General features: G+C 51.6%; 4 protein-coding genes across 9 annotated transcripts; 2 read left to right on the top strand and 2 right to left on the bottom strand.

Moving 5' to 3' along the window:
- Positions 1–153008: 153008 nt before the first annotated feature.
- SLC16A6 (solute carrier family 16 member 6) lies at positions 153009–180730 on the bottom strand. Its single transcript, XM_075351542.1, has 6 exons — positions 180409–180730; positions 171834–172070; positions 171160–171303; positions 170196–170324; positions 166364–167158; positions 153009–154100 (listed from the first exon to the last, which is right to left on the bottom strand). The coding sequence occupies exons 2-6, from the start codon at positions 172057–172059 to the stop codon at positions 153862–153864; spliced, it is 1533 nt and encodes a 510-aa protein (XP_075207657.1). The 5' UTR covers positions 172060–172070; positions 180409–180730; the 3' UTR covers positions 153009–153861.
- Positions 180564–256525, top strand: ARSG (arylsulfatase G). 2 transcript variants are annotated; one of them, XM_075351540.1, is made up of 12 exons: positions 180564–180790; positions 206587–206883; positions 208085–208272; positions 208368–208415; positions 208489–208603; positions 208805–208939; positions 212168–212343; positions 212412–212492; positions 247998–248106; positions 250752–250869; positions 251295–251385; positions 255117–256523. In XM_075351540.1, exons 2-12 carry the CDS (start codon positions 206615–206617, stop codon positions 255407–255409), a joined length of 1623 nt encoding a protein of 540 aa, XP_075207655.1. In that variant the 5' UTR covers positions 180564–180790; positions 206587–206614; the 3' UTR covers positions 255410–256523. The 2 variants fall into 2 exon arrangements, with proteins under 2 accessions (XP_075207655.1, XP_075207656.1); XM_075351541.1 differs by lacking the exon at positions 180564–180790 and adding an exon at positions 185744–185753 and having other exon boundaries at positions 255117–256525.
- On the bottom strand, positions 255430–321921 carry WIPI1 (WD repeat domain, phosphoinositide interacting 1). Of its 2 annotated transcripts, none has more exons than XR_012754394.1 (13): positions 321751–321921; positions 289343–289425; positions 287715–287884; positions 286288–286384; positions 278910–279007; positions 269096–269188; positions 268951–269021; positions 268537–268644; positions 263324–263485; positions 263140–263247; positions 260278–260393; positions 259103–260203; positions 255430–259012 (listed from the first exon to the last, which is right to left on the bottom strand). XR_012754394.1 is itself a non-coding variant. In XM_075351543.1 (13 exons), the coding sequence occupies exons 1-13, from the start codon at positions 321828–321830 to the stop codon at positions 255554–255556; spliced, it is 1329 nt and encodes a 442-aa protein (XP_075207658.1). In that variant the 5' UTR covers positions 321831–321921; the 3' UTR covers positions 255430–255553. The 2 variants fall into 2 exon arrangements, 1 of the variants encoding a protein (XP_075207658.1); XM_075351543.1 differs by having other exon boundaries at positions 255430–255595; positions 260103–260203.
- Positions 321740–575127, top strand: LOC142312557 (actin-related protein 2/3 complex subunit 1A-like). Of its 4 annotated transcripts, none has more exons than XM_075351544.1 (11): positions 321740–321975; positions 339882–339992; positions 438252–438326; positions 464895–464999; positions 465096–465318; positions 519817–519924; positions 539593–539799; positions 555379–555454; positions 572540–572733; positions 574785–574875; positions 574968–575127. In XM_075351544.1, exons 3-11 carry the CDS (start codon positions 438263–438265, stop codon positions 574971–574973), a joined length of 1074 nt encoding a protein of 357 aa, XP_075207659.1. In that variant the 5' UTR covers positions 321740–321975; positions 339882–339992; positions 438252–438262; the 3' UTR covers positions 574974–575127. The 4 variants fall into 4 exon arrangements, with proteins under 4 accessions (XP_075207659.1, XP_075207661.1, XP_075207660.1 ...); XM_075351546.1 differs by having other exon boundaries at positions 339879–339992; XM_075351545.1 differs by lacking the exons at positions 321740–321975; positions 339882–339992 and adding an exon at positions 409565–409617.
- Positions 575128–576716: the final 1589 nt, after the last annotated feature.

Below are 576716 nucleotides of genomic sequence, written 5' to 3'. Positions count from 1 at the left end.
CAGACTGCAAAAATGGATCGGTCATGTTAATGTAGCCTTATTCTGATCTGCCGTTTATAAACAGCAGGCAGAAATAAGTGAATAACGCCCCCCAGCGTCAGAAAATCTCCGGGGTTTCAGGGGTAGCTGAGACCCTGGAGATCCTGATTCAGGACGGTTTTTCCAGTCCCCGCTCACGTGATCACAGGTATACACCATATACCGATGATCACGTTACAGTAAATGACAGTGTCGGTAAAAAAATATTTATCTCCCATCTGGCATGAACAAACATGATAAATCTCCTACCCGGTCCCCTCCGGTCCCCCGGTGTCGCCAAAGTGCCCCCCCTGGTGCCCTCCCAGAAATCCAAGATGGCCGCGCGCACAGCAGCGCGCTGGCCGCATTCACCCTACTCCCCTGATTTATGTCGCATGTGCCATGACACGACAGAAAACTCCTCCCCAGGCCCTGCCAGGTCACCCCCTATAACCCCACCGGTGTTCCCCGGTGTCCCACGGTACCTGTGCAGCGTTGATCCCCCGCGGCCCTCTCCTTCACAATAGACGCTGCCGCATGCACAGAGTGGCTGTCAGCTCAAGTTCCTGTGTTCAGACACAGTAAGTGGTGGTTATGCATCTGTAAGCTAAATGGGCGGCACGGTGGCTCAGTGGTTAGCACTGCAGTCTTGTGGTGGCTCAGTGGTTAGCACTGCAGTCTTGTGGTGGCTCAGTGGTTAGCACTGCAGTCTTGCAGCGCTGAAGTCCTGGGTTCAATTCCCACCAAGGACACCATCTGCAAGGAGTCTGAATGTTCACCCCATGTTTGCGTGGGTTTCCTCCGGGTTCTCCGGTTTCCTCCCACACTCCAAAGACATACAGATAGGGAATTTAGATTGTGAGCCCCAATGGGGACAGTGTTCGCAATGTATGCAAAGCGCTATGGAATTAATAGCGCTAAATAAATGAATAAATTATTATTATTACTGCAATGCCCTGCTCATGAGGTAAGGGACATAGTTGATCAGGAGAGCTATATACTACATTTCCAAATGGAAGCATTTGATTTCATAGTTGCCCTGCTGAATGACTACCAAACATGAGAGTCCGTTATACGCCACAAGAAACACATCTAAATAGCGAGCTCTGTTGTTTAGTATTCATTCAGCTGGATAACTGACCTTAAAGGGGTATTTCATCTCCAAGATCCTATCCCCAATATATAGCAGGTGGAATAGCAATAATATCAGCAAATACCAATATTTGGAAATGTAGAATAGTTCTCCTGATTAGGCATGCCCTTACCTCATGAGCAGGGCATTGCATCTTTGGTAGCAACCGTAACGACATGGACTCTGCTGCTGTGGACCCGGGGAGAGTGGGTGCATATTCATTGCACCCACACTCCTCACATGGAGGGTCTGCACTCCTAGAAAATGGGGGATACGTTCCAGTTTTTTCCTTACAATAAATTTGTGAAAGAGGGAATGTTTTGGGGAGTTTTCTTTCAAATACATTTTTTTTGTCGATTTTTTTTGTTAGTACTGACAGTTTATGATGTCGGGTATCTGATAGACACCATGACATCACAAACTGCTGGGCTTGATGTCAGGTGACTTTACAACTAGTATCAACCCCATTTATTACCCCGTTTGCCACTGCACCAGGGCACGGGATGAGCTGGGGTGAAGCGCCAGGAGTTGCGCATCTAGAGCATGCACCACTTCTGGGGCACCTATTATTTTAGGCTGTGAAGGCCCAATAACTATGGACCTTCCCACCCTGAGAATACCAGACCACAGCTGTCCGCTTTACCTTGGCTGGTGATCCAATTTGGGTGGGATCCTACTTTTTTTTTGTAATTATTATTATTTATAAAAATAATTATAAAAAAAGAGCCTGGGATGACCTCCACATTGGATCCCCAACCACGGTAAAGCTGCCAGCTGTGGTTTTCAGGCTACAGCCGTCTGCTTTACCCTAGCTGGCTATCAAAAATGGGGGGACCCAACATCATTTTTTTTTTAACTATTTTTTAAATAAAAAAAAATTAATGGGCTTCCCTGTATTTTGATTGCCAGCCAAGGTAACGCCAGGCAGATGGGGGTGGCAACCCGTAGCTGTCTGCTTTATCTGCACTGAGAATCAAAAATACCGCGGAACGCTACGTCATTTTTTTTAAAGATTTATTTTTACAGCACTGTCATGTCAGGCAATCAAAATACAGGGAAGCCCTTATTTAAATAAATAATTAAAAAAAATATATATGGGCTCCCGCTGCATTTTTTGTATTGCTAGGTAAGGGTAATCCAAGCAGCTACTGGCTGCTAACCCCCACTGCTTGGTGTTACCTTCACTGGCAATGGAAAATCCAGGGAAGCATTTTTTATGCCAAAAAACTCCAATAAAAATGACGTGCGCTTCGCCATATTTTTGTATGCTAGCCAGGTACAGCAGGCAGGTACGGGCTGCCCCCAACCCCCAGTTGCCTATTTGTACCCGGCTGAGAACTAAAAATATAGGGAAGCCCTTTTTTTAATTAATTCATGAATTTTATGAAATAATTAAAAAAAAAAAAACGACGCAGGCTTCGCCCCACTTTTGTGTCCAGCCGGGTACAACTAGGCAGCTGGGGATTGGAATCCACAGCACAGGTTAGCCCGAGGTTTCTGGGCCTCTCTGCTGCGAATTGCAGTCCGCAGCCGGGCCCAGAAAATGGCGCTCTCATAGAAGCGCCATCATCTGGCGCTGTATCCAACTCTTCCAACAGCCCTGGAGCCGGGTGGCTTGTTAAGTAATCATGAGTTAATACTGGCTTTGTTTTACTAGCCAGTATTAAGCCAGAGATTCTTAATGTCAGGCACGTTTGACCCGGCCATTAAGAATCTCCAATAAAGGGTTAAAAAAAACACCACACAGAGAAAAAATACTTTAATAGAAATAAATAAACAGACACATTAGAAACTCCATCTTTATTACCCCTTGTCAGCCCTCCACGATCCTGCTCTTCTGTCTTCTTTCCCCTTCAACACATGCAGCTCTGTCTGCTCCATCAGACAGCACAGCTGCATGGGGGAAGACGCTGTGCTCCGTGCAGAAATCACTCTGTGAGAGTGACCACAGGCTCCCGGCTGTAAGCGGTGGCACGGGTTGCCATAGCAACGCTGCTCCGATCACGTGATTCTGGTGCCGCTGCGTGCTGGTAGCGGGACGTCCCCGTCACCGCTACCAAGTGCGTTGCTATGGCAACGGTGATCTCCGTGATTGACCGGCTGTGTCAGCCGGTCAGGAGCCGGCTTCTGCGGACACTGGTAACTACGGTAAACATCGGGTAACCCAGAAGCCCTTTCCTTGGTTACCCGATGCTTACCGTAGTTACCAGCGTCCGCCGCTCTCACGCTGCCAGTGCCAGTCCCCTGCACACATAGCCAGACTACACATCGGATTAAATTAACCCGATGTGTACTCTGGCTAGGAGTGCAGGGAGCCAGCGCTAAGCGGTGTGCGCTGGTAACCAAGGTAAATATCGGGTTGGTTACCCGATATTTACCTTAGTTACCAAGCGCAGCATCGCTTCCACGCATGCTGCTGGCTGGGGGCTGTGGTTACTGGTTGCTGGTGAGATCTGCCTGTGTGACAGCTCACCAGCAACCCGTGTAGCGACGCTCCAGCGATCCCTGCCAGGTCAGGTTGCTGGTGGGATCGCTGGAGCGTCGCTTAGTGTGACAGTACCTTAAGGGAACGGGGAAGCAGAGCGGGGAGTCGAGCTAGAGCATGTCGCCGGTACACGGCGATACACAAACGTGCACCGTGTAACAGAGAGATACAATGACAGGTCCTACATGACGCGTCATAGTCATGTGACCAGTCTGTAGCCAATGAGATAACAGGCACGTGACTGGTCACATGGCTATTTTTCACGTCACGATAGGTCCTGCATCACTGCTGGCAGTGCTGGTTACCGGGAGGATTCAGCAATCATCGGATGGAATAGCGGCAGGAGACAGAGTGCAGGATGGATCGCGGGGACCGGTAAGTGTTATGGCAATGTTTATTAACTGTATGTGTACATTTATAATGTGTTTTTATGTGTTTGTGATTGCCTCCTATTGTTTCCTATGCGGTTCGAGTTCGATTCGCTCATCTCTAGCCAGCACGCACGCTGTCCCCACATTCAGCTACTTTGAACTGTCGGTGTGGTCGTGCCGGCAGTTCAAAGGGGTGTTTAGAAGAGGAGACATTTCTCCTCCCTCTGACACTCCTCCTCTTCTGGGCCGCAGGACTGTTGCCTAGGAGACGGAGGAGCATCAGTAGGCAGTGCCAGCGTCTTGTGGCCACGCGGGAACTGAACTGACTGAGGACCCAGCGGTGCGCATCGGAGCAGCGGGGGCTGGAAGGTGAGGGTTTTTTTTATTGTTAAGCTATGTGCAGCTGTGCCAAGGTGTGGGGGGACAGTGCCAGCATGGGGTAAACAAACAGAGCATGGGGCATACAGAGCATGGGGCAAACAGAGCATGGGGCAAGCAAACAGAGCACGGGGCAAACAGAGCACGAGGCAAACAGAGCACGGGGCAAACAGAGCACGGGGCAAACAGAGCACGGGGTAAACAGAGCACGGGGCAAACAGGGCACGGGGCAAACAGGGCACGGGGCAAACAGGGCACGGGGCAAACAGGGCACGGGGCAAACAGGGCACGGGGCAAACAGAGCACGGGGCAAACAGAGCACGGGGCAAACAGAGCACGGGGCAAACATACAGGGCACGGGGTATACAGAGCATGGGACAAACAAACAGAGCACGGGACAAACAGAGCATGGGGCATACAGAGCATGGGGCAAACAAACAGAGCACGGGGCAAACAAACAGAGCACGGGGCAAAAAAAGGGGCAAACAGAGCACGGGGCAAACAGAGCACGGGGCAAACAGAGCACGGGGCAAACAGAGCACGGGGCAAACAGAGCACAGGGCAAACAAACAGAGCACGGGGCATACAGAGCACGGGGCATACAGAGCACGGGGCATACAGAGCACGGGGCATACGGAGCATGGGGCATACAGAGCACGGGGCATACAGAGCACGGGGCATACGGAGCATGGGGCATACGGAGCACGGGGCAAACATGGCTGCAAGGATGGGGGAAACATGCAAAGATGGGGAGAAACGTGCAAAGGATGGAGAGAAACATGCAAAGATGGGGGAAACATGGCTGCAAGTGTGCCGCCCTGGAAAAAACCAGGGTGTCACAGAGGTCTGCATACATCTTTTTGGTGCAGATCTCCCTCTCCCTTGGGGAGTTTCCCACACCAATACACACTAGCCAATCAGGCCCCACTCGCCACCTCCTCAGGAAAATGGGAGGGGGAGAGAGGAGCTTGGAGAGAGAGCAGAGTGTAGTTTCAGTCAGTCTGCAGGAGGAGAGAATATAGAGAGTAAAACCTGGCTCAACCACTCAATTTGGTGTAGGTGCTCTGGAGAAAAACAGGCAATATCGAAAATATACTCCGGCACACTAAAGAATATTGTGAAAAAGAGTCCAATATGGTGCTCAAAAACGTCTTTATTAGAAATGCGTATTTTTGTCCGACGTTTCAACCCGTTGAGGGTTTTCTTCAAGGACTAATATGTGATAACAGAAAAAGAAAAAAAGGGGGGTACAATGTCACAACAGTATAGTATACACAATTGTTACACAATGGGGGCATATATTACATACACATGAAAGTAAAAAAGAGGAGAACAAAATCATTTTGAAAAAATTAAAAAAATAAGCATTCCATATAGAATATACATGAGAATCACCCATGAACAAAGTGAAATAAACTAAAATGAAATAATCATCCCCTCAGGGATTTAGCGCAATGTGTTAATACAAAGTCTGGGGACTGAAGGTAAAGACATACCTATGAAGGATGAGACTAAAGTTCTTAAATAAGCACCAAGTCACATCAGGTGAATCAGATTTTTGGTGTCCAAAATGGTACTAGAAAGGTGAAACATGAAATGTTATTGAGAACTATTTATTCTAACAGAAGGGGACAACAGGGGATTGTGTCGAAGGTATACCTAAGAGGACCAGTATTGGGTATCAGGACATCAGTTCGTGTGAATAGAGAAATGAAAGAGAGGCCACAGCCGTTCTGGGAAGTCAAAAGAAAATACATATATTCACTAAAGGAGTCATGTATAGAGGCCAGTGGCATGTCAGCTCCCCTGAAGGGCGTACCTTGCTAGTGAGGCTAGTGTGTTAATTCCATAGAAATCATGGGAAGACTAGTCCTAGATGTAAAGGGTCATATTTATGTTAACGGCAGGAAACATGTAACAGGACTAATGGCATGTAACCCCCTTGAAAGGGCGTACCTTATGAATAAAGCCAATACGTGTCAAGGGTCCAGGGCCACGATTCAGGTCAGGTTAAACCAATGTGGATAAATGGTTCATACTGTGATGTACATAGAAACATATCTGAGTTATATGTCAATGAATAAAAACATAGTATAAATGTCACTGAATGTTAGTACCTAGGGTAAAGTAAAGTTATGATTACCATGAATCTGGGAGTGGGTCTTAAATGGTTCCACAGGAGTTGGGGAGATTGGAATGGACATAAGACATACCTCACCACTGAATGTAAATCTCACCAGTGTTATGCTATGTCAGCCTCAGGTCAAAGGTGGTGAGTATACGCTGTGGTGACAATAAGGGAGATCATATACAGAACATGTAAAGTGATAATACAAGTCATAATGACACTACCTCAAAAGGAAAATGTTTAAGAATTCATCGTACCTTATACAGTGGTAACTATGCAATACAGGTGAGGCTACATCAGTTGTGTGGTAAATCTGCAAGGTTCATATATGTTCAACATATGTGGAGAAGTTGCTATAATGATGACAAGAGAGCATATAGGTGAGATCACTAATGTGTGAGAGTCATGCAGGGTGTAAGGTAGTGAAGGAAACATACCTTTCCTAATGCTGTCTGTATATAACGCTCTAAACATGAGCTGGCCAAAGGCTCTATGGAGGAGTAGAGGGAAAGGGTTAGGTAGAAAAAAATGATAGTGGGGGCTGGAGGTTCCGTTACATACCTGTGAGGAGGATAATAACCACGTGTGGGACGCCAGTCGCCATGTGGAGGAAGTACGAGGTATTTATGCTGTACTAGGAAGCGTCAGCTTCCAATGGGTAGTGGAACGCATATGGCCCGCATGTGGCCGCAGGCGTGATGACGTAATGCCCCGCGCATGCGCGGTGAGGCCAAACGCTGCTGCTACAGCGCCAGCCCTGCGAATGCGCGGAAGGCAAGGCCCACACGCCTGCGTGTGAGATAGGTGAATATGGGCGTGTGTCATGATGCCCCGCGCACGCGCGGTAAGGTAAGACACCGGAGGTCCGGCGTCATACCCCGCGCATGCGCGGAAGGCAGAACACACACGCGCCTATGGTGATACGTCTCACGCGCGTGCGCATAGGGACCCATGGCCAGCACGCGCCCAACGGGGCAGGGCGCCACATGTGACGCCGTGCATCGCGAGCGCGCGGAGGACAGGAGACCCAGCGCACGCGCAGTGAGGGGGTTGCTCGCATAAAGGAATATACAAACCTAAGTGAGAGTGCTGGACACATATTGCAAGTGGCGTGCTGGGTGAAAGTGCATTCAGGTGTTGTGAGTGACCTAAGGGAAAAAGAAAAAGAGTTAGAGATATTATACTACTGACCCATATTATACTCCTGTAGAGAAGAGATCATGGAACTAAAATACAGATTACTACCAATAATTCTGTCATGTTATGCATCACAAGAGGAATGCCTAAGTGATTACATCATATTCTCGATTTAATCCATGGGGTTCCAAGGTTCTCAGGGTATGGATCCAATATGCTTCACGTTGTTTAAGAATCCTTGTCCTATTACCACCCCTTCTTATAGGTGGTATGTGTTCAATGATCTGAAATTTAAGTTGGGCCGCTGTATGTCTGTGTGTGACAAAATGGTGTGGAATGGGAATTCCAGAGGACCGGAAGCGAAAGAGAGACTTTAAAAGTTGCTAGAAGGACTGCACCCGAGTACCAAGGGGGAGCAGCAGAAAGGGACTGCAGTTGATGTAACCAGGACTGTAAGGCAGGGATGCCAGGACTTTGCCTAATCCCGTTCCTGGATAAGCGAGCCGCAACCAGATGACGTCATCCCCGGCCCTGGAAGTCTGCCTGGCCGCAACGGCAACAGAGATGACGTCGGCTCCGGCAGTCCGACCGGCCGCAGGTCTGCCCCAGATGTGGTGCCAGCCGCTCCCAGGTACCCCATCCCGGCTGTGGAGCAGCCGGAATGCACCTGTAGAGAGGAGGAGCAGGCCACTGAGCGATGGGGCCCTCGGCAGTTAGCGAGGCCGGTTGTAGCCGGCGCCGAGGGCATCCGAGTGGGCCTGGCTCCTGAGCAGGAGGCGGAGCATGGAACCCGTGCCCCGTACTGGGAGCAGCGGTAGCGGAACATGGACGGTGTCAGGAATATGTCATGAAAGGGGGGTATAGGAAGCGGGAATTACGTCCTTCCTTTCTACCACCCGTCCGACCGACAGAGCACGTGACGCACTCTCTAGCACCCCTCTTATAGTCAGGCCAATTATGGAATTGCCCAACAATAAGCAAGGAGGCCGCTATTCTACTGTGCCGATACTTGAAGGGCTCCCGGTGAGAGTAGGGTATATATTCCCCCGACCTCCGCGGACGGAATATATAAAAACCTCCCCAAATCTCACTGGCCACCCCACAATGATCCTCAGCACAAACTCGCTGCCACCAACCGATTTACGGTAACTATTAACCGAGCACACAGATGTGGGATTCAAGATCGAGATAACAGAACAGCCCAAGATTAATTATATATTTTAATCAGCCTAAGGCACACTAGAAACTACAATATATACAATATGGAATCTACAGGATATACATAGGTCAGAGTACATTTACAATAAAGTATGGTTTACAAACAGGCATACAGTTCAAGCAGTTACCTTGTGTGTCTGGTCACAGGGGGGGCGCTGTTCGACCAGGTTTCCAGGAACTTCCTCACATGTGTTCTCAGACACAGACCTCCGAGCAAGAACACCTAAAAAATGGCTGCACTGAGGTTATTAACTGGCTACAATCCCTGTCCCCTCCTACCTTGGTGACCTCAGAGGCAAGCACTGCCACTCCCCCTGCCTTGAGTCAAAGTAATATTCCAAAGGGATTTTTGGCCATAACTTTGCCTGGGAACATCGTAGGCGGACGCCAATGTTCTCATGTTTTCAGTTATGATTTTATCTTCAAAATGAGAGGACACATGGCTGGTCTGCTGGTTCCCCACTGGCCTATGTCACAATTGGGATACTTCCAAAGGACCTACGGCTACATAAAATATGTGCGGGAGTCGTTAGCCTGCCCCGATGCTATATCTCTGCTCGACATATCCATAGGAAGCACGGCTCACGAGATATTAACAATTTATTACTGGAGCCTGTCTGTCTGGGGTTTCCAGAGCCTGGTAATTAGATAGAACTTCTGCTACAGTGTCACGGAGGGGGGTCATCCTCTCTCTTTGTGTTCCCAAGGCTCACCTAATTGCCATACCATAGACTTTTTCCTTTGTCACACCACTGCTAAATAGACAGGTTCCTCAGATTCATTAGCATTCTGATTGAAGCTTGACAAGATGGCGGCTATAGGAATATGGCTTCATATCTCAGAATATATCCCTATGTCCTCACACCTCCCTCCTTTAGAGGGCGCTATGGGGCAGCACATTCCTGTATCCCGTCCGCGACCTCTCGTTGTCGGGACAGCCCGTCTGCGTTACCATGGTCACGGCCCTTCTCCGTGGCGAATGGTGAAGTTGTACTGCTGGAGCGTAAGGCTCCATCGCAACAACCTCCCATTCGTCCCGGAGACAGTGTGTAACCAGCTGAGGGGATTGTGGTCCGTCTCCACGATAAAGCGGTGCCCATATAGATAGGGTTGCAGATGCTACAGAGCCCATACTATGGCCAGGCATTCCTTTTCCATCGTGGAGTAGGCCACATCCCTCAGCAACAGCTTCCTGCTCAGATAAAAGACGGGGTGCTCCTGGCTCGCAGAGTCCACCTGGCTGAGCACCGCACCGAGGCCGAAGTCACTGGCGTCGGTTTGTATTACAAATGGCCGCTTGAAGTCGGCTGCCTGTAGTACTGGTGAGCTGGACAGGGCACCCTTTAGGGCCTGGAAGGCTGTCTCGCAGTCCACTGTCCAATCGACTGCAGAGGGCAGCTTCTTCTTGGTGAGGTCCGTCAGGGGCTTTGCCAGGCTACTATAGTGTGGAACAAACCTCATATAGTACCCAGCGGTCCCCAAGAAGGACATCACCTGCTTCTTGGTCCTGGGGGTGGGCCAGGATGTGATGGCCTCCACTTTCTCAGGCTCGGGCTTCAGATCTCCCCCGCCTACCCGGTGACCTCGCTCATGGCCAGCTGACACTTTCCCGGCTTGATGGTCAAACCTGCCTGGTGGATCCGCCTGAGCACCTGTGCTAGATGTGCTAGGTGATCCTCCCAGGTGGGACTGAAAACGGCAATGTCATCCAGGTACGCGGCCGCGTACCCTTCAAGCCCCTTGAACAGGGTGTTGACCATCCGCTGGAAAGTGGCAGGGGCATTCTTCATTCCGAAGGGCATCACCGTGGACTCATACAGTCCAAATGGGGTAATAAAGGCAGAGCATTCCCTGGCCTTGCGAGTCAGGGGAATCTGCCAATACCCCGGCTCAGATCCATGATGGTTAGGTACTGAGCCCCGTCCAACTGATCAAGCAGGTCATCGATGCGCGGCATTGGCTATGCATCGGTGACCGAGACAGCATTGAGCCCCCTGTAGTCCACACAGAACCAAGTGGTTCGGTCCTTCTTTGGGACGAGGACTACAGGCGAGGCCCAAGCGCGGTTGGATGCCTGGATCACCCCCAGCTTCAGCATCTCGTCAATCTGCTGGCGCATGTGTTGCTGCACCTCCAGGGAGACCCGATATGCTGAACACCGGATCGGGGGATGATCCCCAGTGTCCATGTGATGGACAGCCAACTCAGTCCTTCCGGGCCGGTTGGTAAACAACTCCCGGAAGGGGTGTAGGGTGGCTCACAGCTGGGACCATTGGTCCTCCAAAAGCTGGTGGCCAACCTCCACATCCTCAATGGATCCACCCGCCCTGACCTAAGCAAGCATATCCAAGAGGGTTTCCGCCTCTCCCTCCTCGGGCAGGTTGCACACGGGGAGCGCACATGCCTCCCGCTCATGATGTGCCTTCATCATATTCACATGGAAGGCCTTCCGCCTCCCACGGGCAGGGTCCAGGGTGACCAGGTACGTTAAAGGGTTGAGCTGCTGGTACACGAGGTATGGGCCTTCCCAGGCTGCCTGAAGCTTGTCCTCTGGTACGGGGACCAGTACCCATACCTTTTGACCCACTTGGTAGGTCCTCTCACAAGCATTCTGGTCGTACCAACGCTTCTGATCGGCCTGGGCTTGAGCCATATTGTCGTGCACCAGCTGCGTCAAGGCCAGCATTTTGTCCCGGAAGCGCATGACATACTCGATGACCGACACTCAAGGGGTGGCCAAATCCCCTTCCCAAACCTCTTTCACGAGAGCCAGGGGGCCCCGCACACGTCACCCGTACAGGAGCTCAAAAGGTGAGCACCCCGTTGAGGCCTGTGGAACCTCCCAGTAAGCAAATAACAGGTGTGGGAGATACCGCTCCCAGTCACACACATGGGAGTCGACCAACATCTAAAGCCTGCTTTACACGTTGCAATTTCGCAAACGATATCGTATGCGATTTGCAACGCCCCTATCGTATGTGCGGCACGTTCAATTTGTTGAACGTGCCGCACAAACGATTAACCCCCGTCACACGTACTTACCTGTCCATACGACCTCGATGTGGGCGGCGAACGTCCACTTCCTGGAGTGGGAGGGACGTTCGGCGTCACATCGACGTCATGCGGCAGCCGGCCAATAGAAGCGGAGGGGCGGAGATGAGCGGGACGTAAACATCCCGCCCACCTCCTTCCTTCCGCATTGCCGGCTGGAGCCGCGGGAGGCAGGTAAGATCTGTTCAATGTTCCCGGGGGGTCACACACTGCGATGTGTGCTGCCTCGGGAACATTAAACAAACTGACGTGCAATTCGTCAGTTATTCAACGACGTGTATGCGATGAACGTTTTAACGTTCAATCGCAATCGCACGTACCTGTCACACACTACAATGTACCTTACGATGCCGGATGTGCGTCACTTACGACGTGACCCCGCCGACACATCGTAAGATATATTGTAGCGTGTAAAGCGTGCCATTGAAGGTGCCATTGAAGCGTGCCATTGAAGGTGCTATCAAGGTGCCATTGAACCGCTCGCACAGGCCATTAGTCTGTGGATGGTACGGGCTGACCACCAGATGTTGCACCTGGACTTGCTTACAGAGGGCCTCCATTAGCTGTGACATGAATTGGGTCCCCCGGTCAGTGTGCATTTCCTGGGGAAAACCCACTCGGGAGCAGATCTCCAGCAATGTGGTGGCCACCTTGTCAGCCCAAATGGATGACAAGGTCACCGCTTCAGGGTACCGGGTGGCTTAGTCTACTACCGTCAGTATGAACCATTTCCCGGAGCTGCTGGGGATGGCCAGCGGGCTGACCAGTTCCACAGCCACCCTCCTGGAAGGCTCATCAATGATGGGCAAAGATACCAGTGGGGTTTTGGGTAGTGGCCCCACCTTCCCCACTCTCTGACAGGTGTCACACCAACGGCAGTAGGCAGCCACATCGGCCCCCATTTTTGGCCAGTAGAAATGCTGGGTTAACCTGGCCTTGGTCTTAGCGATCCCTAGGTGTCCGGCCATCGGAATCTCATGTGCAATCCGCAACAACTCCGTCCGGAATGGATAGGGTACCACCAACTGTCGGTCTCTGGGCCACGCCTCTGGTGAACCCTGCTGGACCGTGACCCGGTACAGCCATTCTTGGTCCCAGACCACTCGCTCCGGGTCCGAGGGAGGCTGTGTCGCCTTCTCTTTAAGAGCTTTCAGGCAGTCGTCAGCTTCTAACGCTGCCTGAAACCCCTGACTAGATGTGGCCAGAATCGACAAGACTGTCACATCTTCAGTCAGTACCCCGGGACCTGTGTCCTGGCCTCCGCCTGACTCGGCTGCCACTTGGTCAGAAGGGGAAGAGCTATCGGACCTCCGGGAGGCCCCTTGGCCTCCAGCACTCCCACTGCGGGTGACAGCGGCCACAGCCGCTGTTACCGTGGGTCGTGCCTGCTCCTCCTCCATTCCTGACCAAGTCGCCGGTTCAGGCAGTCCTACCTGGCTTCCTGACACCCCAGTTGTGGGGGAACCCTGCACCGAGACCTTACCTGGGAGCACTTCCGCTCCTGGGCCAGCCCCAATCTCACCGGCCTGTTCCCCCCTGCAGCAACAGAACCCCGCTGTGAAATCTCTGGGGACCCTGCATTTGCTGTGGTAGCCCCCAACCCACACACTGGTTCTCCCCCTACAGTACCCTGCTCTCTGCTTATCCCTGCAGAGGGCAACAGATCCCAGCTCACTGGCTGATCACTTGTAGAGGCATTGTCACACCCTTCTCCAACCCCCTCCCCTGTCACAGCTGGAGCTGCGTGTGTGTCTATGGTGTCTCTGTAAGCAGAAAACTCAGAGTTCACTCCCTCCTCCCTTACATCATGTACAGATAACAAATCAACATTGTCAGGGGGTATGTCATTACTGGCTGAAGGATCAGCCCTTGGGAATTCGGGGGCCTCAAACTGGGAGGTTATCCGCTCCAAATCTGTCCCAAGTAACACTTTGGCGGGAATCCGATCAGTTATCCCCACCTCCCTCACCCCTCGTCCTGCACCCCAATCCAAATAAATCTTGGCGACGGGCAGCGCCGGGTCAATGCCTCCAATCCCGGAGACAGCGAGGGTTTTTCCGGGTACCAAGTCTTGGGGGGACACCATCTCAGGCCGTACCAGAGTCACCTCAGCGGCGCAGTCTCGTAGTCCCAGGGTCTTAGACCGGCCGACGGTGACGGGTTGGAAGTTGTCCAGGGACCTACCACCACCCTCACCCACACACCACACCTTGGGCGGCCCTTGGGACGGGGACGGGGCCTTGGGACGCTGAGGGCACATGGCCTTGAAGTGTCCAGGTTAGTTGCACTGATGGCACCGCCTTGGTGCTGCCACGGGCCTGGAGAAGGGAGTTGGGGGGGACACCCCTGCAGTCTAGGGGCAGGTGGGGCAGGCGGAGAATTAATTTTACCCCCTCTCCAGGGGCAGCTGGCGGCCACTCTCTTGGCCTCAGGGGCCCGATTGTTGGTGTAGTCATCCTCCAGGGCAGCTGTAGCAGTGGACCCCTTTGGCTTCTGGTCTCGGATGAACTGGCGGAGATCCTCAGGGCAGTTTCACAACAGTTGCTCTGTGATGAACAAATCCAGGATCTCCGGTCCGGTGGTAAGGTGCAGGCCTTGGGTCCAGTGGTCGGCAGCTCTGGCAAGGGCCCGCCGGTGGTCAGTCCAGGTGTCCTTTGGTCCCTTCTGCGGGCTCCGGCACTTCTTGAGGTAGGACTCAGGAGTAAGGCTGTACTGTTGGATCAGGGCCCGCTTGATGGTGTTATAGCCCTGCCTCATCAGGCATGTCCCCAAGGATTTCCAGGGCCTTACCCCTTAAACGGGGGGGTCAGGTATTTGGCCCACTGGTCCTTGTCCAGATGGTGCTGCCGGCAAGTCCGTTCAAAGGCCGTCAGAAAAGAGTCCAAGTCTCCATCCTTCTCCAGCACTGGGAAGTCCTCAACACGGACCTTTGGAAGCTTGGTGTCTCGATGGTCATGGGTGGCTGATGAGGGCCGGAGCTGAGCTAGCTGCAGCTGTTGGTCACGCTCTGCCTTGCGCTCTCGCTCTGCAGCCTCACGCGCTGCCTGTTGCTCCGCAGCCTCACGCGCTGCCTGTCGCTCTGCAGCCTCAGCCTCACACGCTACCAGACGCCCACGCTCTGCCTTGAGTATCTCGTAGGTATCCCGGTCTCCAGCTATAAGCCTGGCCAGGGCAGCTTGAAGGAGGGCCTCTGCACCTCTCAGGCCGGAGGGGTTGGCAAGTGGTGATCTGCGGCATGCTGCAGAGCCAGGTGATTCACTGTCCATTGCAGAGCGGAGGGCTGGCATCTGGCTCCCTGAGGATATTCGGGTATGCTCCTCTTCATCTTGCTGTTCTCTGGCGTCGGGCTCCTGGAGGACTCGTGGACAACCTCCTCATTGCTGTCCACAGCACCGTCCTCCACCTCCTCACCTCTGGCCAGAGCATCTGCCATTTGTTTCGCTTTGCTCCTTGTGCCATCAGCCATTGTTGCAGACTTTGGTCACTGACACAGAACTGCCACCTGATGCACCCACACACCTTACAGTATCTGCACTCTGACACTCTAGTGTTGGTCTGGTCTGAAGACCCCAGCAGCCACAGCTGCTACTGGCAGTCTTTAGTGCCTGGGAGTATGGGTCTCACACACAATATTATCTCGATCCCACCGCTTGCCACCAATATGTCAGGAATATGTCACGAAAGGGGGGTATAGGAAGCGGGAATTACGTCCTTCCATTCTACCACCCGTCCGACCGACAGACAGAGCATGTGACGCGCTCTCTAGCACCCCTCTTATAGTCAGGCCAATTATGGAATTGCCCAACAATAAGCAAGGAGGCCGCTATTCTACTGTGCCGATGCTTGAAGGGACCCCGGTGAGAGTAAAGTATATATTCCCCCGACCTCCGCGGACGGAATATATAAAAACCTCCCCAAATCTCACTGGCTGCCCCACAATGATCCTTGGCACAAACTCGCTGCCACCAACCGATTTACGGTAACTATTAACCGAGCACACAGACAGGGGATTCAAGATCGAGATAACAGAACAGCCCAAGATTAATTATATATTTTAATCAGCCTAAGGCACACTAGAAACTACAATATATACAATATGGAATCTACAGGATATACATAGGTCAGAGTACATTTACAATAAAGTATGGTCTACAAACAGGCATACAGTTCAAGCAGTTACCTTGTGCGTCTGGTCACAGGGGGGGTGCTGTTCGACCAGGTTTCCAGGAACTTCCTCACATGTGTTCTCAGACACAGACCTCCGAGCAAGAACACCTAAAAAATGGCTGCACTGAGGTTATCAACTTTCTACAATCCTGTCCCCTCCTACCTTGGTGACCTCAGAGGCAAGCACTGCCACTCCCCCTGCCTTGAGTCAAAGTAATATTCCAAAGGGATTTTTGGCCATAACTTTGCCTGGGAACGTCGTAGGCGGGCGCCAATGCTCTCATGATTTCAGTTATGATTTTATCTTCAAAATGAGAGGACACATGGCTGGTCTGCTGGTTCCCCACTGGCCTATATCACGTTTGGGATACTTCCAAAGGACCTACGGCTACATAAAATATGTGCGGGAGTCGTTAGCCTGCCCCAATGTCATATCTCTGCTCGACATATCCATAGGAAGCACGGCTCACGAGATATTAACAATTTATTAATGGAACCTCTCTGTCTGGGGCTTCCAGAGCCTGGTAATTAGATAGAACTTCTGCTACAGTGTCACGGAGGGGGGTCATCCTCTCTCTTTGTGTTCCCAAGGCTCACCTAATTTCTATATTATAGACTTTTTCCTTTGTCACACCACTGCTAAATAGACAGGTTCCTCAGATTCATTAGCATTCTGATTGAAGCTTGACAAGATGGCGGCTATAGGAATATGGCTTCATAGCTCAGAATATATCCCTATGTCCTTACAGATGGTTACCCGCAAGTTGACAGTTAAAAGTTAAATGTTTTAAAGTTTTAAAGGACCCGCTGCTACGAGATCCCGTGTTCCTTTGTTGAACGTCCCCATGTTCCCGGGAGATGCCATCCGGTATGCCGGGTGGAAGGAACTAGACCCTGCCCGACTTGTTGAACGCCGCCGGGGTCGGAGCCTCAGTGGGCGCCATCAGGGGTCGGAGCACCTGGTGGAGGACGGCAGGGAGTTGTGAGGAGTGAGGACAGTTTCTGCCACAGAGTCCGGCTCACCGTACCCACTCTGCAGACAGTGCAAGATGGTGTCTTTCTGGACAGTGTCATCGTGAGTGGATGTGGCATTGGGGACCCATGCTGCCCTGTGGTGGACTGTGGGAAAGTGGCTGGAGGAGGCTCCGTTGGCATGAGAGTTAACACTTTACAGTTTGAGCAAACGTACCTCCCGATGTGCGAAGATGCATGTTTGTAATGTTTAACTTTTCTTTTTTCCCATTTAATAAATGCAGGTAGCTGGACAGCCCGCGGACGGTCTGTATTTTACCAAGGGGGAGTGTGCCGCCCTGGCAAAACCAGGGTGTCACAGAGGTCTGCATACATCTTTTTGGTGCAGATCTCCCTCTCCCTTGGGGAGTTTCCCACACCAATACACACCAGCCAATCAGGCACCACGTGCCACCTCCTCAGGAAAATGGGAGGGGGAGAGAGGAGCTTGGAGAGTGTAGTTTCAGTCAGTCTGCAGGAGGAGAGAAGTCTGGAAGCAGCCCCTGTGTGGGGCTGGGAGAAGTGGCAATGAGGGCCTCAGGAATAGGCCAGCCGCTTCCTGTGTACGGAGCAGGCACAGACACAGACACCAGGCGGGAGAAAAACACCCGAATTACACACACGGCTGTGGGACCTGTCCTCACAACAGCCGGGGGCACCAGTTACCAGCAACTTGGTTAATTCTTGGACTCGTGTCAGTTATTGCCTTATACTGTGAGTACTCCTGCACCACCCGGTCCAAGCCGTGGACTGCACCCGTTACTCTCCAATCCATCACACCGGGATCCCGGGACATCAATACCCTGCCCGTGGAGGGAAAATCACCACCTTGCTGCCCATTACCATCCCCGGGATCCTGTGACCGGCAGCGGCGGTGCTCAATTACCTCACCGCACACCACGGGTGGCGTCACAGAACACATACTACCAAATAGCCCCTGTATATAATGCCCCTTTTGTTGTGGTGCCTGGGATCACAGACCGGGTCACGCCACCGTGATACCTTCAGAAGCGACCCCTTGGCCCGGATCTGAGTACCCCCTATCCCTGGGCGACACACAAGCCCCATGGCTGCAAGGATGGGGGAAACATGACTGCAAGGATGGGGGAAACATGACTGCAAGGATGGGGGAAATATGGCTGCAAGGATGGGGGAAACATGGCTGCAAGGATGGGGGAAACGTAACTGCAAGGATGGGGGAAACATGACTGCAAGGATGGGGGGAAACATGGCTGCAAGGATGGGGGGAAACATGGCTACAAGGATGGAGGGAAACATGGCTGCAAGGATGAGGGGAAACATGCCAGGATGGGGTACATTTAGCAGGAAAGGGAACATGCCAGGAAGGGGTACATTTACCAGGATGGGGGGAAACATGAAAGGATGGGGGGAAACATGCCAGGATGGGGGTACATGAACATGCCAGGATGAGGAACATTTAGCAGGAAGGGTGACATTTATCAGGAAGGGGTACATTTACCAGGATGGGGGATACGTTTACCAGGATGGGGGGGATACATTTACCAGTATGGGGGGAAACATGCCAGGATGGGGCTACATGAACATGCCAGGATGAGGAAAAATGCCAGGATTGTTAACATTTAGCAGGAAGGGTGACATTTATCAGGGTGGGGTACATTTACCAGGATGGGGTACGTTTACCAGGAAAGGAGACATTTACCAGGATAAGAGAACATGCCTGGATGAGGTACATTTACCAGGATGGGGTCATTTAACAGCATGGGGGAACATTTTAGGATTGGATATATTTACAATGATGGGGTACATTTACCAGGATGGGGTACATTTACCAGAGTGGAGGACATTTTCCAGTAATGGGGTACATTTACCAGGATGGGGCCTTGATGGGGACAAATATACCAGAATGTAGGAAATATATATCAGGATGGGGGTGATGTTTACCAGGAAGTGGCCAGGAAGGGGGGCAGAACTACACAATGAAGGGGGAAGGGAGCAACTCTTATGTCTTTATGGGATTTCAAGATGTTCAGACTTTGAAATGTAGATGTGGATTACAGGGTGACATCTAAATGCATTCCAGGCTAAAATCTCTGTCTAATCTGCTGCAATTTTTTCCAGAAAGATCGCAGTGTCTGAGCTTCAGTGTGTGGTAAGCATACATGAGCGTGATGCCCCCTGCTGAAGAGAAGACTGCAAAGGTAAGGTTACAATCAATTATTTACATAATAGGATTGGTTGGCACTTCGGAAAAAAAATGGGTTTAGGGCTACAGTTTGGGCACTCGGCCTGTGAAAGGTTCGCCATGACTGCCCTAGGGGTCCTCTCCTCTCTGTACCGATCAGTGTTATACATTTGTATCCCTGACCTACTGTCTCCTCCCCTTTACTCTGTAGACTGTAAGCCCCCGAGGGTCCTCACCTCTCTATACCCATCTGTCAGTGTTATACAGTTGTATCCCTGACCTACTGTGTCCTCACCATTACCTGTAGACTGTAAGCCCCTGAGGGTCCTCACCTCTCTATACCCGTCTGTCAGTGTTATACATTTGTATCCCTGACCTACTGTGTCCTCACCATTACCCTGTAGACTGTAAGCCCCCGAGGGTCCTCACCTCTCTATACCCGTCTGTCAGTGTTATACATTTGTATCCCTGACCTACTGTGTCTTCCCCATTACCCTGTAGACTGTAAGCCCCCGGGGGTCCTCTCCTCTTTGTACCCGTCTGTCAGTGTTATACATTTGTATCCCTGACCTACTGTCTCCTCCCCTTTACTCTGTAGACTGTAAGCCCCCGAGGGTCCTCACCTCTCTGTACCCGTCTGTCAGTGTTATATATTTGTATCCCTGACCTACTGTGTCCTCACCATTACCCTGTAGATTGTAAGCCCCCAGGGGTCCTCTCCTTTCTGTACCGATCAGTGTTATACATTTGTATCCCTGACCTACTGTGTCCTCACCATTACCCTGTAGACTGTAAGCCCCCGAGGGTCCTCACCTCTCTATACCCGTCTGTCAGTGTTATACATTTGTATCCCTGACCTACTGTGTCTTCCCCATTACCCTGTAGACTGTAAGCCCCCGGGGGTCCTCTCCTCTTTGTACCCGTCTGTCAGTGTTATACATTTGTATCCCTGACCTACTGTCTCCTCCCCTTTACTCTGTAGACTGTAAGCCCCCGAGGGTCCGACTCCTCTCTTTACCCGTCTGTCAGTGTTATATATTTGTATCCCTGACCTACTGTGTCCTCACCATTACTCTGTAGAGTATAAGCCTCCGAGGGTCCTCTCAGTCTTATATATTTGTATCCCTGACCTACTGTCTCCTCCTCATTACCCTGTAGACTGTAAGCCCCCGGGGGTCCTCTCCTCTCTGTACCCGTCTGTCAGTGTTATATATTTGTATCCCTGACATACTGTGTCCTCACCATTACCCTGTAGACTATAAGCCTCCGAGGGTCCTCTCAGTCTTATATGTATCCCTGACCTACTGTTTCCTCCCCATTACCCTGTAGACCAGAGATCTCAAACACGTGGCCCACGCGCCTCATACGGCCCTCGAGGCTGCTCGTTGCGGCCCGCAGACCCCGTGACGATTGTGGCCCTATGCCGGGAGTCAGCACCGGCAGGACTTTACTACAATTGAATCATTTGCGGTGCCGTGCAGAGGAGCTGTCTTCACTATTGCAATGATTTATAAACCTGTAGAAATACGAGTCAAAAATCCACCAAAAAGTTATATGCAAAAATTCAATTTATTAGACATATATTATAAATAGTAAACAGTACAAGACAACAAAAATAGGTGCTCAGTAAGGGAACCAAGTAAGGAGGGGCACAGCATTGCAGGATAAAAATACATATATAGGGTGGTGTTAGGACCAGGGTGACGGGTAGGCCCAGGAGGTGGATCCACTGGACTGAGCACCCTACCGAGGGCAAGGTGCCCGGTAGCCGAAGCACTACGGGTAGCAGGACAGTCCGTTCACAGGAGTGGGTGTAGAAGTCCCTGGGACCACGGAGTCTCTGAAGGTAGTCCGGGTGGCGGAGCGCAGGTTCGGAGGCCAAGATGATGTCAGGCAGGGTCCGAAACCAGCGGAACGGGGAGGTCGGTCACCACACGGATCCAGGGATCAGAGACGGTAGGAACTGAGAAGATGGCGGACAGTCCGTTCGGGGTTCTGGAACCGTCAGGACCGGTTGGCGAGACAGGAGCGGCTCTACAAGAGAGATAGGTAAGTACGAGACAATGGCACAGGGAGACCTGACTCCTAGCTTAGCAAACGCGAAGAACAGGCCCCGCCCACTTGGAAAGGAACCCCCTATATACCCTGCACCTGAATCTTCAATATCCTGTTGGAGGACGCTGGCCCTTTAAGAGAGGGTCAATGACCGCGCGCGCCCTAATGCGCATGCGCGAGGCCCGGGTGCTAGAAGCCAGAGCAGGGAGCGGTGCACAGGAGACAGGAGCGCTCAGCATCGCAGATGGGCGCCGAGACCGGGGGCCGGGTTGCCTGGAGGACGCAGGTGAGGGAGCATGGAGGCCGTGGAGCGGAGTACGCCTGGCTAAGGAGCCGGGGAGCGTGGCAGGGGAGCCGAGGAGCGTGGCAGGGGAGCCGGGGAGCATGGCAGTGGAGCCGGGGAGCGTGGCAGGGGAGCCGGGGAGCGTGACAGTACCCCCTCCCCCACGCCCCCCTCCCCGCAACCGGGACAGGAAGGCACATATCAGGGGAGTACCCACATTCTCCCGGGGTTCCCAGGACCTATCCTCAGGACCATACCCAGCCCAGTCCACCAGGAAGAACTGTCGGCCCCGCACGGTCTTCATGGCCACGATATCCCTTACCGCATAGATGTCATCGTCAGCAATAGGAGGAGGAGCAGAACTTGCAGTAGCGGAGAAGGGACCAAGGACAACCGGCTTGAGCAGGGAGACGTGGAAGGAGTTGGGTATCCTCATCGTGGCCGGGAGCTGCAGCTTGTAGGAGACCTCATTTATTTTGCCGAGGACTTTAAACGGCCCGATGTAGCGAGGGCCCAGCTTGTATGATGGTAGCTTCAATCGGACATATTTGGAAGCAAGCCAGACCAGATCTCCTGGAGAGAAACACGGAGGATCCAGACGCCTCTTGTCTGCGTGTCTCTTCATCCGCAGGGAAGCACGTCCAAGGGACGTCTTGACAGAGTCGCAAATCGTTGAAAAGTCATGGACTACAGCATCAGCCGCAGGGACATCCGAGGAAGAAGATACAGGCAATGGGACGGAAGGCTGAAGTCCGTAAACGACAAGGAAGGGAGAGCTGGAGGAGGACTCACTGACGTGATGGTTATGGGAGAATTCAGCCCAAGGAAGAAGCGTGGACCAGTCGTCGTGATGGGCGTTAACGTAGTGACGTAAGAAGGAGGTCAGGATCTGATTGACTCGTTCCACTTGGCTATTCGACTGAGGATGGTAGGCTGAAGAAAAGTCCAGAGTCACTCCCAGATGTTTGCAGAGAGCCCTCCAGAAGCGGGAGGTAAACTGAGTTCCTCTCTTGGACACAATGTGTGAGGGAAAGCCATGCAACCGGAAGATGTGCTGTATGTAGGCGTCAGCGACTTCCTGGGCAGAGGGGAGTCCAGCCATAGGGACGAAATGAGCCATTTTGGAGAAACAGTCCACCACGACCCATATGACTGTGTGTCCGGAGGACAAGGGCAAGTCTGTAATAAAGTCCATTGCAATGTGTTGCCACGGAACGGAGGGAATTGGCAGCGGCAGAAGACAACCATATGGCAGGTGTTTGGGCGTCTTGTTCCGGGCACAAGAGGAGCAGGCTGAGACAAAGGACGCGACGTCCGTGCAAAGGGATGGCCACCAATAGTGACGTACAATTGTACTCCATGTTCTCTTCTGACCAGCATGGCCGGCTATTTTCGAGGCATGGCCCCAGTGCAACACTTTTTGTCTGTCAGTTTCAGAGCCCTCCAGAAGCGGGAGGTAAACTGAGTTCCTCTGTTGGACACAATGTGTGAGGGAAAGCCATGCAACCGGAAGATGTGCTGTATGTAGGCGTCAGCGACTTCCTGGGCAGAGGGGAGTCCAGCCATAGGGACGAAATGAGCCATTTTGGAGAAACGGTCCACCACGACCCATATGACTGTGTGTCCGGAGGACAAGGGCAAGTCTGTAATAAAGTCCATTGCAATGTGTTGCCACGGAACGGAGGGAATTGGCAGCGGCAGAAGACGACCATATGGCAGGTGTTTGGGCGTCTTGTTCCGGGCACAAGAGGAGCAGGCTGAGACAAAGGACGCGACGTCCGTGCGAAGGGATGGCCACCAATAGTGACGTACAATTGTACTCCATGTTCTCTTCTGACCAGCATGGCCGGCTATTTTCGAGGCATGGCCCCAGTGCAACACTTTTTGTCTGTCAGTTTCAGAGACATAGGTCTTCCCGGGCGGTATCTGGGCCAGAGTGACAGGAGCCACCGGAATGATTTTACTTGGGCAGATGATGGGCTGCGATGTCTCCTCCTCCTGTTCCATGGGCACGAATGACCTGGACAAGGCATCTGCTCGCACATTCTTATCTGCGGGCCGAAAATGGAGCTGAAAATCGAACCTGGCAAAGAACAAGGACCACCTGGCTTGTCGTGGGTTCAGCCGCTGAGCAGACCGCAGGTATTCCAGGTTCTTGTGGTCCGTGTAAATGATCACGGGGTACACTGCTCCCTCCAGAAGGTAGCGCCATTCCTCCAGAGCCAGTTTGACTGCTAATAGCTCTCAGTCACCGATGGTATAGTTGCGTTCGGACGCTGAGAAGCTCTTGGAGAAGAAACCGCAGGTGACCATCTTCCCGGTGGAGGACTTCTGCATGAGCACTGCCCCAGCCCCAGAGGAGGAGGCATCCACCTCCAAGGGGAACTGTCGGTTTAACTCAGGACAGTGGAGCACAGCAGATGAAGCAAATGCCCGCTTCAGGGAGCCAAACGCGGCGTTGGCCGCAGGTGACCAGTCCTTCGGATTAGCCCCCTTCTTGGTCAAGGCAGAGAGAGGCGCAGTCAAGGCAGAGAAGTGAGGGATGAACTGACGGTAATAGTTCGCAAAGCCGAAAAAACGTTGAATTGCCTTCAGTCCGGAAGGAGGGGGCCAGTTGAGAACGGAAGAGACCTTCTCCGGATCCATCTGCAGGCCGGTATCAGAGATTACGTAACCCAGGAAGGGAAGAGAAGACTGCTCGAATACACACTTCTCGTACTTGGCGTACAGGCGATTCTCTCTAAGCCTTTGTAGTACCAGCTGCACGTTCTCTCTGTGGGTCTGGAGGTCCGGAGAGAAGACCAGGATGTCATCCAAATATACCACCACACAGACGTAGAGAAGGTCCCGGAACACGTCGTTCACTAGTTCTTGAAAGACTGCCGGTGCGTTACACAGGCCGAAGGGCATCACACAATACTCGTAGTGCCCATCGCGAGTATTGAATGCGGTCTTCCATTCGTCCCCAGAGCGGATGCGGACCAGGTTGTAGGCACCACGAAGATCCAACTTGGTAAACAAACAAGCTCCTCTAAGCCGATCAAACAATTCGGGGATGAGCGGCAGGGGGTATTTATTCTTTACGGTGATCTGATTCAATCCCCGGTAGTCAATGCAGGGGCGCAGGTCACCCTCTTTCTTCTTAACGAAGAAGAAGCCTGCTCCAGCAGGAGAGGAGGATCTCCGGATGAATCCCCTTGCCAAGTTCTCAGTGATGTAGGCAGACATGGCCCTTGTTTCAGCAGGGGACAAAGGATATATCCATCCTCGAGGTGGTGTGGTTCCCGGGAGTAGGTTGATGGCACAGTCGTAAGGACGATGTGGCGGCAGTACCTCTGACTCCTTTTTATCAAAGACGTCCGCGAAGGACCAATAGGCCGAAGGCAGTCCTGGTAGGGACTCCGGGACCGGAGGTCGTCGGATGGGCTGTATGGACCTCAAGCAGTTCTCGTGGCAAGATGGGCCCCATCGGGTAATTTCGCCAGCACGCCAGCTGACCGACGGTTCGTGTGTCCGTAACCAGGGGAGTCCCAGCAGGATTTGATGAGACATATGCGGGAGGACGTAGAAGGTGATTTTCTCAGTGTGCAGGGCACCGATGCGTAGTACTACAGGCTTGGTGATCCAAGAGATGTGTCAGAGAGGGGTCTCCCGTCTACAGAGGCAATCACGAGGGGTTTGTCGAGTGGAGTAACAGGCACCTGGTACTTGTCCACCGTGGCCTGCTGGATTAAATTGCCTGCTGCCCCAGAATTGAGGTACGCTTCCGCCGTGAACCGCGTCTCTCCTGCTGTCACTTGAATCGTCCACGTAACCGGGTCTGAGAGAGTCCCAGTACCTAGGGTGGCCTCTCCTACCAGCCCTAGGCTTTGGAGTTTCCCGGCCTCTCTGGACAGGAACGTAGCAGGTGTGTGCCCTCTCCGCAGTAGAAGCAGAGGCCCTTGGCGAGCCGTTCTGCTCGGCGTTGTTCGGACTGCCGCAAACGGTCAATCTGCATGGGCTCGTGGACAGAGACACCAGACGACACCGACTGAAGTACGGCGGGCTTCTGCGGAGGAGAGGAATGCCGTATCGGACGTCTCTCGCGGGACACCTCTTTGGATCGTTCCTGGAATCTGAGATACGACCGGAGAGTCCTTCCCAGAAGGCGGCGGTTAGGGCCTCATTATTCCACCCTAATTCAGAGGCCAAGGTGCGAAAGCGGATGGCGTATTGACCCACCGTCAAGGTCCCCTGGCGTAGTTTGAGGAGTGATGAGGCGGACGCGGCGGCACGTCCGGGTTCATCAAAGGTGGTTCTAAACGCCTGCAGGAACTCCTGGATGTCAGTGGTTACAGGGTCCTCCTTCTCCCACAAGGGGTTCATCCAGGCCAGTGCCTCACCCTCTAGATGGGACATCACAAACGCCACCTTGGCTTGATCGGAGGCAAACAGATGCGGAAGCAGTTTAAAGTGGAGGGAGCACTGGTTCAAGAATCCTCTGCAGGTCTTAGGATCTCCGGCATATCAGGGTGGAGAGGCCAAGCGGAGTTTAGAGGCTTCTGAGGAGGCTGCCACGGAAGGTGTGGACGTGGACGTGGACTGTGATGCCAGGGACGTAGCTGTGGCTTGCAGCGTATTCAGACGGGTGTCCACTGAGGTCATGAAGGCTAACATGCGGGATTGGGTCTCGCGTTGTCGTCCGAGTTCCTGCTGCAATCCAGCCAGCTGGGACGCTAGTGCATCGGCGGGATCCATGGCCTGTTCTTACTGTTAGGACCAGGGTGACGGGTAGGCCCAGGAGGTGGATCCACTGGACTGAGCACCCTACCGAGGGCAAGGTGCCCGGTAGCCGAAGTGTCGCGGGCGGGGAGGAGGGTGTCAGCACACCGCGCTCACCCCTTCCGCTCGGGTCCGGCAGCTGCTCCTGGTGGCTCGAGCCGTGGGCCGGATCCCGGGGTTTCTCGAGCGACACTCCTCGCCCGTGAGTGAAAGGGGGTGTTTGTTGGGTGAAGGGATTGTTATAGTTCGTGACGCCACCCACGGTTGTGGTGATTGCACCACCGCTGCTCAGTGTGGGGGTCCCGGGGATGGTGATGCGGAGCAGCCAGGTGTTGTGTTGCCCCTCCGTGGGTAGGGGTTGGTGATCCCGGGGCCCGGTGATGAGATGTGAAGTGTAGGGCCTGGAGGGCGCAGGGACGCGGGGGCAGCGCTGTGCCTTGCGGCACTATGGTACTCACTCAGCCTGACACACGGACACAGTCTGTACGGTAAACCAACGGCTGGTAGGACGGTCCCACAGACGGCTGCACCTGCACTCCCGGTAGGTGACGGTGATGTCCCTCTTCCTTGCACCTGTGTTGACTGATGGTAGCGGTGGATTCCCTCCGGTTACCCGCTCCCCGGCTGCAATCTGGGCCGGAGGAGCTCTACACTTTGCCCGCAGGCGCTGGCCCTGAGAAACTTGTGCTGTGGCGGTGGCGGTGTCTCTCCAATACGGGTTGGGCTGTTGCCTTCAATCGGGACTTGGTTGTTGGGGGATCTGCGTCCCCGTCACTGACGGATTTGGCAAATCTGGCGACTCCTAGCCTTGCCGGGGTCCGAGAGGCCCCTGCCCTGGTGCTGACCGTCCTTCGGAACACTGCTCCAGACCACCGGGCACACAGCCAACGGGGTCCTTCCAGGAACTTCCAAACGGTCCCCCTCCGGACAGTCACCGCCGTCGCTGACCTTGCTGTTCTGGCCCTACACAAAGCTGGGCTCTCAGGCTTTCTTTCCTTCTGTCACTTTACTGGCTTCTCTCCTTTACACTTCTCTACTTTCACCACTTTCACTTCTCTGTTTACTCTAGCCCTCAGCTAGACTTCACTTTTCCCCTGCCCGGGGCTATCTGCTGTTCACTCTTTCATGTCCCTAGCTGGACTCTATCTGCCTGGTTACTTCCTGCCTCCAGAGCTGTGAGCTCCTTGGTGGGCGGAGCCAACCGCCTGGCCCACCCCCTGGTGTGCATCATCAACCTCTGGAGGAAGGCAACAAGGATTTGTAGGTTAGCAGATGTGCCTACCTGGAGTGTGGGGTGTGGTGGTGTTGTGAGCTGTGTCCCCTGGCTTGCCCAGGGCGACACATTCCCCCTTAGCAAAATGCAGACCGTCCGCGGGCTGCCGTCCTACACCGGTTTTATTTTTCTGTAAAAAGGGGATAACAGGGTTAAGCAAACATAAATAACATTTTTAATCATAAACTCTTCCCAAGACGGGAGGCACATTTACTTTTAACGTTACAACGGTATACGGTCACGGTTTCCGCTCTCTCCCACCCAAGCAACCTGGCCCTGATGCTGCCCCTAAAACCCAGGCAGCACCCCTTGACCCACAGTCCAGCACAAGTTACCCGAGCGGGATCTGTCCTTCCCCTCCAGAGGGTGGCCACCGGTTCCTTTGGTGGCTGGGCCCTGGCCTGCTCTGCTCAGGGCCCTCCCTCCAACCTGCCTCTCCGGAGGCAGCATTGCGGAAACGGTAACGGTACCCAACATATTTACAAGCCACTTAACGTTTGTGGTGCCCTGCAAGTTCACGGGCTTGTCCATGGATAGTTCCCATGCAAATAAAACTTTAAACGGTCCCCACGGGGACAACGGTGCCGGCTCCAGCCGGTTGCAAATCACACGGTGAATCAGGTGAACTTCGGATCATTTTCACTTATCATTCTTTCAACAAACTTTTCAAAACTTTTTCAAACAAACTGCAACACTCTTACATTTGCGGACCCCTTTCATTCATAGAACGGTCTCCCTGTACCTAAGTGGGGGTCTACCTAGGTTGGAACGGGTGGACCTTCGGGGCCCGATGTCAGTGGTGCTAGACAGTGGGGTAGAGGGAACGATCGGTTCCTCCTCCCTGCTATAGTGTGGAGCAGGTGGAGGTGCAGGGGGGCTGGGTACAGGTTCATCCCTGGGCACTGGCACTGGTTCTGGCTCACGGTTAACCGCTTCCACTACTTCTTCATCCACGGGTTGTGGGAACAGTATCACTGGAAGAATCACCGCGCCGTTCTGTGTAGGCCAGTCTGCTGGGAAGTCACCCATTACAGTGTGGATTACCTCTGCTGTCCTCTCCACTGGTGGAGGAACCGGTACTTCAGCCTCTGCCTTCAGCGCTGGGGGGCATTTCTTTAGATGGTCCCGGGAAACTGTGGCTAGGGTGCCCCCTTGGTCACGACTGATCTGGTAGGTCTTCCCATCTCCCCATTCTGTGGGCTGTATGACATAAGGGACTTGCTCCCACTGATCATCCAGCTTGTGGGTTTTTCTCTTCCGTTTCAACACCACATCTCCTGGCTGGAAAGGACCTGCAGGCGCCTTCTGGTTGAACCGGTGCTCTTGCTGCTCCCGACTTCGGCTGAGGTTTTTCTCCACATACTCCTGGATTTGCCGGTACTGTGCCCTCCTCCGACTTTCCCACTCTGCCGTTGAGGGGAGTGTTTCCGGGGCTTCCAACCCCATCTCCAGATCCACCGGCAGGCGGCCAGGCCGAGCTCTCATCAGATACGCTGGGGTGCACTTCGTCGAGCTGGACGGGATATTATTATACATGTCGACCAAGTCAGGTAGCTTTTCCGGCCACATGTTCCGTTCTTCCAGCGGTAGCGTCCTGAGGAGCCCCAGGACCAAGTGATTCATTTTCTCGCACATGCCGTTGGTTTGGGCGTGGCACGGAGTGGTCCGGATCTTCTTGCAGCCGTACAATTGGCAGAATTCGTGAAACACCTCTGCTTCAAAAGCCGGGCCTTGGTCAGTCAGCACCTTCTCGGGGTACCCATGGGGTCGGCAGAAATAAGCCTGGAACGCTCGAGCAGCGGTTCGACCAGTTAGGTCCTTAACGGGGACTACCACCATGAATCTTGAGTAGTGGTCTACCATGGTCAATGCGTAGGTGTACCCACTTCGGCTAGGGGTGAGCTTGACATGGTCCAGGGCGACCAACTCCAGCGGCTGATGGGTGACTATGGGATGTAACGGTGCCCTCTGGCTGGTCTCGTCCTTTCTCCTCAGTGTACAAGGACCACACTCTCGACACCAGGCTTCCACCGATTCACGCATCCCACTCCAATAGAACCGCTCCCTCAACAGCATCTCCAGCTTCTTCCACCCGAAGTGGCCAGCACCATCATGGTATGCCCGCAGGACAGTAGCGACCTCAGCTTGAGGAACGATCAACTGGCATATCTTCTCATGGGTCTTCGGGTTGATCAACTCACGGTACAGCCTCCCTTGGTGTAGGTAAAGCCGTTTCCGTTCTTTCCACAAGCGTTGAGCTTCGGCTGGAGCGGCAGGGTCTATTCCCATAGCACCTTGTTCCACCAGAGTCTTGACAAGGCGGACAGCCGGCGCTCGGTCCTGGACGTCCTGCCACTCTTGACTGGGCCGCGGGTCCAGATCCACCCTTTGCTGACAGACTTGTACCCTCTCAGTAGGCAGCTGGTGAAACGCAGGCAACTCGATCTCCTCGAGGTCGTCATCCTCGCACCCCTCTTCTGACAAATGGGGCATCCGGGAGAGTGCATCAGCATTTATGTTGACACGACCAGCTCGGTACTTTATGGTGAAATCATAGTTGGCTAGCGCTACCCACCGCTGCTCCAGCGCGCCCAACTTGGCCGTGTTCAGGTGAGTCAGCGGGTTGTTGTCCGTAAACGCTGTGAATTTGGCTGCCGCCAAGTAGTGGCGGAACCGCTCCGTGATAGCCCACACCAACGCCAATAGCTCAAGCTTGAAGGAGCTATAGTTCTCAGGGTTCCTTTCGGTCGGCCGGAGTTTTTGGCTAGCGTAGGCAATCACCTTCTCCTTTCCATCCTGGACCTGGGATAGGACCGCTCCTAGCCCCACATTACTGGCGTCCGTGTGGAGGATGAACGGGCTCCCATAGTCAGGGTACGCCAGGACCTCTTCTCCGGTCAAGGCCGCCTTCAACTGGCAAAAGGACTCCTCATGCTTGTCCTCCCACGACAGTTGGGCCACAATGGGTCTACCACCTTTGGTCTGTCCCACGAGGAGATCTTGCATGGGGGCAGCCATCTTCGTGTATCCCTTTATAAAGCGCCGATAGTACCCCACCAGACCCAGGAACTGCCTTACTTCCCTCACTGTAGTTGGTCTCGGCCAGCTCTGGATGGCAGTAATCTTCTCAGGGTCGGGGGCGACACCATCCGCACTCACCACATGCCCTAGATACTGCACTCTGGGTTTCAGCAGGTGGCATTTTGAGGGCTTCAACTTCATCCCGTACTGGGCAAGGGACGCGAACACCTCGGCCAGGTGCTCCAGATGGGCTTCATACGTCTGGGAATAAACAATCACATCATCCAAATACAGCAGGACGGTCTCGAAGTTTAAATGTCCCAGACAGCACTCCATCAACCGTTGGAAGGTCCCAGGGGCATTGCACAGCCCAAACGGCATGCTATTGAATTCGCAGAGTCCCATCGGGGTGGTGAAGGCGGTCTTCTCCCGGTCCTCTGGGGCCACGGCCACTTGCCAGTAACCGCTGGTGAGGTCAAGGGTCGAGAAGTAGTTTGCAGTTCTCAGTGCAGCCAAAGACTCTTCAATACGAGGTAATGGATAGGCATCTTTATGGGTTATCTGGTTGATCTTCCGGTAGTCCACACACATCCGCATGGTACCATCCTTCTTCTTAACCAGTACCAACGGAGCGGCCCAGGGACTACAGCTGTCCCGAATAACCCCTGCCTCCTTCATATTCCTCAACATATCCTTGGCACACTGGTAATGTGCAGGGGGAATAGGTCTATACCTCTCTTTGATAGGGGGATGTTCACCTGTGGCAATGTGGTGTTGGACCCCCTTGATCCGCCCAAAGTCTAGGGGGTGCTTACTGAAAACCTGTTCGTACTTGTGAGGCAAATCCCGGGATATGAAGATGAATTATGACTTCCAGTCATAATCGCTCATCACTCCCTGGCAGTGCCCCCCTCCCTTCTTGTTCTCAATGTCCAGCATCTGTGAAGGTGTTACACCTCCATGGCCATCTCCTGTGATATGGAGATGAGATGATGTGGGAACAATGGACACAGGAGGACTCCCTGCCGTGACCCTGTGGTAGGAGCTGCTATCTAATTAGCAAGCTTGGAAGTATCCAGACAGAACGACTCCAGTAAAAAATGGTTCATATCTCGCAAGCCATATTTCCGATAAATATGGCAACCATAAAAATGGTGTCTCCGCATGCGGACGATGCTGGCACACCCTTTTTATGGGAGCGGGAGCTTGGGAAATACCCCAGGCGTGATATCAGCCAATGGGGAACTAGTAGACAAGTCATGAGTCCTCTCATTCTGTAGCTAAATTCATAACTGTCACAATGAGAGCATTGGCGTCCGCCTACGATGCTCCCAGGCCAAGTTATGGCCATATTCCATGTTGTGGATTTTGTCCATAACTCCAGCCAGGGGTGGAGCAGTGCTCCCTCTGAGGTCACTAAGGTAGGAGGGGACCTGGATTTGCCCAGGTTGATAACCCTACTTCGGCCATTTTCCAGTGTTCTTTCGCTGGGGGTCACGTGTAGGAAACATCTGTGGGAGTTCCTGGAAACCTGGCCTACAGCGCCCCCCTGTGGCCAGACGCACAAGGTAACTGCTGGAACTGCGTATGCCTGTTTGTAAACCATGCTTTATCTGTAACTGTACTCTGACATATGTATATTCTGTAGATTCCCTATTGTATATATTGTAGTTTCTAGTGTGCTTTAGGCTGATTAAATTATATAATTAATCTTGGGCTGTTCTGTTATCTCGATCTTGAATCCCACGTCTGTGTGTTCGGCTAATAGTTACCGTGAAGCGGTTGGTGGCAGCGAGTTGTGCCAAGGATTATTGTGGGGAGGCCAGTGAGATCCGGGGAGGTTTTATATATTCCGCCCGCGGAGGTCGGGGGAATATATACCCTACTCTCACTGGGGACCCTTCAATAATCGGCATAAGTAGTATAGCGGCCTCCTTGCTTATTGTCGGGCAATTCCATAATTGGCCTGACTATAAGAGGGGCGCTAGAGAGCGTGTCACGTGCTCTGTCTGTCGGTCGGGAGGTATAAAGGAGGGGTGACCCCCACTTGTTACCCCCCGATTGTGACGTACTGGTAGCCAGCGCGGGGGATTTCTGAGTGACCCCCCCCGGTGGTTTGTGACATATTGGTGGCATAGCAGTGGGATCGAGATAATAGTGTGTGTGAGTGTGAGACCCATACTCCCAGACACTAAAGACTGCCTGCAGCAGCTGTGGCTGCTGGGGTCTTCAGACTAGCTCAACACTAGAGTGTCAGAGTGCAGATACTGTAAGGTGTGTGGAGGCATCAGGTGTCAGTTCTGTGTCAGTGACCAAAGTCTGCAAGAATGGCTGATGGCACCAGGAGCAAAGCCAAAGGAAGGGCCGATGCTCAGGCCAGAGACGATGAGGAGGTTGTCCACGAGCCCTCCAAGAGCCCGACGCCAGAGAACAGCTCTGCAGAGGACATTGCACAACCTGGCAATTATGGACAAGATGAGGAGCAGCTCACCCAAGGGTCCTCAACGAGCCAGATGCCAGCCCTCCGCTCTGCAATGGACAGTGAATCACCTGGCTCTGCAGCGTGCCGCAGATCACCACTTGCCAATCCCTCCGGCCTGAGAGGTGCAGAGGCCCTCCTTCAAGCTGCCTTGGCCAGGCTTACAGCTGGAGACCGGGATACCTACGAGATACTCATGGCCGAGCGTGAGCGACAGGCAGCGCGTGACGCTGAGGCTGCGGAGCGGCAAGCAGCGCGTGACGCTGAGGCTGCGGAACGGCAAGCAGCGCGTGAGGCTGCGGAGCGGCAGGCAGCGCGTGAAGAGCGAGAGCGACAGGCAGACCGTGACTACCAGCTGCAGCTAGCTCAGCTCCGGCCCTCATCAGCCACATGTGACCTTCAAAACACCAAACTTCCAAAGGTCCGTGTTGAGGACTTCCCAGTGCTGGAGAAGGATGGAGACTTGGACTCTTTCCTGACTGCTTTTGAACGGACTTGCTTGCAGCACCATCTGGACAAGGATCAGTGGGCCAAATACCTGACCCCCCGTCTAAGGGGTAAGGCCCTGGATATCCTTGGGGACTTGCCTGCTGAGGCAGATCAGGGCTACGACACCATCAAGCGGGCCCTGATCCAACAGTACAACCTCACTCCAGAGTCCTACCGCAAGAAGTTCCGGACCCTGCAAAAGGGACCAAAGGACTCCTGGGCTGACCACCGGCGGGCACTTGCCCGAGCTGCCGACCACTGGACCCAAGGCCTGCAGCTTTCCACCGGACCAGAGATCCTGGACTTGTTCATCACGGAGCAACTCTTGTGGAACTGCCCTGAGGATCTCCGCCAGTTCATCCGAGACCAGAAGCCAAAGGGGTCCACGGCTACAGCTGCCCTGGCCGATGACTACACCAACAATCGGGCTCCTGAGGCCAGGAGAGCAGCCACCAGCAGCACCTGGAGAGGGGGTAAGATGAACTCTGCGACTGCCCCACCTGCCCCTAGACTGCAGGGGGTGTCCCCCTCAACTCCCCTCTCCAGGCCCGTGGCAGAGCCAAGACGGTGCCACCAGTGCAACCTACCTGGACACTTCAAGGCCATGTGCCCTCAGCGTCCCAAGGCCCCGGCTCCGTCCCCGTCCCAAGGGCCGCCCAAGGTGTATTGTGTGGGTGGGGGTGGTGGTAGGTCCCTGGACAGCTTCCAACCTGTCACCGTCGGCCGGTCTGTGACCATAGGACTGCGAGACAGCGCCTCGGAGGTGACTCTGGTGCGGCCTGAGATGGTGTCCCCCCAAGACTTGATCCCTGGAAAAACCCTCGCTGTCTCCGGGATTGGAGGCATTGACCCGGCGCTGCCTGTTGCTGACATTTATGTGGACTGGGGCGCAGGGCGAGGGGTGAGGGAGGTGGGGGTAACTGATCGGATCCCCGCAAACGTGCTACTTGGGACAGATTTGGGGCAGATAACCTCCCAGTTTGGGCCCCCACCAAGGGCTGAACCTTCAGCCAGTACGGACATGACTCCTGACAATGTTAATGTGTTATCTATGAATGATGTGAGAGAGGGGGGAGTGAACTCTGATATTTCTGCTTGCACAGACACCATAGACACACACACAGCTGCAGCTGTGACAGGGGAGGGGGTCAGAGAAAGGTGTGACAATGCCTCTACAAGTAACCAGCCTGTGAGCTGGGATCTGCTGCCCTCTGCAGGGATAAGCAGAGAGCAGGGTGCTGCAGGGGGAGGACCAGTGTGTGGGGTGGGGGCTACCACAGCAAATGTGGGGTCCCCAGAGATTTCACAGCGGGGTTCTGTTGCTGCAGGAGGGGAACAGGCAGGTGAGATTGGGGCCGGTCCAGGAGCGGAAGTGCTCCCAGGTAAGATCTCGGTGCATGGTTCCCCCACAACCGGGGTGTCAGGAAGCCAGGTAGGTCTGCCTGAACCGGCGACTTGGTCAGGAACGGAGGAGGAGCAGGCACGACCCACGGTCGCAGCGGCTGTGGCCGCTGTCACCCGCAGTGGGAGTGCTGGAAGCCAAGGGGCCTCCCGGAGGTCCGATAGCTCTTCCCCTTCTGACCAAGTGGCAGCCGAGTCAGGTGGAGGCCAGGACACAGGTCCCGGGGTACTGACCGAAGATGTGACAGTCTCGTCGATTCTGGCCACATCTAGTCAGGGGTTTCAGGCAGCGTTAGAAGCTGACGACAGCCTGAAAGCTCTAAAGGAGCAGGCGGCACAGCCTCCCTCGGACCCGGAGCGAGTGGTCTGGGACCAAGGACGGCTGTACCGGGCCACGGTCCAGCAGGGTTCACCGGAGGCGTGGCCCAGGGACCGACAGTTGGTGGTACCCTATCCGTTCCGGACGGAGTTGTTGCGGATCGCACATGAGATTCCGATGGCCGGACACCTAGGGATCGCTAAGACCAAGGCCAGGTTAAACCAGCATTTCTACTGGCCAAAAATGGGGGCCGATGTGGCTGCCTACTGCCGTTCGTGTGAAACCTGTCAGAGAGTGGGGAAGGCGGGGCCACGCCCCAAAGCCCCACTGGTATCTCTGCCCATCATCGATGAGCCTTTCAGGAGGGTGGCTGTGGATCTGGTCGGCCCGCTGGCCATCCCCAGCAGCTCCGGGAAACGCTTCATACTGACGGTAGTGGACTATGCCACCCGGTACCCAGAAGCAGTGGCCTTGTCGTCCATTCGGGCTGACAAGGTGGCCACCGCATTGCTGGAGATTTTCTCCCGAGTGGGTTTTCCCCAGGAAATGCTCACTGACCGGGGGACCCAATTCATGTCCCAGCTGATGGAGGCCCTCTGTAAGCAAGTCCAGGTGCGACATCTGGTGGCCAGCCCGTACCATCCACAGACTAATGGCCTGTGCGAGCGGTTCAATGGCACCTTAAAGCAGATGCTTAAGATGTTGGTCGACTCCCATGGGCGTGACTGGGAGCGGTATCTCCCACACCTGTTATTTGCTTACCGGGAGGTTCCACAGGCCTCAACAGGATTCTCACCGTTTGAGCTCCTGTACGGGCGACGTGTGCGGGGCCCCCTGGCTCTGGTGAAAGAGGCTTGGGAAGGGGATTTGGCCACCCCTGGAGTGTCGGTTATCGAGTATGTCATGCGCTTCCGGGACAAAATGCAGGCCTTGACGCAACTGGTACACGACAATATGGCTCAAGCCCAGGCCGATCAGAAGCGTTGGAACGACCAGAACGCTTGTGAGAGGACCTACCAAGTGGGTCAAAAGGTGTGGGTACTGGTCCCCGTACCACAGGACAAGCTTCAGGCAGCCTGGGAAGGCCCATACCTCGTGTACCAGCAGCTCAACCCTGTGACGTACCTGGTCACCCTGGACCCTGCCCGTGGAAGGCGGAAGCCCTTCCATGTGAACATGATGAAGGCACATCATGAGCGGGAGGCATGTGCGCTCCCCGTGTGCAACCTGCCCGAGGAGGGAGAAGCGGAAACCCTCTTGGATATGCTAGCCCAGGTTAGGGCCGGCGGATCCATTGAGGATGTGGAGGTTGGCCACCAGCTCTTGGAGGACCAACGGTCCCAGCTGTGGGCCACCCTCCTCCCCTTCCGGGGGTTGTTTACCAACCAGCCCGGAAGGACTGACTTGGCTGTCCATCACGTGGACACTGGGGATCATCCCCCGATCCGGCGTTCAGCATATCGGGTCTCCCTGGAGGTGCAGCAACACATGCGCCAGGAGATTGACGAGATGCTGAAGCTGGGGGTGATCCAGGCATCCAACAGCGCTTGGGCCTCGCCTGTAGTCCTCGTCCCTAAGAAGGACCGAACCACTCGGTTCTGCGTGGACTACAGGGGGCTCAATGCTGTCACGGTCGCCGATGCGTACCCAATGCCACGCATCGATGACCTGCTCGATCAGTTGGCCGGGGCTCAGTACCTGACCATCATGGATCTGAGCCGGGGATATTGGCAGATCCCCCTGACTCGCAAGGCCAGGGAACGCTCTGCCTTTATTACCCCATTTGGACTGTACGAGTCCACGGTGATGCCATTCGGGATGAGGAATGCCCCTGCCACTTTCCAGCGGATGGTCAACACCCTGCTCAAGGGACTTGAAGGGTACGCGGCCGCGTACCTGGATGACATTGCCGTCTTCAGTCCCACCTGGGAGGACCACCTAGAGCATCTAGCACAGGTGCTCAGGCGGATCCACCAGGCAGGTTTGACCATCAAGCCGGGAAAGTGTCAGCTGGCCATGAGCGAGGTCCAGTACCTCGGTCACCGGGTAGGCGGGAGAACACTGAAGCCCGAGCCTGAGAAAGTGGAAGCCATCGCATCCTGGCCCACCCCCAGGACCAAGAAGCAGGTGATGTCCTTCTTGGGGACCGCTGGGTACTATAGGAGGTTTGTTCCATGCTATAGTAGCCTGGCAAAGCCCTTGACGGACCTCACCAAGAAGAAGCTGCCCTCTGCAGTCGATTGGACAGTGGACTGCGAGACAGCCTTCCGGGCCCTAAAGGACGCCCTGTCCAGCCCGCCCGTGCTACAGGCAGCCGACTTCACGCGGCCGTTTGTAGTACAGACCGACGCCAGTGACTTCGGCCTCGGTGCGGTGCTCAGCCAGGTGGACTCTGCGAGCCAAGAGCACCCAGTCTTGTACCTGAGCAGGAAGCTGTTACCAAGGGAAGTGGCCTATTCCACGATGGAGAAGGAGTGCCTGGCCATAGTGTGGGCCCTGCAGCGTCTGCAACCCTATCTATACGGGCGCCACTTCATCGTGGAGACGGACCACAATCCCCTCAGCTGGTTGCACACCGTCTCTGGGACGAATGGGCGATTGTTGCGATGGAGCCTTGCGCTCCAGCAATACAACTTCACCATTCGCCACAAAAGGGGCCGTGACCACGGTAACGCAGACGGGCTGTCCCGACAAGGAGAGGTCGCGGACGGGCGCACGGGGGAACACCGGAGTGTGCTGCCCCCTAGCGTCCTCAAAAGGGGGGAGGTGTGAGGCAAATCCCGGGATATGAAGATGAATTATGACTTCCAGTCATAATCGCTCATCACTCCCTGGCAGTGCCCCCCTCCCTTCTTGTTCTCAATGTCCAGCATCTGTGAAGGTGTTACACCTCCATGGCCATCTCCTGTGATATGGAGATGAGATGATGTGGGAACAATGGACACAGGAGGACTCCCTGCCGTGACCCTGTGGTAGGAGCTGCTATCTAATTAGCAAGCTTGGAAGTATCCAGACAGAACGACTCCAGTAAAAAATGGTTCATATCTCGCAAGCCATATTTCCGATAAATATGGCAACCATAAAAATGGTGTCTCCGCATGCGGACGATGCTGGCACACCCTTTTTATGGGAGCGGGAGCTTGGGAAATACCCCAGGCGTGATATCAGCCAATGGGGAACTAGTAGACAAGTCATGAGTCCTCTCATTCTGTAGCTAAATTCATAACTGTCACAATGAGAGCATTGGCGTCCGCCTACGACGCTCCCAGGCCAAGTTATGGCCATATTCCATGTTGTGGATTTTGTCCATAACTCCAGCCAGGGGTGGAGCAGTGCTCCCTCTGAGGTCACTAAGGTAGGAGGGGACCTGGATTTGCCCAGGTTGATAACCCTACTTCGGCCATTTTCCAGTGTTCTTTCGCTGGGGGTCACGTGTAGGAAACATCTGTGGGAGTTCCTGGAAACCTGGCCTACAGCGCCCCCCTGTGGCCAGACGCACAAGGTAACTGCTGGAACTGCGTATGCCTGTTTGTAAACCATGCTTTATCTGTAACTGTACTCTGACATATGTATATTCTGTAGATTCCCTATTGTATATATTGTAGTTTCTAGTGTGCTTTAGGCTGATTAAATTATATAATTAATCTTGGGCTGTTCTGTTATCTCGATCTTGAATCCCACGTCTGTGTGTTCGGCTAATAGTTACCGTGAAGCGGTTGGTGGCAGCGAGTTGTGCCAAGGATTATTGTGGGGAGGCCAGTGAGATCCGGGGAGGTTTTATATATTCCGCCCGCGGAGGTCGGGGGAATATATACCCTACTCTCACTGGGGACCCTTCAATAATCGGCATAAGTAGTATAGCGGCCTCCTTGCTTATTGTCGGGCAATTCCATAATTGGCCTGACTATAAGAGGGGCGCTAGAGAGCGCGTCACGTGCTCTGTCTGTCGGTCGGGAGGTATAAAGGAGGGGTGACCCCCACTTGTTACCCCCCGATTGTGACGTACTGGTAGCCAGCGCGGGGGATTTCTGAGTGACCCCCCCGGTGGTTTGTGACAGTACTCTTGCACCACCCTGTGTACCCCGGCCCTGTGATGTGTAGGGGTATCATCAGTGCCTACATGTAGCTGTTGGTGCCACTCCTTTGTGTCCCCCTGGGGTGGGGAAGTGCTGGGGGTAGGTGGGAGTGTGGATGGACTGGCTTCATGGATAGTGTGAGGGTCCAGGGTGAGCAGCTTGGCAATGGTGGCATACCGGGGGAGCCTGACTTCTTCCTCCCCACAATTCAACACTCTCACGGGCACTCTCCCTTTCTTCACATCTACCACCCCTCGGGCGGCCACTACAGTGGGCCAGTGTTCGGAGGGCATGGGCTCCATCATCGCAGGGTAGTCACGCCCCTGAGGCCCTACTGCTGCCCTACACCAGATCATCATCTCACTCCTAGGGGGCACAGTCAACGGAGCAACATCCATCACTCTCACTCCACCAATCTCCCCTCCTGTTGAGCTTACATGCTGGCGGTACATCAGGGCGCGGATCTCACGCTGCACAGCCCTCTGCCGGCTCCCCACTGTGGCGGCTAGCTGTTGCAATAGGTTCAACACATCAGCCATGCAGTGTTCCATCACATTGGTTCCCAGCACTATTTTCGGGTTATGATCACTGGGTTCATTCATGATCACAATCATACCCTGGTGTTGCAGTTCAGCTTGCCCCACTGTCATAGCCACTTGTTTATACCCCACCTGGGTCAATGGAAGTCCATTAGCGGCAATCAAATTTATACTATTGTCTGGAGGCGCCAGCTCGTCTGTGGCCCAATACTGCCGATACAACGTGTACGGTATGGTGGTTACCTGTGATCCAGTGTCCAAGAGAGCCATCACCGGTATGCCGTCCACAGCCACGGGGATGATAGGGCGGGCCCCGACATATCGGTCTCGCCAGTCCGGGGGGCCACGGTGTTCTACTCCTGAGGATTGGCCCGGGGCCCCAGGGGTTGCTCGTTTAACGGGCACTGTCGGTAAACATGGCCCGGCTTACGGCACTTGTAGCAGATTGGGGGTCTGCTCCGCGGGTTGTTAGCGCTTCTCCGCTGCATCCAGGGAACATCTTCGGGACTGTCAGCAAGCTGTATCTGCGCTGGAGGCTGAGATCTGGTCAGAGGTTGTAGCGCAGCAAGGATCTTGGCAAGGTCTCCGTCCAGGCGACGGACCTGGGCTGCCAGTTCTTCCACGGTGCTGCTCGGGGCTGCAGGTATGAAGGAGGTTGGTTTGTCGGAGGCCGCCGCAACGGGAGCTGTCTCGACGGGCCACGGGACGGGTTCCAGGACTTCAGCAGCTGGGGGCTGTAGTGCCTTGATAGCCCGCTCCTTTAACACAGCAAAGTCCACATCAGGGTGTTCCAGGGCCCACAGCCGGAGTTGTTTACGATCCTCAGGGGACCTCATCCCCTGCGCAAATTGCTCCACTAACATCTTGTTGCTATCCGCCTCATTAATAGAGTTCACCCGCTTCAGCGTGCGGAGGGCGGTCTGCAGACGTAGAGCATAGTCCCGAATGCTATCTCCAGCTCGTTGCCGGCACTGGTAAAACTGCATATTCAGCTCAGCTTCAGTCCGGGTCTCGAAGGCAGTCTGTAGCTTCTCGAAGATGGTGGCTACAGAGAGCCGGTCCCCCTCGGTCCAGGTCTCCGCTTCCTGCTCCACCGCGCCGGTTAGCTGGCCTAGCACTATCGCTGCTCGTTGCTTATCGGTCAGGGGGTACAGCTCTAGCAACGGGTTAAGCTTTTTCCGGAAGGCCTGTAGGGCATCCGGTTTCCCGTCATACTGCGGTAGCCAGGCAGCTCCGGGCGCATAGGGCAAGGAAAACGGCATGACCGGAGCAAGCGCGGGGGCCGCGGCACCTCCCGCCGGTACGACCGGGACCTGGGCAGGCCCATTCCCATCCGCGGGTGCCGCTGCGGCTGCGACCACCGCTCCTCCAGCGGCTCCGTCGGGCGCAGACATCTTGTTTCCGTCCCCCTTAGCTCTTTCCGGCCCCTCCTCTCTCGGGGCGGGGTTTTGGCCTTCGCGCTTCTACTGCTCGAGAAGACGCTCGAGCGGGAACTTTTCGCGCCAAAGATGGCGGCTTCTGAAATTTTTCTGCCGGATACCTCCGGCGGTAACAAGGCGCACCTCTACCTGACGGCAGAGCGGTAAGATCCTGTTCGTGACGCCAAGTTGTCGCGGGCGGGGAGGAGGGTGTCAGCACACCACGCTCACCCCTTCCGCTCGGGTCCGGCAGCTGCTCCTGGTGGCTCGAGCCGTGTGCCGGATCCCGGGGTTTCTCGAGCGACACTCCTCGCCCGTGAGTGAAAGGGGGTGTTTGTTGGGTGAAGGGATTGTTATAGTTCGTGACGCCACCCACGGTTGTGGTGATTGCACCACCGCTGCTCAGTGTGGGGGTCCCGGGGATGGTGATGCGGAGCAGCCAGGTGTTGTGTTGCCCCTCCGTGGGTAGGGGTTGGTGATCCCGGGGCCCGGTGATGAGATGTGAAGTGTAGGGCCTGGAGGGCGCAGGGACGCGGGGGCAGCGCTGTGCCTTGCGGCACTATGGTACTCACTCAGCCTGACACACGGACACAGTCTGTACGGTAAACCAACGGCTGGTAGGACGGTCCCACAGACGGCTGCACCTGCACTCCCGGTAGGTGACGGTGATGTCCCTCTTCCTTGCACCTGTGTTGACTGATGGTAGCGGTGGATTCCCTCCGGTTACCCGCTCCCCGGCTGCAATCTGGGCCGGAGGAGCTCTACACTTTGCCCGCAGGCGCTGGCCCTGAGAAACTTGTGCCGTGGCGGTGGCGGTGTCTCTCCAATACGGGTTGGGCTGTTGCCTTCAATCGGGACTTGGTTGTTGGGGGATCTGCGTCCCCGTCACTGACGGATTTGGCAAATCTGGCGACTCCTAGCCTTGCCGGGGTCCGAGAGGCCCCTGCCCTGGTGCTGACCGTCCTTCGGAACACTGCTCCAGACCACCGGGTACACAGCCAACGGGGTCCTTCCAGGAACTTCCAAACGGTCCCCCTCCGGACAGTCACCGCCGTCGCTGACCTTGCTGTTCTGGCCCTACACAAAGCTGGGCTCTCAGGCTTTCTTTCCTTCTGTCACTTTACTGGCTTCTCTCCTTTACACTTCTCTACTTTCACCACTTTCACTTCTCTGTTTACTCTAGCCCTCAGCTAGACTTCACTCTTCCCCTGCCCGGGGCTATCTGCTGTTCACTCTTTCATGTCCCTAGCTGGACTCTATCTGCCTGGTTACTTCCTGCCTCCAGAGCTGTGAGCTCCTTGGTGGGCGGAGCCAACCGCCTGGCCCACCCCCTGGTGTGCATCATCAACCTCTGGAGGAAGGCAACAAGGATTTGTAGGTTAGAAGATGTGCCTACCTGGAGTGTGGGGTGTGGTGGTGTTGTGACCTGTGTCCCCTGGCTTGCCCAGGGCGACACAGAAGCACTACGGGTAGCAGGACAGTCCATTCAGAGGAGTGGGTGTAGAAGTCCCTGGGACCACGGAGTCTCTGAAGGTAGTCCGGATGACGGAGCGCAGGTTTGGAGGCCGAGATGATGTCAGGCAGGGTCCGAAACCAGCGGAACGGGGAGGTCGGTCACCACACAGATCCAGGGATCAGAGACGGTAGGAACTGAGAAGATGGCGGACAGTCCGTTCGGGGTTCTGGAACCGTCAGGACCGGTTGGCGAGACAGGAGCGGCTCTACAAGAGAGATAGGTAAGTACGAGACAATGGCACAGAAAGACCTGACTCCTAGCTTAGCAAACACGAAGAACAGGCCCCGCCCACTTGGAAAGGAACCCCCTATATACCCTGCACCTGAATCTTCAATATCCTGTTGGAGGACGCTGGCCCTTTAAGAGAGGGTCAATGACCGCGCGCGCGCCCTAATGCGCATGCGCGAGGCCCGAGTGCCAGAAGCCAGAGCAGGGAGCGGTGCACAGGAGGCAGGAGCGCTCAGCATCGCAGATGGGCGCCGGGACCGGGGACCGGGTTGCCTGGAGGACGCAGGTGAGGGAGCATGGAGGCCGTGGAGCGGGGGACGCCTGGCAAAGGAGCCGGGGAGCGTGGCAGGGGAGCCGGGGAGCGTGGCAGGGGAGCCGGGGAGCATGGCAGGGGAGCCGGGGAGCGTGGCAGGGGAGCCGGGGAGCGTGACAGGTGGATATAAAGTGCACGTGCATAATAGCAGCAGAACAGTACTTAGATTTTCAGATAATTGAGAGAATTGACGGCCCCCTGGAAGAAGGCCACGTAAAACGCGCGTAGGGGTCTTGGAGGGACTCTGTATTGCTGGATTTTGGGGACTATGGGTAAGTGCTTTGTCACACTGAGATTTTCAGCCCTCCAGCTGTGTTTTTTGCATTAGCACCTTCTTTTTAGCGGTGGGCTTGGAATTCTCTCAATTATCTGAAAATCTAAGTACTCTTCTGCTGCTATTATGCATGTGCACTTTATACCCCCCTATATATGCATTTTTATCCTGCAATGCTGTGCCCCTCCTTACTTGGTTCCTTTACTGAGCACCTATTTTTGTTGTTGTGAGGCAAACCCTGGGATATGAAGATGAATTATGACTTCCAGTCATAATCGCTCTCATCACTCCATGGCAGTGCCCCCTCCCTTCTTGTTCTCAGATGTCCAGCATCTGTGAAGGTGTCACATCCTAGCAACACATCCCATGGCCATCTCCTGTGATATGGAGATTAGGTGATGTGGGAACAATGGACACAGGATGACTCCCTGCCGTGACCCTGTGGTAGGGGCTGCTATCTAATTAGCAAGGCTATGGAAGTATCCAGACAGAACGACTCCAGTAAAAAATGGTTCATATCTCGCAAGCCATATTTCCGATAAATATGGCAACCATAAAAATGGTGTCTCCGCATGCGGACGATGCTGGCACACCCTTTTTATGGGAGCAGGACCTGGGGAAATACCCCAGGCGTGATATCAGCCAATGGGGAACTAGTAGACAAGTCATGAGTCCTCTCGTTCTGTATCTAAATTCATAGCTGTCACAATGAGAGCGTCGGCGTCCGCCTACGACGCTCCCAGGCCAAGTTATGGCCATATTCCATGTTGTGGATTTTGTCCATAACTCCAGCCAGGGGTGGAGCAGTGCTCCCTCTGAGGTCACTAAGGTAGGAGGGGACCTGGATTTGCCCAGGTTGATAACCCTACTTCGGCCATTTTCCAGTGTTCTTTTGCTCGGGGGCCTGGTTGGGAAAGACCTGTGAGGGAGTTCCTGGAAACCTGGTCTACAGCGCCCCCCTGTGGCCAGACGCACAAGGTAACTGCTGGAACTGTGTATGCCTGTTTGTAACCCATGCTTTGATTGTAACTGTACTCTGACATATGTATATTCTGTAGATTCCCTATTGTATATATTGTAGTTTCTAGTGTGCTTTAGGCTGATTAAATTATATAATTAATCTTGGGCTGTTCTGTTATCTCGATCTTGAATCCCACGTCTGTGTGTTCGGCTAATAGTTACCGTGAAGCGGTTGGTGGTGTGGCGCCCCTGACCTGGTCAGGCACCACTGAGTACTGCACCCATGCTGGGGACAGTACAACACAGGTAATCCAGAAGGCTGACCGGGGTGTGGAACACAGGCGCATAGTGATCAGGTCTCACACATGTACCCATGAGAGGACCCCTGGGGATCCCAGGAGGGGGCAAGCCTTCACCTTCACTGGAATAGTGGAGGGGGTAGAGCCTCCATCTCCTCTCAAGGGGTGTGGTGGAGAGTCTGGTTGCTAGGTGGCGTAGGCAAGAACAGGAGAGGAGGAGCAGTGAGCCAGTTGAGTGTAGAGTCCAGGGAGCTCAAGTGAGGAGCAGATCCCTGGAGCTGTGCAATCTGACAGCGTCCGCGCAGTGGCTACAGACGGGGGAGAACGGTCAACTAGGAGTGCTACCTGAAAGCCAGCTTCAGCTAGGGAGTGCAACGGAGTGGGAAGTAAGGAGACTGCTAGAGAGCACCAGGCCCAACCGGGCGGCAGATCCCGAAGCGAAGATAGATCCAGCTTTCTTCTGCTAAACCTGCCGGTGTGGGGCTCTCAAAGCCCACACCACAACACCACAAAAGCCGCAGCCACGTAACCACAGTGAGGGCCCATAGGTCACAGGAGGCAAGAAGCTGGAGTGGCCTGGTCCGGGGAACAAGCAAACGGCAAACAAAAGGGGGAGAGAGGCTGCAGCATCTTCCCTGGGCGACCCCCATAGGGACTAAAAGTCGGGGTCACCCCAAACCACCAAGGGCTAAGGAAGGCGAGTCAGTAGTCACCCTCATAAAGTCAGCCTGAAGGATACCTGGTTCCCATCTGGTTCATCTCAGCTACGCCCGGGCTACTCACCCTGCCATCAAATGTGAGTAAAGCCCTTGAAAGACAATTCTGCCTGTGTGGAGTTATTCTGCGCCTTGTGGTACTACAAACTTACACCGGGCCCTGGGGCTTGCCTCACTCTCAGGAGGCTATTCCAACTAACTGCACACACCATCAGCCCCAGGCGTCCCCTAACCTGCAGTGGCGGTCCCCACTGACCGCAATACTGAGAGTGGCGTCACGATCAAAACAGAAGATTTCCTACCAGTGACGGAGATCCAGCAACGTGGAGTCCCTGAAGGTAACGCACCGACACCGACACACCACCTGTGGGGCTTCACATCTGGCGTCACGAACAGGATAAGGACTAGACCTGTTCAGACAGGTGACCATGTGCCTGGGCGGTCCGCTTGGAAAATTGGAAGCGCCGCCATATTGCCACCATGAAAAGCGCGCTGAAAAACAACAGCAGCCCGCGCTGGAAGAAGTTACCGCCCACGAAGAGGTGTGGCTACCCAGAGATCCCCTGCAGAGTCCTGACCTCGCTGATGAAGAAAGCGGAAGCGTCCAGAGACGGCGGAGCAGAGAAGAAGCCAGTAGCGTGCTAGAGGAAATGGAGTCCAGACGTGGATACCCAGAGCCAGGCTCTGCTGCCTGGTGGTGCCGGGAGCTTGCCATCTTCTGCGACCAGCTGGAGGCCAGGATTGTGCGACAGCTCAGGGAAGAACGCACGGAGCTCCTGGAGATGGCTGCGGCGGTGCGGACCTACGAGGAGGGAGCCGCGCGACGCATGCCAGACCGAGCGGCGACGACGCAGACCCCGATGCTGCCACAGATGGGTGAGTCGAGTGATGCCCCGGCCAGCGCAAGTGCCCCGACCCCTGCTGCCACGCCCGCGGTCCCAGAAGAGGCGCCCGGCGCGGCGCCACCGAACCAGGCCGCAGCCACGCTAGATGCGGCCCGCCAAATCCAGGCCGCCGCAGCCATGCCCCGCCTGGCCCGCAAAGGTCCGACTACCACTGCGATACTGATCCGTGCCGCAGGTGTGACACTGACCCAGGCTGCCACCCTGCTGAGCCCAGTCCGCCAAGACCCCACCGCAGCAGCGACGCTCGTCCGCGCCGCAAGTGAGATGCTGAACCAGGCCGCAACCCCGCCAGGTGCGGCCCGCCAAGCTCCGATCGCTGCAGCGACGTCCAGCCCAGCCTGCACAGAGTCCCCTGCAACAGCTACACTGATCCAGGCCGCCGCCATGCCAGGCGCGGCCCGCCAAGACCAGGCCGCCGCCATGCCAGGCGCGGCCCGCCAAGACCAGGCCGCCGCCATACAGGGCGCGGCCCGCCAAGAGATTGGATCACTATTTTCCCCGGCCTGCAAGGCCAGAGCAGACACCGCTCCCCAGTCCAAAGAGGTCCCTGCTAGGAAGACCCTGATAGGAGAGGACCCCGAATACTGGAAGCTGAAGGCTGACCTAGAGGCCCAGTTCCCACAAGAGATGGTGGATCGGTATCTGCTCCCTCCGTATACCCCCAAGGAGATTCAGGCAACCCCTGCAGCTGCGCCGGAGAGTCCACCACCTGGGCCAGCTGAAGAACACTCATCCCCAGCGCTGCCACAACCAGAGTGCAGCGAAGAACTAAGGGGGAGGGGAGGCCAGGAAGCTGAGGGGCTGACTCCGACTCCAGTGCCACCAGCAGTGGACCCATACCCAGAGCCAGAGATGCTGCCCTATTCTCGCTGGGATGAGGAAGACCTGACCCCGTCTGCTGACGAAGATCAGCCCAAAGACCTCACCTGGGAGCCCGCAGGCATGAACCCAGCCCGCAAGACACGGCGCAGCAGAACAAAGTATCCTCCAACACCACAGTCTCCAGAGCAGAGAGAAGTCACAGCCAGAGACCTGCAAGAAAAACGAGCCCTGAGAAGATCCAAAGCCCAGGTCAGAGGACCCCTTTGTAGAGGAGTTGTGGAGGACTTCAATTTGAAAAGCGGATACGGCTTTATTGTAGCAAGAGGAATAAAAGAGGGCATATTTGTGAATCGGAGAGATGTTCAAGCCCACCTGCCCAGAGGACATTCAGGCAGAAATTTGAAAATTGGAGACGCAGTACAGTTCACCTTGCATCAAGGAGAAAGGGGCTACTATGCCTTAGACGTAGCACCATGTCCCAAAGAAGAAAGAAAAGACAGAGATAAAGAAACAGATGCAGAAAAGGGAACAGATGAAGATCAAGAAAGAAAAGACAAAGAGCCTACAGATGAAACTACCTCAGAGGATGACAAGGAGCAAGAAAACAGCAGGTGCCGTAGCCCAATAGGCCAAAGCCCTGGTACCGAGGAGTAAAGTAAAGAAAGAAGTACCGAAAGTTTGACCAGTTTGACAAGTTGAAAAGTTTGCAACGTTATTGTTTAAGCATGTGCCCACAAAAACTATTGTGAGAAATAAACTTTAAGGCTATGAACTTGCTATAGCCACAAACTCTCGCAGTGTAAATAGTTACACCAGTGGCACCACCACCAGGGCCAGCCTGTTTAGGGGCTTGGCTCGTCTGCAACCAGGAGGGGCCCGTCCGTATATAGGGCCTTGGCTCACTTGCGACCAGAGAGCACGCCTGTTTATGGGGCCTTGGCTCACCACCACAAAGAGGGTACCTGGTCAGCACCAACTGTGGAGGCCGCCTCTACATCCTGCCAGAAGAGGCTGACGGCGCGGATCCACCAGGCCAGGTATACCCTGAAACCACCAGCCCATGAAAGCCGCCTCTACATCCTGCCAGAAGTGGCTGAAGTCGCGGCCAACGGGAGAGGAAGATTGGAGGAAAGGTCTGGGGAAGTAGATGGCCCAGATCTGGTTACCAAAAGGACCGGTGACCTGCCTCCTGAGAGGGTTTTGGGTGGGTTAACGGACTTGTGGGTGGAGGGTGGTGATGTATGATACCTGGTGGTTTTAAAAATGTTTTACATGTTTTAATGTTTTATGCATTTTAAAATGTTGTCTTGCAGCCCGAGGACGTGCTGGTGATAACTAAGGGGGAATGTGGCGCCCCTGACCTGGTCAGGCACCACTGAGTACTGCACCCATGCTGGGGACAGTACAACACAGGTAATCCAGAAGGCTGACCGGGGTGTGGAACACAGGCGCATAGTGATCAGGTCTCACACATGTACCCATGAGAGGACCCCTGGGGATCCCAGGAGGGGGCAAGCCTTCACCTTCACTGGAATAGTGGAGGGGGTAGAGCCTCCATCTCCTCTCAAGGGGTGTGGTGGAGAGTCTGGTTGCTAGGTGGCGTAGGCAAGAACAGGAGAGGAGGAGCAGTGAGCCAGTTGAGTGTAGAGTCCAGGGAGCTCAAGTGAGGAGCAGATCCCTGGAGCTGTGCAATCTGACAGCGTCCGCGCAGTGGCTACAGACGGGGGAGAACGGTCAACTAGGAGTGCTACCTGAAAGCCAGCTTCAGCTAGGGAGTGCAACGGAGTGGGAAGTAAGGAGACTGCTAGAGAGCACCAGGCCCAACCGGGCGGCAGATCCCGAAGCGAAGATAGATCCAGCTTTCTTCTGCTAAACCTGCCGGTGTGGGGCTCTCAAAGCCCACACCACAACACCACAAAAGCCGCAGCCACGTAACCACAGTGAGGGCCCATAGGTCACAGGAGGCAAGAAGCTGGAGTGGCCTGGTCCGGGGAACAAGCAAACGGCAAACAAAAGGGGGAGAGAGGCTGCAGCATCTTCCCTGGGCGACCCCCATAGGGACTAAAAGTCGGGGTCACCCCAAACCACCAAGGGCTAAGGAAGGCGAGTCAGTAGTCACCCTCATAAAGTCAGCCTGAAGGATACCTGGTTCCCATCTGGTTCATCTCAGCTACGCCCGGGCTACTCACCCTGCCATCAAATGTGAGTAAAGCCCTTGAAAGACAATTCTGCCTGTGTGGAGTTATTCTGCGCCTTGTGGTACTACAAACTTACACCGGGCCCTGGGGCTTGCCTCACTCTCAGGAGGCTATTCCAACTAACTGCACACACCATCAGCCCCAGGCGTCCCCTAACCTGCAGTGGCGGTCCCCACTGACCGCAATACTGAGAGTGGCGTCACGATCAAAACAGAAGATTTCCTACCAGTGACGGAGATCCAGCAACGTGGAGTCCCTGAAGGTAACGCACCGACACCGACACACCACCTGTGGGGCTTCACAGTGGCAGCGAGTTGTGCCAAGGATTATTGTGGGGAGGCCAGTGAGATTCGGGGAGGTTTTATATATTCCGCCCGCGGAGGTCGGGGGAATATATACCCTACTCTCACCGGGGACCCTTCAATAATCGGCATAAGTAGTATAGCGGCCTCCTTGCTTATGGTCGGGCAATTCCATAATTGGCCTGACTATAAGAGGGGCGCTAGAGAGCGCGTCACGTGCTCTGTCTGTCGGTCGGGAGGTATAAAGGAGGGGTGACCCCCACTTGTTACCCCCCCGATTGTGACGTACTGGTAGCCAGCGCGGGGGATTTCTGAGTGACCCCCCCCGGTGGTTCGTGACATATTGGTGGCAAGCGGTGGGATCGAGATAATAGTGTGTGTGAGTGTGAGACCCATACTCCCAGACACTAAAGACTGCCAGCAGCAGCTGTGGCTGCTGGGGTCTTCAGACTAGCTCAACACTAGAGTGTCAGAGTGCAGATACTGTAAGGTGTGTGGGTGCATCAGGTGGCAGTTCTGTGTCAGTGACCAAAGTCTGCAAGAATGGCTGATGGCACCAGGAGCAAAGCCAAAGGAAGGGCCGATGCTCAGGCCAGAGACGATGAGGAGGTTGTCCACGAGCCCTCCAAGAGCCCGACGCCAGAGAACAGCTCTGCAGAGGACATTGCACAACCTGGCAATTATGGACAAGATGAGGAGCAGCTCACCCAAGGGTCCTCAACGAGCCAGATGCCAGCCCTCCGCTCTGCAATGGACAGTGAATCACCAGGCTCCGCAGCGGGCCGCAGATCACCACGTGCCATTCCACCGAGCCTGGGAGGCTCGGATAGCCTTCTTCAAATGGCTATGGCCCTTCTCCAGGCTGGAGACCAGGAGGGCTACAAGGAACTCCTGGCAGAGCGCAGGGCAGAGCGGCAGGCAGCGCGTGAAGAGCGCCAGGCAGAGCGTGAGGCTGCGGAGCGACGGCAACAGGCAGACCGTGACCACCAGCTGCAGCTAGCTCAGCTCCGGCCCTCATCAGCCACACGTGACCTTCAAGACACCAAACTTCCAAAGGTCCGTGTTGAGGACTTCCCAGTGCTGGAGAAGGATGGAGACTTGGACTCTTTCTTGACTGCTTTTGAACGGACTTGCCTGCAGCACCATCTGGACAAGGATCAGTGGGCCAAATACCTGACCCCCCGTCTAAGGGGTAAGGCCCTGGATATCCTTGGGGACTTGCCTGCTGAGGCAGATCAGGGCTACGACACCATCAAGCGGGCCCTGATCCAACAGTACAACCTCACTCCGGAGTCCTACCGCAAGAAGTTCCGGACCCTGCAAAAGGGACCAAAGGACTCCTGGGCTGACCACCGGCGGGCACTTGCCCGAGCTGCCGACCACTGGACCCAAGGCCTGCAGCTTTCCACCGGACCGGAGATCCTGGACTTGTTCATCACGGAGCAACTCTTGTGGAACTGCCCTGAGGATCTCCGCCAGTTCATCCGAGACCAGAAGCCAAAGGGGTCCACGGCTACAGCTGCCCTGGCCGATGACTACACCAACAATCGGGCTCCTGAGGCCAGGAGAGAAGCCACCAGCAGCACCTGGAGAGGGGGTAAGATGAATTCTGCGACTGCCCCACCTGCCCCTAGACTGCAGGGGGTGTCCCCCTCAACTCCCCTCTCCAGGCCCGTGGCAGAGCCAAGACGGTGCCACCAGTGCAACCTACCTGGACACTTCAAGGCCATGTGCCCTCAGCGTCCCAAGGCCCCGGCTCCGTCCCCGTCCCAAGGGCCGCCCAAGGTGTATTGTGTGGGTGGGGGTGGTGGTAGGTCCCTGGACAGCTTCCAACCTGTCACCGTCGGCCGGTCTGTGACCATAGGACTGCGAGACAGCGCCTCGGAGGTGACTCTGGTGCGGCCTGAGATGGTGTCCCCCCAAGACTTGATCCCTGGAAAAACCCTCGCTGTCTCCGGGATTGGAGGCATTGACCCGGCGCTGCCTGTTGCTGACATTTATGTGGACTGGGGCGCAGGGCGAGGGGTGAGGGAGGTGGGGGTAACTGATCGGATCCCCGCAAACGTGCTACTTGGGACAGATTTGGGGCAGATAACCTCCCAGTTTGGGCCCCCCCCAAGGGCTGAACCTTCAGCCAGTACTGACGTGCCTCCGGACAATGTGAATGTGTTATCTATGAATGATGTGAGAGAGGGGGGAGTGAACTCTGATATTTCTGCTTGCATAGACACCATAGACACACACTCAGCTGCAGCTGTGACAGGGGAGGGGGTCAGAGAAAGGTGTGACAATGCCTCTACAAGTAACCAGCCAGTGAGCTGGGATCTGTTGCCCTCTGCAGGGATAAGCAGAGAGCAGGGTGCTGCAGGGGGAGGACCAGTGTGTGGGGTGGGGGCTACCACAGCAAATGTGGGGTCCCCAGAGATTTCACAGCGGGGTTCTGTTGCTGCAGGAGGGGAACAGGCAGGTGAGATTGGGGCCGGTCCAGGAGCGGAAGTGCTCCCAGGTAAGATCTCGGTGCATGGTTCCCCCACAACCGGGGTGTCAGGAAGCCAGGTAGGTCTGCCTGAACCGGCGACTTGGTCAGGAACGGAGGAGGAGCAGGCACGACCCACGGTCGCAGCGGCTGTGGCCGCTGTCACCCGCAGTGGGAGTGCTGGAAGCCAAGGGGCCTCCCGGAGGTCCGATAGCTCTTCCCCTTCTGACCAAGTGGCAGCCGAGTCAGGTGGAGGCCAGGACACAGGTCCCGGGGTACTGACCGAAGATGTGACAGTCTCGTCGATTCTGGCCACATCTAGTCAGGGGTTTCAGGCAGCGTTAGAAGCTGACGACAGCCTGAAAGCTCTTAAGGAGCAGGCGGCACAGCCTCCCTCGGACTCGGACCCGGAGCGAGTAGTCTGGGACCAAGGACGGCTGTACCGGGCCACGGTCCAGCAGGGTTCACCGGAGGCGTGGCCCAGGGACCGACAGTTGGTGGTACCCTATCCGTTCCGGACGGAGTTGTTGCGGATCGCACATGAGATTCCGATGGCCGGACACCTAGGGATCGCTAAGACCAAGGCCAGGTTAAACCAGCATTTCTACTGGCCAAAAATGGGGGCCGATGTGGCTGCCTACTGCCGTTCGTGTGAAACCTGTCAGAGAGTGGGGAAGGCGGGGCCACACCCCAAAGCCCCACTAGTATCTCTGCCAATCATCGATGAGCCTTTCAGGAGGGTGGCTGTGGATCTGGTCGGCCCGCTGGCCATCCCCAGCAGCTCCGGGAAACGCTTCATACTGACGGTAGTGGACTATGCCACCCGGTACCCAGAAGCAGTGGCCTTGTCGTCCATTCGGGCTGACAAGGTGGCCACCGCATTGCTGGAGATTTTCTCCCGAGTGGGTTTTCCCCAGGAAATGCTCACTGACCGGGGGACCCAATTCATGTCCCAGCTGATGGAGGCCCTCTGTAAGCAAGTCCAGGTGCGACATCTGGTGGCCAGCCCGTACCATCCACAGACTAATGGCCTGTGCGAGCGGTTTAATGGCACCTTAAAGCAGATGCTTAAGATGTTGGTCGACTCCCATGGGCGTGACTGGGAGCGGTATCTCCCACACCTGTTATTTGCTTACCGGGAGGTTCCACAGGCCTCAACAGGATTCTCACCGTTTGAGCTCCTGTACGGGCGACGTGTGCGGGGCCCCCTGGCTCTGGTGAAAGAGGCTTGGGAAGGGGATTTGGCCACCCCTGGAGTGTCGGTTATCGAGTATGTCATGCGCTTCCGGGACAAAATGCAGGCCTTGACGCAACTGGTACACGACAATATGGCTCAAGCCCAGGCCGATCAGAAGCGTTGGTACGACCAGAACGCTTGTGAGAGGACCTACCAAGTGGGTCAAAAGGTGTGGGTACTGGTCCCCGTACCACAGGACAAGCTTCAGGCAGCCTGGGAAGGCCCATACCTCGTGTACCAGCAGCTCAACCCTGTGACGTACCTGGTCACCCTGGACCCTGCCCGTGGAAGGCGGAAGCCCTTCCATGTGAACATGATGAAGGCACATCATGAGCGGGAGGCATGTGCGCTCCCCGTGTGCAACCTGCCCGAGGAGGGAGAAGCGGAAACCCTCTTGGATATGCTAGCCCAGGTTAGGGCAGGCGGATCCATTGAGGATGTGGAGGTTGGCCACCAGCTCTTGGAGGACCAACGGTCCCAGCTGTGGGCCACCCTACACCCCTTCCGGGGGTTGTTTACCAACCAGCCCGGAAGGACTAACTTGGCTGTCCATCACGTGGACACTGGGGATCATCCCCCGATCCGGCGTTCAGCATATCGGGTCTCCCTGGAGGTGCAGCAACACATGCGCCAGGAGATTGACGAGATGCTGAAGCTGGGGGTGATCCAGGCATCCAACAGCGCTTGGGCCTCGCCTGTAGTCCTCGTCCCTAAGAAGGACCGAACCACTCGGTTCTGCGTGGACTACAGGGGGCTCAATGCTGTCACGGTCGCCGATGCGTACCCAATGCCACGCATCGATGACCTGCTCGATCAGTTGGCCGGGGCTCAGTACCTGACCATCATGGATCTGAGCCGGGGATATTGGCAGATCCCCCTGACTCGCAAGGCCAGGGAACGCTCTGCCTTTATTACCCCATTTGGACTGTACGAGTCCACGGTGATGCCATTCGGGATGAGGAATGCCCCTGCCACTTTCCAGCGGATGGTCAACACCCTGCTCAAGGGACTTGAAGGGTACGCGGCCGCGTACCTGGATGACATTGCCGTCTTCAGTCCCACCTGGGAAGATCACCTAGAGCATCTAGCACAGGTGCTCAGGCGGATCCACCAGGCAGGTTTGACCATCAAGCCGGGAAAGTGTCAGCTGGCCATGAGCGAGGTCCAGTACCTCGGTCACCGGGTAGGCGGGAGAACACTGAAGCCCGAGCCTGAGAAAGTGGAAGCCATCGCATCCTGGCCCACCCCCAGGACCAAGAAGCAGGTGATGTCCTTCTTGGGGACCGCTGGGTACTATAGGAGGTTTGTTCCATGCTATAGTAGCCTGGCAAAGCCCTTGACGGACCTCACCAAGAAGAAGCTGCCCTCTGCAGTCGATTGGACAATGGACTGCGAGACAGCCTTCCGGGCCCTAAAGGACGCCCTGTCCAGCCCGCCCGTGCTACAGGCAGCCGACTTCACGCGGCCGTTTGTAGTACAGACCGACGCCAGTGACTTCGGCCTCGGTGCGGTGCTCAGCCAGGTGGACTCTGCGAGCCAAGAGCACCCAGTCTTGTACCTGAGCAGGAAGCTGTTACCACGGGAAGTGGCCTATTCCACGATGGAAAAGGAGTGCCTGGCCATAGTGTGGGCCCTGCAGCGTCTGCAACCCTATCTATACGGGCGCCACTTCATCGTGGAGACGGACCACAATCCCCTCAGCTGGTTACACACTGTCTCTGGGACGAATGGGCGATTGTTGCGATGGAGCCTTGCGCTCCAGCAATACAACTTCACCATTCGCCACAAAAGGGGCCGGGACCACGGTAACGCAGACGGGCTGTCCCGACAAGGAGAGGTCGCGGACGGGCGCACGGGGGAACACCGGAGTGTGCTGCCCCCTAGCGCCCTCAAAAGGGGGGAGGTGTGAGGCAAACCCTGGGATATGAAGATGAATTATGACTTCCAGTCATAATCGCTCTCATCACTCCATGGCAGTGCCCCCTCCCTTCTTGTTCTCAGATGTCCAGCATCTGTGAAGGTGTCACATCCTAGCAACACATCCCATGGCCATCTCCTGTGATATGGAGATTAGGTGATGTGGGAACAATGGACACAGGATGACTCCCTGCCGTGACCCTGTGGTAGGGGCTGCTATCTAATTAGCAAGGCTATGGAAGTATCCAGACAGAACGACTCCAGTAAAAAATGGTTCATATCTCGCAAGCCATATTTCCGATAAATATGGCAACCATAAAAATGGTGTCTCCGCATGCGGACGATGCTGGCACACCCTTTTTATGGGAGCAGGACCTGGGGAAATACCCCAGGCGTGATATCAGCCAATGGGGAACTAGTAGACAAGTCATGAGTCCTCTCGTTCTGTAGCTAAATTCATAGCTGTCACAATGAGAGCGTCGGCGTCCGCCTACGACGCTCCCAGGCCAAGTTATGGCCATATTCCATGTTGTGGATTTTGTCCATAACTCCAGCCAGGGGTGGAGCAGTGCTCCCTCTGAGGTCACTAAGGTAGGAGGGGACCTGGATTTGCCCAGGTTGATAACCCTACTTCGGCCATTTTCCAGTGTTCTTTTGCTCGGGGGCCTGGTTGGGAAAGACCTGTGAGGGAGTTCCTGGAAACCTGGTCTACAGCGCCCCCCTGTGGCCAGACGCACAAGGTAACTGCTGGAACTGTGTATGCCTGTTTGTAACCCATGCTTTGATTGTAACTGTACTCTGACATATGTATATTCTGTAGATTCCCTATTGTATATATTGTAGTTTCTAGTGTGCTTTAGGCTGATTAAATTATATAATTAATCTTGGGCTGTTCTGTTATCTCGATCTTGAATCCCACGTCTGTGTGTTCGGCTAATAGTTACCGTGAAGCGGTTGGTGGCAGCGAGTTGTGCCAAGGATTATTGTGGGGAGGCCAGTGAGATTCGGGGAGGTTTTATATATTCCGCCCGCGGAGGTCGGGGGAATATATACCCTACTCTCACCGGGGACCCTTCAATAATCGGCATAAGTAGTATAGCGGCCTCCTTGCTTATTGTCGGGCAATTCCATAATTGGCCTGACTATAAGAGGGGCGCTAGAGAGCGCGTCACGTGCTCTGTCTGTCGGTCGGGAGGTATAAAGGAGGGGTGACCCCCACTTGTTACCCCCCCGATTGTGACGTACTGGTAGCCAGCGCGGGGGATTTCTGAGTGACCCCCCCGGTGGTTCGTGACAGTTGTCTTGTACTACTGTTTACTGTTTGTTATTTAGAATATATGTCTAATAAATTGAATTTTTGCATATAACTTTTTGGTGGATTTTGACTCGTATTTCTATAGGTTTATATTGCTCTTGAGTCACTACCTAGTATTTTCTGTCCTTGGTGATTTATTTGGGCGCCTTGATTCTTTTTCAGGTCTATTCTGTGGCTCCCTGTCTTTTAGTTCAGTTGTTATTAACTACCTCAATGATTGCTGCCCGCCAATCAGATGCAAGGAAGTGACATCGCTGTATGACGTCACCTCCCTGCATCTGATTGGCTGGCGGTAGCCATTGGTATAGGACAGACAGCTCCTGTGCGCGGCACTGCAAATGATTAAATTGTAGTAAAGTCCTGTCGGTGCCGGTCCCTGGGCATAGAGCTGCGATTGTCACGGGCCACAACAAAGAGGTACGTGCTTACGATCAGGATATGCTGCGTCCTGGACGCGGCAGGTCCTGACCTGCAGGGCTGCAAGTCTACTCCGCAGGAAACCGCAGCACCCGTGCCCGCGATCAGGGTTTGGGGCGCTGCGGTCTCCTCACTGTGTGCTCCCTGGGGAGGGCAGTGACTCCGCAGCATAAATAAATTCACATGCTGTGGCCTCTGAATGACACACAGCAGGTCAGTTATCACTGCGGGCCGCACAAGCACAGTGGGCATTGGATTTGTAGAAATCCCATCCACTTTGCTTGAACTTCACCGCAGCGTTTTGGATACAGCTGAAACATGCTACATCCAAAACGCTGTAAACAATGATCATAGACCCGCAGGGAATATACAAGGATGGGCACAATACTAAATGCCACAAGGATGGCCATTATACTACACTGTGTGCAGAATTATTAGGCAAATGAGTGCATCTCTGTAATGAGGAGGGGTGCGGTGTAATGACATCAACACCCTATATAAGGGGTGCTTAATTATTAGGCAACTTCCTTTCCTTTAGCAAAATGGGTCAGAAAAGAGATTTGACCGGCTCTGAAAAGTCCAACTTCTTTAAGCAGTGGTACAGAAGAAGTCGGTATCGTTCAAGAAAAACATGATTTTCATGCAGGACAATGCTCCATCACATGCATCCAACTACTCCACAGCGTGGCTGGCCAGTACAGGTCTAAAAGATGAAAAAATAATGACATGCCCCCCTTGTTCACCTGATCTGAACCCCAAAGAGAACCTGTGGTCCCTCATAAAATGTGAGATCTACAGGGAGGGAAAACAGTCCACCTCTGGGAACAGTGTCTGGAGGCTGTGGTGGCTGCTGCACGCAATGTTGATTGTAAACAGATGAAGCAATGACAGAATCTATGGATAGTAGGCTGCTGAGGGTCATCACAAAGAAAGGTGGCTATATTGGTCACAAATTTTTGGGGGTTTTGTCAAAAATGTTTATTTCTAAATTTGCTACAGTAATATTCTGTAATATTCTGTAATATTCAGTAATATCACTGGCTCAGTGATAGGAAACAAAGGGTGGTTATTAATGGTACGTACTCGGACTGGGTCTCAGTTCATAGTGGGGTACCACAGGGGTCAGTATTGGGCCCGCTTCTTTTCAACATATTTATTAATGACCTTGTTGGGGGCATGTGGAGTAGAATTTCAATATTTGCAGATGATACTAAACTCTGCAGGGTAATCAATACAGAGGAGGATAATTTTATATTACAGGGAGATTTATGTAAATTGGAGGATTGGGCTGAGAAGTGGCAATTGAAGTTTAATGTAGATAAATGTAAGGTCATGCACTTGGGTAGAGGAAATAACATTTATGATTATGTACTTAATTGTAGAACACTGGGTAAAACAGACACAGAAAAAGACTTGGGTGTATGGGGGGATGGTAAACTTCACTTTAGTGGACAGTGTCAGGCAGCTGCTGCCAGGGCTAATAAAATAATGGGATGTATTAAAAGAGGTAGAAGTGTTCATGAAAAAAATATAGTTCTACCTCTGTACAAGTCACTAGTGCGACCGCACTTATATACTGTGTACAATTCTGGTCACCGATATATAAGAAGGACATAGCTGAACTGGAGAGGGTGCAGAGAAGACCACCAAGATTATTAGAGGAATGGGTGGGCTGCAATACCAAGACAGGAAAAACGAAGGCTTAGGGGGATCTAATCACAATGTATAAATATATGAGGGGACAGTACAGAGACCTTTCCAAAGATCTTTTTACACCTAGGCCTGCGACTGGAACACGGGGGCATCCGCTACGTCTTGAGGAAAGAAGGTTTAATCATAACCACAGATGAGGATTCTTTACTGTACGAGCAGTGAGACTATGGAGCTCTCTGCCGCATGATGTTGTAATGAGTGATTCACTACTAACATTAAGCAGAGCCTGGATGCCTTTCTTGAAAAATGTAATATTACCAGTTATGTATATTAGATTTTATGACAGGGTATTGATCCAGGGAACTAGTCTGATGCCGGATGTGGACGAAGGAAGGACATTTTTCCCCATTGGAACTTGTTTGCCACATTGGGGTTTTTTGCCTTCCTCTGGATCAACATGTTAGGCTACGGGTTGAACTAGATGGACTTAGAGTCTCCCTTCAACCTTAAAAACTATGATACTATGATACTATGAATATTGGTTTACCTGGTGAAAATAAACAAGTGAAATGGGAATAGATTTGTTTTTTATTAAGTTGCCTAATAATTCTGCACAGTAATAGTTACCTGCACAAACAGATATCCTCCTAAGATAGCCAAATCTAAAAAAAAACCCTAACTGCCAAAAATATTAAGCTTTGATATTTATGAGTCTTTTGGGCTGATTGCGAACATAGTTGTTGATCAATAATAAAAAAAATCCTCTAAAATACAACCTGCCTAATAATTCTGCTCACGGTGTACAAGGATGAGCTCAATACCACAAGGATGGGAACAATACTTCAAGAATGAGCACAAGGTTGAACTAGATGGACCTAGGTCTTTTTTCAACCTAAGTAACTATGTAACTATGTAAAACTACAGGGCACAATACCACAAGGATGAGCAAAATACAAATGGGCACAATACCAAAAGGATGGGCACAATACTAAAAGGATGAGCACAAAACTACAAGGATGGGAATAATACTACTGGGCACAATACAACAAGGATGGGCATAATACTACTAGGCATACTACCACAAGGATGAGAACAATACTACAGGGCACAAGACTACAAGGATGGGCACAAGACTACAAGGATGGGCACAAGACCACAAGGATGGGCACAATACTACAAAGATGGGTAGAATACTACAAGGATGGGCACAGTACTACTGGGCACAATACTACAAGGATGGACACAATACTGCAAGGATGGGCACAATACTACAAGGATGGGCACAATTCTACTGGGCACAAGGATGGGTACAATACTACAAGGATGAGCACAATACTACAAGGATGGGCACAATACTACAAGGATGGGCACAATACTATTGGGCACAAGACTACAAAGATGGGCACAAGACTACAAAGATGGGCACAAAACTTCAAGGATGGGCATAATACCACAAGGATGGGCACAAGACTACAAGGATGGGCACAATTCTACTGGGCACAATATTACAAGGATGGGCACAATACTACTGGGCATAATATTACAAGAATTGGCACAATACTACTGGGCACAATACTACAAGGACGGGCACAATACTACTGGGCACAATACTACAAGGATGGCACAATACTACAAGGATGGCCACAATACTACAAGGATGAGCAGCTTACTACAGGGCACATAGATGGGGACATTACAGAAATAGTATTTCAGAAGTATAAAAATATTAATAGGAAATGTAAAAGAGAAATCAAGCAAGCAAAATTAGTTACTGAAACAAAAATCGCCAAGGACATTAAAATAAATCCCAAAATCTTTTATAAATACATTAATGCCAAAAGGAAAAAAAAGGATAATATCGGCCCCTTAAAATACAATAATAAAGTTATCGAGGACAAACAAAAGACTGAGATATTAAACAGGCACTTCTCATCCGTGTTTACGGAGGAACTGACCACATAATAGCCTTATACTAAAACTCCAGAAGCAAGGACTAGCGGAAACTATATGCAACTGGGTAAAGAATTGGCTAAAAGATAGGAAACAAAGAGTCGTCATAAATGGTACATATGTGACGCCCTGGCAAAATCAGGATGTCACAGATGACTGCACCCCTCTTCTGGTGCAGGATTACCTCCTCCTTGGCCCTCCATCACAAACCCCCACATCCAGGTACACAACACCAGCCAGTAAAGCCTAGTCACCCCCCATGACAATAGGAACACACCAGTGGGCGGGGCCAAGAGGATGGTGACGCCCACCTAGGAGTTCTGAGGTGTTCTGGGAGGGAAAAAGACAGTTCAGTGAGAGACAGAGAAACTGGAGGAGTGTGAAGTGACAGGGTAGTCAGGGGTTGGAGCCCCTGGACTACCGGACTACTGACTGGGTGGCAGTCGGCAGACATGGCCACAGGTGATGGAGATCCAGTCGCGGGAGACCTTAAGTGGACCGGGGCAGGGTTGTAGCCCGCTGGTATCGACAGCGGGAATCTGGTCAGGAGGCCATGCACGACAGGGTACCTGGACCCTAGAGCAAGGACAGCTTCAAGCACCTTACTAATTGACCAGCCGGGGACAAGATTTCAGGTCTTGTCCCACAGGAGGCTCAGATAGAGCGAGGCGGAAGCCCAATGAGGGGGATAGGGCTCTGCAATTGTCTGCTAAGATCCCACAGGTCAGTTCTCGTGGGCCACAGCTCCCAACACACAGTATCACTGGGAGTGGACTTCCCTGTTTCATGCGGAGTAGTTAGCAGAAAGGACACAAACTCTAAGTGCAGGAGGAAGGGACCCCTGTTTGCTGTACCAGGGTGTGGGTCCGAACACACCCGCCGGAGGTCACCGGTCACTGGCAATTTGGTTTACCATATGGACTCTGTGTGAATTTTTTCAGGAACTGTGAGTACACTGGTACCATCCAGTCCAACCCTGCAGATTGCACTCCGCAGCACCATCCCACCTGTATTGAGGCCCTGGGACAACAACTCCCCTACCCGTGGAGGGGATAACATCCAGCTGCCCCACTCCATCGGTCCCGGGCATCACCTACAGCGGCAGCGGCGGTGTCACCAACAATCACTGCACACCACGGGTGGTGTCACTGACAAAACCTCCCCTATATAATAATCCCCCTTTTCACTTGCGGGCGACGGGCGGGTGCTCAGGCCCAAGTCCGGCTTCCCCTCGAGCCACCGCCACGACCCCAGATCCGAGTGTCCCGAGCAGCCCCCCTGCCGCGGTTTGTCCCCCTGCCCGCAACACATACATTAAATAGGCTATAGTCAGCAGTGGGGTACCACAGGGATCTGTATTGGGAGCAGTGGGGTGCAGCAAGGATCTGTGCTAGGACCAATTCTTTTTAATCTTTTTATTAACGACCTTGCGGATAGGATACATAGTAAAGTGTCAGTCTCTGCTGATGACACCAAACTATTGAAGTAAGAGAACAAGAGTCAAAAGGTGCCAAAATAGTTAGTATTATTTTATTATTTAAGATTATTTATGTGCGACCAGCAAAAAAGGAGATAAAAACAGAGGGATGTGAGAAAACATAAACAGGATCGTCAGGTAGATGGTATTAGGAAGTGACCGATTACAAAAACATAACATACATGGTGATGTCAGAACAAATCATCAGGGACAATGTAAATAAAGTGCATGTGCATAATAAATACATACAAATAGCCCGCCCAGACACCCCTAATGCATGAGTAAAATCCGGTCAAATCACTAGGTAAGCAAGATAAAGTGGCCAGTGCATCTAAAGTGGCCAGTGCATAATCCTGAATATGTGGAGAAAGAGCTACCCCATACCCCACCAACATACGTTTCGCCTATTTGAGAAACAGTGCTCAAATTCGGCTTCCTCAGGGAGGGAGAAGGCAGCGCCATGCTCATTGTAACCAGGGTTTTTTTATGTGGTGCACCCGATTACTTCTGCGTGTGTCACATCTTCAGGTGACACGCACACGCGTCAGCGGCGTCATGGTGGAGGCGGGCCAGCCGTCGAGAACGGGGACGCGTCATCCCGCTCCCGCAAGAGCGCGGCAACCATAGCGATGGCAAGCACACCAACAGCAGGAGGATGCGGGCGCGCTGCGTGTGCAGAGGTATGCGAACGTGAAACATGTAGACAAGGGAACTGGACTGTGACCCTCTACAGGGTAAGATGGAAAGGTTCAAAAACCATAAATTGTATGAAGGCAATAAACATAACATTAGTGTAACATTAGTATGGCATTAGTATAAGAACAAATCCGGTATTTCTTATGAACTTGATTGTGGTCATGATGCAATAAGTCCGGAGAAAGTAAGGGTCCCATTTCAAAAAGGGGCAGAGGGGCAACAGTCCAGAAAAACAGGGTGCTGAAAATATACATAAAAAAACATGGGGGTTACAAGGCTGAGCACAAAAAGATGGATATGTGAACTTTTTTTGTCACTATAATAAAGAGCAGCTGAGCATGGCATATAGTAAAAAAGAGAGAAAGGGAAAGCACAACAAAAGAAAAATACTTCTGAAACGTTTACATCACAGGAAGGGTGTGGAGGTGGACGGCCCCTTGGAAAGAGAAGCACTTCGGGCTCTTGAGGACCTTCTACGTGAACAGACATCTACACATACAGGTGTGTTTCCTGACACATTACTGCCCAGGTCAACCAGATTCCCCCCCTTGTTCCTCTGCCCAGCATTAGAAATATTCGTAAGGTTAGTCACTAGCGACTTCAAAAAGATCTCAACAAGAAGGACTAGGGATAACCTTACTCACAAATAACGGATGGCATTAGAAGAACTCTGCTCTTACAAAGACATTGTAATTAAGGAGGCGGACAAGGTGGGTAATGTTGTGATCTGGGCAGTAGAAAAATATGAAAAAGTGCCAATGAGGCAACTGAGAGATAGGGAGACCTACATGAGGTTACCTAGCAATCCCCTTAATACATACTCTAAAGAGCTGGCCCACATCCGGGAGGTGGCGTTGGGGAAAGGCATCATAGACCAGAAGATGTGTGACGGACTCTCCAATAAGACACCCAGAAATCCGACTTTATATTTTTTGCCGAAAATCCATAAAGATCCTGTCAATCCTCCGGGGCGTCCTATCGTGTCCGGCAACGAGGGGTTGTGTGAACCCATCTGTAAATTGATTGATTTCTACTTTAAACCTTTGGTTGAGACACTCCCCTCGTATGTTAAGGACACGACGGACGTCCTCAATAGGATTGACGGCATCTTTGTGGAGGACGATGTTTTGATCGTCACAGTCGATGTGGAGAGTCTGTACACATGCATCCGACATGAGGACGGTCTGGCATCAGTTCGCTTCTTCCTGGGGATGGACAGTCGCTGCGGCAGGATGGGGGATTTTATCCTTGAGCTGCTCCACTTTGCCCTCACTCATAATTTTTTTGTGTTTAATGATCGGTATTACCTTCAGGGGCTGTTATGGGCGCGGCCTGCGCACCTTCGTACGCCAACCTCTTCCTAGGTTTTTGGGAGAGGTTGGTCTTTGGCGACGGAGGTGCGGGGGCTTGCGCCCATGTGCAGTGCTGGCAAAGGTATATCGACGATATTTTGATTTTTTGGCCGGGCACTGTGGAGCAGCTTGAGACATTCATGGGGGAACTTAATAACAACATTTTCAATATTAAATTGACGCATAAGCATAGCAGCAGTTGCGTTGACTTCCTTGACATCAAAATCTCAGTGGGTTCTGAAAGGATTATTCAGACTGATGTCCATAGGAAGGAAACATCAGTCAACGCACTGCTGCATGCTTCTTCTGCTCATACCCCCTCCACCATCCGGGCCGTACCAACTGGCCAGTTCCTCAGGATGAGGCGAATTTGTTCGTCAAATAACACCTTTGAACACCAGTCTACCGACCTCCAGCGCCGCTTCCGGGATCAAGGCTACAGCAATCGGGCCATCAAAAGGGGTTACCTTTGTGCTAGGAATACCCCCAGATCTCAGTTGCTCTCATATAAGTCCAGGAAAGGTTCTTCAGAGCCCGAATTGCGTTTTATTGGCACGTTTAACCATGAATGGAGTACCGTGAGAGGGATTCTGAGCAAGCACTGGCCGGTGCTTCTATCTGATCCCGTGCTGACGGATTTCCTTCCATGGACTCCGTTGGTTGCAGCACGTCGTGCCAAAAATTTGCGTGACATCCTGCTGGCGAGCCACTACGTCCCCGCTATTCGTAACCCATTTGGTACCAGGGGCCCAACGGTAGGCTGTTACAAATGCAGCCACTGTTTAGCATGTAGAAACATAGTCCGCAACACGACGTTCTTCTCTTCTGATGGGGCCAAGACATTCCAAATCAGGAAATACATTACATGCGGCTCCACACATGTGGTGTACTTTGCTGTGTGCCCATGCTCCCTGATCTATATGGGGCTCACTTCCCGTGAGCTCCGCATTAGGGTCAGGGAGCATGTCCGCAATATTGAGGCTGCCAAGTCAATTACCGACAATACATTACTAAAAACTCTGCCTCGACACTTCAAGGCCCACCACAATTTTGACTGCACTGTTGGAGGTGCGTGGCATCGATATGGTGAACAGCGGATCCAGGGGTGGCAATCTTAAAAAGATACTTGCCCAATGTGAAGCACGTTGGATCCACCGCCTGGACACGCTGGTCCCAAAGGGACTTAACGAAACAATGAGTTTTGCCCCGTTTCTCTAACATGCATGGTCCTACATTCTATCATCGATGGGTCGATTTTATAATTATCCTAGGGTTTGTGTGTTTTTATCTTCCATTGTTTTTATCACCATTTTTATTGTTGTGCTTTCCCTTTCTCTCTTTTTTACTATATGCCATGCTCAGCTGCTCTTTATTATAGTGACAAAAAAAGTTCACATATCCATCTTTTTGTGCTCAGCCTTGTAACCCCCATGTTTTTTTATGTATATTTTCAGCACCCTGTTTTTCTGGACTGTTGCCCCTCTGCCCCTTTTTGAAATGGGACCCTTACTTTCTCCGGACTTATTGCATCATGACCACAATCAAGTTCATAAGAAATACCGGATTTGTTCTTATACTAATGCCATACTAATGTTACACTAATGATATGTTTATTGCCTTCATACAATTTATGGTTTTTAAACCTTTCCATCGTACTCTGTAGAGGGTCACAGTCCAGTTCCCTTGCCTACATGTTTCACGTTCGCATACCTCTGCACGCGCAGCGCGCCCGCATCCTCCTGCTGTTGATGTGCTTGCCATCGCTATGGTTGCCGCGCTATCGCGGGAGTGGGATAACGCGTCCCCATTCTCGCGCGTGTGCGTTGCCGCCCGCCTCCACCATGATGCCGCTGACGCGTGTGCGTGTCACCTGAGGATGTGACACACGCAGAAGTAATTGGGTGCACCACATAAAAAACCCTTGGTTACAATGAGCATGGCGCTGCCTTCTCCCTCCCTGAGGAAGCCGAATTTGAGCACTGTTTCTCAAATAGGCGAAACGTACGTTGGTGGGGTATGGGGTAGCTCTTTCTCCACATATTCAGGATTATGCACTGGCCACTTTAGATGCACTGGCCACTTTATCTTGCTTACCTAGTGATTTGACCGGATTTTACTCCTGCATTAGGGGTGTCTGGGCGGGCTCTTTATATGTATTTATTATGCACATGTACTTTATTTACATTGTCCCTGATAATTTGTTCTGACATCACCATGTATGTTATGTTTTTGCAATTGGTCACTTCCTAATACCATCTACTTGATGATCCTGCTTATGTTTTCTCACATCCCTCTGTTTTTATCTCCTTTTTTGCTGGTCGCACATAGATAATCTTAAATAATGAAATAATACTCATTTTTTTGGCACCTTTTGACTCTTGTTCTCTTACTTCAATATGTTCGTTTGAGTCTGTGCAATGGTCCTACTGACCAATCCGGGCTAAATTTTGCCCAGCATGATTATTTATACTGCTGTATGGGGGTCCCTATATTTAACATGACACCAAACTATGTAGGATATTAAAAACTGACCTTGATAGTGCAATATTACAAAAAGATCTGGATAAGATGTCAGAATGGGCGGATACTTGGCAAATGAGATTTAATGTTGATAAATGTAAAGTAATGCACCTAGGACGGAGTCATCCTATAGCTGCGTATACATTAAATGGAAGTAAACTCGGGACTACAGAACAGGAGAAGGACTTGGGTATTCTCATTATAAATAAGCTGAGCAGCAGCACTCAATGTCAGGCAGCAGCTGCTAAAGCAAACAAGATTCTAGGGTGTATAAAAAGAGAGATTAGATCCCGTGATCCCAGCGTATTGTTACCCCTCTATAAATCACTGGTAAGGCCACATCTGGAATATGGGATTCAGATTTGGGCTCCACATTTTATAAAGGACATTCAGAAGTTAGAGTCAGTTCAAAGGCGGCTAACTAGACTACTACAAGGAATGGAGGCTGCCTGTATGATGAGTAATGGAGGCCACCCGTATGATGAATAATAGAGGCCACCCGTATGATGAGTAATGAAGGCCGCCCGTATGATGAGTAATGGAGGCCGCTCGTAGGATGAGTAATGGAGGCCGCCCGTATGATGAGGAATGGAGGCCACCCGTATGATGAGTAATGGAGGCTGCTCGTATGATGAGGAATGGAGGCCGCCCGTATGATGAGTAATGGAGGACGCCCGGATGATGAGGAATGGAGGCCACCTGTATGATGAGGAATGGAGGCCACCCGTATGATGAGGAATGGAGGCCGCCCATATGATGAGTAATGGAGGCCGCCCGTATGATGAGGAATGGAGGCCGCCTGTATGATGAGGAATGGAGGCCACCCGTATGATGAGTAATGGAGGCTGCTCGTATGATGAGGAATGGAGGCCGCCCGTATGATGAGTAATGGAGGCTGCCCGTATGATGAGGAATGGAGGCTGCTCGTATGATGAGGAATGGAGGCCGCCCGTATGATGAGTAATGGAGGCCACCCGTATGATGAGTAATGGAGGCTGCTCGTATGATGAGGAATGGAGGCCGCCCGTATGATGAGTAATGGAGGCTGCCCGTATGATGAGTAATGGAGGCCGCCCGTATGATGAGTAATGGAGGCCTCCCATATGATGAGAGGTTGAAAAAGTTAGATATGCTTAACTTAGAAAAAAGACGTCTCAGAGGAGATCTCATTTATATGTATAAATACATGTGTGGTCAATATAAAGGACTGGCGCAGGACTTATTTCTTCCAAAGACAATACTAAGGACCAGGGGCACTCACTGCGGGGGAAGAAAAGCGATTCCAGCAGCTACATAGGAAAGGGTTCTTTACAGTTAGAGCAGTCAGACTGTGGAATGTGACCACAAGAGGTAGTAATGGCCGATACTATAACAGCTTTATATCAGGGCGGATGATTTCCTCAGTACACACAACATTGTGGTTATAAATGACTTAGGCGGGCTTTGCACGTTGCGACATCGCAGGCCGATGCTGCGATGTCGCACGCGATAGTCCCCGCCCCCGTCGCAGGTACGATATCGTGTAATAGCTGGCGCAGTGAAAACTATCGCTACGCCAGCTTCCCACGCACTCACCTGCCCTGCGACTGTCGCTCTGGCCGGCGACCCGCCTCCTTCTTAAGGGGGCGGGTCGTGCGGCATCACAGCGACGTCACACGGCAGGCGGCCAATAGGAGCGGAGGGGTGGAGATGAGCAGGATGTAAACATCCTGCCCAGCTCCTTCCTTCCGCATATCCTACGGAAGCCGTGGTGACGCCGGTAGGAGACGTTCCTCGCTCCTGCGGCTTCACACACAGCGATGTGCGCTGCCGCAGGAGCGAGGAACAACATCAGACCGTCGCGTCAGCGTAATTATGGATTACGCCGACGCTGCACCGATGATACGATTACGACGATTTTGCGCTCGTTAATCGTATCATCAAGGCTTTACACACTACGATATCGCATGCGATGCCAGATATGCGTCACTTTCAATTTGACCCCACCGACATCGCACCTGCAATGTCGTAGTGTGCAAAGCCGCCCTTAGGGACAAAATGTAGAACTGGGGGAGGAAGGTTGAACTAGATGGACCGAGGGCTTTTTTCAACCTAAGTAACTATGTAACTACAAGATGTTGGCTAAGATTACTATATGATGCTGCTAATTTTAAAACAATTTTACAAGGTGATATTCAAAATAAAGTATGAATTTTATTGTTTTGCCATTAAAAATGCTTTTTTCTATATATAAACTATTGTTAGGTTTGTTGAGGATGAGGGCGGAGATGCCGGCATGGGCATAAGGGTACGCTCACACGAGCGTATAACTCGCATGAGTATCGGACCGCATCACCCGGCGCGCCTAGCTTCTCTGCTGACAGGAGCGGCTCAGCTGCATGTATTTCTATGCGGCTGACATGCTCCTGTCCGGAGAGTGTGCGGCCGCACCGAGTGATGCGGTCCGATACTCATGCGAGTTATACGCTCGTGTGAGCGTACCCTTACAAGAAGCCTCACAATTAGTGCCAAGGATTTTCTTCCGGGCCTTTAGAAAGTTGTAAAGCTGATATTATTCTTCCTTTAGTAGATTGCAATAATTAGGTGTACATGAACAAACACTGCGCGATGGCACAAATTACAGGGCATGCAGTTGTTGATGGTCTCATGCTTATTAATAGCGATGAGGAAGAGGACGCCATGCCCTGGAAATGTATGAAGATTAATATAGGCATTTTCATACTGCGAGCACCTGGGACATCGCTCTGGATTTCTGCCATGAGACTTCTGAGGACCACCTGTGGGACGGAGCGATCAAGCAGCAGTCAGATCCATCCAGGACTGCACACCGCAGGCGAGCCTTTCCACAAAGCTCACTGCCTCTGTGTCAGGCGATGGATTCGCTCATTGGAGCGCCTCTGTGTGTTTTTTCTCTATTGGGTGATCCAATGGATCATGTCCCACAAATCACCTCTGAAATGCTCCACCACACTAGCACTGCCTCCCTCTGTACTCCACACTGTCTCCTGCAGAATGGCGCCAACCTGTTCAGGGGCGTGGTAACCCAGGTATGACCTCTGGTGAACTGAGTGACATCACTGCTCACAGCCGCTCCCCTATCAGGCATTCCCACAGCCTGGAGATAGCAGACATGTTTCCTCTCCAGATACAGCAGAACTGAGGATCGCTGTGAGACTTCTTATAGACTGCATCAGATCTTCAAGGGTGGTTCGAGGGTTAATAAAGAGGTAAAAGAGGGTATGTGTATTTTATTTCAAATAAAAAATGTTCCTGCAAGACTGGTGTACAGAGAGAGTGGGCGGAGAAAGCAGTGAATATTCATGAACCTTAATAAGCAGGCCCGAATAGATTCTGCCTGCAGTGATTGCCCTAGCCAATCACAGCCAATACATGGCATGGATGCGATGGCTCCAGACACGCCCACAGCCTGAAAGCTTGCTGATTGGCTGCTCTGCAACCTTTCTTTATTTGAGTGACACACCCGAGCAGGCAGTATAAGGTTTGTATCCGAGTCCGGGACCTGGACCCCTGATGTTCGGTATGGACACACAACTTTTTGGTCTGGGTTCACTCATCATTACTCATTAATACTGTTTGTAATTTGTAGGTAAACTGTACTCCGCTATCCGCTTCAGTTCCACAGACAATGAATGGAGTCAGTGTGCGTGTGCAACAGTCACTGCATCCCATTCACCCTGTGCAACAGTCACTGCATCCCATTCACCCTGTGCAACAGTCACTGCATCCCATTCACCCTGTGCAACAGTCACTGCATCCCATTCCCCCTGTGCACACTGCATCCCATTCACCCTGTGCAACAGTCACTGCATCCCATTCACCCTGTGCGCACTGCATCCCATTCACCCTGTGCAACAGTCACTGCATCCCATTCACCCTGACCGATTTTCCGTTTTTCGGTTGTTTTGGGTTTTTTTTGTTCCCCTTTTTCTTTTTTTTTGATCAATCTTGCCATATAAGGGCTTAATTTTTGCGGGACGAGTTGTATTTTTAAATGAAACCATGAGTTTTACTATATAGTGTACTGAAAAATAGCAAAAAAAATTCCAAGTGTGGGAAAAATTGCAAAAAAAGTGCGATTGCATGATTGTTTGGGGATATTTTATTCATTGTGGTAACTATATGGTAAAACTGATGTGTGGGTGTGATGCCTCAGGTCGGTGCGAGTTCGTAGACACCAAACATGTATAGGGTTACTTTTATCTAAGGGGTTAAAGAAAAATTCAGAAGTTTGTCCCAAAAAATGGCGCACCATTTTCCGTGACCCGCAGCGTTATCATTTTTTGGGATCTGGGGCTCAGAAATGGCTTATTTTTTGCGTCTTGAGCTGACGTTTTTAATGGTACAATTTTTTTCGGAGATGCTATGATTGATTACCTGTGATTACCTGTTGATGCATTTTGCGCAAAATTTGTGGCGACCAAAAAACGTAATTTTGGCATTTGGAATTTTTTGCCGCTACACCATTTCCTGATCAGACTAATTGATCTTATATGTTGATAGATCGGGCATTTCTGATCGAGGCAATACCAAATATCTTGTGAATAGTCCCAGTAGTGGGGCCCTCAGCGATGGACACTGGGACATTTATTAGCGATGCGTTGGATAGGAGGTCCATTCTTATTGTGGGGTAACCTCTAAGTCCAGGAAGACTTTACCATGTATTGGCTCTTGCTGAAAAATGCCAAATAAGAAATTATCCCCCAATGATCCTGCAGTGCTATCCTTGCTCCACTGTGCAGCAGTCACATGTCCGTACGGTTCGGGTATACTCGTTTTCCTGGTTGTACAGACATGTGACAAATCATCAGCAGATTGTGTTTTCGGACACCACTTACCCCTTTGATAATAATTGACAGTTTTTGGCGACCAGGTTTCCCATATGTAATATTAGACTATGGTTCATATTTACAGCCGCGGGTATCATTGTGAAGAAGCTGCAGCGGAGCTTCATATTGCATCATAAAGGGGAGCGACATCTGCCCCGAAACTGATGGATCCTAAACCGGGATATGCTGACATCAAACATCCAGAAGATGATTCATTTCTCTTTTGTTTAATCAGGTCAACGCGTTTCGGAGGACACAGCCTCCTTCTTCAGGACAATTATTACAGAAAAACAACCTTATTAATCTTATTACAAATTGTTCTGTAATAATTGGCCTGAAGAAGGAGGCTGCGTCCTCCGAAACGCGTAGACCTGATTAAATAGTAGAGAAATTAATCAACTTCTGGATGTTTGATGTCAGCGCGGCATATCCCGGTTTCCTTCCTTCACATCTGTAACACATCACTCCAGGGCTGCAGCAGACGCCATTTTATGCCTATGTAGGAGTTGTGACTGGCACAACCTCTACAGGTGACTAGAACCTTACCTGTTTGTCTTCTCAAATCCCACCAGCCTATCTGCGCTTCTTTATCCACAGCATACGTCTATAATACAGATATTCGGATATTTGAAAACAGCTGGTTTATTGTATACAAATGCGTGTCTGGAGTGTGGGAGGAAACCGGAGAACCCGAAGGAAGCCCACAAACACGGGGAGAGCATACAAACGCCTCGTAGATTATTATTTCATAGTTTTTAAGGTTGAAGGGAGACTCTAAGTCCATCTAGTTCAACCCGTAGCCTAACATGTTGATCCAGAGGAAGGCAAAAAACCCCAATGTGTCAAATAAGCTCCAATGGGGAAAAAATGTCCTTCCTTCGTCCACATCCGGCAATCAGACTAGTTCCCTGGATCAATACCCTGTCATAAAATCTAATATACATAACTGGTAATATTACATTTTTCAGGAAAGGCATCCAGGCTCTGCTTAATGTTAGTAGTGAATCACTCATTACAACATCATGCGACAGAGAGCTCCATAGTCTCACTGCTCGTACAGTAAAGAATCCTCGTCTGTGATTATGATTAAACCTTCTTTCCTCAAGACGTAGCGGATGCCCCCGTGTTCCAGTCGCAGGCCTAGGTGTAAAGAGATCTTTGGAAAGGTCTCTGTACTGTCCCCTCATATATTTATACATTGTGATTAGATCCCCCCTAAGCCTTCGTTTTTCCAAACTAACTAACCCCAAGTTTAATAACCTGTCTTGGTGATTGCAGCCCCCCCATATTATTATTATTTATTATAGCGCCTGTCATGATGTATGTAGTTTTCTCCATCCCATATTTGAATTGTCATGATGTATGTAGTTTTCTCCATCCCATATTTTTGTATAAGATGCCATGTGATGTATTTTACCTTCTCACTGTATTTGCTGTAATACTATGTCTTGGGATGTAAGTGACCATACCTTCCCCCAGCCTGTATCATATTGCACTCAGGCTTCAGCAGTAGCTATTGTCATTGATTTGGTGGGGGTTGTATATATATATTGTTCTTCTCAGCATGGGACTTCTCCAATCTACAACTTGGTAAACAGAACAGAGCCAGCAGTCTAAAGTCCATTCATGCATCAAATGGTCAGGGGGAGGTGTGCCCACCTTAGGGGCTGATCCCAGGAGAGAAGAACATGTTAGTTCAGTTAGTTGGAGCTCGGCTGGAAAAGGACTAGGATCCATAGCTGAGGCTGGATCCTGGGGTCTGTGTGTGTGGACTGTTACAGACTGGAGATCCGCTGCCACGTGGGATTGTGTTTTGTTGTTCACCTGTTGGACTCAAGGAACTCATATAAGGACCATTGCCCTAATGCCCCTGGCATCGGAATACCAGGCGGTGCCCCTGGATCTTTTGTTTTTTTTCTGTTGTGGACTCCTTGCAGATTTAAAGGATTTATATTTATGTTTGCTGCTTTATCTTTGTGGTTCCAATAAAGCCCTTTGGATTGTTCCTTGGCCTGGCGTCCCTCACTGCTCTGTTGCATACCCCGTCACAAACTGGTGGCAGCGGCGGGATCAGAGCAGAAGAAATGGAGGACAACGGCCAATCAACGTCTGAAATCAGAACCTCAGGATACAGGAACTGGACTGTGGTGAGCCTACAAACAAAGGCCCGTGAATTAGGTGTCGGCTACAAAGGACTCTCTAAGGAGCAACTAATTGAGGCATTGGAAAACGCTTGCCTGCAAGATGACACCGAGGAACAATTTCCACAGCAAGGGGAGCAAAGACGGGAGCCGGAGGTAAATACCCAAAAAAGTCAATGGGTTGTGTGGTACGAGGAGGAGATGGCCTTGCTGGGAGAGGAGACCACCATAGAATATAAGATGGAGGTCATGCGTGGAGCTAAAGAGAAGGAGCGCAGGATGGAGGAGATGGCATTGCTGGATAAGCAGCTCGCTGTGGAAGCCGCGAGAGGTTCCAGACAGACTGTAACCCCAGCACCCATCATAGTATCATAGTATCATAGTTTTTAAGGTTGAAGGGAGACTCTAAGTCCATCTAGTTCAACCCGTAGCCTAACATGTTGATCCAGAGGAAGGCAAAAAACCCCCAATGTGGCAAACAAGTTCCAATGGGGAAACAATTTCCTTCCTGACTCCACATTCGGCAATCAGACTAGTTCCCTGGATCAATACCCTGTCATAAAATCTAATATACATAACTGGTAATATTAAATTTTTCAGGAAAGGCATCCAGGCTCTGCTTAAATGTTAGTAGTGAATCACTCATTACAACATCATGCGGCAGATAGTTCCATAGTCTCACTGCTCGTACAGTAAAGAATCCTTGTCTGTGATTATGATTAAACCTTCTTTCCTCAAGACGTAGCGGATGCCCCCGTGTTCCAGTCGCAGGCCTAGGTGTAAAAAGATCTTTGGAAAGGTCTCTGTACTGTCCCCTCATATATTTATACGTTGTGATTAGATCCCCCCTAAGCCTTCGTTTTTCCTGTCTTGGTATTGCAGCCCCCCCATTCCTCTAATAATCTTGGTCGCTCTTCTCTGCACCCTCTCCAGTTCAGCTATGTCCTTCTTATATATCGGTGACCAGAATTGTACACAGTATATAAGTGCGGTCGCACTAGTGACTTGTACAGAGGTAGAACTATATTTTTTTCATGAACACTTATACCTCTTTTAATACATCCCATTATTTTATTAGCCCTGTCAGCAGTTGCCTGACACTGTCCACTAAAGTGAAGTTTACCATCCACCCATACACCCAAGTCTTTTTCTGTGTCTGTGGGAACTTCCCAGAGTGTCCCGCAAAGACTTCAAGCAGTTTAATGAGGCTGCTGGTGACATTGAGGGCTTCTTCCAGGACTTTGAGCATCAGTGTCGATTAATGGAAGTCCCAGAAAGGGAGCGCGTCCGGCATCTGGTTGGGCTCTTAGAGGGTGGAGCTGCTGCAGCCTATAGAGCTATGGACCCTCGGTGGAACTGTGAGTATGCGGATATTAAACAGACTATTCTAGAACATTATGCTGTAACGCCAGACACGTACAGGACTCAGTTCCGTACTTTAGCATGTGATGAGGAAGTGTCCTTCAAGATGTATGCCCACAAACTCAAACATCTGTGGCATCGTTGGCTGGAGGCCGAGGAGGCCTTAACCTTGGAGACCGTCCTCCAGGTCCTCCTAAAAGAACAGTTTTACTTCAAGTGCCCCGCTGAGATCCGGGAATGGGTGCGTGAAAGGAGACCAGCCACTGTGGAGGAAGCTGCAGCTCTAGCTGATGAGGCTCTCACCATCAAGCCTCAATGGAAGAAGCTGCTAGCAGAGGGAGCAAAAATGACCAGCTCCCCAACACCAGAGGTTCCTTGTCCTTCAGTGTCCAATGTTCCTGGACCTAGATCCCCACCTCATGTGGATACCCGTGTGTACATGCCTCCAGTTGTTTCTACCACATTTTTTGGAATACGACGAGGAGAGAAAGTAGAAGAGCGGAGATGTTATAGCTGTGGGCATCCCGGACATCTGCGGGCCACATGCCCATCTATCCAGTGGAGTCATCCTCCAAATCGACAACCACCTCCAGCACCTGCACCTCCCTATCAGTCACCAAGGTCTCCTACCTACTTCTCCAGAAGGCAAACTGGAAGGAGTGAGATGCAGCGCAGATGTTATCAATGTGGGCAGCCTGGTCATCTGCAAGCTCACTGTCCAGGTGCTCAGAGGCAGAACAGCTGCAGACCACCTTTGCCTGTCCATTATCTACAGACACCTTCAGCAGGAGAAGAGCTGGATTCAGGCCCTGATGATGTGCCAAGTGACCCTGATATGTTGACTTCCCTACCAGGAGTCTATGGAGTGCGAGCCACAGCCACGCGTTCTTATGATCTTCAGCATAAACATCTACAGGAGGTTGTGCTGGATGGCCAAAAAGTTGTTGGCTTTCGTGACACTGGGGCTTTTCTCACCATCGCAGATCCCCGAGTAATTCAACCAGAAGCAATTCAACAGGGACCAGGAATTGCCATTGAATTGGCTGGAGGTACTCAAAGATACATTCCAAGAGCGAGTGTGACCCTGGATTATGGCTTTGGGGCAAAACAATGCATAATCGGTGTGATGAGCGGCCTTCCTGCAGACATACTCCTAGGCAATGATGTGGGAGATATACAATGCCAATTTGTGGGTGCAGGAAGCAGAGTTTAAGTGAAGGAGGATATAAACTGGACCCGAACATTCAACCCTACATCTTCATCATACACTAAAGAACCTGGAGACAACACCCAAAATGCAGATGGACTGTCCAGGCAAGAGGAGCCTTGAGTCTTGTCAGCCATGCCTGCGTGTACTTAACCAGCGACCTGTAGAGGTCCCTAGTACGTACACAAGTTGGGAGGGGAAGGAATTGTCATGATGTATGTAGTTTTCTCCATCCCATATTTTTGTATAAGATGCCATGTGATGTATTTTACCTTCTCACTGTATTTGCTGTAATACTATGTCTTGGGATGTAAGTGACCATACCTTCCCCCCAGCCTGTATCATATTGCAATCAGGCTTCAGCAGTAGCTATTGTCATTGATTTGGTGGGGGTTGTATATATATATTGTTCTTCTCAGCATGGGACTTCTCCAATCTACAACTTGGTAAACAGAACAGAGCCAGCAGTCTAAAGTCCATTCATGCATCAAATGGCCAGGGGGAGGTTTGCCCACCTAAGGGGCTGATCCCAGGAGAGAAGAACATGTTAGTTCAGTTAGTTGGAGCTCGGCTGGAAAAGGACTAGGATCCATAGCTGAGGCTGGATCCTGGGGTCTGTGTGTGTGGACTGTTACAGACTGGAGATCCGCTGCCACGTGGGATTGTGTTTTGTTGTTCACCTGTTGGACTCAAGGAACTCATATAAGGACCATTGCCCTAATGCCCCTGGCATCGGAATACCAGGCGGTGCCCCTGGATCTTTTGTTTTTTTCTGTTGTGGACTCCTTGCAGATTTGAAGGATTTATATTTATGTTTGCTGCTTTATCTTTGTGGTTCCAATAAAGCCTTTGGATTGTTCCTTGGCCTGGCATCCCTCACTGCTCTGTTGCATACCCCGTCACAGCGCCATTTATTCCATGGCGCTTTACAAGTGAAAGAGGGTATACGTACAACAATCATTAACAGTACAAAACAGACCGGTACAGGAGGAGAGAGGATGCTGCCCGCGAGGGCTCACAGTCTACAGGAGGAGAGAGGACGCTGCCCGCGAGGGCTCACAGTCTACAGGAGGAGAGAGGACGCTGCCCGCGAGGGCTCACAGGCTACAGAGGGAGAGAGGACCCTGCCCACGAGGACTCACAGTATACAGGAGGAGAGGACCCTGCCCGCGAGGGCTCACAGTTTACAGGAGGAGAGAGGACCCTGCCCGCGAGGGCTCACAGTCTACAGGAGGAGAGTGGACCCTACCCGCGAGGGCTCACAGTCTACAGGAGGAGAGGACCCTACCCGCGAGGGCTCACAGTCTACAGGAGGAGAGTGGACCCTGCCCGCGAGGGCTCACAGTCTACAGGAGAGGACCCTGCCCGCGAGGGCTCAGAGTCTACAGGAGGAGAGGACCCTGCCCGCGAGGGCTCAGAGTCTACAGGAGGAGAGAGGACCCTGCCCGCGAGAGCTGACAGTCTACAGGAGGAGAGAGGACCCTGCCCGCGAGGGCTCACAGTCTACAGGAGGAGAGAGGATGCTGCCCGTGAGGGCTCACAGTCTACAGGAGGAGAGAGGACGCTGCCCGCGAGGGCTCACAGTCTACAGGAGGAGAAAGGACCCTGCCTGCAAGGGCTCACAGTCTACAGGAGGAGAGAGGACCCTGCCTGCAAGGGCTTACAGTCTACAGAGGGAGAGAGGACCCTGTCCACGAGGACTCACAGTATACAGGAGGAGAGGACCCTGCCCACGAGGGCTCAGAGTCTACTGGAGGAGAGGACCCTGCCCGCGAGGGCTCAGAGTCTACAGGAGGAGAGGACCCTGCCCGCGAGGGCTCACAGTTTACAGGAGGAGAGTGGACCCTGCCCGCGAGGGCTCACAGTCTACAGGAGGAGAGGACCCTGCCCACGAGGGCTCAGAGTCTACAGGAGGAGAGGACCCTGCCCGCGAGGGCTCACAGTCTACAGGAGGAGAGAGGACCCTGCCCGCGAGGACTCACAGTCTACAGGAGGAGAGAGGACCCCAATTGCGAGGGCTCACAGTCTACAGGAGAAGAGCGGACCCTGCCCACGAGGGCTCAGAGTCTACAGGAGGAGAGGACCCTGCCCGCGAGGGCTCACAGTCTACAGGAGGAGAGGACACTGCCCGCAAGGGCTCACAGTCTACAGGGAATGGGTGATGGTACAATAGGTGAGGACAGAGCTGGTTGCGCAGTGGTCTACTGGACTGAGGGTTATTGTAGGTTGTAGGCTTGTTGGAAGAGGTGGGTCTTCAGGTTCCTCTTGAAGCTTTCCACGGTAGGGGAGAGTCTGATGTGCTGAGGTAAAGCGTTCCACAGTATGGGGGAAGCACGGGAGAAATCTTGTACGCGATTGTGGGAAGAGGAGATAAGAGAGGAGCAGAGAAGGAGATCTTGTGAGGATCTGAGGTTGCATGTAGATAGGTACCGGGAGACTAGGTCACAGATGTAGGGAGGAGACAAGTTGTGTATGGCTTTGTATGTCATGGTTAATGTTTTGAACTGGAGTCTTTGGGCGATGGGAAGCCAGTGAAGGGATTGGCAGAGTGGCGAGGCTGGGGAGTAGCAAGGGGAGAGGTGGATTAAGCGGGCCGTAGAGTTTAGGATAGATTGGAGGGGTGCAAGAGTGTTGGAAGGGAGGCCACAGAGCAGGAGGTTGCAGTAGTCGAGGCGGGAGATGATGAGGGCAAGCACTAGTGTTTTTGCTGATTGTTGGTTAAGGAAAGCACGGATCCGGGATATATTTTTGAGTTGTAGTCTGCATGAGGTGAAGAGGGCCTGGATGTGTGGCTTGAAGGATAGAGCAGAGTCGAGGGTTACTCCAAGGCAACGAGCTTGTGAGACTGGGGAGAGTGAGCAACCATCAAGTTTGATGGAAAGGCTTGTTGGAAGAGATGAGTGAGGAGGAGGAAAGACAATGAACTCTGTTTTGTCCATGTTAAGTTTTAGGAATCGATATTGTCCTTTGTGGGATTTGAAGCCAGGACCACTGAGCTACCATGCAGTGCTAACTACTGAGCCATTGTACAAAGCTAACCACTGAACCATCGTACAGTACTAACCACTGAGCCACCATGCAGTACCATCTGCTGACCCACCATACAGTGCTAACCACTGAGTCACTGTACAGTGCTAACCACTGAGCCACCGTGCAGTGCTAACCACTGAGCCACTGTACAGTGATAACCACTGAGCCACCGTGCAGTGATAACCACTGAGTCACCATGCCGTCATATAGTGACAGTTAGTTGCTAGTGTTGTAACCAATAAAAGGCGAGAACAGTCGCGTATTGTGGAGAGCTGCAGCCGCTCTGCTGGGCCGGAGGCATCTGGTTATTTTATGGATGAGGAGAGAGGAGATTGTATTTGGACCTATCACTGTTTGACAGAAGTGATGGAGCTGGACCTGTAGCAAAGTGTGAACAGTGAGAAAGGTAAGAAACATGAGGCTGAGCGTGCAGCAGTGTAACGATGGGAGGGAATAAGGGGGGTACTCCCATCTCCAAGATCCTGCCACAATGTGTGGTAGGTGCAATAATAAGAATATTGTCCAATACCTCCAATTATAAATGTAGTATAGTGCTCCTGATAGAGCCATGTCTCTTACCTCATGTGCAGGGCATTGCAGGACCTTAGGTATCCATAACTAACTGTCACTATCTGAGTGGATGTGACCATAGATACCTTAGCTGCATGGGAGTATCATCATAGTATCATAGTTTTAAGGTTGAAGGGAGACTCTAAGTCCATCTAGTTCAACCCGTAGCCTAACATGTTGATCCAGAGGAAGGCAAAAAACCCCAATGTGGCAAACAAGTTCCAATGGGGAAAAAATTTCATTCCTGACTCCACATCCGGCAATCAGACTAGTTCCCTGGATCAATACCCTGTCATAAAATCTAATATACATAACTGGTTATATTAAATTTTTCAAGAAAGGCATCCAGGCTCTGGATAAAAATATAATGAAAATATATAGAAAATATATATGAGCTATTAGTTGATTATTTTGGGCAGAATACGGACCACCCAGCGTCAGGGGTCCTCTTGTTTGTGGGTCCCTTCACTGAAATCCATTGTTTGCACATCGATAACATTATTATTCCTGCAGCTTGTGAGCAGCGCCACCTTGTGGCCATTTGTGAGATGGCGCTCATCTTTTGTATTGGAAGGTTTCAGTAAATTCTCTTTTCTTTTATTCTTTAGTGCATCTTTTTTCTTGTAGGCATTTATTGTATGGTGAAGGGGCTGACTGACTATTTCAGTAGCTAAGCCCCCCCCTTCTGTCTAGAAATTGGCCTGATTTACCTCTCAGGTGTAAAACACTAGAATCCGGGTTGCCGATGCTCGGGATGGAGAAGCTTCCAGGGAATTGGAGTTCCTGGCCTATTCTATATTAATTAATTATATTCTTTCCTAGTAAAGCTAATCTATAAATATACAGCATGTCTGCCTAGAAAATAAGACGCCTGTGTGTGAGTCACCACTGAGTATGGCTGCATGTGTGATGCGTATTGCCAGCTTTGGTGAGGGTTAGCTTCTCTGCTGCACACATTTCATCCGATCCCCTACTGGAGTTTGTGCACTTTGCCTGATATTGGGGCTTGTGGATGCTCCTAAAAAGGTAGAGGAGGCACCGGGGAGCCTGTCCATGGAAGGGGAGTTGCGCTCTCCGGAGGGACCCGATCTTCTGCGGCTCTAGGACGTCTCTGTCTATTGTCCTCTCTGCAGGGACCCGATCTTCTGCGGCTCCAGGACTTCTCTGTCTATTGTCCTCTCTGGAGAGACCTGATCTTCTTCTGCTCCAGGACTTCTCTGTCTATTGTCCTCTCTGGAGGACCCGATCTTCTGCGACTCCAGGACTTCTCTGTCTATTGTCCTCTCTGGAGAGACCTCATCTTCTTCGGCTCCAGGACTTCTCTGTCTATTGTCCTCTCTGGAGGACCCGATCTTCTGCGGCTCCAGGACTTCTCTGTCTATTGTCCTCTCTGGAGAGACCCGATCTTCTGCGGCTCCAGGACTTCTCTGTCTATTGTCCTCTCTGGAGAGACCCGATCTTCTGCGGCTCCAGGACTTCTCTGTCTATTGTCCTCTCTGGAGAGACCCGATCTTCTGCGGCTCCAGGACTTCTCTGTCTATTGTCCTCTCTGGAGGACCCGATCTTCTGCGGCTCCAGGACTTCTCTGTCTATTGTCCTCTCTGGAGAGACCTGATCTTCTGCGGCTCCAGGACTTCTCTGTCTATTGTCCTCTCTGGAGAGACCTGATCTTCTGCGGCTCCAGGACTTCACTGTCTATTGTCCTCTCTGGAGGGACCCAATCTTCTGCGGCTCTAGGACGTCTCTGTCTATTGTCCTCTCTGCAGGGACCCGATCTTCTGCGGCTCCAGGACTTCTCTGTCTATTGTCCTCTCTGGAGAGACCCGATCTTCTGCGGCTCCAGGACTTCTCTGTCTATTGTCCTCTCTGGAGAGACCCGATCTTCTGCGGCTCCAGGATTTCTCTGTCTATTGTCCTCTCTGGAGGACCCGATCTTCTGCGGCTCCAGGACTTCTCTGTCTATTGTCCTCTCTGGAGGACCCGATCTTCTGCGACTCCAGGACTTCTCTGTCTATTGTCCTCTCTGGAGAGACCTGATCTTCTGTGGCTCCAGGACTTCTCTGTCTATTGTCCTCTCTGGAGGACCCGATCTTCTGCGGCTCCAGGACTTCTCTGTCTATTGTCCTCTCTGGAGAGACCCGATCTTCTGCGGCTCCAGGACTTCTCTGTCTATTGTCCTCTCTGGAGAGACCCGATCTTCTGCGGCTCCAGGACTTCTCTGTCTATTGTCCTCTCTGGAGAGACCCGATCTTCTGCGGCTCCAGGACTTCTCTGTCTATTGTCCTCTCTGGAGGACCCGATCTTCTGCGGCTCCAGGACTTCTCTGTCTATTGTCCTCTCTGGAGAGACCTGATCTTCTGCGGCTCCAGGACTTCACTGTCTATTGTCCTCTCTGGAGGGACCCAATCTTCTGCGGCTCTAGGACGTCTCTGTCTATTGTCCTCTCTGCAGGGACCCGATCTTCTGCGGCTCCAGGACTTCTCTGTCTATTGTCCTCTCTGGAGAGACCCGATCTTCTGCGGCTCCAGGACTTCTCTGTCTATTGTCCTCTCTGGAGAGACCCGATCTTCTGCGGCTCCAGGATTTCTCTGTCTATTGTCCTCTCTGGAGAGACCCGATCTTCTGCGGCTCCAGGACTTCACTGTCTATTGTCCTCTCTGCAGGGACCCGATCTTCTGCGGCTCCAGGACTTCTCTGTCTATTGTCCTCTCTGGAGAGACCTGATCTTCTGCGGCTCCAGGACTTCTCTGTCTATTGTCCTCTCTGGAGGACCCGATCTTCTGCGGCTCCAGGACTTCACTGTCTATTGTCCTCTCTGGAGGAACCCGATCTTCTGTGGCTCCAGGACTTCTCTGTCTATTGTCCTCTCTGGAGGGACCCGATCTTCTGCGGCTCCAGGACTTCACTGTCTGTTATCCTCTCTGGAGAGACCCGATCTTCTGCGGCTCCAGGACTTCTCTGTCTATTGTCCTCTCTTGAGGACCCGATCTGCGGCTCCAGGACTTCTCTGTCTATTGTCCTCTCTGGAGGACCCGATCTTCTGCGGCTCCAGGTCTTCTCTGTCTATTGTCCTCTCTGGAGAGACTTGATCTTCTGCGGCTCCAGGACTTCACTGTCTATTGTCCTCTCTGGAGGACCCGATCTTCTGCGGCTCCAGGACTTCTCTGTCTATTGTCCTCTCTGGAGGACCCGATCTTCTGCGGCTCCAGGACTTCTCTGTCTATTGTCCTCTCTGGAGAGACCCAATCTTCTGCGGCTCCAGGACTTCTCTGTCTATTGTCCTCTCTGGAGGACCCAATCTTCTGCAGCACCAGGACTTCTCTGTCTATTGTCCTCTCTGGAGGGACCCAATCTTCTGCGGCTCCAGGACTTCACTGTCTATTGTCCTCTCTGGAGAGACCCGATCTTCTGCGGCTCCAGGACTTATCTGTCTATTGTCCTCTCTGGAGAGACCCGATCTTCTGCGGCTCCAGGATTTCACTGTCTATTGTCCTCTCTGGAGAGACCCGATCTTCTGCGGCTCCAGGACTTCTCTGTCTATTGTCCTCTCTGGAGAGACCCAATCTTCTGCGGCTCCAGGACTTCACTGTCTATTGTCCTCTCTGGAGAGACCCGATCTTCTGCGGCTCCAGGACTTCTCTGTCTATTGTCCTCTCTGGAGAGACCCGATCTTCTGTGGCTCCAGGATTTCACTGTCTATTGTCCTCTCTGGAGAGACCCGATCTTCTGCGGCTCCAGGACTTCTCTGTCTATTGTCCTCTCTGGAGGACCCGATCTTCTGCGGCTCCAGGACTTCTCTGTCTATTGTCCTCTCTGGAGGGACCCAATCTTCTGCGGCTCCAGGACTTCTCTGTCTATTGTCCTCTCTGGAGAGACCCGATCTTCTGCGGCTCCAGGACTTCTCTGTCTATTGTCCTCTCTGGAGAGACCCAATCTTCTGCGGCTCCAGGACTTCACTGTCTATTGTCCTCTCTGGAGAGACCCGATCTTCTGCGGCTCCAGGACTTCTCTGTCTATTGTCCTCTCTGGAGAGACCCGATCTTCTGCGGCTCCAGGATTTCACTGTCTATTGTCCTCTCTGGAGAGACCCGATCTTCTGCGGCTCCAGGACTTCTCTGTCTATTGTCCTCTCTGGAGGACCCGATCTTCTGCGGCTCCAGGACTTCTCTGTCTATTGTCCTCTCTGGAGAGACCCGATCTTCTGCGGCTCCAGGACTTCTCTGTCTATTGTCCTCTCTGGAGGGACCCAATCTTCTGCGGCTCCAGGACTTCTTTGTCTATTGTCCTCTCTGGAGGGACCCGATCTTCTGCGGCTTCAGGACTTCTCTGTCTATTGTCCTCTCTGGAGAGACACGATCTTCTGCGGCTCCAGGATTTCTCTATCTATTGTCCTCTCTGGAGGAACCCGATCTTCTGTGGCTCCAGGACATCTCTGTCTATTGTCCTCTCTGGAGGGACCCGATCTTCTGCGGCTCCAGGACTCCACTGTCTATTGTCCTCTCTGGAGAGACCCAATCTTCTGCGGCTCCAGAACTTCTCTGTCTATTGTCCTCTCTGGAGGACCCGATCTTCTGCGGCTCCAGGACTTCTCTGTCTATTGTCCTCTCTGGAGGACCCGATCTTCTGCGGCTCCAGGACTTCTCTGTCTATTGTCCTCTCTGGAGAGACCCGATCTTCTGCGGCTCCAGGACTTCACTGTCTATTGTCCTCTCTGGAGAGACCCGATCTTCTGCGGCTCCAGGACTTCTCTGTCTATTGTCCTCTCTGGAAGACCAGATCTTCTGCGGCTCCAGGACTTCTCTGTCTATTGTCCTCTCTGGAGGACCCAATCTTCTGCAGCACCAGGACTTCTCTGTCTATTGTCCTCTCTGGAGGGACCCAATCTTCTGCGGCTCCAGGACTTCTTTGTCTATTGTCATCTTTGGAGGGACCCGATCTTCTGCGGCTTCAGGACTTCTCTGTCTATTGTCCTCTCTGGAGAGACCCGATCTTCTGCGGCTCCAGGATTTCTCTGTCTATTGTCCTCTCTGGAGGAACCCGATCTTCTGTGGCTCCAGAACTTCTCTGTCTATTATCCTCTCTGGAGGGACCCGATCTTCTGCGGCTCCAGGACTTTACTGTCTATTGTCCTCTCTGGAGAGACCCGATCTTCTGCGGCTCCAGGACTTCTCTGTCTATTGTCCTCTCTGGAGGACCCGATCTTCTGCGGCTTCAGGACTTCTCTGTCTATTGTCCTCTCTGGAGAGACCCGATCTTCTGCGGCTCCAGGATTTCTCTGTCTATTGTCCTCTCTGGAGGAACCCGATCTTCTGTGGCTCCAGAACTTCTCTGTCTATTATCCTCTCTGGAGGGACCCGATCTTCTGCGGCTCCAGGACTTTACTGTCTATTGTCCTCTCTGGAGAGACCCGATCTTCTGCGGCTCCAGGACTTCTCTGTCTATTGTCCTCTCTGGAGGGACCCAATCTTCTGCGGCTCCAGGACTTCTCTGTCTATGGTACTCGTTACTCAAGACGAGCACCCAAGCATTAGAAATTAGGAGTAACGAGCACACGAGTATTCTAATGCTGCTCGTTACTCGTCTCATGTACCGCACATAATGGAAGTAAGTGGGGAACTCGAGCATTTTTCGGGAACATCTTCAGGAAAAAGCTTAGGTTTCTCATTGACTTCCATTATAAGCGGCAGATAGTCAAGCCCATCCGAGCATCCGACATCTCTTTAAAAGGACCAGGCATCTGAGCATGGTAGTGCCCGCTCATAACTAGTATGAGTACTGAGCACCCGAGCATGGTAGTGCCCGCTCATCACTAGTTACCAGTACTGAGCACCAGAGCATGGTAGTGCCCGCTCATCACTAGTTACCAGTACTGAGCACCCGAGCATGGTAGTGCCCGCTAATCACTAGTTACCAGTACTGAGCACCTGAGCATGGTAGTGCCCGCTCATCACTAGTTACCAGTACTGAGCACCCGAGCATGGTAGTGCCCGCTCATCACTAGTTACCAGTACTGAGCACCTGAGCATGGTAGTGCCCGCTAATCACTAGTTACCAGTACAGAGCACCCGAGCATGGTAGTGCCCACTCATCACTAGTTACCAGTACTGAGCACAAGAGCATGGTAGTGCCTGCTCATCACTAGTTACCAGTACTGAGCACCTGAGAATGGTATGTGTGTTTATTTCCCTTCTATATATTATTGTATTTTTGTATGTATTGTAAATAATCTTGTACACTTATTGTATATATATATTTTTTCCTCTCTCTAGAGACTCTGTGAAGAAGCCACATACAGCGAAACAGCAAAACTCACTGTTGCACATGTATCTATTTGAGTACACAATTGAAATTACATTTTTGCATGTTGAAAAAGTAAGAATGCCGCGATCCCCTATAGAATAGTACCGGGGTTTTCTACGACCCGTTCACTAGCACCTCCGATACATGTGTGTGCAGGCCAATTCCCGAGCCTTCACTTATAACATTGGAGGCCTACAAAATAATCATGTAGAATACTCCATTACCTAAAACACTGTGAAAGAGTCCAGAGACCAAACTAGGCTGCTGCATTTGTGACCACACAAGGTGCATGGGGAACGCATTACTTTCCTGCATGTCCATTGGCTCCAAAACTAGATCCAAGTCAGTAAAAGTATTGGGAATTTTTCATTCAGCTCCTTAAACGTCCATTCAAAATGCCGGAACTGGTTCAGTAAGGGGGTTAATTTCAGCAACACCAAAAGATGTCTTCTAGAATGGAGTCCTCAGTAAATGCCCACTGTCCCGATGTGGCAGAGACCCCTCTGGTGGACTGCAGGAGACACTGCAGGTGGCATCTCCACACTGTCACATGACCTCAGTACAGCAGTAGATACCCGCTGTCCCGATGTGGCAGAGACCCCTCTGGTGGACGGGAGGAGACACTGCAGGCGGCATCTCCACACTGTCACATGACCTCAGTAGAGCAGTAAATGCCCGCTGTCCCGATGTGGCAGAGACCCCTTTGGTGGACGGGAGGAGACACTGCAGGCAGCATCTCCACACTGTCACAAGTCCTCAGTAGAGCAGTAAATGCCCGCTGTCCCGATGTGGCAGAGACCCCTCTGGTGGACGGGAGGAGACACTGCAGGCAGCATCTCCACACTGTCACATGTCCTCAGTAGAGCAGTAAATGCCCGCTGTCCCGATGTGGCAGAGACCCCTCTGGTGGACGGGAGGAGACACTGCAGGCAGTATCTCCACACTGTCACATGTCCTCAGTAGAGCAGTAAATGCCCGCTGTCCCGATGTGGCAGAGACCCCTTTGGTGGACGGGAGGAGACACTGCAGGCGGCATCTCCACACTGTCACAAGTCCTCAGTAGAGCAGTAAATGCCCGCTGCCCCGATGTGGCAGAGACCCCTCTGGTGGACGGGAGGAGACACTGCAGGCGGCATCTCCACACTGTCACAAGTCCTCAGTAGAGCAGTAAATGCCCGCTGCCCCGATGTGGCAGAGACCCCTCTGATGGACGGGAGGAGACACTGCAGGCGGCATCTCCACACTGTCACATGTCCTCAGTACGGCAGTAGATGCCCGATGTCCCGATGTGGAAGAGACCCCTCTGGTGGACAGGAGGAGACACTGCAGGCGGCATCTCCACACTGTCACATGTCCTCAGTACGGCTGTAGATGCCCGCTGTCCTGATGTGGCAGAGACCCCTCTGGTGGACGGGAGGATACACTGCAGGAGGCATCTCCACACTGTCACATGTCCTCAGTAGAGTAGTAGATGCCCGCTGTCCAGATGTGGCACAGACCCCTCTGGTGAACAGGAGGAGACACTGCAGGCAGCATCTCCACACTGTCACACGTCCTCAGTATGGCAGTAAATGCCCGCCGTCCCGATGTGGCAGAGACCCCTCTGGTGGACGGGAGGAGACACTGCAGGCGGCATCTCCACACTGTCACATGTCCTCAGTAGAGCAGTAAATGCCCGCTGTCCCGCTGTTGCACAGACCCCTCTGGTGGACGGGAGGAGACACTGCAGGCGGCATCTCCACACTGTCACATGTCCTCAGTAGAGCAGTAAATGCCCGCTGTCCCGATGTGGCACAGACCCCTCTGGTGGACGGAAGAAGACACTGCAGGCGGCATCTCCACACTGTCATAAGTCCTCAGTATGGCAGTAAATGCCCGCTGTCCCGATGTGGCAGAGACCCATCTGGTGGACAGGAGGAGACACTGCAGGCGGCATCTCCACAATGTCACATGTACTCAGTACAGCAGTAAATGCCCACTGTCCCGATGTGGCAGAAACCCCTCTGGTGGACGGGAGCAGACACTACAGGCGGCATCTCCACACTGTCACAGGTCCTCAGTACAGCAGTAAATGCCCGCTGTCCCGATGTGGCAGAGACCTTTCTGGTGGACGGGAGGAGACACTGCAGGCGGCATCTCCACACTGTCACAAGTTCTCAGTACAGCAGTAAATGCCCGCTGTCCCGATGTGGCAGAGACCCCTCTGGTGGACGGGAGAAGACACTGCAGGCAGCATCTCCATACTGTCACATGTCCTCAGTAGAGCAGTAAATACCCGCTGTCCCGATGTGACACAGACCCCTCTGGTGGACAGGAGACACTGCAGGCGGCATCTCCACACTGTCACAAGTCCTCAGTATGGCAGTAAATGCCCGCTGTCCTGATGTGGCAGAGACCCCTCTGGTGGACGGGAGAAGACACTGCAGGCAGCATCTCCACATTGTCACATGTCCTCAGTACAGCAGTAAATGCCCGCTGTCCCGATGTGGCAGAGACCCATCTGGTGGACGGGAGGAGACACTGCAGGCGGCATCTCCACACTGTCACATGTACTCAGTACAGCAGTCAATGCCCGCTGTCCCGATGTGGCAGAGACCCCTCTGGTGGACGGGAGGAGACACTGCAGGTGGCATCTCCACATTGTCACATGTCCTCAGTACAGCAGTAAATGCCCGCTGTCCCGATGTGGCAGAGACCCCTCTGGTGGACGGGAGAAGACACTGCAGGCAGCATCTCCACATTGTCACATGTCCTCAGTACAGCAGTAAATGCCCGCTGTCCCGATGTGGCAGAGACCCCTCAGGTGGATGGGAGCAGACACTGCAGGCGGCATCTCAACACTGTCACAAGTCCTCAGTACAGCAGAAAACGCCCGCTGTCCCGATGCGGCAGAGACCCCTCTGGTGGACGGAAGGAGACACTGCAGGCGGCAGCTCCACACTGTCAAAAGTTCTCAGTACAGCAGTAAATGGCTGCTGTCCCGATGTGGCAGAGACCCCTTTGGTGGACGGGAGAAGACACTGCAGGCAGCATCTCCATACTGTCACATGTCCTCAGTAGAGCAGTAAATACCCGCTGTCCCGATGTGACACAGACCCCTCTGGTGGACAGGAGACACTGCAGGCGGCATCTCCACACTGTCACAAGTCCTTAGTATGGCAGTAAATGCCCGCTGTCCTGATGTGGCAGAGACCCCTCTAGTGGACGGGAGGAGACACTGCAGGTGGCATCTCCACATTGTCACATGTCCTCAGTACAGCAGTAAATGCCCGCTGTCCCGATGTGGCAGAGACCCATCTGGTGGACGGGAGGAGACACTGCAGGCGGCATCTCCACACTGTCACATGTACTCAGTACAGCAGTAAATGCCCGCTGTCCCGATGTGGCAGAGACCCCTCTGGTGGACGGGAGGAGACACTGCAGGCGGCATCTCCACACAGTCACATGTCCTCAGTACAGCAGTAAATACCCGCTGTCCCGATGTGGCAGAGACCCCTCAGGTGGATGTGAGCAGACACTGCAGGCGGCATCTCCACACTGTCACAAGTCCTCAGTACAGCAGAAAATGCCCGCTGTCCCGATGCGGCAGAGACCCCTCTGGTGGACGGTAGGAGACACTGCAGGCGGCATCTCCACACTGTCACATGTCCTCAGTACAGCAGTAAATGCCCGCTGTCCCGATGTGGCAGAGACCCCTCTGGTGGACGGGAGGAGACACTGCAGGCGGCATCTCCACACTGTCACAAGTCCTCAGTACAGCAGTAAATGCCCGCTGTCCCGATGTGGCACAGACCCCTATGGTGGAAAGGAGGAGACACTGCAGGCGGCATCTCCACATTGTCCCAAGTCCTCAGTATGGCAGTAAATGCCCGCTGTCCCGATGTGTCAGAGACCCCTCTGGTGGACGGGAGGAGACACTGCAGGCAGCATCTCCACACTGTCACGTCCTCAGTACAACAGTAAATGCCCGCTATCCCGATGTGGCAGAGACCCCTCTGGTGGACGGCAGGAGACACTGCAGGCGGCATCTCCACACTGTCAGAAATCCTCAAAAGAGCAGTAAATGCCCGCTGTCCCGAAGTGGCACAGACCCCTCTGGTGGATAAGAGGAGCCACTGCAGGCAGCATCTCCACACTGTCACATGTCCTCAGTATGGCAGAAAATGCCCGCTGTCCCGATGTGGCAGAGACCCCTCTGGTGGACGGGAGGAGACACTGCAGGCGGCATCTCCACACTGTCACATGTCCTCAGTATGGCAGTAAATGCCCGCTGTCCCGATGTGGCAGAGACCCCTCTGGTGGACGGGAGCAGACACTGCAGGCGGCATCTCCACACTGTCACATATCCTCAGTACAGCAGTAAATGCCCACAATTCCGATGTGGCAGAGACCCCTCTGGTGGACGGGAGGAGACACTGCAGGTATTATGTCCACACTGTCACAAGTCCTCAGTACAGCAGTAAATGCCCGCTGTCCAGATGTGGCAGAGACCCCTCTGGTGGACGGGAGGAGACACTGCAGGTGGCATCTCCACACTGTCACACGTCCTCAGTATGGCAGTAAATGCCCGCCGTCCCGATGTGGCAGAGACCCCTCTGGTGGACGGGAGGAGACACTGCAGGTGGCATCTCCACATTGTCACATGTCCTCAGTACAGCAGTAAATGCCCGCTGTCCCGATGTGGCAGAGACCCCTCTGGTGGACGGGAGGAGACACTGCAGGCGGCATCTCCACACAGTCACATGTCCTCAGTACAGCAGTAAATACCCGCTGTCCCGATGTGGCAGAGACCCCTCAGGTGGATGGGAGCAGACACTGCAGGCGGCATCTCCACACTGTCACATGTCCTCAGTACAGCAGAAAATGCCCGCTGTCCCGATGCGGCAGAAACCCCTCTGGTGGACGGTAGGAGACACTGCAGGCGGCATCTCCACACTGTCAAAAGTTCTCAGTACAGCAGTAAATGGCCGCTGTCCCGATGTGGCAGAGACCCCTTTGGTGGACGGGAGGAGACACTGCAGGCGGCAGCTCCACATTGTCACATGTCCTCAGTAGAGCAGTAAATACCCGCTGTCCCGATGTGACACAGACCCCTCTGGTGGACAGAAGGAGACACTGCAGGCGGCATCTCCACACTGTCACAAGTCCTCAGTAGAGCAGTAAATGCCCGCTGTCCCGATGTGGCAGAGACCCCTCTGGTGGACGGGAGGAGACACTGCAGGCGGCATCTCCACACTGTCACAAATCCTCAATAGAGCAGTAAATGCCCGCTGTCCCGATGTGGCAGAGACTCCTATGGTGGACGGGAGCAGACACTGCAGGCAGCATCTCCACACTGTCACAAGTCCTCAGTACAGCAGTAAATGCCCGCTGTCCCGATGTGGCAGAGACCCCTCTGGTGGACGGGAGGAGACACTGCAGGTGGCATCTCCACATTGTCACATGTCCTCAGTACAGCAGTAAATGCCCGCTGTCCCGATGTGGCAGAGACCCATCTGGTGGACGGGAGGAGACACTGCAGGCGGCATCTCCACACTGTCACAAGTCCTCCGTACAGCAGAAAATGCCCGCTGTCCTGATGCGGCAGAGACCCCTCTGGTGGACGGTAGGAGACACTGCAGGCGGCATCTCCACACTGTCAAAAGTTCTCAGTACAGCAGTAAATGGCTGCTGTCCCGATGTGTCAGAGACCCCTTTGGTGGACGGGAGGAGACACTGCAGGCGGCAGCTCCACATTGTCACATGTCCTCAGTAGAGCAGTAAATGCCCGCTGTCCCGATGTGGCACAGACCCCTCTGGTGGACGGAAGAAGACACTGCAGGCGGCATCTCCACACTGTCATAAGTCCTCAGTATGGAAGTAAATGCCCGCTGTCCCGATGTGGCAGAGACCCATCTGGTAGACGGGAGGAGACACTGCAGGCGGCATCTCCACAATGTCACATGTACTCAGTACAGCAGTAAATGCCCACTGTCCCGATGTGGCAGAGACCCCTCTGGTGGACGGGAGCAGACACTACAGGCGGCATCTCCACACTGTCACAGGTCCTCAGTACAGCAGTAAATGCCCGCTCTCCCGATGTGGCAGAGACCTTTCTGGTGGACGGGAGGAGACACTGCAGGCGGCATCTCCACACTGTCACAAGTTCTCAGTACAGCAGTAAATGCCCGCTGTCCCGATGTGGCAGAGACCTTTCTGGTGGACGGGAGGAGACACTGCAGGCGGCATCTCCACACTGTCACAAGTTCTCAGTACAGCAGTAAATGCCCGCTGTCCCGATATGGCAGAGACCCCTCTGGTGGACGGGAGAAGACACTGCAGGCAGCATCTCCATACTGTCACATGTCCTCAGTAGAGCAGTAAATACCCGCTGTCCCGATGTGACACAGACCCCTCTGGTGGACAAGAGACACTGCAGGCGGCATCTCCACACTGTCACAAGTCCTTAGTATGGCAGTAAATGCCCGCTTTCCTGATGTGGCAGAGACCCCTCTGGTGGACGGGAGGAGACACTGCAGGTGGCATCTCCACATTGTCACATGTCCTCAGTAGAGCAGTAAATGCCCGCTGTCCCGATGTGGCAGAGACCCATCTGGTGGACGGGAGGAGACACTGCAGGCGGCATCTCCACACTGTCACATGTACTCAGTACAGCAGTCAATGCCCGCTGTCCCGATGTGGCAGAGACCCCTCTGGTGGACGGGAGGAGACACTGCAGGCGGCATCTCCACACAGTCAAATGTCCTCAGTACAGCAGTAAATACCCGCTGTCCCGATGTGGCAGAGACCCCTCAGGTGGATGGGAGCAGACACTGCAGGCGGCATCTCCACACTGTCACAAGTCCTCAGTACAGCAGAAAATGCCCGCTGTCCCGATGCGGCAGAGACCCCTCTGGTGGACGGTAGGAGACACTGCAGGCGGCATCTCCACACTGTCAAAAGTTCTCAGTACAGCAGTAAATGCCCGCTGTCCCGATGTGGCAGAGACCCCTTTGGTGGACGGGAGGAGACACTGCAGGCGGCAGCTCCACATTGTCACATGTCCTCAGTAGAGCAGTAAATGCCCGCTGTCCCGATGTGACACAGAACCCTCTGGTGGACAGAAGGAGACACTGCAGGCGGCATCTCCACACTGTCACAAGTCCTCAGTAGAGCAGTAAATGCCCGCTGTCCCGATGTGGCAGAGACCCCTCTGGTGGACGGGAGGAGACACTGCAGGCGGCATCTCCACACTGTCACAAATCCTCAATAGAGCAGTAAATGCCCGCTGTCCCGATGTGGCAGAGACCCCTATGGTGGACGGGAGCAGACACTGCAGGCGGCACCTCCACACTGTCACAAGTCCTCAGTACAGCAGTAAATGCCCGCTGTCCCGATGTGGCAGAGACCCCTCTGGTGGACGGGAGGACACACTGCAGGCGGCATCTCCACACTGTCACAAGTTCTCAGTACAGCAATAAATGCCCGCTGTCCCGATGTGGCAACGACCCCTCTGGTGGACGGGAGGAGACACTGCAGGCGGCAGCTCCACACTGTCACATGTCCTCAGTATGGCAGTAAATGCCCGCAGTCCCGATGTGGCACAGACCCCTCTGGTGGACAGGAGGAGACACTGCAGGCGGCATCTCCACACTGTCACATGTCCTCAGTATGGCAGTAAATGCCCGCTGTCCTGATGTGGCAGAGACCCCTCTGGTGGACGGGAGGAGACACTGCAGGCGGCATCTCCACACTGTCACAAGTCCTCAGTATGGCAGTAAATGCCCGCTGTCCCGATGTGGCAGAGACCCCTCTGGTGGACGGTAGGAGACACTGCAGGCGGCATCTCCACACTGTCAAAACTTCTCAGTACAGCAGTAAATGCCCGCTGTCCCGATGTGGCAGAAACCCCTCTGGTGGACGGGAGGAGACACTGCAGGTGGCATCTCCACACTGTCACATGTCCTCAGTACAGCAGTAAATGCCCGCTGTCCCAATGTGGCAGAGACCCCTCTAGTGGACGGGAGGAGACACTGCAGGCGGCATCTCCACACTGTCACATGTACTCAGTACAGCAGTAAATGCCCGCTGTCCCGATGTGGCAGAAACCCCTCTGGTGGACGGGAGGAGACACTGCAGGCGGCATCTCCACACTGTCACATGTACTCAGTACAGCAGTAAATGCCCGCTGTCCCGATGTGGCAGAGACCCCTCTGGTGCACGGGAGGAGACACTGCAGGCGGCATCTCCACACTGTCATAACTCCTCAGTAGAGCAGTAAATGCCCGCTGTCCCGATGTGGCAGAGACCCCTCTGGTGGACGGGAGGAGACACTGCAGACGGCAGCTCCACACTGTCACATGTCCTCAGTATGGCAGTAAATGCCCGCAGTCCCGATGTGGCACAGACCCCTCTGGTGGACGGGAGGAGACACTGCAGGTGGCATCTCCACACTGTCACATGTCCTCAGTATGGCAGTAAATGCCCGCTGTCCTGATGTGGCAGAGACCCATCTGGTGGACGGGAGGAGACACTGCAGGCGGCATCTCCACGCTGTCCAATTTCCTCAGTACAGCAGTAAATGCCCACTGTCCCGATGTGGCAGAGACCTCTTTGGTGGACGGGAGGAGACACTGCAGGCGGCATCTCCACACTGTCTCATGTCCTCAGTACAGCAGAAAATGCCCGCTGTCCCGATGTGGCAGAGACCCCTCTGGTGGACGGGAGGAGACACTGCAGGCAGCATCTCCACACTGTCACATGTCCTCAGTACAGCAGTAAATGCCCGCTGTCCCGATGTGGCAGAGACCCCTATGGTGGAAAGGAGGAGACACTGCAGGCGGCATCTCCACATTGTCACAAGTCCTCAGTACAGCAGTAAATGCCCGCTGTCCCGATGTGGCACAGACCCCTATGGTGGAAAGGAGGAGACACTGCAGGCGGCATCTCCACATTGTCACAAGTCCTCAGTATGGCAGTAAATGCCCGCTGTCCCGATGTGTCAGAGACCCCTCTGGTAGACGGGAGGAGACACTGCAGGCAGCATCTCCACACTGTCACATGTCCTCAGTACAACAATAAATGCCCGCTATCCCGATGTGGCAGAGACCCCTCTGGTGGACGGCAGGAGACACTGCAGGCGGCATCTCCACACTGTCAGAAATCCTCAAAAGAGCAGTAAATGCCCGCTGTCCCGAAGTGGCACAGACCCCTCTGGTGGATGGGAGGAGCCACTGCAGGCAGCATCTCCACACTGTCACATGTCCTCAGTATGGCAGAAAATGCCCGCTGTCCCGATGTGGCAGAGACCCCTCTGGTGGACGGGAGGAGACACTGCAGGCAGCATCTCCACACTGTCACATGTCCTTAGTATGGCAGTAAATGCCCGCTGTCCCGATGTGGCAGAGACCCCTCTGGTGGACGGGAGCAGACACTGCAGGCGGCATCTCCACACTGTCACATATCCTCAGTACAGCAGTATATGCCCACAGTTCCGATGTGGCAGAGACCCATCTGGTGGACGGGAGGAGACACTGCAGGTATTATGTCCACACTGTCACATGTCCTCAGTACAGCAGTAAATGCCCGCTGTCCCGATGTGGCAGAGACCCCTCTGGTGGACGGGAGGAGACACTGCAGGCGGCATCTCCACACTGTCACATGTACTCAGTACAGCAGTAAATGCCCGCTGTCCCGATGTGGCAGAGACCCCTCTGGTGGACGGGAGGAGACACTGCAGGCAGCATCTCCACACTGTCACAAGTCCTCAGTACAGCAGTAAATGCCCGCTGTCCCGATGTGGCAGAGACCCCTCTGGTGGACGGGAGGAGACACTGCAGGCGGCATCTCCACACTGTCACATGTCCTCAGTACAGCAGTAAATGCCCGCGATCCCGATGTGGCATAGACCCCTCTGGTGGACGGGAGGAGACACTGCAGGCGGCAGCTCCACACTGTCACATGTCCTCAGTAGAGCAGTAAATGCCCGCTGTCCCGATGTGACACAGACCCCACTGGTGGACAGAAGGAGACACTGCAGGCGGCATCCCCACACTGTTACAAGTACTCAGTATGGAAGTAAATGCCTGCTGTCCCGATGTGGCAGAGACCCCTCTGGTGGACGGGAGGAGACACTGCAGCCGGCATCTCCACACTGTCACAAGTCCTCAATATGGCAGTAAATGCCCGCTGTCCCATTGTGGCGGAAACCCCTCTGGTGGACGAGAGGAGACACTGCAGACTGCATCTCCACACTGTCACATGTACTCAGTAGAGCAGTAAATGCCCGCTGTCCCGATGTGGCAGAGACCCCTCTGGTGGACGGGAGCAGACACTGCAGGCGGCATCTCCACACTGTCACAAGATCTCAGTACAACAATAAATGCCCGCTGTCTCGAAGTGACAGAGACCCCTCTGGTGGACGGGAGGAGACACTGCAGGCGGCAGCTCCACACTGTCACATGTCCTCAGTATGGCAGTAAATGCCCGCTGTCCCGATGTGAAACAGACCCCTATGGTGGATAGAAAGAGACACTGCAGGCGGCATCTCCACACTGTCACAAGTCCTCAGTATGGCAGTAAATGCCCGCTGTCCTGATGTGGCAGAGACCCCTCTGATGGACGGAATGAGACACTGCAGGCGGCATCTCCACACTGTCACAACTCCTCAGTAGAGCAGTAAATGCCCGCTGTCCCGATGTGGCAGAGACCCCTTTGGTGGACGGGAGGAGACACTGCAGGCGGAAGCTCCACACTGTCACACGTCCTCAGTATGGCAGTAAATGCCCGCTGTCCCGATGTGGCAGACACCCCTCTGGTGAACGGAAGCAGATACTGCAGGCGGCATCTCCACACTGTCACATGTCCTCAGTACAGCAGTAAATGCCCGCTGTCCCGATGTGGCAGAGACCCATCTGGTGGACGGGAGGAGACACTGCAGGCGGCATCTCCACACTGTCATATGTCCTCAGTAGAGCAGTAAATGCCCGCTGTCCCGATGTGGCAGAGACCCCTCAGGTGGACGGGAGCAAACACTGCAGGCGGCATCTCCACACTGTCACAAGTCCTCAGTAGAGCAGTAAATGCCCGCTGTCCCGATGTGGCAGAGACCCCTCTGCTGGACGGGAGGAGACACTGCAGGCGACATCTCCACACTGTCACAAGTCCTCAGTACAGCAGTAAATGCCCGCTGTCCCGATGTGGCAGAGACCCCTTTGTTGGACGGGAGGAGACACTGCAGGCGTCATCTCCACACTGTCACATGTCCTCAGTATGTCAGTAAATGCCCGCTGTCCCGATGTGGCAGAGACCCCTCTGGTGGACAGGAGGAGACACTGCAGGCGGCATCTCCACACTGTCACTTGTCCTCAGTATGGCAGTAAATGCCCACCGTCCCGATGTGGCAGAGACCCCTCTGGTGGATGGGAGGAGACACTGCAGGTGGCATCTCCACACTGTCACATGTCCTTAGTACAGCAGTAAATGCCCGCCGTCCCGATGTGGCAGAGACCCCTCTGGTGAACAGGAGGAGACACTGCAGGCGGCATCTCCACACTGTCACATGTCCTCAGTACAGCAGTAAATGCCCGCTGTCCCGATGTGGCAGAGACCCCTCTGGTGGATGGGAGGAGACACTGCAGACAGCATCTCCACACTGTCACATGTCCGCAGTACAGCAGTAAATGGCCGCTGTCCCGATGTGGCAGAGACCCCTTTGGTGGACGGGAGCAGACACTGCAGGCGGCATCTCCACACTGTCACAAGTCCTCAGTAGAGCAGTAAATGCCCGCTGTCCCGAAGTGGCAGAGACCCCTCTGGTGGACGGAAGGAGACACTGCAGGCGGCATCTCCACACTGTCACATGTCCTCAGTACAGCAGTAAATGCCCGCTGTCCCGATGTGGCAGAGACCCCTCTGGTGGACGGAAGGAGACACTGCAGGCGGCATCTCCACACTGTCACAAGTCCTCAGTATGGCAGTAAATGCCCGCTGTCCAGATGTGGCAGAGACCCCTCTGATGGACGGAATGAGACACTGCAGGCGGCATCTCCACACTGTCACAACTCCTCAGTAGAGCAGTAAATGCCCGCTGTCCCGATGTGGCAGAGACCCCTTTGGTGGACGGGAGGAGACACTGCAGGCGGAAGCTCCACACTGTCACACGTCCTCAGTATGGCAGTAAATGCCCGCTGTCCCGATGTGGCAGACACCCCTCTGGTGAACGGAAGCAGATACTGCAGGCGGCATCTCCACACTGTCACATGTCCTCAGTACAGCAGTAAATGCCCGCTGTCCCGATGTGGCAGAGACCCATCTGGTGGACGGGAGGAGACACTGCAGGCGGCATCTCCACACTGTCATATGTCCTCAGTAGAGCAGTAAATGCCCGCTGTCCCGATGTGGCAGAGACCCCTCAGGTGGACGGGAGCAAACACTGCAGGCGGCATCTCCACACTGTCACAAGTCCTCAGTACAGCAGTAAATGCCCGCTGTCCCGATGTGGCAGAGACCCCTCTGCTGGACGGGAGGAGACACTGCAGGCGACATCTCCACACTGTCACAAGTCCTCAGTACAGCAGTAAATGCCCGCTGTCCCGATGTGGCAGAGACCCCTTTGTTGGACGGGAGGAGACACTGCAGGCGTCATCTCCACACTGTCACATGTCCTCAGTATGTCAGTAAATGCCCGCTGTCCCGATGTGGCAGAGACCCCTCTGGTGGACAGGAGGAGACACTGCAGGCGGCATCTCCACACTGTCACTTGTCCTCAGTATGGCAGTAAATGCCCACCGTCCCGATGTGGCAGAGACCCCTCTGGTGGATGGGAGGAGACACTGCAGGTGGCATCTCCACACTGTCACATGTCCTTAGTACAGCAGTAAATGCCCGCCGTCCCGATGTGGCAGAGACCCCTCTGGTGAACAGGAGGAGACACTGCAGGCGGCATCTCCACACTGTCACATGTCCTCAGTACAGCAGTAAATGCCCGCTGTCCCGATGTGGCAGAGACCCCTCTGGTGGATGGGAGGAGACACTGCAGACAGCATCTCCACACTGTCACATGTCCGCAGTACAGCAGTAAATGGCCGCTGTCCCGATGTGGCAGAGACCCCTTTGGTGGACGGGAGCAGACACTGCAGGCGGCATCTCCACACTGTCACAAGTCCTCAGTAGAGCAGTAAATGCCCGCTGTCCCGAAGTGGCAGAGACCCCTCTGGTGGACGGAAGGAGACACTGCAGGCGGCATCTCCACACTGTCACATGTCCTCAGTACAGCAGTAAATGCCCGCTGTCCCGATGTGGCAGAGACCCCTCTGGTGGACGGAAGGAGACACTGCAGGCGGCATCTCCACACTGTCACATGTCCTCAGTATGGCAGTAAATGCCCGCTGTCCCGTTGTGGCAGACACCCCTCTGGTGGATGGGAGGAGACACTGCAGGCAGCATCTCCACACTGTCACATGTCCTCAGTATGGCAGTAAATGCCCGCTGTCCTGATGTGGCAGAGACCCCTCTGGTGGACGGGAGGAGACACTGCAGGCGGCATCTCCACACTGTCACAAGTCCTCAGTATGGCAGTAAATGCCCGCTGTCCCGATGTGGCAGAGACCCCTCTGGTGAACGGTAGGAGACACTGCAGGCGGCATCTCCACACTGTCAAAAGTTCTCAGTACAGCAGTAAATGCCCGCTGTCCCGATGTGACACAGACCCCTCTGGTGGAAAGAAGGAGACACTGCAGGCGGCATCTCCACACTGTCACAAGTACTCAGTATGGTAGTAAATGCCCGCTGTCCCGATGTGGCAGAGACCCCTCTGGTGGACGGGAGCAGACACTGCAGGCGGCATCTCCACACTGTCACAAGTTCTCAGTACAGCAATAAATGCCCGCTGTCCCGATGTGGCAGAGACCCTTCTGGTGGACGGGAGGAGACACTGCAGGCGGCAGCTCCACACTGTCACAAGTCCTCAGTATGGCAGTAAATGCCCGCTGTCCCGATGTGGCAGAGACCCCTCTGGTGGATGGGAGGAGACACTGCAGGCGGCATCTCCACACTGTCACAACTCCTCAGTAGAGCAGTAAATGCCCGCTGTCCCGATGTGGCAGAGACCGCTCTGGTGGACGGGAGGAAACACTGCAGACGGCAGCTCCACACTGTCACATGTCCTCAGTATGGCAGTAAATGCCCGCAGTCCCGATGTGGCACAGACCCCTCTGGTGGACGGGAGGAGACACTGCAGGCGGCATCTCCACACTGTCACATGTCCTCAGTACAGCAGTAAATGCCCGCTGTCCCGATGTGGCAGAGACCCCTCTGGTGGACGGGAGGAGACACTGCAGGCGGCATCTCCACACTGTCACATGTCCTCAGTACAGCAGTAAATGCCCGCTGTCCCGATGTGGCAGAGACCCCTCTGGTGGACGGGAGGAGACACTGCAGGCGGCATCTCCACACTGTCACATGTCCTCAGTACGGTAGTAAATGCCCGCTGTCCCGATGTGGCACAGACCCCTCTGGTGGACGGGAGGAGACACTGCAGGTATTATGTCCACACTGTCACATGTCCTCAGTACAGCAGTAAATGCCCGCTGTCCCGATGTGGCAGAGACCCCTCTGGTGGACGGGAGGAGACACTGCAGGCGGCATCTCCACACTGTCACACGTCCTCAGTACAGCAGTAAATGCCCGCTGTCCCGATGTGGCAGAGACCCCTTTGTTGGACGGGAGGAGACACTGCAGGCGGCATCTCCACACTGTCACATGTCCTCAGTATGGCAGTAAATGCCCACCGTCCCGATGTGGCAGAGACCCCTCTGGTGGACGGGAGGAGACACTGCAGGTATCATCTCCACACTCTCACATGTCCTCAGTATGGCAGTAAATACCCGCTGTCTCGATGTGGCAGAGACCCCTCTGGTGGACGGGAGGAGACACTGCAGGTATCATCTCCACACTCTCACATGTCCTCAGTATGGCAGTAAATACCCGCTGTCTCGATGTGGCAGAGACCCCTCTGGTGGACGGGAGGAGACACTGCAGGTATCATCTCCACACTCTCACATGTCCTCAGTATGGCAGTAAATACCCGCTGTCTCGATGTGGCAGAGACCCCTCTGGTGGACGGGAGGAGACACTGCAGGTATCATCTCCACACTCTCACATGTCCTTAGTATGGCAGTAAATACCCGCTGTCTCGATGTGGCAGAGACCCCTCTGGTGGACGGGAGGAGACACTGCAGGTATCATCTCCACACTCTCACATGTCCTCAGTATGGCAGTAAATACCCGCTGTCTCGATGTGGCAGAGACCCCTCTGGTGGACGGGAGGAGACACTGCAGGTATCATCTCCACACTCTCACATGTCCTCTGTATCAAGGCCCCTAAAACCAGTACATCGCCTCGGCAGCTAATCTTCCTGCTAATTTTATTTTTTTGTAAATTCTTTATTTAAGATGTTTCTTAATATTACAGAAATTAAATAGCAAGAGAGGGAGAGATGCTCTGCTAATTTTAAAGCCATTGCCATTAGAACCATATTTATGAAATATTCTGGACATATGTAAAAACCTCACGCGTGTCAAACTCCTTCATTCCTATTTCTTATCTCCTGTATCTTGTGCGCACGATCCCTCAGAAGTATGAAATGTTCATTTTAACCCTTCCACACCACCTCTTTCAGCGGACGCCTTCTAAAGGGGGCTTTACACGGTACGACCGATTGTGCAATTTCACAATCGATCGTACCCGCCCCCGTCGTTTGTGCGTCACGGGCAAATCGCTGCCCGTGGCGCACAAAGTCGGTAACCCCCGTGACACATACTTACCTCTCGTGCAACCACGCTGTGGGCGGCGAACGTCTACTTCCTGGAGTGGGAGGGACGTTCAGCGTCACAGCGATGTCACACGGCCGCCGGCCAATGGAAGCGGAGGGGCGGAGATGAGCGGGACGTAAACATCCTGCCCACCTCCTTCCTTCACATAGCCGGCGGCGGCCGCATGACGCAGGTGAGCTGCTGTTCATCGTTCCCGTGGTGTCACACGGAGCGGCGTGTGCTACCACGGAGACGATGAACAACTAAATTAAACGATATTATGGAACCTAGCGAGCAGTACACGACTCACGATTTGTGAGCGATACTGCTTCGCTAGGAGGTGTCACACAGGCCGGCATCGCCAGCAATCCCGGATGTGCGTCACAAAAACCGTGACCCCGACGATCTATCGCACGATGGATTGTCTGGTGTAAAGCAGCCTTAAGGCCGATGTTGGCTGCTGGTGAGGAGTTAAATGTCCTGATAACCTGCTCCTCGTTACCGGCCTCTAAGGAAAATTACCTGGCCTGTCTCTCACCTGCGTCTCTAGACAAAATCTAATGTAATCCTGGGTTTAATGCCGTTTATGTGATTCTAATAATAAAGAGAATGTTAATCTGGTGACCCCATCTCAGGAGGCCTTATTGTCCACAGAGACCACTCAGAAGGTTAATCCCAATTAATCCGGATATTTTCCTCTATAACTGCTCCAGGGTGAAATTGTAGTAGCTCTAAAAGTTCACTCCTAAGCTCCACTCAATAATTACCATCCTAAAGAGAGACGAGGGTCAAAAGGAAGACCCTATGTCCCCGACACATCAGCCAGGAGCATCGTGCACTGTATGTCTCCATCCCAGGGGGCTTTATCTCTTGTGTCACTATTGCACTTGTCTGTCAGATGCCATAGACACAACACAGTCCTGATGACCCCAGTGAATGTGTGAGAAAGCAGCATCATGCCAGAAGAGAAACAGTAGGTGGGTCATCTGCACTGCTCATGGATCAGTAGGTGGGTCGTCTGCACAGCTGATGGATCAGTAGGTGGGTCATCTGTTGCTGATGGATCAGTAGGTGGGTCGTCTGTGCTGCTGATGGATCAGTAGGTGGGTCGTCTGTGTTGCTGATGGATCAGTAGGTGGGTCATCTGCGCTACTGATGGATCAGTAGGTGGGTCGTCTGTGCTGTTGATAGATCAGTAGGTGGGTCGCCTGTGCTGCTGATGGATCAGTAGGTGGGTCGTCTGTGTTGCTGATGGATCAGTAGGTGGGTCGTCTGTGTTGCTGATGGATCAGTAGGTGGGTCATCTGTGTTGCTGATGGATCAGTAGGTGGGTCATCTGCACTGCTGATGGATCAGTAGGTGGGTCGTCTGTGCTGTTGATAGATCAGTAGGTGGGTCGTCTTTGCTGCTGATGGATCAGTAGGTGGGTCGTCTGTGCTGCTGATGGATCAGTAGGTGGGTCAACTGTGCTGCTGATGGATCAGTAGGTGGGTCGTCTGTGCTGTTGATAGATCAGTAGGTGGGTCGCCTGTGCTGCTGATGGATCAGTAGGTGGGTCGTCTGTGCTGCTGATGGATCAGTAGGTGGGTCATCTGCGCTGCTGATGGATCAGTAGGTGGGTCGTCTGTGCTGTTGATGGATCAGTAGGTGGGTCGTCTGTGTTGCTGATGGATCAGTAGGTGGGTCGTTTGTGTTGCTGATGGATCAGTAGGTGGGTCATCTGTGCTGCTGATGGATCAGTAGGTGGGTCATCTGCGCTGCTGATGGATCAGTAGGTGGGTCGTCTGTGCTGTTGATAGATCAGTAGGTGGGTCGTCTTTGCTGCTGATGGATCAGTAGGTGGGTCGTCTGTGCTGCTGATGGATCAGTAGGTGGGTCAACTGTGCTGCTGATGGATCAGTAGGTGGGTCGTCTGTGCTGTTGATAGATCAGTAGGTGGGTCGCCTGTGCTGCTGATGGATCAGTAGGTGGGTCGTCTGTGCTGCTGATGGATGAGTAGGTGGGTCATCTGCGCTGCTGATGGATCAGTAGGTGGGTCGTCTGTGCTGTTGATATGTCGCGGTCGGGGAGGGCGCTGAGCTCACCACGCTCGGGTCCGGCGCTGCTGCTCGGTGGCTCGAGCGGTGGGCCGGATCCGGGGACTCGAGCGGCGCTCCTCGCCCGTGAGTGAAAGGGGAGTAGTTTGGTTTGGGGATTTGGTCCGTGACGCCACCCACGGGTTGTGGTGAGGTTGGGCACCACCGCTGCTATTGACGGGGATCCCGGGAGCGATGGCAGGGAGCAGCTGGGATGTTTCTCTCCCCTCCGTGGGTAGGGGGGTTGGTGGTCCCGGGGCCCGGTGAGGTGACGGGGAGGCCGGGTCGGGCCAGGTGCAGGGTCGCGTGGACTGTGCAGCGCGGTGCCGGACGGCACGGTAGTACTCAGCCACAAATGGATGCAAAGTCTCTGGTAAAACAAACGGCTGGATGGACGGGTCCCGCAGCCGGCTGCTGTGGTTTCTCCCGGACGGTTGGTGGTGGCTGCCTTTCCCTGCACCTTTTGTGTATCTTCGGTCCTGATGGCTTCCCACCGGTAACCCGCTCCCCAGCGTGTGTATGGGCCGGTGGAGCCCTTTTGCCCACAGGCTCTGGCCCTGGGAACTCTAGCTGTGGCGGTAGCTGTATTTCCCTTGTGCTGGTTGGACGGTTGCCTTCTATCGGGTCTTGGGTGTTAGGAAACCCCTGGGGTTCCGGTCACTAATGGATTTGACCTGTTTAACGGCGACTCCAAGCTTTGTCAGGTTCCACAGGCCCTGCCGGTTTGTGCTGGCTTCACTTCGCTCCCCGGTTTGGTACCGGTGGGCCACCGCCCGTCCCCGGTCCTACGGTTCCGCGTTGATCTGCCTCTTCTGCAGACGGCCACCACCGTCTGCCAACCTTGCTCTCTGTGCCTGGGCCACGTATCCAGACACAGTCAGTTTGCTCCTCTACTCCTACTTCACTCCTCTTACTTTGACTTCCCTAACTGATCTCTCTCTCATCTCAACTCAACTCTACTGACTTCCTTTTCCCACCTCCAGGACTGTGAACTTCTCAGTGGGTTTGGCCAACCACCTGGCTCCACCCCACCTGGTGTGGACATCAGCCCCTGGAGGGAGGCAACAAGGATTTTGTGTCTGGCTGATGTGCCTATCTCGGGGTGGGGGTGTCGTGTTGTAGTCACTGTGACGACCTGGCTAGTCCAGGGCGCCACAGATAGATCAGTAGGTGGGTCGTCTTTGCTGCTGATGGATCAGTAGGTGCGTCATTTGTGCTGCTGATGGATCAGTAGGTGGGTCATCTGCGCGGCTGATGGATCAGTAGGTGGGTCATCTGCGCAGCTGATGGATCAGTAGGTGGGTCATCTGCGCAGCTGATGGATCAGTAGGTGGGTCATCTGCGTGGCTGATGGATCAGTAGGTGGGTCATCTGCGCGGCTGATGGATCAGTAGGTGGGTCGTCTGTGATGCTGATGGATAAGTAGGTGGGTAATCTGCGCAGCTGATGGATCAGTAGGTGGGTCATCTGTGCTGCTGATGTATCAGTAGGTGGGTCATCTGCGCTGCTGATGGATCAGTAGGTGGGTCGTCTGTGCTGTTGATATGTCGCGGTCGGGGAGGGCGCTGAGCTCACCACGCTCGGGTCCGGCGCTGCTGCTCGGTGGCTCGAGCGGTGGGCCGGATCCGGGGACTCGAGCGGCGCTCCTCGCCCGTGAGTGAAAGGGGAGTAGTTTGGTTTGGGGATTTGGTCCGTGACGCCACCCACGGGTTGTGGTGAGGTTGGGCACCACCGCTGCTATTGACGGGGATCCCGGGAGCGATGGCAGGGAGCAGCTGGGATGTTTCTCTCCCCTCCGTGGGTAGGGGGGTTGGTGGTCCCGGGGCCCGGTGAGGTGACGGGGAGGCCGGGTCGGGCCAGGTGCAGGGTCGCGTGGACTGTGCAGCGCGGTGCCGGACGGCACGGTAGTACTCAGCCACAAATGGATGCAAAGTCTCTGGTAAAACAAACGGCTGGATGGACGGGTCCCGCAGCCGGCTGCTGTGGTTTCTCCCGGACGGTTGGTGGTGGCTGCCTTTCCCTGCACCTTTTGTGTATCTTCGGTCCTGATGGCTTCCCACCGGTAACCCGCTCCCCAGCGTGTGTATGGGCCGGTGGAGCCCTTTTGCCCACAGGCTCTGGCCCTGGGAACTCTAGCTGTGGCGGTAGCTGTATTTCCCTTGTGCTGGTTGGACGGTTGCCTTCTATCGGGTCTTGGGTGTTAGGAAACCCCTGGGGTTCCGGTCACTAATGGATTTGACCTGTTTAACGGCGACTCCAAGCTTTGTCAGGTTCCACAGGCCCTGCCGGTTTGTGCTGGCTTCACTTCGCTCCCCGGTTTGGTACCGGTGGGCCACCGCCCGTCCCCGGTCCTACGGTTCCGCGTTGATCTGCCTCTTCTGCAGACGGCCACCACCGTCTGCCAACCTTGCTCTCTGTGCCTGGGCCACGTATCCAGACACAGTCAGTTTGCTCCTCTACTCCTACTTCACTCCTCTTACTTTGACTTCCCTAACTGATCTCTCTCTCATCTCAACTCAACTCTACTGACTTCCTTTTCCCACCTCCAGGACTGTGAACTTCTCAGTGGGTTTGGCCAACCACCTGGCTCCACCCCACCTGGTGTGGACATCAGCCCCTGGAGGGAGGCAACAAGGATTTTGTGTCTGGCTGATGTGCCTATCTCGGGGTGGGGGTGTCGTGTTGTAGTCACTGTGACGACCTGGCTAGTCCAGGGCGCCACAGATAGATCAGTAGGTGGGTCGTCTTTGCTGCTGATGGATCAGTAGGTGCGTCATTTGTGCTGCTGATGGATCAGTAGGTGGGTCATCTGCGCGGCTGATGGATCAGTAGGTGGGTCATCTGCGCAGCTGATGGATCAGTAGGTGGGTCATCTGCGCAGCTGATGGATCAGTAGGTGGGTCATCTGCGTGGCTGATGGATCAGTAGGTGGGTCATCTGCGCGGCTGATGGATCAGTAGGTGGGTCGTCTGTGATGCTGATGGATAAGTAGGTGGGTAATCTGCGCAGCTGATGGATCAGTAGGTGGGTCGCCTGTGCTGCTGATGTATCAGTAGGTGGGTCATCTGCGCTGCTGATGGATAAGTAGGTGGGTCATCTGTGCTGCTGATGGAACAGTAGGTTGGTTGTCTGTGCTGCTGATGGATCAGTAGATGGGTCATCTGTGCTGCTGATGGATCTGTAGGTGGGTCGTCTATGCTGCTGATGGATCAGTAGGTGGGTCGTTTGTGCTACTGATGGATCAGTAGGTGGGTCATCTGCACTGCTAATGGATCAGTAGGTGGGTCGTCTGCACTGTTGATAGATCAGTAGGTGGGTCGTCTTTGCTGCTGATGGATCAGTAGGTGGGTCATTTGTGCTGCTGATGGATCAGTAGGTGCGTCATTTGTGCTGCTCATGGATCAGTAGGTGGGTCGTCTGCGTGGCTGATGGATCAGTAGGTGGGTCATCTGTGCTGCTGATGGATCAGTAGGTGGGTCGTCTGTGCTGCTGATGGATCAGTAGATGGGTCGTCTGTGCTGCTGATGGATCAGTAGGTGGGTCATCGGTGCTGCTGATGGATCAGTAGGTGGGTCATTTGTGCTGCTGATAGATCAGTAGGTGCGTCATTTGTAGGTAGGTGCGTCATTGTCAGTAGATGGGTCGTCTGTGCTGCTGATGGATCAGTAGGTGGGTCATCTGCGTGGCTGATGGATCAGTAGGTGGGTCGTCTGCTGCTGATGGATCAGTAGGTGGGTCGTCGGTGCTGCTGATGGATCAGTAGATGGGTCGTCTGTGCTGCTGATGAATCAGTAGGTGGGTTGTCTGCTGCTGATGGATCAGTAGGTGGGTCATCTGTGCTGCTGATGGATCAGTAGGTGGGTCGTCTGCTGCTGATGGATCAGTAGGTGGGTCGTCGGTGCTGCTGATGGATCAGTAGGTGGGTCATCGGTGCTGCTGATGGATCAGTAGGTGGGTCGTCTGCTGCTGATGGATCAGTAGGTGGGTCGTCTGCTGCTGATGGATCAGTAGGTGGGTCATCGGTGTTGCTGATGGATCAGTAGGTGGGTCGTCTGCTGCTGATGGATCAGTAGGTGGGTCGTCAGTGCTGCTGATGGATCAGTAGGTGGGTCGTCTGCTGCTGATGGATCAGTAGGTGGGTCATCGGTGCTGCTGATGGATCAGTAGATGGGTCATCTGTGCTGCTGATGGATCAGTAGGTGGGTCGTCTGTGCTGCTGATGGATCAGTAGGTGGGTCGTCTGCTGCTGATGGATCAGTAGGTGGGTCATCGGTGCTGCTGATGGATCAGTAGGTGGGCCGTCTGCTGCTGATGGATCAGTAGGTGGGTCGTCGGTGCTGCTGATGGTTCAGAAGGTGGGTCGTCTGCTGCTGATGGATCAGTAGGTGGGTCGTCGGTGCTGCTGATGGATCAGTAGGTGGCTTGTCGGCGCTGCTGATGGATCTTAATCAGTAGCACAGATGACCAACCTACCGTTTCTCTTCCAGCATTTTCACGTTTGTTTTTAATCTGTGGGACTGACAATCTTAAGTTTTACCCTTGATGTGAATTCCCTGCACCTTATTGTCCTTTATCATAGGATAAGACCCTTCTGCACTTTATGCTCCTCAGTTTTTCCTACAAAGTGCAGCTAAAGTAATATTAAGTCGAAGTGTGATGCCCTGGCCTATCAGGTTGTCACAGGGTATTGTTCAATCTGCCCTTCTGCACAGTATCCACCCTCCTTGGTTACAGATCCTGGTTCTCTGGTGTTGAGCTGAGCTGAGCCAATCAAAACCCTAGGAACACATTACACTGTACCCACCAGACACACCATTGGAGGGCCTGAAGGGAATAGGGCCGCCCAGATGGGGGGTTTGTAGGGGAGAGTGAGAAAGTGAGAGGAGAAGTGAAGTGATAGTGGAAGGAGGTGAGGTGACTCTCGGGAGGAGAGGTTAGGAGCTGGGCTCCTGAGTACTAGGTGGCAGATGTTGGTCTGGGCCTGGTAGGAGCTGGAAAACCAGTCGCAGGGGATAGTGTCAGGGGGCATGGACTGCCGAGGAGGGCGGCCTTGAGCTATCACTGGGTAGGGGCAAGGGCACGATGGGGTACGTGAACCCTAGGCCAGGAAGTAGGTTCACGCGTCCTGACAATTTACCCGACCGGGGTGAAGACTTCAAGTGTCATCCCCAACCCGTTCCAAAATCGGGGTACTAGTGCACTGATGGGATAGGACTTTCCCACTACAGTTCAAAGAAATCCTACACGTGAACCCTGAGAGCAAGCTCACTCCATTAGCCATACGGGTGAGCGGGACCCGAAAAGTTTCAGGCTTGGGGGTCCAAAGAAGAAAACACAGGTGCCAAGGAAAGGGTCACAGACTAACCGCAACACCAAGGACACAGACCCAAGCGTGCTCCCTACCAGCTGCAGTGGTGCTCAGAACTCTGGTTTACAAACTGTCGGTGTAATTATTTCTGGACTGAGTGAGTACACTGAAAAACCCTTTTCCTACCCCAACGGCACCCCCAAATCACCGTCACCGGGCTCCCGGGGCAAAACCCCCCTACCTACGGAGGGGTTAAAAACACCTTGCTGCCATACCACTGCCACCAGGCGTCCCCAACAGCAGCGGTGGTACCCTAACTTACCACGCACCATGGGTGGCGTCACAAACTTTCCTAATCCCATGTATATACTCCCCCACTCCTTTTTGATTCGAGTGTCCGTGTGGACCTCCGGGTCCGAAGACCCCTCGAGCCACCGCGGCTCCAGATCCGAGCGGCTCGGCTGCTGCTACGGGGGCGGTACACCTCGAAAAACCTGGCGTCACGAACAGGATACGAGCAGGACCCACTTACCTGGGTGACGTGCGCCTTGAAAACCGAAGACCGCGAGTCAAAATTATGTTTCCCGCCAAGTCCGCCATTTTCCGCCATTTTTTCGCGCCAAAATACCGTCTTCTCCGAGAAAGCGCGCGAAGCATAAGCCCCGCCCCTCGTCTTCCTAGTGAGGCCGTAACCGGAAGTTTCCAGAGGGCCACGGTCAGCGAGAGAGTGCTGCGAAAAGGCCGAGGGGGCGGGCCAGAATGTGTTACTAGCGGAAGTGGAGCAGGGACGCCAGGACTATGCGACAACATTCCTGGAAGACGCAGTGGCAAGATGGCGGAGCGTGCTGTCCCTGGGACCGCAGCATGGATAGAGGAAGAAACAGAGCACCTGTGCCGGAGGTTGCGGACGCAATTCCTCTTCATTCTGAACCAGTGGAGGGAAGAGATGAGGAGCCTGGTGGTGGCGGTGCGAGCCCGTGAGATTGAAATCCCACGTGAAGAGAGGGTAAGCAGTTACCCAGTCCCTATTGATTGCACAAATCCGGCCACAGAGGCTGACGGATCCGGACCATCCCCGCTCGCGGCAAGCGCTCCACTACAGACTACCCCGTCCTCGGCAGACGCCGAGCTGCCCCCACCAACCCCGGCAGCGGAACCTTCAGTCTTTTTATCAGAATCTCTGGCTGCAGAGATCCAGACCAAGTTCCTCATCCCAGCCACAGCAGCGGTCGCCCAGACACTAGCCAGACCAGACCCGGCCGCATCACCGGTCCTGTCCTCAGAGGCGGAGCACCCAGGCCCTGCAACCCAGTCTACACCAGCGGACGCGGAACCAAGGTACCTACCTGTTCCGTTGCCGTGTGGCTGTTGGGGCCGCCAGAGTTAAAAGTAAAGCCAGAACCAGATAGGGAGCTGAAACCAGACGCTGATGCCCCCTACTGGTAGTGACAACAGTACCAATTACAGTCAGAAATTGCAACTCGAGACCGGTGACGACAGGAGCTTGCCGTCCGTGATCGAGAAGAAAAGGAGCAGATAAGTAGCGCTGCTTCCCGAGTAAAAGGGCCACGGTGTCATGGCCTTGTGGAGCGGTTTCACCTCGAGCAAGGATGGGGGTTCATCCGTGAAGCAGGCCTCACAGCGGGGGTGCATGTGTCTCGACGAGATGTGGCGCAGCCCCTTCCGTGGGACCACCCGGAGCGTAATCTTCAGCCGGAGGAGATGGTTACCTACACCCGGCATTGTGGAAAGCGGGGCTGGTATGCCCTGGAGGTAACCAAACATGTAATGTTTGAGGAAGGGTATGTGTCAGCGTCAGTAGCACGTAGTCGCAACGAAGCATGGCTACGGGACTCGACACTCTATTATTAGAGTGTTAAAAAAATGTTACAGTACCAGTAGTTGCGATGCCATAGAATTGTTAGGTATCTGTGTTTTCGTTTGTTATTTTCCATAGTTTATTATTTTTCATATAGAAAATGTTAGTGAATAAGTGCCTAATCAACCACTTTTAATGAAATGAGTGAAAGTTACCTGATTTACAAGTAAATTGCTAAAAGTGTACAACCGGTACATGGACTCCGGTTTTAAATATATTGAGTAAATATGGACCACGGTCACAGGACTGGCGTGACCAACACAAACTTGTGTCTTGTATAATAGTTGCACCTCCTGTGCCAACCAGAGTCATCTAAAATACAACACCCGAGACCTTAACCTGGTCACGGACCCGTGGATAGGTTTCCAGGGGGTCTGGTTGTTTGGGTGGCGGGTTGTTGGGACCGGGACGTTGAGACTGGACTGTCGCAGAAAGGGGCTGCAATGGAGTAGGTTGAGCCTCCATTACCATAGAAACCGGTCGCGTCCCACCGTTGGCCGACAAACGCTTAACAAATTTTAGAAACGTTTAAGTGCATTAACTCCCCTGTGTGGGATGGAACCCGTTTAACACTAGAACTACTGGACTCGTGCCACCTACATAGAAATACATGGTGTAAAGTAGTCAAAATGACTACCTCAGTAGTTCTAGTGTTAATAAAAGTGTGCTAATATGTTATATTTTTCCCTTTCTACAGTTAAAGCAAAACAAAAAATAAATCTCTGGTGTCCTGTAGCTTGGGGATGAGCTACGTTTAACCAAGGAGGAATGTGACTCCCTGGCCTATCAGGTCGTCACAGGGTATTTTGCAATCTTCCCTTCTGCACAGTATCCACCCTCCTTGGTTACGGGTCCTGGTCCTTTGGTGTTGCTAACAGCTTAGCCAATCAAAACCCTAGGAATACTTTACACTGTATCCACCAGACACACCATTGGGGGGCCTGAAGGGAATAGGGCCAGCCACATGGGGGGTTAGTTGGGGAGAGTGAGAAAGTGAGGAAAAGGAGAAGTGAAGTGGTAGTGGAAGGAGGTGAAGTGACTCTTTGGTCTGGTCAGGTCTGGGTCTGGTAGGAGCTGGAACCCCAGTCGCAGGGGATAGTGTCATGGGGCATGGACTGCTGAGGAGGGCGGCCGTGAGCTATCACCGGGCAGGGGCCAGGGCACGACGGGGTACATGGACCCTAGGCCAGGAAGTAGCTTCACGCGTCCTGGCAATTTACCCGACGGGGGTGAAGACTTCAAGTGTCATCCCCAACTCGCTCCAAAATCGGGGTACTAGTGCATCGATGGGATAGGACTTTCCCACTAAAGTCCAAAGAAATCCTATGCATGAACCCTGAGAGCAAGCTCACTCCATTAGCCATACGGGTGAGCGGGACCCGAAAAGTTTCAGGCTTCAGGGTCCAAAGAAGAAAACACAGGTGCCAAGGAAAGGGTCACAGACTAACCGCAACACCAAGGACACAGACCCAAGCGTGCTCCCTACCAGCTGCAGTGGTGCTCAGAACTCTGGTCTACAAACTGTCGATGTAATTATTTCTGGACTGAGCGAGTACACTGAAAAACCCTTTTCCTATCCCCAATGGCACCCCTACATCACCATCACTGGGCTCCCGGGGCAAAAAAACCCTACCCACAGAGGGGTTAAAAACACCTTGCTGCCATACCATCGCCACCGGGCATCCCCAACAGCAGCGGGGGTACCCTAACTTACCACGCACCGTGGGTGGCATCACAAACTTTCCTAATCGGGCATATACCGTGTATATACTCCCCCACTCCTTTTTGATTCGAGTGTCCGTGTGGATCCCCCGGGTCCGGAAACCCCTCGAGCCAACGTGGCTCCGGATCTGAGCAGCTCGACTGCTGCTATGGGGGCGGTACAGAAGTTTTAGGGCCCAATACACATGATGGGTTCAGGCAACTGTCTAATGTGTATGGGAGCCCCTGATGGTAGGGGGCAGGAATCCAGCAATGGTCAGTTTTGGGCCGACAATGCTTTTATTTTACTCCAGCTAAGCTTCCAGAGGAGACGACTGACCGTGGCCTTCTCATAGAGAACATGAGGGCATTCACCAGCTGAGAGGATGATCAGCCATCATCCAGTTGTGTATGAGGGGCTTTATAGCACAATGCCCTATACATACTATGGCCAAAAACACAGTTCCACATAAAAAACGTACGTGTGACACGGTCTGTTTTTTGGGTCCGTGTTCTGTTTTTTTTGGGCGTTTCTCCGGTACGTATGACATCCGTGTGATGGCGTATGCTATCCGTGTGTGCGTGTGGAATGTCGGTGTATGTGTACGTGAAATGTCCATGTGAAATGTCCGTGTGTGTGGTAAAATGTCGTTGATACATGTCGGCAGACAGCAGACAGAGTTGCACGATGAGAATGACCTCGGGTGAACTTCACCCGACTTCATTGTCATCCCGCGGCTCTGTCTGTGTCGCGTACTGATTAGCGGTCACCCGTGAAGGACTCACCGGTGACCGCTAATCCCCTGAGTGACAGAAGTGAGCAGCGCGATTAGCGCTGCTGTCACTCAGGCTACCCGCGGCTAGCTGGATCCTCCACCCGAGACCGCAAGTTACCTGTGACTTCATCGCTGTCACTCGGGCGACTTGCTGTCACAGGTGGAGGCTCCAGCGGTGGCCGTGAGTAACCTCAGTGACAGCACAGCTGATCACGATACTCACCTCAGTTGCTGCGTGGAGCTGTCAGGAGCGGCGGTGTTCTTCTGCAGCTCCTGTCACCTTCATTTAGCAGAGCTGGAAGCGACGCGGGACCTCCGTGGATTACGCCAGAGCTGGAGGGGTTTTTGGTGCTTAATAAAGTGGTGAACGAGGGTATTTGTTATTGTTTTTTATTTCAAATAAAGGATTTTTTCACTGTGTATGTTTATTAACTTTAACTTGCAGGTTAATCATTGGGGGTATCTCATAGACGCCTGCAATGATTAATCTAGGACTTAGTGGCAGCTATGGGCTGCTGCCAATAACTCCTTATTACCCCGATTGCCAACGCACCAGGGCAAATCGGGAAGAGCCGGGTAGAGTCCCAGAAGTGTCGCATCTATTGTATGCAGCAATTCTGGGTGGCTGCTGGCTGATATTGTTAGGGTGGGGGGCTCCCATAACGTGGGGCTCCCCATCCTGAGAATACCAGCCTTCAGCCGTATAGCTTTATCTTGGCTGGTATCGAAATTGGGGGGGACTGCACGCCGGGTTTTTTAATTAATTATTTATTTATTTCACTGCACAGTATAGACCCACCCACCGGCTGCTGTGATTGGGTGCAGTGAGACAGCTGTCACTCAGTGTGGGGGCGTGTTTGACTGCAACCAATCATAGGCGCCTGTGGGCGGCGGAAGCAGGCAATATGAGATTGATTAATGAGCGGCCGCCATTTTCAAATGAATTGAAGCCGCGTATTTTCGGCACAGCTGTTCCTCGCCGCGCTGGTGATCGGGGATTGGTAAGTATGAGCCGGGGGAAGAAAAAGACCGAGCGCCAATGTAAGTATGACTGAGAACAGCAGAAAAAAAGGTAAGTAGACTGACTTTAATAAAAAAAAAAAATAAATAGATTGCTCGTTTAAAAACGCACACGGACGAAATGTGCTGAACACGGACATGCTCCGTGTGCCGTCCGTGCAGGCACGGACCCATAGACTATAGCGGGTCCGTGTCTGCGTGCTGCCGGCAAAAAACGACATGTCGTCCATGCGGGAAAACGCACACACGTACTTATCACACGGACACACGTTCCGTGTGATTTTACGTGGGTGTGCCATCACCCATAGAATAACATGGGTCTCCGTGTCTCCGGTACGTGCAAAAACGTACCAAACACATACCGGGGGCACGGATGTGTGTTGTGGGCCTATACCATACATACATACATACTACACATACTAATGGCTGGCCATCACTCACCTTTCCTAATTGGCGTCCGCTGTATCTTGTCACATGACTCGTCAGTTTGTAGGTCTGGAATAACATTTCTGTCTCCGGCCATTAGATTCTGCAGACACGAGATTCAGTCACCTCCTTTCTGCATGAAGTCACTGCTGCGATGCTTGTACGCTGGCATCCATTGCCTTTCATCCTCTTTACATCCACATTCACAGTAATGTCACAGTGACCCCCAGGTGTGTGCAGGTAAACAATGCAAGCCGCGGTAACAAAGGGTCTGCGTGTGACCGCGCCAGCTTCTGGAAATCTGCTACATGAGAAGATTTCAGATCCCAGCAGTTCTGGGATTACTACTGTGTTCTGGGATTACTGCTGTGTTCTGGGATTACTGCTGTGTTCTGGGATTACCGCTGCGTTTTGCGATTATTGCTGTGTTTTGTGATTACCGCTGTGTTCTGGGATTATCGCTGTGTTCTGGGATTACTGCTGGGTTCTGGGATTACCGCTGGGTTCTGGGATTACTGCTGGGTTCTGGGATTGCCGCTGTGTTCTGGGATTACTGCTGTGTTCTGGGATTACTGCTGTTCTGGGATTACAACTGTGTTCTGGGATTACTGCTGTGTTCTGGGATTACTGCTGTGTTCTGGGATTACCGCTGTGTTCTGGGATTACCACTGTGTTCTGGGATTACCGCTGTGTTCTGGGATTACCGCTGTGTTTTGCGATTATTGCTGTGTTTTGCGATTACCGCTGTGTTCTGGGATTTTCGCTGGGTTTTGCAATTACCGCTGTGTTCTGGGATTATCGCTGTGTTCTGGGATTACTGCTCTGTTCTGGGATTACTGCTGGGTTCTGGGATTACCGCTGGGTTCTGGGATTACCGCTGGGTTCTGGGATTACTGCTGGGTTCTGAGATTACCGCTGGGTTCTGGGTTTACCACTGGGTTCTGGGATTACCGATGGGTTCTGGGATTACCGATGGGTTCTGGGATTACCGATGGGTTTTGGTTAATTTTCTCTCAGGTTATACATTCTTTAGGCAATAAAATTTAAGGGTGCTTTACACGCTGCGACATCGCTAACGATATATCGTTGGGGCCACGGTGTTTATGACGCACATCCGGCGTTGTTAGCGACATCGCAGTGTGTGACAGCTAGGAGCGACGATCAACGAGCGCAAAAACGTCAAAAATCGTTGCTCGTTGACACGTTGCTCCTTTTCATAATATCATTGGTGGTGCATGCCGCTGATTGTTTGTCGTTCCTGCGGCAGCACACATCGCTGTGTGTGACACCGCAGGAGCGAGGAACATCTCCTTACCTGCGTCCTCCGGCAATGCGGAAGGAAGGAGGTGGGCGGCATGTTACGGCCGCTCATCTCCGTCCCTCCGCTTCTATTGGACGGCTGCCGTGTGACGTCGCTATGACGCCGAACGCACTTCCCCCTTAGAAAGGAGGCAGATCGCCGGCCACAGCGACATCGCAGGGAAAGTAAGTCCATGTGACGGGTGTAAGCGATGTTAGCGATTTGCCCGTAACGCACAACCGACGGGGGCGGGTACGCTCGCTAGCGATATCGGTACCGATATCGCAGCGTGTAAAGCGGCCTTAACTGAAGATGTTTTATATTTATATATCAAAATCATGACCTTGCAACATGGTGTCACACGGACCGCACCCAGCCACTAATCTTACAGACATGAGTACAATTGAAGCCCTGACTGCCGACACCTCTGGGTCATAAGGAAAAGTCAGCGTTGTGATCAGGATCGGGATTAACCCTTCTTCAGGCTGTCAGGGTTAGGGTTAGCGATGGCGGGGAGCAGCTGAGGTGTTGGCCCCTCCGTGGGTAGGGGCGGTTGGTCCCGGGGCCCCGGTTGGAGGGCTCGGATGGATGTTGGTGGGTAGGGGCTAGGTGCAGGTGCCGATGCGGGGAGGCAGCGCGGATGCGGGGCAGCAGTGCAGCGCTGTGCCGGATGGCACTGGTGTACTCACTCAGGTAGTCAATAACAGAGTCTCTGGTAAACCAAACGGCTGGATGGACGGGGCCCGCAGTCGGCTGCGGTTTCTTCACCTTTCCCCGAACAGGTTGATGGCGGCTGTCTTTCCCTGCACCTGTGTGTAAGTGTTTGACCCCTATGGATTCCCACGGGTGGTCCGCTCCCCGGCTTGTACGTGTCGGGAGAGCCCGTTTTGCCCGCAGGCGCTGGCCCTTGGATCTCTGGCCGTTGGCGGTGGCTCTTATCCGGACGGGTTGGGCTGTTGCCTTCTGACGGGACTTGGGTGGGAATGAACCCCTGAGGTCCAGACCGCAATCAGAGAATTTGACCGTTACGGCAGCTTCCGAGCCTAGTCGGGGTCTGAGTACCCTGCTTTGGTGCTTAGCTTCAATCCGCTCCCCGGTTCGGTACCGGCGGGCCACCGCCCAACCCCGGTCCTACGGTTCCGCAGACGTCCACTAACTCCTGCAGACAGCCACCACCGTCTGCCGACCTTGCTGATGGTGCCTGGGCTCCGACCCAGACACACACAGTCACCACTTCACTCCTCAACTCCAAACTGAACTAACTGCTTTTTCCCGCCTCCAGGCCTGTGAACTCCTCAGTGGGTGGGGCCAACTGCCTGGCTCCGCCCCACCTGGTGTGGACATCAGACCCTGGAGGAGGCAACAAGGGTTTTGTTTCACGGGTGTTCCCTACCAGGGGAGGGGGCGTGTGTGTATGTGGTGTTATTCTGTGACCCTTGGGGTCCAGGGCGTCACAATAGTCACCATAGAAAAGTGATACTATACTCTATGGGTCTTGAAATGATGTATGTGGAGACACGAGGTCAGTGGGTGCTCTCCTGTGGAGACGCGGGGGTCAGCGGGTGCTCTCCTGTGGAGACGCGGGTGTCAGTGGGCGCTCTCCTGTGGAGACACGAGGTCAGTGGGTGCTCTCGTCCGCTGGCCCGGCCGCCTTTAGAAAGACAGCATGGCCCAGGGCTCATCCCAACTGAATGTCCGACCTCCATAACCGTGGGTGGAACACTACTCAGACAACACAGGGTGAGGGAATCACAATATTAAGAATTTATTGGATCCCCAAACAATTAACGGCACATAGCACATAACCAGCAGAACACACAAATGTAACAGGCAACAGAGTCTCACCCTTCCGCTGGCTCACCACGGATTAGAATGTCTGTGCCTCAGAGCTTCCAGGGCTATTTACTCCAATCCAGCAGCACCCCGCTTTCGGCGGGCACCTACCGAGACTGGAATAACGCCAGATTTAGGAAGCTGGCTGAGGTCTGCAAAGTCTGTAGCCCGGTGACCAAATTGTCCCAACCTGGGTTTCTTGAGCAGCCATATTGCAGACAATCACTAAGGTGGGGTCCGTGAGTTGGGCTTCCCTGAATTCCCTATGAGCTATCTCTCCCCAGTCACTGGCCACAGTTGGGTCTGAGGTACTCACATTCGTTGAATCGGAGGAGGAGGCTGAAGATTGAGAAGGAGAGTTCCCCTCGGATGGGTTGGTAGAAACACCTGCACAAGGATGGTGTTTGGCTTGGCTGCGGGTGATGGTGGTAACAAACTGGCTGGATAGTCCTTGTCCTAGGTCATTCTCCAAAATGACTGGTGTGAGCAGGTAATCCACAAGCCCCACTTTCACTTCCCTCTGGGTGGTATCCGAAACAACAGGCTTGGTGGGGCCATCCATGAACCACACTTCAACTTCCTCCTGGCTAGTCCTCGAAACAACAGACGTGGGGAGACCATCCATGAGCCCTGCATCAACTTCCTCCTGGTTAGTCCCCGAAACAACAGGTGTGGGGAGGCTGTCCATAAGCTCCATATGGACCTTTTCCTGGTCAGACCCCAAAATAACAGGGGTGGGGATGCTGTTCATAAGCTCCACATCAGCCTTGCTCTGGTCAGTCTCCACAATGACAGGTATGGGGAGGATGTTCACAAGTCCCACATCGATCGCTTCCTGGTTGGTCCCCAAAATACCAGGTGTGGGGAGGCTGTTCACAAGTCCCACATCGATCGCTTCCTGGTTGGCCCCCAAAATATCAGGTGTGGGGAGACTGTCCACAAGTCTCACATCAACCTCTTTCTGGTCATTTCCCAAAACAACTGGTGTGGGAACGGTGTCCATAAGCTCCACCTCGTCCTCTCCCTGGTCGGTCCTTAGGTCCAACTGCACACATGCCAGAGGGATGTCCGAGCGCTGGTCCTCAGCCAGGAAGATGGATAATTGGGAATCTGGTAAATGGTCTTCTGGGGAAGCAATATCTAGGCTTACCAGGGTAATGGAGGAACCAGTATCTCGTAGTCCCTGGCTCTGTATGTCACAGACCTAGACCGGCTGAGCTGGCAGATGGGCTCCAAGCATTGGGCCTCGGTTTTGGAGACAATCTTTATCAATATGTCCATGGCGCCCACATGTATAACAGCGCCGTAGATTGGGCAAGTCACAGGCCCTGTTTGTAGACATTTGTTTCGGTGCAGCTTCTGCTGGGTAGCGGGACCATCCTTCTCGAGCAGCTGGTGTTAGCAGTACTGCAGCTGGAATCCCATAAACATATTCCAGAACATAAGCCCTCTCTTCTCTTGAGGATTTAGGCCCCAATGCAGCCAACAACTCTGTGGCTTGGGCCATTTTGGACCAAGTTGATTCCCGATTGTCACTAGATCCATGATGTGGCACATAGTTTAAATCCTCTGGGTCAATATCGGCGGGATCCTCATCGTCCTCTGCATCATTCTGGGCATCCCAAAGGACTAATTTCCGGATCAAGTCCGACCAAGTTTCAGCGTTCCTGTAGTCAATCTTTCGCCTCTGGCACAGATCCTGTAGCATCCATTTACTGCTGCGGTCGTAACTCCTCTCTGGTCCTTGTCCCATGGCTGGGCTGGTGGGGTTGGACATGGCAGCGTTCGAAACCTGAATGCCTCCCCTATGGCCTGCTAGGTATGCTTATGTGCCTCCCTGGTTGTTGAGCCCTGGATGGTGTCCACGAACATCAGTCCTCTGCAGCTCCCCTGGATAAACCAGACTCAGTAGCGTCCCACTGCTGCCACCAATTGTGGAGACACGAGGTCAGTGGGTGCTCTCGTCCACTGGCCCGGCCGCCTTTAGAAAGACAGCATGGCCCAGGGCTCATCCCAACTGAACACCGACCTCCTTAACCGTGGGCGGAACACTACTCAGACAACACAGGATGAGGGAATCACAATATTAAGACTTTATTGGATCCCCAAACAATTAACGGCACATAGCACATAACCAGCAAAACACACAAATGTAACAGGCAACAGAGTCTCACTCTTCCGCTGGCTCACCAGGGGTAAGAAAGTCCGTGGCTCAGAGCTTCCAGTTCTACTTACTCCAATCCAGCAGCACCCCGCTTTCAGCGGGCACCCACCGAGACTGGAATAACGCCAGGTTAGGAAGCTGGCTGACGTCTACAAAGTCTGTAGCCTGGTGACCAAATTGTCCCAACCTGGGTTTCTTCCTTAAGTAGTCTCTGGTGTGATGATGTGATATAATCCTGGCAGCCGGAGTCGAAATCCCTAGACTGTGGATATGGTCTCTAATTGGAATCGAAGTCCCTAGATTGAAGCCATGTAGCCGAGTGATCCTGTAGTCGGAGCCAAAGTCCCTAGACCGAGCCCACAAGGCATCCTGGCTCTGATCCCCTAGCCAGCACCTAAGAGCTTAGACTGGATCATGCAACATCCATCAACAACTGGTGACTTAAAGAAGTCCCTTTTTATAGCCATAGCCTTCCCTTCGGATATACTGTGCCCTTATCGGATTGGTTGTACAAGGTTGCTACTCTTATTGGATGAATTTCAAGCTGCATGGATAATCTTCATTTAAATGATGTGGATAGAAAGACTGAGGATATTTACATGTAGTCTGAAATGCACAGACTAGACAATGGCCACTGAGGTAATTTACATTAGATTAGCAATACACAACTACATTACAATGATTGCTCAGAAGGGTCTGGCAGACACAATAGTTTAGCAAACATGAGTTAACACACAGAAGATCAATACGTCTGGCTAATGTAAGAAATTTAACCCACAACACACATTGAAAAAGTCTGTATCGTCACAATGTATAAATAGTGTACCTATGTTTATTAACTCGTTTCCTCAATGTCATAGTTGTTCTGGCCAAAAGAGAACTCCAACATGTACAGTATATCACACAAGTGAGTACACCCCTCACATTTCTGTAAATATTTTATTATATATTTTACTGTTAGGGCGCACAGCAAGGCTTGGAAGGGGAGCAGCGCCATTCAGCATGAACATAGAAAAGATATAGCACTCACCGTTTTTTTGCTGTGCATAGTGCCGTTTATTCAATGGTGGAGGTTACATGTGTGGAGAGGGCTGGTGGGGAGAGGGAGTGCACGCCGTACGTGGCAGACGACGGCCGTTTCGCACCTGTCCGGTGCTTCAGCTGGTCTGATTAGGTATGACATCATGTCCGTTTTATCCACAAACAAAATGTGGCTGATGTCAGACAATTAAAACATACATTAAAATCAAAATATACACACAAAACTTGAAAATTAGCAACAATTTGTAGCAAAGATATACATATGTATATATAAAGACGGGTGCTTCATAAATCCACCTAGAAACACACTTAGATCGTTTTTTTTCATTTAACCCTAGAGGGCCTGTTGCATTAAATCTCATAATACATTCGGCTTCCCTGCTAAGTAACATTTTGTGTGTCCCCTCCTCTAGCATTAGGCTCAACCCGTTCGATACCTGCAAAAGACAATACATTACAATCAGAATTGTGGCATTCATTTATGTGGTTGATTAACCTTGTTGCCCCTATTCCACTATGAATGGAATTCCTGTGCTCTCTGAATCTCACAAAAAGCTGCCGTATAGTCTTTCCGATGTAAAAGTATTGGCACGGACAGAAAATCACATAAACGACCATTTTGGTCCTGCAGGTAATCAAATGCCTCACATGATGTGAATAGCCACCAATTACAAAGGAATTACCCGTCCTATGAAAACTGCAAAATGAGCAGTTTCCACATGTATAATTACCTACAGGACCATCCTGGTGTAACCAGGTTTTAGGAGGTACATAACGTTTTTTCACTATGATATCGCCAATACTTTTACATCTTCTATGCGCCACCAGGGGTTTATTCAGGGCTGTTTCTCTGAGCTCTGCTATTCCTTCAATTATATGCCAGTTCTTATTTATAATTGTTTTAATCATCCAATCCATCGGGCCATATTTAAAATTAAATATGAAACGATTACATTTTTGGCAGGTGTGTTACCCAGGTTTTTACTTGAGGAATTTTTCTCAGATTGAATCTTGCATTCCGCTTGTTTCTGCATTAAATTAATGAGATTCGAGGGATACCCCCTTTCCAAGAACCGTTGCCTGAGGTCATTTGTCTGGTTACACAATGTATCAGGATTATTGGTGACCCTATTCAACCTTAAAAATTGGCTAAAGGGGACAGATCTCAAGACATGTGTCGCGGGCGGGGAGGAGGGTGTCAACGCTGCGCTCTCCAACTGCTCGGGTCCGGCCGCCGCTGCTCTGCGGCTACTGCTGCTGCTCGGTGGCTCGAGCGATGGGCCGGATCCCGGGGACTCTAGCGGCGCTCCTCGCCCGTGAGTGAAAGGGGGGTTTTGTTGGTGGGGGATTTTATTAATGTCCGTGACGCCACCCACGGTTGTGGTGATTGTGTGGACACCACCGCTGCTCTGGACGGGAATCCCGGGAGTGGTGGTATGGAGCAGCTAGATGTTGGTTCTCCCCTCCGTGGGTAGGGGTTTTGGTAGTCCCGGGGCCCGGTGATGGGATTGGGATGGTGGACAGGCGGGTTATGGGGCCTGTGGAGGTGCAGGGACGCAGGGGCAGCGCTGTGCCGCACGGCACGGAGGTACTCACTCAGCCCAAGGATGATGACACAGTTCACGGTAAACAAACGTCTGTTTGGACGGGTCCCTCGGACGGCTACGGTGCTGATGTTCCCTGCAGTTAGCGGTGACGGTCACTTCTCTGCACCTAAGTACGGTTCTTTGGTAGCGATGGATTCCCACCGGTAACACGCTCCCCAGCTTGGATATGAGCCGGAGGAGCCCCTCTCTTGCCCGCAGGCGCTGGCCCTGAGAAACTGGTGCCTTGGCGGTGGCGGTGTCTCCCCTTCACGGTTGGACTGTTGCCTTCAATCGGGACTTTGCTGCTGGGAGACCCGAAGGTCCCCTTCACTGACGGATTTGGCAAATTACGGCGACTCCTGGCCTTGCCGGGATCCGAAAGCCCCTGCCACTGGTGCTGGCTTCTCTTTGTATACCGCTCCGGTACCGCCGGGCCACCACCCATCCACGGTCCTTTCAGCAACCTCCAAGCAGCCTCTCCTGCAGACGGTCACCGCCGTCTGCCAACCTTGCTGTCTCAGTCCGGGGCACACACCCGGACCAACTTCAGGCTTTCAACTGTCACTTTTCTTCTCTCTCTTCCACTCCTGTCACTACCTCCACTGCCACTTCCTTCTACTCTCACACTCTATCTGAAACCTCTATCTCCAACTCTATCTGAAACTTCTATCTCAAACTCTATCTGAAACTGCCTGGTTTTCCCGCCTCCAGGGCTGTGAACTCCTCGGTGGGCGGAGCCAACCGCCTGGCCCACCCCCTGGTGTGAACATCAGCCCCTGGAGGAAGGCAACAAGGATTTGTGTTTTGACCTTGGTGTTCCTGCAGGGAATGTGGGGTGTGTGTGGTGTTATGACCTGTGACCCCTGGCTTGCCCAGGGTCGTCACACATGTCCTGGGTGGGCACTGTCATGATGTAACAAGGCATTTACAGTGGTGGGTTTCCTATAAAGTTCCCGTATGATCTTCCCTTCCTGGGCTATTCATTTTACATGAAGGAACTCTATAGTTTTATCACCAGCTGCATTATTTTTCACTGAGGGAAAAGGTGCGTTGTCTACACTATCATCTGTCAAGCTCAAAAGCTGTAAGGCGTCTTTCCTGATCTTACTAAACTCAGAGCCTTCATATGAGAAACCAAGGGTCCTGCTCTAACACTGCCTTTCGCTGGTGCGATTATGCCCTGTGCCTTTATCAATGGCGGCAAAATGTTTTTTTAGATGTAATTTGCGACATGCTTTATACAGATCTACTTCAAATTGAACTAAATCAAACGGTTCTGGGATGCAAAAGTTCAGTCCTTTTTCTAGGACGGAAAGCATTCCTCTGTCAAGCGGGTAGTCAGTAAGATAGATAATCTCATGTACAGCCCTGGTAATCCCTTCATAAAACACATAAAGAAATCTATGCGTTTTGTGGATGATGTACTGATAGTGTGGGATGGGGACAGATCTCAATTCGAATCCTTCGTGGCATACCTGAATTTGAATAACAACTATAACATGTTATTTACACATTTCTTTGGTGATAAAACTATAGAGTTCCTTGATGTAAAATTAATAGCCCAGGAAGGGAAGATCATACGGGAACTTTATAGGAAACCCACCACTGTAAATGCCTTGTTACATCATGACAGTGCCCACCCAGGACATGTCTTGAGATCTGTCCCCTTTAGCCAATTTTTAAGGTTGAATAGGGTCACCAATAGTGATGAGCGAGTACTAAAAAGCTCGGGTGCTCGAAGCTCGGGCCGAGCCTCCCAAGATACTCGTGTACTCGGGCCGAGCAACGAGCCCAATGTTATCCTATGGGAGACCCGAGTATTTTTGTGAAATGACCCCCCGGCAGCATGGAGAAACCCTAACAATGTCACAAAAGTCTCAGAAGAGTGCTCAAATGACATGGCAACAGCATGGGGAAGACCCCTTGAAGCATTTATCACTGAAAAGTCACAGCTGTGAACAATTTTGTCCGCGTTTTACGCCATTTTTACGGACTCACCAGAAAACCTTCCAAAATGACCCCAAAATGATTTTTCATGGCGGAAATGTTAAGGGCACATACCCAATAGTGAGATAGAGCTGGTGTATGTTACTTTTTGAGATCAATACATGAAAGATTTTACGTGAAAACATTGTGTGGCACTCCGATGTCCCTGAGAAGAGACGTACATGAAGGCCTCTTGAGTCTAATGTGCCCATTTTGAGGAAGTGAGTCTTTGTAGTATTTTCCTTTGCCAGGGCAGTCCAAAATTGTGAGGTTCACCAATGCCCCTGCATACAGACGTGCATGAGGGCCTGTAAACCTGAAGTGCCCATTGTAAGGAAGTGGGTCTATTGTAGTATAGCCCTTAGGCAGGGCAGCCAAAAATTGGGAGGCTCCACGTTGTCCCTGGGTAGAGACGTGCATGAGGGCCTCAAAACATTAAGTGTCCATTGTCAGGAAGTGGGTGTATTATAGTATAGCCCTTAGGCAGGGCAGCCAAAAATTGGGAGGCTCCACGTTGTCCCTGGGTAGAGACGTGCATGAGGGCCTCAAAACATTAAGTGTCCATTGTCAGGAAGTGGGTGTATTATAGTATAGCCCTTAGGCAGGGCAGCCAAAAATTGGGAGGCTCCACATTGTCCCTGGATAGAGACGTGCATGAGGGCCTGTAAACCTGAAGTGCCCATTGTAAGGAAGTGGGTCTATTGTAGTATAGCCCTTAGGCAGGGCAGCCAAAAATTGGGAGGCTCCACGTTGTCCCTGGATAGAGACGTGCATGAGGGCCTGTAAACCTGAAGTGCCCATTGGAAGGAAGTGGGTCTATTGTAGTATAGCCCTTAGGCAGGGCAGCCAAAAATTGGGAGGCTCCACGTTGTCCCTGGATAGAGACGTGCATGAGGGCCTCAAAACATTGTTCCCATTGCAAAGGAGCGGGTCTCCTGTCGTTGTAATGTCCATTCTGCAAAGAATGGGCGAAAAAATTTACCACTGGGGGTATACCTGAAACAGAGGCCTAACTATTGTAACGGTCATCATGGTGGCGCATGAGGAGAAGGAGGAGCAGTCCAGCGATTATCCAAAGTCCAGAAGTGTGTACCCATGGGTGAGTGGAGGTACATGGCAAACTTTAAATTCCGCTCTCATTTGCTGGTGGTGTGGTGAAGTCTGGCCCAATCCAACCCTTGTTCATCTTGATCAGAGTCAGCCTGTCAGCATTTTCAGTTGACAGGCGGGTGCGTTTATCTGTAATGATTCCACCTGCGGCACTAAAAACACGCTCTGACAAAACGCTAGCAGCAGGGCAGGCCAGGACTTCCAAGGCGTAGAGAGCCAATTCATGCCACGTGTCCAGCTTGGATACCCAATAATTGTAAGGCACAGAGGAATGTCGGAGTACAGTTGTTCGATCTGCAAGGTACTCCTTCAGCATCTGGGCAAACTTAGGATTTCTTGTGGCACTACCCCGCACCTCAGGGGCTGTGGTACGTGAGGGGCTGAGAAAACTGTCCCACATCTTAAAGACTGTTCCCCTACCTCTGGCGGATTGGACTTGTGCCTCTCTCGGCTGTACGCCTCGGTTGTCCACTGATTCATGACCTATGCCGCTAGCGTTTTGTGAGGGGAATGCTTTGCCTACTTCCATGACTATGGCCTTCCGGAACTGCTGCATTTTGGTTGACCTCTCCTCCACGGGAATAAGAGACAAAAAGTTCTCCTTGTAGCGTGGGTCTAACAGTGTTACCAACCAGTAATGATTGTCGGCCAAGATGTTCTTAACGCGAGGGTCACGAGACAGGCAGCTTACCATAAAGTCAGCCATGTGCGCCAGACTCTTAACAGCCAGGACTTCAGTAGCCTGACCAACAAGATGACTGAACATGCTGTCCTCCTCCTCCTCCTCCTCCTCCTCATCTACCCTGTCCTCTGGCCAGCCACGCTGAACCGAGGATATGACTGGTGTGCATGTCATATCCTCAATTTGGCCGGAGAGTTGCTCCATTTCTTCATCCTCCTCCTCGTCATAGTCCTCCACTGCACGTTGTGATGAGACGAGGCTGGGCTGTGTGTTATCATCACCCACACCCACTACTGTTTCTTGCTGCAACTCATCGCGCTCCGCCTGCAATGCATCATGTTTGTTTTTCAGCAGAGACCGTTTTAGAAGGCAGAGTAGCGGTATGGTGACGCTAATAATGGCGTCATCACCACTCACCATCTTGGTGGAGTCCTCAAAGTTTTGGAGGATGGTACATAGGTCTGACATCCATCTCCACTCCTCAGGTGTTATGTGTGGAGTTTGACCCATTTCCCGACGGCTTAGGTGATGCAGGTACTCAACAACTGCCCTCTTCTGCTCACATATCCTGACCAACATGTGCAGAGTTGAATTCCAACGCGTGGGGACATCACACACCAGTCTGTGAGCCGGAAGATGCAAACTGCGCTGAAAGCCGGCAAGGCCGGCTGAAGCAGTAGGTGACTTTCGAAAATGTGCAGACAGGCGGCGAACTTTTACCAGCAGATCAGACAGCTCTGGGTATGACTTTAGAAACCGCTGAACCACGAGGTTGAGCACATGGGCCACGCATGGAACATGTGTCAGCTGGCCTCACCTCAAAGCCGCCACCAGGTTCCGGCCATTGTCACACACGACCTTTCCTGGCTTTAGGTTCAGCGGTGTGAGCCAGTGATCTGCCTGCTGTTTCAGAGCTGTCCACAGCTCTTCTGCATTGTGGGGTTTGTCACCTATGCAGATTAGCTTCAGCACAGCCTGTTGCCGCTTCGCCGAGGCAGTGCTGCAGTGCTTCCAGCTTGTGACTGGTGTGGAGGGTACAGTGGATGAGGATGCGCAGGAGGAGGAGGAGGCTGAAGAGCATGACATTCCAGAGCTGTAGAGTGTGGGTGAAACACTGACTGAGGTAGGGCCTGCAAACCTTGGTGTGGGAAGGACGTGTTCCGTCCCTCGCTCAGACTGGGTCCCAGCTTCCACAATATTAACCCAGTGTGCCATCAACGAGATGTAGCGGCCTTGCCCACAAGCACTTGTCCACGTGTCTGTGGTTAGGTGGACCTTGGGTGAAACAGCGTTGTTCAGGGCACGTGTGATGTTTTGTGACACGTGGTTATGCAACGCGGGGACGGCACACCGGGAGAAATAGTGGCGGCTGGGGACCGAGTAACGTGGGACAGCTGCCGCCATCAGGTCACGGAATGCTTCTGTCTCCACCAGCCTAAAAGGCAACATTTCCAGCGCAAGCAGTCGCGAAATGTTAGCATTTAGAACTGTGGCATGTGGGGTGTTGGCAGTGTATTTGCGCCTGCGTTCAAAGGTTTGCTGAATGGATAACTGAACGCTGCGCTGGGACAAGGACGTGCTTGATGATGGTGTTCTTTCTGCGTAGGCAACTGCAGGTGCAGGAGTGGAGGAGGCTTGTTCGCAGGCAGCATGGACAGGGGATTGGCTCGCATGCACAACCAGCGAAGACGTAGCAGTGACATCAGCAAGCACTGCTCCTCGACTCTGTTGTACTTCCCACAAAGTCGGGTGCTTGGCTGACATGTGCCTGATCATGCTGGTGGTGGTCAGGCTGCTAGTTTTGGTACCCCTGCTGATGCTGGCACGGCAGGTGTTGCAAATGGCCTTTTTTGAATCATCTGGATCCAACTTAAAAAACTGCCAGACTCGGGAAGACCTAACATTTGTACAGGCACCTTGTGTCGTGTTGTTCCGGGGAACGGTTGCCTGACTTCTGCCTGGGGCCACCACCCTGCTTCTTACTGCCTGTTGTGATGCTACGCCTCCCTCCCCCTGTGCACTGCTGTCCTCGCTCTGCATATCCTCCTGCCAGGTTGGGTCAGTTACTGGATCATCCACCACGTCGTCTTCCTCTTCCGCACCCTGCTCCTCCTCCTGACTTCCTGACAATTGTGTCTCATCATCGTCCACCACTTGTTGAGACACGTTGCCAACTTCGTGAGAACGTGGCTGCTCAAATATTTGGCCATCTGTACAGACAATCTCCTCATGACCCACTTCAATATGAGCTGGCGAGAGGCCAGAATGTGTGAATGGAAACGTGAACAGCTCTTCCGAGTGTCCAAGTGTGGGATCATTAATGTCCGAGGAGGACGTGTACTCAGCCTGGTGGTAGGAAGGAGGATCAGGTTCAGAAATGTGCGGTGCAGTATCACGGCTACTGACACTTGACCGTGTGGAAGACAGAGTGTTTGTGGTGGTGCCAATCTGACTGGAAGCATTATCTGCTATCCAACTAACAACCTGTTGACACTGGTCTTGGTTCAAGAGCGGTGTACTGCTGCGGTCCCCAAGAATTTGGGACAGGACGTGCGAGCGACTAGATGTGGCCCTTTGTTGTGGCGAAATTAGAGCTTGCCCACGACCTCGGCCTCTGCCTGCACCACCATCACGTCCACTTCCTTGTTCCTTGCCAATGCCCTTGCGCATTTTGCAATGCTGTGCACTGCTGACGTGTATATTCACTACTTGTGCGTTATATCAAAGTTTGTGGAAATTGCACACAAGTGCACCTGTACGCTGCCACCAACAGGCACACACGTGCGGTTTTAAAAACCAAGCACGGACGCAATAAGAACCTAACAGGTTTTTTTGGGGAGCAACAATTACAGACAAGTCAGACACTATCTGGACTGTTTTACACTGTGTACACCAGCCCCAGATATGATGAAGGCTGGCATACGGTCACCACTAGGAATGGCTATATATACCCTGCCTGCCTGCCTGCCTGCCTGTATACTGGTACAATAGTCCTGACAAGGACTCTTCTGGTCACTAGCCTGTATTCAGACCTGGCTATACCCTGCCTGTATATAGCAACAATAGTCCTGAGAAGGACTCTGCTACTGTACTCCGACCTGGCTATACCCTGCCTGCCTGTATACAACTACAATAGTCCTGAGAAGGACTCTGCTACTGTACTCCGACCTGGCTATACCCTGCCTGCCTGTATACAACTAGAATAGTCCTCAGAAGGACTTCTGGTCACACTGTTTGCAGCCCTGCAACTGAAAAAGCTATAAAGGGCCGCAAAGCTTTCCCTGAATCAGCGACACTCTCCCTGCACTGACTGTCTGGATAGCTGTGAGCAGAGCACAGCGCGCCCGCCGGTATAAAGGCTCTGTCACGCTGTGCAGGCCGGCCAATCACTGCAATTCCACAACTAACAGGGCTGTGGCATTGCAGTGGTCTGCCAGCCAATCCCTGCATGAGGGCTGGCTCTCAAAAGAGCGCCAACATGCAGGGATGAAGACCACGAGTACAGCACGAGTATCGCGAGATTACTCGGTCCCCGCCGAGCAGCCCGAGCACAGCGATACTCGTGCGAGTACCGAGTAGTTACAAGGATGCTCGCTCATCACTAGTCACCAATAATCCTGATACATTGTGTAACCAGACAAATGACCTCAGGCAACGGTTCTTGGAAAGGGGGTATCCCTCGAATCTCATTAATTTAATGCAGAAACAAGCGGAATGCAAGATTCAATCTGAGAAAAATTCCTCAAGTAAAAACCTGGGTAACACACCTGCCAAAAATGTAATCGTTTCATATTTAATTTTAAATATGGCCCGATGGATTGGATGATTAAAACAATTAGGGTTAGGGTTAGGGTTATAAATAAGAACTGGCATATAATTGAAGGAATAGCAGAGCTCAGAGAAACAGCCCTGAATAAACCCCTGGTGGCGCATAGAAGATGTAAAAGTATTGGCGATATCATAGTGAAAAAACGTTATGTACCTCCTAAAACCTGGTTACATCAGGATGGTCCTGTAGGTAATTATACATGTGGAAACTGCTCATTTTGCAGTTTTCATAGGACGGGTAATTCCTTTGTAATTGGTGGCTATTCACATCATGTGAGGCATTTGATTACCTGCAGGACCAAAATGGTCGTTTATGTGATTTTCTGTCCGTGCCAATACTTTTACATCGGAAAGACTATACGGCAGCTTTTTGTGAGATTCAGAGAGCACAGGAATTCCATTCATAGTGGAATAGGGGCAACAAGGTTAATCAACCACATAAATGAATGCCACAATTCTGATTGTAATGTATTGTCTTTTGCAGGTATCGAACGGGTTGAGCCTAATGCTAGAGGAGGGGACACACAAAATGTTACTTAGCAGGGAAGCCGAATGCATTATGAGATTTAATGCAACAGGCCCTCTAGGGTTAAATGAAAAAAACGATCTAAGTGTGTTTCTAGGTGGATTTATGAAGCACCCGTCTTTATATATACATATGTATATCTTTGCTACAAATTGTTGCTAATTTTCAAGTTTTGTGTGTATATTTTGATTTTAATGTATGTTTTAATTGTCTGACATCAGCCACGTTTTGTTTGTGGATAAAACGGACATGATGTCATACCTAATCAGACCAGCTGAAGCACCGGACAGGTGCGAAACGGCCGTCGTCTGCCACGTACGGCGTGCACTCCCTCTCCCCACCAGCCCTCTCCACACATGTAACCTCCACCATTGAATAAACGGCACTATGCACAGCAAAAAAACGGTGAGTGCTATATCTTTTCTATGTTCATGCTGAATGACAACTGACTTATATATATATATATGCACCCCGGTCTTGCTTTGTTTTTGGCCTCTGGACAAGAGTTTTTTCTCCTATTGGACATAGTGTGTGCTGGGTAGTGCCCTGGAACCTCTCCTCAATTTTTGAGGGGAGCAGCGCCATTTGACTGCAAAATTGTCTGAAATTATTAGAGGACGCCATGTCACGTTTGGAGACCCCCTGAGGTGCCTAAACAATGGAACCCCCCCACAAGTGACCTCATTTTGGAAACTAGACCCCTCAAGTAATTATCTAGCTGTTTGGTGAGCACCTTGAACCCCTGGGGTCCTCACAGAAGTTTATAATGTTGAGATGTGAAAATACAAGGGGGTTTTTTTACCACAAAATTGTTACTGCAACCAGGTAACTTTTTTTCCCAAGGGTATCAGGAAAAAATGCACCATAAAGTTTATTGTGCAATTTCTCCTGAGTACACTGATACCCTATATGTGGTGGAAAAAAATTGTTTGGGTGCACGGGAGGGCTCAGATGAGAAGAAGCGCTATTTGTCAAATTGGCTGAAATCATTAGCAGATGCCATGTCACATTTGGAGACCCCCTGAGGTACCTAAACAATAGAGCTCCCCCACAAGTGACCCCATGTTGGAAACTAGCCCCTCAAAGAATTTATCTAGATGTTTCGTGACCACCTTGAACCCCTGGGGGTCTCATAGAAGTTGATAATGTTGAGCCATGAAAATATATATATTTTTTTTTATTACCACAAAATGTTTACTTCAACCAGGTAGCATTTTTTTCACAAAGGTATCAGGAAAAAATACACCATAAAGTTTATTGGGCAATTTCTCCTGAGTACGCAGATACCTCATATAATTGGAAATCTGTTCTGTTCAGGCGCACAGCAGGACTCGGCAAGCAAGGAGCTCCATTTGACTTTTCAAACACATGGACGCCGATCACTGTGATGTGCATCACTGATTGGCTGCTGCAGGATGCACAAATGGATGAGGTGCAAAAAGCTATGGGGGATACGGACAAAAAAAGACCTGCCCAAAATAGAGCACAGACGCCGATGCATGATGTGCATCATTGATCAGCGCTGAGCCACTGCAGAGCGCACACATGGATAAGGTACAAAAAGTGATGGAGGATACGGACAAAAAAAGTCCTGCTCAAAATTGAGCACGGACACTGATGTGCATCACTGATTGATGCTCGGCAAGATGCACACCGGATGAGGTACAAAAAGGAACAGGGGATGATGGACAAAAAAAATTATACTCACAGGACCAGAGCAGGAGGGTCACTGACAAGAGCAATTTTGGAGGAAAAGCACACAGAATGATGGATAGCTTATTACAGGACGCAGCAGCAGGCAGTAAGATGGACAGCTCTCCAAGGACCTAGGAAGGACCCAGCGATGGAGGCAGATGCGATTGGACCAATGAAGACCTCAGACGACCCGGTGGCAGCAGGAAGGGGACGTCGGAGGGGGACAGCAGATGCCGACGGGGAGACCGGAAAAGCCAAAGGATCGCACCGACTGCAGAGGCAGGAGAATTGGGGCAGGAGGAGACAGAGATCGAAGTAGGGGTAGATGGGGGGCAGGTCAGAAGAGGGCTGATCGGCAGGGGGGCAGACAAGGGAAAACCAAAACTCTGACACACTGCGCGCGCGCGTCCACACACACACACGAATAGACAATGAGAGACTCAGGAGTAAAACAAGAGCAGAAAAGTAACAGCAAAAAGGAAACAAGCGTTAACTCCACAACTGTACTCAGCAACATGTATAACAACCATTAGATAGTCTGGATCACAACACCTCACCAGACCAGCTAAGATATACCGTGAGGAAAAAAAGTACTTAGTCAGCCCCCAATTGTGCAAGTTCTCCTCCTTATAAAGATGAGGGGCCTGTAATTGACATCAGAAGTGACCACAACTATGAGAGACAAAATGAGAAAACAAATCCAGAAAATCACAGCTTCTGATTTGGAAGATTTATTTTTTGTAAATTATGGTGGGAAAAAAGTATTTAGTCACCTAAAAACATGCAAGATTTCTGGCTCTCACAGACCTGTAACTTTTTTTATAAGAGGCTCCTCTGCCCTCCACTCATTACCTGTAGTAATGGCATTGTTTGAGCTTATCATCAGTATAAAAGACACCTGTCCACAACCTCAAACAGTCACACTCCAAACTCCACTATGGTGAAGACCAAAGAGCTGTCAAAGGACACAAGAAACAAAATTGTAGCCCTGCACCAGGCTGGGAAGACTGAATCTGCAATAGGCAAGCAGCTTGGTGTGATGAGATCAACTGTGGGAGCAATAATAAGAAAATGGAAGACATACAAGACCACTGATAAACTCCCTTGATCTGGAGCAAAAATCCCAGAACCACATGGCGGGACCTAGTGAATGACCTACATACAGCTGGGACCACCGTGACAAAGGATACCATAAGTAACACACTACGCCGCAAGGGACTCAGATCCTGCAGTGCCAGAAGTGTTCCCCTGCTTAAGCCAGTACATGTCCGGGACCGTCTGAAGTTTGCTAGATAGCATTTGGATTATCCAGAAGAGTATTGTGAGAATGTCATATGGTCCAATGAAACCAAAGTAGAACTGTTTGGTAGAAACACAACTCGTCATGTTTGGAGGAGACAGAATGCTGAGTTGCATTCAAAGAACACCAAAACTTCTGTGAAGCACGGAGGTGGCAACATCATGCTTTGTGGCTGTTTCTCTGCAAAAGGACGAGGACGACTGATCCATATACATGAAAGAATGAATGGGGCCATGTATCGAGAGATTTTGAGTGCAAACCTCCTTCCATCAGCAAGGGCATTGAAGATGAAACGTGGCTGGGTCTTTCACCATGATAATGATCCCAAGCACACCACCAGGGCAATGAAGGAGTGGCTTCATAAGAAGCATATGAAGGTCCTGGAGTGGCCTAGCCAGTCTTAAGATCTCAACCCCATAGAAAACCTTTGGAGGGAGTTGAAAGTCCGTGTTGCCCAGCGACGGGCACTGCTCTAGAGGAGATCTGCATGGAGGAATGGGCCAACATACCACCAACAGTGTGTGCCAACCTTGTGAAGACAGAAACCGTTTCACCTCTGTCATTGACAACAAAGGATATAGAACAAAATAATGAGATGAACTTTTTTTTTATTGACCAAATACTTATTTTCCACCATAATTTGCAAAAAAAATCTACCAAATCAAAAGCGGTGATTTTCTTTTTTCTTTTTTTACTGAATTTGTTTTCTCATTTTGTCTCTCATAGTTGTGGTCACCTATGATGTCAATTACAGGACGCTCTCATCTTTATAAGGGGGAGAACTTGCACAATTAAGGCTGACTAATGACTTTTTTTCCCCACTGTAGCTGGTCTAGGTGGAAGGATCTAGCCAGCATATATAGGAGGGCAGCAGATGTGATTGGCTTCCCCACAACATGTGATCAAAGGAGACTAACAAGCAGACTAGCAGAGATTTACCTACCGTATATTTCGTTTTATAAGACGCACCGGATTATAAGATGTACCCCAAATATAGAGAAAAAAAGGTAAAAAAAAAATAAAAATGGGGTCCATCTTATACTCTGGTGGTGTCTTACTACTGTAGGGGGTGACAGCAGTGGTGGAGCGGGGGTCACAGGAGGCAGGGGCAAGGCTGGAGTAGGGCAATGCTGGCTGCTGTGTGGCTGGCCGCAGTGCTGGCTGTGTGGAGCAGGGCAGTGCGGGGATGAGATGCTCTGTCGTCAGTGTGATCTTCAAATAATGCCGCCAGAATCGGCACCTGCGCAGAGTGAGCTCTTGGTTGAATGACAATCCAAGAACTCCATCTGCATAAGCGCCGACCTCTAGCGGCATTATTTGAAGATCACACCGCCGACAGACCATCTCACCACCGCACTGCCTTGCTCCACATAGCGCCCACCACAGCCAGCGCAGCCCCGTACCGCCAACAGATCATCTCACCCCCACACTGCCTTGCTCCACACACCACCCACCACAGCCAGCCCAGCCCCCACACCACCGACAGAGCATCTCACCCGCTGCAGCTGTGCCGCCCCCGTGCCAGCAGCTGGCGCTGCTCGGATCCGGGCCTTCAGGGGTGGTGGCTCGAGGGTCTCCAGACCCGGGGGTCTCGCGGACACGACGAATAAATGGGGGGACATATATGTACGGGCTGGGCTGTATTAAGTTCGTGACGCCACCCACGGTATGTGGTGAGGTAGGACACCACCGCTGCTGTTATGGGGCATCTGGGGGAGATGTTGTGCAGCAAGTTGTTAACCCCTCCGTGGGCAGGGATGGTGGCCCCGGGACCCGGTTGGCATCTTCAGGGGATGGCGATCGCAGGGGGTGCTGGTGTACTCACTGTTAGTAAAACACACAAGTCTCTGGTAAACCAAGGTGATGGTGGCCGGTGCCGCGACCGGTTGCGTTCTGGTCCCCCACCCGGCTGGTGGTCTCTATCCTTTTCCTGCACTGCTGTGTGTAAGGTGGACTTTCCTAGTGTGAAACTCAGGAGTCCGCTCCCGGCTGGATGTGGCCTAAGGAGCCATGCACGCAGACGCTGGCCCGTGGGATCTATGGGCCCTGTCGGTGACCTCTTATCCCTAATCGGTGGGCTGTTGTCTTCTATGAGGGACTTTGGGTGGGACAGGACCTCTAGTCCTTGGCTCAATCGGTTAATTAACCAGCTCCAGTTGGTTCTGGTCCGGGCTTCAGGGCCCGAGTACCCCCCTTTGTGCTCCGGTTTCCGGGTCCGTTCCCCGTGTCGGCACCGGCAGGCTACAACCCTGTCCCGGTCTATCTCGGTTCCACTGAGCCGTCTTCCCGGCTCCTGCTGATGGAGACCACCGTCTGCCTCCTAGCCAGTGGCACCAGGGCTCCTACCCTGGTACCTGTCAGTCAGCTTCAGGCCTGACACACAGGCCTGACCTCCACTCTCTCCACTGATCTAGACTGATCTAGTGTTTTTCCCGCCACGGGCTGTCTGGACCCCTGGGTGGGCGTGTCCCAACCGCCTGGTCACGCCCACTGGTGTGTCTATCTTTTCCTAAGGGGGGTGACTAGGGTTTTCTGGTTGGCTGTGTTTTTCCTAATGAGGGAACGGTGTTGTGCAGGGGCCTAACTGTGACTACCTGGTTTTGCCATGGCGTCACACAGCCAGCACAGCCCCGCACCGCCAACAGAGCATCTCATCCATTGCAGCCAGCACAGCCCGCACCGCTGACAGAGCATCTCATCCACTACAGCCAGCACAGCCCCGCACAGCCGACAGAGCATCTCACCTCCGCACTGCCTTGCTCCACATAGCGCCTACCAGAGCCCCGCACCCACCGACAGAGCTTCTCACCCGCCGCACCACCCTGCTCCACACAGTGTCCACTGCAGCCAGCACAGCGCACATTCTACACCTCCCGGTAAGCTACATTCAGATTTTAAGATACACCCCTCATTTTCCTTTCAAATTTTTGGGAGGAAAACTGCGATTTATAATCCGGAAAATACGGTAGATGGACATATGTATTTTTTCAACCTAACTACGGTATGTAACTCTTGCTAGCCTGCCTATGAATTACCAGTCTACAGGTCGCCGCCCGGGTCTGCCTGTGTTCATCACAGACACCAGAGAAGTTATCGAGCAGAGTGTCAGAATCTTGGAAGAGAATCCGATGACGCCATGACAGTTGGTGAAGTTAGTAAAAGGTCTTCATGTGACAGTACCCTTCCCTCTAAAAGGCACCTCTGGACCCTCAGGATCCAGGCTCTCTAGATGGAGATGATGAAAAGTTCTAACCAGACGCTCAGCATGGATCTATGAGGCTGGTACCAAAGTCCTCTTCTCAGGACCATAACCTCACCAATGAACTAAATATTGCAACGATCCAGATATAAAATGAGAATCAACAATTCTGGACACCTGGAATCCTAAAGATCCATGGACTGGGAAAGGAGGTGGAGGTAAGGGAAGAGGTTCCTAAACCCACAAATTTCTTTAACAGAAATCTTGGATTTTGAAAGATGCATGTAATGCCAGACGGAACACAAAAGGATTAATGATCGCTGTAATTTTGTAAGGCCCAATAAACCAAGGTCCTAACTTAAATTAAGGTATTTTGAGTTTAATGTTTTTAGTAGATAACCACACCAAATCACCCACACACAGGTCCGGACCAGACATGCGTCCACAGTCAGCTGCAGGCTTATTCTTAGAACCAATGTCATACAAATACTGCTGAACCTTCTCCCATGTAGACGATAAAGATGATACAAATAGATCCTCCCCAGAAGCCCATGATGAGTGCCCCTTCAGAAACGTACAGAACTGGGGATTCCCAACATCAACACAAAAATAAGGAGATACCACAGAAGATTCATGATGATGATTATTAATGGCAAATTCATCGAGAGGAAGGAAAGAGGACCACTCCTGATTATAGGATGCAAAACAACATAAATACGTCTACAAATTCTGATTTACAAGTTCAGTTTGCCCATTAGACTGAGGGTGGAATGCCAAAAAATGAGATAACTAAATCCCTAACAGGGCAAAAAGCTCTCCAAAACCTGCCAATAAATTGAGTTCTTCTATCCGAAACAATAGAGGGAATGCCATGCCGTCTGACAATCTCACGTGCAAAAACCTGGGCTAAAGTCTTGGCATTAAAGAGGTGGTTCACTTCTCTGCAATAGTGGCCACATCCCTGTAAAACTGATAGGGAAGGCGTTCTCTAAATACCTTGATCAGTCAATCCGCTATTCTGGTCCGCTCATCCCCATGAAGCAACCTTCTGGCCTCCGTGACCTCTGGGATCCAGTGATGTCACATCAGCTTCCAGTTGACCTGACATTACTATGGCCTGCCCCAGTCTTCCTGAGTGACCGGGCTGTGGGCGGAGTTTCAATGGTCGTCACAGCCCAGCATTTCTCCTGCTTGCGGCACTCTGCAGTGAAGGAGCGCACACGCAAGATGCTGCGCTGTGACGCTGGGCCGTGATGAGCGGTGGAACTCCGCGCACAGCCCAGTCTTAGTTTGCAATAAGTGTTGGTTGAAATTCTGAAGTAGGGATTGTGTATTACTGTACTGCTGCTGCTAGCTAAAAAATCTATTCTCTTTAACACTAGAAGTCCCAGAGAGGGGTCATTTAACATTTCTACCTTTGGAACCCAGAGACGGGTCGAATGACCTGAAGAATTTTAGCTAACATCCTATAATCACTGTCTTTTGTTCTGTAATTAAGGCCATTACTGTCGCACCACAGGAGGTTGTTGTTTTCCATTGGAGTTTAGCCATTTACTTTCTAGTTAGTTTTATTCAGTTTATTGCATTTGTCATTTGACCCTCTTTCGGGACTTCAGGTGGGAGCTCGAAATTTCTGGGACTTCTAGTGCTAAATACCGCTCCTTGTTTGCAAATACTGTTAGCACCGGCACTCTCACCTTACTGATCCATTTCCAATCCCTGTTGCTGTTCAGAGGGCACGCTGCACAGGACTCCCAAGACTGTCGTTAGGGCGTGTAAGTGGTCATGCACCTCTGCTTAAAAGGGCCAGTATGCCCTAACCTGGAACTGCCTCTCAGCAAATGCCTCTCCTTTTTAGGGAGGTGCCTGGGCAACAAGTTTTATATGTTGCTGGTTCTCAGGTCCTTTGTGCTGCCGCTGCTGTAACTATGCAGTGGGCTGATGCCGATTCCTGTCTTTTTCAGTGTATTTCAAGTCTGCTGCTACTTTCACAACTATACACACAGGTCGATCCTACGATATCCACTGCTGCTGCAACAACTATCCACACAGGCCACTCCTACGATATCCACTGCTGCTACTGCAATTATCTACACTGGTTGCTCTTACGAGATGCGCTGCTGCTGCTTCTACTACTAGAGACTGTTTCTGTAAGTGGTGCCAGCAGCCAAAGTACCATTGATCACCTGGGGCTGCCCTCCATCGGCTACTTACCAGCGTGTGTGTCTATCCCCACCTCCTGTGGCTTTAGTGAAGATTCAGTAGACGTTCTAGTGCTTGCCCTACAAACATAACAGTTTGCCCAGGCCATGAATCGCTTTAGCCCCAGTGCCGCTCAATTCACCGGCCTGTAGCAAGTGATGGTCCAGCAACGTAAGCAACAGGATCAGATGCTGACTTATCTTTGGCCACTGGATACCCGCTTTCAAGCCATGTCCCTGTAGAACGCAATACTTGCTGCAGTTCCTATTCCAGAAACACATCCGGCTCCAGGTTCTGGTCTTTGTCAGTTGTCCCCTCCACAGTTTGACGGTGATCCCAAATAATGCAGAGGCTTCAAAAACCAGTGTTTCCTCACCTGTTGCCACATTTGTTCTCCTTGGATCTGACCAAAATGGCCTTTATGATGTTGCACCTGAGAGAGGAAACCCTGGCTTCGGTTAACCCATGGTGGGAGAGAAATGATCTAATCATCCAGAATCTGCTGATCTTCTTGGAGATGTTCCGCAAGGTGTTCGACGAGCCGGATAGAGTTTCTTTGTCCACATTTTCACAGCTCAGACTCCACCAAGGGAGCCTCACCAGAGGCCAATATGCCTTCCAGTTCTGCACTCTGTCCTCTGAACTAGGCTAGAATAATAAAGCACAGGTGGCTATATTCTGAGAAGGATTGTCTGGAAGGATAAAGGACCAGCTAGTGAGTTGGGATGTGCCATCTTCTCTGGACGAAATAGCTTCGCTGACTATCTGGATCGAACTTTGGTTCCAAGGACGATCCATTGAGAGGGCTTGGGAGTAGTGATTGTTGCGATTAGCTCCTTAGTTCCAGAGGCCCATCATGCTGCTACCTGTATCCTCCAAGCCCATGGAGGTAGAGCAAGTGAAAGTGGTGATGGGTGCTTCTTCTACACAAGTTCAATGCACCTGATTCGCTTCTGTCTGAAGAAACCAGGAAACTGTCCAGCCTAAGGTCAATCGGAGAGGTTTGAAAACAATTCAGTTCAGTTCAGTTTTGCCAATTATTATTGGCAGTTCATCCTGCAATTCTTGTCTCAGATTCTTCCCATGTTGGTTCATAGTATCATAGTATCATAGTTTTTAAGGTTGAAGGGAGACTCTAAGTCCATCTAGTTCAACCCGTAGCCTAACAGGTTGATCCAGAGGAAGGCAAAAAAAACCCAATGTGGCAAACAAGTTCCAATGGGGAAAAAATTTCCTTCCTTCGTCCACATCCGGCAATCAGACTAGTTCCCTGGATCAATACCCTGTCATAAAATCTAATATACATAACTGGTAATATTAAATTTTTCAGGAAAGGCGTCCAGGCTCTGCTTAATGTTAGTAGTGAATCACTCATTACAACATCATGCGGCAGAGAGTTCCATAGTCTCACTGCTCGTACAGTAAAGAATCCTCGTCTGTGATTATGATTAAACCTTCTTTCCTCAAGACGTAGCGGATGCCCCCGTGTTCCAGTCGCAGGCCTAGGTGTAAAAAGATCTTTGGAAAGGTCTCTGTACTGTCCCCTCATATATTTATACATTGTGATTAGATCCCCCCTAAGCCTTCGTTTTTCCTGTCTTGGTATTGCAGCCCCCCCATTCCTCTAATAATCTTGGTGGTCTTCTCTGCACCCTCTCCAGTTCAGCTATGTCCTTCTTATATATCGGTGAGCAGAATTGTACACAGTATATAAGTGCGGTCGCACTAGTGACTTGTACAGAGGTAGAACTATATTTTTTTCATGAACACTTCTACCTCTTTTAATACATCCCATTATTTTATTAGCCCTGGCAGCAGCTGCCTGACACTGTCCACTAAAGTGAAGTTTACCATCCCCCCATACACCCAAGTCTTTTTCTGTGTCTGTTTTACCCAGTGTTCTACAATTAAGTACATAATCATAAATGTTATTTCCTCTACCCAAGTGCATGACCTTACATTTATCTACATTAAACTTCAATTGCCACTTCTCAGCCCAATCCTCCAATTTACATAAATCTCCCTGTAATATAAAATGATCCTCCTCTGTATTGATTACCCTGCAGAGTTTAGTATCATCTGCAAATATTGAAATTCTACTCCGCATGCCCCCAACAAGGTCATTTATAAATATGTTGAAAAGAAGTGGGCCCAATACTGACCCCTGTGGTACCCCCACTATGAACTGAGACCCAGTCGGAGTACGTACCATTAATAACCACCCTTTGTTTCCTATCACTGAGCCAGTTTTTAACCCAGTTACACATATTTTCCCCTATCCCCATTATTCTCATTTTATGTACCAACCTTTTGTGTGGCACCGTATCAAAAGCTTTTGAAAAGTCCATCTACACAACATCCACTGCATTTCCCTGGTCCAGGCTTGAACTTACCTCTTCATAGAAGCTGATCAAATTAGTTTGACAGGATGGATCCCTCATAAACCCATGTTGATCTCTGTCATAAGGTTATTTTTCTTGAGATACTCCAGTATAGCATTTCTCAAGAAACCCTCAAGGATTTTACCAACCGTAGAGGTTAAACTTACCGGCCTATAATTTCCCGGCTCAGTTTTTGTCCCCTTTTTGAATATTGGCACCACATTTGCTATGCGCCAGTCCTGCGGTACCGACCCTGTTATTAAGGAATCTGAGAAGATTAAAAATAATGGTCTATCTATCACAGAACTCAATTCCTGTAGTACTCTGGGGTGTAGCCATCCGGGCTCGGATATTTGTCAACCTTAGTGATTTCGAGGCGGCAGCGTACTTCCTGCTGGGTTAAGCAGGTAATATTCAAGGGTGAATTTATGGTATCACTGGTCATGTCATCTGCCATGGGATTTTCTTGTATAAAAACCGTAGAAAAAAAGTAATTCAGCAGGTTGGCTTTACCCTCATCCCCTCCTGGTTCTGACCCTCAAGGGGGCAATTCCAGAGGTGTGGACTCCGGAAGCGGAAGACTTGTTTGTCACCCTCAAGCAGGCCTCCTCTTTGGCTCTGACACTGCATAGACCGGAGACAAGTAAGCAGTTTATCCTGGAAGTAGATGCTTCATGCGTCATCCTCCGGTCCCGTTGCAGTCCTTACGCAGAAGTCTGCTGTGGGTAAGATGGTAACTTGTGGATTCTTTTCCATGGCCTTCTCTTCTGCTGAGTGCAACTACTCGATTGGCGACCAAGAACGGTTGCCGATCTAGATGGCTCTGGAAGAATGGTGATATCTGCTGGAGGTATCAGTGCACCTGTCTGTGTTTCAGTGCATATCAAGTCTGATGCTCCTGCATCCAGTAATCATTTACACAGACCACAAAAACTTGGCTTATCTACAGTCGGTTCAGACGTTGAATTTGCGCCAAGCCCGGTGGTCATTGTTTTTCGCCCGCTTCAACTTTTGTTCAGAAATATGTTTCAGCCTGTCCCTCATGTGCCTGCAACAAGACCCCAAAGAAGCTTCCTACTGGGCAACTGCTTCCCCTACTGATGCTATCTGCTCCTTGGCAACATATGTCGATGGACTTTATTACTGACCTACTGAAGTCCTCTGTTTACACCACCACCTGGGTGATAGTAGCCAGGTTTTTGAAAATGGTCCATTTCACGCCACTGACCGAGTAGCTCTCTGCGCTGTCCAGCATATTTTCCGGCTGTACTGTCTATTGCTCTACATTGTGTCTGACAGAGGTGTCTAGTTTATGTCTCAGTTCTGAAGGGCCACCTACAAGCTACTGTCCATCACCTTGGACTTCTTTTCGTCCTACCATATGCAGTCCATTGGCTAAGTGGAACGGGTGAATCAGATTGTGACATACTTCCTGTGGCACTTCGTCAATGAGCAAAACAGCGACTGGGGCAAGTTCCTTCCAATTGCAGAGTTCTCATATACCAAACATGTGAGTGAATCCTCCATTTCACATAGTGTATGGACAGCAACCCAGAATCCTGTTTCCAGCGGTGCTCCCCTCTGGCAATCCTGTGGTCGATTCGATTGTTAAGACTTTCTCCGATATCTGGGCGGAGACCAAGTCCTCCCTGGAGCAGTTCTCCAGCCATATGAAGCACGAGGACAAGAGATGCCTCGATTCTCCTTCCTTCCGGCCCAGAGACCAGGTATTGCTCTCTTCCAGATACATCTGTCTCAAGTTACCTTTCTACAAGTTGGTTCCCCACTTTATCGGTCCCTTCGAGATGCTCCAGCTGATTAACGAGAAGTGTCCTACAAGTTGAAGCTCCCAGTCCCCTGGGAAGTTGTATCCCCAACTCGTCCCATGTGTCCCTCATCAAATGCATCATCCTGAGCCGTTACCACAGGGATCCAGGTGCCTCACCTCCTTTGGTCAAAGATGAAGACAGCTTTGAGGTAAAGCCATCCTCCCTGTAAAAAGGGTTCAAGGTAAAACTTTGCTTTTAGTGGACTGGAAGGTATTTGGTCTTGAAGAGAGGTCATGGAAGCCAAGGAAGAATGTTGTGAATGTTAGTTATGTCTTGGCTGCTGGGAGACTCCCTCTGGTGGCCAGGAAAGGTTTGGACAGAGACCAGGTGTGTTGTGCAGTGGGTGTTTCCTTTGCTAACTCTCTGCTTATTTAAATCCTGGTCTGATTGCAGGCTGTTGCCGGATGTCAGTTGTTCTTTGTATCTCTAGCCTGCTTAATCCTGCTTTACACCACATCTTCCCCAGATAAGTGCTTGCTCTTTATTTATTGTCTGGTTCTTTTGTTTATCTGGGTTTGTCATTTTGCTGTGGTTATTTTCAGTTTATTTGCTTGCAGTGATTTTCCCCCTTAGTGGATTGTTGAGGAACTCCCTGCAGTTCTGTGTGGAGTATAGCTCCTTTTGGTCCATGTGTTTGTGGCTTGTTGACTTTGTTATGATTCTTGTTTTCTGTTCATTGGTATGACAAGGGCACCTGGTATAGGACGGAGTTCAGATCGAGCGATCTGAGGGCCTTTTTGTACTATCAGGAAGTTGGTATTTTGCAGGGTTTTTCTCTGGCAACCATCAGTCCCTTTCCTGTCCTTTCCTATTTTAGTCAGCGGGGGCCTCACCTTTTGCTAATCCTGTCATCTACCTGTGTATTGTGTTTTTCCTATATCACCGCAGTCTTTGAATGTGGGGGCTTGCTATTCTTGTCTATTTTCTGAGGCAGAGAGTTATTCATCTTTCCTACCTTTAGGATAGTTAGTTCTCCGGCTGGGTTCGCGGTGCACAGGATGTTAGTTCACCCCTCAGCTACTTCTAGTTGTGTTGGTTAGTAAGGGGATGGCGGCCAGATTAGTTGCCAAGGCTCTTGTCACCTTTTTTCCAATGATTTGTGGTGGTCTTCCATGGTTCCGGATCATAACAGAAGAATATTAATACCCCACTTCTCCTCAAGCGAATTCCTGGAAAAGTGGGAGTATAAGCGGGTACTGTAATTCCCGTATCAGCAGCCCCACACTATCCAGCCCCCCTTCCCTGGTGACAACGCCAGCACTCTTACCTTCCTGGTCGCCCAACAGCCACTGCTCCATCACTAGTCTCTGCTACTGTTCCTCGAGGTCTGGGAGTATGTTTAGGACACATCCTTTTTCTTAAAGGTCCAGTTTGCCCTAACCCAAAACTGACTATCAGCCAACGACTGAGAAGCATCACTTATTTAAGGCACCTTCCCTTTTAGGGAGGTGCTTGGGCAATGAGCTCTATACGTTACTAGTTCTCAGATACTTTGAGTTGCAGCTGCTGTTGCTGATTCTGGTCTGTGTTTCAGTGCATATCAAGTCTGACGCTCCTGCAACTTTCCACACCGCTTGCTCCTACAATATATGTTTCTGCAACTATCTACACCGGCTGCTCCTACAATATCTGCTGCAGTTGCTTCTACTACCAGAGACTATTCAGGTCTGTGGCATCAGCTGCCGAGGTACCCTTGATCCCCTGGGGCTGGCCTCTGTTGGCTACCTACCAGCATGTGTGTCTATCGCCACCTCATGTGGCTTTAGTGGTCTTGTTAGCTGTTCTAGTTTGCTCCTCCAGAACAGTGATCGGTATCTTCGGGCCAATGGATACACTAACTCCTTGCTTGCCCTGCCAGCATAACAATCGAGGGAGATTCTAGAGTAGGGATCGTGTATTAGAGGCCTGTAGGCAGGGATTCTAGCCGAATACAGCGTGCTGCTGATACCTAAAAAATGTAAGCTATTCTCTTATAATACCGCTCTTAGCTGCATTTAGTGTAAGGCAAGCTTCTGGAGTAGGCATAGTGTATTAGAGGCATATGGGCAGGTTTCTAGCTAAAATAAAATCTACAATATTCTCTACAGCTCTTACTTTGCACTTAGAGTCGGGTAAGGTTTTGGGGTAGGGATTGTGGATTACTGGCCTGTTTGCATGAATTCTAGCCTTACACAGCATGCTGCTGCTGCAGCTGGATAAAAAAAAATATATTATATTCTCTTTAAATATCACTATAAGGCTGTGTGCACACGTTGCGTTTTTTACCGCGGAAACGCTGCATTTAGAACCGCAGCGTTTCAGTGGCAAATTGCATGCATTCAGCTTTCCCAGCAAAGTGTATGAGAAAGCCGAAAAATCAGTGCACACGCTGCTTTTCTAAACGCAGCGTTTTGGATGCCAAAAATCGGTGCGGAAAGAAAAGCAGCATGTCACTTCTTTTGTGCGTTGTGGCTGCGTTCTCTCCCCCATTAAATCAATGATGTGGGTCAGAACGCAGCTACACCGCAGTGAGCTGCTTTTTTGTTGCGGTCCGCGGCCTTTGTCGGCACGCCAGAACGCAGGCATTTACCTGGAAGTGAGGTCAAGAGGCTTCCTGTTGACCTCACTTCCTGGCAAAGTCCAGGAAAGCCCCCGGTGTCACCAAAGTGCCCGCCCCGACCCCCGACCCCCCTCCCGAAAATCCAACATGGCCGCGCGCACAGTAGCGCACCGGCCGCCCTGCTCCTATGATTTCTGTCGCATGTGCAATAACACATGCGACAGAAAAATGCCCCCCAGGCCCTGCCCGGTCACCCCCTAGTCCCCCGGTATTCCCTCACCTGTCCGGTCGCAGCGCTGATCCCCCGCGGCCCCCTCCTCCTTCACAGCAGACGCCGGCCGGTCACATGAGCAGAGCAGCTGACAGCCAGCACTATGTTCAGAGAGCTGTGCTGGCTGCTCGCACTCTGCAGCTGTGACCCGGGGAGAGTGGGTGCAGATTTTTGGCACCCACACTCCTCAAATGGAGGGTCTGCCCTCCTAGAAAATGGGGGATACGTTCCCTGAACGTGCCCCCATATTCTAGAAGGTCCAGAGGCGACGTGGGACGTCCATATGGATTTCTCCGGACCCATTTTTTTCAAATTTTTTGAATAAATTGGAGAACAAGGGAATGATTTGGGGAGTGTTTTTTCTAATAAAAAATTTTTTGTCATTTTTTTTTTGCTTTTGTTTACTGTCAATTAGTTATGTCGGGTGTCTGATAGACGCCGTGACATCACTAATTGCTGGGCTTGATGCCAGGTGACATTACACATCTGGTATCAACCCCATTTATTACCCCGTTTGCCAACGCACCAGGGCGCGGGATGAGTTGGGGCGAAGCGCCAGGATTGGCGCATCTAATGGATGCGCCACTTCTGGGGCGGCTGCGGCCTGCTATTTTTAGGTTGGGAAGAGTCCGATAACCATGGCTCTTCCCACCCTGAGAATACCAGACCCCAGCTGTCAGCTTCACCTTGGCTGGTGATCTAATTTGGGGGGACCCCACGTTATTTTTTTTTTAATTCTTTATTTATAAATAAAAAAAAAAAGCCTGGGGAGCCCTCCAAATTGATCACCAGCCAAGATGAAGCTGCCAGCTGTGGTTTGCAGGCTACAGCTGTCTGCTTTACCCTGACTGGCTATCAAAAATAGGGGGGACCCCACGCCATTTTTTTCATTGTTTGTTTTTTTTTTATTGGATAAATACTAAGCTAGGCACCCTTTAGTGCCACATGAAAGGCACTAAAGGTGCCAGCTTAGAATATGCAGGCGGGGGTGGGACGTTATATATATTTGACATCCATTCATCCATTGACGCTTTTTAGGCTGTGTGCCCACAATCAGGGTTTGCAGGGTTATGGGCGCTGAGTGTTTTCCCTGCGTCCATAACGCTGCGTTGTGCAGTAGAAGCACAGTGGAAGGATTTTTAGAAATCCCATGCCCACTGTGCTTCTTTTCTCCGCAGCATAAACTGACCGGTGGCGCAGCTTCCCGAGCCTCAGCATGTCAATTTATGCTGCGGAGATGAGTGTGCTCTGCAGGTAGCATAGAGCTCCACAGCAGCCTGAACCCAAATCGTGGGCATGGGCAGCTGCAGGAAGGCTGACACTGTGTACTAGACGCCGTGTCGCTGGATCATGGCCACATAGCCTTAGGCCTGTTTCACACGTCAGTGATTCTGGTACGTTTGTGCTTTTTTTTTTAAACGTACCAGAATCACTGACATACGCAGACGCATTATAATGAATGGGTCTGCTCACATGTCAGTGATTTGTCACTGCATGTGTCTCCGTGCGGCGTACCCGCGTGTGCGTGATTGCCGCACGGAGACATGTCCATTTTTTTCTGGCATCACTGATGTTCCACGGACCACGCAGTGGTGTGGTCCGTGAAACACGTGCCAGAAAAAAAACGTGCTTTTAAAATAAAAATCATTTTAACTCACCCGGCGTCCAGCGATGTCCTCTGCAGCCCGTGCAGCTTGCTGCTTCTGAGCCGGCTCATTATTGTCGCGCATATTCATGATGTGCGACACAGCCGACCCGGAAGCAGCTGCTGCGGGGGTCAAGGCCGGCTGGATGCTGCACCGCGGGAGCGATCAGCACCATGGAGAGCGGGAGCGCGCACAGGTGAGTTAATCTCTAAGTGCAATCACGGGCCACGGAGAACGGAGCCCGGATTGCACTTAGACAACCCACGTGTGCCGTGATTCACGGCACACAGAGGGACATGTGCGTGTTTTACACGCCAGTGAAAAACGTCAGTGTTTTTCACTGACGTGTGAAACGGGCCTAAAAGTGAGAATATTGTTGCTACAGCAACATTTTGGGTGAAGTAGCTGTGGATTCAAAATGCTTAATATACTCCAGAATAAAATCCTTGAGGGGTGCAGATTCCAAAATGGGGTCACTTGTGGGGGTTTTCTGACGTATAGGTACCCAAGGGGCTCTGCTAATGTGACATGGTGCGCGAAGTTTATTTCAACTTTTCCAAAATTCAAATGGTGCTCCTTCCATTCCAAGCCCTCCCATTTATCCAAACAGAATGTGGAGAAGGAAATGACATCACAGGTTTTTTTTTCCAAAGGTCTGTGTTCAACCAACTTTATTAACACTGACAAGTCTTAAAAAAACGCACCTAAAAAAACGCATGAAAAACGCATGAAAAACGCATGAAAAACGCATTAAAAATGCATGCGTTTTCGATGCCTTTTTCTCAAAAAGCATTGTTTACAATTCTCCCCTCTGCCAGAGGGTGCGTTTTTTTCCGCGCTGAAAAAAAAGCAACGTGTGCACATAGCCTTAGTTTGTAATTAGTGTTGGTTCAGATTCTGGAGTAGGAATCGTGTATTACAGACCTGTAGGCAGGGATTCCAGCCTAATACAGCGTGCTGCTGATACCTAAAAAACGTCATCTATTTTCTAATAATACTGCTCTTAGATGCATTTAGTGTAGGGCAAGCTTCTGGAGTAGGCATAGTGTATTAGAGGCTTGATGGCAGAGGTTGTAGCCTTACACACAGTGCTGCTGCTGATAGCTAATAAAATATATCAAATTCTTTTTAAATACTGCTCTTAGTTTGCAATTAGTGTCAGTTCAGATTCTGGAGTAGGGATTGGAGATGAGTGAACCTCCCAAGATTCGGTTTGTGTTCGCCGAATTTACCTGTGTTCGCCAAACAGTTCAATGAACATATCCTAACACCATTGAAATGAATGGTAGGCAAAAACATAGACACCTTTAAGGGGGCCCAGAAGCTGCCAAAACACTCTCAAATCATTTTACAGTGGAGCAACACTGTTGTGGCACAATCATTAGCTTCCTAGACTATTAACATAGGAAATATTGAGGTGGATGAGTGACAGGTATAGGCCTGGTGGGCTGGGAGCCCTCATACCTCATGCAAGAGCCCAAACTGCTTTTCTGCTCAGCCCCACTTAGGTGGCTTCAATATTAGCTTCATAGACTGTTATTGCTAGACACATTTAAGGATGGTAAGAGAGGTAGATGAGTGAAAGGGAGCTGCATACCGGCCAGTCTGGGAGCTCTACTGCTACAGGCAACACACAGCAAGAAGACAACTAGAAGTCCCATCCCCAGTTCACAAAATTGGGGTAAGACTCCAGGACAGTAGCAGCAATTGCCCCAGAGTACTCAGTCTTGTGGTGCAGCAGTTAAGCATGGGCCATGCAGGAGACAGGGTCTGGGCCAGCACTCACAGCTTTCATATGGAGTTTAAATTAAGAGGTGGATGAGTGTCAGGTGTAGGCCTGGTGATTCGAGACCCCTGCCACAACAGACAAGACACAACTTAGAAACCCAACTTGGAGTCTTCACATTTCAAAAACGTAGGGGCACACACCACTAAAGTGCTCTTTTGTGGATGAGTCATAAATTGCCATTTCATGCTACAAAAATTGATTGCTACTTCTGTGGTCCAGCGAAAAAAAATAAATGCCATTTCAGCATCAAGTGATTGCTACTTCTGTGGTCCATCTCCGCAAATAAATACGGGTTGTTAATTAAGTGAAAGGTGACTGACAGGTGTGAGACTAGGGTTGTACAGAAGCTGGTTAAAAGAGGGAAAGGGTATATCAAACATTAGTGGGAAACGTCAAGGTCGTGGTAGAAGGGGAATAGGCGTGGCGATCGAGGTGTACGTAATGTAGGTGCTAGTGTTACTGAAAGTTCTACTGAGCAAACACCAGCTCGTCCTAGCCAAAGGCAACCAACTGCACAGCTACTCCACTTCCTTTCTTTGGCAGCCACACAGCGGTACGACTTGTAGATGAGACACAGAAAGCGCGTGTGCTAGAGTGGATGGCAAGCGCTGCACCAAGTCGCCTCTCCTCCTCTTCAACTTCACACACAGTACAGTCCTCAGAGGTGGCAACCCAATTACCCTTGTCTCCCCCATCAGAGGTCAGCTTCAAAGACTCAAGAGGATGAAATCATCTGCACCGATGACAAAAATCTTTGTCAGTTGGATCCAGGATTGGGTGAAGTTGGGTCCCAGCAGAATTCAGACTCTCAACACCAGAAGGTAACCCCCAGGGGTGGAGGTGACCATGATGAGACTTGGATACCAGAGTTGACTCTCAGGGCGAGAAGAGAGACAAGAGACTGCAGCCCTCATTCTCAAATTTATTTTTTAGCCAACTGCTCTTAATAAGTACCGAACACCAGAGCATGGTAGTGCTCACTCATCCCTAGTCTTCATCTCAATATAACCCCCCTGCCCCCATGTTAGTCCCAATCTCTATTTGATGCACCTCATGGGTAATGTCTCCACTTTTCTATGTATAATGCGTAATGTGTTCTTTTTTGTGATATCGCCTATTGGTAAAGTGGACTCCTCTGTGCTACCCTTTCTCCTACGTACTCTCATTCCTCCATACCATCCCTCTTCAGTGCCGCTGCCCGTTCTCCATGCTATCCCTTGTCCATGCTTCCCCCACTGCAGACCACCCCATCTCCATGTTATCCCACCTGTAGACCACCTTTGCTCCACATCACCCCTGCTCCAGACCACCCTTTCTGTTAACCCATATTACCCCTGTGGCGACCTAAACTCTGTCACTGCCTAACAAGGGTTAAAGTTTCTTAAGATTCAGCTGGACATGAAGACATTTTGTTTATAAACGGGGGATAAGCCCCTCATTGCTTCGTTTCATTGAGTCTAGTGTTAAAGTTCTTTGTGACTCATGTGATTACCTAGGTCAGAGAGGATCAGACACCCAGACAAATCAATTGTGCGAACGCCATTGTATTGCTGGATGCGATGTGGCTGGGCTGTCTCTCCCTCGTGTCTGTCAGAGACCATTACTAATAGATATTATATATGCGGCTTGAAATCTAGGCAATAAGAGCCCAGTCTTATCCACCAATCGTGAAGACCCCAATGGTCTGAATGGAGAGCTCAAGGGTATAAGAAGGACTGTCCATTGCCCGGGTAGACTCTTGCTTCATGCTACCAATCTAGGACCTGCGGATCCGATTGGCAAGCCATACCCAAACCTGGATTATAATACTACATGGACTTCAGCATCGAATACAAAGGATTCTGCTGAGATATCAAGGACTACCTAAGGAAGGACTCCAGCTTGGGACAATCCAGTCACCTGCTACAGGCTTTGCGGTCCTCAGCCACCTTCCTAAATCTGGCGTTATTCCAGTCTCGGTGGGTGCCCGCCAAAAGTGGGGTGCTGCTGGATTGGAGTAAGTAGCCCTGGAAGCTCTGAGGCACAGACATTCTAATCCCTGGTGAGCCAGCAGAAGGGTGAGACTCTGTTGCCTGTTACATTTGTGTTTTGCTGGTTATGTGGCGTTAATTGTTTGGGGATCCAATAAAGTCTTAATATTGTGATTCCCTCACCCTGTGTTGTCTGAGTAGTGTTCCGCCCACGGGTAAGGAGGTCGGGCGTTCAGTTGGGGGTGAGCCCTGAGCCACGCTGTCTTTCTAAAGGCGGCCGGGCCAGCAGACGAGAGCGCCCACTGACCCCTGCGTCTCCACAGGAGAGCGCCCACTGACCCCTGCGTCTCCACATGAGAGCGCCCACTGACCCCAGTGTCTCCACACCCTCACATCTCCACAAGAGGGTACCCACAGACCCCCGTGTCTCCACAGGGGAGCGTCCACTGACCCCCGCGTCTCCACAGTTACTCCCACTACAGATCCCAATCTCTCCATGCAATCAGTTATTGCCCCTGCCGCAGACCACCCTGGCTCCACCTCACGCCCGCTGCAGACCACCCTGCAGTTGGTGGGAGCTTTTTATATCTTTGTTTGGCCCATTGGATGCTCTACCTGTCCAGATGCTACTGTAACAAACCCTCAGTGGTGTGCGCTAATATAAAAGGCAGCTACTGCTGGAACTATATATTCAGACATGAGAATGCAGATCCCACCACACGTCACACACGTCCCTGCAAGACCCAAAGTCCCCAGAGCAAAAAGAAAACCGGCTTATCCTCGTGCATCCAAAATTAATTTATTTCAAGGCATCAGAGGAGGCGGGAAAGCCAAGATCTAATAGAAAAGTCCTGAGAGCTATAGAGCGATTGCCCCATCACATCTGCCCATCCCCCACAGCAGCATTCATTACAATAACTTAATAAATATTTGGTTTCCATGGAACCCGTCAGCATGGAGGTCGGTGATTTCCAGCAGGTGGCCCGGCTGCCTGGTGGCTGAAAGAATGATCTCCTGCACGCAGAAAGTAATGCCCTGCCCCCCTCTCCAGCCCCATCATTCACAATTCTGCTTCCCTTTTTCTACATGTGACTGTGTCCGCCGCTGAGGAAGGGCACTGCCCCCGGTCACGCCGTCCCCCTGGGGGAAGGGCACTGCTCCCGGTCACGCCGTCCCCCTGGGGAAGGGCACTGCTCCCGGTCACGCCGTCCCCCTGGGGGAAGGGCACTGCTCCCGGTCACGCCGTCCCCCCCCCCCCCTCCCCAGGGGAAGAGCACTGCTCCCGGTCACGCCGTCCCCCTGGGGAAGGGCACTGCTCCCGGTCACACCATCCCCCTTCCTGGGAAAGGGCACTGCTCCCGGTCACGCCGTGCCCCCTGGGGAAGGGCACTGCTCCCGGTCACGCCGTCCCCCTGGGGGAAGGGCACTGCTCCCGGTCACGCCGTCCCCCTGGGGGAAGGGCACTGCTCCCGGTCACGCCGTCCCCCTGGGGGAAGGGCACTGCTCCCGGTCACGCCGTCCCCCTGGGGGAAGGGCACTGCTCCCGGTCACGCCGTCCCCCCCCCCCCCCTCCCCAGGGGAAGAGCACTGCTCCCGGTCACGCCATCCCCCTGGGGAAGGGCACTGCTCCCGGTCACGCCGTACCGCTGAGGCTTTGGCAGCTTTTGCTCAGTCCCTCAGTTCGGCTCATGTCCATTTCCAGAAAGTCTTCGGGCATTTCCTGCGTTCCTTGACACAGAAGTGGAGGCTTTCTCCTGCACAGTCCTGTCCTACATGGCCTCACCAGGGCCAAAAAGAAGGCCCCTATCGCCATGCCAACAGCGCAGGCGTAGAATGCGAAGCCATAGTTGTGTGTCCAGTCCACCAGCACTCCTGTAAGAGAGAGAAAGCGCCATTAATGTTCGCACCGCAGAGATCTACATCACCGTCACTAATCAACTGGTTAGTCCCTTTGATGTTATACATTGGAGATGAAAATTATAGAACAGCACACAATTTCCTAAATGTTGCAGTCCTTATGTTGTCCTATGTGATTGGCTCCTTAATCTGCACCTGGTGCTAATTTCCTTTATTATCTGACACACCCTGTGACTGGCAGCCAAACTTTCCAGTCTGCATTGACTTTACCGTTCCAAAGTGACTGAAAGCCTCCGGCAGCAGGTTGTCCGTATGAAGACCAAAGGGGTGCCCCTATCAGCCATAGCAGGAAAAGTTGGTTGTTCCAAGTCTGATTTCGAGAATATTACAACATCACAAACGCTTTCCAGTTCCCCAAGAAGGCTGGTCACCCCGAAAGACAAATGCAAGAAAGGATAATGCAGAGACTCTCCATAGAGAAGGACAGGATAATGCGGAGAATCTCCATGGGTGATAGTTTCCACACTGCAGCTGGAATTGCCACCAGTTCAGCACTGAACAGGGTAAGGATCTGTCTTGTCATACAGTGTCACAACGTGTAACAGCATTTTGACTGAAAGCCATCTCTGCAGTGACCAAACCTCTCATTAGCAGAAAGAATCACAAGGCTAGACTCTCCTTTGTTGAGGAGCATGTTGTGTGGACAGAGGAGAAGTGTCCACAGCTCATTTTAGTGATAAAAGCAAGTGTAATTTATTTGGGTCTGATGGGAAACATTATGTTCATCCAAAAATTGAGGAAAGCCTGAACCCAAAGTGTGTTAAGTCAGTGACAAGCGGTGGAGGAAGGGTCATGGTTTGGGGGATGTTTTCTACAGCAGGAGTTGGCCCTCGCATTCACTCTGCCATGTAGCAGTATGAAAGTGTGGATCAGAACCTTCTTCACAACACGTGACTCCTTACTTATGTCCATCACTCAATCAGCAGCAGTTTTCATGTAGGACAATGTCCCCTGTCACACAGAAAAACAGGCAAGCAGCTCCTGGAAACAATGAAATGGCCACAGCCCAGAATCCTGATCTAAACCCAATAGAAACCTCCGGAAATTGCTTGGTGACAAAGTTATGGCCAAAAAACCCACAGAAGTCAAAGAACTGTGGAAGAGACTGGAAGAAGAGTGGACCAAAATCCCCCCAGAGCAGTGTGAGAGACTAGTGATGTCCTGTGGAAGAGACTGGAAGAAGAGGGGGCCAAAATCCCCCCAGAGCAGTGTGAGAGACTAGTGATGTCCTGTGGAAGAGACTGGAAGAAAAGTGGGCCAAAATCCCCCCAGAGCAGTGTGAGGGACTAGTGATGTCCTGTGGAAGAGACTGGAAGAAGAGTGGACCAAAATCCCCCCAGAGCAGTGTGAGAGACTAGTGATGTCCTGTGGAAGAGACTGGAAGAAGAGGGGGCCAAAATCCCCCCAGAGCAGTGTGAGAGACTAGTGATGTCCTGTGGAAGAGACTGGAAGAAAAGTGGGCCAAAATCCCCCCAGAGCAGTGTGAGAGAGTAGTGATGTCCTGTGGAAGAGACTGGAAGAAGAGTGGGCCAAAATCCCCCCAGAGCAGTGTGAGAGACCAGTGATGTCCTGTGGAAGAGACTGGAAGAAGAGTGGACCAAAATCCCACCAGAGCAGTGTGAGGGACTAGTGATGTCCTGTGGAAGAGACTGGAGGAAGATTGGGACAAAATCCCCCCAGAGCAGTGTGAGGGACTAGTGATGTCCTGTGGAAGAGACTGGAAGAAGAGTGGACCAAAATCCCCCCAGAGCAGTGTGAGAGACTAGTGATGTCCTGTGGAAGAGACTGGAAGAAGAGTGGACCAAAATCCCCCCAGAGCAGTGTGAGAGACTAGTGATGTCCCGTGGAAGAGACGGGAAGAAGAGTGGACCAAAATCCCCCCAGAGCAGTGTGAGAGACTAGTGATGTCCCGTGGAAGAGACGGGAAGAAGAGTGGACCAAAATCCCCCCAGAGCAGTGTGAGAGACTAGTGATGTCCTGTGGAAGAGACTGGAAGAAGAGTGGACCAAAATCCCCCCAGAGCAGTGTGAGGGACTAGTGATGTCCTGTGGAAGAGACTGGAAGAAGAGTGGACCAAAATCCCCCCAGAGCAGTGTGAGGGGCTAGTGATGTCCTGTGGAAGGGACTGGAAGAAGAGTGGGCCAAAATCCCCCCAGAGCAGTGTGAGGGGCTAGTGATGTCCTGTGGAAGAGACTGGAAGAAGAGTGGACCAAAATCCCCCCAGAGCAGTGTGAGAGGCTAGTGATGTCCTGTGGAAGAGACTGGAGGAAGAATGGGACAAAATCCCGCCAGAGCAGTGTGAGAGACTAGTGATGTCCTGTGGAAGAGACTGGAAGAAGAGTGGTCCAAAATCCCCCCAGAGCAGTGTGAGAGACTAGTGATGTCCTGTGGAGAGACTGGAAGAAGAGTGGGCCAAAATCCCCCCAGAGCAGTGTGAGGGACTAGTGATGTCCTGTGGCTGTAGATGAAGTAATTCCCAGCGACGGCCGATGCACGTCCTACTGATTGTGACTGTTGTTACCTGCACGACATTTCCTGATCCTCTCTCTACAGTCATCATATACAGTACATATGTATATAGAGGAATATACAGTCATTATATACAGTACATATGTATATACAGGAATATACAGTACATATGTATATACAGGAATATACAGTCATCATATACAGTACATATGTATATAGAGGAATATACAGTCATCATATACAGTACATATGTATATAGAGGAATATACAGTCATCATATACAGTACATATGTATATAGAGGAATATACAGTCATCATATACAGTACATATGTATATAGAGGAATATACAGTCATTATATACAGTACATATGTATATACAGGAATATACAGTACATATGTATATAGAGGAATATACAGTCATTATATACAGTACATATGTATATACAGGAATATACAGTCATTATATACAGTACATATGTATATAGAGGAATATACAGTCATTATATACAGTACATATGTATATAGAGGAATATACAGTCATTATACAGTACATATGTATATACAGGAATATACAGTCATTATATACAGTACATATGTATATACAGGAATATACAGTCATTATATACAGTACATATGTATATACAGGAATATACAGTCATTGCTGTTCTCTAATTATCAGCTTAATAAAGGGTTTAGGATTATGAACTTTGGATCTTGGAACTTTTGTAACACTGCTCTAGTGGCACGCTGCGCCCCCCTTACCCTGCTCTAGTGGCACGCTGCGCCCCCCTTACCCTGCTCTAGTGGCACGCTGCGCCCCCCTTACCCTGCTCTAGTGGCACGCTGCGCCCCCCTTACCCTGCTCTAGTGGCACGCTGCGCCCCCCTTACCCTGCTCTAGTGGCACGCTGCGCCCCCCTTACCCTGCTCTAGTGGCACGCTGCGCCCCCCTTACCCTGCTCTAGTGGCACGCTGCGCCCCCCTTACCCTGCTCTAGTGGCACGCTGCGCCCCCCTTACCCTGCTCTAGTGGCACGCTGCGCCCCCCTTACCCTGCTCTAGTGGCACGCTGCGCCCCCCTTACCCTGCTCTAGTGGCACGCTGCGCCCCCCTTACCCTGCTCTAGTGGCACGCTGCGCCCCCCTTACCCTGCTCTAGTGGCACGCTGCGCCCCTTACCCTGCTCTAGTGGCACGCTGCGCCCCCCTTACCCTGCTCTAGTGGCACGCTGCGCCCCCCTTACCCTGCTCTAGTGGCACGCTGCGCCCCTTACCCTGCTCTAGTGGCACGCTGCGCCCCTTACCCTGCTCTAGTGGCACGCTGCGCCCCTTACCCTGCTCTAGTGGCACGGTGCGCCCCTTACCCTGCTCTAGTGGCACGGTGCGCCCCTTACCCTGCTCTAGTGGCACGGTGCGCCCCTTACCCTGCTCTAGTGGCACGGTGCGCCCCTTACCCTGCTCTAGTGGCACGGTGCGCCCCTTACCCTGCTCTAGTGGCACGGTGCGCCCCTTACCCTGCTCTAGTGGCACGGTGCGCCCCTTACCCTGCTCTAGTGGCACGGTGCGCCCCTTACCCTGCTCTAGTGGCACGGTGCGCCCCTTACCCTGCTCTAGTGGCACGGTGCGCCCCTTACCCTGCTCTAGTGGCACGGTGCGCCCCTTACCCTGCTCTAGTGGCACGGTGCGCCCCTTACCCTGCTCTAGTGGCACGGTGCGCCCCTTACCCTGCTCTAGTGGCACGGTGCGCCCCTTACCCTGCTCTAGTGGCACGGTGCGCCCCTTACCCTGCTCTAGTGGCACGGTGCGCCCCTTACCCTGCTCTAGTGGCACGGTGCGCCCCTTACCCTGCTCTAGTGGCACGGTGCGCCCCTTACCCTGCTCTAGTGGCACGGTGCGCCCCTTACCCTGCTCTAGTGGCACGGTGCGCCCCTTACCCTGCTCTAGTGGCACGGTGCGCCCCTTACCCTGCTCTAGTGGCACGGTGCGCCCCTTACCCTGCTCTAGTGGCACGGTGCGCCCCTTACCCTGCTCTAGTGGCACGGTGCGCCCCTTACCCTGCTCTAGTGGCACGGTGCGCCCCTTACCCTGCTCTAGTGGCACGCTGCGCCCCTTACCCTGCTCTAGTGGCACGCTGCGCCCCTTACATCTAAACCTTCACATAGTCATCAATGGAGAGGACATTATTTCTGAGAAAAGTAACTGATCAAACATTGTCCTCTCCTTGTCATCTCCAGTATACACAGTGTGTCCCCCCGTATCCTGTATACACCGCACCTATATACAGTGTGTCCACCCGTATCCTGTATACACCGCACCTATATACAGTGTGTCCACCCATATCCTGTATACACCGCACCTATATACAGTGTGTCCACCCATATCCTGTATACACCACACCTATATACAGTGTGTCCACCCATATCCTGTATACACCGCACCTATATACAGTGTGTCCACCCATATCCTGTATACACCGCACCTATATACAGTGTGTCCACCCATATCCTGTATACACCACACCTATATACAGTGTGTCCACCCATATCCTGTATACACCGCACCTATATACAGTGTGTCCACCCATATCCTGTATACACCGCACCTATATACAGTGTGTCCACCCGTATCCTGTATACACCGCACCTATATACAGTGTGTCCACCCATATCCTGTATACACCGCACCTATATACAGTGTGTCCACCCGTATCCTGTATACACCGCACCTATATACAGTGTGTCCACCCATATCCTGTATACACCGCACCTATACACAGTGTGTCCACCCATATCCTGTATACACCGCACCTCTATACAGTATGTCCACCCATATCCTGTATACACCGCACCTATACACAGTGTGTCCACCCGTATCCTGTATACACCGCACCTATACACAGTGTGTCCACCCGTATCCTGTATACACCGCACCTATATACAGTGTGTCCCCCCGTATCCTGTATACACCGCCCCTATATACAGTATGTCCACCCGTATCCTGTATACACCGCCCCTATATACAGTGTGTCCACCCGTATCCTGTATACACCGCACCTATACACAGTGTGTCCACCCGTATCCTGTATACACCGCCCCTATATACAGTGTGTCCACCCGTATCCTGTATACACCGCACCTATACACAGTGTGTCCACCCGTATCCTGTATACACCGCACCTATATACAGTGTGTCCACCCATATCCTGTATACACCGCACCTATATACAGTGTGTCCACCCGTATCCTGTATACACCGCACCTATATACAGTGTGTCCACCCATATCCTGTATACACCGCACCTATACAGTGTGTCCACCCATATCCTGTATACACCGCACCTCTATACAGTATGTCCACCCATATCCTGTATACACCGCACCTATACACAGTGTGTCCACCCGTATCCTGTATACACCGCCCCTATATACAGTGTGTCCCCCCGTATCCTGTATACACCGCCCCTATATACAGTATGTCCACCCGTATCCTGTATACACCGCCCCTATATACAGTGTGTCCACCCGTATCCTGTATACACCGCACCTATACACAGTGTGTCCACCCGTATCCTGTATACACCGCCCCTATATACAGTGTGTCCACCCGTATCCTGTATACACCGCACCTATACACAGTGTGTCCACCCGTATCCTGTATACACCGCCCCTATATACAGTGTGTCCACCCGTATCCTGTATACACCGCACCTATATACAGTGTGTCCCCCCCGTATCCTGTATACACCGCACCTATATACAGTGTCCACCCATATCCTGTATACACCGCCCCTATATACAGTGTGTCCACCCATATCCTGTATACACCGCCCCTATATACAGTGTGTCCACCCGTATCCTGTATACACCGCACCTATACACAGTGTGTCCACCCGTATCCTGTATACACCGCCCCTATATACAGTGTGTCCACCCGTATCCTGTATACACCGCACCTATATACAGTGTGTCCCCCCCGTATCCTGTATACACCGCACCTATATACAGTGTCCACCCATATCCTGTATACACCGCCCCTATACACAGTGTGTCCACCCATATCCTGTATACACCGCACCTATATACAGTGTGTCCCCCCCGTATCCTGTATACACCGCCCCTATATACAGTGTGTCCACCCGTATCCTGTATACACCGCCCCTATATACAGTGTGTCCACCCGTATCCTGTATACACCGCCCCTATATACAGTGTGTCCACCCGTATCCTGTATACACCGCCCCTATATACAGTGTGTCCACCCGTATCCTGTATACACCCCCTATATACAGTGTGTCCACCCGTATCCTGTATACACCGCCCCTATACAGTGTGTCCACCCATATCCTGTATACACCGCCCCTATATACAGTGTGTCCACCCGTATCCTGTATACACCGCCCCTATATACAGTGTGTCCACCCGTATCCTGTATACACCGCCCCTATATACAGTGTGTCCACCCATATCCTGTATACACCGCCCCTATACAGTGTGTCCACCCATATCCTGTATACACCGCACCTCTATACAGTGTGTCCACCCATATCCTGTATACACCGCCCCTATATACAGTGTCCTCCCATATCCTGTATACACCGCACCTATATACAGTGTGTCCACCCATATCCTGTATACACCGCACATATATACAGTGTGTCCACCCATATCCTGTATACACCGCACATATATACAGTGTGTCCACCCATATCCTGTATACACCGCACCTATATACAGTGTGTCCACCCATATCCTGTACACACCGCACCTATATACAGTGTGTCCACCCATATCCTGTATACACCGCACCTATATACAGTGTGTCCACCCATATCCTGTATACACCGCACCTATATACAGCGTGTCTAGCCCTATCCTGTATACACCGCACCTCTATACAGCGTGTCCACCCATATCCTGTATACACCGCACCTATATACAGTGTGTCCACCCATATCCTGTATACACCGCACCTATATACAGCGTGTCCACCCATATCCTGTATACACCGCACCTATATACAGCGTGTCCACCCATATCCTGTATACACCGCACCTATATACAGTGTCCACCCCATATCCTGTATACACCGCACCTATATACAGCGTGTCCACCTGTATCCTGTGTATACACTGCACCTATATACAGCGTGTCCACCTGTATCCTGTGTATACACCGCACCTCTATACAGCGTGTCCACCCATATCCTGTATACACCGCACCTATATACAGCGTGTCCACCCATATCCTGTATACACCGCACCTATATACAGCGTGTCCACCCATATCCTGTATACACCGCACCTATATACAGTGTCCACCCCATATCCTGTATACACCGCTCCTATATACAGCGTGTCTAGCCCTATCCTGTATACACCGCACCTCTATGCAGCGTGTCCACCCATATCCTGTATACACCGCTAGTAACTTGAGAGCGGCGGCAGCTATAGGCATAGAAGTGTTGTATAGGTATAGTAAAGTAGCCATGCGCTACACAATGAAACCACCTATAGCGCCACCTGGTGGAAAACAACGGAGTTAGCATTTTTATCTCAAACGGAACGAGATAGAGAAAAAAAAAGTGAGTTACAAAGTTTTGGGCCTCATCAATTCAATACAAATCCACACCTTACACAGAAATGCTGTGATTAGAAGGTGTAACCCTCACAAGGCTGCGGACGTGAAGTGATAGGGGCGGTGTATACAGGATATGGGTGGACACACTGTACAGTCATATGAAAAAGTTTGGGCACCCCTATTAATGTTACCCTTTTTTCCATTATGACAGTTTGGGTTTTTGCTATGTCAGTGTCATCTATCTAATAACTGATGGACTGAGGAATATTTCTGGATTGAAATGAGGTTTATTGTACTAACAGAAAATGTGCAATCCACATTTAAACTAAATTTCACCAGTGCATAAGTATGGGCACCCTTATCAATTTCTTGATTTGAATACTCCTAACTACTTGTTACTGACTTACTAAAGCACTAAATTGGTTTTGTAACCTCATTGAGCTTTGAACTTCATAGGCAGGTGCATCCAATCATGAGAAAAGGTATTTAAGGTGGCCACTTGCAAGTTGTTCTCCTATTTGAATCTCCTATGAAGAGTGGCATCATGGGCTCCTCAAAACAACTCTCAAATGATCTGAAAACAAAGATTATTCAGCATAGTTGTTCAGGGGAAGGTACAAAAAGTTGTCTCAGAGATTTAACCTGTCAGTTTCCACTGTGAGGAACATAGTAAGGAAATGGAAGAACACAGGTACAGATCTTGTTAAGCCCAGAAGTGGCAGGCCAAGAAAAATATCAGAAAGGCAGAGAAGAAGAATGGTGAGAACAGTCAAGGACAATCCACAGATCCGCATTTAAACAAAATGTGACCGGTGCATAAGTATGGACACCTCAACATAAAACTGACATTAATATTTTGTAGATCCTCCTTTTGCAGAAATCACAGCCTCTAGTGGCTTCCTGCAGCTGTTAATGAGTTCCTGGATCCCGGATGAAGGTAGATTTGACCATTCCTGTTTACAAAACAATTCCAGTTCAGGTAAGTTTGATGGTCGCCGAGCATGGACAGCCGCTTCACATCATTCCACAGATTTTCAATGATATTCAGGTCTGGGGACTGGGATGGCCATTCCAGAACATTGTAATTGTTCCTCTGCATGAATGCCTGAGTAGATTTGGAGCGGTGTTTTGGATCATTGCCTTGCTGAAATATCCATCCCCTGCGTAACTTCAACTTCGTCAGTGATTCTTGCACATTATTGTCAAGAATCTGCTGATACTGAGTTAAATCCATGCGACCCTCAACTTTAACAAGATTCCCGGTGCCGGCATTGGCCACACAGCCCCAAAGCATGATGGAACCTCCACCAAATGTTACTGTGGGGAGCAAGTGCTTTTCTCGGAATGCCGTGTTTTTTTGCCTCCATGCATAACGCCTTTTTGTATGACAAACAACTCAATCTTTGTTTCATCAGTCCACAGGACCTCCTTCCAAAATGTAACTGGCTTGTCCAAATGTGCTTTTGCATACCTCAGGCGACTCTGTTTGTGGCGTGCTTGCAGAAACGGCTTCTTTCGCATCACTCTCCCATACAGCTTCTCCTTGTGCAACGTGCGCTGTATTGTTGACCAATGCACAGTGACACCATCTGCAGCAAGATGATGCTGCAGGTCTTTGGAGGTGGTCTGTGGATTGTCCTTGACTGTTCTCACCATTCTTCTTCTCTGCCTTTCTGATATTTTTCTTGGCCTGCCACTTCTGGGCTTAACAAGAACTGTACCTGTGTTCTTCCATTTCCTTACTATGTTCCTCACAGTGGAAACTGACAGGTTAAATCTCAGACAACTTTTTGTACCTTCCCCTGAACAACTATGTTGAATAATCTTTGTTTTCAGATCATTTGAGAGTTGTTTTGAGGAGCCCATGATGCCGCTCTTCATAGGAGATTCAAATAGGAAGAAAAACGAAAAAGAAAAAAAACTCCTAAAAAACACTATTCTAATTGTTAAAATCTGTAAGTATAAAATCAATGCTTATACATGATCATTATAGTAAATAGTACGTTTTAAGTGGGTGTAGAAGAGTGATAGATGCGATTAGTGAGGATAGTGCTGGTTGTTTGCTATTCTCAGGGTAGGGGCAACTATAGTAGTTGCACTTCTTACTCCAATAACTTTTATAAGGAGATTGGGGGATGAGATATCTATCCCTCCCTTTCACCTACCTACCAGCGGAGGTGCACCATAAGTTGTTGGGTACCCCCGCTCCACGTCGTCTCTCCCTAATGTCTCCCTGCAGCTAGTCAATTACAACCGGGAGACCCACCACCGAAGAAAATAGTCGTGCAATTAGTCACAGTTAATAATTCAGGCGTACATGGGTATGTTATAGCCTCTTATATTATATAGATCTCAGACCAAAGAAAAATTCGTAATATATATATATATATATATATATATATATATATATATATATATATATATATATATATATATATATATATATATATATATATATATATGTATATGTAAACTCCCAGCAGGGAATAACTTATCTGCCGAGATCATCCAGTAGTCTATCCCGTAATCCCGACGCGTTTCCCCCCTATTTTTTCTTTAGGGGTTCATCAGGGGAATAAATGATCCGAGGTTAATTTCTTGAAAAAATATAACATATCCATGGTATAATGTCTTATGTTTCAAAGTCTAAAAAGGTTCTCAAGAAGAGGTGGAACCTGTAATAATAGTGCATAATGGGGACATACCTTATATATTCATAAATGCTGGTAAGAACAGTGTGGCATCAGCGGCCCATAATAGGGTTAGTCGTCCGATATGTAATAGATGGCTGCATTCAGAGTTCTGCAGGTCCCATAATGCCGACTGTCATGTAGTGCAGCTTCCCTTGTCCATCGCTGTCTTTTAAATGATTTGGTTTCTTGCCGTTCCCGACTCCCAGTTTCGCGCCGGAAATGCTACATATGTCACTTCCGCATCCGCTCACTGGGACTGCATCGCGACGCACCATGGCGACCAACCGGAAATAATCCTCCGCTGGTAGGTAGGTGAAAGGGAGGGATAGATATCTCATCCCCCAATCTCCTTATAAAAGTTATTGGAGTAAGAAGTGCAACTACTATAGTTGCCCCTACCCTGAGAATAGCAAACAACCAGCACTATCCTCACTAATCGCATCTATCACTCTTCTACACCCACTTAAAACGTACTATTTACTATAATGATCATGTAGAAGCATTGATTTTATACTTACAGATTTTAACAATTAATTAGAATAAAGTATTTTTTAGGAGTTTTTTCTTTTTGGTTTTTCTTCATATTTGACTCCTACTATTATATATCTGGTTATAAGAAATTCAAATAGGGGAACAACTTGCAAGTGGCCACCTTAAATACCTTTTCTCATGATTGGATACACCTGCCTATGAAGCGCAAAGCTCAATGAGGTTACAAAACCAATTTAGTGCTTCAGTAAGTCAGTAAAAAGTAGTTAGGAGTATTCAAATCAAGAAATTGATGAGGGTGCCCAGACTTATGCACCGTTCAAATTTTGTTTAAATGCGGATTGCACATTTTCTGTTAGTACAATAAACCTCATTTCAATCCAGAAATATTCCTCAGTCCATCAGTTATTAGATATATGAAACTGAAATAGCAAAAACCCAAATTGTTATAAACAAAGAAGGTTACCATTAATAGGGGTGCCTAAACTTTTTCATATGACTGTATATAGTGTGTGTGGTCAGACACTATCGTCTATTGGTCATCTCCAGTGTACATATAGTGTGTGTGTGTGTGTGTGTGTGTGGTCAGACACTATCCTCTATTGGTCATCTCCAGTGTATATATAATGTGTGTGGTCAGACACTATCCTCTATTGGTCCTCTCCAGTGTATATATAATGTGTGTTGTCAGACACTATCCTCTATTGGTCCTCTCCAGTGTACATATAGTGTGTGTGTGTGTGGTCAGACACTATCCTCTATTGGTCATCTCCAGTGTATATATAATGTGTGTGGTCAGACACTATCCTCTATTGGTCATCTCCAGTGTATACATAGTGTGTGTGTGTGTGTGTGTGTGTGTGTGTGTGTGTGTGTGTGTGTGTGTGTGTGTGTGTGTGTGTGGTCAGACATTGTCCTCTCATGGTCCTCTCCAGTGTATATAGAGTACCGGCCCAGCGAGGGGCTGCTAGTCTTCCACAATCCATGTTCTTACCTCCGATCGGTGGTCCGGCCAGCCCGGCTATGCTCTGAATGAACACGTAGACTCCCACACCAGAAGACATCTTCTCAATTCCTACAATGTCCTCTTCGGCCACCAGAGGAATATGAGTTCCGGTCACTGTACCCAACATGCAGCCGAAGAACATGCTGCACACCATGAGCCCCCAGAACGTGCAGGCAAAGGGGAAAGCCACCAAGGCGAGGACCAGCAGCACCACGAAGATCAGCTCGATGTAGACTTTGCGGATGGGTTTCTTATTCAGCAGCCAGCCAGCTCCAATCCTCCCGAAGACCTCGGCAATGGCCATAGCAGACAGCATGTATGCCGAGGAGTCCCGGTCTATGCCCAGGCTCAGACTCAGAGGGATGATATACAGCGATGGGGCAAAGAACCCCAGTGTGGCAAAGAGGCCAAACAGTGCATAGCACACAAAACTGGAGTTCCTCAAGACGGAGAAGTCTAGGAGAGGAGGCGCCTTGTCCGAGGCCACCTGGCCGACCATCTCGAGTGTCTCCTCCTCAGTTTTCACATTGCTTGGGACGTTTTTAGGTGAGGTAGATACTTCTACTCCAGAATCTATGGAATCCAGAGAGGTGAGTGTCTGCTCGTTCTCCAGCATGAAGGCGCTCTCCAGGATTTCCGGCTTTGGAAGTTTCTTAGTTTCTTCTTGAGGTTTGATTATTATTGGTCGGAGTAATGCACCACAGACCACGATGTTCAGCTGCAAAGCCCCGACCATCAGTAGACAAAAGCGCCACCCGAACTGGTCACTCAGCGCAGTGATTGCTGAAGAGGAAAGTCTCGGGTTAGTCACATTTATACTGTAGGAGCAAGCGGTAGGACAGAATCATCCACCATTGAGCCTTCAGCACGGCAGGCCAGAATCATCCACCACTGAGCCCTCAGCACGGCAGGCCGGAATCCTCCACCACTGAGCACTCAGCACGGGAGGCCAGAATCATCCACCACTGAGCCCTCAGTACGGGAGGCCAGAATCCTCCACCACTGAGCCCTCAGCACGGCAGGCCAGAATCATCCACCACTGAGCCCTCAGCAGGGCAGGCCGGAATCCTCCACCACTAAGCCCTCAGCACGGCAAGCCAGAATCCTCCACCACTGAGCCCTCAGCACGGCAGGCCAGAATCATCCACCACTGAGCCCTCAGCAGTGCAGGCCAGAATCATCCAACACTGAGCACTCAGCAGATCCACATACACTGGAGGGGAAAAAAAAAAAAAAAAAAAAAGTCATCGGGTAGGGATGGGAAAACCTGCAGATATTCTGATTTGGCGGGTCTGAAAACAGGAAAAAAAAAAAAAAAAAAAAAATATCCGGTTCAGGACCGGACTTGTATGGGGATCAGCCTCTGGGCAGATGTTCAAGTCTATGGGGACCTGAAGAATGTGGTGGTAGAAAAGACTAGTGGGATTACAGCGGGCGCGCTATACTTAGAGTCTGCCACACGGCTGTAACACTATTTCTGGGTCCTCTCATTAACCCTCATCCATATTCACCGCCCATCGACAATCCTGGCATCTGTGATGGATTGCAGTCAGACGGCGCCCCCACCCTGTGTGACAACATCTGTGATTGGTGGGAATCACACACCGTCTGCATTCGTATCATGGTGTAAAATAAATTGGTGTAGGGTCCCCCCCCATATTATGATATCGGCACAGATAAAGTATACGGCTACAGGCTGCAGCCCCCCGCTGTGCACTTATCTTGGCTGTATATCAAAGTAAGAGGAAGCGCATGCGGCTTTTTAATTATTTACATAAATTATAAAAACAATGGAGTAAGTCCCCCTCAATTTTGAAATCCATAAAAAAGGGAAAACACACAAAAAAAAACAAAAAAAAAAAAAACACACACACACACACACACACACACACACACACACACACACACACACACACACACACACACTGGAGGAGTTCACCTGAGGTGAGGCTACAGAGTTCAGTGAGGGCACAGGAGGGGCACTGTGGGGACCTCCAGCTGTCACCACAGATAGACTTAGTGACGTCACCGCTCAGCTGCGGCTCAGTCCGTCTCTGCCTGTCATGGGGGCGAATGACAGGACCAGGACACCTAAGCTGACCCTCGGACTACGAACCCAGCATGGTCCCTCAGCTCAGGAGGTACGCTTGATGGTAGCGAGGTCCGAGTCACCAGCATGTCCCGGACTACTGTCCTAGCCCTGATGTTATTCCTCTCCCCCACCTCTACCCAAAAGGGGTAAGCCGGGACCGTAAACACAAACCCCACAACCAGGCACGGACAGGGGAAAACGACAACTCATACACACATCAACCACACACAAAAGGAGACACTAAAAGTACACAAGGGGAAACTACATTTGATCTGGGCGTTTGTGGTTAATAAATTGTTTAATTTTCCTTCAAATACAGGATTAGTAATGGGGGGGGGGGGGGTTCATAGACCCCTCCAATTACTAATCTAGTTCTTATTGGCAGCTGTGAGCTGTCATTGACCCCTTACATTATCCGAACTTCCACCGCACCGGGGCAACTGGAATGAGTTGGCTAACGTTTTGGGATTGTCGCATCATCTAATGGATGCAGCAATCCTGGGCAGCTGCACGCTGTTATTTTTAGGCTGGCAGAGCCCAATCAGCATGGGTCTCCCTAGCCTGAGAATACCAGCCCCTAGCTGTCAGGCTTTAATCATGACTGTGTATCAAAATTGGAATAGGGTGGGGGGGGGGGGGGGGGCGGGGCAATCTGCTTTTTTAAATTATTTAATAAACCAAAAACAAAAAACAAACCACAAGTGGTTCCTTTTATTTTGATACACAGCCAAGATAAGCACATGGCTGGGGGCTGCAGCCTGTAGCTGTGGGCTTTATCTATGCTGGTATCACAATAAGGGGGACTGTATGCTAATTTATTTTTACACCATGATAGTGACGCAGACAGCGTGTGTGATTCCAACCAATCACAGACGCTGTCACACAGGGTGGGGGCGTGGTCTGACTGCAACCAGAGAGGTTGTGGTGAATATGTATGAGGGTAATGAGCGGCCCCGGAGGTAGTGTTACACCTACTGCACCTCCCCGCGGCTGTAACGCTTTATTCCCCATATTCTCTTGTTATCCGGGTGACCTGATCTGAACAGTGACACTGAGATCCCCGAGAACTAGGAATCCGGCGTGGACCCCAAACTTCACAGTCCAGGCTCCCCCATCACTAATTATCAGCACACCCGGGTTGTAATGAGACTGAACACCCAGGTAAGGGCGGAGCACGGAGGAGGCTCCCTGTCCAGAGAGGTGCAAGAAGGGTGAACCAGATGGCCCGGGGGCTTTATATACAGCAATAAAGGGGCTCAGTGGTTAGCACTGAACTATAAAGAGGGTAGCACAGTGGCTCGGTGGTTAGTACGGTTCTATATATATATACACAACAGTGTGGTGGCTCAGTGATTAGCACTGCACTATAAATGGGGCAGTGCGATGGCTCAGTGGTTAGTACTGTTATATATATATATATATATATATATATATGGCAGCGCAATGGCTCAGCGGGTAGCCCTGTTGCTTAGCAACGCTGGGGTTCTGGGTTCAGATCCCATCAAGCCCATCTGTAGGGAATGTGCATGTTCCCCCCACGTTTTGTGGGTTTCCCATAAGTTCCTCCTGCTCTCCAATTATATTCAGATGTGGAATAGATTGTGAGCTCTGACGAGGACTGCGCCAGCGATGTCTGTACTGCGCCATGGATTAGGACGGCGTCATATGAGAGTAAAGAGCCTGTACACATACAGTCAGTCAGCCAAGGGTCGAAGCGTCACACGTTACCTGGTGCAAAAGCAAAGACCGCAAAACATTCTCCAGTGGAGGCGACGGCGGTGACCAGCGAGCGGCGCTTGTGGAAGTACTGCGAGAGGATGGTGACGGTGGGGAGGAAGCTGAGACAGTACCCCAGACCTGCAACATGAACAGTCCATTACTGGAGGGCGCGAGCCCAGGCGCCACCGAGAGAGGGTCCGCACTAACCCCCGAGGGAGGAGTCAGCACTTACCCCCCGACCCCACCACCACCGAGGAAAAGGTGGGGTTGGGGGGGGGGGGGGGAAACAGCACTTACCCCAGACACCACCGAGGGAGGGTCAGATCTTACCCCAGACACCACCGAGGGAGGGTCAGATCTTACCCCAGACACCACCGAGGGAGGGTCAGATCTTACCCCAGACACCACCGAGGGAGGGTCAGCACTTACCCCAGACACCACCGAGGGAGGGTCAGATCTTACCCCAGACACCACCGAGGGAGGGTCAGATCTTACCCCAGACACCACCGAGGGAGGGTCAGCACTTACCCCAGACACCGCGGGGGGGAGGGAGGGGGAGGGAGTCAGCACTTACCCCAGACACCACCGAGGGAGGGTCAGCACTTACCCCAGACACCACCGAGGGAGGGTCAGCACTTACCCCAGACACCACCGAGGGAGGGTCAGCACTTACCCCTCCGACCCCACCACCACCGAGGAAAAGGTGGGGTTGGGGTGGGGGGGCAGCACTTACCAGACACCACCGAGGGAGGGTCAGCACTTACCCCAGACACCACCGAGGGAGGGTCAGCACTTACCCCAGACACCACCGAGGGAGGGTCAGCACTTACCCCTCCGACCCCACCACCACCGAGGAAAAGGTGGGGTTGGGGTGGGGGTGGGAAAGCAGCACTTACCAGACACCACCGAGGGAGGGTCAGCACTTACCCCAGACACCGCGGGGGGGAGGGAGGGGGAGGGAGTCAGCACTTACCCGACACCACGCCAATGCTCACGTACATCTCCACAACACTGCGTGCAAACGAGGCAATCATCATTCCCAGGCCGATGAGAAACCCTCCGAGCATGACCACCGGCCGGTGCCCGAAGCGGTTGCTGAGGACAGTGGAGACCGGAGCTGAGGAAGACAGAAGACCAATATGGGGCACACAGCATGAAGACACCTGCCGGCCACTCACCCTCCGAGACACTCATCAGCGCAGGATGAATGTTCACACACAGTCCAGGCGCTCGTGCATCCTGGCGACTAATCCTTCACCTTCCCACCTGCCAGAGCTGTCAATCATAGAAGAGCGGAGATTGAGGGACAACAAGCCGGTGGGAAGGTGAATATAAGGATGAGCCGCCATCATGCACAGGCGCCTGGACTGTGTGAACATTCATCCTGCGCTGATCAGATCTGGAAAGTCATGAGTTTTAGGCTAAAGACATCGTAGATGCCAACAAGCCCTGCAAAGTGATGTGGACCCTGTACAGTCACAGAGCAAGGAACACGTCAGACACAGGCGGCCGTCCCATCACTCTGAAGGACAGGGACCGCACGCACACAAATATATATCCCCATCCTCAGAGTTATAGTGAGGGTGCCAGGGATATCGGCAGGAGGAATAGTCTGCGCGAGGAGATCCGCTGCTCGGGGCGACTTACCTGTGAACGTAAGGACAAAGACACAGATGGAGATGATCCATGAGATCCGGCTGTTACTTTCCTCAAAGTAGATCATAAGATCCTTGAAGAAGACCCCAAAAGACTTGAGGACCCCATAAGTAAATACTTCCACAAAGAAAAAGGCCACAGCCACCACCCAGCCCCATCCTCCATCAGGCACTTTGGTGTAGACCTTGGCACCGGAGCATTTCTCCATATTCCTCATCTTTGACTTCCCTAGGGACAGAAAAAACAGCAAATCAGAAATCCTGCACTCACCCCAAAAATGCCATCAAGAAAGGTTATATCTGAGGACGGCAGGTAGATGGCCCCACCAAGCACGTCGGGCAGGAAGATGGAGGCCCCACCAAGCACATCAGGCAGGGAGATGGAGGCCACACCAAGCACGTCGGGCAGGTAGATGGCCCCACCAAGCACGTCGGGCAGGGAGATGGAGGTCCCACCAAGCACATCGGGCAGGGAGATGGAGGCCACACCAAGCACGTCGGGCAGGGAGATGGAGGTCCCACCAAGCACGTCGGGCAGGGAGATGGAGGTCCCACCAAGCACGTCGGGCAGGGAGATGGAGGTCCCACCAAGAACATCAAGGAGGGAGATGGAGGACACACCAAGCACATCAAGGAGGGAGATGGAGGTCCCACCAAGCACATCAAGGAGGGAGATGGAGGCCCCACCAAGCACGTCGAGCAGGGAGATGGAGGTCCCACCAAGCACGTCGAGCAGGGAGATGGAGGTCCCACCAAGCACGTCGAGCAGGGAGATGGAGGTCCCACCAAGCACGTCGAGCAGGGAGATGGAGGTCCCACCAAGCACATCAAGGAGGGAGATGGAGGTCCCACCAAGCACATCAAGGAGGGAGATGGAGGTCCCACCAAGCACATCAAGGAGGGAGATGGAGGTCCCACCAAGCACATCAAGGAGGGAGATGGAGGACACACCAAGCACATCAAGGAGGGAGATGGAGGACACACCAAGCACATCAAGGAGGGAGATGGAGGACACACCAAGCACATCAAGGAGGGAGATGGAGGACACACCAAGCACATCAAGGAGGGAGATGGAGGACACACCAAGCACATCAAGGAGGGAGATGGAGGACACACCAAGCACATCAAGGAGGGAGATGGAGGACACACCAAGCACATCAAGGAGGGAGATGGAGGACACACCAAGCACATCAAGGAGGGAGATGGAGGACACACCAAGCACATCAAGGAGGGAGATGGAGGACACACCAAGCACATCAAGGAGGGAGATGGAGGACACACCAAGCACATCAAGGAGGGAGATGGAGGACACACCAAGCACATCAAGGAGGGAGATGGAGGACACCAAGCACATCAAGGAGGGAGATGGAGGTCCCACCAAGCACATCAAGGAGGGAGATGGAGGTCCCACCAAGCACATCGGGCAGGGAGATGGAGGTCCCACCAAGCACATCGGGCAGGGAGATGGAGGTCCCACCAAGCACATCGGGCAGGGAGATGGAGGTCCCACCAAGCACATCGGGCAGGGAGATGGAGGTCCCACCAAGCACATCGGGCAGGGAGATGGAGGTCCCACCAAGCACATCGGGCAGGGAGATGGAGGTCCCACCAAGCACATCGGGCAGGGAGATGGAGGTCCCACCAAGCACATCGGGCAGGGAGATGGAGGTCCCACCAAGCACATCGGGCAGGGAGATGGAGGTCCCACCAAGCACATCGGGCAGGGAGATGGAGGTCCCACCAAGCACGTCGGGCAGGGAGATGGAGGTCCCACCAAGCACGTCGGGCAGGGAGATGGAGGCCACACCAAGCACGTCGGGCAGGGAGATGGAGGTCCCACCAAGCACATCGGGCAGGGAGATGGAGGCCACACCAAGCACGTCGGGCAGGGAGATGGAGGTCCCACCAAGCACGTCGGGCAGGGAGATGGAGGTCCCACCAAGCACGTCGGGCAGGGAGATGGAGGTCCCACCAAGAACATCAAGGAGGGAGATGGAGGACACACCAAGCACATCAAGGAGGGAGATGGAGGTCCCACCAAGCACATCAAGGAGGGAGATGGAGGCCCCACCAAGCACGTCGAGCAGGGAGATGGAGGTCCCACCAAGCACGTCGAGCAGGGAGATGGAGGTCCCACCAAGCACGTCGAGCAGGGAGATGGAGGTCCCACCAAGCACGTCGAGCAGGGAGATGGAGGTCCCACCAAGCACATCAAGGAGGGAGATGGAGGTCCCACCAAGCACATCAAGGAGGGAGATGGAGGTCCCACCAAGCACATCAAGGAGGGAGATGGAGGTCCCACCAAGCACATCAAGGAGGGAGATGGAGGACACACCAAGCACATCAAGGAGGGAGATGGAGGACACACCAAGCACATCAAGGAGGGAGATGGAGGACACACCAAGCACATCAAGGAGGGAGATGGAGGACACACCAAGCACATCAAGGAGGGAGATGGAGGACACACCAAGCACATCAAGGAGGGAGATGGAGGACACACCAAGCACATCAAGGAGGGAGATGGAGGACACACCAAGCACATCAAGGAGGGAGATGGAGGACACACCAAGCACATCAAGGAGGGAGATGGAGGACACACCAAGCACATCAAGGAGGGAGATGGAGGACACACCAAGCACATCAAGGAGGGAGATGGAGGACACACCAAGCACATCAAGGAGGGAGATGGAGGACACACCAAGCACATCAAGGAGGGAGATGGAGGACACACCAAGCACATCAAGGAGGGAGATGGAGGACACACCAAGCACATCAAGGAGGGAGATGGAGGACACCAAGCACATCAAGGAGGGAGATGGAGGTCCCACCAAGCACATCAAGGAGGGAGATGGAGGTCCCACCAAGCACATCGGGCAGGGAGATGGAGGTCCCACCAAGCACATCGGGCAGGGAGATGGAGGTCCCACCAAGCACATCGGGCAGGGAGATGGAGGTCCCACCAAGCACATCGGGCAGGGAGATGGAGGTCCCACCAAGCACATCGGGCAGGGAGATGGAGGTCCCACCAAGCACATCGGGCAGGGAGATGGAGGTCCCACCAAGCACATCGGGCAGGGAGATGGAGGTCCCACCAAGCACATCGGGCAGGGAGATGGAGGTCCCACCAAGCACATCGGGCAGGGAGATGGAGGTCCCACCAAGCACATCGGGCAGGGAGATGGAGGTCCCACCAAGCACATCGGGCAGGGAGATGGAGGTCCCACCAAGCACATCGGGCAGGGAGATGGAGGTCCCACCAAGCACATCGGGGAGGGGCATGGAGGGCACACCAAGCACATCGGGGAGGGGCATGGAGGGCACACCAAGCACATCGGGGAGGGGCATGGAGGGCACACCAAGCACATCGGGGAGGTAGATGCCCACACCAAGCACATCATGACCAGACGGTGCGATCACCCAACATCACAGTGGTCTCCAGCCACTGCATGCCCCACTCCTGTCTGAACATGCTGGGAGTGGTAGTCTTGTATCTGTTGGAAGATGAAGCAGCACTAAGGATAAACTTGTGTCTGGTGCATTGCTACATAGAGGAAGCTTCTGAGTAGTATGGATGACCAGATTGTACCATCACATGATATATAGGCTACTAGAGAACCGAAAAATAGTCCCACAATCACTGAATGTATAGGATATTCATGTCAGCAGTCGAGAACATCAGTGCTTCATCAGGAGCAGTCACAGCACCGGACCAGTCACAGCTCTGCAGACCCCAACGTAGGAGCAGTCACAGCTCTGCAGACCCCAGTGTAGGAGCAGAGGACTCAGCGCTTCATCAGGGGGATTCACAGCTCTGCAGACCCCAATTTAAGAGCAGAGGACGTCAGCGCTTCATCAGGAGCAGTCACAGCACCGGACCAGTCACAGCTCTGCAGACCCAAACGTAGGAGCAGTCACAGCACCAGAGCAGTCACAGCTCTGCAGACACCAACATAGGAGCAGAGGACGTCAATGCTTCATCAGGAGCAGTCACAGCTCTGCAGACCCCAACATAGGAGCAGAGGACGTCAGTGCTTCATCAGGAGCAGTCACAGCTCTGCAGACCCCAACGTAGGAGCAGTCACAGCACCAGAGCAGTCACAGCTCTGCAGACCCCAGTGTAGGAGCAGAGGACGTCAATGCTTCATCAGGAGCAGTCACAGCTCTGCAGACCCCAACATAGGAGCAGAGGACGTCAGTGCTTCATCAGGAGGATTCATAGCACCGGAGCAGTCACAGCTCTGCAGACCCCAACGTAGGAGCAGAGGACGTCAGTGCTTCATCAGGAGCAGTCACAGCTCTGCAGACCCCAACGTAGGAGCAGTCACAGCACCAGAGCAGTCACAGCTCTGCAGACCCCAGTGTAGGAGCAGAGGACGTCAATGCTTCATCAGGAGCAGTCACAGCTCTGCAGACCCCAACATAGGAGCAGAGGACGTCAGTGCTTCATCAGGAGGATTCATAGCACCGGAGCAGTCACAGCTCTGCAGACCCCAATGTAGGAGCAGAGGACGTCAGTGCTTCATCAGGAGCAGTCACAGCACCGGAGCAGTCACAGCTCGGCAGACCCCAATGTAGGAGCAGAGGACGCCAGTGCTTCATCAGGAGCAGTCACAGCTCTGCAGACCCCAATGTAGGAGCAGAGGACGCCAGTGCTTCATCAGGAGCAGTCACAGCACCGGAGCAGTCACAGCTCTGCAGACCCCAATGTAGGAGCAGAGGACGTCAGCGCTTCATCAGGAGCGGTCACAGCTCTGCAGACCCCAATGTAGGAGCAGAGGACGTCAGCGCTTCATCAGGAGCAGTCACAGCTCTGCAGACCCCAATGTAGGAGCAGAGGACGTCAGCGCTTCATCAGGAGCAGTCACAGCTCTGCAGACCCCAACGTAGGAGCAGAGGATGTCAGCGCTTCATCAGGAGCAGTCACAGCTCTGCAGACCCCAACGTAGGAGCAGAGGACGTCAGCGCTTCATCAGGAGCAGTCACAGCTCTGCAGACCCCAATGTAGGAGCAGAGGACGTCAGCGCTTCATTAGGAGCAGTCACAGCTCTGCAGACCCTAATGTAGGAGCAGAGGATGTCAGCGCTTCATCAGGAGCAGTCACAGCTCTGCAGACCCCAATGTAGGAGCAGAGGACGTCAGCGCTTCATCAGGAGCAGTCACAGCTCTGCAGACCCCAACGTAGGAGCAGAGGACGTCAGCGCTTCATCAGGAGCAGTCACAGCTCTGCAGACCCCAATGTAGGAGCAGAGGACGGCAGCGCTTCATCAGGAGCAGTCACAGCTCTGCAGACCCCAATGTAGGAGCAGAGGACGGCAGCGCTTCATCTGGGGGATTCCTGGCACTGATCCGGAGCGGGCACAGCACCACAGCAGAATTTCTCTGAAGAATCTTTGACATCCAGAGAGTTTCACGCTTCACATTTAAGGGACTCGAGTTACTGAAGACAACCTGACCACAAGCAGAAGACGTCGGCAATTACTGAGGAGTGCGAGCGCATGTGTAGTCAGACGTGTTTACCCTCGGTCACACGGCATTAATAACACGCCACTTTAGGAGGGAGGTTTGTCTTCTGCGCCTCGTTCATTTAGGAGTCACTGCTGCAGTGCCTTACACCGCCACCGTTCTGCGTCCACCGCCTCACACCGCCACGGTTCTGTGTCCACCGCCTCACACCGCCACGGTTCTGCGTCCGCCAACTCACACCGCCACGGCAGTGCGTCTGTACAGAAAGGTCAGATCCCTCAGAAGACACCTGGTCAGGAGTGTAACATTGCTATCAGTGCGGCAGTGCGGCCCCCACTGGAGGCTGTCCCGCCACGCCGCCCCCCCCCCCCCACAGGAGGCTGTCCCGCCATGCCGGCCCCCCCCACAGGAGGCTATCCCGCCACGCCGGCCCCCCCCCACAGGAGGCTATCCCGCCACGCCAGCCCCCCCCACAGGAGGCTATCCCGCCACGCCGCCCCCCCCCACAGGAGGCTGTCCCGCCACGCCGGGCCCCCCCCACAGGAGGCTGTCCCGCCATGCCGGCCCCCCCCACAGGAGGCTATCCCGCCACGCCGGCCCCCCCCACAGGAGGCTATCCCGCCACGCCAGCCCCCCCCACAGGAGGCTGTCCCGCCACGCCGGCCCCCCCCACAGGAGGCTGTCCCGCCACGCCGGCCACCCCCCACAGGAAGCTGTCCCGCCACGCCGCCCCCCCCCCCACAGGAGGCTGTCCCCGCCACCGCCGCCCCCCCCCCCCCCCCCCCCCCCCACAGGAGGCTGTCCCGCCACGCCGGCCGCCCCCCCACAGGAGGGCTGTCCCGCCACGCCGGCCCCCCCCCCACAGGAGGCTGTCCCGCCACGCCGGCCCCCCCCCACAGGAGGCTGTCCCCGCCACGCCGGCCCTCCCCCCCCCCCACAGGAGGCTGTCCCGCCACGCCGGCCCTCCCCCCCCCCCACAGGAGGCTTGTCCCGCCACGCCGGCCCTCCCCCCCACAGGAGGCCACGCCGGCCCCTCCCCACCACAGGAGGCTGTCCCGCCACGCCGGCCCTCCCCCCCACAGGAGGCTGTCCCGCCACGCCGGCCCTCCCCCCCACAGGAGGCTGTCCCCGCCACGCCGCCCCCCCCCCCACAGGAGGCTGTCCCGCCACGCTGGCCCCCCCCCCACAGGAGGCTGTCCCGCCACGCCGGCCCCTCCTACGCCTCCACGAGTCTGTTCTTCCATCATCAGTCACTGAGCGAAACAAGGTGATCCAATCCGCACTGACTGCAACCACCCAACACAGGAAAAATACCATGCCAGCCCACCGGCCAATCACAGGGATACACCATCACCTATAGATTCTGTAGCCATGAATTGTGAGAGACTGGAGACTGTAGAGACCTCAGTATATAATAATCTATAGGGGACTAAGACTGGAGATGGTGGTGACCCCTGCATAATAATCTATAGGGGGGACTATAACAGACTAGAGAAGACAGTGACCCATGCATTATATATATATATATATATATATATATATATATATATATATATATATATATATATATATATATATATATATATATATATATATATATATATATATATATATACATATACATATATACATACATATTCTAAAGGGGGATTATGAGACTGCAGACAGCAGTGACTCCTGTATATTATAATCTATGGGTGACTATAAGACGGGAGAAATCAGTGATCCCCTGTATATAATAATCTATAGGTAAATATAGGAGCCTAGAGATGGTGGTGACCCCTGTATATAAATATATATAGGTGACTATAAAACATCAGTGAGCCCCTGTATATAATATTCTATAGGTGACTATAAGAGCCTGGAGACAGCAGTGACCCCTGTATATAATAATCTATAGGTGAATATAAGAGCCTGGAGACAGCAGTGACCCCTGTATATAATAATTTAAAGGTGAATATAAGACTGGAGACAGCAGTGACCCCTGTATATAATAATCTAAAGGTGAATATAAGAGCCTGGAGACAGCAGTGCCCCCTGTATATAATAATCTATAGGTGAATATAAGACTGGAGACAGCAGTGACCCCTGTATATAATAATCTATAGGTGAATATAAGACTGGAGACAGCAGTGACCCCTGTATATAATAATCTATAGGTGAATATAAGAGCCTGGAGACAGCAGTGACTCCTGTATATAATAATCTAAAGGTAAATATAAGACTGGAGACAGCAGTGCCCCCTGTATATAATATTCTATAGGTGAATATAAGACTGGAGACAGCAGTGCCCCTTGTATATAATATTCTATAGGTGAATATAAGACTGGAGACAGCAGTGACTCCTGTATATAATAATCTATAGGTGAATATAAGAGCCTGGAGACAGCAGTGCCCCCTGTATATAATAATCTATAGGTGAATATAAGACTGGGGACAGCAGTGACCCCTGTATATAATAATCTATAGGTGAATATAAGAGCCTGGAGACAGCAGTGCCCCTGTATATAATAATCTATAGGTGAATAAAAGACTGGAGACAGCAGTGACTCCTGTATATAATAATCTATAGGTGAATATAAGACTGGAGACAGCAGTGACTCCTGTATATAATAATCTAAAGGTGAATATAAGACTGGATACAGCAGTGCCCCCTGTATATAATATTCTATAGGTGAATATAAGACTGGAGACAGCAGTGCCCCTTGTATATAATATTCTATAGGTGAATATAGGACTGGAGACAGCAGTGCCCCTTGTATATAATATTCTATAGGTGAATATAGGACTGGAGACAGCAGTGACCCCTGTATATAATAATCTAAAGGTGAATATAAGACTGGAGACAGCAGTGACCCCTGTATATAATAATCTATAGGTGAATATAGGACTGGAGACAGCAGTGCCCCCTGTATATAATATTCTATAGGTGAATATAGGACTGGAGACAGCAGTGCCCCTTGTATATAATGTAGAGTTGGTAATTGACAGCTATATATCGCTCTATAGGGGTGACCCGTATATACCGCCGCCGCACACACGTGCATATAGCGCTGTATGTATGTATGTATGTATGTATGTAGAAAGGTGCCTCCTGTACTCACCGCCGGTCACACGCCCGCAGGGGCTCCCGGAGACCCCATCCCAGCTCCTCCGCCGCACTCACACTTTCTATATATACCGGCTTTAGCCGGTCTGGCGGGGGCGCGCATGAGCCGGGGCCGCGCCTCCTGCATTAACTCCCTCATAGATTAACCCCTGCAGTGCTGGGAGGGGCGGAGCTCGGCTGCATCACCGCCCGGAAAGAAGTAATACCGGAGGGAAAGGCTCCGCGTCCTCCCTCAGCACAGCGAGTGCGAGCTCCGGGGGCCAGACCGGGCGGACACCTGCCGGAGAGGCGCGGTACTGCAGAGGAGGGGCGTGTGACAGGCGGCAGACACCAGAGAGACACTAGCGCGCCCGACACTACACCCCTCCACCAGCACAGTGAGTGCGAGCTCCTGGGGCCAGACCGGGGCGGACACCTGCCGGAGAGGCGCGGTACTGCAGAGGATACCAGAGACACTAGCACGCCCAGACTCCCCGTACCCCAGAGAGGACACTACACCCCCCGTACCCCAGAGAGGACACTACACCCCCCGTACCCCAGAGAGGACACTGCACCCCCTGTACCCCAGAGAGGACACTGCACCCCCTGTACCCCAGAGAGGACACTGCACCCCCTGTACCCCAGAGAGGACACTGCACCCCCTGTACCCCAGAGAGGACACTACACCCCCTGTACCCCAGAGAGGACACTACACCCCCTGTACCCCAGAGAGGACACTACACCCCCCGTACCCCAGAGAGGACACTACACCCCCCCCCCCAACCCTAGAGAGGACACTGAACCCCCTGTACCCCAGAGAGGACACTACACCCCCCCCCCAACCCTAGAGAGGACACTGCACCCCCCGTACCCCAGAGAGGACACTACACCCCCCCCCCCAACCCTAGAGAGGACACTACACCCCCTGTACCCCAGAGAGGACACTACACCCCCCCCCCCCAACCCTAGAGAGGACACTGAACCCCCTGTACCCCAGAGAGGACACTACACCCCCCCCCCCAACCCTAGAGAGGACACTGAACCCCCTGTACCCCAGAGAGGACACTACACCCCCCTGTACCCCAGAGAGGACACTACACCCCCCGTACCCCAGAGAGGACACTGCACCCCCTGTACCCCAGAGAGGACACTGCACCCCCTGTACCCCAGAGAGGACACTGCACCCCCTGTACCCCAGAGAGGACACTGCACCCCCTGTACCCCCAGAGAGGACACTACACCCCCCGTACCCCAGAGAGGACACTACACCCCCTGTACCCCAGAGAGGACACTGCACCCCCTGTACCCCAGAGAGGACACTACACCCCCTGTACCCCAGAGAGGACACTACACCCCCTGTACCCCAGAGAGGACACTACACCCCCTGTACCCCAGAGAGGACACTACACCCCCCCGTACCCCAGAGAGGACACTACACCCCCCCCCCAACCCTAGAGAGGACACTGAACCCCCTGTACCCCAGAGAGGACACTACACCCCCTGTACCCCAGAGAGGACACTACACCCCCTGTACCCCAGAGAGGACACTACACCCCCTGTACCCCAGAGAGGACACTACACCCCCCGTACCCCAGAGAGGACACTACACCCCCCCCCCCAACCCTAGAGAGGACACTACACCCCCTGTACCCCAGAGAGGACACTACACCCCCCCCCCAACCCTAGAGAGGACACTGAACCCCCTGTACCCCAGAGAGGACACTACACCCCCCCCCCCCAACCCTAGAGAGGACACTGAACCCCCTGTACCCCAGAGAGGACACTACACCCCCTGTACCCCAGAGAGGACACTACACCCCCCCCCCAACCCCAGAGAGGACACTACACCCCCTGTACCCCAGAGAGGACACTACACCCCCTGTACCCCAGAGAGGACACTACACCCCCTGTACCCCAGAGAGGACACTACACCCCCTGTACCCCAGAGAGGACACTACACCCCCTGTACCCCAGAGAGAACACTACACCCCCTGTACCCCAGAGAGGACACTACACCCCCTGTACCCCAGAGAGGACACTACACCCTCTGTACCCCAGAGAGGACACTACACCCCCCGTACCCCAGAGAGGACACTACACCCCCTGTACCCCAGAGAGGACACTGCACCCCCTGTAACCCAGAGAGGACACTGCACCCCCTGTAACCCAGAGAGGACACTACACCCCCTGTACCCCAGAGAGGACACTACACCCCCTGTAACCCAGAGAGGACACTACACCCCCTGTACCCCAGAGAGGACACTACACCCCCTGTAACCCAGAGAGGACACTGCACCCCCTGTAACCCAGAGAGGACACTACACCCCCTGTACCCCAGAGAGGACACTACACCCCCCGTACCCCAGAGAGGACACTGCACCCCCCGTACCCCAGAGAGGACACTGCACCCCCTGTACCCCAGAGAGGACACTACACCCCCTGTACCCCAGAGAGGACACTGCACCCCCTGTACCCCAGAGAGGACACTACACCCCCCCCCCCCAACCCTAGAGAGGACACTGCACCCCCTGTACCCCAGAGAGGACACTACACCCCCCGTACCCCAGAGAGGACACTGCACCCCCTGTACCCCAGAGAGGACACTACACCCCCTGTACCCCAGAGAGGACACTACACCCCCTGTACCCCAGAGAGGACACTACACCCCCCGTACCCCAGAGAGGACACTACACCCCCTGTACCCCAGAGAGGACACTACACCCCCTGTAACCCAGAGAGGACACTACACCCCCTGTACCCCAGAGAGGACACTACACCCCCTGTAACCCAGAGAGGACACTGCACCCCCTGTACCCCAGAGAGGACACTGCACCCCCTGTACCCCAGAGAGGACACTGCACCCCCTGTACCCCAGAGAGGACACTGCACCCCCTGTACCCCAGAGAGGACACTGCACCCCCTGTAACCCAGAGAGGACACTACACCCCCTGTACCCCAGAGAGGACACTACACCCCCTGTACCCCAGAGAGGACACTACACCCCCCCCCCCAACCCTAGAGAGGACACTACACCCCCCCCCCCAACCCTAGAGAGGACACTGCACCCCCTGTACCCCAGAGAGGACACTACACCCCCTGTACCCCAGAGAGGACACTACACCCCCTGTAACCCAGAGAGGACACTACACCCCCTGTACCCCAGAGAGGACACTACACCCCCTATAACCCAGAGAGGACACTGCACCCCCTGTACCCCAGAGAGGACACTGCACCCCCTGTACCCCAGAGAGGACACTGCACCCCCTGTACCCCAGAGAGGACACTGCACCCCCTGTACCCCAGAGAGGACACTGCACCCCCTGTAACCCAGAGAGGACACTACACCCCCTGTACCCCAGAGAGGACACTACACCCCCTGTACCCCAGAGAGGACACTACACCCCCCCCCCAACCCTAGAGAGGACACTACACCCCCCCCCCCAACCCTAGAGAGGACACTGCACCCCCTGTACCCCAGAGAGGACACTACACCCCCCGTACCCCACAGAGGACACTGCACCCCCTGTAACCCAGAGAGGGACACTGCACCCCCTGTAACCCAGAGAGGACACTGCACCCCCTGTAACCCAGAGAGGACACTGCACCCCCTGTAACCCAGAGAGGACACTACACCCCCTGTAACCCAGAGAGGACACTACACCCCCTGTACCCCAGAGAGGACACTACACCCCCTGTACCCCAGAGAGGACACTACACCCCCTGTACCCCAGAGAGGACACTACACCCCCCGTACCCCAGAGAGGACACTACACCCCCTGTACCCCAGAGAGGACACTGCACCCCCTGTAACCCAGAGAGGACACTGCACCCCCTGTAACCCAGAGAGGACACTACACCCCCTGTACCCCAGAGAGGACACTACACCCCCTGTAACCCAGAGAGGACACTACACCCCCTGTACCCCAGAGAGGACACTACACCCCCTGTAACCCAGAGAGGACACTGCACCCCCTGTAACCCAGAGAGGACACTACACCCCCTGTACCCCAGAGAGGACACTACACCCCCCGTACCCCAGAGAGGACACTGCACCCCCCCGTACCCCAGAGAGGACACTGCACCCCCTGTACCCCAGAGAGGACACTACACCCCCTGTACCCCAGAGAGGACACTGCACCCCCTGTACCCCAGAGAGGACACTACACCCCCCCCCCCCAACCCTAGAGAGGACACTGCACCCCCTGTACCCCAGAGAGGACACTACACCCCCCGTACCCCAGAGAGGACACTGCACCCCCTGTACCCCAGAGAGGACACTACACCCCCTGTACCCCAGAGAGGACACTACACCCCCTGTACCCCAGAGAGGACACTACACCCCCTGTACCCCAGAGAGGACACTACACCCCCTGTACCCCAGAGAGGACACTACACCCCCCGTACCCCAGAGAGGACACTACACCCCCCGTACCCCAGAGAGGACACTACACCCCCCGTACCCCAGAGAGGACACTACACCCCCCGTACCCCAGAGAGGACACTACACCCCCTGTACCCCAGAGAGGACACTACACCCCCCGTACCCCAGAGAGGACACTACACCCCCCCGTACCCCAGAGAGGACACTACACCCCCCGTACCCCAGAGAGGACACTACACCCCCTGTACCCCAGAGAGGACACTACACCCCCTGTACCCCAGAGAGGACACTACACCCCCTGTACCCCAGAGAGGACACTACACCCCCTGTACCCCAGAGAGGACACTGCACCCCCTGTACCCCAGAGAGGACACTGCACCCCCTGTACCCCAGAGAGGACACTGCACCCCCTGTACCCCAGAGAGGACACTGCACCCCCTGTACCCCAGAGAGGACACTACACCCCCTGTACCCCAGAGAGGACACTACACCCCCTGTACCCCAGAGAGGACACTACACCCCCTGTACCCCAGAGAGGACACCACCCCCTGTACCCCAGAGAGGACACTGCACCCCCTGTACCCCAGAGAGGACACTACACCCCCTCCACCAGCACAGTGAGTGCGAGCTCCTGGGGCCAGACCGGGGCGGACACCTGCCGGAGAGGCGCGGTACTGCAGAGGATACCAGAGAGACACTAGCACGCCCAGACTCCCCGTACCCCAGAGAGGACACTACACCCCCCCCCAACCCTAGAGAGGACACTGCACCCCCTGTACCCCAGAGAGGACACTACACCCCCTGTATCCCAGAGAGGACACTACACCCCCTGTACCCCAGAGAGGACACTACACCCCCTGTACCCCAGAGAGGACACTACACCCCCTGTACCCCAGAGAGGACACCACCCCCTGTACCCCAGAGAGGACACTGCACCCCCTGTACCCCAGAGAGGACACTGCACCCCCTCCACCAGCACAGTGAGTGCGAGCTCCTTGGGCCAGACCGGGGCGGACACCTGCCGGAGAGGCGCGGTACTGCAGAGGATACCAGAGAGACACTAGCACGCCCAGACTCCCCGTACCCCAGAGAGGACACTACACCCCCCCCAACCCTAGAGAGGACACTGCACCCCCTGTACCCCAGAGAGGACACTACACCCCCTGTACCCCAGAGAGGACACTACACCCCCTGTACCCCAGAGAGGACACTACACCCCCTGTACCCCAGAGAGGACACTACACCCCCCGAACCCCAGAGAGGACAATAGCCCCCCCGAACCCCAGAGAGGACACTACACCCCCTATACCCCAGAGAGGACACTACCCCCCCCCCAACCCTAGAGAGGAGAATACCCCCCCGTACCCCAGAGAGGACACTACACCTCCTGTACCCCAGAGAGGACACTACACCCCCTGTACCCCAGAGAGGACACTACCCCCCCCCCCAACCCTAGAGAGGAGAATACCCCCCCGTACCCCAGAGAGGACACTACACCCCCTGTACCCCAGAGAGGACACTGTACCCCAGAGAGGACACTGCACCCCCCCTCCCCCCCCCAGTACCCCAGAGAGGACACTGCACCCCCTGGACCCCAGAGAGGACACTACACCCCCTGGACCCCAGAGAGGACACTACACCCCCTGTACCCTAGAGAGGACACTACACCCCCTGTACCCCAGAGAAGACACTGTACCCCCCTGTACCCCAGAGAGGACACTGTACCCCCCCTGTACCCCAGAGAGGACACTGTACCCCCCCTGTACCCCAGAGAGGACACTGTACCCCCCCCTGTACCCCAGAGAGGACACTGTACCCCCCCTGTACCCCAGAGAGGACACTGTACCCCCCCTGTACCCCAGAGAGGACACTGTACCCCCCCTGTACCCCAGAGAGGACACTGTACCCCCCCTGTACCCCAGAGAGGACACTGTACCCCCCCTGTACCCCAGAGAGGACACTGTACCCCCCCTGTACCCCAGAGAGGACACTGTACCCCCCCTGTACCCCAGAGAGGACACTGTACCCCCCCTGTACCCCAGAGAGGACACTGCACCCCCTGTACCCCAGAGAGGACACTACACCCCCCCAAACCCCAGAGAGGACACTACACCCTCTGTACCCCAGAGAGGACACTACACCCTCTGTACCCCAGAGAGGACACTACACCCCCTGTACCCCAGAGAGGACACTACACCCCCTGTACCCCAGAGAGGACACTACACCCCCTGTACCCCAGAGAGGACACTACACCCTCCCCCAACCCTAGAGAGGACAATACCCCCACGAACCCCAGAAAGGACACTACACCAACCCCCCGTACCCCAGAGAGGACACTACACCCTCTGTACCCCAGAGAGGACACTACACCCCCCCCCAAACCCTAGAGAGGACAATACCCCCCCGTACCCCAGAGACGACCCTACACCCCTCCCCCCGTAACCCTTTTGAGGACACTACACCCCTCCCCCGTACCCCAGAGAGGACAATAGCCCCCCTGAACCCCAGAGAGGACACTACACCCCCCCCGAACCCCAGAGAGGACACTACACCCCCTGTACCCCAGAGAGGACACTACCCCCCCCAACCCTAGAGAGGACAATACCCCCCCGTACCCCAGAGAGGACAAGGACAATACCCCCCCCCCCCGTACCCCAGAGGACACTACACCCCCCGTACCCCAGAGAGCACACTACACCCCCCCGTACCCCAGAGAGGACACTACACCCCCCGTACCCCAGAGAGTACACTACACCCCCCGTACCCCAGAGAGGACACTACACCCCCCGTACCCCAGAGAGGACACTACACCCCCTGTACCCCAGAGAGGACACTGCACACCCCCCCCCCGTACATACACTCCATACACTCCTCCTCTGTGTGTTGTTGGAGGTGTCTATGGAGGAGCAGTGCTCTGTGTGTTCTTGGAGGTGTGTATGGTGGAGCAGTGCTCTGTGTGTTGTTGGAGGTGTGTATGGAGGAGCAGTGCTCTGTGTGTTCTTGCAGGTGTGTATGGTGGAGCAGTGCTCTGTGTGTTGTTGGAGGTGTGTATGGAGGAGCAGTGTTCTTGCAGGTGTCTATGGAGGAGCAGTGCTCTGTGTGTTGTTGGAGGTGTGTATGGAGGAGCAGTGTTCTTGCAGGTGTCTATGGAGGAGCAGTGCTCTGTGTGTTGTTGGAGGTGTGTATGGAGGAGCAGAGCTCTGTGTGTTGTTGGAGGTGTGTATGGTGGAGCAGTGCTCTGTGTGTTGTTGGAGGTGTGTATGGAGGAGCAGAGCTCTGTGTGTTGTTGGAGGTGTGTATGGAGGAGCAGTGCTCTGTGTGTTGTTGGAGGTGTGTATGGAGGAGCAGTGCTCTGTGTGTTGTTGGAGGTGTGTATGGAGGAGCAGAGCTCTGTGTGTTGTTGGAGGTGTGTATGGAGGAGCAGTGCTCTGTGTGTTGTTGGAGGTGTGTATGGAGGAGCAGTGCTCTGTGTGTTGTTGCAGGTGTGTATGGAGGAGCAGTGCTCTGTGTGTTGTTGGAGGTGTGTATGGAGGAGCAGTGCTCTGTGTGTTGTTGGAGGTGTGTATGGAGGAGCAGTGCTCTGTGTGTTGTTGGAGGTGTGTATGGAGGAGCAGTGCTCTGTGTGTTGTTGGAGGTTTGTATGGAGGAGCAGTGCTGTGTGTGTTGTTGCAGGTGTGTATGGAGGAGCAGTGCTCTGTGTGTTGTTGCAGGTGTGTATGGAGGAGCAGTGCTCTGTGTGTTCTTGGAGGTGTGTATGGAGGAGCAGTGCTGTGTGTGTTGTTGGAGGTGTGTATGGAGGAGCAGTGCTCTGTGTGTTGTTGGAGGTGTGTATGGAGGAACAGTGCTCTGTGTGTGTTGTTGGAGGTGTGTATGGAGGAGCAGTGCTCTGTGTGTTGTTGGAGGTGTGTATGGTGGAGCAGTGCTCTGTGTGTTGTTGGAGGTGTGTATGGAGGAGCAGTGCTCTGTGTGTTGTTGGAGGTGTGTATGGAGGAGCAGTGCTGTGTGTTGTTGGAGGTGTGTATGGAGGAGCAGTGCTCTGTGTGTTGTTGGAGGTGTGTATGGAGGAGCAGTGCTCTGTGTGTTGTTCGAGGTGTCTATGGAGGAGCAGTGCTCTGTGTGTTGTTGGAGGTGTGTATGGAGGAGCAGTGCTCTGCGTGTTGTTGGAGGTGTGTATGGAGGAGCAGTGCTCTGTGTGTTGTTGGAGGTGTGTATGGAGGAGCAGTGCTCTGCGTGTTGTTGGAGGTGTGTATGGAGGAGCAGTGCTCTGTGTGCTCTTGGAGGTGTGTATGGAGGAGCAGTGCTCTGTGTGTTGTTGGAGGTGTGTATGGAGGAGCAGTGCTGTATGTTGTTAGAGGTGTGTATGGTGGAGCAGTGCTGTATGTTGTTGGAGGTGTGTATGGTGGAGCAGTGCTCTGTGTGTTGGAGGTGTGTATGGAGGAGCAGTGCTCTGTGTGTTGTTGGAGGTGTGTATGGTGGAGCAGTGCTCTGTGTGTTGGAGGTGTGTATGGAGGAGCAGTGCTCTGTGTGTTGTTGGAGGTGTGTATGGAGGAGCAGTGCTCTGTGTGTTGTTGGAGGTGTGTATGGTGGAGCAGTGCTCTGTGTGTTGGAGGTGTGTATGGAGGAGCAGTGCTCTGTGTGTTGTTGGAGGTGTGTATGGTGGAGCAGTGCTCTGTGTGTTGTTGGTGTGTATGAAGGAGCAGTGCTCTGTGTGTTGTTGGAGGTGTGTATGGTGGAGCAGTGCTCTGTGTGTTGTTGGAGGTGTGTATGGTGAAGCAGTGCTCTGTGTGTTGTTGGAGGTGTGTATGGAGGAACAGTGCTCTGTGTGTTCTTGGAGGTGTGTATGGTGGAGCAGTGCTCTGTGTGTTGTTGGAGGTGTGTATGGAGGAGCAGTGCTCTGTGTGTTGTTGGAGGTGTGTATGGAGGAGCAGTGCTCTGTGTGCTCTTGCAGGTGTCTATGGAGGAGCAGTGCTCTGTGTGTTGTTGGAGGTGTGTATGGAGGAGCAGTGCTCTGTGTGTTGGAGGTGTGTATGGTGGAGCAGTGCTCTGTGTGTTCTTGGAGGTGTGTATGGAGGAGCAGTGCTCTGTGTGTTGTTGGAGGTGTGTATGGAGGAGCAGTGCTCTGTGTGTTGTTGGAGGTGTGTATGGAGGAGCAGTGCTCTGTGTGTTAGAGGTGTGTATGGAGGAGCAGTGCTCTGTGTGTTGGAGGTGTGTATGGAGGAGCACTGCTCTGTGTGTTGTTGGAGGTGTGTATGGAGGAGCAGTGCTCTGTGTGTTGTTGGAGGTGTGTATGGTGGAGCAGTGCTCTGTGTGTTGTTGCAGGTGTGTATGGTGGAGCAGTGCTCTGTGTGTTGTTGGAGGTGTGTATGGAGGAGCAGTGCTCTGTGTGTTCTTGGAGGTGTGTATGGAGGAGCAGTGCTCTGTGTGTTGTTGCAGGTGTGTATGGAGGAGCAGTGCTCTGTGTGTTGGAGGTGTGTATGGAGGAGCAGTGCTCTGTGTGTTGTTGGAGGTGTGTATGGTGGAGCAGTGCTCTGTGTGCTCTTGGAGGTGTGTATGGAGGAGCAGTGCTCTGTGTGTTCTTGGAGGTGTGTATGGAGGAGCAGTGCTCTGTGTGTTGTTGGAGGTGTGTATGGAGGAGCAGTGCTCTGTGTGTTGTTGGAGGTGTGTATGGAGGAGCAGTGCTCTGTGTGTTAGAGGTGTGTATGGAGGAGCAGTGCTCTGTGTGTTGGAGGTGTGTATGGAGGAGCACTGCTCTGTGTGTTGTTGGAGTTGTGTATGGAGGAGCAGTGCTCTGTGTGTTGGAGGTGTGTATGGAGGAGCAGTGCTCTGTGTGTTGGAGGTGTGTATGGAGGAGCACTGCTCTGTGTGTTGTTGGTGTGTATGGAGGAGCACTGCTCTGTGTGTTGTTAGAGGTGTGTATGGAGGAGCAGTGCTCTGTGTGTTGGAGGTGTGTATGGAGGAGCAGTGCTCTGTGTGTTGGAGGTGTGTATGGAGGAGCACTGCTCTGTGTGTTGTTGGAGGTGTGTATGGAGGAGCAGTGATCTGTGTGTTGTTGGAGGTGTGTATGGAGGAGCAGTGCTCTGTGTGTTGTTGGAGGTGTGTATGGCGGAGCAGTGCTCTGTGTGCTCTTGGAGGTGTGTATGGAGGAGCAGTGCTCTGTGTGTTGTTGGAGGTGTGTATGGAGGAGCAGTGCTCTGTGTGCTCTTGGAGGTGTGTATGGTGGAGCAGTGCTCTGTGTTATTGGAGGTGTGTATGGAGGAGCAGTGCTCTGTGTGCTCTTGGAGGTGTGTATGGTGGAGCAGTGCTGTGTGTTGTTGGAGGTGTGTATGGAGGAGCAGTGCTCTGTGTGTTGTTGGAGGTGTGTATGGTGGAGCAGTGCTCGGTGTGTATGGTGAAGCAGTGCTCTGTGTGTTGTTGGAGGCGTGTATGGAGGAGCAGTGCTCGGTGTGTATGGTGAAGCAGTGCTCTGTGTGTTGTTGGAGGTGTCTATGGAGGAACAGTGCTCTGTGTGTTGTTGCAGGTGTGTATGGTGGAGCAGTGCTCTGTGTGCTCTTGGAGGTGTGTTTGGAGGAGCAGTGCTCTGTGTGTTGGAGGTGTGTATGGAGGAGCAGTGCTCTGTGTGTTGTTGGAGGTGTGTATGGTGGAGCAGTGCTCTGTGTGTTCTTGGAGGTGTGTATGGTGGAGCAGTGCTCTGTGTGTTGTTGGAGGTGTGTATGGAGGAGCAGTGCTCTGTGTGTTGTTGGAGGTGTGTATGGAGGAGCAGTGCTCTGTGTGTTGTTGGAGGTGTGTATGGAGGAGCAGTGCTCTGTGTGTTGTTAGAGGTGTGTATGGAGGAGCAGTGCTCTGTGTGTTGGAGGTGTGTATGGAGGAGCAGTGCTCTGTGTGTTGTTGGAGGTGTGTATGGAGGAGCAGTGCTCTGTGTGCTCTTGGAGGTGTGTATGGTGGAGCAGTGCTCTGTGTGTTGTTGGAGGTGTGTATGGAGGAGCAGTGCTCTTAGTGTTGTTGGAGGTGTGTATGGAGGAGCAGTGCTCTGTGTGTTGTTGGAGGTGTGTATGGAGGAGCAGTGCTCTGTGTGTTGTTAGAGGTGTGTATGGAGGAGCAGTGCTCTGTGTGTTGGAGGTGTGTATGGAGGAGCAGTGCTCTGTGTGTTGTTGGAGGTGTGTATGGTGGAGCAGTGCTCTGTGTGCTCTTGGAGGTGTGTATGGAGGAGCAGTGCTCTGTGTGTTGTTGGAGGTGTGTATGGAGGAGCAGTGCTCTGTGTGCTCTTGGAGGTGTGTATGGAGGAGCAGTGCTCTGTGTGTTGTTGGAGGTGTGTATGGTGGAGCAGTGCTGTGTGTTATTGGAGGTGTGTATGGAGGAGCAGTGTTCTGTGTGTTGTTGGAGGTGTGTATGGAAGAGCAGTGCTCTGTGTGCTCTTGCCGGTGTCTATGGAGGAGCAGTGCTGTGTGTTGTTGGAGGTGTGTATGGAAGAGCAGTGCTCTGTGTGCTCTTGCTGGTGTCTATGGAGGAGCAGTGCTGTGTGTTGTTGGTGTGTATGGTGGAGCAGTGCTCTGTGTGTTGTTGCAGGTGTGTATGGTGGCAGTGCTCTGTGTGTTGTTGGAGGTGTGTATGGAGGAGCAGTGCTCTGTGTGTTCTTGGAGGTGTGTATGGAGGAGCAGTGCTCTGTGTGTTCTTGGAGGAGTGTATGGAGGAGCAGTGCTCTGTGTGTTATTGGAGATGTGTATGGAGGAGCAGTGCTCTGTGTGTTGGAGGTGTGTATGGAGGAGCAGTGCTCTGTGTGTTGTTGGAGGTGTCTATGGAGGAGCAGTGCTCTGTGTGTTGTTGCAGGTGTGTATGGTTGAGCAGTGCTCTGTGTGTTGTTGGAGGTGTGTATGGAGGAGCAGTGCTCTGTGTGTTGTTGGAGGTGTGTAGGGAGGAGCAGTGCTCTGTGTGTTGTTGGAGGTGTGTATGGAGGAGCAGTGCTCTGTGTGTTGTTGGAGGTGTGTATGGAGGGGCAGCGCTCTGTGTGTTGTTGGAGGTGTGTATGGAGGAGCAGTGCTCTGTGTGTTGTTGGAGGTGTGTATGGTGGAACAGTGCTCTGTGTGTTGTTGGAGGTGTGTATGGAGGAGCAGTGCTCTGTATATTCTTGCCGGTGTGTATAGAGGAGCAGTGCTCTGTGTGTTCTTGCAGGTGTGTATGGAGGAGCAGTGCTCTGTGTGTTGTTGGAGGTGTGTATGGAGGAGCAGTGCTCTGTGTGTTCTTGGAGGTGTCTATGGAGGAGCAGTGCTCTGTGTGTTGTTGGAGGTGTGTATGGAGGAGCAGTGCTCTGTGTGCTCTTGCCGGTGTCTATGGAGGAGCAGTGCTGTGTGTTGTTGGAGGTGTGTATGGAGGAGCAGTGCTCTGCGTGTTGTTGGAGGTGTGTATGGAGGAGCAGTGCTCTGTGTGCTCTTGGAGGTGTGTATGGTGGAGCAGTGCTCTGTGTGTTGTTGGAGGTGTATATGGTGGAGCAGTGCTCTGTGTGTTGTTGGAGGTGTGTATGGAGGAGCAGTGCTCTGTGTGTTCTTGCAGGTGTGTATGGAGGAGCAGTGCTCTGTGTGTTGTTGGAGGTGTCTATGGAGGAGCAGTGCTCTGTGTGTTCTTGCTGGTGTGTATGGAGGAGCAGTGCTCTGTGTGTTGTTGGAAGTGTGTATGGAGGAGCAGTGCTCTGTGTGTTGTTGGAGGTGTGTATGGTGGAGCAGTGCTCTGTGTGTTGTTGGAGGTGTGTATGGAGTTTCAGTGCTCTGTGTGTTCTTGGAGGTGTGTATGGTGGAGCAGTGCTCTGTATGTTGTTGGAGGTGTGTATGGAGGAGCAGTGCTCTGTGTGTTGTTGGAGGTGTTTATGGAGGAGCAGTGCTCTGTGTGTTCTTGGAGGTGTGTATGGAGGAGCAGTGCTCTGTGTGTTCTTGGAGGTGTGTATGGAGGAGCAGTGCTCTGTGTGTTCTTGGAGGTGTGTATGGAGGAGCAGTGCTCTGTGTGTTCTTGGAGGTGTGTATGGAGGAGCAGTGCTCTGTGTGTTGTTGGAGGTGTGTATGGAGGAGCAGTGCTCTGTGTGTTCTTGGAGGTGTGTATGGAGGAGCAGTGCTCTGTGTGTTGTTGGAGGTGTGTATGGAGGAGCAGTGCTCTGTGTGTTGTTGCAGGTGTGTATGGAGGAGCAGTGCTCTGTGTGTTCTTGCTGGTGTGTATGGAGGAGCAGTGCTCTGTGTGTTGTTGGAGGTGTGTATGGAGGAGCAGTGCTCTGTGTGTTCTTGGAGGTGTGTATGGAGGAGCAGTGCTCTGTGTGTTCTTGCTGGTGTGTATGGAGGAGCAGTGCTCTGTGTGTTGTTGGAGGTGTTTATGGAGGAGCAGTGCTCTGTGTGTTCTTGGAGGTGTGTATGGAGGAGCAGTGCTCTGTGAGTTCTTGGAGGTGTGTATGGAGGAGCAGTGCTCTGTGTGTTCTTGGAGGTGTGTATGGAGGAGCAGTGCTCTGTGTGTTCTTGGAGGTGTGTATGGAGGAGCAGTGCTCTGTGTGTTGGAGGTGTGTATGGTGGAGCAGTGCTCTGTGTGTTGTTGGAGGTGTGTATGGAGGAGCAGTGCTTTGTGTGTTGGAGGTGTGTATGGAGGAGCAGTGCTCTGTCTGTTGTTGCAGGTGTGTATGGAGGAGCAGTGCTCTGTGTGTTCTTGCTGGTGTGTATGGAGGAGCAGTGCTCTGTGTATTGGTGGAGGTGTGTATGGAGGAGCAGTGCTCTGTGTGTTGTTGGAGGTGTGTATGGAGGAGCAGTGCTCTGTGTGTTCTTGGAGGTGTGTCTGGTGGAGCAGTGCTCTGTATGTTGTTGGAGGTGTGTATGGAGGAGCAGTGCTCTGTGTGTTGTTGGAGGTGTTTATGGAGGAGCAGTGCTCTGTGTGTTCTTGGAGGTGTGTATGGAGGAGCAGTGCTCTGTGAGTTCTTGGAGGTGTGTATGGAGGAGCAGTGCTCTGTGTGTTCTTGGAGGTGTGTATGGAGGAGCAGTGCTCTGTGTGTTCTTGGAGGTGTGTATGGAGGAGCAGTGCTCTTGCAGGTGTCTATGGAGGAGCAGTGCTCTGTGTGTTCTTGCAGGTGTGTATGGAGGAGAAGTGCTCTGTGTGTTCTTGCTGGTGTGTATGGAGGAGAAGTGCTCTGTGTGTTGTTGGAGGTGTGTATGGAGTAGCAGTGCTGTGTGTGTTCTTGGAGGGGTGTATGGAGGAGCAGTGCTCTGTGTGTTGTTGGAGGTGTGTATGGTGGAGCAGTGCTCTGTGTGTTCTTGGAGGTGTGTATGGAGGAGCAGTGCTCTGTGTGTTCTTGGAGGTGTGTATGGAGGAGCAGTGCTCTGTGTGTTCTTGGAGGTGAGTATGGTGGAGCAGTGCTCTGTGTGTTGGAGGTGTGTATGGAGTAACAGTGCTCTGTGTGTTGTTGGAGGTGTGTATGGAGGAGCAGTGCTCTGTGTGTTGTTGGAGGTGTGTATGGAGGAGCAGTGCTCTATGTGGTGTTGCAGGTGTGTATGGTGGAGCAGTGCTCTGTGTGTTGTTGGAGGTGTGTATGGTGGAGCAGTGCTCTGTGTGTTGTTGGAGGTGTGTATGGAGGAGCAGTGCTCTGTGTGTTGTTGGAGGTGTGTATGGTGGAGCAGTGCTCTGTATATTCTTGCCGGTGTGTATGGTGGAGCAGTGCTCTGTGTGTTGTTGGAGGTGTGTATGGAGGAGCAGTGCTCTGTATATTCTTGCCGGTGTGTATGGTGGAGCAGTGCTCTGTGTGTTCTTGGAGGTGTGTATGGAGGAGCAGTGTTCTTGCCGGTGTCTATGGAGGAGCAGTGCTCTGTGTGTTCTTGGAGGTGTGTATGGAGGAGCAGTGCTCTTGCAGGTGTGCATGGAGGAGCAGTGCTCTGTGTGTTCTTGCTGGTGTGTATGGAGGAGAAGTGCTCTGTGTGTTGTTGGAGGTGTGTATGGAGTAGCAGTGCTCTGTGTGTTCTTGGAGGTGTGTATGGAGGAGCAGTGCTGTGTGTGTTCTTGGAGGTGTGTATGGAGGAGCAGTGCTCTGTGTGTTGTTGGAGGTGTGTATGGTGGAGCAGTGCTCTGTGTGTTGTTGGTGTGTATGGAGGAGCAGTGCTCTGTGTGTTGGAGGTGTGTATGGAGGAGCAGTGCTCTGTGTGTTGTTGGAGGTGTGTATGGAGGAGCAGTGCTCTGTGTGTTGTTGCAGGTGTGTATGGTGGAGCAGTGCTCTGTGTGTTCTTGGAGGTGTGTATGGAGGAGCAGTCCTCTGTGTGTTCTTGGAGGTGTGTATGGTGGAGCAGTGCTCTGTATGTTGTTGGAGGTGTGTATGGAGGAGCAGTGCTCTGTGTGTTGTTGGAGGTGTGTATGGAGGAGCAGTGCTCTGTGTGTTGTTGGAGGTGTGTATGGTGGAGCAGTGCTCTGTGTGTTGTTGGAGGTGTGTATGGAGGAGCAGTGCTCTGTGTGTTGTTGCAGGTGTGTATGGTGGAGCAGTGCTCTGTGTGTTGTTGGAGGTGTGTATGGAGGAGCAGTGCTCTGTGTGTTGTTGGAGGTGTCTATGGAGGAGCAGTGCTCTGTGTGTTCTCTTACAGGTGTGTATGGAGGAGCAGTGCTCTGTGTGTTCTCTTGCAGGTGTGTATGGAGGAGCAGTGCTCTGTGTGTTGTTGGAGGTGTGTATGGTGGAGCAGTGCTCTGTGTGTTGTTGGAGGTGTGTATGGAGGAGCAGTGCTCTGTGTGTTGTTGGAGGTGTGTATGAAGGAGCAGTGCTGTGTGTGTTGTTGGAGGTGTGTATGGAGGAGCAGTGCTCTGTGTGTTGTTGGAGGTGTGTATGGAGGAGCAGTGCTCTGTGTGTTGTTGGAGGTGTGTATGAAGGAGCAGTGCTCTGTGTGTTGTTGGAGGTGTGTATGGTGGAGCAGTGCTTTTTCCGGTGTATATGGAGGAGCAGTGCTCTGTGTGTTCTTGGAGGTGTGTATGGAGGAGCAGTGCTCTGTGTGTTGTTGCAGGTGTGTATGGTGGAGCAGTGCTCTGTGTGTTGTTGGAGGTGTCTATGGAGGAGCAGTGCTCTGTGTGTTCTTGGAGGTGTGTATGGAGGAGTAATGCTCTGTGTTTTGTTGGAGGTGTGTATGGAGGAGCAGTGCTTTTTCCGGTGTGTATGGAGGAGCAGTGCTCTGTGTGTTGTTGGAGGTGTGTATGGAGGAGCAGTGCTCTGTGTGTTCTTGGAGGTGTGTCGAGAAGCAGTGCTCTGTGTGTTGTTGGAGGTGTGTATGGAGGAGCAGTGCTCTGTGTGTTCTTGGAGGTGTGTATGGTGGAGCAGTGCTCTGTGTGTTCTTGGAGGTGTGTATGGTGGAGCAGTGCTCTGTGTGTTGTTGGAGGTGTGTATGGTGGAGCAGTGCTCTGTGTGTTGTTGGAGGTGTGTATGGAGGAGCAGTGCTCTGTGTGTTCTTGGAGGTGTGTATGTTGGAGCAGTGCTCTGTGTGTTCTTGGAGGTGTGTATGGTGGAGCAGTGCTCTGTGTGTTGTTGGAGGTGTGTATGGTGGAGCAGTGCTCTGTGTGTTGTTGGAGGTGTCTATGGAGGAGCAGTGCTCTGTGTGTTGTTGGAGGTGTGTATGGAGGAGCAGTGCTCTGTGTGTTCTTGGAGGTGTGTATGGAGGAGCAGTGCTGTGTGTTGTTGGAGGTGTGTATGGTGGAGCAGTGCTCTGTGTGTTGTTGGAGGTGTGTATGGAGGAGCAGTGCTCTGTGTGATGTTGGAGGTGTGTATGGTGGAGCAGTGCTCTGTGTGTTCTTGGAGGTGTGTATGGTGGAGCAGTGCTCTGTGTGTTGTTGGAGGTGTGTATGGAGGAGCAGTGCTCTGTGTGTTGTTGGAGTTGTGTATGGTGGAGCAGTGCTCTGTGTGTTGTTGGATGTGTGTATGGAGGAGCAGTGCTGTGTTGTTGGAGATGTGTATGGAGGAGCAGTGCTCTGTGTGTTGGAGGTGTGTATGGAGGAGCAGTGCTCTGTGTGTTGTTGGAGGTGTGTATGGAGGAGCAGTGCTCTGTGTGTTGTTGGAGGTGTGTATGGAGGAGCAGTGCTCTGCGTGTTGTTGGAGGTGTGTATGGAGGAGCAGTGCTCTGTGTGTTGTTGGAGGTGTGTATGGAGGAGCAGTGCTCTGCGTGTTGTTGGAGGTGTGTATGGAGGAGCAGTGCTCTGTGTGTTCTTGGAGGTGTGTATAGAGGAGCAGTGCTCTGTGTGTTGTTGGAGGTGTGTATGGAGGAGCAGTGCTCTGCGTGTTGTTGGAGGTGTGTATGGAGGAGCAGTGCTCTGTGTGTTCTTGGAGGTGTGTATAGAGGAGCAGTGCTCTGTGTGTTGTTGGAGGTGTGTATGGAGGAGCAGTGCTCTGTATATTCTTGCCGCTGTGTATGGAGGAGCAGTGCTCTGTGTGTTCTTGCCGGTGTATATGGAGGAGAAGTGCTCTGTGTGTTGGAGGTGTGTATGGAGGAGCAGTGCTCTGTGTGTTCTTGGAGGTGTGTATGGAGGAGCAGTGCTCTGTGTGTTGTTGGAGGTGTGTATGGAGGAGCAGTGCTCTGTGTGTTGTTGCAGGTGTGTATGGTGGAGCAGTGCTCTATGTGTTGTTGGAGGTGTGTATGGTGGAGCAGTGCTCTGTGTGTTCTTGGATGTGTGTATGGAGGAGCAGTGCTCTGTGTGTTCTTGGAGGTGTGTATAGAGGAGCAGTGCTCTGTGTGTTGGAGGTGTGTATGGAGGAGCAGTGCTCTGTGTGTTGTTGGAGGTGTGTATGGAGGAGCAGTGCTCTGCGTGTTGTTGGAGGTGTGTATGGAGGAGCAGTGCTCTGTGTGTTGTTGGAGGTGTGTATGGAGGAGCAGTGCTCTGTGTGTTCTTGGAGGTGTGTATAGAGGAGCAGTGCTCTGTGTGTTGTTGGAGGTGTGTATGGAGGAGCAGTGCTCTGTATATTCTTGCCGCTGTGTATGGAGGAGCAGTGCTCTGTGTGTTCTTGCCGGTGTATATGGAGGAGAAGTGCTCTGTGTGTTGGAGGTGTGTATGGAGGAGCAGTGCTCTGTGTGTTCTTGGAGGTGTGTATGGAGGAGCAGTGCTCTGTGTGTTGTTGGAGGTGTGTATGGAGGAGCAGTGCTCTGTGTGTTGTTGCAGGTGTGTATGGTGGAGCAGTGCTCTATGTGTTGTTGGAGGTGTGTATGGTGGAGCAGTGCTCTGTGTGTTCTTGGATGTGTGTATGGAGGAGCAGTGCTCTGTGTGTTCTTGTATGTGTGTATGGAGGAGCAGTGCTCTGTGTGTTGGAGGTGTGTATGGAGGAGCAGTGCTGTGTGTTGTTGGAGGTGTGTATGGAGGAGCAGTGCTCTGTGTGTTGTTGGAGGTGTGTATGGAGGAGCAGTGCTCTGTGTGTTCTTGGAGGTGTGTATGGAGGAGCAGTGCTCTGTGTGCTCTTGCCGGTGTCTATGGAGGAGCAGTGCTCTGTGTGTTGTTGGAGGTGTGTATGGTGGAGCAGTGCTCTGTGTGTTCTTGGAGGTGTGTATGGAGGAGCAGTGCTCTGTGTGCTCTTGCCGGTGTCTATGGAGGAGCAGTGCTCTGTGTGTTGTTGGAGGTGTGTATGGTGGAGCAGTGCTCTGTGTGTTCTTGGCGGTGTGTATGGAGGAGCAGTGCTCTGTGTGTTGTTGGAGGTGTGTATGGTGGAGCAGTGCTCTGTGTGTTCTTGGAGGTGTGTATGGAGGAGCAGTGCTCTGTGTGTTGTTGGAGGTGTGTATGGAGGAGCAGTGCTCTGTGTGTTGTTGGAGGTGTGTATGGTGGAGCAGTGCTCTGTGTGTTGTTGGAGGTGTGTATGGAGGAGCAGTGCTCTGTGTGTTGTTGGAGGTGTGTATGGTGGAGCAGTGCTCTGTGTGTTGTTGGAGGTGTGTATGGAGGAGCAGTGCTCTGTGTGTTGTTGGAGGTGTGTGGTGGAGCAGTGCTCTGTGTGTTCTTGGAGGTGTGTATGGAGAAGCAGTGCTCTGTGTGTTCTTGGAGGTGTGTATGGAGGAGCAGTGCTCTGTGTGTTCTTGGAGGTGTCTATGGAGGAGCAGTGCTCTGTGTGTTCTTGGAGGTGTCTATGGAGGAGCAGTGCTCTGTGTGTTGTTGGAGGTGTGTATGGAGGAGCAGTGCTCTGTATATTCTTGCCGCTGTGTATGGAGGAGCAGTGCTCTGTGTGTTCTTGCCGGTGTATATGGAGGAGAAGTGCTCTGTGTGTTGGAGGTGTGTATGGAGGAGCAGTGCTCTGTGTGTTCTTGGAGGTGTGTATGGAGGAGCAGTGCTCTGTGTGTTGTTGGAGGTGTGTATGGAGGAGCAGTGCTCTGTGTGTTGTTGCAGGTGTGTATGGTGGAGCAGTGCTCTATGTGTTGTTGGAGGTGTGTATGGTGGAGCAGTGCTCTGTGTGTTCTTGGATGTGTGTATGGAGGAGCAGTGCTCTGTGTGTTCTTGTATGTGTGTATGGAGGAGCAGTGCTCTGTGTGTTGGAGGTGTGTATGGAGGAGCAGTGCTGTGTGTTGTTGGAGGTGTGTATGGAGGAGCAGTGCTCTGTGTGTTGTTGGAGGTGTGTATGGAGGAGCAGTGCTCTGTGTGTTCTTGGAGGTGTGTATGGAGGAGCAGTGCTCTGTGTGCTCTTGCCGGTGTCTATGGAGGAGCAGTGCTCTGTGTGTTGTTGGAGGTGTGTATGGTGGAGCAGTGCTCTGTGTGTTCTTGGAGGTGTGTATGGAGGAGCAGTGCTCTGTGTGCTCTTGCCGGTGTCTATGGAGGAGCAGTGCTCTGTGTGTTGTTGGAGGTGTGTATGGTGGAGCAGTGCTCTGTGTGTTCTTGGCGGTGTGTATGGAGGAGCAGTGCTCTGTGTGTTGTTGGAGGTGTGTATGGAGGAGCAGTGCTCTGTGTGTTGTTGGAGGTGTGTATGGAGGAGCAGTGCTCTGTGTGTTGTTGGAGGTGTGTATGGTGGAGCAGTGCTCTGTGTGTTCTTGGAGGTGTGTATGGAGAAGCAGTGCTCTGTGTGTTCTTGGAGGTGTGTATGGAGGAGCAGTGCTCTGTGTGTTCTTGGAGGTGTCTATGGAGGAGCAGTGCTCTGTGTGTTCTTGGAGGTGTCTATGGAGGAGCAGTGCTCTGTGTGTTGTTGGAGGTGTGTATGGAGGAGCAGTGCTCTGTGTGTTGTTGGAGGTGTGTATGGTGGAGCAGTGCTCTGTGTGTTCTTGGAGGTGTGTATGGAGAAGCAGTGCTCTGTGTGTTCTTGGAGGTGTGTATGGAGGAGCAGTGCTCTGTGTGTTCTTGGAGGTGTCTATGGAGGAGCAGTGCTCTGTGTGTTCTTGGAGGTGTGTATGGAGTAACAGTGCTCTGTGTGTTGTTGGAGGTGTGTATGGTGGAGCAGTGCTGTATGTTGTTTGAGGTGTGTATGGAGGAGCAGTGCTCTGTGTGTTGTTGGAGGTGTGTATGGTGGAGCAGTGCTGTGTGTTGTTGGAGGTGTGTATGGAGGAGCAGTGCTGTGTGTGTTCTTGCAGGTGTGTATGGAGGAGCAGTGCTGTGTGTTGTTGGAGGTGTGTATGGTGGAGCAGTGCTCTGTGTGTTGTTGGAGGTGTGTATGGAGGAGCAGTGCTCTGTGTGTTGTTGCAGGTGTGTATGGAGGAGCAGTGCTCTGTGTGTTGTTGGAGGTGTGTATGGTGGAGCAGTGCTCTGTGTGTTGTTGGAGGTGTGTATGGAGGAGCAGTGCTCTGTGTGTTCTTGGAGGTGTGTATGGAGGAGCAGTACTCTGTGTGTTGTTGGAGGTGTGTATGGAGGAACAGTGCTCTGTGTGTTCTTGGAGGTGTGTATGGTGGAGCAGTGCTCTGTGTGTTGTTGGAGGTGTGTATGGTGGAGCAGTGCTCTGTGTGTTGTTGGATGTGTGTATGGTGGAGCAGTGCTCTGTGTGTTGTTGGATGTGTGTATGGTGGAGCAGTGCTCTGTGTGTTGTTGGAGGTGTGTATGGAGAAGCAGTGCTGTGTGTTGTTGGAGGTATGTATGGTGGAGCAGTGCTCTGTGTGTTCTTGGAGGTGTGTATGGAGGAGCAGTGCTCTGTTGTTGGAGGTGTGTATGGAGGAGCAGTGCTCTGTGTGTTGTTGGAGGTGTGTATGGTGGAGCAGTGCTCTGTGTGTTGTTGGAGGTGTGTATGGAGGAGCAGTGCTGTGTGTGTTGTTGGAGGTGTGTATGGAGGAGCAGTGCTCTGTGTGTTGTTGGAGGTGTCTATGGAGGAGCAGTGCTCTGTGTGTTGTTGGAGGTGTGTATGGTGGAGCAGTGCTCTGTGTGTTCTTGGAGGTGTGTATGGAGTAACAGTGCTCTGTGTGTTGTTGGAGGTGTGTATGGTGGAGCAGTGCTCTGTGTGTTCTTGGAGGTGTGTATGGAGTAACAGTGCTCTGTGTGTTGTTGGAGGTGTCTGTGGAGGAGCAGTGCTCTGTGTTGTTGGAGGTGTGTATGGAGGAACAGTGCTCTGTGTGTTCTTGGAGGTGTGTATGGTGGAGCAGTGCTCTGTGTGTTGTTGGAGGTGTGTATGGTGGAGCAGTGCTCTGTGTGTTGTTGGATGTGTGTATGGTGGAGCAGTGCTCTGTGTGTTGTTGGAGGTGTGTATGGAGGAGCAGTGCTGTGTGTTGTTGGAGGTATGTATGGTGGAGCAGTGCTCTGTGTGTTCTTGGAGGTGTGTATGGAGGAGCAGTGCTCTGTGTGCTCTTGCCGGTGTCTATGGAGGAGCAGTGCTCTGTGTGTTGTTGGAGGTGTGTATGGTGGAGCAGTGCTCTGTGTGTTGTTGGAGGTGTGTATGGTGGAGCAGTGCTCTGTGTGTTGTTGGAGGTGAGTATGGTGGAGCAGTGCTCTGTGTGTTCTTGGAGGTGTGTATGGAGTAACAGTGCTCTGTGTGTTGTTGGAGGTGTGTATGGTGGAGCAGTGCTCTGTGTGTTCTTGGAGGTGTGTATGGAGTAACAGTGCTCTGTGTGTTGTTGGAGGTGTCTGTGGAGGAGCAGTGCTCTGTGTGTTCTTGGAGGTGTGTATGGAGGAGCAGTGCTCTGTGTGTTCTTGGAGGTGTGTATGGAGGAGCAGTGCTCTGTGTGTTGTTGGAGGTGTGTATGGAGGAGCAGTGCTGTGTGTTCTTGGAGGTGTGTGTGGTGGAGCAGTGCTCTGTGTGTTGTTGGAGGTGTGTATGGTGGAGCAGTGCTGTATGTTGTTGGAGGTGTGTATGGAGGAGCAGCGCTCTGTGTGTTGTTGGAGGTGTGTATGGTGGAGCAGTGCTCTGTGTGTTGATGGAGGTGTGTATGGAGGAACAGTGCTCTGTGTGTTGGAGGTGTATATGGTGGAGCAGTGCTCTGTGTGGTCTTGGAGGTGTGTATGGAGGAGCAGTGCTCTGTGTGTTGTTGGAGGTGTGTATGGAGGAGCAGTGCTGTGTGTTGTTGGAGGTGTGTATGGAGGAGCAGTGCTCTGTGTGTTCTTGGAGGTGTGTATGAAGGAACAGTGCTCTGTGTGTTGGAGGTGTATATGGAGGAGCAGTGCTGTGTGTTGTTGGAGGTGTGTATGGAGGAGCAGTGCTCCGTGTGTTCTTGGAGGTGTGTATGAAGGAACAGTGCTCTGTGTGTTGGAGGTGTATATGGTGGAGCAGTGCTGTGTGTGTTGTTGGAGGTGTGTATGGAGGAGCAGTGCTCTGTGTGTTGTTGCAGGTGTGTATGGAGGAGCAGTGCTCTGTGTGTTGTTGCAGGTGTGTATGGTGGAGCAGTGCTCTGTGTGTTGTTGGAGGTGTGTATGGAGGAGCAGTGCTCTGTGTGTTGTTGGAGGTGTGTATGGAGGAGCAGTGCTCTGTGTGTTGTTGGAGGTGTGTATGGAGGAGTAGTGCTCTGTGTGTTGTTGGAGGTGTGTATGGAGGAACAGTGCTCTGTGTGTTGTTGGAGGTGTGTATGGAGGAGCAGTGCTCTGTGTGTTGTTGGAGGTGTGTATGGTGGAGCAGTGCTCTGTGTGTTGTTGCAGGTGTGTATGGAGGAGCAGTGCTCTGTGTGTTCTTGCAGGTGTGTATGGAGGAGCAGAGCTCTGTGTGTTGTTGGAGGTGTGTATGGAGGAGCAGTGCTGTGTGTTGTTGGAGGTGTGTATGGAGGAGCAGTGCTCTGTGCGTTGTTGGAGGTGTGTATGGTGGAGCAGTGCTGTGTGTTGTTGGAGGTGTGTATGGAGGAGCAGTGCTCTGTGTGTTGTTGGAGGTGTGTATGGAGGAGCAGTGCTGTGTGTTGTTGGAGGTGTGTATAGTGGAGCAGTGCTCTGTGTGTTGTTGGAGGTGTGTATGGAGGAGCAGTGCTCTGTGTGTTGTTGCAGGTGTGTATGGAGGAGCAGTGCTCTGTGTGTAGTTGGAGGTGTGTATGGAGGAGCAGTGCTCTGTATGTTGTTGGAGGTGTGTATGGAGGAGCAGTGCTGTGTGTTGTTGGAGGTGTGTATGGTGGAGCAGTGCTGTGTGTGTTGTTGGAGGTGTGTATGGAGGAGCAGTGCTGTGTGTTGTTGGAGGTGTGTATGGTGGAGCAGTGCTCTGTGTGTTGTTGGAGGTGTGTATGGAGGAGCAGTGCTCTGTGTGTTGTTGCAGGTGTGTATGGAGGAGCAGTGCTCTGTGTGTTGTTGGAGGTGTGTATGGTGGAGCAGTGCTCTGTGTGTTGTTGGAGGTGTGTATGGAGGAGCAGTGCTCTGTGTGTTCTTGGAGGTGTGTATGGAGGAGCAGTGCTCTGTGTGTTGTTGCAGGTGTGTATGGAGGAGCAGTGCTCTGTGTGTTGTTGCAGGTGTGTATGGTGGAGCAGTGCTCTGTGTGTTGGAGGTTTGTATGGAGGAGCAGTGCTCTGTATGTTGTTGGAGGTGTGTATGGAGGAGCAGTGCTGTGTGTTGTTGGAGGTGTGTATGGAGGAGCAGTGCTCTGTGCGTTGTTGGAGGTGTGTATGGAGGAGCAGTGCTCTGTGTGTTGTTGCAGGTGTGTATGGAGGAGCAGTGCTCTGTGTGTTGTTGGAGGTGTGTATGGTTGAGCAGTGCTCTGTGTGTTGTTGGAGGTGTGTATGGAGGAGCAGTGCTCTGTGTGTTCTTGGAGGTGTGTATGGAGGAGCAGTGCTCTGTGTGTTGTTGCAGGTGTGTATGGTTGAGCAGTGCTCTGTGTGTTGTTGGAGGTGTGTATGGAGGAGCAGTGCTCTGTGTGTTCTTGGAGGTGTGTATGGAGGAGCAGTGCTCTGTGTGTTGTTGGAGGTGTGTATGGAGGAGCAGTGCTCTGTGTGTTGTTGCAGGTGTGTATGGAGGAGCAGTGCTCTGTGTGTGTTGTTGGAGGTGTGTATGGTGGAGCAGTGCTCTGTGTGTTGTTGGAGGTGTGTATGGAGGAGCAGTGCTCTGTGTGTTGTTGCAGGTGTGTATGGAGGAGCAGTGCTCTGTGTGTTGTTGCAGGTGTGTATGGAGGAGCAGTGCTCTGTGTGTTGTTGCAGGTGTGTATGGAGGAGCAGTGCTCTGTGTGTTGTTGGAGGTGTGTATGGAGGAGCAGTGCTCTGTGTGTTGTTGGAGGTGTGTATGGAGGAGCAGTGCTCTGTATGTTGTTGAAGGTGTCTATGGAGGAGCAGTGCTCTGTGTGTTGTTGGAGGTGTGTATGGAGGAGCAGTGCTGTGTGTTCTTGGAGGTGTGTATAGTGGAGCAGTGCTCTGTGTGTTGTTGGAGGTGTGTATGGAGGAGCAGTGCTCTGTGTGTTGGAGGTGTGTATGGAGGAGCAGTGCTCTGTGTGTTGTTGCAGGTGTGTATGGTGGAGCAGTGCTCTGTGTGTTGTTGGAGGTGTGTATGGAGGAGCAGTGCTCTGTGTGTTGTTGGAGGTGTGTATGGAGGAACAGTGCTCTGTGTGTTCTTGGAGGTGTGTATGGTGGAGCCGTGCTCTGTGTTGTTAAAGGTGTGTATGGAGGAGCAGTGCTCTGTGTGTTGTTGGAGGTGTGTATGGAGGAGTAGTGCTCTGTGTGTTGTTGGAGGTGTGTATGGAGGAGCAGTGCTGTGTGTTCTTGCAGGTGTGTATGGAGGAGCAGTGCTCTGTGTGTTGTTGGAGGTGTGTATGGAGGAGCAGTGCTGTGTGTTGTTGGAGGTGTGTATGGAGGAGCAGTGCTCTGTGTGTTCTTGCAGGTGTGTATGGAGGAGCAGTGCTCTGTGTGTTGTTGGAGGTGTGTATGGAGGAGCAGTGCTGTGTGTTGTTGGAGGTGTGTATGGAGGAGCAGTGCTCTGTGCGTTGTTGGAGGTGTGTATGGTGGAGCAGTGCTGTGTGTTGTTGGAGGTGTGTATGGAGGAGCAGTGCTCTGTGTGTTGTTGGAGGTGTGTATGGAGGAGCAGTGCTGTGTGTTGTTGGAGGTGTGTATAGTGGAGCAGTGCTCTGTGTGTTGTTGGAGGTGTGTATGGAGGAGCAGTGCTCTGTGTGTTGTTGCAGGTGTGTATGGAGGAGCAGTGCTCTGTGTGTTGTTGCAGGTGTGTATGGTGGAGCAGTGCTCTGTGTGTTGTTGGAGGTGTGTATGGAGGAGCAGTGCTCTGTGTGTTCTTGGAGGTGTGTATGGAGGAGCAGTGCTCTGTGTGTTGTTGCAGGTGTGTATGGAGGAGCAGTGCTCTGTGTGTTGTTGGAGGTGTGTATGGAGGAGCAGTGCCCTGTGTGTTCTTGGAGGTGTGTATGGAGGAGCAGTGCTCTGTGTGTTGTTGCAGGTGTGTATGGAGGAGCAGTGCTGTGTGTTGTTGGAGGTGTGTATGGAGGAGCAGTGCCCTGTGTGTTCTTGGAGGTGTGTATGGAGGAGCAGTGCTGACTCTGAGCGTTGCTGTGTTTTCCAGACTTGGAAGCAGTGCGGATGAAGCTGTGATGATGTTCTACACCTCAGGATTTCGCCTCTGGCGTCCGTCCACCATGGTCACCACACCCTCAGTCCATCGTTCTTTCTTGGCTTCAGTTTGCTTTGTTTCTCTCTGGTTCTTGGATTCCAACTCCTGCCATCAACAGAACAACCGGAAGAAGCCCAGCTTCATCATTATCCTAGCAGACGACATGGGGTGGGGGGATCTGGGGGCAAATATTGCTGCAGAGCCATCTCATACTCCCAACCTGGACAAGATGGCCTTCGAGGGGTTGAGGTAAGTTTGAGATTATGTTGTCCTGCAGTGATGAGATTGTAATGTGCGGGGCCTGGGTGCTGGAGGTGAACAGGGTTAGTGGGAGTAGAGTGGGGTATGGAGCATTGATGGGGCTTGAGTAGAGTGAAGACCAAGGTGGTGTGGGGTCTGGAGTGGAGCAAGGTCTCAGTTCTGGAGTGGAGCCGTGTTTGAGGACTGGAGATGTTGCAGGGTCTTGAGTTGAGCTGGGTCCGAAGATGAGTGGAGCAGGGAAAGGAGCTTTGCGTGTTGTGGGGACCGAAGATGTGCAGGTTCTTGAGCAGTGCAGAGACTGGAGCGGTGCGGGGTCTTGAATGAAGTGGAGACTTGGGCGGTACAGGATCCTGAGTGAAGTGGGGACTGGAGTGGAGCAGGGACTGGAATGCTGTAGAGTCTGGAGTAGATCAGAATTCGAGTACTGGAGTGGAGTATGTGGTCTGGAGTTGTACTGGAGCAGTGTGGGGTCTGGGGCTGGAGATGTCCAGGGTCTTGAGTGGAGCAAGGTCCGGGCACTGAAGCCATGTGGGGCCTCGAGTGGAGCGGGGTCTGGAGCTGTGCATTTTTTGGAGTGGAACAGAGTCTAGGCTCTGTAGCTGTGCAGAGTCTGTAGTGAAGCAGGGTCCAAGGCTGAAGATGGCCAGGGTCTTGAGTGGAGCAAGGTCCGGGCATTGAAGCCATGTGGGCTCTCGAGTGGAGCGGGGTCTGGAGCTGTGCATTTTTTGGAGTGAAACAGAGTCTAGGCTCTGGAGCTGTGCAGAGTCTGTAGTGAAGCAGGGTCCAAGGCTGAAGATGGCCAGGGTCTTGAGTGGAGCAAGGTCTGGGCACTAGAGCTGTGTGGGGTCTGGAGTGGAGCGGGGACTGGAGCAGTGCAGAGTCTGTAGTGAAGCAGGGTCCAGGGCTGGAGCCGTTTGGGGTCTGGGGCTGGAGATGTCCAGGATCTTGAGTGGAGCAAGGTCTGGGCACTGCAGCTGTGCGTGGTTTGGTGTGGCGTGGGGTAGCTCCCCTATGGTCGACTTCCTGTTGGATGCCCGGCTGATGATGGTGCCCGGCTGATGGTGATGCCTGCTGATGCTCGCTCTTGCTCTGGGGCATCCCCTCAGTCTTCTCACACTTATTTTCGGCAGGTTAGTGAGTGCAGATCTTGAGGTGATGTCTTCTGCCGCTTCCTCCTTATGTTTTCTAGGCTGACGGATTTCCATTCTGCAGCTTCCACGTGCTCCCCATCCCGAGCGTCGCTGCTCACTGGAAGACTGGGCATACGCAACGGAGTCACACACAACTTTGCTGCCACGTCAGTGGGGGGCCTTCCCATCAATGAGACCACTCTGGCTGAGGCTTTAAAGCCATCTGGCTACATGACTGGCATTATAGGTACTTCACCCCATCGGGCTGGGTTGGGGCTACGCTGTAATATTAGAGCTACTATCACCCGCCCCCATCTATCCGCTCTCATTTCTCACTTGCAGGTAAATGGCATCTGGGGCACCACGGAAGCTTTCACCCCAATAGTCGCGGTGAGTGGTCGGCTACCAGAGGGCTGGTGAGAACTGGCGAGTCACCTCACTCCTCTGCTCTTCTCCTTTTAAGGCTTTGATTATTACTATGGAATTCCTTATAGCAATGACATGGGCTGCACCGACTCCCCCGGATACGACCTCCCTCCATGTGCACCCTGCCCCCCGAAAGTCAACACCCTCCACCGGTAAGGCCCCAATCACCCAGAAACCCACAATGTGTTTGCGTGTGTGCGTGTGTGGTATCACTCTGCCCCCAGCAGGCCAACACCCTCCACCGGTAAGGCCCCGATCACCCTGAAACCCCCGGTGTGTGTGTTATCACCCTGCCCCCAGCAGGCCGAGATCCCCAATGTGTGTGGTATGACCCTGTGCTTTCCCGTCTCCAGGCCGGACGGAGGCTGTTCTACAAAGCTGGCACTACCCCTGATGAAGAACACTGCTATCCTGGAGCAGCCGCTCGACCTAAGCAGCTTATCCACACGATACTCCCACCAGGCGGTGGCTTTCATCATGAATGCCAGGTTAGAAATGTCTGTGAATGTCATACCCCAAGTCATAATGTAATGGTAAAATATGACCACTTTATTAGAAACATGGCTTCATCATTATTGTTTGGAAATGACACCAGAGCTTGCACTCTACCATCTGACCCTTGTTCAGCGACGACCTCCTGGTGTGGACCGGTAATTGTCTGGTACATCAGCGGCTGAGAAGCCACAAATGTATCACATCCGGTGGTAACTTTCTGTCTTCAAAGACCTACTCAGTTGTGAATATTTGAGTTTTGGTGACAGGCGGGGGCCGTACAGTTATGGGAGGCACATTTTCATCATCGTGATTCCAAGGGCAATGACATGAGCAGATCACAGTTATGGAAGGCACATTTTCATCATCGTGATTCCGAGGGCAATGACATGAGCAGGTCGCAGTTATGGAGGCACATTTTCATCATCGTGATTCCGAGGGCAATGACATGAGCAGGTCGCAGTTATGGAGGCACATTTTTATCATCGTGATTCCAAGGGCAATGACATGAGCAGATCGCAATTATGGGAGGCACATTTTCATCATCGTGATTCCGAGGGCAATGACATGAGCAGGTCGCAGTTATGGAGGCACATTTTCATCATCGTGATTCCGAGGGCAATAACATGAGTAGGTCGCAATTATGGGAGGCACATTTTCATCATCGTGATTCCGAGGGCAATGACATGAGCAGGTCGCAGTTATGGGAGGCACATTTTCATCGTGATTCCGAGGGCAATGACATGAGCAGGTCGCAGTTATGGGAGGCACATTCTCAGCATCGTGATTCCCGGGGCAATGACATGAACAGGTCGCAGTTATGGAGGCACATTTTCATCATCGTGATTCCGAGGGCAATGACATGAGCAGATTGCAGTTATGGGAGGCACATTTTCTTCATCGTGATTCCAAGGGCAATGACATGAGCAGATCACAGTTATCGAAGGCACATTTTCATCATCGTGATTCCGAGGGCAATGACATGAGCAGGTCGCAGTTATGGAGGCACATTTTCATCATCGTGATTCCGAGGGCAATGACATGAGCAGGTCGCAGTTATGGAGGCACATTTTCATCATCGTGATTCCGAGGGCAATGACATGAGCAGGTCGCAGTTATGGGAGGCACATTCTCAGCATCGTGATTCCGAGGGCAATGACATGAGCAGGTCGCAGTTATGGGAGGCACATTCTCAGCATCGTGATTCCGAGGGCAATGACATGAATAGGTCGCAGTTATGGAGGCACATTTTCATCATCGTGATTCCGAGGGCAAGGACATGAGCAGGTCGCAGTTATGGAGGCACATTTTTATCATTGTGATTCCGAGGGCAATGACATGAGCAGGTCGCAGTTATGGGAGGCACATTCTCAGCATTGTGATTCCAAGGGCAATGACATGAGCAGGTCGCAGTTATGGGAGGCACATTTTCATCATCGTGATTCTGAGGGCAATGACATGAGCAGGTCGCAGTTATGGGAGGCACATTTTCATCATCGTGATTCTGAAGGCAATGACATGAGCAGATTGCAGTTATGGGAGGCACATTTTCAACATTGTGATTCCGAGGGCAACGACATGAGCAATTCGCAATTATGGAGGCACATTTACAGCATCGTGATTCCGAGGGCAATGACATGAGCAGATCGCAGTTATGGGAGGCACATTTTCATCATTGTGATTCCGAGGGCAATGACATGAGCAGGTCGCAGTTATGGAGGCACATTTTCATCATCGTGATTCCGAGGGCAATGACATGAGCAGGTCGCAGTTATGGAGGCACATTTTCATCATCGTGATTCCGAGGGCAATGACATGAGCAGGTTGCAGTTATGGGAGTCACATTCTCAGCATCGTGATTCCGAGGGCAATGACATGAGTAGGTCGCAGTTATGGGAGGCACAATTCTCAGCATTGTGATTCCAAGGGCAATGACATGAGCAGGTCGCAGTTATGGAGGCACATGTTTATCATCGTGATTCCGAGGGCAATGACATGAGCAGGTCGCAGTTATGGGAGGCACATTCTCAGCATCGTGATTCCGAGGGCAATGACATGAACAGGTCGCAGTTATGGAGGCACATTTTCATCATCGTGATTCCGAGGGCAATGACATGAGCAGGTCGCAGTTATGGAGGCACATTTTCATCATTGTGATTCCGAGGGCAATGACATGAGCAGGTCGCAGTTATGGAGGCACATTTTTATCATCGTGATTCCGAGGGCAATGACATGAGCAGGTCGCAGTTATGGGAGGCATATTCTCAGCATTGTGTTTCCCAGGGCAATGACATGAGCATGTCGCAGTTACGGGAGGCACATTTTCAGCATCGTGATTCCGAGGGCAATGACATGAGCAGGTTGCCGTTATGGGAGTCACATTCTCGGCATCGTGATTCCGAGGGCAATGACATGAGTAGGTCGCAGTTATGGGAGGCACATTCTCAGCATCGTGATTCCAAGGGCAATGACATGAGCAAGTCGCAGTTATGGAGGCATATTCTCAGCATTGTGATTCCAAGGGCAATGACATGAGCAGTTCGCAATTATGGAAGCACATTTGCAGCATCGTGATTCTGAGGGCAATGATATGAGCAGATCGCAGTTATAGGAGGCACATTTTCATCATAGTGATTCCGAGGACAATGATATGAGCAGATCGCAGTTATGGGAGGCATATTCTCAGCATCGTGATTCCGAGGGCAATGACATGCGCAGATTGCAGTTATGGGAGGCACATTTTCAACATTGTGATTCTGAGGGCAATGATATGAGCAGATTGCAGTTATGGGAGGCACATTCTCAGCATCGTGATTCCGAGGGCAATGACATGAGCAGATCGCAGTTATGGGAGGCACATTTTCATCATCGTGATTCCGAGGGCAATGACCTGAACAGGTCGCAGTTATGGGAGGCACATTTTCATCATCGTGATTCCGAGGGCAATGACATGAGCAGATCGCAGTTATGGAGGAACTTGCATCACCCCCGTATTAATAATAGTTGTATTTACCATATTCCTGTCTATTGAACGCTCTGCTCCACCTCCTCTGTGTTCTGCTGCCTCGCCAGTGAAAAATTGTAATGTGGCAGCGGGTGAAGCCGCGGAGCTGCTCACTGTCGCCTCTGCTTGTCTCTGCTGCCTCGCCAATGGTAAATTGTAATGTGGCAGCGGGTGAAGCCGCGGAGCTGCTCACGGTCGCCTCTGCTTGTCTCTGCTGCAGGCGTGAGGGGCGGCCCTTCTTCCTCTATGTGGCTCTGGCACACATGCACGTGCCATTATCCACTGCCCATAAGAGTCCTGAACGTGGCCCCTATGAGGAGAGTCTGCGGGAGATGGACCAGCTGGTGGGCAATATTCAGGCCAGCACTGACGGGAACACCCTCATCTGGTTTACGGGTACGTTCTCGCTGACAATGCGGCACGGCGCTGCGCACACTGACTTCATGTGACACCTTCTGCTGCAGGTGATAATGGACCTTGGGCTCAGAAGTGCCGTCTTGCAGGAAGCGTAGGGCCTTATCTGGGAAAGTGGCAGACCATGCAAGGTAAGCGTTACTGTGACTATTAATTCCAGGGAGCTGAATATGGGAAATGGATTACATACATATTACACACATGTGCATATTCCATATGTGCAGCACATGCATATTACACACACACATATATCACATGTGCATATTCCATATGTGCAGCACATGCATATTACACACACACACATATATCACATGTGCATATTCCATATGTGCAGCACATGCATATTACACACACATATCACCTGTGCATATTACACATGTGCAGCACATGCATATTACACACACACACACACACACACATATATCACATGTGCATATTCCATATGTGCAGCACATGCATATTACACACACACATATATCACATGTGCATATTCCATATGTGCAGCACATGCATATTACACACACACATATATCACATGTGCATATTCCATATGTGCAGCACATGCATATTACACACACACATATATCACCTGTGCATATTACACATGTGCAGCACATGCATATTACACACACACACACACACATATCACATGTGCATATTCCATATGTGCAGCACATGCATATTACACACACACATATATCACATGTGCATATTCCATATGTGCAGCACGTGCATATTACACACACACATATATCACATGTGCATATTCCATATGTGCAGCACATGCATATTACACACACACATATATCACATGTGCATATTCCATATGTGCAGCACATGCATATTACACACACACATATATCACATGTGCATATTCCATATGTGCAGCACATGCATATTACACACACACATATATCACATGTGCATATTCCATATGTGCAGCACATTTATATTACACACACACATATATCACATGTGCATATTCCATATGTGCAGCACATGCATATTACACACACACATATATCACATGTGCATATTCCATATGTGCAGCACATGCATATTACACACACACATATATCACATGTGCATATTCCATATGTGCAGCACATGCATATTACACACACACATATATCACATGTGCATATTCCATATGTGCAGCACGTGCATATTACACACACACATATATCACATGTGCATATTCCATATGTGCAGCACATGCATATTACACACACACACACACACACACACACATATCACATGTGCATATTCCATATGTGCAGCACATGCATATTACACACACACACATATATCACATGTGCATATTCCAAATGTGCAGCACATGCATATTACACACACATATCACCTGTGCATATTACACATGTGCAGCACATGCATATTACACACACATATCACATGTGCATATTCCAAATGTGCAGCACATGCACATTACACACTTATCACATACATAATGCATGCATCACATAAAGTAACTGAGCGCCTGGTGCAGAGAGGAGAGGACCCTGCGGTACAATACAAGGTAACACCATTATGTCACCATGATTTCGCCAAAGGCGGTTTACCTGGCGGGAGCCTAGGGCAGGGGTGGGGAGCCATTGTGTACGCTTAGCGCTAACTCCTCCCGCAATTTGTTGTCCCGTCCGTTCCCTATAGGGGCCTCCGTCAGCACAGAATGACTGTTCACACCAAGCACAGGCGCTTGGTGCATCATGACCGGACTAATCACGGAAATACACCTTCCCCCGCCTGTATTCCATCTAGCTCCTCCTTTCTGTATGTAAGGTGTGGATTTGTATTGAATTGATGATGCCATACAACTTTGTAATTCCCTTTTTTTCTCTATCTCGTGCCGTTTTCGAGATAAAAATGCTAACTCTGTTGTTTTCCACCAGGTGGCGCTATAGGTGGTTTCATTGCGTAGCGCATGGCTACTTTACTATACCTATACAACACTTCTATGCCTATAGCTGCCGTTGTTCTTAAGTTAATGGCAGTGGACAGGATATGGGTGGACACACTGTATATAGGTGCGGTGTATACAGGATATGGGTGGATACACTGTATAGAGGTGCGGTGTATACAGGATATGGGTGGACACACTGTATAGAGGTGCGGTGTATGCAGGATATGGGTGGACATACTGTATATTGGTGCGGTGTATACAGGATATGGGTGGACACACTGTATATAGGTGCGGTGTATACAGGATATGGGTGGACACACTGTATAGAGGTGCGGTGTATGCAGGATATGGGTGGACACACTGTATAGAGGTGCGGTGTATGCAGGATATGGGTGGACACACTGTATATAGGTGCGGTGTATGCAGGATATGGGTGGACACACTGTATATAGGTGCGGTGTATACAGGATATGGGTGGACACACTGTATAGAGGTGCGGTGTATACAGGATATGGGTGGACATACTGTATATAGGTGCGGTGTATATAGGATATGGGTGGACACACTGTATATAGGTGCGGTGTATACAGGATATGGGTGGACATACTGTATATAGGTGCGGTGTATACAGGATATGGGTGGACACACTGTATATAGGTGCGGTGTATACAGGATATGGGTGGATACACTGTATAGAGGTGCGGTGTATACAGGATATGGGTGGACACACTGTATAGAGGTGCGGTGTATGCAGGATATGGGTGGACATACTGTATATAGGTGCGGTGTATGCAGGATATGGGTGGACATACTGTATATAGGTGCGGTGTATACAGGATATGGGTGGACACACTGTATAGAGGTGCGGTGTATACAGGATATGGGTGGACACACTATATGTTTTTGGTGTTTTTTATGATTAATTCATCAATAAAATTACAGTATATATTTTTCACTGAGGTAGTTTTTGGACTCTCCTTTCTTATTATAGGTTTATATACTTGTTAGGTCTCTACGAGATATTTATATATTACTGTCCATATGTGGGGTAATGGTGGTCTAGCTTAGCATCATTTACGTTCCCGACCTATTTATGTTCAGATGTTTTTGATGGATTATTCAGTCTGTTTGAGACGGCAGGAAGATTCATCCTCTGTGGGAGAAGCTGCGGCTCCCCAGAGAGACCTGGACATTTTTTGCTTACTGGACTATATCTGTGTCCCTGGACTATTTTACCCTCTGTGTGGTGGATTATTTTATAAACCTTCTGATTTGCTTGGAATAAATGCTCTTTGGATTGTTCATCCATCTCTCACTCTGTTGATTGTGTGATATCGGAGACGGATCCGGTCTCAACTGGTGGCAGCGGTGGGATCAACAGATCACAACCCAATGGAGATCCACCCAGAGAGTGAGTACAGACACTGTACCGTATCCAGTCTAAAGGAGAAAGCCAAAGATCTGGGCCTGAACCACCAGGGACTGAGTAAAGAGGCCTTAATTGATCTACTGGTGGGTGATAGCCAGTCCACCTCCTCCCAGATGTCTGATGGACAAACACTGGAGACGAGGAACCCTGCCCCAAAAAGCCATTGGGTGGTGTGGGTCGAAGAAGAAATGGCAGCTCTTGGCCCCGGTGTATCTGAGGAGTATAAGGAGGAGGCTGCTCGCCGAGCACAGAGGAGACGAGAAGCAATGGAGTCCGGCAGAGGGAGTAATGTGAGTTGGAGTGTAAACCCAGCGATCCAGGAGCCTGTACGGATCACCCGGGCGGACTTCAAGCCATTTGATGAGGCTTTTGGAGATGTGGAAGGGTTTTTCAAGGACTTTGAGCAGCAGTGTGCCGTGATGGAGGTTCCCCGCTCTGGCTGGGTGCGTTTGTTAGTGGGACGCCCGAACGGAAGCCTGGCAGAGGCTTATCACACCATTGACTCACAGCAGAACCGGGATTACAATATTGTAAAGCGGACTATCCTGGATTACCATGCCATCACCCCAGACTCACATAGGGCACAGTTCCGAGACCTCCCATGCACCACGGGGGGATCGTTTAGGATGTATGCCCATAAGATGTCCCAGGCATGTCGGAGATGGCTGGAAGCAGAAGACGCCTTCACTGTGGAAGACGTTATACAGGTATTTCTTATAGAACAATATCTTTACAAATGTCCCTCAGAAATACGGGAATGGGTCAGAGAACGCACGCCGTGCACCTTGGATAGAGCTGCAGCCCTGGATGATGAGGCCCTTACTATCGACCACAATGGAGGGGGCTTCTGGACAATAAGCTACAGTCTGATCCTGCACCCCGGCCCTCTCCAGTTATATCTTCCCCTCTGTCATGGTGGAATATGGGGGTTGTGTATAATTTTGTGTAAGTTCGTATTTTATGTGTGACCTGTCCATTCTGTATTCCTTGTGTGTACATTGTCCTGTTTGCAGGTTTAATTACCCCCTGCCGGGCTTTTGTTCCCAAGTCTGGGGGAGGGGGGCCTGGGATCCACCTAAACTCTCTGTTTACCTAGGAGATTGTTCAGGTTGTCGGAGAACTTCAAGATTCAAAGAAGACAATTGATCTTCTAGGGGAGAAGCTGCAGCTACATGCAGCATCCCAGAGAGCCGTTGAGAAACCCCCATTTGCCTGGAAAAGGACTGCTGGAGGATTGTGAGTCATCCCTGGGACATTTATGCCATTACTCGACTACTTTACCCTCTGTGTGGTGGATTATTTTTATGAACCTTCTGATTTTGCTTGGAATAAATGTTCTTTGGATTGCTCACTGATCTCTCGCTCTGTTGATTGTGTGATATCGGAGAAGGACCCCGTCACACCCTCCAACTAGCCGCAGGCTGAAGACAACCGCGGCTCACAATCCTGGACCCCAACAGTTCCGACCACACCCTGTGGGAATCACAGACAGATGTTATGGGTGCGACCAACCTGGGCACCTGCAATCCAGTTGTCCCGCAAGGACTCAGAGGGACCCCTATGCACCTCCACCTCATGCATTTTTTGCATTCCATCCCATATGAGGAAGAGGTATCACCACCTCCACTGGAGTGTACCGCTGACCCCTGCAACATAGATGCCCCTGTTTGGAGTGTATGGCCTCCGGCCTCTGCCACCAGGTTCTCCTACTACCTTCTCCAGAATACACATTGGAGGGAGTATGACGCAGAGGAGATGTTATCGATGTGGGCAGCCTGGGCATTTACAAGACACTTGCCCTGTTGGTCGATTCTTTACAGCCAAATACAATGGGGGACGAGTTCTCACCCCTTCAAATTGACTTGCCTAATGACTCAGACACTCGTGGTCAGCCACTAGGGGTTTATGGGGTGTGAGCCACTGCCCTGAGTTCCTCTCACCATCAAAGTCAGCACTTACAGGAGGGTGTGCTGGATGGACAGAGAGTCATTGGATTTTGTGACTCCGGGACATTTCTCACAATAGCTGATCCCGGGTGGTTCGGCCAGAGGCGATACATCATGGACCAGGAATTGTTATTGAATTGGTTGGGGGACAAAGGAGGAATATCCCAAAGGCGACTGCAGATCTGGACTTTGGCTTTGGGGTCAAGCAATGTGTGGTTGGGGTGATGAGCAGCCTGCCTGCGCATATTCTCCTAGGAAATGATGTGGGAGATCTATATTGCTGATTTGTGGGTGCAGGAAACACAGTGTGAGTGAAGGAGGACACAAAGGGAAGCTTGTCCTTCAAACCCTACTGCTGTACAAGGGACTATCCACAGCTGAGAAACATGGACTTAAGTGAGGTGGCCAGAGGTCTGTGTAGACCTCATGGCCTACTCACTTCTTAATAAGGAGGGAGAGGTTGTGATGGTGGAACATGGGGGGCTATGGATAATTTTGTGTAGGTTCGTATTTTAGGTGTGGTGCTCTGTCCAATCTGTGTATTCCTTTTGTGTACATTCTCTTGTTTGCAGGTTAATCACCCCCTGCCGTGCTTTTGTCCCTAGGACTAGGGGAGAGGGGCCTGGGATCCTGGGATTTAGGTAAACTCTTTCCTTTCCTTGGGGATTATTCAGTCTGTATGAGAACTTCAAGAGAGACGGCAGAAAGATTCATCCTCTGGGGGAAGAAGCTGCGACTCCCCAGAGAGACCTGGACATTTTTTGCTTACTGGACTGTAACAGTGTTACTGGACTATTTTACTCCCTGTGTGGTGCATTATTTTTATGGACTTCTGACTTGCTTGGAATAAATGTTCTTTGGATTGTTCAATCATTTCTCACTCTGTTGATTGTGTGATATCAGAGAACGACCCAGTGACAAGCAGTATCAGTGTTTCTTATGTGATGTATACACAGCAGTCTTGGTGTCTCCTATGTGATTATATACCGCAGTCTCGCATGTCCTCTGTGATGAATTTACAGCAGTCTGTTTATACTATGTAATGTATACACCGTTGTATCCTATAGGATGTATGTACAGCAGTCTGTGTTTCATATGTGTATATACAGCAGTCTGTTTCCTATGTGATTTATATACTGCAGTCTTGGTGTCTCCTTTGGGATGTACACTAGCAAGCAAAAGGGTAACAATGTTTTGAATTTTAGAGTCTCCATATCTGACCATCCACTATAGCTTTGGGCGTGAGACGACTTTCATTTTATAGGCAATCATCTTGGCTATCCGTATACATAAATGAGACTTGCAGTTATTTAGCAGATGATTAGATATGCAGATTCTTCTCACTGTCACTGCTAAACAGCCGTCGTCCATGAGAGGGCCTGCACCCAGCTCCTCTCCCGCTGTTTTACCCTGTTTTTTGCACGCAATAAAGAAGCTTCCGGTTATGAAATGGAGAGTGCGGTCTTTTTCTTCTTTCTTGGATTTAATATTGGATTTCTCCTGTATTATGGACCAGAACCCCCGGTCCGTGTCTATTTGTGCAGTACCTGAGCAGACTTTCTGCTCATGCTACACTTGTCCAGGCAGAAAAGGTAGCGCGGGACTGCTTTTTTGTAATTCAAACATTTCTGTGCTCCAGAACACAATATAAACAATATGGAGGTTGTCTTATTAACCCCTTAGTGACGGAGCTAATTTTCACCTTAATGACCAGACCAAATTTTGCAATTCTGACCAGTGTCACTTTATGAGGTTATAACTCTAGAACGCTTCAACGGATCCCGGTGATTCTGAGATTGTTTTTTCGTCACATATTGGACTTCGTGTTAGTACCAAATTTAGGACAATATTTTTTGCGTTTATTTATGAAAAAAATTGAATATTGGCAAAAATTTTGAAAATTTTGCAATTTTCAACTTTTGAATTTTTATACCGTTAAACCAGAGATTTCTGTGACACAAAATAGTTAATAAATAACATTTCCCACTTATCTACTTTACATCAGACCAATTTTGGAAACAAAATTTTTTTTTGTTAGGAAGTTAGAGGGGTTCAAAGTTTATCAGCAATTTCTCATTTTTACATCAAAATTTACAAAACCATTTTTTTAGGGACCACATCACATTTGAAGTGACTTTGAGAGGCCTAGATGATAGAAAATACCCAAAAGTGACACCATTCTAAAAACTGCACCCCCCAAAGTACTCAAAACCACGTTCAAGAAGTTTATTAACCCTTCAGGTGCTTCACATGAACAAAAGCAATGTGGAATGAAAAAAAGCAAAAATTAAATTTTACCTAAAAATGTTGCTCTAACCCAAATTTATTCACTTTTAGAAGAAATAACACAACAAAATGGACCCCAAAACTTGTTCCCCACTTTCTTATGAACGCGCCAATACCCCACATGTGATCAGAAACATCTGTTTGGACAAATGGGAGGGCTCGGAACAGAAGGAGCAATATTTGAATTTTGGAAAGCAAATTTGGCTGAAATAGATTGCGGGCACCATGTTGCATTTACAGGTCCGCTAAGGTACCTAAACAGAAGAAATCCCTCACAAGTGACACCATTTTGGAAACTAGACCCCTCAAGGATTCTATCTAGGGGTATAGTGAGCATTTTAGATCCACAGGTACTTCACAGATTTTGTTAACGTTACGTTGTCATATTGAAAATTTTAATAATTTTCTCAAAAATGTTGCTTTAGCATCAATTTTCTCACTTTTTCAAGAGGTAATTCCAAAAATTTGACCTCAAGGTTTGTTAACCACTTTTTTATGAGCGCGGTGATACCTCACATGTGGTCTGAAACCTTTGTTTGGACAAATGGGAGGGCTTGGAACGAAAGGGGCAATATTTGAATTTTGGAAAGGAAATTTGGCTGAAAAAGATTGCGGGCACCATGTCACATTTGGAGGACCCCTAAGGTACCTAAACAGCAGAAACCCCGCACAAGTGACCCCATTTTGGAAACTAGGCCCCTCAAGGAATTTATCTAGATGTTTGGTGAGTACCCTGAACCCCCAGGTGCTTCACAGAATTTTATAACGTTGAGCCATGAAAAAAAAAAAATAAAATTTTACCACAAAATTGTTATTTCAACCAGGTAGCTTTTTTTTTTACAAGAGTAAAAGGAAAATATTCAGCATAACATTTATTGTGCAATTTCTCCTGAGTTTGGCGATACCTTATATGTGGTGGAAATCAACTGTTTGGGTGCACAGCAGGGCTCGGAAGGGAAGGAGTGCCATTTGACTGCAAAATTGGCTGGAATCAATAGCGGACGCCAGGTTGCATTTGGAGAGCCCCTGAGGTGCCTAAACAGTGGCTGTCCCCCACAAGTGACTCCATTCTGGAAACAAGACACCTCAAGGCTTTTATCTAGGTGTATAGTGAGCAGTTTGAATCCACGAACACTTCACAGATTTTGATAAGCTTAGGTTGCCATATTGAAAATTTTCATTTTTTTCACAAAAATGTTGCTTCAGCATCAAATTTCTCACTTTTTCAAGAGACAACAACAAACCGTGGACCCAACAGGTTGTTATCCAATGTCTGATGAGCACAGGGATACCCCACATGTGGCCAAAAACCTCTGTTTGGATAAATGGGAGGGCTTGGAATGGAAGGAGTACCATTTGAATTCTGGAAAAGTTGAGATAAATTGCGGGCACCATGTCACATTTGCAGGGCCCCTTGGGTACCTATACATTCGAAACCCCCCACAAGTGACTCCATTTTGGAAACTGGATTTTATTCAGGAGTATAGTAGCATTTTGAATCCACAGGTACTTCACAAAAATGTTGCTGTAGCAACAAATGTCTCACTTTTAGGCTATGTGGCCATGATCCAGCGACACGGCGTCTAGTACACAGTGTCAGCCTCCTGCAGAGATGTGAGTGTTGTCCACGGGAGAACGCAGCTGCCCATGCCCACGATTTGGGTTCAGGCCGCTGTGGAGCTCTATGCTACCTGCAGAGAACACTCATCTCCGCAGCATAAATTGACATGCTGAGGCTCTGGAAGCTGCGCCACAGGTCGGTTTATGCTGCGGAGAAGAGAAGTACATTGGGCAAGCACATTGGGCATGGGATTTCTAAAAATCCTTCCACTGTGCTTCTACTGCACAATGCAGCGTTATGGACGCAGGGAAAACACTCTGCGCCCAAAACGCTGCAAATCCCGATTGTGGGCGCACAGCCTAAAATGCTACAATGGATGAATGGATAGATGTCAAACAAATATAACGTCCCACCCCCTGCATATTCTAAGCTGGCGCCCTTTAGTGCCTTTCATGTGGCACTAAAGGGTGCCTAGCCTTGTATTTAGCCCCCCAAAAAATTAATTAAAATAAACGACGTGGGGTCCCCCCTATTTTTGATAGCCAGCTAGGGTAAAGCAGACAGCTGTAGCCTGCAAACCACAGCTGACAGCTTCACCTTGGCTGGTGATCAATTTGGAGGGCTCCCCAGGCGTTTTTTAAAAAAAAAAAAAAAAACGTGGGGTCCCCCCAAATTAGATCACCAGCCAAGGTGAAGCAGACAGCTGGGGTCTGGTATTCTCAGGGTGGGAAGAGCCATGGTTATTGGACTCTTCCCAGCCTAAAAATAGCAGGCCGCAGCCGCCCCAGAAGTGGCGCATCCATTAGATGCGCCAATCCTGGCGCTTCGCTCCAGCTCATCCCGCGCCCTGGTGCGGTGGCAGACGGGGTAATATATGGGGTTGATACCAGCTGTAATGTCACCTGGCATCAAGCCCTGGGGTTAGTGATGTCACGGCATCTGAACAGATACCCGACATCACTAACCCAGTCAAGAAATAGAAAAAAATAAAGACAAAAAAAAAATTTATTTGAAAAAAAACTCCCCGAAACATTCCTCTTTTACCAATTTATTGTAAATAAATAAATTTCGGTCGCTGTAATCCATTTTTGAGGTCCCACGCCGTCTCTGGATCTTCTAGAATATGGGGGGCACGTTCAGGGAACGTATCCCCCATTTTCTGGAAGAGCAAGCTCTCCATGAGCAGTGTGGGTGCAGTAATCTGAGAATTACTGCACTCACACTGCCCCGGTCCAACTTAGGGCAGAGTGACCTGCAGTAACCTCATTCCAGAATATGAGGGGCACGCTCACAGAACGTACCCCCCATTTTCTGGAACAGCAGCCTCTCCATGTGAGGAGTGTGGCTGCAGATCACTGCACTCACCCTCCCCCGGTCCACAGTGGAGCCTGTGCATCAGCGACGTCAGCAGGATCCCTGCTTGCAGGGATCCAGCTGACAGCCGCTGTCTGCGCATGCGCCGCCAGCATTCAAGAGAAGGAGGCGGCGTGATCGCGGGGCCGGAGCACCAGCAGACAGGTAACGTATGACCGGGGGCTGGGGGGGGTGACGGAGGGTGACGGGGGGACCTGGGGACAACTTTCTGCCGCATGTGACGTGTCACATGCGGCAGAAAGAGTAGGATGAATGCGGCCGCCATTTTCCACGCTCCGGAGGGGGGAGGGGGGAGGCGGCTCTGGAGAACCGGAGGGGGCTCCGGGGACCAGAGATCTCCGGTGTACCGGAGGAGGGGTCAGGGGGAGGACATTTCCCTCCGATCTGAAATGTTTGATCATTTCAGATCGGAGGGAAATGAATACAGAGCCGGCGGCGGCGGCAGTTTTCAGCGCGCGTCGGCGCCATCTTGGATTTTCCGGAGGGGGGGTAGGGGTGGTGGGGGGACTCTCCGGTACCGGGGGCTTTGGGGGCACTAGAGGATTATATTTATTTCTCATCTGACATGTTTGATCACGTCAGATGAGAAATAAATCAATTTTACCGGCCATTTTTTTTTTTTTTAATGTTGTCGCCGGTATACGGTGTATACCGGCGATCGCATTAACGGGGTCCAAAAAAAACACCCCGATTCATAATCTTGGGGGTCTCAGCTACCTCCGGTAGCTGAAACCCCCGAGATTTTTCGTCACTGGGGGGCGCTACAAGCTTTTTCCGGCCTGACGTCTCAAGACGTCGGAACAGAATAAGTACCCTGTTTTTCCGACGTCTTGAGACGTTAGGCCGTCGCTATGGGGTTAAAAGGCAACTTCAGATCACAAAATCATGGAAGGGTTTGGGAATATAAATTCATAACGAAATCTTCCTGCCAGATTTAGTTATGAATCATTATGAGTCAGTACAAAATCTGAAGAGCCTGCTCCAGAGATGGTGAGGGCACCAGACCTCTGATCTTACATGGATACAGAATCTGAGGAGTTTGCTCCAGAGATGGTGAGGGCACCAGACCTCTGATCTTACATGGATACAGAATCTGAGGAGATTGCTCCAGAGATGGTGAGGGCACCAGACCTCTGATCTTACATGGATACAGAATCTGAGGAGTTTGCTCCAGAGATGGTGAGGGCACCAGACCTCTGATCTTACATGGATACAGAATCTGAGGAGTTTGCTCCAGAGATGGTGAGGGCACCAGACCTCTGATCTTACATGGATACAGAATCTGAGGAGATTGCTCCAGAGATGGTGAGGGCACCAGACCTCTGATCTTACATGGATACAGAATCTGAGGAGTTTGCTCCAGAGATGGTGAGGGCACCAGACCTCTGATCTTACATGGATACAGAATCTGAGGAGTTTGCTCCAGAGATGGTGAGGGCACCAGACCTCTGATCTTACATGGATACAGAATCTGAGGAGTTTGCTCCAGAGATGGTGAGGGCACCAGACCTCTGATCTTACATGGATACAGAATCTGAGGAGATTGCTCCAGAGATGGTGAGGGCAACAGACCTCTGATCTTACATGGATACAGAATCTGAGGAGTTTGCTCCAGAGATGGTGAGGGCACCAGACCTCTGATCTTACATGGATACAGAATCTGAGGAGATTGCTCCAGAGATAGTGAGGGCAACAGACCACAGATCTTACATGGATACAGAATCTGAGGAGTTTGCTCCAGAGATGGTGAGGGCACCAGACCTCTGATCTTACATGGATACAGAATCTGAGGAGTTTGCTCCAGAGATAGTGAAGGCACCAGACCTCTGATCTTACATGGATACAGAATCTGAGGAGTTTGCTCCAGAGATGGTGAGGGCAACAGACCTCTGATCTTACATGGATACAGCATCTGAGGACTCTGCTCTATAGACGGTAAGGGCACCAGACCTCTGATCTTACATGGATACAGCATCTGAGGACTCTGCTCTATAGACGGTAAGGGCACCAGACCTCTGATCGTACATGGAAACAGAATCTGAGGACTCTGCTCCAGAGACCGTGAAGTGCATCTGAGACATATTTTTTTCCTCCTCTCATCGTACGGGCAGCCTCCATACCTCATCGTACGGGCGGCCTCCATTCCTCATCGTACGGGCTGCACCCATTCCTCATCATACGGGCTGCCCCCATTACCCATCATATGGGTGGCCTCCATTACTCATCATACAGGCAGCCTCCATTCCTTGTAGTAGTCTTGTTAGCTGCCTTTGAACTGACTGTAACTTCTGAATGTCCTTTATAAAATGGGGAACCCAAAACTGGATCCCATATTCCAGATGTGGCCTTACAAGTGATCTCTAGAGAGGGAACAATACATTGGTATCTCGGGATCTAATCTCTCTTTTTATACACCTTAAAATCTTGTTTGCTTTTGCAGCTGCTGCCTGACATTGAGTGCTGCTGCTCGGTTACTTGTACCCAGAATCCTCCGCTCTTCCTCCTGACATTGAGAGCTGCTGCTCGGTTACTTGTACCCAGAATCCTCTGCTCTTCCTCCTGACATTGAGAGCTGCTGCACAGTTACTTGTACCCAGAATCCTCCGCTCTTCCTCCTGACATTGAGAGCTGCTGCTCGGTTACTTGTACCCAGAATCCTCCGCTCTTCCTCCTGACATTGAGAGCTGCTGCTCAGTTACTTGTACCCAGAATCCCCCGCTCTTCCTCCTGACATTGAGTGCTGCTGCTCAGTTACTTGTACCCAGAATCCTCCGCTCCTCCTCCTGACATTGAGCTGCTGCTCAGTTACTTGTACCCAGAATCCTCCGCTCTTCCTCCTGACATTGAGTGCTGCTGCTCGGTTACTTGTACCCAGAATCCCCCGCTCTTCCTCCTGACATTGAGAGCTGCTGCTCAGTTACTTGTACCCAGAATCCCCCGCTCTTCCTCCTGACATTGAGAGCTGCTGCTCAGTTACTTGTACCCAGAATCCTCCGCTCTTCCTCCTGACATTGAGCTGCTGCTCAGTTACTTGTACCCAGAATCCCCCGTTCTGCCTCCTGACATTGAGAGCTGCTGCTCAGTTTCTTGTACCCAGAATCCCCCGCTCTTCCTCCTGACATTGAGAGCTGCTGCTCAGTTACTTGTACCCAGAATCCCCCGCTCTTCCTCCTGACATTGAGAGCTGCTGCTCAGTTACTTGTACCCAGAATCCCCCGCTCTTCCTCCTGACATTGAGAGCTGCTGCACAGTTACTTGTACCCAGAATCCTCCGCTCTTCCTCCTGACATTGAGAGCTGCTGCTCGGTTACTTGTACCCAGAATCCTCCGCTCTTCCTCCTGACATTGAGAGCTGCTGCTCGGTTACTTGTACCCAGAATCCTCCGCTCTTCCTCCTGACATTGAGAGCTGCTGCTCAGTTACTTGTACCCAGACTCCTCCGCTCTTCCTCCTGACATTGAGAGCTGCTGCTCAGTTACTTGTACCCAGAATCCTCCGCTCTTCCTCCTGACATTGAGTGCTGCTGCTCGGTTACTTGTACCCAGAATCCCCCGCTCTTCCTCCTGACATTGAGTGCTGCTGCTCAGTTACTTGTACCCAGAATCCCCCGCTCTTCCTCCTGACATTGAGAGCTGCTGCTCAGTTACTTGTACCCAGAATCCCCCGCTCTTCCTTCTGACATTGAGAGCTGCTGCTCAGTTACTTGTACCCAGAATCCTCCGCTCTTCCTCCTGACATTGAGAGCTGCTGCTCAGTTACTTGTACCCAGAATCCCCCGCTCTTCCTTCTGACATTGAGAGCTGCTGCTCAGTTACTTGTACCCAGAATCCCCCGCTCTTCCTCCTGACATTGAGTGCTGCTGCTCGGTTACTTGTACCCAGAATCCCCCGCTCTTCCTCCTGACATTGAGTGCTGCTGCTCAGTTACTTGTACCCAGAATCCCCCGCTCTTCCTCCTGACATTGAGAGCTGCTGCTCGGTTACTTGTACCCAGAATCCCCCGCTCTTCCTTCTGACATTGAGAGCTGCTGCTCAGTTACTTGTACCCAGAATCCCCCGCTCTTCCTCCTGACATTGAGCTGCTGCTCAGTTACTTGTACCCAGAATCCTCCGCTCTTCCTCCTGACATTGAGAGCTGCTGCTCAGTTACTTGTACCCAGAATCCCCCGCTCTTCCTCCTGACATTGAGCTGCTGCTCAGTTACTTGTACCCAGAATCCTCCGCTCTTCCTCCTGACATTGAGTGCTGCTGCTCAGTTACTTGTACCCAGAATCCTCCGCTCTTCCTCCTGACATTAAGCTGCTGCTCAGTTACTTGTACCCAGAATCCCCCGCTCTTCCTCCTGACATTGAGCTGCTGCTCAGTTACTTGTACCCAGAATCCCCCGCTCTTCCTCCTGACATTGAGCTGCTGCTCAGTTACTTGTACCCAGAATCCTCCGCTCTTCCTCCTGACATTGAGCTGCTGCTCAGTTACTTGTACCCAGAATCCCCCGCTCTCTCTCCTGACATTGAGAGCTGCTGCTCGGTTACTTGTACCCAGAATCCCCCGCTCTTCCTCCTGACATTGAGAGCTGCTGCTCGGTTACTTGTACCCAGAATCCTCCGCTCTTCCTCCTGACATTGAGAGCTGCTGCTCGGTTACTTGTACCCAGAATCCCCCGCTCTTCCTCCTGACATTGAGTGCTGCTGCTCGGTTACTTGTACCCAGAATCCCCCGCTCTTCCTCCTGACATTGAGAGCTGCTGCTCAGTTACTTGTACCCAGAATCCTCCGCTCTTCCTCCTGACATTGAGAGCTGCTGCTCGGTTACTTGTACCCAGAATCCTCCGCTCTTCCTCCTGACATTGAGTGCTGCTGCTCGGTTACTTGTACCCAGAATCCCCCGCTCTTCCTCCTGACATTGAGCTGCTGCTCAGTTACTTGTACCCAGAATCCTCCGCTCTTCCTCCTGACATTGAGAGCTGCTGCTCAGTTACTTGTACCCAGAATCCTCCGCTCTTTCTCCTGACATTGAGAGCTGCTGCTCAGTTACTTGTACCCAGAATCCTCCGCTCTTCCTCCTGACATTGAGCTGCTGCTCAGTTACTTGTACCCAGAATCCTCCGCTCTTCCTCCTGACATTGAGTGCTGCTCGGTTACTTGTACCCAGAATCCCCCGCTCTTCCTCCTGACATTGAGAGCTGCTGCTCGGTTACTTGTACCCAGAATCCTCCGCTCTTCCTCCTGACATTGAGTGCTGCTCGGTTACTTGTACCCAGAATCCCCCGCTCTTCCTCCTGACATTGAGAGCTGCTGCTCAGTTACTTGTACCCAGAATCCCCCGCTCTTCCTCCTGACATTGAGAGCTGCTGCTCAGTTACTTGTACCCAGAATCCCCTGCTCTTCCTCCTGACATTGAGTGCTGCTGCTCAGTTACTTGTACCCAGAATCCTCCGCTCTTCCTCCTGACATTGAGAGCTGCTGCTCAGTTACTTGTACCCAGAATCCCCCGCTCTTCCTCCTGACATTGAGAGCTGCTGCTCGGTTACTTGTACCCAGAATCCTCCGCTCTCTCTCCTGACATTGAGAGCTGCTGCTCAGTTACTTGTACCCAGAATCCTCCGCTCTTCCTCCTGACATTGAGAGCTGCTGCTCAGTTACTTGTACCCAGAATCCTCCGCTCTTCCTCCTGACATTGAGAGCTGCTGCTCAGTTACTTGTACCCAGAATCCCCCGCTCTTCCTCCTGACATTGAGAGCTGCTGCTCAGTTACTTGTACCCAGAATCCCCCGCTCTTCCTCCTGACATTGAGAGCTGCTGCTCAGTTACTTGTACCCAGAATCCTCCGCTCTTCCTCCTGACATTGAGAGCTGCTGCTCAGTTACTTGTACCCAGAATCCCCCGCTCTTCCTCCTGACATTGAGAGCTGCTGCTCAGTTACTTGTACCCAGAATCCCCTGCTCTTCCTCCTGACATTGAGTGCTGCTGCTCAGTTACTTGTACCCAGAATCCTCCGCTCTTCCTCCTGACATTGAGAGCTGCTGCTCAGTTACTTGTACCCAGAATCCCCCGCTCTTCCTCCTGACATTGAGAGCTGCTGCTCGGTTACTTGTACCCAGAATCCTCCGCTCTCTCTCCTGACATTGAGAGCTGCTGCTCAGTTACTTGTACCCAGAATCCTCCGCTCTTCCTCCTGACATTGAGAGCTGCTGCTCAGTTACTTGTACCCAGAATCCTCCGCTCTTCCTCCTGACATTGAGAGCTGCTGCTCAGTTACTTGTACCCAGAATCCCCCGCTCTTCCTCCTGACATTGAGAGCTGCTGCTCAGTTACTTGTACCCAGAATCCCCCGCTCTTCCTCCTGACATTGAGAGCTGCTGCTCAGTTACTTGTACCCAGAATCCTCCGCTCTTCCTCCTGACATTGAGAGCTGCTGCTCAGTTACTTGTACCCAGAATCCCCCGCTCTTCCTCCTGACATTGAGAGCTGCTGCTCAGTTACTTGTACCCAGAATCCCCCGCTCTTCCTCCTGACATTGAGAGCTGCTGCTCAGTTACTTGTACCCAGAATCCCCCGCTCTTCCTCCTGACATTGAGAGCTGCTGCTCAGTTACTTGTACCCAGAATCCTCCGCTCTTCCTCCTGACATTGAGAGCTGCTGCTCAGTTACTTGTACCCAGAATCCCCCGCTCTTCCTCCTGACATTGAGAGCTGCTGCTCAGTTACTTGTACCCAGAATCCTCCGCTCTTCCTCCTGACATTGAGAGCTGCTGCTCGGTTACTTGTACCCAGAATCCTCCGCTCTTCCTCCTGACATTGAGTGCTGCTGCTCGGTTACTTGTACCCAGAATCCCCCGCTCTTCCTCCTGACATTGAGCTGCTGCTCAGTTACTTGTACCCAGAATCCTCCGCTCTTCCTCCTGACATTGAGAGCTGCTGCTCAGTTACTTGTACCCAGAATCCTCCGCTCTTTCTCCTGACATTGAGAGCTGCTGCTCAGTTACTTGTACCCAGAATCCTCCGCTCTTCCTCCTGACATTGAGCTGCTGCTCAGTTACTTGTACCCAGAATCCTCCGCTCTTCCTCCTGACATTGAGTGCTGCTCGGTTACTTGTACCCAGAATCCCCCGCTCTTCCTCCTGACATTGAGAGCTGCTGCTCGGTTACTTGTACCCAGAATCCTCCGCTCTTCCTCCTGACATTGAGTGCTGCTCGGTTACTTGTACCCAGAATCCCCCGCTCTTCCTCCTGACATTGAGAGCTGCTGCTCAGTTACTTGTACCCAGAATCCCCCGCTCTTCCTCCTGACATTGAGAGCTGCTGCTCAGTTACTTGTACCCAGAATCCCCTGCTCTTCCTCCTGACATTGAGTGCTGCTGCTCAGTTACTTGTACCCAGAATCCTCCGCTCTTCCTCCTGACATTGAGAGCTGCTGCTCAGTTACTTGTACCCAGAATCCCCCGCTCTTCCTCCTGACATTGAGAGCTGCTGCTCGGTTACTTGTACCCAGAATCCTCCGCTCTCTCTCCTGACATTGAGAGCTGCTGCTCAGTTACTTGTACCCAGAATCCTCCGCTCTTCCTCCTGACATTGAGAGCTGCTGCTCAGTTACTTGTACCCAGAATCCTCCGCTCTTCCTCCTGACATTGAGAGCTGCTGCTCAGTTACTTGTACCCAGAATCCCCCGCTCTTCCTCCTGACATTGAGAGCTGCTGCTCAGTTACTTGTACCCAGAATCCCCCGCTCTTCCTCCTGACATTGAGAGCTGCTGCTCAGTTACTTGTACCCAGAATCCTCCGCTCTTCCTCCTGACATTGAGAGCTGCTGCTCAGTTACTTGTACCCAGAATCCCCCGCTCTTCCTCCTGACATTGAGAGCTGCTGCTCGGTTACTTGTACCCAGAATCCTCCGCTCTTCCTCCTGACATTGAGAGCTGCTGCTCAGTTACTTGTACCCAGAATCCCCCGCTCTTCCTCCTGACATTGAGAGCTGCTGCTCAGTTACTTGTACCCAGAATCCCCCGCTCTTCCTCCTGACATTGAGTGCTGCTGCTCAGTTACTTGTACCCAGAATCCTCCGCTCTTCCTCCTGACATTGAGAGCTGCTGCTCAGTTACTTGTACCCAGAATCCTCCGCTCTTCCTCCTGACATTGAGAGCTGCTGCTCGGTTACTTGTACCCAGAATCCCCCGCTCTTCCTCCTGACATTGAGAGCTGCTGCTCAGTTACTTGTACCCAGAATCCCCCGCTCTTCCTCCTGACATTGAGAGCTGCTGCTCAGTTACTTGTACCCAGAATCCTCCGCTCTTCCTCCTGACATTGAGTGCTGCTGCTCAGTTACTTGTACCCAGAATCCCCCGCTCTTCCTCCTGACATTGAGAGCTGCTGCTCAGTTACTTGTACCCAGAATCCTCCGCTCTTCCTCCTGACATTGAGTGCTGCTGCTCGGTTACTTGTACCCAGAATCCTCCGCTCTTCCTCCTGACATTGAGAGCTGCTGCTCAGTTACTTGTACCCAGAATCCTCCGCTCTTCCTCCTGACATTGAGAGCTGCTGCTCAGTTACTTGTACCCAGAATCCTCCGCTCTTCCTCCTGACATTGAGAGCTGCTGCTCAGTTACTTGTACCCAGAATCCTCCGCTCTTCCTCCTGACATTGAGAGCTGCTGCTCGGTTACTTGTACCCAGAATCCCCCGCTCTTCCTCCTGACATTGAGAGCTGCTGCTCAGTTACTTGTACCCAGAATCCCCCGCTCTTCCTCCTGACATTGAGAGCTGCTGCTCAGTTACTTGTACCCAGAATCCTCCGCTCTTCCTCCTGACATTGAGTGCTGCTGCTCAGTTACTTGTACCCAGAATCCTCCTGTACCCAGAATCCCCCGCTCTTCCTCCTGACATTGAGAGCTGCTGCTCGGTTACTTGTACCCAGAATCCCCCGCTCTTCCTCCTGACATTGAGAGCTGCTGCTCAGTTACTTGTACCCAGAATCCCCCGCTCTTCCTCCTGACATTGAGAGCTGCTGCTCAGTTACTTGTACCCAGAATCCTCCGCTCTTCCTCCTGACATTGAGTGCTGCTGCTCAGTTACTTGTACCCAGAATCCTCCTGTACCCAGAATCCCCCGCTCTTCCTCCTGACATTGAGAGCTGCTGCTCAGTTACTTGTACCCAGAATCCTCCTGTACCCAGAATCCCCCGCTCTTCCTCCTGACATTGAGAGCTGCTGCTCAGTTACTTGTACCCAGAATCCTCCTGTACCCAGAATCCCCCGCTCTTCCTCCTGACATTGAGAGCTGCTGCTCAGTTACTTGTACCCAGAATCCTCCGCTCTTCCTCCTGACATTGAGAGCTGCTGCTCAGTTACTTGTACCCAGAATCCTCCTGTACCCAGAATCCCCCGCTCTTCCTCCTGAAATTGAGAGCTGCTGCTCAGTTACTTGTACCCAGAATCCTCCGCTCTTCCTCCTGACATTGAGAGCTGCTGCTCAGTTACTTGTACCCAGAATCCTCCGCTCTTCCTCCTGACATTGAGAGCTGCTGCTCAGTTACTTGTACCCAGAATCCCCCGCTCTTCCTCCTGAAATTGAGAGCTGCTGCTCAGTTACTTGTACCCAGAATCCCCCGCTCTTCCTCCTGACATTGAGCTGCTGCTCAGTTACTTGTACCCAGAATCCTCCGCTCTTCCTCCTGACATTGAGAGCTGCTGCTCAGTTACTTGTACCCAGAATCCCCCGCTCTTCCTCCTGACATTGAGCTGCTGCTCAGTTACTTGTACCCAGAATCCTCCGCTCTTCCTCCTGACATTGAGCTGCTGCTCAGTTACTTGTACCCAGAATCCTCCGCTCTTCCTCCTGACATTGAGCTGCTGCTCAGTTACTTGTACCCAGAATCCTCCGCTCTTCCTCCTGACATTGAGAGCTGCTGCTCGGTTACTTGTACCCAGAATCCCCTGCTCTTCCTCCTGACATTGAGAGCTGCTGCTCAGTTACTTGTACCCAGAATCCCCCGCTCTTCCTCCTGACATTGAGAGCTGCTGCTCGGTTACTTGTACCCAGAATCCTCCGCTCTTCCTCCTGACATTGAGTGCTGCTGCTCAGTTACTTGTACCCAGAATCCTCCGCTCTTCCTCCTGACATTGAGAGCTGCTGCTCGGTTACTTGTACCCAGAATCCTCCGCTCTTCCTCCTGATATTGAGAGCTGCTGCTCAGTTACTTGTACCCAGAATCCCCCGCTCTTCCTCCTGACATTGAGCTGCTGCTCAGTTACTTGTACCCAGAATCCTCCGCTCTTCCTCCTGACATTGAGAGCTGCTGCTCGGTTACTTGTACCCAGAATCCTCCGCTCTTCCTCCTGACATTGAGAGCTGCTGCTCGGTTACTTGTACCCAGAATCCTCTGCTCTTCCTCCTGACATTGAGAGCTGCTGCTCGGTTACTTGTACCCAGAATCCTCTGCTCTTCCTCCTGACATTGAGAGCTGCTGCTCAGTTACTTGTACCCAGAATCCCCCGCTCTTCCTCCTGACATTGAGAGCTGCTGCTCGGTTACTTGTACCCAGAATCCCCCGCTCTTCCTCCTGACATTGAGAGCTGCTGCTCAGTTACTTGTACCCAGAATCCTCCGCTCTTCCTCCTGACATTGAGAGCTGCTGCTCAGTTACTTGTACCCAGAATCCCCCGCTCTTCCTCCTGACATTGAGCTGCTGCTCAGTTACTTGTACCCAGAATCCCCCGCTCTTCCTCCTGACATTGAGCTGCTGCTCAGTTACTTGTACCCAGAATCCCCCGCTCTTCCTCCTGACATTGAGTGCTGCTGCTCGGTTACTTGTACCCAGAATCCTCCGCTCTTCCTCCTGACATTGAGAGCTGCTGCTCAGTTACTTGTACCCAGAATCCTCCGCTCTTCCTCCTGACATTGAGCTGCTGCTCGGTTACTTGTACCCAGAATCCTCCGCTCTTCCTCCTGACATTGAGAGCTGCTGCTCGGTTACTTGTACCCAGAATCCCCCGCTCTTCCTCCTGACATTGAGAGCTGCTGCTCAGTTACTTGCACCCAGAATCCTCCGCTCTTCCTCCTGACATTGAGTGCTGCTGCTCGGTTACTTGTACCCAGAATCCTCCGCTCTTCCTCCTGACATTGAGAGCTGCTGCTCAGTTACTTGTACCCAGAATCCTCCGCTCTTCCTCCTGACATTGAGCGCTGCTGCTCAGTTACTTGTACCCAGAATCCCCCGCTCTTCCTCCTGACATTGAGAGCTGCTGCTCAGTTACTTGTACCCAGAATCCTCCGCTCTTCCTCCTGACATTGAGTGCTGCTGCTCAGTTACTTGTACCCAGAATCCCCCGCTCTCTCTCCTGACATTGAGAGCTGCTGCTCAGTTACTTGTACCCAGAATCCTCCGCTCTTCCTCCTGACATTGAGAGCTGCTGCTCGGTTACTTGTACCCAGAATCCTCCGCTCTTCCTCCTGACATTGAGAGCTGCTGCTCGGTTACTTGTACCCAGAATCCTCCGCTCTTCCTCCTGACATTGAGAGCTGCTGCTCGGTTACTTGTACCCAGAATCCTCCGCTCTTCCTCCTGACATTGAGAGCTGCTGCTCAGTTACTTGTACCCAGAATCCTCCGCTCTTCCTCCTGACATTGAGAGCTGCTGCTCAGTTACTTGTACCCAGAATCCTCCGCTCTTCCTCCTGACATTGAGTGCTGCTGCTCAGTTACTTGTACCCAGAATCCTCCGCTCTTCCTCCTGACATTGAGTGCTGCTGCTCAGTTACTTGTACCCAGAATCCTCCGCTCTTCCTCCTGACATTGAGTGCTGCTGCTCAGTTACTTGTACCCAGAATCCTCCGCTCTTCCTCCTGACATTGAGCTGCTGCTCGGTTACTTGTACCCAGAATCCTCCGCTCTTCCTCCTGACATTGAGAGCTGCTGCTCGGTTATTTGTACCCAGAATGCCCCGCTCTTCCTCCTGACATTGAGCTGCTGCTCAGCTTATTTGTACCCAGAATCCTCCGCTCTTCCTCCTGACATTGAGAGCTGCTGCTCGGTTACTTGTACCCAGAATCCCCCGCTCTTCCTCCTGACATTGAGAGCTGCTGCTCAGTTACTTGTACCCAGAATCCTCCGCTCTTCCTCCTGACATTGAGCTGCTGCTCGGTTACTTGTACCCAGAATCCTCCGCTCTTCCTCCTGACATTGAGAGCTGCTGCTCAGTTTCTTGTACCCAGAATCCCCCGCTCTTCCTCCTGACATTGAGTGCTGCTGCTCAGTTACTTGTACCCAGAATCCCCCGCTCTTCCTCCTGACATTGAGTGCTGCTGCTCAGTTTCTTGTACCCAGAATCCCCCGCTCTTCCTCCTGACATTGAGAGCTGCTGCTCAGTTACTTGTACCCATAATCCTCCGCTCTTCCTCCTGACATTGAGAGCTGCTGCTCGGTTACTTGTACCCAGAATCCTCCGCTCTTCCTCCTGACATTGAGAGCTGCTGCTCGGTTACTTGTACCCAGAATCCTCCGCTCTTTCTCCTGACATTGAGAGCTGCTGCTCGGTTACTTGTACCCAGAATCCCCCGCTCTCTCTCCTGACATTGAGAGCTGCTGCTCAGTTACTTGTACCCAGAATCCCCCGCTCTTCCTCCTGACATTGAGAGCTGCTGCTCAGTTACTTGTACCCAGAATCCTCCGCTCTTCCTCCTGACATTGAGCTGCTGCTCGGTTACTTGTACCCAGAATCCTCCGCTCTTCCTCCTGACATTGAGAGCTGCTGCTCGGTTACTTGTACCCATAATCCTCCGCTCTTCCTCCTGACATTGAGAGCTGCTGCTCAGTTACTTGTACCCAGAATCCCCCGCTCTCTCTCCTGACATTGAGAGCTGCTGCTCAGTTACTTGTACCCAGAATCCCCCGCTCTTCCTCCTGACATTGAGAGCTGCTGCTCAGTTACTTGTACCCAGAATCCTCCGCTCTCTCTCCTGACATTGAGAGCTGCTGCTCAGTTACTTGTACCCAGAATCCCCCGCTCTTTCTCCTGACATTGAGCGCTGCTGCTCAGTTACTTGTACCCAGAATCCTCCGCTCTTCCTCCTGACATTGAGCTGCTGCTCAGTTACTTGTACCCAGAATCCCCCGCTCTTTCTCCTGACATTGAGCGCTGCTGCTCAGTTACTTGTACCCAGAATCCTCCGCTCTTCCTCCTGACATTGAGAGCTGCTGCTCAGTTACTTGTACCCAGAATCCCCCGCTCTTTCTCCTGACATTGAGCGCTGCTGCTCAGTTACTTGTACCCAGAATCCTCCGCTCTTCCTCCTGACATTGAGCTGCTGCTCAGTTACTTGTACCCAGAATCCCCCGCTCTCTCTCCTGACATTGAGAGCTGCTGCTCAGTTACTTGTACCCAGAATCCCCCGCTCTTCCTCCTGACATTGAGAGCTGCTGCTCGGTTACTTGTACCCAGAATCCTCCGCTCTTCCTCCTGACATAAAGCTGCTGCTCGGTTACTTGTACCCAGAATCCTCCGCTCTTCCTCCTGACATTGAGAGCTGCTGCTCGGTTACTTGTACCCAGAATCCTCCGCTCTTCCTCCTGACATTGAGAGCTGCTGCTCGGTTACTTGTACCCAGAATCCTCCGCTCTTCCTCCTGACATTGAGAGCTGCTGCTCGGTTACTTGTACCCAGAATCCTCCGCTCTTCCTCCTGACATTGAGAGCTGCTGCTCGGTTACTTGTACCCAGAATCCCCCGCTCTCTCTCCTGACATTGAGAGCTGCTGCTCAGTTACTTGTACCCAGAATCCCCCGCTCTTCCTCCTGACATTGAGAGCTGCTGCTCGGTTACTTGTACCCAGAATCCTCCGCTCTTCCTCCTGACATTGAGCTGCTGCTCAGTTACTTGTACCCAGAATCCTCCGCTCTTCCTCCTGACATTGAGAGCTGCTGCTCAGTTACTTGTACCCAGAATCCTCCGCTCTTCCTCCTGACATTGAGCTGCTGCTCAGTTACTTGTACCCAGAATCCTCCGCTCTTCCTCCTGACATTGATGCTGCTGCTCAGTTACTTGTACCCAGAATCCCCCGCTCTTCCTCCTGACATTGAGTGCTGCTGCTCAGTTACTTGTACCCAGAATCCTCCGCTCTTCCTCCTGACATTGAGAGCTGCTGCTCGGTTACTTGTACCCAGAATCCCCCGCTCTTCCTCCTGACATTGAGAGCTGCTGCTCGGTTACTTGTACCCAGAATCCTCCGCTCTTCCTCCTGACATTGAGAGCTGCTGCTCAGTTACTTGTACCCAGAATCCTCCGCTCTTCCTCCTGACATTGAGAGCTGCTGCTCGGTTACTTGTACCCAGAATCCTCCGCTCTTCCTCCTGACATTGAGAGCTGCTGCTCGGTTACTTGTACCCAGAATCCCCCGCTCTTCCTCCTGACATTGAGAGCTGCTGCTCAGTTACTTGCACCCAGAATCCTCCGCTCTTCCTCCTGACATTGAGTGCTGCTGCTCGGTTACTTGTACCCAGAATCCTCCGCTCTTCCTCCTGACATTGAGAGCTGCTGCTCGGTTACTTGTACCCAGAATCCTTCGCTCTTCCTCCTGACATTGAGCTGCTGCTCGGTTACTTGTACCCAGAATCCCCCGCTCTTCCTCCTGACATTGAGAGCTGCTGCTCAGTTACTTGTACCCAGAATCCCCCGCTCTTCCTCCTGACATTGAGAGCTGCTGCTCAGTTACTTGTACTCAGAATCCCCCGCTCTTCCTCCTGACATTGAGAGCTGCTGCTCAGTTACTTGTACCCAGAATCCTCCGCTCTTCCTCCTGACATTGAGAGCTGCTGCTCAGTTACTTGTACCCAGAATCCTCCGCTCTTCCTCCTGACATTGAGCTGCTGCTCAGTTACTTGTACCCAGAATCCTCCGCTCTTCCTCCTGACATTGAGAGCTGCTGCTCAGTTACTTGTACCCAGAATCCCCCGCTCTTCCTCCTGACATTGAGCTGCTGCTCAGTTACTTGTACCCAGAATCCTCCGCTCTTCCTCCTGACATTGAGTGCTGCTGCTCAGTTACTTGTACCCAGAATCCTCCGCTCTTCCTCCTGACATTGAGTGCTGCTGCTCAGTTACTTGTACCCAGAATCCTCCGCTCTTCCTACTGACATTGAGAGCTGCTGCTCAGTTACTTGTACCCAGAATCCTCCGCTCTTCCTCCTGACATTGAGAGCTGCTGCTCAGTTACTTGTACCCAGAATCCCCCGCTCTTCCTCCTGACATTGAGAGCTGCTGCTCAGTTACTTGTACCCAGAATCTCCCGCTCTTCCTCCTGACATTGAGAGCTGCTGCTCAGTTACTTGTACCCAGAATCCCCCGCTCTTCCTCCTGACATTGAGAGCTGCTGCTCGGTTACTTGTACCCAGAATCCTCCGCTCTTCCTCCTGACATTGAGAGCTGCTGCTCGGTTACTTGTACCCAGAATCCTCCGCTCTTCCTCCTGACATTGAGTGCTGCTGCTCAGTTACTTGTACCCAGAATCCTCCGCTCTTCCTCCTGACATTGAGAGCTGCTGCTCAGTTACTTGTACCCAGAATCCTCCGCTCTTCCTCCTGACATTGAGAGCTGCTGCTCGGTTACTTGTACCCAGAATCCTCCGCTCTTCCTCCTGACATTGAGTGCTGCTGCTCAGTTACTTGTACCCAGAATCCTCCGCTCTTCCTCCTGACATTGAGCTGCTGCTCAGTTACTTGTACCCAGAATCCCCCGCTCTTCCTCCTGACATTGAGAGCTGCTGCTCAGTTACTTGTACCCAGAATCCCCCGCTCTTCCTCCTGACATTGAGAGCTGCTGCTCAGTTACTTGTACCCAGAATCCTCCGCTCTTCCTCCTGACATTGAGAGCTGCTGCTCGGTTACTTGTACCCAGAATCCTCCGCTCTTCCTCCTGACATTGAGAGCTGCTGCTCGGTTACTTGTACCCAGAATCCTCCGCTCTTCCTCCTGACATTGAGCCGCTGCTCAGTTACTTGTACCCAGAATCCTCCGCTCTTCCTCCTGACATTGAGCTGCTGCTCGGTTACTTGTACCCAGAATCCTCCGCTCTTCCTCCTGACATTGAGTGCTGCTGCTCAGTTACTTGTACCCAGAATCCTCCGCTCTTCCTCCTGACATTGAGTGCTGCTGCTCAGTTACTTGTACCCAGAATCCTCCGCTCTTCCTCCTGACATTGAGAGCTGCTGCTCAGTTACTTGTACCCAGAATCCTCCGCTCTTCCTCCTGACATTGAGTGCTGCTGCTCAGTTACTTGTACCCAGAATCCTCCGCTCTTCCTCCTGACATTGAGTGCTGCTGCTCAGTTACTTGTACCCAGAATCTCCCGCTCTTCCTCCTGACATTGAGCTGCTGCTCGGTTACTTGTACCCAGAATCCTCTGCTCTTCCTCCTGACATTGAGCTGCTGCTCAGTTACTTGTACCCAGAATCCTCCGCTCTTCCTCCTGACATTGAGAGCTGCTGCTCAGTTACTTGTACCCAGAATCCTCCTGTACCCAGAATCCCCCGCTCTTCCTCCTGAAATTGAGAGCTGCTGCTCAGTTACTTGTACCCAGAATCCTCCGCTCTTCCTCCTGACATTGAGAGCTGCTGCTCAGTTACTTGTACCCAGAATCTCCCGCTCTTCCTCCTGACATTGAGTGCTGCTGCTCAGTTACTTGTACCCAGAATCCCCCGCTCTTCCTCCTGTTCTGTAGTCCGGAGGTTACTTCCATATAATGTATACGCAGCTATAGAATGATTCCGTCCTTGGTGCATTACTCCACATTTATCACCATTACTTCTCCTCTGTCCGGTGTCTGCCCATTCCCACATCTTATCCAGATCCTTCTATACTATATCAAGGTCAGTGTTTAATCTGTTACATAGTTTGGTGTCATCAGCAAAGACTGACACTTTACTGTCAATCCCATCCACAAGATCATTAATAAAGAGATTAAAAAGAATCGATTTTAGCACAGATCCCTGTGGTCCCCACTGCTCCCAGTACAGATCCCTGTGGTCCCCACTGCTCCCAGTACAGATCCCTGTGGTCCCCACTGCTCCCAGTACAGATCCCTGTAGTCCCCACTGCTCCCAGTACAGATCCCTGCGGTCCCCACTGCTTTCAGTACATATCCCTGCGGTCCCCACTGCTCCCAGCACAGATCCCTGCGGTCCCCACTGCTCCCAGTACAGATCCCTGCGGTCCCCACTGCTTTCAGTACAGATCCCTGTGGTCCCTACTGCTCCCAGTACAGATCCCTGCGGACCCCACTGCTCCCAGCACAGATCCCTGTGGTCCCCACTGCTCCCAGTACATATCCCTGCGGTCCCCACTGCTTTCAGTACAGATCCCTGTGGTCCCCACTGCTCCCAGTACAGATCCCTGCGGACCCCACTGCTCCCAGCACAGATCCCTGTGGTCCCCACTGCTCCCAGCACAGATCCCTGTGGTCCCCACTGCTCCCAGCACAGATCCCTGCAGTCCCCACTGCTTTCAGTACAGATCCCTGTGGTCCCCACTGCTTTCAGTACAGATCCCTGTGGTCCCCACTGCTCCCAGTACAGATCCCTGCGGACCCCACTGCTCCCAGCACAGATCCCTGTGGTCCCCACTGCTCCCAGTACATATCCCTGCGGTCCCCACTGCTCCCAGCACAGATCCCTGCAGTCCCCACTGCTTTCAGTACAGATCCCTGTGGTCCCCACTGCTTTCAGTACAGATCCCTGTGGTCCCCACTGCTCCCAGTACAGATCCCTGCGGACCCCACTGCTCCCAGCAAAGATCCCTGCGGCCCCCACTGCTCCCAGTACAGATCCCTGCGGTCCCCACTGCTGACTATAGCCCATTTAGAGAACATACCATTCATGACTACTCTTTGTTTCCTATCTTTTAGCCAATTCCTTACCCATCTGCTATAGTTTCCCCTGGTCGCGGCTTCTGTAGCTTCAGTATAAGGCTGTTATTTGGTATATTATCAGATAAATCCCCTCAGCTGCATTACCAATATCCAGGTTTGCACTTACCTCCTCATAGAACCCCAACAGGTTGGTCAGACACGATTTATCTTTCATGAATCCATGCTGTCTGTCAGTTATTAGATTATTCTCTCGAATATATATTTTGCATGTCATCTCATAAAATGCCCTCAAACACCTCGCACACCACTGATGTCAGACTTACCGGACGATAGTTACTGAGCTCATTTCCTTCAATATCTGTGGATGAATGCCATCTGGCCCGGGGGATTTGTCAATGTGTAATTTACTCAGACACAGGCGTACGTCTTCTTGGGTTAAATTAGTTATATCGAGGGAGGGGACGGATTTTTGCCTTGTTGAATGATCACTGGCACAGTCACTTCCTTGGTGAACATCGATGAAAAGTGCCTGTTTAATATCTCAGCCTTTGCTTTGTCATCTGTAATTATCCTGTCATAATCTTTTATGGGGCCGATACAATACTGACGGAGCGCTGGTCAATGAGCGTCGATCTCATTATTGTTCTTGTTGTTGTGTTTCATTAGATATTTTTTTGTTTGTCAGTTTAAGGTGCACAGAAGGCCAGGCATGAGATTGTCTGTCCATGATAATGCATCCCACTATTTTATTTGCTTTGGCAGCAGCTTCCTGGCAATGGTGTATGGGTAGACCACACGTTAGGGACCAAAGTCTTTTTCAGTGACAGTTTTGCTCCGTGTTTTATGATGTAATACATAATTGAACATTTTATTTCCTCAGCCCAAGTGCATGTCCATATTTGTGTGTATACACAGTGAATATATAAAGTCTACACACCCCTGTTAAAGGGAATCCATACAGAATGACTGTTCAATCCACATACAGGCGCTCAGTGCACCCTTGATGTGGGCAAACTGTTCAGTGCAGCTTCCCACCTAATTATTTCACATCTATCTCTGCCTGTCTAAGAGCCCCTAAGCACCAGAAAAGCAGAAATCCCCTCAAGTGACTCAATTAATTACACCCCTTAAGGGAATTTGTATGTGTAATGACTATTTTGATTCCATGGGTGTTTCCCAGAAATGAGTAGCAATGGATGATTTGGAGAGAAAATTGCAAATTTGTCTTTGTAGTGCCCATACATTGTAGTGCCCATACATTGTAGTGCCAATACAGTTGGTGGCCAACTATAGCAGGAGAAAGATGGAATGTACCGATCACTATTGCTGGTCAGGAGGTGGAGCAGGTGGAGAGTTACAAATATTTGGGGGTCCACCTGGATAGCAAACTGGACTGGAGAGGCCACTCAGAGAGGGTATACAAGAAGGGGATGAGCAGATTGTATTTCCTAAGGAAACTGAGGTCTTTTAAGGTGTGCAGCAAAATGTTAGAAATGTTCTACCAGTCTGTAGTGGCAAGTGCCATCTTTTCTGCACTCATATGCTGGGGTGGTAGTGTGCGGGTGAATAAGCTTATCAAGAAGGCGAGCTCCGCTGCTGGTGGCTGCAATCTGGACTCTTGTGAGGAGGTCGTGGAGAGGAGAACACGTGTCTGGCGATTCTGAATAATAATGCACATCCATTATATGAGCTGTTCATGAGACAGGAGAGACTTCAGTAACCGGCGAATCCTTCTGAGGTGTAAGAAGGAGAAATATAGGAAATCATTTGTGTCACTGCAATGACATTAGTGTTACATCATCAGGTGAAGGTCTACTTTACTTCTTCTACTTTCAGTCCCCGCTGTGCATGTCCTAATCTAATGTACAATGTTCTTCTGTCACCTCCACTGTCTCGTCAATTATCTAATTCATGTTATGATTTAAGTTGTGCTGCTGTGATACACTTTATTGATCCCGTGGGAAATGATGGTATCGTTTCGTATCGTAATACATTGTGCCCTGCTGGTGCTTCTGGATACACACGCCCTGTAAATTGAGTGGGCTCCCCTCACTGCAGTAATGCCACACATGGACACTATATGTGGTTTAGGCACACTGTGGGGTTTGAAGGAGGGGGGCATTTGAATTTCGTAGCGCAGGTTTTGCTGGTTTTCTTTTGGAGGGAGACCTAGCCTATCCTCTATACTTCCATTCACACATGACAGACCTGATTGTTTTTTTTGTGGTTTGAGTTGCAGCTTTTATTGGGAATATTTTCCTGAATATTTTGGACCTCATTTATCCTGCACTTTACGCTGAGCACTTACATCCCTGTTTTCATCTCAATCTCCGAATTATGTGATTCAGATAACAACCCTGAGGGATCCATTCACGATATTGAGGCAGAGGAGTTACTGTGGACTCTGTCTGGCCTCTGTTCAGTGGTGTCATTTTCAGAATTACACAAAGCTGTGACTGATTGCGCTTTTATGCACCACTGAAAAGATGGGCACCGCCGGATCATAGGAAAGAAAGAGTTCACGGTGCTTCCATCTGCCTCATCATAGGGAATCTTCCATCAGGGGTCCTGTCTGAATCGCATATTTCAGAGTTTTACACATAATCTCCAGTGTAAGCGCTCAGTGTAGAGTGCAGGATAAATGTGAGCCGCACCGTACTGTGATCTTAGGGTTTTTTACACTCATCACCTTGCGGTATACAGTTAGGTCCAGAAATATTTGGACAGTGACACAAGTTTTGTTATTTTAGCTGTTTACAAAAACATGTTCAGAAATACAATTATATATATAATATGGGCTGAAAGTGCACACTCCCAGCTGCAATATGAGAGTTTTCACATCCAAATCGGAGAAAGGGTTTAGGAATCATAGCTCTCTAATGCATAGCCTCCTCTTTTTCAAGGGACCAAAAGTAATTGGACAAGGGACTCTAAGGGCTGCAATTAACTCTGAAGGCGTCTCCCTCGTTAACCTGTAATCAATGAAGTAGTTAAAAGGTCTGGGGTTGATTACAGGTGTGTGGTTTTGCATTTGGAAGCTGTTGCTGTGACCAGACAACATGCGGTCTAAGGAACTCTCAATTGAGGTGAAGCAGAATATCCTGAGGCTGAAAAAAAAGAAAAAATCCATCAGAGAGATAGCAGACATGCTTGGAGTAGCAAAATCAACAGTCGGGTACATTCTGAGAAAAAAGGAATTGACTGGTGAGCTTGGGAACTCAAAAAGGCCTGGGCGTCCACGGATGACAACAGTGGTGGATGATCGCCGCATACTTTCTTTGGTGAAGAAGAACCCGTTCACAACATCAACTGAAGTCCAGTTGATGTCCAGTCCAGTTGAAGTCCAGTCACTCTCAGTGAAGTAGGTGTATCTGTCTCTAACTCAACAGTAAAGAGAAGACTCCATGAAAGTAAATACAAAGGGTTCACATCTAGATGCAAACCATTCATCAATTCCAAAAATAGACAGGCCAGAGTTACATTTGCTGAAAAACACCTCATGAAGCCAGCTCGGTTCTGGAAAAGTATTCTATGGACAGATGAGACAAAGATCAACCTGTACCAGAATGATGGGAAGAAAAAAGTTTGGAGAAAAAAGGGAACGGCACATGATCCAAGGCACACCACATCCTCTGTAAAACATGGTGGAGGCAACGTGATGGCATGGGCATGCATGGCTTTCAATGGCACTGGGTCACTTGTGTTTATTGATGACATAACAGCAGACAAGAGTAGCCGGATGAATTCTGAAGTGTACCGGGATATACTTTCAGCCCAGATTCAGCCAAATGCCGCAAAGTTGATCGGACGGCGCTTCATAGTACAGATGGACAATGACCCCAAGCATACAGCCAAAGCTACCCAGGAGTTCATGAGTGCAAAAAAGTGGAACATTCTGCAATGGCCAAGTCAATCACCAGATCTTAACCCAATTGAGCATGCATTTCACTTGCTCAAATCCAGACTTAAGACGGAAAGACCCACAAACAAGCAAGACCTGAAGGCTGCGGCTGTAAAGGCCTGGCAAAGCATTAAGAAGGAGGAAACCCAGCGTTTGGTGATGTCCATGGGTTCCAGACTTAAGGCAGTGATTGCCTCCAAAGGATTCGCAACAAAATATTGAAAAAAAAATTTTTTTTTTTGAGTTTGGTTTATTTGTCCAATTACTTTTGACCTCCTAAAATGTGGAGTGTTTGTAAAGAAATGTGACAATTCCTACAATTTCTATCAGATATTCTTGTTCAAACCTTCAAATTAAACGTTACAATCTGCACTTGAATTCTGTTGTAGAGGTTTCATTTCAAATCCAATGTGGTGGCATGCAGAGCCCAACTCGCCAAAATTGTGTCACTGGCCAAAGATTTCTGGACCTAACTGTACGTGATTAGACGGCTTTATCCTTCGGGTCAGTACGACTCCAGCGATGCCACACTATTATCTTTCCTGTTTTGCTGCTTTTCCACAATAAAAACACTTTTATAGAAAACATAACAGTACTTGTGTGGTCTTCTTCTCAGAGCTGCGGCTTTGTTACTTTTTCACTGCTGGAGCTGTATGGCGGCATATTTTTTCGGGACCAGATGATGTTTTCAGTGATTTATTTTTATTTGCGGTTAACTTTTTGATCTTGTTTAATTCCACTTCTTTTCCGGTGGTATGATGAATGAAGCAGCAGTTTTTTGCCACATTTTTTATTTTCCTTATGCTATTTACTGAAGGGGTTAAATAGTATGATAGTTTTATAGATAACGTTGCTCCAGACATGGCAACACCAAACGGGTGTACTTTTTTTGTTTTTACAAAACTGCATGTACTTATTGGTATAATATTTTTTTTTAATGTGTCCTTTTATGAGACTTTAACTTTTATTACTCTGATTGCTGGTGTAATCTATTGCCATATTAAAAATAATAAATCTGCAATAATGCGATTGCGTAAGTGTAATTACTCTCTTATAATTCGGGCTGTGGTTGTGTGCAGATTCCCCGGTCACATTTACACAGTAGTCTGTGATCGGCTGCCGGCATTTACAGCCATTCTAATTAACCCCAGTGAACGTTTTGCTGTTCAGGGTGGATTTTCCTGATATTTTCTGATCCATAAACCGCTGACAACAAAGCAAAGGGTGGAAAGTTATCAGAAGAAGGGACAAAAAACATTCCAAAGCATAGATCTTCCATGGACACTGTGAAGACATCATCAAGAAGGGGCTAAATTTGACACAACAGTGACATTACCTATAACTGGCCGTCATGCAAAAATTGGTAGAGAAGAAAATTGATCCGGGAAGCAAAGAGTCGGAGAGAACCATTAAAGGAGCTGCAGGAACATTGGCCAGCCCTGGTTGTGTCCTATATTCTTCCTATGTCCGGCCTGTGAGTGACGTGACAAGACTGTAGTCTTTTCTTACACAATATCCAAGCCTGGCTCTGTTTTGCCAAATCCTCCATCACATCTGCCAGACGTATGTGGGGAACATGCTCTGTCCGTATTTATTTATGTGGTCAATACCTTGTGTCATTTCTCATTATTACACATCTCTGGTGATTTCTTTTCCTGTGTGGGTTGGATGGGTTGTGACCAACATCTGGTGAGAAATTCAGGTCAATAGCAGCTTTACAAATATATTTACTTAGAAAATTGGTGACGTGTTCAATACTTATTTCACCTGCTGTGTATATAATAGATGATAGACACTGAGTATATACACACACCTACATACTGTATGTATGACACGCTACACACACACACACATACCTACCTACATATATATATCACATGCACACATTCCACAGTACTGTGTATATACACACAAGACATGTATACTGTGTGTGTGTGTGTGTGTATATATATATAGACACGCACACATACCCCAGCACTGTGCACATGAGGAGGTATGTAAACACTGTAGGACATCTCCGGGGGTGAAGGCTGCAGATGGGACGGGCAGGTCGGATCATGCGCTAATTATAAACCGCCTTTGGCAGGTGGCATGTCCTGTACTCTTAGTGCGCAGACACGTTCTCACAAACTGCTGCCTTCTTCTTCTTTGTGTATTCTGCCGTCACAGCAGCTTGAGCCTATTCACACTCGCTTTCTTCTGTTCGGGGGTGCTGGTCAGTTTTTTTTGAGGTTTTGCAGTATATACTGTTGAAGGTAAAGATGGCCTCCATATCTGGCTGATCTCCTTCCATCAGCCTAGGGTTGTTTGTAGTCCATGCTGGATCCTACCTGTCCTTTACATTGTAGCTTCTGCCCCAATACTGGCAGGTCTGATAAATATTAGGTTTAGGGTCCTACCAGAGGTCGCCATGTCGGGGCTGGTGGGATCATACCAATCATTTGATTATTGTCCTACCAGAGGTCGCCATGTCGGGGCTGGTGGGATCATACCAATCATTTGATTATTGTCCTACCAGAGGTCGCCATGTCGGGGCTGGTGGGATCTTACCAATCATTTGATTATGGTCCTACCAGAGGTCGCCATGTCGGGGCTGTTGGGATCATACCAATCATTTGATTATGGTCCTACCAGAGGTCGCCATGTCGGGGCTGGTGGGCTCATACCAATCATTTGATTATGGTCCTGCCAGAGGTCGCCATGTCGGGGCTGGTGGGATCTTACCAATCATTTGATTATGGTCCTACCAGAGGTCGCCATGTCGGGGCTGGTGGGATCTTACCAATCATTTGATTATGGTCCTACCAGAGGTCGCCATGTCGGGGCTGGTGGGATCTTACCAATCATTTGATTATGGTCCTACCAGAGGTCGCCATGTCGGGGCTGTTGGGATCATACCAATCATTTGATTATGGTCCTACCAGAGGTCGCCATGTCGGGGCTGGTGGGATCATACCAATCATTTGATTATTGTCCTACCAGAGGTCGCCATGTCGGGGCTGGTGGGCTCATACCAATCATTTGATTATGGTCCTGCCAGAGGTCGCCATGTCGGGGCTGGTGGGCTCATACCAATCATTTGATTATGGTCCTGCCAGAAGTCGCCATGTCGGGGCTGGTGGGATCATACCAATCATTTGATAAGTGTGTTCTACATGGCGGTCATACAGCCAGTTTGCAGATGTGTTGGCACCTTCAGAGGTGGCATCTGATCTCTAGGACTAAACGGGAGGTTCTTCTGATCTCTGCCTTATCCTACCTGGCACCACGCCATTATACAGAATAGAGCGCCATAGTGCAGTGTATTGTTAGTGCCATCTCTTCTACAGCATGAGGATGCAATGACCACAAGAGTCCATCTTGTCTGTGTCCAGGTGGAAGCTCCGCAAAGCAAACCACATGGGAAGGGGGTCACCGGGTCCCTGCCGTGGTGTATTGGCCTGGGCATATTCCACCAAACCGCACAAGCTCTGCATTATTAAGGTAAGCTGCTAAGTCCTGTGGACGGTAATTGTAAAGTCTGGGAAGTAACACAGGGATGTATACCATAGACCATGTATATAGTGCTGGAGAGCCAGGCCTGCTATATGTAGTTCTTGTGTTATATAATGATGATTGCTTATTGTGTCTCAGTACTCGGAGTGCACATGGGTGAATTTATTGTGTCTCAGTACTCAGTGCACATGGGTGAAGTTAGTAGCATTACTAGGATAGTAGTGCTGATGGTAAATATATGAACATGTCTTTTATACACAGCACATGGCAGAGGCGTGAGGCATTGTGGTGTGAAGGATGAGTATTTCGTTTACAGCTGGGCCTAGGAGTTTCAAGCCCAAGATGGTCTCAGGGCACCAGTGCCCATCATCCCAGCCAGGGCCCTGCTGCCGATTTCCCCCCCCCGCCAAGGCACTGCTGCCGATTTCCCCCGCCCCCCCAGCCAGGGCACTGCTGCTAATTTCCCCCAACCAGGGCACCGCTGCTAATCCTCCCCTCCCAGCCAGGGCACCACTGCTAATCCTCTCATCCTAGCCAGGACACCGCTGCTAATTACCCCAGCCAGGGCACCGCTGCCGGTCAATCCACCCAGCCAGGGCACTGCTGCTCATGATCCCTCCCAGGCAGGGCACTGCTGCCAATTCCCCCCAGCCAGGGCACAGCTGATAATCAGTGATGCCCTGGCTGGGTTATTATCTTCCACTCCCAGCCAGGGCATCACTGCCGATTTTCCCCCAGCTCCCCCAGCCAGGGTGCCGTTGCCCAATCCCCCCCAGCCAGGGCACCGCTGCCAATCCCTGCCCTTCAGCCAGGGCACCGCTGCTCATGCTCCCCTCTAAACCACGGCACCGCTGCTCATGCTCCCCTCTAAGCCAGGGCACAGCTGCTCATTCTTCTCTCCCAGCCAGGGCACCGCTGCTAAATCCCCCCCCCCCCCCTCTCCCAGCCAGGGCATCGCTGCTAATCCCCCCAGGCAGGGCATAGCTGCCCATCACCCCCCAGCCAGGGCATTGCTGCTAATCACCCCTCCCCCCAGCCAGGGCACGGCTGCCCATCCCCTTCAGCCAGGGCACCGCTGCTAATCCCCCCTCCCCCCAGCCAGGGCACCGCTGCTAATCCCACCCCCCTCCCCCCAGCTAGGGCACGGCTGCCCATCCCCCCCAGCCAGGGCACTGCTGCCCATCCCCCCCAGCCAGGGCATCGCTGCTAATCCCCCTCCCCCCCAGCCAGGACACGGCTGCATAACCCCCCGCCAGGTGATGGGTCAGTAAATCGGGTCCAGATCTTGATGAGTTGGAGGATGAACTTTGCACCAGCTGAGGACAAGTCAATATTAACCGTGTGTTATCACCTTAATGATCCCTGTGACCTGAGATTTATTAACCCGGAGGGCACGGTGCTGATAAGAGCTGTGCAGAAATGTCCGCGCCTCCTCCACCGGTCTGGCAGTAACGGCGTAATGTCCCTACATATTGCTTGTGACGTCTGACTGCGGACCGCAAGTCTGATAACTGGTATTGTATTGAAATTAGTCACTAAAAATGTCACCCTCTCATGTCTCACCCTTGTATGTGTCTTCAGTGGTGCTGTGATGCCGGGACCCAGATGTGTGCTGCAGGCTGTGAGGCTGGGCCCAGATGTGTGCTGTGATGCCAGGATCCAGATGTGTGGTGTGGGCTGTCATGCCGGGGTCCAGATGTGTGGTGCGAGCTGTGATGCTGGGGCCCAGATGTGTGGTGCGGGCTGTGATGCCGGGGCCCAGATGTGTGATCAAGGCTATTGAGCCGCGATACTGGAGACCAGATGTGTGGCGCAATCAGTTTAGTTATGATGCCAGGGCCCAGATGTGTGGCGCAGTCAGTTTAATATTCCGACCCAGATGTGTGGCGCAGTCAGTTTAGTTATGATGTCGGGGCCCAGATGTGTGGCGCAGTTTAGTTATGGTTCTGGCCCAGATGTGTGGCGCAGTTTAGTTATGGTTCTGGCCCAGATGTGTGGCGCAGTCAGTTTAGTTATGGTTCTGGCCCAGATGTGTGGCGCAGTCAGTTTAGTTATGGTTCTGGCCCAGATGTGTGGTGCAGTCAGTTTAGTTATGATGCCGGGGCCCAGGTGTGTGGCACAATTTAGTTATGGTTCTGGCCCAGATGTGTGGCGCAGTCAGTTTAGTTATGATGCCGGGGCCCAGGTGTGTGGCGGTCAGTTTAGTTATGATGCCGGGGTCCAGGTGTGTGGCGCAGTCAGTTTAGTTATGATGCCGGGGCCCAGGTGTGTGGCGCAGTCAGTTTAGTTATGATGCCGGGGCCCAGGTGTGTGGCGCAGTCAGTTTAGTTATGATGCCGGGGCCCAGGTGTGTGGCGGTCAGTTTAGTTATGATGCCGGGGCCCAGGTGTGTGGCGCAGTCAGTTTAGTTATGATGCCGGGGCCCAGGTGTGTGGCGCGGTCAGTTTAGTTATGATGCCGGGGCCCAGGTGTGTGGCGAAGTCAGTTTAGTTATGATGCCGGGGCCCAGGTGTGTGGCGGTCAGTTTAGTTATGATGCCGGGGCCCAAGTGGGCATCCAGTGGTCATCAGATGAAATAAATCCTGGACCTGACTGTTAATGACTTTCTTTGATGTTTCTCTCCCCTTCCTCAGTACTCTGGACATTTTCCCCACATTAGTGGCCCTGGCACAGGCCACGCTACCTGCCAATCGACGGTTTGATGGAAAAGACGTGTCCAAGATGTTGGTGGGAGGAGAGGACGTGCCGCGGGTGAGTGGCAGCATGTGTTCCGCTGACCTCAGAGGTCCTTACTAGGGAAAGGCAAGAAGTGGCTAAATCTGCTTACATCCTGCCAGCGAGAACATCCCGTGTCTTATGGAAAATACTTCAAAGTGGAGTCTGTTCCGGATAATTTCCCATACTGGATATGCTCTTCTAGGTACAGATCCTCGCAAAGCCTGCTCTCCGGCCACCACATGTTGTATCTGATGTTCTCGCAGCCTATGGAGAGGAAGCTTCCTCCCTCTGACATTCCTGGTGTCCTGTGATCCAGCAAGCTGCAGCCCTCACTTCTTGTGATAAGTTATGGGGTGCAGTTCGTACACTTTGTTCCCTGTCCTAACCTGGTGGACCAGACAGCCGCCTGGCTCTGGCTACCTTTATATTAGAAATTACATTTTCCTTTCCCTCCTTAGGTCATGTATCACCCCAACAGTGGAGCTGCAGGAAAAATTGGGGACATAAAAGCCCTACGATTGGGACCCTACAAGGCATTTTATACCACAGGTGCATAACAAATGGAAAAGCTCATGTGTGGAAGGTCAGGGTTGTGGGAGGGTATCCATACCAATTTATATCCCTCACCCAATAATATACATATAGTGTGTCCTACTACTGAGTGATCTGTGGACAAACAAGTGCAATAGGGTCTTACCGGGGACAAATGGCATAAAATAGGGGGGTTGAAGCACTCACCTTGTAAGGTTGTGCATGAGACAACTCTGTATATAGTTAAGAAACAGCCACCAGCCCAAAAGCTGAGGAAGATCCAAAACCAAACCAGATCCAAAACCAAACCAGAACCATGTGGTTGTCTCGTGCTGCTGGAGAACGAGGAGAAGGCCTGGTGTGGTCCTCACTTCTTCAGTATAGTCACCTGGTGGCTTTCCTGAAGAAGTGAGGGTCACTTTGAAATGCGTTGAAATAAGCTACCTTTGAATGTGGATAAAATGTCTGACTCATCATTGTCCAGCAGCGCAGAGACCACCACCTTCTTCTGGTTCCAGTGTGGAGGTCTCCTGCCTCGGTGCAGTCACAACTGTAGCTGAAAGCACAGAACGTGCAACATGGATTATTATTACATCAGGCCAGGATAAAAGGTGACTGGGGATCTTCTCCGCATGATTCCAGATCCTAACATGTTAGGTTGGGAAGCTGAAAACGCTGTACTGTTCCACACCACCAGCAATCCAGTCTCCATTCTGCTCTCACACCATGCGTGGCCTCTTCCATCCCACGCACCCATCCTGGCCTCCTTCAGACCGCCTACCCAAACTCCTCCTTGCTTTCCTCTTAACTACTTTTCCTCAGACCACCCACACACTATCTGCCCTCTTCCAGATTGCCCATCCACACACGACCAGCCCTCTTCCAGACTGTCTGTCCGTCCACACACGAGCTGCCCTCTTCCAGACTGTCTGTCCGTCCACACACGACCTGCCCTCTTCCAGACTGTCTGTCCGTCCACACACGACCTGCCCTCTTCTAGACTGTCTGTCCGTCCAGACACAACCTGCCTTCCTTTCAAGTGCCTTCCTCCCAAACTACCTGCCCTCCATCATACATGCTGGATGTGCTGCTTCTAGGTACAGATCCTGGCACCCGGCCACCACATGTTGTATCTGATGTTCTCGCAGGCAGTGGAGAGAAAGCTTCCTCCCTCCGACATTCCTGGTGTCCTGTGATCCAGCAATCTGCAGCCCTCACTTCTTGTGATTATAAGTTATGGGGTGCAGTTAGTACACTTTGTTCCTTGTCCTAACCTGGTGGAGCAGACAGCCGCCTGACTCCATCCACACACGACCTGCCCTCTTCCAGACTGTCTGTCCATCCACACACGACCGGCCCTCTTCCAGACTGTCTGTCCACACACGACCGGCCCTCTTCCAGACTGTCTGTCCATCCACACACGACCGGCCCTCTTCCAGACTGTCTGTCCACACACGACCTGCCCTCTTCCAGACTGTCTGTCCATCCACACACAACCTGCCCTCTTCCAGACTGTCTGTCCGTCCACACACGACCGGCCCTCTTCCAGACTGTCCGCTCACACATGACCTGCCCTCTTCCAGGCTGTCTGTCCGTCCACACACGACCGGCCCTCTTCCAGACTGTCCGCTCACACACGACCTGCCCTCTTCCAGACTGTCTGTCCGTCCACACACGACCGGCCCTCTTCCAGATTGTCCGTCTGTCCACACACGACCTGCCCTCTTCCAGACTGTCAGCCCACACACGACCTGCCCTCTTCCAGATTGCCCATCCATTCACTACCTGCCCTCTTCCAGACTGTCCGACCGCCCACACACGACCTGCCCTCTTCCAGATTGCCCATCCATTCACTACCTGCCCTCTTCCAGACTTGTCTGTCCGGCCACACACAATCTGCCCTCTTCCAGACTGTCTGTCCGTCTACACACAACCTGCCCTCTTCCAGACTGTCCGACCGCCCACACACGACCGGCCCTCTTCCAGATTGCCCATCCATTCACTACCTGCCCTCTTCCAGACTTGTCTGTCTGGCCACACACTACCTGCCCTCTTCCAGATTGCCCATCCACACATGACCAGCCCTCTTCCAGACTGTCTGTCCGTCCACACACGACCTGCCCTCTTCCAGACTGTCTGTCCGTCCACACATGACCTGCCCTCTTCTAGACTGTCTGTCCGTCCAGACACAACCTGCCTTCCTTTCAAGTGCCTTCCTCCCAAACTACCTGCCCTCCATCATACATGCTGGATGTGCTGCTTCTAGGTACAGATCCTGGCAGAGCCTGGAGCCCGGCCACCACATGTTGTATCTGATGTTCTCGCAGGCAGTGGAGAGAAAGCTTCCTCCCTCCGACATTCCTGGTGTCCTGTGATCCAGCAATCTGCAGCCCTCACTTCTTGTGATTATAAGTTATGGGGTGCAGTTAGTACACTTTGTTCCCTGTCCTAACCTGGTGGAGCAGACAGCCGCCTGACTCCATCCACACACAACCTGCCCTCTTCCAGACTGTCAGTCTGGAAGAGGGCTGGTCGTGTGTGGACGGACAGACAGTCTGGAAGAGGGCTGGTCGTGTGTGGACGGACAGTCTGTCCACACACGACCGGCCCTCTTCCAGACTGTCTGTCCACACACGACCGGCCCTCTTCCAGACTGTCTATCCGTCCACACACGACCGGCCCTCTTCCAGACTGTCTGTCCGTCCACACACGACCGGCCCTCTTCCAGACTGTCTATCCGTCCACACACGACCGGCCCTCTTCCAGACTGTCTGTCCGTCCACACACGACCGGCCCTCTTCCAGACTGTCTGTCCACACACGACCGGCCCTCTTCCAGACTGTCCGTCCGTCCACACACGACCGGCCCTCTTCCAGACTGTCCGTCAACACACGACCGACCCTCTTCCAGACTGTCTGTCCGTCCACACACGACCGGCCCTCTTCCAGACTGTCTGTCCGTCCACACACGACCGGCCCTCTTCCAGACTGTCTATCCGTCCACACACGACCGGCCCTCTTCCAGACTGTCTATCCGTCCACACACGACCGGCCCTCTTCCAGACTGTCTGTCCGTCCACACACGACCGGCCCTCTTCCAGACTGTCTGTCCACACACGACCGGCCCTCTTCCAGACTGTCCGTCCGTCCACACACGACCGGCCCTCTTCCAGACTGTCCGTCAACACACGACCGGCCCTCTTCCAGACTGTCTGTCCGTCCACACACGACCGGCCCTCTTCCAGACTGTCTATCCGTCCACACACGACCGGCCCTCTTCCAGACTGTCTATCCGTCCACACACGACCGGCCCTCTTCCAGACTGTCTATCCGTCCACACACGACCGGCCCTCTTCCAGACTGTCTGTCCGTCCACACACGACCTACCCTCCATTCAAGTGCCTTCCTCCCAAACTCCCTGCCCTCCAATCAGACACCCGTCACTCCTGCTCTCAACCATGCTGTCTACCTACAACCTCCCTGCTCTCCTCCAGACTACCCACCCATCATTGCCCTCGTCCCTGCTTTCTTCTAGACTACTTTTCATCAGACCACTCACACCTCTACTCTCCTCTAGACTAACCTACATCAGACACACCCTGCCCTCAAGACCTCCTCCCCACACCCCATTGCCCTCCTCCTAAACTTCCCCCCTGCTCTCCCCCATACTTCTCTCCGTACCTTGATATTTCTTTAGCTAAAGTTGCATAGCAGGTAAAACACATTTTGTTTCCATATTTTTTGTGGCAGGTGGTGCTTTAGCCTGTGATGGGAGTATCGGCCGCCCTCAACTTTATGATCCTCCTCTGCTCTTCAACCTGTATCGGGACCCTCAGGAGAAGACCCCAGTGGCCCAGGGAAGTAAGGAGTACCAGCAGCTCCTTCCTCTGATTGTCCAGGCGATGGCAGACCTTCAGGATGATGTCCGTACCGACAATGTGTCCACAGCTGACTACTCCCAGAATCCATCAGTGGTCCTGTGCTGTAATCCGGCGCTCCCGGCGTGCCGCTGTAAGGAGGCGGCAGAGGGTGGCCACCATTAATTCCTTATAAACAAGGAATGTGTCTTGCGGATTATAGAGTTTAATAAACTTACAACATGATATAAAATACAGAATTGACTATGACAAGGTGGTGGCGTTGCCCCATACCCCATCCTGTGTGCACTTCAGCTTTTTGGCTTCTGGTCACGGCCAATCGTCTTTCTGACCTCCACGGCACAAACTTATCTACCAAAATCAAAACAGAAGCGCCTGATTCTCCAGAGAGCAGGTAGTGAGATTAGTACAGCATGCAAAGACCCAGGGAGCGGAAACATGGCGGCGGGAGGCGACATCCAAGACCAAAGCGCGAGCCCCTGTACTAGGAGAACCCAGGGGACAAAATAGAGAAGCATCTGCCACCCCCCGGTGTGTGATCCCCCAATATTACATCATCGTAATAGCTCTCCCCCATAGTGTATAAGGAGAGGTAGAGGCCACTAGTGTAAGGGAGAACGCTCCTGATATAAGGGACACTCTACTTCACTGTAACATTACACAGATAGTGCCTGGTCCAGGTCTCCGGTGTACTATAGGGTACAATGTTCCTGATATAAGGGACACTCTGCTACACTAACATTACACAGATAGTGCCTGGTCCAGGTCTCTGGTGTAATATAGGGTACAATGCTCCTGCTATAAGGGCTCTGCTACACCATAACATTACACAGATAGTGCCTGGTCCAGGTCTCTGGTGTAATATAGGGGACACGCTCTGCTTCGCTGTAACATTACATGGTATGCCGGATTTCTTGCGGTGTGTAATACCCACAATAGCACGTTTACAGTCAGGCCCAGAAGTATTTTCCCTTTCACCCAGGACAATGGATGTGACAGGAGCCGTCAGGATTTGGCTGGAGGAATCCTCCAGGGTCCCAGACGCTGCGGTGTCCGGACAATTATCATTATTAGTAATAATAATAGGTGGATGATGATTGTCTGCAGGCAGTGAGCTCAGGACTCCTCGGGGGCCGGTGCAGCCATCTCTCTATGTTTTGTAGCTCTTTCCCATTGGTTTTCTCTCTGCTGTTATGGAGGTCTGGTACGATGGAGGTCCGGGCCCCCCGCCAATAAACAGTATTCCACTATAATGAGTGTTTCCGTGTGGCCGGGATTCCTCTGACCAATCACTATAGAGTATATTTGAATTAGATGTTTCTGACTTGATTTATGCCGTGTAACACGCCGGCCAATCAGCTGCTTATATTCTGATCAGTGGCCCTTTAATAGCATTAGAGAGGTAGGACACAGAATGATGGGCAATAGTTTCTTCTCAGTAGCATGTACAGGCCCATGGGCTGCATACACAGGTTCACTGGCTGCAGACAGACACAGACTGGCTGCAGACACGGGCCCATGGGCTGCAGACACAGATGGGCTGCATACACTGGCCCCTGGGCTTCATACACTGGCCCATGAGCTGCAGACACAGACGGGCTGCATACACGGGCCCATGGGTTGCAGACACAGATTGGCTGCAGACACTGGCACATGAGCTGCAGCCACAGACGGGCTGCATACATGATGGGTAAATATGCCATATCCACATGCACGCTTGATCCTGCTCCCTCCAGCCACAGTCACATCTTCAGTCAGCTCCAATATGTCCATCACCTTCTACCAGTGTCTTCTATGGATCACACGCTCATGCTTTTCTCCTTATTGTGGTAGACGTTGGATCACCGTGTGGCTTGTGTGTTTTCGGTCAAAGTCTGGTCACAAGTATTTCATATTAAATGTCATCTGTCCCCATACATGTAGCATAGACGGCAGGTTGGGACAACTTTGAAACTTGTGAAAGTTCAGCAGGTATTGGATTGTTCATGTTGGATGGAAATCATCGTTATTGGTGGCTCGTCATCCTGTCAATAATGAATGTATTCTACACTCACCAACCGGGCAAGGGAACCATTGTTTTGTGTGCAGGAAATTGTGTTCAGCCCTTCTATTCAGGCCATTATAACCATCACTGGTGGGATAGAGCCTCCAGCAGGAGTAGATGGACCCTTCCAGATAACCTTCTGGACTGCACAGAGTCTTCTGAACTTGTCTACATCATTGCCCTTCTCTTGTCTTCTGTTGAGCTAATGTCACCCTTGGTTTTCCTTCTTAACACTGTAGATAGGTCTTCTCCTGTAAGTTTCTTCTCTCTCTGATTATTTACGTCTTTGAGGAGTCTGTTGTTGCTGATCTCGCCGGTGCTTTCAGTCCTCTTAACACTTTAGCTATGGCCGCTCCTGGAGTTTATTTACTTGGTTTGGTTATATACATCTTTGCGGTATCTAGTGTTGATGACCTCGCCCGTGATTTCCTTCTTTACACTAGAGTAGATATGTCCGCTCCTGGAGTTAAATCTTACTCTGGTTCGCTTTTTAGTTCTCTTCGAGGTGGCTGATCTTGCCTGAGCTTTCCTTCTTATTAACACTATGGCTATGTCCATGTCTGGACTTTCTCCTCTGTCTGGTTTGGTTTTTAGGTCTCGTGTTACTGATCTTGCTGTACTTTCTTATTAACATTGTAGATATGTCCGCCTCTGGAGTTTCTTCTCTTGGGTTGGGTTTTTATACATCTTCGAGGTGTCTGGTGTCACCTATTGTGCCCATGATTTCCTTCTTAATGCTGTAGATATGCCGGATTCCACAGTTTCTTCTCTCTGTGGTTTGGCTTTCAGGTATCTGGTGTTACCGATCTCGCCTGCACTTTCTTATTACTGACGACATGTCCGCTCCAGGGGCTTCTTCTCTCTGGGTTTTTAGTTGTCGTGGTGGTGTCTGGTGTTACTAGTCTCGACTGCACTTTCTTACTACCACTGATAATATGTCCGCTCCTGGAGCTTCTTCTCTCTGGGTTTTTAGTTGTCGTGGTGGTGTCTGGTGTTACTAGTCTCGCCTGCACTTTCTTATGACTGACGATATGTCCGCTCCCGGAGCTTCTTCGTCGTAGTGTCTGGTGTTACTAGTCTCGACTGCACTTTCTTATTACTGTCGATATGTCCGCTCCCGGAGCTTCTTCTCTGGGTTTTTAGTTGTAGTTGAAGTGTCTGGTGTTACTAGTCTCGCCTGCACTTTCTTATTACTGACGATCTGTCCACTCCCGGAGCTTCTTCTCTCTGGGTTTTTAGATGTCGTGGTGGTGTCTGGTGTTACTAGTCTCACCTGCATTTTATTATTACTGTCGATATGTCCGCTCCTGGAACTTCTTCTCTCTGGGTTTTTAGATGTCGTGGTGTCTGGTGTTACTAGTCTCGCCTGCATTTTATTACTGACGATATGTCTGCTCCTGGAACTTCTTCTCTCTTGGTTTTTAGATGTCGTGGTGGTGTCTGGTGTTACTAGTCTCGCCTGCACTTTCTTATGACTGACGATATGTCCGCTCCCGGAGCTTCTTCGTCGTGGTGTCTGGTGTTACTAGTCTCGCCTGCACTTTCTTATTACTGTCGATATGTCCGCTCCTGGAGCTTCTTCTCTCTGGGTTTTTAGTTGTCATCGTGGTGGTGTCTGGTGTTACTAGTCTCGCCTGCATTTTATTACTGATGATATGTCTGCTCCTGGAACTTCTCTCTTGGTTTTTAGATGTCGTGGTGGTGTCTGGTGTTACTAGTCTCGCCTGCACTTTCTTATTACTGTTGATAAGAAGCTCTGGGAGCGGACATCTCTCTGGGTTTTTCGTCGTGGTGTCTGGTGTTACTGGTCTCGCCTGCACTTTCTTATTACTGTCGATATGTCCGCTCCCGGAGCTTCTTCTCTCTGGCTTTTTAGTTGTAGTTGAGGTGTCTGGTGTTACTAGTCTCGCCTGCACTTTCTTATTACTGTCGATATGTCCACTCCCGGAGCTTCTTTTCTCTGGGTTTTTCGTTGTGGTGTCTGGTGTTACTAGTCTCGCCTGCACTTTCTTATAACTGACGACATGTCCGCTCCTGGAGCTTCTTCTCTCTGGGTTTTTAGTTGTCATCGTCGTGGTGTCTGGTGTTACTAGTCTCGCCTGCACTTTCCTTCTTTTGAGGATTTGGCCGTTCTTGAAGTTTCTTCTCGCTCAGGCTGCTATTTCCATCTGATGTTGCAATGTCCTAAACAAGTGATGTTTTTATAAAGCCCACGTAACTAGAGCTGAAAGCCACATGCTGAGAACTCCCTGTCACTTCCATTGTAAGAGATTTGTCACTGTTTGGATAATTCTGGACCATCACTAGACATTTCTTCAGCTTTCATAGAACACTAACCAATATTCCCTCTCTGGACTGAGGGTACACACATTTTATAAAGGTGGATGGTACATTTCTCTGAGAGCATCGGGGGTCACACTTCCCTGGCTGCAGTACATCCATACAGCCACAGTGTGGCACTACGGCCCAGGAACTATAAGCCTCCGCAGGCTGGAGGAGCTTTCCAATCGCTGTACACAATCTAACCTGCAAAATATTCAGACCATCCCCTGTACACTGGAAATGGGACAATACTATCCTTGAGAGGAGGGGGATATGAGCGTCACCAGCTCACACTGCTGATGTGCACAATGCACCGCTCTGATGCTTAACCCTTGTGATGCACCTTCCATAGAGGGACTTTATAAGCCACCTATTGCACAAAGGGTTAATGTACACCTGACTTATTTGTGCAAGAGCAAGGTCAACAGGAATGTAAGGGTTAATGCCCCTTGCCCTCCCCCACGCCATAGCTCAGGGACCGTAAATGCTCACAGGAGGAAACTCCTTCTCATCATCCAGTTGCACTGGCCCCACAGCGAATTCATGTTCTGGCAGCAGCTCCCCGCGCAGTGCCCCTCCATCCTCCGAGTATCCTGAGGAACAAACAGCTGATGTTAGACCATTGAGGAAAACCCCAAGAAGGCATTGTTGGTTACGTGAGTCTCACCTGCCATACTGGAGGGGGCGCCGCTTGGCCTGGCCACAGTGGCCGCATAAGACACGGGGGACAGAGACTCCATATCCCCTTCCCCAACACCATCCATCTTCCCAGAACCAAGGAGGCTGCAAGGAGAAAAGGTCAACACAATATAGCCAGCACATGACAAAGAAGACCGGTAAACTAGTTTAGACATCATGCAAATGAGGAAAGAGGTGCCTGGCAAACAGTCTAAACATCACATGATCAAGGGATGAGATGGAGAAGCCCGGCAAACAGGCTAGACGTTACATAATTGAAGGAGGAGCCCAACAATCAGTAAAAATGTCAAGTGCTCAAAGGAGGAGGTGGAGATGCCCAGCAACCAGGCTGGAGATTGCGTGACTGAAGATGGAGGAGCCCAGCATCAAGTCTAAAGGTCACGTGATTACCAGAATTCTCCTCCTCCTCAATCAGTCTATGTGAAACAGGAAGAGCCCGCCAAGCAGTTTAGATGTGGGAATTAAGGGAGGAGGATTAGGAAGAACCCGGCAATCAGTCTACAAGGGGTGAAGGAGCCCAGCAACCAGGCTAGACATCACGTGACTGAAGAAAAAGGAGGTGGAGAAGCCCCGCAATCGGTCTACAAGAGGTGAAGGAGCCCAGCAACCAGGCTAGATATCACTTGACTGAAGAAAAAGGAGGTGGAGAAGCCCGGCAATCGGTCTACAAGGGGTGAAGGAGCCCAGCAACCAGGCTAGACATCACTTGACTAAAGAAAAAGGAGGTGGAGAAGCCCGGCAATCAGTCTAGATGGCATGTGATTGAGAGGAGTAGAAACCTGGTAATCAGTTTACCAAGCTGGACGTCTGGTGTTTGAGGGAGGAGAATTAGGAGGAGTCCAGCAACCAGTTCACATGTCATGTGACTGAAGGAGGAAGAGAAACCTGTAAATCGTTCTATATGATCGAGGAGGAGTCCAGGAACCAGTCTAGATGTCAAGTGACTAAGGTAAGATGTGGAGGAGCCCAGTCTAGAAGTCATGGCATCAAGGCAGGAGGAGAAAACTGGTAATCAGTCCACGTGACCGAGGAGGAGCCCAGAAACCAGTTTAGATGCCATGTGGCTGAGGGAGGAACACAGGAACCAGTCCAGATGTCATGTAAACAAGGGAAGAGGAATAGGAGTAGCCTGACAACCAGTCTATATGTCACATGACCAACGATGAGGTTCATATAATAAACCCGGCACTACACAAGAGAAAGAGGAGGCTCATGGCAATCAGTATAGATGTCACTTGACCGAGGAGCAGAAGGCGTTGAGGGGGCGCCGCTCAGCCTGGCCACATAAGACATCAGGGCAACGAGTCTACATGTCACTTCACAGAGGGGACAGGTGGAAGAGCCAAGCAACCAGTGTAGATGTCACATGACCAAGGGAGGTGGTGGCGGAGCCCCGCAACCCATCTATACATCACGTGATTAAGCAAGGAAAAACCAGGTAATAAGTCAATGTGACCGAGGAGCAACCAGTTCAGGTGTCAGGAAGATAAGGAGGGGCATGGCAACCAGTCTACATGTCCTGTGACCGATGGAGGAGGAGAAGCCTGGTAATCAGTCTATGTGACCAAGGAGGACCCCAGCAACCAGTCAAGACATCAGGTGACCAAAGAGGAGTAGGAGCCAGTCTAGGTGTCACAAGACCAAAGAAGAGGAGGGGGCCCGGCCCCCAGTCTAGAGAACACATGACCGAGGAGGGGGGGGCCTGGCTATCACTCTAGAAGTCAAATGACCAAGCAGCACAAGCCCGACAGCCAGACTAGTTGTCACGTGACCGAGAGGAGGATAACAACAATAATCAATCTACATTACTGAGGAGCACACCAAGCAGTTTAAAGGGTTGGCTATTGAGGGAGGAGGAGCCCGGCAACTAGTTTAGAAGGCATGTGATCGAGGGATGAGGTGGAGGAGTCTGACAACTAGGCTAGACAGTACACCTGAAGAAGCAGCAGCCCAGCAACCAGTCTAGATGGCACGTGATCGAGGGAGGAGGTTGAGGAGTCAGCAACCTGGCTATACATCACACGACCGAGGGAAGATGTAGAGAAGCCGAGAAATCTGTCTATACGTCATGTAATGGAAAGTAGGAGAAACCTGATATTCAGTCTTCGTGACCGAAGAGGAACACGCCAAGCCAATAGATACCTGGTGATTGAAGGAGGAAGAATAGGAGGAGCTGTCAGACCAGCACATGACTGATAATAGCAGCCCATGAACCACTCTAGACATCATGAGATTATGGGAGGAGGATTAGGAGAAGCATAGCAATCAGTGACCAAGAGAGGAGGTGGAGGAGCCAGGCAACCAGTCTAGATGTCACGTGATCAAGGTGAGGAGGATTAGATGGAGCCCAGCAATCAATCTACATGTTATGTGACCGAGGGAGGAGGAGAAGCCTGGTAATCAGTCTATGTGACCGAGGAGGAACCTGTCAACCAGTCTAAATGTCACATAACCGAGGAGCAGGAGGAGGAACCAGTCAACCAGTCTAGATGTCACATGACCGAAGAGCAAGAGGTGGAACCCATCAACCAGTCTAAATATCACATGACCAAGCAGCAGAGGAGGAACCAGTCTAAATGTCACATAACCGAGGAGCAGGAAGAGGAACCCATCAACCAGTCTAGATGTCACATGACCAAGCAGCAGAGGAGGAGGAACCCGTCAACCAGTCTAGATGTCACATGACCAAGCAGCAGAGGAGGAGGAACCCATCAACCAGTCTAGATGTCACATGACTGAGGAGCAGGAGGAGTCTGAATATTTTATATCACTTTCCATAGAATTATAAACGTGATCACAGACACCATTCACACTATAGCGTCTTTGTTACCTGTGCTTCCTTATTAAGACACACTCGCCGCCATCTTGTGGGTCCAGGTTATAGATATAGAGATGGCCACTGGAAGAAGAAACCAGGAGCCGTGGCAGTTTCTGGATCCTAAAACCAGATGATTACTGTCATTTTCTGACACCAGGAAAACCGTGTCCAGTGCTGAAGGTGTTAAGGCACTTACGTCACCAGCGTGCAAGCATTCTTGTGCCCCGCGAAGGTGAGGCGGACAGTGGCGAAGGCGCGGTCCTGGTTCATCATGTCTGACACTTGGGATGGGAGGTAAGTAGAAGCAGCCATGAACATCTTGCCCATGTAGCCGCTCCAAGAAGAGTTTTCCTCCGATCTAGGGAGAAAAATAGTAATATAATAGACACAAAAGATCGGCCGCACATCCTAAACTTTAGTAAGATAACAGATTGTAACCCAACAGGGGTAAGATGTTCCACACGCATTAATGGGGTGGAATATGGTGTAGAATAAGCCAAAGTGGGGCAGGGGACTCAATTAGAAAAGCATTATAAAGTGATGTCCATAGATTGATTAAAAAAGTAAAAAACAAAGTCTTGTAGATGTGACACAACCAAAGCGTGATGTCCCAAAGCTTTCACCGAGATGTTCCTTCAGATGCTTTGTTATACCCTACCTGAGGAAGAGACTCAAATATATACACAAAGAGCAGAGACCGCAGGATAAAGGGGCAATGAAGGTAGAAAAACTGGGCTTGGAAGGTATATCCCAATGGGTTCAGCCCCAAGGACAGCTTCAGAACCCCACTGAGCCCCCTGCAGGGGTCACAGGAGGTCCAAGGTTCTGTGCATCTGTGAACATGGAGCTGAGGTGACACTGTTGTCTTAGTCGTCTGACGGAAATTCTAATAGAAGCATTGTGACTTGTCAATACGGTAGAGGACGGCTCGTGCAGAGCGGACGGCTCGTGCAGAGCGGACGGCTCGTGCAGAGCGGACGGCTCGTGCAGAGCGGACGGCTCGTGCAGAGCGGACGGCTCGTGCAGAGCGGACGGCTCGTGCAGAGCGGACGGCTCGTGCAGAGCGGACGGCTCGTGCAGAGCGGACGGCTCGTGCAGAGCGGACGGCTCGTGCAGAGCGGACGGCTCGTGCAGGTAAGGAAGGTATGGCAGATACTGACAGGTACAGGGACAGGATACACGGAACTTGACCACTAGACACACAGACACCTAAAGGGAGAATGCTTTAAGTACCTAGTGCCTCTCAGCCATAGGCCGAGAGGCCCTTATAGGTAATAGTATGTTGGCCCTTTAAGAGCAGGGAAGATGTGCACGCTCTAAGCGCACTCCCGGGGGACCTGTGCGGTGTGCGCAGGCCCTGGGAGCACAAAGTAGCAGGAGAGCACATGGAAGGCGGTGGAGGCGAGTATGTCGGTGTCCCTGATGCAGCGGATAAGCAGAATAGTGCAGGGACACAGGCATTACATCAAATACGTGCATAACAGCAGCTGCCTCAGCGGTAAGGCCCAGCGGCTGCCTTCACGGTAAGCTCCGGCGGCTTCCTCGGCAGTAAGGCCCAGTGGCAGCCTTCGCGGTAAGGCCCAGTGGCAGCCTTCGCGGTAAGGCCCAGCGGCTGCCTTCACGGTAAGCTCCGGCGGCAAGGTCCGGCAGCTTCCTCGGCAGTAAGGCCCAGTGGCAGCCTTCACGGTAAGGCCCAGTGGCAGCCTTCACGGTAAGGCCCAGTGGCAGCCTTCACGGTAAGGCCCAGTGGCAGCCTTCACGGTAAGGCCCAGTGGCAGCCTTCACGGTAAGGCCCAGTGGCAGCCTTCACGGTAAGGCCCAGTGGCAGCCTTCACGGTAAGGCCCAGTGGCAGCCTTCACGGTAAGGCCCAGTGGCAGCCTTCACGGTAAGGCCCAGTGGCAGCCTTCACGGTAAGGCCCAGTGGCAGCCTTCACGGTAAGGCCCAGTGGCAGCCTTCACGGTAAGGCCCAGTGGCAGCCTTCACGGTAAGGCCCAGTGGCAGCCTTCACGGTAAGGCCCAGTGGCAGCCTTCACGGTAAGGCCCAGTGGCAGCCTTCACGGTAAGGCCCAGTGGCAGCCTTCACGGTAAGGCCCAGTGGCAGCCTTCACGGTAAGGCCCAGTGGCAGCCTTCACGGTAAGGCCCAGTGGCAGCCTTCACGGTAAGGCCCAGTGGCAGCCTTCACGGTAAGGCCCAGTGACTTGGTTGGTGCTTTATGTACTATACAGTTGTAAAACCATAACTGAGTATATTATCTGGCCAGGATCATGGAAGATCTGATGTGATGCTGTGGCGACATACATGCGGACCCCTGAGGGAACCGCCTCCTATAGCAGTACATGTACGGACCCCTGAGTGAGACGCCTCCTATGGCAGCACATGTACGGACCCCTGAGTGAGCCGCCTCCTATGGCAGCACATGTGCGGACCCCTGAGTGAGACGCCTCCTATAGCAGCACATGTACGGACCCCTGAGTGAGACGCCTCCTATGGCAGCACATGTACGGACCCCTCAGTGAGACGCCTCCTATGGCAGCACATGTACGGACCCCTGAGTGAAACGCCTCCTATGGCAGCACATGTACGGACCCCTGAGTGAGACGCCTCCTATAGCAGCACATGTACGGACCCCTGAGTGAGACGCCTCCTATGGCAGCACATGTACGGACCCCTGAGTGAGACGCCTCCTATGGCAGCATATGTGCGGACCCCTGAGTGAGACGCCTCCTATGGCAGCACATGTGAGGACCCCTGAGTGAGACGCCTCCTATGGCAGCACATGTACGGACCCCTGAGTGAAACGACTCCTACTCATGAGGACCCCTGAGTAAATTTCCTCCTGTAATGATACAAGTGCGGACCCCTGAAGGAGCGACCACCTGTGGCAATACGTGTAAGAGACCACTAGAGAAGCAGACCACTGGCGATCCAGGCGAGGTCCTCGTTCCCTATGATGCCTGGTGACGCGTGCTGCGTTGTCCTGCATGTTCTGCGCAGGGTCTGCGCTGCTGTAAAGGCTTTCATTGCTCTGCGCTCAGGATTTTGCTGCATAAACCTTGTTATAATTCTGGAGACTGATCTCCTGGAAGCCGGGATTTGGAGGGAACTCCATGTAGATGCAGGCGCTGCCGGCTCCACCGGGTGCTCAGCACCGGGCGCTGGACTGTCCCTACCCAGAGCTGCACTAACTAAAAAGAGTGACAGGGCGCCCTCTGCTGGTGACCGAGAGGAAGTACAACCTGATCATACACTGAGCAAAATAGTAGAGATCTCCCCATCGCCCTCCATATTCCTCCGACTGGCACCGCGATGAGGACTGTGCGGAGACTTCACACAAGATATAACCGAGGACAGGGCTGTGATCAGCACCGCGATGAGGACTGTGCGGAGACTTCATACAAGATATAACAGAGGACAGTGCTGTGATCAGCACCGCGATGAGGACTGTGCGGAGACTTCATACAAGATATAACAGAGGACAGTGCTGTGATCAGCACCGCGATGAGGACTGTGCGGAGGAGACTTCACACAAGATATAACAGAGGACAGTGCTGTGATCAGCACCGCGGTGAGGACTGTGCAGAGGAGACGTCACACAAGATATAACAGAGGACAGTGCTGTGATCAGCACCGCGATGAGGACTGTGCGGAGGAGACTTCACACAAGATATAACAGAGGACAGGGCTGTGATCAGCACCGCGATGAGGAATGTGCAGAGACTTCACACAAGATCTAACCGAGGACAGGGCTGTGATCAGCACCGCGGTAATAGGTGTGCGGAGACTTCACACAAGATATAACAGAGGACAGGGCTGTGATCAGCACCGCAGTGAGGACTGTGCGGAGACGTCACACAAGATATAACAGAGGACAGGGCTGTGATCAGCACCGCAGTGAGGACTGTGCGGAGACGTCACACAAGATATAACAGAGGACAGGGCTGTGATCAGCACCGCGGTGAGGACTGTGCGGAGACTTCACACAAGATATAACAGAGGACAGTGCTGTGATCAGCACCACAGTGAGGACTGTGCGGAAGAGACTTCACACAAGATATAACAGAGGACAGGGCTGTGATCAGCACCGCGGTGAGGACTGTGCGGAGGAGACTTCACACAAGATATAACAGAGGACAGTGCTGTGATCAGCACCGCGGTAATAGGTGTGCGGAGACTTCACACACAAAGATTTTTTTTAATTAGAAATAAACAAAAAAAAACTAAACAAATTTAGACTCCATCATAAAAAAATCCTTAATCTAACGTAGTTCGCAGGTAGAGCATTGTCAGCTCTGCTTCATCACTCTGTACAGACAAGTGTCTCTACAGAGTGAGAAGCAGAGAGAGCATTATCAGCTCTGCTACATTGCTCTCTACAGACAAGTGTCTCTACAGAGTGAGAAGCAGAGAGAGCATTATCAGCTCTGCTACATTGCTCTGTACAGACAAGTGTCTCTACAGAGTGAGAAGCAGGCTGACACAGTGTATAATACCACTTGCGTATGACTCGTGCAGTCTCGCATCAGCATCACCCAGCACGGACTGACACTCTCCGGAGATTAGCGCCTCAGCTGCATGAAAATACATGCAGCTGACCGCTCCTGTCAGGAGAGTGTGCGGCTGTACCGGGTGATGCGATGAGAGATTTGCACAGTGACAGATAAAGTTCAATTGAGTCCATGAGTCATGGACTTGGGTGAACCCTGAGGTCACTGTGAAGATTGCCGAGTGACGAGCAGTGCAGTAAATACCCCCGGAAGTTAACAGGACCATCAATGACGTGACAGCAGGTCCTTTAGTCAGTGGTGGTTACCGGGGGGCACGGCAATGATCAGACGTGGAAGCAGAAGCATGCAGGACATGTCGTGGGACCTGTAAGTGTGATCATAATGTTTTGGATCCGAACTGTAACACGAGCTTCCCAGGAAAGCTCGTATTCAGGATCGTGTGCACGAAACAGTGTGTTCGGTACGAACCCCGAACTTTACAGTTCAGGTTCGCCCATCACTAATGACAGATCCTCTACACCACTGACCTGTGATCCCCAATACTGGCAGATACCATCCAGTATTGCCCCCTGTGATCCCCCCTCACTACTTCCCCAGTGATCCCCTCCAGTACTGAAGGCTGATCCTCTACACGTCTAACACGTGATCCCGAATACCGGCAGATCCCCTCTACTACAGCCACCTGTGATGCCGACTACCATTCTCAGCTCTAGCACCAGTCCTAGATGTCAGGGCTAGCCCAGCCTTAGACTTGGCTACTAGTAGCCGGATCAAATCTAACACAGCTGAGCACAGCCTAAGCCCTTCTAATCCTGCAGTACGGCCTCTAGCACAGGGTGCCGCTCACCTCAGACATTGGCACTTCCACCTCTCCACACTCGGTGGATCCCCCTCTGCTCACCTTTCTGGCAGATGCTCCAGTTTGAAGATGTGCACGGTCTCCGTGTTGCTGGACACACACAGGAACTGAGAGTCCATGCTGAAGACCAGGGAACTGATGTTAACGTACCTGCAGCACGAGAGAAGATCAGACATTACCGCCATGTTAGGCCACCTCCGAAGACACAAGGGTGGTGCGCAAGCTGTCATCTCGCAGGGCGCCTCCACAGACACAAGGGTGGTGCGCAAGCGGTCATCTCGCAGGGCGCCTCCACAGACACAAGGGTGGTGCGCAAGCGGTCATCTCGCAGAGCTTCATCAAAGCACGACCTTCACCGGGGTCATATGTGTATGGATCATCAATGCATAATGCAGTGAACACCTGGCGGGGGTGAATACTTCTGCACAGCAGTCCGTTGTTGAACGTGCATCTCACCTCTTCATTCCCCTCCTGAATTCGTAGAGTTTCTGCCCCTCAGGGATGGAGAACACACGGATCACAGTACCCTGTAATGAGAGGGCGGATGAGCCGAGGGGAAATGAAGGGCTCTCACTCTGGGAACAGCCCCTCCACCTCTTACCTTCTCTGATGCACTGGACAGTTTGGTCCCTGTGGAGTTGAAGGCGATGGCAGCGAGTGGGCTGTCGTGGGCCGGGATCGTGCACTCTATTTTCTATATAATAAAAAAAAAAAAACCTTCAGCAAATCTGCAAACTGCAAAGTCCACACCCCCTGCACCATCATCCAAGAGTCCCCACCCCCAGAAGGAGTAAGAGTGATCCTCTGAGGGAGAAGCTGAGACCCCAGAGAGACTGTGAGAAACCCTAATTACCCTGAAGAAGGACTGCTGGAGGAGTGTGACTGATCATCAGGACATTTATCCCATTACTGGACTATTTTACCCTCTGTGTGGTGGATTATTTGATGGTCATTCTGTATTTTATGGAATAAATGTTCTTTGGATTGTTCAATCATCTCTTGCTCTGTTGATTGTGTAATATGGGATAAGGACCCCGTCACAACTGGTTGCAGCGGCGGGATTAACAGAGCACAGCCCAATGGAGATCCACCCACAGACTGAATACAGAAACTGGACCGCATCCAGTCTACAGGAGAGAGCCAGAGATCTGGGCCTGAGCTACCAGGGACTGAGTAAAGAGGCCTTGATTGATCTACTGGTGGGTGCGAGCCAGTCCACCTCCCAGATGTCTGACGGACAAGCACTGGAGACGGGGATCCCTGCCCCAAAAAGCCAGTGGGTGGTGTGGTATGAAGAAGAGATGGCAGCTCTTGGCCCCGCTGTATCTCAGCAGTATAAGGAGGAGGCTGCTCGCCGAGCACAGAGGAGACAAGAAGCAATGGAGTCCGACAGAGAGAGTAATTCGAGTTGGCGTGTAAACCCAGCGATCCAGGAGTCTGTACGGATCACCCGGGTGGACTTCAAGCCATTTGATGAGGCTTCCGGAGATGTGGAGGGGTTCTTCAAGGACTTTGAGCACCAGTGTGCGGTGATGAAGGTTCCCCACTCTGGCTGGAGGCGTTTGTTAGTGGAACGCCCGAACGGAGCCTGGCAGAGGCTTATCACACCATTGCCTCACAGCAGAACCGGGATTACAACATTGTAAAGCGGACTATCCTGGATTACCATGCCATCACCCCAGACTCACATAGGGCACAGTTCCGAGACCTCCCATGCACCACGGGGGGATCGTTTAGGATGTGTGTGTCATGATGTATTTTACCTTCTCACTGTATTTGCTGTAATATTATGTCAGGATGTGATGTCACTTTCCTTTGGTTGTACTTACTGAACACTTTGAAATGTCTTGGGATGTAAGTAACCATACCTTCCCCCCATCTCCTGTGTCTCTGGGCCCATAATGCAATTATCTCTTGTCCACACAGCCAGGGGAACTTCTCATTGTTTCGTAAGCAGTGGATAACGCCAACTACACAAACCTGTAGACATCTCGGAGCCAACCTTCTAGAATCTTCTAGTGGGCCCAACCATTGCATAGACCCCTACCCTTGAGGGGCGGGCCCACGAGCTCAAACAATTCACTCCTGTTTCTAAATGCAGTTGGGAGTTGAGTTTTTGAAGAGGAAGGGAGCGAGATCTGAATCTGCGGACAGACCTCGCCGTCCAGTGGATTGTGTGGGATTTCTGGGACTCTGAAAAGGACTATTACGTTGTGATCTGGCACTTTGGATTATCGGGAGGTGCCCCCGAATCTGTTTTATTTGGACTTGTCGTGTGCTGTTCCTGTATTCCTGTTAGTAAATCTGTTGGATCATCCTCGGCCTGTTGTCTCTCTTTGCTCTGATGTACACCCCGTCACAAACTGGTGGCAGCGGCGGGATCAGAGCAGAAGAAATGGAGGACAACAGCCAATCGACGTCTGAAACCAGAACCTCAGGATACAGGAACTGGACTGCGGCGAGTCTACAAACAAAGGCCCGTGAATTAGGTGTCGGCTACAAAGGACTCTCTAAGGAGCAACTAATTGAGGCATTGGAACACGCTTGCCTGCAAGATGGCACCGAGGAACAATTTCCACAGCAAGGGGAGCAAAGACGGGAGCCGGAGGTGAATACCCAAAAAAGTCAATGGGTTGTGTGGTACAAGGAAAAGATGGCACTGCTTGGAGATGAGGCCACCATAGAAGATAAGAGGGAGGCCATGCGTGGAGCTGAAGAGAAGGAGCGCAGGATGGAGGAGATGGCATTGCTGGATAAGCAGCTCGCTGTGGAAGCCGCGAGAGGTTCCAGACAGACTGTAACCCCAGCACCCATCATGAGGGAACTTCCCAGAGTGTCCCGCAAAGACTTCAAGCAGTTTAATGAGGCTGCTGGTGACATTGAGGGCTTCTTCCAGGACTTTGAGCATCAGTGTCGATTAATGGAAGTCCCAGAAAGGGAGCGCGTCCGGCATCTGGTTGGGCTCTTAGAGGGTGGAGCTGCTGCAGCCTATAGAGCTATGGACCCTCGGTGGAACTGTGAGTATGCGGATATTAAACAGACTATTCTAGAACATTATGCTGTAACGCCAGACACTTACAGGACTCAGTTCCGTACTCTAGCATGTGATGAGGAAGTGTCCTTCAAGATGTATGCCCACAAACTCAAACATCTGTGGCATCGTTGGTTGGAGGCAGAGGAGGCCTTAACCTTGGAGACTGTCCTCCAGGTCCTCCTAAAAGAGCAGTTTTACTTCAAGTGCCCCGCTGAGATCCGGGAATGGGTGCGTGAAAGGAGACCAGCCACTGTGGAGGAAGCTGCAGCTCTAGCTGATGAGGCTCTCACCATCAAGCCTCAGTGGAAAAAACTACTACCCAGTGAGAAAAAAAACACCAACCCCCCAACGCTGGTGGCCCCTGGTCCTTCTGGCCCCAATGTTCACCATCACCCTAGACCGTCAACTCATGGGGACCTTCGTGTGACTGTGCCTCGCATTACTCATGCTCCACCTTTGGGAATACGACGCGGAGGAAGAATCCCAGAGCGCAGATGTTATGGATGTGGGCAGCCTGGGCACATGCAATTCCAATGTCCAGGTGTTCGTAGACAGAACAGCTACAGACCGCCTTTGCCTGTTCATTACCTACAGACACCTTCACCAGGAGAAGAGCTGGATTCTGTGCCTGATGACTTGCCAAGTGACTCAGATATCCTGGCTCCCCTACCCGGAGTCTATGGGGTGCGAGCTCCAGCCACCTGTTCTTCTGATCTTCAGGACAAACATCTACAGGAGGTCGTGCTGGATGGCCAAAAAATTGTTGGCTTCCGTGACACTGGGGCTTTCCTCACCATAGCCGATCCCCGAGTAATTCAACCACAAGCAATTCAAAAGGGACCAGGAATTGCCATTGAACTGGCAGGAGGTACCCAGAGATATATTCCAAGAGCGAGTGTGACCCTGGATTATGGCTTTGGGGCAAAACAATGTGTGGTCGGTGTGATGAGCGGCCTTCCTGCAGACGTTCTTCTAGGAAATGATGTGGGGAATCTTCATTGCCACTTTGTCGGTGCGGTAACCAGAAGTCAAGCCAAGAGAGCAGCCCATGTGGACGTGTACAACCCATCCATGGAACTGAGGCCACCAGAACTGCCATTACAGCCGGTGAGTGATTCTTCTTGTGGGGATAATATGAATGTTACTTGGGATAAAGTTCAGTTTAGACAAGAAGTAGAGACTGACCCCACCCTTGCTAGTTTTAGAACTCTGGCTGAAATAGGGCAGCTAGGGGAAAACGGAGAAAGAATTATCAGAGAAAATGGACTTCTGTATCGGGTTGCCAATGCCGACTCCCTAGATAAGCCCTGGACTTATAGCAAACAGCTGATTGTTCCTCAGAAGTACAGAATTCCCCTATTACACCTGGCTCATGACATTCCTACGGCTGGCCATCAAGGCAAAACCCGCACCGAGAGACGATTGACTCAAACTTTTTATTGGCCGGGGATTTCCCAAGCAGTGGCGCATTTCTGCCGAACTTGTGACATATGTCAGCGTAGAGGGCGACACGGAGATCACCCAAAGGCACCCCTGCAACCGCTCCCTATAATAGAAGAACCCTTTCAAAGAGTAGCTGTTGATATCATTGGACCTCTGGCTAAACCAAGTAAATCTGGAAAGCAGTACATTCTCACTGTTGTGGACTACGCCACCCGATATCCAGAAGCCGTGGCCTTGTCAAGTATCTCTGCAGCCAAGGTGGCCGAGGCCTTGGTTATTATTTTTACCAGAGTAGGATTCCCCAGTGAGATCTTGTCGGACCAAGGCTCCCAGTTTATGTCAGAGTTGGTCCAGTGTCTGTGGCGCACCTGTGGAGTACGAGCGATCCGAACGACCCCGTATCATCCCCAAACAAATGGACTTTGTGAACGATTCAACGGCACTCTGAAGAATATGCTGAGGGCCTTCACGGACCGAGATTCAGACTGGGAGAAGTACCTACCCCATCTCTTGTTTGCCTATCGGGAAGTTCCCCAGGAGTCCACTGGGTTCTCCCCCTTTGAACTACTCTATGGAAGAAAGGTCCGAGGACCCTTAACCCTGCTCAAGGAATACTGGGAGGGGCAAGTTGAAGATACAGGAACCCCTGTTGTCCCTTATGTCCTAAAGCTGCGAGAAACCTTGGCCCAACTTGCTAGTTTTGCACAGAGTCATTTGCGTATGGCTCAAACCAGACAGAAGACATGGTATGACCGTAACGCACGCTATCGGGAGTTTGTAGAAGGACAACAAGTCTTAATGATTGTTCCCCATCGGCAGAATAAACTGCAGACCACATGGGAGGGTCCCTTCCGGGTTCTCAGAAAACTGAATGATACCAATTACCTTCTTGCTTTAGATGATCAGGGGCTAAGGCAAAAGACTGTCCATGTGAATATGATTAAGGAGTACCATGACCGGAACATTCCAATGATAGCAAGCTGTCGGTTGGCTTCAGAAGATGGTCAAGAGGATGAGGACTCTCTACCTGATCTCGTGGAAGCAGCGAGAGCCCCATCCACTGTGGAACAGGTTCCCCTGGGAGATTACCTGGACTCCTTACAGAAAATCCAGATGCTGGAAGTGCTTCAACAGAGACGGGCTGCTTTCTCATCCCAACCAGGTCGAACCACCGTCACCCAACATCATGTGGACACTCAGGGCATCCGTCCCATACAACTGGCTCCTTACCGGGTACCTGAATCAGTTCGAAACACCATGCAGCACGAACTGGAGGAGATGTTACAGCTTGGGGTAATCCAGGCCTCCCATAGCCCTTGGGCCTCCCCTGTGGTGTTAGTACCCAAGAAGGATGGGAGTACTCGATTTTGTGTGGACTATCGGCGACTAAACGACCATACCGTCAGCGATCCTTACCCAATGCCTCGTATTGACGAACTTCTAGACCGACTGGCTGGGTCCCGATATGTCACTACCTTGGATCTCAGTAAGGGATACTGGCAGATCCCTCTAACGGATGAAGGGAGAGAACGGTCCGCTTTTATAACCCCCTTTGGTCTGTATGAATTTCTAAGCATGCCTTTTGGAATGAAAAATGCCCCGGCCACCTTCCAGAGAATGGTGGATCAGATCCTCCGGGGATGTGATGACTTTGCTTGTGCCTACTTGGATGATATCGCCGTCTTCAGCCACACATGGGAGGAACATCTGAATCAAGTAGCCATTATTTTGGACCTGATTCTTGCAGCCGGCCTAACTATTCGACCCGATAAATGCCAATTGGGGATGGGGGAAGTCCAGTACCTAGGACATAGAGTGGGAGGAGGGAAGCTCCGACCTGAGCCTGCCAAAATCCAGGCTATTAGAGACTGGCCTGTACCCCAAACTAAGAAACAAGTTATGGCTTTTCTGGGCACTGCCAGTTATTACCGAAAATTTGTTTCTCATTTCAGTACTGTGGCCAAGCCTCTTACCGACCTGACCAAGAAAACAATGCCCCGGCTGGTGATCTGGACTCCAGCCTGTGATGAGGCTTTTAACCGGCTGAAGGATGCTTTGATCTGCGATCCTGTCCTGGCTGCTCCAGACTACAAGAGGAGATTCATTGTGCAAACGGATGCCTCTGCTTATGGACTGGGAGCTGTCCTCAGCCAGGTGAATGCAGCTGGGGACGAGCACCCCATCGCCTATCTCAGCCGGAAACTGCTGGACCGAGAAGTGGCCTATGCAACTGTTGAGAAGGAATGTCTGGCTGTAGTGTGGGCCCTTAAGAAACTACGGCCGTATCTGTATGGACGGGAATTCACTGTGGTTACTGATCACAATCCCCTCACCTGGCTGAACAGAGTCTCTGGGGACAATGGATGCTTACTGCGATGGAGCCTGGCTCTGCAGCCCTATAACTTTACCATACAATATAGAAGGGGCAGCCAACACCAAAATGCAGATGGACTGTCCAGGCAAGAGGAGCCTTGAGTCCTGTCAGCCATGCCTGCGTGTACTTAACCAGCGACCTGTAGAGGTCCCTAGTACGTACACAAGTTGGGAGGGGAAGGAATTGTCATGATGTATTTTACCTTCTCACTGTATTTGCTGTAATACTATGTCAGGATGTGATGTCACTTTCCTTTGGTTGTACTTACTGAACACTTTGAAATGTCTTGGGATGTAAGTAACCATACCTTCCCCCCATCTCCTGTGTCTCTGGGCCCATAATGCAATTATCTCTTGTCCACACAGCCAGGGGAACTTCTCATTGTTTCGTAAGCAGTGGATAACGCCAACTACACAAACCTGTAGACATCTCGGAGCCAACCTTCTAGAATCTTCTAGTGGGCCCAACCATTGCATAGACCCCTACCCTTGAGGGGCGGGCCCACGAGCTCAAACAATTCACTCCTGTTTCTAAATGCAGTTGGGAGTTGAGTTTTTGAAGAGGAAGGGAGCGAGATCTGAATCTGCGGACAGACCTCGCCGTCCAGTGGATTGTGTGGGATTTCTGGGACTCTGAAAAGGACTATTACGTTGTGATCTGGCACTTTGGATTATCGGGAGGTGCCCCCGAATCTGTTTTATTTGGACTTGTCGTGTGCTGTTCCTGTATTCCTGTTAGTAAACCTGTTGGATCATCCTCGGCCTGTTGTCTCTCTTTGCTCTGATGTACACCCCGTCACAGTGTGCCCATAAGATGTCCCAGGCATGTCGGAGATGGCTGGAAGCGGAAGACGCCTTCACTGTGGAAGACGTTATACAGGTGTTTCTTACAGAGCAATATCTTTACAAATGTCCCTCAGAAATACGGGAATGGGTCAGAGAGCGCACACCGTGCACCTTGGATGGAGCTGCTGCCCTGGCTGATGAGGCCCTTACTATCAGACCGCAATGGAGGAGGCTTCTGGACAATAAGCCACAGCCTGCTCCTGCACCCCGGCCCTCTCCAGTTATATCTGCCCCTCCACGCGGCTGCAGGACGATGACAGCCACGGCTCACAATCCTGGGCCCCAACAGTTCCGACCACGCCCTGGGGGGAATCACAGAGAGGAGATGTTATGGGTGCGGACAACCTGGGCACCTGCAATCCAGTTGTCCTGCAAGGACTCGGAGGGACCCCCACGCACCTCCATTTCGTCCGGTGCATTTTGTGCAGTCCATCCAGCCTGAGGAAAAGCTACCACCACCTCCACCAGAGTGTACCGCTGACCCCTGCACCATAGATGGCCCTGTTTGCAGTGTATGGCCTCCAGCCTTTGTCACCAGGTTCTCCTACTGCCTTCTCCAGAATGCACATTGGAAGGCGTACGACGCAGAGGAGATGTAGGAAGCCTGGGCATCTGCAAAACACTTGCCCTGCTGGTCAATTGAGGAATGACCTTGCACCAGATTGACCTGTTCATTCTCTACAGCCAAATACAATGGGGGTTCTCACCCCTTCAAGTCAACTTGCCTAATGACTCAGACACTCGTGGTCGGCCACTAGGGGTTTATGGGGTGCGCGCCACTGCCCCGAGATATTCTTACCATCAAAGTAAGCACTTACAGGCGGTTGTGCTGGATGGACAGAGAGTCATTGGATTTTGTGACTCCAGGGCATTTCTCACAATAGCTGATCCCCGGGGGGTGCGGCCAGAGGCGATACATCATGGACCAGGGATTATTATTGAATTGGCTGGAGGACAAAAGAGGAATATCCCAAAGGCGACTGTAGATCTGGACTTTGGCTTTGAGGTCAAGCAGTGTGTGGCTGCGGTGATGAGCGGCCTGTCTGCAGATATTCTCCTAGGAAATGATGTGGGAGATCTACAATGCCGATTTGTGGGTGCAGGAAACACAGTTTGAGTGAAGGAGGACATAAAGGAAACTTGTCTTTCCAACCCTACCGCTGTACAAGGGACTATCCACAGCTAAGCAGCATGGCCTTAAGTGAGGTGGCCAGAGGTCTGTGTAGACCTCATGGCGTACTCACTTATTCAGAAGGAGGGAGAGGTTGTGATGGTGGGATATTGTGGGTTATGTACCATTTTGTGTGGGTTCATGTTTTGGGCGTGGTGGTCTGTCTTTTCGATATGTTTGTCCTATTAAGTCAGGTTATATCCCCTTGCAGAGCGTCTGTCCCTAGGTCTGGTGGAGGGGGCCTATAATCCACCCAAACTCGATTTACCCGGGGGATTATTCATTCATTCTGGGTGAGAAAGACGAGAGAAGGAGTAAGATTGATCCTCTGAGGGTGAAGCTGGACACCCCAGCGAGACTGAGAAACCCCGATTTCCCTGGAAAGGACTGCTGGAAGATTATGACTAACCTCCTGATATATGTATCCCATTACTGGACTACTTTATTCTCTGTATGGTGGATTATGTTATGGACCGTTTGATTTGCTTGGAATAAATATTCTTTGGATGGTTCAATCATCTCTCGCTGTGTTGATTGTGTGATATCGGAGAAGGACCCCGTGACAAGTCCCCTCCCGCTGCACCACCAATGACATCATCCTACAATCTCCTCCCACTGTACTACTGTGAAGGTAGCCTGGGCTATAGGTTCTTTGTTCAAATGTAATAAGATTATCTGTGTATGTAAATAATCAAAGTATAGATGTTGTTGCATAATTATCTGTGTGTCTATATGACAATTTCACAGACGCCATAATATGATTTTAAGCTGTTTGGACAAGAAAGAGTTAACCAAGGACGAATGGACAAATGTACAAACAATGAACAGAGAAGGTATTCATACTCATCAGTGGTTTCACACAGAGAGAATGTATTATCCGTGGGATGAAATGTGGATTTCTATGTCCCTACGCACCTCCCTGTACTGTTTCGATGTGTGAGAAAAGACAGATTGATACTTTTGTACATGTCTGAAGGTTGAAATGTAACACTAAAATCTGAGCTACAGAATATACGAGTCAGACGCCAATACTGACTCAAAGGAGTGAACACGTTGTCTGTGGTCATTGCTTCTGAGTTATTTATTATATCTGTGCAGATAGCTAATTTGGACCCATCCTTTGGACTTGCCCTGAACAAAGGCTCCATTAGCAGTCTTTCCCAAATTTCTCCCTGGATACCACCAGTGACATCCTCCTACAGTCCCCTCCCACTGTACCACCAGTGACATCCTCCTACAGTCCCCTCCCACTGTACCACCAGTGACATCCTCCTACAGTCCGCTCCCACTGTACCACCAGTGACATCCTCCTACAGTCCCCTCCCACTGTACCACCAGTGACATCCTCCTACAGTCCCCTCCCACTGTACCACCAGTGACATCCTCCTACAGTCCCCTCCCACTGTACCACCAGTGACATCCTCCTACAGTCCCCTCCCACTGTACCACCAATGACATCATCCTACAGTCCCCTCCCACTGCACCACCAGTGACATCAGTCTCAACGTATAATTCGTCTTCAGCACTGCTCTCACAGCAGCCACTCACCAGTGTGTTTGCATCATACACCATGATCTCGCCCACAGAGGCACTGCCAGGATACGCCAGGTAGGAGTTGGAATGGTTAATAGAGAGCGCGCAAAGACCTGGAGGGAAAAACACAGGAACGGATCAGGAGACGTAAAAGGAAACCTGCCCCTCTCACCCCGAACGCTGCTCCAACCACTGCCCCACCCACAATACTGACTGCTCCTCCCCCAAACACTGTGCCACCCACATTACTGACTGCTCCTCCCCCAAACACTGTGCCACCCATAATACTGATGGCTCCAGCCCGAATACTGACTGCTCCTCCCAAAACACTGCCCCACCCACAATACTGACTGCTCCTGCCCCAAACACTGTGCCACCCATAATACTGATGGCTCCAGCCCGAATACTGACTGCTCCTCCCCAAACACTGCCCCACCCCAATACTGACTGCTTCTCCCCAAACACTGCCCCACACACATTTCTGACTGCTCCACCCACAATACTGATTGCCCCTCCCCCAATACTATAATAGAAAAACTCCGGCACTCAAATGTATGTGCGAAAAAAAAATATTTATTGTTTATTGCTTGACAATCAAACGTTTCGGCTTAGGCCTTCTTCAGTGATTCAAGCTATGTAAAAGATATAACAAACAATTAGAATCATTATAACAACATGCAATATATGCAGACATTGCAACATGTCCAAAAAATAATTAGAATATATGGAACAACAACAAAAACATTCTGAGATTACATTTTCACAAATACAAAGAGGATGTCAGCACAATTACCTCATAAAATGAAAATAGGACCTATTCTGTACCTCCCATGGGTCTCGTTTTTAACTTTATCAGGTAATTGTGCTGACAACAGCTTCTTTGTATTTGTGAAAATTTAATCTCAGAATGTTTTTGTTGTTGTTCCATATATTCTAATTTATTATCTTTCTGGACTTGCTGCAATGTCTACATATATTGCATGTTATTATAATGACACTAATTGTATGTTATATCATTTTCATAGCTTGAGTCACTGAAGAAGGCCTAAGCCGAAACGTTTGACTGTCAAGCAATAAACAATAAAAAATATTTTTTTTTTTCGCACAAACATTTGAGTGCCGGAGTTTTTCTATTATATTGACTATATTTTCTCCTGAGCACCCACGATTCAGTGAGCTGAGTCATATCCCTCCACTAACAATACTGACTGCCCCTCTGTAACAGTGTGTCCCTCCCCCGCCTGTGCTCATGGTGTAATAGTCTGTCTCTCCTTGACTGTCCTGTATGTACTACTGGTGGGGGATTGTTTGTTCTTCTCAGCATGGGACTTCTCCAATCCACAACTTGGTAAACAGAACAGAGCCAGGACTTCTAAAGTCCATTCATGTATCAAGTGTCCAGGCGGAGTTGGACTCTTCTGCCCACCTAAGGGGCTGATCCCAGGAGAGAAGAACAATGAGACCCATGTTAGGTCAGTTAGTTGGATCTCGGCTGGAGAAGGACTAGGATCTATAGCTGAGGCTGGATCCTAGAGCCGGTGTATGGACTGTTACAGACTGGAAATCAGTGGCCACGTGGGATTGTGTTTTGTTGTTCACCCTGTTGGACTCAAGGAACTCATATAAGGACCATTGCCATATTTTCCCTGGCGTTGGAATACCGGGAGACGCCCCAGGATCTTTTGTTTTGTTGTGGACTCCTTGCAGACTTTAAGGATCTATATTTATGTTTGGTGCTTTATCTTTGTGGTTCCAATAAAGCCCTGGTTGGTAGCGGCGGGATCAGAGCAGAAAGAATGGAGGACAACGGCCCATTAACATCTGGAATCAGAATCTCAGAGTACAAGGACTGGACTGTGGGGAGCCTACAAACAAAGGCCCGTGAATTAGGAGTTGGCTACAAAGGACTCTCTAAGGAGCAACTAATTGAGGCATTGGAAAACGCTTGCCTGCAAGATGGCACCGAGGAAGGATTTCCACAGCAAGGGGAGGAAAGACGGGAGCTGGAGGTAAATACCCAAAAAAGTCAATGGATTGTGTGGTATGAGGAGGAGATGGCACTGCTTGGAGATGAGGCCACCATAGAAGATAAGAGGGAGGCCATTGCAGAGCTCAAGAGAGGGTAGCATCGCTGGAGAGGAGATTTGCTGTGGAAGCAGCTAGAGGCTCCAGACAGACTGTAACCACAGCACCCACTATGAGGGAATTCTCCAGAGTGTCCCGCAAGGACTTTAAGCCATTTAATGAAGCTGCAGGCGACATTGAGGGCTTCTTCCAGGACTTTGAGCATCAGTGCCGATTAATGGAAGTCCCAGAGAGAGAGCGAGTCAGACACCTGGTGGGGCTCTTGGAGGGTGGAGCTGCCGACGCCTATAGAGCTATGGACCCTCAGTGGAATTGTGAGTATGGGGAGATAAAACAGACCATTCTGGAACATTATGCCGTGACCCCAGATACTTATACTCCGTTCCGTACATTAGCCTGTGATGGGGAAGTGTCTTTCAATATGTATGCCCACAGACTGAAACAAGTATGCCATCGCTGGCTGGAGGGAGAGGGGGCCTTAACTTGGGAGACCTTCCTCCAGGTCATCCTGAAAGAGCAGTTCTATGCCAGGTGCCCTGCTGAAATCAGGGAATGGGTGCGTGAGAGAAAGCCGTCAACTGTGGAACAAGCTGCCGCTCTGGCTGATGAGCTTCTCACCATCAAGCCTCAATGGAAAAGGCTACTAGTCAGTCAGTGAGAAAAAAAACTACCAGCTCCCCAACACCAGTGGTACCTTGTCCTTTGGCCTCCAATGTTCACCATCCCATTAGACTACCAACACATGACGGAGCCCTTGTGAATGTGCCTCCTACTACACATGCCTCCTCTTTGGGAGTATGACGTGGAGAAAGACTCAGAACGTAGATGTTATGGATGTGGACAGCTGGGTCATCTGCAAGCTCACTGTCCAGGTGTTCGGAGGCAGAATAGCTGCAGACCCCCTTTGCCTGTCCATTATCTACAGACACCCTCAACAGGAGAAGAGCTGGATTCACTCCCTGATAATTTGCCAAGTGACTGATATGTTGACTTCCTTACCAGGAGTCTATGGGGTGCGAACCACAGCCACCCGTTCTTCTGATCGTCAGCATAAACATCTACAGGAGGTCGTGCTGGATGGCCAAAAAGTTGTTGGCTTTCGTGACACTGGGGCTTTTCTCACCATCGCAGATCCCCCAGTAATTCAACCAGAAGCAATGCAAAAGGGACCAGGAATTGCCATTGAATTGACTGGAGGTACTCAAAGATACATTCCAAGAGCGAGTATGACCATGGATTATGGCTTTGGGGCAAAACAATGCATGATTGGTGTGATGAGTGGCCTTCCTGCAGACATTCTTCTAGGGAATGATGTGGGGAATCTTCAATGCCACTTTGTCGGTGCGATAACCAGAAGTCAAGCCAAGAGAGCAGCAGATGTGGACGTGTTCAACCCATCAATGGAAATGAGGCCACCCGAACTGCCTTCACAGCCGGTGAGTGATTCTTCTTGTGGGGATAATATGAATGTCACTTGGGATAAAGTTCAGTTTAGACAAGAGGTAGAGACTGACCCCACACTGGCTAGCTTTAGAGCTCGGGCTGAAGTAGGGCAGTTAGGAGAAAATGGGGAAAAAATTATCAGAGAAAATGGACTTCTATATCGGGTTACCAATGCTGACTCCTTAGATAAGCCCTGGACTTATAGCAAACAGCTGATTGTTCCTCAGAAATACAGAATTTCCCTATTACACCTTGCTCATAACATTCCTACTGCCGGCCATCAAGGGAAAACCCGCACCGAGAGACGATTGAGTCAAATTTTCTATTGACCTGGAATTTCTCAAGCAGTGGCGCATTTCTGCCGAACCTGCGACATATGTCAGCGTACAGGGCGACCCGGAGATCACCCAAAGGCACCCCTGCAACCGCTCCCTATAATGGAAGAACCCTTTCAAAGCGTAGCTGTCGATATCATTGGACCCCTGGCTAAACCAAGTAAATCTGGTAAGCAGTACATTCTCACTGTTGTGGACTACGCCAACCGATATCCAGAAGCTGTGGCCTTGTCAAGTATTTCTGCAGCCAAGGTGGCAGAGGCCTTGGTTACCATTTTCACCCGAGTAGGATTCCCAAGTGAGATCTTATCGGACCAAGGCTCCCAGTTTATGTCAGAGTTGGTGCAGTGTCTGTGGCGCACCTGTGGAGTACGAGCGATCCGAACGACCCCGTATCATCCCCAAACAAATGGACTTTGTGAACGATTCAACGGCACTCTGAAGAATATGCTGAGGGCCTTCACGGACCGAGATTCAGACTGGGAGAAGTACCTACCCCAACTCTTGCTTGCCTATCGGGAAGTTCCCCAGGAGTCAACTGGGTTCTCCCCCTTTGTACTACTCTATGGAAGAAAGGTCAGAGGACCCTTAACTCTACTAAAGGAATATTGAGAGGGGCAAGATGAAGATACAGGAACCCCTGTTGTTCCATATGTCCTCAAGCTTCGGGAAACCCTGGCTCAACTTGCTAGTTTGGCTCCAAATCATGTGCGGATGGCTAAAACCAGACAGAAGACATGGTATGACCGCAAAGCACGCTATCGAGAATTTGTAGAGGTACAACAAGTCTTAACGATTGTTCCCCATCTGCAAAATAAACTCCAGACAACATGGGAGTGTCCCTTCCGGGTTCTCAGAAAACTAAACGACACCAATTACCTTCTTGCTCTAGATGATCAGGGTCTAAGACAAAGGACTGTCCATGTGAATATGATTAAGGAGTACCATGACCGGACATTACCTATGATAGCAAGCTGTCGGCTGGCTTCAGAAGATGGTCAGGAGGATGAGGACCTATTACCTGATCTTGTTAAAGCAGCCAGAGCTCCATCCACTGTGGAACAGGTTCCTCTGGGAGATCACTTAGATTCCTTACAGAAAAAAATGCTGGGAGTGCTCCATCAGAGACAGGCTGCTTTCTCATCCCGACCAGGTCGAACCACAGTAACCCAACATCATGTGGACAGTCAGGGCATCCGTCCCATACAACTGGCTCCCTACCGTGTACCAGAATCAGTTAGAAACACCATGCAGCATGAGCTGGAGGAGATGTTACAGCTGGGGGTGATTCAGGCCTCCCATAGTCCTTGGGCCTCTCCTGTTGTGTTAGTACCCAAGAAAGATGGGAGTACTCGATTTTGTGTGGACTTCAGATGACTAAATGACCATACCATCAGTGATGCTTACCCAATGCCCCGTATTGATGAACTTCTAGACCGGCTAGCTGGGGCACGATACGTCACCACCTTGGATCTCAGTAAGGGATACTGGCAAATTCCCCTGACAGAGGAAGGTAGAGAAAGGTCGGCTTTTATAACCCCCTTTGGTCTGTATGAATTTCTAAACATGCCTTTCGGAATGAAAAGCGCCCCTGCAACCTTTCAGAGAATGGTGGACCAGATCCTCCGGGGATGTGGCGACTTCGCTTGTGCCTGCCTGGATGATATCGTCGTCTTCAGCCACACATGGGAGGAACATCTGAATCAAGTAGCTGTTGTTCTTGACCGGATTCTCGCAGCAGGCCTAACCATTCGACCTGATAAATGCCAATTGGGGATGGGTGAAGTCCAATACCTAGGGCATCGAGTAGGAGAAGGGAAGTTACGTCCTGAACCTGCCAAAATCCACGCTATTAGAGACTGGCCCATAGCCCAAACCAAGAAACAAGTTCTGGCTTTCTTGGGCACTGCCAGTTATTACCGAAAATGTGTTCCTCATTTCAGCAGTGTGGCCAAGCCTCTTACCGACCTGACCAAGAAAACAATGCCCCGGCTGGTGATCTGGACTCCAGCCTGTGATGAGGCTTTTAACCAGCTGAAGGACGCCTTGGTCTGCGACCCTGTCCTGGCTGCTCCAGACTACAAGCGGAGATTCATTGTGCAAACGGATGCCTCTTATGGATTGGGAGCTGTCCTCAGCCAGGTGAATGCAGCCGGGGAGGAGCACCCCATTGCCTATCTCAGCAGGAAACTGCTGGACCGAGAAGTGGCCTATGCAACTGTTGAAAAAGAATGTCTGGCTGTAGTGTGGGCCCTTAAGAAACTACGGCCGTATCTGTATGGACGAGAATTCACTGTGGTTACTGATCACAATCCCCTCACCTGGCTGAACAGAGTCTCTGGGGACAATGGACGCTTATTACGATGGAGCCTGGCTCTGCACCCCTATAACTTTACCATACAGTATAGAAGGGGCAGCCAACACCAAAATGCAGACGGATTGTCCAGGCAAGAGGAGCCCCGAGTCAGGGTCGGCAAGTCTACGTGTACTTGACAAGCGACCTGTTGAGGTCACTAGTCCGTACACAAATTGAGGGGGGGAAGGGGTTGTAACAGAGTGTCCCTCCCCCGTCTGTGCTCATGTTGTAATAGGCTGTCTCTCCTTGAGTGTCCTGTATGTACTACTGGTGAGTGATTGTTTGTTCTTCTCAGCATGGGACTTCTCCAATCCACAACTTGGTAAACAAGAAAGAGCCAGGACTTCTAAAGTCCATTCATCTATCAAGTGTCCAGGCGGAGTTGGACTCTTCTGCCCACCTAAGGGGCTGATCCCAGGAGGAGAGAACCATGAGACCCATGTTAAGTCAGTTAGTTGGATCTCGGCTGGAGAAGGACTAGGATCTATAGCTGAGGCTGGATTCTAAGGCCTGTGTATGGACTGTTACAGACTGGAGATCAGTGGCCACGTGGGATTGTGTTTTGTTGTTCACCCTTTTGGACTCAAGGAACTCATAAGGACCATTGCCATATTTTCCCTGGCGTTGGAATACCGGGAGGTGCCCCTGGATCTTTTGGTTTGTTGTGGACTCCTTGCAGACTTTAAGGATCTATATTTATGTTTGGTGCTTTATCTTTGTGGTTCCAATAAAGCCCTTTGGATTGTTCCTTGGCCCGGCATCCCTTACTGCTCTGCCGCATACCCAGTCACACCCTCCCCCAACACTGACTGCCCCACCCCCAAACATCGACTACCCCCCCCTAATAATGGCTGCTTCTCCCCCAAACACTGACCAACCCCTAATACCGACTGCCCCAACCCCACACACTGACCAACCCCGAATACCCCACCCCAATACTGACTGCCCCTCCCCACCACTGCCCCACGCAAATACTGACTGCCCCTCCCCAAACACTGCCCCACTCCCAAAACCAACTGCCCCTCCCCAAACACTGCCCCACCCTCAAAATCAACTGCTACTCCCCCAAACACAGTCCCACCCCCAATACTGACTGCTCCTCCCCTGAGCACTGCCAAACCAGCATTACTGACTGCCCCTCCCCCATTACTAGCCGAGCCCCTGCTCTCATTACCTGTGGGATTGTGAGGGGTGTCGAGCAGAGTTCTCAGCAGCTTCATGTCTTTTATATTATGGATGTAAACAGACTCCTCCAGACAGACCACCAGCCTCTAGAAGACAGAATAATGCCAGTCATCAGCACCTTCCCCTACAGGCGGGGCCCTTGTTAGAAGACCCTGAAGCCGCAGCTGGATAGTGTCCAGAAGAAGGCTCCAACAATGAATAAACCACACCGCTATACATGAGCCATGAAGAAACAGACGTACATCACCAGGCATCGTCCCGCGTGCTCCCAGAGCGCCCCCCTCCCCATCGTCCCGCGTGCTCCCAGAGCGCCCCCCTCCCCATCGTCCCGCGTGCTCCCAGAGCGCCCCCCTCCCCATCGTCCCGCGTGCTCCCAGAGCGCCCCCCTCCCCATCGTCCCGCGTGCTCCCAGAGCGCCCCCCTCCCCATCGTCCCGCGTGCTCCCAGAGCGCCCCCCTCCCCATCGTCCCGCGTGCTCCCAGAGCGCCCCCCTCCCCATCGTCCCGCGTGCTCCCAGAGCGCCCCCCTCCCCATCGTCCCGCGTGCTCCCAGAGCGCCCCCCTCCCCATCGTCCCGCGTGCTCCCAGAGCGCCCCCCTCCCCATCGTCCCGCGTGCTCCCAGAGCGCCCCCCTCCCCATCGTCCCGCGTGCTCCCAGAGCGCCCCCCTCCCCATCGTCCCGCGTGCTCCCAGAGCGCCCCCCTCCCCATCGTCCCGCGTGCTCCCAGAGCGCCCCCCTCCCCATCGTCCCGCGTGCTCCCAGAGCGCCCCCCTCCCCATCGTCCCGCGTGCTCCCAGAGCGCCCCCCTCCCCATCGTCCCGCGTGCTCCCAGAGCGCCCCCCTCCCCATCGTCCCGCGTGCTCCCAGAGCGCCCCCCTCCCCATCGTCCCGCGTGCTCCCAGAGCGCCCCCCTCCCCATCGTCCCGCGTGCTCCCAGAGCGCCCCCCTCCCCATCGTCCCGCGTGCTCCCAGAGCGCCCCCCTCCCCATCGTCCCGCGTGCTCCCAGAGCGCCCCCCTCCCCATCGTCCCGCGTGCTCCCAGAGCGCCCCCCTCCCCATCGTCCCGCGTGCTCCCAGAGCGCCCCCCTCCCCATCGTCCCGCGTGCTCCCAGAGCGCCCCCCTCCCCATTGTCCCGCGTGCTCCCAGAGCGCCCCCCTCCCCATTGTCCCGCGTGCTCCCAGAGCGCCCCCCTCCCCATCGTCCCGTGTGCTCCCAGAGCGCCCCCCTCCCCATCGTCCCGCGTGCTCCCGGAGCGAAGTTAATGTGAATGTGCATGGGTTTGCGTTATTGTGCGCAGCGAGAGTACTTGTGTGCTTGAATGTCCATAACGAGCATGCATTGCCTTCTGCCCCAATCCTCGTTTTACCTAGAGCCACCATCAGAATCCCACCTGGTTACAGAATGTCACCACATACCTGTCTGTTGAGTCTGATGGACAGGATGTTGCCGGAGTAGTTGTAGTTGCAGATTTCTGTTCCTTTCTTAAAATGGAAGACATTCATTTGACGAGGCTTGGAGTGACTGACTACTACCACGAGACTGCTGGAGAAGAGACGCTCAACGATATATACATCTGAGAGGTCATCTACAAAAGACATGTACAAAAGTGAGACAGGAAAGTAAAGCAAGAGCAGGGGAGTGAGCCACAAGACAGGGCCGGGGCAGAGGAGCAAGCGAACGAGCCAAGAGCAGGGGAGTGAGCCACAAGGCAGGGCCGTGGCCGAGGAAGCAAGCGAACGAGCCAAGAGCAGGGGAGTGAGCCACAAGGCAGGGCCGGGGCCGAGGAAGCAAGCGAACGAGCCAAGAGCAGGGGAGTGAGCCACAAGGCAGGGTCGGGGCCGAGGAAGCAAGCAAACGAGCCAAAAGCAGGGGAGTGAGCCACAAGGCAGGGCCGGGGCAGAGGAGCGAGCCAAGAGCAGGGAAGTGAGCCACAAGGCAGGGCCGGGGCCGAGGAAGCAAGCGAACGAGCCAAGAGCAGGGGAGTGAGCCACAAGGCAGGGCCGGGGCCGAGGAAGCAAGCGAACGAGCCAAGAGCAGGGGAGTGAGCCACAAGGCAGGGCCAGGGCCGAGGAAGCAAGCGAACGAGCCAAGAGCAGGGGAGTGAGCCACAAGGCAGGGCCGGGGCAGAGGAGCGAGCCAAGAGCAGGGGAGTGAGCCACAAGGCAGGGCCGGGGCAGAGGAGCGAGCAAACGAGCCAAAAGCAGGGGAGTGAGCCACAAGGCAGGGCCGGGGCAGAGGAGCGAGGCAAGAGCAGGGGAGTGAGCCACAAGGCAGGGCCGGGGTAGAGGAGCGAGCAAACGAGCCAAAAGCAGGGGAGTGAGCCACAAGGCAAGGCCGGGGCAGAGGAGCGAGCAAACTAGCCAAGAGCATGGGAGTGAGCCACAAGGCAGGGCCGGGGCAGAAGAGTGAGCGAACGAGCCATGAGGCAAGGCAAGCAAGCCACAAGGCAAGGCCGGGGCAGAGGAGCGAGTCATGAGGCAGGGCAAGCAAGCAAGCCACAAGGCAGGGCCGGGGCAGAGGAGTGAGCGAACGAGCCATGAGGCAAGGCAAGCAAGCCACAAGGCAAGGCCGGGGCAGAGGAGCGAGCCATGAGGCAGGGCAAGCAAACGAGCCACAAGGTAGAGCCATGGCAGAAGAGCAAGCGAACGAGGCATGAGCAGGGCAAGCAAGCGAGCCATAAGGCAGAGCCGGAGCATAGGAAGCAAGCGAATGAGCCGTGATTCAGGGCAAGCAAGAGAGCCACAAGGTAGTGCCATGGCAGAAGAGCGAGCCATGAGGCAGACATTTAGCCTTTAAAGATCACCACAACACTATATCTCTCCTGCAGTGGTCGCAGCTGACAATTTGTTGCAGAATTGGATTGCACTGACCACCATTACAATTACTTTTTGGGAGTACAGATACTAAAGTGCAGCTTTAGGCTAGGTTTATGTAAGTTTCTTGAACGTAGCCTTATCTGATGAGGAGTCCTGGGCAGTTATCCACCCAACCAATCACCAGCAGCCACTGACCCACCCCCTTCTACAGACATTGAGACCTTTACCGTTTTCATGAACGAGGTCGAGCTGCTCCACCGAGGACAGAGAGAAGAGCTTGTACCCCATCTTCATTCCGATGGCCAGGGACCTGCAAACACCAATATGGTAAGGAAAAAGTTAAGAGGTCACCTGTAACCTCAGAACCTGCAAAGGCGCCCCCCACCATCACCACCTCACTCACCAGCGATCTACAGGAGGAGCCCACCAGCCATCCCCATCCCTCACTCACCAGCGATCTACAGGAGGAGCCCACCAGCCATCCCCATCCCTCACTCACAAGCGATCTACAGGAGGAGCCCACCAGCCATCCCCATCCCTCACTCACCAGCGATCTACAGGAGGAGCCCACCAGCCATCCCCATCCCTCACTCACCAGCGATCTACAGGAGGAGCCCACCAGCCATCCCCATCCCTCACTCACCAGCGATCTACAGGAGGAGCCCACCAGCCATCCCCATCCCTCACTCACCAGCGATCTACAGGAGGAGCCCACCAGCCATCCCCATCCCTCACTCACCAGCGATCTACAGGAGGAGCCCACCAGCCATCCCCATCCCTCACTCACCAGCGGTCTACAGGAGGAGCCCACCAGCCATCCCCATCCCTCACTCACCAGCGATCTACAGAAGGAGCCCACCAGCCATCCCCATCCCTCACTCGCTATCTATCTACAGGAGGAGCCCACCAGCCATCCCCATCCCTCACTCACCAGCGATCTACAGGAGGAGCCCACCAGCCATCCCCATCCCTCACTCACCAGCGATCTACAGGAGGAGCCCACCAGCCATCCCCATCCCTCACTCACCAGCGATCTACAGGAGGAGCCCACCAGCCATCCCCATCCCTCACTCACCAGCGATCTACAGGAGGAGCCCACCAGCCATCCCCATCCCTCACTCACCAGCGATCTACAGGAGGAGCCCACCAGCCATCCCCATCCCTCACTCACCAGCGATCTACAGGAGGAGCCCACCAGCCATCCCCATCCCTCACTCACCAGCGATCTACAGGAGGAGCCCACCAGCCATCCCCATCCCTCACTCACCAGCGATCTACAGGAGGAGCCCACCAGCCATCCCCATCCCTCACTCACCAGCGATCTACAGGAGGAGCCCACCAGCCATCCCCATCCCTCACTCACCAGCGATCTACAGGAGGAGCCCACCAGCCATCCCCATCCCTCACTCACCAGCGATCTACAGGAGGAGCCCACCAGCCATCCCCATCCCTCACTCACCAGCGATCTACAGGAGGAGCCCACCAGCCATCCCCATCCCTCACTCACCAGCGATCTACAGGAGGAGCCCACCAGCCATCCCCATCCCTCACTCACTAGCGATCTACAGGAGGAGCCCACCAGCCATCCCCATCCCTCACTCACTAGCGATCTACAGAGGAGCCCACCAGCCATCCCCATCCCTCACTCACTAGCGATCTACAGGAGGAGCCCACCAGCCATCCCCATCCCTCACTCACCAGCGATCTACAGGAGGAGCCCACCAGCCATCCCCATCCCTCACTCACCAGCGATCTACAGGAGGAGCCCACCAGCCATCCCCATCCCTCACTCACTAGCGATCTACAGAGGAGCCCACCAGCCATCCCCATCCCTCACTCACCAGCGATCTACAGGAGGAGCCCACCAGCCATCCCCATCCCTCACTCACCAGCGATCTACAGGAGGAGCCCACCAGCCATCCCCATCCCTCACTCACCAGCGATCTACAGGAGGAGCCCACCAGCCATCCCCATCCCTCACTCACCAGCGATCTACAGGAGGAGCCCACCAGCCATCCCCATCCCTCACTCACCAGCGATCTACAGGAGGAGCCCACCAGCCATCCCCATCCCTCACTCACCAGCGATCTACAGGAGGAGCCCACCAGCCATCCCCATCCCTCACTCACCAGCGATCTACAGGAGGAGCCCACCAGCCATCCCCATCCCTCACTCACCAGCGATCTACAGGAGGAGCCCACCAGCCATCCCCAACCCTCACTCACCAGCGATCTACAGGAGGAGCCCACCAGCCATCCCCATCCCTCACTCACTCACCAGCGATCTACAGGAGGAGCCCACCAGCCATCCCCATCCCTCACTCACTAGCGATCTACAGGAGGAGCCCACCAGCCATCCCCATCCCTCACTCACTAGCGATCTACAGGAGGAGCCCACCAGCCATCCCCATCCCTCACTCACCAGCGATCTACAGGAGGAGCCCACCAGCCATCCCCATCTCTCACTCACCAGCGATCTACAGGAGGAGCCCACCAGCCATCCCCATCCCTCACTCACTAGCGATCTACAGGAGGAGCCCACCAGCCATCCCCATCCCTCACTCACAAGCGATCTACAGGAGGAGCCCACCAGCCATCCCCATCCCTCACTCACCAGCGATCTACAGGAGGAGCCCACCAGCCATCCCCATCCCTCACTCACCAGCGATCTACAGGAGGAGCCCACCAGCCATCCCCATCCCTCACTCACCAGCGATCTACAGGAGGAGCCCACCAGCCATCCCCATCCCTCACTCACTAGCGATCTACAGGAGGAGCCCACCAGCCATCCCCATCCCTCACTCACTAGCGATCTACAGGAGGAGCCCACCAGCCATCCCCATCCCTCACTCACCAGCGATCTACAGGAGGAGCCCACCAGCCATCCCCATCCCTCACTCACTAGCGATCTACAGAGGAGCCCACCAGCTATCACCACTCACTAGTAACCAAAAATTAGTTTCAGTACAGCCAGCTGCCCTTGTCCATGACACAGGTTATTACCCAGAGCTCACCCCCCACCTGACGCACCGCAGCTTATCTCTTACCCCTAGATATCACATGAAGGATCGGGAGTGACTGAAACCCTTTTATACTACTAGATGCTACCATTCCGTAAGGAAGAATGTCAGGGGATGGTTTGCAGAATTTCCCATGAATCTGAAGAAAGTAGTTCTCCAGTCAGTATTCAGGGAAGACTTAACCATTACGGAGATATCAGATAAGAGCTGCTAGAGGAAGGGGGAGGAGCTAGAGCCAGAGAGAAGAGCCGGAGCCGCAAAGAGGAGCCGAAGCCACAGAGAGGAACCGGAGCCACAAAGAGAAACCGAAACCAGGAGGGAGGAGCCAGAGCGAGGAGCTAGATGACAGGGGAGGAGATAGAGAGAAGAGCTAGAGGCAGGAAGTACAGGGAGGAGTTCGAGGGAGAAACTAGGGCCAGAGGGAGGAGAAAGAGGGAGGACCTGCTCTCCTGTGAATGGCGGCTGAGCGTGGCATTCATAGGAGAGCAGCGTATCCGCTCTACAGAGCGGATGATGACACTGACTATACGGATGATAACGTAGACGCTGATGAAGTAAGGTGATTCCCTGCAGGGTATATAATAAAAAACAAACATGCGGCGCCAATCTCAGCGCGTTATCAAAGCGACTCTCTGGTGCCCTTTTTTTTACTGAAGTTTTATGCACTCACCTTTTGCCACAAAACTTCAGGCATATATGACTTTTCCAAAGTCTCCTTATCCGGGTCTGCTGCTTGCCTTGAATTGATCCTGTGTATGGTCCTGGCTCGGATTACCACAGGTGAAAAAGTTAAAAATGAAGTAAACCAATTCTGTAGTGGCCGCGCTCCCCGTAGTAATGATTTTAAAAACTCTTGTCCTCAAATGGAATTTATTACTCAAACATACGGAAATAAAAAACGGATACAACGCGTTTCGGCGGGAACAACCGCCTTCCTCAGGTATCTAAATAAAAATGCATCTCACTCTACTTTATAGATAAAAAAATAAATACAATTTACCTGGTATTCAAATAAGGGTGTGGATATAACCACAGCTGTATAATCAGTTTCTTAGTTCACTTCAACTCTAGTGGTTCATTAAAAACAAATCCACAAACAACAAATCACTTAAAAGAATCATAAAACTAAAAACACTGTGAGCATTTATCAATAAAATTACTATCAATAAGATTTATCAAATAAAAAGTAGTACAACAAAAAAAATTAGATAAAAATTCTTTAAAAAAACAAATTTAAAATCTTATTATATTTTTTTTTTCTTTTTCATTATATTTAGACAGGGATGTATACTATATTCTTTCCACAATATCATTAAGGCCATTAGGATGCAATGTTTGAAGGCGGTAAATCCAATATGTTTCTTTGCGATTGAGCAAAGAATTTCTATTGATCGTTTCCATAGGTATCTGTTCTAGAGGTGTCACCCTTATATTAAAATTCTTTTCATGCTTGAGTAGTATATGTCTTGATAAACTATGTTTTAAAACCCCATTTTTTGCTCTATTTCTGTGCCCGTTCATACGAGCACGTAACGTCTGTGTCGTGCGTCCCACGTACTGTAGCCCACAGCTACAGTCGATAACATAAATAATATAATCGCTATCGCAACTCAGATTTTGTTTTATTTTAATTAATTCGCCTGTACTTTTACTTGTAATCTGTTTTGCTCCATGGTTTATAATTCCACACGTACGACATTTCCTAGAACTACATCTAAAAACGCCAATCACCTGATCTTCATTTTTTTCTATCCTTGCTGATTTTTTTTTATTTTTTTATTTTCTCTTAATCTACTTGGGGCTATTAAGCGTTTTATTGTTTTCCCCCCTCCTAAATGTTATATTTGGTTCCTCAGGCAAATATTTTCCCAAAATCAGATCCCGTTTTAGAATATACCAATATTTTTTCAGAATCATACGTATCATCTTATTCCCTCTATTATAGGTCATAATAAAATTAAATTTCCACCTGCCTCCTTCTCTGTCATTTGTTTTTTTTACACATCACCTCATTTTTTTCCCCTTCTTTCTTACCCAAAAAATCCTCCTGTTTTTTTCCTCTGTTTTTTTCATATGCAGCATGAACCAATTTTTTGGGATATTTCTTTTCCTTAAATCTTTTATTTATGTAGACGCTGATGAAACAGATGATGACGCGGACGCTGATGGTGAGGAGGATGCCGATAAGGACGTGGATGATGAGGACGCTTATTTGAGTTACACCTCTAACAATCAAGTATTACGGCATCATACACAACTTTAGTCATGATGTGACCCTCACTATTAATTTTCTATGTTGACATGGTGAATGAGGAGGACAACACAAAAAAGAAGAACAGAAGAACTGTCTACCCTTGTGTGGGTGGGAAGCGGTGGTGCATGGGAATACACCGCAGTAAAGGAACCTTCCAATTGACCGTCTGGATACAGTCATCCGGTGGGGTTGAGAAGTCTGGGATTATCCACACTTGGTTCACTGTGATTAGTCAGCCTGTCACCATTGTCAGTTGTCACGTGGATGTGTCCATCAGTTATGTCCCCGGTCGCACTAAAAACTCACTAAGACAAAATATTAGTGGCAGGGCAGCACCTCCACGGTGTAGAGGACCAGTTCACACCACGTGTCCTGCTTGGATACCCAATAGTTGTACTGCACAGAGGAATCATGAAGGACAGTGCTACGGTTGGCTCTGTAATCCTTCACCAGCTTCATAAACTTTTTCCTCCTTGTCAGAGTACCAGGTGCATCAGGGCCTGGAAGGGTCTAAGGTCCCAGACCTTCGGTAGTGTTCCCCAGCCTCTTATGGTCCTGCTGTGTGTCTCCCTCCTCTCTGCTTCTTGGTTGTCCTATGACCTCTGCCACCAGCATTGTCAGATGGAAGGTTTTTTTAACAATTCTTTAACCATAGCCTTCTGGTATTGCACCATTTTACTAGCCCCCTTGACCACAGGAAGGAGAGATCTAAAGTTCTTGTAGCGTGGGTCGAGAAGGGTGAACAACCAGTATTCAGTTTTGCCCAAAATGCGTACATCATGAAGGTCCTTGGAAAGGCAGCAAGATATAAAGTCTGCCATGTGTGGCAGACTCCCAACAAGCAAGACTTCCCTGTGCCCACCAGATGGACAACTCCATCTCCTCCTCTTCAGGCCATCCACGCTGAACAGACGGAATGAAGCTGGTGTGGGTAGTACCTTCTGTAGTGGAGGCAACCATCTCCTATATCTCCTCCACAGCCTTCTCCTCTTCATTATCACCCAATCCGCACTGTAACGATGAGATGAGGCTGGGTAGTATCCTGTGAACTTTCCTCCTCCATCTCCACCAGGTCCTCACACATAGCTTCCTCTTTCATTGTAAGCAGCGAGCGTTTCATTACACACAGCAGCAGGATGGTTACGGTCATGCTCGCCGGGCGAGATGTTCGTGAACTCACTGGGCCGCATTACACAGAAAACCCAGAGAGGCTTGACTGTGAACCTACAATTTTGTTTCCTCCTGAGCCCCTTATGGTGAGGGTGTTATGCTGCAGGTGCGAGCCTGAGTGCCACTCGGGAACCTGGTACTGTGACGGCTGACCCCAGGGGTACGGGAGCGATAGTCACTGGTATTAGGTTGTAGCAGCAGCAGAAGTCGAGATTGCATCTAGGATGGAGGATACAGCAGGCAGCGACCAAAACTGATACTTGCAGACACGGGTATCGTGTAAGCCAGCCAGCGAGGATGATAGAGGCAGCAGTGGAACAGCAAGGTAATACAGCGCTGAAATGTAAATAAATGTCAGCAACAGCAGAGCAGCAGCACTGAGGGACCAGACAACTCATTGCCCAGGCACTACTGATAGGGGACCATTAAGTACCTGTGGCCTCCCAGCTGACCTAGGAGGTACTGTACTTCCGGGTTAGGGGGGACGCTGGTCCTATAAGAAAGGGGGCATGGCCACAGGTACACCCTATGGGCAAAGGCCGGAAGCCTGTAAGGTGTACAGACACTCCGGGAGGCAGCAGCATGGGACGGGAACGGATCTGCTACCGCAAGTTTCCTGGATGGGTGAGTAAACAGACGTCCTCGCTCGGGGGAAGGGAGCAGGAGAGTGCGAGGACGCCAGCATTGACGTTACAGTTACGCTGATTATAGCATCATTGTTGCTCACTATCTTGGTTGATTCCTCCAAGTTTTGGAGAACCGCACAGCTATCAGACATCCATGGCTACTTGTCTGTTATGCGCAACAGTTGACTGGAATACCAATGGGCATGTTGGAGCTGGTATTGAACTGGGCCCTCTGCTGCTCCTGGCCAACATATGTAGTGTTGAGTTTCAGCTCATGGGCAGGTTGCAATTCAGACGCTGAGCTGACCTTGCAGCACTGTCAAACAGCCGGCAACTGTAGGCGACTTGTGGAAACGGGCGACAGGCGGCACACCTTTACAACCAGCTCAGGCAAATCTGGATGGGTTTTCAGAAAGCTCTGAACCCCTACATTAACCACATGAGCCAGACATGGTACGTGTGTCATCTTCCCAAGCTTCTGAGCCACCACCAGGATACGGCCATTATCACACTTGACCATTCCTGGTTGGAGGTTGAGCAGCAAGAGCCACAGATCTGTCTGGTCTGTTACACCTTTCAACAACTGTATTTTAGTGTGCGGTTTGTCACCTGAAGAGAGGAGTTTCAGCAGTGCCAGTTCACTGAGGTAGTGCTTCCAGCTTGACTGATAGGGATGACAATTCGAAGATGGAGGATGAAAAGGAGAAGAAGGAGGCGGTGCAGGAACTGGCCTAGGAGGTTGAGGAAACCCTGATGGAACTGTGCCCCATAATTCCAGGGGTCATAGGCATGTATGCCGTCCCCGACTGCAACTCTGTTCCCACCTTCACAAAGGTCACCCCGTGTGCCATAAGGGAAATGTAGCATTACTGGTCACAAGCTCTTGTCCGTAGTTAATTGGACCATCCCAGTAACTGAGTGATGTACTGGGACCTGTGCTTGGTGGGGACGGCACACCGGTTGAGATACTGATGGCCGAGGACAGAGTTGCTGAAAGCCTCTGTGTCCACAAGCCTAAGAAGCATTTCCAGGGCAGGCAGTCTGGAAGTGTTTGGGCCTGTGGGTGGGCATTTCTGCCAGTGTTCCAAGGCCTGGGGCAGAGACAGCTGCACGGGTACAAGGACGTGAAGATGGTTGCTGATGATGTTTGTGAAGGTGCAGAGACAGGTTCAGGGAGGGAGGCATCCACTCTTGTGTCCTGGACCAGACCAGAGCATAGCACAGGGGAAGAGGCAGTGGGGTCAGCCGCAGACAATGATTGTAGACCCAGGCGTTCTGCACACCTAGTCGGGTGTTTAAATGGCAAGTGCCTGAGCATTCTGGCGGTGGTCTGGACCCAATGAGCTTGGTACGGCACAGGTTGAAAATGACAGCTATATTCTGCATTTCCTGTAAAAAAAAAAAAAATCGACATACTAGGGAACAGCTAACCCTCAGCCTGGGATCTGCCCACGTGTGCGTGCTCTGAGGAACAGATCATAGAATGGTAGAGATGGACGGGACCTCTAGGGTCACCATGTCCAGTCCCCGGCTCACAGAAGGTTTCACTATATCATCCCACACAGATGCTTGTCCAGCCTCTCTGAAGACTTCCAGTGATGGAGACCTCACCACCTCTTGTCGTCGCCTGTTCCACTCGATCACCTTCACTGTCAAAAAGTTTTCTAATATCTAATATGTCTCCTCTTAATCAGTTTCATTTCATCCAACTTTTTATAGTCTTTCCTTGTGTAAATGAGAATAGCGCTGATCCCTCTATAGTGTCACAGCTCTGCAGATAGTTGTAGACCGCTATTAAGTCTCCTCACAATCAGTTTCATCCATTGCTTCTCCTCTTTCCTTGTGTAAATGAGAATAGCGCTGATCCCTCTATAGTGTCACAGCTCTGCAGATATTTGTAGACGGCTATTAAGTCTCCTCACAATCCGTTTCATCCATTGCTTCTTCTCTTTCCTTGTGTAAATGAGAATAACGCTGATCCCTCTATAGTGTGACAGCCCTGCAGATATTTGTAGACGGCTATTAAGTCTCCTCACAATCCGTTTCATCCACTGCTTCTCCTCTTTCCTTGTGTAAATGAGAATAGCGCTGATCCCTCTATAGTGTCACAGCTCTGCAGATATTTGTAGATGGCTATTAAGTCTCCTCACAATCCGTTTCATCCATTGCTTCTTCTCTTTCCTTGTGTAAATGAGAATAGCGCTGATCCCTCTATAGTGTGACAGCCCTGCAGATATTTGTAGACGGCTATTAAGTCTCCTCACAATCAGTTTCATACACTGCTTCTCCTCTTTCCTTGTGTAAATGAGAATAGCGCTGATCCCTCTATAGTGTGACAGCCCTGCAGATATTTGTAGACGGCTATTAAGTCTCCTCAATCAGTTTCATACACTGCTTCTCCTCTTTCCTTGTGTAAATGAGAATAGCGCTGATCCCTCTATAGTGTGACAGCCCTGCAGATATTTGTAGACGGCTATTAAGTCTCCTCACAATCCGTTTCATCCATTGCTTCTCCTCTTTCCTTGTGTAAATGAGAATAGCGCTGATCCCTCTATAGTGTGACAGCCCTGCAGATATTTGTAGACGGCTATTAAGTCTCCTCACAATCCGTTTCATCCATTGCTTCTCCTCTTTCCTTGTGTAAATGAGAATAGCGCTGATCCCTCTATAGTGTGACAGCCCTGCAGATATTTGTAGACGGCTATTAAGTCTCCTCACAATCAGTTTCATACACTGCTTCTCCTCTTTCCTTGTGTAAATGAGAATAGCGCTGATCCCTCTATAGTGTGACAGCCCTGCAGATAGTTGTAGATGGCTATTAAGTCTCCTCACAATCCGTTTCATCCACTGCTTCTCCTCTTTCCTTGTGTAAATGAGAATAGCGCTGATCCCTCTATAGTGTGACAGCTCTGCAGATATTTGTAGACCGCTATTAAGTCTCCTCACAATCCGTTTCATCCACTGCTTCTCCTCTTTCCTTGTGTAAATGAGAATAGCGCTGATCCTTCTATAGTGTCACAGCCCTGCAGATATTTGTAGATGGCTATTAAGTCTCCTCACAATCCGTTTCATACACTGCTTCTCCTCTTTCCTTGTGTAAATGAGAATAGCGCTGATCCCTCTATAGTGTGACAGCTCTGCAGATATTTGTAGACCGCTATTAAGTCTCCTCACAATCCGTTTCATCCACTGCTTCTCCTCTTTCCTTGTGTAAATGAGAATAGCGCTGATCCTTCTATAGTGTCACAGCCCTGCAGATATTTGTAGATGGCTATTAAGTCTCCTCTCAGTCTTCTTTTTGGCAGCTAAACATTTCTAGATCCTGTAACCGTTCCTCATAGGATATGGTTTGTAGACTGATCACACTTCTCTGAACTTGCTCCAGTTGGTTGATGTCTTTTTTTATAACGTGGTGCCCAGAACTGGACCCAGTATTCCAGAGCTGCATTCACGGGACCAGTCACACCAGATCACTATGTATGGCAATGAATGGGTCCCATCAAATCCCCAGTATATTGGTACTGCCCACTCCCTCACTATAATAATATATAAATAGTCAGGTCCTGGTGTAATAGCCAGTCCGGTCTCATCAATGATAATGGTTTCACCCAGAGGTCCAATCACTCCCCTTATATCCCCAATAGTGCTGCCTCTCCTACCGGTCTGTATGTCCATGCCTAATGAGATAACGTAGCAGACCCTTTACTCCTATATTAAATGGGACTTCCCCTTCCCTAATGTGATAATGGACAGGTCCTGTTACCCCACCTCTAATATTGGTATTACCCTTTCCCTGATGTGATAATGGACAGGTCCTGTTACACCACCTAATAATGGTATTCCCCTTTCCCTAATTTGATAATGGGCAGGTCCTGTTACCCCCTCCCTAATAATGGTATTCCCCTTTCCCTAATGTGATAATGGACCAGTCCTCTTACGCCCCTAATAATGGCATTTCCCTTTCCCTAATGTGATAATGGACCAGTCCTCTTACCCCCCTAATAATGGCATTTCCCTTTCCCTAATGTGATAATGGACCAGTCCTATTACCCCCCTAATAATGGTATTCCCCTTTCCCTAATGTGATAATGGGCAGGTCCTGTTACCCCCCCCCTAATAATGGCATTCCCCTTTCCCTAATGTGATAATTGGCCGGTCCTCTTACCCCCCTAATAATGGTATTACCCTTTCCCTAATGTGATAATGGACCAGTCCTCTTACCCCCCTTAATAATGGTATTACCCTTTCCCTAATGTGATAACACTGGACATTTTCTCTTTTTCTTCCTTGGAAGTTGGAGCGCTTGTGATAACCCCGTGTGAGTGCAGCAGTGATATCATCTCCCATCATCTGTAGAGAGTTGGAGAAGACATTACTGATTCTGAAGCACTGATGTTCCCGCAGCACTCGGGGTCTTTCTGTTGCCTTCTCCCGGTTCTGGGCCGGCCCCTGCCTTCTCCCGGTTCTGGGCCGGCCCCTGCCTTCTCACTTGGTGCATCAGAGATGCCATCCGAGCAGCAGGGCCACTACCGTTACATCTCCACCGATGGTCCAGGTGTAGTCCCTGTACTTCATGTGTTTCATCAACAGTTCCACGTTCTCGTACGTTTCTCTTTCACGTGTGCAGCATCGCCAGCAGGTATTGAACATCACTATTGTGTAAGAAGATGGCCTAGAGGCCAAACACTGAGGAATCAATAACCAGACCCCACCACTTCTGCTCACAACCCATCAATGTCGGGGCCGGAGCGCAGGTTATCAACTGTCCAAAATTGCGTTGTCATCTTGCCAACTATGAAAGGCAGGAACTATTCTACCAGCAAATGCTGTCCTTGAAGTCGTGAAGCCAGTAACTCTGCAATTGCTTCAAAGAATCCGCGTCACTCCCCATCTCTGACCGATGGACTGCGACATCTCCATCATCTGCCTCCTCCAGGCGCCATGTCTCTGGGGGTCAGAGTCTGATCACTCCCCATCTCTGACCGATGGACTGCGACATCTCCATCATCTGCCTCCTCCAGGCTCCATGTCTCTGGGGGTCAGAGTCTGGTCACTCCCCATCTCTGACCGATGGACTGCGACATCTCCATCATCTGCCTCCTCCAGGCTCCATGTCTCTGGGGGTCAGAGTCTGATCACTCCCCATCTCTGACCGATGGACTGCAACATCTCCATCATCTGCCTCCTCCAGGCTCCATGTCTCTGGGGGTCAGAGTCTGGTCACTCCCCATCTCTGACCGATGGACTGCGACATCTCCATCATCTGCCTCCTCCAGGCTCCATGTCTCTGGGGGTCAGAGTCTGGTCACTCCCCATCTCTGACCGATGGACAGCGACATCTCCATCATCTGCCTCCTCCAGGCTCCATGTCTCTGGGGGTCAGAGTCTGATCACTCCCCATCTCTGACCAATGGACTGCGACATCTCCATCAGCTGCCTCCTCCAGGCTCCATGTCTCTGGGGCGCAGAGTCTGGTCACTCCCCATCTCTGACCGATGGACTGCGACATCTCCATCAGCTGCCTCCTCCAAGCTCCATGTCTCTGGGGGTCAGAGTCTGGTCACTCCCCATCTCTGACCGATGGACTGCGACATCTCCATCAGCTGCCTCCTCCAGGCTCCATGTCTCTGGGGCGCAGAGTCTGGTCACTCCCCATCTCTGACCAATGGACTGCGACATCTCCATCATCTGCCTCCTCCAGGCTCCATGTCTCTGGGGCTCAGAGTCTGATCACTCCCCATCTCTGACCATGGACCTCCCCTGATGTGATAATGGACCAGCCGTGTTACTCCTCTCTAATAATGGTACCTCTCTGATGTTATAACGGACTGGTACTGTTACCCCTCACTAATAATGGGCCGGTCCTGTTACCCCTTTCTAATAATGCTACCTCCCCTGATTTAATAATGGGAAGGTCCTGTTACCTCTCTCTAATAATAGTACCTCCTCTGCTGTGATAATGGACCTGTCCTGTTACCCACCCAACAATGGTACCTCCCCTGATTTGATAATGGGCCAGTCCTGTTACCTCTATCTAATAATTGTAACTCCCCTGATGTGAATGTACAGATCCTGTTACCGCCCCCCCAATAATGGTACCTCCCCTGAGTGATAATGGGCCGATCCTGTTAATGGGCTGGTCCTGATGTGATAATGGGCCAGTCCTGTTACCCCTCTCTAATAATGGTTCTGCCCCTGTTGCTCCTCTCTAGTAATGGTTCTGTCTGTTATAATGGCTCTGCCCCGGTTACCCCTCTCTAGTAATGGCTCTGCCCCGGTTACCCCTCTCTAATAATGGCTCTGCCCCGGTTACCCCTCTCTAGTAATGGCTCTGCCCCGGTTACCCCTCTCTAGTAATGGCTCTGCCCCGGTTACCCCTCTCTAGTAATGGCTCTGCCCCGGTTACCCCTCTCTAGTAATGGCTCTGCCCCGGTTACCCCTCTCTAGTAATGGCTCTGCCCCGGTTACCCCTCTCTAGTAATGGCTCTGCCCCGGTTACCCCTCTCTAGTAATGGCTCTGCCCCGGTTACCCCTCTCTAGTAATGGCTCTGCCCCGGTTACCCCTCTCTAGTAATGGCTCTGCCCCGGTTACCCCTCTCTAGTAATGGCTCTGCCCCGGTTACCCCTCTCTAGTAATGGCTCTGCCCCGGTTACCCCTCTCTAGTGATGGCTCTGCCCCGGTTACCCCTCTCTAGTGATGGCTCTGCCCCGGTTACCCCTCTCTAGTGATGGCTCTGCCCCGGTTACCCCTCTCTAGTGATGGCTCTGCCCCGGTTACCCCTCTCTAGTGATGGCTCTGCCCCGGTTACCCCTCTCTAGTGATGGCTCTGCCCCGGTTACCCCTCTCTAGTGATGGCTCTGCCCCGGTTACCCCTCTCTAGTGATGGCTCTGCCCCGGTTACCCCTCTCTAGTGATGGCTCTGCCCCGGTTACCCCTCTCTAGTGATGGCTCTGCCCCGGTTACCCCTCTCTAGTGATGGCTCTGCCCCGGTTACCCCTCTCTAGTAATGGCTCTGCCCCGGTTACCCCTCTCTAGTAATGGCTCTGCCCCGGTTACCCCTCTCTAGTAATGGCTCTGCCCCGGTTACCCCTCTCTAGTAATGGCTCTGCCCCGGTTACCCCTCTCTAGTAATGGCTCTGCCCCGGTTACCCCTCTCTAGTAATGGCTCTGCCCCGGTTACCCCTCTCTAGTAATGGCTCTGCCCCGGTTACCCCTCTCTAGTAATGGCTCTGCCCCGGTTACCCCTCTCTAGTAATGGCTCTGCCCCGGTTACCCCTCTCTAGTAATGGCTCTGCCCCGGTTACCCCTCTCTAGTAATGGCTCTGCCCCGGTTACCCCTCTCTAGTAATGGCTCTGCCCCGGTTACCCCTCTCTAGTAATGGCTCTGCCCCGGTTACCCCTCTCTAGTAATGGCTCTGCCCCGGTTACCCCTCTCTAGTAATGGCTCTGCCCCGGTTACCCCTCTCTAGTAATGGCTCTGCCCCGGTTACCCCTCTCTAGTAATGGCTCTGCCCCGGTTACCCCTCTCTAGTAATGGCTCTGCCCCGGTTACCCCTCTCTAGTAATGGCTCTGCCCCGGTTACCCCTCTCTAGTAATGGCTCTGCCCCGGTTACCCCTCTCTAGTAATGGCTCTGCCCCGGTTACCCCTCTCTAGTAATGGCTCTGCCCCGGTTACCCCTCTCTAGTAATGGCTCTGCCCCGGTTACCCCTCTCTAGTAATGGCTCTGCCCCGGTTACCCCTCTCTAGTAATGGCTCTGCCCCGGTTACCCCTCTCTAGTAATGGCTCTGCCCCGGTTACCCCTCTCTAGTAATGGCTCTGCCCCGGTTACCCCTCTCTAGTAATGGCTCTGCCCCGGTTACCCCTCTCTAGTAATGGCTCTGCCCCGGTTACCCCTCTCTAGTAATGGCTCTGCCCCGGTTACCCCTCTCTAGTAATGGCTCTGCCCCGGTTACCCCTCTCTAGTAATGGCTCTGCCCCGGTTACCCCTCTCTAGTAATGGCTCTGCCCCGGTTACCCCTCTCTAGTAATGGCTCTGCCCCGGTTACCCCTCTCTAGTAATGGCTCTGCCCCGGTTACCCCTCTCTAGTAATGGCTCTGCCCCGGTTACCCCTCTCTAGTAATGGCTCTGCCCCGGTTACCCCTCTCTAGTAATGGCTCTGCCCCGGTTACCCCTCTCTAGTAATGGCTCTGCCCCGGTGTCATGATGTATGTGCTTTTCTCCATCCCATATTTCTTGTATAAGATGCCATGTGATGTATGTTACCTTCTCACTGTATTTGCTGTAATACTATGTCAGGATGTGATGTCACTTTCCTTTGGTTGTACTTACTGAACACTTTGAAATGTCTTGGGATGTAAGTAACCATACCTTCCCCCATCTCTTGTGTCTCTGGGCCCATAATGCAATTATCTCTTGTCCACACAGCCAGGGGAACTTCTCATTGTTTCGTAAGCAGTGGATAACGCCAACTACACAAACCTGTAGACATCTCGGAGCCAACCTTCTAGAATCTTCTAGTGGGCCCAACCATTGCATAGACCCCTACCCTTGAGGGGCGGGCCCACGAGCTCAAACAATTCACTCCTGTTTCTAAATGCAGTTGGGAGTTGAGTTTTTGAAGAGGAAGGGAGCGAGATCTGAATCTGCGGACAGACCTCGCCGTCCAGTGGATTGTGTGGGATTTCTGGGACTCTGAAAAGGACTACTACGTTGTGATCTGGCACTTTGGATTATCGGGAGGTGCCCCCGAATCTGTTTTATTTGGACTTATCGTGTGCTGTTCCAGTGTTCTTGTGAATAAACCTGTTGGATCGTTCCTCGGCCTGTTGTCTCTCCTTGCTCTGCTGTACACCCCGTCACAAACTGGTTGGCAGCGCTGGGATCAGAGCAGAAGGAATGGAGGACAATGGCTCAACATCAGGAACCAGCACTGCAGAGTACAAGACCTGGACTTTGGGGAGCCTGCAATCAAAGGCCCGTGAAGAAGGAGTTCGTTTCAAAGGACTCTCCAAGGAGCAGCTGATTGAGGCGCTAGAAGGAGTCTGCTCGCAAAATGACGTGGAGGAAGGATCCTCACAGCAAAGGGAGGAAAGACGGGAGCTGGAGGTGAATACCCAAAAAAGTCAATGGGTTGTGTGGTACAAGGAAAAGATGGCACTGCTTGGAGATGAGGCCACCATAGAAGATAAGAGGGAGGCCATGCGTGGAGCTGAAGAGAAGGAGCGCAGGATGGAGGAGATGGCATTGCTGGATAAGCAGCTCGCTGTGGAAGCCGCGAGAGGTTCCAGACAGACTGTAACCCCAGCACCCATCATGAGGGAACTTCCCAGGGTGTCCCGCAAAGACTTTAAGCCGTTTAATGAGGCTGCAGGCGACATTGAGGGCTTCTTCCAGGACTTTGAGCATCAGTGTCGATTAATGGAAGTCCCGGACAGGGAGCGTGTCCGGCATCTGGTTGGGCTCCTAGAGGGGGGAGCTGCTGAAGCCTATAGAGCTATGGACCCTCGGTGGAACTGTGAGTATGCGGATATTAAACAGACTATTCTAGAACATTATGCTGTGACCCCAGACACTTACAGGACTCAGTTCCGTGCTTTAGCCTGTGATGGGGAAGTGTCTTTTAAGATATATGCTCATAGACTCAAACAAATATGTAATCGCTGGCTGGAGGCAGAGGAGGCCTTATCTTGGGAGACCTTCCTGCAGGTCATCCTAAAAGAACAATTCTTTGCCCAGTGCCCCGCTGAGATCCGGGAATGGGTGCGTGAGAGAAAACCAGCGACAGTGGAGGAAGCTGCTGCTCTCGCTGATGAGGCTCTCACCATCAAGCCTCAGTGGAGGGTTCTGTTGGAGGATGGAGAGACGCCTAACAGCTCCACAACACCGGATGCCCCCAGTTATTCTGTCCCCATTGTTCCCCGTTCCTCTAAGCCACCACATGTTGATACCCGTGTTAATGTGCCTCCAGTTGCTTCTACTGCACTTTCTGGAATACGCCGGGGAGAGGAAGTAACAGAGCGCAGGTGTTATGTTTGTAGGCATCCCGGGCATTTGCAGGCCTCATGCCCAGCCAGGCCATGGAGGAATCATCCTCAAACCCCTACAGCACCTTCAGGTGGGAGCCGGCCTCCAAGTTCCCCTACCCCTTACCCAAGAGGACGCCTTGGATGGAGGGAGACCCAGCTCAGATGCTATCAATGTGGACAGCCAGGGCATCGGCAAGTCTCCTGCCCAGCTGTTCAAATGTGGACTGATCCTGCGCCCAATCGGATTGTTAATTATTTACAGCCCAGCGCCATGGAGGAAGATGTGGCACCGCTCTGTGAGGACTGGCCTAGTGACTCAGCCCCCCATGTTGCACCACCAGGAGTTTACGGGGTGCGACCTGCAGTTATGACGACTTCTGCTCATCGAGGTAAGCACTTGCAGGAGGTTGTGCTGGATGGACAGAGACTTGTTGGATTTTGTGACTCGGGTGCTTTCCTCACACTGGCTGATCCCCGAGTGGTTCGGCCTGAGGCAATCCATAGAGGACCTGGGATTGTCATTGAACTGGCTGGTGGACAATGGAGGACTATTCCCACAGCCACTGTGGATCTGAGCTTTGGTTTTGGGGTCCGGCGATGTGTGGTTGGGGTGATGGGTGGTCTGCCTGCAGCTGTTCTCCTGGGCAATGATGTGGGAGAGCTACGATGCCAATTCGTGGCTGCATGAAGCCACATGTAAGTAACGCTCTGCCTGTGTGTACTTAACCAGCGACCTGTAGAGGTCCCTAGTACGTACACAAGTTGGGAGGGGAAGGAATTGTCATGATGTATGTGCTTTTCTCCATCCCATATTTCTTGTATAAGATGCCATGTGATGTATGTTACCTTCTCACTGTATTTGCTGTAATACTATGTCAGGATGTGATGTCACTTTCCTTTGGTTGTACTTACTGAACACTTTGAAATGTCTTGGGATGTAAGTAACCATACCTTCCCCCATCTCTTGTGTCTCTGGGCCCATAATGCAATTATCTCTTGTCCACACAGCCAGGGGAACTTCTCATTGTTTCGTAAGCAGTGGATAACGCCAACTACACAAACCTGTAGACATCTCGGAGCCAACCTTCTAGAATCTTCTAGTGGGCCCAACCATTGCATAGACCCCTACCCTTGAGGGGCGGGCCCACGAGCTCAAACAATTCACTCCTGTTTCTAAATGCAGTTGGGAGTTGAGTTTTTGAAGAGGAAGGGAGCGAGATCTGAATCTGCGGACAGACCTCGCCGTCCAGTGGATTGTGTGGGATTTCTGGGACTCTGAAAAGGACTACTACGTTGTGATCTGGCACTTTGGATTATCGGGAGGTGCCCCCGAATCTGTTTTATTTGGACTTATCGTGTGCTGTTCCAGTGTTCTTGTGAATAAACCTGTTGGATCGTTCCTCGGCCTGTTGTCTCTCCTTGCTCTGCTGTACACCCCGTCACACCCGGTTACCCCTCTCTAGTAATGGCTCTGCCCCGGTTACCCCTCTCTAGTAATGGCTCTGCCCCGGTTACCCCTCTCTAGTAATGGCTCTGCCCCGGTTACCCCTCTCTAGTAATGGCTCTGCCCCGGTTACCCCTCTCTAGTAATGGCTCTGCCCCGGTTACCCCTCTCTAGTAATGGCTCTGCCCCGGTTACCCCTCTCTAGTAATGGCTCTGCCCCGGTTACCCCTCTCTAGTAATGGCTCTGCCCCGGTTACCCCTCTCTAGTAATGGCTCTGCCCCGGTTACCCCTCTCTAGTAATGGCTCTGCCCCGGTTACCCCTCTCTAGTAATGGCTCTGCCCCGGTTACCCCTCTCTAGTAATGGCTCTGCCCCGGTTACCCCTCTCTAGTAATGGCTCTGCCCCGGTTACCCCTCTCTAGTAATGGCTCTGCCCCGGTTACCCCTCTCTAGTAATGGTTCTGCCCTGGTTACCCTTCTCTAGTAATGGCACTGCCCCCTCTGTACAGATGGTCTCGCCCCAGCCCCCCAGTAATGGTTTTTCCCGTTATCCCTCTCTAGTAGTGGCACTGCCCCCTATGTAGTAATAGTTCCACTCGTTACCCCTCTGTAGTAATGGTTCTTCCTCTGTAGTAATGGTTCTTCCTCTGTTACCCCTCTCCAGTAGTGGCACTGTCCCCTTTGTAGTAATGGTTCTGCCCTGGTTACCCCTCTGTAGTAATGGTTTTGCCCTGGTTACCCCTCTGTAGTAATGGTTTTGCCCTGGTTACCCCTCTGTAGTAATGGCACCGCCCCCTATGTAGTAATGGTTCTTTCCCTGTTACCCCTGTCTAGTAATGGCACTTCCCCCTCTGTACAGATGGTTCCGCCCCTGTTACCCCTCTGTAGTAATGGTCCCGCCCCTGTTACCCATCAGTAGTAATGGCACTGCCCTCTCTGTACAGATGGTTCCGCCCCTGTTACCCCTCTGTAGTAATGGTTCTTCCCCTGTTACCCCTCTGTAGTAATGGCACTGCCCCCTCTGTACAGATGGCTCCGCCCCGGTTACCCCTCTCTAGTAATGGCTCTGCCCCGGTTACCCCTCTCTAGTAATGGCTCTGCCCCGGTTACCCCTCTCTAGTAATGGCTCTGCCCCGGTTACCCCTCTCTAGTAATGGCTCTGCCCCGGTTACCCCTCTCTAGTAATGGCTCTGCCCCGGTTACCCCTCTCTAGTAATGGCTCTGCCCCGGTTACCCCTCTCTAGTAATGGCTCTGCCCCGGTTACCCCTCTCTAGTAATGGCTCTGCCCCGGTTACCCCTCTCTAGTAATGGCTCTGCCCCGGTTACCCCTCTCTAGTAATGGCTCTGCCCCGGTTACCCCTCTCTAGTAATGGCTCTGCCCCGGTTACCCCTCTCTAGTAATGGCTCTGCCCCGGTTACCCCTCTCTAGTAATGGCTCTGCCCCGGTTACCCCTCTCTAGTAATGGCTCTGCCCCGGTTACCCCTCTCTAGTAATGGCTCTGCCCCGGTTACCCCTCTCTAGTAATGGCTCTGCCCCGGTTACCCCTCTCTAGTAATGGCTCTGCCCCGGTTACCCCTCTCTAGTAATGGCTCTGCCCCGGTTACCCCTCTCTAGTAATGGTTCTGCCCCGGTTACCCCTCTCTAGTAATGGTTCTGCCCTGGTTACCCTTCTCTAGTAATGGCACTGCCCCCTCTGTACAGATGGTCTCGCCCCAGCCCCCCAGTAATGGTTTTTCCCGTTATCCCTCTCCAGTAGTGGCACTGTCCCCTTTGTAGTAATGGTTCTGCCCTGGTTACCCCTCTGTAGTAATGACACTGCCCCCTCTGTACAGATGGTTCCGCCCCTGTTACCCCTCTGTAGTAATGGTTTTGCCCTGGTTACCCCTCTGTAGTAATGGCACCACCCCCTATGTAGTAATGGTTCCGCCCCTGTTACCCCTCTGTTATAATGGTTCTGCCCTGGTTACCCCTCTGTAGTAATGACACTGCCCCCTCTGTACAGATGGTTCCGCCCCGTTACCCCTCTCTAGTAATGGTTATTCCCCTGTTACCCCTCTGTAGTAATGGTTTTGCCCTGGTTACCCCTCTGTAGTAATGGCACCGCCCCCTATGTAGTAATGGTTCTTTCCCTGTTACCCCTGTCTAGTAATGGCACTTCCCCCTCTGTACAGATGGTTCCGCCCCTGTTACCCCTCTGTAGTAATGGTCCCGCCCCTGTTACCCATCAGTAGTAATGGCACTGCCCTCTCTGTACAGATGGTTCCGCCCCTGTTACCCCTCTGTAGTAATGGTTCTTCCCCTGTTACCCCTCTGTAGTAATGGCACTGCCCCCTCTGTACAGATGGCTCCACCCCGGTTACCCCTCTCTAGTAATGGCTCTGCCCCGGTTACCCCTCTCTAGTAATGGCTCTGCCCCGGTTACCCCTCTCTAGTAATGGCTCTGCCCCGGTTACCCCTCTCTAGTAATGGCTCTGCCCCGGTTACCCCTCTCTAGTAATGGCTCTGCCCCGGTTACCCCTCTCTAGTAATGGCTCTGCCCCGGTTACCCCTCTCTAGTAATGGCTCTGCCCCGGTTACCCCTCTCTAGTAATGGCTCTGCCCCGGTTACCCCTCTCTAGTAATGGCTCTGCCCCGGTTACCCCTCTCTAGTAATGGCTCTGCCCCGGTTACCCCTCTCTAGTAATGGCTCTGCCCCGGTTACCCCTCTCTAGTAATGGCTCTGCCCCGGTTACCCCTCTCTAGTAATGGCTCTGCCCCGGTTACCCCTCTCTAGTAATGGCTCTGCCCCGGTTACCCCTCTCTAGTAATGGCTCTGCCCCGGTTACCCCTCTCTAGTAATGGCTCTGCCCCGGTTACCCCTCTCTAGTAATGGTTCTGCCCTGGTTACCCTTCTCTAGTAATGGCACTGCCCCCTCTGTACAGATGGTCTCGCCCCAGCCCCCCAGTAATGGTTTTTCCCGTTATCCCTCTCTAGTAGTGGCACTGCCCCCTATGTAGTAATAGTTCCACTCGTTACCCCTCTGTAGTAATGGTTCTTCCTCTGTAGTAATGGTTCTTCCTCTGTTACCCCTCTCCAGTAGTGGCACTGTCCCCTTTGTAGTAATGGTTCTGCCCTGGTTACCCCTCTGTAGTAATGGTTTTGCCCTGGTTACCCCTCTGTAGTAATGGTTTTGCCCTGGTTACCCCTCTGTAGTAATGGCACCGCCCCCTATGTAGTAATGGTTCTTTCCCTGTTACCCCTGTCTAGTAATGGCACTTCCCCCTCTGTACAGATGGTTCCGCCCCTGTTACCCCTCTGTAGTAATGGTCCCGCCCCTGTTACCCATCAGTAGTAATGGCACTGCCCTCTCTGTACAGATGGTTCCGCCCCTGTTACCCCTCTGTAGTAATGGTTCTTCCCCTGTTACCCCTCTGTAGTAATGGCACTGCCCCCTCTGTACAGATGGCTCCGCCCCGGTTACCCCTCTCTAGTAATGGCTCTGCCCCGGTTACCCCTCTCTAGTAATGGCTCTGCCCCGGTTACCCCTCTCTAGTAATGGCTCTGCCCCGGTTACCCCTCTCTAGTAATGGCTCTGCCCCGGTTACCCCTCTCTAGTAATGGCTCTGCCCCGGTTACCCCTCTCTAGTAATGGCTCTGCCCCGGTTACCCCTCTCTAGTAATGGCTCTGCCCCGGTTACCCCTCTCTAGTAATGGCTCTGCCCCGGTTACCCCTCTCTAGTAATGGCTCTGCCCCGGTTACCCCTCTCTAGTAATGGCTCTGCCCCGGTTACCCCTCTCTAGTAATGGCTCTGCCCCGGTTACCCCTCTCTAGTAATGGCTCTGCCCCGGTTACCCCTCTCTAGTAATGGCTCTGCCCCGGTTACCCCTCTCTAGTAATGGTTCTGCCCCGGTTACCCCTCTCTAGTAATGGCTCTGCCCCGGTTACCCCTCTCTAGTAATGGCTCTGCCCCGGTTACCCCTCTCTAGTAATGGCTCTGCCCCGGTTACCCCTCTCTAGTAATGGTTCTGCCCCGGTTACCCCTCTCTAGTAATGGTTCTGCCCTGGTTACCCTTCTCTAGTAATGGCACTGCCCCCTCTGTACAGATGGTCTCGCCCCAGCCCCCCAGTAATGGTTTTTCCCGTTATCCCTCTCCAGTAGTGGCACTGTCCCCTTTGTAGTAATGGTTCTGCCCTGGTTACCCCTCTGTAGTAATGACACTGCCCCCTCTGTACAGATGGTTCCGCCCCTGTTACCCCTCTGTAGTAATGGTTTTGCCCTGGTTACCCCTCTGTAGTAATGGCACCACCCCCTATGTAGTAATGGTTCCGCCCCTGTTACCCCTCTGTTATAATGGTTCTGCCCTGGTTACCCCTCTGTAGTAATGACACTGCCCCCTCTGTACAGATGGTTCCGCCCCGTTACCCCTCTCTAGTAATGGTTATTCCCCTGTTACCCCTCTGTAGTAATGGTTTTGCCCTGGTTACCCCTCTGTAGTAATGGCACCGCCCCCTATGTAGTAATGGTTCTTTCCCTGTTACCCCTGTCTAGTAATGGCACTTCCCCCTCTGTACAGATGGTTCCGCCCCTGTTACCCCTCTGTAGTAATGGTCCCGCCCCTGTTACCCATCAGTAGTAATGGCACTGCCCTCTCTGTACAGATGGTTCCGCCCCTGTTACCCCTCTGTAGTAATGGTTCTTCCCCTGTTACCCCTCTGTAGTAATGGCACTGCCCCCTCTGTACAGATGGCTCTGCCCCGGTTACCCCTCTCTAGTAATGGCTCTGCCCCGGTTACCCCTCTCTAGTAATGGCTCTGCCCCGGTTACCCCTCTCTAGTAATGGCTCTGCCCCGGTTACCCCTCTCTAGTAATGGCTCTGCCCCGGTTACCCCTCTCTAGTAATGGCTCTGCCCCGGTTACCCCTCTCTAGTAATGGCTCTGCCCCGGTTACCCCTCTCTAGTAATGGCTCTGCCCCGGTTACCCCTCTCTAGTAATGGCTCTGCCCCGGTTACCCCTCTCTAGTAATGGCTCTGCCCCGGTTACCCCTCTCTAGTAATGGCTCTGCCCCGGTTACCCCTCTCTAGTAATGGTTCTTCCCCTGTTACCCCTCTCTAGTAATGGTTCTGCCCCGGTTACCCCTCTGTAGTAATGGTTCTGCCCCGGTTACCCCTCTGTAGTAATGGTTCTGCCCCGGTTACCCCTCTCTAGTAATGGTTCTGCCCCGGTTACCCCTCTCTAGTAATGGTTCTGCCCCGGTTACCCCTCTCTAGTAATGGTTCTGCCCCGGTTACCCCTCTCTAGTAATGGTTCTGCCCCGGTTACCCCTCTCTAGTAATGGTTCTGCCCCGGTTACCCCTCTCTAGTAATGGTTCTGCCCCGGTTACCCCTCTCTAGTAATGGTTCTGCCCCGGTTACCCCTCTCTAGTAATGGTTCTGCCCCGGTTACCCCTCTCTAGTAATGGTTCTGCCCCGGTTACCCCTCTCTAGTAATGGTTCTGCCCCGGTTACCCCTCTCTAGTAATGGTTCTGCCCCGGTTACCCCTCTCTAGTAATGGTTCTGCCCCGGTTACCCCTCTCTAGTAATGGTTCTTCCCCTGTTACCCCTCAGTAGTAATGGCTCTGCCCCGGTTACCCCTCTCTAGTAATGGCTCTGCCCCGGTTACCCCTCTCTAGTAATGGCTCTGCCCCGGTTACCCCTCTCTAGTAATGGCTCTGCCCCGGTTACCCCTCTCTAGTAATGGCTCTGCCCCGGTTACCCCTCTCTAGTAATGGCTCTGCCCCGGTTACCCCTCTCTAGTAATGGCTCTGCCCCGGTTACCCCTCTCTAGTAATGGCTCTGCCCCGGTTACCCCTCTCTAGTAATGGCTCTGCCCCGGTTACCCCTCTCTAGTAATGGCTCTGCCCCGGTTACCCCTCTCTAGTAATGGCTCTGCCCCGGTTACCCCTCTCTAGTAATGGCTCTGCCCCGGTTACCCCTCTCTAGTAATGGCTCTGCCCCGGTTACCCCTCTCTAGTAATGGCTCTGCCCCGGTTACCCCTCTCTAGTAATGGCTCTGCCCCGGTTACCCCTCTCTAGTAATGGCTCTGCCCCGGTTACCCCTCTCTAGTAATGGCTCTGCCCCGGTTACCCCTCTCTAGTAATGGCTCTGCCCCGGTTACCCCTCTCTAGTAATGGCTCTGCCCCGGTTACCCCTCTCTAGTAATGGCTCTGCCCCGGTTACCCCTCTCTAGTAATGGTTCTGCCCCGGTTACCCCTCTCTAGTAATGGCTCTGCCCCGGTTACCCCTCTCTAGTAATGGCTCTGCCCCGGTTACCCCTCTCTAGTAATGGCTCTGCCCCGGTTACCCCTCTCTAGTAATGGTTCTGCCCCGGTTACCCCTCTCTAGTAATGGTTCTGCCCTGGTTACCCTTCTCTAGTAATGGCACTGCCCCCTCTGTACAGATGGTCTCGCCCCAGCCCCCCAGTAATGGTTTTTCCCGTTATCCCTCTCCAGTAGTGGCACTGTCCCCTTTGTAGTAATGGTTCTGCCCTGGTTACCCCTCTGTAGTAATGACACTGCCCCCTCTGTACAGATGGTTCCGCCCCTGTTACCCCTCTGTAGTAATGGTTTTGCCCTGGTTACCCCTCTGTAGTAATGGCACCACCCCCTATGTAGTAATGGTTCCGCCCCTGTTACCCCTCTGTTATAATGGTTCTGCCCTGGTTACCCCTCTGTAGTAATGACACTGCCCCCTCTGTACAGATGGTTCCGCCCCGTTACCCCTCTCTAGTAATGGTTATTCCCCTGTTACCCCTCTGTAGTAATGGTTTTGCCCTGGTTACCCCTCTGTAGTAATGGCACCGCCCCCTATGTAGTAATGGTTCTTTCCCTGTTACCCCTGTCTAGTAATGGCACTTCCCCCTCTGTACAGATGGTTCCGCCCCTGTTACCCCTCTGTAGTAATGGTCCCGCCCCTGTTACCCATCAGTAGTAATGGCACTGCCCTCTCTGTACAGATGGTTCCGCCCCTGTTACCCCTCTGTAGTAATGGTTCTTCCCCTGTTACCCCTCTGTAGTAATGGCACTGCCCCCTCTGTACAGATGGCTCCACCCCGGTTACCCCTCTCTAGTAATGGCTCTGCCCCGGTTACCCCTCTCTAGTAATGGCTCTGCCCCGGTTACCCCTCTCTAGTAATGGCTCTGCCCCGGTTACCCCTCTCTAGTAATGGCTCTGCCCCGGTTACCCCTCTCTAGTAATGGCTCTGCCCCGGTTACCCCTCTCTAGTAATGGCTCTGCCCCGGTTACCCCTCTCTAGTAATGGCTCTGCCCCGGTTACCCCTCTCTAGTAATGGCTCTGCCCCGGTTACCCCTCTCTAGTAATGGCTCTGCCCCGGTTACCCCTCTCTAGTAATGGCTCTGCCCCGGTTACCCCTCTCTAGTAATGGCTCTGCCCCGGTTACCCCTCTCTAGTAATGGCTCTGCCCCGGTTACCCCTCTCTAGTAATGGCTCTGCCCCGGTTACCCCTCTCTAGTAATGGCTCTGCCCCGGTTACCCCTCTCTAGTAATGGCTCTGCCCCGGTTACCCCTCTCTAGTAATGGCTCTGCCCCGGTTACCCCTCTCTAGTAATGGTTCTGCCCTGGTTACCCTTCTCTAGTAATGGCACTGCCCCCTCTGTACAGATGGTCTCGCCCCAGCCCCCCAGTAATGGTTTTTCCCGTTATCCCTCTCTAGTAGTGGCACTGCCCCCTATGTAGTAATAGTTCCACTCGTTACCCCTCTGTAGTAATGGTTCTTCCTCTGTAGTAATGGTTCTTCCTCTGTTACCCCTCTCCAGTAGTGGCACTGTCCCCTTTGTAGTAATGGTTCTGCCCTGGTTACCCCTCTGTAGTAATGGTTTTGCCCTGGTTACCCCTCTGTAGTAATGGTTTTGCCCTGGTTACCCCTCTGTAGTAATGGCACCGCCCCCTATGTAGTAATGGTTCTTTCCCTGTTACCCCTGTCTAGTAATGGCACTTCCCCCTCTGTACAGATGGTTCCGCCCCTGTTACCCCTCTGTAGTAATGGTCCCGCCCCTGTTACCCATCAGTAGTAATGGCACTGCCCTCTCTGTACAGATGGTTCCGCCCCTGTTACCCCTCTGTAGTAATGGTTCTTCCCCTGTTACCCCTCTGTAGTAATGGCACTGCCCCCTCTGTACAGATGGCTCCGCCCCGGTTACCCCTCTCTAGTAATGGCTCTGCCCCGGTTACCCCTCTCTAGTAATGGCTCTGCCCCGGTTACCCCTCTCTAGTAATGGCTCTGCCCCGGTTACCCCTCTCTAGTAATGGCTCTGCCCCGGTTACCCCTCTCTAGTAATGGCTCTGCCCCGGTTACCCCTCTCTAGTAATGGCTCTGCCCCGGTTACCCCTCTCTAGTAATGGCTCTGCCCCGGTTACCCCTCTCTAGTAATGGCTCTGCCCCGGTTACCCCTCTCTAGTAATGGCTCTGCCCCGGTTACCCCTCTCTAGTAATGGCTCTGCCCCGGTTACCCCTCTCTAGTAATGGCTCTGCCCCGGTTACCCCTCTCTAGTAATGGCTCTGCCCCGGTTACCCCTCTCTAGTAATGGTTCTGCCCCGGTTACCCCTCTCTAGTAATGGCTCTGCCCCGGTTACCCCTCTCTAGTAATGGCTCTGCCCCGGTTACCCCTCTCTAGTAATGGCTCTGCCCCGGTTACCCCTCTCTAGTAATGGTTCTGCCCCGGTTACCCCTCTCTAGTAATGGTTCTGCCCTGGTTACCCTTCTCTAGTAATGGCACTGCCCCCTCTGTACAGATGGTCTCGCCCCAGCCCCCCAGTAATGGTTTTTCCCGTTATCCCTCTCCAGTAGTGGCACTGTCCCCTTTGTAGTAATGGTTCTGCCCTGGTTACCCCTCTGTAGTAATGACACTGCCCCCTCTGTACAGATGGTTCCGCCCCTGTTACCCCTCTGTAGTAATGGTTTTGCCCTGGTTACCCCTCTGTAGTAATGGCACCACCCCCTATGTAGTAATGGTTCCGCCCCTGTTACCCCTCTGTTATAATGGTTCTGCCCTGGTTACCCCTCTGTAGTAATGACACTGCCCCCTCTGTACAGATGGTTCCGCCCCGTTACCCCTCTCTAGTAATGGTTATTCCCCTGTTACCCCTCTGTAGTAATGGTTTTGCCCTGGTTACCCCTCTGTAGTAATGGCACCGCCCCCTATGTAGTAATGGTTCTTTCCCTGTTACCCCTGTCTAGTAATGGCACTTCCCCCTCTGTACAGATGGTTCCGCCCCTGTTACCCCTCTGTAGTAATGGTCCCGCCCCTGTTACCCATCAGTAGTAATGGCACTGCCCTCTCTGTACAGATGGTTCCGCCCCTGTTACCCCTCTGTAGTAATGGTTCTTCCCCTGTTACCCCTCTGTAGTAATGGCACTGCCCCCTCTGTACAGATGGCTCCACCCCGGTTACCCCTCTCTAGTAATGGCTCTGCCCCGGTTACCCCTCTCTAGTAATGGCTCTGCCCCGGTTACCCCTCTCTAGTAATGGCTCTGCCCCGGTTACCCCTCTCTAGTAATGGCTCTGCCCCGGTTACCCCTCTCTAGTAATGGCTCTGCCCCGGTTACCCCTCTCTAGTAATGGCTCTGCCCCGGTTACCCCTCTCTAGTAATGGCTCTGCCCCGGTTACCCCTCTCTAGTAATGGCTCTGCCCCGGTTACCCCTCTCTAGTAATGGCTCTGCCCCGGTTACCCCTCTCTAGTAATGGCTCTGCCCCGGTTACCCCTCTCTAGTAATGGTTCTTCCCCTGTTACCCCTCTCTAGTAATGGTTCTGCCCCGGTTACCCCTCTGTAGTAATGGTTCTGCCCCGGTTACCCCTCTGTAGTAATGGTTCTGCCCCGGTTACCCCTCTCTAGTAATGGTTCTGCCCCGGTTACCCCTCTCTAGTAATGGTTCTGCCCCGGTTACCCCTCTCTAGTAATGGTTCTGCCCCGGTTACCCCTCTCTAGTAATGGTTCTGCCCCGGTTACCCCTCTCTAGTAATGGTTCTGCCCCGGTTACCCCTCTCTAGTAATGGTTCTGCCCCGGTTACCCCTCTCTAGTAATGGTTCTGCCCCGGTTACCCCTCTCTAGTAATGGTTCTGCCCCGGTTACCCCTCTCTAGTAATGGTTCTGCCCCGGTTACCCCTCTCTAGTAATGGTTCTGCCCCGGTTACCCCTCTCTAGTAATGGTTCTGCCCCGGTTACCCCTCTCTAGTAATGGTTCTGCCCCGGTTACCCCTCTCTAGTAATGGTTCTTCCCCTGTTACCCCTCAGTAGTAATGGCTCTGCCCCGGTTACCCCTCTCTAGTAATGGCTCTGCCCCGGTTACCCCTCTCTAGTAATGGCTCTGCCCCGGTTACCCCTCTCTAGTAATGGCTCTGCCCCGGTTACCCCTCTCTAGTAATGGCTCTGCCCCGGTTACCCCTCTCTAGTAATGGCTCTGCCCCGGTTACCCCTCTCTAGTAATGGCTCTGCCCCGGTTACCCCTCTCTAGTAATGGCTCTGCCCCGGTTACCCCTCTCTAGTAATGGTTCTTCCCCGGTTACCCCTCTCTAGTAATGGTTCTGCCCTGGTTACCCCTCTGTAGTAATGGCACCGCCCCCTATGTAGTAATGGTTCTTTCCCTGTTACCCCTGTCTAGTAATGGCACTTCCCCCTCTGTACAGATGGTTCCGCCCCTGTTACCCCTCTGTAGTAATGGTCCCGCCCCTGTTACCCATCAGTAGTAATGGCACTGCCCTCTCTGTACAGATGGTTCCGCCCCTGTTACCCCTCTGTAGTAATGGTTCTTCCCCTGTTACCCCTCTGTAGTAATGGCACTGCCCCCTCTGTACAGATGGCTCCACCCCGGTTACCCCTCTCTAGTAATGGCTCTGCCCCAGTTACCCCTCTCTAGTAATGGCTCTGCCCCGGTTACCCCTCTCTAGTAATGGCTCTGCCCCGGTTACCCCTCTCTAGTAATGGCTCTGCCCCGGTTACCCCTCTCTAGTAATGGCTCTGCCCCGGTTACCCCTCTCTAGTAATGGCTCTGCCCCGGTTACCCCTCTCTAGTAATGGCTCTGCCCCGGTTACCCCTCTCTAGTAATGGCTCTGCCCCTGTTACCCCTCTCTAGTAATGGTTCTTCCCCTGTTACCCCTCTCTAGTAATGGTTCTGCCCCGGTTACCCCTCTCTAGTAATGGTTCTGCCCCGGTTACCCCTCTCTAGTAATGGTTCTGCCCCGGTTACCCCTCTCTAGTAATGGTTCTGCCCCGGTTACCCCTCTCTAGTAATGGTTCTGCCCCGGTTACCCCTCTCTAGTAATGGTTCTGCCCCGGTTACCCCTCTCTAGTAATGGTTCTGCCCCGGTTACCCCTCTCTAGTAATGGTTCTGCCCCGGTTACCCCTCTCTAGTAATGGTTCTGCCCCGGTTACCCCTCTCTAGTAATGGTTCTGCCCCGGTTACCCCTCTCTAGTAATGGTTCTGCCCCGGTTACCCCTCTCTAGTAATGGTTCTTCCCCTGTTACCCCTCAGTAGTAATGGCTCTGCCCCGGTTACCCCTCTCTAGTAATGGCTCTGCCCCGGTTACCCCTCTCTAGTAATGGCTCTGCCCCGGTTACCCCTCTCTAGTAATGGCTCTGCCCCGGTTACCCCTCTCTAGTAATGGCTCTGCCCCGGTTACCCCTCTCTAGTAATGGCTCTGCCCCGGTTACCCCTCTCTAGTAATGGCTCTGCCCCGGTTACCCCTCTCTAGTAATGGCTCTGCCCCGGTTACCCCTCTCTAGTAATGGTTCTTCCCCGGTTACCCCTCTCTAGTAATGGTTCTGCCCTGGTTACCCCTCTGTAGTAATGGCACCGCCCCCTATGTAGTAATGGTTCTTTCCCTGTTACCCCTGTCTAGTAATGGCACTTCCCCCTCTGTACAGATGGTTCCGCCCCTGTTACCCCTCTGTAGTAATGGTCCCGCCCCTGTTACCCATCAGTAGTAATGGCACTGCCCTCTCTGTACAGATGGTTCCGCCCCTGTTACCCCTCTGTAGTAATGGTTCTTCCCCTGTTACCCCTCTGTAGTAATGGCACTGCCCCCTCTGTACAGATGGCTCCACCCCGGTTACCCCTCTCTAGTAATGGCTCTGCCCCAGTTACCCCTCTCTAGTAATGGCTCTGCCCCGGTTACCCCTCTCTAGTAATGGCTCTGCCCCGGTTACCCCTCTCTAGTAATGGCTCTGCCCCGGTTACCCCTCTCTAGTAATGGCTCTGCCCCGGTTACCCCTCTCTAGTAATGGCTCTGCCCCGGTTACCCCTCTCTAGTAATGGCTCTGCCCCGGTTACCCCTCTCTAGTAATGGCTCTGCCCCTGTTACCCCTCTCTAGTAATGGTTCTTCCCCTGTTACCCCTCTCTAGTAATGGTTCTGCCCCGGTTACCCCTCTCTAGTAATGGTTCTGCCCCGGTTACCCCTCTCTAGTAATGGTTCTGCCCCGGTTACCCCTCTCTAGTAATGGTTCTGCCCCGGTTACCCCTCTCTAGTAATGGTTCTGCCCCGGTTACCCCTCTCTAGTAATGGTTCTGCCCCGGTTACCCCTCTCTAGTAATGGTTCTGCCCCGGTTACCCCTCTCTAGTAATGGTTCTGCCCCGGTTACCCCTCTCTAGTAATGGTTCTGCCCCGGTTACCCCTCTCTAGTAATGGTTCTGCCCCGGTTACCCCTCTCTAGTAATGGTTCTGCCCCGGTTACCCCTCTCTAGTAATGGTTCTGCCCCGGTTACCCCTCTCTAGTAATGGTTCTGCCCCGGTTACCCCTCTCTAGTAATGGTTCTGCCCCGGTTACCCCTCTCTAGTAATGGTTCTGCCCCGGTTACCCCTCTCTAGTAATGGCTCTGCCCCGGTTACCCCTCTCTAGTAATGGCTCTGCCCCGGTTACCCCTCTCTAGTAATGGCTCTGCCCCGGTTACCCCTCTCTAGTAATGGCTCTGCCCCGGTTACCCCTCTCTAGTAATGGCTCTGCCCCGGTTACCCCTCTCTAGTAATGGCTCTGCCCCGGTTACCCCTCTCTAGTAATGGCTCTGCCCCGGTTACCCCTCTGTAGTAATGGTTCTGCCCCGGTTACCCCTCTCTAGTAATGGTTCTGCCCCGGTTACCCCTCTCTAGTAATGGTTCTGCCCCGGTTACCCCTCTCTAGTAATGGTTCTGCCCCGGTTACCCCTCTCTAGTAATGGTTCTGCCCCGGTTACCCCTCTCTAGTAATGGTTCTGCCCCGGTTACCCCTCTCTAGTAATGGTTCTGCCCCGGTTACCCCTCTCTAGTAATGGTTCTGCCCCGGTTACCCCTCTCTAGTAATGGTTCTGCCCCGGTTACCCCTCTCTAGTAATGGTTCTGCCCCGGTTACCCCTCTCTAGTAATGGTTCTGCCCCGGTTACCCCTCTCTAGTAATGGTTCTGCCCCGGTTACCCCTCTCTAGTAATGGTTCTGCCCCGGTTACCCCTCTCTAGTAATGGTTCTGCCCCGGTTACCCCTCTCTAGTAATGGCTCTGCCCCGGTTACCCCTCTCTAGTAATGGTTCTGCCCCGGTTACCCCTCTCTAGTAATGGTTCTGCCCCGGTTACCCCTCTCTAGTAATGGCTCTGCCCCGGTTACCCCTCTCTAGTAATGGTTCTGCCCCGGTTACCCCTCTCTAGTAATGGTTCTGCCCCGGTTACCCCTCTCTAGTAATGGTTCTGCCCCGGTTACCCCTCTCTAGTAATGGTTCTTCCCCTGTTACCCCTCAGTAGTAATGGTTCTGCCCCGGTTACCCCTCTCTAGTAATGGTTCTGCCCTGGTTACCCCTCTGTAGTAATGGTCCCGCCCCTGTTACCCCTCTCTAGTAAAGGCACTGCCCCCTCTGTACAGATGGTCTCGCCCCAGCCCCCCCAGTAATGGTTCCGCCCCTGTTACCCCTCAGTAGTAATGGCACTGCCCCCTCTGTACAGATGGTCTCGCCCCAGCCCCCCCCAGTAATGGTCCCGCCCCTGTTACCCCTCTGTAGCAATGGCACTGCCCCCTCTGTACAGATGGTCTCGCCCCAGCCCCCCCAGTAATGGTCCCGCCCGCCGGCCCCTCCCGGCACATACGTGCAGTCCTGGTTGTAGGACAGGCAGCAGATGTCGCCGCTCCCGTCCGCCGCTCCGCCCGCTCCGCTGCTCGGCTCCATCTCGTCAGCTCCAGCCTGAGCTCCTCTCGGACCCCGGCTCCCTCCACATCCGCAGTAAACAGACAACAGCTGACTGCGCGTCACCGCCCTGCTGCCTCTCCTCCCCGGTAATTGGGTCATGGATTCTGAAGCCCACCAATCACAGGTGAGTACACGCCTTTTGCGGCCGTGACATCACATACTACACTATAAGGGCGCGGCCACAAGCTGCTCCGCCCACCGCTCGGATGGCCAATGGCAGCACAAGCGTGAAATAAAGTCGCCTGTCATTTGGCCGTCGCGGTGAGCGGAGCAGCCACGTGTTGTCGCAGCCTAACCGCCCGTGCTCCGCTCTTCTTCACGATTGGTGGATTTATGCACAAGGGTGGAATCTGGTTGGCTATTAGACCATGTGACATAAGTGGCGGCCATATTGGTAGAGGAAGCTGTCTACCTCCTCAGGAGAGGAAGCAGAAGACGAGCAGATGATGGACGGTCACCGACTGGAGACCACAGCGAGCATCATGTCAGCTGGATGACGTCACAAGTCACAGGACCCCTATATACTGCACAGAAACGCCCCATATACGCCACAGAAACGCAGCACGACCCCATATACTGCACAAAAACAACCCACGACCCCATATACGCCACAGAAACGCAGCACGACGCCATATGCTGCACAGAAACGCCCCATATACTCCACAGAAACGCAGCACGACCCCCATATACTGCACAGAAATGCCCCATATACTCCACAGAAACGCAGCACGACGCCATATGCTGCACAGAAACGCCCCATATACTCCACAGAAACGCAGCACGACCCCATATACTGCACAGAAACAATGCACGACCCCGTATACTCCACAGAAACGCCCCATATACGCCACAGAAACGCAGCACGACCCCCATATACTCCACAGAAACGCAGCACGACCCCCATATACTGCACAGAAACGCAGCACGACCCCCATATACTCCACAGAAACGCAGCACGTCCCCATATACTGCACAGAAACGCAGCACGACCCCATATACTGCACAGAAACGCAGCACGACCCCATATACTCCACAGAAACGCAGCACGACCCCATATACTGCACAGAAACAACGCACGACCCCATATACTGCACAGAAACAACGCACGACCCCATATACTGCACAGAAACAACGCACGACCCCATATACTGCACAGAAACAACGCACGACCCCATATACTGCACAGAAACAACGCACGACCCCATATACTGCACAGAAACGCCCCATATACGCCACAGAAACGCAGCACGACCCCATATACTGCACAGAAACGCAGCACGACCCCCATATACTCCACAGAAACGCAGCACGACCCCCATATACTGCACAGAAACGCAGCACGACCCCTATATACTCCACAGAAACGCAGCACGACCCCATATACTGCACAGAAACAACGCACGACCCCATATACTCCACAGAAACGCAGCACGACCCCATATACTCCACAGAAACACAGCACGACCCCATATACTCCACAGAAACGCAGCACGACCCCATATACTGCAGAGAAACAACGCACGACCCCATATACTCCACAGAAACGCAGCACGACCCCCATATACTGCACAGAAACGCCCCATATACGCCACAGAAACGCAGCACGACCCCATATACTGCACAAAAACAACCCACGACCCCATATACGCCACAGAAACGCAGCACGACCCCATATACTGCACAGAAACGCCCCATATACTCCACAGAAACGCAGCACGACCCCATATACTGCACAAAAACAACGCACGACCCCATATACGCCACAGAAACGCAGCACGACCCCATATACTGCACAGAAACGCCCCATATACTCCACAGAAACGCAGCACGACCCCCATATACTGCACAGAAACAACGCACGACCCCATATACTGCACAGAAACGCCCCATATACGCCACAGAAACGCAGCACGACCCCATATACTGCACAGAAACGCCCCATATACTCCACAGAAACGCAGCACGACCCCATATACTGCACAGAAACAACGCACGACCCCATATACTGCACAGAAACGCCCCATATACTCCACAGAAACGCAGCACGACCCCATATACTGCACAGAAACGCAGCACGACCCCCATATACTCCACAGAAACGCAGCATGACCCCATATACTGCACAAAAACAACGCACGACCCCATATACTCCACAGAAACGCAGCACGACCCCATATACTCCACAGAAACGCAGCACGACCCCATATACTGCACAGAAACGCAGCACGACCCCATATACTGCACAGAAACGCCCCATATACTCCACAGAAACGCAGCACGACCCCCATATACTGCACAGAAACAACGCACGACCCCATATACTGCACAGAAACGCCCTGTGAGGTAAATCCGGAGATATGACGATAAATCATGATATTCAAGTATGTCAGGAAGCCCTCTCCTGGTGTCACCCCCCCTTTCCTTCACACAACTGGTTTAGCAACAAATCCCATGGCCATCTCCTGTGATATGGAGATGAGGTGGTGTGGGAACAATGGACACAGGATGACTCCCTGCCGTCACCCTGTAACAAGAGTTGTATCTCATTATAAGGCTATGGAACTAGCCAGACAGAACGACTCCAGTAAAAAATGGTTCATATCTCGCAAGCCATATTTCCGATAAATATGGCAACCATAAAAATGGTGTCTCCGCATGCGGACGATGCCGGCACACCCTTTTTATGGGAGCAGGACATTGGGAAATGCCCCAGGCGTGATATCAGCCAATGGGGAACTGGCAGACAGGTCATGAGTCCCCTCGTTCTGTAGCTAAATTCATAACTGTCACAATGAGAGCATTGGCGTCCGCCTACGACGCTCCCAGGCAAAGTTATGGCCCATATTCCATGTTGGGATATTGTCCATAACTCAAGCCAGGGGTGGAGCAGTGCTCCCTGTGAGGTCACGAAGGTAGGAGGGGACCTGGATTTGTCCAGGTTGATAACCCTACTTCGGCCATTTTCCAGTGTTCTTTCGCTGGGGGCACGTGTAGGAAACATCTGTGGGAAGGATCCTAGAAACCTGGGTACAGCGCCCCCCTGTGGCCAGACGCAACAAGGTAACTGCTGGAACTGTGCATGCCTGTTTGTAACCCATGCTTTGATTGTAACTGTACTCTGACATATGTATATTCTGTAGATTCCCTATTGTATATATTGTAGTTTCTAGTGTGCTTTAGGCTGATTAAATTATATAATTAATCTTGGGCTGTTCTGTTATCTCGATCTTGAATCCCACGTCTGTGTGTTCGGCTAATAGTTACCGTAAATCGGTTGGTGGCAGCGAATTGTGCCAAGGATTATTGTGGGGAGGCCAGTGAGATTCGGGGAGATTTTATATATTCCGCCCGCGGAGGTCGGGGGAATATATACCTTACTCTCACCGGGGACCCTTCAATAATCGGCATAAGTAGTATAGCGGCCTCCTTGCTTATTGTCGGGCAATTCCATAATTGGCCTGACTATAAGAGGGGCGCTAGAGAGCGCGTCACGTGCTCTGTCTGTCGGTCGGGAGGTATAAAGGAGGGGTGACCCCCACTTGTTACCCCCCGATTGTGACGTACTGGTAGCCAGCGCGGGGGATTTCTGAGTGACCCCCCCCGGTGGTTTGTGACATATTGGTGGCATAGCGGTGGGATCGAGATAATAGTGTGTGTGAGTGTGAGACCCATACTCCCAGACACTAAAGACTGCCTGCAGCAGCTGTGGCTGCTGGGGTCTTCAGACCAGCTCAACACTAGAGTGTCAGAGTGCAGATACTGTAAGGTGTGTGGAGGCATCAGGTGTCAGTTCTGTGTCAGTGATCAAAAGTCTGCAAGAATGGCTGATGGCACCAGGAGCAGAGCTATGCAACTGGCCAATGCTAAGGCAGGAGCCGAAGAGAGGGAGGACGGTGCTGTGGGCAGTAATGAGGAGGTTGCCCACGAGTCCTCCAGGAGCTCGACGCCAGAAAACAGCTCTGCAGAGGACATTGCACAACCTAGCAATTATGGACAAGATGAGGAGGAGCTCACCCAAGGTTCCTCAACGAGCCAGATGCCAGCCCTCCGCTCTGAAAGGGACAGTGAATCGCCTAGCTCTGCAGCGTGCCGCAGATCACCACGTGCCATTCCACCGAGCCTGGGAGGCTCGGATAGCCTTCTTCAAATGGCTATGGCCCTTCTCCAGGCTGGAGACCAGAAGGGCTACAAGGAACTCCTGGCAGAGCGCAGGGCAGAGCGGCAGGCAGCGCGTGACGCTGAGGCTGCGGAGCGGCACGCAGAGCGTGAGGCTGCGGAGCAAGAGCGGCAGGCAGCGCGTGAAGAGCGAGAGCGACAGGCAGACCGTGACTACCAGCTGCAGCTAGCTCAGCTCCGGCCCTCATCAGCCACATGTGACCTTCGAGACACCAAACTTCCAAAGGTCCGTGTTGAGGACTTCCCAGTGCTGGAGAAGGATGGAGACTTGGACTCTTTCTTGACTGCTTTTGAACGGACTTGCTTGCAGCACCATCTGGACAAGGACCAGTGGGCCAAATACCTGACCCCCCGTTTAAGGGGTAAGGCCCTGGATATCCTTGGGGACTTGCCTGCTGAGGCAGATCAGGGCTACGACACCATCAAGCGGGCCCTGATCCAACAGTACAACCTCACTCCAGAGTCCTACCGCAAGAAGTTCCGGAGCCTACAGAAGGGACCAAAGGACTCCTGGGCTGACCACCGGCGGGCACTTGCCCGAGCTGCCGACCACTGGACCCAAGGCCTGCAGCTTTCCACCGGACCGGAGATCCTGGACTTGTTCATCACGGAGCAACTCTTGTGGAACTGCCCTGAGGATCTCCGCCAGTTCATCCGAGACCAGAAGCCAAAGGGGTCCACGGCTACAGCTGCCCTTGCCGATGACTACACCAACAACCGGGCCCCTGAGGCCAGGAGAGCGGCCACCAGCAGCACCTGGAGAGGGGGTAAGATGAATTCTGCGACTGCCCCACCTGCCCCTAGACTGCAGGGGGTGTCCCCCTCAACTCCCCTCTCCAGGCCCGTGGCGGAACCAAGACGGTGCCACCAGTGCAACCTACCTGGACACTTCAAGGCCATGTGCCCTCAGCGTCCCAAGGCCCCGGCTCCGTCCCCGTCCCAAGGGCCGCCCAAGGTGTATTGTGTGGGTGGGGGTGGTGGTAGGTCCCTGGACAGCTTCCAACCTGTCACCGTCGGCCGGTCTGTGACCATAGGACTGCGAGACAGCGCCTCGGAGGTGACTCTGGTGCGGCCTGAGATGGTGTCCCCCCAAGACTTGATCCCTGGAAAAACCCTCGCTGTCTCCGGGATTGGAGGCACTGACCCGGCGCTGCCTGTTGCTGACATTTATGTGGACTGGGGCGCAGGGCGAGGGGTGAGGGAGGTGGGGGTAACTGATCGGATCCCTGCAAACGTGCTACTTGGGACAGATTTGGGGCAGATAACCTCCCAGTTTGGGCCCCCCCCAAGGGCTGAACCTTCAGCCAGTACTGACATGACTCCTGACAATGTTAATGTGTTATCTATGAATGATGTAAGGGAGGAGGGAGTGAACTCTGATATTTCTGCTTGCATAGACACCATAGACACACACTCAGCTGCAGCTGTGACAGGGGAGGGGGTCAGAGAAAGGTGTGACAATGCCTCTACAAGTAATCAGCCTGTGAGCTGGGATCTGCTGCCCTCTGCAGGGATAAGCAGAGAGCAGGGTGCTGCAGGGGGAGGACCAGTGTGTGGGGTGGGGGCTACCACAGCAAATGTGGGGTCCCCAGAGATTTCACAGCGGGGTTCTGTTGCTGCAGGAGGGGAACAGGCAGGTGAGATTGGGGCCGGTCCAGGAGCGGAAGTGCTCCCAGGTAAGATCTCGGTGCATGGTTCCCCCACAACCGGGGTGTCAGGAAGCCAGGTAGGTCTGCCTGAACCGGCGACTTGGTCAGGAACGGAGGAGGAGCAGGCACGACCCACGGTCGCAGCGGCTGTGGCCGCTGTCACCCGCAGTGGGAGTGCTGGAAGCCAAGGGGCCTCCCGGAGGTCCGATAGCTCTTCCCCTTCTGACCAAGTGGCAGCCGAGTCAGGTGGAGGCCAGGACACAGGTCCCGGGGTACTGACTGAAGATGTGACAGTCTCGTCGATTCTGGCCACATCTAGTCAGGGGTTTCAGGCAGCGTTAGAAGCTGACGACAGCCTGAAAGCTCTTAAGGAGCAGGCGGCACAGCCTCCCTCGGACTCGGACCCGGAGCGAGTGGTCTGGGACCAAGGACGGCTGTACCGGGCCACGGTCCAGCAGGGTTCACCGGAGGCGTGGCCCAGGGACCGACAGTTGGTGGTACCCTATCCGTTCCGGACGGAGTTGTTGCGGATCGCACATGAGATTCCGATGGCCGGACACCTAGGGATCGCTAAGACCAAGGCCAGGTTAAACCAGCATTTCTACTGGCCAAAAATGGGGGCCGATGTGGCTGCCTACTGCCGTTCGTGTGAAACCTGTCAGAGAGTGGGGAAGGCGGGGCCACACCCCAAAGCCCCACTAGTATCTCTGCCAATCATCGATGAGCCTTTCAGGAGGGTGGCTGTGGATCTGGTCGGCCCGCTGGCCATCCCCAGCAGCTCCGGGAAACGCTTCATACTGACGGTAGTGGACTATGCCACCCGGTACCCAGAAGCAGTGGCCTTGTCGTCCATTCGGGCTGACAAGGTGGCCACCGCATTGCTGGAGATTTTCTCCCGAGTGGGTTTTCCCCAGGAAATGCTCACTGACCGGGGGACCCAATTCATGTCCCAGCTGATGGAGGCCCTCTGTAAGCAAGTCCAGGTGCGACATCTGGTGGCCAGCCCGTACCATCCACAGACTAATGGCCTGTGCGAGCGGTTTAATGGCACCTTAAAGCAGATGCTTAAGATGTTGGTCGACTCCCATGGGCGTGACTGGGAGCGGTATCTCCCACACCTGTTATTTGCTTACCGGGAGGTTCCACAGGCCTCAACAGGATTCTCACCGTTTGAGCTCCTGTACGGGCGACGTGTGCGGGGCCCCCTGGCTCTGGTGAAAGAGGCTTGGGAAGGGGATTTGGCCACCCCTGGAGTGTCGGTTATCGAGTATGTCATGCGCTTCCGGGACAAAATGCAGGCCTTGACGCAACTGGTACACGACAATATGGCTCAAGCCCAGGCCGATCAGAAGCGTTGGTACGACCAGAACGCTTGTGAGAGGACCTACCAAGTGGGTCAAAAGGTGTGGGTACTGGTCCCCGTACCACAGGACAAGCTTCAGGCAGCCTGGGAAGGCCCATACCTCGTGTACCAGCAGCTCAACCCTGTAACGTACCTGGTCACCCTGGACCCTGCCCGTGGAAGGCGGAAGCCCTTCCATGTGAACATGATGAAGGCACATCATGAGCGGGAGGCATGTGCGCTCCCCGTGTGCAACCTGCCCGAGGAGGGAGAAGCGGAAACCCTCTTGGATATGCTAGCCCAGGTTAGGGCAGGCGGATCCCTTGAGGATGTGGAGGTTGGCCACCAGCTCTTGGAGGACCAACGGTCCCAGCTGTGGGCCACACTACACCCCTTCCGGGGGTTGTTTACCAACCAGCCCGGAAGGACTGACTTGGCTGTCCATCACGTGGACACTGGGGATCATCCCCCGATCCGGCGTTCAGCATATCGGGTCTCCCTGGAGGTGCAGCAACACATGCGCCAGGAGATTGACGAGATGCTGAAGCTGGGGGTGATCCAGGCATCCAACAGCGCTTGGGCCTCGCCTGTAGTCCTCGTCCCTAAGAAGGACCGAACCACTCGGTTCTGCGTGGACTACAGGGGGCTCAATGCGGTCACGGTCGCCGATGCGTACCCAATGCCACGCATCGATGACCTGCTCGATCAGTTGGCCGGGGCTCAGTACCTGACCATCATGGATCTGAGCCGGGGATATTGGCAGATCCCCCTGACTCGCAAGGCCAGGGAACGCTCTGCCTTTATTACCCCATTTGGACTATACGAGTCCACGGTGATGCCATTCGGGATGAGGAATGCCCCTGCCACTTTCCAGCGGATGGTCAACACCCTGCTCAAGGGACTTGAAGGGTACGCGGCCGCGTACCTAGATGACATTGCCGTCTTCAGTCCCACCTGGGAGGACCACCTAGAGCATCTAGCACAGGTGCTCAGGCGGATCCACCGGGCAGGTTTGACCATCAAGCCGGGAAAGTGTCAGCTGGCCATGAGCGAGGTCCAGTACCTCGGTCACCGGGTAGGTGGGAGAACACTGAAGCCCGAGCCTGAGAAAGTGGAAGCCATCGCATCCTGGCCCACCCCCAGGACCAAGAAGCAGGTGATGTCCTTCTTGGGGACCGCTGGGTACTATAGGAGGTTTGTTCCATGCTATAGTAGCCTGGCAAAGCCCTTGACGGACCTCACCAAGAAGAAGCTGCCCTCTGCAGTCGATTGGACAATGGACTGCGAGACAGCCTTCCGGGCCCTAAAGGACGCCCTGTCCAGCCCGCCCGTGCTACAGGCAGCCGACTTCACGCGGCCGTTTGTAGTACAGACCGACGCCAGTGACTTCGGCCTCGGTGCGGTGCTCAGCCAGGTGGACTCTGCGAGCCAAGAGCACCCAGTCTTGTACCTGAGCAGGAAGCTGTTACCAAGGGAAGTTGCCTATTCCACGATGGAGAAGGAGTGCCTGGCCATAGTGTGGGCCCTGCAGCGTCTGCAACCCTATCTATACGGGCGCCACTTCATCGTGGAGACGGACCACAATCCCCTCAGCTGGTTGCACACCGTCTCTGGGACGAATGGGCGATTGTTGCGATGGAGCCTTGCGCTCCAGCAATACAACTTCACCATTCGCCACAAAAGGGGCCGTGACCACGGTAACGCAGACGGGCTGTCCCGACAAGGAGAGGTCGCGGACGGGCGCACGGGGGAACACCGGAGTGTGCTGCCCCCTAGCGCCCTCAAAAGGGGGGAGGTGTGAGGTAAATCCGGAGATATGACGATAAATCATGATATTCAAGTATGTCAGGAAGCCCTCTCCTGGTGTCACCCCCCCTTTCCTTCACACAACTGGTTTAGCAACAAATCCCATGGCCATCTCCTGTGATATGGAGATGAGGTGGTGTGGGAACAATGGACACAGGATGACTCCCTGCCGTCACCCTGTAACAAGAGTTGTATCTCATTATAAGGCTATGGAACTAGCCAGACAGAACGACTCCAGTAAAAAATGGTTCATATCTCGCAAGCCATATTTCCGATAAATATGGCAACCATAAAAATGGTGTCTCCGCATGCGGACGATGCCGGCACACCCTTTTTATGGGAGCAGGACATTGGGAAATGCCCCAGGCGTGATATCAGCCAATGGGGAACTGGCAGACAGGTCATGAGTCCCCTCGTTCTGTAGCTAAATTCATAACTGTCACAATGAGAGCATTGGCGTCCGCCTACGACGCTCCCAGGCAAAGTTATGGCCCATATTCCATGTTGGGATATTGTCCATAACTCAAGCCAGGGGTGGAGCAGTGCTCCCTGTGAGGTCACGAAGGTAGGAGGGGACCTGGATTTGTCCAGGTTGATAACCCTACTTCGGCCATTTTCCAGTGTTCTTTCGCTGGGGGCACGTGTAGGAAACATCTGTGGGAAGGATCCTAGAAACCTGGGTACAGCGCCCCCCTGTGGCCAGACGCAACAAGGTAACTGCTGGAACTGTGCATGCCTGTTTGTAACCCATGCTTTGATTGTAACTGTACTCTGACATATGTATATTCTGTAGATTCCCTATTGTATATATTGTAGTTTCTAGTGTGCTTTAGGCTGATTAAATTATATAATTAATCTTGGGCTGTTCTGTTATCTCGATCTTGAATCCCACGTCTGTGTGTTCGGCTAATAGTTACCGTGAAGCGGTTGGTGGCAGCGAGTTGTGCCAAGGATTATTGTGGGGAGGCCAGTGAGATTCGGGGAGATTTTATATATTCCGCCCGCGGAGGTCGGGGGAATATATACCTTACTCTCACCGGGGACCCTTCAATAATCGGCATAAGTAGTATAGCGGCCTCCTTGCTTATTGTCGGGCAATTCCATAATTGGCCTGACTATAAGAGGGGCGCTAGAGAGCGCGTCACGTGCTCTGTCTGTCGGTCGGGAGGTATAAAGGAGGGGTGACCCCCACTTGTTACCCCCCGATTGTGACGTACTGGTAGCCAGCGCGGGGGATTTCTGAGTGACCCCCCCCGGTGGTTTGTGACACGCCCCATATACGCCACAGAAACGCAGCACGACCCCATATACTGCACAGAAACGCAGCACGACCCCCATATACTCCACAGAAACGCAGCACGACCCCCATATACTGCACAGAAACGCAGCACGACCCCCATATACTCCACAGAAACGCAGCACGACCCCATATACTGCACAGAAACAACGCACGACCCCATATACTCCACAGAAACGCAGCACGACCCCATATACTCCACAGAAACACAGCACGACCCCATATACTCCACAGAAACGCAGCACGACCCCATATACTGCAGAGAAACAACGCACGACCCCATATACTCCACAGAAACGCAGCACGACCCCCATATACTGCACAGAAACGCCCCATATACGCCACAGAAACGCAGCACGACCCCATATACTGCACAGAAACGCAGCACGACCCCCATATACTCCACAGAAACGCAGCACGACCCCCATATACTGCACAGAAACGCAGCACGACCCCATATACTGCACAGAAACAACGCACGACCCCATATACGCCACAGAAACACAGCACGACCCCATATACGCCACAGAAACACAGCACGACCCCATATACGCCACAGAAACACAGCACGACCCCATATACTGCACAAAAAGAACGCACGACCCCCATATACGCCACAGAAACGCCCCATATACTCCACAGAACCGCAGCACGACCGCCATATACTGCACAGAAACGCCCCATATACTCAACAGAAACACAGCACGACCCTCCCATATACTCCACAGAAACGCAGCATGACCGCCATATACTGCACAGAAACAACGCACGACCCCATATACTGCACAGAAACGCCCCATATACGCCACAGAAACGCAGCACGACCCCCATATACTGCACAGAAACGCCCCATATACTCCACAGAAACGCAGCACGACCCCCATATACTGCACAGAAACGCCCCATATACGCCACAGAAACGCAGCACGACCCCCATATACTGCACAGAAACGCCCCATATACTCCACAGAAACGCAGCACGACCCCCATATACTGCACAGAAACAACGCACGACCCCATATACTGCACAGAAACGCCCCATATACGCCACAGAAACGCAGCACGACCCCATATACTGCACAGAAACGCAGCACGACCCCCATATACTCCACAGAAACGCAGCACGACCCCATATACTGCACAAAAACAACGCACGACCCCATATACTCCACAGAAACGCAGCACGACCCCATATACTCCACAGAAACGCAGCACGACCGCCATATACTGCACAGAAACGCAGCACGACCCCTATATACGCCACAGAAACGCCCCATATACGCCACAGAAACGCAGCACGACCCCCCCATATACTCCACAGAAACGCAGTACGACCGCCATATACTCCACAGAAATGCAGCACGACCGCCATATACTCCACAGAAACACAGCACGACCCCCCCCATATACTCCACAGAAACGCAGCACGACCCCCCCCATATACTCCACAGAAACGCAGCACGACCGCCATATACTCCACAGAAACGCAGCACAACCGCCATATACTCCACAGAAACAGCACGATGTGACGGGGTGTACATCAGAGCAAAGAGAGACAACAGGCCGAGGATGATCCAACAGGTTTACTAACAGGAATACAGGAACAGCACACGACAAGTCCAAATAAAACAGATTCGGGGGCACCTCCCGATAATCCAAAGTGCCAGATCACAACGTAATAGTCCTTTTCAGAGTCCCAGAAATCCCACACAATCCACTGGACGGCGAGGTCTGTCCGCAGATTCAGATCTCGCTCCCTTCCTCTTCAAAAACTCAACTCCCAACTGCATTTAGAAACAGGAGTGAATTGTTTGAGCTCGTGGGCCCGCCCCTCAAGGGTAGGGGTCTATGCAATGGTTGGGCCCACTAGAAGATTCTAGAAGGTTGGCTCCGAGATGTCTACAGGTTTGTGTAGTTGGCGTTATCCACTGCTTACGAAACAATGAGAAGTTCCCCTGGCTGTGTGGACAAGAGATAATTGCATTATGGGCCCAGAGACACAGGAGATGGGGGGAAGGTATGGTTACTTACATCCCAAGACATTTCAAAGTGTTCAGTAAGTACAACCAAAGGAAAGTGACATCACATCCTGACCTAGTATTACAGCAAATACAGTGAGAAGATAAAATACATCATGACAATTCCTTCCCCTCCCAACTTGTGTACGTACTAGGGACCTCTACAGGTCGCTGGTTAAGTACACGCAGGCATGGCTGACAGGACTCAAGGCTCCTCTTGCCTGGACAGTCCATCTGCATTTTGGTGTTGGCTGCCCCTTCTATATTGTATGGTAAAGTTATAGGGCTGCAGAGCCAGGCTCCATCGCAGTAAGCGTCCATTGTCCCCAGAGACTCTGTTCAGCCAGGTGAGGGGATTGTGATCAGTAACCACAGTGAATTCCCGTCCATACAGATACGGCCGTAGTTTCTTAAGGGCCCACACTACAGCCAGACATTCCTTCTCAACAGTTGCATAGGCCACTTCTCGGTCCAGCAGTTTCCGGCTGAGATAGGCGATGGGGTGCTCGTCCCCAGCTGCATTCACCTGGCTGAGGACAGCTCCCAGTCCATAAGCAGAGGCATCCGTTTGCACAATGAATCTCCTCTTGTAGTCTGGAGCAGCCAGGACAGGATCGCAGATCAAAGCATCCTTCAGCCGGTTAAAAGCCTCATCACAGCTGGAGTCCAGATCACCAGCCGGGGCATTGTTTTCTTGGTCAGGTCGGTAAGAGGCTTGGCCACAGTACTGAAATGAGAAACAAATTTTCGGTAATAACTGGCAGTGCCCAGAAAAGCCATAACTTGTTTCTTAGTTTGGGGTACAGGCCAGTCTCTAATAGCCTGGATTTTGGCAGGCTCAGGTCGGAGCTTCCCTCCTCCCACTCTATGTCCTAGGTACTGGACTTCCCCCATCCCCAATTGGCATTTATCAGGTCGAATAGTTAGGCCGGCTGCAAGAATCAGGTCCAAAATAATGGCTACTTGATTCAGATGTTCCTCCCATGTGTGGCTGAAGACGGCGATATCATCCAAGTAGGCACAAGCAAAGTCATCAAATCCCCGGAGGATCTGATCCACCATTCTCTGGAAGGTGGCCGGGGCATTTTTCATTCCAAAAGGCATGCTTAGAAATTCATACAGACCAAAGGGGGTTATAAAAGCGGACCGTTCTCTCCCTTCATCCGTTAGAGGGATCTGCCAGTATCCCTTACTGAGATCCAAGGTAGTGACATATCGGGACCCAGCCAGTCGGTCTAGAAGTTCGTCAATACGAGGCATTGGGTAAGGATCGCTGACGGTATGGTCGTTTAGTCGCCAATAGTCCACACAAAATCGAGTACTCCCATCCTTCTTGGGTACTAACACCACAGGGGAGGCCCAAGGGCTATGGGAGGCCTGGATTACCCCAAGCTGTAACATCTCCTCCAGTTCGTGCTGCATGGTGTTTCGAACTGATTCAGGTACCCGGTAAGGAGCCAGTTGTATGGGACGGATGCCCTGAGTGTCCACATGATGTTGGGTGACGGTGGTTCGACCTGGTTGGGATGAGAAAGCAGCCCGTCTCTGTTGAAGCACTTCCAGCATCTGGATTTTCTGTAAGGAGTCCAGGTAATCTCCCAGGGGAACCTGTTCCACAGTGGATGGGGCTCTCGCTGCTTCCACGAGATCAGGTAGAGAGTCCTCATCCTCTTGACCATCTTCTGAAGCCAACCGACAGCTTGCTATCATTGGAATGTTCCGGTCATGGTACTCCTTAATCATATTCACATGGACAGTCTTTTGCCTTAGCCCCTGATCATCTAAAGCAAGAAGGTAATTGGTATCATTCAGTTTTCTGAGAACCCGGAAGGGACCCTCCCATGTGGTCTGCAGTTTATTCTGCCGATGGGGAACAATCATTAAGACTTGTTGTCCTTCTACAAACTCCCGATAGCGTGCGTTACGGTCATACCATGTCTTCTGTCTGGTTTGAGCCATACGCAAATGACTCTGTGCAAAACTAGCAAGTTGGGCCAAGGTTTCTCGCAGCTTTAGGACATAAGGGACAACAGGGGTTCCTGTATCTTCAACTTGCCCCTCCCAGTATTCCTTGAGCAGGGTTAAGGGTCCTCGGACCTTTCTTCCATAGAGTAGTTCAAAGGGGGAGAACCCAGTGGACTCCTGGGGAACTTCCCGATAGGCAAACAAGAGATGGGGTAGGTACTTCTCCCAGTCTGAATCTCGGTCCGTGAAGGCCCTCAGCATATTCTTCAGAGTGCCGTTGAATCGTTCACAAAGTCCATTTGTTTGGGGATGATACGGGGTCGTTCGGATCGCTCGTACTCCACAGGTGCGCCACAGACACTGGACCAACTCTGACATAAACTGGGAGCCTTGGTCCGACAAGATCTCACTGGGGAATCCTACTCTGGTAAAAATAATAACCAAGGCCTCGGCCACCTTGGCTGCAGAGATACTTGACAAGGCCACGGCTTCTGGATATCGGGTGGCGTAGTCCACAACAGTGAGAATGTACTGCTTTCCAGATTTACTTGGTTTAGCCAGAGGTCCAATGATATCAACAGCTACTCTTTGAAAGGGTTCTTCTATTATAGGGAGCGGTTGCAGGGGTGCCTTTGGGTGATCTCCGGGTCGCCCTCTACGCTAACATATGTCACAATAAAAAGTTTGAGTCAATCGTCTCTCGGTGCGGGTTTTGCCTTGATGGCCAGCCGTAGGAATGTCATGAGCCAGGTGTAATAGGGGAATTCTGTACTTCTGAGGAACAATCAGCTGTTTGCTATAAGTCCAGGGCTTATCTAGGGAGTCGGCATTGGCAACCCGATACAGAAGTCCATTTTCTCTGATAATTCTTTCTCCGTTTTCCCCTAGCTGCCCTATTTCAGCCCGAGTTCTAAAACTAGCAAGGGTGGGGTCAGTCTCTACTTCTTGTCTAAACTGAACTTTATCCCAAGTAACATTCATATTATCCCCACAAGAAGAATCACTCACCGGCTGTAATGGCAGTTCTGGTGGCCTCAGTTCCATGGATGGGTTGTACACGTCCACATGGGCTGCTCTCTTGGCTTGACTTCTGGTTACCGCACCGACAAAGTGGCAATGAAGATTCCCCACATCATTTCCTAGAAGAACGTCTGCAGGGAGGCCGCTCATCACACCGACCACACATTGTTTTGCCCCAAAGCCATAATCCAGGGTCACACTCGCTCTTGGAATATATCTCTGGGTACCTCCTGCCAGTTCAATGGCAATTCCTGGTCCCTTTTGAATTGCTTGTGGTTGAATTACTCGGGGATCGGCTATGGTGAGGAAAGCCCCAGTGTCACGGAAGCCAACAACTTTTTGGCCATCCAGCACGACCTCCTGTAGATGTTTGTCCTGAAGATCAGAAGAACAGGTGGCTGGAGCTCGCACCCCATAGACTCCGGGTAGGGGAGCCAGGATATCTGAGTCACTTGGCAAGTCATCAGGCACAGAATCCAGCTCTTCTCCTGGTGAAGGTGTCTGTAGGTAATGAACAGGCAAAGGCGGTCTGTAGCTGTTCTGTCTACGAACACCTGGACATTGGAATTGCATGTGCCCAGGCTGCCCACATCCATAACATCTGCGCTCTGGGATTCTTCCTCCGCGTCGTATTCCCAAAGGTGGAGCATGAGTAATGCGAGGCACAGTCACACGAAGGTCCCCATGAGTTGACGGTCTAGGGTGATGGTGAACATTGGGGCCAGAAGGACCAGGGGCCACCAGCGTTGGGGGGTTGGTGTTTTTTTTTCTCACTGGGTAGTAGTTTTTTCCACTGAGGCTTGATGGTGAGAGCCTCATCAGCTAGAGCTGCAGCTTCCTCCACAGTGGCTGGTCTCCTTTCACGCACCCATTCCCGGATCTCAGCGGGGCACTTGAAGTAAAACTGCTCTTTTAGGAGGACCTGGAGGACGGTCTCCAAGGTTAAGGCCTCCTCTGCCTCCAACCAACGATGCCACAGATGTTTGAGTTTGTGGGCATACATCTTGAAGGACACTTCCTCATCACATGCTAGAGTACGGAACTGAGTCCTGTAAGTGTCTGGCGTTACAGCATAATGTTCTAGAATAGTCTGTTTAATATCCGCATACTCACAGTTCCACCGAGGGTCCATAGCTCTATAGGCTGCAGCAGCTCCACCCTCTAAGAGCCCAACCAGATGCCGGACGCGCTCCCTTTCTGGGACTTCCATTAATCGACACTGATGCTCAAAGTCCTGGAAGAAGCCCTCAATGTCACCAGCAGCCTCATTAAACTGCTTGAAGTCTTTGCGGGACACTCTGGGAAGTTCCCTCATGATGGGTGCTGGGGTTACAGTCTGTCTGGAACCTCTCGCGGCTTCCACAGCGAGCTGCTTATCCAGCAATGCCATCTCCTCCATCCTGCGCTCCTTCTCTTCAGCTCCACGCATGGCCTCCCTCTTATCTTCTATGGTGGCCTCATCTCCAAGCAGTGCCATCTTTTCCTTGTACCACACAACCCATTGACTTTTTTGGGTATTCACCTCCGGCTCCCGTCTTTGCTCCCCTTGCTGTGGAAATTGTTCCTCGGTGCCATCTTGCAGGCAAGCGTGTTCCAATGCCTCAATTAGTTGCTCCTTAGAGAGTCCTTTGTAGCCGACACCTAATTCACGGGCCTTTGTTTGTAGACTCGCCACAGTCCAGTTCCTGTATCCTGAGGTTCTGGTTTCAGACGTCGATTGGCTGTTGTCCTCCATTTCTTCTGCTCTGATCCCGCCGCTGCCACCAGTTTGTGACGGGGTGTACATCAGAGCAAAGAGAGACAACAGGCCGAGGATGATCCAACAGGTTTACTAACAGGAATACAGGAACAGCACACGACAAGTCCAAATAAAACAGATTCGGGGGCACCTCCCGATAATCCAAAGTGCCAGATCACAACGTAATAGTCCTTTTCAGAGTCCCAGAAATCCCACACAATCCACTGGACGGCGAGGTCTGTCCGCAGATTCAGATCTCGCTCCCTTCCTCTTCAAAAACTCAACTCCCAACTGCATTTAGAAACAGGAGTGTATTGTCTGAGCTCGTGGGCCCGCCCCTCAAGGGTAGGGGTCTATGCAATGGTTGGGCCCACTAGAAGATTCTAGAAGGTTGGCTCCGAGATGTCTACAGGTTTGTGTAGTTGGCGTTATCCACTGCTTACGAAACAATGAGAAGTTCCCCTGGCTGTGTGGACAAGAGATAATTGCATTATGGGCCCAGAGACACAGGAGATGGGGGGAAGGTATGGTTACTTACATCCCAAGACATTTCAAAGTGTTCAGTAAGTACAACCAAAGGAAAGTGACATCACATCCTGACATAGTATTACAGCAAATACAGTGAGAAGGTAAAATACATCATGACACCATCGAACTGGCGAGATAGATATGTGGGAGGACGACCATTCCTATCTATCGTGCTAGATGGCATTCCCACACTTGCTCTGTTGGACACTGGCTCACAGGTGACGACGATCCCGCATATCCTTTACAAAAGACATTGGGCCGATTCTGAGCTCACTCGCCCAGACCCAGACCTTACTATATATCCTGCTAATAGACAGCCGGTATCACAAGTAGGGTACAAGGAGGTGACGATAAAGGTGGGGAGGGAGGAGCTAAAGGCCCAAGGACTTATTGTGGTGGATACTGATTGTCATGAAAGAAATCCAACAATGATATTAGGTACTAATGTTGTTGAAAATTGTCTAGGAGAAGTTATTTTCTTGGTCCAGCAGGTTGCAGAAACTGCCAGCATCGGGCAGCAGAGGGTCCTACAGAAAGAAATCAAAGCCCTTCTGCAGAGACAACAGGTAGAGTTGTCTGGTGGAGAAATCGGCAGTGTACAGGTAAGCGACCCATTCCCCATTGTGTTACCCCCAAGAAGTGAAGTGATGATTTGGTGTCGGGCAGCTATAGGCCTCAGAGGGCAGGATTACCAGGCAATGGTAGAGCCCATGTACTCAGATAGTAGGCCCACAGTCCTGACAGCCAGGGGGATAGTTGATGTACGCAAAGGGAGGGTACCTGTACGAGTTTTAAATTGTGGAGAGGAAGAGGTCAAGCTACCCAGATATGCTACTGTTGCCAAGTTGTTCACTGTCAACAACAACTCAATTCAGGCAGTGGAACCCTTGACCCGGTCCGACCAGGCGGAGGATAACAGCTCCAAGGGACAGCTGGAGGACTGGTGTCAGAAGCTGCATGTCGGCACTGATTCCACCCCTTCTTACCAAAGGCACGGAGTTTATCGGGTGGTGAAGGAATATGAACGGGTCTTTAGTAAGCATCCATTAGACTTTGGGCGGATAAAAGGGGTACACCATCGCATACCCACGGGAGACCATCCACCTATAAAAGAGAGATACAGGCCTTTACCACCAGCTCACTATCAGTGTGCTAAAGATATGTTACGGGAAATGAAGGAAGCTGGGGTTATTAGAGATAGTTGTAGCCCCTGGTCAGCCCCACTTGTCCTGGTAAGAAAGAAAGATGGCACAATGAGGATGTGCGTTGACTATAGGCAGATAAACCGCATAACACACAAGGATGCTTACCCGTTGCCCCGCATTGAGGAATCACTTGCTGCACTGAAAGCTGCTAATTTCTTTTCCACCTTAGATCTTACCAGTGGGTATTGGCAGGTTTCCATGGCAGAAGAAGATCGAGAGAAGACCGCATTCACGACGCCGATGGGTCTGTGTGAGTTCAACAGCATGCCATTTGGACTCTGCAATGCACCCGGCACGTTCCAAAGGCTGATGGAGTGTTGCCTGGGGCACCGAAACTTCGAGACTGTACTGATATATCTTGATGACGTCACCGTGTATTCCAAGACGTATGAGGAACATCTGGAGCACCTGGCTGAGGTGTTTGAAGCATTGTAAAAGTTTGGTATGAAACTAAAGCCTTCAAAATGCCATTTGCTGAAGCTGAAGGTTCAGTATCTTGGGCATGTGGTCAGTACGGATGGTGTGGCACCAGACCCTGAAAAGGTCACTGCTATCAGAGACTGGCCAAAGCCAACAACCGTCAAAGAGGTGCATCAGTTCTTGGGGCTGGTAGAATACTACAGGAGGCTCATAAAGGACTTCACGAAAATAGCGGCGCCTTTGCAAGATCTCCTGGTAGGCCAGACCAAAAAGGGCAAGACTTCCGGCCCTCCGTTTGAATGGGGTGTGAAAGAAGAAGACTCCTTCAAGCAAATGAAGTGGGCTCTGACCGGTGAGGAAATCCTGGCCTACCCTGATTATAATCTGCCATTCGTGCTGTACACAGATGCCAGTAATGTGGGATTGGGAGCTGTGCTGTCGCAGGTGCAGAATGGCAAAGAACGTGTAATTGCCTTTGCAAGCAGGAAGCTCCGTCCTACTGAGAGAAACCCAGAAAACTACAGTTCGTTCAAGCTGGAATTCCTGGCCTTAAGGCTACTTTACACACTGCGATATCGGTCCCGATATCGCTAGTGTGGGTACCCGCCCCCATCTGTTGCGCGACACGGGAAAATCGCTGCCCGTGCCGCACAACAGCCGTCACACATACATACCTGTCCGGCGACGTCGCTGTGACGGGCGAACCGCCTCCTTTCAAGGGGGCGGTCCGTGCGGCGTCACAGCGACGTCACTGAACCGCCGCCCAATAGCAGCGGAGGGGCGGAGCTGAGCGGGACGTAACATCCCGCCCACCTCCTTCCTTCCTCATAGCGGCCGGGAGGCAGGTAAGGGGAGCTTCCTCGTTCCTGCGGCGTCACACGCAGCGATGTGTGCTGCCGCAGGAACGAGGAACAACCTCGTTACTGCTGCAGTAACGAGATTTGAGAATGGACCCCCATGTCGCCGATTAGCGATTTTGCACGTTTTTGCAACGATGCAAAATCGCTTATCGGTGTCACACACAACGGCATCGCTAATGCGGCCGGATGTGCGTCACGAATTCCGAGACCCCAACGACTCCGCATTAGCGATGTCGCAGCGTGTAAAGCCCGCTTTAGTCTGGGCCGTCACTGAACGATTCAAGCACTACCTGGCATCTGCGAAGTTTACCATATTTACGGATAACAACCCGCTTACTCACTTGGACTCTGCAAAGCTAGGTGCACTAGAGCAGCGCTGGATGGCCCGGTTGTCAAACTATGACTTCACCATCAAATATCGGGCAGGCTGCAAAAACGCTAACGCTGATGCATTGTCGAGAATGCCCCATTTACCAGATGCAGGAGAAGACTCGGATGAGCTAGAAGAGATAGAGCTGCCGGCTTTTCACCGCAACAATGCATCCCAGTGTAACCAAGGTGTTAAAGGCAAACGCCAAGAGGCCACGCTGAACCCGTTTCCTTACCACGGGTGGGAGGAAATGCAAGACAGCGATCCGGCTGTTCGCCTAGTTAAAGAGCTAATAATCCAACCAGACTCAAGTCTTAGCCCAGATGCCCCACCGGAAGCGCAGCACCTGTGGAAGGGAAAGAGCAGATTGTTCATCCACAGGGGTAGGCTATGCAGACAACCCCCGAACCTATGAGAGGGTGTGGCAAATAGTGGTACCGAAGAGAGATGTTCAGATGGCGCTGGAGGCGTACCATGACGGAGCAGGACACTTCGGGTGGAAGAAGCTTGAGGTACTGTTACGCAACAGATTCTATTGGGTTGGCATGAGAACTACCATTGAGAACTGGTGCCGAAACTGTGGCCCATGCAACCTGAGAAGAAAGGATCGTGACAGTCAAAGAGCTCCACTACAACCAATTGTCACCAAGCAGCCGCTGGAATTTGTAGCCTTGGACCATGTGAAATTGACACCCAGTAGATCCGGTTATACGTATGCCCTCACTATGGTGGACCACTATTCCCGGTTTCTGGTGGTAGTACCTGTAAAGGACTTGACAACAAGAACCGCAGCGAGAACCTTTCAAGCCTACTTCTGCAGACCACATGGCTACCCGGAACAGGTGTTGACGGATCAAGGTTCTGCGTTCGAAGCTGAAGTGTTCCAGGAGTTTTGCAACCTGTATGGATGTAAGAAAATCCAAACCACAACAAATCACCCACAGACAAACGGCATGTGTGAGAAAATGAACCAGGTTGTTATAGACCTGTTGAAAACCTTGCCCTTGGAAGAAAGAAGCATGTGGCCAGAGAAGTTGCCTGATTTAGTGGACATGCTCAACAACATCCCTGTGAGTTCCACCAATTGCACGCCAGCATACTTGATGAGAGCAAGACTCGGGAAGTTACCAGTTGACTTAGAAATGGGAATTGTTGTTCCTGAAACCAGTTCACCTGAAGCTGATTGGGACACTAAGCGCCAAGAGCAGTACAAAAAGGTACAGGAGTGTGTAGAAAGAAGCCTAGACCAAGTTAGAGAAAGGCAAGAGAAAGATTATAACAAGAATGCACCAGCTGCTCCTTTAATACCTGGAGAGATGGTTCTAAAAAGAAAAAGAAAGACCCATAAGCTTGATGACCAGTGGGAAGCAGAACCATACACAGTATTGCCCTCTAAATTTGACAACAAGAAAATCTGCTTAATCACCAAGGATAAGGGAAAAACGTCAGCGGCAGTTTCTAGAGACCACCTTAAAAAGTGTCCTGAACAGTTGAAGCAAAAAGAAGTAATCCCCTGTATACCTCAACCTAAAGAGGAAAAGAAAGAGAAGATGATAAGAACAGTACTTGGTGATTTTCCTGAAAGTTGGCCTCAGTACAATGGAGCCATAATTATACCATTTTTGACTGGCGCTCAACCAGTAGAAGTCCCATAAAGACTGGAAGAACCGGTCAATGTTTCAGAAGAACTACCTGTCGCAGTAGAACCAGAGAACCCTGCTATTGGGGATCCTGTCAGTCCTATGGTAAGACTAAGACAACATTCACGCATACCAATATTGCGTAGATCCTCATGCAGACTAGTAGATAGTGCACGCATAGCACCAGCACTAGGTACCAGTACACTGCACCGACCAGTTGTGACACAGGCATTACGTAGGTCTAGCCGTAGCAACTTTGGTCAGCCCCCGTCCCGTTATATAGAACAATATTAAATAGAAAGTGTAGTAGTTAGTAAAATGTAAAAATATTTTATTTATTTGTTTATTGCAACTAAGTAAATCCGTAACCGTCAAGCGTGTTGAGCCTGTAGGACTTTTTGCATGAACTTTTGCATCTTCTTGAACTTTTATGGACCAATGGACCTCAGAACTGGTAGTGGTCAAAAACTTTCTTATATATACCATACTCACATTTCGCAGTGGAAGGACTGCATATTTCTCTTTTTTTTGGTTTTTGTAATTTTTATTTTTTAAGACTTTGTACTACTCTTTATTGTTGCTAATGTTTTATAAGTTTGTGTTTCCAGTCCAGGAGTACTGAATTTAACTAAGGGGGAATGTGGCACCCCAGGGTTCAGTTGCCACAAATATACCTATACCTGGGCAGGGAAGGATCTCCACATTAGGTAATCCCACATACAACATTTCCACTCCAAGCCTGGAGGGGGAGCTCAACAAGTCGAGTTCAGGTGAGGTCCCCTTTAAATCCAGGTTTGGAGGCGGAGTCAGAGAGACAGTTGACAGTTGGAGAAAGGGACACTGTGCGAGCAGAGAGTGAGGGAAGACATCAAAATGGAGAGGGCAGTGCTTAGCCCGCACAAGTAACTGTGTGACCGCCTGAGGGATCAAGAGTAAGGCAAAAGAGGAGTGACCGGGGAGGTGGACCCAGACCGGTTCATCCCCAAGGAACAGCGCTGATTATCGGACACCGGCGTCCGAGATTGTGAGGGATCTAATCTGCCCAGCAATAAATACCGGGGGCCAGGGAGACTGCAGATCTCCTGGCCGCAGCAGCACCTGAAGGCAAAGCCGCTACACAGAGCTTAGGGACCGCAGTGAGTACAGCAGTGCCCCTTAGAGAAGCTCCCGCCGCCTGCCATACAGGTGAAGACAGTGAGTACAGCAGTGCCCCTTAGAGAAGCTCCCGCCGCCTGCCATACAGGTGAAGACAGTGAGTACAGCAGTGCCCCTTAGAGAAGCTCCCGCCGCCTGCCATACAGGTGAAGACAGTGAGTACAGCAGTGCCCCTTAGAGAAGCTCCCGCCGCCTGCCATAAAGGTGAAGACAGTGAGTACAGCAGTGCCCCCTAGAGAAGCTCCCGCCGCCTGCCATACAGGTGAAGACAGTGAGTACAGCAGTGCCCCTTAGAGAAGCTCCCGCGGCCTGCCATACAGGTGAAGACAGTGAGTACAGCAGTGCCCCTTAGAGAAGCTCCTGCCCCCTGCCATACAGGTGAAGACAGTGAGTACAGCAGTGCCCCTTAGAGAAGCTCCCGCCGCCTGCCATACAGGTGAAGACAGTGAGTACAGCAGTGCCCCTTAGAGAAGCTCCCGCCGCCTGCCGTACAGGTGAAGACAGTGAGTACAGCAGTGCCCCTTAGAGAATCTCCCGCCGCCTGCCATACAGGGGAAGACAGTGAGTACAGCAGTGCCCCTTAGAGAAGCTCCCGCCGCCTGCAATACAGGTGAAGACAGTGAGTACAGCAGTGCCCCTTAGAGAAGCTCCCGCCGCCTGCCATACAGGTGAAGACAGTGAGTACAGCAGTGCCCCTTAGAGAAGCTCCCGCCGCCTGCCATACAGGTGAAGACAGTGAGTACAGCAGTGCCCCTTAGAGAAGCTCCCGCCGCCTGCCATACAGGTGAAGACAGTGAGTACAGCAGTGCCCCTTAGAGAAGCTCCCGCCGCCTGCCATACAGGTGAAGACAGTGAGTAAAGCAGTGCCCCTTACAGAAGCTCCCGCCGCCTGCCATACAGGTGAAGACAGTGAGTACAGCAGTGCCCCTTAGAGAAGCTCCCGCCGCCTGCCATACAGGTGAAGACAGTGAGTACAGCAGTGCCCCTTAGAGAAGCTCCTGCCGCCTGCCATACAGGTGAAGACAGTGAGTACAGCAGTGCCCCTTAGAGAAGCTCCTGCCGCCTGCCATACAGGTGAAGACAGTGAGTACAGCAGTGCCCCTTAGAGAAGCTCCCGCCGCCTGCCATACAGGTGAAGACAGTGAGTACAGCAGTGCCCCTTAGAGAAGCTCCCGCCGCCTGCCATACAGGTGAAGACAGTGAGTACAGCAGTGCCCCTTAGAGAAGCTCCCGCAACCTGCCATACAGGTGAAGACAGTGAGTACAGCAGTGCCCCTTACAGAAGCTCCCGCCGCCTGCCATACAGGTGAAGACAGTGAGTACAGCAGTGCCCCTTAGAGAAGCTCCTGCTGCCTGCCATACAGGTGAAGACAGTGAGTACAGCAGTGCCCCCTAGAGAAGCTCCCGCCACCTGCCATACAGGTGAAGACAGTGAGTACAGCAGTGCCCCTTAGAGAAGCTCCCGCCGCCTGCCATACAGGTGAAGACAGTGAGTACAGCAGTGCCCCTTAGAGAAGCTCCCACCGCCTGCCATACAGGTGAAGACAGTGAGTACAGCAGTGCCCCTTAGAGAAGCTCCCGCCGCCTGCCATACAGGTGAAGACAGTGAGTACAGCAGTGCCCCTTACAGAAGCTCCCGCCGCCTGCCATACAGGTGAAGACAGTGAGTACAGCAGTGCCCCTTAGAGAAGCTCCCGCCGCCTGCCATACAGGTGAAGACAGTGAGTACAGCAGTGCCCCTTAGAGAAGCTCCTGCCGCCTGCCATACAGGTGAAGACAGTGAGTACAGCAGTGCCCCTTAGAGAAGCTCCTGCCGCCTGCCATACAGGTGAAGACAGTGAGTACAGCAGTGCCCCCTAGAGAAGCTCCCGCCACCTGCCATACAGGTGAAGACAGTGAGTACAGCAGTGCCCCTTAGAGAAGCTCCTGCCGCCTGCCATACAGGTAAAGACAGTGAGTACAGCAGTGCCCCTTAGAGAAGCTCCCGCCGCCTGCCATACAGGTGAAGACAGTGAGTACAGCAGTGCCCCTTACAGAAGCTCCCGCCGCCTGCCATACAGGTGAAGACAGTGAGTACAGCAGTGCCCCTCAGAGAAGCTCCCGCCGCCTACCATACAGGTGAAGACAGTGAGTACAGCAGTGCCCCCTAGAGAAGCTCCCGCCACCTGCCATACAGGTGAAGACAGTGAGTACAGCAGTGCCCCTTAGAGAAGCTCCCGCCGCCTGCCATACAGGTGAAGACAGTGAGTACAGCAGTGCCCCTTAGAGAAGCTCCCGCCGCCTGCCATACAGGTGAAGACAGTGAGTACAGCAGTGCCCCTTAGAGAAGCTCCCGCCGCCTGCCATACAGGTGAAGACAGTGAGTACAGCAGTGCCCCTTAGAGAAGCTCCCGCCGCCTGCCATACAGGTGAAGACAGTGAGTACAGCAGTGCCCCTTACAGAAGCTCCCGCCGCCTGCCATACAGGTGAAGACAGTGAGTACAGCAGTGCCCCTTAGAGAAGCTCCTGCCGCCTGCCATACAGGTGAAGACAGTGAGTACAGCAGTGCCCCTTAGAGAAGCTTCCGCCGCCTGCCATACAGGTGAAGACAGTGAGTACAGCAGTGCCCCTTAGAGAAGCTCCCGCCGCCTGCCATACAGGTGAAGACAGTGAGTACAGCAGTGCCCCTTAGAGAAGCTCCCGCCGCCTGCCATACAGGTGAAGACAGTGAGTACAGCAGTGCCCCCTAGAGAAGCTCCCGCCGCCTGCCATACAGGTGAAGACAGTGAGTACAGCAGTGCCCCTTAGAGAAGCTCCCGCCGCCTGCCATACAGGTGAAGACAGTGAGTACAGCAGTGCCCCTTAGAGAAGCTCCCGCCGCCTGCCATACAGGTGAAGACAGTGAGTACAGCAGTGCCCCCTAGAGAAGCTCCCGCCGCTTGCCATACAGGTGAAGACAGTGAGTACAGCAGTGCCCCTTAGAGAAGCTCCTGCCGCCTGCCATACAGGTGAAGACAGTGAGTACAGCAGTGCCCCTTAGAGAAGCTCCCGCCGCCTGCCATACAGGTGAAGACAGTGAGTACAGCAGTGCCCCTTAGAGAAGCTCCCGCCGCCTGCCATACAGGTGAAGACAGTGAGTACAGCAGTGCCCCTTAGAGAAGCTCCCGCAACCTGCCATACAGGTGAAGACAGTGAGTACAGCAGTGCCCCTTAGAGAAGCTCCCGCCGCCTGCCATACAGGTGAAGACAGTGAGTACAGCAGTGCCCCTTAGAGAAGCTCCCGCCGCCTGCCATACAGGTGAAGACAGTGAGTACAGCAGTGCCCCTTAGAGAAGCTCCTGCCGCCTGTCATACAGGTGAAGACAGTGAGTACAGCAGTGCCCCTTAGAGGAGCTCCCGCCGCCTGCCATACAGGTGAAGACAGTGAGTACAGCAGTGCCCCTTAGAGAAGCTCCCGCCGCCTGCCATACAGGTGAAGACAGTGAGTACAGCAGTGCCCCTTAGAGAAGCTCCCGCCGCCTGCCATACAGGTGAAGACAGTGAGTACAGCAGTGCCCCTTAGAGAAGCTCCCGCCACCTGCCATACAGGTGAAGACAGTGAGTACAGCAGTGCCCCCTAGAGAAGCTCCCACCGCCTGCCATACAGGTGAAGACAGTGAGTACAGCAGTGCCCCTTAGAGAAGCTCCCGCCACCTGCCATACAGGTGAAGACAGTGAGTACAGCAGTGCCCCTTAGAGAAGCTCCCGCCGCCTGCCATACAGGTGAAGACAGTGAGTACAGCAGTGCCCCTTAGAGACGCTCCCGCCGCCTGCCATACAGGTGAAGACAGTGAGTACAGCAGTGCCCCTTAGAGAAGCTCCCGCCACCTGCCATACAGGTGAAGACAGTGAGTACAGCAGTGCCCCTTAGAGAAGCTCCCGCCGCCTGCCATACAGGTGAAGACAGTGAGTACAGCAGTGCCCCTTAGAGAAGCTCCCGCCGCCTGCCATACAGGTGAAGACAGTGAGTACAGCAGTGCCCCTTAGAGATGCTCCCGCTGCCTGCCATACAGGTGAAGACAGTGAGTACAGCAGTGCCCCTTAGAGATGCTCCCGCCGCCTGCCATACAGATGAAGACAGTGAGTACCGCAATGCCCCTTAGAGAAGCTCCCACCGCCTGCCATACAGGTGAAGACAGTGAGAACAGCAGTGCCCCTTAGAGAAGCTCCCGCCGCCTGCCATACAGGTGAAGACAGTGAGTACAGCAGTGCCCCTTAGAGAAGCTCCCGCCGCCTGCCATACAGGTGAAGACAGTGAGTACAGCAGTGCCCCTTAGAGAAGCTCCCGCCGCCTGCCATACAGGTGAAGACAGTGAGTACAGCAGTGCCCCTTAGAGAAGCTCCCGCCGCCTGCCATACAGGTGAAGACAGTGAGTACAGCAGTGCCCCTTAGAGGAGCTCCCGCCGCCTGCCATACAGGTGAAGACAGTGAGTACAGCAGTGCCCCTTAGAGAAGCTCCCGCCGCCTGCCATACAGGTGAAGACAGTGAGTACAGCAGTGCCCCTTAGAGAAGCTCCCGCCGCCTGCCATACAGGTGAAGACAGTGAGTACAGCAGTGCCCCTTAGAGAAGCTCCCGCCGCCTGCCATACAGATGAAGACAGTGAGTACAGCAGTGCCCCTTAGAGAAGCTCCCGCCGCCTGCCATACAGGTGAAGACAGTGAGAACAGCAGTGCCCCTTAGAGAAGCTCCCTCCGCCTGCCATACAGGTGAAGACAGTGAGTACAGCAGTGCCCCTTAGAGAAGCTCCCGCCGCCTGCCATACAGGTGAAGACAGTGAGTACAGCAGTGCCCCTTAGAGAAGTTCCCGCCGCCTGCCATACAGGTGAAGACAGTGAGAACAGCAGTGCCCCTTAGAGAAGCTCCCACCGCCTGCCATACAGGTGAAGACAGTGAGAACGGCAGTGCCCCTTAGAGAAGCTCCCGCTGCCTGCCATACAGGTGAAGACAGTGAGTACAGCAGTGCCCCTTAGAGAATCTCCTGCCGCCTGCCATACAGGTGAAGACAGTGAGTACAGCAGTGCCCCTTAGAGAAGCTCCCGCTGCCTGCCATACAGGTGAAGACAGTGAGTACAGCAGTGCCCCTTAGAGAATCTCCCGCCGCCTGCCATACAGGTGAAGACAGTGAGTACAGCAGTGCCCCTTAGAGAAGCTCCCACCGCCTGCCATATAGGTGAAGACAGTGAGTACAGCAGTGCCCCTTAGAGAAGCTCCCGCCGCCTGCCATACAGGTGAAGAAAGTGAGTACAGCAGTGCCCCTTAGAGAAGCTCCCGCCGCCTGCCATACAGGTGAAGACAGTGAGTACAGCAGTGCCCCTTAGAGAAGCTCCCACCGCCTGCCATACAGGTGAAGACAGTGAGTACAGCAGTGCCCCTTAGAGAAGCTTCCGCCGCCTGCCATACAGGTGAAGACAGTGAGTACAGCAGTGCCCCTTAGAGAAGCTCCCGCCGCCTGCCATACAGGTGAAGACAGTGAGTACAGCAGTGCCCCTTAGAGAAGCTCCCGCCGCCTGCCATACAGGTGAAGACAGTGAGTACAGCAGTGCCCCTTAGAGAAGCTCTCGCCGCCTGCCATACAGGTGAAGACAGTGAGTACAGCAGTGCCCCTTAGAGAAGCTCCCGCCGCCTGCCATACAGGTGAAGACAGTGAGTACAGCAGTGCCCCTTAGAGAAGCTCCCACCGCCTGCCATACAGGTGAAGACAGTGAGTACAGCAGTGCCCCTTAGAGAAGCTTCCGCCGCCTGCCATACAGGTGAAGACAGTGAGTACAGCAGTGCCCCTTAGAGAAGCTCCCGCCGCCTGCCATACAGGTGAAGACAGTGAGTACAGCAGTGCCCCTTAGAGAAGCTCCCGCCGCCTGCCATACAGGTGAAGACAGTGAGTACAGCAGTGCCCCTTAGAGAAGCTCTCGCCGCCTGCCATACAGGTGAAGACAGTGAGTACAGCAGTGCCCCTTAGAGAAGCTCCCGCTGCCTGCCATACAGGTGAAGACAGTGAGTACAGCAGTGCCCCTTAGAGAAGCTCCCTCCGCCTGCCATACAGGTGAAGACAGTGAGTACAGCAGTGCCCCTTAGAGAAGCTCCCGCTGCCTGCCATACAGGTGAAGACAGTGAGAGAGGGACAAGGTATAGCTACAGGCAGCCTAGCACCAAGGAGAGACACAGCGCAGCAGGGAGGCCACACAACTGACCACTGGTTCTGCCACTGGCCTGGAGAGGGGAGTCGAGGCGGTCACCCTCTGCAGTCTAGGGGCAGGTGGGGCAGTCGCAGGATACATCTTACCCCCTCTCCAGGTGCTGCTGGTTACCGCTCTCTTGGCCTCAGGGGCCCGATTGTTGGTGTAGTTGTGACGCCCTGGGCAAGCCAGGGGTCACAGGTCATCACAGCACCACACCCTACACCCCAGTTAGGAACACCAAGGCTAACCTAAAATACTTGTTGCCTTCCTCCAGGGGCTGATGTTCACACCAGGGGGTGGGCCAGGCGGTTGGCTCCGCCCACCGAGGAGTTCACAGCCCTGGAGGCGGGAGGAACCAGGCAGAACAGTTAGGGAAGTGAAGGAGTAAACAGTGAAGCTAACGAGAAAAGCTGAAGTGACACACCTGTCACACCTGTTTCTAGAAGCTTCCAGCAGCTTCTGATACTCATTGTACATCTATATAAACCAGCCAGTACTAGCGAGGGGGCTGAGCGAGCGAGGTGCTGAATTCAAGTAAAGTGCTGAATTTAAGATAAGTGCATAGTTTCAACACAATTACATAGTTTGACACAAGAACATAGTTTGAATCTATCCTTATACGTTTCCCATTGGGTTTTTTTTCGTTTTTTTTCTCTTTGTTTTTCTACTTTACTGTTGATCCCCATTTGATAGGTGCTCCATGGACAATGCTACCAGGTGTGTATCTTGTCAGATGTATGCATGCCTTGAGCAGCCTTTCGACGGTGAATATGTCTGCACTCGATGCAAGCATGTTGCGTATTTGGAAGCCAAGGTAACTGATCTAAATAAGCAGCTTGCAACACTAAGGGGCATTGCAAACCTGGAGAGGAGTTTAGAGCTCACTGAGCTTTCTCTGGCTGGGGCCAGTGATATGGAGGAGGGTGGAAGTGGGGAAGATCAGGACCCAGAGGTAGGTAGCTGGGTAACAGTTAGAAGAAGAGGTAGGGGGAAAAGTGTCAGGGAGCCTAATCCTGACCTGGCACAACCTAGTAAATATGCCTGTTTGGCTGATATTAGGAATGAAGGGCCTGGACTAGGGTCACTACAGCAGGACGTTGCTCCTAGCAACCAGGAAAACAACTGCTGTAGGAAGGAGGGAAATAGGAGTGCAGCAAAGCCCAGACAGATGTTGGTGGTAGGGGACTCTATAATTAGGCGGACAGACAGGGTCATCTGTCGCCGAGACCGTGAATGCCGAACAGTGTGTTGTCTGCCGGGTGCTCGGGTTCGGCATATTGTGGATCGGATAGACAGACTGCTGGGTGGGGCTGGGGAAAACCCAGCGGTCATGGTGCACATTGGTACTAATGACAAAGTTAGAGGCAGGTGGAAGGTCCTTAAAAATGATTACAGGGAACTAGGAGAGAAGCTGAAGTCCAGGACCTCCAAGGTGGTGTTTTCAGAAATACTACCGGTGCCACGAGCGTCACTAGAAAGACAGCGGGAGCTTAGGGAGATAAATATGTGGCTTAGAAATTGGTGCAGGAAGGAAGGGTTCGGGTTCATGGAGAACTGGGCCGACTTCTCAGTCGGCTACAGGCTCTACGGTAGGGACGGGCTGCACCTCAATGGGGAAGGTGCAGCTGTGCTGGGGGAGAAAATGGTCAGACGGATGGAGGAGCTTTTAAACTAGGATCGGGGGGAGGGAGGGTAGTGGAGCAAATAAGGGGATAGATAGAGCAGATAGAGACAGGGAGACGGTAGGGGTCAATGAAGGATTAGGGGGGGATGGGACATACAAGGAACGTAGGGAGGCTAGGAGTAATAAAGGTGTTAATAGGATTAAATGTCTACTGGCAAATGCAAGAAGTCTTGCAAACAAAATGAATGAATTGGAGACTCTTATGTCAACCATGGATTATGATGTGGTGGGCATTACGGAAACCTGGCTGGATGAAAGCCATGACTGGGTGATTTAGGAGGGACAGGAAAGACAAAAAAGGTGGTGGGGTGTGTATATTTATCAAATCTAACCTAAAACCTGTGTTGTATGATGACATTGAGGGGAACAGCAACAATGTAGAGTCAGTATGGGTAAATGTACATGGGGAGGGGAATAATGGAAAAATGCTAATTGGAGTTTGCTATAAGCCTCCTAACATACCTGAACAAATAGAGGGTGAAATGCTGGAACAAATTGAAAAGGCAGCTAATAATAATAATCGGGTTCTTTCAACTATCCAGACATACAGTGGGACATAGAATCTTCTGGTTCTGCTAAAAGCTGTAAATTCTTATCTACCATTCAAGACCATTTCCTCTCTCAGATGGTAGATGAACCGACCAGGGGAGATAATTTGCTAGATCTGGTCCTGTCAAATAGACCGGATACAATTTCAGATCTACAGGTCCGGGAGCACTTGGGCAGCAGCGATCATAATATGGTAAGCTTCGACATAATATTCAATAGAACATTTCAAAGGGGGAATGCTAAAACCTGGAATTTTAGGAAAGCTGATTTCAACAAATTAAGGGAAGAGCTTAAATGTGCAGATTGGGACAGAGTCATGGTAACTGGGGATACTGAACATAAATGGGGTAAGTTTAAGGATATACTGCTAGAGTCCTGTAAAAAACTTATACCCTCTGGTAATAAAATGTCCAGGAATAAAAAGAAACCACTATGGATAAATAAGACTGTACAAAGTATAATAAAACAAAAACAAAGGGCGTTTAACATCTTAAAGGCTGAGAATACAGAAATAGCATTGCAGGAGTATAAAGATATCAATAGGCAATGCAAAAAAGAAATCAAACAAGCAAAACTAGCTACTGAAACAAAAATCGCCAATGACATTAAAATAAATCCCAAAATCTTTTATAAATACATTAATGCCAAAAGGAAAACAAAGGATAGTATCGGACCCTTAAAATATAATAACAAGTTAGTTATAGAGGACAAACAAAAGACTGAGATATTAAATAGGCATTTCTCATCTGTATTCACCAAGGAACTGACTGTACCAGGGATCATTCAACAAGTGAAAAATCAAAGTCCACCACCCGATATAATTAATTTAACACAAGATGAAGTACGCCTACGTCTGAGTAAATTAAACATTGACAAATCCCCAGGGCCAGATGGCATTCATCCACGAATATTGAGGGAATTGAGCTCCGTAATCGACAGACCGCTGTATCTCATCTTTTTAGACTCACTTGTAACAGGGTTGGTGCCTCAGGATTGGAGGATTGCTGATGTGGTACCGATATTTAAGAAAGGTAAGAGGGTAGATCCAGGCAACTACCGTCCAGTAAGCCTGACATCAGTAGTATGCAAAGTTTTTGAGGGCATTTTAAGGGATGACATGCAAAAATATATTGCAGAAAATAATATGATAACTGACAAACAGCATGGATTCATGAAAGATAAGTCGTGTCTAACCAACCTGTTGGGGTTCTATGAGGGGGTAAGTGCAAACCTGGATATTGGTAATGCAGCTGATGTGATTTATTTGGACTTTGCAAAGGCATTTGATACTGTACCACATAATAGCCTTATACTAAAGCTCCAGAAGCAAGGACTAGGGGACACAATATGCAACTGGGTAAGGAATTGGCTAAAAGATAGGAAACAAAGAGTAGTCATAAATGCTACATTCTCTAAATGGGCTATAGTCAGCAGTGGGGTGCCGCAGGGATCTGTGCTAGGACCAATTCTTTTTACTCTCTATATTAATGACCTTGTGGATGGGATTGATAGTACAGTGTCAGTCTTTGCCGATGACACCAAACTATGTAGGATATTAAAAACTGACCTGGATAGTACAATATTACAAAAAGATCTGGATAAGATGTCAGAATGGGCAGATACTTGGCAAATGAGATTTAATGTTGATAAATGTAAAGTAATGCACCTAGGACGGAGTAATCCTATAGCTGCGTATACATTAAATGGAAGTAACCTCCGGACTACAGAACAGGAGAAGGACTTGGGTATTCTCATTACAAATAAGCTGAGCAGCAGCACTCAATGTCAGGCAGCAGCTGCTAAAGCAAACAAGATTCTAGGGTGTATAAAAAGAGAGATTAGATCCCGTGATCCCAACGTATTGTTACCCATCTATAAATCACTTGTAAGGCCACATCTGGAATACGGGATCCAGTTTTGGGCTCCACATTTTAAAAAGGACATTCAGAAGTTAGAGTCAGTTCAAAGGCGGGCAACTAGACTATTACAAGGAATGGAAGGCCTCCCATATGATGGCAGATTGAAAAAGTTAGATATGTTTAGCTTAGAAAAAAGACGTCTCAGAGGAGATCTCATTTATATGTATAAATACATGTGTGGTCAATATAAAGGACTGGCACATAACTTATTTCTTCCGAAAACAATACTAAGGACCAGGGGGCACTCACTGCGAGTGGAAGAAAAGCGATTCCGACACCTAAATAGGAAAGGGTTCTTTACAGTTAGAGCGGTCAGACTGTGGAATGCCCTACCACAAGAGGTAGTAATGGCAGATACTATAACAGCTTTTAAAAAAGGGCTGGATGATTTCCTCAGTACACAAAACATTGTTGGTTATAAATGACTTAGTGACTAAATGTACAACTGGTGGAGGAAGGTTGAACTAGATGGACCTAGGTCTTTTTTCAACCTAAGTAACTATGTAACAGTAGTAAAGCCTGAAGTTGGTCCGGCTGTGTGCCCCGGACAGTGACAGCAAGGTCAGCAGACGGCGGTGATAGTCCGCAGGGGTGACTGCTCGGAGGTTGCTGGAAGGACCGCGGACGGGTAGTGACCCGGCGGTCTGGAGCAGTATACGAAGAACAGTCAGCAGTGCACCAGGGCAGGGGCCTTTCGGATCCCGGCAAGGCTAGGAGTCGCCATAATTTGCCAAATCCGTCAGTGAAGGGGACGTCTGTCTCCAAACAACCAAGTCCCGATTGAAGGCAACAGTCCGACCGTTACAGAGAGACACCGCCACCGCCAGGGCACCAGTTCCTCGGGGCCAGCGTCTGCGGGCAAAGTAGGGCTCCTCCGGCCCATATCCAAGCCGGGGAGCGGGTTACCGGTGGGAACCCATCGCAAACATCATCAACTTAGGTGCAGGACAGAGGGACATCACCGTCACCTACTGGGGAAAGCAAGTGCAGCCGTCCGTGGGAACCGTCTTTCCAGCCGTGTGTTTTACCGAAAACTGTGTCAACGTCTCAGGCTGAGTGAGTACCACAGTGCCGCAAGGCACAGCGCTGCCCCCGCGTCCCTGCTCCCCACCAAGCCCTGCCTCTCCCACCTCATCACTGGGCCCCGGGATCACCAACCCCTACCCACGGAGGGGCAACACAACAACTGGCTGCTCCATACCATCCTTCCCGGGATCCCCATACAGAGCAGCGGTGGTGCCAATAAATCACCACAACCGTGGGTGGCGTCATGGACAATAACCAATTCCCACACCCAAAAATCCCCTTTTACTCACGGGCGAGGAGCGCCGCTAAAGTCCCCGGGATCCGGTCGTCGCTCGAGCCACCGAGCAGCAGCAGGCCGCAGCAGCCACGGCAGCCAGACCCGAGTAGCAGTGGGAGAGCGCGGCGTCCCCTCCTCCGCCCGCGACAACTTGGCGTCACGAACAGGATCTTACCACTCTGCCGTTGGGTAGAGGTGCGCCTTGTGACCGCCGGAGGTATCCGGCTGAAAAATTGCAGAAGTCACCATCTTTGGCGTGAAAAGTTCCTGCTCGAGCATCTTCTCGAGTAGCAGAGGCGCGAAGGCCAAAAACCCCGCCCCGATAGAGGAGGGGCCGAAAAGAAGCTAAGGGGGACGCGATGGCGGCTGGCTGCATGTGAGAGCAGCTATAAAAGCAGGGACGCCAGGACTCTGCAGACATCTTGTTCCTGGGAAAAGCCGCCAGCAGCATGTGGATGTCGTCCCGCGACACCGTAGCCCCCGCGCCCGGCACGGCGACGTGGTTGAGGGACCGGACCGTCCCGCTGAGTAATCGTCTGCAGGCTCATATGCAACTCCTCCTGGAGGAGTGGGAGACCGACATGGCGGATTTGGTGGCTGCTATGTGGAGACGCGAGGTGGAAGGGGATTTGGAGGAGCCATTGGAGCTGAGGGGCCCGGCCGGCTTCCGCTCACCCTACCTCTCTCCCCGCTACCCGTGATAGCTGCTGCCGCCCCGCCATTAGGCCCGCTACCTGCCCAACCGGTAGCGATACCCTGCCCAGCCGCTCCGGCGGACCAGCCGGCTGCAGACGTCCGGGACGTCCCTGAAGTACACCAGGGGGAACCGCTAGGACCGCGGCCCCTTAACAGCATGGTGCCAGAAGTTCCGGCAGTGACTGTGCCAGCCCCCGAGCCTGGTACCGTGGCCTGGATGAAGGCCCGGGTGATGCAATTCCACCAGCGTCAGCAGGATCAAATCTTCCGGATGATGGAGCAGTGGACCAACGAGGTGGAGGAGCTCATTACAACTGCCCCGATGTACGGAGGGGAAATGGATGTAGCAGAGTTGACTGGTGACCCACGTCCCTATGTCCTACCAGGACCGGCCGTTGCGGCTGAGGGGCCCGGCCTAGTCTCGGCCTATGCATCACCCTTGCCGTTACTTATGGGGCGCCTCAGTGTAAGCTCGCCTAATCTGCTGCTCCGTGCTACCGCAGAAGGGTCTGAAATGCTGGATGCTGGAGGCGAGGAGGCTGCGACAGCTGGCGGCAACCCGCCTGACGCAGGAACAAGAGATCACGACTCCTGCCCCAGCCCCGGGTCCGCTGTTGAGTTTGAAGAGGCAAGTGAGCGTTCCCGCTATATAGGAGACCCCGTGGTTGTCCATACCCCGCGTACCGGTGGAAATGGGTACCGGGTACCCCTGTCACAGCAGGCATGTCAGTGCATGTTTGATATGCTGGTGGCGGAGGATGGGGCCGCCTCGGCAGAAGAATATGAGTAAGGGCAGCGGATGCCCGCTGCAGCAGTCCCCGTTGGGACCACCAGTCAGCATGTTTACAAGTTTGTTTGAAAGTTGGAAAATGATAAAAGAAAATGATTACCGGAGCTCACAGCCCTGGAGGCGGGAGGAACCAGGCAGAACAGTTAGGGAAGTGAAGGAGTAAACAGTGAAGCTAACGAGAAAAGCTAAAGTGACAGTAGTAAAGCCTGAAGTTGGTCCGGGTGTGTGTCCCGGACTGTGACAGCATGGTCAGCAGACGGCGGTGATAGTCCGCAGGGGTGACTGCTCGGAGTTTGCTGGAAGGACCGCGGACGGGTAGTGACCCGGCAGTCTGGAGCAGTATACGAAGAACAGTCAGCACCAGGGCAGGGGCCTTTCGGATCCCGGCAAGGCTAGGAGTCGCCATAATTTGCCAAATCCGTCAGTGAAGGGGACGTCTGTCTCCAAACAACCAAGTCCCGATTGAAGGCAACAGTCCGACCGTTACAGAGAGACACCGCCACCGCCAGGGCACCAGTTTCTCAGGGCCAGCGCCTGCGGGCAAAGTAGGGCTCCTCCGGCCCATATCCAAGCCGGGGAGCGGGTTACCGGTGGGAACCCATCGCAACCATCATCAACTTAGGTGCAGGACAGAGGGACCGTCACGGTCACCTACTGGGGAAAGCAAGTGCAGCCGTCCGTGGGAACCTTCTTTCCAGCCGTGTGTTTTACCGAAAACTGTGTCAACGTCTCAGGCTGAGTGAGTACCACAGTGCCGCAAGGCACAGCGCTGCCCCCGCGTCCCTGCACCCCACCAAGCCCTGCATCACCCACCTAATCACTGGTGGGTAATCACCAACCCCTACCCACGGAGGGGCAACACAACAACTGGCTGCTCCATACCATCCTTCCCGGGATCCCCATACAGAGCAGCGGTGGTGTCAACAAATCACCACAACCGTGGGTGGCGTCACGGACAATAACCAATCCCCACACCCAAAAACCCCCTTTCACTCACGGGCGAGGAGCGCCGCTAGAGTCTCCGGGATCCGGCTCATCGCTCGAGCCACCGAGCAGCAGCAGGCCACAGCAGCCGCGGCAGCCGGACCCGAGCAGCAGTGGGAGAGCGCGGCGTCCCCTCCTCCGCCCGCGACATAGTCATCCTCCAGGGCGGCCGTAGCAGTGGACTCCTTTGGCTTCTGGTCTCGGATGAACTGGCGGAGATCCTCAGGGCAGTTCCACAAGAGTTGCTCCGTGATGAACGAATCCAGGATCTCCGGTTCGGTGGTAAGCTGCAGGCCTTGGGTCCAGTGGTCGGCAGCTCTGTCAAGTGCCCGCCGGTGGTCAGCCCAGGTGTCCTTTGGTCCCTTCTGCAGGCTCCGGAACTTCTTGCGGTAGGACTCCGGAGTGAGGTTATACTGTTTGATCAGGGCCCGCTTGATGGTGTTATAGCCCTGAACCGCCTCAGTAGGCAAGTCCCCAAGGATATCCAGGGCCTTACCCCTTAAACGGGGGGGTCAGGTACTTGGCCCACTGGTCCTTGTCCAGATGGTGCTGCAGGCAAGTCCGTTCAAAGGCCAGCAAAAAAGAGTCCAAGTCTCCATCCTTCTCCAGCATTGGGAAGTCCTCAACACGGACCTTTGGAGGCTTAGTGTCTCGATTGTCCCGGGTGGATGACGGGGGCTGGAACTGAGCTAGCCACAACTGGTGGTCACGCTCTGCCTGATGTTCTCGCTCAGCAGCCTCATGCTCTGCCTGTCGATCTCGCTCAGCAGCCTCACGCTCTGCCCTGCGCTCTGCCATGAGGTTCCGGTAGCCCTCCCGGTCTCCAGCCTGGAATAGGGCCATAGACATTTGTAGAAGGGCATCCAAGCCGGCCGGGCTCGTTGGATTGGCGAGTGGTCATCTGCGGCATGCTGCAGAGCCAGGCGATGAGCAACCCGCTGCAGAGCCTGGTGATTCACTGTACACTGTAGAGTGGAGGACAGTATCTGCACTCTGACACTCTAGCATACCTCCCAACTTTTCAAGAAAGGAAAGAGGGACAAAGTATGCGGCGCGCGCAGCGCGCCGCGGCAAATTTTGACCACGCCCCTAACCACACCCCTAGCCACACCCATTTGGCAGTAAGGGTCATTCAGCAGATGCCGTGGACTGTTCATTCATATTTATAGCAGTCAGAATTGTTTTATATTTCTGTGTCACTATATGACATGTTGCTTATTTGTGCCTATCAATCCGTGTTCACACGCTGCATAAATTCTGTTTCTTTTTGTTTCTGTCTGCACCAAACTACACAATAACAATCTTCTCTGTTTTTTCCATTTTTGCTGCATTTTTTCTGCCTTTTCTCCATTATTTAATGCGTTTTTGGTGCAGATGTGAATCTGCGTTTTTAAGTGTTTTTATTGTAGAGAAGCTTTTTCCTGCATTTTTTAAGCTCCACATAGAAACCTCCAGAGAACCCCCCCCCGAAAACCACAGAATTCAGGAGCGTCTTTTCATGGAATCACATCCACTTTACTTGGACAATTACACACAGCAGAATAAATGTGCAAAGAAACAGCAGAAAAATATGCAGCATTTACACTACATGTGAACACGGACTAATTGTCCAAGCAAAGTGGATGAGACGTCCTGAAATCTCCGCCCCTGGTGCGTGGAAAGACGCCGCTGAACGGTGCGGATTTGGTGTTTCTTTCTTTATAATCTTCAGGATTCACATCAGCAACAAACATGTATCAAATAAGGGGAACAATGCATAAAAAACACCACAAACACGCAATAATCAGAGGAGATTGTTATTGCACTCGTGGCGCGGACACCTGCAGAAAAAATGCAGCATTTACGCTATGTGTGAACACGGCCTCAGTGATCCATTTTTATTACATTTTTTATGGGTTTTAATAAAGAAAAATAATAAATTGCACCTTTTTTTCCCGCCATTTACCGATCCCCATAAATAATCTGATCGCTGTGTTGTTCAGGTCATTACGATTACAGGGACACCAAATATGTCCATGTTATTTGCTGATTTGTAATGTTTATTATTTTATAAAAAAAAGTGCAATAAAATTACATTATTCTATTTTTTTTTATTATTTTTAGTAACTTTATTAGAAGAAAAAAAATCCTCTTTTCCTCTCCCTCTAGAATACAGGACATAGAGATGCTGCTCTGTACAATGTAGCTGTGTCCTGTGTAATCTGCTGTGTAAGAGGCTACATTGTAGGTTCATTTATGTGAAATCCTCCCTCTGACATCATCAATCCTAGTGGCTCAACAGCTAGAGCAGCTAGGAAAGCCAGGAGGTTGCAGGACACAAGTTTTGAACGTTGCTGGTTTGAATCCAAGGTGGTGAAGATAAAAAAAAAAAATTGTATTTGTATTTTTTTCCTCATTTCTTTATAGTAGTTTTATGGGAACAAATGAATCTGACTCTTTCACCAACATTGAGATACAGTATTTATCTATCTATCTATCTATCTATCTATCTATCTATCTATCTATCTATCTATCTCTATCCCTCTATCTATCTATCTATGATTCTATCTCTCTCTCTATCTATCTATGATTCTATCTATCTATGATTCTATCTCTATCTATCTATTATCTGTCGTGTATCTATATATCCATCTATCATCCATCCCTCTATCATCCATCCCACTATCATCCATCCCTCCCTCTATCCCTCCCTCTATCTCTCCATTCATCCCTCCATTCATCCCTCCATTCATCCCTCTATCCCTCCCTCTATCCCTCCATTCATCCCTCCATTCATCCACCCATCCCTCCCTCTATCCCTCCATTCATCCCTCCATTCATCCCTCTATCATCCATCCATCCCTCCTTCTATCCCTCCATTCATCCCTACCTCTATCCCTCCATTCATCCCTCTATCATCCATCCATCCCTCCATTCATCCCTCAATCATCCATCCATCCATCCATCCCTCTATCCCTCCATTCATCCCTCTATCATCCATGCATCCATCCCTCCCTCTATCCCTCCATTCATCCCTCCATTCATCCCTCTATCATCCATCCATCCATCCCTCTATCCCTCCTTTCATCCCTCTATCCCTCCATCCATCCCTCCTTCTATCCCTCCATTCATCCCTCCATTCATCCCTCTATCATCCATCCATCCCTCCCTCTATCCCTCCATTCATCCCTCTATCATCCATCCATCCCTCCCTCTATCCCTCCTTTCATCCCTCTATCCCTCCATTCATCCCTCTATCATCCATCCATCCCTCCCTCTATCCCTCCATTCATCCCTCCATTCATCCCTGCCTCTATCCCTCCATTCATCCCTCCCTCTATCCCTCCATTCATCCCTCTATCATCCATCCATCCCTCCCTCTATCCCTCCATTCATCCCTCTATCATCCATCCATCCATCCCTCTATCCCTCCATTCATCCCTCCATTCATCCCTCTATCATCCATCCATCCCTCTATCCCTCCTTTCATCCCTCTATCATCCATCCATCCCTCTATCCCTCCATTCATCCCTCTATCATCCATGCATCCATCCCTCCCTCTATCCCTCCCTCCATTCATCCCTCTATCATCCATCCATCCCTCCCTCTATCCCTCCATTCATCCCTCTATCCCTCCATTCATCCCTCTATCATCCATCCATCCCTGCCTCTATCCCTCCATTCATCCCTCCCTCTATCCCTCCATTCATCCCTCTATCATCCATCCATCCCTCCCTCTATCCCTCCATTCATCCCTCTATCATCCATCCATCCATCCCTCTATCCCTCCATTCATCCCTCTATCATCCATCCATCCCTCTATCCCTCCATTCATCCCTCTATCATCCATGCATCCATCCCTCCCTCTATCCCTCCATTCATCCCTCCATTCATCCCTCTATCATCCATCCATCCCTCCCTCTATCCCTCCTTTCATCCCTCTATCCCTCCATCCATCCCTCCTTCTATCCCTCCATTCATCCCTCCATTCATTCCTCTATCATCCATCCATCCCTCCCTCTATCCCTCCTTTCATCCCTCTATCCCTCCATTCATCCCTCTATCATCCATCCATCCCTCTATCCCTCCTTTCATCCCTCTATCCCTCCATTCATCCCTCCTTCTATCCCTCCATTCATCCCTCTATCATCCATCCATCCCTCTATCCCTCCATTCATCCCTCTATCATCCATCCATCCCTCTATCCCTCCATTCATCTCTCTATCATCCATGCATCCATCCCTCCCTCTATCCCTCCCTCCATTCATCCCTCTATCATCCATCCATCCCTCCCTCTATCCCTCCTTTCATCCCTCTATCCCTCCATTCATCCCTCTATCATCCATCCATCCCTCCCTCTATCCCTCCTTTCATCCCTCTATCCCTCCATTCATCCCTCCATTTATCCCTCTATCATCCATCCCTCCCTCTATCCCTCCATTCATCCCTCTATCATCCATCCATCCATCCATCCCTCTATCCCTCCTTTCATCCCTCTATCCCTTCATTCATCCCTCCATTCATCCCTCTATCATCCATCCATCCCTGCCTCTATCCCTCCATTCATCCCTCCCTCTATCCCTCCATTCATCCCTCTATCATCCATCCCTCCCTCTATCCCTCCATTCATCCCTCTATCATCCATCCATCCATCCCTCTATCCCTCCATTCATCCCTCTATCATCCATCCATCCATCCCTCTATCCCTCCATTCATCCCTCTATCATCCATGCATCCATCCCTCCCTCTATCCCTCCATTCATCCCTCTATCATACATCCATCCCTCCCTCTATCCCTCCTTTCATCCCTCTATCCCTCCATTCATCCATCCCTCCTTCTATCCCTCCATTCATCCCTCTATCATCCATCCATCCATCCCTCTATCCCTCCATTCATCCCTCTATCATCCATGCATCCATCCCTCTATCCCTCCATTCATCCCTCTATCATCCATTCATCCATCCCTCTATCCCTCCATTCATCCCTCTATCATCCATCCATCCCTCCCTCTATCCCTCCCTCTATCCCTCCCTCTATCCCTCCCTCTATCCCTCCCTCTATCCCTCCCTCTATCCCTCCATTCATCCATCCCTCCATAGATCTTTGCAGCTGAATAACCTGCTTCTGGTGTCTGCAGTATAGAGGTCAAGATAACAAAATCTTCCTATTGCTTTCAATAGGAGCCCCGGCCGCCCCGAAAATCCAGAGCCCATGATAATTTAATTTATTCACTTCACTGAGGGGAGGAGTCGGGACATCAGCTGCGAGCCGCGGGAGTGCGGGACAGCCCTGATAAATCGTGCAAGTCCCGCAGAATCCGGGATGGTTGGGAGGTATGACTCTAGTGTTGAGCTGGTCTGAAGACCCCGGCAGCCACAGCTGCCACTGGCAGTCCTTAAGGGTACTTTACACGCTGTGACAGCGCTAATGATTTATCGTCGGGGTCACGGTGTTTGTGACGCACATCCGGCGTTGTTAGCGACATCGCAGCGTGTAACACGTACGAGCGACCTTAAACGATCGCAAAAGAGACAAAAATCGTTGGTTTTGGAGAGGTCGTCCAAACACCAAAAATCGTTGTCTCGTACGTAGCGATGTTGTTCGTCAGTCCTGCGGCATTACACATCGCTATGTTTTACACCGCAGGAGCGAGGAACATCTCCTTACCTGCCGTCCACCGGCAATGCGGAAGGAAGGAGGTGGGCGGGATGTTACGTCCCGCTCAACTCCGCCCCTCTGCTTCTATTGGCCGGCCACTTAATGACGCTGCAGTGACGTTGCTATGAGGCCGAACGCACCTCCCCCTTGAGGGAGGGATTGTTCGGCGGTCACAGAGACAACGCTGACAAGGTATCTGCGTGTGACGCTGCCGTAGCGATAATGTTCGCTACGGCAGCAATCACCACATATCGCTGGAACGACGGGGGCGGGTGCTGTCGCGTTCGACATTGCTAGCGATGTCGCAGCGTGTAAAGTACCCCTTAGTGTCTGGGAGTATGGTTCTCACACTCACACACACTATTATCTCAATCCCACCGCTCCCACCAATATGTCAGGAAAAGAGGGGAGGAAGCGGAAGTTACACCCCCCCCCTTTCCACCAGACAGAGCACGTGACTCGCTCTCTAGCGCCCCTCTTATAGTCAGGCCAATTATGGAATTGACCGTCAATAAGTAAGGAAGCCACTATTCTACTATGCTGATGATTGAAGGGTGAGAGTAAGGTATATATTCCCTCAACTCTTGCGGGCGGAATATATCTAAACCTCCCCAGATCTCACTGGGTGCCCCACAATGATCCTTGGCATAAACTCACTGCCACCAATCGATTATGATAACTATTAACCGAGCCCACAGATGTGGAATTCAAGATCGAGATAACAGAACAGCCCAAGATTAAAGTATCTATGTTTAATCGCCTTTAGGGCACACTAGATGCTACAGTATATACAATATGGAATTTACAATATGTATATATATATATATATTGTGAGGTAGCGACCACCAATGTTGTGGATGGTCGCAGTGGAGAAGGATCCCCCTGTGATGTTGAACTGAAGGTGTGACTGTGGGACTTGTAGTTCCACAGAACTTGGGTTGTAATTAAGGGTTAGGTTCCCTTTAAACTGTGACCAGTGTGATGGACAGAGCTGGAGAATCACATACCTCCACCTGTGGGTGTATCCGGTTGGGTTTTAAGAGACTGTTAGTTTTAGAAACAGGGGGAAGCCTGAGAGTGCTGCACATGGAGGATGTGTGCTGGAGAGAAGCCTGAGAGTGCTGCACATGGAGGATGTGTGCTGGAGAGAAGCCTGAGAGTGCTGCACATGGAGGATGTGTGCTGGAGAGAAGCCTGAGAGTGCTGCACATGGAGGATGTGTGCTGGAGAGAAGCCTGAGAGTGCTGCACATGGAGGATGTGTGCTGGAGAGAAGCCTGAGAGTGCTGCACATGGAGGATGTGTGCTGGAGAGAAGCCTGAGAGTGCTGCACATGGAGGATGTGTGCTGGAGGGAAGCCTGAGAGTGCTGCACATGGAGGATGTGTGCTGGAGGGAAGCCTGAGAGTGCTGCACATGGAGGATGTGTGCTGGAGAGAAGCCTGAGAGTGCTGCACATGGAGGATGTGTGCTGGAGAGAAGCCTGAGAGTGCTGCACATGGAGGATGTGTGCTGGAGGGAAGCCTGAGAGTGCTGCACATGGAGGATGTGTGCTGGAGAGAAGCCTGAGAGTGCTGCACATGGAGGATGTGTGCTGGAGAGAAGCCTGAGAGTGCTGCACATGGAGGATGTGTGCTGGAGAGAAGCCTGAGAGTGCTGCACATGGAGGATGTGTGCTGGAGAGAAGCCTGAGAGTGCTGCACATGGAGGATGTGTGCTGGAGAGAAGCCTGAGAGTGCTGCACATGGAGGATGTGTGCTGGAGAGAAGCCTGAGAGTGCTGCACATGGAGGATGTGTGCTGGAGAGAAGCCTGAGAGTGCTGCACATGGAGGATGTGTGCTGGAGGGAAGCCTGAGAGTGCTGCACATGGAGGATGTGTGCTGGAGAGAAGCCTGAGAGTGCTGCACATGGAGGATGTGTGCTGGAGAGGAGCCTGAGAGTGCTGCACATGGAGGATGTGTGCTGGAGATCTCAGTCTGTGTGAAGACTGAAGAGAGACTCCTGGAAATCAGTCCCGGTGATGACTGGGGAAAAATACTGCAGCCTGGCTGGAGAGGGCTGGAGGCTGCAGGAAGCACCACAGTGACTTGTGTTCGCTGGCTGGAGCCAGAGTGTGGAGAATCCACTATGGACACTTAATTGGACTGGAAGCCCACGGTATGTGGATGTTATATTTTCCTTTAAGCCAGGGGAGGCTTCATTGTGTTTTGGAAGGGCAGTTTATGTTGGTTACTAATAAACTGCTGCATTTTTGAGAGAGACTGCGTTGCCTGTGTATGCCTAAGCTACCCTGCACCGCTGCAAGCGAGTAAAACCCCCGGGTTGCGGTAAGCAACGTTCACAATATATATATATATATATGTCAGAGTACATTTACAGGTAAGTTCTGGATCACAAGCAGATATCAGTTGTATCAATTACCTTATTCCCTAGCGGACACAGGGGGGCGCTGTGGAGCGGTGGTCCGGATCCCGGGGACTCGAGCGGCGTTCCTCGCCCATGAGTGAAAAAGGGCTTTGATTGTGGGGATTTGATATTGTCCGTGACGCCACCCATGGTTGTGGTGAGTTTGGTGACACCACCGCTGCTCTGGACGGGAATCCCGGGAGCGGTGACAGGGAGCAGCCTGGATGTTGTTTCTCCCCTCCGTGGGTAGGGGGTTGGTTGTCCCGGGGCCCGGTGAGGGGGTAGGGATGGATGGCAGGCAGGTTAAGGGGCCTGGTGAGGTGCAGGGTCGCGGGGGCAGCGCTGTGCCGCACAGCATGGTGGTACTCACTCAGCCAATGATGAACACAGAGTCTCCGGTAAAACAAACGGCTGGATGGACGGGTCCCACAGGCGGCTGCGGTGTTTCTCCTCCCAGCAGGTTAATGGTGACTGCCTTTCCCTGCACCTGTGTAGTGTGTACGGTTCCAATGGGTTCCCACCGGTAACGGGCTCCCCAGCTTGAAGGTTGCTGAAGGAGCCCCTTTTGCCCGCAGGCTCTGGCCCTGGGAACTTTAGCCTTGGCGGTGACTGTATTTCCCTCTCTCGGTTGGACTGTTGCCTTCTGTCGGGACTTGGCTGCTGGGAAACCCCGGAGGTTCCCTTCGCTAACGGATTTGACAAATTGCACGGCGACTCCTAGCCTTGACGGGGTCCGTAAGCCCCTGCCGGATGGTGCTGGCTTCTCTTTGCGTACCGGTCCGGTACCGCCGGGCCACCGCCCGTCCACGGTCCTTATGGTTAGCTCCAATAGGCCTCTCCTGCAGACGGTCACCACCGTCTGCCAACCTTGCTGTACCGTCCGGGCCACACACCCGGACCAACTTCAGACTGCTCAACTGCCACTTCACTTCCAAAACTCAACTGAACTTAAAACTGATCTGCTTTTCCCGCCTCCAGGACTGTGTACTCCTCGGTGGGCAGGACCAACTGCCTGGCACGCCCCCTGGTGTGGACATCAGCCCCTGGAGGAAGGCAACAAGGGTTTTTGTCTGACTTAGGTGTGCCTAACCGGGAGTGTGGGGTGTGTTGGTGTAGTGCTTGTGACGTCCTGGCTTGTCCAGGGCGCCACATTCCCCCTTAGTAAAATGCAGACCGTCCGCGGGCTGCCCGTCCATCACCGGTTTTATTTTCACAAACTGGAAAAGATAAACGGTAAAACATATAAAACATTTTGCAATCTTCCCACATCGGGAGGCACATACTTAAACGTTGGTAACGGCTTCTGCTCTCTCCCACCCAAGCAACCTGGCCCTGATGCTGCCCCTAAGCAAATGGGCAGCACCCCTTGACCCCAGTCCAGCACAAGTTACCTGAGCGGGTTCTGTCCTTTTCAGGGGACCCACGTCCATGGGGAACCCCTGAAACCCCCGGAGGATTGCCACCGGTTGCGGTAGTGGCGGGCCTGGGCCATCACTTCCCTCCAGGCCCATCCTCCAAATCAGCCTCTCCGGAGGCGGTAACGGTAAAGCCATAAAAACATTTTTATTTACCTACCACAAGTTCGTGGTTGCCCTGCCAGTTCTCGGGCTTGTCCGTAGCAGTTTCTACGCATAATTTGCAAACAGTCCCCACGGGGACAACAGTTGCCGGCAACGACCGGTTCAAATCAGGGATGGTCAATCAGGTAACTTCTTCGGTAATCATTCACTTATCATTCACAATCTTTTTAAAACGGTACTTTCAACACACACCGTCCTGGTGGTCCCAACGGGGACAACTTGCAACGGGACTCCGCTGCCATTACTCAGACTCTTCGGTGTCGGCTGGGGGAGGGGGCGCAGTGGACACCCGGGGCTCTTGGCTGCCCCTCAACTTTGCATCCAACGCGAACCACCCCCTCTCCCTGCAGTGCCAGGTGTACTGCACCAGGTCTCCCGGCATCAGGTTGCGGCCTGGGTGCTCCTCCGGCAGGTGGGCGTTGACATCCCGCCGGGCTACAAAGACTTCGGCCTCCAGGCCCGGCTCGTAGATAAAGCCATAGCCCCGGCGGACATCAAACCGCCTCACCTGCCCTTCATACAGGGGGCCCCGGACACGGAAGGTCGCTTGACGGAGACTTTCCTTTTCCAAGATCGTGCGGGCCACCAACTCTGCTTTCTTCCTCTCCCTTTCAGCGATCTCCAGGCCCAGCGGCGCTGGCTCCCTGTCCCAATACGGGGCTGCTGCGAGCTCTGGCGCACGGGTCGGGCCCCGCGAGACCTTCTGGACACTGCCCACCACTGGCAATCTGGGTGGAAGGTCCCGCAGTGACTTGGCCTGGGATGCTGCCCTGCAGTGGCAACCCGGCGCAACCTCAGCCGAGGTGTGGGGGATGGGCTCCGGGGTCCTCTTCCGCCGGGCCTCCTGCACGGAGCGGCCTGTCGGCTCCGGCTCGGGGGAAGTCTCCGCAGATGCCTCCGGTTCAGGCTTCGGCACCTTCCACGGTAGCGCCTGCACCTTCCACGGTACCAGTTCTGGTCGATCACGGGCTCCGGCTGCAGGCCGATCCGCCTGGGCGGACGTGCGGGGTACCGCTACCAGTTGCGGTGGTAGCGTGCCTATTGGCGGAGGCGGGGCAGCCAGTACGGGTAGCGGGGGATGTAGCTGGGCGAGCGGGTATGGACCGGGTCCCTCGGCCGTGATGACCGGCCCACTAGGGGTACAGGGGCGTGGGTCACTCACCCTCCCTTCCGAAACTGCCTCTTCCTCGCGTCTCCGCACGGTCGCCACAACCTCAGCCATGTCGGCCTCCCACTCCTCTAGGAGGAGCTGCATTTTGACCTGCAGCCATTGTTGGAGCTGAGCGGTCCGGACCTCCACCCACGCCGCGGTTCCAGGCGCGGGGGGCTACGGTGCTGCGAGACAGCATAAACATGGCTCTGGCGGTCTCTTCCAGGAACCAGCAACAAGATGGCCGCAGGGTCCTGGCGTCCCTGCTTTTATAGCCGCGGGCTACATGCGGCCAGATGCCATCAGTCCCCTTTAGCCTCTTTCCGGCTCCTCCTCTACCGGGGTGGGGTTTTGGCCTTCGCGCCTCCACTGCTCGAGGAGACGCTCGAGCGGGAATTTTTCGCGCCCAAGATGGCGGCTTCTCAAATTTTTCGGCCGGACACCTCCGGCGGCCACAAGGCGCACCTCTACCAGACGGCAGAGCGGTAAGATCCTGTTTGTGATGCCAAGTTGTCGCGGGCGGAGGAGGGGACGCTGCGCTCTCCCATTGCTCGGGTCCGGCTGCTGCTGCTCGGTGGTGGCTCGAGCGGTGGGCCGGATCCCGGGGACTCGAGCGGCATTCCTCGCCCATGAGTGACAAGGGGGAATTGATTGTGGGGATTTGATATTTTTTTTTTAAATTCTTTTATTTATAAATGTAATTTTTTAACAGTACACGTAACAGTTCTTAAGATCAAATGGACCTTTGTAAGATACATTCAACACACCAAAAAAAAAAAAAATAGGACATAAGGCACACTTTACATTTTTACATTGTGACAGAAAATGTTCCCGCAAGGGGATTTGATATTGTCCGTGACGCCACCCACGGTTGTGGTGAGATTGGTGACACCACCGCTGCTCTGGACGGGGATCCCGGGAGCGATGACAGGGAGCAGCTTGGATGTTGGTTCTCCCCTCCGTGGGTAGATGGTTGGTTGTCCCGGGGCCCGGTGAGGGGGTAGGGATGGATGGCAGGTGGGTTACGGGGCCTGGTGAGGTGCAGGGTCGCGGGGGCAGCGCTGTGCCGCACGGCACGGTGGTACTCACTCAGCCAATGATGAACACAGAGTCTCCGGTAAAACACACGGCTGGATGGACGGGTCCCACAGACGGCTGCGGTGTTTCTCCTCCCGGCAGGTTGATGGTGACTGCCTTTTCCTGCACCTGTGTAATGTGTACGGTTCCAATGGGTTCCCACCGGTAACCCGCTCCCCAGCTTGGATATGTGCTGAAAGAGCCCCTTTTGCCTGCAGGCTCTGGCCCTGGGAACTTTAGCCTTGGCGGTGACTGTGTTTCCCTCTCTCGGTTGGACTGTTGCCTTCTGTCGGGACTTGGCTGCTGGGAAACCCCGGAGGTTCCCTTCGCTAACGGATTTGACAAATTGCACGGCGACTCCTAGCCTTGTCGGGGTCCGTAAGCCATTGCCGGATGGTGCTGGCTTCTCTTTGCGTACCGGTCCGGTACTGCCGGGCCACCGCCCGTCCACGGTCCTTACGGCTAGCTCCAATAGGCCTCTCCTGCAGACGGTCACCACCGTCTGCCAACCTTGCTGTACCGTCCGGGCCACACACCCGGACCAACTTCAGACTGCTCAACTGCCACTTCACTTCCAAAACTCAACTGAACTGAAAACTGATCTGCTTTTCCCGCCTCCAGGACTGTGTACTCCTCGGTGGGCGGGACCAACCGCCTGGCCCGCCCCCTGGTGTGGACATCATCCCCTGGAGGAAGGCATCAAGGGTTTTTGTCTGACTTTGGTGTGCCTGACCGGGAGTGTGGGGTGTGTTGGTGTAGTGCTTGTGACGTCCTGGCTTGTCCTGGGTGCCACACTCCCACCTGGTGATCTCGCTGGGCTGGTCTTCTACCTATCCAGGGAAAGTATGGATTTCCAATTTTTGTTCATAACTCTGCCCCTGAGCTTCTTACACGGAAGATATGACCCTCATTTTTGTTGTTGTGAATTGATCTCCGTTTTGATAGGAAATATGAGAGTCCTGCGGGCTTCCTATGGCCAGTTATTAATTATGGAGGGCTACGCACATCATACAATTTTGCCGAAATGTGCGTTACGTGCGTACGGCCCTCAGGAGTATGAAAATGTGCCTATCTAATTTGTTTGGGCGACGCACTCCCCAATAATGAAACTTTTTTAACGACACCGAAAGGCTGCGGGATTCTGACTGAAGTTAGGTTATAAACCTGAAGCTCACCTCCCACCTCCTGTGTAGGGCAATTCACTCCACAGGGGGTGTGCTGGATCAAAATCTGGCCTAATTGGATTTTGACACCTTGAGTTTTACATTTGCTGGGTCTCCAAGCAGCAGGAAGGGAGGGGGTGACATCACGGAGAAGCTGACTGACATGAATAACTGTCACAATTCTCATCATCATTTCAGCATAATCCTCACAGATACCTCTCTCCTAGTCCAGGTAACTGCTGGTGATAGTTTGTACTATTCTTGCCTCTCGAGGGAACCTGTGAGCTGAGGACCAGGAAGCCATTCAGAGAACGTTTGCTGGGTGAAAGTTGTGGTGTTCTCTCTTACTTAATCCTGTTTCGTTTTTCCCCTCTGGTCCCTTCCTCGTTATTACCGCTTGTTGTTTTAAGCTCTTGGTATGATTGCTGTTTACCCTTGTATGTCTCTTCCTCTCTGTGTCTTTAACCTAGAGCGGGACTAGTGTTTCCGCTGCCCTGCGCACTATACAGGGCTGAGCCCAGGAAGAGACAGGGATAGGCACGTGATTGGCAACGGGGTGAAAGAACCCGTATAGGGACATTAGGGAGTGCAGGGATCAGTCTCAGGTTAGTTTAGGAGGTGTCCCTGCTCCCCTTTCCCTAGCATAAGGGCCCACCATTGTAATGTGTACCCTGTGTGTTGCAGCGCTTGTCGGGGATTCCCATGTACCTGGTGGAACCCCGGTAGTCACTGCGTGACCGCGACTCTGCAGAGCTGTTCACACATTCTATCCCATGGGCTTCAGAGGTCTGCTCCAAAGATGTAGGTGATGATGATGAGCCTTAGATACCCGAGACACACACGTACTGTTGTGACTCCAGGTGTCTTCCCCACACTGCTCCCATTCCAGGCGTCTTCCCCACATTGCTCCCCTTCCAGGCATCTTCCCCCACACTGCTCCCATTCCAGGCGTCTTCCCCACATTGCTCCCATTCCAGGCGTCTTCCCCACATTGCTCCCATTCCAGGCGTCTTCCCCACATTGCTCCCCTTCCAGGCGTCTTCCCCCACACTGCTCCCATTCCAGGCGTATTCCCTCACATTGCTCCCATTCCAGGCGTCTTCCCCACATTGCTCCCATTCCAGGCGTCTTCCCTATACTGCTCCCATTCCAGGCGTCTTCCCCACATTGCTCCCATTCCAGGCGTCTTACTCCACACTGCTCCCATTCCAGGCGTCTTCCCCCACATTGCTCCCATTCCAGGCGTCTTCCCCCACACTGCTCCCATTCCAGGCGTCTTCCCCACACTGCTCACATTCCAGGCGTCTTTCCCCACACTGCTCCCATTCCAGGCGTCTTCCCCCACACTGCTCCCATTCCAGGCGTCTTCCCCACACTGCTCCCATTCCAGGCGTCTTCCCCCACACTGCTCACATTCCAGGCGTCTTCCCCCACACTGCTCACATTCCAGGCGTCTAACCCCACACTGCTCCCATTCCAGGCATCTTCCCCCACACTGCTCCCATTCCAGGCGTCTTCCCCCACACTGCTCCCATTCCAGGCGTCTTCCCCCACACTGCTCCCATTCCAGGCGTCTTCCCCCACACTGCTCCCATTCCAGGCATCTTCCCCACACTGCTCCCATTCCAGGCGTCTTCCCCCACACTGCTCCCATTCCAGGCGTCTTCCCCCAAATTGCTCCAATTCCAGGCGTCTTCCCCACATTGCTCCCACCATTCCAGGCATCTTCCCTACACTGCTCCCATTCCAGGCGTCTTCCCCACATTGCTCCCCTTCCAGGCGTCTTACCCCACACTGCTCCCATTCCAGGCGTCTTCCCCCACACTGCTCCCATTCCAGGTGTCTTCCCCATATTGCTCCCCTTCCAGGCGTCTTCCCTACACTGCTCCCATTCCAGGCGTCTTCCCCACATTTCTCCCCTTCCAGGCGTCTTCCCCCACACTGCTCCCATTCCAGGCGTCTTCCCTACATTGCTCCCATTCCAGGCTTCTTCCCTACACTGCTCCCATTCCAGGTGTCTTCCCCACACTGCTCCCATTCCAGGCATCTTCCCTATATTGCTCCCATTCCAGGCGTCTTCCCTACACTGCTCCCATTCCAGGTGTTTCCCCCACACTGCTCCCATTCCAGGTGTCTTCCCTACACTGCTCCAATTCCAGGCATCTTCCCTACACTGCTTCCATTCCAGGCGTCTTCCCCTACACTGCTCCCACACTGCTCCCATTCCAGGTGTCTTACCCCACAGTGCTCCCCTTCCAGGCGTCTTCCCCACATTGCTCCCATTCCAGGCGTCTTCCCTACACTGCTCCCCTTCCAGGCGTCTTCCCCCACGCTGCTCCCATTCCAGGCCTCTTCCCCCACACTGCTCCCATTCCAGGCGTCTTCCCCACACTGCACCCCTTCCAGGCATCTTCCCCACACTGCACCCCTTCCAGGCGTCTTCCCCCACGCTGCTCCCATTCCAGGCGTCTTCCCCCAAATTGCTCCAATTCCAGGCGTCTTCCCCACACTGCTCCCATTCCAGGCGTCTTACTCCACACTGCTCCCATTCCAGGCGTCTTCCCCCACATTGCTCCCATTCCAGGCGTCTTCCCCCACACTGCTCCCATTCCAGGCGTCTTCCCCCACACTGCTCCCATTCCAGGCGTCTTCCCCACACTGCTCCCATTCCAGGCGTCTTCCCCCACACTGCTCACATTCCAGGCGTCTTCCCCCACACTGCTCACATTCCAGGCGTCTTCCCCCACACTGCTCCCATTCCAGGCATCTTCCCCCACACTGCTCCCATTCCAGGCGTCTTCCCCCACACTGCTCCCATTCCAGGTGTCTTCCCCCACACAGCTCCCATTCCAGGCGTCTTCCCCCACACTGCTCCCATTCCAGGCATCTTCCCCACACTGCTCCCATTCCAGGCGTCTTCCCCCACACTGCTCCCATTCCAGGCGTCTTCCCCCAAATTGCTCCAATTCCAGGCGTCTTCCCCACATTGCTCCCACCATTCCAGGCATCTTCCCTACACTGCTCCCATTCCAGGCGTCTTCCCCACATTGCTCCCCTTCCAGGCGTCTTACCCCACACTGCTCCCATTCCAGGCGTCTTCCCCCACACTGCTCCCATTCCAGGTGTCTTCCCCATATTGCTCCCCTTCCAGGCGTCTTCCCTACACTGCTCCCATTCCAGGCGTCTTCCCCACATTTCTCCCCTTCCAGGTGTCTTCCCCCACACTGCTCCCATACCAGGCGTCTTCCCCCACACTGCTCCCATTCCAGGCGTCTTCCCCACACTGCTCCCATTCCAGGCTTCTTCCCCCACACTGCTCCCATTCCAGGCGTCTTCCCCCACACTGCTCCCATTCCAGGCGTCTTCCCCCACACTGCTCCCATTCCAGGCGTCTTCCCTACATTGCTCCCATTCCAGGCTTCTTCCCTACACTGCTCCCATTCCAGGCGTCTTCCCTACACTGCTCCCATTCCAGGTGTTTCCCCCACACTGCTCCCATTCCAGGTGTCTTCCCTACACTGCTCCCATTCCAGGCATCTTCCCTACACTGCTCCCATTCCAGGCGTCTTCCCCTACACTGCTCCCACACTGCTCCCATTCCAGGTGTCTTACCCCACAGTGCTCCCCTTCCAGGCGTCTTCCCTACACTGCTCCCATTCCAGGCATCTTTTCTACACTGCTCCCATTCCAGGCGTCTTCCCCCACACTGCTCCCATTCCAGGCGTCTTCCCCCACACTGCTCCCATTCCATGCGTCTGCCCCACACTGCTCCCATTCCAGGCGTCTTCCCGCACACTGCTCCCATTCCAGGCGTCTTCCCCCACACTGCTCCCATTCCAGGCATCATCCCTACATTGCTCCCATTCCAGGCGTCTTCCCCCACACTGCTCCCATTCCAGGCATTTTCCCTACACTGCTCCCATTCCAGGTGTCTTCCCCCACACTGCTCCCATTCCAGGCGTCTTCCCTACATTGCTCCCATTCCAGGCGTCTTCCCCCACACTGCTCCCATTCCAGGCTTCTTCCCTACACTGCTCCCATTCCAGGCATCTTCCCCCACACTGCTCCCATTCCAGGTGTCTTACCCCACACTGCTCCCCTTCCAGGCATCTTCCCTATACTGCTCCCATTCCAGGCATCTTTCCTACACTGCTCCCATTCCAGGTGTCTTCCCCACACTGCTCCTATTCCAGGCGTTTTCACCCACACTGCTCCCATTCCAGGCGTCTTCTCCCACACTGCTCCCATTCCAGGCGTCTTCCCCCACACTGCTCCCATTCCAGGCGTCTTCCCCCACACTGCTCCCATTCCAGGCGTCTTCCCCCACACTGCTCCCATTCCAGGCGTCTTCCCCCACACTGCTCCCATTCCAGGCGTCTTCCCCCACACTGCTCCCATTCCAGGCGTCTTCCCCCACACTGCTCCCATTCCAGGCGTCTTCCCCCACACTGCTCCCATTCCAGGCGTCTTCCCCCACACTGCTACCATTCCAGGCGTCTTCCCCCACACTGCTCCCATTCCAGGCGTCTTGCCCCACACTGCTCCCATTCCAGGCGTCTTACCCCACACTGCACCTATTCCAGGCGTCTTCTCCCACACTGCTCCCATTCCAGGCGTCTTCCCCCACACTGCTCCCATTCCAGGCGTCTTCCCCCACAATGCTCCCATTCCAGGCGTCTTCCCCCACACTGCTCCCATTCCAGGCATCTTCCCCCACACTGCTCCCATTCCAGGCGTCTTCTCCCACACTGCTCCCATTTCAGGCGTCTTCCCCCCACACTGCTCCCATTCCAGGCGTCTTCCCTACACTGCTCCCATTCCAGGCGTCTTCCCCCACACTGCTCCCATTCCAGGTGTCTTACCCCACATTGCTCCCCTTACAGGCGTCTTCCCTACACTGCTCCCATTCCAGGCGTTTTCCCCCACACTGCTCCCATTCCAGGCATCTTCCCCCACACTGCTCCTATTCCAGGCATCTTCCCCCACACTGCTCCTATTCCAGGCGTCTTCCCCCACACTGCTCCTATTCCAGGCGTCTTCCCCCACACTGCTCCCATTTTAGGCGTCTTCTCCCACACTGCTCCCATTCCAGGCGTCTTCCCCCACACTGCTCCCATTCCAGGCGTCTTCCCCCACACTGCTCCTATTCCAGGCGTCTTCTCCCCACACTGTTCCCATTCCAGGCGTCTTCCCCCACACTGCTCCCATTCCAGGCGTCTTCCCTACATTGCTCCCATTCCAGGCGTTTTCCCCCACACTGCTCCCATTCCAGGCGTCTTCTCCCCACACTGCTCCCATTCCAGGCATCTTCCCCCAAACTGCTCCCATTCCAGGCGTCTTCCCTACATTGCTTCTATTCCAGGCGTCTTACCCCCACACTGCTCCCATTCCAGGCGTCTTCCCCCACACTGCTCCCATTCCAGGCGTCTTCCCCCACAATGCTCCCATTCCAGGCGTCTTCCCCCACACTGCTCCCATTCCAGGCGTCTTCTCCCACACTGCTCCCATTCCAGGCGTCTTCTCCCACACTGCTCCCATTCCAGGCGTCTTCCCCCACACTGCTCCCATTCCAGGCGTCTTCCCCCACACTGCTCTCATTCCAGGCGTCTTCCCCCAAACTGCTCCCATTCCAGGCGTCTTCCCTACATTGCTCCTATTCCAGGCGTCTTACCCCACACTGCTCCCATTCCAGGCGTCTTCCCCCACACTGCTCCCATTCCAGGCGTCTTCCCTACATTGCTCCCATTCCAGGCGTCTTCCCCCACACTGCTCCCATTCCAGGCGTCTTCGCCCACACTGCTCCCAATCCAGGTGTCTTCCCTACATTGCTACCATTCCTGGCGTTTTCCCCCACACTGCTCCCATTCCAGGCGTCTTCCCTACATTGCTCCTATTCCAGTCGTCTTCCCCCACACTGCTCCCATTCCAGGTGTCTTCCCCCAAACTGCTCTCATTCCAGGCGTCTTCCCTACATTGCTCCTATTCCAGTCATCTTACCCCACACTGCTCCCATTCCAGGCTTCTTCCCCCACACTGCTCCCATTCCAGGCGTCTTCCACCACACTGCTCCCATTCCAGGCGTCTTCCCCCACACTGCTCCCATTCCAGGCGTCTTCCCCCACACTGCTCCCATTCCAGGCGTCTTCCCCCACACTGCTCCCATTCCAAGCGTCTTCCCCCACATTGCTCCCATTCCAGGCGTCTTCCCCCACACTGCTCCCATTCCAGGCTTCTTCCCCCACACTGCTCCCATTCCAGGCGTCTTCCCCACACTGCTCCCCTTCCAGGCGTCTTCCCCCACACTGCTCCCATTCCAGGCGTCTTCCCCTACACTGCTCCCATTCCAGGCGTCTTACCCCACACTGCACCCATTCCAGGCGTCTTCCACCACACTGCTCCCATTCCAGGCATCTTCCCCCACATTGCTACCATTCCAGGCATCTTCCCTATATTCCCCCCATTCCAGGCGTCTTCCCTACATTGCTCCTATTCCAGGCGTTTTCCCCCACACTGCTCCCATTCCAGGCATCTTCTCCTACACTGCTCCAATTCCAGGCGTCTTACCCCACACTGCACCCATTCCAGGCGTCTTCCACCACACTGCTCCCATTCCAGGCGTCTTCCCCCACACTGCTCCCATTCCAGGCGTCTTCCCCCACACTGCTCCCATTCCAAGCGTCTTCCCCCACATTGCTCCCATTCCAGGCGTCTTCCCCCACACTGCTCCCATTCCAGGCTTCTTCCCCCACACTGCTCCCATTCCAGGCGTCTTCCCCACACTGCTCCCCTTCCAGGCGTCTTCCCCCACACTGCTCCCATTCCAGGCGTCTTCCCCTACACTGCTCCCATACCAGGCGTCTTACCCCACACTGCACCCATTCCAGGCGTCTTCCACCACACTGCTCCCATTCCAGGCATCTTCCCCCACACTGCTACCATTCCAGGCATCTTCCCTACATTCCACCCATTCCAGGCGTCTTCCCTACATTGCTCCTATTCCAGGCGTCTTCCCCCACACTGCTCCCATTCCAGGCATCTTCCCTACATTGCTCCCATTCCAGGCGTCTTCCCCCACACTGCTCCCATTCCAGGCGTCTTCCACCACACTGCTCCCATTCCAGGCATCTTCCCCCACACTGCTACCATTCCAGGCATCTTCCCTACATTCCCCCCATTCCAGGCGTCTTCCCTACATTGCTCCTATTCCAGGCGTCTTCCCCCACACTGCTCCCATTCCAGGCATCTTCCCTACATTGCTCTCATTCCAGGCGTCTTCCCTACATTGCTCCTATTTGAGGCGTCTTCCCCCACATTGCTCCCATTCCAGGCGTCTTGCCCCACACTGCTCCCATTCCAGGCGTCTTCACTACATTGCTCCCATTCCAGGCGTCTCCCCCACACTGCTCCCATTCCAGGCATCTTCCCTACATTGCTCCCATTCCAGGCGTCTTCCCCCACACTGCTCCCATTCCAGGCGTCTTCCCCCACACTGCTCCCATTCCAGACGTCTTCCCTACACTGCTCCCATTCCAGGCGTCTTCCCTACATTGCTTCCATTCCAGGCGTCTTCCCTACATTGCTCCCCTTCCAGGCGTCTTGCCCCACATTGCTCCCATTCCAGGCGTCTTCCTCCACACTGCTCCCAATCCAGGCGTCTTTCCCCACACTGCTCCCATTCCAGGCGTCTTCCCTACATTGCTCCCATTCCTGGCATTTTCCCCCACACTGCTCCCATTCCAGGCGTCTTCCCCCAAACTGCTCCCATTCCAGGCCTCTTCCCTACATTACTCCTATTCCAGTCGTCTTACCCCACACTGCTCCCATTCCAGGCGTCTTCCCCCACACTGCTCCCATTCCAGGTGTCTTCTCCCACACTGCTCCCATTCCAGGTGTCTTACCCCACACTGCTCCCCTTACAGGCCTCTTCCCTACACTGCTCCCATTCCAGACATCTTTCCTACACTGCTCCCATTCCAGGTGTCTTCCCCCACACTGCTCCTATTCCAGGCGTCTTCCCCCACACTGCTCCCATTTTAGGCGTCTTCTCCCACACTGCTCCCATTCCAGGCGTTTTCCCCCACACTGCTCCCATTCCAGGTGTCTTACCCCACACTGCTCCCCTTACAGGCGTCTTCCCTACACTGCTCCCATTCCAGACATCTTTCCTACACTGCTCCCATTCCAGGTGTCTTCCCCCACACTGCTCCTATTCCAGGCGTCTTCCCCCACACTGCTCCCATTTTAGGCGTCTTCTCCCACACTGCTCCCATTCCAGGCGTCTTCCCCCACACTGCTCCCATTCCAGGCGTCTTCCCCCACACTGCTCCCATTCCAGGCGTCTTCCCCCCACACTGTTCCCATTCCAGGCGTCTTCCCCCACAATGCTCCCATTCCAGGCGTCTTCCCTACATTGCTCCCATTCCAGGCGTTTTCCCCCACACTGCTCCCATTCCAGGCGTCTTCCCCCAAACTGCTCCCATTCCAGGCGTCTTCCCTACATTGCTTCTATTCCAGGCGTCTTACCCCACACTGCACCCATTCCAGGCGTCTTCCCCCACACTGCTCCCATTCCAGGCGTCTTCCCCCACACTGCTCCCATTCCATGCGTCTTCCCCCACACTGCTCCCATTCCAGGCGTCTTCCCTACATTGCTCCCATTCCAGGTGTTTTCCCCCACACTGCTCCCATTCCAGGCATCTTCCCCCAAACTGCTCCCATTCCAGGCGTCTTCCCTACATTGCTCCTATTCCAGGCGTCTTACCCCACACTGCTCCCATTCCAGGCGTCTTCCCCCACACTATTCCCATTCCAGGCGTCTTCCCTACATTGCTCCCATTCCAGGCGTCTTCCCCCACACTGCTCCCATTCCAGGCGCCTTCGCCCACACTGCTCCCAATCCAGGCGTCTTCCCTACATTGCTCCCATTCCTGGCGTTTTCCCCCACACTGCTCCCATTCCAGGCGTCTTCCCCCAAACTGCTCCCATTCCAGGTGTCTTCCCCCAAACTGCTCTCATTCCAGGCGTCTTCCCTACATTGCTCCTATTCCAGTCGTCTTCCCCCAAACTGCTCTCATTCCAGGCGTCTTCCCTACAATGCTCCTATTCCAGTCGTCTTACCCCACACTGCCCCCATTCCAGGCTTCTTCCCCCACACTGCTCCCATTCCAGGCGTCTTCCCCCACACTGCTCCCATTCCAGGCGTCTTCCCCCACACTGCTCCCATTCCAGGCGTCTTCCCTACATTGCTCCTATTTGAGGCGTCTTCCCCCACACTGCTCCCATTCCAGGCGTCTTCCCCCACACTGCTCCCATTCCAGGCGTCTTCCCTACATTGCTCCTATTTGAGGCGTCTTCCCCCACATTGCTCCCATTCCTGGCGTTTTCCCCCACACTGCTCCCATTCCAGGCGTCTTCCCCCAAACTGCTCCCATTCCAGGTGTCTTCCCCCAAACTGCTCTCATTCCAGGCGTCTTCCCTACATTGCTCCTATTCCAGTCGTCTTCCCCCAAACTGCTCTCATTCCAGGAGTCTTCCCTACAATGCTCCTATTCCAGTCGTCTTACCCCACACTGCTCCCATTCCAGGCTTCTTCCCCCACACTGCTCCCATTCCAGGCGTCTTCCCCCACACTGCTCCCATTCCAGGCGTCTTCCCCCACACTGCTCCCATTCCAGGCGTCTTCCCTACATTGCTCCTATTTGAGGCGTCTTCCCCCACATTGCTCCCATTCCAGGCGTCTTGCCCCACACTGCTCCCATTCCAGGCGTCTTCACTACATTGCTCCCATTCCAGGCGTCTTCCCCCACACTGCTCCCATTCCAGGCGTCTTCCCCCACACTGCTCCCATTCCAGGCATCTTCCCTACATTGCTCCCATTCCAGGCGTCTTCCCTACACTGCTCCCATTCCAGGCGTCTTCCCTACATTGCTTCCATTCCAGGCGTCTTCCTTACATTGCTTCCCTTCCAGGCGTCTTGCCCCACATTGCTCCCATTCCAGGCGTCTTCCTCCACACTGCTCCCAATCCAGGCGTCTTCCCCCACACTGCTTCCATTCCAGGCGTCTTCCCCCACACTGCTCCCATTCCAGGCGTCTTCCCTACATTGCTCCCTCTCCTGGCATTTTCCCCCACACTGCTCCCATTCCAGGCGTCTTACCCCACACTGCACCCATTCCAGGCGTCTTCCCCCACACTGCTCCCATTCCAGGCGTCTTCCCCCACACTGCTCCCATTCCAGGCGTCTTCCCCCACACTGCTCCCATTCCAGGCGTCTTCCCTACATTGCTCCCATTCCAGGTGTTTTCCCCCACACTGCTCCCATTCCAGGCATCTTCCCCCAAACTGCTCCCATTCCAGGCGTCTTCCCTACATTGCTCCTATTCCAGGCGTCTTACCCCACACTGCTCCCATTCCAGGCGTCTTCCCCCACACTATTCCCATTCCAGGCGTCTTCCCTACATTGCTCCCATTCCAGGCGTCTTCCCCCACACTGCTCCCATTCCAGGCGCCTTCGCCCACACTGCTCCCAATCCAGGCGTCTTCCCTACATTGCTCCCATTCCTGGCGTTTTCCCCCACACTGCTCCCATTCCAGGCGTCTTCCCCCAAACTGCTCCCATTCCAGGTGTCTTCCCCCAAACTGCTCTCATTCCAGGCGTCTTCCCTACATTGCTCCTATTCCAGTCGTCTTCCCCCAAACTGCTCTCATTCCAGGCGTCTTCCCTACAATGCTCCTATTCCAGTCGTCTTACCCCACACTGCCCCCATTCCAGGCTTCTTCCCCCACACTGCTCCCATTCCAGGCGTCTTCCCCCACACTGCTCCCATTCCAGGCGTCTTCCCCCACACTGCTCCCATTCCAGGCGTCTTCCCTACATTGCTCCTATTTGAGGCGTCTTCCCCCACACTGCTCCCATTCCAGGCGTCTTCCCCCACACTGCTCCCATTCCAGGCGTCTTCCCTACATTGCTCCTATTTGAGGCGTCTTCCCCCACATTGCTCCCATTCCTGGCGTTTTCCCCCACACTGCTCCCATTCCAGGCGTCTTCCCCCAAACTGCTCCCATTCCAGGTGTCTTCCCCCAAACTGCTCTCATTCCAGGCGTCTTCCCTACATTGCTCCTATTCCAGTCGTCTTCCCCCAAACTGCTCTCATTCCAGGAGTCTTCCCTACAATGCTCCTATTCCAGTCGTCTTACCCCACACTGCTCCCATTCCAGGCTTCTTCCCCCACACTGCTCCCATTCCAGGCGTCTTCCCCCACACTGCTCCCATTCCAGGCGTCTTCCCCCACACTGCTCCCATTCCAGGCGTCTTCCCTACATTGCTCCTATTTGAGGCGTCTTCCCCCACATTGCTCCCATTCCAGGCGTCTTGCCCCACTCTGCTCCCATTCCAGGCGTCTTCACTACATTGCTCCCATTCCAGGCGTCTTCCCCCACACTGCTCCCATTCCAGGCGTCTTCCCCCACACTGCTCCCATTCCAGGCATCTTCCCTACATTGCTCCCATTCCAGGCGTCTTCCCTACACTGCTCCCATTCCAGGCGTCTTCCCTACATTGCTTCCATTCCAGGCGTCTTCCTTACATTGCTTCCCTTCCAGGCGTCTTGCCCCACATTGCTCCCATTCCAGGCGTCTTCCTCCACACTGCTCCCAATCCAGGCGTCTTCCCCCACACTGCTTCCATTCCAGGCGTCTTCCCCCACACTGCTCCCATTCCAGGCGTCTTCCCTACATTGCTCCCTCTCCTGGCATTTTCCCCCACACTGCTCCCATTCCAGGCGTCTTCCCCCAAACTGCTCCCATTCCAGGCCTCTTCCCTACATTGCTCCTATTCCAGTCGTCTTACCCCACACTGCTCCCATTCCAGGCGTCTTCCCCCACACTGCTCCCATTCCAGGTGTCTTCTCCCACACTGCTCCCATTCCAGGTGTCTTACCCCACACTGCTCCCCTTACAGGCCTCTTCCCTACACTGCTCCCATTCCAGACATCTTTCCTACACTGCTCCCATTCCAGGTGTCTTCCCCCACACTGCTCCTATTCCAGGCGTCTTCCCCCACACTGCTCTCATTTTAGGCGTCTTCTCCCACACTGCTCCCATTCCAGGCGTTTTCCCCCACACTGCTCCCATTCCAGGTGTCTTACCCCACACTGCTCCCCTTACAGGCGTCTTCCCTACACTGCTCCCATTCCAGACATCTTTCCTACACTGCTCCCATTCCAGGTGTCTTCCCCCACACTGCTCCTATTCCAGGCGTCTTCCCCCACACTGCTCCCATTTTAGGCGTCTTCTCCCACACTGCTCCCATTCCAGGCGTCTTCCCCCACACTGCTCCCATTCCAGGCGTCTTCCCCCACACTGCTCCCATTCCAGGCGTCGTCCCCCCACACTGTTCCCATTCCAGGCGTCTTCCCCCACAATGCTCCCATTCCAGGCGTCTTCCCCCAAACTGCTCCCATTCCAGGCGTCTTCCCTACATTGCTTCTATTCCAGGCGTCTTACCCCACACTGCTCCCATTCCAGGCGTCTTCCCCCACACTGCACCCATTCCAGGCGTCTTCCCCCACACTGCTCCCATTCCAGGCGTCTTCCCCCACACTGCTCCCATTCCAGGCGTCTTCCCCCACACTGCTCCCATTCCAGGCGTCTTCCCCCAAACTGCTCCCATTCCAGGCGTCTTCCCTACATTGCTCCTATTCCAGGCGTCTTACCCCACACTGCTCCCATTCCAGGCGTCTTCCCCCACACTATTCCCATTCCAGGCGTCTTCCCTACATTGCTCCCATTCCAGGCGTCTTCCCCCACACTGCTCCCATTCCAGGCGCCTTCGCCCACACTGCTCCCAATACAGGCGTCTTCCCTACATTGCTCCCATTCCTGGCATTTTCCCCCACACTGCTCCCATTCCAGGCGTCTTCCCCCAAACTGCTCCCATTCCAGGCGTCTTCCCTACATTGCTCCTATTCCAGTCGTCTTCCCCCACACTGCTCCCATTCCATGCGTCTTCCCCCAAACTGCTCTCATTCCAGGCGTCTTCCCTACATTGCTCCTATTCCAGTCGTTTTACCCCACACTGCTCCCATTCCAGGCTTCTTCCCCCACACTGCTCCCATTCCAGGCGTCTTCCCCCACACTGCTCCCATTCCAGGCGTCTTCCCCCACACTGCTCCCATTCCAGGCGTCTTCCCCCACACTGCTCCCATTCCAGGCGTCTTCCCCCACACTGCTCCCATTCCAAGCGTCTTCCCCCACATTGCTCCCATTCCAGGCGTCTTCCCCCACATTGCTCCCATTCCAGGAGTCTTCCCCCACAATGCTCCCATTCCAGGCGTCTTCCCCCACACTGCTCCCATTCCAGGCGTCTTCCCCCACACTGCTCCCATTCCAGGCGTCTTCCCCCACACTGCTACCATTCCAGGCATCTTCCCTACATTCCTCCCATTCCAGGCGTCTTCCCTACATTGCTCCTTATCCAGGCGTTTTCCCCCACACTGCTCCCATTCCAGGCATCTTCCCTACATTGCTCTCATTCCAGGCGTCTTCCCTACATTGCTCCTATTTGAGGCGTTTTCCCCCACATTGCTCCCATTCCAGGCGTCTTCCCCCACACTGCTCCCATTCCAGGCGTCTTCACCACATTGCTCCCATTCCAGGCGTCTTCCCCCACACTGCTCCCATTCCAGGCGTCTTCCCCCACACTGCTCCCATTCCAAGCGTCTTCCCCCACATTGCTCCCATTCCAGGCGTCTTCCCCCACATTGCTCCCATTCCAGGAGTCTTCCCCCACAATGCTCCCATTCCAGGCGTCTTCCCCCACACTACTCCCATTCCAGGCGTCTTCCCCCACACTGCTCCCATTCCAGGCGTCTTCCCCCACACTGCTACCATTCCAGGCATCTTCCCTACATTCCTCCCATTCCAGGCGTCTTCCCTACATTGCTCCTTATCCAGGCGTCTTCCCCCACACTGCTCCCATTCCAGGCATCTTCCCTACATTGCTCTCATTCCAGGCGTCTTCCCTACATTGCTCCTATTTGAGGCGTCTTCCCCCACATTGCTCCCATTCCAGGCGTCTTCCCCCACACTGCTCCCATTCCAGGCGTCTTCACTACATTGCTCCCATTCCAGGCGTCTTCCCCCACACTGCTCCCATTCCAGGCGTCTTCCCCCACACTGCTCCCATTCCAGGCGTCTTCGCTACATTGCTCCCATTCCAGGCGTCTTCCCCCACACTGCTCCCATTCCAGGCATCTTCCTCCACACTGCTCCCAATCCAGGCGTCTTCCCCCACACTGCTCCCATTCCAGGTGTCTTACCCCACACTGCTCCCCTTCCAGGCGTCTTCCCTACACTGCTCCCATTCCAGGCATCTTCCCCCACACTGCTCCCATTCCAGGCATATTTCCTACACTGCTCCCATTCCAGGCGTCTTCCCCCACACTGCTCCCATTCCAGGCATCTTCCCCCACACTGCTCCCATTCCAGGCGTCTTCCCCTACACTGCTCCCATCCAGGCGTCTTCCCTACATTGCTCCCATTCCAGGCGTCTTCCCCCACACTACTCCCATTCCAGGCGTCTTCCCCACATTGCTCCCATTCCATTTGTCTTCCCTACACTGCTCCCATTCCAGGCGTCTTCCCTATACTGCTCCCATTCCAGGCGTCATCCCCCATACTGCTCCCATTCCAGGCGTCTTTCCCACATTGCTCCCATTCCAGGCGTCTTTCCCACATTGCTCCCATTCCAGGCGTCTTCCCTACACTGCTCCCATTCCAGGCGCGTCTTTCCTATACTGCTCCCATTCCAGGCGTCTTCCCCCACACTGCTCCCATTCCAGGCATCTTCCCTACACTGCTCCCATTCCAGGCATCTTCCCCCACACTGCTCCCATTCCAGGCGTCTTCCCCCACACTGCTCCCATTCCAGGCGTCTTCCCCCACACTGCTTCCATTCCAGGCGACTTCCCTCACACTGCTCCCATTCCAGGCGTCTTCCCTACATTGCTCCCATTCCAGGCGTTTTCCCCTACACTGCTCCCATTCCAGGCGTCTTCCCCCAAACTGCTCCCATTCCAGGCGTCTTCCCTACATTGCTCCTATTCCAGGCGTCTTACCCCACTCTGCTCCCATTCCAGGCGTCTTCCCCCACACTGCTCCCATTCCAGGCGTCTTCCTCCACATTGCTCCCATTCCAGGCGTCTTCCCCCACACTGCTCCTATTCCAGGCGTCTTCCCCCACATTGCTCCCATTCCAGGCGTCTTCCCCCACACTGCTCCCATTCCAGGCCTCTTCCCCCACACTGCTCCCATTCCAGGCGTCTTCCCCCACACTGCTCCCATTCCAGGCGTCTTCCCCCACACTGCTCCCATTCCAGGCGTCTTCCCCCACACTGCTCCCATTCCAGGCATCTTCCCTACACTGCTCCCATTCCAGGCATCTTCCCCCACACTGCTCCCATTCCAGGCATCTTCCCCCACACTGCTCCCATTCCAGGCGACTTCCCCTACACTGCTCCCATCCAGGCGTCTTCCCTACACTGCTCCCATTCCAGGCGTCTTCCCCCACATTGCTCCCATTCCAGGCGTCTTCCCCCACATTGCTCCCATTCCAGGAGTCTTCCCCCACAATGCTCCCATTCCAGGCGTCTTCCCCCACACTACTCCCATTCCAGGCGTCTTCCCCCACACTGCTCCCATTCCAGGCGTCTTCCCCCACACTGCTACCATTCCAGGCATCTTCCCTACATTCCTCCCATTCCAGGCGTCTTCCCTACATTGCTCCTTATCCAGGCGTCTTCCCCCACACTGCTCACATTCCAGGCATCTTCCCTACATTGCTCTCATTCCAGGCGTCTTCCCTACATTGCTCCTATTTGAGGCGTCTTCCCCCACATTGCTCCCATTCCAGGCGTCTTCCCCCACACTGCTCCCATTCCAGGCGTCTTCACTACATTGCTCCCATTCCAGGCGTCTTCCCCCACACTGCTCCCATTCCAGGCGTCTTCCCCCACACTGCTCCCATTCCAGGCGTCTTCGCTACATTGCTCCCATTCCAGGCGTCTTCCCCCACACTGCTCCCATTCCAGGCGTCTTCCTCCACATTGCTCCCATTCCAGGCGTCTTCCCCCACACTGCTCCTATTCCAGGCGTCTTCCCCCACATTGCTCCCATTCCAGGCGTCTTCCCCCACACTGCTCCCATTCCAGGCCTCTTCCCCCACACTGCTCCCATTCCAGGCGTCTTCCCCCACACTGCTCCCATTCCAGGCGTCTTCCCCCACACTGCTCCCATTCCAGGCGTCTTCCCCCACACTGCTCCCATTCCAGGCATCTTCCCTACACTGCTCCCATTCCAGGCATCTTCCCCCACACTGCTCCCATTCCAGGCATCTTCCCCCACACTGCTCCCATTCCAGGCGACTTCCCCTACACTGCTCCCATCCAGGCGTCTTCCCTACACTGCTCCCATTCCAGGCGTCTTCCCCCACATTGCTCCCATTCCAGGCGTCTTCCCCCACATTGCTCCCATTCCAGGAGTCTTCCCCCACAATGCTCCCATTCCAGGCGTCTTCCCCCACACTACTCCCATTCCAGGCGTCTTCCCCCACACTGCTCCCATTCCAGGCGTCTTCCCCCACACTGCTACCATTCCAGGCATCTTCCCTACATTCCTCCCATTCCAGGCGTCTTCCCTACATTGCTCCTTATCCAGGCGTCTTCCCCCACACTGCTCACATTCCAGGCATCTTCCCTACATTGCTCTCATTCCAGGCGTCTTCCCTACATTGCTCCTATTTGAGGCGTCTTCCCCCACATTGCTCCCATTCCAGGCGTCTTCCCCCACACTGCTCCCATTCCAGGCGTCTTCACTACATTGCTCCCATTCCAGGCGTCTTCCCCCACACTGCTCCCATTCCAGGCGTCTTCCCCCACACTGCTCCCATTCCAGGCGTCTTCGCTACATTGCTCCCATTCCAGGCGTCTTCCCCCACACTGCTCCCATTCCAGGCATCTTCCTCCACACTGCTCCCAATCCAGGCGTCTTCCCCCACACTGCTCCCATTCCAGGTGTCTTACCCCACACTGCTCCCCTTCCAGGCGTCTTCCCTACACTGCTCCCATTCCAGGCATCTTCCCCCACACTGCTCCCATTCCAGGCATATTTCCTACACTGCTCCCATTCCAGGCGTCTTCCCCCACACTGCTCCCATTCCAGGCATCTTCCCCCACACTGCTCCCATTCCAGGCGTCTTCCCCTACACTGCTCCCATCCAGGCGTCTTCCCTACATTGCTCCCATTCCAGGCGTCTTCCCCCACACTACTCCCATTCCAGGCGTCTTCCCCACATTGCTCCCATTCCATTTGTCTTCCCTACACTGCTCCCATTCCAGGCGTCTTCCCTATACTGCTCCCATTCCAGGCGTCATCCCCCATACTGCTCCCATTCCAGGCGTCTTTCCCACATTGCTCCCATTCCAGGCGTCTTTCCCACATTGCTCCCATTCCAGGCGTCTTCCCTACACTGCTCCCATTCCAGGCGCGTCTTTCCTATACTGCTCCCATTCCAGGCGTCTTCCCCCACACTGCTCCCATTCCAGGCATCTTCCCTACACTGCTCCCATTCCAGGCATCTTCCCCCACACTGCTCCCATTCCAGGCGTCTTCCCCCACACTGCTCCCATTCCAGGCGTCTTCCCCCACACTGCTTCCATTCCAGGCGACTTCCCTCACACTGCTCCCATTCCAGGCGTCTTCCCTACATTGCTCCCATTCCAGGCGTTTTCCCCTACACTGCTCCCATTCCAGGCGTCTTCCCCCAAACTGCTCCCATTCCAGGCGTCTTCCCTACATTGCTCCTATTCCAGGCGTCTTACCCCACTCTGCTCCCATTCCAGGCGTCTTCCCCCACACTGCTCCCATTCCAGGCATCTTCCTCCACATTGCTCCCATTCCAGGCGTCTTCCCCCACACTGCTCCCATTCCAGGCGTCTTCCCCCACATTGCTCCCATTCCAGGCCTCTTCCCCCACACTGCTCCCATTCCAGGCGTCTTCCCCCACACTGCTCCCATTCCAGGCGTCTTCCCCCACACTGCTCCCATTCCAGGCGTCTTCCCCCACACTGCTCCCATTCCAGGCATCTTCCCTACACTGCTCCCATTCCAGGCATCTTCCCCCACACTGCTCCCATTCCAGGCATCTTCCCCCACACTGCTCCCATTCCAGGCGACTTCCCCTACACTGCTCCCATCCAGGCGTCTTCCCTACACTGCTCCCATTCCAGGCGTCTTCCCCCACACTGCTCCCATTCCAGGTGTCTTCCCTACACTGCTCCCATTCCAGGCGTCTTCCCTATACTGCTCCCATTCCAGGCATCTTCCCCCACACTGCTCCCATTCCAGGCATCTTCCCTACACTGCTCCCATTCCAGGCGTCTTCCCCCACACTGCTCCCATTCCAGGCGTCTTCCCCAACACTGCTCCCATTCAGGCGTCTTCCCCCACACTGCCCCAATTCCAGGCATCTTCCCTACACTGCTCCCATTTCAGGCATCTTCCCCCACACTGCTCCCATTCCAGGCATCTTCCCCCACACTGCTCCCATTCCAGGCGTCTTCCCCTACACTGCTCCCATCCAGGCGTCTTCCCTACACTGCTCCTATTCCAGGCGTCTTCCCCCACACTGCTCCCATTCCAGGCGTCTTCCTTACAGTGCTCCCATTCCAGGTGTCTTCCCTACACTGCTCCCATTCCAGGCGTCTTCCCTATACTGCTCCCATTCCAGGCGTCTTCCCCCACACTGCTCCCATTCCAGGCATCTTCCCTACACTGCTCCCTTTCCAGGCATCTTCCCTACATTGCTCTCATTCCAGGCGTCTTCCCTACATTGCTCCTATATGAGGCATTTTCCCCCACATTGCTCCCATTCCAGGCGTCTTCCCCCACACTGCTCCCATTCCAGGCGTCTTCACTACATTGCTCCCATTCCAGGCGTCTTCCCCCACACTGCTCCCATTCCAGGCGTCTTCCCCCACACTGCTCCCATTCCAAGCGTCTTTCCCCACATTGCTCCCATTCCAGGCGTCTTCCCCCACATTGCTCCCATTCCAGGAGTCTTCCCCCACAATGCTCCCATTCCAGGCGTCTTCCCCCACACTACTCCCATTCCAGGCGTCTCCCCCCACACTGCTCCCATTCCAGGCGTCTTCCCCCACACTGCTACCATTCCAGGCATCTTCCCTACATTCCTCCCATTCCAGGCGTCTTCCCTACATTGCTCCTTATCCAGGCGTCTTCCCCCACACTGCTCCCATTCCAGGCATCTTCCCTACATTGCTCTCATTCCAGGCGTCTTCCCTACATTGCTCCTATTTGAGGCGTCTTCCCCCACATTGCTCCCATTCCAGGCGTCTTCCCCCACACTGCTCCCATTCCAGGCGTCTTCACTACATTGCTCCCATTCCAGGCGTCTTCCCCCACACTGCTCCCATTCCAGGCGTCTTCCCCCACACTGCTCCCATTCCAGGCGTCTTCGCTACATTGCTCCCATTCCAGGCGTCTTCCCCCACACTGCTCCCATTCCAGGCATCTTCCTCCACACTGCTCCCAATCCAGGCGTCTTCCCCCACACTGCTCCCATTCCAGGTGTCTTACCCCACACTGCTCCCCTTCCAGGCGTCTTCCCTACACTGCTCCCATTCCAGGCATCTTCCCCCACACTGCTCCCATTCCAGGCATATTTCCTACACTGCTCCCATTCCAGGCGTCTTCCCCCACACTGCTCCCATTCCAGGCATCTTCCCCCACACTGCTCCCATTCCAGGCGTCTTCCCCTACACTGCTCCCATCCAGGCGTCTTCCCTACATTGCTCCCATTCCAGGCGTCTTCCCCCACACTACTCCCATTCCAGGCGTCTTCCCCACATTGCTCCCATTCCATTTGTCTTCCCTACACTGCTCCCATTCCAGGCGTCTTCCCTATACTGCTCCCATTCCAGGCGTCATCCCCCATACTGCTCCCATTCCAGGCGTCTTTCCCACATTGCTCCCATTCCAGGCGTCTTTCCCACATTGCTCCCATTCCAGGCGTCTTCCCTACACTGCTCCCATTCCAGGCGCGTCTTTCCTATACTGCTCCCATTCCAGGCGTCTTCCCCCACACTGCTCCCATTCCAGGCATCTTCCCTACACTGCTCCCATTCCAGGCATCTTCCCCCACACTGCTCCCATTCCAGGCGTCTTCCCCCACACTGCTCCCATTCCAGGCGTCTTCCCCCACACTGCTTCCATTCCAGGCGACTTCCCTCACACTGCTCCCATTCCAGGCGTCTTCCCTACATTGCTCCCATTCCAGGCGTTTTCCCCTACACTGCTCCCATTCCAGGCGTCTTCCCCCAAACTGCTCCCATTCCAGGCGTCTTCCCTACATTGCTCCTATTCAAGGCGTCTTACCCCACTCTGCTCCCATTCCAGGCGTCTTCCCCCACACTGCTCCCATTCCAGGCGTCTTCCTCCACATTGCTCCCATTCCAGGCGTCTTCCCCCACACTGCTCCCATTCCAGGCGTCTTCCTCCACATTGCTCCCATTCCAGGCGTCTTCCCCCACACTGCTCCTATTCCAGGCGTCTTCCCCCACATTGCTCCCATTCCAGGCGTCTTCCCCCACACTGCTCCCATTCCAGGCCTCTTCCCCCACACTGCTCCCATTCCAGGCGTCTTCCCCCACACTGCTCCCATTCCAGGCGTCTTCCCCCACACTGCTCCCATTCCAGGCGTCTTCCCCCACACTGCTCCCATTCCAGGCATCTTCCCTACACTGCTCCCATTCCAGGCATCTTCCCCCACACTGCTCCCATTCCAGGCATCTTCCCCCACACTGCTCCCATTCCAGGCGACTTCCCCTACACTGCTCCCATCCAGGCGTCTTCCCTACACTGCTCCCATTCCAGGCGTCTTCCCCCACATTGCTCCCATTCCAGGCGTCTTCCCCCACATTGCTCCCATTCCAGGAGTCTTCCCTCACAATACTCCCATTCCAGGCGTCTTCCCCCACACTACTCCCATTCCAGGCGTCTTCCCCCACACTGCTCCCATTCCAGGCGTCTTCCCCCACACTGCTACCATTCCAGGCATCTTCCCTACATTCCTCCCATTCCAGGCGTCTTCCCTACATTGCTCCTTATCCAGGCGTCTTCCCCCACACTGCTCACATTCCAGGCATCTTCCCTACATTGCTCTCATTCCAGGCGTCTTCCCTACATTGCTCCTATTTGAGGCGTCTTCCCCCACATTGCTCCCATTCCAGGCGTCTTCCCCCACACTGCTCCCATTCCAGGCGTCTTCACTACATTGCTCCCATTCCAGGCGTCTTCCCCCACACTGCTCCCATTCCAGGCGTCTTCCCCCACACTGCTCCCATTCCAGGCGTCTTCGCTACATTGCTCCCATTCCAGGCGTCTTCCCCCACACTGCTCCCATTCCAGGCATCTTCCTCCACACTGCTCCCAATCCAGGCGTCTTCCCCCACACTGCTCCCATTCCAGGTGTCTTACCCCACACTGCTCCCCTTCCAGGCGTCTTCCCTACACTGCTCCCATTCCAGGCATCTTCCCCCACACTGCTCCCATTCCAGGCATATTTCCTACACTGCTCCCATTCCAGGCGTCTTCCCCCACACTGCTCCCATTCCAGGCATCTTCCCCCACACTGCTCCCATTCCAGGCGTCTTCCCCTACACTGCTCCCATCCAGGCGTCTTCCCTACATTGCTCCCATTCCAGGCGTCTTCCCCCACACTACTCCCATTCCAGGCGTCTTCCCCACATTGCTCCCATTCCATTTGTCTTCCCTACACTGCTCCCATTCCAGGCGTCTTCCCTATACTGCTCCCATTCCAGGCGTCATCCCCCATACTGCTCCCATTCCAGGCGTCTTTCCCACATTGCTCCCATTCCAGGCGTCTTTCCCACATTGCTCCCATTCCAGGCGTCTTCCCTACACTGCTCCCATTCCAGGCGCGTCTTTCCTATACTGCTCCCATTCCAGGCGTCTTCCCCCACACTGCTCCCATTCCAGGCATCTTCCCTACACTGCTCCCATTCCAGGCATCTTCCCCCACACTGCTCCCATTCCAGGCGTCTTCCCCCACACTGCTCCCATTCCAGGCGTCTTCCCCCACACTGCTTCCATTCCAGGCGTCTTCCCCCACACTGCTCCCATTCCAGGCGTCTTCCCTACATTGCTCCCATTCCAGGCGTTTTCCCCTACACTGCTCCCATTCCAGGCGTCTTCCCCCAAACTGCTCCCATTCCAGGCGTCTTCCCTACATTGCTCCTATTCCAGGCGTCTTACCCCACTCTGCTCCCATTCCAGGCGTCTTCCCCCACACTGCTCCCATTCCAGGCGTCTTCCTCCACATTGCTCCCATTCCAGGCGTCTTCCCCCACACTGCTCCCATTCCAGGCGTCTTCCCCCACATTGCTCCCATTCCAGGCCTCTTCCCCCACACTGCTCCCATTCCAGGCGTCTTCCCCCACACTGCTCCCATTCCAGGCGTCTTCCCCCACACTGCTCCCATTCCAGGCGTCTTCCCCCACACTGCTCCCATTCCAGGCATCTTCCCTACACTGCTCCCATTCCAGGCATCTTCCCCCACACTGCTCCCATTCCAGGCATCTTCCCCCACACTGCTCCCATTCCAGGCGACTTCCCCTACACTGCTCCCATCCAGGCGTCTTCCCTACACTGCTCCCATTCCAGGCGTCTTCCCCCACACTGCTCCCATTCCAGGTGTCTTCCCTACACTGCTCCCATTCCAGGCGTCTTCCCTATACTGCTCCCATTCCAGGCATCTTCCCCCACACTGCTCCCATTCCAGGCATCTTCCCTACACTGCTCCCATTCCAGGCGTCTTCCCCCACACTGCTCCCATTCCAGGCGTCTTCCCCAACACTGCTCCCATTCAGGCGTCTTCCCCCACACTGCCCCAATTCCAGGCATCTTCCCTACACTGCTCCCATTTCAGGCATCTTCCCCCACACTGCTCCCATTCCAGGCATCTTCCCCCACACTGCTCCCATTCCAGGCGTCTTCCCCTACACTGCTCCCATCCAGGCGTCTTCCCTACACTGCTCCTATTCCAGGCGTCTTCCCCCACACTGCTCCCATTCCAGGCGTCTTCCTTACAGTGCTCCCATTCCAGGTGTCTTCCCTACACTGCTCCCATTCCAGGCGTCTTCCCTATACTGCTCCCATTCCAGGCGTCTTCCCCCACACTGCTCCCATTCCAGGCATCTTCCCTACACTGCTCCCTTTCCAGGCATCTTCCCTACATTGCTCTCATTCCAGGCGTCTTCCCTACATTGCTCCTATATGAGGCATTTTCCCCCACATTGCTCCCATTCCAGGCGTCTTCCCCCACACTGCTCCCATTCCAGGCGTCTTCACTACATTGCTCCCATTCCAGGCGTCTTCCCCCACACTGCTCCCATTCCAGGCGTCTTCCCCCACACTGCTCCCATTCCAAGCGTCTTTCCCCACATTGCTCCCATTCCAGGCGTCTTCCCCCACATTGCTCCCATTCCAGGAGTCTTCCCCCACAATGCTCCCATTCCAGGCGTCTTCCCCCACACTACTCCCATTCCAGGCGTCTCCCCCCACACTGCTCCCATTCCAGGCGTCTTCCCCCACACTGCTACCATTCCAGGCATCTTCCCTACATTCCTCCCATTCCAGGCGTCTTCCCTACATTGCTCCTTATCCAGGCGTCTTCCCCCACACTGCTCCCATTCCAGGCATCTTCCCTACATTGCTCTCATTCCAGGCGTCTTCCCTACATTGCTCCTATTTGAGGCGTCTTCCCCCACATTGCTCCCATTCCAGGCGTCTTCCCCCACACTGCTCCCATTCCAGGCGTCTTCACTACATTGCTCCCATTCCAGGCGTCTTCCCCCACACTGCTCCCATTCCAGGCGTCTTCCCCCACACTGCTCCCATTCCAGGCGTCTTCGCTACATTGCTCCCATTCCAGGCGTCTTCCCCCACACTGCTCCCATTCCAGGCATCTTCCTCCACACTGCTCCCAATCCAGGCGTCTTCCCCCACACTGCTCCCATTCCAGGTGTCTTACCCCACACTGCTCCCCTTCCAGGCGTCTTCCCTACACTGCTCCCATTCCAGGCATCTTCCCCCACACTGCTCCCATTCCAGGCATATTTCCTACACTGCTCCCATTCCAGGCGTCTTCCCCCACACTGCTCCCATTCCACGCATCTTCCCCCACACTGCTCCCATTCCAGGCGTCTTCCCCTACACTGCTCCCATCCAGGCGTCTTCCCTACATTGCTCCCATTCCAGGCGTCTTCCCCCACACTACTCCCATTCCAGGCGTCTTCCCCACATTGCTCCCATTCCATTTGTCTTCCCTACACTGCTCCCATTCCAGGCGTCTTCCCTATACTGCTCCCATTCCAGGCGTCATCCCCCATACTGCTCCCATTCCAGGCGTCTTTCCCACATTGCTCCCATTCCAGGCGTCTTTCCCACATTGCTCCCATTCCAGGCGTCTTCCCTACACTGCTCCCATTCCAGGCGCGTCTTTCCTATACTGCTCCCATTCCAGGCGTCTTCCCCCACACTGCTCCCATTCCAGGCATCTTCCCTACACTGCTCCCATTCCAGGCATCTTCCCCCACACTGCTCCCATTCCAGGCGTCTTCCCCCACACTGCTCCCATTCCAGGCGTCTTCCCCCACACTGCTTCCATTCCAGGCGACTTCCCTCACACTGCTCCCATTCCAGGCGTCTTCCCTACATTGCTCCCATTCCAGGCGTTTTCCCCTACACTGCTCCCATTCCAGGCGTCTTCCCCCAAACTGCTCCCATTCCAGGCGTCTTCCCTACATTGCTCCTATTCAAGGCGTCTTACCCCACTCTGCTCCCATTCCAGGCGTCTTCCCCCACACTGCTCCCATTCCAGGCGTCTTCCTCCACATTGCTCCCATTCCAGGCGTCTTCCCCCACACTGCTCCTATTCCAGGCGTCTTCCCCCACATTGCTCCAATTCCAGGCGTCTTCCCCCACACTGCTCCCATTCCAGGCCTCTTCCCCCACACTGCTCCCATTCCAGGCGTCTTCCCCCACACTGCTCCCATTCCAGGCGTCTTCCCCCACACTGCTCCCATTCCAGGCGTCTTCCCCCACACTGCTCCCATTCCAGGCATCTTCCCTACACTGCTCCCATTCCAGGCGACTTCCCCTACACTGCTCCCATCCAGGCGTCTTCCCTACACTGCTCCCATTCCAGGCGTCTTCCCCCACATTGCTCCCATTCCAGGCGTCTTCCCCCACATTGCTCCCATTCCAGGAGTCTTCCCCCACAATGCTCCCATTCCAGGCTTCTTCCCCCACACTACTCCCATTCCAGGCGTCTTCCCCCACACTGCTCCCATTCCAGGCGTCTTCCCCCACACTGCTCCCATTCCAGGCATCTTCCCCCACACTGCTCCCAATCCAGGCGTCTTCCCCCACACTGCTCCCATTCCAGGTGTCTTACCCCACACTGCTCCCCTTCCAGGCGTCTTCCCTACACTGCTCCCATTCCAGGCATCTTCCCCCACACTGCTCCCATTCCAGGCATATTTCCTACACTGCTCCCATTCCAGGCGTCTTCCCCCACACTGCTCCCATTCCAGGCATCTTCCCCCACACTGCTCCCATTCCAGGCGTCTTCCCCTACACTGCTCCCATCCAGGCGTCTTCCCTACATTGCTCCCATTCCAGGCGTCTTCCCCCACACTACTCCCATTCCAGGCGTCTTCCCCACATTGCTCCCATTCCATTTGTCTTCCCTACACTGCTCCCATTCCAGGCGTCTTCCCTATACTGCTCCCATTCCAGGCGTCATCCCCCATACTGCTCCCATTCCAGGCGTCTTTCCCACATTGCTCCCATTCCAGGCGTCTTTCCCACATTGCTCCCATTCCAGGCGTCTTCCCTACACTGCTCCCATTCCAGGCGCGTCTTTCCTATACTGCTCCCATTCCAGGCGTCTTCCCCCACACTGCTCCCATTCCAGGCATCTTCCCTACACTGCTCCCATTCCAGGCATCTTCCCCCACACTGCTCCCATTCCAGGCGTCTTCCCCCACACTGCTCCCATTCCAGGCGTCTTCCCCCACACTGCTTCCATTCCAGGCGACTTCCCTCACACTGCTCCCATTCCAGGCGTCTTCCCTACATTGCTCCCATTCCAGGCGTTTTCCCCTACACTGCTCCCATTCCAGGCGTCTTCCCCCAAACTGCTCCCATTCCAGGCGTCTTCCCTACATTGCTCCTATTCAAGGCGTCTTACCCCACTCTGCTCCCATTCCAGGCGTCTTCCCCCACACTGCTCCCATTCCAGGCGTCTTCCTCCACATTGCTCCCATTCCAGGCGTCTTCCCCCACACTGCTCCTATTCCAGGCGTCTTCCCCCACATTGCTCCAATTCCAGGCGTCTTCCCCCACACTGCTCCCATTCCAGGCCTCTTCCCCCACACTGCTCCCATTCCAGGCGTCTTCCCCCACACTGCTCCCATTCCAGGCGTCTTCCCCCACACTGCTCCCATTCCAGGCGTCTTCCCCCACACTGCTCCCATTCCAGGCATCTTCCCTACACTGCTCCCATTCCAGGCGACTTCCCCTACACTGCTCCCATCCAGGCGTCTTCCCTACACTGCTCCCATTCCAGGCGTCTTCCCCCACATTGCTCCCATTCCAGGCGTCTTCCCCCACATTGCTCCCATTCCAGGAGTCTTCCCCCACAATGCTCCCATTCCAGGCTTCTTCCCCCACACTACTCCCATTCCAGGCGTCTTCCCCCACACTGCTCCCATTCCAGGCGTCTTCCCCCACACTGCTACCATTCCAGGCATCTTCCCTACATTCCTCCCATTCCAGGCGTCTTCCCTACATTGCTCCTTATCCAGGCGTCTTCCCCCACACTGCTCCCATTCCAGGCATCTTCCCTACATTGCTCTCATTCCAGGCGTCTTCCCTACATTGCTCCTATTTGAGGCGTCTTCCCCCACATTGCTCCCATTCCAGGCGTCTTCCCCCACACTGCTCCCATTCCAGGCGTCTTCACTACATTGCTCCCATTTCAGGCGTCTTCCCCCACACTGCTCCCATTCCAGGCGTCTTCCCCCACACTGCTCCCATTCCAGGCGTCTTCGCTACATTGCTCCCATTCCAGGCGTCTTCCCCCACACTGCTCCCATTCCAGGCATCTTCCTCCACACTGCTCCCAATCCAGGCGTCTTCCCCCACACTGCTCCCATTCCAGGTGTCTTACCCCACACTGCTCCCCTTCCAGGCGTCTTCCCTACACTGCTCCCATTCCAGGCATCTTCCCCCACACTGCTCCCATTCCAGGCATATTTTCTACACTGCTCCCATTCCAGGCGTCTTCCCCCACACTGCTCCCATTCCAGGCATCTTCCCCCACACTGCTCCCATTCCAGGCTTCTTCCCCTACACTGCTCCCATCCAGGCGTCTTCCCTACATTGCTCCCATTCCAGGCGTCTTCCCCCACACTACTCCCATTCCAGTCGTCTTCCCCACATTGCTCCCATTCCATTTGTCTTCCCTACACTGCTCCCATTCCAGGCGTCTTCCCTATACTGCTCCCATTCCAGGCGTCATCCCCCATACTGCTCCCATTCCAGGCGTCTTTCCCACATTGCTCCCATTCCAGGCGTCTTTCCCACATTGCTCCCATTCCAGGCGTCTTCCCTACACTGCTCCCATTCCAGGCGCGTCTTTCCTATACTGCTCCCATTCCAGGCGTCTTCCCCCACACTGCTCCCATTCCAGGCATCTTCCCTACACTGCTCCCATTCCAGGCATCTTCCCCCACACTGCTCCCATTCCAGGCGTCTTCCCCCACACTGCTCCCATTCCAGGCGTCTTCCCCCACACTGCTTCCATTCCAGGCGACTTCCCTCACACTGCTCCCATTCCAGGCATTTTCCCCTACACTGCTCCCATTCCAGGCGTCTTCCCCCAAACTGCTCCCATTCCAGGCGTCTTCCCTACATTGCTCCTATTCCAGGCGTCTTACCCCACTCTGCTCCCATTCCAGGCGTCTTCCCCCACACTGCTCCCATTCCAGGCGTCTTCCTCCACATTGCTCCCATTCCAGGCGTCTTCCCCCACACTGCTCCTATTCCAGGCGTCTTCCCCCACATTGCTCCCATTCCAGGTGTCTTCCCCCACACTGCTCCCATTCCAGGCCTCTTCCCCCACACTGCTCCCATTCCAGGCGTCTTCCCCCACACTGCTCCCATTCCAGGCGTCTTCCCCCACACTGCTCCCATTCCAGGCGTCTTCCCCCACACTGCTCCCATTCCAGGCATCTTCCCTACACTGCTCCCATTCCAGGCATCTTCCCCCACACTGCTCCCATTCCAGGCATCTTCCCCCACACTGCTCCCATTCCAGGCGACTTCCCCTACACTGCTCCCATCCAGGCGTCTTCCCTACACTGCTCCCATTCCAGGCGTCTTCCCCCACACTGCTCCCATTCCAGGTGTCTTCCCTACACTGCTCCCATTCCAGGTGTCTTCCCTATACTGCTCCCATTCCAGGCATCTTCCCCCACACTGCTCCCATTCCAGGCATCTTCCCTACACTGCTCCCATTCCAGGCGTCTTCCCCCACACTGCTCCCATTCCAGGCGTCTTCCCCAACACTGCTCCCATTCAGGCGTCTTCCCCCACACTGCCCCAATTCCAGGCATCTTCCCTACACTGCTCCCATTTCAGGCATCTTCCCCCACACTGCTCCCATTCCAGGCATCTTCCCCCACACTGCTCCCATTCCAGGCGTCTTCCCCTACACTGCTCCCATCCAGGCGTCTTCCCTACACTGCTCCTATTCCAGGCGTCTTCCCCCACACTGCTCCCATTCCAGGCGTCTTCCTTACAGTGCTCCCATTCCAGGTGTCTTCCCTACACTGCTCCCATTCCAGGCGTCTTCCCTATACTGCTCCCATTCCAGGCGTCTTCCCCCACACTGCTCCCATTCCAGGCATCTTCCCTACACTGCTCCCATTCCAGGCATCTTCCCTACATTGCTCTCATTCCAGGCGTCTTCCCTACATTGCTCCTATTTGAGGCGTTTTCCCCCACATTGCTCCCATTCCAGGCGTCTTCCCCCACACTGCTCCCATTCCAGGCGTCTTCATTACATTGCTCCCATTCCAGGCGTCTTCCCCCACACTGCTCCCATTCCAGGCGTCTTCCCCCACACTGCTCCCATTCCAAGCGTCTTCCCCCACATTGCTCCCATTCCAGGCGTCTTCCCCCACATTGCTCCCATTCCAGGAGTCTTCCCCCACAATGCTCCCATTCCAGGCGTCTTCCCCCACACTACTCCCATTCCAGGCGTCTTCCCCCACACTGCTCCCATTCCAGGCGTCTTCCCCCACACTGCTACCATTCCAGGCATCTTCCCTACATTCCTCCCATTCCAGGCGTCTTCCCTACATTGCTCCTTATCCAGGCGTCTTCCCCCACACTGCTCCCATTCCAGGCATCTTCCCTACATTGCTCTCATTCTAGGCGTCTTCCCTACATTTCTCCTATTTGAGGCATCTTCCCCCACATTGCTCCCATTCCAGGCGTCTTCCCCCACACTGCTCCCATTCCAGGCGTCTTCACTACATTGCTCCCATTCCAGGCGTCTTCCCCCACACTGCTCCCATTCCAGGCGTCTTCCCCCACACTGCTCCCATTCCAGGCGTCTTCGCTACATTGCTCCCATTCCAGGCGTCTTCCCCCACACTGCTCCCATTCCAGGCATCTTCCTCCACACTGCTCCCAATCCAGGCGTCTTCCCCCACACTGCTCCCATTCCAGGTGTCTTACCCCACACTGCTCCCCTTCCAGGCGTCTTCCCTACACTGCTCCCATTCCAGGCATCTTCCCCCACACTGCTCCCATTCCAGGCATATTTCCTACACTGCTCCTATTCCAGGCGTCTTCCCCCACACTGCTCCCATTCCAGGCATCTTACCCTACACTGCTCCCATTCCAGGCGTCTTCCCCTACACTGCTCCCATCCAGGCGTCTTCCCTACATTGCTCCCATTCCAGGCGTCTTCCCCCACACTACTCCCATTCCAGGCGTCTTCCCCACATTGCTCCCATTCCATTTGTCTTCCCTACACTGCTCCCATTCCAGGCGTCTTCCCTATACTGCTCCCATTCCAGGCGTCATCCCCCATACTGCTCCCATTACAGGCGTCTTTCCCACATTGCTCCCATTCCAGGCGTCTTTCCCACATTGCTCCCATTCCAGGCGTCTTCCCTACACTGCTCCCATTCCAGGCGCGTCTTTCCTATACTGCTCCCATTCCAGGCGTCTTCCCCCACACTGCTCCCATTCCAGGCATCTTCCCTACACTGCTCCCATTCCAGGCATCTTCCCCCACACTGCTCCCATTCCAGGCGTCTTCCCCCACACTGCTCCCATTCCAGGCGTCTTCCCCCACACTGCTTCCATTCCAGGCGACTTCCCTCACACTGCTCCCATTCCAGGCGTCTTCCCTACATTGCTCCCATTCCAGGCGTTTTCCCCTACACTGCTCCCATTCCAGGCGTTTTCCCCCAAACTGCTCCCATTCCAGGCGTCTTCCCTACATTGCTCCTATTCCAGGCGTCTTACCCCACTCTGCTCCCATTCCAGGCGTCTTCCCCCACACTGCTCCCATTCCAGGCGTCTTCCTCCACATTGCTCCCATTCCAGGCGTCTTCCCCCACACTGCTCCTATTCCAGGCGTCTTCCCCCACATTGCTCCCATTCCAGGCCTCTTCCCCCACACTGCTCCCATTCCAGGCGTCTTCCCCCACACTGCTCCCATTCCAGGCGTCTTCCCCCACACTGCTCCCATTCCAGGCGTCTTCCCCCACACTGCTCCCATTCCAGGCATCTTCCCTACACTGCTCCCATTCCAGGCATCTTCCCCCACACTGCTCCCATTCCAGGCATCTTCCCCCACACTGCTCCCATTCCAGGCGACTTCCCCTACACTGCTCCCATCCAGGCGTCTTCCCTACACTGCTCCCATTCCAGGCGTCTTCCCCCACACTGCTCCCATTCCAGGCATCTTCCCTACACTGCTCCCATTCCAGGCGTCTTCCCTATACTGCTCCCATTCCAGGCATCTTCCCCAACACTGCTCCCATTCCAGGCATCTTCCCTACACTGCTCCCATTCCAGGCGTCTTCCCCCACACTGCTCCCACTCCAGGCGTCTTCCCCAACACTGCTCCCATTCAGGCGTCTTCCCCCACACTGCCCGAATTCCAGGCATCTTCCCTACACTGCTCCGATTTCAGGCATCTTCCCCCACACTGCTCCCATTCCAGGCATCTTCCCCCACACTGCTCCCATTCCAGGCGTCTTCCCCTACACTGTTCCCATCCAGGCGTCTTCCCTACACTGCTCCTATTCCAGGCGTCTTCCCCCACACTGCTCCCATTCCAGGCGTCTTCCTTACAGTGCTCCCATTCCAGGTGTCTTCCCTACACTGCTCCCATTCCAGGCGTCTTCCCTATACTGCTCCCATTACAGGCGTCTTCCCCCACACTGCTCCCATTCCAGGCATCTTCCCTACACTGCTCCCATTCCAGGCGTCTTCCCCCACACTGCTCCCATTCCAGGCGTCTTCCCCCACACTGCTCCCATTCCAGGCGTCTTCCCCCACACTGCTCCCATTCCAGGCGTCTTCCCCCACACTGCTCCCATTCCATGCGTCTTCCCCCACACTGCTCCCATTCCAGGCGTCTTCCCCCACACTGCTCCCATTCCGGCATCTTTCCCCACACTGCTCCCATTCCAGGCGTCATCCCCCACACTGCTCCCATTCCAGGCATCTTTTCCACATTGCTCCCATTCCAGGCGTCTTCCCTACACTGCTCCCATTCCAGGCGTCTTTCCTATACTGCTCCCATTCCAGGCGTCTTCCCCCACACTGCTCCCATTCCAGGCATCTTCCCTACACTGCTCCCATTCCAGGCATCTTCCCCCACACTGCTCCCATTCCAGGCGTCTTCCTCCACACTTCTCCCATTCCAGGCGTCTTCCCCCACACTGCTTCCATTCCAGGCGACTTCCCTCACACTGCTCCCATTCCAGGCGTCTTCCCTACATTGCTCCCATTCCAGGCGTTTTCCCCTACACTGCTCCCATTCCAGGCGTCTTCCCCTACACTGCTTCCATCCAGGCGTCTTCCCTACACTGCTCCCATTCCAGGCGTCTTCCCCCACACTGCTCCCATTCCAGGCGTCTTCCCCACATTGCTCCTATTCCAGGTGTCTTCCCTACACTGCTCCCATTCCAGGAGTCTTCCCCCACACTGCTCCCATTCCAGGCGTCTTCCCCTACACTGCTCCCATCCAGGCGTCTTCCCTACACTGCTCCCATTCCAGGCGTCTTCCCCCACACTGCTCCCATTCCAGGCGTCTTCCCCACATTGCTCCCATTCCAGGCGTCTTCCCTACAGTGCTCCCATTCCAGGCGTCTTCCCCCACACTGCTCCCATTCCAAGCATCTTCCCTACACTTCTCCCATTCCAGGCATCTTCCCCCACACTGCTCCCATTCCAGGCGTCTTCCCCCACACTGCTTTCATTCCAGGCGTCTTCCCCCACACTGCTCCCATTCCAGGCGTCTTCCCTACACTGCTCCCATTCCAGGCGTCTTCCCCTACACTGCTCCCATTCCAGGCGTCTTCTCTACACTGCTCCCATTCCAGGCGTCTTCCCCTACACTGCTCCTATTCCAGGCGTCTTCCCCTACACTGCTCCCATTCCCGGCGTCTTCCCTACACTGCTCCTTTTCCAGGCGTGTTCCCCTACACTGCTCCCATCCAGGCATCTTCCCTACACTGCTCCCATTCCAGGCATCTTCCCCACACTGCTCCTATTCCAGGCGTCTTCCCCCACACTGCTCCTATTCCAGGCGTCTTCCCCTACACTGCTCCCATTCCAGGCGTCTACCCCTACACTGCTCCCATTCCAGGCGTCTTCCCCTACACTGCTCCCATTCCAGGCGTCTTCCCCTACACTGCTCCCATTCCAGGCGTCTTCCCTACACTGCTCCTATTCCAGGCGTCTTCCCCTACACTGCTCCCATTCCAGGCGTCTTCCCTACACTGCTCCTATTCCAGGCGTCTTCCCCTATACTGCTCCCATTCCATGCGTCTTCCCTACACTACTCCTATTCCAGGCATCTTCTCCTACACTGCTCCTATTCCGAGCGTCTTCCCCTACACTGCTCCCATCCAGGCGTCTTCCCCCACACTGCTCCCATTCCAGGCGTCTTCCCCCACACTGCTCCCATTCCAGGTGTCTTCCCCCACACTGCTCCCATTCCAGGCGTCCTCCCCTACACTGCTCCCATTCCAGGCGTCTTCCCCCACACTGCTCCCATTCCATGTGTCTTCCCTACACTTCTCCCATTCCAGGCGTCTTCCCCCACACTGCTCCCATTCCAGGCGTCTTCCCCCACACTGCTCCCATTCCAGGCGTCTTCCCCCACACTGCTCCTATTCCAGTCATCCTCCCCTACACTGCTCCCATTCCAGGCATCTTCCCTACACTGCTCCCATTACAGGCGTCTTCCCCTACACTGCTCCCATTCCAGGCGTTTTCCCTACACTGCTCCTATTCCAGGCGTCTTCCCCTACACTGCTCCCATTCCAGGCGTCTTCCCTACACTGCTCCCATTCCAGGCGTCTTCCCCTATACTGCTCCCATTCCAGGCGTCATCCCCCACACTGCTCCCATTCCAGGCGTTTTCCCCTACACTGCTCCCATTCCAGGCGTTTTCCCCTACACTGCTCCCATTCCAGGCGTCTTCCCTACACTACTCCTATTCCAGGCGTCTTCCCTACACTGCTCCCATTCCAGGCGTCTTCACTACACTGCTCCTATTCCAGGCGTCTTCCCCACACTGCTCCCATTCCAGGCGTCTTCCCCACACTGCTCCCATTCCAGGCATCTTCCCCACACTGCTCCCATTCCAGGCGTCTTCCCCACACTGCTCCCATTCCAGGCATCTTCCCCACACTACTCCTATTCCAGGCGTCTTCCCTACACTGCTCCCATTCCAGGCGTCTTCCCAACACTACTCCTATTCCAGGCGTCTTCCCTACACTGCTCCCATTCCAGGCATCTTCCCTACACTGCTCCCATTCCAGGCGTCTTCACTACACTGCTCCTATTCCAGGCGTCTTCCCCACACTGCTCCCATTCCAGGCGTCTTCCCCACACTGCTCCCATTCCAGGCATCTTCCCCACACTGCTCCCATTCCAGGCGTCTTCCCCAACACTGCTCACATTCCAAGCGTCTTCCCCACACTGCTCCCATTCCAGGCGTCTTCCCCACACTGCTCCCATTCCAGGCGTCTTCCCCACACTGCACCCCTTCCAGACGTCTTCCCCACACTGCTCCCATTCCAGGCGTCTTCCCTACACTGCTCCCATTCCAGGCGTCTTCCCCACACTGCTCCCATTCCAGGCGTCTTCCCCCACACTGCTCCTATTCCAGGCATCTTCCCCTACACTGCTCCCATTCCATGCGTCTTCCCCCACACTGCTCCTATTCCAGGCGTCTTCCCCTACACTGCTCCCATCCAGGCGTCTTCCCCCACACTGCTCCCATTCTAGGCATCTTCCCCTACACTGCTCCCATCCAGGCGTCTTCCCCCACACTGCTCCTATTCCAGGCATCTTCCCCTACACTGCTCCCATCCAGGCGTCTTCCCCCACACTGCTCCCATTCCAGGCGTTTTCCCCTACACTGCTCCCATTCCAGGCGTCTTCCCTACACTACTCCTATTCCAGGCGTCTTCCCCTACACTGCTCCCATTCCAGGCATCTTCCCTACACTGCTCCCATTCCAGGCGTCTTCACTACACTGCTCCTATTCCAGGCGTCTTCCCCACACTGCTCCCATTCCAGGCGTCTTCCCCACACTGCTCCCATTCCAGGCATCTTCCCCACACTGCTCCCATTCCAGGCGTCTTCCCCAACACTGCTCACATTCCAAGCGTCTTCCCCACATTGCTCCCATTCCAGGCGTCTTCCCCACACTGCTCCCATTCCAGGCGTCTTCCCCACACTGCACCCCTTCCAGACGTCTTCCCCACACTGCTCCCATTCCAGGCGTCTTCCCTACACTGCTCCCATTCCAGGCGTCTTCCCCACACTGCTCCCATTCCAGGCGTCTTCCCCACACTGCTCCCATTCCAGGCGTCTTCCCCCACACTGCTCCTATTCCAGGCATCTTCCCCTACACTGCTCCCATTCCATGCGTCTTCCCCCACACTGCTCCTATTCCAGGCGTCTTCCCCTACACTGCTCCTATCCAGGCGTCTTCCCCCACTCTGCTCCCATTCTAGGCATCTTCCCCTACACTGCTCCCATCCAGGCGTCTTCCCCCACACTGCTCCTATTCCAGGCATCTTCCCCTACACTGCTCCCATTCCAGGCATCTTCCCCCACACTGCTCCCATACCAGGCGTCTTCTCCCACACTGCTCCCATTCTAGGCATCTTCCCCTACACTGCTCCCATCCAGGCATCTTCCCCCACACTGCTCCCATTCTAGGCATCTTCCCCCTACACTGCTCCCATTCCAGGCGTCTTCCCCTACACTGCTCCCATCCAGGCGTCTTCCCCCACACTTCTCCCATTCTAGGCATCTTCCCCTACACTGCTCCCATCCAGGCGTCTTCCCCCACATTGCTCCCATTCCAGGCATCTTCCCCTACACTGCTCCCATCCAGGCGTCTTCCCCCACACTGCTCCCATTCCAGGCGTCTTCCCCCACACTGCTCCCATTCTAGGCGTCTTCCCCCACATTGCTCCTATTCCAGGCATCTTCCCCTACACTGCTCCCATTCCAGGCGTCTTCCCCCACACTGCTCCCATTCTAGGCGTCTTCCCCCACACTGCTCCCATTCCAGGCATCTTCCCCCACACTGCTCCCATTCCAGGCATCTTCCCCCACACTGCTCCCATTCCAGGCGTCTTCCCCCACACTGTTCCCATCCAGGCGTCTTCCCCCACACTGCTCCCATTCCAGGCATCTTCCCCCACACTGCTCCCATTCCAGGCATCTTCCCCCACATTGCTCCCATTCCAGGCATCTTCCCCTACACTGCTCCCATCCAGGCGTCTTCCCCCACACTGCTCCCATTCCAGGCGTCTTCCCCCACACTGCTCCCATTCTAGGCGTCTTCCCCCACATTGCTCCTATTCCAGGCATCTTCCCCTACACTGCTCCCATTCCAGGCGTCTTCCCCCACACTGCTCCCATTCTAGGCGTCTTTCCCCACACTGCTCCCATTCCAGGCATCTTCCCCCACACTGCTCCCATTCCAGGCATCTTCCCCCACACTGCTCCCATTCCAGGCGTCTTCCCCCACACTGCTCCCATTCCAGGCGTCTTCCCCCACACTGCTCCCATTCCATGCATCTTCCCCCACACTGCTTCCATTCCAGGCATCTTCCCTACACTGCTCCCATTCCAGGCGTCTTCCCCCACACTGCTCCCATTCCAGGCGTCTTCCCCTACATTGCTCCCATTCCAAGCGTCTTCCTCCACACTGCTCCCCTTACAGGCGTCTTCCCCCACACTGCTCCCATTCCAGGCGTCTTCCCCTACATTGCTCCCATTCCAAGCGTCTTCCCCACACTGCTCCCATTCCAGGCGTCTTCCCCCACACTGCTCCCATTCCAGGCATCTTCCCTACACTGCTCCCATTCCAGGCGTCTTCCCCCACACTGCTCACATTCCAGGCATCTTCCCCCACACTGCTCCCATTCCAGGCGTCTTCCCCCACACTGCTCCCATTCCAGGCGTCTTCCCTACACTGCTCCCATTCCAGGTGTATTCCTTACATTGCTCCCCCTCCGGGCGTCTCCCCCGCGCTGCTCCCCTTCCGGGCGTCTCCCCCGCGCTGCTCCCTTTCCGGGCGTCTCCCCCGCGCTGCTCCCCTTCCGGGCGTCTTCCCCGCGCTGCTCCCCTTCCGGGTGAAATGCTAGAGTTTCCCATTGACTTCCATTACATACTGGGGTACATGAGGCGAGCACCCCAGCATTTTAGTGGTCACTTCTAGCTGTGCAGCGCTGAGAGACAGAGGAAGGGGGTCCTACAAAGCACTGACTCCGGGGGCTGAATACTAACGCACGCACAATTCTCACATTTACATGTATATGTGCACTCAGTCATATACATTTAGGTGTGTGGCTGCAATGTGAAAAATGTGGAAATGTTCCGGGGGTATGAATACTTTCACAAGGCAGTGTGCGGCGCTCCTCCCTCCTCCTCTTCCCTGAGCCTGAAACCACCCAGATCACCGGAGACACCGCCGCACGCTGCCTCGTATCCGCAGGTGAGTCCGGTATCCTGCAGAGTATTACACCACTGACCTCTGCAGAGCATCGCTCCTCCACCTCCTGACACATACATAGTGATATATCCTGCAGAGTATTACACCACTGACCTCTCTGCAGAGCATCGCTCCTCCACCTCCTGACACATACATAGTGATATATCCTGCAGAGTATTACACCACTGACCTCTCTGCAGAGCATCGCTCCTCCACCTCCTGACACATACATAGTGATATATCCTGCAGATTATTACACCACTGACCTCTCTGCAGAGCATCGCTCCTCCACCTCCTGACACATACATAGTGATATATCCTGCAGAGTATTACACCACTGACCTCTGCAGAGCATCGCTCCTCCACCTCCTGACACATACATAGTGATATATTGTGCAGAGTATTACACCCCTGACCTCTCTGCAGAGCATCGCTCCTCCACCTCCTGACACATACATAGTGATATATTCTGCAGAGTATTACACCCCTGACCTCTCTGCAGAGCATCGCTCCTCCACCTCCTGACACATACATAGTGATATATCCTGCAGAGTATTACACCACTGACCTCTCTGCAGAGCATCGCTCCTCCACCTCCTGACACATACATAGTGATATATCCTGCAGACTATTACACCACTGACCTCTCTGCAGAGCATCACTCCTCCACCTCCTGACACATACAAAGTGATATATCCTGCAGATTATTACACCCCTGACCTCTGCAGAGCATCGCTCCTCCACCTCCTGACACATACATAGTGATATATCCTGCAGAGTATTACACCACTGACCTCTGCAGAGCATCGCTCCTCCACCTCCTGACACATACATAGTGATATATCCTGCAGATTATTACACCTCTGACCTCTGCAGAGCATCGCTCCTCCACCTCCTGACAGATACATAGTGATATATCCTGCAGATTATTACACCACTGACCTCTCTGCAGACTATCGCTCCTCCACCTCCTGACAGATACATAGTGATATATCCTGCAGAGTATTACACCACTGACCTCTCTGCAGAGCATCACTCCTCCACCTCCTGACAGATACATAGTGATTTATCCTACAGATTATTACACCACTGACCTCTCTGCAGACTATCGCTCCTCCACCTCCTGACAGATACATAGTGATATATCCTGCAGACTATTACACCACTGACCTCTCTGCAGACTATCGCTCCTCCACCTCCTTACACATACATAGTGATATATCCTGCAGAGTATTACACCGCTGACCTCTGCAGAGCATCGCTCCTCCACCTCCTGACACATACATAGTGATCTATCCTGCAGATTATTACACCACTGACCTCTCTGCAGACTATCGCTCCTCCACCTCCTGACACATACATAGTGATATATCCTGCAGAGTATTACACCACTGACCTCTCTGCAGAGCATCGCTCCTCCACCTCCTGACAGATACATAGTGATATATTCTGCAGAGTATTACACCACTGACCTCTCTGCAGAGCATCGCTCCTCCACCTCCTGACACATACATAGTGATATATCCTGCAGATTATTACACCACTGACCTCTCTGCAGACTATCGCTCCTCCACCTCCTGATAGATACATAGTGATATATCCTGCAGAGTATTACACCACTGACCTCTCTGCAGAGCATCACTCCTCCACCTCCTGACAGATACATAGTGATATATCCTGCAGATTATTACACCACTGACCTCTCTGCAGACTATCGCTCCTCCACCTCCTGACAGATACATAGTGATATATCCTGCAGATTATTACACCACTGACCTCTCTGCAGAGCATCGCTCCTCCACCTCCTGACAGATACATAGTGATCTATCCTACAGATTATTACACCACTGACCTCTCTGCAGACTATCGCTCCTCCACCTCCTGACAGATACATAGTGATATATCCTGCAGATTATTACACCACTGACCTCTCTGCAGAGCATCGCTCCTCCACCTCCTGACAGATACATAGTGATATATGCTGCAGAGTATTACACCACTGACCTCTCTGCAGAGTATTACTCCTCCACCTCCTGACAGATACATAGTGATATATCCTGCAGATTATTACACCACTGACCTCTCTGCAGAGCATCGCTCCTCCACCTCCTGACACATACATAGTGATATATCCTGCAGATTATTACACCACTGACCTCTCTGCAGACTATCGCTCCTCCACCTCCTGACACATACATAGTGATATATCCTGCAGATTATTACACCACTGACCTCTCTGCAGAGTATCACTCCTCCACCTCCTGACAGATACATAGTGATATATCCTGCAGATTATTACACCACTGACCTCTCTGCAGACTATCGCTCCTCCACCTCCTGACACATACATAGTGATATATCCTGCAGATTATTACACCACTGACCTCTCTGCAGAGCATCGCTCCTCCACCTCCTGACAGATACATAGTGATATATCCTGCAGATTATTACACCACTGACCTCTCTGCAGACTATCGCTCCTCCACCTCCTGACACATACATAGTGATATATCCTGCAGATTATTACACCACTGACCTCTCTGCAGAGCATCGCTCCTCCACCTCCTGACAGATACATAGTGATATATTCTGCAGACTATTACACCACTGACCTCTCTGCAGAGCATCACTCCTCCACCTCCTGACACATACATAGTGATATATCCTGCAGATTATTACACCACTGACCTCTCTGCAGAGCATCGCTCCTCCACCTCCTGACAGATACATAGTGATATATCCTGCAGATTATTACACCACTGACCTCTCTGCAGAGCATCACTCCTCCACCTCCTGAGACATACATAGTGATCTATCCTGCAGATTATTACACCACTGACCTCTCTGCAGACTATCGCTCCTCCACCTCCTGACACATACATAGTGATATATCCTGCAGATTATTACACCACTGACCTCTCTGCAGAGCATCACTCCTCCACCTCCTGACACATACATAGTGAAATATCCTGCAGATTATTACACCACTGACCTCTCTGCAGAGCATCGCTCCTCCACCTCCTGACAGATACATAGTGATATATCCTGCAGATTATTACACCACTGACCTCTCTGCAGAGCATCGCTCCTCCACCTCCTGACAGATACATAGTGATATATCCTGCAGATTATTACACCACTGACCTCTCTGCAGAGCATCGCTCCTCCACCTCCTGACACATACATAGTGATATATCCTGCAGATTATTACACCACTGACCTCTCTGCAGACTATCGCTCCTCCATCTCCTGACACATACATAGTGATATATCCTGCAGATTATTACACCACTGACCTCTCTGCAGAGCATCGCTCCTCCACCTCCTGACACATACATAGTGATATATCCTGCAGAGTATTACACCACTGACCTCTCTGCAGAGCATCGCTCCTCCACCTCCTGACAGATACATAGTGATATATCCTGCAGAGTATTACACCACTGACCTCTCTGCAGAGCATCGCTCCTTCACCTCCTGACAGATACATAGTGATATATCCTGCAGATTATTACACCCCTGACCTCTCTGCAGAGCATCGCTCCTCCACCTCCTGACAGATACATAGTGATATATCCTGCAGATTATTACACCACTGACCTCTCTGCAGACTATCGCTCCTCCACCTCCTGACACATACATAGTGATATATCCTGCAGATTATTACACCACTGACCTCTCTGCAGAGCATCGTTCCTCCACCTCCTGACACATACATAGTGATATATCCTGCAGAGTATTACACCACTGACCTCTCTGCAGAGCATCGCTCCTCCACCTCCTGACAGATACATAGTGATATATCCTGCAGAGTATTACACCACTGACCTCTCTGCAGAGCATCGCTCCTCCACCTCCTGACAGATACATAGTGATATATCCTGAAGATTATTACACCACTGACCTCTCTGCAGAGCATTGCTCCTCCACCTCCTGACAGATACATAGGGATATATCCTGCAGATTATTACACCACTGACCTCTCTGCAGAGCATTGCTCCTCCACCTCCTGACAGATACATAGTGATATATCCTGCAGATTATTACACCACTGACCTCTCTGCAGAGCATCGCTCCTCCACCTCCTGACAGATACATAGTGATATATCCTGCAGAGTATTACACTTCTGACCTCTCTGCAGAGCATCGCTCCTCCAGCTCCTGACACATACATAGTGATATATCCTGCAGATTATTACACCACTGACCTCTCTGCAGAGCATCGCTCCTCCTCCTGACAGATACATAGTGATATATCCTGCAGATTATTACACCACTGACCTCTCTGCAGAGCATCGCTCCTCCACCTCCTGACAGATACATAGTGATATATCCTGCAGAGTATTACACCACTGACCTCTCTGCAGAGCATCGCTCCTCCCCCTCCTGACAGATACATAGTGATATATCCTGCAGATTATTACACCACTGACCTCTCTGCAGAGCATTGCTCCTCCACCTCCTGACAGATACATAGTGATATATCCTGCAGATTATTACACCACTGACCTCTCTGCAGAGCATCGCTCCTCCACCTCCTGACACATACATGGTGACATATCCTGCAGAGTATCACACCACTGACCTCTCTGCAAAGCATCGCTCCTCCACCTCCTGACACATACATGGTGACATATCCTGCAGAGTATCACACCACTGACCTCTGCAGAGCATCGCTCCTCCACCTCCTGACACATACATAGTGACATATCCTGCAGAGTATTACACCCCTGACCTCTCTGCAGATCATCGCTCCTCCACCTCCTGACACATACATAGTGATATATCCTGCAGATTATTACACCACTGACCTTTCTGCAGAGCATCGCTCCTCCTCCTGACAGATACATAGTAATATATCCTGCAGAGTATTACACCACTGACCTCTCTGCAGAGCATCGCTCCTCCTCCTGACACATATATAGTGATATATCCTGCAGAGTATTACACCACTGACCTCTCTGCAGAGCATCGCTCCTCCTCCTGACAGATACATAGTGATATATCCTGCAGATTATTACACCACTGACCTCTCTGCAGAGCATCGCTCCTCCACCTCCTGACAGATACATAGTGATATATCCTGCAGAGTATTACACCTCTGACTTCTCTGCAGAGCATCGCTCCTCCACCTCCTGACAGATACATAGTGATATATCCTGCAGATTATTACCCCACTGACCTCTCTGCAGAGCATCGCTCCTCCACCTCCTGACACATACATACTGATATATTCTGCAGATTATTACACCTCTGACCTCTCTGCAGAGCATCCCTCCTCCTCCTCCTGACACATACATAGTGATATATCCTGCAGATTATTACCCCACTGACCTCTCTGCAGAGCATCGCTCCTCCACCTCCTGACAGATACATAGTTATATATCCTGCAGATTATTACACCACTGACCTCTCTGCAGAATATTGCACCATGCACATCTCTATCAGTGTATTATATTTGTAGATTATATGTGGGTGGGGCGTTTTCCCCCCGGGGGTCTCTACCTCTCTCTCTGTCTGTTCTGCATACACAGAAGTGTGTGGAGCCCCCGGGGCCTGATGTGCTGAGACTTGTAGGAGGCATCTCAGTAATGATAGCAATGCCCCCCCCTCCCCCCCCCCGATAACTCTGATGTTTCCTGTGTACGAGTGCGGGGCACAGGCTCCAGTGTACAGGTGCGGGGCACGGGCTCGGGTGTACAGGTGCGGGGCACAGGCTCCAGTGTACAGGTGCGGGACACGGGCTCCGATGTACGGGTGCGGGGCACTGGCTCCAGTGTACGGGTGCGGGGCACAGGCTCCAGTGTATGGGTGCGGGGCACAGGCTCCAGTGTACAGGTGCGGGGCACAGGCTCCAGTGTACAGGTGCGGGGCACTGGCTCCAGTGTACGGGTGCGGGGCACAGGCTCCAGTGTACAGGTGCGGGGCACAGGCTCCAGTGTATGGGTGCGGGGCACTGGCTCCAGTGTACGGGTGCGGGGCACAGGCTCCAGTGTACAGGTGCGGGACACGGGCTCCGATGTACGGGTGCGGGGCACTGGCTCCAGTGTACGAGTGCGGGGCACGGGCTCGGGTGTATGGGTGCGGGGCACGGGCTCGGGTGTACAGGTGCAGGACACGGGCTTCGGTGTATGGGTGCGGGGCACTGACTCCAGTGTATGGGTGCGGGGCACAGGCTCGGGTGTACAGGTGCGGGGCACGGGCTCCGGTGTATGGGTGCGGGGCACGGGCTCGGGTGTACAGGTGCGCGGCACAAGCTCCAGTGTACAGGTGCGGGGCACGGGTTCCGGTGTATGGGTGCGGGGCATTGGCTCCAGTGTACGGGTGCGGGGCACGGGCTCCGGTGTATGGGTGTGGGGCACGGGCTCGGGTGTATGGGTGCGGGGCACGGGCTCGGGTGTACAGGTGCGGGGCACAAGCTCCGGTGTACAGGTGCGGGGCACGGGCTCCAGTGTACAGGTGCGGGGCATGGGCTTGGGTGTACAGGTGCGGGGCATGGGCTCCAGTGTACAGGTGCGGGGCACGGGCTCCAGTGTACAGGTGCGGGGCACGGTCTCCAGTGTATGGGTGCGGGGCACTGGCTCCAGTGTACGGGTGCGGGGCACAGGCTCCAGTGTATGGGTGCGGGGCACAGGCTCCAGTGTACAGGTGCGGGGCACAGGCTCCAGTGTACAGGTGCGGGGCACAGGCTCCAGTGTATGGGTGCGGGGCACTGGCTCCAGTGTACGGGTGCGGGGCACAGGCTCCAGTGTACAGGTGCGGGGCACAGGCTCCAGTGTATGGGTGCGGGGCACTGGCTCCAGTGTACGGGTGCGGGGCACAGGCTCCAGTGTACAGGTGCGGGACACGGGCTCCGATGTACGGGTGCGGGGCACTGGCTCCAGTGTACGAGTGCGGGGCACGGGCTCGGGTGTATGGGTGCGGGGCACGGGCTCGGGTGTACAGGTGCAGGACACGGGCTTCGGTGTATGGGTGCGGGGCACTGACTCCAGTGTATGGGTGCGGGGCACAGGCTCGGGTGTACAGGTGCGGGGCACGGGCTCCGGTGTATGGGTGCGGGGCACGGGCTCGGGTGTACAGGTGCGCGGCACAAGCTCCAGTGTACAGGTGCGGGGCACGGGTTCCGGTGTATGGGTGCGGGGCATTGGCTCCAGTGTACGGGTGCGGGGCACGGGCTCCGGTGTATGGGTGTGGGGCACGGGCTCGGGTGTATGGGTGCGGGGCACGGGCTCGGGTGTACAGGTGCGGGGCACAAGCTCCGGTGTACAGGTGCGGGGCACGGGCTCCAGTGTACAGGTGCGGGGCATGGGCTTGGGTGTACAGGTGCGGGGCATGGGCTCCAGTGTACAGGTGCGGGGCACGGGCTCCAGTGTACAGGTGCGGGGCACGGTCTCCAGTGTATGGGTGCGGGGCACGGGCTCCAGTGTATGGGTGCGGGGCACGGGCTCCAGTGTACGGGTACGGTGCACGAGCTCCGGTGTGTGGGTGCAGGGCACGGGCTCCGGTGTACGGGTACGGTTCACGAGCTCCGGTGTGTGGGTGCAGGGCACGGGCTCCAGTGTACGGGTGCGAGGCACGGGCTCGGGTGTATGGGTGCGGGGCACAAGCTCCAGTGTACGGGTGTGGTGCTCGAGCTCCGGTGTGGGGCACGGGCTCCAGTGTACGGGTGCAAGGCACAGGCTCGGGTGTATGGGTGCGGGGCACAAGCTCCAGTATATGGGGGCGGGGCACGGGCTCCGGTGTACGGGTGCGGGGCACGGGCTCGGGTGTATGGGTGCGGGGCACGGGCTCCAGTGTATGGGTGCGGGGTACGGGTTCCAGTGTATGGGTGCGGGGCACAGGCTCCAGTGTACGGGTGCGGGGTACGGGTTCCGGTGTACGGGTGTGGGGCATGGGCTCCGGTGTACGGGTGCAAGGCACGGGCTCCAGTGTACGGGTGCGGGGCACGAGCTCCGGTGTGTGGGTGCGGGGCACGGGCTCCAGTGTACGGGTGCGCGGCACGGGTTCCGGTGTATGGGTGTGTCAAGGTCAGAATGACGATGATGATGAGACTCAAAGGATCTCTCGATATCCGGCTGCTGTTTCTAATTAAAAATGTCATGTGTGCACACGAGAATAAATAACTGCACAGCAAGTCAGTTATATCTATCTCCATAACTGGCTCTTAACCAAGTGTGTTTTTTATTGTTTGAAAGAAACTCTAAACCGAGCAGTAAGGGGGTGTAAACAAAAGTTTTAGTCCAATCAGGTATCGTAGGTCAGGGCTTCATGACGTAGAGAGATCTGCATATTCTCCGTGGATTGGTCAATCCAGGCTCCAGGAATTTTCCTTGTCCATCTGTCTTGGGTGTAGAACAGGAAATGGTGGCCATCTTCAAGCTATACATATATATATATATCCTAGTATATACTGAGTCTAAGGAAAATACACTGAATATGCAATATACATATATACATGTTAGTAAGAAACAAAAGCATTCACAAATATGTGTGTTAGTTCACATCTACTGAACTATATAACTGAGTCTATGAAATGGCTGAATTAAGTATTTTTGGATACTCAATTCTTTATCCTCAACAGTCCCCCCTAAAGACTTACTTCTGCTATTTCTGAATTCTAAGGGTACTGTGTTCCCTTAGGAAGAGAGGTAGAAAGATCTGTTGAAAAACCTGCCTAACTGAACGTTGAAACATGGGCGGAAAGGGGAAAGGGGTTTTCTTCACCGGTTTGAGACCAAGGACTCCTAGGCGAGTCCTCACCCTTTGTAGTTGGACTTTCCCATGTCTCAAGGTTCTCTAAGTCCTCTCTTCTAACTGTTCTGGCAATAATGGTCTAAAACTGTACAGGGTTTTCTGAAAAGGATAAGTATGAGCAGAAAACTCAGTGCAGCTCTGGTTGATTAACCCTTCTACAATGCGAGGTGTGGATCCATAGATGTTTCTGTGGTTGGATCGGCTCATCTAGTGTTGACTCATGGCTCTTTCTCGCTTGTCCTTTAGGATCAATCAGTCTCCTGCCTGGAGACCATATGCTAATAGCTCTGATTTAAAATCTGGAATTGGAGAATACACCTGATTATCACACTATTCAGTCAATTATATAAAAATATACATGTCTATGCTAAACCAAAAAACATCTTACATAAAGACCTGCTTATTGCAAAAAGAAAACCATATACATTTTATACATGATTTACTAGTTTCCACTTTTCTATAAAATATACACTTTTTGTAAACACATTTTTCTTTACATACCACCTTCATGTGCTTCTCAACAATAATGTCGTTGTCTGCACTGGAATGCCTCTGACCAAACCTGGAGAGAAATTTACACAACACGCACAGACTTGCATACAACGTGCTCATGATATACATCTATAATCAGTTTGCAGTCTCTAAGAATGGGTAGAGCAGGTGCAGGGTTTTTCTACGGACTCTTTACAGTTTTTTCTCACTTCGTTCTAGGCACTTGTCTCACAAGACTGGGTGAATCTGCCCACCTGGGTACTGAACCCTGGCGTCACCAAAGCACACACTGACAATTGTCTTTCACAGATGTTACCTGGGCCATCATTAAGAAGAGCTCTCATGGCAGAGAAAGCTTACCACCCTTTGTCCACAGACCTTCTTCAGTCAGCTGACTCCCTGCATGTCACACTCCATTCCTTGTTGTTTTGCTTGTTCCTGTAGGGATTTAAGAACACAAGGAGTGACAGAAGTCACTGACGTGACCAATGTCACCAAGGCATGGTCGGTATTGGTGAAAGACTCTCAACTCTAGGCCCGTTCACTGCTTCTTGGTCAGCTGCACCTGTGCGAGGATCTCCATCCGAATCCATCAACTCAGATCTAGACTTTCTTTTCGGCATACCTAATTCATTTGACAACAGGAAAAAATCTACAACCTACATACACCTCTAAAGACTCTTACCCACTCCTGTTCTACCCATCAAGAGAGGCATTAATGCATCACTGTCTCCTGTATCAATAGGATTGGAGGGAGTGGTCGAATTTAGAATTTACCTCATGTGGTGTAAACAGCAGCATATCCAGTGCAGAATCGACCACCATCTGGTTTCATCTATAAAAACAAAGACTAAAAAATATACATTAGATCATTCTTATAACTTTATCTCTGATCATAATACAGTTAGTGGTCATCTATACCTCACATGACTGAGAATACTAAATAAATAAACAAACAAATAAATAAACAAATAAACATATAAGACAAAACTTTCCTATTTCAGTTAACAGATATACCTCATAGTAATCTAATAAACATAGCCTGTGGGAAAAAGGTCAGCTTCAAAACCTATCTAATATGCCTGCTGCACCCTCGAAGAAACTGGAGAATATAATTAATACCTTATTCCCCCCTTGTTTAATTGTTTATTTACCAATATGGCAAAATTCAGCATTTTTATACTGGTATTCCCTAAAAGAAAAGATAAAACAGCAGGTAATAAATTAGCCACATACTAAAACCTAAAATGAACAAACACTGAAAATAACGTATATCTCACAACAATATACATTACTGGGAAATTTTAAAACCTTACAATAAACACTGTATCCATAAAGAAAAGAAAAACCTTTCATAGTAGAAACAACTGAGACGTGATTAAATGACAGCTGTGACTAGGCGACTAACCTGCAAAAATATATGAATTGTTTAGAAATAATCATAAAAACAGAAAAGGTGATAGAGTCACAAAATAAAAATATATTGTTCAAATAAATCGCCATTAAACACAAAACAACACAAATTATATCGCACATCCCATGAAATCTAATATTCCCTATTCCGGTATAAACAGCAAACTAAAAATGGGAAATCCTGAACTCCAAGGGTTAAACCAAACTTACATCACTATTGGGGAAAGACACATTCCATTCTTATCTCTGACTTTATCAATTCAGTAAAAAATTTCACTTACTTATCTTTGACTTGCATGTATGGGATAGCTGAGTAAACAAATATACAATTTATACCTATTCAAATGTGTTAGTCATTTATACCACAGAACACCTCCCACCGGGGATGGGTGGAGAGCTTTGAACAAAGAGCCATTGCGAGGGGTGTGGCTTATGAGGTGTACTGCCATCAGTGGGTGTAGCAAGACGGCTGCCACAGGAAGTTCCAGGCACCTGACTTCCGGGTGCAGCATCCATGTTGTGACTCCCTGGGTGTACTGGGAGTGGCTGGAACTACGTAGTAAACCAGGGATACTTTTAGTGCCTGTAAATTTGCATTCCAGCATACAAAGGAGAGATTTGATTAGCACCAGATATAATGACTTCTAGAGAAGAACAATGAGGCACCGCTAGAGAAAAACATTTAGTGATTCTACAAACAGCAACAGACAGTGAATGAGGTCTTTGTTCTCCAGGATACTCTCACTGGAGATTAATCTGAACTTCAGTACATGGGTTGCAGCCTGCCATCTAGTGGTAGTCCAACGATTTTACACAACTTTTTGCAATCTTTTATATTTTTTCCGTTTTTTGTAACTAGGGCGACAGCGTTCTCAGCTTCTACTAAAAACAACATATTTATCTTTTGAACAGAGTATACAGTGCTTAATTGGATCGGCCGTTCCAACGGAGTCCTTTCTCGCCTCGTCCGCGTCTGTAACACGCTGACAGTGACACGCGTCTAATACGCAGGAGAATCCGCTAACTCCAGCACCCTTACCTCAACTAAAGTGAGTTCCTTTCCCGCCTCGTCTGCCACGCAGACAGTGACTTGCGCCTGAACCGCAGGGGAATACGCTAAATCCACTTTAAGTTAACAGAACCCTTCCCGCCTCGTCTATTATCTATCCAACATTCAATATTCAATATTTAATATTTAATATTTAATATTCAATATTTAATATCTAATATCTAACAAACAGTGGCTGTGTTATCTGCAACACAGGGGAATCGCTAGTTCTCATACTTCTGTTCAAAAACAAACAATTTAAAAAGACTGAAAAACGCATTAATTTCGCTGTTTTAACCCCCGGCGTCTGCCTCTTCACCCTCCACCCCCCTTGCTTCTCAGCTAAAAGACAGCAGAGACCGAGCTGTGTAATTTGATCTCCGCTCCGTCTCAAGCAGCTGGTGGACATATGGCCCCCACCTTTTTACTTCCTCTGAGTGTAAGAATGTAAGGATGTAGCCCCCCTCTCGCATTCTTTGTTCTCAATAGAAAGACTGTTATAGATATCCCTGGGCTCCACCAGACCCCCGCAGTCTGCCTCTTCGCTCTCAGTGAAGAAGAAAAAAAAAAACTGCAGGCAGTGGGTGATTAACTTCCCCCCCTGCTTTTTCACAGAACAAAGACTGCAGCTCCTTAGCCTCCGTTTCCTCTCCCTCCGTGAACAATAACAGACAATTAACTCTCCGAGAACCAAACAGAGAAATCACAAGCTTGATTAACCATACACTTATACAAATAAGAAATACAGACAGCCGGATATTTTAAAACCTACACCTAGCCCATTTGGAAGCTGGGTCTTTCTAGCTCACCGGCGGGTGACAGTCACACCGTTAGGTCTCCGGTGCACTACCATTCTCCGGACTAGTGACCACCCACTTTCGCCAGGTGTCTCTCGAACCACAGGTAAAACAGCACACACAATATATATGATGGTTACCGTGAAATGAAGGGTGATCAATCCTATCGAGCGACACCTGGATACTTGTGGAGTAGCCCCCAGACGTCCGGAAAATGGAAGCTCTGACTCACCCTTCTCGGTGGCCCCACACTTGGCGCGCCAGCTGTCAAGGTCAGAATGACGATGATGATGAGACTCAAAGGATCTCTCGATATCCGGCTGCTGTTTCTAAGTAAAAATGTCATGTGTGCACACGAGAATAAATAACTGCACAGCAAGTCAGTTATATCTATCTCCATGACTGGCTCTTAACCAAGTGTGTTTTTTATTGTTTGAAAGAAACTCTAAACCGAGCAGTAAGGGGGTGTAAACAAAAGTTTTAGTCCAATCAGGTATCGTAGGTCAGGGCTTCATGACGTAGAGAGATCTGCATATTCTCCGTGGATTGGTCAATCCAGGCTCCAGGAATTTTCCTTGTCCATCTGTCTTGGGTGTAGAACAGGAAATGGTGGCCATCTTCAAGCTATACATATATATATATCCTAGTATATACTGAGTCTAAGGAAAATACACTGAATATGCAATATACATATATACATGTTAGTAAGAAACAAAAGCATTCACAAATATGTGTGTTAGTTCACATCTACTGAACTATATAACTGAGTCTATGAAATGGCTGAATTAAGTATTTTTGGATACTCAATTCTTTATCCTCAACAGGTGCGGGGCACAGGCTCCAGTGTACGGGGGCGGGGCATGGGCTCCGGTGTACGGGTGCGGGGTACGGGTTCCAGTGTACGGGGGCGGGGCACGGGCTCCGGTGTACGGGTGCGGGGCACGGGCTCGGGTGTATGGGTGCGGGGCACAGGCTCCACTGTACGGGTGCGGGGCACGGGCTCCAGTGTACGGGGGCGGGGAACGGGTTCCCGTGTATGGGTGCGGGGCACAGGCTCCGGTGTACGGGGGCGGGGCACGGGCTCCGATGTACGGGTGCGGGGCACGGGTTCAGGTTGTGGGTGCGGGGCATGGGCTCCGGTGTACGGGTGCAAGGCACGGGCTCCAGTGTACGGGTGCAGGGTATGGGTTCCGGTGTACGGGTACGGTGCACGAGCTCCGGTGTGTGGGTGCGGGGCACGGGCTCCGGTGTACGGGTGCGGGGCACGAGCTCCGTTGTGTGGGTGCGGGGCACGGGCTCCAGTGTACGGGTGCGGGGCACGGGCTCCAGTGTACGGGTGTGGGGCACGGGTTCGGGTGTATAAGGGATGTAGCTGTTCCATCCCAGAGATGCTGTGACCATGTGACTGTCACACGGAATTTTGCGGATTGTCATGGTGACATTGGACTCTGTTCACATTGCAGATTCTGACACTCCACCCGATGGTTTCTCTGGTGTCTGGGATCAATGCAGGCAGACTCGGGTGTCGATCTGCTGGGTACTGATTCATAGGCAGGCTGGCGGGGGTTAATCTCTGCTGGTCTACTTGCTTCTTTAGTCACATGTTGTGGGGAGGCCTCTGACATGTGCTCCCCTCCTATTTATGCTGGTTGAATCCTTCTACCCATGCCAGCTATAGACTGTAATATGGTCTGTGAGCTGTGGTGTCCCAGACTATCTGGAAATAGTTGCTTCTTGCCTGGAGCAGTGGTGGAGTTATCCCGTCGTCTTGTTGCTTCCTTCCTGCTCTTGTTTTCCTCCTGAATATCTTACTGTCTTTACCTGTGTGTGCTGTGTGACAGAGTTTTGCATTCTCCCTTGCTGTCTTTATCTGTGTTTTCAGCACACTCCTGTCCCGGGGGGAATCAGATCAGGACTGGTCAGGAGCAGGGCCAGGAAGGAGGCTCAGACATCACCACCATTAGCAGTATCCCTGAGGTTAGGGATAGCATAGGGCTTGAGGACAGTGTAAAAGCCCCAGTTCCTCCGTCTCCAGACTCCTCCTGACATTACAGCTGCCATGTTTTATGCTCCAGCATGGACCCAGTCGCTGCACAATGGCTGACCTCGTCACTCCAGGTTTATGCTGCCGGATCATGTGAACCCAAAGATTTTGAAGGGGCGCAGCCGGTTTTTTGCTTTTACAGAAGCGTGTAAATTGTGCTTCTGTTCCCGCTCCTCTGGTAATGAGGCACAGCGGTGGGAATGTGGTCTCGCTCCTGAGTGGGGACCCACAAGCGTGGGCTGTAGCCGTACCCCGAGTCACTGGTTCTTTTGTCGGTGGACAAGATTTTCTCAGCACTCGGGTTGATCTATTATGATAGAGACAAAGTATCTTTAGGAGAGTCTAAAGCCATTCACTGGAGGGAAAAACCTGCAGATGTGTCTGTATAGAGAGTGGAGGAAAAACCTGCAGATGTGTCTTTTATAGTGAACGGAGGGGAAAACCTGCAGATGTGTCTGTATAGAGAGCGGAGGGAAAACCTACAGATGTGTCTGTATAAAGAGCGGAGGGAAAACCTGCAGATGTGTCTGTATAGAGAGCGGAGGGAAAACCTGCAGATGTGTCTGTATAGAGAGCGGAGGGAAAACCTGCAGATGTGTCTGTATAGAGAGCGGAGGGAAAACCTGCAGATGTGTCTGTATAGAGAGCGGAGGGAAAACCTGCAGATGTGTCTGTATAGAGAGCGGAGGGAAAACCTGCAGATGTGTCTGTATAGAGAGCGGAGGGGAAAACCTGCAGATGTGGAGGGAAACTGAGGGTTTACACTATATATGGGGTTATACGTGGCCTCTTAAGATTAAGTTTAGAAAATCATTTGTCTCCAGTGAGTTGAGTGACCAGGGCCGGTAGAAGAGGTAAAGGATACGGATTGTGAACAGTGCCCTTATTTATATGTCTAACAACCAGCATGGACGCAAAACTATATCTTGTTTTCTTAAAGAAAAACCCATTGGCTACTGGAGAGGAGGATGGCCATGTATGCCCCCAGGGTACTGGAGAGGAGGATGGCCATATATGTCCCCAGGGTACTGGAGAGGAGGATGGCCATGTATGCCCCCAGGGTACTGGAGAGGAGGATGGCCATATATGCCCCCAGGGTACTGGAGAGGAGGATGGCCATGTATACCCCCAGGGTACTGGAGAGGAAGATGGCCATATATGCCCCCAGGGTACTGGAGAGGAGGATGGCCATGTATGCCCCCAAGGTACTGGAGAGGAAGATGGCCATATATGCCCCCAGGGTACTGGAGAGGAGGATGGCCATGTATGCCCCCAGGGTACTGGAGAGGAGGATGGCCATGTCTGCCCCCAGGGTACTGGAGAGGAGGATGGCCATGTATGCCCCCAGGGTACTGGAGAGGAGGATGGCCATATATGCCCCCAGGGTACTGGAGAGGAAGATGGCCATATATGCCCCCAGGGTACTGGAGAGGAGGATGGCCATGTATGCCCCCAGGGTACTGGAGAGGAGGATGGCCATATATGCCCCCAGGGTACTGGAGAGGAGGATGGCCATATATGCCCCCAGGATACTGGAGAGGAGGATGGCCATATATGCCCCCAGGGTACTGGAGAGGAGGATGGCCATAAATGCCCCCAGTGTACTGGAGAGGAGGATGGCCATGTATGCCCCCAGTGTACTGGAGAGGAGGATGGCCATGTATGCCCCCAGGGTGCTGGAGAGGAGGATGGCCATGTATGCCCCCAGGGTACTGGAAAGGAGGATGGCCATATATGCCCCCAGGGTACTGGAGAGGAGGATGGCCATAAATGCCCCCAGTGTACTGGAGAGGAGGATGGCCATGTATGCCCCCAGTGTACTGGAGAGGAGGATGGCCATGTATGTCCCCAGGGTACTGGAGAGGAGGATGGCCATGTATGCCCCCAGGGTACTGGAGAGGAGGATGGCCATGTATGCCCCCAGGGTACTGGAGAGGAGGATGGCCATGTATGCCCCCAGGGTACTGGAGAGGAGGATGGCCATGTATGCCCCCAGGGTACTGGAGAGGAGGATGGCCATGTATGCCCCCAGTGTACTGGAGAGGAGGATGGCCATGTATGCCCCCAGGGTACTGGAGAGGAGGATGGCCATGTATGCCCCCAGGGTACTGGAGAGGTGGATGGCCATGTATGCCCCCAGGGGACTGGAGAGGAGGATGGCCATGTATGCCCCCAGGGGACTGGAGAGGAGGATGGCCATGTATGCCCCCAGGGGACTGGAGAGGAGGATGGCCATGTATGCCCCCAGGGGACTGGAGAGGAGGATGGCCATGTATGCCCCCAGGGGACTGGAGAGGAGGATGGCCATGTATGCCCCCAGGGGACTGGAGAGGAGGATGGCCATGTATGCCCCCAGGGGACTGGAGAGGAGGATGGCCATGTATGCCCCCAGGGTACTGGAGAGGAGGATGGCCATGTATGCCCCCAGGGTACTGGAGAGGAGGATGGCCCTGTGTGCCCCTTGGCGAGACTATTTTGGATATGCTCCTTTACAGCATCTCTTTCTGGAAGAGAGAGATTAAACAAACAAGACTTTGGCATTTTTGCTCCTGGTCAGTCATAGATTGTGCCATCGTAAGCGCTATCTTCACACTCAGTCTCAGAAAACGCATCCTCAATATCGGGAATAGATCCAGGGAGATGAGATCTCACAGATGGCAAGGACTTGGCTAAGCAAGTGATGGAAGAGAAGTCCCCCCAAGACGCAATCTCTCGAGTCTCCCAATTATTGGTAGGATTGTGTTTCAATAACCAGGGTAGATCTAGGACCGTGAGTGAGATGGATTCTGTGTGTAACTCTTCCCCCTTCATGAACATATTCCCGACCCTAGAACCTGAGTATGGCCCAGTGGAGAGGGAAACAGACCACAGCACAGGAGGCCACCATATCAGATCCAGGGCATGACAGACTGACTGTAGTGGGCCCTGGGATCTTCCATATCATAAGGGCTTTGACCATGTGAAGGGCTCTAGCGGGTGAGGAGGTTTCATTACAGAGAGGCTCTGACCCTGTGATTGACTCTAAGGGGCGCCAGGGTTTTCCATCTAAGAGAGGCTGCGACCATGTGACTGACTCTAGAGAAGGTCGGACCGTTCCATCCCAGGGAGGTTGTTACCGTGTGATTGACTCTAGAGAAGGTCGGACCGTTCCATCCCAGAGAGGCTGAGACCATGTGACTGATTATAGAGAAGGTCGGACCGTTCCATCCCAGAGAGGCTGCGACCCTGTGACTGACTCTAGAGAAGGTCGGACCGTTCCATCCCAGAGAGGTTGTTACCATGTGATTGACTCTAGAGAAGGTCGGACCGTTCCATCCCAGAGAGGTTGTTACCATGTGATTGACTCTAGAGAAGGTCGGACCGTTCCATTCCAGAGAGGTTGTTACCATGTGATTGACTCTAGAGAATGTCAGACCGTTCCATCCCAGAGAGGCTGCGACCCTGTGACTGATTATAGAGAAGGTCGGACCGTTCCATCCCAGAGAGGCTGCGACCCTGTGACTGATTATAGAGAAGGTCGGACCGTTCCATCCCAGAGAGGCTGCGACCCTGTGACTGACTATAGAGAAGGTCGGACCATTCCATCCCAGAGAGGTTGTTACCGTGTGATTGACTCTAGAGAAGGTCGGACCGTTCCATCCCAGAGAGGCTGAGACCATGTGACTGATTATAGAGAAGGTCGGACCGTTCCATCCCAGAGAGGCTGCGACCCTGTGACTGACTCTAGAGAAGGTCGGACCGTTCCATCCCAGAGAGGTTGTTACCATGTGATTGACTCTAGAGAAGGTCGGACCGTTCCATTCCAGAGAGGTTGTTACCATGTGATTGACTCTAGAGAATGTCAGACCGTTACATCCCAGAGAGGCTGCGACCCTGTGACTGACTCTAGAGAAGGTCGGACCGTTCCATCCCAGAGAGGTTGTTACCATGTGATTGACTCTAGAGAAGGTCGGACCGTTCCATCCCAGAGAGGTTGTTACCATGTGATTGACTCTAGAGAAGGTCGGACCGTTCCATCCCAGAGAGGTTGTTACCATGTGATTGACTCTAGAGAAGGTTGGACCGTTCCATCCCAGAGAGGTTGTTACCATGTGATTGACTCTATAGAAGGTCGGACCGTTCCATCCCAGAGAGGTTGTTACCATGTGATTGACTCTAGAGAAGGTTGGACCGTTCCATCCCAGAGAGGTTGTTACCATGTGATTGACTCTATAGAAGGTCGGACCGTTCCATCCCAGAGAGGTTGTTACCATGTGATTGACTCTAGAGAAGGTCGGACCGTTCCATCCCAGAGAGGCTGCGACCCTGTGACTGACTCTAGAGAAGGTCGGACCGTTCCATCCCAGAGAGGTTGTTACCATGTGATTGACTCTAGAGAAGGTCGGACCGTTCCATTCCAGAGAGGTTGTTACCATGTGATTGACTCTAGAGAAGGTCGGACCGTTCCATCCCAGAGAGGTTGTTACCATGTGATTGACTCTAGAGAAGGTCGGACCGTTCCATCCCAGAGAGGTTGTTACCATGTGATTGACTCTAGAGAAGGTTGGACCGTTCCATCCCAGAGAGGTTGTTACCATGTGATTGACTCTAGAGAAGGTCGGACCGTTCCATCCCAGAGAGGTTGTTACCATGTGATTGACTATAGAGAAGGTCGGACCGTTCCATCCCAGAGAGGTTGTTACCATGTGATTGACTCTAGAGAAGGTCGGACCGTTCCATCCCAGAGAGGCTGCGACCCTGTGACTGATTATAGAGAAGGTCGGACCGTTCCATCCCAGAGAGGCTGCGACCCTGTGACTGATTATAGAGAAGGTCGGACCGTTCCATCCCAGAGAGGCTGCGACCCTGTGACTGACTATAGAGAAGGTCGGACCATTCCATCCCAGAGAGGTTGTTACCGTGTGATTGACTCTAGAGAAGGTCGGACCATTCCATCCCAGAGAGGCTGAGACCATGTGACTGATTATAGAGAAGGTCGGACCGTTCCATCCCAGAGAGGCTGCGACCCTGTGACTGACTCTAGAGAAGGTCGGACCGTTCCATCCCAGAGAGGTTGTTACCATGTGATTGACTCTAGAGAAGGTCGGACCGTTCCATCCCAGAGAGGTTGTTACCATGTGATTGACTCTAGAGAAGGTCGGACCGTTCCATTCCAGAGAGGTTGTTACCATGTGATTGACTCTAGAGAATGTCAGACCGTTCCATCCCAGAGAGGCTGCGACCCTGTGACTGACTCTAGAGAAGGTCGGACCGTTCCATCCCAGAGAGGTTGTTACCATGTGATTGACTCTAGAGAAGGTCGGACCGTTCCATCCCAGAGAGGTTGTTACCATGTGATTGACTCTAGAGAAGGTCGGACCGTTCCATCCCAGAGAGGTTGTTACCATGTGATTGACTCTAGAGAATGTCAGACCGTTCCATCCCAGAGAGGCTGCGACCCTGTGACTGACTCTAGAGAAGGTCGGACCGTTCCATCCCAGAGAGGTTGTTACCATGTGATTGACTCTAGAGAAGGTCGGACCGTTCCATCCCAGAGAGGTTGTTACCATGTGATTGACTCTAGAGAAGGTCGGACCGTTCCATCCCAGAGAGGTTGTTACCATGTGATTGACTCTAGAGAATGTCAGACCGTTCCATCCCAGAGAGGCTGCGACCCTGTGACTGACTATAGAGAAGGTCGGACCGTTCCATCCCAGAGAGGTTGTTACCATGTGATTGACTGTAGAGAAGGTCGGACCGTTCCATCCCAGAGAGGTTGTTACCATGTGATTGACTCTAGAGAAGGTCGGACCGTTCCATCCCAGAGAGGTTGTTACCATGTGATTGACTGTAGAGAAGGTCGGACCGTTCCATCCCAGAGAGGTTGTTACCATGTGATTGACTCTAGAGAAGGTCGGACCGTTCCATCCCAGAGAGGTTGTTACCATGTGATTGACTGTAGAGAAGGTCGGACCGTTTCATCCCAGAGAGGTTGTTACCATGTGATTGACTCTAGAGAAGGTCGGACCGTTCCATCCCAGAGAGGCTGCGACCCTGTGACTGATTATAGAGAAGGTCGGACCGTTCCATCCCAGAGAGGTTGTTACCATGTGATTGACTCTAGAGAAGGTCGGACCGTTCCATCCCAGAGAGGTTGTTACCATGTGATTGACTCTAGAGAAGGTCGGACCGTTCCATCCCAGAGAGGCTGCGACCCTGTGACTGACTATAGAGAAGGTCGGACCGTTCCATCCCAGAGAGGCTGCGACCCTGTGACTGACTCTAGAGAAGGTCGGACCGTTCCATCCCAGAGAGGCTGCGACCCTGTGACTGACTCTAGAGAAGGTCGGACCATTCCATCCCAGAGAGGCTGAGACCATGTGACTGATTATAGAGAAGGTCGGACCGTTCCATCCCAGAGAGGCTGCGACCCTGTGACTGACTCTAGAGAAGGTCGGACCGTTCCATCCCAGAGAGGTTGTTACCATGTGATTGACTCTAGAGAAGGTCGGACCGTTCCATCCCAGAGAAGTTGTTACCATGTGATTGACTCTAGAGAAGGTCGGACCGTTCCATTCCAGAGAGGTTGTTACCATGTGATTGACTCTAGAGAATGTCAGACCGTTCCATCCCAGAGAGGCTGCGACCCTGTGACTGACTGTAGAGAAGGTCGGACCGTTCCATCCCAGAGAGGTTGTTACCATGTGATTGACTGTAGAGAAGGTCGGACCGTTCCATCCCAGAGAGGTTGTTACCATGTGATTGACTCTAGAGAAGGTCGGACCGTTCCATCCCAGAGAGGTTGTTACCATGTGATTGACTGTAGAGAAGGTCGGACCGTTCCATCCCAGAGAGGTTGTTACCATGTGATTGACTCTAGAGAAGTTCGGACCGTTCCATCCCAGAGAGGTTGTTACCATGTGATTGACTCTAGAGAATGTCAGACCGTTCCATCCCAGAGAGGCTGCGACCCTGTGACTGACTATAGAGAAGGTCGGACCGTTCCATCCCAGAGAGGTTGTTACCATGTGATTGACTGTAGAGAAGGTCGGACCGTTCCATCCCAGAGAGGTTGTTATCATGTGATTGACTCTAGAGAAGGTCGGACCGTTCCATCCCAGAGAGGTTGTTACCATGTGATTGACTGTAGAGAAGGTCGGACCGTTCCATCCCAGAGAGGTTGTTACCATGTGATTGACTCTAGAGAAGGTCGGACCGTTCCATCCCAGAGAGGCTGCGACCCTGTGACTGACTATAGAGAAGGTCGGACCGTTCCATCCCAGAGAGGCTGTGACCCTGTGACTGACTCTAGAGAAGGTCGGACCGTTCCATCCCAGAGAGGCTGCGACCCTGTGACTGACTCTAGAGAAGGTCGGACCGTTTCATCCCAGAGAGGTTGTTACCATGTGATTGACTGTAGAGAAGGTCGGACCGTTCCTTCCCAGAGAGGTTGTTACCATGTGATTGACTCTAGAGAAGGTCGGACCGTTCCATTCCAGAGAGGTTGTTACCATGTGATTGACTCTAGAGAATGTCAGACCGTTCCATCCCAGAGAGGCTGCGACCCTGTGACTGACTATAGAGAAGGTCGGACCGTTCCATCCCAGAGAGGTTGTTACCATGTGATCACGGAGTTTTGTACAATCTTTGACTGTCGTGGCGGAGTCGGGCTCTGTTCACACTGCAGATGCTGACACTCCGCCAGCTGGTTTATTTGGTGTCTGGGATCAACACAGGCAGACACGGGCGCCGACCTGCTGTGTGCAGATTCATAGGCAGGCTGGCCGGAGTCATCTCTGCTAGTCTGCTTGGTTGGTTCCTCTGATCACATGTTGTGAGACGGCCAATCACATCTGCTCCCTTCTATTTAAGCTGGATGAAAACTTCTACCCATGCCAGCTATAGTCTATAATAACCTATAATGTGAAATGAGTATAGGAGCCAGATAGATCATACAATATAGAAAAAAGCTTTATTTAAACATTTGTTTTAAAAGAACTTAAAAAGAAGAAGACACTAACAAAGGCCAAGGTTGTCAACAAAAATACTTGTTCCAGGGGTCAATAATACATAAATATTTCCCAGTGTCTGGGCGCACAAGAAAAGACCAAAACTAGGAATCCAGAATGTATACATAGAAGGAGAATGTCAATCCAAGCCTGGTGCACATTCAGAAATTCTGCAGAATATATGCTCGAGAAAAGATTGTAAAGAATTATAGGACACAAAAAATATTCTGGTGCCACTAAACATGCTCCCACCAAAGGACAGACACTGCTTGTAATCAGAAGGGCTGGACTTGTATTGCCCACAAGAGGCAGAAGGATGATATTGGCCTAAATAAGACAAGCAATGCCAGAACCAAAATGGCGTTTAACAAATGAAAAAGACCAACTATAGGACAAAAGGAAACAACAGAAAATTATACCTATGGAAAATATATCAGCCCAGATAAGAGAGGCAACCAGGGGGTCAAAGGAAGTACCCCTACGCACGTTTCGCATTATGCTTCTTACAGGGGATGCTAGGGTAGTGTATACCCAAGGTATTTATGCATATACTCACTAATCGCCATGATGAAGGTGGCGCTCCCTCCTCCCGCTATATCTTGGGTAGAAGCATAAAGCGAAACGCGCTAGAGGTACTTCTTTTGACCTCCTGGTTGCCACTCTTATCTGGGCTATATTGTCAATAGGTGCATGGGTGATGGGAGCATGTTTAGTGGCACCAGAATATTTTTCGTGTCCTATAATTCTTTACAATCTTTTCTCGAGCATATGTTCTGCAGAATTTCTGAATGTGCACCAGGCTTGGGTTGACATTGTCCTTCTATATATACATTCTGGATTCCTAGTTTTGGTCTTTTCTTGTGCGCCCAGACACTGGGAAATATTCATGTATTATTGACCCCTGGAACAAGTATTTTTGTTTTGACAACCTTGGACTTTCTGTTAGTGTCCTCTTCTTTTTAAGTTCTTTTAAAGCAAACAAATGTTTAAATAACGCTTTTTTCTTTGATTGTATGATCTATCTGCTCCTATACTCATTTCACATTATAGGGGATTATTATTTTGAGTAGAGCCTTCATCTTTCTGCTCTGCCGTTTACATAGGTTTTTATAGTTTGTCTATGTTGGTCTGTGAGGTGTAGTGTCCCAGAATGGCTGTGATAAAAGTTGTGCTCATTGCCTGGAGCTGTTGTTTAGTTTACCCCTGTTGTTTTGTTGCTTCCTTCCTGCTCTTGTTTTTCCTCCTGAATCTCTTATTGTCTTTACCTTTGTGTGTGCTGTGTGACTGAGTTTTGGGTTTTCCATTGTCTGTCTTTATCTGGGATTTTCATAAAGCTGGGTTTACACACTGCAACATCTCAAACGACATCGCTGTAACGTCACCGGTTTTGTGACGTTACAGCGACCTCCCCAGCAACATTGCAGTGTGTGAAACACATCAGCTCCCGGCCCCTGCTGTGAAGTTGTGATCGCTACAAATCGTTCAGGATCATTCTTAGGTCCTTTGTTTCCCGCTGTGCAGCATGATCACTAGAAAGTTTCAGTGTGTAAAGGGGACTTTACAGCGACTTCCCTTACAAAAAGCTGCTTTACAACGTCCCCAACAACCAGCGAGGTCGCTCTGCAGGTCTGGATCGCTGTTGCGTCGTTGGCCAGGTTTGCCTGTTTGACAGCTCACCAGAGACTTTGTAGCGATCCCGGCCAGGTTGGGATCACTGGTGGGATCGCTAGAAAGTTTCAGTGTGTAAACCCAGCTTTAGGCCTTGTGCGCACTGGGAAATGAAATTTCCTTGAGGAAATTCCACATGCTCTCAAAGATTACCGCACCCGCGGTAAAAAAACGCGGGAAACCGCACCCGAAAACCGCATGCGGTTTGCCGCGGTTTGCTGCGGTTTTACCGCGGTATTGTTCGCGGTATTGCCGCGGTTTTGCCGCGTGCGGGTTGGGATGTGCTTTATTGCATTCAATGCAATAAAGCACATTGAAGAAAAAAAAAAGTCATTTAATTCTGAGATAGTGGATAGACAGAAGAATAGATAGAGGGATAGATAGACAGACAGACAGAGGGATAGATAGATAGAGGACAGATCGCTGCATTTCCCACAGTCGGCAGTGAGTTCACATTACCGGCCGTGGGAAATGACCGGTAATTACCTCTGATGTCTGCTGCTTTCATTCAGCGCTGTGTCTGTGACAGTCGCGGCTGGATGGAAGCAGCGCAGGACCTGTGGATTACGCCGGAGCTGTGGATTACGCCGGAGCTGTGGATTACGCCGGAGCGGTGGATTACGTCGGAGCTTTGGTGCGGGAGGGGTTAATAAAATGGTGAACGAGGCTTGTTTGTTTTATTTAAAATAAAGGATTTTTCTATGTGTGTGTGTTTTTTTCACTTTACTTACGGGTTGACCATGTCAGCTGTCACATAGATGCTGCCATGATCAAGCCTGGAGTTAATGGCGGTGGTCCCCCACCACCATTAACCCCTTGTATTACCTTGCTACCACTGCTACACGGTGGCAAGAAGAGCCGAGGACACGCCGGTGCTGCCGCATAATGGATGCGACAGTGCCGGGGCACCTGCGGCTGATATTCTCGGCTGCGGGAGGGGGAGTGAGGCGGGGGACATTATCCCTGCCCCTCTCCCTCCCCAGCCTGAGAATACCGGGCCGCCGCTGTGTGCTTACCTCGGCTGGAAGGTAAATATGCAGCGGAGCCCACGTTCTTTGTTTTCTATATTTCCGATTTCTTTCTATGTGTGTTCTATGTGTCTGTGTTCTATGTCTGTGTGTGTGAGTGTGATCTGTGTGTGTTTACTCTCTGCTCCGCTTCCTCTTCCTGTAATGACATCACTTCCCTGCAAAACCGCAGACAAGCGATGCACATTACCGGAGGTAAACCGCGAAATACCGCAGGGAATAACGCAGGAAAACGCAGTGAACCGCACAGAATTTGCTGCCTGCGTTATTCCCTGCGGGATTTCACGATTACATTGGAGTCAATGGAGTGAAATCCTGCAGCGACGTGCGGAAAAGAAGTGACATGCACTTGTTATTGCTGCGGGAATCCCGCAGCAAAACATGCAGCTGTCAAATTCCGCCCAGTGCGCACAGGATTTTTTTTCTCCATAGGATTTGCTGGTGATTCACTGCAGAGATGTTATGAACATTTTCTGCAGCGAAACATGCAGCAAAACCGCAAAAAATCCGCGGCAAAATCCGGTAAGTGCGCACATAGCCTTACACTCCTTTCCTCAGGAGCAGGGCCAGGAAGGAGACTTGGGCATCCCCACCATTAAGGGTATCCCTGAGAATAGGGATAGCATAGGGTCCCTAGCTTGAGGGACAGCTTAGGGGCAATCATGACACTCTATCCCAGAGTTAGGAGCTTCAGACAATTCTATCCCAGAGAGGCTGTGACCATGTGATGTCTCAAGGGGGCTCCGGGGCCACATTATCCCAGAGAGGCTGTGACCATGTGATGTCTCAAGGGGGCTCCGGGGCCGTATCATCCCAGAGAGGCTGTGACCATGTGATGTCTCAAGGGGGCTCCGGGGCCGCATTATCCCAGAGAGGCTGTGACCATGTGATGTCTCTAGGGGGCTTCAGACAATTCTATCCCAGAGAGGCTGTGACCATGTGATGTCTCAAGGGGGCTCCGGGGCCGCATTATCCCACAGAGGCTGTGACCATGTGATGTCTCTAGGGGGCTCCGGGGCCGCATTATCCCAGAGAGGTTGTGACCATGTGATGTCTCTAGGGGGCTTCAGACAATTCTATCCCAGAGAGGCTGTGACCATGTGATGTCTCTAGGGGGCTCCGGGCCGTTCTATCCCAGAGAGGCTGTGACCATGTGATGTCTCTAGGGGGCTCCGGGCCATTCCATCCCAGAGAGGTTGTGACCATGTGATGTCTCTAGGGGGCTCCGGGGCCATATCATCCCAGAGAGGCTGTGACCATGTGATGTCTCTAGGGGGCTCCGGGGCCGTATCATCCCAGAGAGGCTGTGACCATGTGATGTCTCTAGGGGGCCTCAGACAATTCTATCCCAGAGAGGCTGTGACCATGTGATGTCTCTAGGGGACTCCGGGGCCGTTTCATCCCAGAGAGGTTGTGACCATGTGATGTCTCTAGGGGGCTCCGGGGCCGTATCATCCCAGAGAGGCTGTGACCATGTGATGTCTCTAGGGGGCTCCGGGCCGTTCCATCCCAGAGAGGCTGTGACCATGTGATGTCTCTAGGGGACTCCGGGGCCGTATCATCCCAGAGAGGCTGTGACCATGTGATGTCTCAAGGGGGCTCCGGGGCCACATTATCCCAGAGAGGCTGTGACCATGTGATGTCTCAAGGGGGCTCCGGGGCCGTATCATCCCAGAGAGGCTGTGACCATGTGATGTCTCAAGGGGGCTCCGGGGCCGCATTATCCCAGAGAGGCTGTGACCATGTGATGTCTCTAGGGGGCTTCAGACAATTCTATCCCAGAGAGGCTGTGACCATGTGATGTCTCAAGGGGGCTCCGGGGCCGCATTATCCCACAGAGGCTGTGACCATGTGATGTCTCTAGGGGGCTCCGGGGCCGCATTATCCCAGAGAGGTTGTGACCATGTGATGTCTCTAGGGGGCTTCAGACAATTCTATCCCAGAGAGGCTGTGACCATGTGATGTCTCTAGGGGGCTCCGGGCCGTTCTATCCCAGAGAGGCTGTGACCATGTGATGTCTCTAGGGGGCTCCGGGCCATTCCATCCCAGAGAGGTTGTGACCATGTGATGTCTCTAGGGGGCTCCGGGGCCATATCATCCCAGAGAGGCTGTGACCATGTGATGTCTCTAGGGGGCTCCGGGGCCGTATCATCCCAGAGAGGCTGTGACCATGTGATGTCTCTAGGGGGCCTCAGACAATTCTATCCCAGAGAGGCTGTGACCATGTGATGTCTCTAGGGGACTCCGGGGCCGTTTCATCCCAGAGAGGTTGTGACCATGTGATGTCTCTAGGGGGCTCCGGGGCCGTATCATCCCAGAGAGGCTGTGACCATGTGATGTCTCTAGGGGGCTCCGGGCCGTTCCATCCCAGAGAGGCTGTGACCATGTGATGTCTCTAGGGGACTCCGGGGCCGTATCATCCCAGAGAGGCTGTGACCATGTGATGTCTCTAGGGGACTCCGGGGCCGTATCATCCCAGAGAGGCTGTGACCATGTGATGTCTCTAGGGGGCTCCGGGGCCGTATCATCCCAGAGAGGCTGTGACCATGTGATGTCTCTAGGGGACTCCGGGGCCGTATCATCCCAGAGAGGCTGTGACTGTGATGTCTCTAGGGGGCTCCGGGCCGTTCCATCCCAGAGAGGCTGTGACCATGTGATGTCTCTAGGGGACTCCGGGGCCGTATCATCCCAGAGAGGCTGTGACTGTGATGTCTCTAGGGGGCTCCGGGCCGTTCCATCCCAGAGAGACTGTGACCATGTGATGTCTCTAGGGGACTCCGGGGCCGTATCATCCCAGAGAGGCTGTGACTGTGATGTCTCTAGGGGGCTCCGGGCCGTTCCATCCCAGAGAGGCTGTGACCATGTGATGTCTCTAGGGGGCTTCAGACAATTTAATCCCAGAGAGGCTGTGACCATGTGATGTCTCTAGGGGGCTCCGGGCCGTTTAATCCCAGAGAGGCTGTGACCATGTGATGTCTCTAGGGGGCTCCGGGCCGTTCCATCCCAGAGAGGTTGTGACCATGTGATGTCTCTAGGGGGCTCCAGGCCGTTCCATCCCAGAGAGGCTGTGACCATGTGACGGGGCTCTGGACCGTTTAATCCCAGAGAGGCTGTGACCATGTGATGTCTCTAGTGGGCTCTGGGCCGTTCCATCCAGAGAGGCTGTGACCATGTGATGTCTCTAGGGGGCTCCGGGCCATTTCATCCCAGAGAGGCTGTGACCATGTGATGTCTCTAGGGGGCTCCGGGCCGTTTCATCCCAGAGAGGCTGTGACCATGTGATGTCTCTAGGGGGCTCCGGGCCGTTTCATCCCAGAGAGGCTGTGACCATGTGATGTCTCTAGGGGGCTCCGGGCCGTTCCATCCCAGAGTGGTTGTGACCTTTTTTCTTCTGTCTCCTCGCAGTGATTGCTCCAATGTCGCTCTACAGTTTCGGAACGGATCCCGTGTCTTGTCATGCCTGGAACAAAGATCGATCCCGTGAGTAATCAGAAATGTAGATGATTTGTGACTCCCCGTATAATTAGTAAGTAATCATAGAGGCGTAATGTGATGGTGGAATATTGTGGATTGTGTACCATTTTGTGTGGGTTAATGTTTGGGCGTGGTTCACTGACCATTTTGTATTCCTTATGTGTACATTGTCCCATTTGCAAGTTTAATTCCTCCCCTGCCAGCCTTTTGTTCCTAAGTTGGAGGAGGGGGCGTAAGATCCACCTAAATTCTCTGCTTACCTGGGAGATTTAGTCAGTCTGTTTGGAGAACTTGATGGAAGAAGAGTGAACCTCTGAGGGAAGCTGCGGCTACTCAGAGAGAGCTGGACATATATTTATAGCTTACCAGACTATATTTGTGTTACTGGACTAATTTTACCCTCTGTTTTGTGGATTATGTTATGGACCATTTGATTTGCTTGGAATAAATGCTCTTTGGATTGTACCGCCATCTCTCGCTCTGTTGATTGTGTGATATGGGAGAAGGACCCCGTGACAACTGGTGGCAGCAGTGGGATCAACAGAGCGCAGTCTAATGGAGATCCACCAACAGAGTGAATACAGAAACTGGACCGCATCCAGTCTACAGGAGAGAGCCAGAGATCTGGGCCTGAGCTACTAGGGACTGAGTAAAGAAGCCTTGATTGATCTACTGGTGGGTGTGAGCCAGTCCACCTCCCAGATGTCTGATGGACAAGCACTGGAGACGGGGATCCCTACCCCAAAAAGCCAGTGGTTGGTGCGGTATGAAGAAGAGATGGCAGCTCTGGGCCCCGCTGTATCTCAGGAGTATAAGGAGGAGGCTGCTCACCGAGCACAGCGGAGACAAGAAGCAATGGAGTCCTACAGAGAGAGTAATGTGAGTTGGAGTGTAAACCCAGCGATCCGGGAGTCTGTGCGGATCACCCGGGCGGACTTCAAGCCATGTGATGAGGCTTCCGGAGATGTGGAAGGGTTCTTCAAGGACTTTGAACAGCAGTGTGCGGTGATGGAGGTTCCCCACTCTGGCTGGGTGCGTTTGTTAGTGGGACTCCTGCACGGAGCCTGGCAGAGGCTTATCACACCATTGACTCACAGCAGAACCGGGATTACAACATTGTAAAGAGGACTATCCTGGATTACCATCACCCCAGACTCACATAGGGCACAGTTCCGAGACCTCCCATGCACCACGGGGGGATCGTTTAGGATGTATGCCCATAAGATGACCCAGGCATGTCGGAGATGGCTGGAAGCGGAAGACGCCTTCACTGTGGAAGACGTTATACAGGTGTTTCTTACAGAACAATATCTTTACAAATGTCCCTCAGAAATACGGGAATGGGTCAGAGAGCGCACGCCGTGCACCATGGATGGAGCTGCAGCCCTGGCTGATGAGGCCCTTACTATCCAACCACAATGGAGGAGGGTTTTGGACAATAAGGGGTACTTTGCACGTTGCAACATTGCTACTGCGATCACGTCTGGGTCAAATCGAAAGTGACGCACATCCGGTGTCGGTAACGACGTCGCAACGTGTAAAGCCTAGAAGCACCGATAAACGATCGCAAAAGCATCGAAAATCAGTGATCTGTGTAGTGTCGGTCATTTCCATAATTACGCTGACGCGACGGTCTGATGTTGTTCCTCGTTTCTGCGGCAGCACACATTGCTGTGTTTGAAGCCGCAGGATCGAGGAACATCTCCTACCTGCATCCCGCCTGCAATGAGGAAGGAAGGAGGTGGGCAGGATGTTTACGTCCCGCTCATCTCCGCCCCTCCGCTTCTATTGGCCGCGTGACATCGCTGTGACGCCGCACGATCCGCCCCCTTAGGAAGGAGGCAGGTCGCCAGACAGAGCGACGTCGCAGGTCAGGTAAGTGCGTGTGAAGCTGCCGTAGCGATAATGTTCGCTACGGCAGCTATCACAAGATATCGCATGTGCGACGGGGGCGGGGACTATCGCGCTCGGCATCGCTACAATTGGCTAGCAATTTCGCAGCGTGCAAAGTACCCCTATGACGCAGCCTGCCCCTACGCCCCGACTCCCTCCAGTTTTATCTGCCCCCCCCACGCAGCTGCAGGACGATGACAACCATGTCTCACAATCCTGGACCCCAACAGTTCCAACCACTCCCTGGGGGAATCACAGAGAGGAGATGTTATGGGTGTGGGCAACCTGGGCACCTGAAATCCAGTTGTCCCACAAGGACTCGGAGGGACCCCCCCCACGCACCTCCATCTTGTCCGGTGCATCTTGGGCACTCCATCCTGCCTGAGGAAGAGATACAACCACCTCCACCGGAGTGTACCGCTGACCCCTACACCATAGACATACCTTCTGGAGTTTACGACCTCCGACCTTTGTCTCCAAGCTACCCAGGGCAATGGCAACATCACCTTCCTGACTATCGCTGACCCTCGTGTAGTTAGACCTGAGGCAATTCACCAGGGCCCTGGAATCCCCATTGTCCTGGCGGGAGGGACTCGCACATACAATGGGGAAAAAAAGTATTTAGTCAGCCACGAATTGTGCACATTCTGCCCCTTATAAAGATGGGATTTGCCTGTAATTGACATCATACGTAGGTGACCACAACTATGAGAGCCAAAATGAGAAAACAAATCCAGAAAATCACAGCTTCTGATTTGGAAGATTTTTTTTTGCAAATTCTGGTGGAAAATAAGTATTTGGTCAATATCAAAATTTCCTCTCAATATTTTGTTCTACAGTTAGGTCCAGAAATATTTGGACAGTGACACAAGTTTTGTTATTTTAGCTGTTTACAAAAACATGTTCAGAAATACAATTCTATATATAATATGGGCTGAAAGTGCACACTCCCAGCTGCAATATGAGAGTTTTCACATCCAAATCGGAGAAAGGGTTTAGGAATCATAGCTCTGTAATGCATAGCCTCCTCTTTTTCAAGGGACCAAAAGTAATTGGACAAGGGACTCTAAGGGCTGCAATTAACTCTGAAGGCGTCTCCCTCGTTAACCTGTAATCAATGAAGTAGTTAAAAGGTCTGGGGTTGATTACAGGTGTGTGGTTTTGCATTTGGAAGCTGTTGCTGTGACCAGACAACATGCGGTCTAAGGATCTCTCAATTGAGGTGAAGCAGAACATCCTGAGGCTGAAAAAAAAGAAAAAATCCATCAGAGAGATAGCAGACATGCTTGGAGCAGCAAAATCAATAGTCGGGTACATTCTGAGAAAAAAGGAATTGACTGGTGAGCTTGGGAACTCAAAAAGGCCTTGGCGTCCACGGATGACAACAGTGGTGGATGATCGCCGCATACTTTCTTTGGTGAAGAAGAACCCGTTCACAACATCAACTGAAGTCCAGAACACTCTCAGTGAAGTAGGTGTATCTGTCTCTAAGTCACCAGTAAAGAGAAGACTCCATGAAAGTAAATACAAAGGGTTCACATCTAGATGCAAACCATTCATCAATTCCAAAAATAGACAGGCCAGAGTTACATTTGCTGAAAAACACCTCATGAAGCCAGCTCAGTTCTGGAAAAGTATTCTATGGACAGATGAGACCAAGATCAACCTGTACCAGAATGATGGGAAGAAAAAAGACTGGAGAAGAAAGGGAACGGCACATGATCCAAGGCACACCACATCCTCTGTAAAACATGGTGGAGGCAACGTGATGGCATGGGCATGCATGGCTTTCAATGGCACTGGGTCACTTGTGTTTATTGATGACATAACAGCAGACAAGAGTAGCCGGATGAATTCTGAAGTGTACCGGGATATACTTTCAGCCCAGATTCAGCCAAATGCCGCAAAGTTGATTGGACGGCGCTTCATAGTACAGATGGACAATGACCCCAAGCATACAGCCAAAGCTACCCAGGAGTTCATGAGTGCAAAAAAGTGGAACATTCTGCAATGGCCAAGTCAATCACCAGATCTTAACCCAATTGAGCATGCATTTCACTTGCTCAAATCCAGACTTAAGATGGAAAGACCCACAAACAAGCAAGACCTGAAGGCTGCGGCTGTAAAGGCCTGGAAAAGCATTAAGAAGGAGGAAACCCAGTGTTTGGTGATGTCCATGGGTTCCAGACTTAAGGCAGTGATTGCCTCCAAAGGATTCGCAACAAAATATTGAAAATAAAAATTTTTTTTTGGGGTTTGGTTTATTTGTCCAATTACTTTTGACCTCCTAAAATGTGGAGTGTTTGTAAAGAAATGTGACAATTCCTACAATTTCTATCAGATATTTTTGTTCAAACCTTCAAATTAAACGTTACAATCTGCACTTGAATTCTGTTGTAGAGGTTTCATTTCAAATCCAATGTGGTGGCATGCAGAGCCCAACTCGCCAAAATTGTGTCACTGTCCAAAGATTTCTGGACCTAACTGTATATCCTTTGTTGTCAATGACAGAAGTCAGACGTTTCCTGTAAGTCTTCATAAGGTTGGCACACACTGTAGGTGGTATTCCTCCATGCAGATCTCCTCTAGAGCAGTGATGTTTTGGGCCTGTCGCTTTACAACACAGACTTTCAACTCCCTCCAAAGGTTTTCTATGGGGTTGAGATCTAGAGACTGGCTAGGCCACTCCAGGACCTTCATATGCTTCTTATGAAGCCACTCCTTTGTTGCTTCATAAGCACTCCTGGCGGTGTGCTTGGGATCATTATCGCTGAAAGTCCCAGCCACGTTTCATCTTCAATGCCCTTGCTGATGAAAGGAGGTTTGCACTCAAAATCTCACGATACATGGCCCCATTTATTCTTTCATGTACACGGATCAGTCATCCTGGTCCCTTTGCAGAGAAACAGACCCAAAGCATGATGTTGCCACCCCCATGCTTCACAGTAGGTATGGTGTTCTTTGGATGCAACTCAGCATTCTGTTTCTCCAACCACGACCAGTTGTTTTTTCTACCAAACAATTCTACTTTGGTTTCATCAGACCAAATGACATTCTTCCAGTACTCTTATGGATAATGCAAATGCTCTCTAGCAAACTTCAGATGGTCCCGGACATGTACTAGCTTAAGCAGGGGATCATCTGGCGCTACAGGATCTGAGTCCCTGGCAGCGTGGTGTGTTACTGATGGTAGCCTTTGTTACGATGGTCCCAGCTCTATGCAGGTCATTCACTAGGTCCCCCCGTGTGGTTCTGGGATTTTTGCTCACCATTCTTGTGATCATTTTGACCCCACGGGGTGAGCTCTTACGTGGAGCCCCAAATCGAGGGAGATTATCAGTGGTCTTGTATGTCTTCCATTTTCTTATTATTGCTTCCACAGTTGATTTCATCACACCAAGCTGCTTGCCTATTGCAGATTCAGTCTTCCCAGTCTGGTGCAGGGTTACAATTTTGTTTCTGGTGTCCTTCGATAGCTCTTTGGTCTTCACTATAGTGGAGTTTGGAGTGTGAATGTTTGAGGTTGTGGACAGGTGTCTTTTAAACTGATAACAAGTTCAAACAGGAGCCATTACTACAGGTAATGAGTGGAGGACAGAAGAGCCTCTTACAGAAGGAGTTACAGGTCTGTGAGAGCCAGAAATCTTGCATGATTTTAGGTGACTAAATATTTATTTTCCACCATAATGTGCAAAAAAAATCTTCCAAATCAAACACGGTGATTTTCTGGATTTATTTTCTCATTTTGTCTCTCATAGTTGTGGTCACCTATGATGTCAATTACAGGCAAATCTCAACTTTATAATGGGAGAACTTGCACAATTGCGGGCTAACTAAATACTTTTTTCCCCACTGTATATACCGGGGGCTTCTGTGCGTTTGGATTATGGTCATGGAGAAAACCTGTGCTGGATTGGAGTTATGGGAGGATTGTCTGCCGATATCCTTCTGGGAAACAACATTGGAGAGTTACAGTGCCATTTTGTGGGAGCCGTCACCCGACTACTGGCCATGCAAGTACTACAAAATCAGGACTTTATCGGAGAGCAGCTGCTAAAACCCCCATCAGAGTCGGTAAGCAATCCGACCCCTGCTACTACATTGGGAGAGTCTTGGGATAGAGAAGAGTTTAGAAGAGAAAAAGAAGGTGACAGTACCTTGGCAGCATTTAAGTTAAGGGCAGAGACTGGGCATGTGGGTGATAATGAAGATGGCTTCACACGAGAAAAGGGATTGTATTATCGTGTCATGAAGGCCAGTGGCAACGACATCCCTGACACGGCAACCAGGCAACTCATTGTCCCCCAGAAGTACAGGGTACAGCTACTCCAACTGGCCCATGACATCCCCTTGGTTTGGCATCGAAGAAGGAAAAAGACTGAAAAGGGACTCGCACAAAGTTTTTACTAGCCTGGTATTGTGACGCCCTGGGCAAGTCAGGGGTCACAGGTCACAACACCACACGCACCCCACATTCCCTGCAGGTACATCTAAGCTAACCTAAAATCCTTGTTGCCTTCCTCCAGGGGCTGATGTCCACACCAGGGGGTGGACCAGGCGGTTGGCTCCGCCCACCGAGGAGTTCAAAGCCCTGGAGGCGGGAAAACCAGGCAGTTGAAGTCTAGCTGAGGGCTAGAGTGGAGTCCAGCTAGGGAAGTGAAAGTAGAAGGAAGTGAAGTGGTAGAGGAGCTGGAGAGAAAGAGTAAAAAGTGACAGTAGTAAAGCCTGAAGTTGGTCCGGGTGTGTGCCCCGGACTGAGAGACAGCAAGGTCAGCAGACGGCGGTGATAGTCCGCAGGGGGACTGCTTGGAGGTTGCTGGAAGGACCGCGGACGGATGGTGACCCGGCGGTACCGGAGCAGTATACGAAGAACAGTCAGCACCAGGGCAGGGGCCTTTCGGATCCCGGCAAGGCTAGGAGTCGCCATAATTTGCCAAATCCGTCAGTGAAGGGGACCTCTGTCTCCTAACAACCAAGTCCCGATTGAAGGCAACAGTCCAACCGTTACAGAGAGACACCGCCACCGCCAGGGCACCAGTTTCCCAGGGCCAGCGCCTGCGGGCAAAGTAGGGCTCATTCGGCCCAGATTGAAGCCGAGGAGTGGGTAACCGGTGGGAACCCATCGCTACCAAAAAGACTTTACATAGGTGCAAGGAAGAGGCCGTCACCGCTAACTGCAGGGAACCGCAGCACCGTAACCATCCGAGGGACCCGTCCAACCAGCCGTTTGTTTACCGAGAACTGTGTCGTGTTTACTGGTTGAGTGAGTACCTCCATGCCGTGCGGCACAGCGCTGCCCCTGCGCCCCTGCACCTCCACAGGCCCATAGCCCGCCTGTCCACCATACCAACCCCATCACTGGGCCCCGGGATCACCAAAACCCCTACCCACGGAGGGGCAAATAAACAACTGGCTGCTCCGTACCATCACTCCCGGGCTCCCCAGACAGAGCAGCGGTGGTGTCCACTTAATCACCACAACCGTGGGTGGCGTCACGGACAATAAACTACCCCAAAACCCAATCCCCTTTCACTCACGGGCGAGGAGCGCCACTCGAGTCCCCGGGATCCGGCCCATCGCTCGAGCCACCGAGCAGCAGCAGCAGCAGGCCACAGCAGCCGCAGCGGCAGCCGGACCCGAGCAGTGGGAGAGCGCGGCGTCCCCTCCTCCGCCCGCGACAACTTGGCGTCACGAACAGGATCTTACCGCTCTGCCGTTGGGTAGAGGTGCGCCTTGTGACCGCCGGAGGTATCCGGCCGGAAAATTTCAGAAGTCGCCATCTTTGGCGCGAAAAGTTCCCGCTCGAGCGTCTTCTCGAGTAGCAGAGGCGCGAAGGCCAAAACCCCGCCCCGATAGAGGAGGGAGACGGAATGGCGGCTAGCTGCATGTAGCCGCGGCTATAGAAGCAGAGACGCCAGGACTCTGCAGCAATACTGGGTTCCTGGAAGGCACGATTGCAAAGATGTACAACCCAACTCCCAACGAGGAAGCCCCCACGCCCGGCACGGCCACGTGGTTGAGGGACCGGACCGTCCCGCTGAGTAACCGTCTGCAGGCCCACATGCAACTCCTCCTGGAGGAGTGGGAGACCGACATGGCGGACGTGGTGGCAGCTATGCGGAGACGCAAGGTGGAAGAGGATTTGGAGGAGCGGGTAAGAGACCCACGCCCCTGTATTCCCGAGGGATCGGCCATTGAAGCTGAGGGGCCCGGCCTGCCTCCGCTCACCCTGCCTCTCGCCCCGCTACCCGCGTTAGCTGCTGCCGCCCCACCACTAGGCCCGCTACCTGCCCAACTGGTAGCGATACCCTGCCAATCCGCCCCGGCGAACCAACCGGCTGCAGACACTCAGGACGTTCCCGAATCGTTCCCGTGGGAACCGCTGGAACCGCGGCCCTGTAATGGAAATGTGCCAGAAGCCCCGGCAGTGATTGTGCCAGACCCCGAGCCCGGGACCGTGGCATGGATGAAGGCCCGGGTGATTCAATTCCACCAACGTCAGCAGGATCAGATCTTTAGGATGATGGAGCAGTGGACCAACGAGGTGGAGATGCTGATTGCAACTGCCCCGATGTACGGAGGGGGAACAGATGTAGCAGAACCGACTGGTGACCCACGTCCCTATGTCCTACCAGGACCGGCCGCTGCGGCTGAGGGGCCCGGCCTAGTCTCGACCTATGCATCATCCTTGCCATTACTTCTGGGGCGCCTCAGTGTAAACTCGCCTGACCTGCTGCCCCGTGCTGCTGCAGAGGGATCTGATGTGCTGGATGCTGGAGGAACAAGAGATGATGACTCCGGCCCCAGCCCCGGGTCCGCTGCTGAGTTTGAAGAGGCAAGTGAGCGTTCCCGCTATGTAGGAGACCCCGTGGTTTTCCATACCCCGCGTACCGGTGGAAATGGGTACCGGGTATCCCTGTCACAGCAGGCATGTCAGTGCATGTTTGATATGCTGGTGGCGGAGGATGGGTCCGCCTCAGCAGAAGAATCTGAGTAAGGCAGTGGAGCACCGTTGCACCGTCCCCGTTGGGACCACAAGTGTTTGTTTGAAAGTTTGATAAAAAATGAATTGATTACCGAACAGTCACCTGATTGCACCGTGATTTGGAAACCGGCCATTGCCGGCACCGTTGTCCCCGTGGGGACCGTTTGAAAAATTTGCATAGGAACTCCTATGGACAAGCCCGTGAACTTGCAGGGCAACCACAGACGCTAGTGGCTTGTAAATAAGTTGTGTTACCGTTACCGTTTCCGCAATTACCGCCTCCGGAGAGGCAGGTTGGAGGGAGGGCCCACAGTGGAGCAGGCTGGGGCCCAGCCACCACAGGAACTGGTGGCTACCCTCTGGAGGGGAAGGACAGATCCCGCTCGGGTAACTTGTGCTGGACTGGGGTCAAGGGGTGCTGCCTGGGTTTTAGGGGCAGCATCAGGGCCAGGTTACTTGGGTGGGAGAGAGCGGAGGCCGTAATCGTTAACCGTTTTAATGTTTGCAACGGAACTGAACCTCCCGATGTGGGATGATGGCATAAATTGTATATATGTTACCGTTTTCCCTATCTTTACAGAAAAAAACAAAAGGAAAATAAAACCGGTGTTGGACGGGCAGCCCGAGGACAGTCTGCGTTTTGCTAAGGGGGAATGTGACGCCCTGGGCAAGCCAGGGGTCACAGGTCACAACATCACACGCACCCCACAATCCCTGCAGGTACATCTAAGCTAACCTAAAATCCTTGTTGCCTTCCTCCAGGGGCTGATGTCCACACCAGGGGGTGGACCAGGCGGTTGGCTCCGCCCACTGAGGAGTTCAAAGCCCTGGAGGCGGGAAAACCAGGCAGTTGAAGTCTAGCTGAGGGCTAGAGTGGAGTCCAGCTAGGGAAGTGAAAGTAGAAGGAAGTGAAGTGGTAGAGGAGCTGGAGAGAAAGAGTAAAAAGTGACAGTAGTAAAGCCTGAAGTTGGTCCGGGTGTGTGCCCCGGACTGAGAGACAGCAAGGTCAGCAGATGGCGGTGATAGTCTGCAGGGGGACTGCTTGGAGGTTGCTGGAAGGACCGCGGACGGGTGGTGACCCGGCGGTACCGGAGCAGTATACGAAGGACAGTCAGCACCAGGGCAGGGGCCTTTCGGATCCCGGCAAGGCTAGGAGTCGCCATAATTTGCCAAATCCGTCAGTGAAGGGGACCTCTGTCTCCTAACAACCAAGTCCAGATTGAAGGCAACAGTCCGACCGTGAAGGGGAGACACCGCCACCGCCAAGGCACCAGTTTCCCAGGGCCAGCGCCTGCGGGCAAAGTAGGGCTCCTTCGGCCCAGATTGAAGCCGAGGAGTGGGTAACCGGTGGGAACCCATCGCTACCAAAAAGACTTTACATAGGTGCAAGGAAGAGGCCGTCACCGCTAACTGCAGGGAACCGCAGCACCGTAACCATCCGAGGGACCCGTCCAACCAGCCGTTTGTTTACCGAGAACTGTGTCGTGTTTACTGGTTGAGTGAGTACCTCCGTGCCGTGCGGCACAGCGCTGCCCCTGCGCCCCTGCACCTCCACAGGCCCCATACCCGCCTGTCCACCATACCAACCCCATCACTGGGCCCTGGGATCACCAAAACCCCTACCCACGGAGGGGCAAATCAACAACTGGCTGCTCCGTACCATCACTCCCGGGCTCCCCAGACAGAGCAGCGGTGGTGTCCACTTAATCACCACAACCGTGGGTGGCGTCACGGACAATAAACTATCCCAAAACCCAATACCCTTTCACTCATGGGCGAGGAGCGCCGCTCGAGTCCCCGGGATCCGGCCCATCGCTCGAGCCACCGAGCAGCAGCAGCAGCAGGCCACAGCAGCCGCAGCGGCAGCCGGACCCGAGCAGTGGGAGAGCGCGGCGTCCCCTCCTTCGCCCGCGACAACTTGGCGTCACGAACAGGATCTTACCGCTCTGCCGTTGGGTAGAGGTGCGCCTTGTGACCGCCGGAGGTATCCGGCCGGAAAATTTCAGAAGTCGCCATCTTTGGCGCGAAAAGTTCCCGCTCGAGCGTCTTCTCGAGTAGCAGAGGCGCGAAGGCCAAAACCCCGCCCCGATAGAGGAGGGAGACGGAATGGCGGCTAGCTGCATGTAGCCGCGGCTATAGAAGCAGAGACGCCAGGACTCTGCAGCAATACTGGGTTCCTGGAAGGCACGATTGCAAAGATGTACAACCCAACTCCCAACGAGGAAACCCCCACGCCCGGCACGGCCACGTGGTTGAGGGACCGGACCGTCCCGCTGAGTAACCGTCTGCAGGCCCACATGCAACTCCTCCTGGAGGAGTGGGAGACCGACATGGCGGACGTGGTGGCAGCTATGCGGAGACGCAAGGTGGAAGAGGATTTGGAGGAGCGGGTAAGAGACCCACGCCCCTGTATTCCCGAGGGATCGGCCATTGAAGCTGAGGGGCCCGGCCTGCCTCCGCTCACCCTGCCTCTCGCCCCGCTACCCGCGTTAGCTGCTGCCGCCCCACCACTAGGCCCGCTACCTGCCCAACTGGTAGCGATACCCTGCCAATCCGCCCCGGCGGACCAACCGGCTGCAGACACTCAGGACGTTCCCGAATCGTTCCCGTGGGAACCGCTGGAACCGCGGCCCTGTAATGGAAATGTGCCAGAAGCCCCGGCAGTGATTGTGCCAGACCCCGAGCCCGGGACCGTGGCATGGATGAAGGCCCGGGTGATTCAATTCCACCAACGTCAGCAGGATCAGATCTTTAGGATGATGGAGCAGTGGACCAACGAGGTGGAGATGCTGATTGCAACTGCCCCGATGTACGGAGGGGGAACAGATGTAGCAGAACCGACTGGTGACCCACGTCCCTATGTCCTACCAGGACCGGCCGCTGCGGCTGAGGGGCCCGGCCTAGTCTCGACCTATGCATCATCCTTGCCATTACTTCTGGGGCGCCTCAGTGTAAACTCGCCTGACCTGCTGCCCCGTGCTGCTGCAGAGGGATCTGATGTGCTGGATGCTGGAGGAACAAGAGATGATGACTCCGGCCCCAGCCCCGGGTCCGCTGCTGAGTTTGAAGAGGCAAGTGAGCGTTCCCGCTATGTAGGAGACCCCGTGGTTTTCCATACCCCGCGTACCGGTGGAAATGGGTACCGGGTATCCCTGTCACAGCAGGCATGTCAGTGCATGTTTGATATGCTGGTGGCGGAGGATGGGTCCGCCTCAGCAGAAGAATCTGAGTAAGGCAGTGGAGCACCGTTGCACCGTCCCCGTTGGGACCACAAGTGTTTGTTTGAAAGTTTGATAAAAAATGAATTGATTACCGAACAGTCACCTGATTGCACCGTGATTTGGAAACCGGCCATTGCCGGCACCGTTGTCCCCGTGGGGACCGTTTGAAAAATTTGCATAGGAACTCCTATGGACAAGCCCGTGAACTTGCAGGGCAACCACAGACGCTAGTGGCTTGTAAATAAGTTGTGTTACCGTTACCGTTTCCGCAATTACCGCCTCCGGAGAGGCAGGTTGGAGGGAGGGCCCACAGTGGAGCAGGCTGGGGCCCAGCCACCACAGGAACTGGTGGCTACCCTCTGGAGGGGAAGGACAGATCCCGCTCGGGTAACTTGTGCTGGACTGGGGTCAAGGGGTGCTGCCTGGGTTTTAGGGGCAGCATCAGGGCCAGGTTACTTGGGTGGGAGAGAGCGGAGGCCGTAATCGTTAACCGTTTTAATGTTTGCAACGGAACTGAACCTCCCGATGTGGGATGATGGCATAAATTGTATATATGTTACCGTTTTCCCTATCTTTACAGAAAAAAACAAAAGGAAAATAAAACCGGTGTTGGACGGGCAGCCCGAGGACAGTCTGCGTTTTGCTAAGGGGGAATGTGACGCCCTGGGCAAGCCAGGGGTCACAGGTCACAACATCACACGCACCCCACAATCCCTGCAGGTACATCTAAGCTAACCTAAAATCCTTGTTGCCTTCCTCCAGGGGCTGATGTCCACACCAGGGGGTGGACCAGGCGGTTGGCTCCGCCCACTGAGGAGTTCAAAGCCCTGGAGGCGGGAAAACCAGGCAGTTGAAGTCTAGCTGAGGGCTAGAGTGGAGTCCAGCTAGGGAAGTGAAAGTAGAAGGAAGTGAAGTGGTAGAGGAGCTGGAGAGAAAGAGTAAAAAGTGACAGTAGTAAAGCCTGAAGTTGGTCCGGGTGTGTGCCCCGGACTGAGAGACAGCAAGGTCAGCAGATGGCGGTGATAGTCTGCAGGGGGACTGCTTGGAGGTTGCTGGAAGGACCGCGGACGGGTGGTGACCCGGCGGTACCGGAGCAGTATACGAAGGACAGTCAGCACCAGGGCAGGGGCCTTTCGGATCCCGGCAAGGCTAGGAGTCGCCATAATTTGCCAAATCCGTCAGTGAAGGGGACCTCTGTCTCCTAACAACCAAGTCCAGATTGAAGGCAACAGTCCGACCGTGAAGGGGAGACACCGCCACCGCCAAGGCACCAGTTTCCCAGGGCCAGCGCCTGCGGGCAAAGTAGGGCTCCTTCGGCCCAGATTGAAGCCGAGGAGTGGGTAACCGGTGGGAACCCATCGCTACCAAAAAGACTTTACATAGGTGCAAGGAAGAGGCCGTCACCGCTAACTGCAGGGAACCGCAGCACCGTAACCGTCCGAGGGACCCGTCCAACCAGCCGTTTGTTTACCGAGAACTGTGTCGTGTTTACTGGTTGAGTGAGTACCTCCGTGCCGTGCGGCACAGCGCTGCCCCTGCGCCCCTGCACCTCCACAGGCCCCATACCCGCCTGTCCACCATACCAACCCCATCACTGGGCCCTGGGATCACCAAAACCCATACCCACGGAGGGGCAAATCAACAACTGGCTGCTCCGTACCATCACTCCCGGGCTCCCCAGACAGAGCAGCGGTGGTGTCCACTTAATCACCACAACCGTGGGTGGCGTCACGGACAATAAACTATCCCAAAACCCAATACCCTTTCACTCATGGGCGAGGAGCGCCGCTCGAGTCCCCGGGATCCGGCCCATCGCTCGAGCCACCGAGCGGCAGCAACAGCAGACCGCAGCAGCCGCAGCGGCAGCCGGACCCGAGCAGTGGGAGAGCGCAGCATCCCCTCCTCCGCCCGCGACAGTATCTCGCAGTGGGTAGCCTATTATTGCCGCACCGGCGTTGTATGCCAGCGAATGCGGCATCCAGGAGCTTGACCCAAGGTACCTCTGCAACCCCTCCAAGACTATCTCATCCAGCTCGCTACCTTGGCTAAAAACCACCAACGAATGGCCCAATCCAGACAAAAGACCTGGTATGACCGTAAAGCCAGGACCTGGGAATTTATAGAAGGACAACAGATGCTCATGATCATTGCTTCCCCTGCTAACAAGCTTCAAGCAACGTGGGAAGGCCCTTATCAGGTTGTCAAGAAAGTTAGTGACACTAACTACATCATTGCCCTGGACCCTAATGGGCAACGACAGAAGACTGTTCACATCAATATGCTGAGAGAATATCATGACCGATCTCTGCCTGTTCTGGCCGTCTGCTACCCCCCTGGTGATAAGTCCGATCCGAGGACGAGTATCTCCCAGATCTTCTTCAGGTCACCCAAGCGGGAGGATCCCTGTAACAAGTACCCTGGGCTCACACTTATTGGATATACAAAAGGACGATATTTTCTCTGTACTAAGACCAAGGGCTTCTGCTTTCTCCTCAAAGCCTGGGCGGTCTACTCTTATCAGCCACCATGTGCAAACCTCCAGACAACACCCCATCCAGCAGGCCACCTACCGGCTCCCAGAGGCTGTTCAAGGCATGATAAGTAGTGAGTTTGTACACACGGCACTTCTGGGCTGGTGCTCAAGTAGGGTCCAAAACTGTCTCAAGTAGATGTAGAAACTTGGCACTCAAGATAGATGTGAATAGGGGTCTTTTATTGAGAAGAACTTGTTGGACCAGCACAAGTCGTCATACCTGACTACTCCAGTTACCAAGTTACTATACCTTCTGAGGACCCTCTGCACACACACTGATGAAGGTCTTTGAAATGTTTGTGCTTGTGCTGGTCCTACAAGTTCTTCTCAATAAAAGACCACTATTCACGTTTATCTGGAGTGCGAAGTTTCTACATCTACAAGGCATGATAAAGACTGAACTGGAGGAGATGAAACAGCTGGGGGTTATTCAGCTATCTCACAGCCCCTGGGCCTCTCCTGTTGTTCTGACCCCAAAAAGGATGATACAACGTGATTCTGTGTCGATTACCGGAGATTAAACTATGCCAACAAAAGTGACGCTTACCCCATAGCCAGGATTGATGATCTATTGGATCGGCTAGCCAGTGCCCAATTTGTAACCACACTAGACTTGAGCAAAGGGTACTGGCAGATACCCCTAACGTAGGACGCTTGGGAGCGCTCTGCCTTCATTACTCCCTTTGGACTTTTTGAGTTCCTGGGAATGCCCTTCGGGATGAAAAATGCCCCCGCTACCTTCCAGAGACTGGTGGATCGACTGTTGGAACAATGTCAGGACTTTGCCTGTGCTTATCTGGATGACATTGCCATTTTCAGCACCACTTGGGAGGACCATGTTAAACACTTGGCCATAGTGCTAGACCGAATCCTGACTGCAGGACTGACCATTCGCCCTGATCATAGTATCATAGTATCATAGTTTTTAAGGTTGAAGGGAGACTCTAAGTCCATCTAGTTCAACCCGTAGCCTAACATGTTGATCCAGAGGAAGGCAAAAAAAACCCCAATGTGGCAAACAAGTTCCAGTGGGGAAAAAATGTCCTTCCTTCGTCCACATCCGGCAATCAGACTAGTTCCCTGGATCAATACCCTGTCATAAAATCTAATATACATAACTGGTAATGTCGCGGGCGGGGAGGAGGGTGTCAGCACACCGCGCTCACCCCTTCTGCTCGGGTCCGGCAGCTGCTCCTGGTGGCTCGAGCTGTGGGCCGGATCCCGGGGTTTCTCGAGCGACACTCCTCGCCCGTGAGTGAAAGGGGGTGTTTGTTGGGTGTAGGGATTGTTATAGTTCGTGACGCCACCCCCGGTTGTGGTGATTGCACCACCGCTGCTCAGTGTGGGGGTCCCGGGGATGGTGATGCGGAGCAGCCAGGTGTTGTGTTGCCCCTCCGTGGGTAGGGGTTGGTGATCCCGGGGCCCGGTGATGAGATGTGAAGTGTAGGGCCTGGAGGGCGCAGGGAAGCGGGGGCAGCGCTGTGCCTTGCGGCACTATGGTACTCACTCAGCCTGACACACGGACACAGTTTGTACGGTAAACCAACGGCTGGTAGGACGGTCCCACAGACGGCTGCACCTGCACTCCCGGTAGGTGACGGTGATGTCCCTCTTCCTTGCACCTGTGTTGACTGATGGTAGCGGTGGATTCCCTCCGGTTACCCGCTCCCCGGCTGCAATCTGGGCCGGAGGAGCTCTACACTTTGCCCGCAGGCGCTGGCCCTGAGAAACTGGTGCCGTGGCGGTGGCGGTGTCTCTCCAATACGGGTTGGGCTGTTGCCTTCAATCGGGTCTTGGTTGTTGGGGGATCTGCGTCCCCGTCACTGACGGATTTGGCAAATCTGGCGACTCCTAGCCTTGCCGGGGTCCGAGAGGCCCCTGCCCTGGTGCTGACTGTCCTTCGGAACACTGCTCCAGACCACCGGGCACACAGCCAACGGGGTCCTTCCAGGAACTTCCAAACGGTCCCCCTCCAGACAGTCACCGCCGTTGCTGACCTTGCTGTTCTGGCCCTCACAAAGCTGGACCCTTCAGGCTGTCTTTCTCTTCTGTCACTTTACTTGCTTTTCCTCCTTTTCTACTTTCACTTTCACTCTGTCTAGACTACTCCTTCACTCCTTCCACTTCCTCCTCCCTGACTAGACTCCTCACTCAAGCTCTCCCTGAGCTCTTCTCTCCTGCTCCTCCCCGAGCTATCTGCCTGGTTACTTCCTGCCTCCAGAGTTGTGAGCTCCTCGGTGGGCGGAGCCAACCGCCTGGCCCACCCCCTGGTGTGCATCATCAGACTCCTGGAGCAAGGCAACAAGGATTTCTGGTTAGCTGTGATGTGCCTACCTGGAGTGTGGGGTGTGGTGGTGTTGTGACCTGTGACCCCTGGCTTGCCCAGGGCGACACATTCCCCCTTAGCAAAATGCAGACTGTCCGCGGGATGCCGTCCTACACCGGTTTTATTTTTCTGTAAAAAGGGGATAACAGGGTTAAGCAAAACATAAATAACATTTTTAATAACTCTTCCCAAGACGGGAGGCACATTTACTTTAACGTTGCAACGGTATACGGTCACGGTTTCCACTCTCTCCCACCCAAGCAACCTGGCCCTGATGCTGCCCCTAAAGCCCAGGCAGCACCCCTTGACCCACAGTCCAGCACAAGTTACCCGAGCGGGATCTGTCCTTCCCCTCCAGAGGGTGGCCACCGGTTCCTTTGGTGGCTGGGCCCTGGCCTGCTCTGATCAGGGCCCTCCCTCCAACCTGCCTCTCCGGACGCGGTATAGCGGAAACGGTAACGGTACCCAGCATATTTACAAGCCACTTAACGTTTGTGGTGCCCTGCTAGTTCACGGGCTTGTCCATGGATAGTTCCCATGCATTTTAAACTTTAAACGGTTCCCACGGGGACAACGGTGCCGGCTCCAGCCGGTTGCAAATCAACAAAGCAAATCAGATGAAAAACTCGGTATCATTTCACTTATCATTCTTTCTACAACTTTTTCAAAACTTTTTCAAACAAACAGCAACACTCTTACATTTGCGGACCCCTTTCATTCATAGAACGGTCTCCCTGTACCTAAGTGGGGGTCTACCTAGGTTGGAACGGGTGGACCTTCGGGGCCCGGTGTCAGTGGTGTTAGACAGTGGGGTAGAGGGAACAATCGGTTCCTCCTCCCTGCTATAGTGTGGAGCAGGCGGACGTGCAGGGGGGCTGGGTACAGGTTCATCCCTGGGCACCGGCACTGGTTCTGGCTCACGGTTGACCGCTTCCACTACTCCTTCATCCACGGGTTGTGGGAACAGTATCACTGGAAGAATCACCGCGCCGTCCTGTGTAGGCCAGTCTGCTGGGAAGTCACCCATTACAGTGTGGATTACCTCTGCTGCCTTCTCCACTGGTGGAGGAACCGGTACTTCAGCCTCTGCCTTCAGCGCTGGGGGGCATTTTTTTAGATGGTCCCGGGAAACTGTGGCTAGGGTGTCCCCTTGGTCACGACTGATCTGGTAAGTCTTCCCGTCTCCCCATTCTGTGGGTTGTATGACATAAGGGACTTGCTCCCACTGATCATCCAGCTTGTGGGTTTTCCTCTTCCGTTTCAGCACCACATCCCCTGGCTGGAAAGGACCTGCGGGCGCTTTCTGGTTGAACCGGTGCTCCTGCTGCTCTCGACTTCGACTGAGGTTTTTCTCCACATACTCCTGGATTTGCCGGTACTGTGCCCTCCTCCGACTTTCCCACTCTGCCGTTGAGGGGAGTGCTTCCGGGGCTTCCAACCCCATCTCCAGATCCACCGGCAGGCGGCCAGGCCGAGCCCTCATCAGATACGCTGGGGTGCACTTCGTCGAGCTGGACGGGATATTATTATACATGTCGACCAAATCAGGTAGCTTTTCCGGCCACATGTTCCGTTCTTCCAGCGGTAGCGTCTTGAGGAGCCCCAGGACCAAGTGATTCATTTTCTCACACATGCCGTTGGTTTGGGCGTGGTACGGAGTGGTCCGGATCTTCTTGCAGCCGTACAACTGGCAGAATTCGTGAAACACCTCTGCTTCAAAAGCCGGGCCTTGGTCAGTCAGCACCTTCTCGGGGTACCCATGGGGTCGGCAGAAATAAGCCTGGAACGCTTGAGCAGCGGTTCGACCAGTTAGGTCCTTAACGGGGACTACCACCATAAATCTTGAGTAGTGGTCTACCATGGTCAATGCGTAGGTGTACCCACTTCGGCTAGGGGCGAGCTTGACATGGTCCAGGGCGACCAGCTCCAGCGGCTGATGGGTGACTATGGGATGTAACGGTGCCCTCTGGCTAGTCTCGTCCTTTCTCCTCAGTGTACAAGGACCACACTCTCGACACCAGGCTTCCACCGATTCACGCATCCCACTCCAATAGAACCGCTCCCTCAACAGCATCTCCAGCTTCTTCCACCCGAAGTGGCCAGCACCATCATGGTATGCCCGCAGGACAGTAGCGACCTCAGCTTGAGGAACGATCAACTGGCATATCTTCTCATGGGTCTTCGGGTTGATCAGCTCACGGTACAGCCTCCCTTGGTGTAGGTAAAGCCGTTTTCGTTCTTTCCACAAGCGTTGAGCTTCGGCTGGAGCGGCAGGGTCTATTCCCATAGCACCTTGTTCCACCAGAGCCTTGACAAGGCGGACAGCCGGCGCTTGGTCCTGGGCGTCCTGCCACTCTTGACTGGGCCGCGGGTCCAGATCCACCCTTTGCTGACAGACTTGTACCCTCTCAGTAGGCAGCTGGTGAAACGCAGGCAACTCGATCTCCTCGAGGTCGTCATCCTCGCACCCCTCTTCTGACAAATGGGGCATCCGGGAGAGTGCATCAGCATTTATGTTGACACGACCAGCTCGGTACTTTATGGTGAAATCATAATTGGCTAGCCGGGCTACCCACCGCTGCTCCAGCGCGCCCAACTTGGCCGTGTTCAGGTGAGTCAGCGGGTTGTTGTCCGTAAACGCTGTGAATTTGGCTGCCGCCAAGTAGTGGCGGAACCGCTCCGTGATAGCCCACACCAACGCCAATAGCTCAAGCTTGAAGGAGCTATAGTTCTCAGGGTTCCTTTCGGTCGGCCGAAGTTTTCGGCTAGCGTAGGCAATCACCTTCTCCTTTCCACCCTGGACCTGGGATAGGACCGCTCCTAGCCCCACATTACTGGCGTCCGTGTGGAGGATGAACGGGCTCCCATAGTCAGGGTACGCCAGGACCTCTTCTCCAGTCAAGGCCGCCTTCAACTGGCAAAAGGACTCCTCATGCTTGTCCTCCCACAACAGTGGGGCCCCAATGGGTCTACCACCTTTGGTCTGTCCCACGAGGAGATCTTGCATGGGGGCAGCCATCTTCGTGTATCCCTTTATAAAGCGCCGATAGTACCCCACCAGACCCAGGAACTGCCTTACTTCCCTCACTGTAGTTGGTCTCGGCCAGCTCTGGATGGCAGTAATCTTCTCAGGGTCGGGGGCGACACCATCCGCACTCACCACATGCCCTAGATACTGCACTCTGGGTTTCAGCAGGTGGCATTTTGAGGGCTTCAACTTCATCCCGTACTGGGCAAGGGACGCGAACACCTCGGCCAGGTGCTCCAGATGGGCTTCATACGTCTGGGAATAAACAATCACATCATCCAAATACAGCAGGACGGTCTCGAAGTTTAAATGTCCCAGACCTCACTCCATCAACCGTTGGAAGGTCCCAGGGGCATTGCACAGCCCAAACGGCATGCTATTGAATTCGCAGAGTCCCATCGGGGTGGTGAAGGCGGTCTTCTCCCGGTCCTCTGGGGCCACGGCCACTTGCCAGTATCCGCTGGTGAGGTCAAGGGTCGAGAAGTAGTTTGCGGTTCTCAGTGCAGCCAAAGACTCTTCAATACGGGGTAAGGGATAGGCATCTTTATGGGTTATCTGGTTGATCTTCCGGTAGTCCACACACATCCGCATGGTACCATCCTTCTTCTTGACCAGTACCAACGGAGCGGCCCAGGGACTACAGCTGTCCCGAATAACCCCTGCCTCCTTCATATTCCTCAACATATCTTTGGCACACTGGTAATGTGCAGGGGGAATAGGTCTATACCTCTCTTTGATAGGGGGATGTTCACCTGTGGGAATGTGGTGTTGAACCCCCTTGATCCGCCCAAAGTCTAGGGGGTGCTTACTGAAAACCTGTTCGTACTCCTGCACCACCCTGTGTACCCCGGCCCTGTGATGTGTGGGGGTATCATCAGTGCCTACATGTAGCTGTTGGTGCCACTCCTTTGTGTCCCCCTGGGGTGGGGAAGTGCTGGGGGTAGGTGGGAGTGTGGATGGACTGGCTTCCTGGATAGTGTGAGGGTCCAGGGTGAGCAGCATGGCAATGGTGGCATACCGGGGGAGCCTGACTTCTTCCTCCCCACAGTTCAACACTCTCACGGGCACTCTCCCTTTCTTCACATCTACCACCCCTCGGGCGGCCACTACAGTGGGCCAGTGCTTGGAGGGCATGGGCTCCATCATCGCAGGGTAGTCACGCCCCTGAGGCCCTACTGCTGCCCTACACCAGATCATCATCTCACTCCTAGGGGGCACAGTCAATGGAGCAACATCCATCACTCTCACTCCACCAATCTCCCCTCCTGTTGAGCTTACATGCTGGCGGTACATCAGGGCGCGGATCTCACGCTGCACAGCCCTCTGCCGGCTCCCCGCCGCTGTGGCGGCTAGCTGTTGCAATAGGTTCAACACATCAGCCATGCAGTGTTCCATCACATTGGTTCCCAGCACTATTTTCGGGTTATGATCACTGGGTTCATTCATGATCACAATCATACCCTGGTGTTGCAGTTCAGCTTGCCCCACTGTCATAGCCACTTGTTTATACCCCACCTGGGTCAATGGAAGTCCATTAGCGGCAATCAAATTTATACTATTGTCTGGAGGCGCCAGCTCGTCTGTGGCCCAATACTGCCGATACAACGTGTACGGTATGGTAGTTACCTGTGATCCAGTGTCCAAGAGAGCCATCACTGGTATGCCGTCCACAGCCACAGGGATGATAGGGCGGGCCCCGACATATCGGTCTCGCCAGTCCGGGGGGCCACGGTGTTCTACTCCTGAGGATTGGCCCGGGGCCCCAGGGGTTGCTCGTTTAACGGGCACTGTCGGTAATAATGGCCCGGCTTACGGCACTTATAGCAGATTGGAGGTCTGCTCCGCGGGTAGTTAGCGCTTCTCCGCTGCATCCAGGGAACATCTTCGGGACTGTCAGCAAGCTGTATCTGCGCTGGAGGCTGAGATCTGGTCAGAGGTTGTAGCGCAGCAAGGATCTTGGCAAGGTCTCCGTCCAGGCGACGGACCTGGGCTGCCAGCTCTTCCACGGTGCTGCTCGGGGCTGCAGGTATTAAGGAGGTTGGTTTGGCCGGGGCCGCCACAACGGGTGCTGTCTCAACGGGCCACGGGACGGGTTCCAGGACTTCAGCAGCTGGGGGCTGTAGTGCCTTGATAGCCCGCTCCTTTAACACAGCAAAGTCCACATCAGGGTGTTCCAGGGCCCACAGCCGGAGTTGTTTACGATCCTCAGGGGACCTCATCCCCTGCGCAAATTCCTCCACTAACATCTTGTTGCTATCCGCCTCGTTAATAGAGTTCACCCGCTTCAGCGTGCGGAGGGCGGTCTGCAGACGTAGAGCATAGTCCCGAATGCTATCTCCAGCTCGTTGCCGGCACTGGTAAAACTGCATCCTCAGCTCAGCTTCAGTCCGGGTCTCGAAGGCAGTCTGTAGCTTCTCGAAGATGGTGGCTACAGAGAGCCGGTCCCCCTCGGCCCAGGTCTCCGCCTCCTGCTCCGCCGCACCGGTTAACTGGCCTAGCACTATCGCTGCACGTTGCTTATCAGTCAGGGGATACAGCTCTAGCAACGGGTTAAGCTTTTTCCGGAAGGCCTGTAGGGCATCCGGTTTCCCGTCATACCGCGGTAGCCAGGCAGCTCCGGGCGCATAGGGCAAGGAGAATGGCATGACCTGAGCAAACGCGGGGGCCGCGGCACCTCCCGCCGGTACGACCGGGATCTGGGCAGGCCCATTCCCATCCGCGGGTGCCGCTGCGGCTGCGACCACTGCTCCTCCAGCGGCTCCGTCGGGCGCAGACATCTTGTTTCCGTCCCCCTTAGCTCTTTCCGACCCCTCCTCTCTCGGGGCGGGGTTTTGGCCTTCGCGCCTCTACTGCTCGAGAAGACGCTTGAGCGGGAACTTTTCGCGCCAAAGATGGCGGCTTCTGAAATTTTTCTGCCGGATGCCTCCGGCGGTAACAAGGCGCACCTCTACCTGACGGCAGAGCGGTAAGATCCTGTTCGTGACGCCAAGTTGTCGCGGGCGGGGAGGAGGGTGTCAGCACACCGCGCTCACCCCTTCTGCTCGGGTCCGGCAGCTGCTCCTGGTGGCTCGAGCTGTGGGCCGGATCCCGGGGTTTCTCGAGCGACACTCCTCGCCCGTGAGTGAAAGGGGGTGTTTGTGGTTGGGTGTGGGGATTGTTATAGTTCGTGACGCCACCCACGGTTGTGGTGATTGCACCACCGCTGCTCAGTGTGGGGGTCCCGGGGATGGTGATGCGGAGCAGCCAGGTGTTGTGTTGCCCCTCCGTGGGTAGGGGTTGGTGATCCCGGGGCCCGGTGATGAGATGTGAAGTGTGGGGCCTGGAGGGCGCAGGGACGCGGGGGCAGCGCTGTGCCTTGCGGCACTGTGGTACTCACTCAGCCTGACACACGGACACAGTTTGTACGGTAAACCAACGGCTGGTAGGACGGTCCCACAGACGGCTGCACCTGCACTCCCGGTAGGTGACGGTGATGTCTCTCTTCCTTGCACCTGTGTTGACTGATGGTAGCGGTGGATTCCCTCCGGTTACCCGCTCCCCGGCTGCAATCTGGGCCGGAGGAGCTCTACACTTTGCCCGCAGGCGCTGGCCCTGAGAAACTGGTGCCGTGGCGGTGGCGGTGTCTCTCCAATACGGGTTGGGCTGTTGCCTTCAATCGGGACTTGGTTGTTGGGGGATCTGCGTCCCCGTCACTGACGGATTTGGCAAATCTGGCGACTCCTAGCCTTGCCGGGGTCCGAGAGGTCCCTGCCCTGGTGCTGACTGTCCTTCGGAACACTGCTCCAGACCACCGGGCACACAGCCAACGGGGTCCTTCCAGGAACTTCCAAACGGTCCCCCTCCAGACAGTCACCGCCGTCGCTGACCTTGCTGTTCTGGCCCTCACAAAGCTGGACCCTTCAGGCTGTCTTTCTCTTCTGTCACTTTACTTTCTTTTCCTCCTTTTCTACTTTCACTTTCACTCTGTCTAGACTACTCCTTCACTCCTTCCACTTCCTCCTCCCTGACTAGACTCCTCACTCAAGCTCTCCCTGAGCTCTTCTCTCCTGCTCCTCCCCGAGCTATCTGCCTGGTTACTTCCTGCCTCCAGAGTTGTGAGCTCCTCGGTGGGCGGAGCCAACCGCCTGGCCCACCCCCTGGTGTGCATCATCAGACTCCTGGAGCAAGGCAACAAGGATTTCTGGTTAGCTGTGATGTGCCTACCTGGAGTGTGGGGTGTGGTGGTGTTGTGACCTGTGACCCCTGGCTTGCCCAGGGCGACACAGTAATATTACATTTTTCAAGAAAGGCATCCAGGCTCTGCTTAAATGTTAGTAGTGAATCACTCATTACAACATCATGCGGCAGAGAGTTCCATAGTCTCACTGCTCGTACAGTAAAGAATCCTCGTCTGTGATTATGATTAAATCTTCTTTCCTCAAGACGTAGCGGATGCCCCCGTGTTCCAGTCGCAGGCCTAGGTGTAAAAAGATCTTTGGAAAGGTCTCTGTACTGTCCCCTCATATATTTATACATTGTGATTAGATCCCCCCTAAGCCTTCGTTTTTCCTGTCTTGGTGTTGCAGCCCCCCCATTCCTCTAATAATCTTGGTCGCTCTTCTCTGCACCCTCTCCAGTTCAGCTATGTCCTTCTTATATATCGGTGAGCAGAATTGTACACAGTATATAAGTGCGGTCGCACTAGTGACTTGTACAGAGGTAGAACTATATTTTTTTCATGAACACTTCTACCTCTTTTAATACATCCCATTATTTTATTAGCCCTGGCAGCAGCTGCCTGACACTGTCCACTAAAGTGAAGTTTACCATCCCCCCATACACCCAAGTCTTTTTCTGTGTCTGTTTTACCCTGATAAATGCCAGCTGGGGATGGCTGAGGTGCAGTACATCGGGCACAGAGTCGGGGGAGGGATCTTAAGGCCTGACTCTGCCAAGGTAGAAGCCATTAGTAACTGGTGTAGACCCCAGACTAAGAAACAGGTACTTGCTTTTTTGGGAATTGCTGGTTATTATTGAAAATTTGTTTCTAATTTCAGCATCTTGGCCAAGCCCCTAACCGACCTGACCCGCAAGAACATGACTAGGAATGTGTCATGGACGACCATGCGAGGATGCCTTTTCAGCATTAAAGACCACCCTCATCACTGCTCCTGTCTTGGCTGCCCTGGACTATAAGCGCAGGTTCCTCGTGCAGACAGATGCGTCCACATTCACGATTGGGTCAGTTCTTAGCCAGGTGAACGCTGCTGGGAAGGAACATCCTGTCGCTTTTGTCAGTCGGAAACTACTGCATCGGGAAGTTGCCTATGACACCATTGAAAAGGAGTGTCTTGCCATTGTATGGCCACTGAAGAAATTGAAACCATATTTGTATGGCAGAGACTTTACAATTCTGACAGACCACAACCCCCTCACATGGCTGAACAGCGTATCAGGGGACAATGGACGATTACTGCGGTGGAGCTTGTCCTTACAACCCTACAGCTTCTCCATCCAATACAAACGCGGAAGTCAACACCAGAACACTGATGGACTGTCCCGGCAAGAAGAACCATAGACTATCCACAGCTGCGCGACATGGACTTAAGTGAGGTGGCCAGAGGTCTGTGTAGACCTCATGATGTACTCACTTATTCAGAAGGGGGAGAGGTTGTGATGGTGGGATATGGTGGGCTGTGTCTGTTCAGATGTTGGGAGTGTTGCCTTGTGTGTACATTGTCCTGTCTGCAGGTTAATCACCCCCTGCAGTGCTTCTGTCTTTAGGTCTGGGGAAGGGGGTCCTGGAATCCACCCAACCTCTCTGCTTACCTGGGGGATTATTCAGACTGTCTGAGGACAAGAGAAAAGCAGGAAAATGTATCCTCTGTGTAGCTTGGCTACAGTCCGCATACCAAGGTCCGCAGTCCGCACCTCACTGTACATTGGAGGCTTCTGTTTCTTTTTCTGACAGACGTGTGTTGATCACCATTTTGCCTGCTTGCAGTCAGTTGAGCACATTTTTCAGCAGAGTCACGTTCTTCTTGTTGCCGACTTCCAGCAGAGTCATCAGCAGTCTGAATTTAATTGGGAACGACTTCATCCATCATCTGCCTCATACCAACATGGAGGGTGCATGGAAAAAACACACATCCAAACCACCGAGAGGTCATACAAAGGCAACCTGCCAGAGATGTCCTCTGTTTTACCTGCTGTTCCTTGAATCTGGTATTCTTTTTGTTTGCTACCGGTTTATGGCCCCATCTTGCCTGTATGTATATCTGGTCTTTTAGCAAGGTAGGCAAAGCCCTCAAAACGTCTCTTGGGCGTCTTGTTGAGGATGACATCCCCTTCTATGCCAGGACTAGATTTACATACAGGGAAGAGTAGGCTATATCTGAGGAATGTAGAGAAAAAGTGCCAGATACAGGAGAAACCATATTTATGGCAGTGGTAATGAACAGAGCGTCATCTGCTGGCTCATACTGGTGCACAGCATAAGCCTGCAGCTGTTCTGTACTTCTTCACATCCAGATGCTCTGAGCTGAGGCTCTGTGATTGTGTGTATGTGCTGGTCCAGAACTTTCTTTATCCTGCTTCCTTTTTGTCTAGAAATTGCCATCAGTCCCAATAATCACCTGATCCTCATCTACCAAAAAGTGGACGATGTGTGGAGCCAGATCCATGAGCTTCGGGAGCACAACGGCCGCATTACGGGTGAGGACATTCGGGAGGGGATAGACATCTGGAGTTATGGCTGTGGCCCGGCCACTGTGAGTGCAGCTCAGACCCATCACTCCTTATATATTGTAGGCATTGACTGGGCCCCAAACTCTAATCAGATTGTGACCTGTGCTGTGGACAGAAATGCCTACGTGTGGACCCTGAAGGATGGGGTGTGGAAGCCAACCCTCGTCCTGCTGCGCATCAACCGAGCTGCAACCTGTGTCAAGTGGTCACCCCAGGAGAACAAGATCGCGGTGGGCAGCGGCTCCTTGACTATTTCCATCTGTTACTTTGAGAAGGAGAATAACTGGTGAGTAAAGGGTGACCTTAATACAATATTACAGAAGGATGTGGAAAGATGTGGGAATGGGCAGACAATGGATGGAGGAGATGTACTGGTGGTAAATGTGGAGATGTGGGAATGGGCAGACAATGGATGGAGGAGATGTACTTTCTTGAAAAATTTAATATTACCAGTTATGTATATTAGATTTTATGACAGGGTATTGATCCAGGGAACTAGTCTGATTGCCGGATGTGGAGTCAGGAAGGAAATTTTTTCCCCATTGGAACTTGTTTGCCACATTGGGGTTTTTTTTGCCTTCCTCTGGATCAACATGTTAGGCTACGGGGTGAACTAGATGGACTTAGAGTCTCCCTTCAACCTTAAAAACTATGATACTATGATACTGGTGGTAAATGTGGAGTAATGCACCAAGGACGGAATCATCCCATATCTGCATATACATTGCATGGAAGTAAACTCCGGACTACAGAACAGGAGAAGGACGGGGATTCTGAGTAGAAGTCACATGTCCGTCTGCATATAAAATGTGGACATGCAGCGTCCTCGCCATTTTGTGTGAAACATTAGGGAAGCTGCTGCCGCCGGTGCTACTAGACTGTGAGCTTAGCTAGGGGTGTAATGATAGGAAAGCGATAGTGTAGAATAGGGACGTGCAGTGTAGGGAAAGCTGTGTGCCACAAATCAGCATTTCATGATAGGTAGATGAGATAGATAGGAGAGTGATAGTGTAGAATAGGGACGTGCAGTGTAGAGGAAGCTGTGTGCCACAAATCAGCATTTCATGATAGGTAGATGAGATAGATAGGACAGTGATAGTGTAGAATAGGGACGTGCAGTGTAGGGGAAGCTGTGTGCCACAAATCAGCGTTTCATGATAGGTAGATGAGATAGATAGGAGAGCGATAGTGTAGAATAGGGACGTGCAGTGTAGGGGAAGCTGTGTGCCACAAATCAGCATTTCATGATCGGTAGATGAGATAGATAGGAGAGTGATAGTGTAGAATACGGACATGCAGTGTAGGGAAAGCTGTGTGCCACAAATCAGCATTTCATGATAGGTAGATGGGATAGATAGGAGAGCCATAGTGTAGAATAGGGACGTGCAGTGTAGAGGAAGCTGTGTGCCACAAATCAGCATTTCATGATAGGTAGATGAGATAGATAGGACAGTGATAGTGTAGAATAGGGACGTGCAGTGTAGGGGAAGCTGTGTGCCACAAATCAGCGTTTCATGATAGGTAGATGAGATAGATAGGAGAGCGATAGTGTAGAATAGGGACGTGCAGTGTAGGGGAAGCTGTGTGCCACAAATCAGCATTTCATGATCGGTAGATGAGATAGATAGGAGAGTGATAGTGTAGAATACGGACATGCAGTGTAGGGAAAGCTGTGTGCCACAAATCAGCATTTCATGATAGGTAGATGAGATAGATAGGAGAGTGATAGTGTAGAATAGGGACGTGCAGTGTAGAGGAAGCTGTGTGCCACAAATCAGCATTTCATGATAGGTAGATGAGATAGATAGGAGAGCCATAGTGTAGAATAGGGACGTGCAGTGTAGGGAAAGCTGTGTGCCACAAATCAGCATTTCATGATAGGTAGATGAGATAGATAGGAGAGTGATAGTGTAGAATAGGGACGTGCAGTGTAGGGAAAGCTGTGTGCCACAAATCAGCATTTCATGATAGGTAGATGAGATAGATAGGAGAGCGATAGTGTAGAATAGGGACGTGCAGTGTAGGGGAAGCTGTGTGCCACAAATCAGCATTTCATGATAGGTAGATGAGATAGATAGGAGAGTGATAGTGTAGAATAGGGACGTGCAGTGTAGGGGAAGCTGTGTGCCACAAATCAGCATTTCATGATAGGTAGATGAGATAGATAGGAGAGTGATAGTGTAGAATAGGGACGTGCAGTGTAGGGAAAGCTGTGTGCCACAAATCAGCATTTCATGATAGGTAGATGAGATAGATAGGAGAGTGATAGTGTAGAATAGGGACGTGCAGTGTAGAGGAAGCTGTGTGCCACAAATCAGCATTTCATGATAGGTAGATGAGATAGATAGGAGAGTGATAGTGTAGAATAGGGACGTGAAGTGTAGGGAGAGCTGTGTGCCACAAATCAGCATTTCATGATAGGTAGATGAGATAGATAGGAGAGCCATAGTGTAGAATAGGGACGTGCAGTGTAGGGGAAGCTGTGTGCCACAAATCAGCATTTCATGATAGGTAGATGAGAGAGATAGGAGAGTGATAGTGTAGAATAGGGACGTGCAGTGTAGGGGAAGCTGTGTGCCACAAATCAGCATTTCATGATAGGTAGATGAGATAGATAGGAGAGTGATAGTGTAGAATAGGGACGTGCAGTGTAGGGGAAGCTGTGTGCCACAAATCAGCATTTCATGATAGGTAGATGAGATAGATAGGAGAGCCATAGTGTAGAATAGGGACGTGCAGTGTAGAGGAAGCTGTGTGCCACAAATCAGCATTTCATGATAGGTAGATGAGATAGATAGGAGAGTGATAGTGTAGAATAGGGACGTGCAGTGTAGGGGAAGCTGTGTGCCACAAATCAGCATTTCATGATAGGAAGATGAGATAGATAGGAGAGTGATAGTGTAGAATAAGGACGTGCAGTGTAGAGGAAGCTGCGTGCCACAAATCAGCATTTCATGATAGGTAGATGAGATAGATAGGAGAGTGATAGTGTAGAATAGGGACGTGCAGTGTAGAGGAAGCTGTGTGCTACAAATCAACATTTCATGATAGGAAGATGAGATAGATATAGTGTAGAATAGGGATGTGCAGTGTAGGGAAAGCTGTGTGCCACAAATCAGCTTTTCATGATAGGTAGATGAGATAGATAGGAGAGTGATAGTGTAGAATAGGGACGTGCAGTGTAGAGGAAGCTGTGTGCTACAAATCAGCATTTCATGATAGGAAGATGAGATAGATAGGAGAGTGATAGTGTAGAATAGGGACGTGCAGTGTAGAGGAAGCTGTGTGCTACAAATCAGCATTTCATGATAGGTAGATGAGATAGATAGGAGAGTGATAGTGTAGAATAGCGACGTGCAGTGTAGGGGAAGCTGTGTGCTATAAATCAGCATTTCATGATAGGTAGATGGGATAGATAGGAGAGTGATAGTGTAGAATAGGGACGTGCAGTGTAGGGAAAGCTGTGTGCCACAAATCAGCATTTCATGATAGGTAGATGAGATAGATAGGAGAGTGATAGTGTAGAATAGGGACGTGCAGTGTAGGGGACGCTGTGTGCCACAAATCAGCATTTCATGATAGGTAGATGAGATAGATAGGAGAGTGATAGTGTAGAATAGGGACGTGCAGTGTAGGGGAAGCTGTGTGCTATAAATCAGCATTTCATGATAGGTAGATGGGATAGATAGGAGAGTGATAGTGTAGAATAGGGACGTGCAGTGTAGGGAAAGCTGTGTGCCACAAATCAGCATTTCATGATAGGTAGATGAGATAGATAGGAGAGTGATAGTGTAGAATAGGGGCGTGCAGTGTAGGGGAAGCTGTGTGCCACAAATCAGCATTTCATGATAGGTAGATGAGATAGATAGGAGAGTGATAGTGTAGAATAGGGGCGTGCAGTGTAGAGGAAGCTGTGTGCCACAAATCAGCATTTCATGATAGGTAGATGAGATAGATAGGAGAGTGATAGTGTAGAATAGGGACGTGCAGTGTAGGGAAAGCTGTGTGCCACAAATCAGCATTTCATGATAGGTAGATGAGATAGATAGGAGAGCCATAGTGTAGAATAGGGACGTGCAGTGTAGGGAGAGCTGTGTGCCACAAATCAGCATTTCATGATAGGTAGATGAGATAGATAGGAGAGCTATAGTGTAGAATAGGGACGTGCAGTGTAGGGAAAGCTGTGTGCCACAAATCAGCATTTCATGATAGGTAGATGAGATAGATAGGAGAGTGATAGTGTAGAATAGGGACGTGCAGTGTAGGGAAAGCTGTGTGCCACAAATCAGCATTTCATGATAGGTAGATGAGATAGATAGGAGAGCCATAGTGTAGAATAGGGACGTGCAGTGTAGGGAGAGCTGTGTGCCACAAATCAGCATTTCATGATAGGTAGATGAGATAGATAGGAGAGTCATAGTGTAGAATAGGGACGTGCAGTGTAGAGGAAGCTGTGTGCCACAAATCAGCATTTCATTATAGGTAGATGAGATAGATAGGAGAGCTATAGTGTAGAATAGGGACGTGCAGTGTGGGGGAAGCTGTGTGCCACAAATCAGCATTTATTGATAGGTAGATGAGATAGATAGGAGAGTGATAGTGTAGAATAGGGACGTGCAGTGTAGGGGAAGCTGTGTGCCACAAATCAGCATTTCATGATAGGTAGATGAGATAGATAGGAGAGCCATAGTGTAGAATAGGGACGTGCAGTGTAGAGGAAGCTGTGTGCCACAAATCAGCATTTCATGATAGGTAGATGAGATAGATAGGAGAGCGATAGTGTAGAATAGGGGCGTGCAGTGTAGAGGAAGCTGTGTGCCACAAAACAGCATTTCATGATAGGTAGATGAGATAGATAGGAGAGCCATAGTGTAGAATAGGGGCGTGCAGTGTAGAGGAAGCTGTGTGCCACAATTCAGCATTTCATGATAGGTAGATGAGATAGATAGGAGAGCCATAGTGTAGAATAGGGGCGTGCAGTGTAGAGGAAGCTGTGTGCCACAAATCAGCATTTCATGATAGGTAGATGAGAGAGATAGGAGAGTGATAGTGTAGAATAGGGACGTGCAGTGTAGAGGAAGCTGTGTGCCACAATTCAGCATTTCATTATAGGTAGATGAGATAGATAGGAGAGTGATAGTGTAGAATAGGGACGTGCAGTGTAGAGGAATCTGTGTGCTGCAAATCAGCATTTCATGATAGGTAGATGAGATAGATAGGAGAGTGATAGTGTAGAATAGGGGCGTGCAGTGTAGAGGAAGCTGTGTGCCACAAATCAGCATTTCATGATAGGTAGATGAGATAGATAGGAGAGCCATAGTGTAGAATAGGGACGTGCAGTGTAGAGGAAGCTGTGTGCCACAAATCAGCATTTCATGATAGGTAGATGAGATAGATAGGAGAGTGATAGTGTAGAATAGGGACGTGCAGTGTAGGGGAAGCTGTGTGTCACAAATCAGCATTTCATGATAGGTAGATGAGATAGATAGGAGAGCCATAGTGTAGAATAGGGACGTGCAGTGCAGGGGAAGCTGTGTGCCACAAATCAGGATTTCATGATCGGTAGATGAGATAGATAGGAGAGTGATAGTGTAGAATAGGGATGTGCAGTGTAGGGAAAGCTGTGTGCCACAAATCCGCATTTCATGATAGGTAGATAAGATAGATAGGAAAGTGATAGTGTAGAATAGGGACGTGCAGTGCAGGGGAAGCTGTGTGCCACAAATCAGGATTTCATGATCGGTAGATGAGATAGATAGGAGAGTGATAGTGTAGAATAGGGATGTGCAGTGTAGGGAAAGCTGTGTGCCACAAATCAGCATTTCATGATAGGTAGATGAGATAGATAGGAGAGTGATAGTGTAGAATAGGGACGTGCAGTGCAGGGGAAGCTGTGTGCCACAAATCAGCATTTCATGATAGGTAGATGAGATAGATAGGAGAGCCATAGTGTAGAATAGGGACGTGCAGTGTAGGGGAAGCTGTGTGCCACAAATCAGCATTTCATGATAGGTAGATGAGAGAGATAGGAGAGTGATAGTGTAGAATAGGGACGTGCAGTGTAGGGGAAGCTGTGTGCCACAAATCAGCATTTCATGATAGGTAGATGAGATAGATAGGAGAGCCATAGTGTAGAATAGGGACGTGCAGTGTAGGGGAAACTGTGTGCCACAAATCAGCATTTCATGATAGGTAGATGAGATAGAAAGGAGAGCGATAGTATAGAATAGGGACGTGCAGTGTAGAGGAAGCTGTGTGCCACAAATCAGCATTTCATGATAGGTAGATGAGATAGATAGGAGAGCGATAGTGTAGAATAGGGACGTGCAGTGTAGAGGAAGCTGTGTGCCACAATTCAGCATTTCATGATAGGTAGATGAGATAGATAGGAGAGCCATAGTGTAGAATAGGGGCGTGCAGTGTAGAGGAAGCTGTGTGCCACAAATCAGCATTTCATGATAGGTAGATGAGAGAGATAGGAGAGTGATAGTGTAGAATAGGGACGTGCAGTGTAGGGGACGCTGTGTGCCACAAATCAGCATTTCATGATAGGAAGATGAGGTAGATAGGAGAGTGATAGTGTAGAATAGGGACGTGCAGTGTAGAGGAAGCTGTGTGCCACAAATCAGCATTTCATGATGAGTAGATGAGATAGATAGGAGAGCCATAGTGTAGAATAGGGACGTGCAGTGTAGGGGAAGCTGTATGCCACAAATCAGCATTTCATGATAGGTAGATGAGATAGATAGGAGAGTGATAGTGTAGAATAGGGACGTGCAGTGTAGAGGAATCTGTGTGCTGCAAATCAGCATTTCATGATAGGTAGATGAGATAGATAGGAGAGTGATAGTGTAGAATAGGGACGTGCAGTGTAGAGGAAGCTGTGTGCCACAAATCAGCATTTCATGATAGGTAGATGAGATAGATAGGAGAGCCATAGTGTAGAATAGGGACGTGCAGTGTAGAGGAAGCTGTGTGCCACAAATCAGCATTTCATGATAGGTAGATGAGATAGATAGGAGAGTGATAGTGTAGAATAGGGACGTGCAGTGTAGGGGAAGCTGTGTGTCACAAATCAGCATTTCATGATAGGTAGATGAGATAGATAGGAGAGCCATAGTGTAGAATACGGACGTGCAGTGCAGGGGAAGCTGTGTGCCACAAATCAGCATTTCATGATAGGTAGATGAGATAGATAGGAGAGTGATAGTGTAGAATAGGGATGTGCAGTGTAGGGAAAGCTGTGTGCCACAAATCAGGATTTCATGATCGGTAGATGAGATAGATAGGAGAGTGATAGTGTAGAATAGGGATGTGCAGTGTAGGGAAAGCTGTGTGCCACAAATCCGCATTTCATGATAGGTAGATAAGATAGATAGGAAAGTGATAGTGTAGAATAGGGACGTGCAGTGCAGGGGAAGCTGTGTGCCACAAATCAGGATTTCATGATCGGTAGATGAGATAGATAGGAGAGTGATAGTGTAGAATAGGGATATGCAGTGTAGGGAAAGCTGTGTGCCACAAATCAGCATTTCATGATAGGTAGATGAGATAGATAGGAGAGTGATAGTGTAGAATAGGGACGTGCAGTGCAGGGGAAGCTGTGTGCCACAAATCAGCATTTCATGATAGGTAGATGAGATAGATAGGAGAGCCATAGTGTAGAATAGGGACGTGCAGTGTAGGGGAAGCTGTGTGCCACAAATCAGCATTTCATGATAGGTAGATGAGAGAGATAGGAGAGTGATAGTGTAGAATAGGGACGTGCAGTGTAGAGGAAGCTGTGTGCCACAAATCAGCATTTCATGATAGGTAGATGAGATAGATAGGAGAGCCATAGTGTAGAATAGGGACGTGCAGTGTAGAGGAAGCTGTGTGCCACAAATCAGAATTTCATGATAGGTAGATGAGATAGATAGGAGAGTGATAGTGTAGAATAGGGACGTGCAGTGTAGGGGAAGCTGTGTGCCACAAATCAGGATTTCATGATAGGTAGATGAGAGAGATAGGAGAGTGATAGTGTAGAATAGGGACGTGCAGTGTAGGGGAAGCTGTGTGCCACAAATCAGCATTTCATGATAGGTAGATGAGCTAGATAGGAGAGTGATAGTGTAGAATAGGGACGTGCAGTGTAGAGGAAGCTGTGTGCCACAAATCAGCATTTCATGATAGGTAGATGAGATAGATAGGAGAGCCATAGTGTAGAATAGGGACGTGCAGTGCAGGGGAAGCTGTGTGCCACAAATCAGCATTTCATGATAGGTAGATGAGAGAGATAGGAGAGTGATAGTGTAGAATAGGGACGTGCAGTGTAGGGGAAGCTGTGTGCCACAAATCAGGATTTCATGATAGGTAGATGAGAGAGATAGGAGAGTGATAGTGTAGAATAGGGACGTGCAGTGTAGGGGAAGCTGTGTGCCACAAATCAGCATTTCATGATAGGTAGATGAGATAGATAGGAGAGTGATAGTGTAGAATAGGCACGTGCAGTGTAGGGGAAGCTGTGTGCCACAAATCAGCATTTCATGATAGGTAGATGAGATAGATAGGAGAGTGATAGTGTAGAATAGGGACGTACAGTGTAGGGAAAGCTGTGTGCCACAAATCAGCATTTCATGATAGGTAGATGAGATAGATAGGAGAGTGATAGTGTAGTATAGGGGCGTGCAGTGTAGGGGAAGCTGTGTGCCACAAATCAGCATTTCATGATAGGTAGATGGGATAGATAGGAGAGCCATAGTGTAGAATAGGGACGTGCAGTGCAGGGGAAGCTGTGTGCCACAAATCAGGATTTCATGATAGGTAGATGAGAGAGATAGGAGAGCCATAGTGTAGAATAGGGACGTGCAGTGTAGGGGAAGCTGTGTGCCACAAATCAGCATTTCATGATAGGTAGATGAGATAGATAGGAGAGCCATAGTGTAGAATAGGGACGTGCAGTGCAGGGGAAGCTGTGTGCCTCAAATCAGCATTTCATGATAGGTAGATGAGATAGATAGGAGAGCCATAGTGTAGAATAGGGACGTGCAGTGTAGGGGAAGCTGTGTGCCACAAATCAGCATTTCATGATAGGTAGATGAGACAGATAGGAGAGTGATAGTGCAGAATAGGGGCGTGCAGTGTAGGGGAAGATGTGTGCCACAAATCAGCATTTCATGATAGGTAGATGAGATAGATGGGAGAGCCATAGTGTAGAATAGGGACGTGCAGTGTAGGGGAAGCTGTGTGCCACAAATCAGCATTTCATGATAGGTAGATGAGACAGATAGGAGAGTGATAGTGCAGAATAGGGGCGTGCAGTGTAGGGGAAGATGTGTGCCACAAATCAGCATTTCATGATAGGTAGATGAGATAGATGGGAGAGCCATAGTGTAGAATAGGGACGTGCAGTGTAGAGGAAGCTGTGTGCCACAAATCAGCATTTCATGATAGGTAGATGAGATAGATAGGAGAGCCATAGTGTAGAATAGGGACGTGCAGTGTAGGGGAAGCTGTGTGCCACAAATCAGCATTTCATGATAGTTAGATGAGATAGATGGGAGAGCCATAGTGTAGAATAGGGACGTGCAGTGTAGAGGAAGCTGTGTGCCACAAATCAGCATTTCATGATAGGTAGATGAGATAGATAGGAGAGCCATAGTGTAGAATAGGGACGTGCAGTGTAGGGGAAGCTGTGTGCCACAAATCAGCATTTCATGATAGGTAGATGAGATAGATATGAGAGCCATAGTGTAGAATAGGGACGTGCAGTGTAGAGGAAGCTGTGTGCCACAAATCAGCATTTCATGATAGGTAGATGAGATAGATAGGAGAGCCATAGTATAGAATGGGGACGTGCAGTGTAGGGAAAGCTGTGTGCCACAAATCAGCATTTCATGATAGGTAGATGAGATAGATAGGAGAGCCATAGTGTAGAATAGGGACGTGCAGTGTAGAGGAAGCTGTGTGCCACAAATCAGCATTTCATGATAGGTAGATGAGATAGATAGGAGAGCCATAGTGTAGAATAGGGACGTGCAGTGTAGGGGAAGCTGTGTGCCACAAATCAGCATTTCATGATAGGTAGATGAGATAGATATGAGAGCCATAGTGTAGAATAGGGACGTGCAGTGTAGAGGAAGCTGTGTGCCACAAATCAGCATTTCATGATAGGTAGATGAGATAGATAGGAGAGCCATAGTATAGAATGGGGACGTGCAGTGTAGGGAAAGCTGTGTGCCACAAATCAGCATTTCATGATAGGTAGATGAGATAGATAGGAGAGCCATAGTGTAGAATAGGGACGTGCAGTGTAGAGGAAGCTGTGTGCCAAAAATCAGCATTTCATGATAGGTAGATGAGATAGATAGGAGAGCCATAGTATAGAATGGGGACGTGCAGTGTAGGGGACGCTGTGTGCCACAAATCAGCATTTCATGATAGGTAGATGAGATAGATAGGAGAGCCATAGTGTAGAATAGGGATGTGCAGTGTAGGGGAAGCTGTGTGCCACAAATCAGCATTTCATGATCGGTAGATGAGATAGATAGGAAAGCCATAGTGTAGAATAGGGACATGCAGTGTAGGGGAAGCTGTGTGCCACAAATCAGCATTTCATGATAGGTAGATGAGATAGATAGGAGAGCCATAGTGTAGAATAGGGACGTGCAGTGTTGAGGAATCTGTGTGCCACAAATCAGCATTTCATGATAGGTAGATGAGATAGGTAGGACTGTGATAGTGTAGAATAGGGACATGCAGTGTAGGGGAAGCTGTGTGCCACAAATCAGCATTTCATGATAGGTAGATGGGATAGATAGGAGAGCCATAGTGTAGAATAGGGACGTGCAGTGTAGAGGAAGCTGTGTGCCACAAATCAGCATTTCATGATAGGTAGATGAGATAGATAGGAGAGTGATAGTGTAGAATAGGGACGTGCAGTGTAGAGGAAGCTGTGTGCTACAAATCAGCATTTCATGATAGGTAGATGAGATAGATAGGAGAGCCATAGTGTAGAATAGGGACGTGCAGTGTAGAGGAAGCTGTGTGCCACAAATCAGCATTTCATGATAGGTAGATGAGATAGATAGGAGAGTGATAGTGTAGAATAGGGACGTGCAGTGTAGAGGAAGCTATGTGCCACAAATCAGCATTTCATGATAGGTAGATGAGATAGATAGGAGAGCCATAGTGTAGAATAGGGACGTGCAGTGTAGGGGAAGCTGTGTGCCACAAATCAGCATTTCATGATAGGTAGATGAGATAGATAGGAGAGCCATAGTGTAGAATAGGGACGTGCAGTGTAGGGGAAGCTGTGTGCCACAAATCAGCATTTCATGATAGGTAGATGAGATAGATAGGAGAGCCATAGTGTAGAATAGGGACGTGCAGTGTAGGGAAAGCTGTGTGCCACAAATCAGAATTTCATGATAGGTAGATGAGGTAGATAGGAGAGTGATAGTGTAGAATAGGGACGTGCAGTGTAGGGAAAGCTGTGTGCCACAAATCAGCATTTCATGATAGGTAGATGAGGTAGATAGGAGAGCCATAGTGTAGAATAGGGATGTGCAGTGTAGGGAAAGCTGTGTGCCACAAATCAGCATTTCATGATAGGTAGATGGGATAGATAGAAGAGTGATAGTGTAGAATAAGGGCGTGCAGTGTAGAGGAATCTGTGTGCCACAAATCAGCATTTCATGATAGGTAGATGAGATAGATAGGACTGTGATAGTGTAGAATAGGGACGTGCAGTGTAGAGGAAGCTGTGTGCCTCAAATCAGCATTTCATGATAGGTAGATGAGATAGATAGGAGAGCCATAGTGTAGAATAGGGATGTGCAGTGTAGAGGAAGCTGTGTGCTACAAATCAGCATTTCATGATAGGTAGATGAGATAGATAGGAGAGCCATAGTGTAGAATAGGGACGTGCAGTGTAGGGGAAGCTGTGTGCCACAAATCAGCATTTCATGATAGGTAGATGAGATAGATAGGAGAGTGATAGTGTAGAATAGGGACGTGCAGTGTAGAGGAAGCTGTGTGCCACAAATCAGCATTTCATGATAGGTAGATGAGATAGATAGGAGAGCCATAGTGTAGAATAGGGACGTGCAGTGTAGAGGAAGCTGTGTGCTACAAATCAGCATTTCATGATAGGTAGATGAGAGAGATAGGAGAGCCATAGTGTAGAATAGGGACGTGCAGTGTAGAGGAAGCTGTGTGCCACAAATCAGCATTTCATGATAGGTAGATGAGATAGATAGGAGAGCCATAGTGTAGAATAGGGACGTGCAGTGTAGAGGAAGCTGTGTGCCACAAATCAGCATTTCATGATAGGTAGATGAGATAGATAGGAGAGCCATAGTATAGAATAGGGACGTGCAGTGTAGAGGAAGCTGTGTGCCTCAAATCAGCATTTCATGATAGGTAGATGAGATAGATAGGAAAGCCATAGTGTAGAATAGGGACGTGCAGTGTAGGGGAAGCTGTGTGCCTCAAATCAGCATTTCATGATAGGTAGATGAGATAGATAGGAGAGTGATAGTGTAGAATAGGGACATGCAGTGTAGAGGAAGCTGTGTGCCACAAATCAGCATTTCATGATAGGTAGATGAGATAGATAGGAGAGCCATAGTGTAGAATAGGGACGTGCAGTGTAGGGGAAGCTGTGTGCCACAAATCAGCATTTCATGATCGGTAGATGAGATAGATAGGAAAGCCATAGTGTAGAATAGGGACGTGCAGTGTAGAGGAAGCTGTGTGCCACAAATCAGCATTTCATGATTGGTAGATGAGATAGATAGGAGAGCCATAGTATAGAATGGGGACGTGCAGTGTAGGGGAAGCTGTGTGCCACAAATCAGCATTTCATGATCGGTAGATGAGATAGATAGGAAAGCCATAGTGTAGAATAGGGACGTGCAGTGTAGGGAAAGCTGTGTGCCTCAAATCAGCATTTCATGATAGGTAGATGAGATAGATAGGAGAGTGATAGTGTAGAATAGGGACGTGCAGTGTAGGGGATGCTGTGTGCCACAAATCAGCATTTCATGATAGGTAGATGAGATAGATAGGAGAGCCATAGTGTAGAATAGGGGCGTGCAGTGTAGAGGAAGCTGTGTGCCACAAATCAGCATTTCATGATAGGGAGATGAGATAGATAGGAGAGTGATAGTGTAGAATAGGGACGTGCAGTGTAGGGGAAGCTGTGTGCCACAAATCATCATTTCATGATAGGTAGATGGGATAGATAGGAGAGCCATAGTGTAGAATAGGGACGTGCAGTGTAGAGGAAGCTGTGTGCCACAAATCAGCATTTCATGATAGGTAGATGAGAAAGATAGGAGAGCCATAGTGTAGAATAGGGATGTGCAGTGTAGGGAAAGCTGTGTGCCACAAATCAGCATTTCATGATGGGTAGATGGGATAGATAGAAGAGTGATAGTGTAGAATAGGGACGTGCAGTGTAGGGGAAGCTGTGTGCCACAAATCAGCATTTCATGATAGGTAGATGAGATAGATAGGACTGTGATAGTGTAGAATAGGGACGTGCAGTGTAGAGGAAGCTGTGTGCTACAAATCAGCATTTCATGATAGGTAGATGAGATAGATAGGAGAGCCATAGTGTAGAATAGGGACGTGCAGTGTAGGGGAAGCTGTGTGCCACAAATCAGCATTTCATGATAGGTAGATGGGATAGATAGGAGAGCCATAGTGTAGAATAGGGACGTGCAGTGTAGAGGAAGCTGTGTGCCACAAATCAGCATTTCATGATAGGTAGATGAGATAGATAGGAGAGCCATAGTGTAGAATAGGGATGTGCAGTGTAGAGGAAGCTGTGTGCTACAAATCAGCATTTCATGATAGGTAGATGAGATAGATATGAGAGCCATAGTGTAGAATAGGGACGTGCAGTGTAGGGGAAGCTGTGTGCCACAAATCAGCATTTCATGATAGGTAGATGAGATAGATATGAGAGCCATAGTGTAGAATAGGGTCGTGCAGTGTAGGGGAAGCTGTGTGCCACAAATCAGCATTTCATGATAGGTAGATGAGATAGATAGGAGAGTCATAGTGTAGAATAGGGACGTGCAGTGTAGAGGAAGCTGTGTGCCACAAATCAGCATTTCATGATAGGTAGATGAGATAGATAAAAGAGCCATAGTGTATAATAGGGAGGTGCAGTGTAGGGGAAGCTGTGTGCCACAAATCAGCATTTCATGATAGGTAGATGAGATAGATAGGAGAGCCATAGTGTAGAATAGGGACGTGCAGTGTAGGGGAAGCTGTGTGCCACAAATCAGCATTTCATGATAGGTAGATGAGATAGATAGGAGAGTGATAGTGTAGAATAGGGACGTGCAGTGTAGGGAAAGCTGTGTGCTACAAATCAGCATTTCATGATAGGTAGATGAGATAGATAGGAGAGCCATAGTGTAGAATAGGGACGTGCAGTGTAGGGGAAGCTGTGTGCCACAAATCAGCATTTCATGATAGGTAGATGAGATAGATAGGAGAGTGATAGTGTAGAATAGGGACGTGCAGTGTAGAGGAAGCTGTGTGCCACAAATCAGCATTTCATGATAGGTAGATGAGATAGATAGGAGAGCCATAGTGTAGAATAGGGACGTGCAGTGTAGGGGAAGCTGTGTGCCACAAATCAGCATTTCATGATAGGTAGATGAGGTAGATAGGAGAGTGATAGTGTAGAATAGGGACATGCAGTGTGGGGGAAGCTGTGTGCCAAAAATCAGCATTTCATGATAGGTAGATGAGATAGATAGGAGAGCCATAGTGTAGAATAGGGACGTGCAGTGTAGGGGAAACTGTGTGCCACAAATCAGCATTTCATGATAGGTAGATGAGATAGATAGGAGAGCCATATTGTAGAATAGGGACGTGCAGTGTAGAGGAAGCTGTGTGCCACAAATCAGAATTTCATGATAGGTAGATGAGATAGATAGGAGAGTGATAGTGTAGAATAGGGACGTGCAGTGTAGAGGAAGCTGTGTGCCACAAATCAGCATTTCATGATAGGTAGATGAGATAGATAGGAGAGTGATAGTGTAAAATAGGGACCTGCAGTGTAGAGGAAGCTGTGTGCCACAAATCAGCATTTCATGATAGGTAGATGAGATAGATAGGAGAGCCATAGTGTAGAATAGAGATGTGCAGTGTAGGGAAAGCTGTGTGCCACAAATCAGCATTTCATGATAGGTAGATGAGATAGATAGGAGAGCCATAGTGTAGAATAGGGACGTGCAGTGTAGGGGAAGCTGTGTGCCACAAATCAGCATTTCATGATAGGTAGATGAGATAGATAGGAGAGCCATAGTGTAGAATAGGGACGTGCAGTGTAGGGGAAGCTGTGTGCCACAAATCAGCATTTCATGATAGGTAGATGAGATAGATAGGAGAGTGATAGTGTAGAATAGGGGCGTGCAGTGTAGGGGAAGCTGTGTGCCACAAATCAGCATTTCATGATAGGTAGATGGGATAGATAGGAGAGTGATAGTGTAGAATAGGGACGTGCAGTGTAGGGGAAGCTGTGTGCCACAAATCAGCATTTCATGATAGGTAGATGAGATAGATAGGAGAGTGATAGTGTAGAATAGGGACGTGCAGTGTAGAGGAAGCTGTGTGCCACAAATCAGCATTTCATGATAGGTAGATGGGATAGATAGGAGAGTGATAGTGTAGAATAGGGACATGCAGTGTAGGGAAAGCTGTGTGCCACAAATCAGCATTTCATGATAGGTTGATGGGATAGATAGGAGAGTGATCGTGTAGAATAGGGACGTGCATTGTAGGGGAAGCTGTGTGCCACAAATCAGCATTTCATGATAGGTAGATGAGATAGATAGGAGAGTGATAGTGTAGAATAGGGACGTGCAGTGTAGGGGAGGCTGCGTGCCACAAATCAGCATTTCATGATAGGTAGATGAGATAGATAGGAGAGCCATAGTGTAGAATAGGGACGTGCAGTGTAGGGAAAGCTGTGTGCCACAAATCAGCATTTCATGACAGGTAAATGAGAGAGATAGGAGAGTGATACTGTAGAATAGGGACGTGCAGTGTAGGGGAGGCTGCGTGCCACAAATCAGCATTTCATGATAGGTAGATGAGATAGATAGGAGAGCCATAGTGTAGAATAGGGACGTGCAGTGTAGGGGAAGCTGTGTGCCACAAATCAGCATTTCATGATAGGTAGATGAGATAGATAGGAGAGCCATAGTGTAGAATAGGGACGTGCAGTGTAGGGGAAGCTGTGTGCCACAAATCAGCATTTCATGATAGGTAGATGAGATAGATAGGAGAGCCATAGTGTAGAATAGGGACGTGCAGTGTAGGGAAAGCTGTGTGCCACAAATCAGCATTTCATGATAGGTAGATGAGATAGATAGGAGAGCCATAGTGTAGAATAGGGACGTGCAGTGTAGGGGAAGCTGTGTGTCACAAATCAGCATTTCATGATAGGTAGATGAGATAGATAGGAGAGTGATAGTGTAGAATAGGGACGTGCAGTGTAGAGGAAGCTGTGTGCCACAAATCAGCATTTCATGATAGGTAGATGGGATAGATAGGAGAGCCATAGTGTAGAATAGGGACGTGCAGTGTAGGGGAAGCTGTGTGCCACAAATCAGCATTTCATGATAGGTAGATGAGATAGATAGGAGAGCCATAGTGTAGAATAGGGACGTGCAGTGCAGGGGAAGCTGTGTGCCACAAATCAGGATTTCATGATAGGTAGATGAGAGAGATAGGAGAGCCATAGTATAGAATGGGGACGTGCAGTGTAGGGGAAGCTGTGTGCCTCAAATCAGCATTTCATGATAGGTAGATGAGATAGATAGGAAAGCCATAGTGTAGAATAGGGACGTGCAGTGTAGGGAAAGCTGTGTGCCTCAAATCAGCATTTCATGATAGGTAGATGGGATAGATAGGAGAGTAATAGTGTAGAATAGGGATGTGCAGTGTAGGGGAAGCTGTGTGCCACAAATCAGCATTTCATGATAGGTAGATGGGATAGATAGGAGAGTGATCGTGTAGAATAGGGACGTGCAGTGTAGGGGAAGCTGTGTGCCACAAATCAGCATTTCATGATAGGTAGATGAGATAGATAGGAGAGTGATAGTGTAGAATAGGGACGTGCAGTGTAGGGGAGGCTGCGTGCCACAAATCAGCATTTCATGATAGGTAGATGAGATAGATAGGAGAGCCATAGTGTAGAATAGGGACGTGCAGTGTAGGGAAAGCTGTGTGCCACAAATCAGCATTTCATGATAGGTAAATGAGAGAGATAGGAGAGTGATAGTGTAGAATAGGGACGTGCAGTGTAGGGGAGGCTGCGTGCCACAAATCAGCATTTCATGATAGGTAGATGAGATAGATAGGAGAGCCATAGTGTAGAATAGGGACGTGCAGTGTAGGGGAAGCTGTGTGCCACAAATCAGCATTTCATGATAGGTAGATGAGATAGATAGGAGAGTGATAGTGTAGAATAGGGACCTGCAGTGTAGGGGAAGCTGTGTGCCACAAATCAGCATTTCATGATAGGTAGATGAGATAGATAGGAGAGCCATAGTGTAGAATAGGGACGTGCAGTGTAGGGGAAGCTGTGTGCCACAAATCAGCATTTCATGATAGGTAGATGAGATAGATAGGACTGTGATAGTGTAGAATAGGGACGTGCAGTGTAGGGAAGCTGTGTGCCACAATTCAGCATTTCATGATAGGTAGATGAGATAGATATGAGAGCCATAGTGTAGAATAGGGACGTGCAGTGTAGGGAAAGCTGTGTGCCACAAATCAGCATTTCATGATAGGTAGATGAGATAGATAGGAGAGCCATAGTGTAGAATAGGGACGTGCAGTGTAGGGGAAGCTGTGTGCCACAAATCAGCATTTCATGATAGGTAGATGAGATAGATAGGAGAGTGATAGTGTAGAATAGGGACGTGCAGTGTAGGGAAAGCTGTGTGCCACAAATCAGCATTTCATGATAGGTAGATGGGATAGATAGAAGAGTGATAGTGTAGAATAGGGACGTGCAGTGTAGAGGAAGCTGTGTGCCACAAATCAGCATTTCATGATAGGTAGATGAGATAGATATGAGAGCCATAGTGTAGAATAGGGACGTGCAGTGTAGGGGAAGCTGTGTGCCACAAATCAGCATTTCATGATAGGTAGATGAGATAGATAGGAGAGCCATAGTGTAGAATAATGACGTGCAGTGTAGAGGAAGCTGTGTGCCACAAATCAGCATTTCATGATAGGTAGATGAGATAGATAAGGGAGTGATAGTGTAGAATAGGGACGTGCAGTGTAGAGGAAGCTGTGTGCCACAAATCAGCATTTCATGATAGGTAGATGAGATAGATAGGAGAGCCATAGTGTAGAATAGGGACGTGGAGTGTAGGGGAAGCTGTGTGCCACAAATCAGCATTTCATGATAGGTAGATGAGATAGATAGGAGAGCCATAGTGTAGAATAAGGACGTGCAGTGTAGAGGAAGCTGCGTGCCACAAATCAGCATTTCATGATAGGTAGATGAGATAGATAGGAGAGTGATAGTGTAGAATAGGGACGTGCAGTGTAGGGGAAGCTGTGTGCCACAAATCAGCATTTCATGATAGGTAGATGAGATAGATAGGAGAGCCATAGTGTAGAATAGGGACATGCAGTGTAGAGAAAGCTGTGTGCCACAAATCAGCATTTCATGATAGGTAGATGAGATAGATAGGAGAGTGATAGTGTAGAATAGGGACGTGCAGTGTAGAGGAAGCTGTGTGCCACAATTCAGCATTTCATGATAGGTAGATGAGATAGATAGGAGAGCCATAGTGTAGAATAGGGACGTGCAGTGTAGAGGAAGCTGTGTGCCACAAATCAGCATTTCATGATAGGTAGATGAGAGAGATAGGAGAGCCATAGTGTAGAATAGGGACGTGCAGTGTAGAGGAAGCTGCGTGCCACAAATCAGCATTTCTTGATAGGTAGATGAGATAGATAGGAGAGCCATAGTGTAGAATAGGGATGTGCAGTGTAGGGAAAGCTGTGTGCCACAAATCAGCATTTCATGATAGGTAGATGAGATAGATAGGAGAGCCATAGTGTAGAATAGGGACGTGCAGTGTAGGGGAAGCTGTGTGCCACAAATCAGCATTTCATGATAGGTAGATGAGATAGATAGGAGAGCCATAGTGTAGAATAGGGACGTGCAGTGTAGAGGAAGCTGTGTGCCACAAATCAGCATTTCATGATAGGTAGATGAGATAGATAGGAGAGTGATAGTGTAGAATAGGGACGTGCAGGGGAAGCTGTGTGCCACAAATCAGGATTTCATGATAGGTAGATGAGATAGATAGGAGAGTGATAGTGTAGAATAGGGACGTGCAGTGTAGGGGAAGCTGTGTGCCACAAATCAGCATTTCATGATAGGTAGATGAGATAGATAGGAGAGTGATAGTGTAGAATAGGGACGTGCAGTGCAGGGGAAGCTGTGTGCCACAAATCAGCATTTCATGATAGGTAGATGAGATAGATAGGAGAGTGATAGTGTAGAATAGGGACGTGCAGTGTAGAGGAAGCTGTGTGCTACAAATCAGCATTTCATGATAGGTAGATGAGATAGATAGGAGAGTGATAGTGTAGAATAGGGACGTGCAGCGTAGGGGAAGCTGTGTGCCACAAATCAGGATTTCATGATAGGTAGATGAGAGAGATAGGAGAGCCATAGTGTAGAATAGGGACGTGCAGTGTAGAGGAAGCTGTGTGCCACAAATCAGCATTTCATGATAGGTAGATAAGATAGATATGAGAGCCATAGTGTAGAATAGGGAGGTGCAGTGTAGGGGAAGCTGTGTGCCACAAATCAGCATTTCATGATCGATAGATGAGATAGATAGGAGAGCCATAGTGTAGAATAGGGACGTGCAGTGTAGGGGAAGCTGTGTGCCACAAATCAGCATTTCATGATAGGTAGATGAGATAGATAGGAAAGCCATAGTGTAGAATAGGGACGTGCAGTGTAGAGGAAGCTGTGTGCCACAAATCAGCATTTCATGATAGGTAGATGAGATAGATAGGAGAGCCATAGTGTAGAATAGGGGCGTGCAGTGTAGAGGAAGCTGTGTGCTACAAATCAGTGTTTCATGATAGGTAGATGAGATAGATAGGAGAGCCATAGTGTAGAATAGGGACGTGCAGTGTAGGGGAAGCTGTGTGCCACAAATCAGCATTTCATGATAGGTAGATGAGATAGATAGGAGAGTGATAGTGTAGAATAGGGACGTGCAGTGTAGGGAAAGCTGTGTGCCACAAATCAGCATTTCATGATAGGTAGATGAGATAGATATGAGAGCCATAGTGTAGAATAGGGACGTGCAGTGTAGGGAAAGCTGTGTGCCACAAATCAGCATTTCATGATAGGTAGATGGGATAGATAGAAGAGTGATAGTGTAGAATAGGGACGTGCAGTGTAGGGGAAGCTGTGTGTCACAAATCAGCATTTCATGATAGGTAGATGAGATAGATAGGACTGTGATAGTGTAGAATAGGGACGTTCAGTGTAGAGGAAGCTGTGTGCCACAAATCAGCATTTCATGATAGGTAGATGAGATAGATATGAGAGCCATAGTGTAGAATAGGGACGTGCAGTGTAGGGGAAGCTGTGTGCCACAAATCAGTATTTCATGATAGGTAGATGAGATAGATAGGAGAGCCATAGTGTAGAATAGGGACGTGCAGTGTAGGGGAAGCTGTGTGCCACAAATCAGCATTTCATGATAGGTAGATGGGATAGATAGGAGAGTGATAGTGTAGAATAGGGACGTGCAGTGTAGAGGAAGCTGTGTGCCACAATTCAGCATTTCATGATAGGTAGATGAGATAGATAGGAGAGTGATAGTGTAGAATAGGGACGTGCAGTGTAGAGGAAGCTGTGTGCCACAAATCAGCATTTCATGATAGGTAGATGAGATAGATAGGAGAGCCATAGTGTAGAATAGGGACGTGCAGTGTAGAGGAAGCTGTGTGCCACAAATCAGCATTTCATGATAGGTAGATGAGATAGATAGGAGAGCCATAGTGTAGAATAGGGATGTGCAGTGTAGGGAAAGCTGTGTGCCACAAATCAGCATTTCATGATAGGTAGATGAGATAGATAGGAGAGCCATAGTGTAGAATAGGGACGTGCAGTGTAGGGGAAGCTGTGTGCCACAAATCAGCATTTCATGATAGGTAGATGAGATAGATAGGAGAGTGATAGTGTAGAATAGGGACGTGCAGTGCAGGGGAAGCTGTGTGCCACAAATCAGCATTTCATGATAGGTAGATGAGATAGATAGGAGAGTGATAGTGTAGAATAGGGACGTGCAGTGTAGAGGAAGCTGTGTGCCACAAATCAGCATTTCATGATAGGTAGATGAGATAGATAGGAGAGTGATAGTGTAGAATAGGGATGTGCAGTGTAGGGGAAGCTGTGTGCTACAAATCAGCATTTCATGATAGGTAGATGAGATAGATAGGAGAGTGATAGTGTAGAATAGGGACGTGCAGTGTAGGGGAAGCTGTGTGCCACAAATCAGGATTTCATGATAGGTAGATGAGAGAGATAGGAGAGCCATAGTGTAGAATAGGGACGTGCAGTGTAGGGGAAGCTGTGTGCCACAAATCAGCATTTCATGATAGGTAGATGAGATAGATATGAGAGCCATAGTGTAGAATAGGGAGGTGCAGTGTAGGGGAAGCTGTGTGCCACAAATCAGCATTTCATGATCGGTAGATGAGATAGATAGGAGAGTGATAGTGTAGAATAGGGACGTGCAGTGTAGGGGAAGCTGTGTGCCACAAATCAGCATTTCATGATAGGTAGATGAGATAGATAGGAAAGCCATAGTGTATAATAGGGACGTGCAGTGTAGGGAAAGCTGTGTGCCTCAAATCAGCATTTCATGATAGGTAGATGAGATAGATAGGAAAGCCATAGTGTAGAATAGGGACGTGCAGTGTAGGGAAAGCTGTGTGCCTCAAATCAGCATTTCATGATAGGTAGATGGGATAGATAGGAGAGTGATAGTGTAGAATAGGCACGTGCAGTGTAGGGGACGCTGTGTGCCACAAATCAGCATTTCATGATAGGTAGATGAGATAGATAGGAGAGTGATAGTGTAGAATAGGGACGTGCAGTGCAGGGGAAGCTGTGTGCCACAAATCAGCATTTCATGATAGGTAGATGAGATAGATAGGAGAGTGATAGTGTAGAATAGGGACGTGCAGTGTAGAGGAAGCTGTGTGCCACAAATCAGCATTTCATGATAGGTAGATGAGATAGATAGGAGAGTGATAGTGTAGAATAGGGACGTGCAGTGTAGAGGAAGCTGTGTGCCACAATTCAGCATTTCATGATAGGTAGATGGGATAGATAGGAGAGTGATAGTGTAGAATAGGGACATGCAGTGTAGGGAAAGCTGTGTGCCACAAATCAGCATTTCATGATAGGTAGATGGGATAGATAGGAGAGTGATAGTGTAGAATAGTGACGTGCAGTGTAGAGGAAGCTGTGTGCCACAAATCAGCGTTTCATGATAGTTAGATGGGATAGATAGGAGAGTAATAGTGTAGAATAGGGGCGTGCAGTGTAGAGGAAGCTGTGTGCCACAAATCAGCATTTCATGATAGGTAGATGGGATAGATAGGAGAGCCATAGTGTAGAATAGGGAGGTGCAGTGTAGAGGAAGCTGTGTGCCACAAATCAGCATTTCATGATAGGTAGATGAGATAGATAGGAGAGTGATCGTGTAGAATAGGGACGTGCAGTGTAGGGGAAGCTGTGTGCCACAAATCAGCATTTCATGATAGGTAGATGAGATAGATAGGAGAGTGATAGTGTACAATAGGGACGTGCGGTGTAGGGGAGGCTGCGTGCCACAAATCAGCATTTCATGATAGGTAGATGAGATAGATAGGAGAGCCATAGTGTAGAATAGGGACGTGCAGTGTAGGGAAAGCTGTGTGCCACAAATCAGCATTTCATGATAGGTAAATGAGAGAGATAGGAGAGTGATAGTGTAGAATAGGGACGTGCAGTGTAGGGGAGGCTGCGTGCCACAAATCAGCATTTCATGATAGGTAGATGAGATAGATAGGAGAGCCATAGTGTAGAATAGGGACGTGCAGTGTAGGGGAAGCTGTGTGCCACAAATCAGCATTTCATGATAGGTAGATGAGATAGATAGGAGAGTGATAGTGTAGAATAGGGACGTGCAGTGTAGGGGAAGCTGTGTGCCACAAATCAGCATTTCATGATAGGTAGATGAGATAGATAGGAGAGTGATAGTGTAGAATAGGGACGTGCAGTGTAGAGGAAGCTGTGTGCCACAAATCAGCATTTCATGATAGGTAGATGAGATAGATATGAGAGCCATAGTGTAGAATAGGGACGTGCAGTGTAGGGAAAGCTGTGTGCCACAAATCAGCATTTCATGATAGGTAGATGGGATAGATAGAAGAGTGATAGTGTAGAATAGGGACGTGCAGTGTAGGGGAAGCTGTGTGTCACAAATCAGCATTTCATGATAGGTAGATGAGATAGATAGGACTGTGATAGTGTAGAATAGGGACGTGCAGTGTAGAGGAAGCTGTGTGCCACAAATCAGCATTTCATGATAGGTAGATGAGATAGATATGAGAGCCATAGTGTAGAATAGGGACGTGCAGTGTAGGGGAAGCTGTGTGCCACAAATCAGCATTTCATGATGGGTAGATGAGAGAGATAGGAGAGTGATAGTGTAGAATAGGGACGTGCAGTGTAGGGGAAACTGTGTGCCACAAATCAGCATTTCATCATAGGTAGATGAGATAGATAGGAGAGCCATAGTGTAGAATAGGGACGTGCAGTGTAGAGGAAGCTGTGTGCCACAAATCAGCATTTCATGATAGGTAGATGAGATAGATAGGAGAGCCATAGTGTAGAATAGGGACGTGCAGTGTAGAGGAAGCTGTGTGCCACAAATCAGCATTTCATGATAGGTAGATGAGATAGATAGGAGAGTGATAGTGTAGAATAGGGACGTGCAGTGTAGGGAGAGCTGTGTGCCACAAATCAGCATTTCATGATAGGTAGATGAGATAGATAGGAGAGCCATAGTATAGAATAGGGACGTGCAGTGTAGGGGAAGCTGTGTGCCACAAATCAGCATTTCATGATAGGTAGATGAGATAGATAGGAGAGTGATAGTGTAGAATAGGGACGTGCAGTGTAGGGGAAGCTGTGTGCCACAAATCAGCATTTCATGATAGGTAGATGAGATAGATATGAGAGCCATAGTGTAGAATAGGGACGTGCAGTGTAGGGAAAGCTGTGTGCCACAAATCAGCATTTCATGATAGGTAGATGGGATAGATAGAAGAGTGATAGTGTAGAATAGGGACGTGCAGTGTAGGGGAAGCTGTGTGTCACAAATCAGCATTTCATGATAGGTAGATGAGATAGATAGGACTGTGATAGTGTAGAATAGGGACGTTCAGTGTAGAGGAAGCTGTGTGCCACAAATCAGCATTTCATGATAGGTAGATGAGATAGATATGAGAGCCATAGTGTAGAATAGGGACGTGCAGTGTAGGGGAAGCTGTGTGCCACAAATCAGTATTTCATGATAGGTAGATGAGATAGATAGGAGAGCCATAGTGTAGAATAGGGACGTGCAGTGTAGGGGAAGCTGTGTGCCACAAATCAGCATTTCATGATAGGTAGATGGGATAGATAGGAGAGTGATAGTGTAGAATAGGGACGTGCAGTGTAGAGGAAGCTGTGTGCCACAATTCAGCATTTCATGATAGGTAGATGAGATAGATAGGAGAGTGATAGTGTAGAATAGGGACGTGCAGTGTAGAGGAAGCTGTGTGCCACAAATCAGCATTTCATGATAGGTAGATGAGATAGATAGGAGAGCCATAGTGTAGAATAGGGACGTGCAGTGTAGAGGAAGCTGTGTGCCACAAATCAGCATTTCATGATAGGTAGATGAGATAGATAGGAGAGCCATAGTGTAGAATAGGGATGTGCAGTGTAGGGAAAGCTGTGTGCCACAAATCAGCATTTCATGATAGGTAGATGAGATAGATAGGAGAGCCATAGTGTAGAATAGGGACGTGCAGTGTAGGGGAAGCTGTGTGCCACAAATCAGCATTTCATGATAGGTAGATGAGATAGATAGGAGAGTGATAGTGTAGAATAGGGACGTGCAGTGCAGGGGAAGCTGTGTGCCACAAATCAGCATTTCATGATAGGTAGATGAGATAGATAGGAGAGTGATAGTGTAGAATAGGGACGTGCAGTGTAGAGGAAGCTGTGTGCCACAAATCAGCATTTCATGATAGGTAGATGAGATAGATAGGAGAGTGATAGTGTAGAATAGGGATGTGCAGTGTAGGGGAAGCTGTGTGCTACAAATCAGCATTTCATGATAGGTAGATGAGATAGATAGGAAAGCCATAGTGTATAATAGGGACGTGCAGTGTAGGGAAAGCTGTGTGCCTCAAATCAGCATTTCATGATAGGTAGATGAGATAGATAGGAAAGCCATAGTGTAGAATAGGGACGTGCAGTGTAGGGAAAGCTGTGTGCCTCAAATCAGCATTTCATGATAGGTAGATGGGATAGATAGGAGAGTGATAGTGTAGAATAGGCACGTGCAGTGTAGGGGACGCTGTGTGCCACAAATCAGCATTTCATGATAGGTAGATGAGATAGATAGGAGAGTGATAGTGTAGAATAGGGACGTGCAGTGCAGGGGAAGCTGTGTGCCACAAATCAGCATTTCATGATAGGTAGATGAGATAGATAGGAGAGTGATAGTGTAGAATAGGGACGTGCAGTGTAGAGGAAGCTGTGTGCCACAAATCAGCATTTCATGATAGGTAGATGAGATAGATAGGAGAGTGATAGTGTAGAATAGGGACGTGCAGTGTAGAGGAAGCTGTGTGCCACAATTCAGCATTTCATGATAGGTAGATGGGATAGATAGGAGAGTGATAGTGTAGAATAGGGACATGCAGTGTAGGGAAAGCTGTGTGCCACAAATCAGCATTTCATGATAGGTAGATGGGATAGATAGGAGAGTGATAGTGTAGAATAGTGACGTGCAGTGTAGAGGAAGCTGTGTGCCACAAATCAGCGTTTCATGATAGTTAGATGGGATAGATAGGAGAGTAATAGTGTAGAATAGGGGCGTGCAGTGTAGAGGAAGCTGTGTGCCACAAATCAGCATTTCATGATAGGTAGATGGGATAGATAGGAGAGCCATAGTGTAGAATAGGGAGGTGCAGTGTAGAGGAAGCTGTGTGCCACAAATCAGCATTTCATGATAGGTAGATGAGATAGATAGGAGAGTGATCGTGTAGAATAGGGACGTGCAGTGTAGGGGAAGCTGTGTGCCACAAATCAGCATTTCATGATAGGTAGATGAGATAGATAGGAGAGTGATAGTGTACAATAGGGACGTGCGGTGTAGGGGAGGCTGCGTGCCACAAATCAGCATTTCATGATAGGTAGATGAGATAGATAGGAGAGCCATAGTGTAGAATAGGGACGTGCAGTGTAGGGAAAGCTGTGTGCCACAAATCAGCATTTCATGATAGGTAAATGAGAGAGATAGGAGAGTGATAGTGTAGAATAGGGACGTGCAGTGTAGGGGAGGCTGCGTGCCACAAATCAGCATTTCATGATAGGTAGATGAGATAGATAGGAGAGCCATAGTGTAGAATAGGGACGTGCAGTGTAGGGGAAGCTGTGTGCCACAAATCAGCATTTCATGATAGGTAGATGAGATAGATAGGAGAGTGATAGTGTAGAATAGGGACGTGCAGTGTAGGGGAAGCTGTGTGCCACAAATCAGCATTTCATGATAGGTAGATGAGATAGATAGGAGAGTGATAGTGTAGAATAGGGACGTGCAGTGTAGAGGAAGCTGTGTGCCACAAATCAGCATTTCATGATAGGTAGATGAGATAGATATGAGAGCCATAGTGTAGAATAGGGACGTGCAGTGTAGGGAAAGCTGTGTGCCACAAATCAGCATTTCATGATAGGTAGATGGGATAGATAGAAGAGTGATAGTGTAGAATAGGGACGTGCAGTGTAGGGGAAGCTGTGTGTCACAAATCAGCATTTCATGATAGGTAGATGAGATAGATAGGACTGTGATAGTGTAGAATAGGGACGTGCAGTGTAGAGGAAGCTGTGTGCCACAAATCAGCATTTCATGATAGGTAGATGAGATAGATATGAGAGCCATAGTGTAGAATAGGGACGTGCAGTGTAGGGGAAGCTGTGTGCCACAAATCAGCATTTCATGATGGGTAGATGAGAGAGATAGGAGAGTGATAGTGTAGAATAGGGACGTGCAGTGTAGGGGAAACTGTGTGCCACAAATCAGCATTTCATGATAGGTAGATGAGATAGATAGGAGAGCCATAGTGTAGAATAGGGACGTGCAGTGTAGAGGAAGCTGTGTGCCACAAATCAGCATTTCATGATAGGTAGATGAGATAGATAGGAGAGCCATAGTGTAGAATAGGGACGTGCAGTGTAGAGGAAGCTGTGTGCCACAAATCAGCATTTCATGATAGGTAGATGAGATAGATAGGAGAGTGATAGTGTAGAATAGGGACGTGCAGTGTAGGGAGAGCTGTGTGCCACAAATCAGCATTTCATGATAGGTAGATGAGATAGATAGGAGAGCCATAGTATAGAATAGGGACGTGCAGTGTAGGGGAAGCTGTGTGCCACAAATCAGCATTTCATGATAGGTAGATGAGATAGATAGGAGAGTGATAGTGTAGAATAGGGACGTGCAGTGTAGGGGAAGCTGTGTGCCACAAATCAGCATTTCATGATAGGTAGATGAGATAGATAGGAGAGCCATAGTGTAGAATAGGGACGTGCAGTGTAGGGGAAGCTGTGTGCCACAAATCAGCATTTCATGATAGGTAGATGAGATAGATAGGAGAGCCATAGTGTAGAATAGGGACGTGCAGTGTAGGGAAAGCTGTGTGCCACAAATCAGCATTTCATGATAGGTAGATGAGATAGATAGGAGAGCCATAGTGTAGAATAGGGATGTGCAGTGTAGGGGAAGCTGTGTGCCACAAATCAGCATTTCATGATAGGTAGATGGGATAGATAGGAGAGCCATAGTGTAGAATAGGGACGTGCAGTGTAGGGGAAGCTGTGTGCCACAAATCAGCATTTCATGATAGGTAGATGAGATAGATAGGAGAGCCATAGTGTAGAATAGGGACGTGCAGTGCAGGGGAAGCTGTGTGCCACAAATCAGGATTTCATGATAGGTAGATGAGAGAGATAGGAGAGCCATAGTGTAGAATAGGGACGTGCAGTGTAGGGGAAGCTGTGTGCCACAAATCAGGATTTCATGATAGGTAGATGAGAGAGATAGGAGAGCCATAGTATAGAATGGGGACGTGCAGTGTAGGGGAAGCTGTGTGCCACAAATCAGCATTTCATGATAGGTAGATGAGATAGATAGGAGAGCCATAGTGTAGAATAGGGACGTGCAGTGTAGGGGAAGCTGTGTGCCTCAAATCAGCATTTCATGATAGGTAGATGAGATAGATAGGAAAGCCATAGTGTAGAATAGGGACGTGCAGTGTAGGGAAAGCTGTGTGCCTCAAATCAGCATTTCATGATAGGTAGATGGGATAGATAGGAGAGTGATAGTGTAGAATAGGGACGTGCAGTGTAGGGGACGCTGTGTGCCACAAATCAGCATTTCATGATAGGTAGATGAGATAGATAGGAGAGTGATAGTGTAGAATAGGGACGTGCAGTGCAGGGGAAACTGTGTGCCACAAATCAGCATTTCATGATAGGTAGATGAGATAGATAGGAGAGTGATAGTGTAGAATAGGGACGTGCAGTGTAGAGGAAGCTGTGTGCCACAAATCAGCATTTCATGATAGGTAGATGAGATAGATAGGAGAGCCATAGTGTAGAATAGGGGCGTGCAGTGTAGAGGAAGCTGTGTGCCACAAATCAGCATTTCATGATAGGTAGATGAGATAGATAGGAGAGCCATAGTGTAGAATAGGGGTGTGCAGTGTAGAGGAAGCTGTGTGCTACAAATCAGTGTTTCATGATAGGTAGATGAGATAGATAGGAGAGCCATAGTGTAGAATAGGGACGTGCAGTGTAGAGGAAGCTGTGTGCCACAAATCAGCATTTCATGATAGGTAGATGAGATAGATAGGAGAGTGATAGTGTAGAATAGGGACGTGCAGTGTAGGGGAAGCTGTGTGCCACAAATCAGCATTTCATGATAGGTAGATGGGATAGATAGGAGAGCCATAGTGTAGAATAGGGACGTGCAGTGTAGAGGAAGCTGTGTGCCACAAATCAGCATTTCATGATAGGTAGATGAGATAGATATGAGAGCCATAGTGTAGAATAGGGACGTGCAGTGTAGGGAAAGCTGTGTGCCACAAATCAGCATTTCAAGATAGGTAGATGGGATAGATAGAAGAGTGATAGTGTAGAATAGGGACGTGCAGTGTAGGGGAAGCTGTGTGTCACAAATCAGCATTTCATGATAGGTAGATGAGATAGATAGGAGAGCCATAGTGTAGAATAGGGACGTGCAGTGTAGGGGAAGCTGTGTGCCACAAATCAGCATTTCATGATAGGTAGATGAGATAGATATGAGAGCCATAGTGTAGAATAGGGACGTGCAGTGTAGGGGAAGCTGTGTGCCACAAATCAGCATTTCATGATAGGTAGATGAGATAGATAGGAGAGCCATAGTGTAGAATAGGGACGTGCAGTGTAGAGGAAGCTGTGTGCCACAAATCAGCATTTCATGATAGGTAGATGAGATAGATAGGAGAGCCATAGTGTAGAATAGGGACGTGCAGTGTAGAGGAAGCTGTGTGCCACAAATCAGCATTTCATGATAGGTAGATGAGATAGATAGGAGAGTGATAGTGTAGAATAGGGACGTGCAGTGTAGGGAGAGCTGTGTGCCACAAATCAGCATTTCATGATAGGTAGATGAGATAGATAGGAGAGCCATAGTATAGAATAGGGACGTGCAGTGTAGGGGAAGCTGTGTGCCACAAATCAGCATTTCATGATAGGTAGATGGGATAGATAGGAGAGTGATAGTGTAGAATAGGGACGTGCAGTGTAGGGAGAGCTGTGTGCCACAAATCAGCATTTCATGATAGGTAGATGAGATAGATAGGAGAGCCATAGTGTAGAATAGGGACGTGGAGTGTAGGGGAAGCTGTGTGCCACAAATCAGCATTTCATGATAGGTAGATGAGATAGATAGGAGAGTGATAGTGTAGAATAGGGACGTGCAGTGTAGAGGAAGCTGTGTGCCACAATTCAGCATTTCATGATAGGTAGATGAGATAGATAGGAGAGTGATAGTGTAGAATAGGGACGTGCAGAGTAGAGGAAGCTGTGTGCCACAAATCAGCATTTCATGATAGGTAGATGAGATAGATAGGAGAGCCATAGTGTAGAATAGGGGCGTGCAGTGTAGAGGAAGCTGTGTGCCACAAATCAGCATTTCATGATAGGTAGATGAGATAGATAGGAGAGCCATAGTGTAGAATAGGGGCGTGCAGTGTAGGGGAAGCTGTGTGCCACAAATCAGCATTTCATGATAGGTAGATGAGATAGATAGGAGAGTGATAGTGTAGAATAGGGACGTGCAGTGTAGGGAAAGCTGTGTGCCACAAATCAGCATTTCATGATAGGTAGATGAGATAGATATGAGAGCCATAGTGTAGAATAGGGACGTGCAGTGTAGGGAAAGCTGTGTGCCACAAATCAGCATTTCATGATAGGTAGATGGGATAGATAGAAGAGTGATAGTGTAGAATAGGGACGTGCAGTGTAGGGGAAGCTGTGTGTCACAAATCAGCATTTCATGATAGGTAGATGAGATAGATAGGAGAGCCATAGTGTAGAATAGGGACGTGCAGTGTAGGGGAAGCTGTGTGTCACAAATCAGCATTTCATGATAGGTAGATGAGATAGATAGGAGAGTGATAGTGTAGAATAGGGACGTGCAGTGTAGAGGAAGCTGTGTGCCACAAATCAGCATTTCATGATAGGTAGATGAGATAGATATGAGAGCCATAGTGTAGAATAGGGACGTGCAGTGTAGGGGAAGCTGTGTGCTACAAATCAGTGTTTCATGATAGGTAGATGAGATAGATAGGAGAGCCATAGTGTAGAATAGGGATGTGCAGTGTAGGGGAAGCTGTGTGCTACAAATCAGTGTTTCATGATAGGTAGATGAGATAGATAGGAGAGCCATAGTGTAGAATAGGGACGTGCAGTGTAGGGGAAGCTGTGTGCCACAAATCAGCATTTCATGATAGGTAGATGAGATAGATAGGAGAGTGATAGTGTAGAATAGGGACGTGCAGTGTAGGGGAAGCTGTGTGCCACAAATCAGCATTTCATGATAGGTAGATGAGATAGATAGGAGAGCCATAGTGTAGAATAGGGGCGTGCAGTGTAGAGGAAGCTGTGTGCCACAAATCAGCATTTCATGATAGGTAGATGAGATAGATAGGAGAGCCATAGTGTAGAATAGGGGCGTGCAGTGTAGGGGAAGCTGTGTGCCACAAATCAGCATTTCATGATAGGTAGATGAGATAGATAGGAGAGTGATAGTGTAGAATAGGGACGTGCAGTGTAGGGAAAGCTGTGTGCCACAAATCAGCATTTCATGATAGGTAGATGAGATAGATATGAGAGCCATAGTGTAGAATAGGGACGTGCAGTGTAGGGAAAGCTGTGTGCCACAAATCAGCATTTCATGATAGGTAGATGGGATAGATAGAAGAGTGATAGTGTAGAATAGGGACGTGCAGTGTAGGGGAAGCTGTGTGTCACAAATCAGCATTTCATGATATGTAGATGAGATAGATAGGAGAGTGATAGTGTAGAATAGGGACGTGCAGTGTAGAGGAAGCTGTGTGCCACAAATCAGCATTTCATGATAGGTAGATGAGATAGATATGAGAGCCATAGTGTAGAATAGGGACGTGCAGTGTAGAGGAAGCTGTGTGCCACAAATCAGCATTTCATGATAGGTAGATGAGATAGATAGGAGAGCCATAGTGTAGAATAGGGACGTGCAGTGTAGAGGAAGCTGTGTGCTACAAATCAGTGTTTCATGATAGGTAGATGGGATAGATAGGAGAGTAATAGTGTAGAATAGGGACGTGCAGTGTAGGGGAAGCTGTGTGCTACAAATCAGTGTTTCATGATAGGTAGATGAGATAGATAGGAGAGCCATAGTGTAGAATAGGGATGTGCAGTGTAGGGGAAGCTGTGTGCCACAAATCAGCATTTCATGATAGGTAGATGGGATAGATAGAAGAGTGATAGTGTAGAATAGGGACGTGCAGTGTAGAGGAAGCTGTGTGCCACAAATCAGCATTTCATGATAGGTAGATGAGATAGATAGGAGAGTGATAGTGTAGAATAGGGACGTGCAGTGTAGGGGAAGCTGTGTGCTACAAATCAGTGTTTCATGATAGGTAGATGAGATAGATAGGAGAGCCATAGTGTAGAATAGGGACGTGCAGTGTAGGGGAAGCTGTGTGCCACAAATCAGCATTTCATGATAGGTAGATGAGATAGATAGGAGAGTGATAGTGTAGAATAGGGACGTGCAGTGTAGGGGAAGCTGTGTGCCACAAATCAGCATTTCATGATAGGTAGATGAGATAGATAGGAGAGTGATAGTGTAGAATAGGGACGTGCAGTGTAGGGGACGCTGTGTGCCACAAATCAGCATTTCATGATAGGTAGATGAGATAGATAGGAGAGTGATAGTGTAGAATAGGGACGTGCAGTGTAGGGGAAGCTGTGTGCCACAAATCAGCATTTCATGATAGGTAGATGAGATAGATAGGAGAGTGATAGTGTAGAATAGGGACGTGCAGTGTAGGGAAAGCTGTGTGCCTCAAATCAGCATTTCATGATAGGTAGATGAGATAGATAGGAAAGCCATAGTGTAGAATAGGGACGTGCAGTGTAGGGAAAGCTGTGTGCCTCAAATCAGCATTTCATGATAGGTAGATGGGATAGATAGGAGAGTGATAGTGTAGAATAGGGACGTGCAGTGTAGGGGACGCTGTGTGCCACAAATCAGCATTTCATGATAGGTAGATGAGATAGATATGAGAGCCATAGTGTAGAATAGGGACGTGCAGTGCAGGGGAAGCTGTGTGCCACAAATCAGCATTTCATGATAGGTAGATGAGATAGATAGGAGAGTGATAGTGTAGAATAGGGACGTGCAGTGTAGAGGAAGCTGTGTGCCACAAATCAGCATTTCATGATAGGTAGATGAGATAGATAGGAGAGCCATAGTGTAGAATAGGGGCGTGCAGTGTAGAGGAAGCTGTGTGCCACAAATCAGCATTTCATGATAGGTAGATGAGATAGATAGGAGAGCCATAGTGTAGAATAGGGGCGTGCAGTGTAGGGGAAGCTGTGTGCCACAAATCAGCATTTCATGATAGGTAGATGAGATAGATAGGAGAGTGATAGTGTAGAATAGGGACGTGCAGTGTAGGGAAAGCTGTGTGCCACAAATCAGCATTTCATGATAGGTAGATGAGATAGATATGAGAGCCATAGTGTAGAATAGGGACGTGCAGTGTAGGGAAAGCTGTGTGCCACAAATCAGCATTTCATGATAGGTAGATGAGAGAGATAGGAGAGCCATAGTGTAGAATAGGGACGTGCAGTGTAGAGGAAGCTGTGTGCCACAAATCAGCATTTCATGATAGGTAGATGGGATAGATAGAAGAGTGATAGTGTAGAATAGGGACGTGCAGTGTAGGGGAAGCTGTGTGCCACAAATCAGCATTTCATGATAGGTAGATGGGATAGATATGAGAGCCATAGTGTAGACTAGGGACGTGCAGTGTAGGGAGAGCTGTGTGCCACAAATCAGCATTTCATGATAGGTAGATGAGATAGATAGGAGAGTGATAGTGTAGAATAGGGACGTGCAGTGTAGAGGAAGCTGTGTGTCACAAATCAGCATTTCATGATAGGTAGATGAGATAGATAGGAGAGCCATAGTGTAGAATAGGGACGTGCAGTGTAGGGGAAGCTGTGTGCCACAAATCAGCATTTCATGATAGGTAGATGAGATAGATATGAGAGCCATAGTGTAGAATAGGGACGTGCAGTGTAGAGGAAGCTGTGTGCCACAAATCAGCATTTCATGATAGGTAGATGAGATAGATAGGAGAGCCATAGTGTAGAATAGGGACGTGCAGTGTAGGGGAAGCTGTGTGCTACAAATCAGTGTTTCATGATAGGTAGATGAGATAGATAGGAGAGCCATAGTGTAGAATAGGGATGTGCAGTGTAGGGGAAGCTGTGTGCCACAAATCAGCATTTCATGATAGGTAGATGGGATAGATAGAAGAGTGATAGTGTAGAATAGGGACGTGCAGTGTAGAGGAAGCTGTGTGCCACAAATCAGCATTTCATGATAGGTAGATGAGATAGATAGGAGAGTGATATTGTAGAATAGGGACATGCAGTGTAGGGGAAGCTGTGTGCTACAAATCAGTGTTTCATGATAGGTAGATGAGATAGATAGGAGAGCCATAGTGTAGAATAGGGACGTGCAGTGTAGGGGAAGCTGTGTGCCACAAATCAGCATTTCATGATAGGTAGATGAGATAGATAGGAGAGTGATAGTGTAGAATAGGGACGTGCAGTGTAGGGAAAGCTGTGTGCCACAAATCAGCATTTCATGATAGGTAGATGAGATAGATATGAGAGCCATAGTGTAGAATAGGGACGTGCAGTGTAGGGAAAGCTGTGTGCCACAAATCAGCATTTCATGATAGGTAGATGAGATAGATAGGAGAGTGATAGTGTAGAATAGGGACGTGCAGTGTAGAGGAAGCTGTGTGCTACAAATCAGTGTTTCATGATAGGTAGATGAGATAGATAGGAGAGCCATAGTGTAGAATAGGGACGTGCAGTGTAGGGGAAGCTGTGTGCCACAAATCAGCATTTCATGATAGGTAGATGAGATAGATAGGAGAGTGATAGTGTAGAATAGGGACGTGCAGTGTAGGGAAAGCTGTGTGCCACAAATCAGCATTTCATGATAGGTAGATGAGATAGATATGAGAGCCATAGTGTAGAATAGGGACGTGCAGTGTAGGGAAAGCTGTGTGCCACAAATCAGCATTTCATGATAGGTAGATGGGATAGATAGAAGAGTGATAGTGTAGAATAGGGACGTGCAGTGTAGGGGAAGCTGTGTGTCACAAATCAGCATTTCATGATAGGTAGATGAGATAGATAGAACTGTGATAGTGTAGAATAGGGACGTGCAGTGTAGGGGAAGCTGTGTGCCACAAATCAGCATTTCATGATAGGTAGATGAGATAGATATGAGAGCCATAGTGTAGAATAGGGACGTGCAGTGTAGGGAAAGCTGTGTGCCACAAATCAGCATTTCATGATAGGTAGATGAGATAGATAGGAGAGTGATAGTGTAGAATAGGGACGTGCAGTGTAGGGGAAGCTGTGTGCCACAAATCAGCATTTCATGATAGGTAGATGAGATAGATAGGAGAGTGATAGTGTAGAATAGGGACGTGCAGTGTAGGGGAAGCTGTGTGCCACAAATCAGCATTTCATGATAGGTAGATGAGATAGATAGGAGAGCCATAGTGTAGAATAGGGACGTGCAGTGTAGGGGAAGCTGTGTGCCACAAATCAGCATTTCATGATAGGTAGATGAGATAGATAGGAGAGCCATAGTGTAGAATAGGGACGTGCAGTGTAGGGGAAGCTGTGTGCCACAAATCAGCATTTCATGATAGGTAGATGAGATAGATAGGAGAGCCATAGTGTAGAATAGGGACGTGCAGTGTAGGGAAAGCTGTGTGCCACAAATCAGCATTTCATGATAGGTAGTTGAGATAGATAGGAGAGTGATAGTGTAGAATAGGGACGTGCACTGTAGAGGAAGCTGTGTGCCACAAATCAGCATTTCATGATAGGTAGATGAGATAGATAGGAGAGTGATAGTGTAGAATACGGACATGCAGTGTAGGGAAAGCTGTGAGCCACAAATCAGCATTTCATGATAGGTAGATGAGATAGATAGGAGAGTGATAGTGTAGAATAGGGACGTGCAGTGTAGGGGAAGCTGTGTGCCACAAATCAGCATTTCATGATAGGTAGATGAGATAGATAGGAGAGTGATAGTGTAGAATAGGGGCGTGCAGTGTAGGGGAAGCTGTGTGCCACAAATCAGCATTTCATGATAGGTAGATGAGATAGATAGGAGAGCCATAGTGTAGAATAGGGATGTGCAGTGTAGAGGAAGCTGTGTGCCACAAATCAGCATTTCATGATAGGTAGATGAAAGAGATAGGAGAGTGATAATGTAGAATAGGGACGTGCAGTGTAGAGGAATCTGTGTGCCACAAATCAGCATTTCATAATAGGTAGATGAGATAGATAGGACTGTGATAGTGTAGAATAGGGACATGCAGTGTAGGGGAAGCTGTGTGCCACAAATCAGCATTTCATGATAGGTAGATGAGATAGATAGGAGAGCCATAGTGTAGAATAGGGACGTGCAGTGTAGGGGAAGCTGTGTGCCACAAATCAGCATTTCATGATAGGTAGATGGGACAGATAGGAGAGTGATAGTGTAGAATAGGGACGTGCAGTGTAGAGGAAGCTGTGTGCCACAATTCAGCATTTCATGATAGGTAGATGAGATAGATAGGAGAGTGATAGTGTAGAATAGGGACGTGCAGTGTAGAGGAAGCTGTGTGCCACAAATCAGCATTTCATGATAGGTAGATGAGATAGATAGGAGAGCCATAGTGTAGAATAGGGATGTGCAGTGTAGGGAAAGCTGTGTGCCACAAATCAGCATTTCATGATAGGTAGATGAGATAGATAGGAGAGCCATAGTGTAGAATAGGGACCTGCAGTGTAGAGGAAGCTGTGTGCCACAAATCAGCATTTCTTGATAGGTAGATGAGATAGATAGGAGAGTGATAGTGTAGAATAGGGACGTGCAGTGTAGAGGAAGCTGTGTGCGACAATTCAGCATTTCATGATAGGTAGATGAGATAGATAGGAGAGTGATAGTGTAGAATAGGGACGTGAAGTGCAGGGGAAGCTGTGTGCCACAAATCAGCATTTCATGATAGGTAGATGAGATAGATAGAAGAGTGATAGTGTAGAATAGGGGCGTGCAGTGTAGAGGAAGCTGTGTGCCACAAATCAGCATTTCATGATAGGTAGATGAGATAGATAGGAGAGTGATAGTGTAGAATAGGGACGTGCAGTGCAGGGGAAGCTGTGTGCCACAAATCAGCATTTCATGATAGGTAGATGAGATAGATAGGAGAGTGATAGTGTAGAATAGGGACGTGCAGTGTAGAGGAAGCTGTGTGCCACAAATCAGCATTTCATGATAGGTAGATGAGATAGATAGGAGAGTCATAGTGTAGAATAGGGACGTGCAGTGTAGAGGAAGCTGTGTGCCACAAATCAGCATTTCATGATAGGTAGATGAGATAGATAGGAGAGTGATAGTGTAGAATAGGGACGTGCAGTGTAGGGGAAGCTGTGTGCTACAAATCAGCATTTCATGATAGGTAGATGAGATAGATAGGAGAGTGATAGTGTAGAATAGGGACCTGCAGTGTAGGGGAAGCTGTGTGCCACAAATCAGGATTTCATGATAGGTAGATGAGAGAGATAGGAGAGCCATAGTGTAGAATAGGGAGGTGCAGTGTAGGGGAAGCTGTGTGCCACAAATCAGCATTTCATGATCGGTAGATGAGATAGATAGGAGAGCCATAGTATAGAATGGGGACATGCAGTGTAGGGGAAGCTGTGTGCCACAAATTAGCATTTCATGATAGGTAGATGAGATAGGTAGGAAAGCCATAGTGTATAATAGGGACGTGCAGTGTAGGGAAAGCTGTGTGCCTCAAATCAGCATTTCATGATAGGTAGATGAGATAGATAGGAAAGCCATAGTGTAGAATAGGGACGTGCAGTGTAGGGAAAGCTGTGTGCCTCAAATCAGCATTTCATGATAGGTAGATGGGATAGATAGGAGAGTGATAGTGTAGAATAGGCACGTGCAGTGTAGGGGAAGCTGTGTGCCACAAATCAGCATTTCATGATAGGTAGATGAGATAGATAGGAGAGTGATAGTGTAGAATAGGGACGTGCAGTGTAGGGGACGCTGTGTGCCACAAATCAGCATTTCATGATAGGTAGATGAGATAGATAGGAGAGTGATAGTGTAGAATAGGGACGTGCAGTGCAGGGGAAGCTGTGTGCCACAAATCAGCATTTCATGATAGGTAGATGAGATAGATAGGAGAGTGATAGTGTAGAATAGGGACGTGCAGTGTAGAGGAAGCTGTGTGCCACAAATCAGCATTTCATGATAGGTAGATGAGATAGATAGGAGAGTGATAGTGTAGAATAGGGACGTGCAGTGTAGGGGAAGCTGTGTGCCACAAATCAGCATTTCATGATAGGTAGATGAGATAGATAGGAGAGCCATAGTGTAGAATAGGGACGTGCAGTGTAGGGAAAGCTGTGTGCCACAAATCAGCATTTCATAATAGGTAGATGGGATAGATAGAAGAGTGATAGTGTAGAATAGGGACGTGCAGTGTAGGGGAAGCTGTGTGTCACAAATCAGCATTTCATGATAGGTAGATGAGATAGATAGGACTGTGATAGTGTAGAATAGGGACGTGCAGTGTAGAGGAAGCTGTGTGCCACAAATCAGCATTTCATGATAGGTAGATGAGATAGATAGGAGAGCCATAGTGTAGAATAGGGACGTGCAGTGTAGGGGAAGCTGTGTGCCACAAATCAGCATTTCATGATAGGTAGATGGGATAGATAGGAGAGTGATAGTCTAGAATAGGGATGTGCAGTGTAGGGGAAACTGTTTGCCACAAATCAGCATTTCATGATAGGTAGATGAGATAGATAGGAGAGCCATAGTGTAGAATAGGGACGTGCAGTGTAGAGGAAGCTGTGTGCCACAAATCAGCATTTCATGATAGGTAGATGAGATAGATAGGAGAGTGATAGTGTAGAATAGGGACGTGCAGTGTAGGGAAAGCTGTGTGCCACAAATCAGCATTTCATGATAGGTAGATGAGATAGATAGGAGAGCCATAGTGTAGAATAGGGACGTGGAGTGTAGGGGAAGCTGTGTGCCACAAATCAGCATTTCATGATAGGTAGATGAGATAGATAGGAGAGTGATAGTGTAGAATAGGGACGTGCAGTGTAGAGGAAGCTGTGTGCCACAATTCAGCATTTCATGATAGGTAGATGAGATAGATAGGAGAGTGATAGTGTAGAATAGGGACCTGCAGTGTAGAGGAAGCTGTGTGCCACAAATCAGCATTTCATGATAGGTAGATGAGATAGATAGGAGAGCCATAGTGTAGAATAGGGATGTGCAGTGTAGGGAAAGCTGTGTGCCACAAATCAGCATTTCATGATAGGTAGATGAGATAGATAGGAGAGCCATAGTGTAGAATAGGGACGTGCAGTGTAGGGGAAGCTGTGTGCCACAAATCAGCATTTCATGATAGGTAGATGAGATAGATAGGAGAGTGATAGTGTAGAATAGGGACGTGCAGTGCAGGGGAAGCTGTGTGCTACAAATCAGCATTTCATGATAGGTAGATGAGATAGATAGGAGAGTGATAGTGTAGAATAGGGACGTGCAGTGTAGGGAAGCTGTGTGCCACAATTCAGCATTTCATGATAGGTAGATGAGATAGATAGGAGAGTGATAGTGTAGAATAGGGGCGTGCAGTGTAGAGGAAGCTGTGTGCCACAAATCAGCATTTCATGATAGGTAGATGAGATAGATAGGAGAGTGATAGTGTAGAATAGGGACGTGCAGTGTAGGGGAAGCTGTGTGCCACAAATCAGCATTTCATGATAGGTAGATGGGATAGATAGGAGAGCCATAGTGTAGAATAGGGACGTGCAGTGTAGGGGAAGCTGTGTGCCACAAATCAGCATTTCATGATAGGTAGATGGGATAGATAGGAGAGTGATAGTGTAGAATAGGGACGTGCAGTGTAGGGAGAGCTGTGTGCCACAAATCAGCATTTCATGATAGGTAGATGAGATAGATAGGAGAGTGATAGTGTAGAATAGGGACGTGCAGTGTAGGGAAAGCTGTGTGCCACAAATCAGCATTTCATGATAGGTAGATGAGATAGATAGGAGAGTGATAGTGTAGAAAAGGGACGCGCAGTGTAGGGAAAGCTGTGTGCCACAAATCAGCATTTCATGATAGGTAGATGAGATAGATAGGAGAGCCATAGTGTAGAATAGGGACGTGCAGTGTAGGGGAAGCTGTGTGCCACAAATCAGCATTTCATGATAGGTAGATGGGATAGATAGGAGAGTGATAGTGTAGAATAGGGACGTGCAGTGTAGGGAGAGCTGTGTGCCACAAATCAGCATTTCATGATAGGTAGATGAGATAGATAGGAGAGTGATAGTGTAGAATAGGGACGTGCAGTGTAGAGGAAGCTGTGTGCCACAAATCAGCATTTCATGATAGGTAGATGGGATAGATAGGAGAGTGATAGTGTAGAATAGGGACGTGCAGTGTAGAGGAAGCTGTGTGCCACAAATCAGCATTTCATGATAGGTAGATGAGATAGATAGGAGAGTGATAGTGTAGAATAGGGACATGCAGTGTAGGGAAAGCTGTGTGCCACAAATCAGCATTTCATGATAGGTAGATGGGATAGATAGGAGAGTGATAGTGTAGAATAGGGACGTGCAGTGTAGAGGAAGCTGTGTGCCACAAATCAGCGTTTCATGATAGGTAGATGGGATAGATAGGAGAGTAATAGTGTAGAATAGGGACGTGCAGTGTAGGGGAAGCTGTGTGCCACAAATCAGCATTTCATGATAGGTAGATGGGATAGATAGGAGAGCCATAGTGTAGAATAGGGACGTGCAGTGTAGAGGAAGCTGTGTGCCACAAATCAGCATTTCATGATAGGTAGATGAGATAGATAGGAGAGCCATAGTGTAGAATAGGGACATGCAGTGTAGGGAAAGCTGTGTGCTACAAATCAGCATTTCATGATAGGTAGATGAGATAGATATGAGAGCCATAGTGTAGAATAGGGACGTGCAGTGTAGGGGAAGCTGTGTGCCACAAATCAGCATTTCATGATAGGTAGATGAGATAGATAGGAGAGTGATAGTGTAGAATAGGGACGTGCAGTGCAGGGGAAGCTGTGTGCTACAAATCAGCATTTCATGATAGGTAGATGAGATAGATAGGAGAGTGATAGTGTAGAATAGGGACGTGCAGTGTAGGGAAGCTGTGTGCCACAATTCAGCATTTCATGATAGGTAGATGAGATAGATAGGAGAGCCATAGTGTAGAATAGGGACGTGCAGTGTAGAGGAAGCTGTGTGCCACAAATCAGCATTTTATGATATGTAGATGAGATAGATAGGAGAGTGATAGTGTAGAATAGGGACGTGCAGTGTAGGGGAAGCTGTGTGCCACAAATCAGCATTTCATGATAGGTAGATGGGATAGATAGGAGAGTGATAGTGTAGAATAGGGACGTGCAGTGTAGGGAGAGCTGTGTGCCACAAATCAGCATTTCATGATAGGTAGATGAGATAGATAGGAGAGTGATAGTGTAGAATAGGGACGTGCAGTGTAGGGAAAGCTGTGTGCCACAAATCAGCATTTCATGATAGGTAGATGAGATAGATAGGAGAGTGATAGTGTAGAAAAGGGACGCGCAGTGTAGGGAAAGCTGTGTGCCACAAATCAGCATTTCATGATAGGTAGATGAGATAGATAGGAGAGCCATAGTGTAGAATAGGGACGTGCAGTGTAGGGGAAGCTGTGTGCCACAAATCAGCATTTCATGATAGGTAGATGGGATAGATAGGAGAGTGATAGTGTAGAATAGGGACGTGCAGTGTAGGGAGAGCTGTGTGCCACAAATCAGCATTTCATGATAGGTAGATGAGATAGATAGGAGAGTGATAGTGTAGAATAGGGACGTGCAGTGTAGAGGAAGCTGTGTGCCACAAATCAGCATTTCATGATAGGTAGATGAGATATATAGGAGAGTGATAGTGTAGAATAGGGACGTGCAGTGTAGAGGAAGCTGTGTGCCACAAATCAGCATTTCATGATAGGTAGATGGGATAGATAGGAGAGTGATAGTGTAGAATAGGGACGTGCAGTGTAGAGGAAGCTGTGTGCCACAAATCAGCATTTCATGATAGGTAGATGAGATAGATAGGAGAGTGATAGTGTAGAATAGGGACATGCAGTGTAGGGAAAGCTGTGTGCCACAAATCAGCATTTCATGATAGGTAGATGGGATAGATAGGAGAGTGATAGTGTAGAATAGGGACGTGCAGTGTAGAGGAAGCTGTGTGCCACAAATCAGCGTTTCATGATAGGTAGATGGGATAGATAGGAGAGTAATAGTGTAGAATAGGGACGTGCAGTGTAGGGGAAGCTGTGTGCCACAAATCAGCATTTCATGATAGGTAGATGAGATAGATAGGAGAGCCATAGTGTAGAATAGGGACGTGCATTGTAGGGAAAGCTGTGTGCCACAAATCAGCATTTCATGATAGGTAGATGGGATAGATAGGAGAGTGATAGTGTAGAATAGGGACGTGCAGTGTAGAGGAAGCTGTGTGCCACAAATCAGCATTTCATGATAGGTAGATGAGATAGATAGGAGAGTGATAGTGTAGAATAGGGACATGCAGTGTAGGGAAAGCTGTGTGCCACAAATCAGCATTTCATGATAGGTAGATGGGATAGATAGGAGAGTGATAGTGTAGAATAGGGACGTGCAGTGTAGAGGAAGCTGTGTGCCACAAATCAGCGTTTCATGATAGGTAGATGGGATAGATAGGAGAGTAATAGTGTAGAATAGGGGCGTGCAGTGTAGGGGAAGCTGTGTGCCACAAATCAGCATTTCATGATAGGTAGATGAGATAGATAGGAGAGCCATAGTGTAGAATAGGGACGTGCAGTGTAGGGAAAGCTGTGTGCCACAAATCAGCATTTCATGATAGGTAGATGAGATAGATAGGAGAGTGATAGTGTAGAATAGGGACGTGCAGTGTAGAGGAAGCTGTGTGCCACAAATCAGCATTTCATGATAGGTAGATGGGATAGATAGGAGAGTAATAGTGTAGAATAGGGACGTGCAGTGTAGGGGAAGCTGTGTGCCACAAATCAGCATTTCATGATAGGTAGATGGGATAGATAGGAGAGCCATAGTGTAGAATAGGGACGTGCAGTGTAGAGGAAGCTGTGTGCCACAATTCAGCATTTCATGATAGGTAGATGAGATAGATAGGAGAGCCATAGTGTAGAATAGGGAGGTGCAGTGTAGGGGAAGCTGTGTGCCACAAATCAGCATTTCATGATAGGTAGATGAGATAGATAGGAGAGCCATAGTGTAGAATAGGGATGTGCAGTGTAGGGAAAGCTGTGTGCCACAAATCAGCATTTCATGATAGGTAGATGAGATAGATAGGAGAGTGATAGTGTAGAATAGGGACGTGCAGTGCAGGGGAAGCTGTGTGCTACAAATCAGCATTTCATGATAGGTAGATGAGATAGATAGGAGAGTGATAGTGTAGAATAGGGACGTGCAGTGTAGGGAAGCTGTGTGCCACAATTCAGCATTTCATGATAGGTAGATGAGATAGATAGGAGAGTGATAGTGTAGAATAGGGGCGTGCAGTGTAGAGGAAGCTGTGTGCCACAAATCAGCATTTCATGATAGGTAGATGGGATAGATAGGAGAGTGATAGTGTAGAATAGGGACGTGCAGTGTAGGGAAAGCTGTGTGCCACAAATCAGCATTTCATGATAGGTAGATGAGATAGATAGGAGAGTGATAGTGTAGAATAGGGACGTGCAGTGTAGGGAAAGCTGTGTGCCACAAATCAGCATTTCATGATAGGTAGATGAGATAGATAGGAGAGTGATAGTGTAGAAAAGGGACGCGCAGTGTAGGGAAAAGCTGTGTGCCACAAATCAGCATTTCATGATAGGTAGATGAGATAGATAGGAGAGCCATAGTGTAGAATAGGGACGTGCAGTGTAGGGGAAGCTGTGTGCCACAAATCAGCATTTCATGATAGGTAGATGGGATAGATAGGAGAGTGATAGTGTAGAATAGGGACGTGCAGTGTAGAGGAAGCTGTGTGCCACAAATCAGCATTTCATGATAGGTAGATGAGATAGATAGGAGAGTGATAGTGTAGAATAGGGACGTGCAGTGTAGAGGAAGCTGTGTGCCACAAATCAGCATTTCATGATAGGTAGATGAGATAGATAGGAGAGCCATAGTGTAGAATAGGGACGTGCAGTGTAGGGGAAGCTGTGTGCCACAAATCAGCGTTTCATGATAGGTAGATGGGATAGATAGGAGAGTAATAGTGTAGAATAGGGACGTGCAGTGTAGGGGAAGCTGTGTGCCACAAATCAGCATTTCATGATAGGTAGATGGGATAGATAGGAGAGCCATAGTGTAGAATAGGGACGTGCAGTGTAGAGGAAGCTGTGTGCCACAAATCAGCATTTCATGATAGGTAGATGGGATAGATAGGAGAGCCATAGTGTAGAATAGGGACGTGCAGTGTAGGGAAAGCTGTGTGCCACAAATCAGCATTTCATGATAGGTAGATGAGATAGATAGGAGAGCCATAGTGTAGAATAGGGACGTGCAGTGTAGGGGAAGCTGTGTGCCACAAATCAGCATTTCATGATAGAAATAGGGATTGCCACTTGTCAGCACCTGACAGAGTTTCAAGTGAACGATCTAAATAGATACTACTACTTATTACTACCTGCTCCAAATTAGCCAGTGAAACACATTTCTAAGTATTGTTAGTTAGTTCTGCCTGCTGTAAATTTGCTATTGAACCAGTTAAATAGGTCTTGGCACTTTTCAGTGTCTGCTCCAAATGACACAGTGAACCACATTTCTAGTTTTTGGTACTTTTTAGTGCCTTCACAATATTGCCATCTCAGGCAGGAAATAAATAATCTTTTGTGTCAGGTGTCTGACAGGTGTGGGCATAGGGTTGTGAAACTAAAGCATGAGTGTAAATCAGGACAAGGTTGTCGTTGAAGGGAAAATGGGCGGGTTTTGGAGGTGTGTGAACTTCTGTTAGACAAAGCTCTAGTGAGCAAACACCGGCTCATCCTACTCCAGAAGAAATAAAAACAGCTTCCATAACTGGACAGTGTACTCCACTAGATTACTTTGGTAGCTGCACATTGTGGAGACACGGTGAGTCAGTGGATGCTCTCCTGTGGAGACACGGGGGTCAGTGGATGCTCTCCTGTGGAGAAACGGGGGTCAGTGGATGCTCTCCTGTGGAGACCCGGGGGTCAGTGGATGCTCTCCTGTGGAGACCCGGGGGTCAGTGGATGCTCTCCTGTGGAGACCCGGGGGTCAGTGGGTGCTCTCCTATGGAGACACAGGGGTCAGTGGGTGCTCTCCTGTGGAGACCCGGGGGTCAGTGGGTGCTCTCCTATGAAGACACAGGGGTCAGTGGGTGCTCTTCTGTGGAGACCCGGGGGTCAGTGGGTGCTCTCCTGTGGAGACACGGGGGTCAGTGGGTGCTCTCGTCCGCTGGCTCAGCCGCATTTAGAAAGACCGCATGGACCAGGGCTCATCCCAACTGAAAACCCAAACTCCGTACCTGTGGGCAGAACACTACTCAGACAGCATTGGGTGCAGGAACACAATAATTAGACTTTATTGGATCCCCAACTGTCAAAGGCATATAACGCAAAACCATGCAAACCCCACAATGTAACAGGCAGCAGAGTGTTACCCTTCCACTGGCTCTCCAGGGAGTAGAATATTTGGGCCTTCAGAGCTTCCAGGGCCACATACCCCAAACCAGCAGCACCCTGCTTTTGGGAGGCACCCACCGAGAACAGGATAATGACAAGCGTAGGAAGCTTCACGAGCACAGCAAAGTCCGTAGCCAAATAACCGAATCATCCCCAACCTGGCTTTCTTCCAGTCGAATCCTAGGATCCTTGGCGGTGCTCCTGAACAATGCAATCCAGTTTCAGATTGCCTAGCCGGCGACGAAGTGTTTAGGCTGGGTAATGGACTTCAAACCAAGATCAAAACTCCTATATTATAGCCATGTAGCAAAAGAACAACCTGGTGACTGCAACAGTCCCTTTTTATATCTCCCGGCACTCATCCAAGGGAATGTGGTCTCACCGGATTGGTGGAATAAGGCTGTGCTCTGATTGGGCGGCATTCCAATCCGCATAGGTAATTCTCATCTGAGTGAGGTAGACAGAGAGGCCGGGGGAAGTTACATTATTTTAGCAATCCACATTCTCAGACAATGGCAGGCTCTGATAGACCTGGGGAAAACAATGACTCAACAAACACTAATTACCACACAAAAGGGACTCTTATTAAAAATACTAACCCCTGACAGACATTTTACAGGGCTGTCTTCACACACATCACTTCAACTTCCAAATGAGGTTGATAAACAACATGTGCTAGAGGGGATGGCAAGTGCTGCATCAAGTGGCCTCTCCTTCTCTTCCTCGACATCACACACACTTCATTCCGTAGAGGTGCCTCCACAATTTGACCTTTTTGCTCACATGTCACAAATCTCCAACTGACTGTGGGGAACCAGACATGGGCGAATCTCAAGAGCTGTTCACACATTCTATCCCATGGGCATCACAGGTCCACTCCAAAGACTCTCCGACTAGAGAGGAGGACAGAATCTGCACCGATGCCCAAAATCTTTGTTAGTTGGATCCTGGCCCAGACAAAGTAGGGTCCGAGCAGCATCCTGACTCTCCTCAACTGACGTTAACCCCCAGGGGTGGAGGTGAAGATGATGAGACTCAGATACCTGAGGTACATGCGTACTGTGCTGTGATGTTAGGTCAGGAAGAGGAGGAGTGGGACAACACAGAGCCTGATGATGAAGTTGTAGAACCCCCTGCTGCAGAAGGCATGGTTGCTGCGTGCTCACTTTTTCAAATTGAAATGCCATGCCACATTCTGTGTGTTGCATGGACTGTACCTCCCTGCTGTACAAAGACATTATGGTGAAATGGTGGGGGACGCAGGACTTATTCCTTCCAAAAAACCCCCACTAAGGATCAGGGGGCACTCACTGCGGGGGGAAGAAAGGCGATTCAGGCAGCTAAATAGGAAAGGGTTCTTTACAGTTACAGCAGTCAGATTGTAGAATGCCGACCACAAGAGGTAGTAATGGCCGATACTATAACAGCTTTATAGCAGGGTGGATGATTTCCTCACTACACAACATTGTCAGTTATATTTAGTGATGAAGTGTATAATTGGTGGAGGACGGTTGGAGTAGACGGAGCGGGGGCTTTCTTCTAACTATATAACTATATGGTTATTTTTACTAGAACTTGCTCCTCTGTGGATCCGTCCACTCATCTCTAGTGTTCAGCTGTTAGGAGGCTTCTAGCAAATGCCTATAGTAGATTACTACCTTTATTACAATCCCCATGTATATTTACCCATACTGACTGCAGTGTTGCAGCTCCCCACAATGTCATCACTGAGCGCAGCTCCACATAATGTCATTACTGAGTGCAGCTTCCTCAGTGTCATCACTAACCGCAGCTCCTCCACTGTCGTCACTGAGTGCAGCTCCTCTAATGTCGTCACTGAGTGCAGCTCCCCACAATGTCATCACTGAGCGCAGCTCCACACAATGTCATCACTGAGCGCAGATCCCCTCAATGTCGTCACTGAGTGCAGCTCCCCACAATGTCATCACTGAGTGCAGCTCCCCACAATGTCATCACTGAGTGCAGCTCCCCTCAATGTCATCACTGAGCGCAGATCCCCTCAATGTCATCACTGAGCACAGATCCCCTCCATGACATCACTAAATGCAGCTCACCCCAATGTCATCACTAAGTGCAGCCTCTGGCAGCAATGTTGTTACTGAACCCAGTGTCCCACAATATCGTCACTGAGTGCAGCTTCCCTCAAATTCAGTAGGTGAGCAGCTCCTCCAATACCGTCACTAACCACAGCTCCGTCAATGTCATAATGGAGCAGTTTCTTCCAATGTCCCCACTGAACACAGCTAAACACCAATTTTGTCACTGAGCGCAGCCCTCCACAGTGTCTTTATTGCTCATGGGTCCCCTCAATGTCATCACTAAACACAACTTCTTCAAATATCATCACTGAACGCAGCTTCCCTCAATTTCATACGTAGAGCAGCTCCCCCAATGTTGTCACTTACTGCAGCTCCCTCAATGTCGTCGCTTACCGCAGCTCCCCCAATGTCATCACTTACTGCAGCTCCCCCAATGTCCTCACTGAGTGCAGCTTCTCCAATGTTATCACTTTCTGCAGCTCCATCCAATGTCATCACTAACCGCAGGTTTTCCAATGTTGTCACTGTGCACAGCTCCTCCAATGTCATCACTAACTGCAGCTCCCTCACTGTCATCACTAACCGCAGCTCCTCCAATGTCATCACTGAGTGCAGCTCCTATGTCATCACGAACCGTAGCTCCCCCAATGTCATCACTGAGTGCAGCTTCTCCAATGTTATCACTTTCTGCAGCTCCAAAATGTCATCATTAACCGCAGCTCCCCCCAATGTCTTCACTAACCGCAGCTCAGCCCAATGTTGTCACTAACTGCAACTCCTCCAATGTTGTCACTGTGCACAGCTCCTCCAATGTCATCACTAACTGCAGCTCCCTCAGTGTCATCACTAACCGCAGCTTTTACAATGTCCTCACTAACTGCAGCTCCCTCCGTGTCATCACTGAACACAGCTCCTCCAATGTTATCACTTTCTGCAGCTCCTCCAATATCATCACTAACTGCAGGTTAGTTAGGTCTTAGGTTGGGTTTAGTGAACATACACACCCGTTCCCCTTTTTGTCTGTTCTGTCTCTTTTGAATGTGGTGTAACCCTTTGTTACCCAGTCATGGTTCTGGTCTAATCACGTTTCTGTAATGCCCATCATATCATAATCTGTGTCTAACATCACAGTCGCACGGAGAAAACAGCTGTGGAAAACAAGCGCAATAGGGTCTTACCCCAATATGTGAGGGGTGGGGAGGGGGGAGTAAAACTACTCACCAATTGTAGTTGTGAGAAGCCACAACTACTATAATCGCATATATCAAAGATCCAGGGCTGCAGCCACCAAAACCGGTAGATAACGGAAAGCACAAGAGAGTAAAGCACAAGAGAGTACTCTGGGCAGAGAGTAAAAGAAGTCTCCATCATGTTGATGAAGCCAACTACCTGCCTTTTACTGCTAAGGGGGCAGATGCTCCAGAAACGCGTCGACCTGAATGACAATAAAGTGACACTGATCTGAACATCTTCTGAAGTGATCTATTGGCACGGCATTGAACACCTCTCTCTTGTGCTTTCCGTTAACATCACAGTCGCTAATTCCTGGAGTTTAATGTAAGGCTTCTTCCATTTGCCCCCAAACAGTAATGCTATCAGCCCATTTATTACTGCTGACTACTGTGGAGGCACGGGGCTCAGTGGGTGCTCTCATCCACTAAAACCCGCCGCCTTTAGAAAGACAGCGTGGCTCAGGGCTCATCCCAACTGAACGCCGGCCTCCTTAACCGTGGGCGTAACACTACTCAGACAACACAGGATGAGGGAACCACAATAATTAGACTTTATTGGATCCCCAAACAATTAACAGCACATAACACATAACCAGCAAAACACACAAATGTAACAGGCAACAGAGTCTCACCCTTCCGCTGGCTCACCAGGGATTTAGAATGTCCTTGCCTCAGAGGTCCCAGGGCTATTTACTCCAATCCAGCAGCACCCCGCTTTTGGTGGGCACCCACCGAGAAAGGAATAACGCCAGATTTAGGAAGCTGTCTGAGGTCTGCAAAGTCTGTACCAGGTGACTGAACTATTCCAAACTGAGTGTCCTCCTTAGGTAGTCCTGGTATGATGATACAATCCTGGCAGCCGGAGTCGAAATCCCTAGGCTGTGGATATGGTCTCCAACCGGAACCGGAGTCCCTAGATTGAAGCCATAAGATATCCTGATCCTCTAGTCAGCTCCTTAGAGCTTAGACTGGATCCATCAGCATCCATCAACAACCACCTGGTGGCTTAAAGAAATCCCTTTTATAGCAACAGCCTTCCACTTGGATAAACTGCATCCTCATCGATTGGTTGGACAAGATCGCCTCTCCCATTGGATGAATCTCAAACTGCATGGACAATGTTCATCCAAATGATGTCTACAGAAAGACTGAGGATATCTACATGGAGTCTGAAAGTCACAGACTAGACAATGGCTACTAAGGTAATCACATTAGCAATACACAACTACATTACAATGAATGCTCCGAAGGGTCTGGTCCCAAACAATAGTTTAGCAAACATGAGTTAACACAAAAGAACAATACGTCTGGCTGAATGTTAAGAAACTTTAACCCATGAGAGTCCATGTCGTCACAACCACCTCCCTGCTTTTCTTGCTAGTTCCAGCCCCTCATAAATCTTCATTGGCCCTTATTGTCCCACAATTTGTCTGCTCTGGTTATCTTGCCATTCCCATTTTGGGTAATCTATAAACTATATACTTAATTTCTTAACTTCTGATCTCTTGCAACATTGATATTGGAGGATGAGCAGACTAATTTCAGAGTCTCCGAAAATGATGTGAGGAGGCAGTTTAAGTCACTTAACATTGATAAAGCTGCAGGGCCAGATGGACTCAGTCCACGTGCCCTTAAAGTGTGTGCAGACCAGCTGTGTACGGTCTTTACACACCTATTTAATGGGAGTCTACAAACACAGAGGGTACCAGTGTTATGGAAAACTTCCTGTCTGGTTCCGGTACCCAAGACTACTTCTCCTGCAACCCTAAATGACTATCGTCCTGTAGCCTTAACATCTCAATGCTATGAAGGCCTTGGAAAGATTAGTGCTTGCTCACTTGAGGCCGAGGGTGAGGGCTTTCACTGATCCCCTACAGTTTGCTTACCGGCATAGATTGGGGGTGGACGATGCTATTCTTTCTCTGTTACATACTGTACATTAATTTTTGGAGAATGATGGAACCACTGTGTGAGTGATGTTCTTTGATTTCTCGAGTGCATTTGTCGCGGAAGGAGGGGCCGCGCTCGATACGCTCGGGTCCGGGGCTGCTGCTGCTTGGTGGCTCGAGCGGTGGGTCGGACCCGGGGACTCGAGCAGCGCTCCTCACCCGTGAGTGAAAAGGGATGATTTGTTTGGGGAGATTGTTCGTGACGCCACCCACGGGACATGGTGATGATGGCACCACCGCTGCTGGTGACGGGGATCCCGGGAGAGATGGTAGGGAGCAGCTAGGATGTTGTCCCCTCCGTGGGTAGGGGTTGGTGATCCCGGGCCCGGTGGTGTAAAGGGGAGGCTGGACAGCTGGGGGTGCAGGGTTGCAGGGACAGCGCGGTGCGGTGCCGGATGGCACTGGTGTACTCACTCAGACAATCAATGACAGAGTCTCTGGTAAACCAAACGGCCGGATGGACGGGTCCCGCAGCCGGCTGCAGTGTTGTTGTGCTCTCCCCGGACGGCTGATGGTGGCTGTCTTTCCCTGCACCTGTTAGAATGTTCTGACTCCTGTGGTTGCCCACCGGTAGTCCGCTCCCCGGCGTATAGGTGCCGTAGGAGCCCGTTTTGCCCACAGGCGCTGGCCCTTGGATCTCTAGCCTATGGCGGTGGCTGTATATCCTCTCGGTGTGGACTATTGCCTTCTGTCGGGTCTTGGTTGTTGGGAAACCCCTGGGGTTCCTGTCACACTTGGATTTGACTATTGTCGGCGGCTCCAAGCCTGGTCGGGGTCCGATGGCCCTGCCTGTGTGCTTAGCTTCACTCCGCTCCCTGGTTCGGTACCGGCGGGCCACCGCCCGATCCCGGTCCTACGGTTCCGCAGAGATCCACTAACTCCTGCAGACGGCCACCACCGTCTGCCAACCTTGCTGTTCGTGTCTGGGCCCCTACCCAGACACCGACAGTTTGTGTCCTCTCACTTTCACCTCCAAAACTCATCTGTCTCTTTTCCCGCCTCCAGGCCTGTGAACTCCTCGGTGGGTGTGGCCAACCTCCTGGCTCCGCCCCACCTGGTGTGGACATCAGACCCTGGAGGGAAGCAACAAGGGTTTTTTTTTTGTCTGACTGGGGTAACTGTCCAGGGAAGGGGGTGTGTATGGTGTTATGTCTGTGACTACCTGGCTAGTCCAGGGCGTCACACATTTAACACCCTGCAGCCACTTTTACTACACAAAAAGATGACTGATATGAGGGTGGAGGAGGGGTGAGATATTGGGTAACTGACTACCTATCAGATCGGCCACAGTGTGTACAGATGGGAGCAGTTGTGTCTAGCAGATTATTGAGCAGTGTAGGTGCCCCTCAGGGAACGGTGCTAGCGCCCTTTCTATTCACACTGTGTATACATCAGACTTTCAGTATAAATCTGATTTTTGCCACCTTCAAAAATTCTCGGATGACTCTGTGGTTGTTGGATGTATTAGGGGGGACCAGGGGGATGAGGAATATAGAAGGGTGGTGTCGAATTTTGTGGATTGGTGCCATGGTAACTATCTACAACTAAATGTTAAGAAAACTAAGGAGTTGGTGGCCAACTATAGCAGGAGAAAGCTGGAATGTACCGATCACTATTGCTGGTCAGGAGGTAGAGCAGGTGGGGAGTTACAAATATTTGGGGGTCCACCTGGATAGCAAACTGGACTGGAGAGGCCACTCAGAGAGGGTATACAAGAAGGGGATGAGCAGATTGTATTTCCTAAGGAAACTGAGGTCTTTTAAGGTGTGCAGCAAAATGTTAGAAATGTTCTACCAGTCTGTAGTGGCAAGTGCCATCTTTTCTGCACTCATATGCTGGGGTGATAGTGTGCGGGTGAATAAGCTTATCAAGAAGGCGAGCTCCGCTGCTGGTGGCTGCAATCTGGACTCTTGTGAGGAGGTCGTGGAGAGGAGAACACGTGTCTGGCGATTCTGAATAATAATGCACATCCATTATATGAGCTGTTCATGAGACAGGAGAGACTTCAGTAACCGGCGAATCCTTCTGAGGTGTAAGAAGGAGAAATATAGGAAATCATTTGTGTCACTGCAATGACATTAGTGTTACATCATCAGGTGAAGGTCTACTTTACTTCTTCTACTTTCAGTCCCCGCTGTGCATGTCCTAATCTAATGTACAATGTTCTTCTGTCACCTCCACTGTCTCGTCAATTATCTAATTCATGTTATGATTTAAGTTGTGCTGCTGTGATACCAGAATTTCCCACGATATCAATAAAGTGTATCGTATCGTATCACTCTTGGACCATCTCTCCATTCTCACTTGGGCTGCTGACATCTGGGATCATCATTGCGTTCAAATCTTGGGTCATTTCTGAGCTGTTCATTGGACAACTTTTGGGTCATCTCTTCTCTCTTATTTTCTCTCTTGGACTCCTGACTTCTGGGATCATTGCTGGGCTGACCTTTTGGGTCATCTCTTCTCTCTTATTATCGATTATCTCTAAGCTTCTCACTTGGACTCCAGACTTCTGGGATCATTGCTGGGCTGACCTTTTGGGTCATCTCTTCTCTCTTATTTTCTCACTCGGACTCCTGACTTCTGGGATCATTGATGGGCTGACCTTTTGGGTCATCTCTCTTATTTCTCACTTGGACTCCTGACTTCTGGGATCATTGATGGGCTGACCTTTTGGGTCATCTCTCTTCTTTTCTCTCTTGGACTCCTGACTTCTGGGATCATTGCTGGGCTGACCTTTTGGGTCATCTCTTTTCTCTTATTATCGATTATCTCTAAGCTTCTCACTTGGACTCCAGACTTCTGGGATCATTGCTGGGCTGACCTTTTGGGTCATCTCTTCTCTCTTATTTTCTCACTCGGACTCCTGACTTCTGGGATCATTGATGGGCTGACCTTTTGGGTCATCTCTCTTATTTCTCACTTGGACTCCTGACTTCTGGGATCATTGATGGGCTGACCTTTTGGGTCATCTCTTCTCTCTTCTTTTCTCTCTTGGACTCCTGACTTCTGGGATCATTGCTGGGCTGACCTTTTGGGTCATCTCTTCTCTCTTATTTTCTCTCTTGGACTCCTGACTTCTGGGATCATTGCTGGGCTGACCTTTTGGGTCATCTCTCTTCTTTTCTCTCTTGGACTCCAGACTTCTGGGATCATTGCTGGGCTGACCTTTTGGGTCATCTCTTCTCTCTTATTTTCTCACTCGGACTCCTGACTTCTGGGATCATTGATGGGCTGACCTTTTGGGTCATCTCTTCTCTCTTATTATCGATTATCTCTAAGCTTCTCACTTGGACTCCTGACTTCTGGGATCATTGCTGGGCTGACCTTTTGGGTCATCTCTCGGTCTCCTATGGGTCATCTCTAGGCTTCTTAGTAGGCTCTGAACCATATGGCTCATATCTTCATTCATTTTTAAGCTGATCACTTGAGTCATTTCTCGATCAATCTCTAGTGCAATTTTGGGTCCTTTAAAGTCCAGGAGGTCTGAATTAACCCTGACTGTGCATTGTAACAGCCCATCAGAAGACTGATGTACATGTCTCCTTCCCTCATGTCAACAGGTGGGTCAGCAAACATATCAAAAAATCAATTCGCTCCACCATCCTAAGCCTGGCGTGGCACCCGAACAACATCCTGCTGGCTGCGGGCAGCTGTGACTTCCACTGCAGGTAATGAGCAGTGCGGGGGTGGAGGGCTATGAAGGAGGGGTAGGGGTGGGTATGAAAGAGTGGTAGGGGTGGATATGAAGGAGGGGTAAAGGTGGGTATGAAGGAGGGGTAGGGGTGGGTATGAAGGAGGGGTAGGGGTGGGTATGAAGGAGGGGTAGAGGTGGGTATGAAGGAGGGGTAGGGGTGGGTGTGAAGGAGGGGGAGGGGTAGGGGTGGGTGTAACCCCAGAACCCACCATGAGGGAACTTCCCAGAGTGTCCCGCAAAGACTTCAAGCAGTTTAATGAGGCTGCTGGTGACATTGAGGGCTTCTTCCAGGACTTTGAGCATCAGTGTCAATTAATGGAAGTCCCAGAAACGGAGCGCGTCCGGCATCTGGTTGGGCTCTTAGAAAGTGGAGCTGCCGCAGCCTATAGAGCTATGGACCGTCGGTGGAACTGTGAGTATGTGGATATTAAACAGACTATTCTAGAACATTATGCTGTAATCCCAGACACTTACAGGACTCAGTTCCGTACTTTAGTATGTGATGAGGAAGTGTCTTTCAAGATGTATGCCCACAAACTCAAACATCTGTGGCATCGTTGGCTGGAGGCAGAGGAGGCCTTAACCTTGGAGACCGTCCTCCAGGTCCTCCTAAAAGAGCGGTTTTACTTCAAGTGCCCCGCTGAGATCCGGGAATGGGTGCGTGAAAGGAGACCAGCCACTGTGGAGGAAATTGCAGCTCTAGCTGATGAGGCTCTCACCATCAAGCCTCAGTGGAAAAAACTACTACTCAGCAAGAAAAAAACCACCAGCCCCCCAACGCTGGCGGCCCCTGGTCCTTCTGGCCCCAATGTTCACCATCACCCTAGACCATCAACTCATGGGGACCTTCGTGTGACTGTGCCTCGCATTATTCCTGCTCCACCTTTGGGAATACGACGTGGAGGAAGAATCCCGGAGCGCAGATGTTATGGATGTAGGCAGCCTGGGCACATGCAATTCCAATGTCCAGGTGTTCGGAGGCAGAACAGCTACAGACTGCCTTTGCCTGTTCATTATCTACAGACACCTTTGTCGCGGGCGGGGAGGAGGGTGTCAGCACACTACGCTCACCCCTTCTGCTCGGGTCCGGCAGCTGCTGCTCAGTGGTGGCTCGAGCTGTGGGCCGGATCCCGGGGGTTCTCGAGCGGCACTCCTCGCCCGTGAGTGAAAGGGGTTTGTTGGGTGTGGGAATTGTTTATTGTCCGTGACGCCACCCACGGTTGTGGTGATTTCACCACCGCTGCTCAATATGGGGATCCCGGGGATGGTGATGCGGAGCAGCTAGGTGTTGCGTTGCCCCTCCGTGGGTAGGGGTTGGTGATCCCGGGGCCCAGTGATGGTGAGGGAGGTGCAGGGCCTGGTGGGCGCAGGGACGCGGGGGCAGCGCTGTGCCTTGCGGCACTGTGGTACTCACTCAGCCTGAGACGTTGACACAGTTTTACGGTAAACCACACGGCTGGAGAGACGGTTCCCACGGACGGCTGCACTTGCTCTCCCAGTAGGTGACGGTGATGTCCCTTTTCCTTGCACCTTTGTTTCTGTGTTGGTAGCGATGGGTTCCCACCGGTAACCCTCTCCCCGGCTTCAAGCTGGACCGGAGGAGCTCTACTCTTTGCCCGCAGGCGCTGGCCCTGAGAAACTGGTGCCTGGGCGGTGGCGGTCTCTCTCCTACTCTGGTTGGGCTGTTGCCTTCAATCGGGACTTGGTTGTTGGGGGATCTACGTCCCCTTCACTGACGGATTTGGCAAATTATGGCGACTCCTAGCCTTGCCGGGGTCCGAGAGGCCCCTGCCCTGGTGCTGACTGTCCTTCGGAACACTGCTCCAGACCGCCGGGCCACTACCCGTCCGCGGTCCTTCCAGGAACTTCCAAACGGTCCCCCTCCAGACAGTCACCGCCGTTGCTGACCTTGCTGACTTGTCCTGCACACAGCTGGACTACTTCAGGCTTCCTTTCTGTCACCTTTCTTGCTTTCCTCCTTTACCACTTCACTTCACTTTCACTTCCTTAACTCATCTTAGCTGTTTGCTCCTTCACTCCCCTAACTGTTCTGCCTGGTTTCTCCCGCCTCCAGAGCTGTGTCCTCCTCGGTGGGCGGAGCCAACCGCCTGGCCCACCCCCTGGTGTGAACATCAGCCTCTGGAGGAAGGCAACAAGGATTTTTGGTTAGCTTTGGTGTTCCTAACTGGGATGTAGGGTGTGTTGGTGTAATGACCTGTGACCCCTGGCTTGCCCAGGGCGTCACATTCCCCCTTAGCAAAATGCAGACCGTCCGCGGGCTGCCCGTCCAACACCGGTTTTATTTTTCTGTAAAACATAACATTGTAAACGGTAACATATATACATTTTTAATAAATCTTCCCTTAACGGGAGGCACATTACTTAAACGTTTCATAACGGTTTACGGTTACGGTTTCCGCTCTCTCCCACCCAAGCAACCTGGCCCTGATGCTGCCCCTAAAGCCCAGGCAGCACCCCTTGACCCACAGTCCAGCACACGGTACCCGAGCGGGATCTGTCCTTCCCCTCCAGAGGGTAGCCACCGGTTCCTTTGGTGGCTGGGCCCCAGCCTGCTCTGCTGAGGGCCCTCCCTCCAACCTGCTTCTCCGGAGGCGGCATTGCGGAAAACGGTAACGGTAAACAACTTATTTACAAGCCACTAACGTTTGTGGTTGCCCTGCAAGTTCACGGGCTTGTCCATGGAAAGTCCTCCATGCAACTTTTTAAACGGTCCCCACGGGGACAACGGTGCCGGCTCCAGCCGGTTGCAAATCACAAAGACAATCAGGTAAAGTACTCAGTATTATCATTTTTCTTCATTTTCTGCAAACTTTTCAAACCTTTAAACAACAGTTCACACAAACTTTCTGACCCCCCCCTTCTTTAAAGGACAGTCTCCCTGTACCTAAGTGGGGGTCTACCTAGGTTGGGACGGGTGGACCTTCGGGGCCCGGTGTCAGTGGGGCTATGCAATGGGGCAGAGGGAACAACCGGTTCCTCCTCCCTTCTATCGTGTGGGGCAGGTGGAGGCATAGGGGAGCTGGGTACAGGTTCATCCCTGGGCACTGGCAATGGTTCTGGCTCACGGTCGACCGCTTCCACCGCTTCTTCATCCACGGGTTGTGGGAACAGTATCACTGGAAGAATCACAGCGCCGTTCTGTGTAGGCCAGTCTGCTGGGAAGTCACCCATCACAGTGTGGATCACCTCTTTTGCCTTCTCCGCTGGTGGAGGAACTGGTACTTCAGCCGTTGTCCTCAATGCTGGTGGGCACCTTTTCAGATGGTCTCGGGAAACTGTGGCCAAGGTGCCCCCTTGGTCACGACTGATCTGGTAGGCCTTCCCATCTTCCCACCCTGTGGATTGTATGACGTAGGGGATTGGTTCCCATTGATCATCCAGCTTGTGGGTCTTCCTCTTCCGTTTTAACACCACATCTCCTGGCTGGAAAGGGCCCGCAGACGCTTTCTGGTTGAATCGCTGCTCCTGCTGTTCTCGGCTTCGACTGAGATTCTTCTCCACATACTCCCGGATCTGCCGGTATTGTGCTCTCCGCCGAGTTTCCCATTCAGCTGTCGAAGGGAGTGCTTCTGGGGACTCCAACCCGATTTCTAGGTCCACTGGCAGACGGCCGGGACGAGCCCTCATCAGGTATGCTGGGGTGCACTTTGTCGAGCTGGACGGGATATTATTATACATATCAACCAAGTCGGGTAGCTTCTCCGGCCACAGGTTCCGCTCTTCCAGCGGTAACGTCTTGAGGAGTCCCAGGACCAAGTGGTTCATCTTCTCACACATGCCGTTGGTCTGGGCATGGTAAGGGGTGGTCCGGATCTTCTTACAGCCGTACAACTGGCAGAACTCATGGAACACCTCCGCTTCAAAAGCCGGGCCTTGGTCAGTAAGCACTTTTTCTGGATACCCATGTGGACGGCAGAAATACGCTTGGAACGCTCGAGCAGCAGTTCGTCCAGTTAGGTCCTTGACAGGGACAACCACCATGAATCTTGAATAGTGGTCTACGATGGTCAACGCGTAGGCATACCCACTTCTGCTGGGGGTGAGCTTGACATGGTCTAGGGCGACCAGCTCCAGCGGTTGATGTGTGATGATTGGGTGTAGGGGCGTCCTCTGGCTGGTCTCATCCTTCCTTCTCAGCGTGCAAGGACCACACTCTCGGCACCAGGCTTCTACCGACTCCCGCATCCCACTCCAGTAGAACCGCTCTCTCAACAGCATCTCCAGCTTCTTCCACCCGAAGTGTCCAGCACCATCATGGTACGCCCGTAGAACAGTAGCCACATCAGCTTGGGGAATAACCAACTGGCAAATTTTCTCATGGGTCTTCGGGTTGATCAGCTCCCGGTACAGCTTCCCTTGATGCAGATAAAGCCGTTTCCGTTCCTTCCACAAGCGTTGGGCTTCAGCTGGAGCAGCGGGGTCTATTCCTACAGCACCTTGTTCCACCAGGGTCTTGACGAGGCGGACAGCCGGCGCCTTGTTTTGAGCTTCCTGCCATTCCTGACTGGGCCGGGGGTCCAGATCCACCCGTTGTTGGTATATTTGTACCTTCTCAGTTGGTGGCTGGTGAAATGCAGGCAGCTCAATCTCCTCGAGGTCATCATCCTCGCCCCCTTCCTCTGACAAATGGGGCATTCGGGAGAGTGCATCAGCGTTGATGTTGACACGACCAGCTCGGTACTTGATGGTGAAGTCGTAGTTGGCTAGCCGGGCCACCCACCGCTGCTCCAATGCGCCCAGCTTAGCTGTGTCCAGGTGGGTCAACGGATTGTTGTCCGTAAAAGCGGTGAATTTTGCGGCAGCCAAATAGTGGCGGAACCGCTCGGTGATAGCCCACACCAACGCCAGGAGCTCGAGCTTGAAGGAGCTGTAGTTCTCGGGGTTCCTTTCAGTTGGCCTAAGCTTGCGGCTAGCATAAGCTATCACTTTCTCCTTCCCATCCTGGACCTGGGACAGGACTGCTCCCAGTCCCACATTGCTGGCGTCAGTATGAAGGATGAATGGGCAGCCATAATCAGGATATGCTAAGACTTCTTCCCCAGTCAAGGCCGCCTTCAGCTGGCAGAAGGATTCTTCATGCGTTTCCTCCCACACCAGTGGGGTCCCTAGGGGTCTACCACCTTTGGTCTGTCCCACGAGGAGATCTTGCATGGGGGAAGCCATCTTCGTGTACCCTTTGATAAAGCGCCGGTAGTACCCCACCAGGCCCAGAAACTGCCTTACTTCCCTCACGGTGGTTGGTCTCGGCCAGCCCTGGATGGCAGTGATCTTCTCAGGGTCGGGGGCGACACCCTCTGCACTTACCACGTGCCCCAGGTACTGCACTCTGGGTTTCAGCAGGTGACACTTAGAAGGCTTCAATTTCATCCCGTATTTGGCAAGGGACGCGAACACCTCGGCCAGGTGCTCCAGATGGGCTTCATACGTCTGGGAGTAAACAATCACATCATCCAAATACAATAGGACGGTCTCGAAGTTTAGGTGTCCCAGACAGCACTCCATCAGCCGTTGGAAGGTTCCTGGCGCGTTGCACAGCCCGAACGGCATACTATTGAATTCACAGAGCCCCATCGGAGTGGTGAAGGCGGTTTTCTTCCGGTCCTCCGGTGCTACTGCCACTTGCCAATATCCGCTGGTGAGGTCAAGGGTAGAGAAGTAATTTGCAGTTCTCAGTGCGGCCAAAGATTCTTCAATACGAGGCAGTGGGTAGGCATCTTTATGGGTGATCTGATTAATCTTCCGGTAGTCCACACACATCCGCATGGTACCATCCTTCTTTTTAACCAGTACCAACGGAGCGGCCCAGGGACTACAGCTGTCCTGAATAACCCCTGCCTCCTTCATATTCCTCAGCATGTCTTTGGCACACTGGTAATGCGCCGGGGGAATAGGCCTGTACCTCTCTTTGATAGGGGGGTGTTCGCCGGTGGGGATGTGGTGTTGGACCCCTTTGATCCGCCCAAAGTCTAGTGGATGTTTACTGAAAACCTGTTCATACTCCTGCACCACCCTGTACACCCCTGCTTTGTGATGTGTAGGAGTATCGTCAGTACCCACGTGTAGCTGTTGGTGCCACTCCTTTACCACCCCTTGAGGCGGGGAAGTGCTGGTGTTAGGTGGGGACACTGAGGGACTGGCTTCGTGGATGGTGTGGGGGTCCAAGGTGAGCAGCTTGGCAATAGTGGCATACCGGGGAAGCCTGACTTCTTCCTCCCCACAGTTCAACACCCTCACAGGCACTCTCCCTTTCTTTACATCCACCACCCCTCTGGCGGCCATTACAGCGGGCCAGTGCTCGGAGGGCATGGGCTCCATCATAGCAGGGTAGTCACGCCCCGGAGGCCCTACTGCTGCCCTACACCAAATCATCATCTTACTCCTAGGGGGCACAGTCAATGGAGCAACATCCATCACTCTCCCTCCACCAATCTCCCCTCCTGTTGAGCTTACATGCTGGCGGTACATCAGGGCTCGGATCTCACGCTGCACAGCCCTCTGCCGGCTCCCTGCCGCTGTGGCGGCTAGCTGTTGCAATAGGGTCAACACATCAGCCATGCAGTGCTCCATCACATTGGTTCCCAGCACTATTTTCGGGTTATGATCACTGGGTTCATTCATGATCACAATCATACCCTGGTGTTGCAGTTCAGCTTGCCCCACTGTCCTAGCCACTTGTTTATACCCCACCTGGGTCAATGGAAGTCCATTAGCGGCAATCAGCGTTATACTATTATCTGGGGGTGCCAGCTCGTCTATGGCCCAATACCGCTGGTACAACGTGTACGGTATGGTGGTTACCTGTGATCCGGTGTCCAAGAGAGCCATCACTGGTATGCCATCCACAGCCACGGGGATGATGGGGCGGGCCCCGATATATCGGTCCCGCCAGTCCGGGGGGCCACGATGTTCTACTCCTGAGGATTGGCCCGGGGCCCCAGGGGTTGCTCGTTTAATGGGCACTGTCGGAAGTAATGGCCCGGCTTACGGCACTTGTAGCAGATTGGAGGTCTGCTCCGCGGGTTGTTAGCACTTTTCCGCTGCATCCAGGGAACATCCTCGGGACTATCAGCAAGCTGTATCTGTGCTGGAGGCTGAGATCTGGTCAGAGGTTGCAGTGCAGCAAGGATTTTGGCAAGGTCTCCGTCCATGCGACGGACCTGGGCTGCCAGTTCTTCCACTGTGCTGCTCGGGGCTGCAGGTATTGGAGAGGTTGGTAAGGCAGGGGCCGCCACAACGGGGGCCGTCTCGACGGGCCACGGGGCAGGTTCCCGAACTTCTGCAGCTGGGGGCTGTAGTGCTTTAATGGCCCGCTCCTTTAACACAGCAAAGTCCACATCAGGGTGTTCCAGGGCCCACAGTCGGAGTTGTTTACGATCCTCAGGGGACCTCATCCCCTGCGCAAATTGCTCCACTAACATCTTGTTGCTATCCGCCTCATTAATAGAATTCACCCGCTTCAGCGTGCGGAGGGCGGTCTGCAGACGTAAAGCATAGTCCCGAATGCTATCCCCAGCTCGTTGCCGGCACAGGTAAAACTGCATCCTCAGCTCAGCTTCAGTCCGGGTCTCGAAGGCAGTCTGTAGCTTTTCAAAGATGGTGGCTACAGAGAGCCGGTCCCCCTCGGCCCAGGTCTCCGCTTCCTGCTCAGCCGCACCGGTTAACTGGCCTAGCACTATCGCTGCACGTTGCTTATCAGTCAGGGGGTACAGCTCTAGCAACGGGTTAAGCTTTTTCCGGAAGGCCTGTAGGGCATCCGGTTTCCCGTCATACTGCGGTAGCCAGGCAGCTCCGGGCGCATAGGGCAAGGAGAACGGCATGACCTGAGCGAGCTCGGGGGCCGCGGCACCTCCCGCCGGTACGGCCGGGACCTGGGCAGGCCCATTCCCATCCGCGGGTGCCGCTGCGGCTGCGACCACCGCTCCTCCAGCGGCTCCGTCGGGCGCAGACATCTTGTTTCCGTCCCCCTTAGCTCTTTCCGGCCCCTCCTCTCTCGGGGCGGGGTTTTGGCCTTCGCGCCTCTGCTACTCGAGAAGACTCTCGAGCGGGAACTTTTCGCGCCAAAGATGGCGACTTCTGAAATTTTTCAGCCGGATACCTCCGGCGGTAACAAGGCGCACCTCTACCAAACGGCAAAGCGGTAAGATCCTGTTCGTGACGCCAAGTTGTCGCGGGTGGGGAGGAGGGTGTCAGCACACTACGCTCACCCCTTCTGCTCGGGTCCGGCAGCTGCTGCTCAGTGGTGGCTCGAGCTGTGGGCCGGATCCCGGGGGTTCTCGAGCGGCACTCCTCGCCCGTGAGTGAAAGGGGTTTGTTGGGTGTGGGAATTGTTTATTGTCCGTGACGCCACCCACGGTTGTGGTGACTTCACCACCGCTGCTCAATATGGGGATCCCGGGGATGGTGATGCGGAGCAGCTAGGTGTTGCGTTGCCCCTCCGTGGGTAGGGGTTGGTGATCCCGGGGCCCAGTGATGGTGAGGGAGGTGCAGGGCCTGGTGGGCGCAGGGACGCGGGGGCAGCGCTGTGCCTTGCGGCACTGTGGTACTCACTCAGCCTGAGACGTTGACACAGTTTTACGGTAAACCACACGGCTGGAGGGACGGTTCCCACGGACGGCTGCACTTGCTCTCCCAGTAGGTGACGGTGATGTCCCTTTTCCTTGCACCTTTGTTTCTGTGTTGGTAGCGATGGGTTCCCACCGGTAACCCGCTCCCCGGCTTCAAGCTGGACCGGAGGAGCTCTACTCTTTGCCCGCAGGCGCTGGCCCTGAGTAACTGGTGCCTTGGCGGTGGCGGTGTCTCTCCTACTCTGGTTGGGCTGTTGCCTTCAATCGGGACTTGGTTGTTGGGGGATCTACGTCCCCTTCACTGACGGATTTGGCAAATTATGGCGACTCCTAGCCTTGCCGGGGTCCGAGAGGCCCCTGCCCTGGTGCTGACTGTCCTTCGGAACACTGCTCCAGACCGGCGGGCCACTACCCGTCCGCGGTCCTTCCAGGAACTTCCAAACGGTCCCCCTCCAGACAGTCACCGCCGTTGCTGACCTTGCTGACCTGTCCTGCACACAGCTGGACTACTTCAGGCTTCCTTTCTGTCACCTCACTTGCTTTCCTCCTTTACCACTTCACTTCACTTTCACTTCCTTAACTCATCTTAGCTGTTTACTCCTTCACTCCCCTAACTGTTCTGCCTGGTTTCTCCCGCCTCCAGAGCTGTGTCCTCCTCGGTGGGCGGAGCCAACCGCCTGGCCCACCCCCTGGTGTGAACATCAGCCTCTGGAGGAAGGCAACAAGGATTTTTGGTTAGCTTTGGTGTTCCTAACTGGGATGTAGGGTGTGGTGGTGTAATGACCTGTGACCCCTGGCTTGCCCAGGGCGTCACACCTTCACCAGGAGAAGAGCTGGATTCTGTGCCTGATGTGGGGAATCTTCATTGCCACTTTGTCGGTGCGGTAACCAGAAGTCAAGCCAAGAGAGCAGCCCATGTGGATGTGTACAACCCATCCATGGAAATGAGGCCACCAGAATTGCCATTACAGCTGGTGAGTGATTCTTCTTGTGGGGATAATATAAATGTTACTTGGGATAAAGTTCAGTTTAGACAAGAAGTAGAGACTGACCCCACCCTTGCTAGTTTTAGAACTCGGGCTGAAATAGGGCAGCTAGGGGAGAACGGAGAAAGAATTATCAGAGAAAATGGACTTCTGTATCGGGTTGCCAATGCCGACTCCCTAGATAAGCCCTGGACTTATAGCAAACAGTTGATTGTTCCTCAGAAGTACAGAATTCCCCTATTACACCTGGCTCATGACATTCCTACGGCTGGCCATCAAGGCAAAACCCGCACCGAGAGACAATTGACTCAACCTTTTTATTGGCCGGGGATTTCCCAAGCAGTGGCGCATTTCTGCCAAACTTGTGACATATGTCAGCGTAGAGGGCGACCCGTAGATCACCCAAAGGCACCCCTGCAACCGTTCCCTATAATAGAAGAACCCTTTCAAAGAGTAGCTGTTGATATCATTGGACCTCTGGCTAAACCAAGTAAATCTGGAAAGCAGTACATTCTCACTGTTGTGGACTATGCCACCCGATATCCAGAAGCCGTGGCCTTGTCAAGTATTTCTGCAGTCAAGGTGGCCGATGCCCTTGGTTATTATTTTTACCAGAGTAGGATTCCCCAGTGAGATCTTGTCGGACCAAGGTTCCCAGTTCATGTCAGAGTTGGTCCAGTGTCTGTGGCGCACCTGTGGAGTATGAGCAATCCAAACGACCCCGTATCATCCCCAAACAAATGGACTTTGTGAACGATTCAATGGCACTCTGAAGAATATGCTGAGGGCTTTCACGGACCGAGATTCAGACTGGGAGAAGTACCTACCCCATCTCTTGTTTGCCTATCGGGAAGTTCCCCAGGAGTCCACTGGGTTCTCCCCCTTTGAACTACTCTATGGAAGAAAGGTCCGAGGACCCTTAACCCTGCTCAAGGAATACTGGGAGGGGCAAGTTGAAGATACAGGAGCCCCTGTTGTCCCTTATGTCCTAAAGTTGCGAGAAACCCTGGCCCAACTTGCTAGTTTTGCCCAGAGTCATTTGCGTATGGCTCAAACCAGACAGAAGACATGGTATGACCGTAAAGCACGCTGTCGGGAGTTTGTAGAAGGACAACAAGTCTTAATGATTGTTCCCCATCGGCAGAATAAATTGCAGACCACATGGGAGGGTCCCTTCCGGGTTCTCAGAAAACTGAATGATACCAATTACCTTCTTGCTTTAGATGATCAGGGGCTAAGGCAAAAGACTGTCCATGTGAATTTGATTAAGGAGTACCATGACCGGAACATTCCAATGATAGCAAGCTGTCGGTTGGCTTCAGAAGATGGTTAAGAGGATGAGGACTCTCTACCTGATCTCGTGGAAGCAGCGAGAGCCCCATCCACTGTGGAACAGGTTCCCCTGGGAGATCACCTGGATTCCCTACAGAAAATCCAGATGCTGGAAGTGCTTCAATGCTTCAATAGAGATGGGCTGCTTTCTCATCCCAACCAGGTCGAACCACCGTCACCCAACATCCTGTGAACACTCAGGGCATTCGTCCCATACAACAGGCTCCTTACCGGGTACCTGAATCAGTTCGAAACACCATGCAGCATGAGCTGGAGGAGATGTTACAGCTTGGGGTAATCCAGACCTCCCATAGCCCTTGGGCCTCCCCTGTGGTGTTAGTTCCCAAGAAGGATGGGAGTACTCGATTTTGTGTGGACTATCGGCGACTAAACGACCATACCGTCAGCGATCCTTACCCAATGCCTCGTATTGACGAAGTTCTAGACCGACTGGCTGGGTCCCGATATGTCACTACCTTGGATCTCAGTAAGGGATACTGGCAGATCCCTCTAACGGAGGAAGGGAGAGAACGGTCCGCTTTTATAACCCCCTTTAGTCTGTATGAATTTCTAAGCATGCCTTTTGGTATGAAAAATGCCCCGGCCACCTTCCAGAGAATGGTGGACCAGATCCTCCGGGGATGTGGTGACTTTGCTTGTGCCTACTTGGATGATATCGCCGTCTTCAGCCACACATGGGAGGAACATCTGAATCAAGTAGCCGTTATTCTGGACCTGATTCTTGCAGCCGGCCTAACTATTCGACCCGATAAATGCCAATTGGGGATGGAGGAAGTCCAGTACCTAGGGCATAGAGTGGGAGTAGGGAAGCTCCGTCCTGAGCCTGCCAAAATCCAGGCTATTAGAGACTGGCCTGTACCCCAAACTAAGAAACAGGTTATGGCTTTTCTGGGCACTGCCAGTTATTACCGAAAATTTGTTTCTCATTTCAGTACTGTGGCCAAGCCTCTTACCGACCTGACCAAGAAAACGATGCCCCGGCTGGTGATCTGGACTCCAGCCTGTGATGAGGCTTTTAACCGGCTGAAGGATGCTCTGATCTGCGATCCTGTCCTGGCTGCTCCAGACTACAAGAGGAGATTCATTGTGCAAACGGATGCCTCTGCTTATGGACTGGGAGCTGTCCTCAGCCAGGTGAATGCAGCTGGGGACGAGCACCCCATCGCCTATCTCAGCCGGAAACTGCTGGACCGAGAAGTGGCCTATGCAACTGTTGAGAAGGAATGTCTGGCTGTAGTGTGGGCCCTTAAGAAACTACGGCCGTATCTGTATGGACGGGAATTCACTGTGGTTACTGATCACAATCCCCTCACCTGGCTGAACAGAGTCTCTGGGGACAATGGACGATTACTGCGATGGAGCCTGGCTCTGCAGCCCTATAACTTTACCATACAATATAGAAGGGGCAGCCAACACCAAAATGCAGATGGACTGTCCAGGCAAGAGGAGCCTTGAGTCCTGTCAGCCATGCCTGCGTGTACTTAACCAGCGACCTGTAGAGGTCCCTAGTACGTACACAAGTTGGGAGGGGAAGGAATTGTCATGATGTATTTTACCTTCTCACTGTATTTGCTGTAATACTATGTCAGGATGTGATGTCACTTTCCTTTGGTTGTACTTACTGAACACTTTGAAATGTCTTGGGATGTAAGTAACCATACCTTCCCCCCATCTCCTGTGTCTCTGGGCCCATAATGCAATTATCTCTTGTCCACACAGCCAGGGGAACTTCTCATTGTTTCGTAAGCAGTGGATAACGCCAACTACACAAACCTGTAGACATCTCGGAGCCAACCTTCTAGAATCTTCTAGTGGGCCCAACCATTGCATAGACCCCTACCCTTGAGGGGCGGGCCCACGAGCTCAGACAATACACTCCTGTTTCTAAGTGCAGTTGGGAGCTGAGTTTTGAAAAGGAAGGGAGCGAGATCTGAATCTGCGGACAGATCTCGCCGTCCAGTGGATTGTGTGGGATTTCTGGGACTCTGAAAAGGACTATTACGTTGTGATCTGGCACTTTGGATTATCGGGAGGTGCCCCCGAATCTGTTTTATTTGGACTTGTCGTGTGCTGTTCCTGTATTCCTGTTAGTAAACCTGTTGGATCATCCTCGGCTTGTTGTCTCTCCTTGCTCTGCTGTACACCCCGTCACAGTGGGTATAGAGGGGTGGATGCAAATGGCGGACGGTGGGCTCCAAGTCAAAGGAGCAACAACCTGAGAGCAGTGGAGGCCACATGAGTGATGTGTGCGGATGATAAAACTCTGTCCTGAAGATGTATGATACCAGCATGTCCCCTGGCTGATGATGTACAGTGTAAACCCTCAGTGTCCCCCAGCTCTCTATACAGACACATCTGCAGATTTTCTCTCCGTTCTCTATGCAGACAGTTCTGCAGGAATTTCCCTCTGCTCTCTATACAGACACATCTGCAGGCTATTTCCTCCTCTCTCTATACAGACACATCTGCAGGTTTTCCTCCTCTCTCTATACAGACACATCTGCAGGTTTTTTCCTCCGCTCTCTATAAAGACACATCTGCAAGTTTTTCCATCCTCCGCTCTCTATACAGACACATCTGCAAGTTTTTCCATCCTCCGCTCTCTATACAGACACATCTGCAGGTTATTTCCTCCGCTCTCTATATGGACACATCTGCAGGCTATTTCCTCCGCTCTCTATACAGACATAGCTGCAGGTTTTTTCCTCCGCTCTCTATAAAGACACATCTGCAAGTTTTTCCATCCTCCATTCTCTATACAGACACATCTGCAAGTTTTTCCATTCTCCGCTCTCTATACAGACACATCTGCAAGCTTTTCCATTCTCCGCTCTCTATACAGACACATCTGCAGGTTATTTCCTCTGCTCTCTATACAGACACATCTGCAGGTTTTTCCCTCCGCTCTCTATACAGACACATCTGCAGGTTTTTCCCTCCGCTCTCTATACAGACACATCTGCAGGTTATTTCCTCCGCTCTCTATAAAGACACATCTGCAGGTTTTTCCCTCCGCTCTCTATACAGACACATCTGCAGGTTTTTTCCCTCTGCTCCCTATACAGATATATCTGCAGGATTTTCCCTCCGCTCTCTATACAGACACATCTGCAGGTTTTTTCCCTCTGCTCCCTATACAGATATATCTGCAGGATTTTCCCTCCGCTCTCTATAAAGACACATCTGCAGGTTTTTCCCTCCACTCTCTATACAGACACATCTGCAGGTTTTTTCCTCTGCTCTCTATACAGACACATCTGCAGGTTTTTCCCTCCGCTCTCTATACAGACACATCTGCAGGTTTTCCTTTACGCTCTCTATACACATCTGCAGGTTTTCCCTTCCTCTCTATACAGACACATCTGCAGGTTTTCCCTTCCTCTCTATATAGACACATGTGCACGTTTTCCCTCCGCTCTCTATACAGACACATCTGCAGGTTTTTTTCACCATCTGACATAAAACAGGAAAGATTTCTTTTGATTTCAAGTCAATTAGGAACCAAAATTCTTTCTATTTGCCAAATGCCAGAATAATGAGAGAGAGAATGTTTTCAGGCATTTTTATTACTTTTTGCACAGTGAGAAGTTTCCATCCACTAAGAGTACTGTGCCTTTAAACACTATGGGACCGCCCATATGATGATGTCATGTCTTTGGAAGCCCCTGAATGTCCCATTCCCTTTCATTAGACTCATTAGTCGACTTAAACACATCCGAGCATCCGGTGGTTCTAGGGAGATATTCATATACTGATGCTGGCATTTGTGTTTTATTTTCTGATGATGTATTAATGTACTGATGTTAGTTCTGGTGATGTATTCATGTACTGATTGTGGTTTTGGTGACATTCATTTAGAGATGATGCCACTGGTGTTGTATTTCTTGATGATGATTTGCTTGATGTTTTCATGTACTGATGCTGGTTCTGTTGATGTATTCATAGTTTTCATGTACTGATGGTGGTTCTGTTGATGTATTCATAGTTTTCATGTACTGATGGTGGTTCTGTTGATGTATTCATAGTTTTCATGTACTGAGCGTGGTTCTCCTCTTATATTCATGTAGTGATGATGTTACTGGTGTTTATTTACTGATGATAGTTTTGGTGATGTATTTATGTATTGATGGTGGTTTTGGCAACATATTCATGTTCTGAATTTGGCACTGGTGTTGTATTTAATTACTGATGATGGTTTTGGTTATGTACTCATGTACTGCTGGTGGTTCTGGTGGCATACTCATGTTCTGATGGTGGTTCTGGTCATGTATTCATACACAGATGGTAGTTCTGGTGACCTATTTACTAATGATGGATCTGGTGCTTTATTTATGTAGAATTAATGACTTTGTGTCACATCCGCAAGTTATCTCTGGGGATCTGTGATCAGGAGGTCTGAGCGCTTAATTGATAGTGGTTCCTCATTGGAGCCCACTTAACTATTATCCTCTATTGGAGTGGATTTACTTTCATTTAATGCTGAAGGGGCTAAAGACCCTTTTTCTTCTGGGTGAAATTACTCAGAGCCCTAATCGCAGCAGTAGCATCTTATCACCACTCCCTTCAGCTTTCAAGGAGCCTGTCTCTGGAGAATCTGAGGTGTCATTTTGGTTGCAGCTGAGAATTGTCCTGTTGGAGAAGCTGTGGAGTGATATTTTTTGGGGTTTTTCCCACCCATTTGCCTCACCTTCCTTGTGTTGTATTATTACAGTAGCGAGACCAGTGGCTCACTGACCTACTCACTAGCCAGGGTGAGTTCAGTGCCAGCGAGGGCCTAGGCACATAAGGGTGCACGGCGGGAAGGGCTCGTCTAGGGATGTTAGGGAGTGCATGGATCAGACTCAGGTGAGTGTTCTTGTCTCCTGACTGCTGATAATGAATGACTGATCACTGCATATCTTCTGGCTGATGATAATCTATTACAACTTTAACACTCATATCCTCTTTTGGCCTGACTCAGTGGTCCTCTTCTGCTACTCACAATGGACCTCATCTTCACCCGCCTCTGCTCCCTATCTAACCTCTCTAACTCACCTCTCTCCCTGTCTGACAACAACCTACTCACATTCTCTTCCCTCTCTTCTCCAAGTACACAACCCTCCTCCACAAACTTTCACATCCTTGCAGAAATCTCAAACACCTTGACTTACATTCACTCTGAGTCCCTTCTCCCTCTTCCTTATATGACGCAGATGCTGCAGCCACTTTATACAACACTACAATCTCTACAGCTCTTGAATTAGCTGCCCCCTCACACACACCAAAACCCGCACGATCAACAGGCAACCCTGGCACACGAGCCAGACTAAAGAACTGAGACGGGCTTCCAGAATTGCTGAACGCAGATGGAAGAGGTCTCATTCCACTGAGCACTTCATTGCATATAAAAAGTCCCTCACCACCTTGAAGTCCACACTCACTGCTGCAAAACAAACCTACTTCTCACCCCTCATATCCTCTCTCACAACCCTAAACAGCTATTCAACACTTTCACCTCTCCTCCGTCCTCCAGCACCACCTCCCTCTCCTCTCCTCCGTCCTCCAGCACCACCTCCCTCTCCTCTCATCTCAACTGAAGACTTTGCCTCTTTCTTCAAGCAGAAGATTGAGAACATCAGAGCAAGCTTTGGCCCACAATCACCATAGCCCCTCATCATCGCTACTCAGCCCTCTTCCTCCAAATCCAGCTTCTCCACCATGACAAATCATCTCTCCTCTCTACTCTCAATATCACATCTCACCACTTTTGCACGTGAATAGTTCCTGTCCCACCTCATCTCCAATCTCACCGCAGTTCTCATCCTGACCCTAACCCATCTCTTCAAACCTATTACCAACAACTGGTGTATTTCCTTCATGCTTTAAACATGCCTCCATCACACCATCCTCAAAAAGTCGTTCCATGACCCATGCTCTGTGTCTAGCTATCACCCCGTATCACTTCTCCACTAGGCTCCAAAACTACTGGAACAGCATGTCCATCTTGAATTGTCCTCACACCTCTCCTCCTGCTCCCTTTTTGACCGGTTACAATCTGGCTTCTGACCGCATCACTCCACTGAAACTGCCCTAACTAAAATCACCAATGACCTACTAACCACCAAAGCCAAGCGACACTACTCTATACTCCTCCTCCTGGACCTGTCCTCTGCCTTCGACACAGTAGACCATTCCCTCCTACTACAGATTCTCTCGTCTCTGGGCATCACAGACTTGGCGCTATCTTGGATCTCCTCATACCTAACAGATCAGTCATTCAGCGTCTCCCATTCTCACACCACCTCCTCATCTCGTCCCCTATCTGTCGGTGTCCCCCAAGGCTCAGTTCTTGGACCCCTGCTGTTCTCCATCTACACCTTCAGCTTGGTACAGCTCAGAGTCCAATGGCTTTCAGTATCACCTCTACACTGATGACACACAGATCTACCTCTCTGGACCTGACATCACCTAGTCCCTACTAACCAGAATCCCACAATGTCTGTCTGCTATTTCATCGTTCTTCTCTGCGCGATTCCTAAAGCTTAACATGGACAAAACAGAGTTCATTGTCTTTCCTCCTCCTCACTCATCTCCTCCAACAAGCCTTTCCATCAAACTTGATGGTTGCTCACTCTCCCCAGTCTCACAAGCTCATTGCCTTGGAGTAACCCTCGACCCTGCTCTATCCTTCAACACACACATCCAAGCCCTCTTCACCTCATGCAGACTACAACTCAAAAATATCTCCCGGATCCGTGCTTTCCTTAACCAAGAATCTGCAAAAACATTACTGCATGCCCTCATCATCTCCCGCCTCGACTACTGCAACCTCCTGCTCTGTGGCCTCCCTTCCAACACTCTTGCACCCCTCCAATCTATCCTAAACTCTACGGCCCGCTTAATCCATCTCTCCCCTTGCTATTTCCAGGCCTTGCCACTCTGCCAATCCCTTCACTGGCTTCCCATTGCCCAAAGGCTTCAGTTCAAAATATTAACCATGACATACAAAGCCATCCACAACCTGTCTCCTCCTTACATCTGTGACCTATTCTCTCGGTACCTACCAACATGCAACATCAGATCCTCACAAGATCTCCTTCTCCACTCCTCTCTTATCGCCTCTTCCCAAAATCACATACAAGATTTCTCCCACATCTCCCCCATACTCTGGAACGCTCTACCCCAGCATATCAGACTCTCACCTACTTCAAAAGGAATCTGAAGACGCGCCTCTTCCGACAAGCCTACAACCTACAATAACCCTCAGTCCAGTAGACCACTGCGCAACCAGCTCTGTCCTCACCTATTGTACCATCACCCATTCCCTGTAGACTGTGAGCCCTTGCAGACAGGGTCCTCTCTCCTCCTGTAGATTGTGAGCCCTCGCGGGCAGGGTCCCCTCTCCTCCTGTAGACTGTGAGCCCTCGCGGGCAGGGTCCTCTCTCCTCCTGTAGACTGTGAGCCCTCGGGGCAGGGTCCTCTCTCCTCCTGTACCCTCACCCATCCGCTGTAGACTGTGAGCCCTCGGGGCAGGGTCCTCTCTCCTCCTGTAGACTGTGAGCCCTCGCGGGCAGGGTCCTCTCTCCTCCTGTAGACTGTGAGCCCTCGGGGCAGGGTCCTCTCTCCTCCTGTAGACTGTGAGCCCTCCCGGGCAGGGTCCTCTCTCCTCCTGTAGACTGTGAGCCCTCGCGGCAGGGTCCTCTCTCCTCCTGTACCCTCACCCATCCGCTGTAGACTGTGAGCCCTCGGGGCAGGGTCCTCGCTCCTCCTGTACCAGTCTGTGCCTTGGATTGTTCATGATTATTATACTTGATTTTATGTATACCCTTTTCACTTGTAAAGCGCCATGGAATAAATGGCGCTATAATAATAAATAATAATATTACTGAACTCTTCAAGTGATGAGGTGGAAAGTGCTTCCTTTGTGCTGCCGTGTAACCAAGCGATGAGTTGGATTAAATTAACAGGTTTATTTACGCATTTCGAGGTGATTATGGTTTATCCTGAAGATGAGGCCAGATTGCCTCGAAACACGTGGATAAATAAACCTTGTTAATTTAAAGCGACTCATCGCTTGGTTACACGGCAGCAGAGAGGAACCACTTTCCACCTCATTATATTGGTGTCTCTACACCCGTGGATCTGCAGCAGCCTTTGTGCCTACATAGTGGTTCTGTCTTACACAACCCCCCCAGGCGAGGAGATGTATCCACCCCCTCACCCCTATCATGCTTTAATGTTCACCTTTAGTTCTCGTCTTCTGATCTCTTCTAGTGTGCAGAACCATAAATTCGGTGCTGGAGAGAGGAAGCGGGGTTAACGCCGGGCTACCACCGAATGAAGAGATTGGTGATTATAAATAAATTCTTTTATTTCATAGGTCTACTACGCGTTTCAGGGATCCAGTCCCCTTCTTTAGGACAAAAAGAAGAATCAACAATAACTTTTTCTTTTTGTCCTGAAGAAGGGGACTTGATCCCTGAAACGCGTAGTAGATCTATGAAATATAAGAATAATCAACAGTTTTCCTCATTCGGCGGTAGCGTGCACCGAACACTGACCCACATGAGGCTGCGGCAGCCGCCATTATCTGTTATGCCTTCACAGGGGCTGTGACTCTCACGACCCTCGAAGGTGAGTGTGATCTTCTACACACCGCTAGGTTTAATCTGGTGAGACCCTATCTGCGCTCTCTTTCCTCAGTTTCATAACCAAACCACTTCTGTTCTCTTTCTTCAGAATTTTCTCCACGTATGTAAAGGAGATTGAGGAGAAGCCGAGTGCCACATTGTGGGGGACCAAGATGCCTTTCGGGGAGCTTCTTTTTGAGAGAGGCAATAATGGTGGATGGGTGCATGGAGTTTCCTTCTCTCCCAGTGGTCAGTGCCTGGCTTGGGTTGACCACAATAGTTTGGTCAATGTGGCCGACTCTACACACGACAAAGAGTGAGAATAAGTATTCATTCACCGTATAATGTCCAATCTATAATAACACCAATACAGTGGGTACAGAAAGTATTCACACCCCTGTAAACGTTTCCCTCTTCGTTTCATTGCAGGCATTTGGTAAATTCTCATTAATGTGCACGCTACACCCCATCCCCCATATTGACAGAAAAAAAACAGAGATATAGGAATTTTTGCAAATGTATTAAACAAGAAAACCTGAAGTCTCACATGGTCATCAGTATTCAGCCCCTTTGCTCAGTGTTGAGTAGAGGCACCCTCCCTTTTCAGTTAGTACAGCCATGAGTCTTCTTGGGATCCTGGATTTGGGGATCCTCGGCCATTCTTCCTTGCAGATCCTCTCCAGTTCCGTCAGGTTGGAAGGTGAACGTTGGTGGACGCCATTTTCAGGTCTCTCCAGATGCTCAATTGGGTTTAGGTCAGGGCTCTGTCTGGGCCGGTCAAGAATGGTCACTGAGTTGTTCTGAAGCCGCTGCTTTGTTATTTTAGCTGTTATTTTAGCTGTCTTGTTGGAAGGTGAACCTTCGGCCAAGTCTGACGTCCAGAGCATCTGGAAGAGGTTTTCTTCCAGGATAGCTCTGTACTTTGGCCACATTCATCTTTCCTTCAATTGTAACCAGTTGTCCTGTCCCTGCCCCATAGCATGATGCTGCCACCACCATGTCTCACTGTGGGCATTGTATTGGGCAGGTGATGAGCAGTGCCTGGTTTTCACCACACATACCGCTTATAATTATCACCAGAAAGTTCTGTCTTGGTCTCATCAGACCAGAAAATCTTATTTCTCATAGTCTGGGAGTCCTTTATGGGTTTTTTTTGCAAACTCTGCGGCTTTCATATGTCTTGCACTGAGGAGAGGCTTCCAACGGGCCACTCTGCCATAAAGGCCGGACTGGTGGCGGCTGCAGTGATAGGTGACTTTGTAGTCTTTCTCCCATCTCCCTACTGCATCTCTGGAGCTCAGCCGCAGTGATCTCGGGGTTCTTCTTTACCTCTCTCACCAAGGCTCTTCTCCCATGATTCCTCAGTTTGGCTGCATGGCCAGGTCTAAGAAGAGTTCTGCTTGTCCTAAACATCTTCCATTTAAGGATTATGGAGGCCACTGTGATCTTAGGAACTTTGAGGACTACATAAATTCTTTTGTAACCTTGGCCAGATCTGTGCCTTTCCACAATTCTGTCTCTGAGCTACTTGGGCCGTTCCTTTGACCTCATGATTCTCATTTGGTGTGACATGCAGTGTGAGCTGTGAGGTCTTATATAGACAGGTGTGCGCCTTTCCAAATCACGTCCCATCAGTGTAATTTCACACAGCTGGACTCCAATGAAGGAGCAAAACCATCTCAAGGAGGATCACAAGGAAATGGACAGCGTGTGACTTACATATGAGTGTCTGAGCAAAGGGGCTGAATACTTATCACCATGTGTTATACTAAGGAAAGGGGCTGAATACTTATGACCATGTGATTTCAATTTTTCATGTTTAATAAATTTGCAAAAATTTCTACATTTCTGTTTTTTTCTGTCAGGATGGGGGATGGGGCAGAGTGAACATTACTGAGAATTTACCAAATGGCTGCAATGATACAGAGTGAGAAATGTAAAGGCGTCTGAATACTTTCAGTACCCACTGTATATAATATGTGACCTGTAATCGCACTATAACAACTAAATATACTGTATGTAATCTTTACTCACCCTATTACCCCTATATATAATATATTTTGAACTGAAATCTCCCTATTACCCCTATATATAATGTATTATGAGCTGTCATCTCCCTATTACCCCTATATATAATGCATTATGAGCTGTCGTCTCCCTATTACCCCTATATATAATGTATTATGAGCTGTCATCTCCCTATTACCCCTATATATAATGCATTATGAGCTGTCGTCTCCCTATTACCCCTATATATAATGTATTATGAGCTGTCGTCTCCCTATTACCCCTATATATAATGCATTATGAGCTGTTGTCTCCCTATTTCCCCTATATATAGTGTATTATGACCTGTCGTCTCCCTATTTCCCCTATATATAATGTATTATGACCTGTCGTCTCCCTATTACCCCTATATATAGTGTATTCTGACCTGTCGTCTCCCTATTACCCCTATATATAATGTATTATGACCTGCCGTCTCCCTATTTCCCCTATATATAATGTATTATGAGCTGTCGTCTCCCTATTACCCCTATATATAATGTATTATGAGCTGTCGTCTCCCTATTACCCCTATATATAGTGTATTATCAGCTGTCGTCTCCCTATTACCCCTATATAAAGTGTATTATGACCTGTCGTCTCCCTATTACCTTTCTATATAGTGTATTATGAGCTGTCGTCTCCCTATTACCCCTATATATAGTGTATTCTGACCTGTCGTCTCCCTATTACCTTTATATATAGTGTATTATGAGCTGTCGTCTCCCTATTACCCCTATATATAGTGTATTCTGACCTGTCGTCTCCCTATTATCCCTATATATAATGTATGAGCTGTCATCTCCCTATTACCCCTATATATAGTGTATTATGACCTGTCATCTCCCTATTACCCCTATATATAATGTATGAGCTGTCGTCTCCCTATTACCCCTATATATAATGTATTATGACCTGTCGTCTCCCTATTACCCCTATATATAATGTATTATGAGCTGTCGTCCCCCTATTACCCCTATATATAATGTATGAGCTGTCGTCTCACTATTACCCCTATATATAATGTATTATGAGCTGTCGTCTCCCTATTACCCCTATATATAGTGTATTATGACCTGTCGTCTCCCTATTACCCCTATATATAATGTATTATGAGCTGTCGTCTCCCTATTACCCCTATATATAATGTATTATGAGCTGTCGTCTCCCTATTACCCCTATATATAGTGTACTATGAGCTGTCGTCTCCCTATTACCCCTATATATAATGTATTATGAGCTGTCATCTCCCTATTACCCCTATATATAATGTATTATGAGCTGTCGTCTCCCTAATACCCCTATATATAGTGTACTATGAGCTGTCGTCTCCCTATTACCCCTATATATAGTGTATTATGACCTGTCATCTCCCTATTACCCCTATATATAGTGTATTATGAGCTGTCGTCTCCCTATTACCCCTATATATAGTGTATTATGAGCTGTCGTCTCCCTATTACCCCTATATATAGTGTATTATGAGCTGTCGTCTCCCTATTACCCCTATATATAGTGTATTATGAGCTGTCGTCTCCCTATTACCCCTATATATAGTGTATTATGACCTGTCGTCTCCCTATTACCCCTGTATATAGTGTATTATCAGCTGTCGTCTTCCTATTATCCCTATATATAGTGTATTATGACCTGTCGTCCCCCTATTACCCCTATATATAGTGTATTCTGACCTGCCGTCTCCCTATTTCCCCTATATATAGTGTATTATGACCTGCCGTCTCCCTATTTCCCCTATATATAGTGTATTATGACCTGTCGTCTCCCTATTACCCCTATATATAGTGTATTATGAGCTGTCGTCTCCCTATTACCCCTATATATAGTGTATTATGACCTGTCGTCTCCCTATTACCCCTATATATAATGTATTATGAGCTGTCGTCTCCCTATTACCCCTATATATAATGTATTATGAGCTGTTGTCTCCCTATTACCCCTATATATAGTGTACTATGAGCTGTCGTCTCCCTATTACCCCTATATATAGTGTATTATGACCTGTCATCTCCCTATTACCCCTATATATAGTGTATTATGAGCTGTCGTCTCCCTATTACCCCTATATATAGTGTATTATGAGCTGTCGTCTCCCTATTACCCCTATATATAGTGTATTATGAGCTGTCGTCTCCCTATTACCCCTATATATAGTGTATTATGAGCTGTCGTCTCCCTATTAACCCTATATATAATGTATTATGACCTGTCGTCTCCCTATTACCCCTATATATAGTGTATTATGAGCTGTCGTCCCCCTATTACCCCTATATATAGTGTATTATGACCTGTCGTCTCCCTATTACCCCTATATATAGTGTATTATGACCTGTCGTCTCCCTATTACCCCTGTATATAGTGTATTATCAGCTGTCGTCTTCCTATTATCCCTATATATAGTGTATTATGACCTGTCGTCCCCCTATTACCCCTATATATAGTGTATTCTGACCTGCCGTCTCCCTATTTCCCCTATATATAGTGTATTATGACCTGCCGTCTCCCTATTTCCCCTATATATAGTGTATTATGACCTGCCGTCTCCCTATTTCCCCTATATATAATGTATTATGACCTGTTGTCTCCCTATTACCCCTATATATAATGTATTATGACCTGCCGTCTCCCTATTTCCCCTATATATAATGTATTATGAGCTGTCGTCTCCCTATTACCCCTATATATAATGTATTATGAGCTGTCGTCTCCCTATTACCCCTATATATAGTGTATTATGACCTGCCGTCTCCCTATTTCCCCTATATATAATGTATTATGAGCTGTCGTCTCCCTATTACCCCTATATATAGTGTATTATGAGCTGTCGTTTCCCTATTACCCCTATATATAATGTATGAGCTGTCGTCTCCCTATTACCCCTATATATAGTGTATTATGAGCTGTCGTCTCCCTATTACCCCTCTATATAATGTATGATGAGCTATTGTCTCCCTATTACCCCTCTATATAATGTATTATGACCTGTCGTCTCCCTATTAACCCTATATATAATGTATTATGACCTGTCGTCTCCCTATTACCCCTATATATAGTGTATTATGAGCTGTCGTCCCCCTATTACCCCTGTATATAGTGTATTATGACCTGTCGTCTCCCTATTACCCCTGTATATAGTGTATTATCAGCTGTCGTCTTCCTATTATCCCTATATATAGTGTATTATGACCTGTCGTCCCCCCTATTACCCCTATATATAGTGTATTCTGACCTGCCGTCTCCCTATTTCCCCTATATATAGTGTATTATGACCTGCCGTCTCCCTATTTCCCCTATATATAGTGTATTATGACCTGCCGTCTCCCTATTTCCCCTATATATAATGTATTATGACCTGTCATCTCCCTATTACCCCTATATATAATGTATTATGACCTGCCGTCTCCCTATTTCCCCTATATATAATGTATTATGAGCTGTCGTCTCCCTATTACCCCTATATATAATGTATTATGACCTGCCGTCTCCCTATTTCCCCTATATATAATGTATTATGAGCTGTCGTCTCCCTATTACCCCTATATATAATGTATTATGAGCTGTCGTCCCCCTATTACCCCTATATATAATGTATTATGACCTGTCATCTCCCTATTACCCCTATATATAATGTATTATGACCTGCCGTCTCCCTATTTCCCCTATATATAATGTATTATGAGCTGTCGTCCCCCTATTACCCCTATATATAATGTATTATAAGCTGTCGTCTCCCTATTACCCCTATATATAGTGTATTATGAGCTGTCGTCTCCCTATTACCCCTATATATAGTGTATTATGACTTGTCGTCTCCCTATTACCCCTATATATAGTGTATTATGAGCTGTCGTCTCCCTATTACCCCTATATATAGTGTATTATGAGCTGTCGTCTCCCTATTACCCCTATATATAGTGTATTATGAGCTGTCGTCTCCCTATTACCCCTATATATAGTGTATTATGAGCTGTCGTCTCCCTATTAACCCTATATATAATGTATTATGACCTGTCGTCTCCCTATTACCCCTATATATAGTGTATTATGAGCTGTCGTCCCCCTATTACCCCTGTATATAGTGTATTATGACCTGTCGTCTCCCTATTACCCCTATATATAGTGTATTATGAGCTGTCGTCTCCCTATTACCCCTATATATAGTGTATTATCAGCTGTCGTCCCCCTATTACCCCTATATATAGTGTATTCTGACCTGTCGTCCCCCTATTACCCCTATATATAGTGTATTCTGACCTGTCGTCCCCCTATTACCCCTATATATAGTGTATTATGAGCTGTCGTCTCCCTATTACCCCTATATATAGTGTATTATGACCTGTCGCCCCCCCTATTACCCCTATATATAGTGTATTATCAGCTGTCGTCTCCCTATTACCCCTATATATAGTGTATTATGACCTGTCGTCCCCCTATTACCCCTATATATAGTGTATTCTGACCTGTCGTCGCCCTATTTCCCCTATATATAGTGTATTCTGACCTGTCGTCCCCCTATTACCCCTATATATAGTGTATTATGAGCTGTCGTCTCCCTATTACCCCTATATATAGTGTATTCTGACCTGTCGTCTCCCTATTACCCCTATATATAATGTATGAGCTGTCGTCTCCCTATTACCCTTATATATAGTGTATTATGAGCTGTCGTCTCCCTATTTCCCCTATATATAGTGTATTATGAGCTGTCGTCGCCCTATTACCCCTATATATAGTGTATTCTGACCTGTCGTCGCCCTATTTCCCCTATATATAGTGTATTATGAGCTGTCGTCGCCCTATTACCCCTATATATAGTGTATTATGACCTGTCGTCCCCCTATTACCCCTATATATAGTGTATTCTGACCTGTCGTCGCCCTATTTCCCCTATATATAGTGTATTCTGACCTGTCGTCCCCCTATTACCCCTATATATAGTGTATTATGACCTGTCTTCTCCCTATTACCCCTATATATAGTGTATTATGAGCTGTCGTCTCCCTATTACCCCTCTATATAATGTATTATGACCTGCCGTCTCCCTATTACCCCTATATATAGTGTATTATGAGCTGTCGTCTCACTATTACCCCTATATATAATGTATTATGAGCTGTCGTCCTCCTATTACCCCTATATATAATGTATTATGAGCTGTCGTCTCCCTATTACCCCTATATATAGTGTATTATGACCTGTCGTCCCCCTATTACCCCTATATATAATGTATTATGAGCTGTCGTCTCCCTATTTCCCCTATATATAGTGTATTATGAGCTGTCGTTTCCCTATTACCCCTATATATAATGTATGAGCTGTCGTCTCCCTATTACCCCTATATATAGTGTATTATGAGCTGTCGTCTCCCTATTACCCCTATATATAGTGTATTATGAGCTGTTGTCTCCCTATTACCCCTCTATATAATGTATGATGAGCTATTGTCTCCCTATTACCCCTCTATATAATGTATTATGACCTGTCGTCTCACTATTACCCCTATATATAATGTATTATGAGCTGTCGTCCCCCTATTACCCCTATATATAGTGTATTATGAGCTGTCGTCCCCCTATTACCCCTATATATAGTGTATTATGAGCTGTCGTCTCCCTATTACCCCTCTATATAATGTATGATGAGCTATTGTCTCCCTATTACCCCTCTATATAATGTATTATGACCTGTCGTCTCACTATTACCCCTATATATAATGTATTATGAGCTGTCGTCCCCTGTTACCCCTATATATAGTGTATTATGAGCTGTCGTCCCCCTATTACCCCTATATATAGTGTATTATGAGCTGTCGTCTCCCTATTACCCCTATATATAGTGTATTATGACCTGTCGTCTCCCTATTACCCCTATATATAATGTATTATGAGCTGTCGTCCCCCTATTACCTCTATATATAGTGTATTATGACCTGTCGTCTCCCTATTACCTTTATATATAGTGTATTATGAGCTGTCGTCTCCCTATTACCCCTATATATAGTGTATTCTGACCTGTCATCTCCCTATTACCCCTATATATAATGTATGAGCTGTCGTCTCCCTATTACCCCTATATATAATGTATTATGACCTGTCATCTCCCTATTACCCCTATATATAATGTATGAGCTGTCGTCTCCCTATTACCCCTATATATAATGTATTATGACCTGTCGTCTCCCTATTACCCCTATATATAATGTATTATGAGCTGTCGTCTCCCTATTACCCCTATATATAATGTATGAGCTGTCGTCTCCCTATTACCCCTATATATAATGTATTATGAGCTGTCGTCTCCCTATTACCCCTATATATAGTGTATTATGACCTGTAATCTCCCTATTACCCCTATATATAGTGTATTATGACCTGTCGTCTCCCTATTACCCCTATATATAATGTATTATGAGCTGTCGTCTCCCTATTACCCCTATATATAATGTATTATGAGCTGTCGTCTCCCTATTACCCCTATATATAGTGTACTATGAGCTGTCGTCTCCCTATTACCCCTATATATAGTGTATTATGACCTGTCTTCTCCCTATTACCCCTATATATAGTGTATTATGAGCTGTCGTCTCCCTATTACCCCTATATATAGTGTATTATGAGCTGTCGTCTCCCTATTACCCCTATATATAGTGTATTATGAGCTGTCGTCTCCCTATTACCCCTATATATAGTGTATTATGAGCTGTCGTCTCCCTATTACCCCTATATATAGTGTATTATGAGCTGTCGTCTCCCTATTACCCCTATATATAGTGTTTTATGAGCTGTCGTCTCCCTATTAACCCTATATATAATGTATTATGACCTGTCGTCTCCCTATTACCCCTATATATAGTGTATTATGAGCTGTCGTCCCCCTATTACCCCTATATATAGTGTATTGACCTGTCGTCTCCCTATTACCCCTATATATAGTGTATTATCAGCTGTCGTCTCCCTATTACCCCTATATATAGTGTATTATGACCTGTCGTCCCCCTATTACCCCTATATATAGTGTATTCTGACCTGTCGTCGCCCTATTTCCCCTATATATAGTGTATTATGAGCTGTCGTCCCCCTATTACCCCTGTATATAGTGTATTCTGACCTGTCGTCTCCCTATTACCCCTATATATAGTGTATTATGAGCTGTCGTCCCGCTATTACCCCTATATATAGTGTATTATGAGCTGTTGTCTCCCTATTACCCCTATATATAGTGTATTATGAGCTGTCGTCCCCCTATTACCCCTATATATAGTGTATTCTGACCTGTCGTCTCCCTATTACCCATATATATAGTGTATTATGAGCTGTCGTCCCGCTATTACCCCTATATATAGTGTATTATGAGCTGTCGTCTCCCTATTACCCCTATATATAATGTATTATGACCTGTCGTCTCCCTATTACCCCTATATATAATGTATTATGAGCTGTCGTCTCCCTATTACCCCTATATATAATGTATGAGCTGTCGTCTCCCTATTACCCCTATATATAATGTATTATGAGCTGTTGTCTCCCTATTACCCCTATATATAGTGTATTATGACCTGTAATCTCCCTATTACCCCTATATATAGTGTATTATGACCTGTCGTCTCCCTATTACCCCTATATATAATGTATTATGAGCTGTCGTCTCCCTATTACCCCTATATATAATGTATTATGAGCTGTCGTCTCCCTATTACCCCTATATATAGTGTACTATGAGCTGTCGTCTCCCTATTACCCCTATATATAGTGTATTATGACCTGTCTTCTCCCTATTACCCCTATATATAGTGTATTATGAGCTGTCGTCTCCCTATTACCCCTATATATAGTGTATTATGAGCTGTCGTCTCCCTATTACCCCTATATATAGTGTATTATGAGCTGTCGTCTCCCTATTACCCCTATATATAGTGTATTATGAGCTGTCGTCTCCCTATTAACCCTATATATAATGTATTATGACCTGTCGTCTCCCTATTACCCCTATATATAGTGTATTATGAGCTGTCGTCCCCCTATTACCCCTATATATAGTGTATTGACCTGTCGTCTCCCTATTACCCCTATATATAGTGTATTATGAGCTGTCGTCTCCCTATTACCCCTATATATAGTGTATTATGAGCTGTCGTCTCCCTATTACCCCTATATATAGTGTATTATGAGCTGTCGTCTCCCTATTACCCCTATATATAGTGTATTATGAGCTGTCGTCTCCCTATTAACCCTATATATAATGTATTATGACCTGTCGTCTCCCTATTACCCCTATATATAGTGTATTATGAGCTGTCGTCCCCCTATTACCCCTATATATAGTGTATTGACCTGTCGTCTCCCTATTACCCCTATATATAGTGTATTATCAGCTGTCGTCTCCCTATTACCCCTATATATAGTGTATTATGACCTGTCGTCCCCCTATTACCCCTATATATAGTGTATTCTGACCTGTCGTCGCCCTATTTCCCCTATATATATAGTGTATTATGAGCTGTCGTCCCCCTATTACCCCTGTATATAGTGTATTCTGACCTGTCGTCTCCCTATTACCCCTATATATAGTGTATTATGAGCTGTCGTCCCGCTATTACCCCTATATATAGTGTATTATGAGCTGTTGTCTCCCTATTACCCCTATATATAGTGTATTATGAGCTGTCGTCCCCCTATTACCCCTATATATAGTGTATTCTGACCTGTCGTCTCCCTATTACCCATATATATAGTGTATTATGAGCTGTCGTCCCGCTATTACCCCTATATATAGTGTATTATGAGCTGTCGTCTCCCTATTACCCCTATATATAATGTATTATGACCTGTCGTCTCCCTATTACCCCTATATATAATGTATTATGAGCTGTCGTCTCCCTATTACCCCTATATATAATGTATGAGCTGTCGTCTCCCTATTACCCCTATATATAATGTATTATGAGCTGTCGTCTCCCTATTACCCCTATATATAGTGTATTATGACCTGTAATCTCCCTATTACCCCTATATATAGTGTATTATGACCTGTCGTCTCCCTATTACCCCTATATATAATGTATTATGAGCTGTCGTCTCCCTATTACCCCTATATATAATGTATTATGAGCTGTCGTCTCCCTATTACCCCTATATATAGTGTACTATGAGCTGTCGTCTCCCTATTACCCCTATATATAGTGTATTATGACCTGTCTTCTCCCTATTACCCCTATATATAGTGTATTATGAGCTGTCGTCTCCCTATTACCCCTATATATAGTGTATTATGAGCTGTCGTCTCCCTATTACCCCTATATATAGTGTATTATGAGCTGTCGTCTCCCTATTACCCCTATATATAGTGTATTATGAGCTGTCGTCTCCCTATTAACCCTATATATAATGTATTATGACCTGTCGTCTCCCTATTACCCCTATATATAGTGTATTATGAGCTGTCGTCCCCCTATTACCCCTATATATAGTGTATTGACCTGTCGTCTCCCTATTACCCCTATATATAGTGTATTATCAGCTGTCGTCTCCCTATTACCCCTATATATAGTGTATTATGACCTGTCGTCCCCCTATTACCCCTATATATAGTGTATTCTGACCTGTCGTCGCCCTATTTCCCCTATATATAGTGTATTATGAGCTGTCGTCCCCCTATTACCCCTGTATATAGTGTATTCTGACCTGTCGTCTCCCTATTACCCCTATATATAGTGTATTATGAGCTGTCGTCCCGCTATTACCCCTATATATAGTGTATTATGAGCTGTTGTCTCCCTATTACCTCTATATATAGTGTATTATGACCTGTCGTCTCCCTATTACCTTTATATATAGTGTATTATGAGCTGTCGTCTCCCTATTACCCCTATATATAGTGTATTCTGACCTGTCGTCTCCCTATTACCCCTATATATAGTGTATTCTGACCTGTCATCTCCCTATTACCCCTATATATAATGTATGAGCTGTCGTCTCCCTATTACCCCTATATATAATGTATTATGACCTGTCGTCTCCCTATTACCCCTATATATAATGTATGAGCTGTCGTCTCCCTATTACCCCTATATATAGTGTATTATGACCTGTCATCTCCCTATTACCCCTATATATAATGTATGAGCTGTCGTCTCCCTATTACCCCTATATATAATGTATTATGACCTGTCGTCTCCCTATTACCCCTATATATAATGTATTATGAGCTGTCGTCTCCCTATTACCCCTATATATAATGTATGAGCTGTCGTCTCCCTATTACCCCTATATATAATGTATTATGAGCTGTCGTCTCCCTATTACCTCTATATATAGTGTATTATGACCTGTAATCTCCCTATTACCCCTATATATAGTGTATTATGAGCTGTCGTCTCCCTATTACCCCTATATATAGTGTATTATGAGCTGTCGTCTCCCTATTAACCCTATATATAATGTATTATGACCTGTCGTATCCCTATTACCCCTATATATAGTGTATTATGAGCTGTCGTCCCCCTATTACCCCTATATATAGTGTATTGACCTGTCGTCTCCCTATTACCCCTATATATAGTGTATTATCAGCTGTCGTCTCCCTATTACCCCTATATATAGTGTATTATGACCTGTCGTCCCCCTATTACCCCTATATATAGTGTATTCTGACCTGTCGTCGCCCTATTTCCCCTATATATAGTGTATTATGAGCTGTCGTCCCCCTATTACCCCTGTATATAGTGTATTCTGACCTGTCGTCTCCCTATTACCCCTATATATAGTGTATTATGAGCTGTCGTCCCGCTATTACCCCTATATATAGTGTATTATGAGCTGTTGTCTCCCTATTACCTCTATATATAGTGTATTATGACCTGTCGTCTCCCTATTACCTTTATATATAGTGTATTATGAGCTGTCGTCTCCCTATTACCCCTATATATAGTGTATTCTGACCTGTCGTCCCCCTATTACCCCTATATATAGTGTATTCTGACCTGTCGTCGCCCTATTACCCCTATATATAGTGTATTATGAGCTGTCGTCTCCCTATTACCCCTATATATAGTGTATTCTGACCTGTCATCTCCCTATTACCCCTATATATAATGTATGAGCTGTCGTCTCCCTATTACCCCTATATATAATGTATTATGACCTGTCGTCTCCCTATTACCCCTATATATAATGTATGAGCTGTCGTCTCCCTATTACCCCTATATATAGTGTATTATGACCTGTCATCTCCCTATTACCCCTATATATAATGTATGACCTGTCGTCCCCCTATTACCCCTATATATAGTGTATTCTGACCTGTCGTCGCCCTATTTCCCCTATATATAGTGTATTATGAGCTGTCGTCCCCCTATTACCCCTGTATATAGTGTATTCTGACCTGTCGTCTCCCTATTACCCCTATATATAGTGTATTATGAGCTGTCGTCCCGCTATTACCCCTATATATAGTGTGTTATGAGCTGTTGTCTCCCTATTACCCCTATATATAGTGTATTATGAGCTGTCGTCCCCCTATTACCCCTATATATAGTGTATTCTGACCTGTCGTCTCCCTATTACCCATATATATAGTGTATTATGAGCTGTCGTCCCGCTATTACCCCTATATATAGTGTATTATGAGCTGTCGTCTCCCTATTACCCCTATATATAGTGTATTATGAGCTGTCGTCCCCCTATTACCCCTGTATATAGTGTATTATGACCTGTCGTCTCCCTATTACCCCTATATATAGTGTATTATGAGCTGTTGTCTCCCTATTACCCCTATATATAGTGTATTATGACCTGTCGTCCCCCTATTACCCCTATATATAGTGTATTCTGACCTGTCGCCCCCCTATTACCCCTATATATAGTGTATTATGACCTGTCGTCTCCCTATTATCCCTATATATAGTGTATTATGAACTGTCGTCCCCCTATTACCCCTATATATAGTGTATTATGAGCTGTCGTCTCCCTATTACCCCTATATATAGTGTATTATGACCTGTCATCCCCCTATTACCCCTATATATAATGTATTATGAAGTGTCGTCCCCCTATTTCCCCTGTATATAGTGTATTATGAGCTGTCGTCCCCCTATTACCCCTATATATAGTGTATTCTGACCTGTCGTCTCCCTATTACCCATATATATAGTGTATTATGAGCTGTCGTCCCGCTATTACCCCTATATATAGTGTATTATGAGCTGTCGTCTCCCTATTACCCCTATATATAGTGTATTATGAGCTGTCGTCCCCCTATTACCCCTGTATATAGTGTATTATGACCTGTCGTCTCCCTATTACCCCTATATATAGTGTATTATGAGCTGTTGTCTCCCTATTACCCCTATATATAGTGTATTATGACCTGTCGTCCCCCTATTACCCCTATATATAGTGTATTCTGACCTGTCGCCCCCCTATTACCCCTATATATAGTGTATTATGACCTGTCGTCTCCCTATTACCCCTATATATAGTGTATTATGAGCTGTCGTCCCCCTATTTCCCCTGTATATAGTGTATCATGACCTGTCGTCTCCCTATTACCCCTATATATAGTGTATTATGAGCTGTCGTCTCCCTATTACCCCTATATATAGTGTATTATGACCTGTCGTCTCCCTATTACCCCTATATATAGTGTATTATGAGCTGTTGTCTCCCTATTACCCCTATATATAGTGTATTATGAGCTGTCGTCCCCCTATTACCCCTATATATAGTGTATTATGACCTGTCGTCTCCCTATTACCCCTATATATAGTGTATTATGAGCTGTCGTCCCCCTATTACCCCTGTATATAGTGTATTATGACCTGTCGTCTCCCTATTACCCCTATATATAGTGTATTATGAGCTGTCGTCTCCCTATTACCCCTATATATAGTGTATTATGACCTGTCGTCTCCCTATTACCCCTATATATAGTGTATTATGAGCTGTCGTCTCCCTATTACCCCTATATATAGTGTATTATGAGCTGTCGTCCCCTTATTACCCCTGTATATAGTGTATTCTGACCTGTCGTCGCCCCATTACCCCTATATATAGTGTATTATGAGCTGTCGTCCCCCTATTACCCCTATATATAGTGTATTATGACCTGTCGTCGCCCTATTACCCCTATATATACTGTATTCTGACCTGTCGTCTCCCTATTACCCCTATGTATAGTGTATTATGAGCTGTCGTCGCCCTATTACCCCTATATATAGTGTATTATGACCTGTCGTCGCCCTATTACCCCTATATATAGTGTATTATGAGCTGTCGTCGCCCTATTACCCCTATATATAGTGTATTATGACCTGTCGTCTCCCTATTACCCCTATATATAGTGTATTATGAGCTGTCGTCTCCCTATTACCCCTATATATAGTGAATTATGACCTGTCGTCCCCCTATTACCCCTGCATATAGTGTATTCTGATCTGTCGTCGCCCTATTACCCCTATATATAGTGTATTATGAGCTGTCGTCTCCCTATTACCTCTATATATAATGTATTCTGAGCTGTCGTCTCCCTATTACCCCTATATATAGTGTATTCTGACCTGTCGTCGCCCTATTACCCCTATATATAGTGTATTATGAGCTGTCGCCCCCCTATTACCCCTATATATAATGTATTCTGACCTGTCGTCCCCCTATTACCCCTATATATAGTGTATTATGACCTGTCGTCCCCCTATTACCCCTGTATATAGTGTATTATGACCTATCGTCGCCCTATTACCGCTATATACACGATATGTTGTGTGTGTAGCATAGTGCACCCCGTTATTTCTCCGGGATGGGCCCCTGTCCTCAGGCCTCTGTGCTCTCCTTTTCAGGGTGACGGAGCTGCGGACGGAGCGCCTTCCCTTCCTGGCTGTGCTATTTGTGAATGAGTGTCGTCTGGTGGCCGCGGTAAGACGATCTCCTGGAAATCCTTCCTCTGCTCTGTGATCTATCTGCAGAAGGTTCAGGATCATCTGACCCTCCAGGAGCCCGGGCAGCAGTTCTCGGTGGTAGGGACTCGAGGGGCCATAATCTCATATGGCAATCAGGCGAGAGGCGACAATGCCCTCACTCAGTCTATAGTGCCCACCTCTGCGGCACTACCAATAGGTTCCATTCTTTACATCTGGTGTGCGGCCTACACTGTACATCAGGCCTTGTTACTGGGCAGAATAGCCTGGTGGGCGGAGTCTCAGTGCACAGAACTGCTGTTAACTCAGGAGGTCATGTTACTGGGCAGAATAACCTGGTAGGCGGAGTCTCAGTGCACAGAACTGCCGTTACCTCAGGAGGCCTTGTTACTGGGCAGAATAGCCTGGTGGGCGGAGTCTCAGTGCACAGAACTGCTGTTAACTCAGGAGGTCTTGTTACTGGGCAGAATAACCTGGTAGGCGGAGTCTCAGTGCACAGAACTGCCGTTACCTCAGGAGGCCTTGTTACTGGGCAGAATAGCCAGGTGGGCGGAGTCTTAATACACATAACTACTGTTACCTCAGGAGGCCTTGTTACTGGGCAGAATAGCCTGGTGGGCGGAGTCTTACTGCACATCCATCCACGCCCGATACATTCCTTCCGATTGTCGTTAATCCATCCGCGTTCTATACACTCCTGCCGATTGTCGTTATTCCATCCGCGTTCTATACACTCCTGCCGATTGTCGTTATTCCATCCGCATCCTATACACTCCTGCCGATTGTCGTTATTCCATCCGCGTTCTATACACTCCTGCAGATTGTCGTTCATCCATCCACGTTCTATACACTCCTGCCGATTGTCGTTATTCCATCCGCGTTCTATACACTCCTGCCGATTGTCGTTATTCCATCCGCATCCTATACACTCCTGCCGATTGTCGTTATTCCATCCGCGTTCTATACACTCCTGCCGATTGTCGTTAATCCATCTGCGCCTGATACACTCCTGCCGATTGTCGTTATTCCATCCGCGTTCTATACACTCCTGCGGATTGTCGTTATTCCATCTGCATTCTATACACTCCTGCTGATTGTCGTTATTCCATCCGCATCCTATACATTCCTGACGATTGTCGTTATTCCATCCGTGTTCTATACATTCCTGCCGATTGTCGCTATTCCATCCGCGTTCTATACACTCCTGCTGATTGTCGTTATTCCATCCGCGTTCTATACACTCCTGCCGATTGTCGTTATTCCATCAGCGCCTGATACACTCCTGCCGATTGTCATTAATCCATCCGCATTCTATACACTCCTGCCGATTGTCGTTAATCCATCTGCGCCTGATACACTCCTGCCGATTGTCGTTATTCCATCCACATTCTATACACTCCTGCCGATTGTCGTTATTCCATCCGCATCCTATACACTCCTGCCGATTGTCGTTATTCCATCCGCATTCTATACACTCCTGCCGATTGTCGTTATTCCATCCGCATCCTATACACTCCTGCCGATTGTCGTTATTCCATCCACGTTCTATATACTCCTGACGATTGTCGTTATTCCATCCGCATCCACTCCTGCCGATTGTCATTAATCCATCTGCGTTCTATACACTCCTGCCGATTGTCGTTATTCCATCCGCATCCTATACACTCCTGCCGATTGTCGTTATTCCATCCACGTTCTATACATTCCTGCTGATTGTCGTTATTCCATCCGCGTTCTATACACTCCTGCCGACTGTCATTAATCCATCCGCATTCTATACACTCCTGTTGATTGTCGTTATTCCATCAGCGCCTGTTACACTTCTGCCAATTATCGTTAATCCATCCGCATTCTATACACTCCTGCCGATTGTCGTTATTCCATCCGTGTTCTATACACTCCTGCTGATTGTCGTTAATCCATCCGCGTTCTATACACTCCTGCCGATTGTCGCTATTCCATCCGCATTATATACACTCCTGCCCATTGTCGTTCATCCATCTGCGTTCTATATACTCCTGCCGATTGTCGTTATTCCATCCGCATCCTATACACTCCTGCCGATTTGACGTTATTCCATCCGCATCCTATACATTCCTGCCGATTGTCATTATTCCATCCACGTTCTATACACTCCTGACGATTGTCGTTATTCCATCCGCATCCTATACAATCCTGCCGATTGTCATTAATCCATCTGCGTTCTATACATTCCTGCCGATTGTCGTTATTCCATCCGCATCCTATACACTCCTGCCGATTGTCGTTATTCCGTCCACGTTCTATACATTCCTGCTGATTGTCGTTATTCCATCCGCGTTCTATACACTCCTGCCGACTGTCATTAATCCATCCGCGTTCTATACACTCCTGCTGATTGTCGTTATTCCATCCGCGTTCTATACACTCCTGCCGACTGTCATTAATCCATCCGCATTCTATACACTCCTGCCGATTGTCGTTATTCCATCCGTGCCTGTTACACTCCTGCCGATTGTCGTTAATCCATCCGCATTCTATACACTCCTGCCGATTGTCGTTATTCCATCCGCGTTCTATACACTCCTGCTGATTGTCGTTAATCCATCCGCGTTCTATACACTCCTGCCGATTGTCGTTCATCCATCTGCGTTCTATACACTCCTGCCGATTGTCGTTCATCCATCTGCGTTCTATACACTCCTGCCGATTGTCGTTCATCCATCTGCGTTCTATACACTCCTGCCGATTGTCGTTAATCCATCCGCGTTCTATACACTCCTGCCGATTGTCGTTATTCCATCCGCGTTCTATACACTCCTGCTGATTGTCGTTAATCCATCCGCGTTCTATACACTCCTGCCGATTGTCGTTCATCCATCTGCCTGTTACACTCCTGCCGATTGTCGTTCATCCATCTGCGTTCTATACACTCCTGCCGATTGTCGTTCATCCATCTGCATTCTATACACTCCTGCTGATTGTCGTTATTCCATCCGCGTTCTATGCACTCCTGCCGATTGTTGTTAATCCATCCGCGCTCGATACACTTCTGCCGATTGTCATTAATCCATCCGTGTTCTATACACTCCTGCCGATTGTCGTTAATCCATCCGTGCCTGTTACACTCCTGCCGATTGTCGTTATTCCATCCACGTTTTATACACTCCTGCTGATTGTCATTAATCCATCCGAGTTCTATACACTCCTGCCGACTGTCATTAATCCATCCGCATTGTCGTTAGTCCATCCGCGTTCTATACACTCCTGCCGATTGTCGTTATTCCATCCGCGTTCTATACACTCCTGCTGATTGTCGTTAATCCATCCGAGTTCTATACACTCCTGCCGACTGTCATTAATCCATCCGCATTCTATACACTCCTGCCGATTGTCGTTAATCCATCCGCGTTCTATACACTCCTGCCGATTGTCGTTATTCCATCCGTGCCTGTTACACTCCTGCCGATTGTCGTTAATCCATCCGCGTTCTATACACTCCTGCTGATTGTCGTTAATCCATTCGCGTTCTATACACTCCTGCCGATTGTCGTTATTCCATCCGTGCCTGTTACACTCCTGCCGATTGTCGTTAATCCATCCGCGTTCTATACACTCCTGCTGATTGTCGTTAATCCATCCGCGTTCTATACACTCCTGCTGATTGTCGTTAATCCATCCGCGTTCTATACACTCCTGACGATTGTCATTAATCCATCCGCGTTCTATACACTCCTGCCGATTGTCGTTCATCCATCCGCGTTCTATACACTCCTACCGATTGTCGTTATTCCATCCGCACCCGATACACTCCTGCCGATTGTCATTATTCCATCCGCGTTCTATACATTCCTGCGGATTGTCGTTATTCCATCCGCATCCTATACACTCCTGCCGATTGTCGTCATTCCATCCGCATTCTATACATTCCTGCGGATTGTCGTTAATCCATCCGCGTTCTATACACTCCTGCTGATTGTCGTCATTCCATCCGCGTTCTATACACTCCTGCCGATTGTCGTTAATCCATCCGCGCTCTATACACTCCTGCCGATTGTCGTTAATCCATCCGCGTTCTATATACTCCTGCCGATTGTCATTAATCCATCCGCGTTCTATACACTCCTGCCGATTGTCGTTCATCCATCTGCGTTCTATACACTCCTGCCGATTGTTGTTAATCCATCCGCGTTCTATACACTCCTGCCGATTGTCGTTATTCCATCCGCGTTCTATACACTCCTGCCGATTGTCGCTATTCCATCCGCATTCTATACACTCCTGCCGATTGTCATTATTCCATCCGCACCCGATACACTCCTGACGATTGTCGTTATTCTATCCGTGCCTGTTACACTCCTGCCGATTGTCGTTAATCCATCCGCGTTCTATACACTCCTGCCGATTGTCGTTAATCCATCCGCGTTCTATACATTCCTGCCGATTGTCGTTATTCCATCCGCGTTCTATACACTCCTGCCGATTGTCATTATTCCATCCGCATCCTATACACTCCTGACGATTGTCATTATTCTATCCGTGCCTGTTACACTCCTGCCGATTGTCGTTAATCCATCCGCGTTCTATACACTCCTGCCGATTGTCGTTAATCCATCCGCGTTCTATACATTCCTGCCGATTGTCGTTATTCCATCCGCGTTCTATACACTCCTGACGATTGTCGTTATTCCATCAGCGCCTGTTACACTTCTGTCGATTATCATTATTCCATCCGCGTTCTATACATTCCTGCCGATTGTCGTTATTCCATCCGCGTTCTATACACTCCTGCCGATTGTCATTATTCCATCCGCGTTCTATACACTCCTGCCGATTGTCGTTATTCCATCCGCGTTCTATACACTCCTGCCGATTGTCATTATTCCATCCGCGTTCTATACACTCCTGCCGATTGTCGTTATTCCATCCGCGTTCTATACATTCCTGCCGATTGTCATTATTCCATCCGCGTTCTATACACTCCTGCCGATTGTCGTTATTCCATCCGCGTTCTATACATTCCTGCCGATTGTCGTTATTCCATCCGCGTTCTACACACTCCTGCAGATTGTCGTTAATCCATCCACGTTCTATACACTCCTACCGATTGTCGTTATTCCATCCGCACCCGATACACTCCTCCAGATTGTCGTTAATCCATCCGCGTTCTATACACTCCTGCCGATTGTCGTTATTCCATCCGCGTTCTATACACTCCTGCCGATTGTCGTTATTCCATCCGCGTTCTATACATTCCTGCCGATTGTCATTATTCCATCCGCGTTCTATACACTCCTGCCGATTGTCGTTATTCCATCCGCGTTCTATACATTCCTGCCGATTGTCGTTATTCCATCCGCGTTCTACACACTCCTGCAGATTGTCGTTAATCCATCCACGTTCTATACACTCCTACCGATTGTCGTTATTCCATCCGCACCCGATACACTCCTCCAGATTGTCGTTAATCCATCCGCGTTCTATACACTCCTGCCGATTGTCGTTAATCCATCCGCGTTCTATACCCTCCTGCCGATTGTAGTTAATCCATCCGCGTTCTATATACTCCTGCCGATTGTCGCTATTCCATCCGTGTTCTATACACTCCTGCCGATTGTTGTTAATTAGTGATGAGCGAGCATGCTTGTAACTACTCGGTACTCGCACGAGTATCGCTGTACTCGGGCTGCTCGGCGGGGACCGAGTAATCTCGCGATACTCGTGCTGTACTCGTGGTCTTCATCCCTGCATGTTGGCGCTCTTTTGAGAGCCAGCCCTCATGCAGGGATTGGCTGGCAGACCACTGCAATGCCACAGCCCTGTTAGTTGTGGAATTGCAGTGATTGGCCGGCCTGCACAGCGTGACAGAGCCTTTATACCGGCCGGCGCGCTGTGCTCTGCTCACAGCTATCCAGACAGTCAGTGCAGGGAGAGTGTCGCTGATTCAGGGAAAGCTTTGCGGCCCTTTATAGTTAGTTCCGGAGCAGGGCTGCAAACAGTGTGACCAGAAGTCCTTCTCAGGACTATTGTAGTTGTATACAGGCAGGCAGGGTATAGCCAGGTCGGAGTACAGTAGCAGAGTCCTTCTCAGGACTATTGTTGCTATATACAGGCAGGGTATAGCCAGGTCGGAATACAGGCTAGTGACCAGAAGAGTCCTTGTCAGGACTATTGTAGCAGTATACAGGCAGGCAGGCAGGCAGGGTATATATAGCCATTCCTAGTGGTGACCGTATACCAGCCTTCATCATATCTGGGGCTGGTGTACACAGTGTAAAACAGTCCAGATAGTGTCAGACTTCTCAGTAATTGTCGCTCCTAAAAACCAGTTAGGTTCTTATTGCGTCCGTGCTTGCATTTAAAAACAGCACGTGTGTGGCAGTCGGTGGCAGCGTACAGGTGCGCGTTTTGCACAAACTATTATATAACGCACAAGTCTAGTGTATAATACACGTCAGTCAGCAGTGTCTGATAGTGTCAGACTTCTCAGTAATTGTCGCTCCTAAAAACCAGTTAGGTTCTTATTGCGTCCGTGCTTGCATTTAAAAACAGCACGTGTGTGGCAGTCGGTGGCAGCGTACAGGTGCGCGTTTTGCACAAACTATTATATAACGCACAAGTCTAGTGAATAATACACGTCAGTCAGCAGTGTCTGATAGTGTCAGACTTCTCAGTAATTGTCGCTCCTAAAAACCAGTTATGTTCTTATTGCGTCCGTGCTTGCATTTAAAAACAGCACGTGTGTGGCAGTCGGTGGCAGCGTACAGGTGCGCGTTTTGCACAAACTATTATATAACGCACAAGTCTAGTGTATAATACACGTCAGTCAGCAGTGTCTGATAGTGTCAGACTTCTCAGTAATTGTCGCTCCTAAAAACCAGTTAGGTTCTTATTGCGTCCGTGCTTGCATTTAAAAACAGCACGTGTGTGGCAGTCGGTGGCAGGGTACAGGTGCGCGTTTTGCACAAACTATCATATAACGCACAAGTCTAGTGTATAATACACGTCAGTCAGCAGTGTCTGATAGTGTCAGACTTCTCAGTAATTGTCGCTCCTAAAAACCAGTTATGTTCTTATTGCGTCCGTGCTTGCATTTAAAAACAGCACGTGTGTGGCAGTCGGTGGCAGCGTCAGGCTCCATATTGTCCCTGGATAGAGACGTGCATGATGGCCTGTAAACATGAAGTGCCCATTGTAAGGAAGTGGGTCTATTGTAGTATAGCCCTTAGGCAGGGCAGCCAAAAATTGGGAGGCTCCACATTGTCCCTGGATAGAGATGTGCATGAGGGCCTCAAAACATTGTTCCCATTGCAAAGGAGCGGGTCTCCTGTCGTTGTAATGCCCATTCAGAAAGAATGGGCGAAAAAATTTACCACTGGGGGTATACCTGAAACAACGGCTTAACTATTGTAACGGTCATCATGATGGCGCATGAGGAGAAGGAGGAGCAGTCCAGCGATTAGCCAAAGTCCAGAAGTGTGTTACCATGGGTGAGTGGCGGTACATGGCAAATTCCCGTTACAAACTTTAAATTCCGCTGTAATTTGCTGTTGGTGTGTGTGGTGAAGTCTGGCCAAATCCAACCCTTGTTCATCTTGATCAGAGTCAGCCTGTCAGCATTTACAGTTGACAGGCGGGTGCGTTTATCTGTAATGATTCCACCTGCGGCACTAAAAACACGCTCTGACAAAACGCTAGCAGCAGGGCAGGCCAGGACTTCCAAGGCGTAGAGAGCCAATTCATGCCACGTGTCCAGCTTGGATACACATTAATTGTAAGGCACAGAGGAATGTCGGAGTACAGTTGTTTGATCTGCAAGGTACTCCTTGAGCATCTGGGCAAACTTAGGATTTCTTGTGGCACTACCCCTCACCTCAGGGGCTGTGGTATGTGAGGGGCTGAGAAAACTGTCCCACATCTTAAAGACTGTTCCCCTACCTCTGGCGGATTGGACTTGTGCCCCTCTCGGCTGTACGCCTTGGTTGTCCACTGATTCCTGACCTATGCCGCTAGCGTTTTGTGAGGGGAATGCTTTGCCTACTTCCGTGACTATGGCCTTCTGGAACTGCTGCATTTTGCCTGACCTCTCCGCCTCGGGAATAAGAGACATAAAGTTCTCCTTTTAGCGTGGGTCTAACAGTGTTACCAACCAGTAATGATTGTCGGCCAAGATGTTCTTAACGCGAGGGTCACGAGACAGGCAGCTTACCATAAAGTCAGCCATGTGTGCCAGACTCTTAACAGCCAGTACTTCAGTATCCTGACCAACACGATGACTGAACATGCTGTCCTCCTCCTCCTCCTCATCTACCCTGTCCTCTGGCCAGCCACGCTGAACCGAGGATATGACTGCATGTCATATCCTCAATTTGGCCAGAGAGTTGCTCCATGTCTTCATCCTCCTCCTCGTCATAGTCCTCCACTGCACGTTGTGATGAGACGAGGCTGGGCTGTGTGTTACCATCACCCACACCCACTACTGTTTCTTGCTCAAACTCATCGCGCTCCGCCTGCAATGCATCATGGTTGTTTTTTGAGCAGAGACCATTTTAGAAGGCAGAGAAGCGGTATGGTGACGCTAATAATGTCGTCATCGCTGCTCACCATCTTGGTGGAGTCCTCAAAGTTTTGGCGGATGGTGCATAGGTCGGACATCCATCTCCACTCCTCAGGTGTTATGTGTGGAGTTTGACCCATTTCCTGACGGCTTAGGTGATGCAGGTACTCAACAACTGCCCTCTTCTGCTCACATATCCTGACCAACTTGTGCAGAGTTGAATTCCAACGCGTGGGGACATCACACACCAGTCTGTGTGCCGGAAGATGCAAACGGCGTCTTAAGCCGGCAAGGCCGGCTGAAGCAGTAGGTGACTTTCGAAAATGTGCAGACAGGCGGCGAACTTTTACCAGCAGATCAGACAGCTCTGAGTATGACTTTAGAAACCGCTGAACCACGAGGTTGAGCACATGGGCCACGCATGGAACATGTGTCAGCTGGCCTCGCCTCAAAGCCGCCACCAGGTTCCGGCCATTGTCACACACGACCTTTCCTGGCTTTAGGTTCAGAGTTGTGAGCCAGTGATCTGCCTGCTGTTTCAGAGCTGTCCACACCTCTTCTGCATTGTGGGGTTTGTCACCTATGCAGATTAGCTTCAGCACTGCCTGTTGCCGCTTCGCCGAGGCAGTGCTGCAGTGCTTCTGTGTCGCCCTGGACAAGCCAGGGGCCACAGAGCACAACACTTAAACACCCCACACTCCCTGCAGGCATATCATAGTCAAAACACAAAATCCTTGTTGCCTTCCCCAGGGGCTGTTGTCCACACCAGGGTGTGGAGCCAGGCGGTTGGTCTCCACCCACCGAGGAGGAGGGAAAACACAGGCAGTGAGAGTTAAGCTAAGGAAGTGGAAGGAGGAAAGTAGTAGAGAGGAGAAAAGTGACAGCAAAGAGCCTGAAGTTGGTCCGGGTGTGTGGCCCGGACAGGACAGCAAGGTTGGCAGGATGTGGTGACCGTCTGCAGTGGAGGCCGATTGGAGTCTGCCGTAAGGACCGTGGACGGGTGGTGACCCGGCCGTACCGGACCGGTATACAAAGAGAAACCAGCACCATTGGCAGAGGACTTTCGGATCCCGGCAAGGCTTGGTGTTGCCGTGAATTTGCCAAATCCGTTAGTGAAGGGAACCTCAGGGTTTCCAAACAGCCAAGTCCAGATAGAAGGCAACCGTACAACCGTGAAGGGGAGACACCGCCACCGCCAAGGGCAACCGTCTCCCAGGGCCAGCGCCTGTGGGCAAAAGAGGCTCCTCCGGCCCATATCCAGGTCGGGGAGCGGGTTACCGTTGGGAAACCATCACTACCAACACTTAACTTAGGTGCAGGGAGAGACAGTCATCACTAACCTGCAGGGAGGAACAACCGCAGCCGTCCGAGTGACCCGTCCATCCAGCCACTTGTTGTACCGTGAACTGTGTCATCATCATTGGGCTAAGTGAGTACCTCCGTGCAGTGCGGCACAGCGCTGCCCCTGCGACCCTGCACCTCATCAGGCCCCGCAACCCGCCTGTCATCCATCTCTACCCCATCACCAGGCCCCGGGACAACCAACCCCCCTACCCACGGAGGGGAGAAATAACAACAAAGCTGCTCCCTGTCACAGGCTCCCGGGATCCCCGTCCAGAGCAGCGGTGGTGTCCACACAATCACCACAACCGTGGGTGGCGTCACGGACAATATCCCCAAAACCCAAACCACCCCTTTTCACTCACGGGCGAGTAGCGCCGCTCGAGTCCCCGGGATCCGGCCATCGCTCGAGCCAACGAGCAGCAGCAGCCATAGAGCAGCGTCAGCCGGACCCGAGCAGTGGGAGAGCGCACCGTCCCCTCCTCCGCCCGCGACACTTCCAGCTTGGGACTGGTGTGGAGGGTAAAGTGGATGAGGATGCGCAGGAGGAGGAGGAGGCTGAGGAGCATGACATTCCGGAGCTGTAGAGTGTGTGTGAAACCCTGACTGAGGTAGGGCCTGCAAAACTTGGTGTGTGAAGGACGTGTTCCGTCCCTCGCTCAGACTGGGTCCCAGCTTGCACAATATTAACCCAGTGTGACGTCAACGAGATGTAGCGGCCTTGCCCACATGCACTTGTCCACGTGTCTGTGGTTAGGTGGACTTTGGCTGAAACAGCGTTGTTCAGGGCACGTGTGATGTTTTGTGACACGTGGTTATGCAATGCGGTGACGGCACACCGGGAGAAATAGTGGCGGCTGTGGACCGAGTAACGTGGGACAGCTGCCACCATCAGGTCGCGGAATGCTTCTGTCTCAACCAGCCTAAAAGGCAACATTTCCAGCGCAAGCAGTCGCGAAATGTTAGCATTTAGAACTGTGGCATGTGGGGTGTTGGCAGTGTATTTGCGCCTGCGTTCAAAGGTTTGCTGAATGGATAACTGAACGCTGCGCTGGGACAAGGACGTGCTTGATGATGGTGTTCTTTCTGCGTAGGCAACTGCAGGTGCAGGAGTGGAGGAGGCTTGTTCTCAGGCAGCATGGACAGGGGATTGGCTCGCATGCACAACCAGCGAAGACGTAGCAGTGACATCAGCAAGCACTGCTCCTCGACTCTGTTGTACTTCCCACAAAGTCGGGTGCTTGGCTGACATGTGCCTGATCATGCTGGTGGTGGTCAGGCTTTTTGACTCCGTTTGCCGTCTTTGGTCGGCACTTCTGCCCGGTTCCTTCCGTTTAATACCACTCTGGACTCACATCACGTACGGACATTTTTGGACTTACCTATTGCCCTTTTGTGTCCCGGCTGCTGCGCATTTAGGGCTTCTGGGGTGATTGCCAGACAGTCCCTGTATAGGGGTTCGCTCTTGGTGGTCTCCCTGGGGGAGTCCGGTGCGCGGTCCCGGGAATTCCCTTTCGCTCCGTCCCTGGAAGGTATTTCCTGTATTTATGTTCTACTGTGTTTTTGTTCCGTTTATGTACATATTTGCTGGTTGCATATTATAAACGTCTTGCACCAAGAACTCGTCTCTGGTTGTCATTGCCCTAACGCAATCGAAATCCTCAATACATACAATAGTATTACAGCCAGACTCGGGAAGACCTAACATTTGTACAGGCACCTTGTGTCGTGTTGTTCCGGGGAACAGTTGCCTGACGTCTGCCTGGGGCCACCACTCTGCTTCTTACTGCCTGTTGGGATGCTACGCCTCCCTCCCCCTGTGCACTGCTGTCCTCGCTCTGCATATCCTCCTGCCAGGTTGGGTCAGTTACTGGATCATCCACCACGTCGTCTTCCTCTTCCGCACCCTGCTCCTCCTCCTGACTTCCTGACAATTGTGTCTCATCATCGTCCACCCCTTGTTGAGACACGTTGCCAACTTCGTGAGAACGTGGCTGCTCAAATATTTGGGCATCTGTACATACAATCTCGTCATGGCCCACTTCAACAGGAGCTGGCGAGAGGCCAGAATTTGTGAATGGAAACGTGAACGAACAGCTCTTCCGAGTGTCCAAGTGTGGGATCAGTAATGTCCGTGGACGTGTACTCGGCCTGGTGGTAGGAAGGAGGATCGGGTTCTGAAATGTGCGGTGCAGTATCACGGCTACTGACACTTGACCGTGTGGAAGACAGAGTGTTTGTGGTGGTGCCAATCTGACTGGAAGCATTATCCGCTATCCAACTAACAACCTGTTGACACTGGTCTTGGTTCAAGAGCGGTGTACTGCTGCGGTCCCCAAGAATTTGGGACAGGACGTGCGAGCGACTAGATGTGGCCCTTTGTTGTGGCGAAATTAGAGCTTGCACACAACCTCGGTCTCTGCCTGCACCACCATCACGTCCACTTCCTTGTTCGTTGACAACGCCCTTGCGCATTTTGCAATGCTGTGCTGATGTGTATTCACTAGACTTGTGCGTTATATCCAAGTTTTTGCAAAACTCACACAAATGCAGCGGAAAGCTGCCACCAACAGGCACACACGTGCGGTTTTTAAATGCAAGCACGGAGGCACTAACAACCTAACAGGTCTCTATCCAGGGACAACGTGGAGCCTCCCAATTTTTGGCTGCCCTGCCTAAGGGCTATACTACAATAGACCCACTTCCTTACAATGGGCACTTCAGGTTTACAGGCCATCATGCACGTCTCTATCCAGGGACAACGTGGAGCCTCCCAATTTTTGGCTGCCCTGCCTAAGGGCTATACTATAATACACCCACTTCCTGACAATGGGCACTTCAGGTTTACAGGCCCTCATGCACGTCTCTATCCAGGGACAACGTGGAGCCTCCCAATTTTTGGCTGCCCTGCCTAAGGGCTATACTACAATAGACCCACTTCCTTCCAATGGGCACTTCAGGTTTACAGGCCCTCATGCACGTCTCTACCCAGGGACAACGTGGAGCCTCCCAATTTTTGGCTGCCCTGCCTAAGGGCTATACTACAATAGACCCACTTCCTTCCAATGGGCACTTCAGGTTTACAGGCCCTCATGCACGTCTCTATCCAGGGACAACGTGGAGCCTCCCAATTTTTGGCTGCCCTGCCTAAGGGCTATACTACAATAGACCCACTTCCTTCCAATGGGCACTTCAGGTTTACAGGCCATCATGCACGTCTCTATCCAGGGACAATGTGGAGCCTCCCAATTTTTGGCTGCCCTGCCTAAGGGCTATACTATAATACACCCACTTCCTGACAATGGGCACTTCAGGTTTACAGGCCCTCATGCACGTCTGTATGCAGGGGCATTGGTGAACCTCACAATTTTGGACTGCCCTGGCAAAGGAAAATACTACAAAGACTCACTTCCTCAAAATGGGCACATTAGACTCAAGAGGCCTTCATGTACGTCTCTTCTCAGGGACATCGGAGTGCCACACAATGTTTTCACGTAAAATCTTTCATGTATTAATCTCAAAAAGTAACATACACCAGCTCTATCTCACTATTGGGTATGTGCCCTTAACATTTCTGCCATGAAAAATCATTTTGGGGTCATTTTGGAAGGTTTTCTGGTGAGTCCGTAAAAATGGCGTGAAACGCGGACAAAATTGTTCACAGCTGTGACTTTTGAGTGATAAATGCTTCAAGGGGTCTTCCCCATGCTGTTGCCATGTCATTTGAGCACTCTTCTGAGACTTTTGTGACATTTTTAGGGTTTCTCCATGCTGCCGGGGGGTCATTTCACAAAAATACTCGGGTCTCCCATAGGATAACATTGGGCTCGTTGCTCGGCCCGAGTACACGAGTATCTTGGGAGGCTCGGCCCGAGCTTCGAGCACCCGAGCTTTTTAGTACTCGCTCATCACTATTGTTAATCCATCCGCGTTCTATACATTCCTGCCGATTGTCGTTAATCCATCCGCATTCTATACACTCCTGCTGATTGTTGCTATTCCATCCACATTCTATACACTCCTGCCGATTGTCGTTATTCCATCCGCTTTCTATACACTCCTGCCGATTGTCGTTATTCCATCCACGTTCTATACATTTCTGCTGATTGTCATTAATCCATCCGCTTTCTATACACTCCTGCCGATTGTCGTTATTCCATCAGCGCCTGATACACTCCTGCCGATTGTCGTTATTCCATCAGCGCCTGATACATTCCTGCCGATTGTCGTTATTCCATCCGCATTCTATACACTCCTGCCGATTGTCGTTATTCCATCAGCGCCTGTTACACTTCTGTCGATTACGATTATTCCATCCGTGCCTGTTACACTCCTGCCGATTGTCGTTATTCCATCCGCACCCGATACACTCCTGCCGATTGTCGCTATTCCATCCGCATTCTATACACTCCTGCCGATTGTCGTTATTCCATCAGCGCCTGTTACACTTCTGTCGATTACGATTATTCCATCCGTGCCTGTTACACTCCTGCCGATTGTCGTTATTCCATCCGCACCCGATACATTCCTGCCGATTGTCGCTATTCCATCCGCATTCTATACACTCCTGCCGATTGTCATTATTCCATCCGCACCCGATACACTCCTGACGATTGTCGTTATTCTATCCGTGCCTGTTACACTCCTGCCGATTGTCGTTAATCCATCCGCGTTCTATACACTCCTGCCGATTGTCGTTAATCCATCCGCGTTCTATACATTCCTGCCGATTGTCGTTATTCCATCCGCGTTCTATACACTCCTGCCGATTGTCATTATTCCATCCGCATCCTATACACTCCTGCCGATTGTCGTTATTCCATCAGCGCCTGTTACACTTCTGTCGATTACGATTATTCCATCCGTGCCTGTTACACTCCTGCCGATTTTCGTTATTCCATCCGCACCCGATACACTCCTGCCGATTGTCGCTATTCCATCCGCATTCTATACACTCCTGCCGATTGTCATTATTCCATCCGCACCCGATACACTCCTGACGATTGTCGTTATTCTATCCGTGCCTGTTACACTCCTGCCGATTGTCGTTAATCCATCCGCGTTCTATACACTCCTGCCGATTGTCGTTAATCCATCCGCGTTCTATACATTCCTGCCGATTGTCGTTATTCCATCCGCGTTCTATACACTCCTGCCGATTGTCGCTATTCCATCCGCATTCTATACACTCCTGCCGATTGTCGTTATTCCATCAGCGCCTGTTACACTTCTGTCGATTACGATTATTCCATCCGTGCCTGTTACACTCCTGCCGATTGTCGTTATTCCATCCGCACCCGATACATTCCTGCCGATTGTCGCTATTCCATCCGCATTCTATACACTCCTGCCGATTGTCATTATTCCATCCGCACCCGATACACTCCTGACGATTGTCGTTATTCTATCCGTGCCTGTTACACTCCTGCCGATTGTCGTTAATCCATCCGCGTTCTATACACTCCTGCCGATTGTCGTTAATCCATCCACGTTCTATACATTCCTGCCGATTGTCGTTATTCCATCCGCGTTCTATACACTCCTGCCGATTGTCATTATTCCATCCGCATCCTATACACTCCTGCCGATTGTCGTTATTCCATCAGCGCCTGTTACACTTCTGTCGATTACGATTATTCCATCCGTGCCTGTTACACTCCTGCCGATTGTCGTTATTCCATCCGCACCCGATACACTCCTGCCGATTGTCGCTATTCCATCCGCATTCTATACACTCCTGCCGATTGTCATTATTCCATCCGCACCCGATACACTCCTGACGATTGTCGTTATTCTATCCGTGCCTGTTACACTCCTGCCGATTGTCGTTAATCCATCCGCGTTCTATACACTCCTGCCGATTGTCGTTAATCCATCCGCGTTCTATACATTCCTGCCGATTGTCGTTATTCCATCCGCGTTCTATACACTCCTGCCGATTGTCGCTATTCCATCCGCATTCTATACACTCCTGCCGATTGTCATTATTCCATCCGCACCCGATACACTCCTGACGATTGTCGTTATTCTATCCGTGCCTGTTACACTCCTGCCGATTGTCGTTAATCCATCCGCGTTCTATACACTCCTGCCGATTGTCATTAATCCATCCGCGTTCTATACATTCCTGCCGATTGTCGTTATTCCATCCGCGTTCTATACACTCCTGCCGATTGTCATTATTCCATCCGCATCCTATACACTCCTGACGATTGTCGTTATTCTATCCGTGCCTGTTACACTCCTGCCGATTGTCGTTAATCCATCCGCGTTCTATACACTCCTGCCGATTGTCGTTAATCCATCCGCGTTCTATACATTCCTGCCGATTGTCGTTATTCCATCCGCGTTCTATACACTCCTGACGATTGTCGTTATTCCATCAGCGCCTGTTACACTTCTGTCGATTATCATTATTCCATCCGCGTTCTATACATTCCTGCCGATTGTCGTTATTCCATCCGCGTTCTATACACTCCTGCCGATTGTCATTATTCCATCCGCGTTCTATACACTCCTGCCGATTGTCGTTATTCCATCCGCGTTCTATACACTCCTGCCGATTGTCATTATTCCATCCGCGTTCTATACACTCCTGCCGATTGTCGTTATTCCATCCGCGTTCTATACATTCCTGCCGATTGTCATTATTCCATCCGCGTTCTATACACTCCTGCCGATTGTCGTTATTCCATCCGCGTTCTATACATTCCTGCCGATTGTCGTTATTCCATCCGCATTCTATACACTCCTGCCGATTGTCGCTATTCCATCCGCACCTGATACACTCCTGCCGATTGTCGTTAATCCATCCGCGTTCTATACACTCCTGCCGATTGTCATTATTCCATCCGCGTTCTATACACTCCTGCCGATTGTCGTTATTCCATCCGCGTTCTATACATTCCTGCCGATTGTCGTTATTCCATCCGCGTTCTATACACTCCTGCCGATTGTCATTATTCCATCCGCGTTCTATACACTCCTGCCGATTGTCGTTATTCCATCAGCGCCTGTTACACTTCTGCCGATTGTCGCTATTCCATCTGTGCCTGTTACACTGGAGATCCTGCTGCTGCAGTGTTCATTGCACAAGATTGGCCACTCTTCCACTTTGAAACAAGCCCATCAGCTTCTGGAAGTAAGAATGGAGGTTTCTGTCCACTAACAGCAAGCAGTGATGTGTCTGTGCCTATTCTCTTCCAGGGACATGACTGTGCCCCCGACCTCTTCTCCTACTCTGGCCCCGGGAAGCTGGAGCTCATCTGCAGAATGGAGGCTGAGAAGCAAGTGGCCCGATCTTCCACCTCAGCCATGCAGCACTTCCGCAACCTGGATAGAAAAGCTGCCCAGGACAGCGAGGCCTCTGAAGTGGCCACACTGCACCAGAACAGCATCAGGTGGGGGCACACTGCACCAGAACAGCATCAGGTGGGGGCACACTGCACCAGAACAGCATCAGGTGGGGGCACACTGCACCAGAACAGCATCAGGTGGGGGCACACTGCACCAGAACAGCATCAGGTGGGGGCACACTGCACCAGAACAGCATCAGGTGGGGGCACACTGCACCAGAACAGCATCAGGTGGGGGCACACTGCACCAGAACAGCATCAGGTGGGGGCACACTGCACCAGAACAGCATCAGGTGGGGGCACACTGCACCAGAACAGCATCAGGTGGGGGCACACTGCACCAGAACAGCATCAGGTGGGGGCACACTGCACCAAAATAGCATCAGGTGGGGGGGACACTGCGCCAGAACAGCATCAGGTGGGGGGGACACTGCACCAAAACAGCATCAGGTGGGGGGGACACTGCACCAAAACAGCATCAGGTAGGGGCACACTGCACCATAACAGCATCAGGTGGGGGGGACACTGCACCAGAAAAGCATCAGGTGGGGGCACACTGCACCAAAATAGCATCAGGTGGGGGGCACACTGCACCAGAACAGCATCAGGTGGGGGGGACACTGCACCAGAAAAGCATCAGGTGGGGGCAACTGCACCAAAATAGCATCAGGTGGGGGGCACACTGCACCAAAATAGCATCAGGTGGGGGGCACACTGCACCAAAATAGCATCAGGTGAGGGCACACTGCACCAAAATAGCATCAGGTGGGGGGGACACTGCACTAGAAAAGCATCAGGTGGGGGGGACACTGCACCAAAACAGCATCAGGTGGGGGCACACTGCACCATAACAGCATCAGGTGGGGGCACACTGCACCAAAACAGCATCAGGTGGGGGGGGGGGGGGGGCACTGCACCAGAACAGCATCAGGTGGGGGCACACTGCACCAAAACAGCATCAGGTGGGGGGGGGGAACTGCACCAGAACAGCATCAGGTGGGGGGGACACTGCACCAGAACAGCATCAGGTGGGGGCACACTGCACCAGAAAAGCATCAGGTGGGGGCACACTGCACCAAAATAGCATCAAGTGGGGGGGGACACTGCACCAGAACAGCATAAGGTGGGGGCACACTGCACCAAAATAGCATCAGGTGGGGAGGACACTGCACCAGAAAAGCATCAGGTGGGGGCACACTGCACCAAAATAGCATCAGGTGGGGGGCACACTGCACCAGAACAGCATCAGGTGGGGGCACACTGCACCAGAACAGCATCAGGTGGGGGGCACACTGCAGCAGAACAGCATCAGGTGGGTGGCACACTGCAGCAGAACAGCATCAGGTGGGTGGCACACTGCACCAGAACAGCATCAGGTGGGGGGGCACACTGCACCAGAACAGCATCAGGTATGGGGGACACTGCACCAGAACAGCATCAGGTGGGGGGACACTGCAGCAGAACAGTATCAGGTGGGGGCACACTGCACCAGAACAGCATCAGGTGGGGGGACACTGCATCAGAACAGCATCAGGTAGGGGGGACACTGCAGCAGAACAGCATCAGGTGGGGGCATACTGCACCAGAACAACATCAGGGGGGGGGCACACTGCATCAGAACAGCATCAGGTGGGGGGCACACTGCACCAGAACAGCATCAGGTGGGGGGCACACTGCAGCAGAGCAGCATCAGGTGGGGGGCACACTGCACCAGAACAGCATCAGGTGGGGGGGACACTGCACCAGAACAGCATCAGGTGGGGGGGACACTGCACCAGAACAGCATCAGGTGGGGGGGGGCACACTGCAGCAGGACAAGGTGGGCCGCACTGATGAGGGCACTGGTGAAGGCCCATGTCTGACCCTACAGGGAGTGCAGCTGTGGGGTCTCTTGTAGGCTGAGTCTATGGACCCTCGCTCAGGAGCCCGGGCTGTTTCAGACATATGTTATTTTTCTGCAGCACTTTGTCATTCACTGACATGAAGCAGAGAGTGTGATACTATTGAGGAATGTAGAATGAGGCGTGTACCCCCAGCTCTGTACACATTGGGGGGGCAGGATACCAGGCCGAGCTTTCACTGTCCCTTTGTTGCAGCCAGCTGTCAGTGACGGAGAGCGACCTGAGCGGCGTCTCCCGGTTCTGCAGCAGTGGGATGGACGGGGCCCTGGTCGTCTGGTCCTCCCAGGTAGGATGAAGCATGGCGGGTGTGTGATGGGGTACCATCACATAGTAATTGCGCTGTCCTGGGATTGACGGGGTTAATTCTCTATTCTCCAGAGCTGAGCGCAGTCCTGGAAACGGCAGACGGTGCGGCGGATGTGGACGTGTGACCGCGAGAAACCCGAGCCGCCGCCGCTCTGAAGTGAATGTCACGAAGATTCCTGGCAGCTCCCAACTTCCTCCTCACAGGAGACGCGTCCATGACAGGGAAATACAGCCGTGTTTACATGTATCACCGTGTCAGCGCCTCATTCCTCACCCCGCACACCTATACATGGACAGGAAGACAGAGCAGGGCCAAATCATGGCGCCCAGGAGCAGGGCTTCTAACTGGACCCCCCCACCCAAATAACTATATCCGGCTGGTCACATAAGAGCAAATCTCACACTCTGCAGCCCTTACTAATGATCCTCCTACTGAACCCCCACATTCCTCACCCCGCACACCTATACATGGACAGGAAGACAGAGCAGGGCCAAATCATGGGGCCCAGGAGCAGGGCTTCTAACTGGACCCCCCCACCCAAATAACTATATCCGGCTGGTCACATAAGAGCAAATCTCACACTCTGCAGCCCTTACTAATGATCCTCCTACTGAACCCCCACATTCCTCCCCCCACACACCTATACATGGACAGGAAGACAGAGCAGGGCCAAATCATGGGGCCCAGGAGCAGGGCTTCTAACTGGACCCCCCCACCCAAATAACTATATCCGGCTGGTCACATAAGAGCAAATCTCACACTCTGCAGCCCTTACTAATGATCCTCCTACTGAACCCCCTCATTTCTCACCCCGCACACCTATACATGGACAGGAAGACAGAGCAGGGCCAAATCATGGGGCCCAGGAGCAGGGCTTCTAACTGGACCCCCCCACCCAAATAACTATATCCGGCTGGTCACATAAGAGCAAATCTCACACTCTGCAGCCCTTACTAATGATCCTCCTACTGAACCCCCACATTCCTCCCCCCGCACACCTATACATGGACAGGAAGACAGAGCAGGGCCAAATCATGGCGCCCAGGAGCAGGGCTTCTAACTGGACCGCCCCACCCAAATAACTATATCCGGCTGGTCACATAAGAGCAAATCTCACACTCTGCAGCCCTTACTAATGATCCTCCTACTGAACCCCCTCATTTCTCACCCCGCACACCTATACATGGACAGGAAGACAGAGCAGGGCCAAATCATGGCGCCCAGGAGCAGGGCTTCTAACTGGACCGCCCCACCCAAATAACTATATCCGGCTGGTCACATAAGAGCAAATCTCACACTCTGCAGCCCTTACTAATGATCCTCCTACTGAACCCCCTCATTTCTCACCCCGCACACCTATACATGGACAGGAAGACAGAGCAGGGCCAAATCATGGGGCCCAGGAGGAGGGCTTCTAACTGGACCCCCCCACCCAAATAACTATATCCGGCTGGTCACATAAGAGCAAATCTCACACTCTGCAGCCCTTACTAATGATCCTCCTACTGAACCCCCACATTCCTCCCCCCGCACACCTATACAAGGACAGGAAGACAGAGCAGGGCCAAATCATGGGGCCCAGGAGCAGGGCTTCAAACTGGACCCCCCCACCCAAATAACTATATCCGGTTGGTCACATAAGAGCAAATCTCACAACTCTGCAGCCCTTACTAATGATCCTCCTACTGAACCCCTACATTCCTCACCCCGCACACCTATACATGGACAGGAAGACAGAGCAGGGCCAAATCATGGGACCCAGGAGCAGGGCTTCTAACTGGACCCCCCCACCCAAATAACTATATCCGGCTGGTCACATA

This window comes from Anomaloglossus baeobatrachus, chromosome 5 (assembly GCF_048569485.1).
Source record: "Anomaloglossus baeobatrachus isolate aAnoBae1 chromosome 5, aAnoBae1.hap1, whole genome shotgun sequence".
In the NCBI taxonomy this organism is placed as follows: Eukaryota; Metazoa; Chordata; class Amphibia; order Anura; family Aromobatidae; genus Anomaloglossus; species Anomaloglossus baeobatrachus.
This window is presented reverse-complemented; position numbering and strand designations above follow the sequence as displayed.

Coding starts and splice junctions, on each gene's coding strand:
- SLC16A6 (XM_075351542.1), bottom strand. CDS start 172,059: ATGAGGAATATGGAGAAATGCTCCGGTGCCAAGGTCTACACCAAAGTG. Junction 171,304..171,833: donor CTTTGTCCTTACGTTCACAG/GTAAGTCGCCCC, acceptor TGTCTTCCTCAG/CTCCGGTCTCCACTGTCCTC. Junction 167,159..170,195: donor GGTCTTTGCTTTTGCACCAG/GTAACGTGTGAC, acceptor TTTCCTCTTCAG/CAATCACTGCGCTGAGTGAC.
- ARSG (XM_075351541.1), top strand. CDS start 206,615: ATGATGTTCTACACCTCAGGATTTCGCCTCTGGCGTCCGTCCACCATG. Junction 208,940..212,167: donor GCTTTCATCATGAATGCCAG/GTTAGAAATGTC, acceptor TCTCTGCTGCAG/GCGTGAGGGGCGGCCCTTCT. Junction 212,493..247,997: donor AAAGTGGCAGACCATGCAAG/GTAAGCGTTACT, acceptor GTCTGTGTCCAG/GTGGAAGCTCCGCAAAGCAA.
- WIPI1 (XM_075351543.1), bottom strand. CDS start 321,830: ATGGAGCCGAGCAGCGGAGCGGGCGGAGCGGCGGACGGGAGCGGCGAC. Junction 286,385..287,714: donor CCATCAGACTCAACAGACAG/GTATGTGGTGAC, acceptor TCTGTCTTCTAG/AGGCTGGTGGTCTGTCTGGA. Junction 260,204..260,277: donor CGCCCCCTCCAGTATGGCAG/GTGAGACTCACG, acceptor TTTGTTCCTCAG/GATACTCGGAGGATGGAGGG.
- LOC142312557 (XM_075351544.1), top strand. CDS start 438,263: ATGTCGCTCTACAGTTTCGGAACGGATCCCGTGTCTTGTCATGCCTGG. Junction 555,455..572,539: donor AGTGTCGTCTGGTGGCCGCG/GTAAGACGATCT, acceptor ATTCTCTTCCAG/GGACATGACTGTGCCCCCGA. Junction 572,734..574,784: donor CTGCACCAGAACAGCATCAG/GTGGGGGCACAC, acceptor CCTTTGTTGCAG/CCAGCTGTCAGTGACGGAGA.